Below are 576,716 nucleotides of genomic sequence, written 5' to 3'. Positions count from 1 at the left end.
AGCAGACACTATGCTATAAGATTGACTTGTATTAACTCATTTAATCCTTATTAAAAGCCTATGAGTTGAAGAGTACAGTTACTAAACCCCCATTTCACTGATAAGGAAGCCAAGGTTTAGAGAAGCTTAGCAATTTGCCTAAGGATGCGCAGCACAAGTAACAACAAACTACTTCCTCAAACACAGAAAATCTGGGTCTAGAGTCCTCATTCTTAACCATGAGGATTTGTGGCGAGCTTTGGAAGATAAAAGCCTATGATATGGCCTATAACATTGACTAAAATGTTTATGAATAATTATACCAGGTGACAGATGTAAACCAGAACTTTCCCAGGCAAACCAGAACTACCTAAAAGGTCCTACTGATTTGGCTGCTGCCTGTCTTGTCAGCCCCGCCACTGACAGTACCCCATTCACTCCATGGATCCCCATCCTACTACTTCTCTTTCTGTTCCTTCGACATGCCCTGCTGCCTTTGGATACAGTACTCTTTCTGCAAAAATGCTCTCCTTCATCTCCTCTCACTCACCTGTCTTGGTTAACATGTTCATCCTTTAGCCCTCAGCTTATATCCATCCCACTGAACTAAGTTAGGGAACCCTTATATGCTGCACAGGATGGCATAACAGTGATTTTGGTTAACATCTGTCTCTTCTACCTCCCTCTAAGCTTCATAGGGAAGCTGTTCCCCATTCCCTTTAGTACCTTGCATAGGTTAAATGCTTAACAAATACCTGTCAAAGAAAAGGAGGAAGGGAAAGAGAAAGAAATATAAATAACAAAACACTGGCATTTGTCCAGATTGAATGGATATAAATGTATTCATTAATTACTTTTCAAAAAATATATATTAAGTGTCTTCTCTGTTCCAGGTATGATTCTAGGTGTTGAGGATGTGGCTGGAATAAGATTGGAAAAGTGTCCATTCTTGATAGCAATCAAACCCATAAACAAATAAGCAAAACAGTTTCCAGGGGTTCAGAAAGCAATACAAAATAAAACAGGGTGATACAGTGAAAAGTTACTGGGAGATGGATATAAATTTAGTAGCCAAAAGTTCAATGCAAGGTTACATTTGTACTGAGTTCTGAATGATGAGAAAGCTGGTGTAGGCTGTGTGGGATACAAAGATCAGCAGGGCTGAAGGAGGTATGACCAGGAAAGAATGGTTGAGAAGGGGGTTGAGGAGATGCAGAGGCCACTTCATAAGTGCACTTAATAGGACACTTAATAAACTGAAATGAATTCATATTTTATTTCATGTGCAGTGGGAAGTGTTGGATTTTAAAGAGTAGAATGGGTTGATTTGATTAACTTTTGTTGTTGTTGTTGTTGTTGTTGTTGTTGTTAGACCACCCTGGTGACTGAATTGAGAATAGACTGGAGGAAAAGGGCAGAAACTGGGGATGAGTTGCAGTAATCCAGGCAAGAGATAGGTAGTGAATAAAGAAGTACTTTATGGAGGTGTGGTTTAGCAGTGCTTCTCAAGCTTTTCTAGGCACATGAATCACTGGAGAGTCTGCTGAAGAGGAGATCTTATTCTGCAGGTTTGGGGTGGGGCCTGAGATGCTAAAGTTCTAACAAACTTGCAGATGATCTTAATCTTGCTGATCCAAAGACCACAGCTGAAAAACAAGAGTATATAGAACTTGATAGATGGCATTTGGAAGCCACAAAAAGAGAAGAATTGAGAGTTATTTCTGCTTTGGGTTTGTTTGTTTTCTCTGAGAAATTGCAAACATGGTAATGGCATTTACTGAGATGGGGAGGTTTATCGCCATTCTCGCTTTCCAACTTACCTTATTGCTGTCTGGTGGGGTGGAAAACTTTTTAGGAGGATTGAATAGCAACCCACTTTGGCAAAGGAGCCAAATTTGGGATTATGATAGTGTAAAATCACATTTCTGGCCCAGTAGAAAACTGACACGTGAACTATGATGAAACCAAGCTCTTGGCAGTAAAATGACCATTTTCTGATGAGTCTGCATGCATTGCCAAGTACTTGGTTAAAAGGAGTGGTTTATGGATCATTTTTTCCCCCAGAGACATCAGGTGCCTTTAAAGGGTGGTAAAAAATTGGGTCATAGCACAGCTGAAGTAAATGGGACAAAGGAAATGATTCTTCTACTTTTGCACATACTGTCCAACAGTTGTTCACTTGTCCCTAACAAGCTCACAATCGTTATGTTCCTGGCAGAGCTTGTTTAACTCCAGTCAACAGTTCACCATCTTTAGACTTCATCATGCTTTGCAAAAAATGAAGCCCAGCCATTGAATTGCTAAGCAACTGCTAAGTGTGTTCACAAATGAAGGCTTTTTATACTTACAAATCTGAAAGCTGTTCTAGAATTCTCTGCCCTTGCTCAAAGATGCCGTGCAAAGCCAATTGGAAATTATCTGGCTCCAGATGTGCATCATAAATTGAATCTGACTTTATAAGTTTTAGGACTTCACTGGTTGCTCCTAGAAATGGAAAAACATGGCGGGTCCAAGACCCTCTATACTATTCAAGTTCTTTTCATGTCTCTTCTCCTTTGCTTCTTCCTGTCTGTCATGGGCTGGTCAAGTGAATCTTGTTTCACAGCTATCAACTGGAGTTGTGTTTTGCCTATGTTTAAAGCTTCCTCAAAGTAGGATTTCCAATAGGCTCAGAGTATTTCTGATTTAGAAGGGCAATTTGAGCTGGAAAATACGATGTTCTGGCATCAAGAAAACTTTTAAAAGATTTGTAAAAATTGCCAGAAGACTCTTTGGACATCAACTAGCTCTAAGAATATTGTGCAAACGAATCAGAAACATATGGATTAAGTTCCCCCTGAATTAAACATGGGTTTCACATGTGAATGGGGTGGGAACAGCAGTTGGTATAGGGAAGAGCATGACAAAAAGATTTAAAATCCATGTTAAAACCATCTGAAAAATCCATTTTATAAATGAATAAAAATGTTACTGATATTTCAGTTCATCCTGACTTGAAATGTTAAGTTTGTTCTAGTGTAGAGAGCTTTTCCTTGACATTGATCTTCAACAATAACCTGATAAATCAGACAGAAAACATTGTTTTCCTAGGCCTCTTTTATATAATTGTGTTGGGTTCCATTCAGCAGCTTTGATGGAGGTAAGTGGTCTATAAGCATTATCTCTCCTCAGGAATAAAATTGAGGAACTATTTTCCATGATCACAATCTTCTGGCATTTACTAACCATGGTACCTTCTCTAGAAGACTATGAGAAGATCAAGGAAAATGCATCATTATTTGGCAATTGGGAAATAGATCTGCACTTAAGTATCGTGATCTCAGCATGAAGCAAAATGCTGAGCAAAAAAGAGATGGTCTTTACTTACTTCTTGATCCATTTTAATAGCAATTACAGTACAAACAAACCAAAAAAAAGTGACCTTGATAACTTTCCCTGCGTATAGCCAAGGTCAAGTCCAACTTAACATTCTTTTCTAAAAATGCTGCTTTGTCACACTGCCAAGGACAAAGGGAATTTGAGTACAACTATATATCTTTAAAAATCTTGGGAATGTTTTAACAAGGAAAGAAAATTTTCTCATAATTACCATATAAGATGTCTGAATTCTATGCCTCCTATGCTCCTAGAGTTTGAAACAGTGAGCTGTCCTTTAATCCTAAGTTTTTCTTTATTTATTCCGTGAATCTGCATAGCAAATCCTTCTTCTAAGAAACAATATCAAGTCAAATCTAAGTCAAAGTCTGACAAACTGTCACTTTTACTATGTTAAAGCAGGCCAAGGTAATCATTTCTACACCTGGAATCCAAAATCACCGAACTCCTTACAAGTCTGGCTTCCTCCATCCATTATGCTCACCTCTCTATCCTTTTCTTACAACTCCCCAAGTCCACCACAGGTCCTAAGCCTTCCTTCTGTTCTTAAAACACATTGAGCTTCTTCCCATCTTGGGGCCTTTACAATGGGCATTCCCTCTGCCTAGACATTAGACCCTCACATCCTTGTACAGCTTATTTCTTCCCACCATTCTGATCTGTGTTCATGTGCCCACCCCTAGCCCCAGTCATTCCACACTCTGAAACTGTTTATGTTCTTTCTTAGAAAATTATCACTCCCAGAAGTGATTGTGTTGCTACACTTATCTACTAGTTTATTTCTGTCTCCTCACAAACTGTAGGCTTCATGAAAGGAAGGATCATATCTGGCTTGTTTATTACTCTATCCTCAGATCCTAGGACAGGAACTTGCAAAGAGTAGACAATAAATATTTGTTAAATGGATGAATTAACTAATGAGCCATTTATCAATTGTTGTTAGGGCCCTATCCAGGTCTCTTTACTAGTTCTATTCATCCCCAACTGTTGTGTGGTCCATGCTGCTAAGGGCTCATGCCTGCATCATTCTCTGAAGGACACTTGGACAACCTAAGCACATTACCTATGGAGTTTACAATCCTCTTGTTTCATCCCATAGACACTGACTGATTGGTGCACAGAGGACAGAATCTCAGCTCTCAGGTAAAACAAACTCTTGTGGTATCATTCACACTCCAGAGACCCTTGCAGGATCAAACTGAAGTTAAACTTTACCTGAAATCTTGTTTTTGCTGTGCTTCTTCTAATTCTGTCCTCATTCTCCAACTACCTTTCTCCCTCAACAAATAACTTTTCCCTAAATCCCTGTCTCAAGCTCTGCTCCTAGAGAACCCAACATAAAACAAGTCATAAATAAAAGTTCATGAAATCAGCAACCACCCACTGTTAATTGTAGGCAGTGTCCAGTTAGCATTCAATTTGTGTTTATAAACAATTGCCAGTCTGTGTTCTGAACACCAGTGGAGAGAGAGAAGGTATGGTTCTTACAACAGTGGTCCAAGAGTCCTTGCAGTTACTTGCAAAAACTCATGCATTCATTTGTATACTAAATTTCATTTGTAGACTACATTAATGACACACCTCACACAAATATGTACCAAAAATAATAAATGAAGATGGATTTTGTAATACTAAAATTTATTTTGTTATAGGGGTGCCTGCATGGATCAGTTGGTTAAGTGTCCAACTCTTGATTTTGGCTCAGGTCATGATCTCATGGTTGGTGAGTTTGAGCCCCATATCAGGATCTGCGCTGATAGGGCAGAGCCTACTTTGGATTTTCTCTCCTTCTATCTCTGTCCCTTTCTTGCTCTCATGCTCTCTCTCAAAAATAAACATTTAGAAAAATAATTTTATTATAAAACATCAATTTGGGTTAATTCTTGGTCACTTTATTTTTTATCAATTTTAATACTCTTGGACATGTAAAATTTTTTTAATACTAAAGACAATTCTTATACTCTAAAAAGGTGGGTACTGTTGATTTAGAAAATTAATTCCCAAAGTAAATGAAAGGTAGAACACTGTATCTAAAGAATCAACCTAAGTACCCAGGACCAAATTCTAAGAAAAAGTTGCCTTCTCTGCTTCACAATCTCTTTCCCCATCCACTTTCCTTAACACTTTCACTATTCTTATTACTTGAAATTCCTAAGTTTGAAATTCATTTGAGTTAATGAGCATATCATTTAAAAAAATGCTAATGTCTCTGGGCAGGTTATGAAGTCAGCAACTACTCTCACTTTAGTAAGAAATTGCCAAGCCACTGACTCAATAAATATTTCTTGAGAACCCACTATGTATAAGGTACTAAACTTATCTAGCCAGGGATACAAAGCTCCATAAAGAACTGGTCTTTCCTGGAAGGAAGGAAGGAAGGAAGGAAGGAAGGAAGGAAGGAAGGAAGAAAAAGAAAGAAAGAAAGAAAGAAAGAAAGAAAGAAAGAAAGAAAGAAGAAAGGAGGGAGGAAGGAAGGAAGGAAGAAAGGAAGGAAGGAAGGAAGAAGAAAACGGAAGGGAAGGGCAAGAAAAGACAAGAAAAAAGAAAAGCTTTCTTATCATCTGGCTAAAAAAAGTTAGAGCCTGAAAAATTTCGGTGAGTTGGAAGCATGAAATACAGAAGGCTTAGGGAAGTTAAAACCCTATAAAAGCATAAGCAGGTGAGAAAGAGGGGTTCCAAAAAAAATGAAGATGACAAAATAAAATAGTTGCCTGAGTCATCACACAAGAAAGAAATGGAAAAAAAAAAAAAAAAAAACACCACCACTCTCTCCACTATAAGATGTAGCTCTTTGACTCTAAATTCAGGTTAATACTATTGTTAATCTCTTTTATGTATAATGTCATAAATGCTATTGACCTATAGCAGGACTCCAATCCCTCACTTCAGTTACCTTTGCAGAAGGCAATGCTATTTTTCAGACCTACTTATTAATATGGATCTTAACACGCAGTTCAATCTATAGAGCACTAGGTCTTTATCCACAGGCTTGCAATGATACTATTCATTAAAGATGAGCTATGATTTGGGAAATAAGCCAGCATTTTTCCCTATGAAGTAACCTCTGTATTGGCTAATAAACACTCCCATGTTCAACACAGAACGGCTTTGTTACCACATATACCTCACTGGTTTTAGATCCTATCTGGAGGTTTAAGGGGGAAAGTTAGACATTCATCTGAAAAGGTATGTATCAATCATCTATTATGCATCAAGTCAATGCTGTGCACTGGGAACACAAAGATATATTAAACACCTCACTTCCAGGAAATAAAATTTTGGAATCTCAAAGAAGTACTATTAATTCTGCCTAGTGCAATCAGGAGAATGTTGGGATGAAGCTGATATCGTCTATCTGGTCCTTAAAAGCAAAGGAGGTGGAAATGGAAGTGAAGGTACCCCACCCAGCCAGAAGAGCCTGTGCAAATATACTGTAATAGGAAAGTGCATGGTCTACCAGGAAGAAGGGAAAAAGTTAGTAAAGCTAAAACATAATGTCTGTACACCTCTTCATGTGTTTAGGGCCACTGATCATTTTGGTATGCTCTTTTGTGAAGTGAATATTCAAGTCTTCCTCCTATTTTACTATTGGGTCACTTGGCTTTTCCTTATTAACAAATAGGAGCTCTTTATGTATTCGAGATATGTGTCCTTCTGCCAGGCATATATATTGCAAATATATTCTGATCCATGGGTTTCCTTTTCTCTCGCGATAATGTCTTGTGAAAGACAGGGGATATTGACATAAATAACCTATCAACTTTTCCCTTTATGCTTATCACTTTGTGGGTCTTGTTTAGGAAAACTTTTCATAATCATACTATTCATAATTGTCAAAAGTTGTAAGCAACCCAAGTTTCCATTAAGAGTAAAATGGGTAAGGGGTGCCTGAGTGGCTCAGTTAAGCATCTAACTTCGGCTCAGGTTGTGATCTCACAGTCTGTGGGTTTGAGCCCTGCATTGGGCCGTGTGCTGACAGCTCAGAGCCTGGAGCTTGCTTCGGATTCTGTGTCTCCTGCTCTCTCTGTTCTTCCCTTCTCATGCTCTGTCTCTATCTCATATAAATAAATAAACATTAAAAACTTTTAAAATAAATAAATGAGTAAAATGTGTAAATAAATAATCCCTTCAGTGGAATATTATACAGTGATGAACATGGATCAGCTGCACTATATGGATGAAAGAAACATGTTACTGACACTGTAAAATACACACTCTAGGATTACATCTATGTAAAATTCCCAAAATGGAAAAACTAATCTATGGGATTAGGAGTTAAGAAAATGGCTAGCCCTGGCAGATGGTGACTGGGAAGGACCCTGAGGGGATTTTAGGGTGCTGATTGTATTCTGTCTCATGATTTGGTTGCCAATTTCATGGGCATGCAACTTTTATAAGAATTCATCAAGCAGCACACATTGTTTACATTTATATTTCCATAAAAATATATTTAAAAATATAAGAAAAGGCCACCTGAGGGAAAACAGTGGGAAAAAAATTAGGCTGGAAAGAACAAAAGATTCAGAATTTGAAAATCTCTACTAAGAATTTTTGCAAGTTTTAATTAGGTTTTAAGATCTGAGTCATAGAAAGACTAACTTGCCATGCGGAGGACTGAGGCAAGTGTGGATGTGGAGGCAAGGGGACCCATTTAGAAGCTCTATAACAGTCTAAGTAAAAATGAAGAGGCCTAATTGGAAGAAAAGGCAGTGGCAATGAAGAGAGATGTACTTGGGTTTTCCCACTGAATGTTTCTTTAAAATCTACTCACCAATGTTATAAGACCATAAGCACCTGCCCAAAGTGTGGGGGGCAAAGGCCTACAAGCCTTTGACAGATGTTGAGTTTTCAAACAATGAAGACCTTGATAAACATACCTCTCTCCTGGATTTATGAAGTCCAAGCATTCTTGTCTGGCTCTCGTCTTGGACTGTAAGACATGAGTGCTGATACAAATCCACATATGGATTAGTGGAAAGTTCCAGAACTGAAACAGTATTGTTTGGACACATTTTTCCTTTCTTCCTTTCTCCCACCCTCCCTTGCACACTGTTCAAGTCCTCTTGCTGGGTGGTTTCTACTTGTCTTGTTAATTCCCTCCTCTGTCTGCATGCTTATTAGGAGAAAGAATGATTCCTTTTCTTGGAATGAGGAGCTCTGGAAGGCAGCAACTACACAGGGAACTCAGGTAGGCAGCATGGTGCATGATGGAGCATGACCAGGGCCTCTAGGCACAGACAGTGCCATGAAATCTTCCGTAGGCACAGGGTCAGGACCACATTGGTGCCACCTCAAGAGGCAAAGGGTAGGATACAAATACCTTGCTGCCATCAGTGTCTGCTCCATTATGTTCATCAGCAAATAGATATTGGGCCTCTCTGGCAAAGCTACCCACCCAATTATATGCTTCATAGGAAAGGACAGGAAGGGAGAATGATGTGAAATAATGATCCAAAGACCCAGGGGGCACTCCACACCATCTTGCCTCAGGCTCTGTGAGAGTAGACTCTGCCCACCCAAGACTCCCTAAGATTAAAAGAGATGGCATGTAGAAAACAAAGCCTCTTTAGCAGCAGAACCATAAACTGGGAGGAGAAGGAGATTTTCCAGTGAAATCCTATTACATCCTTTATAGCATGTTCTCTTCTCCAGATCTCTCTGTGGAGCTGATATCCTTACACAGCGTTGAAAATTTTATATGAGATCATCTCTCTTTCTATATTTCTTGGACTGTCATCTATGTTTTGTATCTTGCCACCTATGAAAAGGTTGCTGATGTGTTCCAAAACCAACTCCAAATTTCACTTCCCTAAGTTTGCTGTATGGCTCTTTCCTAGAAAGCCAAGATGCCAGAATAAAATTCACCCTACCCAGAACAAAAACAGCAATGGGGGGGCAGGAGGTGGGCGAAGGGGTGTTTTTTTCCACTTGTCTTTTCTGAAGGAGCACAATCTATGCAGAGCATTGCACAGCCTCAAGGGACTCCCACACCTGCAGGATAAATGTACCACTGCTTTCTTACATGAAGAAATATGGCCTTCCCTACTGAACTGGGATGATTTCTGAGTCTAACTCAGGTCATATGCAAAGTGGTAGTGATTTAGAACCCATGAGAAGGAAGGCTTCTCTCAGGCCAGGTCAAGCCTGCTTAGTCCTCAAGGCTGAATATATTCATTCATGAAATGACATAACTTTCTTATTGCCTAGCCAAAGAGTCATAAGGACCACCATTCCTATATTTGGACCACCCTTCATCACTTTTGAGAAGCAAGCTTTAAGTAGCCATATATCCTATCTCCCACCAGTAGGATCAGCCAGGCCTAATCCCCATGAGATATACCAAATCAAAACTGTGTCTCACTGAGGTAAATTCTTTATTTTTACAGAGAATATATATTTTCAGCCAGCTAGTCATCTACATTTAAAAATTATTGGCATTTCCAGTCTAGGGTTGAAAATGGTACTAGAAGTTTTCCCATTTTTCCTTCCTCCTGTTGCACAGTTATTTCTAAACCTTGCTTACGGTATCTTCTGAATTCGTACAAGCCATACCTAGAAGTGTTTCTCAGATACAGTTGTTCATTTAGCATAAGAGAATGTTGTACTACACCAGCGATCTGAGCAGTAAACACATGATAGTCCACCATCATTGCAACTTTTTTCTTTGAAATCTCATGTATATCTTCAAAGTTCATGTGCTACTTATATACCCCTTTAAATTATCTGTGCCCACTTTCAATATGAAACTAGTACTATAATTTATATTACATCATCCTCAGTTGGTATTCTAGAACTTGCACCAGGTTCTATTTTGCACCATGTTCTATCCTGTGGATAGGCTTGCATGACTATGGAAAGCAATGGACAGATTTCATAAGATCCTTTGGAAAAAGGGCATAATAACTCCTTTTAGTAACTATTAGTTTGTTAAATTGAGTTTACACAGACATGCTTATGTCATATTTAGATTGGAGTAAAAGAAAATAGATAAAAAGAATGAAAGGAAGGAAGGAAAGAAAGAAGAGAGGAAGGAAAGAAGGAAGGAAGAAGAAAGATAACCCCTTGTCCTTCTTTGGGACAAAAAAAAGAAGATAATTCTGGGAAGATTCTGTATTTCAGTCCTTGTTGAAACATCAGGATGGAGTAGGACTTTGAATTCAAGCAGATGGTTTGTTCTTCAGCACATATAAGCCCAAGCCTAAATCTGCAGGTGATTTTTATCTTTTCTCTCTTTCTGGGACAAATTATCATTACCCTATCACGGAGAGTCTGCTCTATGCTCCAGCCCAGCCGGCACTTCATAGGTGGGCAACTACATACGTACCATCTTAATTCATAAGGCCCTTCAGACAATCTTCTCTGGTAAACATGGGAAAAGCCACTGTCATAACACAAGAGTGAATTTCCACATAGTCAAAAGAAGTCAGCATGGATGAGGAGGATGAAGGCTATCTTGGGTCCTAGAAGACTCTGGGTCTAGTTGGTATTCATTATAATAGTAACATGGCTCATTAAAATCTATGTGTGTATATTCATATGGGCCATCAAAATCTATGCACAGACCTCAAAAATGCAGAGTCCATTATTGCTGATTCATATATGCCATTACCTGAGGTCCTCTTGTTATCCCAACTTCTATTCAGTCCCTCTGCATTCTTCCCCTGAACAAAGGCTGAGAGAGAATAAAAAATAACACCTACCTGTGATGTTTGCTCTACCAGAAAGTCTAATTGCAATGTATCAAAATCTCTGTAATTTCTCATGCTTCAGTTTCTCCTTCCTTCCTATCTTAAGTTGAGGTCTAAAAGCAGAGCCCAAGATGGAGATTCACGATTCACGTGGAAATAATTTATTGAGAAAAGAGAGAGTGAGGGAAACAGGATAGGGAACAGAAAGCAGTTAGGGTGTGGTTCAGCTGGAGTCTATCCTCAGTCTAATTCCATAGGGAGCTCTGCAGCATGGTTTGCTCCACAGAGTTGCCCCCTGCCCTTTTTGAGGCAAAGGGTCCTTTAGTGCCCCTACATCAAGTCAGTCATTGGCTATGGGACACACCCAGGGGCAAAAGAGTTGCTTAACTTCCCAGGCAATTCCAGGCTAGGCAACTCCCATTTTGGCCAAGGGCAATTCTCCAGAGAAAGACACAGCTGTAAGCCATTAACAGCCAATGCTCATAGCACGTGGGATATGGGAACACCAGCCTGGCAAAAGAGATCTGGGTGGGTCAGCAACAGCATCCCTATACTTACCATCCTAATTCATCTCAAAAGATATTCCTCTGGAAAATGTTTGGACTCATAATGCTTGTTTTCAAACAATCCCAGTGGAGCAGAATATAATAATACACTAATCCATAGTATTTACAAAGAGCCTACCATGTGCCAGGCACTTTTCTAAATGCATCATGTTTACATAATATTCCTATGAGGTGGGCACTTTTGTGACTCACATATTACATACGAGAAAATGATGGGACAGAGTAATTAAAGAACTAATCAAGCTAGTAAGTAGCAGAGCTGAAATTAGCAACCCATCCTCTTAATTCTGCATTAGACTATTACTTGTTGCCAAAGGGTAGCAGTAAAAGGGAGAGAAAAATAAGCTCAGAACTAAAGTGGTAAATTTTATTTGTGTAAGACACCATGCCCAACTGAGAGAAAAACCTTTTGAATAATGGAAAACCTAAGGACAGTTAAGACTCTTTGTGTGTGTATGAATTTCCAAAATGTGGCAGTTTTATCTACTGGGTTGATGTTCACCATTTGAACTTTCATCATTTAAATCCCATGAAAGTGCAGTTGCATAAGACATGACTCTCTGCCAAATGAAATAATAGCTAACATTTGTTAAGCACTTTCTGTGTGCCAGGCACTGTTCTCAGCAGTTTACATGGATTATACATGTAATCCTCAGAATCACACCATGAAGCAGCCCCATTTTCAGACAAGGAAACTGAGGCACAGAGAGAATAAGTAATATACCCAAGGCCACATAGCTAGAAAGCATCGAGCCAGATTTCAGAGTGTATGGATCTATGTTCCTAACTTTACTACATTGCTGCCAAAAGAGTCATGGGCGATTGGAGCTAGAAGCGATGTTGGAGAAGCTAACTTTCCCAATTTGTAGATGAGAAAACTGACGACCAGAAAAAGCTGATAACTTGCACAAGGTCACATAAACCCAGGACTCTTATTTTCCAAAGAGTGTTTTCCATATTTTAACAAGTTTTATCTACAGAAAAAAAAAAGTTTATATATACCAGAACCAGTATCATTTACTTGCCAGTAATTCAGGGTTATGTTTGTGTGTGTGTGTGTGTGTGTGTGTGTGTGTGCTTGCGCATGCACAAAAAGGTGATTTTATTAAAGAACAGGGACAGGACCCCATGCGGAGAAAGAACTGCAGCCCGTTGTAAAGAGTGACTCATTATATACTATGAAGTTGGGGAAAGTAAAGTCAAAAGAGAGGCCTCCAGAGGGACTTTGATATGCTAAAGAGGACTCCTAAGATACCTGAGGAGTATGTTTTTTAAATATTTGAAGGCTCTCTTTCCTCTTTTCTCCCAGAAAGCGGATGACATCAAGGGTTGCTATTCATGAAGGTAAGAAACAAATACCAATATCCATATAGCCTAGGAAGAAACCACTCTCTGTCTCCACAGAATGTTACACAATATGGTAACTCATGTATAACTGTGTGATGTGACTTCCAAGTTGCTATTCTATCTTTTGGCTGGAATCTGCAAACTCCAATATGGGAGTATATCTCTTTAGAGAAAGGAAAGGAAGACAAGAACTGATATTTCAGTTCTATCTACTAGATGCCAAATCCATTGCTCTATTCATGTAAATTATCCAAAAAAAACTAATCTTTAAAATCAGAATATGTACCAGTTAGCATTTGCTGTATAACAAACCAACCCAAAATTTAGTGACTTAAAACACAATTTATTATTGTTAATGAGTAGCTGGGTGGTTCTGTGGGTTCAAGCCAAGCTTAAATGATTGCAGCTGATGTTCTTGAGGGTAGCTGCTGGATTGGCTAAGAACCAGTCCAGCAGCTGGTCTAGAATACCCTCAGCTAGGATAATTTATTTCTGTTCCACATCCTATTAAAGGATATTCCAGGATTGTTCATGTGTCAGTGGCAGAATAGAGCAAGCAAAAGCATACAAGTCTTCTGACCTAGGCTCAGAAAGGGCACGCCTCCCCTTCTGCTCCATTCTGTTAGCTAAAGCAAGTCACAAGGCTGACCCAGATTCTAGGGAAGGAGAAATAGATTCCACTCCTGATGGAATGAGCTGCAAGATCACACTGTCAATGGCATAGGTATAGAAAGTGATAAAAAATTGGGGAGTTTCTTACAACCAATTTACCACAAATATCCTAGAATATTCCAGATCATTTAACTGGTATATTTTCCCCAAAAAGTTATGTCTCCTTCTTGTGAAGACATTTGTGTTCCCGTTGTTGCCTTATAGAAAATTCAGGGAAGGTGCCACTGGATTATAAGGTGCATATAGAATTTTCAATTTATCCAAATAAAACAAATGACCATCTAATCCCACCAAAAGTCTTTGGGATCCCATTCTAAATAATAGCAGGATACAGCTAAATCTATCTCCCCTCTTCCCACACATGATATCACTTACTGGTTGAAAGAAGCAATTGCACAGAAAGCTTTCTGCTTCTAGGTTTCCAGCTAGGTTTGGTAAGAGACCAGCCCAACAACTAAAGATCACCCCCAAGGCCTCAACCAAATGGAAGCACATCTTTCGTTAGCGTTTTGTTTTACAAATAGGAAAGATAGACACATTGGGGAGGGGGAAGCACTATAAATCAGGGATTGCAGATAGTTTTATCCCAATGCCAATTCCAGTTGGTTAGTGAAAGCTGCCAGAAGTTCTGTGTTGAAAAGTAATATCAGGCCTTAGGCAGTTCTAATAAAATCAGTAAATTACAAGAGTTTTCTAGCTAATGAAAGTAGATCTTAATGAAGTGGTGCCTTGAACCCAATACACACTACGATAAAATATAGTCAAGCAGTGATGGATTTCCATCATTAGATTAACCTCACAGGGTAAGCAGACCCTCATCCCCTTGGCCTTTCTCCCAGTACTTGTTTCTTTCAAGTTCTAGGTGGGCTGTTTTTGAGAAAGATAAGTATAGCAGGGTTTCAATCAGCCATTGGTTTTATCCTGGATAATCCAAAGGTAAACACTTGGGGAATGATCAAATCCAAAACACAGGAGGAATAATCAAAAACACAAAAATAATTCAAGGGCATCACAGCAGAATGCACCCCCTCTTTGCTCACATCAGACCTCAATTTACATGTTTCTCAACACAACATCATTTACCTACTGAGTTAAGAAGGGTTTGAGGCTAGTCCTAGATAGTCAGGGTCTACTTTAATTTAAGAAGAAGCATCTCGGATCCAGAACAAAGCTTATCAACAATGGAGCAATCTATAACACAGTATAGTGAAAAAGACCTAAAAACAAGTTCATATTTCGATTTGGGCCTTGTCATTATGCAAGTTTTAACATCCTTCCCACAGTCTCAAAAGAAACATAATATGCCCATCTCAGAGGTTGTGGTGGGAATTAAATGGGCTGATATTCAAAGCATTCAGATTAATAACTAGCACATAGTCGAGGCTCCTAAATGTAGCTATTGTTAACAATAGCAGTTTCTCTTATATGCTGGGAACGGTGTTCCATGCTGTGTGTAAACAGCAGAGAAAATAATCAAAACATGAAGACCTGCTCTTTACCTTTGGGAAACACAGAGTCTATTTTGGAAACAAGATGAACACGAATAAAATAAATAAGAACTGTATGTAGAGCACGATATAGAAAATGCTCAAGTAGACTCTGAGAATACTGGGAATCTGGGATCATTGTCTCTATTTCTTGCCAGAACAATAAATTAGTTTCTCAAACATGTTGACAGTTCCATTTTTTTAAGACAGTTATTGGAGGTGATTTAACCATCCAAACTTGTTTCATCTGAGTTTTAAATGCTTTTATTTGTACGTTGAGTGCCACCAAATAATTTTATATGACAGATATAAAGGATAGTTCATCATTAGCTAAGGAGAATGAGGCCACCACCTATCACCCTGGTGCCCCATTTTTTACTTTCCATATTATCATCCATCCATCATTTATTTGGCCTATCATGAGGCCTCAATGAGGTAGAATAAAAGTGACAACAGGCCAAGTCTGCTGCTTTCCAAATTTCGCCCTAGATGCCAATGCCTCTGAATAATCATCTTTTCTTTCCATTACTGAGATGTCATTATGCAGGCAAAGCATGTTCTCAGTTGCCCGCAGTAGGCTAGAGGCAGGGTACATTGTTCAAAGATAACTCATGTCTTATTAAATGTCAAAACTTAACCCACGTGATTCAGCCACTGCCTCACCCAGTTGCAGGCTGGAAAATTCATCTCGGCTAATACCTCTGTGAACAGTGGAGCAGGAAGGTGATCACTGAGCCCCACCAGAGAACAGGAAACAATGACTGAACCATAGAGATGAAGACCTTTGTCAGGTCATAAAGCAGCAATGATTGCAATTAATTGCTGATAAAATATGAAAGACTCTCTTGTTGCCGGAGGTCAGGTGCTAGGACAAAGTACTACTCTTTCTGGGAAGCTTGGGAAAGGCATGTTCTGAACTGTGTTATGGAAAGACAGATTATTGGATCCATGTTGTGGGTACTGCAGGGGAAACAACAGTATAGAGCCATAGATGATTGAGAGAAAACCCAAAACGTGGCACCCCTCCCCAGATGGATGTGCAATTTCCTTGGCTAACACAACCCCTTCAACATATGGCTGCTTTTGAATGATTTCCCCCAAATAGACTGCAATGGGGATGTTGATGGTGAGAGAGCAAATCCCACAGTTGTTTGGTTGTCACCAGAGTCAATAAATAAATAAAAATGTAAATAAAAATGATGAAAAGGAAGAAAAATCTACCCGGAATTAGCATGAGTTAACATTCTCAATGTATGTCCTTGGAATAAAGCCTAAGTATTCTTCATCTACGATGATATTTAGGATTTGTTAAGCCAAATACACAGAGAAAGAAGATGGTAGTAAATGCATTTCTAGAAAAGGTTTTCCAGGTGTCTTTGAAGTCCAAGATATAACATGCCTAACAGCTCACCCTCAGGCTCAGGTTGTGTATGTTTGTCTACTGAGGATTGGCAGTCATAAATGCACATGATTTTTCTTCAGTACATTGATCTTCCCAGTGGTTAAAGAAGTGATAAGAATTACACAGGGAATCAATATGCACTAACAAAATAACAACTTAAAGTTTAACACTCAGATGGTATCAGATAAAGTTCAACATTCCTAAATGACTTAGACAATGGTTTCCAAAAGTTGGTCATGAGCTGAATAAATCAAAATAATCAAGGAGCCTTATTAAAATAAGAATTCTCAGACTTAGGCCTGTATTTTCCAAATGGCCATTCTTGGAGAGAGGCCTAGACACCCTAAATTTTAAAATTTCCCCAAGTGATTCTGACACAAAACTTCTCATATTTAGGTCTATAGGTGATCACCTTTAGGTCTTACAGCAACTGGATTAATAATTATGCCTTCTGTAGGAAAGAGCACTGGACAATGAGTGAGGGAAATTGGGCCAAAGTCAACCTCTACCTCTGAGAAGCTATGTGTCCTGCACCCGTGGTCGCCCAAGTACACTGTGCAATGTAGAAGGTGAAATGGCAGCATTAGTATCTCCTGGGAGCTTGTTAGAAATGCAGAATCTCAGGCTTACCTCTCACCTATGGAAATAATATCTGCAATTTAGCAAAATCCTCAGGTAGTTCCTGTGGAGAAAAACTACGCAGATAAAGTCATTCAGCTTTCTCTGGGTTTCATTTGGAAACTTGAACCAGATGGTGTCTACATCCTCCATCCTCCTCCAGCCTTGACGTTGCATCATGATCATCACAGTGAAGATGAATAGGGGGAAATACCATAGAAAGTTCTGGATAAGATGCCAGAAAAAAAAAGAGAATTTGAGATTAGAAAGATACACACACACACACACACACACACACACACACTTACTTTTATAGAGACTATTCGTCTAAGAAAAATCCAAATCCCATGATATATACACCCTCGTCTGAGACCATGAGAACTTGGTCAAGCAGGAACAGTCTCCTGCTGGGAATGGGAAACTGAGGAAGTGGGAAAGGTTGTGGACAACCCAAAGTTCCAGGGCATGTACAGAGGAGAGGAAGGACTAGAATCCACGTGTCTCCACTCCCAGCCCTGGACCACCCTGTCTTGTTGTCTCAGCTGTATCAGGAAAAAATAAGAAAACAAGAACAGGACATAATAACAAAGACAGCAGGTGTTTATAGGGGGTGGTATATGGACATGGCTTCTTAGCCCCATCACAGAGACATTTTAGTCCTTGGATTATTATTTTAACATTATTAAAATTCACATGATTGAAATTTAACTTTTGGGATCTCATATTCTGAAAACCATCCTTCTCTTCCCCCATCTCCAACTTGATATGGTTTCTCTTTCAGACACCAATGTCAAATGAATATACTCTTCCGGTTCCCAAGAGTCAGATTTCATGAATCCTGATTGGAACTCTTCCTTTCCATATACCAGACTTTAGTTGCCTGTCATTTACCCTTTACTGAGTTCTGTATGCAAGTTGTGTATATTCTTCATTATAAGATTCCCATGTCAGGATCTCAGATATTTATACACAGTGCTATATACCAATGTAGATTCACGTATTCTTCCTAATTTCATAAATAAGAAATTATGAACAATAATATTCAAATATTATATAAATATTTAAGATAAAAGGTGAAATTCCCTTAGGTCCTCCAGAAACAACCACTGCCAACCACATGGCACATATTCTCCCTTGTTTTTAATTTTTCTTATGCATAACGTTTTTAAAAAACAGAATCATATTACACATATTTTGTAACTTGCTTTCTTCACTTTATATCTCTTAGTCATCTTTTCAAGTCAATTTATAATTTTCTCCCTTCATCATAATATCTGTACAGTATTCCAACACTTTCCCAACCATGCACCTGTCAACAGACACTTGGACTAGTTCTGATTTTTTTATATTAATAAACTATGCTGCACATCTGAATATGTAACACCAGAAACTACAAATGAAATGGCAAGGTCTTCAGTTTATTTTTGTTTCCTGATTGTTGGTTTTTCTCCCATTGCATCTTTGGTCTTCAGTTGTGATAATGGTGGCAATAAAAGGCTGGATTTGTTGGAGGGTTCCAAGATTATGGAATTATGATTTCCACCGAGAACACTGCATGGGCTCTGAGGTCTTGGCTACGGGAGCCCTTTGTCCATACCACATGCCACCTACCCCACACTGCCTTCCCACCCAACCCATGGGAAGTCGGATGCTTCATCCTACACAGCTCCAGGTGCTGACACCGGGAAAGTCAGCAATACAGACAGTCACTGCTCTCAAAGGATCTACAGTCTAGGAAGGATATTAGAGAAGTAAACAAAGGATCAAGAATTTCAGACAGAGATGTGTGACATGAAGAAAATATCATCAGGTATTAAGATGGAAAATAATTGGATGGGATAAAGGAAGGTAACTTTTCAAAGAATTCTTTTTTAAATAGATAACCCAATCACATTTTTAAAAATTCTAAAGTATTTTAAAGTATAGAAGCTCATGAAAATTGACCTCCTGTCATTGGGTCCCAATTATCCAGTTACCTTTCCTTCTGAAAACCAACACGTCTTGAGTAATCTCTAGAGATAGGTTGTATATATGTAAGAAAATGTATGTATACATACACAAATATGTGTATATATGTAAAAATTTTCATCCATGTCAAAATATTTTTTTCTTAAAAAACATATGACCTTAGATTACAAAGAGGAAATAGAAGTTATCTAGGGGAAAAATGCTAAATGAGACACCCAGAAACAAACCCTCATCAGAAAGAGATAATATAAATAACCTAACTCACACTAATTCTTATAATACATTGAGATTTTTCCTCTTCATTTACTGAAAAGCAACTGGCACTGATAGCATTCAACATAAAAGAACTTCCTAATGGTAAGGAAAAGGTGGGTGCGTGGCTGGATGGATTAATGGATGGATGGATGGATAAATGAACAGGAAAATACCAGATTATTGAGGGAGCTTAAATCTCTTTGTATATTTTCTATTTTTTCATATTGAATACGGCTTTAATTCAACTTCACAAATATTGATGGAAAGTCAAAACCGTCAGAATGGTCTTTCAAGATTCCTTCTAATTCCAGGATTCCACAAAAACATATGGAAAAACAAAATGTTGTTTGGTTTTCCTTTCTTATTTCTTTTCTGCTCTTTATTAACTGAACAAAACCCAAAGCAAATTTTAAAAATTAAAATTTAGTAAGAAAGAATGTTGCTCTTAAATGCTTTCTCTACTGTGGTTTCCTTTTAATTGATCTCTCTCCCATTGATCATAACCCAACTGGCATAGAATGTTGCTGCAGATGGAGAGAAAAAATAAATTACTAAGTTAAACCCCTGACTGAATTTATATTTCCTATCTAGCCTGTGGAAATGCTACATGTCATGGAGGGCAGAGGAAGGAATGTGTGTGGTGGTAGCAGGGGGTGCATATTTTGTTTGCTGAATTTTTATAAGGCCATCTTGGTTTCCCTGTGAAACTAAAACGTGAACTCAGCCCACTGAAAACCTAGGGCCTAACCCAGAATCACTGCTCTGGGTCCTTCAGATCTGAACCATTATCATATTTATTAATCTCCCTCGCAGCCTGTGTTGGAAACTCATTGGACTAGACATAAACCAGCCCAGTTGGGAGCCCTATTATAACTAAAACTCTCACTCATGCTTCCATTCACATACAAAACTATACAGTTGTCCTTTCCAGTTTGCTGTGCAAGAGCAGACCATATAGAAAGAAACAGGAAAAGGTAAAGAATGGTTATCCAATGACTTTTTCATGTCCCAGGGTAGCTTTTCCTTCATTAGAGATTGGTAGTACAGTACAATGGACTGAATGTTTGTGACCTCCCAAAATTCATGTTAATACCCTAATCCCAAAGTGATGGTATTTGGAGGTGGGAACTCTGGGAGGTATTAGGTCATGAAGGTGGAACCATCATGAATGGGATTAGTGTCCTTTTTATAAAGGAACTTCAGAGACCTCTTCTGCTTTCTACCATGTGTGGATACAACAAGAAGTCAGCAGTCTGCAACCTGGGAAAGGGCCTTCATCAAAACATGGCCATACCAGCACTCTGATATCAGACCTCCAACCTCTAGAACAGTGAGAAATAAATTCTCTTTTTTGTAGGCCACCTATCAGCCAAGCTAAGACACAGGGGCTCTTAATTCCAATCTAACTGCCATATTAGGACCAAGATTGCCTATTGCAAACATCTGCAACATCTACTTGTGGACTTTTCTCCTAGAATAAAAGTGTGAAGGATCCAATGCCCTCAAAGGAGCCCTCAGTCAATGACTTGAAGGAAATTGGTAGATAAATACCCCAATTCCCTCACCCCTCAAGCAGGAACATTCTGACAAATACTGTACACTGAGTTCCAGAGATCCACAGCAGGATTAACCTCCAGGTGCCCACATTGGTAAATATACTGACCTTATTGCCTTCCTCTACCTCCCTGCCTCACTTTTTACACCCCTAATACAGATTTCTAGGATCACCTCCCAATTAACTACTTACCCTGGATTTCTTGTGTCAGGGTTTGTCTCTGGGGAAGACTAAATTAAAATCATGTCACCTAATACAGTGTTATGTACACAAATTACTCCTTAAACAAAATGACAATAAGCAAATGGACAAAACAGAATGATCTCATGTAGATTTGTAGTAGAATTAAGAGGTTAATGCATAATTTTGGAACACATAAATCCTGTCTCGCCACCTTGACATTGTTCTATCTTATCTTATTGCTCACCCTTCATTTGCCCCCTTCATTTGCTCCTGCATCTAGCAGGCTGCTCTATTTTAGGTGTCCCAGACATACATGTGCATTTCCATCTCTGTTATTTTATGCACACCATTCTTCTAACCTAGAATGACCTCTCCACAATTCCTCATCCTGCTCAGATTGTACCAGTGCTTCCAGACTGTCTCAAGCTTTGCAACCTTCCGTGACACCTCTTATGTCACAACTGAGAGAATCACAACACTTGCAGCCTATATTTTATAACTCACTATTCAATCACTTGCTTTTGTGTAGTTTTCAACTATTGCACACATGATAGTCTTGCCTCCCTAATTAACTTGGACTTTCCTCGGAATAATAATCACATCTTGTACCTCTCTAGTCCTCCCAGGGTCTAAAATAGTATTCACATACAACTACCTGTCAATGTATGATTTATGCATTTCAGTAATAAAACACAACATGTTTATGACCAATAGTAATGAATCATCTTTAATGGACTTCAGAAAGAACTCTTTCCTCTAGTGCAAACTGCCTGGCAGACAGTGTTATCTAGAGCATCCTTCTTGGTGATCCTTTCCAGGGATTCAAAAAAGACAACAGGCCACAGCAACACCTTGGTTTATACACAACTTCCCCTCACTGGTTTAAAGACATAATAAAAGATAATGCTTCTTGCTCATAAATAAAAAGTACTTAAATGCAATTTTGACAAAATGTGTCCCAGGGGTGACTGAAGTCTTTTTTTCTCTGTTGTGATTGTTGCCGTTATAAATAGACAATCATAAAAGAATCAAAAGGGGAAACCTTTTAAAGGCTTACTCCAGGACCTAATACCCTCCCCACTTTATTTTTCTTAGTCCTAATGCCGAAGGAAAACAAACAGTTATCAACGTGCTAATGGTGTTTATTCCCCTATCTGCCTTAGATAGGTGGCAGTGTGCCAAGCCTGGAGACAGTTAACTAAAGCACCAAGTGAACCAAGGTCAACTCCATCATTGACTGTACCCATGACATATATTGAGAGCTGCGGAAAGTTTCAGGATCCTGAATTTATTTTCCCCATCTCTGTGCCCTTGCAACACCTACAGTTTTCCCAGGCCTTCTATTTTTCCTGCCACATCGTGACCACCTCTATGCCTCTCTAGAAACAGCCTACCTGAAGACAGTCAAGAAGAAACAGAATGTCTTTTTGCTTCTGCTTTGCTCAGGGTTCTGAACTACTCATGCTAGAGATGTCCTAGAAGTGAAGTTTTCAGCCATAATAAGCTGCAGCCACACCTGTTCTCAGACCTTCTCTATCCCTTCCCCCACACACTGAACCCAGCAGCTACTCAAGAGCTGTACAGAACTGGACTTGTACTCCACTGGAAGACTTTTCAATGGCAAGTATCCTTTACCAAAGCAAAGCTCAACCATCCTGTTCAGGTGGGAGGTCCTTGAAAGATCACAAGAGAAGAAATGAGCATTTCCTGCTGTTTTTCTGTCTCCCTTCTAACCCAGTAAAACATACAGAGGACGTAGCTCTACTTTCTCTTCTCTTTTCTCCAACTCTTAGCATTTTTGGCACCTAAACTGGAACACACGCCCAAAGCAATCTTGCCTGCAGTGAGATTATCCTTCAGTGGTGATAGAATTTTTAATGGCACCTCAGTGTATCAGCTGCTCCAGTGCTCTTACAGTCCATTGCAATGAAACCTCCTTAATCTTGGCAATAGACTTCTTCATGATGACGTTGTAAAAAAACAACAATAATTAGACAATGGAATCTAGTATTTTTTTAGATTGAGTTCTTCAAGCCACTTGCTTTGTAAGCAGCTTTCAGTGACTGGTGTGAATGTGGAGCTAGCCTCTACTTCTGCTAAAAGTCTTCTCAACATGCAAGAGTTGTAAAAAGATAAGGTTAGGAAGATTTTAGTTACAATCATTCTTCTCATTTACATAGAATTATTTTTTTTAGCAACCTTCATGTCCATTATTTTATTTGGTTCTAAAGGAGTAGGCAGGATGGCTTTAACTGTTAGGAATGCTAGTTGCAGATGCCTGAGTTTGAATCTCAGCTAGAAAACTTACTGGCTTCTTGACAGCTGAGCAAATCACCTGCCCATACACATGCTTCTAGTTTCTTATCTGTAAAATGTGAAAAGTCATGATACACACCTCATAGAGTTAAGCGTACACACATACACACATACTATATACACATACATACATATATATGTATGTATTTGGAACAATGCCTGGTATATAGTGAGTGCTAAATAATTATAATTATAATCATCAGCATCATCATCATCATCATCATTATTAAACTATTATAGCTGAAGAAATAAAGGCTTGGAAGATTCCATGCTTAGCCAAACCAATTCCTTAAATGAGGAGGTCAGATATTGTCTTTGGGTTTCCTCAGAAGCTGACCTTGAGACAAATATTTGGGTACAAGTAGTTTACATAGGAGATGAAGTATCAGTAGAGGCAGGGAAAGAAATTAAACAATTAGGGGTGTGTTCTCAAACAGGTTACTGCTGTGGGCAACTAGTACAATCCCACTGGGGACCCTCTAAGTGATTTCACAGAATATACCACATACCGTAGAATTGTCCCTCTGAGGGTGGAGGTAGCTGGAAAATTTATCCACCAACTCCATCCCTCATTATTGAGGACAATTTTGGGGCAGTGATCACATAGCAAAGACTTCCAGCAAGCTCCATGTATAGGATGGGCAGCCTGGCAGGGCCAGATGCATTCAGGCTTAAAGATGTAGGAAGACATCAGCATATACTAAAACTATCTGTAAGTGACCTCCTGGTGTGTCCAAAGGAATATGAGAGGGCAATGACATCACTGACTAAAGGATACAGTGCAAGTGTTCAAGTTCTTTGGCCACCTTGTGCATTCAGACAGAACCAAAAAGCCCAGCCAAGGAGAACATATTCTGAATTACCTTCTAGAGAAGGATACTGTGTGATCTTTCTGGGTCTTTCCAAAGCTTATCAAACTTTATGACATCCCTTCATAGCATCAAAATCCCTTTTGGTGAGCTCTTTTCTTCTACATTGATTTCCAAAAGAAAGAAAGAGTAAGGTTGACAACATATTTCATTACTAAAATAAAAGGCATTTTAAAACACCATGACATTTTCTTTAGGTCCTTCTAGGTATGTAGAAAAGAAAGCATTCTCTGAGCTGAAATGCTCTACTCCGAAAATCTGAAAACCTATTTGAAAATGTCTACCTTCAAAAGGGTTGACCCCTGCCCATAGGAACAACTTCACATATATGCTTCCTGGGTCATATTTTTAGAAAAAGTAAAGTTTGGAGCAACTATTGTAAAGTTGACAAGCTAACACTTGAAAGACATAATGCACACCTGAGCTGCTCAAGGCAGGAATCAAATCAAGTTCCTTTTGTCAAATACCTGCCCTTTACTCCCCTTTCATCCCTCCAGGCAGAGCTTTCATTTCATCTTACTACCCTTCTTTTCAAAGGAAAAAAATTTCCAAAATCAATTTGTAAAATCAAGAAATTTTATCCGCCATCCATTTCTAAAGAAGGAAAGAATACCAAAGCAAACCCAAACTTATCACAACCACTCTCTTTGATTTCTAGCCAAACCCTCTAAACATGAACAAAATATAGTTAGTGATGAGGAGATGGTAGGACCTGGTTTTTATTTAGAACACCAGTTTAGGGGTGCTTGGGTGGCTCAGTTGGTTGAGCATCTGACTTCAGCTCGGGTCATGATCTCATGTTTTGTGGGTTTGAGCCCCACATCAGGCTCTGTGCTGACAGCTCAGAGCCTGGAGCCTGCTTCACATTCTGTGTCTCCCTCTCTCTCTGTCCCTCCCCTGCTCACACTCTGTCTCTCTCTGTCCCTCAAAAATGAATAAACATTCAAAACAATTTTTTTAGAACACCAGTTTAGCCCATTTGTAAATAGGCATCTTTGTACCTTTATATATGAAGAACTTACTTTCTCTATATTTGGGCAGAGTCCACTGGAGTAACTGAAAACTACCATCTCTGAGGATGAATGGTGATGTAGACCAGAGAAAGTCTTAGTGGAGGTAACTGAGGCCAGAGATCCACAATGAAACTGCACTGTATTATTTCATTTTTCAAACTTACACATTCTCCTACACCCCTTTCCTTGTGTGATTTATGTTCAGTTGATTTTGCTACAGGCCTGGAATGTTTACACAAAGGCTTAATAGACATTTACTTTGGAAGTTACATTGTGAGATAGAATCAAGAAATTGGCCCATTGCCGGAGTCAGAATGGGAGGCCACCTGGAAGTTAACAATCACTTTGTGAAGACCAGAGGCATGTAACAGAAGGTTCCAGAAAAGTGGAGACTTCATGTAATAACTACATTGCACCCAGACACACACTATTAGAATGACTGAGTAGAAACCCGTGTATAAACAGAGCCATCCACAGATAGAGATGTCCAAGATTACAATTACTCAATACCTTAATACTTTAAAATCATACTTTGTACTACATCTTACAGTTTATATATGCTTTTATGTAACATCTAAATTAATGTTCTCCAAAAAGGTGTCTGTAATTCCAAATGCCAGATAGTCTGCTTTAAGTTTTTGATTCATGCTGAATTCATCTGTGAGGGAAATATTAAAAAATTATGCCCCTTACTTTACAGATGTGGAAACTGAGACTCAGAAAGGGTCAGCAATCCACTTGCCCAAGATTATATGAGAAGTATCTGGTAAAAAAAAAATCCCTTTATTAACTTCACCAACTTTCCACAGCTGTTTTGATTAAGGTATTAGTTTTTTCTATGATTCAACAAAACCCACAAATTCAATAAAAAAGCATTAACATCAATACACTGAGCATTGTGGAGGATAAAAATAAATGTAATCTCCTTGAAATTATAACATAATTTGAGAGAAAAGTATGCTTCTTTAAATGATTTGTTTTTACAGATAAAGGGTAATTCTAAAGAATTATTTATAAAAGACAGGATATAAACAAACAAGTCAACATACATCCTTCCAATATGGCATGGAGTGAGGAGGAGTTACTGCTTTAAAGAAGGTGATCAGAGGAGTCTTCTATAATAAAATGATATTTGATAGACTCTGTAGAAGGGAAAGGAGTAATCTGTGCAAGTATCTGGGGGAGTATCATTCAGGGAAAGCAAACAGCAAGGGCAAAATTCTCAAGGTGGAAATTTGGCTTATTCACAGAATGCGAAGGAAACCAATGCAGCTGGAACAGAGTGAGCAAGGGGGAAAGAGTAGGAAAAGAAAGCACGGAGAGGGTTAGAAACAGGTAGGGCCTTAGAAGTCATAGTAAGAGATTTGACTTTCACTATGGATAAGATGAAATGCCTTTGAAGGATTCCAAGCAGATAAATGACATGGTCTGGCTTATGCTTTAAAAAGGATAATTCTGGTTTCTTTGAGAAGAAAAAATGATAGTAGGACAAAGGCTGAAGCAAGGTATCAGTCTTGGGAGATGGCAGTAGATGTGGTGAAGTGGTTGGATTTGAATTTAAGAGATAGAATTTAAGAGTAGCTTCCATGGAATTATCTGGTGAATTGGATGTAAGGTGGGAGAAAAACCAAAGAATCAATGATTGCTCCCATATTTTAACTTCAGCCCCTGGGAGAATAGAATTGGCACAACTGAGATGAGGAAGACCAGGGGTAGAACGGATCATGAGGGTTAGATAAGAAAGCCAGTTTCTGTCCCATAAAGTTTGAGATACCCATTAAATATACAAGTAGGGATACTAAAAAAAAAAGTATGTATATATAATTATGGAGTTTAAGTGAGAGATCTCTGGTTAAAGATACAAATTTGGGCATTATGAGGACATGGTATTTAAAGTCATGAGACTGAAGTAGATTCGCCAGAATGTGAGTCTAGGTAAATAGAGCCAAGATCTGAACTGGTTTTGTAGGAACATCAAACATTTAGAAGTTGAGGAAGTAAGGAGAAAACAACAGAGGACATCAGAAGAATTGCATGAAATAGGAAGAGGATAAAGACAGAGATATACCCTGGATTCCAATTTTAAAAAAGTGTTTAAAAAAAAGGGCATCAAGGGGTGCCTGGGTGTCTCAGTTAGTTAAGTGTCTTGACTCTTGATTTCAGTTCAGGTCATGATCTCACAATTTGTGAGATTGAGCCCTGTGTCAGGCTCTGTGCTGTCAGCATAGAGTCTGCTTGGAATTCTCTCTCTCTCTCTCTCTCTCTCTCTCTCTCTCTCTCTCTCTTCTTTCCCCCACCTCTCCCAAAATAAATAAATAAACTTAACAAAAAAAGAGGAGGGCATCAAGAGACATGACAACATATATACTTACACACACACACACACACACACACACACACACGAAAGTTCTTACTGATTTTATTCATATACCCCCTAAATGGGAACAACCCAAATGCCCACCAGCGGGAGAACAAAGAGAGAAATCTTGGAAAAGTCATACAAGGGAATACTACTCAGCAATGCAAAAGAATGAACTACAGCTACCCACAATAACACAGATGAATCTCCAGACATAATGATGAACAGAATAAAAGATGATAAGGGGTAGGTTTTGACAAGGAATGGGGTTCAGATGAACTTTCTGGAGGAATAGAAATGTTCTCTACCTTGATCCAGATGGTGGTTATACAAGTATATACACACAGAAATTCATCAAGCTTAGTCGTCAAATTTGTGTATTTTACTGTATCCAAATTATGCCTCCATAATAAAATAAGGGGTGGAGAAAGAGACCATGATAATGCTTTAACATGCTATAGAATAGACGGACAAAAATATAATAAATGGTCTTTAGCCTTGAAGAGTGTTTTTTATCAGGCCAAAATTAGAAAATGCAAAGATTTCCCTTCAAAGACAAGCACTACATAGTTAAGTGTTTTTGTGTTCTTTTCTACAGAACCTCCTCTAGTTCTGCCTCCCACCATTCCCATTTCAGTCAACAGTTACCATCTCTGCTTAGCAACTGGATTCCATATACTTTAGAGGAAATATAAGGAAATGTTGACCAAATTGCCTTGGTAATCAAAGCATTTACAGGGATAGCCCTTTCACTCTGTCCTCCCCCATGTCCTCCCTTCCCAGTTCCTATCATAGTCCCAGACACTATTTGCCTGAACCTTCTAGCACCTCTCTGTTATGTCCTCCAGGGATTGGGCTGCCCTTCCCTGCCAATTCTCTTTCCTTTCTTTGGCTTCTGACCTACTGATTCTGAACTTGCATAGTTGTTTGCATCTAATTTTTAACAGGCTTCACTGTTTGTAACCCACAGTCTAGCTTGAATCTCAAATCTCTGCCACTTCATTATCACTCTGATGAGACACCCCTGATATATTTCCTAGGGCAACTACAAAAAATCTCATGGATGGAGAGTTCTTCCCCCACTCCAAACCTCTTAAGTTAGATGAGATTTATCAGGCTGTTCATCACTGAGGTTAAAACTTTATAATCAGGGCTTAGAATATTTTCCATCAGAAATCAGAGAAGAGCAAGGGATTTCTACCGTGAGAAAGATCACAAATTGGACATATAGTCACTCCCAGTTGGAACCTTACACCCAATGGCAAAATGGGCTCTTTTTCTCTGGCAAGACTGTCCTAACTTAAACAGGCTGCTTTGGCTGCCAAATTATTGTTGTCAGAGAAACAAGCGGATAATACTTCGTAGGCAATTCTGAAAAAAAATCACTTCTGGAAAAAAATTAAAATTACTTAGGAGTCAACATGCAATCCCATACTGGAACATGCTTCCCAGGTTGACCTGTGCCCAGCTCCATCCACCACACTATCCTATTTCCAGCTCCCTGGTCTAGGTCCCCAGAGCATCAAATCCTAATAGTCATGTGTTGGCCTCATCCAATTTTTACACAAAAAGAGAGAGTTAAAGGAGAACATAGCTCAGGGTTTATACCAAATATCCAAAACTAAAGTTCAGTAGTGAGTGGCAAGAGATGGGGAAAGTCAGGGAGGCCTCTGCAACTTGTGTTGCTGCTTTTGGATTGTCTCTAGGACAGGCATCATGGGCATGTGACTCATGCAGTCACACGAGGCCCCATGCTTAGAAGGATCCCACACTTGGTTTAATGCTCCACTGTTGCCATCTTGAAATTCTTAATAATTTTTTAACAAAGATTCCACATTTTCATTTTGCAGCGAGACCTGCAAATTCTATAACCAGTTCCAATTATTTCAGCTTAATTATCAGCAATCTAAACATCACTAGTTATTTTTGAATACTTCACCTTGAAGCTTCTCTGCAGAAGATTCAAATTAACACACTAAGAGGCACAGAACCACATTCATATATCTATGGAGACCACTGTTTTCAGTGTGCAATTTAACGAAGATAATGTTTGTTGGATTTCCAGACTGAGACATTCTCCACCAAAACTGGAAAAAAAAAAATAAGGAAGTCTCTACAAACTGAAGGTCAAGATCATGGATAAGAATGTATTTAAAAGACTTTTAAAACTTTTACCCCTGGCTTGAAGACAGCATTAAAGTATACTTATTGCTATGAAAATATTCCATCAATCATAATGCTGATAGTTGAAAAACACACATAACCTGAAAAATCCCCAATCCATCATTTATCAGAGGTAAGATGTGGTAATGTGGCTAAAATGGGTTACAAACCAACTTCTGGCAGTGAAACCATGAAGGAACAAGAGGAACTTGGGTAACCCACTGAGAAATAATTGCTTCTCCCCCTTTCTCCCCAAAAAACCAAAGGATGTGTTTCCAGAGAGGGTCATCTGATCCCTTATTATTCCTCCAACTTTCTCTATGTTCTCAGATCAAACCCTTGTAAATGTTCTCCTCCTCCATAAAGACTTCTTGGCTATTTTAAAGCAATTCAAAGTTTTTCCCCTTTACTATCTCTCCCAATTCAATAAATCTCTGAGCAAGTAAAGGCTCTCCTGGCCCTTGTCAGCATCAGAGCCAAAGGGGACTGAAACAGAGTAAGCAGAGAAGGTGGACCTTGGTAGCTGGGCTAGGCCCCTGGCTACAACCCTTTTTATCATCCATGGTGTTCTCCTTGTCATGGAATTCACCACCACAGTCTTTCCTCACTGCCTTCATTCTCCTCCAGGACTATTTCCTCCCCTGCCCCTTTACTCTTAAAGATGACCTCTCCACCTACTTCCCTGGGAAAATTGAGAACATCTGATGAGAACTCCCACAAGTTTCCTCCCAAACTCCTTAAGTTTTCTTTGGATCATCACCCAAACTTTTTTCCTTCCCGCCCATCTTGGAGGAACTTTCCCTGCCACATAGACAGGTTAACCCCTTCACCTGCCTCCTATCAGGCTGTGGCCTCCTTCCCATGACTGATCTGTTTTTGCCTCTCCAATGGCTATTTGTCCAATTCCTCAACACATGTTCAAACCTTCTTACGCACAAAGAAATAAACACACAAACACCAATAACACCCACTCTGGATCCACATTCCAATCTCTAGCCTTACCATTTTCTGCCAGCCTCCCTCCTAGTCTTCTGGCTCCTCTTTTTATTCCTCAGTAAAACATGATATTGTCTGAATATCATCAAGCACAAAAGTTAGAAGACACCAAAAAAAAAAAAAAAAAAAAAAAAAGGGAGGCCTGTTCCTCAGTCTCATGCATTTTAGTTCTTTCTTGCTTCTATCTTTTGAAATTGTCTTCTCATAAATCCGACAAAACCCAAGGCCTCAATTCATTGCACCTCGGCTTGTGTTCCCAGTAGCACTCTTGCCTCTCAAGATGAACCTCTCTCTTCTTTGGTTTCTGTAATGTTGTTTTGCCTCCAACTTTTCCTACTGCTAATTTGAAGTGTTCTTGTATTTTTGCACTATTCTTTGTCCATCACTTAGTAGAGATTATTCTCAAAAATACCAGTGTTGGCCTATTCTCTGCTCACTGCACTGTCTACATTTACCCCATAATGATTCTCATTGGTTTCCATCTTCACTATGTATTTCCCAATGGTATGCCCCTACTTCTGACTCACTCCTAAATTCCAGACCACATCTCCAACACCTGCTAAACACCTCCAGCCACTTGACTGACATCCTTCCAGTGGCTCACTGGCTCCTCAAGTTCTGGTTAACTAAAACAGAATTAATGTGACGGAAGGAACAATTTTGCATAACACTGAGGAAGATTCTTGTATGATTCTCCTGGGAACAGGAACTAGTGCAGACTGAGACCCAGCAGGCCTGTACGTAGAAGAAAAAGGTGATTTTATCTGGCTGGAGGAAGAGTATGAGATAGGGAACAAGGCCTGATCTGGACTCAAAGCAGCAAAGTTGTACCTACTTCTGTGCTTGGCACTGAATGTTGCCTCTTGGTCCTCATGAAGTTTACACTGTGCAAGACACTGATAACAGATAGAGACATCACCAAAAATTAGGCAAATATTGCTTGCACACCTAGAGATAGAAAATTAAGTACTTACTTTGGCTACAAGTCAAGGCGCAATGGCATTGCATGAAACAGGAAGTGATGGGGGTGTGTGGCTTGGACACAGTGAATCAGGAAAAGCTGTGACCTCTTTTCCACTTATTGTTCATACTGTAAATGCTTTACTTCCATCAATTAAAAGATCCATGTGGACTCTGTCCCTCCGATTATTTGTGGGTCTGTTAAGTACCTCTCTGCGATTAAGACTCACTTTTCTTTTTAGTGTGAGTACATAGATCTGCATTCCTAATTATGGCATCCTCAAATCCCAAGGAACTTTGTGACTGATACTCTCCTGGAAGACACTGATACTAACACTTCCCTCCCTGAGTTAAGAAAGTTAAGAAGAGTTAATAAATGTTTGGCTATGCCTGTGTCTCACTCTCCTACTAGAGGGGGAAAAACAGGCTCTCTTTTGAACAAAGAAGAATGAAGAAAAGCTCCTTTCCTCCACCAGGAGCCTAGACTCCTCATCAAGGGCCTCCCGCTAATTCCAGGCCTCTCCCTGAAATCAGGGAGGCCTGGGCCCTTGGGATGCTCACCACCCCTCTGGGCATGATCTGCAGCATTCACAGCTTCCGAGTATCCTAATCTATTCCATATTCCAGGAGGCTCTCTGAAGGGAAAGGTAATCATTCTCACACAAACAGTCACTCTACACTTTCTTTCCCACTCATATCCGCTTGGAACTGAGTGCAAGCAGGGAATAGAGTTCTGCCCTCCCTGGTGCTGTGTGGCTCCTTGACCTTTGCTTAATCAAGGCCATTGTGGTGGCAGTAAGCCATGAGCAAAGTGGGCTGCCCAGAAGAAAGCAGGGAGCTATGGAACTGATCCTCCCATCTTAAAAGAAGTATCTGATCAAAACCACACTATAACTGCTAAAGAAATAGGAGGAGCAAGGAGAAAACACCCTTAGTTAAGAACAATTAAAGGGAAGCCTTCATGGAGAAAAACATAATTAAATGAGTCCATTACTTTCCCTTAACTACCATTGTGTATCATTTTAATTAAAAAATGTGTCAGCTTTCAGATTCATTCACCAGTGAGGAAGCTGAAATTAAGAATAGACCACCCATTGTAAAATTTCCAGGGTTTAAGATAAGCTTTTTATCTAGGCTGTGTAGTTTCCCCTCAGTTGTTCCTTTTTCCCCTGTGTATTCATGCCCTGACACTCTCTCTCTTGTCAGTATGCTTCCACCACACTGGTCTCCCTTGCTGTCCTTCCATGACACCAGACTCTTTCCCTTTGTCTTAGGTTGTGTTTCCTAGCAGCATAGCTTGTGGGTGAAGGGGATTCTTGTGCATGTGGTTTATTGAGGGAAGGATCTCAGGACAAAACTGCAAAAGAGTGAAGAAAGCAGAACATGGAACAGGAGGAAGCCAATCAAACATGTGATCTCCACTGAGTATTCCACTAGGTTCAGTCTGATGATCCCATAGCCCAAGTTAAGGCAGGAGGCCAGCATATTGTACTATGCTACCAATCAGCCATTGGATTTGGCTCAATCACAAGTAAGGACATACCCTCAGGCGTTTTCTTTCACCTGAGGGTAACTGCAGTTTTGAGCAAATACTAGCCAATGCTCGCAGCAGCTAGGCATGCTCTCTTAGCCCAGGGAAGGGGATCTAGGCAGGGCATCAACAGTTTTACTAAAAGCCCAGTAAGAACTTGTTTTAGCTATTTCTTCTGCCTGAAACACTCTCCTTCCAGATCTTCACGAATCTAGCTTCTCATTATCATTTGCATGTTGTCTCAAATGTCTTTTCTTAGTGACCATGCCTGCCTATCTAGCTAAAGTAGTCACACTGGCCTCCCAGTTAATCTCATCATGCTACCCTTTTTCATTATCTGAAATACAATTTCCTGTTTAATTTTTACTTGCATGTTTATTGGCTATCTCAATTACTAGAATGTAAAGTCCCTGAGAACAGAAACCCAGTCTTGCTCACCTATGTATCTAGTGGTAAAATCAAGAAGATACTGGAATCAGACATCCTGGCTCAAATTCTGGCTCCCTCATTTTACTAACTATGCCAGCTTGAGCAATTTAACTTCTTACAGTGCCAGATTAATAGGGTTATTTGAAGGATTAAATGAGTTGGTGCAAGTAAAGTGCTTAGAATAGTGCCTGATACATATCAATCACTCAATAAATGCTGACCTGGAATTGCCTGGTGAATGAATGAGTGAATGGATGAATAAATGAATGAAGAAAATAATTTTTGACAACTCAAACTGCCACCTTGCTTTGCCTATAGGATGGCATCATAGGCCACTGGCATTTCTCTGATTTTTACCCTTTAAAGGTACACAAATTTTGGGTGTGCCTGGGTGCCTCAGTCAGTTAAGTGTCCAATTTCAGCTCAGGTCCTGATCTCACAGTTCATGGGTTTGAGCCTCATGTAGGGCTCTATGCTGACAGCTCAAAGCCTGGAGACTGCTTCAGATGCTGTGTCTCTCTCTGTCTCTGACCTTCTCCCACTCGTGCTCTGTCTCTCAAAAATAAATGTTTTTTTTTTAAATTAAAAAATAAAGATATGCAAACTTTTATTCTCTTTCTCAGTCTTCAGTATACATCCCAAATAATCAAATTATTTGTTTCCTGATGATACTCAAAATCACCCAGTACTCCCATCTTGACCACACTCATTGCAAGACTGTAGACTTAAAAATTCAATTTCCTGGACCACAGCATGCTAAATCCTAAAGGCAAGGCCCTTATTCCCCAATGGTAAGCAATCACTGTTCCAACAACCCTTGCTACCCTCAAGCCAACACTGCCATGTGATTAAATAAACTGGCTGCATCAAGAGGAAAGGAAGCTTTCAGTAAGCTTCAGCCACCAAATGAGCTGTGGTTTTGTCTGTGGCCTGGATGAAATGGGCAAAGGAGAAATTAGTTCAACTTCCCTCTGGAAGAGAGGCTTTATGGGAAGTAGGAAACAAGGGCAGTTATTAAACAAATATAAACTGACCACTTTCTGTGAGCAGACACTGCAGGGAACATAAACATGAGCCATGATATAGGATGAGATTAAGAATAAAAGACCCAGTTCAGAAAACAACTGTAATGAGGGGGAGATCATTTGATTCACCTAAATTCTTTTTAAGAGGGCTATTGTATGTTTGTTTTGGGTGAAAGGGTATGATAAGACATTTAGGATTTAGAGAAAGACACTAAGAACCAATTTAAGCTACTAAACTGTTACAGGAAAACCAAGCAATGTATTTGTCCCTGAGCAAGGAAGAAGAGAGCAATGCAAAAGAAAGGAAGGGTTAGGGGACAGAGAGAAGCCAGAGAAATCATTAACAGCTGTCTACTTTGTCACTGACACCAACCATTACTAAGGTGCCCAAATTCAACAATACTTGTTATGAGAGGAGTTTTTGGAGAAAGCAGTGTAGGATCTGGGTTTCCATATCAGATGACTTGAAGTGATTCAGAGACCACACCCACTCTGCAAGCTAAAGGAGATGGTGTAGCTAAAGGAATCTCAGGAGAGCACTGGCATTTGCAGACCAAGAGATGGAGTATGTGCCAAGTTAACACAAACCTCCAAGGAATCAGGAGGGCTCAGTAAATACGTGCATACTCTTGTATTCAAGCAAAAGGATATCTACATCTCAATGATAATCTCAGTGGCCCATTTGCAAACATGGCCTAGGATCTTCATCATATGCCCAAATCTAAGACAATGAACAATAAGCCATGGCTGAAGTCTCAGAAGTAGCATTGAGAGAGGCAGGCCCTTGGACATAACCCAGCATCTATCTCTTCTCCTTCTACATACTCTTCCTCCTTCCTAACTGCAGCTAGTACAATTCAGTTACTAAAAAATAAATTTTTTAGTTTAACTTATTCAGATTTTTTTAAAAAATGATACTCAGTTCTGTTTTTGGAATACTTTTAATTATGTTTGGAACAATTTAGGAATGTGAATCTACTTTAACCCTAAACTTTTCAACTGCAAATGAAAATTTAGTACTGAAATTAAGATGTGCTGTAAGTATAAAATATACACTTGATTTAGAATATTTATTGTGAAAAGGGTCAATTTTTCATTAATATTTTTTCAGCTTCATTGAGGTGTAACTGAAATACAATTGTAAGATATTTAAAGTGTATACCTTGTGATTTGATACACACATACATTATGAGAGGATTCCATCATCTAGTTAGTTAAGATATCCATCAGTTCAAATGTTTACCTTTTTTGTGTGTATGAGAACATTCAAGTTCTACTCTCTTAGCAAATTTCTTTTTTTTTTTTAAGTTTTATTTATTTAAGTAATTTCTACATCCACCATGGGCTCAAACCCACAACCTCAAGTTCAAGAGTCACATGTTCTACCAATTCAGCTAGCCAGGTGCCCCTCTTTTACCAAATTTCAATTATACAGCATAATGCTATCAACTATAGTCACCATATTTTACACTGGATCCTCAGACCTTATTCATCTTACAGCTGAAAGTTGGTACCCTCTTACCAACCTCTCTATTTTCCCCACCCCACCCCCTAGCCCCTGGCAACCACTTCTCTACTGTTTCTATGAGTTTGACTTTTTTGTTGTTGTTGTTAAGATTCCATATGTAAGTAATATCATGCAGTATTTGTCTTTCTCTGCCTGGCTTATTCCACTTAGCATAATGCCCTCAAAGTCCATCCATATTATCACAAATGGTAGAATTTCCTACATGCTGAAATGATATTTTGGACATATTTGGTTAAATAAAAATAGTATTAAAATTAATTTATTTCATTTGCCACCTCACCCTCAACATCTTTCTCCTCTAGAATTACCTAAATGCCTTTTTTTCATCAGATTGCATCGGAAAAAAATTTGGGAGTTAAACTTGACACTAAGAAGTCAAAACCATCTTCAATACCATATACCCTACTCACTATGTGAGGGCAGGGCCAATGTCTGTCTAGTTCATGACTGCATTCCATTACCTGCGAAGTGCAGCATGTGGTAGGTTTTCAGTAAAGACTTTCTGAGTGAATGAATAATTGAACAAATGAATGAATGGATGACTCACCTCAGGCATGGTTGAGAACACAAAGCACATATAACACAGTTAAGCAGAGAAGAGACATTCCACTGTGCTCCCCTGGAGCTGCCAGCCTTAAGGAATAGAGGGAAGTCAGAGTCCCACCTACAAGGCCATGGAGTGGAGACATGAAAATGAGGCTCCAGCAGCCCATATACAGGAGGGGCTGGGGATAACCAAAGCAGTCAGGAACTGCCCTATGGATTAGGGAGGTTTTGAGGTTTTATAGCTGCCTCATTAAATCACGCCCTATTCAACTTTGCAATGTGGCTCTTTGCTGTCAAAAGCTGGAAGAGGAATTATAGAGACAGCAAATCTAGGTCAACAGGAGCCATGGGTGGATTAAGTAGGGAGTGAACAGTCTCTCTGAGGATCGATTGAACCAAAGCAACGATCAGTTAACAGGTTCGGGTTTTTCAACTATAAATTAAAATTTAGCACCCAAATTGAGATATATTGTAAGTATCAAGTATACACTGAATTCAGAAGATTTAGACCCAAACATGCTACCTGTAACAACAACAACAATAGCAATGTCAGTAGTTAACATTTATATAGATATATATGGCACATACTATGTGTCAGGACTACTTTAAGGATTCTCCCTTTTCTCTCTGTCTCTCTCTCTGTGTCTCTCATTCTCTTTCTGTGTGTATACATATATGTATGATTGGCATATATTTGTGTGTGTATACATATGTGTGGATTAGCTCTAATCCTGACAGCAACACTATAAAGTTGTGTCACAGATGAGGAAAATGAGACATGGACCTGGGATTCAAGTCCAGGCTGTCAGTTGGCAGAGTCTTCATTTTTAACCATCATGCTATTCTATCAATCATAAGTCAATGAGGGGAGGGATAGAATCCCAATTTCAGGCACAGTGGGTCAGACATAGGGTCCACCTTCCCAGTGTTCTGTGTCTGACAGGTTTATCCAAGGAGCACATTTGGGGCAAGGAGAAGGAACAGGCATTCTTTTCTTCCCTGGGATTCTAAACACATTCATTCACTCCTTGCATTGGACATGTGGAATTTTTTTAAGCTCCCTATTAACCTGTGTTTCTATTCATCCTAGTTTTCTGCATGAGAATAAGCCTTTCTACTCTTTGCTACGTTTGCAAAATTAGAAGTTATTAAGGGAAATTGTTATTTTTGGAGGGCACAGATTCTGAGTTAACTGAGGGTAGGGGTTGCGTCTTCCATTTCTGTCTCCCTGTGCCTTCAACTGAGGAATGAATCCAGCTAAGAACAGATTTGTAAGAGAACATAGAAGAAGGCCTTCAATCAAGAGGTTGGAGGAAGAAGAAGAGTGGGAGCATGGCTGAGCTGACATTTGCAATTCTTACAATTTTGCCTAAAATTAGACCTGTAACAAGTAAATACACAGATCCCTTGTCCCATCCCCTGATCAAGTCACTCTCAATTTGGGAGGGCACATTTTTTTCAGTATCTTTTTCTTCCTATTACATAACAAAGATGATGTTTGCAGTCGTTTTAGAAAAAACTAAATAAACACAATAAAGGGGAAGACACAACATTAAACCTCTGGTAATGTCCCTATCCCTAAATTAACATTTTTTGGGAAAAAAGACTTAGGAGGGACATGATTTCCATCTTCAAATATGTGAAGGAAGAGTATGTGGCAGAGAAGTTTCCTCTGTTTGACTCATTACACCAGAATAAGAATCAGTGGGAGATCATTTAAGGAAAATTTCAAGTCAATAAAAAAAGAACTTTTTCTAGTCATTATATCTGGTCAAAAACTGAATCATCTCCCTTGAATGGCTCTAAGCTCCAGTTTAGAGAAATAAATACCTCAACCAAAGACCCAGGACCATTCGTATTAGATCGCATTTGAAATTTGTGACCTCTAAAATTTCTCCCTGGTCTAAGATTCTATGTTCCTAATATCACTAATATATTTTATTGACATATAATTTAAATACCACAAAAATCACCACTTTAAAGTATATACAGACAGTTCAATTATTTATAGCATAAATGTGCAACTATCACCATTATCCAATTCCAGAACATTTCCATCACTCCAAGAAGAAACTCCATGTGCATTAGCAGTCACCTCCAGTTCTTCCTCCCTCAACCTCTGGCAACCACTAATTACTTTCCATCTCTATGGATTTGTCTATTCTGAATATTTTATATAAATACAATCATTCAATATGTAACCTTTACTGTCTTGCTTCTTTCACCTAGCATAAGGCTTTCAAGGTTCATCCATGTTATAGCATGAGTCAGTACTTCATTTTTTATGGCTAAATAATATTCCATTGTATGACCATACCATATTTTGTTTATCCTTTCATTTGTTGATGGACATTTGTATTGATTCCATTTTTCTACTATTATGAATACTACTTCTGTAAATATTTGTATACATTTTTTTGTTTAGACATATTTTTTCAATTATCTTGGGTATATACCTGAGTGTGGAATTGCTGGGTCATATGATAACTCAATTTGTAACTTTTTGAGGAACTATCCAACTGTTTTCCAAAGAAGCTGCATTTTTTTTTTACCTTTTCACTAGCAATATGTATGAGGGTTCCCACCTTTTTACATCTAAACCAATATATGTTATTGTCTTTTTTATTATAGCCATTCTAATGGATGTAAAGTATCTCTTTGTGGTTTTGATTTGTATTTCCCTAATGTATAATGATTTTGAGCATCTTTCCAAATGTTTATCAGCTATTTATATATATTCTTTGGATAAATATTTATTCAGATCCTTCACTTATTTTTTAATTAAGTTACCTTGTTATTATTGAGATATAATAGCCTTTTATACATTCTGGAAGATCAGTAATACACTTGACTTTCACCATAAGTGAATTAACTTGAAACCTGGGAAAATAGCTAACTTTCTAGGGACAAAATTAGCAATGTTGAAACAATTTGAAGTAGAAAAATCTGGCATGAATAGCTAAGGAAGAAACTATGAATATTTAAAAAGAGTTACATCTATATCTTCCCTAAACCCCTCCCAAACTACCCTATGTAAAATCCCAAAAGGCACCAGGATCAGCTGGTTTCAAGGGTAAACTTTTCAAACAGTACTTTTGAAAACAAAGAGATCTTTTCCTATACTACACAACATGTTCCAGAGTCTAAAGAAAGGATATTTGTTAAGTTTTTATGAAGAGAACTTAACTAATACCAAAATCTGAGAAAAGAAATAAATGGAACAAATTCACTTATAAATATTGATATGAAAAACTCATAAGTATTAATAAATGCAATTTAGCAATGCATTTAACAAATAACAAATCATGACCTATGGGAATCATAAGATTCAATTATAAAAAGTCAGTAAACCTAATTTAAAATGCAAATCGCTAAAAATATTCTATTCAGAAAAGGCATTGAATAGAAAAACCATTTTGTAAAAAAATTTTAATGTTTATTTATTTTTGAGAGAGAAAGAGTGCGTGAGCAGTGAATGGGCAGAAAGAGGGAGACACAGAATTGGAAACAGGCTCCAGGCTCTGAGCTGTCAGCACAGAGCCCAACACAGGTCTCGAATCCATGAACCATGAGATCATGACCTGAGCTGAAGTCTGGCATTTAACCAACTGAGCCACCCAGGCGTCCCTATTTCCATTTTTAGAAAACTTCTTAGGACCCATAAATTCAACCATACAATACCACCTCACATCCTCATATTGGCTAACATCCGCAACTATATATATATATATATATATATATATATATATATATATATATGTATATATATAGATGACCAGAATATAGGGAAACAACTTTCATATATTCTGGAAGGAGTTTAAATTGATCAAATCACTTTGAAGAAAAATTTGGCCCTATCTTGTAAAATTGAAAACCTACATACTGTGACTGAGAAATTCTACTTCCGAGTATATATTCCAAAATATTCTTGCATATGTTTGTAAACAAATTTGTCAAATTATTTCCATTACAAAGCTCTTTAAAATGGGGGGGGGGGGAGCCCTCAAAATTACATCAACAGTGAATAACTAAGATAATATATTCACACACTAGAATACAATTGTTAAAATAAAGTAACATAACTCTTTCTATTCAGTCAGAACTCCACACAAAATGTTGAGTAGAAAAAAAGCAGGTTTCAGATAATACACACCTTGACATTTATGTCCAATTTCCAAACATGAAAATATAAAAATTATTCATTGAGATATACATGTGTATATTATTAAAGTAGAGTGAAAAAGATATGTGCTTAGTTCATGTTTTCCTCTGGGTTTGGAACATAGGAACAAACTGAAGGCAGAAAATGAACAAAATGCCAACTCTCTCTGTAATGCTTTATTTCTTTCATTTAAATTAGGACAAGGCAAATAGAACAAAACATTTCCAATCCTCAATTCTGATTGGGAGGTAAATTAATATTGTCATTATTCATTTTAATTTGGGGTATTTTTCAAATTTCTCAGAATAAAAAATCCCATAGTAAAACAAAAATAAAGTCCTTAACATGATTTAAAAAATGCATATATTTCAAAACAAATATGAATACCATTTTTAATAGTGAAACACTAAAAGCATCTATGTCAAAATAATTTTTGAAATAAACATATACAACTATTAATGTGGATCTAGTGGTTCTAGCCATTAAATTAACTAATAAATTAAAAAATGTATGTGTATTTGTGTGTGTATATATGTATGAGTTTGTATATGTGTGTTTGAGTGTATATGAGCAGGTGCATGTGTACATGTGTGTGAATGTGTATACATTTGTGTGAGTAGGTATATGCATGTGAGAATGTATATGTGTATATGTGTATGTATGTGTGTAAGTGTATGTGAATGGTTGTATATGTATGTCTGTATGTAAGTGTATGTAAACATATGAATGTACACACGCATATTTGTGTAACTATACATAAGTATGTGTACATGTCTGTGTGTGTGCACAGCATTTTCATATAAGTATGTGTGTGAACACATACATATCTATGTACATGGATACATGTATGTGTATTGTGCATGTACACACTGCAAACAGGAGGAAATACATATAAGGTGTTCCATATGTATTTGTTCTGCCTTTTCAAGTAGATTTTATGCTTATTAAGATCTGAAGCTGTGACTCGTATTTCTTTTGGAATTCACATATAGTGAGTTCTCAACAATACTTGCAGAGTTGAATTTGGCATCAGTACCCCTCAATTTCCATGGACCAGCAAGAATTTACAGACCAAATTTAAGGGCTGTTTTTTGTTCAGTATAAGATAGTTTGTACTGAGAATAAAAAGTAGAAAATAAAACCCTAGTGATGAGTTTATTTTAAAATTTATATAAATATAGATATAATTATTCTATTTTCTAGAATCCATAGCAAATATCAGATACCAAGAGCTTATAATGACCTGTATATTTTCACAATTTCTCAAAAGTCTCTGAGATTAGTTAAAGAAAGATAGAGAAGATGCTATCCTGTAGATGACCTACTTTATTAGCCAGAAGAACAAAAGAGAATCCATCAGATGGACCTTGCCTCTAGTCTGGGCCAGTTGGTAACTCACTCATTTAGGTGAAGGTGGTGTCAAGAAGCCAGTGAAGGTGGGGGATCCCCTTCATGGACCTTTTATAGCAGGAAAGGGAGATGGTGGTGGCAGTGATGGATGTGGCCTTCTGGTCCTGTGTGGGAAAGCTGTAAACTCACAAGTTCAGCCCCCAGGATAGTAGGGTGGGTCTGCAGAAGAGCGTCATAGCCCAGGCCTGAGCAGACATGCTTAGTGATGCATCCTACTGACAAGAAGCAAACACAGCCATGGCTTTTGTTCTGTAGGCCGGGAAAGGCAGCCAGAGTAGGAGAGGCATCCAAAAGCAAGAGAGACCATTTCCTCACAAAAGGAGAGGTTAGTCTCTTATTTTCTTTTCTTCTGTAGTCTGAGTCAGTCAGGAGAGCAACACCCTAAGGTCAGATCTAAGTTGAAGAGGTGAGAGCTCTACTCGGGTTCAATTCAACATGCATAGTCCAGATGGGCAATAAACCAAAAGATCCACAGCGGCAGAAGGAATGCCTTATTCCAAAAGAGCACTTGGAGCCCAAGAACAGTCTCTTGCATTTCAGTTAAGATTCCCCACCCAGCAAACCAAATTGTGTTCTTTCTGGGTGGCTGGCTTAAAGAATAGTACATTACAGTGGAAACTCCCATTTACTTCATTTACTGCCGTTTATAATATTTTCCACTATTTGGAGATAATGAATTCATCCTTTTCTTTTTTCTTTTCTTTTCTTTTTTTTTTCTTTTCTTTTTTTTTTCTTTTTTTTTTTCTTTTTTTTTTTTCTTTTTTTTTTTTGGCCAACATTATGCAGGCCACTAAAAGAGCCAAATGTTCCAGGATCCTCAAATGTGTTATCCTTAATTTTCTATGATAGCTTTAGTGGTTTCTTTGGAAAGGCCCCAACATCAACCAAATTAACAATGCTGAGAATAAACTCAACTGTCACCTTCATTCCCTTTGAACAGCCTGGGGAAAATGCCACCTTCAAGAACCTTTCCAGTATGTAGGCTTAAAGAAGACAAGTTAATTAAAGTCACTCCCAGAAAAACAACCACTCACCACAGAAAGTTTCTCCCCCCCCAACCCAAACTCTGTATCACTGTTGTAGACCATCTCCACTTTATCTGAAATTCACTTTACATGCAGGCCTGAAACCATCGATTTTGTCGATGGAATTATATCCCTGTAATTGTCCAGCTGAGTGCCTTTTGGAAGGATGTTAAGCATGAGTTTTAGCAGAAGGTCAGAGGGAGAGAAGGAATACTGCAGGACCCATTTTCCTTCACAGAATCCTGGCAGTTTTCTTAGCTTGGTAAGAGCCAAGCATGCATTGCATATGTGCTTCATGTGTAGAAAAGATCTTGCCACTCAGAAAACTTACTTTTATCAAATAACAGGCTCACAGCAAAGTATGCCAAACAAAGATGCAACAGCATCTCTTTCATTTTTGTACCTTTTATTCCAATGGCAAAAATTAGAGCAATAAATATTCCAATAGCTCGTTCCTCTTTCTTATATTCTGTTATCGTTTGCTTTGGCAACAGCCACTGTCATGGGGTCAGCAGGAAAAGAGGACATACTGAATCAGGAAAAAAGATGGCAGTCAGCTAAATCCATCACCAAACCCCAATTGGTGAAGGAAATTGGTACCCAGGTCATAGTCATGTGACTTGTTACTGCTCATAGCCAGATGCTGTATGAAGCTGAAAAGCTATCCACAAGGAGGTGGCAGAAAAATCACCACTTTTGCCCCCACTGAAAATGGCTACTTTGGGCAGTTTTCTATGAAACAGAAATGGAAAGACATTATTCAATTGTTTGCTAAACTTACTGGATCTTTGGGGAAATGTTTTCAGCATCTATAAGCATTTGGCATTTCCTTACTCCAAAGAGCCATTCCTCTAATGCTGCCTCCTTCTCTGTTGAATTTGAACATCTGTTGGGAACCCTATACTTCATGCTTCAGATGAAGCAGAGACCCCAATTTATGTAGTTCAGTTCTTTTGAGGGTATGTCTTTTTCCATCTCGTTACTTTTAACCTCTTTGTGTCTTTATATTGGAAATAAAACATAGGTAGACTTTATTTCTTTCACCCAGTTTGACAATCTCTGCCTTTTAATCTGACTGTTTAGTCCATTAACATTTAATGTAATTATTGATATGGTTAAGTTTAACTTTACACTCTTGCTGTTTATTCTATATTTGCTCCACTTTTCTTTGTTCCTTTGTTTCTGCTTTCCCGTCTTTATTTTGATTGGCCAGGTATCGTTTAGTATTCTATCTATTCTATTATATTTCTAATTCTACCTCTTTGGTTGTTTTTATTAGATATTATTCTAATAATTATAATATTTATTCATAACTCATCACGATCTACCTTGAATTAATATTAGGCCACATCACATCTAATGTATGAAATCTTACAACCGAATTTTTCTTTTTACTTCCCTTCCATATTTATGTGATTGTTATCATATATGTTGTAAATCCCAGAATACAATGCTCACTTTGCTTGAAATAGTAATGATCTTTTAAAAAATAATAATAATAAAATGGGAATATAAGCCCATTGTATATTTACCCATGTATTCATTGTTTCAGGAGTTCTTCATTCTTTACTGTAGAACACTGAACTTCTATTTCCATTCAGTCCTTGTGAACTTTTCTTCCTTAACAACAAGCCTAACAAGGCTATGCATAATAGGAAACTAATACAAACTGATGCCTGGGTGAAAAACTCCAGCAATGACCAGAAGGGATATGCAGCAGCCTTCTTATGATCATGAGTACACATACAACCCAAGTGATTTACAGCAGGGATTTTTAGGGCCTATTTATTCTGAAGGAGAGAAAATCCAGGGGTGATGGAGTAAGTCTCAAAAGGTTGTCAAGATAGAAATAATCTTTTCCGAAAGTTAGAACTAGGATCAAAGTGTTTAAGAAATCAGCTTAGAAGCAGATTTACACTCAAGATAAAGAACTAAGATTATTAAACATGAAACAAAATACATTAAAAATCATCAATTCTCCATGACAGGGATACTCAGTCTGGGAAGGCAACATGGCACAGAGGTTAAAAGTGTGGACTCTGGCATCTGACCTCCCAGGTTTCATTCTTCCTTCATTACTTACTGTCAATGTCACCTTGGGCAAGTTAATTAACTTCTCTCGCCTTGTTTCCTTACCTGTAATGTGGAAAGATGATAATAGAACTCCCTTTAGAAGGCTGTTGTGGAAGTAGCATCTCTAAAGCACTTGGAACACTGCCTGGAACATCCTCAGTATCCAATAAACATTAGCTATTACTATCATTGTTACTTGGTTGACCCTTCCTCTTATTTCCAACTCTAAGATTCTGTTTTGTTTTGAGTCTTATCTCTTTTATTTATTCGTGAGGTTCAAAGTAGAAATAAGACATTTGTTTTCACATCACTGTTTTCCTCTTTCACCTAATCTCAATATACACTTATAAAACACTTTGTAGTTCTTGCTTAAATTTCTAATCAGTACCACTGAAAAAAATTATTTGTTTTATTAAAATAATCTGTTAAAACAGAAACTATGGCAGAACTATATCATGTCACATTCCTAGATCAATGACAAATCAAATACCATAGACAAAAACAGACTGACTTTGATGTGTGCTCTTGAAAAGTGGCCAGCCATGAAAGAGAGAAGATTTTCAAAGTGATCAGACAACGAGAAACAAGAGAACCAACTTATGCTGATGACCTATACTGTTCACTAAGCACCCATGTGAACTTTAAAGTTCAAAACCATCTTCATGATAGGACCCACTAACCTCATTTTACATACGTCATAACCGAATTTGGAGAAGTCTGTATGACTTACCCAACTTTACAAAGATATGGCTCCCACTGCCATTACCTTTCCACCACAGCAAATGCTAAATCCTGTTCATGGACCGCGGGAGAGCAGGACACTTACTATATGTCAGGACTAGGAGAACTAGATATGAGTTTGAGTAGACTCCGTTAATGGAGAATAGAACACATGGATGTCAGGGATGCAGGCAACCAAAAAAGGGAGTTAGGAGAAATCAGGAATATGCCAGACTTGGTGTGGGTTCCCCCAAAAGTAGACACAGAGTTAAGGACTGATTTCAAGTAACTAATATGGGAATTAAAGGGGCCAGCAAGAGAGTGGAAAAATCAAACAGGGAAGGGAAGGCTACGAATAAAGTTTGCATTATTGAGCAAGTTATACTGTAGGCAACTGGAGCTTAAATGTACTGGGGAGCTCTGGGGAGCCATGAACCTAAGAATTATCTCAGCCAGAGGTAAGGGAGATGGGTGCTTATACATTAATTCAATCTATTTCTTCTGTCAGTCAGTGTTTGAAGGATGCTCCTGGTGGTGTTAATTTTATGGCACTCCAACTTGCCGTGTATGTAAGCAGACTGGCCTTTGATGGCAGAAGAACCTTTTCTTTTTTTTTTTTTTAATTTTTTTAAATGTTTATTTTTGAGACAGAGAGAGACAGAGCATGAACGGGTCAGAGAGAGGGAGACACAGAATCTGAAACAGGCTCCAGGCTCTGAGCTGTCAGCACAGAGCCTGATGTGGGGCTCGAACTCACAGACCGTGAGATCATGACCTGAGCCAAAGTCAGCCACTTAACCGACTGAGCCACCCAGATGCCCCAGAAGAACCTTTTCAAGTGAAAAGAACATACTGGCAATTGAGAGTTGGGCCAGGTCACATTGAAATGGTAAAGGCCAAAGTCAGGAATTTGGCTTGTTAAATATCAGAAATGTTGGTAGGTTGATGTCCCAAAATTTTGTAAGCCACTAAGGCTAAAACACCAGAAATCATCAATTTGACCTTACAGAAATTATAAATATTGTCTACATCAGCACCTTTTTTTTTTGAGGTCACCAGGGTCAAGAAAACTGTCCATAATCCTCAGTGCACAAATGGCAAGTTGTGCACTTGATATTCCAATTTCATGCACTAGAACTCTAATATTCTCATCTACTGCACCATGCAGAGAACTGTGATATACTTCATTCTAAAACAGAGCTGATCCAGGCAACAGCCTCTTTTAACCTACCAGGGAAGGCAAAAATATAAAATGAATTTGAGGAGATGGCTTGGGTCTGAATTTAAAAATTCATATAAGAAAGTAATTGGCAGAGAGGAAAATAGAGAAATAAAAAGTCACAGTAGGAACTCTTAGACACTGTTGGTAGGAAGACAAAATGGTGCAGCTGCCTTAGAAAACAATTTTGCTGTTTCTTAAAAGGTTGGTTGGGATTCCAATATTCCAATAGGGAGATGTAATACTAAAACATACACTTCCATACAATCCAGCAATTCCATGTATAAGTACATTCACACAAAAGCCTATATGCCAATATTTGTAGTAGCTTTTTCATAACTATCAAAAACTGGAGGGGCTCCTAGATGGTTCAGTCTGTTGAGCATCCAACTCTTGATTTCAGCTCAGGTCATGATCTTGCAATCATGAGATCAAGCCCCACATTAGGCTCCACACTGGGAGTGGAGTTTGCTTAAGATTCTCTCTTTCTCCCCCTCTTCCCCTCTTCCTTGCTCACATGCTTGCTCTCTCTCTGTCTCTCTGTCTCTCTCTCTCAAATTCAAAAAAAGAAAATCTTAAAAACTGGAAACAAACTTTCAAATACTCCCCAACCATAGAATGTGCCATACATTCAGACAATGGAATACTACTGAGAAACAAAAAGGAATGAACTACTGATACACACAACATGGGTGAATCTCAAATGCATCAAGCTAACTGAAAGAAGCCAGACTCAAAAGGCTACACTGTATGATTCCATTTATATGGCATTCTGTAAAAGGCTGGACATGTGGAGGAGGGTGGACTACAAAGGGCAGCACAAAGGAATTTGGTGGTGGATATAACTTGTTGTGTTGGTAGTTACATGACTGTGTACATTTGTCAAAATTCACAGAATTATATGCCAAAAAGAGAATGTGGCTATATGTATTTTTGAAAGTGAACCATTTTTTTAAAGAGGAAATAGTAGGTTCCGACAGCAGCAAGGAACCTCAGTCAAAGTTGAAAACCAAACCTAGGGCACTGAGACTGAAAGTTCCACTCTCTTGTGCTTTAGCCATTGGCAGCAGCATCCCAGGCCCTTAGTAACTGAGACGATCCATGATTAAAGCAAAAATATTTGCAGACTAACAGATTCTTTGAACCTCCATGAGACTACACCTCCAACTCTACAACAGAGCCAAATCATGTGGATTGATTGCAGTCCAGGACCACAAAAATGACAATCATTCAATGAGATAAATAACAAAAATTTTTAAAGCAGAATATCAGATTTTTTAAAGGATGGAAACAGAACATCCACCCTGGAGACTTGGAGTCACATGGATGGTAAGATTGTCATTGATTGAACAAGGAGTGTTTGGACACAGGAAGAAACACAGACTATGGAGCTGGACAAAACTGGATAAGAAGTCCAGGTCTGATTCTGGCCTGACTATGGCAGGTCAAATTTTGGGTCTCAATTCACCCCTCCCTGAACCATATTCTTTCCATGTAACTTCATAGTTTTCCTTTCTGCATGTTGGCATAGAGTACTTCCCCAACCCTTAACTTTGGGCTTAGTGAGGAGACACACTGTGGCCAAGAGAATGTGGATAAAAGTGATACTAGGACTGTTCTGAGCATCCACCTTCAGAACTAAGTTTCTACTTGCCCTTTTGTTCTCTTGCCATTTCCATGAAAAAAACTTTCCTTGTGTCCCTAAATGAATTCACATGACACACCCCATCCCAGCTACTTCCCTGACTTGTGAGCAAGAATAAATGGATTCTGGGGCGCCTGGGTGGCGCAGTCGGTTAAGCGTCCAACTTCAGCCAGGTCACGATCTCGCGGTCCGTGAGTTCGAGCCCCGCATCGGGCTCTGGGCTGATGGCTCAGAGCCTGGAGCCTGTTTCCGATTCTGTGTCTCCCTCTCTCTCTGCCCCTCCCCCGTTCATGCTCTGTCTCTCTCTGTCTCAAAAATAAATAAACGTTAAAAAAAAAAAAAGAATAAATGGATTCTGTCTTATGTCACTGAGTTTTGAGGAAATTTGTTATGTGGCATATACAGCCACATGTGTCAGATCCAGCTAGACAGGACTGCACTCACATGGAAATTATAATACTCAGGTGTTGAGGTGAGGAATAAGTACAATAATAAAGCTTAACATGTCCAGTGTAGGATGAGGAGTATAGTAGATATCAAGAAATAATGCATTTCCATCTAGTCATCTCAATTGTATTGGAACTGGGCATAGTTTCCTGATGTAACGAATTGGCTGATTCTATTATGGTTTCAAATTAAAGCCACCCAGAAAAGTTCATGGGTGACAGAGAATTTAGTATAATCAAAACTCTCAAATAGGACCTACAATTATCTCCCTTCAACTGCACCAAGCTCTTATCCTTTTGCCACTGGAGGAGCAGAAAACAAGATAAATTCCTGACTGGAGGGTCCCAACTCCAACTTGATAGCCACTAAATAATTTCAAATAGCTCTGAAAGAATTCCCAATCCTTCTCTTGGCTCCCTGGGAGCTGATTTCAGATAAATAACAACATGGACGTGAAAAATATCTCAACAACCTCTGTATTAATCTTCCTTATTTAACCTTTGGGGTTCTTAAAAGATTAAAAATAGAAAGAGGCCTAACTGGGAAGAATAAGATCTGCATTGAAGGACGTAGAGTTAACCAGGAACAAAGCTACAGGAGGGTTTCTGTTTTGTTTTCTTTTAAGCTCTTCGGAATTTTTGGTCTTGGACAGACAGATCAGCACAGCACATTGCTCCCAAGTTTCCAACCCCAAAATATTTTTCTTAATTTTAAATCTTTGAAAAAGAAATGCTACATTTGTTTCATGATTTTTTTACTACTGAATATGATGGAAAGAGAATGGTAGCACCCGCCTCTTGTCCCCCCAAAAGAAGTTGGGCCAATGGAAAAAGCTGAGACTTTGCTTTTTTTCTACCCATCTATTGAGATTTTCAAAGCACACCACTCAGAAAATATCCCTATTTGAAAAGAACTTCATCCCTGGTACTTACGGCTTTGATGACTAGATTTGAAAAAAAAAAAAAAAGAAAAGAAAAGAAAGAAAGAAAGAGAAAAAAACAATAATTCTAAAGTAAGTAAACCCTCAGACCTTCCAAAATTCCAGAACCTAAATACCCCCAGACGCTTCCTCTTACAGAAACTGGAAGAATAAATTTGCATTTGCCATTCTCTGAAAATGCTGATCACCACACCAAATTCCTTTGAATAGACCTTTCAAAGTTCAATTCATCTCATAATATTAGGCATCACATTTTTTAGCTAATAGTATTAAACTCTTGTTTACTCTATTTTCTTCGAATTTTATTTTGTACATGGTGGCAATATTCCTTTTCTTTCATTTTCTTTCTGCTTTCTGTGATATACAAGATCCCTGCTTCTCCCCTGGTCTTTGCCATCTCAGTAAATAGCTAAACCATCTGCCCTAGAAGCTCAAGCCATAAATGTAGGACACATCCTTGATTTCTCCTTTTCTCTCATGGCCCACATCCAATCTGTCAATATGGCCTACAGAATTTGCCTCTAAAACATTTCCTGAATCCATTTACATCTATTTCCTCTGTTCCACTACCTTGCTCCAAGACAACATTATCTTTGCAATGACCTACTAATTGGTCTCTCTGCTTCCATTTTTGTTCTTCTACAATCCATCCTTCACAAGCAGTTGGAATGATCTTTTTAAAATATATATAAGTTCATTCCACTCTCCTGTGTAAACTCACCAATGGCTTCCCTTGAGACTTATAATGAAATCAAAATTTCTTAGAACACCCTACTGTGGGGGATGTCTTGGTGGCTCAGTCAGTTAAGCATCTGACTCTTGATTTCAGCTCAGGTCATGGTCTCATGGTTTGTGAGTTCAAGCCCCACATGGGCTCCATGCTGACAGTGTGGAGCCTACTTAGGATTCTCTCTCTCTGTCTCTCTGTCTCCCTCTCTCAAAATACATTAAAAACTTTAAAAAAAAAAAAAAAGAACAACTTACTGTGATTCTGAAGGACGTAGCCTACACCTACCTTTCAACCTTATTTTCTAGGCTCATTTCCTATCATTGTCCCCTGTTCTCTACTCCAGCATGTTGGCTTTTCCTCCTCACTTAGAATTTGCCAACTTTCTTCTTGCTTTAGGACATTTCCAATCACTGTTCTCTCTGCTTGAAATAGACTTCTCCCATAACTCTGAATAGCCAACTCATTCTTGACCTTCAAGTGAATGCCATTTCAGAAAGGACTTCCCTGACTACTGAACCTAATGTAGCCCTCCAGTCATTTTGCCCAACAGGTATTTTTATAGTACTTATCACCAGCTAATATTTGCTAATTTCTTTGCTTATTGTCTAGTCCTCTACAGTAGAATATTAGCCCCATTGGACCAGGGATTTTGTCTGTCTTATTTATGATGATATTCCTAACACTTAGAACTGTAACTAGCACATAGTAAATGCTAAATATATATTTTTGAGTGAAAAAGTGAATACCCTCCCCTAATATTCTTACAATCTGAAGAGTAGAGGGGGAACAGGGAATAGGCTGATTCCTTTGAGAAAATATCCTTCACCTCAACCAGAGAGGTGAAGTGACTCACTTTCAATAGGAAAGAAGGAAAACAAAGTTAGCATTGATTTAGTGTTTTCTCTGTGCCTAGTACCGTGCTTAATCCTTAGAATGCATTATATCACTTAACACTTACAAGACCTCCACTGAGTGGGCATTAGTATCTTCATTTTAAAAATAAAAACCTGATGGACACCTGGGTGGCTCACTCAGTTGAGCATCTGCCTCTTGATTTTGGCTCAGGTCATGATCCCAGGGTCGTGGGATACAGCCCTGTGTCAGGATCCATGCTGAGAAGGGAGCCTGCTTAGGATTCTCTTTCTCTCCCTCTCTCGCTCTCTCTCTCTGCCTATCCCCCACCACCCACTTGTATACACATGCACTCATAAATAAATAAATAAATAAATAAATAAATAGGTAGATAGATAAATAAATGAATAAATGCAAAAATAAAAATAAAAATCTGAGAATGACTATAGTAGGAGCTATATTGCCCTATCCAGATCCCATTTAGACCTAGCAACTGTGAATAATGGCTGCTAAAGCTCAGAGCTTCCCCCTTCTCCTGATAATCACCCTCTTATGATAGAAACACCTCAGAGGGAGATTGCACCCTTCTATGGAAGCCCCTAGACAAAAAGTGAAAACTGACTGACACAGGGATTTAAAAAAAAATTAATCCCTTGGGACCAACTCTGGTACAGTTTATACTTCAGTGCTCCCTGTGGGAGCAGGCTGAAGCTAGCTAGATTCCAGTGAAGCCAGATTCTTCATTCTTGCTCAGCATCTTCCCTGTCTCTCTCCTTCATTCCTTCATTCTATTTCAGATTTTTTTGAGACTGCTCACTTAATAAATCATTTGCACAAAAATCTCCATCTCAGGCTCTACCTCTAAGGAATTTGACCTAAGACTCTTAGGGGAAAAAAATCATATACTCAAGGTTACAGAGTTAATAAGTAGTAAGGACAGAATTCAACCACAGGTGTGCAGGACACCATGCTCTCACCACTTCAGTGCACTACTTCCCTTGGAAGTTCATCTTTGTGCCTAGGGAAGACTGCCATGAACCATTCTGGTGTGAGAATTTCTGAAATATGCCTAAAGGCAAAAAAAAAAAAGTCTGCAACAAGAGTTAGTGGTCCTTCTATGCCCAAGATCTGTATCATTGACAGGCCTGAGATGTAAAAGGAAGATGTAAAAAGGAAAAGGAAACAATAGTAGTTAAGAGACTGGCTCTGTGTCTTTCTTATATCCAAGACACCAACTGTCTATTCTGTGACCTTGAACACATTACTGGAGCCCTCCATCTCATTTTCTTCATCTATAAAATAGAGATAGTACCTGTGGTGAGAAGTCATGTTGCAATATCTGGTAGGTAATAGGTGTTCAACAAATGAAATTAATGTTTTCCAAAACCACAAGTATTGCTTCCTGAGGCTTTTCTGAGTCTATAGTCCTAGTTCTCCAACATGTTCCCCACATCTCCCAGTATCCCTTTTTTCATGGAGGCTGGGTTTTGGTGCACATGAAACAAGTTGGTTTAATCAGTTGAGGCTATGGGCTGCCAATGGGCTGGACACTGAGGAGAAATCGCCTCTCTGGCTTTAGTCTGAGGCATCTAGCTCTACATAAGCATGCTACAGGGAAATAGTGCTGGTATTCACCTCTCCCAAATGATGCTACAAGGATTAAAATAATTACACATGGGAGGTGCCTGGGGTGGCTCAGTTGGCTGAGTATCTACTCTTGTTTTCAGCTCAGGTCATAATCCCAGGGTTGTGAGATCGAGCCCCACATCAGGCTCGAGCCTGGTGTGCTGAGCGTGGAACCTGCTTAAGATTCTCTCTCTTTCGGGGTGCCTGGGTGGCTCAGTCGGTTAAGTGACCGACTTGGGCTCAGGTCATGATCTCACAGTTCGTGAGTTCAAGCCCCATGTCAGGCTCTGTGCTGACAGCTCAGAGCTTGGAGCCTACTTCGGATTCTGTGACTCCTTCTCTCTCTGCCCCTCCCCCACTCATACTGTCTCTCTCTCTCTCAAAAAAATAAGTAAATATTTAAAAAATTAAAAAAATATATTTTCTCTCTTTCCCTCTGCCTCTCCCCCCCCAACTTGTGTGTTCTCTCTCATAAATAAATAAATAAATAAATAAATAAATGAAACTACACATGGTCCAATTGTACAGAAAGTTATAGATACATCTTCTGGCATATCTCTTCCCCTCTAAGATAAGAAAAGAAAATGAGCGTATCTCAAACTCAATGCCTCTTAAACGCCTGGATGAGCCACAGAAAATATCTTCATCATTATCACAGTTTATATCCCCTATGCCAAGTACTTCATAATCATTATTCTGTTTACCCCTGTACCTGTATTTGTCAATATTCTTGTCCATTCCCAGAGAAAACAGAGGCGTAAAGCAATGGTCCTCAAATTTTGGCATATACCAGAATCACCTGAAGGGCTTTTTAAAATCTAGATTGCTGGGCCCCATCCCCAGAGTCCCTGATTCTGTAGGTCTGGGGGCAGAGACCCAATAATTTGCACAGGCCACACCTCTAGAATCACTGGCTAAGAAGAATTACAAAATATTTCTTAGACTCCAGTTCTTTAAAGAGTCTGTTTACATTCTGAAGCCTCTGTTGTTAACTACAGACAGGAAATTCTTGCCTATTGTAACCAGGGATGTGCTGAACCTGGCACTTGTCACAGGAGCCAATTGTTACCATCTCTTCCCAACTTCACATTCAGACATGTCACATGAGTAGCTTGAAGTCAGCTACAGTGGGAATATTTACACCATGGATATTGGCAAGCACTACAAATCAGGGTTTGATTTTTTTTTCCCCAAGACACCAACTATTAAACTTTTACTATATATCACTTGTCAAGGCCATGCTTACAGAATCTTCTTCTCAGTCTCCATCCTGTCAGAAGGAATTTATCAGTGACCAAAGACCGTGATTGTGGCTAGCACAGTGGCTCCACCAATATAGTCTTACAAGTTCTTGATACCACGTTCTCAAGTAGCCCATTTCTTTTCTTCAGTATTTCTTTAAAAAGTGAAGTGATCAATTTCAATATAAAATTGCGCCACTGGAAACCATGACAGGCAAAAAAGCTAGCCCTACTATGGATACTTTGTGTGAAGTCACCTCACTCACCCTAAGCCTTCATTTATATTTCTAACAAATATTTGTGAGCCTCTATTCTCTGCTAAGCACTAGATTAGACAAAGAAGAAAAGACAGCAAACAGTCTCTCAGATGGGCTTGAGGAAGAACAATTCCAAATTTTTAGGTAGGAAAATTCTAAAAGAAACATTTATCTGGGAATTCTGATTAGAGCTCAGATTTTTAATGGGCCATACATTCATATACATGGCACAAAATTCTAAGGGTACAAAAGGATATATGGTACAATATAAGTTTCTTCCCCACCTCCTGTCTTCCAACCACCCAGTATCCCCCTTCTGCAAGAAAATGCTATTTCCATTTTTTTGTGTATGTATCCAAAGATATTTTATGCACATACCAATACATTCTTTTTCTTTTTTACACTGATGATAGCTCACAATTTTTTCTGCACCCTGCATTTTTTTTCTAATAATAATATATCTTGGATATTATTCCATAGCAGTACAAAAAGGAATATCTACCTCACTCTTTTTAACCACAGCATAATATTGTGTGGTATATGATAATATATTTTGCCAGTCCCCTATTGGTAGGCATTTAGAATTGTTCCCACCCTTTTGCAGTTAAATGGTGCCACCATGAATAATGCTGTGCATTCGTCATTTCACTCATGTGTGGTTATTTCTGTAGGATACATTCCTAGAAGTAGAATTAGTATTCCTAGAAAGTAGAATTAGAAGTAGAAGTAGAATAGGTCAAAGGACATTTGCAATTTTAGTAGCTATTACCAAACTGTCCTCCAAATTGTTAATACCAATTTACATGGCCACTAATAATGTACAAGAGTTCCAATTTCTTTACATCTTTTCAACCAAGTATATTATTAAGCATTTGGATCTTTGCTAATCTGGGAAGTGGAAACTATCTTATAGTTTTAACATGTGTATTTATTATTATGGATGAGATTGAGTGACTTTTTATATATACAAAATAAATTTGTTTCATTAATTTGCTTTTTAGCAAACTATCTGATCAGATATTTTGTCCATTTTTCTATTGGGTTTTTGGCTTATTCTTATTGATATGTAGGCGGTCTATATATATTATAGAAATGTCCCCTTTATCTAACATGAATTGTAATTTTTTTCTGAATGATTATTATAAGTTGAAAAAAAAGTTAATCACAGAAACTTTCTCCTTTAGCCTATGAACTACACCGCACACTGAAATACATTTGAAATGAGTAAGAGAGTCTGGATCCAGAAGCCACAGATGATATTAAAAGTATATATCTCCATTCAAACAATATTTGTCTAAAATTGTGGCAAAAGGCAAAATCTCTGACCAGAGCACTTGACACTAATGTGTAGAATTTTACTCTTGAACTAAAAAGGAAAAGAATCTCAGAGTCATAGACCATGAGAAATCATAGCGAGGGGCCAGCCTTGGCCCGTTGTCACAGCAAGTATCAGAGTGGATTGCTGGGATGGTCTTGGGAAACTCTCTCACTTGTTTATTTTCAAATGCCTTTGAGAGCTCATGAGGAAAGCCTAGATAAGAGCAGACAGGGTTAGAGATGGTGACACCACTAGCCATGGGGGCTCATATAGGTCTTTAAAAAGACTCTATGACCCTGCCCTCCCCAACCCTGTTGTCCTAACACTTTGCAAACTGAAAAAGGAGACAGTGTTAACAATCTCCACACATGTCCCCGAATGTCTGGGCTTAGTTTTGATGGCAGCTTTCTTTTATGATTCAACAAATAAATCTCTCACAAATAAGCAACTTTCTGCTTCAGCATAGGTTTGCCAGCTCTGAGCTCATGCCAGAACTGTCTGGGTTGTCCTTCATTCCAAATTAAGGTTTTTCTAAGCACTATTTTCAGAAGGTGGGGGGTGCTCTTGTTTATTTCTGATAATCAAGTTTTACAAAGTCTTCTGGCTAAGAAAACGCCATATAAGCCTCTAAATCCCAAGCAAGCTCAGTAGAAACCTTAAGGAGAGAAGATAAAGTTCTCAATAGGCGCCAATGTCCTGGGGCTCTGATCTTCAGCTCAGCATGAAATATACACTTCAGGGGGCTAAGAAAGGGAACACCCCAGTCTCTTTGAAAAGCAGTCAGGAGACAATATCTCCTGGAAAAAACAGCAACCAAGCCCTGAGCTGCTATGGAGAACATCTAAAATTGTACTCATTGGTCTAGTTTCATGGTTCTCTCTACTCCCTTCCACAAAGCAACATCCCAACAATGCAGATGGAAATTAATGATAGGCTGAGCTTATGTTACGCAAAAGTCAAGATGTAAAAAAAAGGAGCTTGGCACCCCAAAGGCAAGCATAATAACATTCAATTTCATGAAGATGAGGTAGTGTTTCCTGCTTCTTCTTCTTGCATGGTTCCTCCCACGGGGGTTTAGCACACAGTAGGTGTTCAGTGGGTAGGAATGACCACATAGGCTCTCCCACAAGATGCCCCAAATGGCTCCAGGAACATTTTCCTCACTCCTGTACTCCCAGCCATGTACTACCCATTCTTTAAGTCCCATATAGTTCACTTATCTCCGTAGCCTCCCCGGTTCTTTATTTCAGTCATTACTGATCTTTCCCTGTGCTCTTTCCACTTCCTGCACCAGAGTCTGAACTCAGAAGTTCATAAAGTTCACTTTATGTAATAATTGGCCTCTTTGTGAATCTTGACATCATATCTACATAAGAAGCTCCCTGAGGAGAATAACATTTCTATGTATATGTCCCTTACAGCATGCAGGGAAAAAGGGAGTTTCTCTTGCTAAGGTCCAGGTTTCTCATGCTATACCTCTGCCTGAAACATCCCCTTCCTTCTTTATCATCCAGGCTTTAACTTAGTAATGTCTTCCATTAGCAAGCCTCCTCTGAGGCCCTGTATTTATCTTTAAGATTATACAATGATTGCTGACACATTGATTGGACTATCTCTGTATCAGTGAGTGACTGCTGCACATAAATCCCTCCTAACACTCAGTGGTTTCAAACACCAGCCCATGGGCTGTGCCCAGCTGTTCTTGCTCTTCTATCTGTGGTCTGCTGTGCAGATACTAGCTGATCTAGGACGGTCTCAACTGGGCAAACTTGGCTCTGCTCCATGTGCATGTGGTCTCTATCCTCCAGCAGGCCAGCTTGAACTTGTTCACAAAGCAGCTGGGCCAGGTTCTGAGAGAAAGAGAGAAGGGGCAGGTGAAGGACTTGCACAAGATCCATTGGACTCTAGGCTGAGAACTGACATGATGTCACTTTTGCCACATTCTATTGGTCAAATCAAGTCACAAGACTACCCTGGATTTATGAGTGAGAAAAGGATTCTTCTTAATAAGAGGTGCTGCAAAGTCATATAATGGAGGGGCATGACAAAGAGAGGTGCAAAGAGCTGGGGCCATGTTTATATTCAATCTTCGTCAGTCTCCCTCACCTGAATATAAACTCCTCAAGGACGGGTACAATGTTTTGTTCATTGTTTTATATCCAGGCCCCAGGACAAGAGTGGCACAAAACAGTCTTATTTGTTAGATTTAATCAACTAATAATGCTGAAAGGAAAGGAGGGATGAAAACTCCTGTGATTGAACACCTATGAAAAGTTGAACATTTTACTTAACCTTCCCAATTTTATGTCATTAGTTCCAAGAGCAGAATCTTGGGCCAATTATGCCATTGGTATTGCCTACTTTTAACTCTGTCTATATGTTAGGCACTATTCTAAGTGTCTTTTATTAATCCGTCAATAAATTGTTATACAAATACTTTGAGGTAGACATTATTATTATCATATCCTAATTTACAGATGAGGGAACTAAGGCACAGAGGCATTAAGTAACCACCACAACTTCATGGTCCAAAAAAGTGGAGGTTGAATTTGAACCCATCTTGTCTGGCTCTAAATTGTACTGTATCTCAAGATATGTGATTCATACTATCTTTCCCCCATCTTGGCTACTGGACAACTTCCCTACTTCACTGGATTTGGCCACTAGCCACATGAAGCTGTTGAGATTTAAATTAATTAAAAATGTAATAGCATTAAAGATGTAGTCCCTTAGTGATACCAGCCATACTTGAAGTGTCCACGAATTCCAAGTAGCTAGTGTCTGCTGACAGGTCAGTGCAGGGATTATCTCCATCATCAGAGAAAGCTCTATGGGACAGCACTGCTCTAGAATATTCTGCCCTCAGAGAATTCCCCTGCAGTCACAAGGAGAAGTAAACCTGAGAGGATACAATGAGGATCAGGATAGGATGTGCCATCGTGTGGCCATGTACCAGCTCTGAGGGCAAATGGCATCTTGAGTCCTTGGGGCCTTGAAAATAAATATGAGCTTATGGGGGCCACTGAATTGCCACAGATTGTTTCTCAAATGACTATCACTCGGGTGTGTTGTTTTGTAAAAATGCATGATTTATGAAAGTACAAAAATAACCAGTTTTCCTGAACTTATGCAATTCAATGTTGTAAGAGCTCTATGCCCTGGCTCCAGTTTTCGCAATTGAAAACTCATATATGCCCAAGGTAGAGGAGTACATATTTTCTGAATAAGACAAAGTGTTATATAATGGGCAGGGGAGGCAGAACATAGAAAAGACCAGTGAGAAACCTTCTCCAGGTAAGAAGTGGGAGGAGCTTGAGGGCAGAACCAAAAGGGACTTTCAGAACATCTGACATGTAGAACTAAAGACCTGACCAACCCTCCTGGTTTCTCTGAATTTCACTTTGAATTTGATGTTTAAATAATTCCAAACAGCTGAGGAAATTTCAGCTATGCTATATAAATATGCTGGGTTTTTTTCACTTGTCTGCTTTACACCCCTTTATTTAAATCTTTTGGTCGACTCTGCAAATTTGATTAGGGTTTTCTGAAAGTCTACTTGGCACTGAAAGTTGATAACAACAGTTGAAACTCAGAAGGTTGCCCTTCTTTGCATGTCTATTTGCAATTCCCACCAATACTCTGAGAGCAAGCACCAGCTAGCCAGTGGCTTATTCTGCAGTGAGAGAGAGAGCCCTTGAGGTCATCCTTGAAGAGGATACTTTTGGTGTCTCAAAAATCAATCCTTCATGTTTTGAAAAATAAAAAATCAGTACAAAGGACATGTGGTAGTATATGGATTGACTTCAATGTCACCCTCTTTTATTACAAAGTCTGCTAAAAAGTGCCCTATTTTTTTATGGTTTGCAAAACATGATGAGCTTCCAAAAACTAAACCTCAACCCACTAATGGTAGATAGTTTAATAATCTGATATATTCCTTTACTGCAATTCAGCCTCTTGCCTTTCCTCTTAGGAGAATATAATTAGACCTGAACTCAGACGGCAAGAATGTAAAATCTCTTTAGAAAAAAGAATGCAATCTGCACAGGAAGATGTATTCCTAATTTTAGGACACGGCTCAAACACACTTGAACGGGTTTAGAAAGTCTTTGTGGTTAGATGCTCCACCTTTCCCATCAGGATGGTCATTTAATGCCGGTCATATTTTCACTTAATACTATAAGCCCCATACATCCAGACACATCTACAATCTCAGCTTTATCAGCAAAACTTGAAAGGAATATGATCAGTGGCAAAGATTAAGGGGGCTTTACAACAGAGGAAGGCATGTTCCATGTTAATTGCTAATCGGTTTCAGCCAATATGGCACCGTGACAAGGCAGTGGACCTTATCTAACAAGAAGAGGATAGGCCTACTTTTCTGGGGTACAATATGTCTAAATGGAAGAATCACCCAACAACCCCAGGTGACTAATTTCTCTATAAATATATTATTGACATAATAGAGGCCTTTTTAATGGGATTATAACTATCCAGACAGCTGCTCTGCTAGTCGAGAACATGGCTGACAAAAAGATTTAAAGGAAAGAATAGAGGAAAACAGCAAACCTCCAGCCAGGCACACTTAAATGACCTCATTGCTTCAAAATAATAGGATCACACTGCAAATATGAAAGGAAAAGCCAATACACTTAAAGCAATCGCTTTTTGCATGCTCTTTATCATTTCTCTCCCACTGCTTGAATGAGAAGCCCCTGCTTCCCTTGTGCCAGAAGCAGGCCTTCCAAAGCAATGGCCACATTGTCTGGTAGAGTGTTCTTTAAAGGAATTATGTCTGGATTTAAAAGGTCTCTAAAGTGGATACATTCTTTGCTTCTACAGCCAGGCTAACTCTTACAATTTATATGAAATTCTTTCCAAGTTTTACTTAAAAAAAAAATCTCTCAGATGCCCACTCTTCCAAAAAAATTTTTAAAAAGCATATAAAGAACTAATCGAGGAAAAGGCAAATTATCTTAAAAATCACTTCCACAATTAAATCTCACTTGGATTTTAAAATAAGGGCATTAAATAAATGGTATTATCACTTTATTGTTGCACATTAAGAAAAAGGATGAGAAACAGATTTTATGATATTGTCTACTTTCTTCTAAAGTTCATAGAAAATAAAACGTTTAGATAAGACTTGATAGAACACAGAGCCAAATCCATGACTTACATTTCCTTAGATTTATCCAGTGTCTAGTTACTTACACATATGAAGAATTTATACATTCATTCATTGGATAACTAAAAATTCAGTGGAGAATGAAACAAAGTACATTCCTGCCCTTTAAAGCTTTTATTCTAGGGGCAGGGTGGGGGAGGTGCTTAGATCAGAAGCCCATGGAGCAGAGCCTGAGATGGGGATTCTTGTTCACGTGCTTTATAAGGGAGGACTGTCAGTTGAAACCTGTAGGAGTGAGGGACATAGCACAGAGCAGAGGAAGGAGATGAGGAAGGATATGGTTTCAGGTGATGCCACAGACAACTCTGGATGTGAGAGGAACCTTCTCACTAAACCACCAATACTTTCTATTCCAACAAAGTTAGTTCTAAAGGGATAGAGCAAGCAAACTTTAAAATCCCAAAGGTTTAACAAAATAGCAGAGGTTTCATTTTTTTTTCTTTGCTTACATAATTTTCAGTTCAAGTTTTCTTGTTCAGGTAGCTTGTCTTCAAACTGATCCAAGGACCTACATTCTATCTTGTTGCTTCACTGTCTTCCAATACATGGCTTCCATGGTGGAAAGAACAGATATGGAAAGTTCACAGAAGATGCCCCTAGGAGATTTCGAGGACCTAGAAGCAGCACACATTGTTTCCACCCACTTTCTATTGTCCAGAACTCAGTTAATGGCCAAACCCAATTGCAAGGGAGGCTGGAGGATGTCATTTAGTTATGTGCCAGGAAGAAGTAAAAGCACATTTGGGAAACATCTAGGCAGTCTCTACTCTGACTCTGTGCTCAAAGAAGTAGATAAGAACACACATGCAAATACCAACACAGTAGAGAAGGCTTTCAGCTTCTGTGACTATTCAGCTGCACCTGTAAAAGGGAATCTATTGCTCACAGGCAGCCCATTGGCCAGGGAGTGAGAGAGAAGGCAGAGGAATGGGACTGGGGAGGCAGAAGGAACCTACTGTATCTACACAGAGCTGGTCCTTTTAATTCCCATTTCTTTCAGCTGAGACAGCACACCTTCCAGCCCTCTGGATAATCTGCTAGTGTAAGGCCTACCTATGTAGTGTACCTACATTGGGCTAAGAACTTCAGCCATGGGTGCCTGACATTGATAAGTCCCAAACTTTGGCATACGACTTGATGACTCATTTTGCCACAGTTTCCCCATCTGCCAAGTGACGTACCTAGACATCACGCTGGAATTCTCTAAAGGGAACAGGTAAGGAAACACTCTCAGATAATTTAAGAGATGTGGCCAAAATCACAATAACAAATTAGTGACGTAAGTTAAAGTGCAACTTGGATGTTTCAAGTCCTAACTTGGGACAGTTCAGTACACTGCAATACCTCTCGTATCAAATGTGAAAGCTTGTTGAAGAGTATAAATCACTGCCTACGTGTAAGGTGAAATTGTTCTTGTTGCACACATGTGGGTAATACGTTTCAGGAGGAAATTTGGGGGTCCGTGAAGGAAAATTCCCCAATCAGCCTAAAAGTCTAATGATTTTTAAGGCACTAGCAGCTCCCAGGACATCATGATAAAGCCATTAGCTTATTCACCAGAGATGCTGGTTTCCTACTGAGAAAACAAACATCTCTTCCAAAAGGAAGGTTTGCAGGCTGGAGCAACCAAATGATAAGAAGTAGGATGATAATAAAAGTAGAATGAACTAGGAAATTTTGCTTAAAAGCCCTGAGATAGGTTGGCCCTATAGTTTTCACTCTAGCTAAACATTAGCATCACATGGAGGACTTTTATAAAAACACTGATGTCTGAGCCCCACTCCAGATAAAGTAAATCAGAATTTTAGGGCGTAGGGCTCAGGCATTAGTATTTTTTCACGTTTCCTAGGCAATTCCATTGTGCAGCCAAATTTGAGAAACACTCATCTTCATATCTGGATCTTCATAACATCCTTTTGGAGAGTGAGGACCCCTTGAAAGGACATGGGGGGCAGAAGCAGGAAAAATCTCCCATCTGAGACAGGAGAAGAGCAGCTGGATACTGATGGGAACAGACACATGAAACCCCCATGAAAAGCAGGACAAGGCTTTGCCTCCATGTGCTTCCGCCTGCCATGTCCCACCTGATGGGGTCTTTCCTAGAACTATCCCAGGCCTATGGCTGATGTCAAGGATACTACTGATGACAGTGAATGGGAGATAAAGTCACAAGGTAAGCATAGCCCCCACTTCCTGAACACTTACTACTTTTTAAGTCCATTGGGCAAAGGGCTTTACATACATCACCTCATTTAACCCTTATGATCACACTGTGAAGCAGATATTGTGACACTCAACTTACAGAAGGGAAGGCCAATGCTAAAAACAATACATTAATCTGCTTCGAACAATCCAACTAATAAGTAGTAGAGCCTGGTTTTAAATCTAGACTACCCACTTGCAGTTAACCAAAAATGGTAGCTACATGTAGAAGCCTACTCATTGTCTTGACCCCAGTCACCCTTTAGAGTTGGGATTCTATAGAGCACAGAGAGTAAAAAGTTTGAGACTTGTTTTAAATAAAACTTCCTGGGATTGTAAAGGCCAAAAACTATAAAAATGCAGAACATCAGAAAACCAAAAGTAAATTTATAATAATCTTTAAAAAGCCAATTGCAATAATTCTTCTGGTCTATGCATACCCAAAGCAATCAGCCCTTTTATAAATCTACATAAGATATGGAATAAGGATATAGTATAGTGCCCTAGGAATTTTGCTGGGTTTTTTTTTCTTTCTTTCAAGAAGACAGTGGAAACCATAGGCCCAGAGTCGACCTTGGCAAAAAAATACATACACAGCTTCCAGCTTAGGAAATTTAAGCTCCATAAAGGAAGACAGGATATTCTAAGTCCAAGACACATTTTTCTTTTTTATAAAAAAAAAAAAAGACACAAAATACTGGGTTATTTCTATGGAGAAAAGGAAAAATCCCATGTGCTTGGAGGAAAGCTGACTTGACCAAGACTCTTCCAGGGAGAGCTTTATTATTCAGGGATCTCAGGGACTAAATGGTCTACATTCCAACAAACCAAACCAATTATATGAATATTTATTTTAATGAACTATATACAAGTCAACCCAATGTGGTAGACAGGTTGCAAAAATGGTCTCAATTCTTCACCTCCCCTTGGATCTCTGCCCTTGGTTACACAATAGTGCAATGTCCACCTCTTTTCCCCAGACTCAGCCATGTGATTTATTTTGGTCAACTAAATACCAGCAGAGGTGATTTGAATAGAGTCTTAAAACATGCTTGCATGTTTCCACTTAGTGTTTTCCTCCTCGGTTTTACATGTAAGCACACCCTGGCTAGATTGCTCAAGGGACAGACCTGTAGAGCAAACCCCACTTGTCCCAGTCAAGGCCTCTGACATGGGAGTGAGTCCAGCCAAGATCAGCAAAGCTACCCAGCCAAATTGAAACTGATAACAGGCACAGGACTAAGCCCTACTGAGCCTAGCTCAGATCTGCAAAACCACCCAGCCAAGCCACTGATTGTGAACAAAAATGCTTACTGTCATATGCATCTCAGGCTTTATGGCTTACTTGTTATGTTGCATTATTGTGGCAATAGATAATTGATACATCAAATAATAAAAATTATATTTGATGACCATTTCTAGATACTCCACAAATACTACTATCATTATAAATCATCAATAAAATGTATTCCCCCCAATACACAGGCATACACACAATTTCCCATAGGCCTGATTCTCTGCCACCTCCTGGAATATTTTGAGATCCATAAAATTTCCTCTGTGTCTCCTGGCATTTCAGCTATCATTCATAGCCATACTTACCTGCAGGCAGTATATTCTGTATTCCAGGGAGTACAGCAGACCTGAACTTTCTTTTCCACACAACTGGAAACTGAACTTGTTCATAGTGCCAGGCACAGAATATGCACTCAATAAATATCACTTGAATAAATGAATGAATGAATGAAGTTAAATAGATTTACCTAAAATGGGGTATTTATTGGTCTCTTTCGGTGGTAACTGACAGAAACTCCAAGTCAACTGGCTTCAGCAAAAACAGAAATTTCACTGATTTATGTAACTGAAAAATTCTATGGATAGCTGACTCTCAGAATTCAAATACCATCCCATCAGGACCTGATTTGGTCCTGCTTGGATCTTGAACCTGTTTTCCACTTTGTTTTTTTCTCAGCCTCTGAGCAGTACCCCAGAAGCTACAGTCTTAACATCTTTCCAACAAAAAAGAGAGGATGTCTTTCCCAACAGTCCCAGAAAAGTCTTGATGGATCTGCTTAACTCTGATTGTATCACATGTCCCTCCCTTGAACTAATCACTTTGGTGGGGGAAATGCATTGTCCCAATTGGTGAGGCCTTGAGGGCACAGGACATGAAAGGAGTGAATGGTAAGTAACTCAACTAAGAGAAAATGAGGGTATGAATTCAAAAAGAAGACATCCAGTGAGGCAACTGGGTGGCTCAGTTGGTTAAGTCTCTGACTTTGGCTCAGGTCCTGATCTCACCGTTCCTGAGTTTGTGCCCCACATCAGGCTCTGTGCTGACAGCTCAGAGCCTGGAGCCTGCTTTGGATTCTGTGTCTCCCTCTCTCTCTGCCCCTCCCCCACTTTTCTTTCTCCCAAAAATAAACATTTAAAAATTGTTTTTAAAAAAGAACAAAACATCCAGATTAGAGTAAATGGATTCCTCATGTGCCAAGTCAACCAAACCAAACAAGGAAAAGCATGTATAAAGTTAGGGTACACACATGCTATATCTAACCATTCTTGTGCCTTACCTTCAGTCTCTCCACCTTTCCACAGCAGTATTGCTGTGGCAACTGGATGCATGGGACATAACCTGACACCTAACCTCAGCTGCACTATGTACCTCTCACTTTCTGTCCTATGGCTTTCTCTGCCATGGCCATGTAAAATTCCAGCAGGAACCCAACCAGCGATTCTGATACATGTGCAAGCTTGCAACTGTGAGAGAATTAAGAAGCCATGGAACACCCTAGACAATGAGGGACAGAAACCAGTGCACAAGTACTCCTTTATTCTCAGAAGACAATTCTACATAGCTCCTGGCAGGTCTGGACTGAGTCCCAATTCCCCAGAGCCAGAACCTGCTCAATAATGCACCCTGATGTTGTCTTTCCCTCCCTCATTGGTTCACCTTCCTCAGTTTCCTATTCCTACTTCCTGAGATAATTTCCCAAAATAACCTACTGCACACATATCCTTGCCTCAGGGTCTGCTTTTCAGTAGAATCTAGGCCAATGCACATGCACACACACACACGCACACACACACACACTCTTAACTACCTGCAGAAGGCTAAGAAAACACAACAAACTATTCCTTTTACTCTTTGTTTAGCTTAGAAACCCAACTGCATTTTTTCTGTCCATTTTCAAATGAACCTCAATAGCTTTACTAGTTGGTTCTACAAGAAAATAAAACTCCCTTGAAAATTTCCTCCCAACTAATTCTCTTCTACATCCTGAGAAAGGTTCTCTCTCAAATTAAGCATAGAGCTTCAGGGTTATTAAAAAGGAAGCAGCAATGGAAGAAGACCAGAAAATTGGAAGAGATGGTTATGTTTCACTTGGGCATTAAAGGATAAATAGGATTTCCATATACAAAGAAGTGATGTGGATATGACCTGGGCTGACACCTGATATATGGAAAGTATCACTTGTATCAGAGCTGGGGAGCATGTCTCTCTCTTTGGAAAGCAGAGATAATGCCATCTCATGAAACCACTACTGCCCTTCTAGAATGCCCAGATTTGACATGAAATAAGTGGAGGGGTGCCTGGGTAGCTCAGCTGCTTAATTGTCTAACTCTTGATTTCAGCTCAGTTCATGATCTCATGGTTTGTGAGTTCAGGCCCCATGTCAAACTCTGCACTGACTTTGCAGAACCTGCTTGGGATTCTCTGTCATTCTCTCTGCCCCTCCCCACTCATGCTGTCTCTGTCTCTCTCAAAATATATAAATACAATTTTCAAAAAAATTAAAAACTAAGTGGAAATGGTATCTATGCTCACATTGCCTAGTGCACAAAGCAAACAAAACACCATTCTTCAAAAACTGCAAAGATCAAGATGTACTTAACATCTATGACACATATACAACACATATCAGTGTTTCTAAAGCACAAAGATTCCATAGCCATGTGAGCAAAGGATGAGAACAAGTGATTTGCTTGAGGAAAAAATTGAGTTGGATAATAAAGGAAGACCTGGACATCCCCATTAGTCAAAGATATGCAAATTAAACAAGATATCATTTTTTTTTCATTTTTTTAATAAATGTTTTATTTATTTTAGAGAGAGAGAGAGAGAGACAGAGCACAGGCAGAAGAGGGGCAGGGAAAGAGGGAGACTCAGAATCCAAACCAGATTCCAGGCTCCAAGCTATCAGCACAGAGCCTAACACAGGGCTCGAACTCATGAACTGCTAGATCATGACCTAAGCTAAAGTTGGACACTTAACCAACTGAGCCACCCAGGTGCCTCTGGTGGGCTTAGGCCTTTTGACCATAAGAATCTATTATAATTACAGGACACCCAAGAAGAAAAACCAAGGGGAAAAAGTCCCAGTGCATAGAAACACATCCACATTCATAAACTCATGAGTTCTCAGATAGTGGGGTCAAATGGGTTCGGCCACACCAAAGACATGATCATCTTAGAAAGGGCCTAGCTTCCTACCTTTGGACCCAGCAGCAGAGTAGTAGCCACTTTGAATTTCTGGATAACGAATAAAGTTCAAACACTAGACTCCAAAGTGAAGGGCTCTGGAGAAGGAGGGAGCTTGAGTTAAGCCAAACTGCCGTTCAATTTACTGAAAGCTTCAAAATATTACCAACTCTCTGTTTGAAATGCGTCAGCAACGGTTCATTTTTTTTCTTTTTATCAAAACACATTTAGACTGTGGTGAATGACAGCATAAATCTTAAATAGAAAAGATACAGGAAAAAAAGACCACCCGGGTAGAGCATAACTGTAAATGTGTCCATAAAACTATATTTGAATTCTGATCTTATACACAGAAATGCATTTAACCTTCCCAGCAAGACGTTTTCACCAACTTCCAAAGAAAGTGTTACCAATTAAGCTAAAGAAACTTTAAGAGTCAATTTTAATTACACCAAGAGATGCTCCAATCACTTCCCAGCTCCAGCTGAAGTTTTTACTAGAGATGGCTGGAACCAATTTACATGCTTTTATGTTGCGTCTAGACTTTAATAAGCGGTTCAAGCACGAAGCAAGCCGATGCCAGCATCAAGCAGGCTGCACTATACCCTGCACATAGAAATACAATAGCTCTCAGGTTCCCTCCCAGGCCCTTCTTGCTGCTATCAGAGAATATCTCTCTGCCACGTGGTTTCAAAAGCAATAGGATCCAGCCTTTGTGATAAGATTTACGACCTTTTTCTTTAACCCAGTTCAAGTTTGCCTCCTCATTACCAAATGCCTCATAAGATCATTGACTCTAGCCTTTGCCCTATTCTTAAGAAACTGGGGAAATGGAGATGAATGATTTGGGGACAGGTGCCCGTCATCCAGGACAGAGCAAGTGGAGGCAGGAGTCCAGGTGCTATTACCAACCAAGTGAGCTCTGGAGAACCAGGTGGCCCCCTGAGTCTCCATTCCCTTATCTGCAAAATGGGATTCCTACCTCGAAAGTTTGGCGTGGGTGAAACACAATACTCTCCACGGCTGGTCAGGTTTCATGAGGCAGGGACTCATGTGCCAGTGATCTCCATAAGGAAGTAGTGCTTTCAGCAGAAAACGGGTACAGGGTCACTGGGCAGGAAAGGGGAAGAAGCTCAGCAAGGGCTGACATTTCCCACAGATTTCCAAACTCTGCCTGATCCCGCGGGAAGCTCGAGGGCCTAAATTCCACCTCAGTCTGTCCTGCATTAAGGCAAAGGAGCTGGACTTTCATAGGTGCTTGGCTACAAATGGCCAAGCTGGCAAGGAATGTAAACTCCCAGGTCCTCCCAGTTCTCAGGTGGTGAGGCAGCCCCAAGTGCCCAGAAGCAACCTTCTGAGTCACAGGTTCAAGCTGTTGGCAGAAGGTGCCATAGGTGCACCCAGCAGGTAAAAGCCATCTGGGCAGAGCACAACATGCAGCCTGCTTTACAAAGTGTGTTGGGGAAGTGTCACACCAGTAACAACTACCAACAATTTTCGGTATTAGATATCTACTCACGAAGCACTTTACCTGCATTAGCTAATAACTTATGAAAAATGTCCAGTTATTGTCACCATTGTAGGTTGGAAAACTGAGGCTGAAGACAAAGTAAACTGCTTACACGTACTCCTAGAGGCAGTAAAGCTGGGGTGAGAACCCTATTCCTGTTAAGTTCAGAGGCCAGAGCCCAAGTTCCTAATTGCGGTCTTATTCCTATCTCTGAAACCTCTAAATTAAGGGCCAGATGGCAACCATCTTCACAGGGTTCAAATGCATCATGGCAATGCACACAACTGGCAGGTATTAGACACCTGGGTGAAATAAAACTCTAAACAAAACCCTTGACAAGGCTTATGTAGCCCAGAGGGAGACAGTCTGAGACTCCTGAATCTTCCTCATGTCTGTCTTATTTTCATCATTAATATCAGAGACTATGTACATATGGAATCTAGCCAACACTCACTTAGGTTAAATATGTAAGTCTTCAGGGCCCATATTTACAATATTTACAATATTTACTCTATATGGTGGTAACCTAGAGCAAGAAGAAGATGCTCTCTTGGTTCTGTGACCTTTACACACATTAACTGGAATGTGAAAGGTGCCCCCTGGAGTTGTTGAGTGCATCTGCTCTGCCTGGGTCTTACAATCATTGAGCAGCATGAACCAGATCACTGGGCTTGATGGGGCTGGCTTCTCTTGATCTGATATTGACCTAATGACAACAGATATCTTTGGTTATTATTGTATGTCACATAATTGCTCTCAGACAAAAACAATCTTGTCAGCTACTAAGTTCCATCATTTGTGGACTTAAATTTTCAGGGATTTCTATATAAGAATGCAAAAATGTAAGTGCTAAGTTTTAAGTAGAACCATAAGAATTTGCTATTTTGTAGTTTAAAAACAGCATGTTCACATGTTTCAACTTCACCGGTTACTGAAAGCAGTAGAAAAATCTTCATGGTCCTTTTAAATGTCTGAATGATGTGCAAAGAGAGTAAATGAGCACAGTTGTTTGTTAAAACCAATGCTGTCTTTCACCAGAGTAACAGGTAAATGACAATGAATAACTAAAACAAAAAGCAAATAGTCTAGAAACTTTGGGCCTACCAAACATTTTAGCCAAACAAGGAGAAAAGAAGATTGATTTACATTTCCTCTAAGTGGCCTTACCAATGTGGTCTTAATCAATAGGTAAATAGACCAAAGTAAGGCAGAAAAAGAAAAAAAAAGAAATCATAAGCCTGGGTAACTTTCAGACAAATGCTAAATGAACAGGTAGGCATCCAACCCCCTTTTCTGTCACACCTGCTGCTGCAACTTATTATGAATTAGAGCAGTCCTTTCTTAACGGTGGGGATGCCTAAAACTGCAGATAGTACGAAATCCTAGATATACTATGTTTTTTTCCTATATACACATGTCTATGATAAGTTTATCAACTAGGCACAATAAGAGATTAGCAACAATAATAAAATAGAACAATTATAACAGAATATCATAATAAAAGTTAGGTGAATGTAGTCTCTCTCTCTCTCTCTCTCTCTCTCTCTCTCTCTCAATAATCTTACTATACCACATTCACCCTTCTTGTGATGATGTGAGATGATAAAGTGCCTTCATGATGAGATGAAGTGAGGTTAGTGACACAGGCATTATAACATAATGTTAGGCTACTATTGATCTTCTGAAAATACATCAGAAAGAGGATCATCTGCTTCCAGACTGCAGTTGATTGTGGGTAACCAAAACCATGGAAATTGAAGCTGTGGAGAAGGGGGCACCATGGTACATGGTACCTAAAAAAACAACAACAACCTATATTTCAGCTTATCTGTATAATTATGAGACTTGAAAACTCAAGATTCAATGGGCAAAGTCAGCATTGTTGCTCTCTATCACTCACGAGCATTATAATCACTAAACCCTAGGTCTGAGAGTGACAGACTGCTTCTATTCCAAGGGATGGAAACTAGAATTCTAGGTGGTGCCTATCTTAATTTAGAGGTTTCAGAGAGAGAACACTTCAGTCGAAGGAATCTGAGGTCTTGTTTGGGCTACATGGGAACCAGTGCCATGCTCAATTGATTATACCTGTCAAAGATATGGGAGAACTAGTGGTCATACATGTACCACACATTTGTCATCCCTGACCTAGGCATTGAGACTTCTAGGCCTCAGTTTACTTACCTAAACAAGAAGACACTTGAACCATGCTATCTCTGAGGAGCCCTCCATGTGTGACACTTCAGAATTTTTTCAAATTAACTATAAATGTGATCTCTTACCTGATATTGTGTCCAGACTCTTGGTTGCCCAGAACTTTTTATTGCAAAGGGACAACAGCAGCAATCCAACAAGAGCCACCCCAGTCCTTATTCCCTCACACTTTGAGTCATGACTTCTGCCCTCTTCATACATAATAACAACAGGTGCCTCATATCCCTTAAATAACAGGCCACAAAGCTTTGTCATATTCCCATCTCTCTGAATTTGCTACAGAAAATTCAACATTGTGCCACTGGGAGCCTATTCACATCATTCCCATCATCTTGAAAATGACCACTTGTAGGTTATTAAAAAAAAAACTAGATGAAGAAATTAGATGGGACATGTTCCAGGACTTTATGTCTCCAAACCACATAGTATTGGTTAGCTTCTTCCACACAAAGAGGGAAAAAGTAATAATCATAGGAACTTCAAGTCATTGAGTCTTGTGATGTACTAGGCTCTTAGAAACATCAACCTATTTACCTATTACAACTATCCCTGAAGTTGAGCGTTTGTCTTGGTCAGCATGTGATATGGTTAGATCTACCTACACCTAATTTTCTGTATCAGTCAAGAATCCATCAAGTAAGACCTGGCCCGCTCAAAGGGTTTATTGATAAGGATTGAATGAAGGGACTATTTACAACACTGTGGTCAAAGTTAAGGGAAGCAACTAGGATCCAGCATAAGTGGGAAACCATTACCCTGTAGGCCTGGAGAAGGGGACTGTCAGTAAAATGCTAGAGAGTTATAGCCATGATAGAACAGAGACTGGGCACTGTCAAAACCACAGCCAGGTGGGAAATGAAGAATAAATACCCCAACTTCTCTCTCCTCCATCGTCTGTTGTCCTTCCAATGCTTCCCATTAGCTAAACTTAATAGGAAATAAGACAACAGTGGGGCACAAGCAATGTAGTTTACAGAGGCACCCAGGGCACATAGCCAGGCAAAGAATGGAGAATGGATCTGGAGGGGCAAACGGAGATTATCAAGCACAGTCCTCTACTGAATAAAATAACCATGTTGATGTCATGTGACTCTGTTGGCCTGCCTACTGCAGATGGTTTCAGAGATTGGATCCTGAGCCAAAGGCAACCATCCTTAGGCTGAGCCAACTCTGAGGAAGCCTAGTATGACAACTCTGACCAATAGGTCATTTCCTCTTGGTTAGTAACAAGATTCCATGGTATCTTCTCTGTTAGGTTTGAATGCAAGACAAGGACAAAGAGAGAGCAACAGCAGTAAAAGAGAAGTAAAAGCCATGAAAACATAGGGGAGAGAGGCATTCAGGGAGATGAGGAGATGAAAAGAAACTGTGTCACGAATATGGCAGGGCTTCCTATGAAGGGGCTACTGTATCCTGCATGGTTATCCTTTGCTACATTTCCTTAACCGCTTGTGTCTCTTATAGCAAGCCCTAATCTCCAGTGTAACCTGAGCCTACCTTTGATCCTTACAACCTAAATAGCTCCAACCAGCAAAATGCAATTACCCTGATTTTACAGTTGAGCTAATTGAGCAAGAATTAAGAATATACCTGAGGTGACACAGAAGATAAGTACCTACAAAGGAATTCAAACCTGGTTCCATCTGTCACGAGCCCATAGGTTCTCCACCGAGACACATTGCCAGTTGCAACCCAAAAGAGAGCTGTCCCAATAACAGAATTGAAGGACAGTTTTCTGATGTTCCCAAGAAACTCCCCCAATGATTGTAGATTTTCTGCCACTACCAACCAGTAAATGCCCATGTCTTTTTTGGTCTGTAGCTCACAGCCTTTTAAGAGCCATTCATAGTGGTCTGCATAATTCAAGCATGTTGCAAGCACCATCTCAAGGATGCTTGCAGATGTTTCTTGGATAAAAAGTCTTTCTGGAATATAAGAGAAAGATACTTTACAACCATTTCCATTTCCTTTCCTAGACCTGAATGTGACCAAGATACACTCAGAACAGTGTAGGACACTTCTTCCATGGCAAACAACACTTGGACTTCAGGAGAACAGAAACTATTTCCATTATATGCATAATTAAAAATCGCATCTTCCATTGCTTCAGCTGGTGGAAGTAATAGAAGTAATGGAACCATACTTACTTAGTGATGTAAGTAATGGAACCATAACAGAGCAATCAGAAGACTGCCAGCTGAGGATTGGGAAATGTGTGAAGATGTCAAGATCTGCGGAAAACTTCTAAGACCTCCTGTCTCAGGGAGGCTTATATTCTAAAATAGTGTAAGCATGTGTTCTGTGATTCCCAAATGGCTCCCTTTATGGTCTTGTCATTAATTTGAAGGGAAAGTTCATTTCCACAGGTTAAGCTTTGCAACGAATGTTGAGAACCCAGTTCAACAGTGGAAAAAGCTCTAGAATGTTTTTCCACATTCAAACCCGGGCTTCCTTATCAAGTTCATCAAAGCATTTTTAAAAAATATAAATGTCTTACCACTTTGCCCAGGAAGAATAAATCTGCACAGCCACCTCAAAGGCTTGACAACTTTATTTTCATTGTGTAGAGCTGGGTGGGTCCCCCTGAACTGAGCTTCCTAAAGAGACCCAGCCCTTCTCCGCACAGTCTCCAGGCCTGCCAATCCAGTGAGTGTGATCAAAGAGAGGAAAGCCGAGCCGTTGAGCCTCGAGAAATAAAGCTAAAACAACAGATTTGTTTCTTGGCTTCTCTCTTAAATACGTTCAGAGTGTTTAAAGCCCTGTAAGGAAACGCTCTGGGGCCCTGGATGTGAGAGAGGCACAGCTAAACCCTTTCCCAAGAGGAAATCTCTCACCTCAGTGGGGTAAATTAGCTCATTAAGAGAAGCCAGAAGCAGGCAGGAAACCTGGGAAGTAGAAGCTTTAATTCAAAGCACAGAAAATTATAGATTTCTTTACACATTAAAAAAGCATTTATCTTGGCTAAAAATGAAACGACTTTTCAATGATCAACACATGGTTTAAATCTGCTTTGCTAATTTATATCTATCTACCAGTCTGTCTAGTTGTTCAGCTACCAGGAAATTCAATTATATTCAGTAAATCTTTGTTGAACACCTACTACGTGCCTGTGGCACATTTGTGAATTGCATAAGCACAAACAACAAAAATAGAAGGCAGATGTCTACCTTTTTGTTCAGGAGGTGAGATTCATATGTATTAAAGATTGGAAGACTTTTGTATTTCACTTTTCAACGATGCTTATAGAGTATTTTTTATATACTAGGAATTGAGCTTAGATGTAAATAATGCAAAATAGAACGTTAAAAAGTGCTGCTTTCAGTGGAATCAAGTGCTAAGATGTACAGAAAGAATAATGTTTCAAGGGGAGGCAAGAGATTGAACAAGAGAGGGTGAAGTTTCTCTGGAAGGTTTCGTAGAACAAACAGTACCTGAACTGATCCTGAAGGAGGTCAGTGAAAAATAGTAGCATGACTGGCCTTTAGAAGAGCAGGCTTTACTCTCTGGACTTCAGACTATTCTAGTTCTCTAGGCCTTAATTTCCCCCCTTAAAATAAATACATTGACTCTAATTATTCATTCATTCGTTTGTTCATTCATTCACTATTCAAGACTAACAATCCATACCACATGGTCTTGACTTTTTAGAATGAAACCTATAGGTCTGCAGGTCTGCTTTGATCCAAGGCCTTAAAGAACGTCATCTGCTCTCCAGGAGGGGCTCCAATATGCATGATGCCATGACAACCCCTGTTGCTATCTTCTTTTCACTTCTCAAGTCAGAGTGGAACAAAGGACAGGTAAACTTTGTTGGGAGAAGGGGTCAAGAAAAGTGTAAAATACGGGGAGTTGCAGAAGAAATGTCACAGTGGCAATCACTTGGCATCTAACGGGTTTATGTGTGGTAACAGGATGAAATGGGGTAGGAATAAACCTAAATGGGTGGTGACAAGACTTAACGTGGTTCAGAGCATAGCTGCCATTTTGGTCAGAGTAAAAAGATCTGACAGTCCACTTGAGGCTGGCATGGTGCCCTGAATAGTGTGGCCATCTGACAAAAGGCCAGGAACAAGAATTGGGAAACTCAGGACATAGTCCCAGTTCTGCTACTGGATGACTTAATCTACACTGCTTGAGTCTGTTGAACTTCAGGTTCTACATTAGTAAAATTGGGTTGATAAAATGTATGTACATTTCTTCCCCTCACATCTCAAAAAGAATTTGGAGAAATGAATAATAATAACAATAATAATATCCAGCACACTCAGTATGCTAATTTTACATCAGTTTTTACTTATTAGCTCTGGGCAGAGTCCACATAGCTAATTTTGTATGAACATAGTACCAGCCTCTGAAAATGGTACTACCTGCAATTAGGAGTTCAAACTCAACTTGTTTGATGAAACTCGAGAAAAATGTCTCCACTTGAGAAATTCCACCACAGCCGTTGGGTATAAGACCAGTACACCTAATGCTGCTTAGGAAAACACAATAGAATAAGCACATTTGAATGGGACATGCTTCACTTGAATGATTTAAACCATAATTAAACATCTCACATCATTTGCCATGCTTCTGATTAACAAAATAAGGAATGTGAACATCTGACAAGTTTAAGGCACAGGCCCCTCCTGTTTGACACTTCTCTGCAGTCTGTTGATGCCATTCCTGGTTATGAAAGGAATCCTAATCAAAGACATGCCCATTCCAATTTGAGACAAACATCATGGTGGTTTATAGAAAACTTCCTTTCTGCGTTGACCCACAACCTAAACAAAAGGTCAAAATCACTTAAGTTGCTTCAAAATGGAGAGCTGTGATACAAACCAGCAATGTGGTGTGGATGGAAGCCCATGCAATTCCTTTGTAAGCTGCAAAGCTAAGTAAACACTATGAAAGCCTGCTATTGTTTACTCTGATACCATAGTCAACACTTTGGAATCATTAGCTTTGAGCCCTTGGGCAAAGCTGGTTTTTAAACTCTCTATTTCACAGTCAAGGTCGACTTCTTCTATAGCCAGCAGATCCATAACCGCCAAGGCCAGATACTCCCCCTCATATCCACATGTTCCACTCTCACAGGGCATCAACAGGAGGGTCTCCTGAGACTCTGAGCAAGGATGGGGGTTACCCACCTCTCTCCTCTTTTACCTGAAGATTAAATACTAAAGAGTCAGAGTTTGGATTTATCAAATGCAGAAGGCCAAAAGCAAGAAATAATATATTTGAACTGAACTACAAATGATTCTCAAATTTCCTGACCACAGAAATTTTATTAATGTCAAACAGTATAACTAACTGGAGACATGTTAAAATATCTTTTCACCAAGTCACCCAAATATACTTCAATCATCACCCATTTATGAAGAATGTAGTGGACACATATTATCAGTGGGACTTTATAAGTCAATTATTGTAATACACAGATGTCCTGGCATCCATATTTGTACAAAGATTAAATAAATGTTGGTCTAGAAGGCAAGAGTCTTCCCCCTCTGCCATCCAGCCACTGACACTAATTAGTGGGGTGACTTTCATGAATCAGTGAAGCTTTCTGGCATGTATATTCATTTCTGTTATTAAAAAATAACCTAAAAGAGCATTCAATGCTCTAAAATTCTGTGATGTCTAAGAACCAAATGAGAGAATGTAACTGCAGAAGTCCATAAGCATTGCTTCAGGGAATTATAAACCTAAAACCCCAGGGACAGTATTGTTATCTTCAATTACGAAGCACAGGACATTAATAATTAACAAAGTACCACTAGCAAAGGTAGTAAAATTAAGTATATACTAAGGTGACTTTCTGGGCTGTGCCTAAGGTCTAGCCCTAAGCAGCTAGCCTGGTACAACACCTAAGAATTAACTGAATGTTTGACCAAGACCAGTCAAACCTAAGCTGCTTGAGATTAGGGGAGACACAGAGCACATATGCACATCTAGAAAATTCTCCAGGGCCAGAACTTACACCTGAGGCCCTGTGACAGGACAAAGAAAACCAGAATCAAGGCAACCCTTCATTTTCAACAAGCTGAGTTCATTTGCAAGTCATATAGGAGCTACAATCTGCACAAAGGATAGGTGTCCTAGCCAGCCCGCAGGAGCCCCAACAAAGAACACCCCCTGAATGAAGTACAGTAATTATATAACTGTTTCAATGAGACCTAAGCTATACGTAAAAATGCTTCCAAGAAAAAGTACCTTCCAAGCACTAGAAAGAAAGCAGTGCGTCCTACTCCCAGCCCCTGCACACACATACTAGATAGGCAGTTTCTTTTATCCTCAGGCACTTGTTCGAAGTAGGAACTAATAGTTTAATTATCCAAGGTAAAAGTAGTATCCCATGGACCCTGATAGCAATGACCCTTTCCACGGGAGTATGAATTCTGTGGATTGGATCATCTGCCCAGCCATCGCAATCATCTATAGATGGATCGATCTCAAAAACAGTATGTTGAATAAAGGAAGCCAGACAAAAAAGAATATATACTGCATGATCCTAACAGTATGAAGTTCTAAAACAAGCAAAATGAATCTATGTGAGTAGAAATCAAAATACTTGCTTTTGGCAAGGAGAGGAGGACTGTATGATAAGGAGCCCAAAGGAACTTTCTGGAGTAATGGAAATGTTCTGTGGGTTACACATGGATATGAACTTACCAAAAAAAAATTGAACTCATACTAAATATCTGTGAATGTCACTGTAAGGAATTTATATATCAATTAAAATATATGAAAAAAAGACGAGGTGATCCTGGGGAAGGAGATGATGAGACAATGATAAAAATGACAATATTCTAATCGTCAAGGACTTTCCATTGATGGGGGAAACACCACCTATCTGACAAGCCTAAAATATTTATAGAAGAAAGGGTGGAGATGCTGAACACACTTTACAGAACACGTGTGGCCTCCTTTTTTTAAAGCTCTGGTGACTAAAAATGTTTTATTTTAATCAGTTGAGTGTGTAATCCTCACTCTAAATTAACCGGGAGGGGGCGGGGGGGGGGGGGAGCAGGCAAAATTGCCTGTCACCAGACAGTGAACATCAAGATTACAAACTCTTACATCACTATTTTGGTGACCACTTTATATATCATTTCCCAAGGGCTTTAAGTTTTAAGATTATCCATTGCACTGAGGTCACAAAGCCCTATTAATCTTCTCTTTAAGGCACAATACATGGGGCCCAAGGACCATGAAAACATCTCTCCCATTGCCTGCCCCCAATACCCAAAATGCCCAGATCACAAATTCCTTTGTGTTAAAGCAGAGATGGGTCCCTTAAGGATCCAACACCCCAAATCTTTCCCACTTCTATCCCATGACATTTGAAAACCTCATCTTTGCAGATTCTCCCCCAAGAGATATCCCTCTTACCCTCCCACAAGCTTTCCAGCTTTATTTCCTACACCCTTAAAGATACACCTCAAATGAATTCATCCCTTCCCAGAGACTAAATTTGTACTATAAGACAACCCACCCTCCTGGAGCCTAAGAAGGGAGGCCAGAGCACTATTAACACCTGGGAATCAGGCAGGGAAAACCTAAAGGCTGAGAAAGATGCCTAAAGCGCTCCAATTCTTTTTTTTTAATATGTTTTTTTAATAATTTTTTTCATTTATTTATTTATTTTGAGAGAGACAGCATGAGCAGGGGAAGGGCAGAGAGAGTGGGAGAGAAAGGGAATCCCAAGCAGGCTCAGCACTGTCAGCACAGAGCCCGATGTAGGGCTCGAACTCATGAAATTGTGAGATCATGACCTGGCAGAAACTGAAAGCCTGACTCTTGACCATCTGAGTCACCCAGGCACCCCAATACTCCAATTCTTAAACTTTTAGATGACTCTTATGCAGCCAGCCATTGTCTGTTGACCATGAAAACATCATGGAACACCCTGTTTGATCCGTTCAGTCACTGAGCACCCAGTCAAGACACTCCTTTTTTTACCCCAACAGGCCACCCGGTCTTGATGCATACATAGCAGCAAACCAGCCCGACTGACACAAATGCATTTCAGCCCAACAGAAGATCTGAAAACTTTTCAAAAATAAGAAACCACAAGCACTTAAAGACAGAGTTGTGTATTTACCCTTCTCTGAAAAAAACGGAAAGAAAAAAAAATCAAACCTGAGAACAAATCCACCTGTGAGTTCCTATCTCTATTGAGGTCACCAAAAATCCCTCCTCTGTATTTGCAAACAGTTCAGAAGCTACTGAAGGAAGTCAGCCAATAAACGTTTTTCAAACCAAGATTAATGGCTGATTTGTCATCTGGGAAAGGAAAGGTGAGCTTGCATGCCTCCACTAAGGAAGCAAACCGGAGGAGGAGGGGCAGCTGATTTATGGGGTTGTGAGGAGTCTAATTAGAGCCTCATGAACGGAGATAAGAGGGACCAAAGGCATTTGGGAAAAGCAAAGTGAAAGGTGGGGAACAGCAGAGTCCATAGAGCAAACAATGAGCTGGAGAAGGGAGGGGGCTACAGAAATAAGCTCCAGAAGCAAAGCAGACAGTGTATGGATTCCAAGGAAATCTCATGTGTGGAAAGCTTCTAGAAAGCACGAAGAAGAGGCCTATGTTCCTGCACCTCAGACAAAGTCTGAAAACACAGTCCCTGCGGCTTAGTTTTGAACAGCTGTCCTCTTACCCCCTTACCCCATCACAGTACACAAGTGGCCAACATGCCCAGGGTCACCCAGCACGCAATCCCTCTCCTTCCTATCCCAGTGTCTCCGTGAAACAGCCTGCTCAGGGGTCTGTAAGTTGGTTTGTTGAGCAGACTGTCATCCAAGACAATTCCTTGTTTTATCACTTGTTAGGTTTGCCCTCACACCAGCCACATTTGCACCTCTCAGATGTCCTGATGCAGGAAGGGGCCATCAGAGACACAGGGGAAGTGAATCCAGGATGGAGAACAAGCAGATCTAGTTGGAAAGACCCTGCCTGAAACCCGGTACCTAGAGAAGCCCAGGCAGGAGGGTGCTGGGACAGCTTCTTCAGAAGACAGACAGGGCTTCAGGGGAGGGATTCAGGAGGCCAGGACCACTGCAGTGTGTCTGGGGAGCAGGGGGTGGTGAGAAGGGAAGGACAACTTGCCTCCTGTTCGGAGTGGAACTTCCTTTTTCCAGGACAGCTGGGTACCATTCGCAGTATGTGTTCGCTTGTGAGTGTGTGCACGTGCTTTGCACATGCCTGCACACGTGCATGTGCATGTCCGTGCATGGATGTGCACGTCCGCAAGTGTTCCATCCCCTTGTATCCTTAATGTGATAAACTTATGCACCCGGCTACCTTTATTGGGGTGCGACGTTTAGATGTAGGAAGCAAGCAGAGAGGTCCCTGAAAGCATCTGCCTAAAACGCGGCCATCATTTTACCTCTCTCCTTTTAAAAATGAAAACAAAGAGGAGCCAGAGAGAGATAGAGAGTGGCAACGAAAGAGGGATAGGCAGAAAGGGTGAAAAAAAAAATAGAGAGGAAGGAAGGAAGTGGAAGGAAGGAAAAGAGGGAAGAAGAAATAGAAAGAAAGAGAGGAGCCAGAGAGAGGGATAGACAGACAGGGGATGGAAGAAAGCCAGCAGGCAGCTGGTGCAAGAAATAAGTAAGGGTCTTTTCTCCCATTTTCCTGTCTTTTAATAAATCACTGTAGCGGCCTGTGACAGGTCTCTGTTATCCCTAAATGCTCAAGCAAACAGCTTTTCTTTGAAACCATTCAAGTGGCTGCCAGGGCGGCTGGAGCTGGGCAAGCAATGCGGCCCCTCAGACTGTCCCCCTGTAATTCAGTTAGAAAAGCAAGCATGAAGTCAATATTCATTGCTCGGTAAGAATTGCCACAACACAATGAAATGGTAATGAGCCGGCTCACAAAGGAGACAGGCTGGATAATCAGTTTTTAAGGAGTTTCTGGGCACACGAGGCTGCCAGGGCCTGAGTGGGCGGCAGAGGCATATGGGCCCCCACCTGAGAGCCTGCCCTCAGCCCCCACCATCTGCGGGCATTGGCAGGAAGCCGGCTGGAAACCAAGGGAATCTCGCCAGGCCCTCTTCTTCCAGCCACTCCTCTCTATTTTGTGATTTGGGGTCCTCAACAAGCCTAAAATATGAGGACAAAAAGCCATTTCACAGCCACAACCTCTATGCTGGCTTTCAGATGAGTCAGGGCAAAGGCCAGCAGATGGGAAAATTGAAAACCCTGCAGTATATCTGGCATATGTGCTCAATGCACTCAGGGATCATTACCTGACTAGATCAGGACACCTGAGCAGGAAGTCACCAAAATAACAAGAATGGGGGGGGGGGGGGTAGAGTCAGACACAGTATTTGTATAGGTCAGTAGTTTCAAATATAAAAAGGAATTTGTATGTCTTACAAGATTTCATTTAATACTCCTTTCTTAGAATTTTTAATTTCAATAAAGCTAGGTCAAATTGTCCAAGTAAGATGAATCCATCAGATGAATGGCCACATGTGAACTGCATTTAGATGGCCATGGTCACAGACTTGTTCTAGGGTGATTACTGTCCCTGGATTTGAAGAGCGTTTTTCTTCAAGACTTCCAATTTGATTTCATCCTGTGTTTTCTACCCCTGTCTAATTTGAGATAGGACCATGCTTACGCAGCTGTCAGTAGAGTTTTCTGGTTATTCTAGATAAATCTGTCATTGTCATCATCATCATCATTATCTATATATGCAATTCGACTGATTGCAAAATTAATTTAGGTGACCTAAAAAAATGTAAATCTAAAAGCAAGGTGATGTATAATTTAAAATGAAAAGTGAAGGAAAATAAGACTAAGAGACAAAATGAAGCCCAAGTTCCTGCATCCTTGCAGAGTTGTGCTAGGATTTGGTTCTTGACCTTCTAGCCACCTGAAAGAGAGAAACATAGTCCTTTAAGTCAGTGAATCTCAACACAACCCAAACATCCTGATATATGTGGCTTGGTGTGGCGGGGGAGGGGGGGTAGGCCTCTATATTTTTTAAAGACCCCCTGAGAGAAAAACAGCCCAGTTATTCAGGAGCTAATCATCCCTGATGCTCATAGAAAGGATGTTGTGTTGTATGAGGGAAAAAAAATCTCTCAACAACTCCTTTACAGTGACAGCAATAAAGATTGTTAGAATAGGACATGGATGGAGCCCATGGGAACACAGGAGACTGAGGAGTTGGGAAGGGTACTCTAGGGAAAGGAAGCAGCCTGAAGAAAGAAAATGAAGCATACAAGTCATGGTATGTTTAGTGGTCAGCAAGAACAGAGATGTGTGTGGAAGGAATTCAGCATGTTGACAGAAAGGGGGTTGTGAAGAATCCTGAATGCCCTGCTCAAGACATGAGGTTAATAGCCCAAGGGATCCAGCTGCCTCAGTTTGAATCCCATCTTCCCTACTTATTAGTGTGTAAGAATTTGGGCACATTACTAACTTTCTTTGGGCTTCAATTATACCATCTATGAAATAGGAGCAAGAAGAGTACCTACCTTGTAGGAGTAAATGAGACATTCTACGTAAAGTATTGAACATAGTATCTGATAGATTAGCTACTATTATGATCATTGTAATTGCTGGTACTATTCTTGATGTAAGGAAAACAAAGGAATAAAATTATTTTCAGGGAATACTTTCTGGGTGTACTGATCTTTTCATATATTATCTTATTTAATTTTGTGACAATCCAGTTGAATAGGTATTACTATTCCCCAATAAGCCAATTGAATCTCAATGTAGTTAAGTACCATGCCCAGTTCATACAGCAAGAAAGTGGTCAAACTAAGATTCAAACCTCAAAACTATAAAATATTCTAATAATAAAATGAAACCAATTTGTAATAAAGTGAATAATGCTTAAGTTTCAGGGAGACCCTCCCTCACCTGCACAGGCTCTTCCAAAGCCCTGAATCTAATTGTGTATTCACATTTTTGTATTCTTTTTCCTAAAGAGGGTCCCCCAAATTTGTGAAAGTTTAGAATCCACCTGAATGATAACGTATGAATGCATACTGTAAGCAGACTGTGTTCTAAAAAGTGAACAAGGGTGACCAAGGATAAAGTGATAGAAGGAATACTGGGAGAAAATGTGTATTGTGGGTACAGATAAAGAGTTAAACATTAACCACATGGTGTTTGAGGGGACCACAGAGCAACCAGGTCAAGATGTTGCGGATCTTTGTAAATACGGGTCAGGAGAACAGGTAGTGCAAGAGATTCAGACCGGGATCAATGGGGTGGATGGTGATTGACACTAAGGGAGAAATTATTACCCATAAAGACTTTTCTAGTGCTATGCTCTCTAATATGGCAGCCACCAGATACATGTGGCTATTTCAATTTATATTAAATAAAATTTGAAATTCAGTTCCTCAGGCCCACTAGCCCCACGTCAGATATTCAATTGGCCACATGCAGTGAGAAGCTTTGGTACTAGGCAGCACCAATGGAGAATATCTCCACCATCATAGAAAGTTCTACTGGATAGCACTCATCCAAAAAGTCAGAAGATAGTTAAGGACAGACTCACAGGGAAATATATGAGGGACAAACAGAAGTGGAGAACGATGAGTAAAGAGTGGGGAGAGTGGCCTGCAGAATTAGGAGAACCAGAACATGGAGATAGCAGCAAAGAGGATTTCAAAAGAGTTTATTCAATAGGTCAGGAATTAGCAAAAGAGACAACAAAAAACTCCTAGCACAGAACTAAGATACCTCCAAATGAACTGCCTCAAACACTTTCTCTTTGCCTGATAGGCTTGATAACAAAACACCACAGATTGTGAGTCTTATCAATAATAGAAATGCAATTCTCACAGTTCTGGAGGCCAGAAGTCTGAGATCAGGGTGCCAGCACGGTCAGGTAAGCACCCTGGTCACAGATTTTTTTGTCGTGTCCTCCCATGGCAGAAAGGGCTAGGGAGCTTGGTGGGGACTCCTTTGTTAAGAACATTGATCCCATTCAAGAGGGCTTCACCCTTGACACCTAATCACCTCCCAAAGGCCCCACCTTCTAAGGCCATCACATCAGGTATTAGGATCACGACATGTGAATTTCAGAAGGACACAAACCTTCAGACCATAGCACCCCTGCATTGCCCTCCTGTGAAGCCCTTGAAATAGTACTGTTTTCTTATAGCCACGAACATACCCTGAACTTGACCCAGCCCAGGAAGGAAACCTTGAGAAGGACAAACTGCAGCCATAGTTAGAGAAGCAGATGCCCAGAGGCCTGCTTTCCCTCCTTTCCCTCAGCAGAAGCTTTTAAAATCCATACTCAAATGGACAAGCCACACGCCTGCCTGTGCCAACACACACCTCTCCAACGGGCGGCTGCCTGCATACCTACGCAACTTCCTGTTTGCTTGTGCAATTACCTGCAGTTCACATAAGAATGCATGTTCTGAGTGCAGCCTTTTCTGGCCCACACATGTATGTGCATATTTTGAAGGTGCAAATGAGGCACTGAGCATAGTTTTTTAATGTAGCCCTAAGGGGTACATTATTCTGATCAGCACTAACATAGCCGTCCTACATTAAGGCATCAACTTTAGGCCCCACTAGAGGCAACAATGTTAAACAAGCAAACAAACCCAGTTTCCCCATGTGGCTCAGAGCTTTTCCTTTGCCCTTCACTCCTGTCTCCTCCTATTAAAGTTCCACTGACTCCAAAGTACCCACCTCATCCCAACATCTCTCCAAATCCTTCCCCAGACTTGTTGCCTCCTATCCCAGGTATTTATATAGGTATTTGGGCCTGCTTCCCCTTCCTAATTATGGTCTTGTCTTTCTAAACTTTGTCTACCCCACAGTCATGCATCAGCATTTTTAAATGTGCCCCAGTGAACCTTCTCCTGGAATGAGCTTCTCAGTCACAGAATCTAAAACCATAGTGGAGTCTACCTAAGTGTTCAACAAAACATTTTCCCTTTTCCTCCCTAACACAGAGGGACCACATTTCCCAACCTCTCTTGTCATTCTATGCAGCCATGTGACCACGTCCTAGCAATCAGAAAGTGGGAAGAAGTGATATGTAAGTCACTTGCTACGTTGAGATGATTAAGAGATGTTCCTTTTACATATATGCTCCCTTCTTTCATCTACTGGCTAGAAACAGAAGACTCCATGAAAGGCCTTGAATGGCCTTGAATGACACAGTAACTAAACAGAGGGAGCCTGGATTCCTGAAGGACTGTGTGGAATGCAGCCCCTCACCCACTCCCCTGCCCATCCTTATTGGACTATAGTAGAGGCAAAAAACAAACTTTTATTATGTTAAAAACCTGAGATTTGGGGTTTGTTTACTAAAGCAATCAGCCTACCCTGGTGTGGTAAGTAGATGCAAAATTTCTCCCAATTATTTCCTTTCCATTCCTTCAGCAATGTGATTTAATAGCTTCTTGCATCAAGGTTTGGGGTCTATTTTCTATCCCTTGAACATAGGATTGGTCACATGGCTTGCTTTTGGCAAATGAAACATAATAGGAGTCACAGTGTGCCATTTCCAAGGTTAGCTCTGAAGACGTACTGCATACTTTTGCATGGATATAAAAAGTGATTTGTAATTAATCTGTTAAACCCTGCCTATGAAAGGATGCTTATCAAATCAAAGTTGCTTTTAAAAGTTTGTTCTCTTTAGAAATTTAAACATTTCTCCCAACAAAGTGTATTTAGTTGAGATTTGTTTGTAAATGGTTCTTTCAGTGGTCTTTGAAAAAAAAGAAAAAGCCAACTTTAATCCCCTTCCTTTACAAATATTTCATAGTCACTTCTAATAAAAAGGTTGAAGATGTTTCAGAACTAAGAATGGCAATTACCTCTATGGGCTCAAAGATGAGGAGGGAGTTTGTTAGTTTTAATGGTTCTATTTCATGAATAATCTGAAGACACTGAGGGGTAATCACAACACCCGTTGTACAGTGTCTGGTGTTTTTCTCTGCAATAATAACTGTTATGCTTAATAGAAACATATCTTTATCCTTTGTGGGATGAACTAAGGTATAACTATAGATAACATCTTCCTGTACATTCACATCTGAAAAAAACTGAAGCAGGTTTTTCCTAAAAGCTATGTGTTTGATTTAACATTGTTTCAATATTAGCTCACAACAACACTAAGCATTACACCATCGTATTGATTATTTGAATTACATTCAGTTTTTCCACTTGTTTGCAAGGTCTCCTTGAGCAGTCTATTTTTGGCTGAGAGATTTTTCAGTGGTTCCACTCAAGGAAGTAGTCACTTACTTTGAGTAGCACTTCTTGTCTGCAACAATGCTTCTCAAACTTCAACATGCTACATATCCCCCTGAGATCTTGTTAAAATGCAGATTCTGATGCAGTAGATCTGGGGTCAATACTGAGACTCTGAACTTCTAACAAATTCCCAAGTGATATTGATGATGCTGGTCCATGAAACATACAAGAATCAAGAATGGGCTTTTTACTATGCTGGATTTTCCAATACTTAAAATTTTATTCGGATACGACACTATATAGCACATGAAGATGGGGCCAGAAAATAGGCAGTGGTTTGCATAACACCTTTAGTTCACCCTGTCACCACTACCCTGAACTCAGTCCTATGTGATGCCAAAAGTATCACCACCTACCATTTGCTAAACTAAATCAAGATACTCATTTGTGTTGACATAGAAAGCAGCAGTTTTGGGAAATCTTGACATTCTAAATTCACATCTAGTTACTTTCACATTCTAAAGTGTCTAGATTCTCCACTTCTTTCCTCAATTCTGTTTCCTTGCCTTTCCCTTTTATCAACCTGACATCTTGAAGATGTACCAACACAGGCTAAGTAACAGTAGTGTTATCTAATGATCTAAACACTCATGGTAAAGTATATATAAGTTGGATTTTTTAATCCATTTATTTGACTCACCTTTCCACTTAGTAGCAATCCCTATAGAAGGGACTGGGAATTTTATTGGGCAGCACATAGAACCAATTCAGCAGGAGAGCATTTCTAAAGAGCCGCAGCCTCTGAGATTTGGTTTGAGCCCTTAAATGATAATGTCTTTTAGTTTCATAATCACAGTGTTTGCATCAAGTAGGATTCTTCAGCCATTAGTCGGCCGTCTCAGAATGCTTATTCCTTATAGCTTGCTACAAAAAGTGTGATTCATAGATTAATAGAAATATCCATCAATTAAGTAACAGGAAACAATGTTCTGGCTCTAATTCTGCCCCCTAATTAGCTGGATGAGCTTGCACAATACATGTTGTTTCCCTAAGCTTCACTGCTATTAATTATAAAAATAAATTTTCAGTTTTAACTTTTATTACAGCCCAGATATCCCTTGACCTGAAATGCCTCCGGACTGGAGGTTGCTCACAGTAAGTAACCCTGTGGCCACACTCACTTCTGCACATGGGTCCTTGGCCACTGCATTTGAGGTAGGAGGGGCCCCCAAAACATCTTATGCCAGCTACTTCATTTAGCACTAGAGGAAACCAAGGTCCTGGGAGACAAGGTAACTCTTTCAAGGTCACATGGCTGGTCAAGGGCAGAAAAGAAGTAGAACAGAAATTTCCTAACTCTTAGTCCAATGGCCTGCATGATAACCTATGAACTCAAGAAGCCAGGCTTTGAGAAGTCACTTCAGAATTAAAAGTTGCCCCTCTGTGCTGGTCACCATGGAGCTACTTACAGAAGAAAAGTGTTCACACATTGGCATGGTCACCAAAAGCAACACAAACAACCTTCTCCACATTTCTCTGCAGTACTGGCATATAAGAAGGGCTTTATAAACATTTGTTGAATGAGAGAACGAGTGTTCCTTTGCATGTGCTCTTATTTCAGAGACATATTTGTATGTTTTTAGAGTCTTGGTGTAGCAGGGTCTTTGAGGTCTTTCCCAAATTCTCTCAGCATTTATCTCTATACCCAAAGGCTGCTTACTGCAAATTGAGACTGTCCTTCTGAGGTCTTCTTTTCTGGCCACAAGATCACGATTGGCCCAAATGCAGATCATCTCAGAAGTGCTGGAAAGAATCTCTAGAGTAGTCTTCCATCAGTGATGGATGAGGGTTTGGTGGATCAACACCCCAGCTTTCTCACCCCTTGGGTGGACAATGTTGAGTCACACAATGCTCCAGAGTGCCTCAGCAGGATTGGGCCCCAGCTGCCCACAGTGGTAATTGGCTTGATAACACTCCCTTTATTTCTTTTGTCCCTTCCCTATCTCACTTTCCTACTCTGCTGCCAGCATTTCCTGGAATCACCTCTCAAATAAAATATTTGTGGTAGAATCTTTAAGATTTGCTTCTGGAGAATCCAAACCAAGGCATGGGGAAGGGGGATGAATTTGGTGTAAATAGAGCTTTCAAGGGGTCCCTTAGATTCTTTTTGCTATGACAACTGAATTTGTATCTAACTCTGGTGTAGTTTGGGTTCCCCAAAAGTAGGTCCTAAGAAAAGGACTTGCACGCAGGTAGTTTATTGGGAAGTATCCCAGGAAGTACAAGTGAGAGAGTACAGTGGGGAGACAAGGAAGGGAAAAAAAGCCTATACAAAGTGTGTCCATGAGCAAGTTTCTATGCAAAACTGTAGGCACAACCCCAACAGGGCTCCCTAGAGAGGCTTGTATGGAACATACCTCAGAATTGTACACTGGGATGCAAGAAACTGAGTGCTGATTCACTAACACCTATCCTGGGAAGGGGGGGGAGGCATTAGCTTGCAGGTTTCCCAGAATGCCCTGTAAACAGTCCAAGCACATACCCTTGTGGTCACAGAACACCTTTAGACAGAGACACCAGAATTTCTCAGTGTTTAGCCAAACTATCTACAAGGAACTTCTGGGAAAGCAACAGTTTGCCAGATACTCTTGGCAGGATTTTTACTATATCCAAATGCTCTTCTACTCAGCAAATGATCATCTTGGTATCCTCAGAGACTACTTTGAGTATCCTTAGTTCTCAGCTTGCCTTCTTTTGGCTTCCTTGAAAGGCACCCCTGCATGACATCAGTCCCAAAGTAAAATTTCTAGATAAAATGGAAAATAGGTAGGATGAGAGATGGAATCAGTAGAAGAGAAATGAGCCTGAAACCTGACTCCCCCAGTCATACAACTAGCTGAATTAAAAATGCTCAGTGGCCACATAACTTCCATGCCTGCCCTCTCTTCAACACACTCTCCTGGAGGCTCAGTGGCTGTTAGGCTTACGGGACCTCACAGCCCCTTTCTTTGATGCCTTCCTGTTCAGTGTCACTGAGACTGCCTGATCAGGGGGCCCCAAGGTCAAGGCACTATCAGGAGTAAGGTTTCTTAAGTGCCATGTGTGAGACACCATCTGACACTGTTTATAGATCGATTTAGCTCCTTACTGACCACAGGACAGAAGTTAAAAGCATTGCTTTTGGAGCTCAAATGTGTTAACTTCTAAAGTGATGTTTGAATTAGGGTTAAGAAGGCCCCGAAGTTTTGATCTGGCTGATTAGACACAGAAAAAAAAAGGAAAATAAAGGAAATGGACTAAAAAAAATTTTTTTCAGAAAGGAAATCAGATTATTTTGACTAAAACCAAGAGCCCAGCTTGTAATAAATCTATCAACTTTGGGGTTGACATGAAATGGCTACAGAAGTATCTGAATTCTGCAGCTGCCAAAATGCAACTGCTCCTTCTTGAAGTGGCTCACTGAAAGAAGTTAACTTCTCCCTTCAATATATCAAGGCCAGAAAGGAGAGCATCCACTGCATTCAGACCCAAAACAACAACATAAAAGTCAAATAAAGCAACATCCCGTGCCTTAAACTTGCCCATGGGTGATGGAATAATTGCAAAGTCAAAAATCACAAAGGCTCTGCAACTCACATTGTTGGAATTCAGCATCATTCCCTGAAATGTCTTTGAATACATAACAGAAAGATTAGCAAATAAGTTTCTCACACTTTAGTTAACCATGAGACAAAATTCCTGTAATCTACGTGGTATGCAGTGTGGGTGACAATTTCTAATTGATGTATTTATTATCTACTTATGTGGCATAATCAGTGGCAGTTAGATATGAATAGGAAAAAGCTCTTCTGATTAGTCCTAAAGGCTAGGCCTGCTAGATATTCAATACATAGAAATCAGTGTGTGTCATGTTATGAGCTGGCACAGCCACACTTCTGTAATGCAATAATGCTTTTTGCATTAGTGATGACCATGAGGCATGACAAGCTGCTAGGGTCCCCTTGTGCCATTCAGAAAAGAGCAAATGATCTCTAATAGGGTTTGAAAAGTTCAATAAACTCTATGTTCTAATTCCTTCAAAATTAACAAAGTTAATTGAATATGGGTTAATTCTCTATTGAGCTATATACCTAATGAAGCAAAGGCTCACCAGAGAAGAACTATGGACATTATCAGTCCTGTAATAAACAGACCAGAACCCTAAGAAAATTAATGAAATGATGTCTGTATAATAAAATATCCAAGGCACCTGGGTGGCTCAGTCGGTTAAGTGTCCTACTCTTTATTTCAGCTCAGGTCATGATCTCTGGGTTTGTGAGTTCAAGCCCCACATCGGGCTCCATGCTGGCAGTGCAGAGCCTGCTTGGTATTCTCTCTCCCTCTCTCTGTGCCCCTCTCTCTGAAAATAAATACATAAGCTTTAAAAAATAATAATAAAATAAAACAAAATATCCATAAGGAAAAAGTACTGTGTTAATATGAACTAGGAAACTCAAAGGACATTTTTAAACCATTTTGGAATCTATTCAAACTATTAAGAAGCAGTAAAGACCTAAATCTTTTAGTAGCCTCTGTATTAAATGTAATGTGAGCACAGATATTTCAGAGGATCAAGTTGTTTGTTAAAGATGGATTTATACATTCTTATGTCTCTTACAAATCATGTCATGTAAAATTTTAATTCTTTTTGAACTCTAGAAATAAAAATTGAAACTTTCATCATTCATGTAATTTTTTGATAAATATTTGTTGAACATCAACAATGGTGTCCTGTATATATCTGGAGAAGTTCAAATGGCCCTACCCTACCCAGACAGCAGGGACACCTTCCAAATTATCAGGTAAGAAAACATGCCCAGATAGTCTAAGCATGTTTAAGTATATGCACGCATGCATGCATGTGTGTGTATGTGTCTAGGAGTGATTATATATGATAGTAGGAAGGGCTAGAATTGATCATCTTTCAGGTCCTAGAACAATAACTGTGGTTCGGTAGGATGAAAATCTAGAACATAGACTTTGATTGCTGTCAGAACCACATACTCTGAGAGCTACTAAAAAAACTATTCATTTTGTTTTGTTCAGTCAATAATTATTGATTGAGCACATACTAAGTGCCAGGAAATATTCTAGGTGCTAGGATTATATTAGAGAACAAAGACAAAGTTCCTACTATCTGGTATTACAATAAAAGTAAGTCTGAAAAATTTTTAGAAACAGTCTCTGATCCACTTTTTTCCATAGCATCTTTATAAGATACAAAGACCTGATACTGAATAAAATCTATATATGGCAATCCCATTTGAACTAGGCTGAATTCTGTGAAATCATTTGGGTTGAGAATTGAAGAAAATGAGCTCTCTCACATGTAGTAAGAAAAATTGTTCCTGTGAATGAGGCTTTGGTAACTCTTCTCAATGGTGCTTTAAATGATCTCTTCCAAAAGTCAAGGTTAAAATTCCTTGTATTAGAATTTCAGAGTCAACATTTTGAGCTAAGCTGTCGGGTATGAGGCAAAATTATGAGTACCAAGAGTAATTGTTGAACATTTCCAGCCAAACACAGAAATTTACTGTTTCCTGAATTTCAAGCCCACTTCTTAGCCTTAGGAAGCATTCTGCCCATGCTCTTTTCTCTCTGTGAAGGAAGGAATCCTAAGTCCTTCATATGTGAAAAGGGCTACCCATACAAAAATTTAAAAGACTCTGCAGATATACAGGACCTCCTTGGGAGGCCAAACACACAGAGGTAAAATAAGAATGCTGGACTAGGTGACATCTAAAGATTCTGTCTTGGGATTTAAAAAATCCGCCATTCAATGTAATTATTAACCATCTATTTTTAGCAGACTTTAGATATTGTGGCCAGTTACACAGATATATAAGACTCTGCCCTTAATGGCCTCATAAAGAAATCTAAAAACATAAGATGATGCATTAAAGGCAGAAAAGAGAATATAAGATATACTATAAAAGAAAAAGGGGAAGAAAAAGGAAGTTATCTAAGGAAATAGTTCTATCATACCAGAAAAACAAGTAGTTTATACCCAACTCTGCCACTTATTTATTCCTCTTGTGAAAATTAGCTCTTATGTCACTGGGCATAGCAAGTGCAGTTCCCTCAGCTCACCTGCACCCGCATTTGCAGGAGCCAGTTCTCCTGCAAGTTGGCCACCTCCCACTCAAGCTCCAGCATCTCTCTGCCTCTCAGCCTGATGGCTTTCTCTATTCTGAGCATTTTCTCTAGTACTGTGAGAATCTGCTTAGCCCATGCACAGGGCAGCCCAGAAGTGCCAGGGTTTAACACCACATGGCAATCCCGAACCAGTGATGATAAATACCCAAGATTCCCTGGCATTATAAGGTTTGTTCCACATGACTCCCAAGAGGGTCCCCAGCAGGACAGAGCCCCAGTAGCCAGCAGCAGTAACTGGCTCATCAATGCAGCCTGTACTGGTTTTCCCTCTTCTCTGTCACAATCTCCCCACTCCCTTACCTCGCTTTCTGAGGTCACCTTCCAAATCAACTACCTGTCTCAGGGTCTGCTTTTGAGGGAACCCAGACCAACACAAAGGAGAGTAGTAATTTAACAATGGTAATTACTGACAATGTTTCCATTCATCCCCTAATGTTCCCTCCCATAAAAGTCACTTTTTTTCCTTAATAAGTCTTAGCTGATATGCTTATCCAAAATTCAGAATTCTTTACTGACTCAGACCTCCCCTGAAATTTTTTTAACTTTCCTGCAGGCCTTCCTTTCCTACCAACCAATCATCTCTCTTATTCTTCGCTACCAGTTCCCTTCTTCCCAGAACATGTCAGTACTTTAAAGTGTGATCACAACTCTTGTATAGAAATGCAAAAATTTAGAACAGTTTACACTGAAACATTTTTTCCCAAAATGGACATGGTTTCCAATGATACCAAATAGTAAAGACGACAGAAAGTAACATGGTTTCTTCTCATATTAGAAACATCTTTCCTTCCAAACTCGTCTTCATAAGGCTCCTTTCTCCTGTTTCAATATTTCAGGTTGATGCAAATATGTTGCTCAATTGAACTCCTCAGTAGAATCACTGATACTCTTAGCTAATGTTTATTGACAACTTAATAGGGTTCATGTCCACTCACCAAATGTTCACAACAGTCCTATTGTCATCATCCTATCAGACAAATAAGGAACTTGAAGCAAATACCTTGTCCAAGGATGCCCAGCTGCCAAGTGGCAGAACTTCAGTGTAAATGGAGACAGTCTACTCAAGAACAGCCGCTTCATGCCCTCCCATGTTGAGCAGCCTTCCCTTAGGTAATGCTCTTGGTAAACTAGCAGAAATCCCTAGACCCTTGTGCTACAGCTTTATTGTCTCAGAGGATTCTTTTTTTAAAAATTTTTTTTGCATTTATTTATTTTTGATAGACAGAAAGAGACAGAGCACAAGTCAGGGAGGGGCAGAGAGAGAAGGATACACAGAATCTGAAGCAGACTCCAGGCTCTGAGCTGTCAGCACAGACCCCGACGTGGGGCTCTAACTCACAAACTGCAAGAGCGTGACCTGAGCTGAAGTCGGATGCTTAACTGACTGAGCCACCCAGATGCCCCATGTCTCAGAGGATTCTTTTTAAAAAGAGAAAACTGCAGGGTACCTGGGAGGCTCAGTCGGTTAAGCATCTGACTCTTGATCTCGGATCACATCATGATCTCACAGACTGTGAGTTGGAGCCCCGCATCAGGCTCTTCACTGACAGCATGAAGCCTGCTTGGGATTCTCTCTGTTCCTCTCTCTCTGCCCCTCCTCTCTCTCTCTCTCTCTCAAAAATAAATAAATAAACTTAAAAACAAGAGTGAGAGAGAGAGACAGAGAACACTGAATTGAGAGAAAACAGCTCAGACCAGCATGGAGAGGGGAAAAGCTGGTTTGGACTGAGGTACCATCTGTAATTTATGCCAATTCCAAAGGCTGCAGAGCCAATTCTGCTGTCTTAGGTGCATTTAGGAAACCTAGTGCATATCAGCATGGCACCCCAACTGGCATCTTTACACTGGCATCTTTAGCGAGAAGTCATTGTTAACAGTTAAAGCATCTCCCAGCTCAAGCTCCTCCAATGACATCTGAAATAATGACGCTAACTCAGGCTTTCTGCTTTGGTTGCAAAGTTATTTCAGGGAGGAGGGGGGAGGTGCGGGCTTCTGAAGAGCTGAAAGAACAGAGGCAGTTCTCAAGCACAATGCCCTTGACCACACCTCAACATTCAGTTCCTATGTCTCTAATCAAGCCAAAATGCCAAATCCTGTTTTAAAATATATACTTATATATTTGATGCCAAATTGCATCTATGGAACCCACAATCTACTTAGAATCACACAAGAAAACTGGTATTTGCCAAATTAAAAATGTAAGAAAAAACCCTTAATTACCATCTTGCTGGCATCAAATGGTGCAACTAGGGAATTTTCTCGTCCTGACTTGCTTTGGGGTTAGCTGGTAAGGATATTAATTCACTTCTCATTTGCTCAACTAACCACTTCCAAAGCACTGTTAGCACAATACTGATTGCTTGCTTCTCCAAAAGAGATGAAAGAATGTGGCTGGAACTAGCACAGGTTTGGTTGAGAGGTTTTTGTAGATCTGCTTCTACTTCTGCGTCACTATTTAAAAACAAAAACGCAGGGCTCTGCATGTAAACATGCAATCACAGTAATGAGCAAAGAAGTAGCAAGAGAATGGAGGAAGACTAGGCCATACTTACAATGTTTTACTCTTTAAGGAAAAACAAAGGATGTCCACAGAGTGACTGGATATGTGTCCCATGCGTGGGGCATCAGTGACAATGATATTTTTAAGGAACAAAGGTATTCAAAGTACAAATCTGTACTCAGTCAAACCTACTGATCCTCTCATGGTGGGTGGCAAAAACCTAGGTCATTGAATTTTTTTTTTTTTTTTGCCAGTCCTATACGATTCTCTTTATGTGCATGGGTTTCATCTGAATCATTTGATATTAAGAAAAAGCTAACAGCATTTTAACTTAGCAAAGAAAAAAATACAAACCCCCTACACTCCAGTTCTCCCATTCAAACATCACTTTCCCATCTCTCTACAGACACAAACAACTTTAGATTGAGGAAAGTGAAGCTTCCCAATTCATTGCTCATGCACGGTACCATATCCCTGTTTACGAATAAGCCAGGGAACATTTTACATCTGCGGAGCAAGCCATTTGGTCAATGGGAATGTTAAATTGCTTCTCCTTGTTTACTTCCAAGAATAGGGTGGCTCCAAAAACAAGACTGGCTGGGAACACATGCAAATTTCCAATCAACACCTGTCTATGAAAATCCACGGTGTCTCTTGTCAACAGCCCAACTTCTAGGGTATGAAGTTCCAGCTTACCTTTCCTAACATCTAGTAATTAGCCAGAAAGATAATCGATCAGGGTTCTGATCACTGTGTAGTGGAGGAAGCATGAAGTGCAGGTAGCTCTTAACTTTGCTCTTAAAGGGCATTGAGAACACTCCCTATACACACTCTAAAACATCTCTGAGGTGATGACAGTTCTCCTGGAAAACAAAACTAAAAAAAAAAACCTTTCTTGATTTCTCATTCTGCTTTTGAGCTGTAACAGAAAATAGGTTTTCCTGATGTCATGACTATTATCAAAGATTAATGACAATCCTTACATGGTATAAATACACCTTATATCTATAAAACATCTCTGCCTTCCAAAAACCCAAAGCACTTTCATAAAGCATTAGCTCTATCTTTCACTTCCAACTTCACTGAGGTAAGATGAGGCATATATGCAATCCTCATGTAAAGGACAGAAAAACAGAGACACTCAGAGTTTGCATAATCTGATTAATGATGAAGCTGGAACTCTCCTCATTCATTTACTGGGCTGCTTTCTCTTCTACTAAGATTCCAAAATACATAAATAAATTAATCTGACACTTCTCTGAAATGAAGAATAATAATGGTTATTTAAGGCAGAAAAAATATTTCACTGTCTTCCTCTCTCATAACATAGCATTCTAAGAGCCTGTTAAAAATATCGAGATCCTTTATTTCCAGGTGCACATCAAGTATAACTCGGAAGCTCACCATCAATAGGTACATAGGAGAGGGTTACCTCCAGCCTCATTAAAAAAGGACACTAAAGTTTAGAATACCAATTAGAATTCAGGCAGCACACCAGACACTCTTTGCATGATTTCTCATTTAATCCTACATCAATCTATAAGGAAAGTAATAGCATCCCAATTTGAGGGATCAGGAAAGTGAGACTTGGAAGGTTCCTTGTACAAACTCTAGGTGGTCTCACAAAGGAGATGATCTGCTGTCTAGACATCCTTAGAAAATAATCTGCCTTCCCTTGTGACTAAGATAGAAGGATGGCTCTTAGATAAGCAGCCTGGACTGAATATAAGATGAATCATAAGAAATTGCTGATATTTACCTGTTTTTAACCTGAAAGAATGTATATTTTCTATGATTCAAATTATTACTGTGGTGTCCCTGAGATGTATTTGGGAAAAAGAATCGCAGAAGTATTAATACCAAGGGTGAAGTCAGATGCTGCTTTTGAAAGCACAACCAAGGGCTTTAGATGAAAGAGGCAGGCTAGATAGAGTATTTTGACTCAAAAATGCACCAGTTCATAATGAGCTTAGTGAGAAAGGGTGTGTTCCCACCACTGGAGCAGAAACTTCCTTTCCCAAGCCCTTCTAGGATTTTGCCCTTCCCATTCATCCTTTCTGATCAAATTTATCCTTTCAGTAAACACAGGAGGGATTAGAGAACTTTAATTGGCTTTGAGGAAGAAATGGTAATCTGAGATGCCTGGGCAGGAACTATCTTGTGTCTTGTGGGAGAGAAGCAGGGACAGAAAGAGGAAAGGAAATATCTGCAGCTTGACAAGCTGTTCCCAAAGAGGAGAGTGAGCATACGAGAACAGGCAAGGTTGTTAAACCATTCACCCAAATTTGGCCAAGAGTTATGAGCATGCCATCTTGGATTTCTTCTTCCATTCCAGCTTCCTGTGTGAAGTAGGTAAGTTCACTGGCATCCCAGCATCTAGATCAATGTTTTCACACTTTAACATGCCTCAGTATCACCTGGGGCCTTGAGAAGTAAGGTAGGGGAGCCCCACCTCCCCAAAGATTTTAATTGATTAGGTCTGCAGTGGATTCTAACCAGTTTTAGATGCTGCTGCTGCTGGTGGTCCAAGAGGCACACTTTAAAAACTACTAGCCTGGGGCACCTGGGTGGCTCAGCTGGTTAAGTGTCTGACTCTTGATTTCGGCTCAAGTCATGATCTTACATTTCATGGGTTCAAGCCCCACATGGGACTCTGTGCTTACAGCATGGAACCTACTTGGGATTCTTTCTCTGCCCCTCCCCTGTCTGTATCCATGTGTTCTCTTGCTCTCTCTCTCTCTCAAAATAAATAAATAAACATTCAAAAAAAAAAAAAAAAACCCACTAGCCTAACTTCCAGTTATGTACAATTGCATTGCATCTTCTTACCATGCAATGCAATCACCTGGGCCATGTCTGCACATACAGAAGTCATATATGTACCAAGGAGGATAAACCAAACAGATGATGCTACCCAAGGGATTGTGAGTATAGGTGTTACAACTCTGGTTTTGGTGAAAACCAAGCTGCAACACAAATGTCTCTGAGATTCATATTAACAATAATAACTAACAGTTATTGACAAGTTCATATGTGCCAGGCAGTATGTCAAGTCTCTACCCATGTTGTCTTTGAGATAAATTTACTCTTATTACCTCTGTTTTATAGTGTAGACTCAGCCTTATTGGGTTAAGTCCATAGTCAATCTCCTAGAGGATGGAGGAACTGGATCTAGAACCCATGACTCTCTGATTTAACCATGGTACACTGTATTTCCTGAACTCCAGGAACACTAGATCCTCCAATGTCCCATTTCCAGTGTTCCTTGATAAAAGAATAAACACAGGTTCATGGGAAGTCATAGCTCTTTCCCTGCTTTACATTCTTATGTCTCCTCTGGGAAGTGCAAACATTCTCCTCCAGGCCCATTTCTCCTAGACCTTACCTGCTAACCCAAGGGGAAATGCTTCATGTGTTAAAGTGCAGGAGATTGAAGGGGGTTTCCTGTTACCAGAGGTGATGTTTTAGATTTACTTATCTTTCTCTGTTGAAACAAACACCTAATGCCTTGTGGGAACATCACCTGGTGTTTGGGGACTCTGGCCCTGGAAATGTTATTATGGTTTGAGGTTCCAATGGGGAGTTGATTGCAAGGGGTGGGACACCTTGAGCAGAAAAGCTTCTTGATTTTATGACACCCAATTCTTGCCTTGTCTAACCCATCTCTTTGATGTTCGGGGGCAGGAGGTGGGAAAATGTTTTACAGAGATACCAAGCTCTTATCTGAATAGAGAATTGCCTTTATTGTTACTGCTCCATCTTTGATATGCTACTTAACTAGTCTCATAACTTGCCCCTTCACCTTGAAGTTCCCACTTTATAGCTTAATCCAGGACTTGGCTTCCAGAAGCCACTTGCCTGAGACTACAAGCTTCTAGGCAGAAGTCAATGGAGTCTCCCCTCTCAATGGGAAGACTTTGAGCTTTTCCCAGGAGTTAGGCATCTCACATACAAAGTGTAGGTGCAACCTCATGGACCATATCATTGGCTAGGACAGATTTTCAGGAACACTAGCCATACAATGGCCAATTGCCTTTGGGTCACTAGCTCTAGAAGAGTAAAGTTGTAAACTATTCTGTCTTGACTTACCCCTTAGTTTTACTAAAGTACAGAGATGTGTGGCCACATATCTGATTCCAGTGACATACATCCTACTTTCCCTGCTGATTCATTAGGTCCAAATCAGTTGCCTTTCATGCTATTTCCAAACTTGTTCAAATATTTACACATTAAAATTTCACGTACCCTTTGATCTAGCAATAGCATTTCTAGATATTTCTTCTACAGGTACTTGAACATGTGCAAAGTGAGGCATAACAGAATGGCCCATGATAGCAAAGTATTGGAAACAATCTAATCCATCTGATCCATCAGTAAGGAACCAGCTGAATAAATTACAGGTAATCCATATAGTGGAATAATATACAATCATTAAGAAGACTGAAGTAATCTACCTGAACTGATATGGAACAAATTTCCAAAATGTACTGTTGACAGGAAAGGAAGAAAATACAGAATTTTGTAGATAGTATGATACCATTTGAGTAGAAAAAAAGAAAAAGGATATATGTATACCCATACACACACACACATACGTACACACACACACATATATGTATATATACACACACACATATATGTATGTGTATACATATATTATAAAAATAGGATGTCTCCAGAATAAATCCGGAGGAATCATGAAAAAAAAAAAATAGCCATATTGCTAGTTGCTTCAAGGTAGATTTTAGATAATAGACCTAAGCATAGCTTGCATTTACTCATTCTTCCTGAGAGGCCTTGAAATTGATTTCGGACATTATTCCATGCAGCTTGAAATAGATTCAAAATGAAAAAGTAATGGTACGGAACAAATCTCATGTTTTATCCTTTCCTCTTCCCTGCCACAATTGGAAAACCCCTACCCCCAATGGTACACACATGCCAGAGACATTACTGACATGCACATCATCTACTCATTTCTTTTTTAAAAATTTTTTAAATGCTTATTTATTTTTGAGAGAGATAGAGACAAAGCATGAGTGGGGGAGGGGCAGAGAAAGGGAGACACAGAATCTGAAACAGGCTCCAGGCCCTGAGCTGTCAGCACAGAGCCTGACGCAGGGCTCCAACTCATGAACCATGAGATCACGACCTGAGCCAAAGTTGGACGCTTAATCGACTGAGCCAGCCCCACATCCACTCCAGTTTCTAATAAGTGCCCTTTCTGCTATCCAATAGCAGAATTTTCCTACGTAAACTGCTGGCTTTTAAAAAGAAAAGAAGGGGCGCCTGGGTGGCGCTGTCGGTTAAGCGGGTTAAGCGTCCGACTTCAGCCAGGTCACAATCTCACGGTCCGTGAGTTCGAGCCCCGCGTCAGGCTCTGGGCTGATGGCTCGGAGCCTGGAGCCTGTTTCCGATTCTGTGTCTCCCTCTCTCTCTGCCCCTCCCCCGCTCATGCTCTGTCTCTCTCTGTCCCCCCAAAAATAAATAAACGTTGAAAAAAAATTTTTTAAAAAATAAAAAGAAAAGAAAATGTAGACACAGTGGGGCAAAACTGCAAAATCTCTGAGGACTTTGGGACATGCTTACAATAGAAGGCAAGTCCCTTGCATGAATGCAGTTGGATGGAATGAAGATCCAAGGGCCATATTTTCTTTTTTTTATATATATGAAATTTATTGTCCAATTGGTTTCCATACAACACCAAGTGCTCATCCCAACAGGTGCCCTCCTCAATACCGATCACCCACCCTCCCTTCCCTTCCACCCCCCATCAACCCTCAGTTTGTTCTCAGTTTTTAAGAGTGTCTTATGGTTTGGCTCCCTCCCTCTCTAACTTTTTTTTTCCTTCCCCTCCCCCATGGTCTTCTGTTAAGATTCTCAGGATCCACATAAGAGTGAAAACATATGGTATCTGTCTTTCTCTGTATTACTTATTTCACTTAGCATAACACTCTCCAGTTCCATCCACGTTACTACAAAAGGCCATATTTCATTCTTTCTCATTGCGACGTAGTATTCCATTGTGTATATAAACCACAATTTCTTTATCCATTCATCAGTTGATGGACATTTAGGCCCTTTCCATAATTTGGCTATATTTTCTAAAATCAAGAGTTGCTGGAGACCTTAAACGTCTATTAACAAAATCTTCAGAAAAATATAAAAAGCCTCTGATATTTTCTCTAAGTGGTTATTTCTCAAAATGTGCTTCTTAAATTGCATACACTCCCCACAGAATCACAACTTTTAAAACCAAAAGGGAAATTAGAGATTGCAGTTTAGAGAGGCAAAGAGATTTTCCCAGAGCCCTGTAGCAGCATTGTTAAATGCAGAATCTTCTCATTTCTCTCTCCAGAACTTCTACCAGTCTCTCTCACTCCAGCATATAAATTCATACTTCCCTCTCCTGTAACCTATGCCTTCTTTTTAAGTGTTGTCTTCTCTGTCTTCTTCCCAACAAGCTTCTGGATTGTTTCACTTACGCTCACTGTCTCCTCTTCCTCTGCCAATCTCCTTATCTCTGTTGTTAAACTTCCACCCCCTCCCCAAACCTACACAAAGTTCTCTCCCTGTGAACTGTAATTGGCAAACCATTTTTGTCTTTACCATAAGAATCTCTCTGCATACATGACACACTTAGCACTTGCTCCTTCACCATCTTCCATGAGTGCCCTCTCTCCTGGGTTTCCTCCAAACTCCCTCATTTCTCCCTGTCAATCTCTCCTTGCCAGAACCCTCTTCCTCATCCCACTCTTGAAATGCTTGTTCTCTGAGGCACCTCGGTGGCTCAGTTGGTTAAGCACCCAACTTTGGCTCAGGCCATGATCTCAAGGTTCCTGGGTTCAAGCTCCGCATTGGGCTCACTGCTGTCAGTGCAGAGCCTACTTCAGATGGATCCTCTGTCTCCCCCTCTCTTTGCCCTTCCCACATTCTCTCTCCCTCTCTCTCTGTCTCTCTCGAAAATAAATATAAATAAATAAGCATTTTAAAAAACATTTAAAAAGAAAAAGAAATGCTTGTTCTCTATCACCTCCCTGGCTCAGTCTACACATTTTCCTAGGCTCATCTCTTCCTACTCATTTTATTACCACCTGCATACCAATAGCTTCCAAACATCTTATCTTCAACTCTAGTTCTTTCAATGATCTGGAACCCAATCAGCAACTTCCTATGGAATGTCATTAGAGGAATATCATTCCTCAAGAACATCAAACTCCACATGCACAGAAATCTGAACATATTAATCATTCTTCCCCAAGACTAGTGGATTTCTCATTTTAATGAACAGTAACATCACCTTCCTGGTCACTGAAGGTTGAAATCTTAGTCATCTCTAACTGGTGCTTCTTCCAAATTTCACATCCCATCAGTCACCAAATCTTAATACCTCCATCACTGAAATACTTTTCTAATCTGTGCCATTTTCTCCATTCCCAGGGCCATTACTTTAGTTTAGGTGATTATTACTGCTCAATATTATATCACAGCAGTGCTCTAGCTGCTGTGTCTGCCTCCAATCTCTGCCAATCTCCCTTCCAACACCTGCCATTCTATAACTCTGCCTTTTTTGTTAAGTCCCTTCAATGACTCAGTAAACTTGAGATAACATTCCAAGCTCCTTACATGATCTACAGGATTCTCTATGATCTTCCCTTTCCTAATTTTCCAGCTTCATCTACTTCTCCCCCACCTCCACTTCTGCTGAACAACTTACAGTCCCCAAATCCCAGCCTGCAGCCTACCTTCATGTGCTAAATGTGTTATTGCTTCTGCTGTGATGAATTCGACTGTCTCATCTACCTAGAGGACATCTATCTGTGAACTCAGCTGAACTACAATTTCCTCTGGGATCTCTCACCATAGTCTTCCTCATACCAATTCCACCTGAATTAGCTACTGTCCACCTCTACCTCCACGATCCTCTGCGCTTCCATTTTTAGTGCTTCATGCTGCACTAAAAGTTAGAGAAAAATTTCAATTTAGCTTTTCCTATAGTTGTAGCTCCTTAAGTATAGGAACTATTTTTCACGTCTCTTTTTGTCCCTGGGGGCTATGTGATCTCTATCACACAGTTAGTAACCAGTTCCTGATAAATTAATAAGTTAGTATATCTTTCTTCAGGCTTCTAGAACAGTATTCTTTACACTACGCCTAAAATAATAACTGCCTGGTTGATTTAAGAGGGAGGTATATCAACAATCACAGTGATCTGTAAAACATGAGAATATTTTTCACACTGTACAGATATGAAATTTTACAAATCTCCTATGATTTCAAAGACCTGGTAACTAGAACTATGTTCCAAGAACTGATTTAGTTCTTATTTTATTGTGTCCTGAGAATTAAGTTATTCATTCAAGTATTTATATATGTTGACTTCTTCTTTTTGGTTAAAGCTAGAGATGCCCTTTCCACATAAATGAAATTGCTAAGGTTAATTTCAGGGATGACATCTTTAGCAGTCTCAGATTCAACTACAATTTGTAACAATAAATGCATTTTTTTCTAAGTTTATTTATTTATTTTGAGAGAGAGAGAGAGCATGAGCAGGGTAGGGACAGAGAGAGAGGGAGAGAAAGAATGCCAAGCAAGTTTAAACTGTAAGTGCAGAACCCAACATGGGGCTCAAATTCACAAACTGTCAGATCATGACCAGATCTGATAGAGTCCAGATCAAGAGTCAGATGTTTGACTGAGCCACCCAGATGCCCCAATGAGTGCATTTCTAGTGCCATGGTTCTCATCAGAATTCTTCAGTTGGCTGGAAGATTTGTCCAGAAATGCCCCAATCTTTGAGGATACCCTCATATGTCTGTCAAGACACAGATGAAACACTTTAAGTAGTTCTCTCATTCCACAGCATCCCATCTTTTCCACACTCCACCCATTTGACAACAAAATGTGGGAGTAATGAGCCTAATAAATCACGTTTACATCCACTGTAAGTTTGTAACATTTTCATTTCCAGATTTCATTCCACAGTACCAACTAATAGGGAGACTGCCTTAGAGTAAAGATATTTGGGGACCTAAATAGTAAAGCCCATCCAAGTAGAGACCAAGATGGATTTATATGATAGCAAACTTAATCACAAGTAGAAACCACCTGCAAAGAGCCAGCTAAACGCCAGAAATTAATTTGTACTTAGCTTTGTTCAGAACTCAAAGTTTATTTTCCCAAAGAAGCTAACCTATACATCACAAATACTTCCTCTGGCCTGCTTTCAGTGGCCTCCTACAATTTAACTGTGATAGAATTGAGGGATCCATCTGCCAATCCAACACTATGCGTGTGGGCAACAATATAAGTACAACTTTCAATGAGCAAAGTATCTGATCTTCCCAAAACCCTTGCGGAACGAGAAACCATATTTGAGAAGTATGGGGAGGAAACCCCTCAAGACAAGGCAAAGCAGAATTTGCATGAGCTGGGCTGGATAAAATGCTTCCTGCAGCCATTCACATCCCAACTGGGCATTAGTACTTCAGTAGGCGGTGCATAAAGCTAAAAGGAAATTCCACAGCATCAGACATACCCAAATTGAGGGACATTCCACAAAAAAACTGGCCTGTATTCATCAAAAATATCATGAAAGACAAAGAAATACCGAGAAACTCTTCCAGATTAAAAAAGACTAAAGACGTGTTAACTGAATGCAGTTCAGATCCAGAAATTTTTTTTGCTTTAAAGAACATTATTGGGATAATTGGGGAAGTAAATGAAGTCTATAAACTGGATAATAGTACTATGTCAGTGTTAATTCCTTACTTTGATGATAGTACTGTGATTATATGAGCATGTCCTTGTTTTTAGGAAATATACATCAAAATATTGAAAGGTAAAAAGATATCTTTCAAGTTATTCTCAGAATTCTGGGGGAAATACACACACACGTATAGAGGGATGGAGGAAGGGAGGGAGGGTGGGAGGGAGAAAGGAAGGAAGAAAAGAAGGAAGGGAGAGAGGGAGGGAGAAAAGAAGGAAGGGAGAAAGACAGAAAGGAAGAAAGAAAAGAGGGGATATTAGTAAAACACTGAATGTGAATATGAAGGGCACATAGTACTTCTTTCTACTATTTTGCAACTTTTCCATTAAAAATTAAAACTTAATTAAAAATTAAAACTTGTGTCAAAATTTTTAAAAAGTTTTAAGAAGATTCCACCATATTTTTATAATTTTCAGTCATGTGGTATAATTCTCAGTCATGTGGTCCTAAGGGGCTAACATGTTTGTTTGTTTGTTTGTTTGTTTTTAATTTTGCCACTCAAGCAACAATGGAGCAATGCTGCAAGTCCTCGAAAGTGTGAGGCCACCCCTTTGAAAGTGTCTTTGCCTCTGGTTCTTTGTAGAGCTGGCTCCTAGTGGGAGGGTAGATCCAGACTATGAACCCATAGCTGTCTCCAAAGGCCCCATTGTGAGTATTCTGAACAGAGCTTCCCATTATGAAGGCATGAGCAACATTTATCGTTTTCACCCAAAACTTTGGTTAAGCATGTTTAAGTTGGCTTTCCCTTGGTTTTATTTTGCTATGCTTGGATAACTATATGGATCTATTTACAGCTTTCCCTATTGTCTGAGAATGTGGCTTTGAGACAGTATAATTAGCCATTTCCAACTGAGGTATTAATGATTTCTCTGTGATACCTAGGTCCACTGCTGACCTCTACCCTCTGCTTCTCCTGCAGGGTCATCTGTACCATGGGACTTGAGCTGGTCCTCTTTGTTCCAAGCATCTCACCCAGACTGCCTCCCTTGGCCCTTCCTTCCAGCAGCTATCATGGTGAAATGCCTGACATGGCCCTGCTCCGTCTTGTCCATGTGCCAAAACCAACATTTGATATGTACTTCTGGGATTTTTAGAGCTGACCCCAAAATATCTATTTACCCAGACGTTGACATTCTCATGAGTAATGGGCAAAGCTCCGAGGACACACTGTTGGTGGCAGAGCAGGATTCAGAATCCCACTCAGAATTTTAGAGTTGGACAGGGATTGAGAGATCGTCAAATCCAAACATCTCATTTTAGGATAAGGAAAATGGTACTGCAAGCAGTGAATCAAATCCAGCATTAGAACCCAGGTACTCTGGCTCCTGGATTAGTTCCTTTAGACTCTATCAAAGGAATGAATGCACTTAGGTGAAATGGGCCCTGGAGCCTGAGTTATTAGGTGGGTAATGGTGAAGGCAGCCTCCCAAATACATACTTTGGGATTAGAGACAACATTTCCAAATCCTTTTTCAGAGTCCTACACGAAGAAACCTCAAACCCAGGATTCCAGCCAAAAACAATGATTCCCCAGTCCCTGTGAAATCCTGGATGGATGTTTAATTGGGCAACATATTAGCTGACTCCTGTGGTAGAGGCAGGCCTCAACAGAGTTCCAGGGCTACCACTTCAGAAGGAGTAAATGTGTGTGTGATTCTGAATCATACACAGTAGGCCACTTGCTCTTATCAATTGGATGAGTGAATTCAAGACAATATGAGGGAAACTTCTGAAAAGTAGTGCAGTACAATATGCCCCCTATGAACTCAATTCACAGCTTACCGAAAAGCTAACTGAGGAATATCTGGGTGGCTCAGTTCAGTGTCCAACTCTTGATTGCGGCTCAGGTCATGATCTCGTGGTTGGTTATAGGATTGAGACCCATGTTGGGCTCCATACTCAGCACAGAGCCTGCTTAGGATTCTCTCTCTCTCTCTCTCTCTCTCTCTCTCTCTCTCCCCCTCTGCCCCTCTCCTCCACTCACACTTTCTCTCCCTCTCTCTCTCTGCCCCTCCCAGGCTCTCTCTCTTTCTCAAAAATAAACAAGAAAGAAAGAAGAGAGGAAGAAAGAAAGAAAGAAAGAAAGAAAGAAAGAAAGAAAGAAAGAAAGAAAGAAAGAAAAAGAAAGGTTAATTGAGAAACTTTAAAGAGAAAGTTCCAGAGGGGCCTGGGTGGCTCAGTTGGTTAAGCATCGACTTCAGCTCAGGTCATGATTTCCAAGTTCATGAGTTCAAGCCTCCATCAGGCTCTCTGCTGACAGTTCAGAGCCTGGAACTTGCTTTGGTTTCTCTGTCTCCCTCTGCCCCTCTCCCACTCACACTCTGTCTTTCTCTCTCTGTTTCTCTCTCTCTCTCTCAAAAATAAATAACCATTGTTTAAAGATTAAAAAAAAGAAAGTTCCAGGAAAACATACTGGAAAAGGGACATTTCATTATCTGTCAGGTCCTAGTACTAAACAAGGCAAACACAATTATTAACTCATTCACTTATTCTCACTCTCTCAGTCATTCACTCATTCATTTATTTAGTCACATAAGAAATAATTATTGATTTCCACTTTGTAATAAGTGTCATGATGGATTACAGTGAGGTCTTCACCCTTAAGAAGCACATAGTTCTGGGGTGCCTAGGTGGCTCAGTGGGTTGAGCATCCAATTCTTGATTTTGGCTCAGGCAGGTCATGATCTCAGGGTTGAGCCCCACATTGGGCTGCACACTGAGCACAGAGCCTGCTTGAGATTCTCTCCCTCCCCCTCTGCCCCTCCTCCATTCACATGCATGCGCATGTACACACTACCTCTTTCTCTCTCTAAAATAAAAAAAAAAATACACTCCTTAATATATAGACACCTGACACAAATAATAAGAAAAGAGCAACCCAGCTGAATTATGACCAGGAATTAGGGAAATCAGAGCAGCGAGATACCATTTTTAGCTATCATGTCAGCTAAATTTTAAAATACTGATAATACCCAGTGTCTAAAGTTTGTGGAGAGAGGGCTTTTCAATTGCTGTTGTTGTTGGGAATACAAATTGAGATACAATTTTGAGAGAGCAATTTGGTGGTAACTACCAATTTTTTTTTTTAATTCACACACCATTTAACCCTGTATTTTAGTTTGCAAAACCCATCTGGATTCCTTGCAGTGAAGTGTTCCTTTCCCCTTAGTAACAGGAGCAAGAGTAACTCTGGGAAATCACTTTCTTTCTCCATTTCTAGCCCATGTCACAAGGGGGCATGTGCCCAGGCCTGGCTAACAAAGGCATTACATCCCTCTAGCCACAATAATTGGCTCACAGATGGGCATATAAATCAATGTTACACAATTTAGGGACATTTTCCGGAGTTACTGAAAGAAAATTGGCCTCTGTTTTCCAGTGAACTTGAACTTTTGAGAATCAAAGCCTGGACACACTGGCAGCCATTTTGCCACTAGAAAGGAAGGCCTTAAGAATGGACAGTATAGAGGTGGGAAGGGGAATAGTCCAGTGATACCTCTTGAAACTCCCTGATATCTGATTCTAAAGTCAGATTCACTCTCTCAGCCGATAAAGTTGCTTTTGGCCTAAATTAGTTTGGGTTGGGCTTTCTGTTACTTACAACTAAAAAATCTAGGCAGAAGCATTCATCTGTGGGATGACTAACACATGTGAACAAAGATATATGTACACAGTCATTGCAGCATTTTTATCACAGTGGAGAAAGTGTCAGCAACTGAAGTGGTCAAGAGGAGAAATGCTTAATTAGAGTTCACTCAAACTATATTGTGGAATATTAGGGTATCATACCATTGGGTAAAAAGCAAATTACAGTACAGCACATGTAATGTGTGTAATGTGATTACATTAATGTGAAAAGGCCTATGCAGGTATGTATTCAATGCATTAATTATTATAAAAATATATTGGTATATGCATTTACATTTGTATTTACACAAAATGAAGGGGACCTTAACATGTTATTTTATTTTTTTCCTGCATCAATTTAAATGTTTGTAAAAAGAAGCAAAGGAGAATCCAGACACAAATCATGGCATATGTAAAGGCAAGACCACACTGAAAGAGAATACTAAAATGTCTTTTGAGTTAGATTACTCCAAATGCCAACCCTGAACTAAGGACTCCAGGGCAAGTAGTTTATTTGGGAGGTAATCCCAGAAAATGCTGGTAGGGAAGTGGGGAAGTGAGACAGGAAAGAAAGGAAGGACATAAAGGATGCACCAAGCCCCAGTTACTATTGAGGATAAGTGGAACTTAATTCTGCAGGGGAAACTCTGTGAAACAATGTAGAACATGTGACTCAGGGAGCCTCCTCCACCTGAGGAGGAGGGAGTTGAGGTATTTATACACCATTGCTGAAAGCTATTAGTGAGAGATGCTTCCAGGGGCCATGAACTTCCTAGCATCTCAAGCCTTCTCCATGCATGGGCAGAGTGGGTTCTGGTGGTTAGAGAGGCCCTTGGGAAGAGTGTCAGGTGCTTGCAGTTGGAATTTGGGTCAGCATCCATAACAACATTAAATGTTAAGGGAATATGCATTGGCACAGAGATCATCTGCTTTAAATATATCTTCCAGGACTGATAAGGAGCCCAGTGTAGATGGGGAACAAACTGTGTTGGGAGAGGTGATTGAAGGTAACTGTAAGATCAAGGTGAGGGTGGGGGGTTGGGTTGGTGAAGAGATCTTTCCACCATATTAAGAGTTTCTTGGCAACGTGTAAATAGTAGAGTAATAAGATCAGATTCATAGAAATTCATTTTAGAACAGTAGATCTACTTATGGATATGTAGTTATATTCAAAACATTGATGTGTAAAGATCCACTATTGTGTGTTTGTGTCACAAATAACACTCATCCTTTCAACAAATATCTATGGAGAACCCACTATAAATATCTGTTACGCCTCAAGAATCTGTTTCCAATCATTTTAAACAGAGTTTGCAAGTGATTTTTCTTAATGAAATACAGATAATTCTGTAATCATCGGGTGTTATCAGTCCTATTCCCAGTTCCATGTGTTCTCTTGAGTGGGAGCATGTAAGAAAGGAGCCACAGCCATGGAGTATTGTGCTAGCTGTGGGTGCCCTCCCTGGATATATCTTAAACATGAATACTATCTGTTAGCGTTAAAATTATTAAGAAATGTTGGAATTTTAAAAAATCTTTTTATTTAAATTCAAGTTTGTTAACATATGGTGTAGTCTTGGCTTCAGTAGAACATAGGGATTCATCTCTTACATATGACACCCGGTGCTCATCCCAAAAAGTGCCCTCCTTAATGCTTATTGCCCATTTAAACCATCCCCCACCCACCTTTCCTCCAGCAACCCTCACCTTGTTCTCTGTATTTACGAGTCTCTTATGGTTTGCCTCCCTCTCTGTTTTTGTCTTATTTTTCCTTCCCTTCCTTTATGTTAATCTATTGTGTTTCTCAAATTCCACATATGAGTGAAATCATATGATAATCTCTTTCTCTGACTGACTTATTTCGCTTAGCATAATACACTCTAGTTCCATCCACATCGTTACAAATGGCAAGATTTCATTCTTTTTCATTGCTGAGTAGTATTCCAGTGTGTGTGTGTGTGTGTGTGTGTGTGTGTGTGTGGTATATATATATATATATATATATATATATATATATACACATCACATCTGTATCCATTCATCAGTCGATGGACATTTGGGCTCTTTCCATAATTTGGCTAGTATTGATAGCACTGCTATAAACATTGGGGTGCATGTGTCCCTTCAGATCAGCAGTTTTGTGTTCTTTGGATAAATACCTGGTAGTGCAGTTGCCGAGCTGGAGGGTAGTTCTATTTTTAATTTTTTGAAGAATCTCCATACTGTTGGTTATTAAAATTAAATTAGATCACAAACTGGAAACAACTAGGACAATTGGAAAGAGTTTTTCCAGCCATCCAGGAAAGAGTCAGTGGGCTTGAACTAAAGCTGAATTTTCAAGTACTGAAGGGAGAAGATGAATTTGGGCTTGTTATTGTCCACTTGTTGCTTACCTCACCAGGTCCCTTCTGTTCCCATCTCAGCCCTTTCTATGCCCCAAGAGTCTGATCCCTATGGCCCACAATACTAAACTCCTGTACCCTGTGATTTTTGGTTGGTTTTTGGCAATAAGAAGCATGGGTAGAAGATCAGAGGGTGGAAAGAGGGAGAGTGATCAGAGCGATTATTTCCCTGCTCCCCTATCCCTGTCCACCACAGTTCTGACAGTGGCTGCATTGTCATTTCAGCTCCCATTGGGTGGCCCTTCTTCCATGGTTCCAGACTCACATATAAAGTACTTTTGATAATCCACTGCCACCTTGCCCCTTATTTCCTAAGATGTTAATAGCATCCTATAGTTAACCCTGGGCCTTTCGTCATTCTTTCTTAGCTTCCTCATCTTTACTTTGCAGAGGGAGGTGGGGGGGGGGCTCTTATTAAACTCTCTACCATTCAGTCTTTTGAGTGGTTCCTACAGAAACTGTATTTTTACAGAGAATAAAAGATTGTTTCCAAGGTCACTTGGTTAGACTTCATGATCGGTGGGATGTGTCCATGCGAAGTTGGGGAGAAGGAAAAGAATAAAGACACTGCAGGCTCTGGCTGTAACAGTGAGGCAGATAGTCAATGGTGTGAAGGTTGAAGCCAGAAAGGTGCATAGAAACCAGCAAGTTGTGGTGCAGCAGGAGGAAGGAATGAGTAAGGTTGCTCACAGATGAGTTAGCATACCAGATATGTTGACTTAAGTCTTCAGGCACTGATGTTGCCATTGGAATACAGGAATTGGAGTTGGGGTGGAGGAATGGGATTGAGGTTGGGGATAGATTTGGAAATATGAAGGCCATTAAGAAAATCTCAGGCAAAATTTGCCACTTACAACTCCGTCCTTTTCTTTCCTTCTGTTTCTTCCTCAGCTCAACTATACTCCTCCTCCTCCTCCAACCCAGATCCCCTGTATCTCCCCTCAAAGTTACCTTCCCAGGGTAACATTGCATATTTTCAAGACTCCCCTTGACCAAAGACTCCCATTACCAAAGGTTTTCTAGTTTCTAATTCCTCAGAGGACTGAGTACTGTTTTCCACAATGACAATGACTTCTGACAAATGACCTCCTCTTAATGTAAAAATGAACCCACTGGGGTGCCTGGGTGGCTCAGTTGGTTAAGCATCTGACTTCAGCTCAGGTCATGATCTCAGAGTTCGTGGGTTCAGGCCCCATATCAGGCTCTGGCTGACAGCACGGAGCCTGGAGGCTGCTTCAGATTCTGTGTCTCCCTCTCTCTCACCCTTCCCCCACTCATACTCTGTGTCTCTCAAAAATAAACTTTGAAAAAAATTAAAAAAAAAAACAAACTCACACATTTCTGTTCTAAGAGATAATCTGTGTATTTCAAAGGATGGTGGCTGGACCACCAATTGGGCAATGACTGAAGTCCTCATGTTACAAAAGAGGATCTACCTCCTGCCAAGGAGACAAGACAGTGTACCAGGGGACTATTCAGGAATGCAGGATAAACATGGTCCATCCTCCTGGAACATCAGCTTTACTCAAAGATTTGAGGATGGGTGACATTTTTAAACTAAATAGAACATTACAGTATACTATGGAGAAGATGCAAAATTCCTAGCAAGTTTTACGATAAAGCATAATCCTCCAAAGCATTCCCCGCCAAAAGGCTCACATTGAATTTGACCCGCTTGTGGGGTACTTGGTGGGGAAGTTGAGCTAAATTAGTGCTTCTCTGAGGACTATGCCAAAGATGGGAATTTCTGAACATTGGACAGCAAATATTTTAGAGCCAGCAAGACTTATGATACCCCCATAAATCATGCCTTTTGGCCACCCAGACACCATTTACCACAAGCCTGTGCCTTAAATGACAGTTCCTTGTTTAGCTGCCTTCCCTAACTTTGGAACTTAGTGCATAAAATACCTTTCAGATTATGTAAATCCATCCACTACAAGCCTTCTTTAGGTTTTTCTATTGTACACTGTTTTAAGTGTAACACACTTGCTTTCTTCCTGCAGAGAACATATCCTGGTTCCAGAAAAGTCTTCCAAGGAAGAAGGGAAAAAAATGCATACACCAGCTTCTTGAAACATTTGGCACCTGCTACACTCACCAATAAATCTAAACTGGACAGCTTGACATTTCCTCAAACAAGACCCCACCTCTCAAAGAACATTTGTCCTAACATGAAAAACAATAAAGGCCCAGCTGATAGAATGCAAAATATTTTCCCTAGTCTAACTGCAGAAGCAAAATAATTGCTTGCGTAGACAGCGATCTGAACCATTCCACAGTCCATGACTATTATAACCCTGTTCAGATGGCATCAGCAATAACCCTCAATAATCTTCAAATTGGAAGGGTTTATATGCTGTCCCAACACTCAGCTTTTTGAAATCTACCTGTCAACAGAAAACTGCACTCTGACCTTCTTAAGTATTGTATATGCCTGCACGAAGGCTATGGAACTCAGTGGACCCTTTTTTACTTTGTAAAAACACAGTTGTCAGTTCCGGCCTTAGAAACAATTCAAGTTATAAACAATTTAATGGAGGTTTCCTGTCTCCTCCTTTCCCCTTTAACATGGAGCCTTCCTCCGTTGTTTCCAAAGGAGACCTTAGCTTCCCCCACCAAACCCTCACTCCCACAGACACTCCTCCCTTGTTACTCAAGGGCTGCCAAGTTCTCCCAAAAAGAGGAGGACAGGATATGGCAGAGCCTCTACCAGTTTCCCAATCCATCGAGCTGTCTCTCGAAGGGTTAGAAGTTTGGGCTTCAGCAGGCTCCAGGCATTTTCATTCCAGCTCAGCCACTTGGGGAATCCAATAGGCTTTTATGATGGCTTGGGAAGATAACCATCCCTTGGAACATTGTTCTGTAAGAAAAATGCATCCAAAGTTCCAAGTGACTTTTGGAACAGAACATTTTCACATGATAGGACTTCTGTAATCTACATAATATGTTGGAGACTTATATATAGTTTCCATGGACCCACAAGATTTCATGGGAGTTCCCTAGCAATGTCACCAAAAATTAATCTAGAGACTTTGGGGAAGGGCTGGGAAGATTATACACTTGCTTAAAGCACTAGCAAAGTAGGAGCAAAATGTTCATTCTCTGAATTTGATTTGCATTATTTTGTAAAGTATCAGACATAGTCATATTGAGGGAAACTAGAACTCTTTTGAACTTCATTTATTTCAGGCTTAGTATTGTTATTTTGAATTCTTTATGGGGAAACTAAGCTTAAAGCATTTTAATAATTTTAAATAGGCCTCAATTACTAGATAAAGGAGAGAAAAGGCAATATCAATATTTGCACAAATACCAGCCTTGGCTTCAGCACTAAATGGTTAACATCTGGGTGTCCATTTTCTTATGAATTGGGTTTGCCTGAAGATTCCTTCCAGTTTAACATTTCATGGTGTCAATTATTTCTCTCATGTCTTCATGTATCGTTCTCCAATAGGACCTTTCTGCTCTGGGTGAATCTGTGCCAAGATTCCTCCTGGTTTAGCTAGAAACACAGCTGTGCCTCCTGATCCATGAACTGGCATCCCCAGAACCTGGTGAAGCAGCAGATAATATGGAGAACCTCAGCAGATGCCATCTATAAACCTCAGGAGACAAAATCTGAAAACATTCCTGTGACCACTAAAGACTCCATGTCAACATTCACAATATTCCAGATTAGACAATGATTGGAGTCCATCTACCAGAGGCCAAAGAGTTGCAAATTCTCCTGACATGTCACAATATAACACACTAATTCCCTTCCATTTTAAAAAACAGGTAGCAAGACATTCTACGTTTTGAAAATGGAAAAGTCAATATCTGCCAGTTGGTATAAGAGAAAACATTTAGTTAATGCTTTTTGCATTAATGTCTGTTCATTGTGCCTCCTCTCTCTCTGTCTCTCTGTCTCTCTGTCTGTCTCTCTGTCCCCCGCCAACACACACACACACACACACACACACACACACACACACACGCTCACCATCCCTCCACTATATGCCAAAGGTTTTAATAGTCAAAGCATTTTGAGCATAAAGCCAAGTCTTGCTTGGCAGGGAGGTCTTGATTCCAAGGAACTTTAGATAAAACAATCTGCTAACTCAAAACAGCTTGCCTGAGCTTTGGAATCAGATAAAACAGGGGTCAGTTAACTGTGGCCTCTAGGCCAAATCTGGCTCACCACCTGTTTCTGTACACCTGCAAGCTAAAAATGGTCTTAATATTATTAAATTGTTGAAAAAATGCAAAAAGAGGTATAATAGTTTGAGACACATAAAAATTTTATGTAATACAAATATCAGTGTCCATAAATAAAGTTTTATTGGACTACACATACTTGCTTATATATTGTCTGTGACTGCCTTCACGGTACAACAGAAGAGGAGAAGAGGTGAGCAGTTACAGTAAAGACTCTATGGCCCACAAAGCTGAAAAATTTGCTATCTGGCCGTTTACAGAAAAATGTTTGCCAATCCATGAAATAGACCTACACTTTGATTTTGCCACTTAATATTTCTGTGGCATTAAGCAAGTTTCTTGACCTCTGTGACCTCAATTTCTCTTTCTAAATTATGAGTAGTGGTATCTAATCTGTAGGTGTCTAGAATAATGCTTGGAACAACATATATTAGATCTTTTGCCATGTCTTCTTCTCGTGCCTTTCTTGGTGTAGTTGTCAGAGGCATTAGGCCAAGAGACAAAGTTCTAATTTACAAAGAAGGCAGACCACATCATATCTTGGTTGCAGGGACCTGAGCTGGGCTTCTGGGCCTATTTTAGTAAAAGTTATTTTTGGCCAGTACCTGGACTTTTTATTATTTTCCTTTCAGTGGAGGTGAAAGTAGATACTAACAAATTTGCATCTACCACTTTTTCTATTAAACCCCTGGGAAACTCTTGACCAAGAGGAAAGTGTTTTAGTTGTCAAACTGATAAACCATATAAAATAAGTCAATAAGTATTAAAAGTTGGAGGGTTCAGACATCCCACTCCATGGAAATTGGAATTATTTATTCAATATGCAATTACTACAAAGCATAACAACTCCCACAGTGAGAGCCCAAAATCACAACGTCCTCTGAGACTTCCCTGCTATTCTCTGGATCCCTCTGCCCACTTCATTCAAAAGTATTTTACCACGAAGTCAACTCAACAAGGAAAATGGTACTCTAAAACCAGCTAAGCAGATGATTCCTACCTCAGAAGGAAACCGCTATGTTTAGAGAAATTAAAAGTACAACTTGGGTAGTTTTCTACCTAATTGGGAGGCAGTGTACTCTGGTGGAATAAACTTTGGAAGTAAGCAGGCCCGGGTTCCAACATCAGTGTGTTACCTTCTGCTCTATGATGTTGCCCTACTGGCTTTCTCACCTTCTCTGGACAATGAAGGAAATCAGTTTTACCCCACAGGGTTGATATGGGATTAAGCAAAATGACTTATATAGCAGCTTATGAACTTCTGAGCAATGTCTGGCACATAACAGTTGTTTGGCAATTGTTTGTTTCCAACCCCCATCTCCTCTGATTACAAAATGAATCAGGGGTTCAGGACTTGCCACTCTTCTGAGTTCCTGCCAGTGCCAGGAACTGTGACTATATGCAAGATCTCAGCTACTCTTTGCATCACCTTAGGTGAGTGATGTTTGTAGCTTCAGCTTTTAGATGAAGATGTTGACTATAACATCTTGAGAGTGCTCTTTTCTGTATGAGAAGTATAAATGTAAGGACAGGAGGAATTGTGTGTAGCTGTTCGGCTCAGCTGGCCAGCTTTGTTATGCAAAAAATTGCTAATGATATCTAGGGCTGTGAAGGTGGTAGAAATAATAATCTTGCCAACCTTTAAACACTTTTTACTGAAACATGATATACTGAAAATACACTTAGTCATACAGTCCAATGAATGTTCACAAACTGAACACACTTTTGTCACCAGCATCCAGACTAAGAAACAGAACAGGACACCCCCAAGAAGTTCCCAGTCATGCTTTCTTTTGGCCACTAGTCTTCCAAGGGTAACCACTATCCTGATATCTAAAAACTTTTTAATGTTTATTTATTTTTGAGAAAGAGACAGAGTGCGAGCATGGGAGGAGCAGAGAGAGAGGGAGACACAGAATCTGAAGCAGGCTCCAGGCTCTGAGCTGTCAGCACACAGCCCGAGGCAGGGCTCAAACTCATGGACTGAGTGACATCATGACCTGAGCCGAAGTCAGATGCTTAACCTACTGAACTACCCAAGTACCCCATCCTGACATCTAACAGCACCAATGAATGGTGCCTGTTTTTATACCTAAAATCAGACATCAGACTCTTTGTCTCTCATGTCCAGCTTCTTTGTCCAACACTTATAAGATTTACCTCTACTATAGGATGGGTATAATTTGAGATTGGGTCATTCACTCTCAATGCTGTAGAGCACCCCATTTTGTGATCACACCACAATTTATTCATCCATTCTATTGCTAATGGGCATTGAGGAATCCCAGTTTGAAGTTATGTGAACTTTCCACTACATGTCTTTTGGTGACTATTTTATGCATTTCTACCGAGAACATACTGAAAAGTAGACTTGTTGAGCCCCAGGGTAGCTTACGTTCAGCTTTAGTAGGTATGACTAAGCATTTTTCCAAGGTTTGTATCCATTTATACCCCCACCGTTGGTGTCCCACATCCTTACCAACAGTAGGAATCTTCCCTCTTTTCCATTTTTACCATCTGGTGACACCTCCTCACATTTCTACTTCTGTCTCATATACACAAAGTATTCAACTCAAAGAATGAAAGACAAGAAATGAATACAAGGAGAACAAATTGAGGGAGCATCACAAAGTCTCCAGGAAAAACATGAGGGTCGTGGAAATGTAATGAGCCACTGGACAGCATCCTTGTTATCAAATGCACATGGAACTCACTTTTGTGCTCGATGATTTGCCCTTCTCCCTGATGGTTCATTTAAATTGAATTTCTGTAATAGGATCCTCTTTTTCTACCATCCCACATTTTGACTTCAGAAATGTATTTCCTTCCCACCATTGCTTGGGTCTCCCAGGATAGCCTTTAATGAAATTTGGGATTTTGGCAAAGAACAAGTAGGAGAAATAGGAAAAGACTGGGCTCCGGATCCAGGAACAGTCAGTAAACATAAATATGTGTTTCAAAATGGGAAGGAGTAGAGAGGGAGGAACCTGGGTTGTGCCCAATATGTCCCATCTTCAGGGACCACTTCACCAGTTGATACATGATAATAGTAATAATTTACATTTAAACAACCTTTTTCAATTTATAAAATGTTCTGGGAATCTATGGAACACCTGGAAAGAAAGAAGTCCTGTGAATGCAACAAGCTAAAGGGCTACTGCCTACTGGCTTCACACCAGAACTTTCTGCAGTAGTCAGGTAGAGGCCGATGTAAATAAATGTGAACTTGGGACAATAACAGGAATGGTCACAAGCTCTCTCTCTAGCCTGGTCCTTGTGTTCTGTGTCATGTCCTCTGACCTTGGGGACAAGCTGAAAATGGGCTTCCCTCCTGCCCCCATGACATTGCTTGTGCCACTTACATCCCTTCCCCCTCTCAACACCCAGCAACCAAGTCAGCTGCAATTTTACCACTGGGAGTCCTTTAACACATGGTCTGTACTCCATAGCTCACAATAATAGCCAATACTTACTGCCTGCCATTACCTGCAGGGCAGTGTGCTAAACACATTACACGCATTATTTATTTTGATTTGACTTAATCCTCACAAAGCTCAAAGTCACACAGCACATAATTCATAAGGTCCAGCATGAATCCCAATCTTCTTCTGCTAACATCCAGTACTCCTTCTATTTGGGCCATGTGATCTGAGGAGGGCCTTCCCCTCTCCAAAACACACCCATGCCTGCTGATGCTTGGGATTCCACAGTTGTAACTTCTGCCCTGTGTCAGAAATGGTGTTTGCGCTAGTTTGCTGCATTAATGGGTAGTGAGCATTTTATCAAACGTTTGCTCCTCAAGGGAAATGTGTTTAGAAGGAAAACGACCCTTTGTAACCTGGGGGCCCTGATAATGGGCTTCTGAAATGTCAAGGAACATGAATTGCTAGATGATTTTTCCTGGCCTCTGTATGACTAAATCCACAAATACTTTTGTGGATTTCCTTTGAGACAACTCTCTCAGACTCTGAGGCAAAGACTAGCTCAGAAGGTAAGTATGAGGTAGACACCAAATTATTCCCCCAATTCCAACATTAACAGAACAAATGAGTCCCTTTTCATTTCTTACCTGGAGCTAAGTTTAATTACTTTACCCAACAATGTATTAATCCCCAAGTAGGTACAATTTAAAGAAAGAAAAGAAAAGAAAAAAAGAAAAGAAAAGAAAAGAGAAAAGAAAAGAAAAGGAGAAAAGAAACAAAATAGACATTTGAAAAGGTCATGATATCATAGCTGATAGTGCCATAATGGGTTCATGCAGCCCATTGGGATATCATGGGGACACATGTTGACAGTTAACATCAGGGAAAGTAGAGTTTCCTCCACCACTTAGCCCTGCAAAAATTACTGAGGTAGGAAGAATACCTCTGCCTCTTGCTCTTGGGGTAAGATGCCAAATCCCTAATACCACAAGAAATGACCTGAGGAGTCTGGCTTCTGATGACTTCGTGTGACCTGATAAACTTCCTCTTATTCCCTAGGCCTCAGTTTAAATTTCTGCAGGAAACCTTTGTTGAGCCCCACATGAGGATGAGATCCCAGTCCTCCGAATGGCTTGTCTTGCTTTAACCCCATACAGTAACCCCATATGTGTTTTTTTCATGCTGACTGTAATTGCCTTTTTATACTTTTATATCTTTGAATAAACTGTTCAGCAGGTATCCCTGCCCTAGCATGAGGCCTAGCCCACAGTGAGCACTGAAATAGCTTTTTGTTTTGAATTAACTGAATAATTTGTTCATTAAACTAAGATCATGTCTTCTAATCAAACAATAGTAGCACACCCAGCTGCCTTCAACCATCTGAGATAAGCTTGCCATTCTTTTTGGAAAAGAGGGAGAAGAAAAACTTAACAGAGAGAAGAAAGCCTACATTCTCTAAGACCACATAAATTAATTCTACTTAGCCAATAAGTAAATAGAGGATTAGGAGTCAAAAGGCTACAAAACCCCATTCCCTGGCATGTGCAGAATGCATGGCCAACTCTGAAACATCTTCTATTTTCCCAGACTGCTTTTGTTGCTTAATTGTTCAACAAAGAAGAAGAAGAAGAAGAAGAAGAAGAAGAAGAAGAAGAAGAAGGAAATTCGGACACTCCCAAGTCTCCCTCCCACGGAAACCTGTTTTACTAGCTGCATTTTATATGGCTGCAGAAGGCTCCAGAAGGAACTTATAGAAAAGTGCAGGGGCTAAGAACCATACATCCTTGAAGCTCCAGAAAACACATCCAGGCCTCCTAAGAGACTCTGGTTTGGGTGTTTTCTTCATGTTCCTCTTAGAGCTTCTGTGTCATTAATCGAACTTGTATTTTTGTACTTGTATAAAGCATTCCCTTTGTGGTTCATTCCCAGTCTTAAACATTGCATGTGACCACATGTAAATGTGTATTTTTATGGTCCTATAATCTCAGGACTTTTAAATCTCTGTTGCTTAAAGGCACACAGTGAGCTGAAGCATAAAACTCAGGAGGTTTGTGATCATTTAGAAGCAGTTTATGTGCTGGTTCTAAGTGGCTTCACAGCTTCAGTTGCTGCAGAGACTAGGGCATAGCAAAGATAAAGTTTTGGTGTGTATCTAACTCTTCAGAGCCTTCAAAATAAAAATCAAAAATCATGAAAAAACAGGCAACCTCTTTCTATTTAAACACCTCATTTACAGATAGTTGTATCTGCTTACTTACTGGAAGTCTTCCTTCTTAAGAGTTACCCCTCTGTTGTCTATTATATTGTCAGTACATCTTCAGAACCGATTTTCCTTCCTAAGTTTGCATGGGTTTCCTTGGATGGCCTTAATGAAAGATGGGATAATGACAACAAAATAAAATAGGAGATCATTGGACTTAGGGTCCAGGAAAATATGCTCTCTTCATGTTCTGCAGAAAATCTTCCTAATAAACCTCTCAACTCATATGTCTTTCACTCATTTCTTATTCTTCACTCTGTAGTTAAATATTTCATGGATTTGGGTCAAGAGCAAAAATAGTGAAAACAAACAAAAAAATAAACAAAGAAAACCCATAAATTAATTTTATAGTTAGATTCTGTTCTTTTCAAAAACAGGCATCATTTCTTTGGCACTGACAACAGATTAGGATTTGAAACAATATTTGCAAGTGTTAATTTAATGAAAAATACTGTATGTACCTCTACTTGAATGGCATTCAATTAAATTTCCTATACTCCAAACCCCTGAGATTTTTTTTTATAACACATGTGTAATTTCCACATACATAAGTTATTTATTCTTTAGGCCAAACTTTTGTTTCTCTTCTCTTTTTTTCTACTTGTTTTCATCCTTGTTATTATGTTATCTTAAAATTTGTTTCTGAAAATTTGTCATAAGGAAAAAATAGGCAACTGGTTTCGAACTTTAGTAAAAAATCATACTTAATATACAGTCACACAATTCCACTCACCAAGAAAACATCTGCCCAGTGGATTTCTCAAGAATTCAGATGCTGACAGCCTTCTAACCTGATCACTATGTACTGAGCCCAAAGCCCCCCAACATTTGATCAAGATCTTCATTTCTAGGCCACTAGGTTCTGCATTCAAAGACTCCACAAGGAATAGGTGAGAAAAGTTACATTTCCAGCCACCCCACGTTTCTAGCATAGGTTTATTTGCAGTGAAAACTCCCAACCAAAGTTTGGTTTTATTTTGGTTTTGTCCATTTTCTTCTTTGTTGGTCTGTCTTTATGCTAGCTGATCATTTCTGATCCAAGTGAACAATCAAACATATATGCTCCTGTTAATTTCAACTTGTTAGATTTGCCCCAAACTCAGTTGTCATGACCTTTTGGATGTTAAGCTAATCTTAAAGTTAAAATAAGTCTGTCTCTGAGAAATTGTGTTCTCTCTCAGCATTGTGTCCACAACACACTTAATAACTATACTTGAAGATCTTTATCCAACGCTCTTATTACACTGTTGGTAAGGACAGGTCAAGAAATGAGGTTTGGCACCCACTATTATGGTGGGATTTTAAAATATTGGGGGTTTTATTGATGCAGGTCGTCAGATAGACATCAGGAAAGAATTTTGACAGTAAAATCTGATGAAAGATGATAGAGGTGTTACATTTCTAGCACTTGGGTTTCCCAAGAGTGGAAGGACTTACAAACAGAGATGGCTTTCTATGAAGTAAGGGTGAAATGAAATAACCTCATTAGGTTTATGAAATTGTTTTGTTTGGTATCTTGGAAAAGAAAAACGATCCCTCCTATACCAACATTTCTATTCTGTATATCCATATTTTTAAAAGAGTTGGCCCTAAAAAAAAAATCAGTCTTGTGGGAAGCTGATGCTCATTCACATTTTTTTAGGATTACCCTGTTGTGGAGTCTTTTTGTCATCTGGCCTGTGCATTCCAAGAACAAGTAGGCAAGTCCCTTCTCTCTTTGGTGAAGGCCCAGATACATCTCAGAGTCTTATATCTCATTCCAAAACAGTGAGTGAAATTCTGAGGCAGCTTTTATTTATCTGCTTACTTCTACACAAATCTAGATTTGTGCTATGAAAAGAATTAGTGAATGGCCAAATGTTAACACAAGAAACTCCCCGATCACAATTCCCCTTTTCTTTCTCCTTAAGGCTCCAGCACAGTTTAATGGGCATTAGGGTGCGGCATGAAGCTTACGTTTTTCATACTTATGTAACAGGGAAGATTTTTTTCAATATTGTGTGTACTTAATAGGTGTCTGTGGCCTTGAAGGCATAAACTATTATGCTGTGCTGTACTCATGGCATGTGATCAAATTACGTTTGTGCACAAAAGAATCCACATTGCACTTTTTCTATGTTTTTAAATACTTGAAATCCAGTAAGAACCTTTAGAAATTAACACACCTGTCTTTCAAGTACATTTACATTGTGTGCACATTCGTAACTGTCACATTCTCGTGGCATTTATAACTTCTGGTAAACAGTAAAAGAAAGGAATTCAATGAGGCAATGAGTGAGTACGAAAAACAATCTGTATCCCAAGAAAAGGACATTTTGGACTTCATGGTTAATACTGAATCTTCCCAGGAATGAACTTGCTCCTTTCTCCTATAAAACTAACAGTTGTTTCAGGCAAGAATCATCAGTTAAAATCCATAGGTGAAAGTATGATGAGAAACAGGACTTTTTCCTGCTCTCAAAGTAACTCCCCACAGAAGAGTTATCAATTACAATAAGAAAATTGGTAACTTTAGAGTGGAGAAACCTAACAGATACCAGTCAAACCAAGTGATCAAAATTAACAACATCAGTAATGAGATAGAACACCATGTGCCTTTTAATAGTGTGCACACGTCACTTCTATGGTATTCCTACAAAAAGTACATAACCTGAGAAGAATCACAAGAAAACATCAGAAAAACCCAAATTGGGGAAACTTTTACAAAATAACTGGCCAAACATCTTTAAGTTTCAAGGCCACTAAAGGCAAAGAAAGATGAATGAAATGTTTCAGAGGAGAACAAACGAGGAAGAAGCTAAAAACAACAAAAAATCTTACATTGGATTCTGGACCAGAAGAAGGATATTAGTGGGATAATTGGTAAAATTTGAATAAAGTCTACAGTTTAGGCAATAGGGTAGTATCAATGTTAATTTACTCATTTTGATCACTGTAATGTGGCTATAAGAAATATTAACATTTAGGGGGTCTGGATGAGGGCATACTGAAATGATTTATATTATATGTGTATCTCTTTAATAAGCCTGAAATTATTTCAAAATGAAAACTTAAAACATAAAAAATTCTAAAAAGATAAACATATTCACATGTATGTCATATCTGATAAATTGCTACAGACGGAAAAAATGAAAATCTAAAGGTCTGAGAATTACTGAATTTGATAATATGTACATCTTTTTATGCTAAAGTTTTACAATTCCACAAGTTATGAAATTTAGAAAACCAGAATGTGTCAGGGTCAATTGCTTGAAGAAAATCTGCCTCTAATTGAACTGTGAGAGAGAGAATTCATTTGAATTTCTTACAACCTGTTCACACCCAGGATGTGGGATCAGCTAACACTTCCATGAGAGACATTGGTTGCTTGAAATGAATGTGCTTCTTATATTTCCTACTTGTGAGGATATACACACATGTGTGTATCACTAATGCATCTCATTCTAGATAACATATGAAGTGATAATCCAAATTATCCATACTCATTATACCCTAGATTGGCCTGACACCTAACCTTCCATGGCTCACAGCTAGAGTGTTCACAGATTAAAATTTTCATTTCAATGCTCCTGAAATCTTCAGGAGATAAAACTGTTGCTAGGAATGCAGAAAATAACACATATTGTATTCTGTGAGACTGTTCAAATATAACCTACATCACTGTGCCTCCTTGTTAATCTTTTCAAATAATGACATATACCTAACTTGGCAATGTCCCCACCCCAAAATGAAAGTAGAATAGTATATTTGAATTTGAAAACAAATTCCCTGGCTAAGATTAGCCTCAGAAATTATTTATCATCCTTGATCCCTATGCTTAAAAACATGGTTTTAAGGAAGGGTACATGTTGTTTTTAGCAAGGATACTTTCTTCTCCTGTACTCTTATAATGGTAGGAACAGATGAGAGATAGCACTGTGAGTTCTGGCTGTGTCTCTGCCACTCACCAAATTGCCTCCATTTTTTCAGTTGTAAGTAGAAGAGATTGGGCAAGGAAGCATTCTTAAATCTTGTACTGTGGACCTTTGTAACAATCCAATTAAGCCTATGACCTCTTTTTAAAATAATATTTTTAAATGGATGAAAAAAATACATACAATTATAAGGAACTGAATTACATAAAATACAGTATTCAAAATAATTTTAAACATAAATATACTAATATATGTATTTTAATAACACTAAATCCTAGCAGTAAATCTAATAATCACCATAATTTCAAAAAAGCGATTACCATAAATCATACCTGTAACATTTACAATGTGATATGAAGACATCTTTGATTTCTACTGTATCAGAATCATGGGTACAGGTGATGCCCCTGTAGTTTGTTGCTCACAGTTGAAATGAAAAGAAATAGTACATTTCAATTAGAGATTAGTTAAAACAAACATGCAATTGTTTCCCCATCCAAGTTCTCAGATCCCCTGTATTCTTTCCAAGGATTCCTCAGTTATGAACCTCTGGACCAGATGACCTCCAGGTTCTCTTCTGGCCTCAGGAATCTCTCATTTCTGTAATCTTCTCCAGCCAGCCACCTTGAGGGGGACCCTAGTCAACCATGCATATATGTGTGTGCACCTCTCTGGGGACTCAAGTTTAACGAGATATCAAAATATTTCATTTGCAAGTCTTGGCTGCTGTACAGCACTTAGCAAAGCAGAGCCAGTTTTCCTAGTTGAGATTGGTCAACATCAGGTTCATTTGTCTAGCATTTCACAAAATATTTTCCCACATTTGTCCAACTGCAGTTTGAAGGCTGTAACTGACAATATAAATGTGCCCTAAGGTAGAAAGTCCGACCCCATTTCCCTGAGTGATCTCCAGGGTTGGCCATTACCATGCAGATGCCCGGAGTCAGGGGATCTCCACGGATCTGCTAATTATTCCCCAGACTTTTCCACCAGCAATAAAAATCCCATTTGTTGCTGCTTATTTGCAGAACAGCCCCCATTTCCACAGTGGTGGCATTAATTAGCAAAAACCTGTGAAAATTGGGACCAGCATTTATAGGTTTGAAGGGGAGAGAAAGAAAGGACCTTGACTCACTTCTAAATATTCTTATAAATTCCCCCAAAGCAACCAGGAGCTAATAGCCCACTTGTCTTAGATGCTGTTATTTTTCATGTTGGTAGCCCTAAGTGGGAATTAATAGAGGCCCCAGGTTCTCCATTAAAGTAGTGGTTTTGGTGAATCCTGAATACAGAAAGATGGTGAATTTCTCAGATAATCAATCACCATTTCCTGATGATCTAGTGGCACCTCACACTGGGACTGGAAGGATCCTGGATGCTCCATTCTTAAAGGGAAGACCCCTCCTCAGTGGGGTGCTCTAGAAACAAACCATTTCTCCAGGGTTCCAGGAGATATTCCAGATGACGATGCTGGGTTTGAGGATTGGAAGGTGATGAGAGGTGTCCCTGATCTTCAGCCTGGAATAATACACTATCTTTGACCTCAGGGACATCTGATACACCCACACACCAAGACTGAGGATGATGGAGGAGGAAGAATAAAATTGAGAGTATTTTCATCAATGATTTTTATTGACTCTATGTTTTGGAGGTTTGTTTTCCTTTGTTTTTGTTTTTTAGTTAAGAAGCCCTATTTTGTATTTAACAGCTCATCCCCAAGGAGAAAATGGTGTGGCCTGCTCTTAAAAACCCTGGACTTAATCACTTTCTAAGCAAGCGTGACTCTAGATTTACTTCTGAAGGGTTAAACAAATGGATAAAGGGTAATAAATCTTCCCTCTTCACTTTCAATGAGTTTCAGAATGTTTTCCTCCCTAATTCCTACCCTGAGCCAACAATCACTGCTGACTTTAGCTAAGAATTCTGTTTTTTAATTTTTTTATAGCTGCAATGTGAGTTTCCCATGCAGTTTTTATTAACTCTGTTTCATTGCAAGCCCTTGCGAGCAAAAATGGCCCTTATTTTTATTTGGAGAAATCTATTTCAGTGACAATCTAGCCTCAGGGCAGCTATATGTCAATCTCTTTGCTTTTTTTCCTGTTGAAACAAGCATGGGAAAGTTGCAAGACAAATGCCACACAGGGCAGGGCTGAAGGAAGCAGCATACCAACCTTCATCTTTGGCCAGCTGAAGACCAGAAAGCAAAAGGAAAGTGAATGAAGGGAAGGTCCAATTGTATAAGCTAGAAGAAAACTCCTGCATGTCTACCAGCTCTTATTCCCCAACAGATGGAAGGCCTTAAGTTCTCACCACTTATCAGCTTTTCCCAGAGATGACATTATGTGGGATTATGCTGGGAGGCTGGAGTATAATATTTACAATAAGAAGCATGTCTTCTTAAAAAGGCAATGGGAGCTAAGCGCCTGATGTTTCTAGGCTGCCACCCCAGGGCTTCCTGAACTCTTTCTTTGCTGTGGCCTCTGAGATAAAGCCAATTCCTTCACAGATAGGCACCTGGAAGTCTACAGTAGGAATTATGAGAGATCAAACCCCAGCACTTCAGCTATACAAAATGGCAGTATAGCAGCAGGCCCAGTCGGCAGGTGTGAACACCTGACGCTAGGTTCCCCAGACACACACAAGTTTGTCATCTGAGTCTCAGTTGCTTGACTGAAAACAGTATTTAAAATTTCAAACCCTAAAGCTAAGTTCTAAAAACAAATGAGAAAATATTATAATAAGGGATAGGGAATATGAATGTCTTGGGATGATTCTGTCCCAGATCTCCACATCTTTACATTATTTCACTTAGTCTTCCCATCAATACTACCAAGTAGGCTTTATTTTCACCATCTTGTATATGAAGATGAGGTTGTCAAGAGAATTAGTAGGCAAATAAACAGCAATATAAGTTATTATGTGCTTTCTTTATCTGAAATATTTAGGAAAAGAAACCCTTTATCTTTTTTTCCAAGAGAAAGTTAGAAGGAACCCTAGAGACCATCTGGTTTTACTTCTCATTTCATAGCTGATGGCTAATAGAAAAGGGAAAAATCTGACCCATAATATGTTTTTGTAAATAAAGTTTTGTTGAAACATGGCCACACTTGTTCATTTGTATATTGTCTATGATTTTCTATTACAAAGGCAGAGTTGAGTAGCTTAAATGAAGATCACATGGCCCACAAAAAGGCCATGTGGGCCAACCCCTACCAGAGATGAATTTGAGAAAAATTGACATCTTTATGTAGAGTTTTCCAATCCATGAATATATTTGTCCATTTATTTAGGTCTTTTCTTCCTGCAATGTTTTATATTTTTTTAGTGTACATGTCTTACTGCATTTTTTGTTTGAAATAAATGTAAGTATGTGATGCTTTTTGATGTGTTGTAAATGGTATATTTAATTTTATTTGTCAATTGTTTGCAGTTGGGTATACAAATGTGATTTTGTTTATCAACCTTGAGTACTGAAACCTTGCTGAACTTACATATTAGTTCTAGAAGTTTTTTTGTAGATTCCTTAGGATTTTCTACATAGATAACAAAGCCATCTGTGAATAAGAAGTTGTATTTTCTTTATTTCAATCTTTATACCTATTTTTCTCTTTCTCCTTTTATTGCATTGATATGACATCCACTACAATGGCAATGGAACTGGGAAGAGTGGATACCCTTGTCTTTTTCATGATTGTAGGGGGAAACACACTGAGTAGCCACCTGTAAGTATGGTGTTAGCATGGATTTACTCTTTGTATTTGAAAGTCCTTCACTCTTCCATATCTTTGTTACTTTTGAAAGAATGATTTTTTGACAGAATGAATGAGTGAGTAAAAACAAATCTAAAATGGAATTTTCACTAATTGAGTCCTGCCGCATGTTCAGATTGGCTAGCTGGCCTGCCGGATAGGGAAAGACAATTGGGGATCTGATAGAAAGTAGTACAAAAATCCCATTTCAGAACTGTTGATCTTTTGAGAGAAAGTCTTGAGTAAGAGTGGAAAATGGTACAACTGCTTTGAAACCCTGCTTGATGGTTTCTTATGAAGTCAAACATTTGCCTGCTCTCTGACCCAATGATTCCCTTCTGCATCTCTACATAGAAGAAATAAGTGTATATGCCAATAAAAGACTCATACATGAACTTTCATACTGGCTTTATTTATAATGCCCCAACTTAGAGACAACCTAAATGTGCATCAGTAAGGAAAGTCTTTAAAAGTTGTGATATATTTTACAATGGACTACTACTCAGGAGTAAAAAGGAACTCCTCGCACATGAGGCTCTATGGATAAACCTGAAGATCATTGTACTACATGAAAGAAGCCAGACTCAAAAGAGTACATACTGTTTGGTTCCATTAACATGAAGTCTAGAATAGGTAAAACTAATCTATAGTGATAAAAATCAGAACAGTTGTTACCTTTACCTGAGCAAAGAGGTAGGGATTGACTGGAAAAGAACAGAAAGGGACTTTCTGGAAAAGTGAAAATGTTCCAAATCCTGATTGTGGTGGTGGGCCCATGGGGGTATGTATTTGTCAAAACTCAAGCTGTATATGTAAGATCTGTGCATTTCACAGAAAATAAATCAATCCTCAACAAAAAGGATTCCTGAACACCAACATTTTATACTTAAGCAAATCGAGGCCCAAAACAGTAAAATGGGTTTCACCAAGTTCCCCAGTCTGTCAGAACTGTGTTAGGACTTTGCACTTTGCTGCAGCTATGACTTACATGCAGCCATTGCATCCAGCAGGCATTCAGTAAATGCTTTCACAGAATTTTTACTAGGATCAGGAGAAGGTAACTCCCTTTCAGAGTAGTAGTGAGCAGTTCAAAATATGTTATAAGAAATTCACTCATCTATACAAAATAAAATTTGTTGAATCATGAGGATTTTCTTTTATTTTTTTTACAACTAGATATTTTTCCTCCAGGTGAGAATATGCTTTGTTTCCCTGTGTTACACAGGGGACATTTAAGCAACTGAATTGAAATATCTGCCTTAATTTCTAATCCAGGAAAGACAATGTAACAGAGGGGAAAAAAACAGAGACCTGGGGGCTAACTTATCCTAGCTTCTGAGCTAGAACATTTTGCTTAAAACCACTCCATATCTGTGGATCATAATTGCCTACTCTGCAAGCTTATTGTGGGAGCCTAAGACCGTGCCTAGCATAGTGCTTGACACATAACAGGATCTCAACAAATGGTTTTGGTGATATTAGAGCTTGTCTTTTCTCTAGCCACATGGGACAACTGACCCTAAGCCCCATCACCCCCAGCCCATCACCTCTGCCTCATTCCAAATCTATCCCTAGGTGAGATATTCAAAAGCAAATGAGGGCTGTCTTAAGCCAAAGCAATGAAGTCACATTCTGGTCCAGCTTTAACTCAGGCCATTAGGGAATTGAAGAAGAATGGCGTTTCAAGTATCAAGAGCAAGCAAACAAAAGAGGAGACGGGTAGCCTGAGCTCCAAACTTCCAACCTAGACCAAGCAACAATTCCAAAACAGCCTCAAACTGGGGCATAACGAACCATTATGTAACCAGAAGGCTCCTTTATTTATTCCATTGGCAAACATTTCCTGCTTGGTTTTGTATAAACATGGGTGCAGAATTTCCTAGCAGTCGTATCTTCTGTGGGGCCAGCTATCATTACCCTGTTTGGTCGGAAGATTGACCTCATTGTTTTAGCAGTTCGCTTCTTCCCCTCACACCAGACACTTTGGTGAAATAGCTCCATTTAGGGATGGAGGGTTAGGTTAAATGTTTCCGGATTAACAATATAACAAGGTTGAGTTGTCCCAAGAAGCATCAGCAATGTGAGAAAAAAAAAAAAAAAAAAAAACTTCCCCGGAAGACCTTGAAGCTCAAGTAGTTCCTCAGCTTTTCTGAGAGGTGGAAAGAATGCAAAGATATATAAGAGCTTAATCCAGGTGGGGTTCCGCCTTGGTAAGACTATGTGTACATGACAGAACTTGGTATGTTCCAGAGGCTATTCTAAGAACTTCACAAATATTAGTGAATATACACAGTCCTATAAGAGACACATCACTTATCCCCCATTTTACATATGAGGAAATTGAGGCACAGAGAGGTAGAACAGATTTGAAATGTCTTCCATGCCACTCGAGGTCCCTGCCTTGCCAACTTGCTCCTACTACATAATAATAAATGTGTATTGAGAATCACCATGTCCTGGGCTATGTCCTAGTGATTCAGAGTGAGATAGGACATAGATCCTGTTCTCTAGATCAGTTCACCACTAGCCACATTTAACTAACTAGAATTAAACAGAATTTAAAACCTATGTCTTCAGCTCCACTAGTTGCATTGAAAGTGCTGAATAACCACACATGGCTAGTAGCTAGTGTGTCAAGCACTATAGGTAAAGAACATTTCTTTCCATCATTGCAGAAAGTTCTGTTAGAACCAATGTTTTAGACCTTTACTACTCAGGGAGTCCTGAACCAGCAGTATCAATCAGTAGGAGCTTACTAGAAATGCAATACCTCAGGCCCTGCCTCAGACCTACTGAGTCAGAATCTTCATTTTAATAAAATTCCCAAGAGATTCATGTGTACCTTAAAGTTTAAGAAGCATTTCAGTCTAGATAGAAACTTCTTTCTGCCTATAATTTCTATTTTACCAATAATCCCCTTAACTCTTTTTACTGCATATGCACACATACACCTCATTATTCTCATTCCCTGCTAAATTATTAACGGATAACTAAGATGTTTACAAAGAGAATGATTCCTGTCTCCCTAGAGCATGTGCCTTACATAAGTAATTTAAAGAACCCAAACTGTTTAAATTGAAGGAACGAAAAGATAATGTTGGAGTGACAGGCAGTGGGTTCTGTCTGATATTCCCTCAAACTCCTAAGTATAAAGAGAGTCTGGGAAGAAAAGCTTAGGATGAAGCAGTGTAGAGAACCTGAGCCTGATTATCACAACCATGTGGGTGCCAGTTTTGGATCTCTTCTAAGTAACTGAATAGCCATGGGAAAATTACTAAAACCTTTAGGTTTTAGTTCCTCATATAAAATGAAGGGGATTGTGATGGTCATTTCCTGCTCAAAAACTCTTTATTCCTATGGAGCTGGTGGATAAAAGAAGCAAAAGGAGGAAGAACTGGTCCTTAGAGGTGGGGTGTCAGCCCTGGATAATGATGAGGGAAGGATTATTTTACTCACATAAAAAGGAATCTCACTGTAAAGAATCTTCCTTCCCAAACAGAATTCAGCATGAAGTAGAGTCATCACAGACCTTGTATCCAAAGGGTCATTTGAGGCAATTATAAAGTATCTCCTACAGCTAAAGTGATTTCCTTAATGATCTCCACCCCTTTCTATAGCCATGCCCACTACCATGTGACTTTGGGGCTCCTCCCACAAGAGGTGTGGTCTTCCCCTCCCCTTCCCATTTTAGTTCCACCATGAAATTTTGTAGTGTTCTCCTCTGACTCTAGGAATGGCCTCATGATTTGGTTTAGCCAATAGAAAGTGGTGAAATGATGGTGTACCAATTCCAAACCTAAACCTTAAAATAAATGCCTGGAGTGTCTCCACCCACTTTCTTGAGCCTCTACTATCACCCAGCAAGCTCAAGCTAGTCTGCTGCAGGATGAAAGACACAAGAAGAGCTGAGTGTTTGCAGTTGACCCAGCAAAGGTCATCCAAGATTAGCCAACAGCCAGCTGACATCCAGGCATGTGAGTGAGTCCAGCCAAGATCAGAAGAGGTGGCTGGCTTACCAACAGCTGACCCTAGATACATGAGCCATAAATGTTTAATTTTGCGTGCCACTGAAGTTTTGTGTTGTCACACTGCATCATTGTGCTAAGAGATAACAGGCATACTTCCCTATCGTGTTTTCATAAAAACAGAATAGAGATTTGTGAATAAAATTATCATCATAGCAGCTAAACTCTTTTCATCCATTTCTAATTTAATGCTCACAACTATCTTATGAAGTGGCCTCTTAAAAATGAAGAAATTAAGACTCATAGAGGTTAAATTATTTGCCCATAATCACATGTACTGTAAGTGTGTAAACCAGTACTTGAAACAACTTGTTCAACTCCAACTCTGACCCAAATTTTTAAGCCCCAGTGCTATCTAAACACTCTATAACTGCATGGAAAGCCACTGGCCTGAGAATCTGGGTTCTACCCCAGTACTTTGTACTAAAGAGTTGGGTGAGTTTGAACAAGTCATGGCTTTCCATGTATCAGTTTCCTCAACTATAACAAGAGGAAGGTGAACACATTGATTTGTATTTTTCCTCTATTATTTTCCTCTATTGTATTTTTCCTCTGTTATTTTCCTCTATTATACCATAAGATTATGAGCCTAGTTCTCTAAGTGTAAGTCTCTTCTGCCTTGAATGGCAGAGGCATATGTTAGAGATTGTATGGTATCATTCTTAATACACTTGAACACAAATCCACACTAGGGTTCTGCTGTAATCTCCTCCCTAGCCTGTTTGAAGTTAGATGAACTGAGTTGGAAACTCAAGAGTGAACATAGGTTCTGGAGTATTCTCAAAGGCCCAAAGCCATTGTCATCTGATGGGTCTTGCTACCATCATGACTCTCTCTCTTTTTTTTTTAACGTTTATTTATTTTTGAGAGACCTAGAGAGACAGAGAACAATCAGGGAAGGGACAGAGAGAGAGGGAGACACAGAATCCAAAGAGCTCTAGGCTCTAAGCTGTCAGCACAGAGCCCGACGTGGGGCTTGAACCCATGAACCATGAGATCATGACCTCAGCCAAAGTCAGTTGCTTAACCAACTGAGCCATCCAGGCACCCCCATCATGACTCTCTCTTAAAGCTTATGACAAGCTGGGGAGTGTGGTGGTGGTAGATAGCCCACTGGGAAGCAGTAGAGGTAGACAATAAAAGGGCTGAGATAGCAAAACCGTATATATACACAAATATTGGTAACTAGCACAAATAATAATAATAACCAACATTTATAAAATATGTACAATGAGCTAGGTTATTGTGGCTGACCTGGAGATGCACCACACAGACCACTTTTCAGGAAGGGCAGGCTATTTACCTGCGGGTAGGCCTTCTACCCAGAGCTTCCAGGGTCAGCCTCAGCCACACAGTCCCCAGGCCTAAGCCTTTCTTGGGGCAGCTGACATCAAATTACTGATCTATGAAGAAATTTAAAGGATTGGTCATCTTGACCCAACTCAGTAGAGCTCTGGAAGGCTATTGTAGCTCCAGAGTTCATACCTTGTTGGCTGAGGCTTCGTCAGACCTGTTTACAGGTACACAGGTACACAGTTTAACCTCTTTTTTGTCCCAATTGTACTCCCTAGTCCTTCCTTTCACAGGCGTTAATCTTTTTTTTTTTCTTCAAAGTAGGCTCCTCGCCCAACATGGGGCTCAAACTCACAACCCCAATATCAAGAGTCGCATGCTGTATTGGCTGAGCCAGCCAGGCACCCCCACAGGTGTTAATCTCAATAAATATCTTGCATTTCAAACTCTGCCTCATTGTCTGCTTCCAAGACCCTAAGAAATTCATTATAAGAGTATGTGGTTATATGCGGCTCCTGGGTGGCTCAGTCAGCTGAGTGTCCAACTCTTGATTTTGGCTCACGTTAGAATCCCAGGGTCATACGGAGCCTACTTAAGATTCATTCATATTCTCTCTCTCTCTGTCTCTCTCTCTCTCTCTCTCTCTCTCTCTCTCTCTCTCTCATCTATGTCTCTCTGTCCCTGCCCCCTTTCTCTTCCCATGCTCCTCTCCCCAGGTTCCCCTTTCTCCTGCTCTCTCTCTCTGAAAAAATTAATAATAAAAAAGAACCTGTGGTTATAGTAAGCACTGAGGTCAATTTATTTACTTAATGAAAGCCTCATTTTATTTTTTAAAATATAAATAATAGAAAAGATAGAGAAAAGGAGGGAAGAAGGGAGGAAATTAACAGAAGTAATGCACTCCCCAAGATTTACAGCTCACTACCACAGGCCCCAAGAAAATAGAATTTGTGACACTTTGGGACCATTATAGAAGTAGTAGTCAATGGTCAACTGAACACCAGCTTAGATGAGGAAGAGAGATACAGAAACTTCTCTCCAGGGGTGCCTGGGTGGCTCAGTCGGTTAAGCGTCCGACTTCAGCTCAGGTCATGATCTCACGGTCCGTGAGTTCAAGCCCCGCATCAGGCTCTGTGCTGACAGCTCAGAGCCTGGGGTCTGCTTTGGATTCTGTGTCTCCCTCTCTCTGCCCCTCCTCCATTCATGCTCTGTCTCTCTCTGTCTCAAAAATAAATTAAAAAATTTAAAAAATATTAAAAAAAAAGAAACTTCTCTCCATTCTCATATTGCTAACAGTCTTTCAGGTTCTAACAAGAGTCAAAGAAGTAAGGCAATAAAGGAGAGACTCAGAGCAAGTTGGAACATGAATCTCAGCAAGGTCTGCATGGGTTTCCAGAAGTTCCTCTGTTCTTTGTGCTCTTTAAGTTTATGACACTATTTTTATAAGAAATAATAAGGAATGCATATTGATCTTTTACTATGTGGCAAGCAAATGTGCTAAGAACTATACAGCATTATATCAGTGATCACTCACAAGAACCCTCGGATAGTGAGGTAGGAATAATTGTTCAACAACTACTCACTCTGCCTGTTTCTTTCCATGGGGAAAGTATAATTACCCACCCCCTCAGGGTTGAACTTGGCCATATGACTTGTCTGACAACTGAAATATGAATGTATGTAAGCAGAGTCTGACTGAAATTGACTGAATTTGTTAAATGGCTGAATTTGTTAAATTCTGACTGAAATTGTTAAATGGCTTGGCTCATCCTCTTGTGATCCTGACATCTCCTTCAGAGAACCTCTTCTCTTTCAGCCTGACACCTGTGGAATTGATCTAAACCAAACTGTTAGCCTAGAAGAAAGTTGCACTATTGACCTACAAACTCCTGAGAGAGAGAAAAAAATTCATTGTTATAAGCCACTGAGATCTGGGGAGAGCTATTTGTTACATAACATTGTTGTAGTAAAAGATGACTAATATAGACAAATTCTATATTTATTCCTATTTTCAGATGAGGAAATTCAGGTACAGAGAAGCTAAATGACTTGACCAAGGTCACATAGCTAAATTAGTGAAGAAGATGGAATTTAAACCAAACAATAAAACTCTAAAGCAGTGTCCTTAAGCCCTGTTTTATATTGTATATTCAGAGCTTGAGATAAATACTACAATTTCATTTGATGAAGCGCATAACTTTTTCTTTTTTTTGGTTGTCAAATTGTTCTTTATTGAAATATTTTCCTTTGTAGCTCCTAATTAGCTGGGTATTCCACTGCACCACTATTGATGTCATTTATGATGTCATGACTGTGGTGGTCATGAACATTGCAGCCCACAGATTGGGCAGTCCTTAGGAACTTTTTAATGGTTCCAGAGAGCTCTCTGGATAAAGATTGGTGCCATATCTGTCAGTCAATGTTGACAATCTCATCAAAAGTGGTATTTCCACTGTGCTTAATGTTTTTCTCCTTCTTTCTGTCTGTTGGTGGTTTCTTGAGGGTTTTGATTATCAGGGCAGAGGCAGAAAGTACCACTGTTGTCTGTTCTGAATGGTCAGTTTCACTATGATTCTCAGACCCAATCACCTTGGTAATATCATCACCAACCTTTTTTGGAGACAGACCCAGGGAACCAATCTTTGGGGACAAGGCAGAGAAGGAACCCACTGACTTCCCCATGGGTGCACCTCACATGCATGACTTTGAACTCATTGGGGTCAAACTTAGGCAGCCTGGTGGATAAACCTGGATTCGGGCTGACCAAAGATAGTTGTACCTTCACCTACTCTGAGCTGGAAGCCAAAAGAAGCTGAAGTATATAACTTCTATGTGTTAAGAGATCTTTGAATTCCACCTCAAACCAAAATTTAGTTATTTTTTTCCTAGACCTTTTTAAAGCATTCTTAAATGGCCAATGGCTATAAATGGGCCAGCATTTAACGTATGATTACTGTGAATATTGTAACCAGAGAAATGACACTAAAATGTTCAATTATTGCTTCAGGAAATATGCACATTATTTCTATTTTCAAGAGGTAATGAGTTATGATTGAAAAACAGGTGATTTTCTTATCAATGAAAAACTCAGGGCAGCTCCAACTTTAAGAGAGATGAAGAACAGGTTAGAACAGGCATATTTCTAAGCCTGTGTGCTTTAAGAGATTTAAGCCTTTAAGAGAAACATAAACAAGGAACTATAACTTGCATTTAATTAAACCTTTAAATAATTAATTATATGTTTCTTTTTAATTTTCAAAAGTAACAATCACAGAAACCTTTCCTCTTGTTATTTCTCACTTACAATCAAAAGTTTCCTATATGACACTAAAATGTATACAGTTTAGTCAAATGGTTAATGCGACACCCCCCCCCCTTTTCTTCATTTATTGAATTTAGACTTCAAGAAATTCTTGAAACTTCCTGGGGAATTGCAAGACCCCAACAGAACTTCCATACACACCCTTCCTGAAGACAACTCCATCCATCATCCCCTGCCACTGTGACTGCTTTCACAGCCCTTAGAGAAGATAAACTTGTGACCCAAGCTGGGAAGTTGGGACTGACTCATGCTGAGAAGTTGAGCGGTATAAAGGGCATCTGGTACTTTAAATTTATTCCTTCAGACTTCCCACTGCCCTTACCAGAAGCTTACTGCCACAGAACACCAGGCTCTTTCAATTCAAACCACTTATACACCTAACTAGAGTTGCATAACTATAAAAGTCCCAAACCATTAGTTTAGATTCTTTCCAGACTTCTTCAGAAGGTCTGCCCTAAAGACAGTGACATGCAGTAAATGACCTCAAAGGTAACATGCCATAAAATATTTACTGGAAAGATCACCTAGGATGGGAGAGGAATAACAAAGAAAAGCATTTTAAGATCCTGCCTCTAATTCTCTGACAGGCATTTTGCCTCTTTTAGACGATGAGTGTCATGAAAAAAAATGGCAATATTAATACCATTCATTCCCCTTACCTCTGTGCTGGATAAACAAATTGTCCTATTGTGGCTCTTCAGAGGGTCTCCCATCATGACTTCCAAAACGTATCTGAAAAGATAAGAATACATGTTACAGCTACAAAGTAAAACAAAATGCCTGCCAGTTTTATATACTCAGTATGAGGTCTGTGGTAAGCCCAGCCCTGCACTATGCATGATGGGAAATGTATAATAACGATGAAGCCTTCATCCCTCCCTTCAAGATGCCCACAAGGCAGGTATTCATTCCACAAATAACTGTGAGCCACAAGCTCAAAGTGTGTCCCAATCCCCAAGGAAGAATATGAGAACAAATAAATCAAGTACCCCAATTTCAAGGAATTCGCAGTCTACAAGGGGAGAGAAAACTGACACTAAATAATTCTAATACAAAACAGAAAATGATGTGTGCCTAAGAGAGACCCAGATAAGGGACAATGAGGGCTTAAGGAGAAATTACTTAGAAGTAAGGGTGGGGGGCAAGGGTTGGATTGAGGAGGAACTCTCCACTGAGGAAGCTTTTGAGGTGGGTCTTTGAAGACAAGATTTGGATGTATGCAAAGGAAGGGAAGGCACTCTAAACAGAAGAGAATTTTATTCAGATGAGTGAAGGACACAGAGTGAGAGTTTATGGAAATAACAGTACCCTTGGACTCAACTGTAGGGGACATGGTTAGCACTAATGGGAAATAAGATGGAAACAAGTAAGTTGAGAGGAAATTTCAAAGGGCCATGACTGTGAGGCTCGGGAGCTGGAAGTTATTCAAAATCTCTTCTGCTGAGTTCTGGGTGTTGTGAAGACAGAATGGGCAATGATCCAAAATACTCTCCTGTGTGACCAGAACTGCCTGCTTTTATCTAGTTGACATACTGGAGTTTCTGGATAAGATTTCATTTGGGGGACCACAGATGAAACCACTGCTGTCAGCAAACTGAAACTGTGTAAGGTTTTTAAGAGGGTCAGGTGAGTCAGAATATCAGATGCCAAATAGATGAGTCTAATGGTAGCGGTGTGTATGATGGATTAGAGGGAGGAGAGTGTAAATCTGGGAGGATGAACTAAGAGATTTTTTACAACATGTCCAGGTAAAGGACCTGAGGACCTGCAGCCAAGCACAGTGGTGTGGGAGAAGAGGCTGGACACTTAAAGAGCACAAAGAGGTCAACCTTCTGGGCCTTGAAAGCAAGGGAAATACACAAAGAAGTCAAGAATTTTGAGCCTGGAAGATGGGGTGCTGCCACTAGAAATAAAGAATACAGAACACAAGACAAGTTTGGAAAATGAGAAGCCACGTTTAGTTTGGGAAATATCACGTTTGAGGTTCTGGCAAGATTTCCAGAGGGCAAATAGCTTGTGGGAATGTCTTGCAGTCTGTGGGGGGTGTGGGGGGGGGTGGAATCTCACTGGATAAACACATACATAAGAGATGAACACATTAAGCAGTTAATCATATACAGGGGGTATTTCTTTAATGAAGCGAAAAAGCTCATTACATACCAGACTCCATTTAACTATTTGCTTCCCTGGTTTATCTTCATGACCCCAAATATGTCAGATAAACAAGATTTGATCCCAGACCTTCTGTTCTTCCTGCTCCTCATTCTACTCAGAGATTCATTTACTATCAACTTTAAAAATCAACATTCCATATATTTATTTCCAGCCCCAGAGCTCCAACTGCCTGCTAGAGATGATCACCTAGCTTGGGCATCACAACCCAATCAAAGCAAAGATAAACTCACCTTTCCTCTCCTCTTTAACTGGTACTTCCTCCAAATGTTTCCTATTTCTTTGAACAGACACTTGAAGCTGAGACTCAGACTTTCCCTTGCTCATAGTGTTCTAGAATAGTACTTTTCCAGCATAATGTTCTCTGCTCAAAAGTCTTGGAGAACTCCTCAAGGTAGACAAAAATCAAAGCTAAGCTTCTCAACCCAGATTTTAAGGCCATCCATGGGTCTACCCCAAACTGCCTTTTCAGCCAGTTCCCACTGCTCTATGCCCAAGCCTTCTCTGAAGAGACCATCCTGTACCTGACCCTCAAGCATGCCTACCTTGATTCCTTCCCACCTTCTCAAATGTGTTGGCATTCCTTCCTTCTGCCAGAGATCATTCCTCCCTCACCATTCTTCATCTGATGTGTACCCATCCTCCAAGCCTTGGCTAAAGTCCCATCTCATCCTGAACTCCTTTCTTGTCCATTCCAGGCCAGAGGAGATGCTTCCTCTACATTCATTATATAAGGATTGTTTAATAGGATTGTTTAAAAAATTTTTAAAGTTCTCAATAAAGAATTATTATTATCAGGATATAAGTAGAATAAGACATAGTCACTGACCTCAAGAGCTCAAAATCCAGTGGGAAAACAATGGATTGGGGAAAGGAGACACAGTTAATAGGACAATTCTTCACTATCTCATCTGTTTTTCTAGGACGTAAGGCATGGTTCTTGTATATAATTGGAAGCCTTGGACAAAGTAAGTTTAATATTTTATTGAATAACTCTTTAGAAAGTATCTCTTCTCTCTCTCTCTCTCTTTCTCTCTCTCTCTCTTTGGGGTGCTTTTTACTTCTTCTAGGAGACAGTGTACTAAATAATTCTATTTTCACAAAATTAACATTTTAATTCCAACAATCAGAGATTTTTACTCATCTGACTGCATTTTTAAAAAAACAGTATTATTGTTAATAGCCCAATATTTACCATCTTCAAGTGATAGGTTGTCATCTCTATGTGCCTACACATCAGACACACATACATACACACACACATACATACACACACACACTCATCCCTAGATGTCCAGTGCATGTGTACTCAGAGACTTGACAAAAGCATTGAATCTAGGGAAGGAAGGTAGGAAGGAAGGAAGGAAGGAAGGAAGGAAGGAAGGAAGGAAGGAAAGAGAGGAATGCCAGTCTCAGCTCCACCTCTAGAAAAGGAATTGAATATATTAATTATCTTAGCCAAGCCTCACTCTACTCATTTGTGAAATGTATACATTAGATTGTGGCTCCCAGTTCTGGTTAATCATAGATACCCAATGAGAGAGATTTGTAAAAATTCATGTTCCTGGATTCCAATCTGGACCTACAGAATCAGAACTTCCAGGGGGAGAAGCCTGGAAATCTGTACCTTAAAAAATCATTCCTGGTAATTGTGATAATCAAATTTGGGAATCCCTTTCTCAATTCTGATTCTTCTCACATTAAAGACACATTCCTCTCCAAAGAGCCTCCGACAACCTGGAGTTGGGGATCAGGGGCAGAAAGAGCATAACATTTCTAATACAGAAGCTAAATAATGGATGGGCTCTCCTCCTTCCCATCTCCCTCCTTCCACAATTTCCTTTCACTTCTCAACTGTAGTTTCTGATCAACATAAATGTTTCAACCATTTATGATCCTTTCACAAGATTTCTAAGAGCAAAGAAAACACTTTGATTATTTTGTTATCTCTTAAGGACTTAAAGCCAGCTTTGAACATGTGACACAAAATCTCCCTCATAAGATAATATTGTTGCAGTTGGTGAATTCGATTTAAATGAGATGCATATCTTCAATTGTTTCACTTACTTGATTGTGTTATTTTAAAATCTTGTTGAGTCCTCCCTGTTTACAGAAAGATACATTTAAGGAATTATGTTCAGCCTTACTGGCTTTGATGGAACCTCTTCTATAAAATGCCACTTTGCTAGGGCTTTCACTCGGTCAGCTTAAGAGAAAACTTCTTCCTACTCTGCCAGGGGAGTCCAGGGTTCTGCTTTGCAAAATCCAGAGTGCAAGTTTTTCTAGAAGAGAAAAACACCTACAAGAGCTTCATAGGCAGAAAAGTTTCCAAACTCCAAGCTAATTTCCAGGAAATGTGTTTGTTCACTAAACATGACCATGTACCCTGCCCCCATATCATATGACTGGGTTCCTATATACAAACAAACAAACAAAATCACCCAAATGCTCTGAAACTAACTTTTAAGAAGATGTTGTACTTCTTTCTCCTGGTTTGTAGCATAGGAAACCTGATCCCAAGGAACCCTATTTTCTGGTTAAAGGCTCTCAGCTTCTGGAATCTGACAGACTGACTTCATCTTTTGCTGGCTACATGAACTTAGGCAAGGATCTCATGCTTTGTGTATCTTAGTTTATCTAATTGAATAATAATAACCTAAGAGGTTTCTATGAAATTTAAATTAGATGTATATGAAAGCCTGAAAATAAATCCTGCCACATAGTAAATACTCAATGAGTGCTAGCTATTATTTCTTCTTGCAGGACTTTAGCATTTGAGCCAAAATAAGTAAAAAGAGTTCCTATTAGCTATCTGTCCCACCACCTCAGCAGAGGCCCATTGTCTTCTCAAATTGTTTGGCTTTGTCTATACTAAGAAGCCTGTTCAACCAGGTTAACGACTGTTCAGGTCAGTAAATACTTCTGTTTCTTCCTCAAAGACAGACTTGAAAGAGCTCCTTCGGATGACTGTGACTCTTAATTGAAGGACATAATTTTGTTTGCTCTTTGCTTGGTATCAAAAGGATAACATTAGCCAGGTTCCATGTGTTCCATTCCGATTTTCCATTGCAAAGCCATCTTTAATAACTCTTGTGCACCAATAACATCAGAACACCATTTCTTCAGCCTGTCCCCTACTGCTGCCATTCTGGAGGTAAGGGACATACAATCCAATCTCAGTTGACCTCAGTGGTTAACATCAGATAGATACCCAACAAATACTTGAGTAATTAAAATCTGCCCTCCAAACCCTCCCCACTGAGGCACTCAGACTGTAGCATTGTACTCCAAAAAATTATCATTCTATCTAAGATTGTCCTGCAAAGGGCAGAAGAGTTGGAGAGGAAGGAAGAAAGGGTTGGGGTTGTAAATATTTTGCCATGAAAAGCCGGGGATTGTTATATCCACTGGAGGGGAGAAAATGAGTATGAAGTAGTGGGTATTTAAATAGAATTCCAGCTGTTCTATGTCTAGATTCAAGTTTTTATTTGGCATGGATGAGAAAGCACAAAACCTTACACCATCTCCAGGAAAATGACAGAAGAAAGACCCAAGACTCTAGTTGAGTTACTTGACAAGGGAGACTGACAAGTCAAATGGTCAGGTACAGTTAAACGGGCAAGGGGTTCCCTGCACCAGAAAGCCTTGAACAACATCAGCTCTTTGGCCATAGGGAGTCATGTGCTCATTTCCTACTGAGCAAGATGGTTCTGTGTTCAAAAAAGGCAATGGGAAACCAAATCACTCAGAGAGCCAGTTTGCTGGCAAAGCTTCCAGAAGGAAAGAAACTTATCACTAAGATGTCGAAACCTAAAATTTCATTGATTTAAAATGTGGAATGTTGAGAGTAGGATGATGTTTACTAAAACATGATTTGGAGAGATGAACTTGATTTACTTTAGAGCCATGCATAATTAAGCTAAGACTGTAAGTTAATTTCTCTCAAATGTTGCATAATGTTTGAAGTATGTGGCAAAGAGTTAGCTCTTTATGGAGTTTTTTATTACATCCTGTTCGTTGGTTCACTAGAAACTCCGCCTGCTCCCAAACCTAATATCATGGTTAGAATTCTGATATTTAGAAATTTAATGAACCTTTAATATTTAGTTCATATCTGGGAGGAGGGGGAGACTGAACAGGTCTACACAGGAAAAATAGTATTAATTATTCCGAAGAAAATTCTCCATAATAGCTTAATCTGCTCTGTTTCCACATATTTGTAACTGATACAGCTTCAGGAAGTAAAGAAGTTACACCCATCCTAGTTTTAACTGAAAAAGCCCATGGAATTCTGGGAGTTGTCTCATCTTATCAGTGTTACTTTGGGGAACACAATAGCTTCTGGGTAATGCCAGTCATTCGAACATCAACCAAGTTGTTAATTCTTTACCCCAAGAAAGTGGTTTAATCAACATAAAAAATCTCCAATATAATGTATTCTATTATTCTAAAGACATAAAAAAAAAAGGATGGCTTTTAAATTTCAAAACATCCCAAGAAGAACATCATTTACTATTAACAAAAGTGCTATAGGTGGCAAGCAAAATGACATACGGATGAAATTTTGTTTATGTAGAATTTGTTTATTGAGCACTTACTTTTTAGTCTGATTTATGGTGCAGGCAAGAGCACAGCTTCCTATGCCTGATCCTTTTTCTATTTGCTTTGTGTGTGTTTCTCCTGACCATCTCTGTCACCAGGGATGTGCCACCACAGGAAAACATGTGTGTTCTTGGCACAGCTGGCACATGGATAAAGAAGATATGGAAACTCAAGCAAAAGCAGAACAAAATTCTGCATGTAAAAACAAAATGAGTCATGGATATCACAAAAATATATTACTTAGAGGAGACAAAGTGTAAACTGATTGTAGATTTAAGAAAGAGCAGGGAAGAGAGGTGGTTAAAGAAACTGAGATTGGCTCCTCAGAGCAATTGAGTGATGTATGGAGTGTTATTACATCACGGTCCTCTCTCTCCAAGGAGAAAACAACCAAAAATTGGCTTTAACCCAGTCCAGAAATATGTTAGTTTAGCTTTTAGGATGAATTCTTGGTGTATAAGTTGATAGGTATCATGTTAGGTTACAAAGAGAAATCTTGTATTCTCCCTCCCAAGAGACGCTGAGACAGACAAAGCCCAGTAGCGGGCATAACCATTTCAAGGGACCAATTCACCCAGAGCCAGAGGAACATACTAGAAGACTTCTTTGGGTCCCTACAGGCTCAAGGTTTTCTAATAATTCCTGTAGAAGTGTCTGGCTCTGCCCTGAGTTCAGCAATTTTGGCAAATTCCAAATACTTTTCCTTTATACAAATGAGGTTAACAGCAAGAACAGATTTTACAAGGGCATTTTACAACCAATCAGCACCTCATGGGATGGGATAAATACCTGCTTTTTCCTTAATATGGTAAATGGCTGGACACAGTTTAAAATAGAGCCAGAGCTCAGTGCAATTAAAAGAAATGGTGGAAAAAAGCACCATGTAGAGGACAGCCATGTAGAATGTCAGCATTTCGGGAAGAGAGTTAGTGGACCTTGGGTTCACAGGGGAGTGTCACTGGATTCTTTAACCAAAGTCAATCTGCCACATTGAGGAAATGCAGGGTCAGGCTTAATGCTTTTGGTCCCAAGGGAAAATTGTCCAATTGCCAGAATGTGAAGAGAAAGAGAAGGGAAATTATCTCCTTTTCCATCAGTGCTATGAACAGTGACTGGGAAGAAAAGGATCTCATGCTAAGCCCTAAAAGAGAAAGCCTTCTGTCACCTGTCACTCTCCCAGTTGAGACTTGCTGCCACAGTAGAGGCATGTATGGAAACCCAGACTCTTAATGAAAAAAAGATTTAGAAATTTTCAAATTCAAAGCATGTGCATGCACGCACGCGCGCACACACACACACACACACAAAACACATCACAAAACATGACACCAGCTGAAGAAGACCAAAAGCCCAAGACATCTTTTTTTCCTCCTCTCACAAGAAAGTCACAATCCAGGCAAGAAAACCAGTTGAAGGGTAGCTCCATCTCAAGAACTCAAAATAGTTGCCCCAGTTTACCCTGCCCTGAAATGCAACCTCCTGCTTCCTCTCTAGGCAGGCCACTTCCCAAAGAGTCATCAGCATCCCTCTGTCAGGGAAGAGATCTCCGTAATTTGCCTTAATTACTGGGCTTCCATACGCTTTTGACTCCACCCCAATTGGTCCTTAAAAATCTCACACTCATTTTGTGTCCTAAGCCATAGAATTTTTAAAGATAATTTAAATCAGAAAACTTGGGTCCATATTACTTTACCAAATAAGTCACATTCATGGAAAATGAACCCCCTGCAAGAAAGCCCCAGGTTGTGCCTGGGTGTGTCACTAGTGTATTCTCTTATCTGTTAAAAAAAAAAAAAAAACTCCTTTTCTTTTGTTCTTTTGCTTCTTCTCCTGGTACTAAATGGAACAGTAGAGAGCTTTGTAATCCCCAACTTGAATGGAGAGCCCCTTATAAAACAATTCATATCATGTGAAAAAAAAAAACCACAATGCTACCCACTGAAATAAAAATGGAAACTTTTTAAAGTGTTACTAAGCAAAGACAACAAAAGTGTCCCCTTTCAGAGTTGATAAGAGATCATGAGGTTGAAATTCTGCACAGCACTTTGAAAACTAGAAACTTTAGTCTTAGGACCTCATTCTTCTTTTAAAGCAAACAGTTTTAAAAGCTTGCTGGATCCAAAACCACCTCCATCCTATGCTATGTTTTTGATCTATGACACTCTGAAACGATTATTGGTATAATCAAATACACATTGATTATTTATAGCTCTCTATGCCATTTACACTTAAGAAAAATAATTCTTAAAACAGGTCACAATTAGGACAAAACAAAATGAACGAAACCTGCACAAAAGTCGTGTTCTTTAAAAACAACAAATAAAGAGAGGAACAAGTATTTTTGTTTGAAAGCTCACAAAATTGGAAACAAGGCAAGTCAATAAAATTTTTTCCAAACCACCTTCCCCTACCCCTGGCAAGCATTTTATGAGATAATGAAAACCTCTAACATTGAGTGATGTGATTAAGTAATAAAAGGCTGGATTTCCCTTCCTATGTAACCCCACAGGGTGCTTCTAGAGCACTGCAAAGGTCTGTATAAAGAGTTAACTGTGTGTTGGTGTAACACCAGATTACAGGTGTTTGTTAAGGGAGATCCCGCTGAGACTTTTCTCTAGACTGGTTAAACAACAGCTCCATTCTCTCTCACTCTAATGGGCTGGTGAACAAGCCCTAGTCTTCCTAGAAGGCTCTGTGCACAGAGTACATGGGTGCCTTGCTTCAGCCTCAAGTCTGCAGGAAAACCAAGCTAGCACACTTGAAATCTCATGAGTAGATGCAAAGGACCTTGCATGAAGGACCAACTTTCCCTCCACATGCTTCCCAAGAGACTGTGGGGCTCACCCACTGCTGTTGTACCAGTCCACTAAGACAAGATGTATGGCCAACCACCACCCCTGGGAATGCAACACTTAAAGTACAATGAATGTGCTTCTTCCCGGGCTCAATCTCAATCTCTCCCTGTTGAGGAACAGTGCACAGCACACAAGCTTGACCCAGACTGCTGCTCTGCAAGTTCCTGATAAAAAACAGGTTAAGCCAGCCAATAAATCAACCCTCAAACCAGGGCTTCATCACCCTACACCCTGGATTCTGGGAGCTTTGCAGCCATCTGAAATTTCTTTAATGGGATTATCCCGATGGACACAGAATTCCTGGGTTCTGTCATCGTAAAAGGACTGCTTCCAACAATATTTATGAGAAGGTGTTTTCATGGCTCATCTTCATATTTTTCTTTCAATATTCAAACTGTTTGTATTCTGAATTCTCCCATGAAAGCTCTCCACCAACAGATACATGCATATGTGTGTGTGGTAGGGAGGTTGGCTTTATTTTTCAAAATTTTTATTTTGAAATGATTTCAAATTTATAGAAAAGTTGCAAATCTTAAATGCCATTGACACCAATTGAACAAATTTTAACATTGTGCTGTGTTGTCTCATACCTACCCACCCTGTATATTTCTGAACCATGGGACGGTAGGCTGCACATTTGATGCTTTACTCTGCAATACCTCCATGTCTATCTCCTAAGAATAGAGTGTCTTACATAATCACAGTAATCAAATTCAATCAATTTAACATTGATGTAATGCTTTGTTGTCTATCTAATATAGATTTCATCATGTGCCCTCACAATGACCTTTTTTTTTTTTATTTTTTTTTCAACGTTTTTATTTATTTTTGGGACAGAGACAGAGCATGAATGGGGGAGGGGCAGAGAGAGAGGGAGACACAGAATCGGAAACAGGCTCCAGACTCTGAGCCATCAGCCCAGAGCCTGACGCGGGGCTCGAACTCACGGACCGCGAGATCGTGACCTGGCTGAAGTCGGACGCTTAACTGACTGCGCCACCCAGGCGCCCACAATGACCTTTATAACAATTATTGTTCAGATAAAGGATCCAGTTCAAGATCACATGTTGCATTCAGTTGTCACGTGTCTATAGTCTCCTTGAAACTGGAAGCAATCCCTTAGCCTTTCACTTGTTTCATAGACTGTTCCTCAGTTTGGGCTTCTCTGATATTTCCTTGTGACTAAGTTCATGCATTGGGTTTGGGACTGCAAGAGTACATAATTATGTGCTCTTCCAAAAGTATCTCATCTCAGGACCCATGATATTCACTTGCCCTTTTATGGGGCTATTAATTTCTATCACTTTGCCAAGACGTTGTTCCATGTCTTCACTGCACAGTTAACTGTACCCCTTCTGTATTTTCAGATTCTTCGCAATTACGTATTTTGCTTTTCGTTGAACCTCCACCTCTCGATTTGGTACCCATTGATTCCTGCTTGAATCCATCTTTATTCTAATGGTCATGTGTTTTCTTTTTTTATTTAAGTAACAAAGCAGAAATGTAATTCACTAAACACCATCACAAGGTAGGAAAAAAAAAAAAAAAACCTTCAATTGCATTAGCATAAACTCACCAAGCTTCTTCATCCACAGGGTCATGATGTATCATAAAAATGATGAAAGCAGAAAATATGTACACTACACATGGGCCAGGTTTGCCACAACATGCTTTTCCTTTATCCTAGTTTCTCCAAAGGAATCCCATCTCCAGAAGTGAGAGTCCAAGTCTAAAATCATGACACCATCTTCTACTCCTTTGATTCAATATCAAGCATTTTTCATTATGATTACATGCAGTCACTAGTGCAGGGCATTTCCTCCCTTTTGTTTAAATTGCTTCTAGAATAAACATCTCAAAACTTAGGATGGCAGCCAAAGGAAGATAATCTCTCAGGGGAAATCACTGGAATCCTCAGAACTTCCATGAGTAAGAAGCAGAGGAAAATGACAAGTTGCCATTCATTTCCAAAGAAATTCACTCTACAGTAAAGTTCCTCACCTTCAATTCCATGGAGTGAAAGTTAGTCTTTCCAAATGTTAAATTTTATGGAGGGCTAATAAACATATTATAACATTTCCCATGGAAACAGAAATAAATATGCATATATTATGTATAAAATTTACACCCATACACACTTTCCCTTATAAGAGGAGCTCCAGGGATCTCAGAAAACTGATATGTTAATTATTAAGAGAATACTATACAATGTCACATGAAATGAAAGAAAGTGAAACCTACTGGTTAGTGGAATCTATAACTTATCCCCTCAAGGGTTCACCTTGTTGACTAAGAATAAACATATTTCCTTGAGCACAGATGGAAAATGTGAGGTGACAATTCATTCTCCAAGAAAGCATGTTACTTCCCAACAGGCAGATTCTCACTTCAAGGTGTAGAATATTCATGTGCATAAAAAAACTCTCTGATCTGTAGGCAAGAAAGCCCACTAAAGGGAGAACTACCTAACAAAACAGGGGTTTGACTGAAAATAAAAAACAATAAAGATAAAGTGACCAACTCCAACTTCCCTCATTACTAATCAGAATCTGGCAATATGAGTTACATCTTGTCATCTAACAAAGATTTGTTTGTCTTTCCTGTACTGGTCTATATTGTGTAAAAATACTATATCAAAATCACCACAGACAGCCAAATGAAAAAGACTGTACATTTTCACAGAATGAAAATACATTGCACTGTGTTATATGGTATCCTATCTTATCAGGTCTTATTGTATTTCAGAGCTAGAAGTAACATAGATATGATTTTATAGCTCCTTCATTTTACAGGCAATGCAACAAGACACCATTTGAATATATGTTTATTTAATAAGTATTTTAACTCATCTAAATATTTATTTGCTTAAGGAATCTTTATCAAGCCCCTACATTGTTCCAGGAACAAGGCCAGGCCCTAGATACTTGATGGAGAACAAGATATAATCCCTGTCCTCACAAATATTCCAACCTACTTGTGCACTATTTATTGATGATTAAAACATCTTAGTTTATTGAAAGCTTTAATCATATAGATCAGCAGAGCCTAATAGAAATATAACGTGAGCTATATACGTAATTTTCAAATGGCCAGTAACCACATTTGTTTAAAGAGAAATAAGTGAAATTAATTTAACAATACACTTAATTTAACCAATATGTCCAAAATATTATTTAACATGTAGTCAATATCAAAAGTTATTAACGAGATGTTTTACGTTCTTTTTTTCATACCATGTCTTCAAAATCCAGGATGTACTTTACATGTACAGACATCTCAATTTGGATGCTAAATTTTCATCAGAAATATTTTATCTGTGTTTAGATTTCATGAAAGTTTACAGTTTAAAAAAGTACGTTGACGAATTTAAGTTATTCCAACCATTCTTAAGAGTTTACCAAGAACTAAATCAAACAGGATTTATATTTACATTTAAATTAATTAAAATTAAATATAACTAAAAAATCTGGCTTCTCTGTTGCACCATGGGGCTGGTGGCTACCATATTGGTTGTACAGCTCTGAATGATATTATTTTATTTTTCTAGGAAATAAATAAACAAGGCAGGGTACTTACTACTCATGTTATACATATGAAAAAAAAACATGGATTAGAGATGGTGAGATGAATCATATGAGGCTGTAGGCACACCAAATAAGTGGTAGAATTGGAATTCAATCCCAAGACTTCCAAAGCCCAATGATCTTTCCTCTATATTTTGCTGCATTAAAAATAAATGTGATAGTCTTACTCTGTTGACACTATGTTAGGCCATAGAGAATCTGAAATGCCAGATTAAAAACTTTGGACTTGAACCAGCCCACAGAGGCACACAGATGGCCTAAGGCCTGAAATGAACCACAAAAGTGTGGCTAGGTCCATTATTTTTAAAAATCTGACATGCATTTTCCAGTTTCCTTCAGACCCCACCACCATTTATTACTCATAAGCATCCAGCTTCATTCACTTACTGTTCTTTTCTCTGCCCTTGATACATTTGAATTTGACAATTCAGTGAGGCAATGGCTGCTGTTAAGGGTTTTCAAGCCTTCAGATGACTAATCTGATCCTCTGTGTAGGCTAAATTAGTACCAATAAAGACTGGAACCAAGGAGACTAGTTTAACTCAAGTATTAGCCTTTTTTTAAGTTCTTTTGACTTCTTTCAGATTTATTTCCTTCAAGTTGTCATTAGAATATCTTTTTGACCCCAAAAAGAATCTTCCAGAATATGTTAAATTTTCAGTCAGTGGCTCAAAAGAAATTTCTGGTCTGATAGAACTACTCTCTCTCTCTTTGTCTCTGTCTGTCTCCCTTATACACACACACACACACAGTTGTCTCTACCTGAGGGGCACCTGCATGACTCCAACTGAAGGTTTCTGAGTTGAAGATAAATATATGGATTTTTAAAATGTAAGGACATCTTTTTTTCCTTCCCTTCTTGCTTGCTAGAAGGCATTGGACAAAACCTATAACATCCATAGATCTCTGTTCTTTGCTTGTCAAGTAAAAATTTATGAAATTTTCATCTTTGCCATATCCCAGGCTTCTGGAAGGGATGACATAATGGTAGGTAGTTTTATCACTCTTTCTATGAAAGAAACCATAGGAATGTTGATTCAGACATTACTGCTGAATAAGGGAAAATGGCCCCATTTTGAGATATGTAGTTTTAGGAGCCCCTTGCAGGGGCAAAAGATTTGATTTTGCAAAATCAAAAGAGCAAAAACAATTATCCAAATTAATTTTACCTAACTTTGCCAATAAGAGTTTATTGATTAATTTAATTATGAAATATTTACCATAATTTGGGAAAAGGTCAGAGTCTGTTTAAGGCAATTCACTGGAAAAGTCCAGCTATATTTTTTGTAATTCATTTCTGAATCAGTTTTCTGTATCTGGGAAAAATACTCTCTTACTTGAGTCTACATGTTTCATGGATTGTATTGAGCAGGAGAACCTAATGTAGAGATTCTCAAACCTGAGTTTAAGAGTTATGGGGTAGGGTAGGGGGACCAGTTAACATAAGGATTTCTGGGACCCAGCCCTGAGATGCTAATTCAGTAGGTTCAGGGCACCTCAAGTCCCGCAGTGAATCTGATACAGAAAGTATCTATAGACCACATTTTGATAAATATGGGTCTAGCATTTGGCATAGGTCATAATTCTTTTACCTGGGGTAGAGATCATTAACCTTATTGGAGATTACTTCCCAATTAAGATGCAGAAGATTGGTTGTACTGATGATTCCAAGTGGTGTGACTCTGTATTGTGACTCTGCAGCTCCTCCACTAAGAGGAAGTCTATCTCTCTACCTGTTGAGTGTGACCTGGACTCATGACTTTTTTGTAACTGTGCAGTAGAAGTGTCATTGTGCCAGCTCCAAGTTTGAGCCTCAAGAAGATTTTCAGGCTTGCCACTAACATGTGAACAAGCTCAGATGAGTCTGCTGGAAGATGAAGGTGGCATGGAAAAGATTCCAACCATCCACTCAGGGCGACCTTGAACCAGCTTCTAGTCAACCTAGAAAAATGGAGCTCCCTACATGACCCACAGCTGGCCAGAGATGCACAGTGAGCCTAGCCAACAGAATAACTATTTAGCTGACCCAAGAGCAATAAATGTTACATTTTTAGACCACAGAGTGTGGAGGAGCTTCCTATGAAACAATGGCTAACGGGGGCATAAAGTCAAGTCCCTAATATCTGTCCTCTATTCAGGAAAGTCTGAATGAGACACGAATTCCTACACACAAAGAAAATACTTCTGTTGTTTTGGCCAAAATAAATAAAAACAAATAAATAATAAATCCATGGCCAAAATTGTACCATTGGATTTTATCCTGGCCCCAGAGCTCTCCCAACACTGGTGGACCAAGGTGATGGCCAAGGAGAGAGTGCAAGATAAGAAGTTAAATCCCGGCCCTGAACAATGTTAACTGTTGTTAATAATAAAAATATAAAGTGACATTATTTAATAACATTGTGAGATTAGAGCCAAAATGAAGGATTTTTTGTAGTGTTCCATCAGGGTCTTGCTGCCCATTCACCCTAAAAGAACATAAAAGGTATAGAATTTGTTCTTTTAAAAAATTAAGGAGACACATGTAATCTGGTATTTTTGAGATTTCCTGTAAAACTCATCTCATCTATATGAATTCCTCAAAAGCATTTAAAATCAGATCTTTTAAAGCTCCCTGAATGCAAAACCAAAATTAAGACTTCCTTAATAATTCAAATACAGTTTGGGTTGAATCTTAATACTGCTGAATTATTACAAGATGTCTTATGTATCTAGAATCAGAATGATGGAAAGAACAGTTTTTGTAAGAGAAACAACATCTTTGAGCTCCTAGAGTATTGATTGTTTTGGCACCATTTGCATTACCCTCTGCTTGTAAAGCAATGTCTGTGGTGTAGGAAACTCTGGAGTGATGGGTCACAGGACAGCACACCATATGCTCAGCAGTTCATGAGCACAATGGTCTGAAGTCAAGGGTGACGCTCTGACTAAGAATCTCTTTACAAACCAGGCTTTACATGAATGTAATGGGTACCTTACATTCAAAGGCCAAATGAGTTACTTCTTTTGTTTGACAGATAATTATTTTACCCTATATAGAAGAATGAACAAAGCCTGTCAAAATCATAGTTTCCTCATCACTGACCATCTGCAAACACACTGAAATGGAGACAAGATTTTTAAAAAGTCTATTTGCCCATTAGAGCACATATTAGCCCCATTGCCCCCATAAGGTTTCCATAACTTTCTTAAAGATTAGCTTCTTACAATAAAGGACCCAAAAAAGTCATCAAAATGGCCACAGACTAAGAAACTTCATTATGTAGTATCTCATAAAATTGCATGTACCAGAAGTGAAAAGAGGAAAAGCAAGATATAATACAGATTCCAAAATGACTTCCCACACCTTTCAACAAACTTCCTACCAGGTATAAATCCCAAGTTTTAAATGATAATCTGAAAACAAGGAAAACCCTATGGTTTCATAACTCTCATACTTGGAAACAAAATCCAGAAGTCAAAATAGCCTCAGATATATATTTGTGGACGATTACCTCCCCAGTTTAGGTTAACCTACAGTGGATCAGGCTTTCTGATGGTACAGATCCTGACATTTTGCTGTTTTAATAGAAGCTTAGTGGCTTCCAGTTCAAGTTTGCCAGCACTCTAGGAGTGCCCTCTTAGTGTGAGCGGTCAGAGATGATTAACTGAAAAATATTTCCAAGTTAAACATTGATTTGCCTCTGCCTCTATTTATTCCTATCTTGGACGACCTTTCCAACTCTTTTTTTTTTTTTTTAACAAAAGAAAGCAGACACCAGTGGCTTTGCATTTCTTAGTGAAAAGCAAAAAAAATAAATAAATAAAAAAAGAATTCTGAATTTGTTACATTCTGTGGTTCTATCTTATAAAGAAATGAACAGGGCATTGGGGAAATCCAAGGAAGACCATTTGCTTTTCTTTCTACACACAGACAGACTTATAGACACACACACACACACACACACGCACACACACACTGAATACCCGTGACTTGAATGAGATCCTTTCTGTTTTGTTTCATTTCAGTTACTATTTTACTTCAGTATTTAGTCCACACAGATTCAGAAGGTATGAAACTAGCTTCGTTTATGGGTTAGCTTGAGCCTTCTCCTCATTCTCTTCCTACCTTTTAGGAAGAGTGCTACACATATTTAAGACATTTATCCTCCATATATCAATCTGCTATTTCAATATTTCACCAAATCCTGCTTCATCTTCCTTTGAAGTGTTTAATATCAGATTCACACACACACACACACACACACACACACACATACGCACACGCACATGCACACAGACAACACACACACACAAATGCACCTCCTTCTTAGTTCAGTTGCCCCCACTGCCCAGAACTCTAAGCTCTAATTTTCTGGAATAGCATAACAGCTATCCTATCAGGTTCTCCTCTTCATCTTACTTGCAAGATTAAGATTAATTTTACTAGACCATGGCTGTCATCATGTCCTTTCCCTGCTCAAGAATCTATAATGGCTTTCTACTCTCTAATGTCAAGGTCAAATTCTTTTTCCTAGGTTAAAATCTTCCTAAATCTTGTACCATTTTATCCATTATTTGCTGCATAATTTTTTAAATCTCTTAATAGATTTTATTTTCACAGTGAAGGTGATTATAAAATTCCTCTTTGGTGCTCAGTAGATGTCATTAATTTAAGAAAACTAGGAAGATTTGGTGAGAGTTAGCTGAACATCTAAGACCTGACATGTAGGGTATTTTATATATATATATATATATATATATATATATATATATATATGTATTATATATATATACATTATTATATATAGTCATGTACATATATACATGTATATATACATTATATATGCATATATATGCATATTATATATATTATGCATATATATATTATTATATATATTCAAATATATATTCATATATATATACATGTATATATATAATATATTATATATATTCATATATAATACCCTATATTATATATATATGTATATATATACATGAATATATATAATAATATATATATATAATATAGGGTATTATATATATATATATATACATATAATTTATTGTCAAATTGGTTTCCATAATAAACTCAAAATGGATGAAGGACCTGAATGTGAGACAGGAAACCATCAAAACCCTAGAGGAGAAAGCAGGAAAAAACCTCTCTGACCTTACCCACAGCAATTTCTTATTTGATACATCTCCAAAGGCAAGGGAATTAAAAGCAAAAATGAAATATTGGTACCTCATCAAGATAAAAAGCTTTTGCACTGCAAAGGAAACAATCAACAAAACTACAAGGCAACCAATGGAATGGGAAAAGATATTTGCAAATGACATATCGGATAAAGGGCTAGTATCCAAAATCTATAAAGAACTCACCAAACTCCACACCCAAAAAACAAATAATCTAGTGAAGAAATGGGCAGAAGACATGAATAGACACTTCTCTAAAGAAGACATCCAGATGGCCAACAGGCACATGAAAAGATGCTCAACATCACTCCTCATCAGGGAAATACAAATCAAAACGACACTGAGATACCACCCCATGCCGGTCAGAGGGGCTAAAATGAACAAATCAGAAGACTATAGATGCTGGAGAGGATGTGGAGAAATGGGAACCCTCTTGCACTGCTGCTGGGAATGCAAACTGGTGCAGCTGCTCTGGAAAACAGTGTGGAGGTTCCTCAAAAAATTAAAAATAGATCTACCCTAGGAATTTACCCAAGGGATACAGGAGTGCTGATGCATAGGGGCACTTGTACCCCAATGTTTATAGCAGCACTTTCAACAATAGCCAAATTATGGAAAGAGTCTTTGCTGCATAATTTTTATCCAAATAGTCTGGTTCTTCCTTTGCTATCCCTTTCTCTAAGGAACATTACAACTATTTACTAATATATATTAAACCTCACCTTCTGAGCACTCACGAAGTTAGGTATGAACACATGATCTCTTCTGGGCAATGAATTCTAAGCAGACAGAAGTGACATGTACCACTTCTGGATTGAAGCATTTAAGGGTTTATGTGTTATTCTCATCTTCTCTCTCCTTTGCCACAAAGACCTGTAATCCTCCAGATGGTAGCAACCCCATTGCCCTGGATTCCTAAGTGAAGATGAGTTGCAACAGAGACCTCCTACTGATGTGTGATGAACATTAGCATGAACAAAACATCTACTCCATTGCTTCATGTCACTGAGATTTCAGGGATGGTTGTTACTATAACCTGCTATGCTAGTTCCTGCCTCCAAGACCTTTTAGAACACACATGCCCTCTCTCTGCTTCTTGCTTTTTGAAGCTCTGCTCAGGCTTCTGAACCCAACACAAGTTCTCTTTCTCCAGGAAGCCTTCCTTATTTAATCCTATGCCACAATGATATCCTCTTTCTCTATACAGATACATACCATCGTCCACTTTAACCCTTGATTCCATGTTGGCCAGATATTTATTGAACTCCTTGTGTTGGAAATAATTTGAGATATAAAAGAAGATGATGAGACAAGATTTCTGTCATCAAGAATGTTAGGTATATCCCAAAAAGGACACAATTAGAAAATCATATATTAATAGAATATGAGACAAAAATTGTCAGAATGCAAAAGTAGTTCACTAAGCCAGGGACATAAATAGTGCCAATACTGTGACTAAAGGTATCTGAGATAGCTCTTAGGAAGTAAAGGTGTCCCTTGAGTAGGATGTGGCCAGGAGAAAGAGAATTTTAGGTAGGGAATTAAAGCCAGGGTAAAAGCATAAAAGGAATAGCTTGAAGTTGGATCTGTTTGTAAAAAAGTTGGTTATCAGAAAAATACTTGTGTGGAAAAGCTCTAGAAGAAAATCTAGATTTTCTAGAAGAAAATCAGATTTTGTTGAGCCATATACATAATGTTGAAAAGTCTGAGCTTTCTTCCTGAGGGAATGAAAAGCTACAAAGTTGTCTACAACAGAAAGTAACATACAAAAAACATTTTATTGGGGTGATCAAAGTGATGTGTACTAGGTAAACGGATTGAATGAGAGTAAAAAATAAAGGCCATATCTAATATATCATTCCCCTCAAATTTAATGAATGTTAACTTTGTCTCTCTAATTATCACATATCAGTTGGCTACTGCTGTGTAACAAATTGCCTCCAAACTCAGTGAGTAAAAGCAATAAGCACATATTAGTGCTCATAAGTGTATTGGTCAGCTGTGTTGTTCTTTTGGTCTGGCAGAACTTACACACACATCTGTAGTCAGCTGAGGTTTGGGAAGGCCACTCTGTTTATGGTAAATAAGCTTTCTCATATGCTTTGAAGGTGACTGATTAAAGACTGGCCTAGGATGGTCTCCCTGAGACAAATGGGCTCTCCATGTGATTTCTCACCCTCAGCAGGCTAGCCCAGGCTTGTTGTACGGCAAAGGCCTGGGGGCAAGAGAACAGGCAGAAACACATAAGGCCTCTGCAGGCCTGGCCTAGGAAATGGCACAACATCCTTTCTGTTGCATTCTACTTGCCCAAGAAAGTCACAAGTCCAGCTCAGATTTAAGAGTTAAAGAATAGACTCTACTTCTTCAAGGGGAAAGATACAAAGTCACACCGTCAAAGGTGGGGACTCAGTGAATCCATCAGTCGGGAAGGAAACACAAAGAACAAGTCATTCTCTCCCACGTTTGGCCTATCTCATTTTTTTTCTGCCATAAGCCTAGGAGGTACATTATTATTCTCACCATTTTTACAGATGAGGAAACTAAGCTCCCAAGTGGTTAATAACTTACCTAACGTCATATATAATTGAGCAGTGTTTGAATCTCAGATTACGTCCAAAGCCATGGAATTTTATTTTTTGCTAGAGATCATTAATTTGAGAAAGAAAGAGTGAAAATTAAGAGTAAAGGAGGAGAAACACTATGCTGAGGTCAAGAGAATTAAATTCAAGCACCAGCTATGTTTGTTTCCTTATCTCTAATGTATCCAGCTGGCTTGCAGAGGCTAACATAAAAACCAAAACATCTACACACACATAAAAATACTTTGAAAACTACAAAATTCCATACAAATATAATATATCCTTATTCTAATTTTTAATATCCTTATAGAATCTGGAATATACAACCAGACGTGAGCAACACCCTCCCAGGAAAAGAACAGGTATTATCTAAAATTATTCAAAATATACCATACCAAAATTACATCCAAGAATAGGCCAAATACTTTTACACCTTTTTGCTTATGAGAAATTTAATTAAGTGGATATTTATGGATGTTAAGAAATTGTTAATTTTTTCAGGCATTATAATGCTATTGCCATTTATGCCTTTCTAAAGAGTTCTTATTTTTTAGAGTTGTGATAGCAGTGAATAAAACAATACCAAGTCAGAAATTTGCCCAGAAAGGGTTAATTAGGGTATAGCTGAAAGATTAGCTATGATTAATTATTGAAGCTGAGTGATGGGTACTTTTGTGAAATAATAAGATATTTATAGAAAAAAGGTTTCTCTATTTTTAAAAAAATATCCTCAGTACAAGTAGACTCCTTCCCTTCAGAATAAAAAACCTTGGGGCGCCTGGGTGGCGCAGTCGGTTAAGCATCCGACTTCAGCCAGGTCACGATCTCGCGGTCCGTGAGTTCGAGCCCCGCGTCAGGCTCTGGGCTGATGGCTTGGAGCCTGGAGCCTGTTTCCGATTCTGTGTCTCCCTCTCTCTCTGCCCCTCCCCCGTTCATGCTCTGTCTCTCTCTGTCCCAAAAATAAATAAACGTTGAAAAAAAAAATTTAAAAAAAACCTCTTTGCATCTGATATTTCAGAAATCTTCCCAGAGCAATAGGCATGACATATACAATCTGGTTATTGTTTCTTTCTACTTTAAAACCAATTACCATCCTTTCCCAACGGCCACAGCAAGAGTATCCTGACTTGATTCCTGCTCTCATTTTTACTTCAGGTTTCAACTTCTACACATTAACCACTGCAATCTTACTCCACCCTTGATATCTTTTCTTGCTAATTTTCTGTTCACTCTTGCCTTAGCCACTCTCCACAATATGTTTTTCTGGGTAGCAGACTATGGAGCAGAGCTTGTGTTGATTTTGTGCAGCCCACATTCCTGGAATGTTAGTGCTAAGCACAGAATTTGACCTGTAACACAGTGAAGAAAGAGTTCAAATGCAAACTCCAAAGATATCCATCCCACAGAATAAATGCCAATAAGCAATTTCCTTTTCCCAGCCTACAGAGATTTTCATCAGATAGCCCATAACAGACAGAACCCGTGCCAATATTTTATAACCCATAAAATTTCTTCAAGCAATTGTACAGATTTCCAGCCATCCTTTGATCAGTCTTTGTAACAGTGACTCCGGGCCTTCACCTAAAAATGATTCCTAGACCTTGATATATACATACATATATATATATATATGTGTGTGTGTGTGTGTGTGTGTGTGTGTACACACACAATGGAAGAGATCTGGCCTTCAGAAAGTCTCTCATTAAAGCGCTAATCTGTTCCACCACATTCTTCTGAGACACAGTGATCAGCATTCTAGCTGGCCTCAATGGCCAGCCCTAATAAAACTGATAGAAACAGCTTAAGTAATTGGATTGCTATATGGGATTGAATGTCTGACAACAAAAGATAGCCATCTCTATTCGACCACCATATCTTTGTTCCAGCAACGAATTCATTTAGCAATGCACTTAGAGGCTCCTGGGCCCAGGGAGAAATGACAGACGAGGGACACAAAAGCTAGGCCAGCTGATGAGCCAGAGACAGAGGCTGTGCAATTCCAAAAAGTTAATTATGGTGAACGCAGGCAGCAGACAATGACTTGTTGAATCATTACCATAATCACATTATTGCACTGGTCTCCAGTTCCCAGCCAAGGGCAATGTTGGCTACTTCTCATTCTGACTGTGTACTTCCTCTTCACCTGCCACCTGAAATCTACCGTACACGACAACTTGGCTGATACACTCTTAACTACTGCAATCTGTTCATGTGTCCTAGACATTTTTTTTTTAATTTTAGTGTTTTTTTTTTTCCTATCAAAAGAGATAGAAGTGTCCAAACAGTCAGTGTAGAAGACACTGGTGCTAAAATTCTCATATTTGTCTCAAAATTTGTGACATGGGAAAACATTATCATCCATGAAAATACAATTATAATATCAAAATCCTATATCTACATGTGACTTCAGATAGGTCTAAACAAAGTTAATATAATATAAATCAAATCACAATGTTGATTTATAACTTCAGGCATATCTAAAGAGGGTTAATATAAATCAGAATATTGATATCCAAAGCCAATCCTAGAGTGAAAAACAGCAAATACTACCCACACTCAGTGAGTCTGAAGCAACATTCCCAGTTAATATTTTCCTAGAAGCTTTGACGTATTTATTTCTTGACCACCGGGTATTTCGTTTCTTCAACAGAGTGACATAAATTATTTTCACTTTTCCACTGTCTCTGGAACAGTTTTGGTCTCTCTGAAGAGAATGCCAGCCAGCGAGTGAGAATGGCACCACCTTTTATAATAAACAGAGATGTTGATATAATGACCATTGCCAAAAATGTAATAACACAGCAGCAATGATAATAGTAGAAATATCGTTATTAATAATTATTTTAGACTGGCCAACTTAGAGTGAAGATTCTAAATATTTCTAAATGAAGTTCTGATTTAGCCATACAATATTCTGTAAGAGAGCTCAGGGATCATTCATTCTGCATTAAAATGGAAAGAAATAGCAAAGCCAGGATACCTTTGCTTTTTCAAACAGTGGCACCAAAGAAGCCCAAATACAAATGTCTTGACATCCAGTCCAACACTCCAGGTCTTTAAATAGTATGGTTCAGCCAAGATTGCTTGCCCAACTTGGCAAAGAGATAGAACCAGCTCCACAGTCCAAATTTTGACTTTGGTTCATAATTGAAAATACACAATCATATGTTGTCCAAAACTGGCATGTCTTCCCCTTTTCAATTTATCATACTGCTAAATGGATAACATGGTCTCAAAGTGCTATACCCATGAAAAATATTGAAATACTTCTAATCATGAGTAAAGAATATATAGTTAATTTTGACATAAATCTTGAACAGAACTATAGAAGGATTCCTACTCAAATCTCAGCAGAGACTTTTTTGTGCTAAGCTTTACTATGATAAAATAGGCCTCAAGTTCAATAAAATATCCCAATGCCCATCTAAGATACTTTCATTTCTTTTTATTTTCTGAAAGGGATTAAAGTTGCAATCAATCTGTACATGGGACAATCAAGGGCAATAATATTTACCATATCTTTAAGCACAATGGCTGAAAAGGATGGGAAGTGGGTCCTACATCCTACAGGAAGTTCTTCCTCACCATGCCAGTCCTTCATGCCCTTTTTTCCCCTCCCGTCAATCCCTCAGCCTTCTTCCATTTCCACCATTCATCTCCCACTTACCATGCCCTGCCTGTACTGAACACTGTGCTTTTTTCAAGACTATATATATTGCTTCCTTCCTCCCCTAGATCTAAAACCCTCAAGAATAAGATGAAGTGGTATTTAATCTACCCATTCCTCACAGTACCAAGCACAGATTGGCATTTCATATGTATGTCACTGACTGATGAGGCTGGAGGTTAAAATACTAGACAGATTTTGTTGTACTTATATGCAATGTAAATATGTATCCATGGCTTACCTTTGAGGTCATCACCAATTTACCAAGAAAATAAGAAAACAATAAGCTTTTAGTTCTAATGTTTGCAGTCTTTCTATATCACACAAAGTATGACTAGAACACAGTCACAGCTTTGTATAAACCCAAAACCTGACAGCCACTCATAGGGTTACAGGAAATGTATATCTACACAGACAGGGCCTTTGTCTTGAACCGGTAAATACCCACTACATCTGTGACTAACAGTGAAATCACTTCTTTCCTGAGACCACGCCCCGGCTCCTCTCCCAACTGCTCTGGGGTCATACAGGCAGGCATGACATGGTTGAAGACAGGTAGATGTAGTTCCCTGACCCACAGTCATTTCACATTTTTCTCGTTTCTTACCCATTGTTCTCAACCTCTTTACCTGCCCCGGCATAGCAATGGAAGGCAATGTAAAGCCATTGCTCCTTTGAAAGGGCTCTGGAAATCTCTGATCAAAGGGCCTTTCCCCACCTCCATGTGGCTTCTCCTTGTTCCTGGGATGAAGGCCTAATAAGATTCCAAGCTAATTTTTACCCTTTACCCTTATGCCTAGGCCATTCCCAGGCCTAGTTGTCACTTACAGATTATCTGCCTCATAGGCTCTTATGTGATTTTCTAGGCTTTCCCCATTTAGCACAACATAGATACTATAAATTGGCAGCCTAAAATATGCAGGCAACATTGGGCTTAACAATGAATTTTATTTATGCTCTATACTTTTGTTGTTTTTATAAATTCATCACCAATAATTTTAAATCAAGAGATTTTATATATCAATTAAGATGCCTAACTGCTCTTTAGAAATTAGAGGATTTGGCCACCTCTGGTCCCATTCTCATCTGGCAGCATCAGCTAAAGCTGAGTAATGGCTGCCCTTTTAGAAACAGAAGCAACTCTCCCCTTCTCCACTGTCTCGTCACTCCCCATTGCCATACACCAGACCCTTATACTCAGGTATATATCTGTCATGGCAGAAACTAGATAGAAGCTCAAAAACATGGTTCTACTTATTTCTGAACACATAAGACTATCTCCTATCCTCCCTTACAGTCAGGTATGGTCATGTGACTGTGTTCTGGCCGATGGAATATGAGTGGCTACTTTATGATCTGTGGAAGATGGCGGCATAGGAGGATACTGGGCTCACTGCGTCCTGCGGATCACTTAGATTCCACCCACACCTGCCTAAATAACCCGGAAAACCACCAGAAGACTAGCAGAATGGATTCTCCAGAGCCAAGCATAGACGAGAGGCCCATGGAAAAGGGTAGGAAGGGCAGAGGCGGTGCGCGCTACACGGACCAGTGGGAGGGAGCCGGGGCGGAGGGTCAGCCCACCGGCCAAGCAGAGCCCCCGAGTCTGGCTTGCAAAAGCAGAGGGGCCGGACGGAGTGTGTTTGGACAGCAAGCAGGACTTAACATCTGGAAGGTTATAAGCTAACAGCTCTGCTCGGAGAGCAGGAGGGCTGGAGGACAATGGGAGGGAGAGTTGTTGAGCCCCAGACGACAGAGTGCAGCTTGGCAGGGAACAAAGGTGCTCACCAATGCCATCTCCCTTGCCCATCCTCCAGCCAAAATCCCAAAGGGAACCAGTTCCGGTCAGGGAACTTGCTTGCACCACGCAAACACCCAACGTTGTGCTTCTGTGGGTCCATCCCTCCAGCGGGTCTGACTCCCTCCTGGTGCCACAGGGCCCCTCCAGAAGTGGGCCTCTGAAGGAAAAGCAAGCTAAGCATGCCCCTCCCACCCCTGTGCACCATGCTGATCCATCCCAGCTAATACACCAGATCCCCAGCACCACAAGCCTGGCAGTATGCAAGTAACTCAGATGGGCCACACCACCCCACAGTAAATCCCACCCCTAGGAGAGGGAAAGAGAAGGTACACACCAGTCTGACTGTGGCCCCAGCGGTGGGCTGGGGGCAGACATCAGGTCTGACTGCGGCCCCACCCACCAACTCAAGTTATTCAAGACAGCACAGGGGAAGTGCCCCGCAGTCCCGCACCACTCCAGGGACTATCCAAAATGACAAAACGGAAGAATTCCCCTCAAAAAAACCTCCAGGAAATAACGACAGCTAACGAACTGATCAAAAACGATTTAAACAATATAACAGAAAGTGAATTTAGAATAATAGTCATAAAATTAATCTCTGGGCTTGAAAACAGTATAAAGGACAGCAGAGAATCTCTTGCTACAGAGATCAAGGGACTAAGGAACAGCCAAGAGGAGCTAAAAAATGCTATTAATGAGCTGCAAAATAAAATGGAGATGAACACAGCACGGATTGAAGAGGCAGAGGAGAGAATAGGTGAACTAGAAGATAAAATTATGGAAAAAGAAGAAGCTGAGAAAAAGAGAGATAAAAAAATCCAGGAGTATGAGGGGAAAATTAGAGAACTAAGTGATGCACTAAAGAGAAATAATCTATGCATAATTCGTATTCCAGAGGAGGAAGAGAGAGGGAAAGGTGCTGAAGGTGTACTTGAAGAAATCATAGCTGAGAACTTCCCTGATCTGGGGAAGGAAAAAGACATTGAAATCCAAGAGGCACAGAGAACTCCCTTCAGACGTAACTTGAATCAATCTTCTGCACGACATATCATAGTCAAAGTGGCAAAATACAAGGATAAAGAGAAAATTGTGAAAGCAGCTAGGGATAAATGTGCTCTAACATATAAAGGGAGACCAATAAGACTAGTGACGGATCTCTCTACTGAAACTTGGCAGGCCAGAAAGGAATGGCAGGAAATCTTCAATGCGATGAACAGAAAAAATATGCAGCCGAGAATCCTCTATCCAGCAAATCTGTCATTTAGAATATGATGAGTGCCAAAAAATCTCTCACATGTGATCATTCACACTCTTTTCTCTTCTGCTTAATGCAATCAAGCCATGTGTTTAAAATGGCAGAGCCACTAGATAGAAGGATCTTAGGTTGGGAAATTCACCTGCAAGAAATGAAACTACTTCTATCATGTTTGAACAATCATGCATTTTGAATTTCTTTGTTACAGCAGCTAACATGAGCTTAACACATGTGTCTTTCAACTTCACAGGAAGTCTGTGACTTGATTTAATGACTACATGCCCAAAGTCTCACTTTACACTGATCTGACCATAACTAATCCCTCTGAAAGGCACCATTTCTTATAAAAATCTACCCACCATGAACTTCAAAAGATGTACTTCCTTCCTGGAACTCCCTAGTGATTAGTTTTGTACAACAACATTAATTTATGCAGCTATGATTGTGTCTGAATTTGCCTGCCCCCTAACCTAAAGCTTCACCTTACACACTAAAAGTTCTGGCTCTGGTCTCCATGAACTTATCCTTGGAAAAGTAATGGACGCTTATGAACAATAGAATTAAGATAAATATAATCAAAGTCATTGGAAGTTGAAGAAACCCACTGAGATAATGTGGTACATCAGCAGAATTTTTTTCAAGGTAACCAAAGTCTAGAAAAGAAAAATGACTTCCCTAAAATCACACAGCCAGAATATAGGAGAGAAAAATCAAACTCTCATTTTTAATTTCTAAATGCAACGTACTTGACAACATTATCCTTCATCTCTTATTACAACCCACAGTTTTATTTTATCTTTTTCCACCACACACACACAGTCCTAGCAATTAATGGAAGATTGATTATGTGGTAAGTACTATTCCGAGTTTTTGCATGCATTTCTTAAATTTTAATTTCAGAATAAATATATGAGGTTATATAGTCTCCATTTTTATGATGTGAAAGTGAGGCACAAAGAGGTTAATGAATTTTTTCAATATCACATACCTAGAAAATGGAAGGTAGGGTCTAACTCCATAGTCCATGCTTCTAAAAACCAAGTTATATTGCCCATTGCAATCTTATCTTTCTTCACAGAAGGAAGAACTTTTTGCATCAGTTAGCTTTTCCTAGGAAACAAACCACCTTAAAATATGGTGGCTTAAAGCAACAGCCACTTACTCAGACCATGATACTATGGGGTAGAAATTTAGGCTAGGCTCAATGGGGCAGTTCTTCTGCTGACCTCACCCGGGCTCATATAGTATGTGAGGTCAGCTGGCCAGTTAGGTTGTGGCTATATGAGCCAGATGACCTCAATCCCACATCTGGGAACTCAGCTAGGAGAGCCAGGATTACCGACATGGCATGGCCTCTCATCCTCCAGCAGACTAGCCAAGACTTGTTCCCATGGCAATGGTTGCTCTTTTCCCAAGAGCTCAAGAGTATCAAGAAAGGCAAGTACGAAAGCACAATTATTTCTCAGTTCTCTGCTTGTGTCGTATTTGCTACTATTCTACTAGCTGAAGCAAGATACATGGCTAACTCCATGGAAAAATGGGGGAATAGACTATTTCTTGATAGGCAGACCTTCAAAATCATATTTCTTTTTTTTTTTCAACGTTTATTTATTTTCGGGACGGAGAGAGACAGAGCATGAACGGGGGAGGGGCAGAGAGAGAGGGAGACACAGAATCAGAAACAGGCTCCAGGCTCTGAGCCATCAGCCCAGAGCCTGACGCAGGGCTCGAACTCACAGACCACGAGATCATGACCTGGCTGAAGTCGGATGCTTAACCGACTGCGCCACCCAGGTGCCCCTCAAAATCATATTTCAAGGGGCACACAGAATGGGATTGGAAAAATTTATGGACATTTTTAATATCTCAGATAATTTAATTGTTCTCTTCTAGTACTTACATCCATAGTTCTAAATAATATGTGTATATGGCTACCTCTTAAGTAATCAGTTTTAAATATTATCTTCTGGATTATTATTATTATGACAATTAAAAATTTAGGTTTTTCAATACCTTTCCTTTCTACCAAAAATTCATAAACCTTTCACCCAAATTCCCTAAATATTAACATTTAACATAACTGCTTTATACATAAATATGTATATTTCCTCTAAATCATATGAGAATAAGTAATAGACATGAGGCCTCTTTACTCCTAAATTTTCAGTGTGTGTTTTCAAAATCAAGACTTAAATAACCAACTGTATAATTATTAAAAATGAGGAAATTAGCTTTATGCTATGACTTATTCTATCTAGTACTGTCAAATATGGTAGCCATTAGCCACATGTGACTAAATGTATTTAAATTTTAAACTACTAAGAATTAAACAAGAATTAAACCAAGTTCCTTGGTCACACTAGCCACATTTAAAGTACTCAATAGCCACATATGGCTGGAGACTATTTTACTGAATAGTGTAGAGAATGTATCCATCATTACAGAAAGTTTCAATGGACAATGTTGGTCTATGTCTTTCAGGCCCTGTTTGTATATAATTACAGATTTATAGAGATAAAATCTGTATATGTTACAAGATTATAGTCTTGTTATAAAGACTTGTTATAAAAATTATTACCTCTATCTTTAGATAGGAAGACAAAATTAGAAAAGTGAACGGGGTCCATGCCTGTATAATAAATCAATCCTATAAAAAGGGATTTGATTCTAAGTTGGATCATTTGAAAGACCTTTCTCCCACAGCAACATATTCCATCTCCAAGAAACGTGAGTCCCTATCTTAGGTTGTGCATGTGCACAAATTTATTAAGCTCCTCCTTTATTCAGGAAGAGCTCCCAGGAGAAATAGCAAAAGAATGAGGGAACCAGGACAGGGCAAAAGAAGCCAAGGAAAGTGCCGATTTCAAGCAACTTTCAGACTGATCTTGTAGGTTACCCTAAAGCATAAACCACACCATGGGATTTGTCCCACCTGGAGCCAAGTGAGCCAGGGTGTCACACACCTACATGGCTACAGGCTGCACCAACAGGATAGAAGCTCCCAGGTACTTGTGTGGGCAAAGCAGTGCCAGCAGCCCAAGTTTGTCCTGTGAAAAAGGTCAGTAGTTCCCACTGCTGGGAATCAAAGCACACAGAGGGTGAGGCATGAACACCCTTAAACCAGTGAAAGAGGGCTGAGAACATTGGGAGCAGCCCAGACCAAAAATATGACAGAGTATTCTACTTTACTATTCTTTATAAAATGTATTTGTTAAATAGCTCCCGATGTGGCCTTTTGCATAAGTAAAACTTGAAAATCTTGCTGGTTCTGAATAAATGCTCACTTACTTACGCTGGCCTATTTCCATGAGATATTTGTTTGAGCCTCCAGTATCAGCTGAGGGAAAACAGGTGGGGTGGGTGGGGCTACCCTTGATAGGGAGCATAAAATCAAAGGGCAAGAACCATGGAACACAGATCCAGGGACATCTGAGTGCAAATCAGCCTGCTGTATAGGGGAACCCTCCACCGGAGAAGTGTGTTGCCCTGTGCTACAATCCATCCAGACTATAGAAATCCATACAAACTAGTTTAAGTAAAGGGGGGATTATTTTGTATGTTACAAGAGTGCCTCACATAACTCAAGATTACATAACTTAGTGGGGCATCATGAGAAAGCTGGATAATCATCAGGAACAAGCTGTCTCCTCTTTCCCTTTTTATTCTTTTCTTTCTCTACATACTCTTGGATTTCTGCTTCTCTGTGCACATGGACCAAAAACACCTGCCCCAGCCCCAGAGTCCACAAAATGCACTGGCACTAGAAGTAGATCCAGGAGTATTAACTTCTCATTCTCTGGATTACTTAAAATCTCAATCAGGATAGAATTCAGTTATCTCAGTTCTCATGTCAGGTGTCAGAGACCTTGGGACTTGTATAAAGATGTACAGATTAAGGTAAATGGTATGGCAGACTATTTTTTCCAAAAGTGGCCACAGCAATATCTCTGGTGCCCTAAACTGTTCAGAGCCTTTCCACTCCTCACCCTGAAAAGTAGGGTCTGTGTTCCCTTCCCTTGAATCTGGGCTGGAACTTCTGAATTTTTATTTTCATTTGTTGGCATGACAAAATAAACAAGAGGCAAATCTGAAACACCCCACCCCTGCTAAAAAAAAAAAAAAAATCCTAAATGTAAAGATTCATTCAAATACACTATTGTCTCGTGCCACTTAGTGTAGTTCCTCCTTGAATAACCCCTTATCCAAGACCTGTGTGTTCTTAAAATGCCACCTCTATGTTGGTTCAAAACCTTGGGAGCTTCCCAGGTGAAATCTAAAGCTGGACTCCATACATAGGGGGCAGGAAGAGACCAGAGAAAGAGGCTGACCCTCTGGATTGGTAGATGGCAGGTTTAAAAAGCAAAGAAGTTGGGACACTTGGCTGGCTCAGTCAGTAAAGCATCTAGTTCTTGATCTTGGGATCATAAGTTCAAGCCCCATGTTGGTTGTAGAGATTACTTTAAAAAAAAAAAAGCAAGAGAACATACTTACAGGGCTTGTCCTGGTTGTCTGAACAATGAGTAGATCTCCATACCTGTCCGCCCCCTCCACACCCCAGAATCTTAAAAGTTAACATAGAGGCCTTACCTGAGTTTAGTCACTTATATGGCCCCCATGACCTCAACAACACATTGCTTTCTCAAGGCTGCATCCTCAAGAATGGCCACCATCGTGGGCAGAATATATATTCCAGGACAGGGGCAGGATGAAGGGCCTCCAATTCCCTGGATCCAGCTCAAGAGTCAACTGGCAGTCACATCCTCTCAATGACATCCTGCAACACTCTAGCACATCATTCTGGAGTGAAACCTCCTACTCCATTACACTGCAGAAAAGATGGCAATTTGCACTTCCCTTCCTACTACATTGGCATGTGGCAGCACCCTGGGCCTCACCCTTTGTTATTATAAAACCATCATGAACTCATTAGCCAATAGGGTTTCTTTGGGGGCTACTTCCTCTTTCCAAGGAGTTTTATAGTCATCTCGGGACAGATATCCCTTTGAGGGCCGCACTTCTATCTTTAACTAATACAGTGGTTCTCAGAAGTGTGATCCCTGAACCACCAGCATCAGCATCACGTAAGAACTTGCTAGAAATGTACACTCTTGAGCTCATCCATACCTCCTGGATCAGGAAAGTCTGGAGATGGGCCAGAAATCTGGGTTCAAACAAGCCATCCAGGGAATTCTGACACAGCTTGGAGTTTGAGAACCACTAGTCTACTCAGGTCTGGTCAAGCGTCAGATATCACACTAGTGACTGAAGAGAGAGAATAGAATAGAAAGAATTGTTAGCTAAGTATAAAGTTCCAACCAGGTAAACTAAAAAGGCAAAAAGAGAAACCCAAGTTCTCAAGGGGACTGAAACTGGAGGAAGTAGCTAGTACTCTGAAGGCTGGGGGAACAAAGGAAAGGGAATGAAATTATGGAGATGTAGGAAGACGAGGAGTCATGCCATAAGGGGGGACCCATGGCTCAGCCTCTGCTGTTCATCAGACTCAGTCGCTGCAATGCTTTCTGAAGAAGGGCCCTGGCAGCTGGTGCCCAAGTGCCTGAGGGAGGCACGGTAAGTACACTGTAGAGGCAACTAACTGCTGCCACCACAAACAATGCTCAGGTGATACCCATTCGAAGAGGAAGCCCCTTCTCCCTCAGCCACAGTTCTCGATTGCAAACAAGAGAAACTGACAGCAACAAAAAATATAAGGTACCCAAGAATCTAACGAAAGGTATGTAAGGATTTTATAAATTTTTTATCAAGGGGCATTAATAAATAATAAACAGAGCAATATCCCACATTCAGGGGTAGAATGACAAAATCGTAAAAACATCCATCTGCAAATTAAAATATAATTTGAATGCAATTCCAATGAAAATGTCTACACAGTTTTTCATGAACCTTGACAATCAGATTGTTGGGCAAGGGCCAAAGAACAGCCAAGTCAATTCTGAAAGAGAAGGATGAGGGCGAATGGAGAAATTCATTTACCAAAATCTAGTATGCATCTTCATGTATAGGGATAGTGAGGAAGGCAGTGTGGTATTGGCACAAAGATAAACAGAGGTCAATAGAACAAAATAGAGACCCTGAAATGGTCCCATTCATACAAAATTTGACATGAAACAGAAGAGGCACTATAGATTATTGAGGAAACAATGGAGCATGTATTAATGATACTGGTGAGATAGCTCATTACAGACAAAATTAGATCCCTGCTCTACACTGCACACAAAAATCCATCCCAGGTGGTCAAAAGGCCTAATGGTGACGATTTAGGAGAAACTGCTTCTGATTTTAGGGTAAGGAAGATTTTCCTAACAACATACCAAAAACTCCCCACAAACCACAAAAATAGAGATTAATGAATTCAGCTACATTAAAATTTAACATTTCTGCCTATGAAAAGACACCATTAAAAAAATGAAAAAGTCAAGCCACAGACTGGAAAAGGATAGTTTCAGTGCTTGTATGATAACTCCTATCCAGAATGTATATCTCACTCCTACAAATCTTCAAGTAAAAGACAACTCAGAAGGGGTGGAAAAAAAAAGGAGGGCAAAGGCTGTGATTCCCTGAAGAGGAAATCCACACATCCCATAATCATCTATAAAGGTAATCGATTTCACAAATAATCAGGAAAGGGCAAACTGAAAGAAAATACCATTCCTCATCCATCAAAAATCGGTAAGAATACTGTTTTAGGTATGATAATAGCATCCAGAATAGGAAACAACAGGAAACAGAATTATTACACAGAGGTGGGAGTGTAAATGGATGCAATCACTGGGAAGAGCAACTTGGCAACCAGCCGATATATTTTAAGATAAATATACGCAGTACTTGAAATTCCACTCTGAGGAACATACCCCAGGTAATGCCCCCAGGTGGTGCCAATGCTGCTTTGAGGGGCAAGTTACTAAATATTACCGAAAAGCGACAGTCAACTCCCCCTTTCCAAACGGAGGTAGCATGGGAGCTGGAAGCTCAACTAAATGTGCACTTAACACCTCAAGGTCTTTAAAGAGGACTCTAACGCAACCAAGTATTCATTCCAATGGTTCTTAAAAAGGAGAAGACACTTAACACTGACAGTAATCTTGGTTTTTAAATAGTAATAGCATCCAATAGTATTCCATGTCTTCAGCGGCCACTTAGCACCTCACTATCAGAACACAGATATGATTTAAATGAGCTTCATTCCCGAGGATAAAATGTCCTAAGAGTAGTTTTGTGCCTTGCTCACTGTGATCCAACTGAGAGCTTAACCCAAATAAACTTTAACACCAGGGGAAAGGACAGCCTCTGAATGAAAACGTCATCATTGTCAACAATTTAAAATCTAAGTCACCTGAGAACACTTTTAAATAGAACCAGGTTTGCAAGAGGGAAAAAGGCTCAGCTTTTGACATGGAATGCATGGAGACCACGGTAATTTGGGTCCCACCTTTACAGCCAGAGCAGATTAATTATTCTGTCCACTTTATGCCAAGAAAGAGAAAGGCAAAGGTGACTGCAAAAGGTAAACTAGGCAAGATTTCCAACAAGAGGCCTATCTTTTGTCCGTTGCTTTTAGTGGCTTCCAATCTGACCTATTAAAGGTATACCCTCGGCTCCAAAAAAGGGGAAAGAAACTATAGCTTTGTATTCCCAACTCATGTATCTTTGCCTGCAATCTTGCATTCAATTTCAGTGTAACATGAAGAGGCCTATTCTTTTACAAAAAGTTCCCTCTTCCCACCAGGCTTGTTTGTTATTTTATGTGTTTCTGCATCATTTGTAGACTCCGCTTTGATCTGCATTCCTCCTGGATGTGGGGTTTCCTTTTCAGCTACCAAAAGGAAAGCTGGTTTGTTTGAAAAATCTGTTTATTTGGATTTTTTTGCTAGCCTAAAGCCCCTATCTTTATCAGGATGCGCAGGGCTCCGTGTCTGCCAGTCTGGGACATCACTCGTTTTCCCTAAGGAAAAAGGCAACTTGGAAATAATACAACTTGCCCGTTTGCATTTGGAATATTCTGGGAAAGAGGTTTTAGAGGTTTCAGTTTAAAGCTGAAGAGAAGTGATTCTTTATCAGATATATTTAATCAGCAGTGGATCTTTCATGTTTAGACTGAGGAAAAAAAGAGTTTCCTCTCATTATTTCTCAATTAGGAATTTTCTCAGCAAGCATGAGCTTGTTTGTGTGCACAACCAACCACATCTGTATTTCCTGGTGAGAACCTATACCCTCCATAGAACAAGGACATCTAGGATAGTGTAGCATTCATCGCTCTCCCTGTCTATACCAGCATGTGGATGTAGGAAAAGAGAGTCAAAATCACACCCAGGTGACAATGTCGCTGTCGCCATTTCCAGAAAAATTTCCTTTGTAAGGAAAAGTCAGTGTTTGACTCAGGGGTGGATACCAGGTTGCAACTACCATCCAGCTCTGATTAATGAGCACTGGCTTCATGAAGAACATTGGGCACATTAGGGCTCCTTGGGAAAAGGGATCCATGGTCATGCGATTAGGGATGCCGGCCATGGAACAGAAGGATATAGCGCACACAGGACATCATCAGCTGATGCATCTAAAGGCACCCTGTATCAGATCATTGTCTCTGATGTGTCTAGTGGGTGGGGGAAGGGAATACTTGTTGAGGGCAGGGTCGTGGGTTTCTTAAACCAATCCCATAGTTTACTGCTTATTACCTATAAGTGATATTGGCTCCCGACCAACATTTCTTCTTAGGAACAGCTCTTAGGAAGGCTGAAGCAGTCTATAGACAAAACAGAGAGAGGAAATAAAGTCTCTCTGAATGGGGAGGACAGGAGACATTCTCCCACATCCTCCAAATGCCTCTTTGACGGAGAAACAGGATATGTTCCCCAAGGAGCTTATGAGACCGTCACCTCACGGGATGGCAGTGGCCAGGACCCGCTCTTTGGAGGGTTAGCCAGCAGGATTCAATCTGGGAATCCAAACAAACTTAGGAAAACAATAGGCAGGACCAGGAAGGAATGGGAATTATTTGTCTGTTTTTAATAGAATCCTGCCTTCAAATTGCAGCTTTGCTCTAGGAAGAAAAAAAAATCACAGTTTTCTTTAAAGTTACACATGAACAGTTTCTGGCTTCAAAAGATAGAGGTCAAAATAAACTCCAGTTGTTGCCAAAGAACCATGTCTTTTTGCAGGGACACCAGGCCTCACTCAATTTAGGCTGCCTTGGGACAGGTGGCAAGTGTACAAAATAAAACTAGTTAGGTAAACTGACTCCACACTGAGATCTCTCAGCTATTCAAGCAGTTAGAAACCCCAAATAGGAATTAAGATGGACTTGTTTACACCAAACCCTAGGCTGATCTGATTTCTCTGTGGGGCCGTCTGAAGAAAGACCTAGGAGTCTTCAGAATCAGCAGGACCTTCCACCCCCTTTGTTACCAAGCCTCAGAGGGTCCACATGTTTGAAGAACCTGGACACGTTTGTTAACCCAGAGGGCTTTGTTTTCACAGAACATTTAAGTTAGACTTTGCTAAAAAAAAAAAAAAAAAAAAAAAAAAAGACATCTATTCACTAAGTGCTAGGTCCAGAAATAAAGTATGGTAGGGTCAGAGTGAATTGAGAATTTCATCCTGGCAGATGAAGGAGGAACCAAGGGGTCCCTTGTGGAAAGTTTTGGTTTTGACATTCAAACTACAAAGTAGGTTCAGCAGAGTGGACAAGATTGTCCAAAAGTTGTCAAATAGTTCATTACAAAGAAGAGATGGTTGGGGGCGCCTGGGTGGCCCAATCAGTTAAGCATCTGACTTGGGCTCAGGTCATGATCTTAGGGTTCGTGTGTTCAAGCCCCACATCAGGCTCTCTCGGCTGTCAGCACAGAGCCTGCTTCAGATCCTCTGTCTCCCTCTCTTTCTGCCCTTCCCCCTTTCACATAGTCTCTCTCAAAATAAATAAACATTAAAAAAAAAGAGTGTCTTCCATCTCAACCATCCCCTAGGTGCAAAAAATATAGAACATACAGACTAAATTTACCAAATTTTGCAGGCACCTCTGCCCCCATCTTACACCTTTGTATCTCACGCACTTCGATGGGACACAATAAGACACAGTGACTCTCTTTGGAAGAGCTTGAATGTCACACACAAAATCTCCTCTAAAAGGGCTATTTGAGTCCTGTTAATAAACTTCCACTGAGAAGACCCATTTGAGGCCAGAATTCTCATAACATCTCCTAGAGAATTTACTGAAGTCTAATCCCTGCCCTAGCGGATAAGCAAAGGCGTACGCTCAAGAATCCTGAGGGCGGCTGGGGTAGAGACTGCTCGTAGTGTGGACCTCAGACCAGCAGCTGCAGCTTGTTAAAAGCAGATTCTAGGCCCCACCTCGGACTTGCTGAATCAGAATTGTGGCGGGGAGAGGGGAGCAAATCTGCTTAACAATTTTTCAAAGTGATTCTTACGTATGCCCAATTGTGAGATCGTAGGCAGCGGTCCAGCAGTTGGCTAAGAGGCCCACCCCTGAAGGATTTTTGTAAGTGCAGAAAGGACCCAGCAGGAGGACAGGTAGGAGAAAGTGGGTGCTTAGGACCCTGAAGTGAAAAGGGAGGTTGGTCATTACCACCTGTGCCTTAGTATGAGGCCATAAAAGCAATAGGGATACATTAACTTTGATCTTTGGTGGAAAACTAGACACTTCCTGCCATCCTTCTCATTTTTCTTGTGGTGGTGGCAAGGAAGAGCAGGTCTAAGGGTGGGAAAACTAAACAAACCATCTCAAATAAGAGCGAGCTCTTCACCAGCTTCCTCAGTTTGGGCTCTATCTTGCCTTCACCCTCCAGCTGCCCGTTCTATTCTATTGCTTGTAACCAACTAATAACCTCTCAAACACACACACCAGTGTCTTCTCACTCATTCCCATCCTCTTTCCCTGGTGTACCCTCTCAAGCCCAGGACTCACCACCATGGATCATGGCCTGGCCCCCCACCCACTCTGCTGTGCTGTCATGCAGGGTCAAGCGCCATCCAAAAGTCAATGTCACTGCTACCCTAGATGCCTCCTTTTCAACTCAAATCAACCCAACAAGTTTTTCATTGGGCAATAGAACCTTTCTCACTCCCTGGTTACATTATACCTGTTCTCTGCTCTTTCTGAAGATGTCCAACAGAAACAGACTTCTTCAAAGGTGAGTAAAGCCTCTCTCATAATGTATCAATCATGATGTCTTTTTCAAAGAGCTCCTCTGGCCTTAGTTTCTGGAATTTTTTACTTTCTACACTGTTCGTTCAGAAAAAAGACTCCACTCATTTCTCCCTTCCCTATAGCCCTCAATTGAGCTGACCTTAAGTCTTCACTCCACAACCCATGCCACAGTGATGATAAGGGTAATGGCAGTTAAAGCCTGTGGTGAGTTTACCAGGAGCCAGGCATTGAGTTAAGCATTTTACACAATACTATTTAATTCTCCTAGCCACCCTGTGAGGAAAGTACTATAATTTCCATCCTACTGATGGGAAAACTGGGGCTTTGAGGGGTTAAGTAACTTGCCCAACATTACAGAGATAATCAGTAGCAGAGCTGGGATTCTAATTTTTTTTTTTTTATTTAGTTTTGAGAGAGAGCACACAAGTGCGTGCATGAGTCGGGGAGGGGCATAGAGCAAGGGAGACAGAATCCCAAGCAGGCTCTGTGCTGACTGGGCTAGATGTCTCAACAGTAAGATCATGACCTGAGCCAAAATCAAGAGTTGAATGCTCAACTGATTAAGCCACCCAGGTCCTCCCAGAGCTGGGATTCTAACCCCGTCTATCTTGTATGCTTCATGCTTTATTGGCTGTAAGAGAAAATACATGCGACAGTAGTTTTACCTCGTGAGGCACTATCCATCCACAAGAAACACATTCTTCCAAAGGCTCTCCCACTCTTTCTGGTTTTTCCCCAAGTCAATTCTATTCCCCCCTGGACAATGTGGCATTTTCTCAGTTTCTCTTTCACCACAACTGTAGATCCCAGTCCTGTTATGAGTCCTGAAGCTTCCTCTCACCCAACTTTCCTGTCCCACCGCAGCCATGAGACACACATCTGATGGGCTTTCTGTGGAAGACAATGTCATTCATTTGTCATTAATTTTTTCACCTTCTTAATACATGGTTAGTGAAGTCAGAGCCAAGTTTCAACCTTGGCCACACATTGGAAGATTTCAAAGGTCTCAGTGTCTAGGCTGCAAAATAGACCAATCAAACCAGTCTCTCTGGGGGTGGGGCCCAGGCAGCAATCCTTTTCGTGGCTCCCCAGGTTATTCCAACGTGCAGTGAAGATTGTGAGCACTGTATCCCTGTTCTAATATTTTTTTTCATGTACTTTATGATTACAAAAGCCTCTGGATAGCCCTTACATCTTTGTTTCTCTGGTATGCCTCCTGGACCATCCTACATTTAGTGGAAGCTTAATAAATATTGCCTGTCAAGGCACTGAAATTATCACAGGACAGGGGGAGGATCTTGTAATAATTTTCCTCGTAAGGAAGTCACCCTAAATTAGCCCCCTGAGATCATTTATTCTCCAAATCCTGCTGGGGTCTGAAACAAGCCAGAAGGAATGTATTGTTTGAAGTCTGGGTGAAATTTCCTATATTATTTTGCTTTCTCCATAACTGTAGGAACTTTGGAACTCTTAGGAGGGGCTTTTTCTCACCCTTGAAAGACCTGAGAAGGTCTGGGAGCATGTTACTTGTGAGAAGTATCAATGAGTTCTGGAATAAAAGAAGTAGGTTTGATGTTCATTCTGAATATATCAGTATCTTATGACTCAGTTTCTTAAAATTAGAGAACTTGGCTCTAAGATCTCACACTTCTTGGTGTCAGGGGACCCAAGATTATGTGGCTGTGGGGCCCCTGGCTAGCTCAGTCAGTAGAGCATAGGACTCTTGATCGTGAGTTCAAGTCTCACAATGGGTGTAGAGATTACTTTTTTAAAAAGATACGTGGCTGTGCTTGGCAGTAGAGTAAAATTGTCTCAGAGTTTTCTTTAGCCATGTCTAGGATAGAGTACAAAAAGTTTGGTAGAGATCTTTGAACTTAATCCATAGGTGAAAGTCTACTCAAACCCCTCTCAAACATCTCTACTTCGCCTGTGTTCTTTTGCTTTTTTTTTCTGAAGTGAATGCATGGTTAAAAGAAAATCCAAATGTTACTTTTCCTTGAAGATCTTATTTTAACCACTCTCAAACAGAGGTTGTGAGTAGAAGCTTCTAGATTAGGGAAGAATCAGCTTCCTGAATAGGATGTCAAATCATGTGACACCTTTCATCTCTTTTCCAGCATAAGAATTAAGCCCAGGTTTACCTCCAGCCAATGCACCTCAGAGAGAGAGGGAGAGAGAGAGGGAAGAGGATTTTCAACAGGATTAAATGATATGAATAGCTTTCAGGTTTCCACTAGGGGCAGAGCAGGAGGAGGGGGGTGGCTGCTATAGCAGCTGCTCCAAGGAGAGAATAAAGGATTTGCTGGAGCTTTGTGTGACTCAGTGTATCTGCTGAGGATTGATCTGAGAGCCTTTCTTAGCCTCCTTTTGAGGGGAGGGGAAGGGCCTCCTTTCAAAGTCACATTATCTGGCAACAAAGCCTGACCCAGGAGGGTGGTGTTTTGGGGGTTGTACACTTCCCGGGGAGAGAGGTGGGCTCATAGCCTCCCTCAAGGAGGCATGCAGGCCTCAACAGATGGGGCTGGAAGCTGGGAGGAGCTGGGGGAGGTAAGCCCGGCTTCCCTGACGTTCCCCAAACCTCTGACCTCAGCCTTCTCCCAGGTGGCTTATGCTCCTGGCGGCTACCTCCCCAAGATCCTAAAGTGAAGGCTGTCTGTCCTGTGTGTGTCTGGAGGCTAGGGGCAGTGCATGGCATGCTGCTCAGAAAAATCACTCTGTTACTGCAATGGGCAGTTACAAAATGGTACAGCCACTCTAGAAAACAATCTGGTTCTTATAAACGTACCCTTACCTAATAACCCAGCAAATTCACACACTTAGGTATTACATAAGAGAAATGAAAACTCAGGTTCACACAGAAACCCGCACACAAATGTTTGTAACACTCTCTCTATTCATAATCACCAAGAACTGAAACAGCCCAAAGATCTCTCGCCTGGGAGTGGATAAACACACTGGTACATCCCTTTAATGGAATACCACTCTGCAATAAAAAAGGATCAAACTGTTGATACACAGAATAGCATGAACGAATCCCAGCTGCTTTATGTTAAGTGCAAGGAGCCAGATTCAAAAGGCTGAACACTGTATGGCTCCATCTCTGTAGCATTCTAGAAAAGGCAAAGCTCTAGGACATACAGAGAAGAGTTGAGTACAAAGGGGTAGCATGAGGAGGTGTGCAGGGTGATGGAATATTTGCGTCTTGATGGTGGTACTGATTACATGACTCTGCATTTGTCAAAACCCACAGAAGTGTGCCCCAAAAGGAGTGAATTTTACCGTATGTACATCAAGAAAATAAATCTGTAACAGTTATGTCATGAGAGGTGTGAAGAGAAGTTTTTAAACTCCCAGCCCTTGTAGTGGCTTTCACTATTGGTGATAACCAGGAGGGTAGAGTGGATAGTTCTAGATTTCCATCATATGCTTCTGCAGTTGGTGAGCAGCTGACCCTATGCCCTCGTTGCTTCCCAGAGGAGATCGTGGTAGGGCACAAGTAGTGGGTTTTCTTACTCTGAACCCAATTCCTTCCCCTCAGCTGAATGCATTGTCACGAAGAATGTATGGCGTTGACATTCTTCCTTGAACTCATTCTTTTAATACAGATTCCCCTTTTGATCCCTCTTCAAATTCTTCATTGACAAAATAAAAGGCAAATTGTATTGTGTGTATGGCATGATTAAAGGAGCATTAAGGACCTCCACTTCCTGCCTAGGGACAGACCAGACTCTGCACTGATGCCAATGGGGTTGAGAGCCTCACTTCTCCAACTGCCTTGGCATCACCTGGGAGCTTAAGAGAAATGCCTCAGACCTGCCCTAGACAGAACAAGGATCTGGCTTTTAACAAGACCGTCAGGTATTCACATGCACAGTAAAGTCCAAGAAGCCCTCTTTAGATTCAAGTGTCCGTCCTAATGACATAGTTTAGATCCCCATTAGCTGTTGGAGAAAGACCAGGATCTTTGGTCTCAGCCAACCATGACTCTTAGCTCTATTGCTTTCTGGCTGTGTCCCCCATCTAGGTGAGCAGTTATTAAAGCATATAACCTTATTGGGACACCTGGTTGGCTCAGTCAGTTAAGCATCTACTCTTGATTTCAGCTGGAGTCATGATCTCACGGTTTGTGAGTTCAAGCCCCACATCGGGCCCGGCGCTGACACTGTGAAGCCTGCTTGGGATTCTCTCAATCCCTCTCTCTGCCCCTCCCTGCACATGCTCTCTCTTAAAATAAGTAAATTAAAAAAAAGTATATAACTTTTTGCACCTCAATTTTCTCATCTGTAAAATGGAGATATTAATGTCAACTTTATAGTGTTGCTGTGGGTTAAATTATGTAATATATGAAGGCAACACTACTGTACCATAGGTTTATATATCTCAGTTGCCCCAAGCCACCTTGGTAATTGCCTACTTTTAGGATATGCTAGGTCAGTGGCCATCAGTTTAGTCCCTGAATAGCATCATCTGGGAGATTGTTAGAAATACAAATTCTAGGGTGCTACACCAGATTTACTAAATGGAAACTCTGTGGTAGACCCTAGAAATCTGTGATTTAACAAGCCCTCCAGGTGATTATGATACTTGCTAGTGAGACCTTATCAGGTAACACCAAAACCCTGCAATTTCACTCTTTTTTCGAAGACTTAGTATAAAATAATTGATATTTGAAGAGATTTGCTGGAAAGCTTTAGCTTCTAGGTGACCGCTTTTCAAACTCAGTATTGAAACACATTGGTGTGTGCAGACATGTCTGGTTTAGTCATGATGAATTTTGTCAGCAATTTGCAACTCATTCATTCAACAAATTCATTCAGCAACTAGTTCTAGCGTTCCTATTATGTGTTAGGCACTGCTCCAAGCTCTACTAATAGAATAAAACCTTAAGTGATGCAATCATGACCAGTAATTGGTTAATCAAAAATGCTGTTTAAAGATGGAATCATAAAACATGACACACACAAATCATATAAATGGTTATTTATTTGCCCATCTTTTGTTCTAAGACAAAGCTCTTTAAGTGGCCGGTGTTGCATCCCATTTCATCCATAGCACCTCATTTATAATTTTCAGTTTTGGTTTCTTTAAATCAGAGTGAAAGGTAAAAGACATCTGGGAAGCAATCTAAATACAGAATACTTCTAAATTTTTCTGATCTTCTCCCTATTTTTCTAAGGTTGTCTTTCTCACATTCATTCAATAAGAATATATTTTTAGCTACTCGTGTTTATTCTCATCAAGTAATACTCAACTTAGTTCGCAAAGAAGCAGCATCTTTTTTTAGCACTCATATTCCACCAGTTTATGTAATAGTAATAGTGAATTAAATGATGTATTACAATAACAAGTACAACAGGCGTATACAGGTTTGGGAACCATCCAAACTGACCATCAGAGAATATAACATCCCACCCCTTTTGGGAATAAGAGTTAGTCCATTAGCTGCAAAAGCTCTCCATGCTGTGGGTCAGTATTTATTAAGGAAGGAGGACATCCAGTAAGTACACTTAACTACATTATGGCTTCAAGGGTCTCTGTTATGACTGTCTTAGGAAAGGCTGCAAATAACTTATTTAAGATAATTTGAGCAGAGTCAAGATTATTCCTATAATAACGTTAGTTTCCTTTCTCAAGTGGAGGCTGTTAAGATTGGTCACCCAAGGCTATGCTTAGCTGGTGGCAATTATCACTCATTTCATGCTTGTAAGCAATTTTTGTGGTTCTGTTTTCTTTAATATTTCCCCCGTGGAGGTCATATCAGTTATCTATTGCCACAATAGTGCTGCATAACAAAATAGCTCCAGACTTAGTGACTTAACAGACCAGTTGTTATTTCTCACGAGTCTGTGAATTGGCTGGAGGTTTCCACTGAAATGAGCTGGGCAGGCTAATCTCATCTGAGCTTCTTGGTGTATCTGCTGTCAACTGATGGATGCTGCCTGGTTAAGGAAGATCTCTGTTGGAACTGCTCAGTTCTCCTGCACATAATCTCTAATTCTCCAGCAGGCTAGCCTAGCATGTCCTATGGCGATGGCAGAGTCTTGAAGTTAAGAAGAGCCTAGAAATGCACAAGATCTCTGGAGGCCTAGGTTCTCCACTGGCACGCTGGCACTCGTGCTTCATTCTCTTAGCCAAAGCAAGTCCAGGGGGCCAGCACAGATTCCGGGCGTGGGAAAATAGGCCACACCTCTTGGTGGGCGGAGCTGCAAAAATCACGTCCCAAAGGGGCCTGTGGCTATGGGGTTGAGGGGTAAAGAGTTGGAGTGATTTTTTCAATTAATCAATCATAGAGGCATCTGTAATTATGAGAGTAGGAAAGGATAGATGAAGAAAGCTTGAGAAGTAAATTTAAACTCCCGGAAGCTAAGCTTGTAAGCTTATTAGCATTATGTGTGAAGTAGAGGTCTGGAAGAAATCAAGACATTAAAAAAAAACACATATAGTCAAGTATTTTTTGATATCAGATTAGCCATATTATCATTATTGTAAAATTTACATTTTTGAGAAAGCTAAATAGCTTATTTCATTCCTTATGTGCTCATAAAAGGCTTTTCATAAGTACTCTACCTCACAAAAAGAAGGGCTTATATCCTAACAGTTTTACTTCTCAGAAAAAGTTTACTGAAATTTCATCAAAATCTACACATCTACATAAGAAGGAAATTTATATAATTGGCGAGGTGGGAGGGACCCACTGTATTACCGACCTGAATAATCACAAACATATGAATTTGAAGATTAGTTAGCTCCGAAAAGCTGTGCTATAAGGGCCCATATTGGATCGATCTTTGGACAGGATGATTTGTGAACGTTTTTTTGAATATGAACAATTAAGTTGTTAGGAATTAATCTGTAATCATTTCTTATACATGAGAATTTATTCAGTGACTCAATAAATAGTTGCTAAGCAGTTAAAAAAAAAAAGAAAGAAAAAGAAAAAGAAAAACCCAGGGACACTTGGGTGGCTCAGCTGGTTAAGCGTTCAGCTCTTCACTTCAGCTCAGGTCATGATCTCATGGTTCATGGGTTCAAGTGCCCCATCCGGCTCTGTGCTGGCAGTGTGGACCTGTTTGGGATTCTCTCTCTGCCCCTTTCCCACTTGGGCTTGCTCTGCTCTTTCTCGAAATAAGTAAATAAAGTTAAAAAAAAAAAAAGCCAAAGCCACTGTACTAGTTAGGGGCCTTGTTTGGATTAAGCAAAACTTTCAGAAAGACACATTCCTGCTTTACCCCTGTCCCCAGCCCACTCTGCTTTCCCTGAGCAGTGTTTTGGTGTCATGGCCTCAATTTCTGGTGTACATTCGTCTCAGAAAACAGTTGTACTTCTCAGCATTCCATATATGTAAGGCCCCAGTTTTCCAAATATCTATAATCATATACCCACACATATGTGGACATGTTTCATAACAAAATGCCAGGAAAAGCTTTGCTTTACCTGAGGGACTAGCTTGCTGGCTCTGCATAGGTAAAGTTAATTTTGTAGCTGGCTGCGCTTTCTCGGTCACCTTGGCTGTCACCGAGCTCAGCGTCCAATTCTCAATTCACGTAGTTGTGCTCACCCTGCTTGTCTCCATTTATTATTTTTCCTCCCTGATCTTGGTCTTCTTCTTTTAATTCTATTTTCCTCAGTCCTGATATTTATCTATGTATGTATTTTACCTGAAAGCCTCCTGAATATTTATAATAAATATATACTTGAATAAATGTGAGAAATCCCCATTATGATACTGAGCCTGTGATGAGACAACTGAAACATAGACTTGACTAACCGAGACTTCTATTTGATGGCACAGTATTGCAGCCCTTCCATGGAAAGAACATTCCATAGCTTCTAACTATAGACTGTTTCTGTATTAGATGTAGATTAGACATTATCATGCATACAAGTTGCCTGGGAATCTTGTGACATTGCAGATTGTGATTTGGAAGGTCTGGGGCAACCTGAGGGTCTGAATTTCTATCAAGCTCCCCTGTCACGCCAATGCTGCTGGTCCTCGGACCTCATTCAGATTAGCAAGGGGGCAGAGTATAATAATGAGACAGGGTTGTGATGATCAACTGGGACATTTAGACTTGACTCATTTGCTGCACCCATTTGGTAAATATGTGTGTGACTGATTCTTGAGAAGTCAGTTCAGAAAGCAAGTGGGTCCATGCTGTTTTCACCCCAGCACATCAGGCTCTGCTAAGCCTCAATCAGTGGCTTCAACATCACATTTTTCTAAACTGGCTCCTAGATTCTCTTTGTGGGTATGGACCTGATTCCCATCCTACCTGTTAATCTTGCCATGGGATCATAGACATGAGGTTCCTAGGAAATCACCTGGTTCAGCCTCTCATCCAGGATGGGGAATCTCCCTGTCTCCTGCCACTGTCCAATTGTCCCAGAAAGCTGTGTTTGATTACCTTCAATGGCAGGGACTCACTATCTCTAAGGCAGCCTGTTGCATCAAGAAAGCACTCTTATAAAAACAAAGCTTGTCTTTCTGCTGAGTCAAAGTCAACTTTCTTGTAACCTCCACCCACTGAGCCTCGTCTGCCCCTTGCAGCATTTCAAGTCTGCTCTTACTCAAGTCAGCCTTGCCAGTATTGCAGACAGCTGCTATGGCTCCTTTCTCCTTTCCTCCAATTAGACCCTCCCAAGTCCTTCAACTGCTAGGCTGAAAGGTCTGTATTTTTAGACCTTTCCCCACTTTCTTCTGAGCATGACCCAGTTGTCAACATGACTCTTAAAAATGGTGCCCAATAGATACCCAAAATAATTGAAAGTAGGATCTTGAAGAGATATTTGTAGACCCATGTTGATAGGAGCATTATTCACAATAGTAAAAATATGGAAACAACCCAAGCGTCCACCAGTGAATGAATGGATAAGCAAAATGTAGTATATACATACAATGAAATATTATTTAGTCTTACAAGGGAAGGAGATTCTGACACATGCCATGACATGGATCAAAGTTGAGGACGCTATGCTAAATGGAATGACAGCCCCAGAAAGACAAATACTGTATGATTCCACTTATATGAGGTCGCTAGAGTACCAAATTCATAGAAAGTAGAATGGTGGATGCCAGGGGTTGGGAGAAGAGAGGGATGGGGAATTGTTTAAAAGGTACAGAGCTTCAGTTTTGGAAGATGAAAAAGTTCTGGAGATTGGTTTCACAACAACATGAATGTACTTAATATTGAACTGTACACTTAAGAATGGTTAAGACGGCAATTTTTATGTTGTGTCTATTTACCCCAGTTAAAAAACAATGATGCCCAGACCTGGTCAGAACATGTCAATTGTGTTAAGGCTAGTGTTAAGGGCTATGATTTTTTCCTTGATTGCTAATCTTCATTTCTAGTATTGCAGCCTCAGAATGTGGCCCTAATATTTTTAGTAGCCACACTGTGCCATTAAGGCATATTACATGTGTGGTCTCTTAAAACTCCTAGCTCTTTTTTACATGAATTACTGTCAAACCATCCTAAGATAATGTAATTGACTTCTCTAGTTGTTACTTGCCTTTGAAAAAAACATTACCACTGCTGTGGATGCAATAGCCATCTTCCGGAAACTAAATTTTGCCCTTTAGAGTTATTTTAAGTTTTCTATGCCTTAAATTTATTTCCAAAAGAGAAAAGAATCTTTGATATGTTCTGAAATCATTTTTAAACGATGCTTATGAAAATCTGTGTATGTTATGACTAATATCTAAGGATCTAGAAGTTTATGGATAGTACTTTTGCCAATATTTCTGTGCTCAAGTGAATGTTATTCTTGAGCCATCCTTGGGCACTCTTGGCATAAAAACAATAATAAAAACAACTATTTACATTCCAAATAACTAAAATGAAGCATTGAAAACATCCACTTTTCATGTTCTCCGTAACTCCTAATTTAGAGGAAGGCATCAGTAAAGGAACCATTGGCTTGAGAACAGAAGTGTCAAACACAGACCCAGTCTTGTAATTTATTGAGAACCATTAATCCAAACATGAAATACTGTGATTGGAAACCCTGTGGCTTTCGTGCCATTGGCAGGTGTATTCACCTTTCTTTGACTCTCACATTTACTTAGGTTTTGACATTTTCTCAGACAACTGAATATATTTAGCTCTCCTTTTCCCAAGTTTCAATAACTACTTTGATTCTTTTTTTTTTTACTACTTTGATTCTTTAAAAAAAACTTTTTTTTTTTAGATCTGGAGGCAGGTTTGGGTTTGCACACATTTGCAAAAGGTGAATGCAAACAAGATGAAAAGGTGCTCACAGAATGACTTGTATTGTGGTAGTTTCCACGTGCTACCTGCTTCTGAGAGTGTAATTTCCAGAGCCGCTTAGGAGATGAAAAGGTATGTAAGAGCTCAGTCATACTTTGCAATTATAGAAAATTGTTAGTTGCATTTAGATCAGTCAGCTGTACAAATGGACCAATTTGGGTTTTAAAAAAATGCTATCCCAGAATCTCTATAGGTCAAGTTGTTCAGGTGTCATTCACAGAACAGAAAAGTCACTACATCATCACCACAAAAAAGGAGGGTGAATGAATCATTTATAAGTGTTTGAGAATGCCAATTTAACAGCAACTTACACCCATGATTTTTGATTTTCAAAAAGACTCTCAACTGTAAACTATGAAATGATAAAACTATATAAAATAATGAAAGGTCATACAGAATCTTCGGTTTTAATTCAAGGAGTAAAATGGGGAAATCAGTCCCATAGTTCCTGGATTTTGCATCTTGGGTTTTTTGTGACTTTCAATGATTGGTTTGTCAAAGGGGCCATGGACATGTAACTCTCTTTGCCCTGATAAATTTCCACATAATGTCTGTGAGGCAGCATTGGGGCAGGACAGGCAAAATTATAAATACCTGAGCTCAAGGCCAAACCAAAACAATGTTTTCAATGAAAGCTCATACAACATTTCTGTTGATAATGCAAAAAATTCATAGTTCTGGTTTCCAAAGAAAATTAATTCAGATCTCTTGTGTATGTAAAATGAAGCTTTGTGTAAAAAAAAAAAAAAAAAAAAAAAAAAAAAAAAAAAGGCTGGATCTACTCAATTTAAGCTTAAATGTACAAACTTGTGGCCTGGTTATGGTTGCTATGGGAGTTATAACTTTATCCTGAAATTTTTAATGGCTAATTTGTTGCCCATAGGTTTGTTTTTCTCAGAACTTCTTGTGATGTGGAAGAATGAGAATAATCCATGAGGCTGGTTGTATGTTCAGATGCTGTGCTTCCTTGGGGAGCTAGCAGGGCAGAGTTGACAGGTGGTAATGTGGGAGAAGGAAAGAAGAGCTTGTAAGACACATAAGCATCCTTTGGTTCTGCTGGAAAGGAACAGAAAGCTATCACCTTCTGCTTTTCTATGGAAGAGGGCTCATGAACTTGCCTTAACTTCTCTGCAAGTTTTGAACAAGAAAAAGGAAGATATTAGTTTTTTTTTTTTTTACATGTCCCTTTATATTTGGATCTTCCTCTCTTATTTAGTGGAAAGAGAAAAGGTATTAGGGAGACAAGGAATGAAGGAAAAGAAGTACCTTCCTTTTGTTCACTACTACAATCTACACTATCATCATCCCTTACAGGAATGCCCTCTACTCTGTAATGCTTAAGTCCAATGTTTTGGTGTTGCCTGTTATACTCATGGCATCCTCCACAATACTTGGCATATCTATAACTATTTTACTCAACATTTTATATGAAAATTTTCAAGCAGGGAAATTTGAAAGAATTTTATGTGAACGAACACCAGCATGTCCCCATCTAGATCCTATCATTAACTCTTCACTATTTTGCTTTAGCATATATCCAGCCAGCCAGCCACCCTCTATCCATCCATTAATCTCATTTAAAAATTTTTGTTTAAAGTTTATTTATTTGAGAGAGAGACAGAGTGTGTGCATGCAAGTCGGGAAGGGCAGAGAGGGGGAGAGAGAGAATCCTATGCAGGCTCCATGCTGTTAGCACAGAGCCCAACACGGGGCTGGATCTCATGAACCGTGATATCATGACCTGAGCTGAAATCAAGAGTTGGAGGAGGCTTTGGGGCTCCTGGGTGGCTCAATTGATTAAGTGTCCGACTTTGGCTCAGGTCATGATCTCGTGGTTTGTGTGTTGGAGCCCCGCATCAGGCTCTGGGCTGACAGCTCAGAGCCTGGAACCTGCTTCAAATTCTGTGTTTCCCTCTGTCTCTGCCCCTCCCCCACTCATACTCTGTCACTGTTTCCCTCTTAAGATTAAATAAACATTAAAGAAAAAAAAGAGTCGGATGCTTGACCAACTGAGCCACCCAGGCACACCAATCTCATTTTTAAAATGCATTTCCAAGTTGGGGGTGCCTGAGTGGCTCAGGTGGTTAAGTGTCCCAACCTCAGCTCAGGTCATGATCTCACCATTCATGAGTTCGAGTCCTGCAACAGGCTCTCTGCTGTCAGTGTGGAGCCTGCTTCAGATCCTCGGTCTCCCTCTCTCTTTGACCCTCCCCTGCTTGCTTTTTCTAAAAAAATAAAGTTAAAAAAAAAATAAATGCATTTCTAAGCTGCAAATATCATTTTACTTTTCTCTATATACTTCAGCACTCATATAATTAACTCAAGTCGAATATTACAATTTTGTCTCTTTTGAACATATACTGAGATGCACCAATCTTAAATGCAGTAATGAATTTTGACAAATGCATACACCTGTGTAACCCAAACTCTTTTCATGATACAGAACATTATCCCTCCCTTGGAAAAAGCCTCAGCCCATCCCAGTTAATCTCCATCTTTCCATTGACATTTTCTTTTACCATAAATTAGTTTTGCCTGTCCTAGAACTTCATATAAACAGCTTCATACAGTTTGTAGTCTTCTGTGTCCGGCTTCTGTCAAAATGATATTTTTGAGATCATCTATGTTGCTTCATGTAATGTAGTTCTCAAGTAATATTGATTTGCTGATTTTTATCACCGTGATGAGGGACTTAAGTTGATCAAATGTATTTACATACAATTATAGCTTGAGTATCTTTTTTTAAAGATGGGTTTTTAAAGTTTATTTAAGAAAGAGAAAGAGCATGTGCGTGGGGTAGAGAGAGGGACAGAGAGAGAATCCTAAACAGGCTCACACCTTCAGCACAGAGCATGGCGTGGGGCTCAAACCCACGAACCATGAGATCATGACCTGAGTTGAAATCAAGAGTCGGATGCTTAAGCAACTGAGCCACCCAGGCACCCCTTGAATGTCTTTTATTAAGCCTTAGTGGGGGGGAGTTGTTCAGGACTGCTGTTTGTTGATGGCTTGGTAAAATAGGGCAAGTTTTGTGGAAAAAAGTAAAATGAGACACCTTTTTAAAATTAAAGATACCTAAGGATGGTTATGATTTGAGCCCATGAGAGCACCCAGGCCAGACAGCCACTGACCACAAACCTCTCCCCTTTTTACAGGTGTAGGTGTAATGGCTAACCATGGCACTTTCCACAGGAACATTTTTCTGGAATGTTCACTTGCTATACCCAAAGGCAGGATGTGACTTGGCCAAGGGGGAATCTGTGTGCTTGCGTTCTTTCCACAGTAGTTCCCCGTTCTTCAGAAAGGGAGGCTGAGAGCTGGCTGCGAGGAAGTGGAGGGCAGAACTTCCACTCGATGTCTGCTGCTGCAAACGTGACTGGCTTTTTGGGGGAGTACCAATTAGTTGGAAGAGTCCCAACAGAAAATTTTCAAAAGAATCCCCGCTAGCCCACAACTGTCTTCTCTAAACGTAGGTTCCCAAGCTCAAGAAGGGTGGGGGACACTGTGCTCTTTGGCATGAGAATTTTGTGTTTATTAGTGATTTCACATTTATGTTAGGGTTAATCAGAGAGTTTCAGCCCTTCAGAAATCTATGTGCTCTTTCTCAGTAGACAAGGGGGCTAAACTCAGCTGTGGCCTGACGTTGATCCCGGCTTACGTGCAGGCCGGATTACTACCTAGAGGCACCTGAAATCTGAGGTAGCTCTTTCAGGTTAACCCAGGTGCTGGATCTAAACTCTTCAACTGAAGGCCTCGGCCTCCTTCCCAAGGCCTGTGTGAGGGACAAGCCATGGGGCACAGGATTAAAACAGGTTCAGACACGGAGAACTCCAAGGAGTGTGCAATTTAAGACCTCATCAGCCTTCATGAATTGTTCTTCCCAACACAAGCATTTTGCTTTTATTATTTTTTTTTCAACTTTTTTTTTAATTTATTTTTGGGACAGAGAGAGACAGAGCATGAACGGGGGAGGGGCAGAGAGAGAGGGAGACACAGAATCGGAAACAGGCTCCAGGCTCTGAGCCATCAGCCCAGAGCCTGACGCGGGGCTCGAACTCAGGGACCGCGAGATCGTGACCTGGCTGAAGTCGGACGCTTAACCGACTGCGCCACCCAGGCGCCCCAGCATTTTGCTTTTAAACCATTACTTAGCACCCCAACAGGACATTGGGGAGTAGAGGGGAGGACGAAGATAGGGGGTAGAGGAGACTGGTTTGTTTGCAAACTGTGGTGAGAAAAGTCTAGATGCAATTATACTGGACAACTGAATGCCTTGTATTTAGGATGATTGCAGGGACTGGTGCACATGAAGACAAAATGCCCAAGTTACTACTGCCTATGCCAGCTGCAAATTTGTCCTGCTCTTGGATATGTCCCTTCCAAAATATGGATTATTTCACCAGTGATCATCAAGATGGGACATACTACCATTAAGAAGGTACCTTTCTTAGGAGTATTTCCTGGGTGGCTAAAATGCCAAGATTGTTAAACCACCCTTGGTGGCTTTCAACCAATGTAAAGAGGTCAGCTGGCTGCTTTATTCCCCAGCGTGATGAGATCTGGCACCAAAATTATTGTCCATTTGAGCCACCCATTAAAAGCAGTAAATAACCACACTTTACCCAACCTTTTATGCTCTCATAACTCAGTATATTGGAAACTATTTTCTCTTGACCCATTACAAGCCTTCATACCCCACAGCTCCAGAGGGCTCAAACCACGATCCTGCTCCTTAATAGTCACGCTTTTCCGCAGAACATGTAAGAGCCAAAACCTTGTCTACCTTTCAGTAGGAATCAAGTTGTTCCCTAAAGAGGTCCCGTCAAACGTAGCAGCAGGTCCACTGTGAGACGGGTTGGCAGAGGCTTTGTCCAACCCGCAGGTTTCCTTTGACCTTGGTTATGACCAGGAGTATCGCTGTTAATTGCGAGGCTCGCCTCAAGGTGGAAAATAGCATCCCTTTCCACTGCCATCCCCAAAGAAGCCAAGTTCTGCTGCTGGGCGATGGCGGTGAGACGGACCCTTCCAGGCTCTTCTCTCGCCACCCAGAGAGCTGCTCGGAGGCCGCCTACAGGTGCAATCCCAGCACTGCGGCCTGGGCAGCGGGACCAGCCGGGTGTGAGCCCAAGCCCATCAGCATCTCCCTCAGCCCCTCCCCAAACCTGAGCAGACCCCAGTGTGTCCGTCGCCCTCCCCCACTCGGTTTCCCCTAGCCTCCGCCCTGGCACGGTTTGTAAGGGAAGCTGCCAGCCCTCCGGGACTTCGCAGACTTGGATCGGGGAGGGGGTGGGGCGCGACCGAGGCTTCCCCTCGAATCTGCGGCAAGCCTGGCTCCGGGAAAGTTTTTCAAAGTTCCCAGCAGCGCCTGCCCAGGTCGCCTCCGCCGGGCGAGCAGACGGCGGCAAGCACGCCAGCCTCGCCGCCGCCGCCGCCGCCTCTGCCACTACTGCTGCCAGCAGCGCGCTCTGGGCGGCTCGCTTGCTCGCGGGAAGCGGGCCGGGCTCCCGGCGGGCAGGCCCTCCTCCTGGGGCAAAAGCCGCAGCTGACGCAGGCGGCTTGGAAGGCGGAAGCTGTCCCGCTCCGACCGCTCAGGCAGCGCCGCGGCGCCTACACCTGGGGCCTCCACCGGCGGGCACAGGCGCCCGACCCGAGGAGTCCGAGGGGGCTCGTGGCCATCTACATGGCCCTGCGCGTCACTGAGCAGCGGGCCCTACTAAGTTCCTCGCCGCACCCTGCCCCCCTTCCCGCCTGGTCCAGAGATCCTGAGGACGAGGGTGTGCGCTGGGCCCTGCGACGTCTAGGTCTTATCACGCGTCGCTAAGCCCCCCAGCCCCTTCCAAGTTCCTCCCAGTACTCCCCCTCCCCATCAACCGGAGGGAAGGGGCGTGTCTTTTGCACGACACGCCCCCTCATGAATATTAATAAGCGCGCATGCGCCAGCCCCGCGCGCTGGGTAGAGGTGGCCAGCCCGGGCCGCTGCTCTCAGACGGGCTCTCCGAGTCCCTCTCCGAGAGCCGGGCGGGCACGCGTCATTGTGTTACCTGCGGCCGGCCCGCGAGCTGGGCTCGTTTTTTTTTTTTTTTCTCCCCTCCCTCTCTCCTTTCTAAGCAGCTGATCTGAAAGGGAATAAAAGGCTGCGCATAATCATAATAATAAAAGAAGGGGAGCGCGAGAGAAGGAAAGAAAGCCGGGAGGTGGAAGAGGAGGGGGAGCGCCTCAAAGAAGCGATCAGAATAATAAAAGGAGGCCGGGCCCTTTGCCTTCTGGAACGCGCCGCTCTTGAAAGAGCTTTTGAAAAGTGGTGTTGTTTTCCAGTCGTGCATGCTCCAATCGGCGGAGTATATTAGAGCCGGGACGCGGCGGCCGCAGGGGCAGCGGCGACGGCAGCACCGGCGGCAGCACCGGTCGGAGCACCAGCGCGAGCAGCAGCGGCGGCGTCCCGAGTGCCCGCGGCGCGCGGCGCAGCGATGCGGTCCCCACGGACGCGCGGCCGGCCCGGGCGCCCCCTGAGCCTCCTGCTCGCCCTGCTCTGCGCCCTGCGAGCCAAGGTAGGAGCCCGCCGGGCCTCCCTCCCGGCCCGCCCTCTCCTTTTCCTCGCAGCGCCCTGGACGCCTGCGGTTGGGCGCCTGGAACGGGCTCGGGAGCCCTCGGGCGTTCGGCTTCCCCGCCGGGTCCCTGCGCCTGAGAGGCTGCACCAGGGCTGGGGGAGCCTCCGGCCTCCTAAATGTATCCTCCCGGCGGGGCAGGGGGCTGCGTTCTCACCGCTCTTCTCCCCGGGGGCAGTCGTCGGATTTCTCCTGCACTCGTGCATTTTTTGTACGGGAATCACGTCTAGTCCTTGCACTCAGTTTTGCAAAATTATTTTCACTTGGCGCTGAGGGCTCGTCGGGGCGGGCGGGGAGGGAGTCGCTACTTCCACCCTCGAAGAAAACAACTTTCCCCTGCGCTGACCTCCCTCCCTCCCTCGCCGGCAGGTGTGCGGGGCCTCCGGCCAGTTCGAATTGGAGATCCTGTCCATGCAGAACGTGAATGGGGAGCTGCAGAACGGGAACTGCTGCGGCGGCGTCCGGAACCCGGGGGACCGCAAGTGCTCCCACGACGAGTGTGACACGTATTTCAAAGTGTGCCTCAAGGAGTACCAGTCCCGCGTCACGGCCGGGGGGCCCTGCAGCTTCGGCTCGGGCTCCACTCCTGTCATCGGGGGCAACACCTTCAATCTCAAGGCCAGTCGTGGCAACGAACGCAACCGCATCGTGCTGCCTTTCAGTTTCGCGTGGCCGGTGAGTGGGCTACGCGGTGAGGGAGGCCCGCCGAGGTCCGTACCCACGCGCCTCTCTCTTGCGAGAGGGATTTAAAGGACCTTGGCTTGAAACTCCGAGCTAACTGGAAAAGTGTGGTGGGGTGGGGTGTTGGGCAGCCGAGACTATATAGTTACTTATCAGCAGGCCCTATCTTCGTGGCTTTTTTGCTAAGCGCCCAAAAGTGGGGAGCCCACAGAAGTTTGTGGGGCAAAGCTCCCAGGAAGTCTGGTTTAAACTTGCAACTAACACGAAGGCCCTAGAGTGACCCCGCCCCGAGCTAGGAGTTCATTATAGATGATCTTTGCTTAACCAATTAAACCTGATGCGCCATGGAAGGCGACGCGGCGCAGTTCTGGCCTTCGAACGCCGTCCAAATCGGCACCCTCCCCTTTCTCGTGAGCGGCTGGGAGGGCGGGCGTGTCCTTCCTGGAGGGTGTGGGGGAGCCCATTTCCCGCTGCTCCCCGGGAGATTTGGGGCGTGCGGGGACGCGCTCTGGGCTGAATGTAAGGGGTCGGGGGCGGCTGCCGCAGAGACGGGTGGGGGGTTGGGGGGTGTCTCCAAGCTGCGGCTGGAGCTGTGAACCCGAGAGCCTCCGCCCCCTGCCGGCCCCTTCCTGCCCTCGCCCCCGCGCGGTGTAGCCGTTGTGGCCTCACTTCCAGCGGTTCCCGGGCTCTGGAACCAGCTGTGTTTGCAAACTTCCCGGGGAAGGGCGGGGGTACGCCCTCGTCCGGCGGGCGCCCGGCCCCCGCTAGCCTCCGGGGGCGTGTCAAGGCCTGGAAGTGGGGGGGCCTGTTAGAGGCGGCCGCTGAGAGTGCGAGTGCGTGGACCCCCGCCCCGGTGCAGCTAGGCCAGCCAGCCGACTCTGCAACGAGGCCCTTGCAACATCCCAAATTGGGTAGAAGGAAGATGAGTGTGATTGCAGAAGGGGAGGAAAGGGGAAAATGCTCGTGCCCTCTGCTCAGCTCCTGCTGTCCAGGAGGTGTGGCTCATCGCCAGGACTGGGGCTTGGCCTAGTCTGTGAGGGTGGGTGGCGAGGTGGAGTGGGGGAGGGGAGGGGAGCGGTGCTCAATGCCCAGGGGAATACTCTCCACCACGTGCTGTCTTGGGGTGCACTCTGCTGCCTCCTACCCGCAGGCTGGGGCTGTGATTCGCATCCCTGGGAGGGGATGGAAAGGGAGGGTACTTTGGTGAATGCGTGCCGGTGTGTGGGTGTATCTTGGGGTGGCTCTCAAGGCCCACATTTCCTGGAGCTGGCGTTATAAAGTGCCCTCTGCCATGGGTGAGATAAGACAGTTATCAGAAACATGCCATTAAAAGGGGCTTATAAAAACCTGTGGTATGTGGAGTTCTCTGAGAACCGAGGGCCGCCTCGTCTGTTGCCGGATTTCAATTTTACAAAGAGTGTTTATCTTGTTTGTTAATCCCCTACTAGGGAGAACTTTAAAGAGGCTGGGCATTTTCTAATCTGACTGGGCCCAAGTTAACTGTGAATACTGACCGCCCTTGAACTTGTGTTTGGAGTTTAGGGGGAAGGGGCCTGCAGGTGGTTCCACCCTCCTGAGGATCAGTCCGGAGCCCCTTGCGTTTCACAAGACCATAAAAGGAATCTTATTAGTGATGTGGAAAAGCTGCAGGCCTGGCTGAGGCTCACTTTGGAGAGTAGGGTCAGAGGACCGCTTGGATGAGAACAAGGAGCCTTGCTCCCCCACGCCTAGCTTTGGAAAGTGACCTAGGTGTGTGTCTGTCCCCATTTGACACTTGGCAGAGCCCTAGATGGGGAATGAGCAGGAAGCCGTGTGTGGGGCAGGGAGACGATTGATTTGCTGGTGCTCTTCTGTGGTTTCAGGGCCCACGGGTCACCAACCATGAAATAGACTCTCGGCTTTTCTAGAATGGGGAGAACGCTGGGGCTACACTGAGTGTGGTTCTTTTGAAGTTGGGCCAAGTCCATGTATCACTCATAAATGAGTCTCCACCCTGCCCCCCTAAAAGGCCTGCTGTGAAACATAAGCTTTACTTCCCAAGAGAAAGTGGAGTTTAGGTGTATTGTTTTAGTTTATTTTCCCGAGTGTGGTTGGAGAAACACCACAGTCTGTAACTTTCAAGAATGATTCCAGGGTGAGTGTTAAGTGAAGTGAAAGCACTTAGGTATTGACGTAGTTAGTGCAGCTTCGTTCAGTTTGGCAATTAAATATTAATAAGCATGTCTATCTAGAACTGACTTTCTTGAATAGGTAAAAACTGAACTTGGTACAAAATTCAATATGGAAAGACAATATGGTCTTTAAAAAAAAAAAAAAAACCGCCTTGGACTTCCAGCCACTTGAGCCTCTGACCCTACAATTAGTTACTGTCCACATGGGTCCTCCCAAATGTGTGGACAGTGGGAGAATCCCGGTTCGTGGTGCACAGTAGGTCAGTTTGGAAGGTGGTGTAATTCATGTCTTTTGTTTGGGATTATGACCCCAATCAAATAACTGTTCGTGCTCTAGAGAGGAAGAAGAGGAAATAATTTGGCCACATTTGAAATCTAGTCCACATTCCAGTGTCCATGTGGGAGGCTCTGTAGAGGTGGGCCTGCCCATCGGATAGTATCTGATTATGTTCCATTTGATGTCTGCTGCCCCAGCTCCAGGCCTGTGGTTCTCATCTGTGGCTTCTAATCCCCGTTCCAGTGCTGCTCACAGGGTCTTGACTTGAAGCAACTGGCCTGATTTATGACCCTCCAATCAGGGGGACCTAGTGATAAGAACATACATTATGGAAGGTAGTTGGGCTCAACGGGAAGTGATTTGGGAATAACCATTTATAAATCAATGAAATGGTTAGGTCGTGCCTCCCCCAAATTAGTGCTGAATCCCAGTGGTACCTGCTTAATAAGAATACATTAATGAAGTTACTACTAACCAGCCCCAAAAGGTTTTTAGGAACTCCAGAACCCCAGTTCGCTGTATTGATCCATTGCAGACCCTGCAGTGAACTGAATCTAGAGAAACTTTGGGGGAAGTGGTTGAGATGTCTGTTCCTTTGGCGTCCTATTTAAATGCCATTGACAGTGATAAAAGTCTTGCTGGGAGCAGCTGAATTTTTCAGGAAAATCCAATGAAGTGTGTTTCTTGCATACCAGAGTGATGCCAACTTTGGTCTCCTTTATACTTAAGGCCTGATTGAGCAACTGCCAGGGGTTTGGGTAAATCGGATGTCACAAGGTTAATCACAGAATGTAATTGACAGTGTCCTTGCCTTTATGCCCTCTGTTGTTTCCTGGACCCTGAGCCTCTGTAAGTGTGGTGTGGACACGCAGAAGGTGGAGGGATGGGGTTCTCATTTGAACTGGCTCCTTTCTACAGCCAGTGTGTGCAACCCATGTGGCCATATCATGCATGCATGCATGCAAACGGCACATGTGAGTATAAGGGCTTGGAGCAAGGGATTTCCTTATGTGGAGAAAACCTCTTCTGCTCCCAGACACCTATGTCAAAGTGATGAAATGACAGGTCTGTATTGCAAAACCAGGCTTGGGGGAAAGAGCTGCACTCACTTTGTGCTAAGTGTCTTCAGAGTGGCTGCTCCCCACGTGAAATCCTTCTGCCAAGGTACTTGGTTTTTAATTTTTTTTTCTTTTCTAGGTGTAAACTTCTCTGTGTTTTCTTCCTCCTTGTTGTGTTGTTTCTTAGCAACTTATTCAAACCTCCAATACTTATAGGAGTTTGCAGCCCACCAACTCCACACCCATAATTCTACAGGGACTCCAAACATTTGTAGAGAACAGTGAAGCTTTTGGCATCAAGGCTGTTGGGGAGCTGGATGGATAAGGAGGAGTGGCAGCAGCCACTTTCAGGCATGTCCTCTCCCTGGAATCAGTGCTCTGAATACTGCGTAAAATCTTTATAGCGAAGAGTGGTAAGGGACCCTTTGGATAGAAGGCATGTGGAAGGTTTAGCTTGGTGGACAAAATGTTGTTCATGAAAAAATGAAGCCAAGGCAACAAAGATCATGTTCCTGATCTGAAAACAAGAATGTAAACAGAGGCCTTGACTGGGTTCATAGCAGCCACCAGCCCATTGTAAAGGCCAGAACTTGGTTCCAATGTCAGGCTTTTCAAGATTAGTTACAATGTAAGAATGCATAATATCTGGATGTGCATACAATAAGCATGATAATCCATAAAAGCAAATGTTCCTGAGCATTCCCCCCCCCCTTGGTAAACTTCTATAAGCATGTTCCTTCCCCTACATATTAACCCTCTAGGTTAGGTTCTGAGCTGAGAGAAGTGACACTTGGTTCCAGCTTTTAAATATACTTAAAAAACAAAACAGAACAGAACAGAATAAGTTGAACCAATTTTTCAACTTGAGGAAGATGTGTTAGGATGTGATGATTCTCATGTTTTCTAGAATGGTAGCAGAGGCGGGGATAGAGTTTTGCATTCAGAAATGTTCCACCTTTCCCTTGGCCCGTGATGCCGAGTGGCTGTGTTGTGATTTCCTTGCTGGTTTCTGATCATTGCATGGACTGCCCTGCCCCTGTGACCCTTGTTTTTACGGGGCCGGTGACATTTGTCACTGGTGTGGTGCATGCGCAGGGAAGAAATTGTGCAGCATGGCTCCCAGTGGTTAAAAGTGGTACAATAAATAGTCCAACATTCAGAGTCCTCTACCAGCTCAGCCCAGTTTTTGTGCACTTTTGGTAAATAAGTAGAAAGGCTTCTTGTTCAGGCTTGCTCTGTGTGAACCGGACGGTTGTGCTTGGCTGGTTTCTCGGTATTCTATCTATTAACCTCGCCACCCTTTTGTAACTGGTGCATTTAATTATCAGTGGGATGCTTTTCAAACAGGTAAGGGTAATGATGGGAAAGGGGGTGGGGGCATCTCATTGAGCCTCTCCAATCTGGATATGAGCTTTGGGGCCCACTCGGTGAGTCTTTGAGGTGGGCTTTCATGAGAAAATCGCCCTTTGTAACCAGATCGGACTCTATTGAAATGTCAAGCCCTGCACACTGAATTGCTGTCTATGGCTGAAGTTGTCTTGGCTTGGATGCTGTGGGGAAGTTGTCCTTTCTTCAGGCCCTCCCCTCACCACCGCCCTGTGACACGTGAATTTTTCGTGCGAGCGTGCGTGTGCCCACACATGCGATCTCTGAAGCCTTTATTTGGTATGTTTGTGACTGGAATATTTTATACTGTGGCCACCCAGACGCAGGCAGGACAATAGTGTGGCCGAATTGACTGAAATGAGGATTACAGAGAATAATGCGGCCTCTCCAAAAATACTGCTAATACAGGGCCTGCGACAGGAAGCGACAGTTGAGTCAGCAGAGTACAGGGCCCCAGACAAACCCGGGGGCCGACTGACTCGCACAATGGCCCCCTGGGCACATCGGGCATTCCCAGGGTGTGCGCTCCTCGGCCGCCTGTCGCGGTGGCCTGGGGTTTTGGACGCCGCACGCGTGCCGTTTGGATGGCGGTTTGTTTGTGTCCGTCAGCTTGGCAGGAATGGAAGCAGCCTCTTCTCAGGGCTTGGTTTGGCTGCCGCTGTTGCCAGGAAAAGGAAGCTCCCAGCTGCCAACACAATTACCTTTGTTTCTTACATCCCCCTTCTTAATGTGGCAATTAAGTGCTTACCACTCTGCCCGGTGCCAAGGTAACCACCGAGGAGTCAGATGGGCGCAGAACACAGCCCTCCCGCAGCCACGGTGCCCGGGGCGGGAAGAGGCCCTTGGGATCCTGGGATGCCTTGGGATTTCGAAGTTGGGGCCCTCCTTTAGGTAAAAGGCTGCGGAAGTCCTTCTGAAAGCTGGCTGTCCCTCTTTCCTGCTGCACGAGAATAAGAACCAGCCACTGTTGCCAGCATCCCCTGGGCCTGGAGGTGGGAAGGGGCACAGGCCCAGGCTGAAGTTGTGTTAGCTGCCCATCCCTCCTGCTTTGCCCCCCAGGCTGTTGTTCTGGGGAGATTGAAGAGAAGAGATGAAAGCAGGGGATTCTTCTAGTCTTACTTTTGTAGTTTGAAACCAAGAAAAATCCCGGTATTTGCTATTTGTGATTCTCGTGGGTGGTATTTTCATAGGAGCTTGAGTCGGAACACTTGCCCATCATCTGGCCTGGCACCCCCTCCCCGAGCCATTGGTGGGGGATGCCCAGTGAGTTGGCCTCTGCTGTCGGGGGAGAGGGTCAGATTTGCAGTGACAAATTGGGTGTGACAAGATCATAGCAGATTGCATCTGATTTTTGGCCTGGTACTGGCTTCATAGGATGGTATAAAGTGCGTGCGTGGTCTGGATCTTGGAGTCTGGAAGTATATTCTGGGATGTACAGAGGTCAAGCGTGGGCCTGGGAAAAATTAAAGTTCCTAGCAAGTAATAATCATTACCAAATTATCTTGATTGTTGATCTATAGTGTGGGGATGGAGTGGGAGGTAAGAGGGCCTCCTAATAGGGGCCTTGGAGGGAATCCTTTCTTCTGAAGGCTGGGTGGGAGGAATCCTCCTGCTCCAGGAGGTGAGGCCCAGAACCATAAGTCCTTCTCCGAAACCAGAAAGAGAGATGGCCCAGGGCTTTTTCTTTCTTTTTTGGCAAGGCCTTGTTGCCAGTGCTGCAGCCCCCAGCCCAAACCCCATGTCCACCACCAAGAAGGCAGTTCACGGAAGATCAGGACACTCCCTGTCCAGAACTCTGTGCCACCCAACCCTCAGGGTTGTGTGGTGTTGGTCAGCAACTCCTGAGGTCTCACCAGTTCTGGTGAGGATGAGCCAGGTACACCGCTTGGTCTTCCAGGTTCTTGTGCAAGTTTGAAGGATGCTGCCTTCTTTGAGCATTCATTAAGCAGGGTTAAGACTGTCATGCCAGCTTAGTCCTGGCACGCCTTCTCCTTTCTGTGGGGTTTGTGGATGTTAGGTGTTTAGTGCTTGTGCAAGTCTGTCAGAAATGTGGATATCAATGCATTTAATCAGGATTAATTACAACAATACATGGAAGTGTAGAACGTGGGTCTCAACATGGCCAGCAAACGAAGGGCTTAATTATACAGAATACACATCTGGCCTCATTTGGATTTGGCTCTCACCTCCAATCAGTAGAGAAATGTAATTTCTTGCTGCTCTCAGGGAAGAGTCCTGTAATTTGTAGGAAGTCCCAGGAAACTTAGAGGCTGTAAATAAGATGTAACTTTGACTAATAAAATATTAACGATGACAACAATGAATTTGGACCCGTGGCCACCAAACAGGAGAAGGCTGGGTATGTGCCCCGGCTTGCCTGGTTTTGCTTGCTTTTCAGAGCATTTTCCCACAGTTATCAGTGAACGAAATGGAATCCGGCTCTGCTTTGAGTATGAAACATATTTCGGCTGAATTCCAAAGCAGGGTCTATCACAAGATATTTTTATATTCAGAGACGGCATGCTGTGTCTCTGAACAGTAAGCTTGTCTAGAGTTATGAATGAAGCTCTTTTTTTTTTTTTCCTCTCATCTTCCATTTTTGCTTTCACCTTGTGGGTGCCTTCTCATGGTGGCTGTGTGTCTGGTGGCACGGGATTATTTGAGAAATGCACACTATTTCCGATGCATTGGTATCTGACAGTGACAGCTCAGGGACACGGAGGAAGGGCTCATGTGCTCCCCCCAACCCCCATCTATTTCTCCAGCTTCAAGATAGCAGGTTTATTTAAACCCTGCTGTTTTGTGAGACTGACCTCATTCTAAATTACAAATGAAGATTTGAGTAAAAGCGGGAATTTGCTAATGGTTTGGATTTGGGGGGGGAGGTAGAATTCTGAGATAAACCTGGAAGATAAAAGGTGCCTTCAGTATAATAGCTGGCATCCTGCCAGTGTCCAGGGAATTTGTTTAGTTAGTGGACTCTGATTATTCCTGGAATGTTAGATCTTATTGACAGATAAGTCCGTCAATAGCTATAACCCATGGGTGTGTGATTATTTCTCCCTTTTGTACTCTGGTCCCCAGAGTCTGCCCCCTAAACACCCCAAGTTAGGTCACCGCCTTTGTCTTAGTCTCTTTGCACCTACCCCCTCCTGCTTCCTAGAGTCACCTGATACTTGTGGGAGCTGAGATGGTCTCACACAGACAGGGCTTTCAAAGGGGTTCTGAAAAGGAAAAGGGGGCCTCCCTAGGGACTGCCCCACCGGGGCCCAAAGTGTAACCTTAGCAATAGCCAGCCCTCCTCACTGGATGAGGGGGCCTCCCCTCCCCCGGTACAAATACCTGGTTAGGTTAGCTTAGAATAAATTCTTTGTGTGTTTTTCTCATGCACTGGAGTTAGGGTCTGGAAAGTTTTGGAAAACCGTATAGTATTCACATATAGGGAGGTGGTATTTCCTCATGATGACTTTGGGCTGCTTGCGTACAACGGCCCTGACTGACCACGGTGGGCCCCCACCAGGTGAAAGCATCAACCTGAGGGTGGGTGCCAGGGAGGGGAGTTGGGTGACCTCCATTCCACAGCAAACAGAGTTGTCACTTTGGCTTTGTGGTTCTGTTTGGCAGAGTGTGTGGGGAGGCCAAGCAAGGTAGACATTTGGGCCCTGACCTCTATTTCTGAATACTAAGCTGTTGTTTATCTGTGTTGCAGAGGTCCTACACTTTGCTTGTGGAGGCGTGGGATTCCAGCAATGACACTCTCCGTAAGTATCACGGCAAGGGGCTTTTCTCTGGGTGCGTCTTTGTGGAAGCACAGTGCTTGGAGTACAGCAGTGTCCGAGCTGAATCTGTCTCCTGAATGCTTCAGAGGACTTGTACCACTCCCTGCCGTCTGCCTCCTGGGTCCCTACCCCAGGGCCCCTACTCCAGGGCAAACTGCTCCACGGAGTCTTTTCCATAACCTTCCCAGAACGTTCGCTTGGAACATTAAGTGGCCAGGACAGATTCCCTGTTAACTCAGTCCCTGACTAAGGGACCTAGATTATCGTTGGGATAGAGATCTTAATGGTTTTACAACGTTAAAACCTTGTAGACTGCTAAAGGATCAAAGTGGTGACTTTTTAAAAGTCCATTTAAACTTTAAGTGAGTGTTTAATCTCTCATCGGAAAGATAAAGCCTGCGGAGGTGGCGCTGGGCTCTAAATCTAAAGGCCGACCTTGAATTTCACTTGGTGGGCAGGTGAGCTTCTAGGCAGTCAGGGTTTCTTTCCCACACTGTGCACCACAGACCTTTCATTGAAGTGGAGTCCCAGAGCCTCACAGGTACCACACCTGCCTGGCCCCTTCTGAAAGATGACTGTTTCAGTGCAGGCTGCTTTTTCAGAGCTTTGAGGGGTGGCTTTTGGTGGGGAAGCCACTGAGGCTGTGTCTGGAACTGGCAGCAGCCTGGCTTATAAAGTGTAGTCTTTGCTCCTTACATGTAACTTAAAAGTGTTTTCTCTCACCTGCAGTAACTGTGCATTCCGTTTTTGCTGGGAGGATCGTCCTGGGAAAATGTGATTCACGTTGAAATTCCTTAGTCTGCGCGGGAGGAAGGGTTGATCCAACATTTTGTCTTTGCCCTCCATTCTCTGAATGTCTCATCCCTTTTGCTTCTCTAACTCACCCTTTCTTTGTGGTTTTTTTTCTTTTGTTTGTTTTATTTGGGTTTTTTTGTTTGTTTTTGCTGCTGCTAATATTTCCCCTCATTTTCTCATCATGTTTTTTTTTTTTTTTTTTTAATTGAATCTGAGAATGGTGCATGCCCAGAGTGGGCACATTGGAGGCTTGGTACCTGCTAGGCTGCTTCAGGCTGCATATGGCTTGTTGGGCCACTGGGGGCCACATAGCCCTTGCTGAGCCCTGGTGAGCCAGAGGCTCCAGGCCATTTGGATCCCCCTTCTTGCTTTGACATCCAAAACCCAGATCTGTGGCCTTCCTCTCCGAGGGGCACCCCTGTCCCACTGTGGTGTGGTAGGAGGGGAGGGTGGTAACCAGCCTTGGTTGTGGGTCATATGACCAGTCAGGGTCACAGACACCGTTTTGTTCTCTCCTCCCTCCCCACAACACAAACGTTGAGTGTTGTGTCACTGTGACCTGGTCACAATGGTAACTAAGCATGGGAAAGACTCGGAGCTGGGGACGGAGGGAAATAGACCAGAGAGCCTCTGGTGCACATGTGGTCCTCTTTTCTCTTCCCTTTTGGATGTTAGAACAGTCTGATAAAGTGAACATCCTTGAGATCCTGGCTCATGGTAAGAGCTGGATCAGGACACTGACCCTCTAGCACCTACAGGGCCCTTCCTGGGCCTTCCATCACCCCACAGGTCAGGTAGCTGTGCCCCTGGGAAGCAGATGCCCATCTAGAGCTGCCCATGGTTGTCTACATTTCAGAGTGGCCCTGGTTTTGGATTCTGGGGTATCTCCTCGCTGGGGAGAGAGTAAGTCCATGGAACAGCACAAGAAGGGCTTAGGGCAGGGATAAAGAACTTCAGACCTCTACCCTTGAAGAAAGGAATGGCCACAAAGTCATGGGATGCCCAGTACATGTAGGTGACTGCATGGTCCCTTTGTGAACCCGAGAGGAGGAAATGCTTTATCCACTTGTTTATTCAGCATCTCTTTTTTTTTTTTTTTAATTTTTTTTTTTCAACGTTTATTTATTTTTTGGGACAGAAAGAGACAGAGCATGAACGGGGGAGGGGCAGAGAGAGAGGGAGACACAGAATCAGAAACAGGCTCCAGGCTCTGAGCCATCAGCCCAGAGCCCGACGCGGGGCTCGAACTCCCGTACCGCGAGATCGTGACCTGGCTAGCGTCTCTTTTTACGATGCTTCCAAGGGATCTTGAATTCACGTTCAGAAACAAATTTGGCATCTTCTCTCTTCAGATGAGGTCCTGCCTAGGGCCCTTCATGGATGACTGGCACCGGCATTTCAACACGTAGAACCATGAGCCAGAAATCTGGAAGACACCCTGTGTACCTCCCTTTCTAAGGGAGCATCCATAGCATCCATATCTAATCCACCTCCAAGTTCTGAAAATCTCTCCCAACAGTTCACTGGAATCCTGCCACCTCTCGCCACATCCCCTGCCACTGTCCTGGTCCAAGTCCCCATCTGCTAACACCTGAACTCCTACACTAGTGACCACATTAGTCCATCCATATCTACTCCCGTCCACCTCCCATGCTTCCTCCATTCTTCTGCCATCCTGGTCTTTTGAGAGTGTTTCGTTTTTTTTTTTACCTGAAATATGATCAACATAGTATCTTCTATTAGGTCCTGGTATACATCTGGATTTGATTCGATTATCATCTTCACTGAGAGCCCCTTGGTGGCTTCCTGATAGTCTTGGGACACATCTCTGTGTGGCCCAAAAGGTCTTGCACAGCCATCTTGTTTCGCTGCTAGCTCCAGCCTGCATGCCACACTGTCCTCTATCATATCCATATTCTGGTCCTATCCCACCAGTCACCTTTCTGTCCTCAAATGCACCATCACATTCTGTCCTGCCACAGGGCCTTTGCATGTGCTACTCATGTAGGCTGGAAGGTTTTGCTTCTTACTCTCTTCAATCTCTGTCCCTCCCATGGGACTGTACTGCATTAGGGCAGAGGCTAAGGTTGTATAGCAACCCAGATGGAGTTGGCTACTCTTCGAGGGCCAAACAAGTTGGAGATATCCTGTCTTCAGATTAGAGGCAGAGCCCTGAGGTTTAGGACCGAGAATTCCTTCTCCCATCAGCTCTGCAGAGAGAGCCTGGCCCTGACAAAGCCCAGGTACTGTCTGTGTGTTAGAGAGTGCTGTCTGAGCCTGGCGCTCCTGGCATCAGTCCTCCGAGGTCATTTCCATTATGTTTCAAAACTGTACTACATAAGGGTACAGATTTTTCCTTTTTCTCCTGTACAGATGGTTTCAGTGTATGGGACTGTTCCGTAGATACGTGAACACAAACCGGCATACTTAGACCAGGTTTTCCTTCTAGCTTCACCATCTTGGCTACGCTCCTGTCTAGCAGGTTTATGGGTTAGTGTGGCCCCAGGGTTATGCTCAGACTCACCTCATTACCTCCATGGCCTGCAAGGCTGGGGGGCAGCGGGGCAGGCTTTGTGCTCCACTTTCACACAGCTAAGGTCTCAGGAGGGTCTGTTAATGTCCTTCTCCAGTCCTGAAGCTGGACTCCCAAGTGAACTACCCCAGATGCACTTCTGTGCCCCAAGCTGAGAGGAAGTAGGATTCAGGTGACAGCAGCTTAGAAGAAGCAGGCAGCAAACTGGCTGTCTTGTAACCCAAATGCCAGAAAGCATGCCCTAGACGCACCTGACTCCCTGCCTGGGAGCTGCCTGGGAGCTCACACAGGTGTGAGGGTAGGTCTACAGATCTGTTAGCCACATCGAGGATTCTGAGGATTCTGAAATGATTGTTCTCCCATCTCCTAGAAATGGGAGGAAAGTATACTGAACTACTGGAAACAACCTGTCCGCCTGGGCCCGGACTCCTGTTTCAGTTGTTTGTTGTCGTTACCTGCCTGAGAGATGCTGGAGGTCTTTGAGCCATGTGTTTAAGTAATTCCTTTATGCAGAACTCATAATCACGTGGTAATAGCTTGCTACATTTTCAAATTAAACCAGCAGAGCAAACATACAGTTAATGGAAGGACATTTTTGTCATTCTTTGGCCTGTGTTTATTTGCAAAACTTAATGTTAGTAAAGTGTTATCTGCAAGTGGTTCTGTGTGTGCTGGGGTGTAAGTCTGCAGGTGTGTGGGCTTGTTCAAGGCTTGTCCTGCCCACATGGCAGTTAAACCCAGAGGGTTGACCCTGGGGTGAAGCTGGGAGTCATGTGGATGAAGCCCCCCCCCCACCCCAGGAGCGCCTCCTTTCTTGGTCACCTGTTGGGTTTGTATAACCTTGTAAATGAGCACAGGCCCTGAGCCTAGAAAAACAGGGGTGTGGGTGGGTAAAAATCACAGACATTGCTAGTAGGTCCTAATACTGTCTCTCCAAGGTGGCCTTGAATTTGACAAGGCGATGAAGGGTTGGTGTTGGCAGGTTTAAGAAAACAAACAAGACCAGGCTGGGGTGCTTAGTGCCTTGCTTCCTTTTCACAGCCCTCCCCTGGATTCCTGGCACCCAGTGTTTGGATTTATTTTCGTACCTGTCTCTTCTGAGACTAGATTATAAGTGACCTCAGGGCAGGGACCACTTCTTATTTCTCTTGAGAGCTGCTTGAGCTCTGGGCATGTTTATTTTCAATGGGCACCTTTTAAAGAGCATGACTCGGCTCAGAAAAACCCTCAGTCTACCTGTCGCTAAACTAGGGTGCGTTACTTTCCCGTGTGCCTTCTGGGCAAAGGTGAAAGGTGAAACGCATCAAGTTTGAGGTACACGTGCAAGCTTAAAAGGTGGCAAATTTATCACTTCTTAAGAATGTAACTCTACCCCTCGGCTCCAATGAAGAGTTTGAAGTAGGCAAAGTCTTTCTAAAGCAAGACACGAAACTCTAAAACCAGAAGAGAAAGATGGCTAACCTTTACCTGGGATAAGGTGCTTTCTAGAATACGTAAAGAGCTTTTGCAAATTGGTATGACCAATAACGCAATAGAAAACTTGGCAGGGGAGAGAAACAGGTTACAGTTCACAGGAACAGATACAAATGGCTTTGTAACCACGTGAAGGGGTGCTCACCATCACTTAATTAAATGCTAATTAAAATAAGAGCTACTTCTCTCCTTATCAGGCAAAGATCAGAAAGTTTGATAGTATATTATGTTGGCATTGCTGTTGGGAAACCCAGTTTCCTGTGCAGGGAGAAGGACAGGTTGATGGCATCACTCATGGCTGTTTGGGGTTGTCTGCGGATGGGAGTGATGGGTTGTGCTGTCTTCTGACTCAGCACTCCGTTTCTAGGGTGTCTCTTACTACTAGAACCAGGCACATGGACAGACAGTTTCAAGGATGTTCTTTGTGGCTTTGCTTAATTGTAAAAGGCCAAAATAACCTAAATGCACATATGTGAGGAACTAGGGAAAAATGTATTTCATTTTATTCCCAGATTGTGAACTACGCACCCATTAAAAAGGGTAAATAAATGTGTAGGCTTCTGGGGAGGGGGACACACTTCTCATTTTTCTGTCCTTTTGTACTGTTTGAATTTTATACCACATGGGTTTTAGTTATTAAAAGTAGGCAAAATGGTCAGGGAAGAAGGCTCTGATGTGAATGTTAATGCAATCAGTGCTTTTTTTTATTGTTGGTGTGTGTTTGTTTTTTCCCCCCTGCCTCTAGAGCCTGACAGCATTATTGAAAAGGCTTCTCACTCGGGCATGATAAACCCCAGCAGGCAGTGGCAGACGCTTAAGCAGAACACAGGGATTGCCCACTTCGAGTATCAGATCCGCGTCACCTGTGATGACTATTACTATGGCTTTGGCTGCAATAAGTTCTGCCGACCCAGAGATGACTTCTTTGGACACTATGCCTGTGACCAGAATGGCAACAAAACTTGCATGGAGGGCTGGATGGGCCCCGAATGTAACAAAGGTGTGTGGGCCTGTGCTGGGTGGGTTAATAGGCTGGGAGTGGCTGTCGCTGTTGGTGTCCAGTTCTCTCCACGCTGGGTCAAGTGGCTGTCTCAGGTAGTGTGGGGTAGGGGGGATATTTGGTCTGTTTTCTAGGCCTGAGGCATAAAGATGCCGAGCACAGAAGATGCTGTTGGTGCCCTCATCCCCGCCCCCACTGCTGAATGTTGGCTGCTAACAGCTCACAGCTGTTTCTTCTCTGGAGCATTGTCCTTGGCCAAACAGCCACTCCCTGCCCCTTCCCTACTGCTCACAGTCTGTGAATGACTGGATTGGGGGTACAAAGGCCAGCCCTGCTGGCACTGTGTGCTTCCGTTCACACTCCAGGGCTTCCCCTGGGATCAGGTTGAAGCCAGACTCCAGCTGAGACCCCTGCTCAGCTCCTTCCCTTGCCTCCATCTGCTGCCTTCAGTTCCCTTCTCCTGTACCCAAATCCCTTTCTCAGGCTCTGCTTCTAAGGGAACCTGACCTAAAACAGATGCCACATGGGACAGGGCTAGCTCAGTGCCTGAACCTATGATCCTGTAGGAAATGACAGCCCCTGAGCTCAGGGTGGCCTTACAGCAAGCTTTCACTGTGCATCTGTGGGGGCCGTGGCATTGAGGGGTGGAGGTGAGTGGTGAACCTGAGCTTTCCTACTTGTGTAGAGTTGGGCCCATCCACAGTAGTGCAGGCTTTTAGATGTGCTGTCTGCTGTCCCAGCCCTTCTGCCCAGATTCAGTGAGTTAGTACACAGACGCAGATGTTCACAGAATTATCTGTGGTCTTTACCTTTACAAAGCTTCTAATTCACTGCAAATGGGTAAGTCTAGTTGACCAGACTAGGCCCTCACAAACTTCAATGTCCTCTGCTAATTTCACATAATTTGGTAAATTCTTTCAAGATATTCCCAAAAAGGGAGTTTTTGAATTGTGACTAAGGAGTGGGACGAAGACGAATCTTCAGGTCTCCTGGACTTTTCTTAAATAACTAGAATTTTTAAAGGATGGCATTTCCGGGATCCAGATAAATGAATTGATAAACGTATAGTAGTTGGTGTTTTAAAAATCAGTAACAATTACTTAAAAACCATGTGTAGTATTTCTTACCATCTGTTCAAATTTTTTTCTTTTAATCAAGGAAGCAGAATTGCTTTGTGAGGCTACTTCACAGAAGTGCCACCAGAGCTGGCCCCCCGATTAGCCTGCCAAATGAAGCCAGCCTGCTTGGCTTTGTTGGTCCCATGGGATTTTTGAGACATCAGGCATTCTAGGGGATGGTGATGTAGGGGTTAAGAAGGCTGGAGCTCATCTGAATGTGCTGGGATGGGACTGAGTGGTTGAGATGAGGAAGGATCACAGCTCCTGTTCTCTTGGAGAGGGTGGGAACTGACAGGGAGCAGGGTAGCTATTGTTTAGACAGACTGGATGAAGATCCCCCTCCCCCATCAACTTGCCTGCATTTTGTTTCTGAGTAGGATCATGTTTTGAAGATCTGCTAGCACGGCCTTGAAGTTTAAAGCTGGATTTGCTATTTGGGCACCTCCCATCTTCCTCTCCTTACAATGGACTTGACATGAGATCTCTTAAAATCGTGGATTTTGTAGGCTTAATGCACTAGGCCATTCTCATGATGGTGGTGGTGCACGAAACCATGTGCTTGACACATCCTTCTGTGTTGTGTTTTTTTACAGCTATTTGCCGACAGGGCTGTAGCCCCAAGCATGGGTCTTGCAAACTCCCAGGTGACTGCAGGTAAATGACTAGACTTATTATCTTTTAATTCTTTAATGCAAGAGAGGGACTGAATTTATTGTGAATACGCCTCTTTTTCTTTGGAGGGCAAGAAAGCTTTAAAAAAAAATTCAAATAGGCACATCCGAAGCTTATTAAATTATACCAGCTGTCTGGTGGAATGTGCACACTTCTCTCTTGGAAAAAAAAAAAAAAACTCTTATGGGCATAGTCAGTGACTTCATGTATTAACTGTTCTGTAAATTGATAACACGTTTTTATAATCTTCCCCTTAAAGTGCTAATGGATGAGGTGGAGGGATGTGGGTTTCTTTGAGTCTGTCTCCTCCCCCAACCTTGTTTGCCATCTCCTAGCCCTCCCCCACTTTTCCCATCAATAGGGGACAGCGGAGCATTCTTTAGAATGGGATTAGTACAATCTCCTGGCCCCTTTGCAGGCGGGAGCCGGCCGGTGCTGAGAGGTTAATGGCTGCGCTGGAATCTTGTCAGTTGAGCCTGATGAATGTAGACTTTTGCTGCTGGCCTTTGAAGTCTGTTCTTTTATGGTCCCGGACAATGCAGAAGCCAGAGACCCACCCCGACTGGCTCACAGTTACAGTTTTTGGAGCCTTCTTGAAATGTACATTATGCCCATTTAGGAAAGGCTTCCTTCAGGAAATAGTGTTGGTGTCTGTGGCATTTTGACACAATCTCCCACTTTACTCTCCTTCCTCCCAAATCTTCAGGATTAGCAGATTGAGGGTGACACCAAAAGGATCCCTGGGGCCTCTCATTTTTGCCCCAGACGCCACCCTGGTTTGAGCCAAGGGAAGCATATAAAACAATCTAAACCAGTGCATCTCAAACAGATGTTACCTGGGGCTCTTGTTCTAATGCAGAGACTGATTCCATAGGTCTGGGTGGGCCCAAGTCTCTGCATTTCTAACAAGCTCCCCAGTGCTTTTGCTGTTGCTGGTGGGACCGGACTTTGGGAGTCACTGCCCCCAACCTCAGTACTCAAGTCAGAATTCCCTTGAAGTGACGGGGAACCGTCAAAATTCAGATTCCTGGGTACTGCCCCCCACCCACTGAACCCCAGTCCAGGGGTTGGCCCAAGAATCTGCATTTTGAAGAGCCTACCAAGTGAGTGTATTTTGAGGACTGCCGCTCTACAGGGAATTCTCTGTGGTCTTTACCTTCATGGCTCCACCACGGCATCTGTTCCCCTCCCATGCAGGGGGGACACTGAGCTCTGAGGCTTGACACTGAAGTGAGAACCAAGGCAGCTGGAAGTCCAGTAAAACCAGGCTGACCTGAAGTTGTCTCTTCTGACACTTGAGAGAAAAGTTTATTTTCTGGAAGGCTGGGTGGGTTCGCATATGAAGCCCCATGGTGGCAGCTGATGGTAGTATTTAACAGCATTGCTGTCAAAGGTTGAGCAGGAATCCACCTACCTGTGCTCTTCATAATTAAGGGTGTCCTGGAGAAAGTCAGATCAGCAGCGCTATTAGCCACTCTGGGCCTGCTCCGCGTGCAGAGCTCAGATGGGTATCAGCGGAGTCCGACCATGATTTCTGCTGCTGTCATCAGAATAGGCATGCTGCTGCGCAGGGGAGGGCCCTCCCAGCCAGAACAACAGGCTTTGTTTCCAGAATTTAGCCCTTTCTCTTTCGAAGTCTCCCCTCCCACTCCCTGCCCAGACACGCACCGGTGCCCTTATTTACTTAAGGTGCGACTTTCCCACACGTCATTTGCATAGTCTCCTCAGCCCATCTTGTTCTGCCTACCTTGAAGGAAAATCAAAACAGAACCTTCTAGCCCAGGAGGTTCAGGTTGTGTCCTGCTCCAGAAATAGCTGAATGGCGAGTTACCCTGTAAGTTGTCTTTTGGATTATGTATTACAGAGGTGTTTTTGTTTGTTTGTTTGTTTGTTTTTATCCTCACATGAGAAACCTTTACTGGTTTTGTTGTTCCCAAGTAGACTGAGATTCCTTCTCCTGGTTGCACATGCTTGCTTTATTGCAAGCCTGCCAATAATATCAAACTTAATGATGAATCATCATATGAAGACAGTCACTTCAAATTCTCATGAGAACCTTAATCATAGATTATTTAACTGGGATAACTTTGTGGATGCCTCTTTAGGGTCAGTATTTTTATTTGTTTTCTTTTGAAGTCATCTGTGGCCTCTTGTGGTTTCTTTTTTATGCTTGGGGATCCAGCGCTCATTAATTAAGAGGTGAGGTTGGGTCCTCAGCTGCCTCTTCTTGCTTTTATTAGGCAAATGGAAGAGGTGTACTGATCCCTAATTTGGAAGGGAGTAAGAAGACAGTAAGAAATACTGCTATTTCCAAATCAGTTCCCTCTTAATATTTCAAGCTAGGAATATTCATCTTTTACTGAATGAACCCTGCCCCCCCCCAACTCCCACGAACTTAAGTGTCCCACTTTCTTAACGAAATTTCTGCCAGATTTTTTTCTTTACTCCTCTGAATGGTCACTTGTCATTTAGACTAATGTTCTGTTTTACATAAAGCCAAATCCTCTGTCTGATTCATTTCAAACCACGCATTCTGGTGGTTCTTTGAACTGGGGTGTGGATGGCTTGTTTGTAGAAGTTAGGAAGTGGTTAGTCAGTGTTCTCAGGGGTTAAGTTGACTCTTGGCCGTGGGTGATTAGCTATTAGCTGGATCCCTATAATTTTCCCATGACAAGGATTTGCTAGCCTGCCTCCAGCTCTCTGGAAACGGAAAGCTTTCCCTTCTTGGGGGTGCTTGTTTTCCAGAGTTACAGCTGAGTGGTTGGGGGTGGGGGAGGGTGGTGGCAGTTCTTCCCTCAGCTTTTCCCAGGTCCTGTTATAGAAATACTCTGCCCATCCCTGTACCAAGTTCACCCCACCTTCACCAGGCTTTCCAGGGGCCCCTCCTGTTTGTCACAGCTTGAGTTTTGAGAAGGCAGTTAAAGTTTCCGAGGGCTTGAAACTTGAGGGGCTGGTGGCTGAGACCCTGCCCCTCCTCCACCCCAGGTGAAGGTTTATGTTTGTGTTTTTGTTTGGGGATCAAAGGCACCATTTGGCCTCCGAAGAGTCTGATTAATGAGGCGCTTATAAAGGAAACTCGACTCTGTTCCCCAATACTTGATAAACTGGGTTGACCTTTTTTTCTTTTTGCAAAGTGAGAAATAACTATAAAATGAATTAGCCTAAGCAGCTCCGGTAGTGGGTCGTAAATTATCCATGGGATTGGTTCCAAGTGCTGTTGCCTCCCTCACCCTCCTGCAAAAGTGGGTTCCGAGATCTCAGCCACCTCTTTGCCAGAGGAGGGTGCCCCCTTCCCCACCCCCCCTTGTGTGATTTCCTAAAGCCTCATCGGGAGGCAGCTTCCTGCCTCACTGGGGTGTCTTGTTGCATTTTTGCGCGCTGGGGTCGTGACTTGCTGTTTAGACAAAGAGCCTGGCCGCTGTGTAAAAGCTGCCAGCAGTGCCGCGTTTAGGAAGACTTTCACATGGCTATTGTCACCCGAGAGTCCTTCCTTCGCCTCCGTAGCCAGCGGGGTCTTGATTTATTCCATGCCCCCACCCTTGCACAGCCTTGTGAGCCTGAGAAGAGAGTGGCTTTGTGAGGGCAGCCCCCGCCGGCCTCTCCCCAGACAGCCCTGCTTTTGTAGGGAGTCGCCTGGGAGGGGACCTTGGCCCAACTACTGAAAATGTTTATTTAGACGGAGCCCCCGCGTAAACCTTGAGAGTCAACTGTCCTATCCCCCAAAATGAAACAAGACAGGAAAGGCCTGGACTTCTTAGCCTTGCTTTTAAATGACGTTGCGCTCCCCAAATGTTCCAAGGACTAAAGCAGAGTGTGCTGTCTGTCTCCAGGTGCCAGTATGGCTGGCAGGGCCTGTACTGTGACAAGTGCATCCCGCACCCGGGGTGCGTCCATGGCACCTGTAACGAGCCCTGGCAGTGCCTCTGTGAGACCAACTGGGGCGGCCAGCTCTGCGACAAAGGTAGGGCCCTTGGTGACTGGATCTTGGGGCAGGACGGGGGGCCTTGGGCACAGGAAGACTTAAGGGGTGGGGCAGCCAGAATCAAGTTTTTTACTTTTGTTTATTTTTATTGGCAGGGACTTTTAATTCTGAATTTGAATTTGCTTTTAGTGCTGGGGTTGGCGGTATTTTTTTCTGGTTTTATTTTTTTATTTTTATTTTTTAATGTTTATTTTTGAAAGAAAGCACGAGTGGGGGAGGGGCAGAGAGAAAGGGAGACACAGAATCTGAACCAGGCTACAGGCTCTGAGCTGTCAGCACAGAGCCTGATGTGAACCCACAAACTGAGATCACGACCTGGGCCAAAGTCAGATGCTTAACTGACTGAGCGACCCAGGTGCCCCTTCAGGATTTATTTTTTGAAACAGAAACGGGGTGGGGGAAGGGGTGCAGCTAGAAACATGGCAGGTTAGCAGCCTGTATGGTCTTCTCTGAGCTGCTCCCATCCTGGGGTCTTTCTGGCAGATCTCAACTACTGTGGGACTCACCAGCCCTGTCTCAATGGGGGAACTTGCAGCAACACAGGTCCTGACAAGTATCAGTGTTCCTGCCCTGAGGGGTATTCAGGACCCAACTGTGAAATCGGTAAGTGGCCCAGGCAGGATGAGACCCCTCCCTACCCTCAGCTTGAGAAAAAAATAACAACACGCTTAAGGACACGTAAAAAGATGAAAATACCCTCCAGAGTGAAGACTGGTTGTCTCAGCAGTTCTGTGGGTCTTTGAAAGTTCCTTTGAGCAGCGCCAGTGTTTGTGATGATGCTGGCTAGCGTGGGGGGTGGGGTGTTGGCCATGCGGCTACCCGGCTCACAGATGCCCTGGAATGTGACTGGAGACACTTAGAAAGAGGACTTCCTGTCTCCTGTAGACACAGTGGGCTTATAGCACATGCTTGCTTTCATTTTTTCGAAGTGAGCTTGAGCTGGTGGCCCAGGCGTGGGACTTGGCGGCGGGGAGAGGACGTAGGTAGCGACAAGCGGGAGCCCCTTGCTGACTGCCCTCCTGGTTTTCGCAGCGGAGCACGCCTGCCTGTCTGACCCCTGCCACAACAGGGGCAGCTGCCGGGAGACCTCGCTGGGGTTTGAGTGTGAGTGTTCCCCGGGCTGGACGGGCCCCACGTGTTCCACGAGTAAGTCTGGGTTGTGGCCTGTGTCTTTTCCGAAGGATCAGATACGGGGTTGGGGGCAGGCGCCTGGGCTTGGTTCAAGGTCAGATCTCAGTGGGAAGGGGTGGATTCTGCCAATGGTCTGGTGGGGAGTCTGGCTGGGGCTTCTCCGGCCTTTGCGCTGCACCCTCATCCTCCTGCGCTAAGTTAGCACGTGTGTCTGCTACTGAAGAGCCTTCTCCATGGGAGACCTCCATCCTTTGCATGTGCTCCCTGGAGCTCTGCCTCCTCCAAATCAAGTTCTGGTTCTGGTTCCTGCAGCCATGGAGAGGCTGCCCGTGGGGGAGGCTGTCACTCCTGGATTTCATCATGGGTGCAGGTGGCCCCCAAAGAGAGACCTGGGCTACAGGGTTGTTGTGGCTGCAAGGCCTGGCTGCACGTCAGGACCACCTGGGTGCCGGACAATGCAGATGGGACCTTCCCACAGTTTCCCTTTGGAATTGGGGAGTCCACATTTTGTAACAAGCACCTGGGTTTCTGAGGTGCGGCCAGGCCTGAGAACCACTGTGCTCAGCACCCTGAGTGCAGCACGCACAGTCGAGAATGTGGGTTCTGGGGTCGGATCACCTGGGCTGGCACTGTGGCGCCTGCCTGCCTCTCGTAGGGCCGGTCTTTACCTCCCGGTGCCCTGTTTAAAGGAGACAGTAGCAATTCCCATCTCTTAGGGTTGTGAGGAGCCGATGACCTAATTCCCAGAGAAAGCCTGGTACTTCAGAAATGGGTAGTAGGTGAATGAAGAGGCCACTGTATATAGTCCAGTGTAGAGGGTGTGGGGTGGGATGTAGACCCCAGGTATGGAATTTTGGGAAAACTCTGTGAGCAAGTAAGAATAATGTTTTCTACCAGTAAAGAAGAGTTCTTTTTCCTTACTACTTCTTAGCTACCCCTGAGCCATGCTGGAACTTTCCTTTAAAAATAAGGAGTAGGCAGAGCTAGATGAGCCATGTTACCCATGGGTTGATGCTCTGGGGATCCAGCTGGCTCTCCCTGCTGCTTAGGTTGGGGATTAAATGAACTGGGGCACTGGAGGATTTAAAGCTAAAATCAGGCCTTATCGTCATAGCGGTCACTTCTAGCAGGTGTCTGGCTCTTAAGTGAAGGCCCCTCGTGTAAGGGTTGGCGTTAAATTATCTAATTGTCAAACAGACTGAGATTAAAATGCCAGCTCTTTTTTCCCTTTTGTCCCACAGACATTGATGACTGTTCTCCAAATAACTGTTCCCATGGGGGTACCTGCCAGGACTTGGTTAATGGATTCAAGTGTGTGTGCCCGCCCCAGTGGACTGGCAAAACGTGCCAGTTAGGTAAGGAAATTGCTGTACCGAGGTTAGCTTTGATGATCAGAGCTGTTATAGAAGATGAGCCTGTGGTGGTGTGAGTTTGCACACCATCCTACTAAAAAGTAATTTATTGTCAAGAGTCCGGCGGGCCTGGGAGAGAGAACTCGAATGCAGATGGCCTAGCTCTTTTAGGCCCTGTGGGAAAGTCGTGGGATCCCTTGAACCATGTCAATCGTCTGTCCGAGGAGTGTTCAGCTGGGTTCCAAACGGGGATGGTCTCATGAGGAATGAGCTGTCTGCATTCTTGCTGCCACATTTAAATCCCAGCAACTAGGCTGCGTGGAGTGTTATACAGCAATGCCTGGTGGCTTTCTGCTCTTCCGGCTGGGGGCCAGTTGTTAACCAGCAGCCTGAAAGTTATCAATTAGCATACCTTATTGGATAATGGCTAGGGAGAGGGATCAGCTGCTCAAAATAGCGGGAACCTAGTATCTGGGATTTAGGTTATTAGCATGTCTCCTATTGGAGGCAAACTATTGCTAGGGTGTTTTGGGGGAGGTGGGGGAAGGGGGGGTAAATCTCCATTTCTCACTACCCCTCCGCGTTTTCTTTCAGATGCAAATGAGTGCGAGGCCAAACCTTGTGTAAATGCCAAATCCTGTAAGAATCTGATTGCCAGCTACTACTGTGATTGCCTTCCAGGCTGGACGGGTCAGAATTGTGACATAAGTGAGTACCTTTTGTTTCGATTTTGATTTTTGTGAAACTTGGGTATTGAAGGCTTTGTCAGCCTGGACATTGGCTCCAGTGCTAAGACTTGAGTGATAAAAGGAAAACCTGAGTGGGAATGTTTTTGGAGAGGGAGTGATCAGTGCAGAAATGAAAACATACACTTTATCAGGCTCATTAGCCAGTAAAACAGCCATATTCTGATAAGGTGGCTAAAACAATGATGTGAAGTTTCACTCGCTCATTCTGGAGGAATTAGGGAGGGTTCCCACCCAGTGTAATAACCTTCTGTCAGGGGGAAGCACACAGGAAATCTGATTTGAGGCTTTTATCTGTCCTGAGCGGAGAGCACTTTTCAATTAAGCCTAGTTTCAATGTAAATTGCCTCTTTAATACGAGGACTTGTTTATTTTTTAGATATTAATGACTGCCTTGGCCAGTGTCAGAATGACGCCTCCTGTCGGGTATGTAAATCTTTGCTTAAATGAAAACCTTAATGATTGACCCAAGTCTGTGAGATTTATGTGACCCTGGGAGAGCTCTGTCCCTCAGGGATTTAAAAATGCAGGTGAAAAGTGATTCTCTGGAAGTTTCACTTGGGCTTGTGTTACCCCCAGCCTCCTGGGAGCCATCTTGAAGGCATGCATGTAGAAATTCCCCTTCAGCATTTCGGGAGGCTTGGCATTTGGTGATTTCAGTGAATCCGTGGAACGGCAGCAGTCATGCTAGACCGCTGAAGCCCCGTGTTTGTGGAATACATAGAAAAAAGCATGTGTTTCTCCCCCCTCCTTCTTCCTCTTCCAGGATTTGGTTAATGGTTATCGCTGTATCTGTCCACCTGGCTATGCAGGCGATCACTGTGAGAGAGACATCGATGAATGCGCCAGCAACCCCTGTTTGAATGGGGGTCACTGTCAGAATGAAATCAACAGATTCCAGTGTCTGTGTCCCACTGGTTTCTCTGGAAACCTCTGTCAGGTGAGCTATGCTAGAACCTCCACAGGCCAAGTTTCTACAGCAGAACTCCCTCTGCCTCCTCTCTCTGCCCTCTCCTCTCCACCCCCCCTTCCCCTCTTCCTCCATCTGTCTTCCCCTTCTTTCCCCTCCCCCTTCTCCTCCTCCTCTTTCCCCCTCCCCACCTCCTCTCCCCTCTTCCTCCCTTGGTTCCCCCCTTCTTCCTCCTCCCCTCCCCCATCCTCTCTTCCCCCCATCCCCTCCCCCCCCCCCCCCAGCCCTCCTCCTCCTTGTGTTTGTCCTTTCCCTTCCCTTTCCTCTTCTTTCCTGTTCCCCTCCTGACTCTGTAGTTGCCATCCAGGGACTAGGGACTTTTGCTAGGCAAATGCAGGTGGAAGGACACGGAGGAGTGGTTTCCTTCGTAGTGTCAGCAGCCTGTCGATTTGACTTGGTGCCCCTGACTCCATGCTCTCCCACTCTGCCCTGTTTTCCCCATGCATATCTGGACAGTCTCTAGGACACAACTGTATATTACGTAGAGCATTCTGCTCATGGAAGCAGGTAAAAGGGTCAGATTCCAGGATTCGCTGCCCCTGAGCACTTATAGTCACGCCTTTGTTTCTTTTCCCCCTCCTCTGCTCCTGGTCCTTGCAGCTGGACATCGATTATTGTGAACCCAATCCCTGCCAGCACGGTGCCCAGTGCTACAACCGCGCCAGCGACTATTTCTGCAAATGTCCTGAGGACTACGAAGGCAAGAATTGCTCCCACCTTAAAGATCACTGCCGCACGACTCCCTGTGAAGGTACCTCCCCCACCTGCGGCCCTGGCTCGTCTCCAGGGCTCAGTCCTCTTTCCCCATTTGCCAGTTCCCCTCAATAGTTTCAGAAGCTGTGTAGCTGAGATTGAAACCCCCTAACCTGATGGCTGGGGGAAGCCAGAACATGTGGGAACAATCCACTCAGGCCCGCCAGTGGGACAGCCATGTCCTGTTCCGGGGTGGGCGGATTTGCAACCCTGAGACATTCCTCAGAGCAGTGCTGCCAGAAGACCTTTCTGCAGCAGTGGACTGTCAGGGAGGGTAGCTTTTAGTGTGACTCCCAGGCCTAGAAACTGATTATTTTCCTGAATTTCAATTCATTTAAATTTAAATAGCCGCCAATGTCCTGTGGCTGTTGTAGGAGGTAGCACAGTCTTCAGGTTCTCTGTTCTTTGCTGGCTTTAGTGTGATTAAATAGGAAGGAAAGCTGGCTCTTTCTCCTTTAGTAAGCTTCTGTCAAACAGATGTCAAAGGTAGGATGAGAGGGGCCCACAGACAACACGTAGGCTTCTTAGCCACCTACGGAGAAAATGCCTTAAAAAACAAACAAAAAACACTTGACTGCCTGGAGTCTCCGCTTTGCCTGTCAGTGTGACCTGGCACGTTGCCAGAGTCTTGGCCCTCGAGGTGCCTCTTGACTTATTCCCCTCATTAGCCAAGGGGTGCCTGTCTCTAGGAAAGCAGGCTTGGCGTGGGTCCTTGCCTTGGGAATGCCGTGTCTTATGGGTCCGCGGCCGTGATCTGATCCCAAGTGTGTCTTCTAGTGATTGACAGCTGCACTGTGGCCATGGCTTCCAATGACACGCCTGAGGGGGTGCGGTATATTTCCTCGAACGTCTGTGGTCCCCACGGGAAGTGCAAGAGTCAGTCGGGAGGCAAATTCACCTGCGACTGTAACAAAGGCTTCACTGGAACGTACTGCCATGAAAGTAAGACCCCTCTTTGGGGAATGGGGCACGGTACCCCCACCCTGCCTCTCTGCTCAGCTCAGGAAGCATTTGAGATTGAATCGTTTCAGTTGAGACCAGTGAAAGTTTACTATTAGATCTAGGACCTAAGACAGAGTTGTGTTTATAAGATCACTGACGCCTCTGACCCTTCAGATCGTTTATGTTAGAATATTCTGGAATCTGACTAGTTTGGGTGGTCCCGCTGAGTTTCTTCTCTACTCCCTCCAAGTAGCTTAGCTTATGAGGCATTAAATAAAACAGACAAGGCATCCTCTGGTGCCACCTGGCACCTCGTTTTCTCAGGGGGCAGCCTTTGGACCAGTGCCTAGCTATGGCACTAGTTGGCCTTTATTTACCAGCTTCTTCACCTTCCCTTCACAGACATTAATGACTGCGAGAGCAACCCCTGTAAAAATGGCGGTACTTGCATCGATGGTGTCAACTCCTACAAGTGCATCTGTAGTGACGGCTGGGAGGGGGCCTACTGTGAAACCAGTGAGTCTGTGGTCTTCATGGGCCAGACAGCTCTGGGATGCTGGGGTGAGAGGAGTCTTCACGGGAGGCTTTTCTTTTTAATGGGAGCCTGACCAACCACAAGACCCCCATAGTTCTTGTCATGGCATAGCACTGCCTGTGTCCTGTTGAATGCTGAAGACAGCCAACCGGAAGGAACAGCAGCTGAGGAGCTAGAGAATCGGGCTGTGATTAGGATAAATACCCCACTTGCAGAGACAGTAATCTTCCTTTTGTTTTGACTGTAACTGGTACCTGTCCTGATTTTAATTTCCACGGGAGTGACAGAAGCCTGCCCCTGTCTTGCCACCTCGTGGTGTTAGAAATAACCCACTCTTAGAAAGCAGTGAAGGTGTTTATGTCCTGGGATGGCTCAGCTGGTCTTGGACCTTGGAGTGGAGAGCATTGGGTGGAGGTAGCCATCACCATAGCAAGGGTGCGGCTCTTACATGCTGGGTGGGCATGGTCCTGGAAGCATCTTCAGCTGGGTGTCTCCTCTTTGATTCTAGACATTAACGACTGCAGCCAGAATCCCTGCCACAATGGGGGCTCGTGTCGTGACCTTGTCAACGACTTTTACTGTGACTGTAAAAACGGGTGGAAAGGAAAGACATGCCACTCACGTAAGTGGTAGCTGACTAGGGCCCCATCTCTGCGACCCCTCCCACCCTCCGTCTTCTGCGAGGAGGGGCTGGCCAGGGGCTCAAGCTGAGATCCTCCTCCTCCAGGTGACAGCCAGTGTGATGAGGCCACGTGCAACAACGGTGGCACCTGCTATGACGAAGGGGATGCTTTCAAGTGCATGTGTCCTGGAGGCTGGGAAGGGACGACCTGCAACATAGGTAGTTTTCTGCCTCACATGGGGTTTGCCACGGCCATCTGGGCACTTGTGACTTTCCCTGGCGGGTCTGGTTCTGGCCTCTCCAGACTGTTTTCGGATCCTCAGGGAGGGTGGTCCTGTCTGTTCTTGTCTCGTAGCCCGAAACAGTAGTTGCCTGCCCAACCCTTGCCATAACGGGGGCACCTGTGTGGTCAACGGCGACTCCTTCACGTGTGTCTGCAAAGAAGGCTGGGAGGGGCCCATCTGTACTCAGAGTGAGTGTCCCCTGCCCCACCCGCCTTGAACTCTCCGAGGGCTGCAGGAGCACATCCTGACACCCTTGGGGACTCGAGATGGAAACCAGAAGCAGAGCTGTTTGATGTCTGCTTCTGCATCACCTGGGTCTGTTCTAATGCACTTGATGGGCTGCAGCCCTGACCTGGGCATGAGAAAGTCGCCGTTGAGATAAGTGGAGACAGATGGTGTCTCGCTTCCCAGCGTGGGTCTGACCAGCAGCCTGTCTCCTTCCATTCTCACAGCCCCCTTCCCGCCCTGACCGGGGCCTCTTCCTGTGCAGTGTCCCACGGCACATGGAACAAAGTGTGTTGCAGGCCTGGTTCCAATTGAGCAGAGGTCTTAAGCGCATTTTGTTGGTGTTAACTATAGGTCTATCATATGGGTATTATGGAGATCAGTGGTGTTTCTCCTTAAGCTTAAAACTGCTTTGCCTGGTGAAGGCCTTACTATTAAGTTGTCTTTTTTACTTTGCAGATACCAATGACTGCAGTCCTCACCCCTGGTAAGCATGGCCACCTTTTAAGCCAGCGCTTGTTGGCTGTAGTGTGCATGGGCATCACCTAGGGATCTTGTCTAAAATGCAGGTTCTGATACAGGAGGTCTGGGGTGGGGCCGCAGACCCTGCCTGTCAAACAAGCTCCCAGGTGCTGCTCATCCTGCTGGTCTGGACCACACTTTAGTTAGCCAGGTTGTGCCTTCTTTTGGAGCAGTGATTCTCAACCTTGGCTGTGCATGAGAATCACCTGGGCAGTTTTTATAAGTCTCAATGCCTGGACTGCAAGGGAGACTGAAATTAGACTCTCCAGGGGTGGGACCCCGGCATCAGTATTTTTAAAGTTCCCCAAGTAGTGGCGAGGGTGGCCAAGGGTGGGAGCCACTGAATGTAATTGGTACAGCTACCTGAGGTTAGCTGGTGGAGTCTTGGATCGGTAGGCTGGTTACTGAGTGGCCTTTGCTTTCCTTCTCAGTTACAACAGTGGCACGTGTGTGGATGGAGACAACTGGTACCGGTGTGAGTGTGCCCCAGGCTTTGCTGGACCTGACTGCAGAATAAGTAAGGAGCAGCCCTAGTTGGTTTCCCTAGTGGCTTTCTTTCCCCCAACACCAGCCCTTGGCCTGTACTTTCAGTCTTGAAAACAATTAAGGTCACTGCTCCCTTTAAGTAGCCCTGATAGGCAAGTGGCCTCCCACCTCCAGCTGGGATTAAGATAGCTCTGGCTGGAAATTTGCAGGTATCTGCTGGTCCTTCCCCGGGTGGCACAACCCCCTTCTAGGGGAGGCGGTACAAGCCACAGAATCTGACCATTAATCTATTCTGAGGCCTTAAAGGAAGAGGGTGCTTTTTCCCAGGACTACCCTAAAATTATGAGCCAGTGGACATTACCCACAGAGGACGGAGCTAAGGGCAGTAGAAGGGATGAGGGTTGTGGTTTCTCAAGGTCATGCCTTGGTGACATGATTAAAATGGGAGATGGGCAATGAAGTTTGTCAGGGTGCTTTTGATGTTGCTTTATTTTGAGCCTTTTCCTACTTTTTTATAAGCCTTTTTTTTCCTCCCTCCCTCCCCCCCCAAAAAAAAGTGATGTTTTTTTTTTTGTTTTCATACCCAAACTATTTGAAATTTCACTAGTGCTGGAGATCACCAAGTCTGGGACTGACTGGTCTTCACTAAATAAGGGTACATTTGGTCTACTGCACGTTTCTAAGTTGTGCTGGCAAACTATGGTCGGGGCCCACTGCTTGTTTTTGTAAATAGTTTTATTGGCACACAGCCACACTCACCTATTTATATACTGTCTCAAGCTGCTTTCATGCTATAACAGAATTGAGTAGTCAAGACAGAACTCACATGGCCTGCAAAGCTTAAAATATTTGACCCTTTTCAAGAACTTTGCCAGCCCTTGCTCTTTTACTATCTGATAAAAAAGAACTAAAAATTGTGGCCTCCTGGGGTGCCTGGGTGGCTCAGTCGGTTAAGCATCCGACTTTGGCTCAGGTCATGATGTCGCAGTCTGTACGTTTGAGCCTTGTGTCAGGGTCTGTGCTGACAGCTCAGAGCCCGGAGCCTGCTTCAGATTCTGTGCCTCCCTCTTTCTCTGCCTCTCCTGCACTCGTGCTCTGTTTCTCTAAAAAAAAAAAACAAAAAAAAAAAAAAAAAAAAACCAAAAAACCCACAACAATAAACCTTAAGGAAAAAAAAAAAACAAAAAACTGATCTGAAACGATTTTCAGCTAAGTCAGGCTAATGGTGATCTTTGTGGGGCAGTGACTGGTGGAGTTTTTTGGGGTACTGATGATCAGTTTATTTGGGTGCTGGTTACATGATAATTCATCAAGCTTATACTTGGGTTTATATGCTTTTCTATCTGTATGTTAGGTCAGTAAAAAACTTAGAAAACCATTATTGCTTCCCATTGGAGCCTAAACTTGAACTGTGTTTCTCCTAGACATCAACGAATGCCAGTCTTCACCCTGTGCCTTTGGGGCAACCTGTGTGGATGAGATCAATGGCTACCAGTGTGTCTGTCCCCCAGGGCACAGTGGTGCCAAGTGCCAAGAAGGTATGTGGGTCAGGCCGCAGCTGGCTGCGTCTTATGGGGTGAGCAGGCACTGTGCTCAGGAAGAGAACACAGAGGGGGGATATGCAGAGGGGGCCTCAGGGAAGGGGAAACTTAAGGGGTCCCCTACAAACAGGGTAGCCGTTTTTAGTCAACTCCTGGGCAATTACGTAGTTATGTTGTGTGACAGACCATCCCCCAATGTGTGGCTTAGAGCAGGCATTTGTTTGTATTGATCGTGGGCATGCGGGGCAGGCAGGGTGATAATGTGTTGCAGGGTGGGTTCAGGTCTATTCTGTGTTTCCTCACCCTCCTTGGACCAGCCATATCTGGCAAATGGCAGGCCTGAAAAAATCCAAGCTCAACCATGAGAGACTTAGCTCCCATCACATCCAGTAATGCTGCAGTGGCCCAAGGAGGTCACAATGCCACGTGCAAAGGCAGCAGGAGAGGGAAGAACACCTGCCCTTTGATGGGGGGTTAACTGTTGTCCCATGGCAGAGGGCACAGATGTAATTCCTTCCCTAACAGGGAGGGAGTGAAAAGTGGAGAGAACAGTCTATAGAAAAGGAAACCCCTTGGACTCCTGCATTCCTGCATTTCAGTTTCAGGGAGACCTTGTATCACCATGGGGAGTGTGATCCCAGACGGGGCCAAGTGGGACGATGACTGCAATACATGCCAGTGCCTGAATGGAAGGATCGCCTGCTCGAAGGTACGGTGTGGGGGATGCCACAGATCACCTGCATCCTGGAGTTGCCATTGGGTGTTTGTCCTGAGCCGCCTGCTCCCTCTCTCTCTCTCTCTCTCTCTCTCTCCCTCCCCACCCCTCCAGGTCTGGTGTGGCCCTCGACCTTGCTTGCTCCACAAAGGGCACAGTGAGTGCCCCAGTGGGCAAAGCTGCATCCCTATCCTGGATGACCAGTGTTTTGTCCGCCCCTGCACGGGTGTGGGTGAGTGTCGGTCTTCCAGTCTCCAGCCCGTGAAGACCAAGTGCACTTCTGACCCCTACTACCAGGATAACTGTGCAAACATCACATTCACCTTCAACAAAGAGATGATGTCGCCGGTACGGAACCACTACTTTTTAATTTTGGAATGGAAGGGTGTGTCTGCTGCTTCCAAGGCAGAGTGTCACCAGCTAGGACCTTGTTCTCCTTAGCTTAAATTCCTAACTTCCAAAGAAACCTCAGCCTTTTCCTTTTCTTCCAGTATCTTACATGTGTCCTTTTAAAATGTGATTCTAGGGCCTTACCACGGAGCATATTTGCAGTGAATTGAGGAATTTGAATATTTTAAAGAATGTTTCCGCCGAATACTCAATCTACATAGCTTGTGAGCCTTCCCCTTCTGCGAACAATGAAATACATGTGGCCATTGTAAGTATAAGACTCAGTCAGACTTAATTATGTGACTGCAAGGTAGTTAACAAACTTAAGTTAGCCAGTATCTGAACACAGCAAAGCTGGACTCACATGTTTAAGTAACTTTGAATAAAGCCTACTGTGGAGTGCGGCCCTGACCCTCCATCTGACCGTTCTCCTTTTTTCCAGTCTGCTGAAGACATACGGGATGATGGAAACCCTATCAAGGAAATCACTGACAAAATCATAGATCTCGTTAGCAAACGTGATGGGAATAGCTCGCTTATTGCTGCGGTTGCGGAAGTGCGAGTGCAGAGGCGGCCTGTGAAGAACAGAACAGGTAGGTGGGAACGGTCCCTTTGAGGACGAGCAAACTGATCTCATCTCACCATCCAACAAAAGCAGCAGGTGGGTTGTTAGTTGATGGTTCCCTGTCTCGAGGAGCGCCCCCCCGCCCCCCGCTGCCATTTAACCGGTGAAAAAACTGAGGCCAGCTGCCATGACCAAGTACCGGACTTCTTTCCCTGCCATCAAGCTGTGCTCTCAAAGGGGGGACCTCTGCAGAACATGTTGTTTCTAAGGCAGAGTGCACTGAGGCACCTCAAACTCCTGGCCACGCAAACCCTGCTGTGGCATTCTAGTGGCATAGGACAGCTCAGCCTAAGTCCCATGAACACTGGTTTGATAGGCAGCTCGTTGGCCCTGCAGGACATCCAGGCCCCCCTTTTGGCCATAGCTGTTGTAGCTAGGTGAGAAACAGGGTGCATGAGCATCTGGGACATGTGAGCTCTGCACGCTCAGATCAGGTTTCTGGTAATTCTGAAAATCGGACCCTATAACCAGCTGCCTGAGGAGCCAGTCTTCCCTCGACTGAACCAGATGCTGCTCTCTCCACACGGAGTCAGGAGCCTCTAGGAGTTGCTGCTGTGCCTGGTCTCTGGGGACAAATGTGTCAGGGTCTCCAAGGGCCTGGATCCTGTACTTCTCAACCTGTGAAGTGACAATATGTAATTGTGAAAAGGGGCTTGTCCCCATAGCACCCCTCGTAGGGACTAAGGACAGGGGAACCACTGTCAGTAGTCTTTTGTTCATGTGGTAGCTTTCTTTTTTTTTTCTTTTTTGAGAGTTCATTGGTTTTGTGCCCGCCTTACAGATTTCCTGGTTCCTCTGCTGAGCTCCGTCTTAACTGTGGCCTGGATCTGTTGCCTGGTGACAGCCTTCTACTGGTGCGTGCGGAAGCGGCGGAAGCCCAGCAGCCACGCTCGTGCGGCCTCTGAGGACAACACCACCAACAATGTGCGGGAGCAGCTGAACCAGATCAAAAACCCCATCGAGAAGCACGGGGCCAACACGGTCCCCATCAAGGATTACGAGAACAAAAACTCCAAAATGTCGAAAATAAGGACCCACAACTCGGAGGTAGAGGAGGACGACATGGACAAGCACCAGCAGAAAGCCCGGTTTGCCAAACAGCCGGCATACACGCTGGTAGACAGAGAAGAGAAGCCCCCCAATGGCACGCCGGCCAAACACCCAAACTGGACAAACAAACAGGACAACAGGGACCTGGAAAGCGCCCAGAGCTTAAACCGGATGGAGTACATCGTATAGCAGACGGTGGGCACCGTGGCCGCTAGGTAGAGTCTGAGGGCGCTGGGGGCTTGTAGTTCTTAAACGGTCATGTCCTATTCCAGTCTGAGGCTGTTGTTGACTTAGAATCCTGTGTTAATTTAAGTTCTGACAAGCTGGCTTACACTGGCAATGGTAGTTGCTGTGGTTGGCTGGGGAACCCCATGCTGCGTCTCACGGCTATGCAAACACAAGCCCCGAGTGCCCTGGTGCACGGGCCCCGCAGCTGCCCCCTCTCGGACCAGGTTCCCAGGAGAAGGCCCAGCCCCTGGGCTGAGCTTCCACCTCTGCCAGATGTCCCGATGGTGATGCAGTCTTAGGATTGTAGTTTTTATTTATATTTATTGACTCTTGAGTTGTTTTTGTATATTGGTTTTATGATGACGTACAAGTAGTTCTGTATTTGAAAGTGCCTTTGCAGCTCAGAACCACAGCAACTATCACAAATGAGTTTATTATTTATTTTTTTTATTGTATTTTGTTGTTGTTGGGGGAGGGGGGACTTTGATGTCAGCAATTGCTGGTAAAATGAAGAATTTAAAGAGGAAAAATGTGTCAAAAGTAGAATTTTGTATAGTTATGTAAATAATTCTTTTTTATTAATCACTGTGTATATTTGATTTATTAACTTAATAATCAAGAGCCTTAAAACATCATTCCTTTTTATTTATATGTATGTGTTTAGAATTGAAGGTTTTTGATAGCATTGTAAGCGTATGGCTTTATTTTTTTGAATTTATTTTCTTATTACGTGTTGCCTATAAGCCAAAATTAAGGTGTTTGAAAATAGTTAAAAGACAATAGGATGGCCTTCGGTGCCTGGAATACTGGCGGATTTTTTTTTTCTTTTTTTGTACGACGTCAGATGTTTTAAAACACCTTCTATAGCATCACTTTAAAACACGTTTTAAGGACTGACTGAGGCAGTTTGAAAATTAGTCTAGAACAGGTTCCTTTTTTTTTTTTTTTTTTTCTGCTTTAGACTTGAAAAGAGACAGGCAGGTGATGGGCTACACAGCAGTTTAAGGGAACACGCTGAGCTCCGACTTAACGTAGCCAAAATATGAGTGGTTGAATATCATTAAAAATATCAATTGTGTGAAGGTGGAAGTACACCAGTCTTATTTTGTAAATTCTGATTTCACCATTCTTTTAATACTGAACCACTTGTAGATTTGATTTTTTTTTTTTTTGTTATCTACTGCATTTAGGGAGTATTCCAATAAGCTAGTTGAATACTTGAACCTTAAAATGTCCAGTAAGATCACTGTTTAGATTTGCCATAGAGTACACTGCCTGCCTTAAGTGAGGAAATCAAATGCTATTTACAAAGTTGAAGACCCAAAAGGCTTATAAAACAGAGGAATTTCATTGGTTCACCACTGAGACCGTGAAGATACTTTGTATTGTCCTATTAGTGTTATGAACATAAAAATGCATCTTTGATGTGTTGTTCCTGGCAATAAATTTTGAAAAGTAATATTTATTAAATTTTTTGTATGAAACCTGGAACAGTGTGGCCTCTTCTGAGCTGATGGAGTGGTGCTTGGGCTCTGCCTCGTGCCTTCACCACCCCACCAAATCTGTTCTGGTAACGGGGTGTGATCAATAGGCTGTGCTTGATGGGGATGTGGAGGAAAAACCTAAAGCCTTGTCAGCCACAGAATTCAGCCAAAGAAGCCAGGGCTGTGAGAGCCCCATCTCGAGGGGGCCTTGATTCCCTTGTTATTCAACAGCAAGTGTGAATACTGCTTGAATAAACACCACTGGATTAATGGCCTGTAGTGTGAAGGTGAATTGTTTGTGAGCACTCATGGGAAAGGCCCACCACACTAAAAGCGTTTTTAAAAAGCTTGGAATTAGTTTTAGGGGACGAAGAGGGAGATTCAGTGCTTTCGAGTACCCCCGCCCCCCGCCCCGGGCTACTTGGATTAATATTAACGTCCTGCTGTCATTCGAGACCACACCCTGGTGGCTTCCCTGCAAGCTCATGCCTCCAGGGTGGTTTCCTAGCTGCATGAGAGGTGATAGTTACAAGCTTCTGGAGTTAGAGCCATCTACTCATCACCTTTCTCAGGCAGGCAGTGTTTGGGTGGCCTGGCCATGCAGCGTCAGGGTGACCGATATCTGGCCTTCGTGAGCTCCCAAAGGTCGGCCATCACCACCCATTAAGGACATGGGAGAACAGAATGGTGGTTCTCACTGTGGCTGCTGGTGCCAAAATGGCCCTGCCCCTACATCACGGGTGGGGTTGGGGAAGCTTGGTCTCTGGTACCTCTGCAGCCAGGGATGAACCATGGTGAAGGGCATGTGGATGGCTTTCAGTAGCTGTGTGGAGTTGCCAGGAGCTCCTGCTGCTTATTAGCGAGCTTCCCCAGAAGCTTCCAAAGCTTCCCCTCCTTGGAACTGTCCCCCAGCGCCACACCATTCACACCATCTGCCCACCTCTGGTTTTCAGAGTGGTGTTATTCTTTCATTCTTGGGAAACAGTTTTCTTCTACCAGGCTAAGAACTATGTTCTCTGATGGGCATCTTGTTTAAGAAGGGGCGACGGGCTTTAAAAATATCCCTGGCTTCCTTTGCGTGAGCAATGAGGAGTAAGAGTCCGGAACAGTGCGTTTTGGCTGGCTGGGAAGATAGCTGGAAAGACCTGGACACCGGCGAGGCTGGATTCCCATGACATCTCCCTGCCCTGGTGTAGCAATACTTTCTGTCCATGATCTCTGCCGGTGGACGGCTGGTTTCTGCAAGGTGGGGTAAGAGGGAGGGAGAAGGGCTCTGGAACAGACTCGATGAGGCAGGACACAGTCTGCTTTAGCAGTGCTGAATTCAAACACCATCCTGAAGCAATACCTTGCTCTGATGGTTTGTGAACTTGGGAGTTTTCAGGACCCCAGAATTCCTTGGGTAGTTGCCAAATGCTTTTGTGCCAAGAAAGAAAAAAAGTTTAATGAGCCTCTGCCATTCTTTATACCAGAAGGGAAGTGATCTTGAGATTCACATTTAAGAAGTCTTCTCAGTAGTAAGACTGCAGAGATCAGGCTCCTCTGGGCATGGCTCAAAGCCAGGACCTTAATCGTAAAGGGCAATTTCCCCCTTTCTCCAGGTAGAAGTAATCAGACAAGGGAGCCCTGGTTACCTTGGGGACAGGGTGGAAAAGAAAGGAATCCATACCTTCCCATTCCCCATGAATGTTCTGGACCTTCTTTAAGCAAACCCTGGAAGGCAAAGAATTTTTAGTCTGGAAACTTGACTGACTCAGACTCTAGCATTAGACCATACCATGAAACTCTAGGAAGGAATTATCTTGAAGCTGGTTGTGCTGTCATTCTAGACTTATACAGTGTAAAACCAGAATAGAAAAGGGGGTGGGTGGGTATATCTTAATTGACTAGAAGTCCGGTGAGACTGGGCGACAATCAGAAGCATAACTTACAAGCAGGTTTCTCAATGCAGACTCCCAGGCCCAGTGCAAGAGTCATCAGTGGGGCCAGGGAATCTGTATTTTCAACAAGCTCTCCCCTCCTCCCCTTCTCTGGCATATGTATAGTAAAATTTAAGAACAACTCTACTAAAGTACTAAAGTATAAGCTCTTCGTTAATTACAATGTTTTTTCCTCCTTGTTAAACTGAATTAAGTACCCTGGAAGCCAGTTTGTTGCTAAATTGCCACCTGACATCATTTTTAAGTAAAATAATTATACTGCCCCTTGAGCAAGTTGTGGTCATATTTATTGGCTGATCTGACGGGTCAGTGAGTCAAAGCAAAGTTATTTGGTAATATTTCCTATGTACCAAAGAGCCAAGGAAACCAGAGCATAGGTTTCCCACCTTTCTAAACAGTGTACACCTGTCTATCCAAAAGTGAGTGAGTGTGAGGCTAAAAAGCAGTTGCCTTTAAAGAATAAAAAGGTCCCACAGACCTACAGAAGCTTGCATCTTGGGCTGGGCAATGTTCTGTCATTTCCGCTGCGGCTCTTTCTTGCCTCTACTGGGAATGAGAAGCGGGAGTTCAGAGGTTCCTGGTCTGGGAAGACACACAAGCACTGGGTTATGGGAAGCCTCCTCCTGCTAATGTGTATTTATACTTTGTGAGCTCTGATTCATCCTAGCATTGGAACAGAAATCTGCTTCCTGAGGTTCTGTTTTTAAATAGATAGTTTGCAAAAACAACAATTATTTTTCTTGACATTTTTTTTTTCCACCCCACAAGCAGCTAAACATCCCGGCCTGGGCTATGTCAGTCTCCAACAATGCCAAAAGACAGCTTGGTTATTGGAGGTACAAGGGTGCCCCAAGGCAGTTCTGTAGGGTTCTGGCCCCAGAAGTCTTAAAAACAAAGGTTAGAAATCATTAGGGCAATCTTGTTGCATCACTGCAAATACATGAGATATTTCTGGGACTATTAAAAATAACGAATTTCCCTTTGTGAACAAGTGCCTTCCGATGGCTGTTAAGCAGAAGGGCAAGTGGGGGTGACGCTTGTGGGGCCCTGGTGACTGCTGTCTGGCAGCAGAGGGGCCGGCACACCTGCACGGTACCCTTTGAGATCGTGTCAAAAGGGCGCGGCTCCCTTGCTTTTGATATAAATTCTACCTGTATTACTTGCTCTTGCATGCCAGGCACAACCTTCCTGGCTTAGAGAGTGTTTCTTTCAAGTCCTAGGCAGCTTTTACAAGTCTTAAATTATGTATCATTATGCATGGGTCTGGTATTAACCTGTGATATGCCCAAGTCAGGAAAATTAACATGGAGAGTAAGGGCTCTGAAACCAATAAGAACCTGGAACTGTGGCCTGCCTGCTGCCCCTCACCCCCATCCCGTCACCTTCCCCTGCAGTGTCCACACCAGGGCACCCAAGCGTTGACTTATCCGGAGAGCAGAATAAGATGCCAGCAACATGAAAGTAACAGCTTTGTCTTAAAGAGAAGCTCTCCTGGCAGAGCCAGTGGGGCTCCTCCAGAGTCCCTGAGGGGGATACAAGTTTGCAGCTGGCTTCTTAATGACTACTCAGCCAACTGCATGGCTTGGCCCCCCTCTCTGCACCTGAATGAAGAGTGCAGAGCTGCTTCCTTTCATCAGTGCTGAGAAACGTGCAGTTGAAAAGCTTTCATTCTGAACTCACTGGATATTCATGCAATTGGAGACCTTACCTGTCAAAGGATCCAACCCACCTTACTTTCCCAGGAGGGGAAACTGAGGTCTAGAGAGGTTCAAGGACTTGTCTAAGGACACACACAGGGTTGGCAACAGCTGGAACTAGAACCTTAAGCTCCTGCTGCCTGGGTTGCTGCAGTTTCTGGGAATTTGCCAGGTTTATGTCTGGATCTTGCCTTTGGTGTGAATTTCAAAGGTAAAAAATCGGGACATCAGTAATTAACAAAAAGGAGGCTGCAAAGCCTCAAGGGAGGCTGCAGAGAGCTGCCACAAAGACCCTGTCATCAATCTGAGCTGTGTCTCCCTCTTGCAGGCTTTGCCTAGAAAGTGACATCTTTATAAATCTGATAGCAATAGGTATTTTCTGAACCAAAGGCAGTCTAAGTCCTGTCCCTTTGTTCTTGGGCAGTTTCAGATTTCCTTTTCAGTTTCTGCTTCATAGAATTAGAAAATAAAATTGCAGGAAAGGAGGCTCAGAAACTGACAGCCCCACTCAGTACATCCTTCTCCACACATGCACACAGCACACGCATGCACGCACATGTACATGCATGCACATCTTACACTCTTCAGGACATCGGTGCTGCTCTGTGTATGAAAGGGAACTGGAAGGGCCCTGGCCCATGTCAGGTGATGGCGATTATAATTAGGCTTCATCCCACATTCTCTAAACACTCCTGCTTCCCTTGGCAGGCTACTTCCAGGTTATTCATGGAAAACTCACCTCAGCATTTAAAAGTGCTAAAATCCGAGTCGCTTGGATGTGATTAAGTTCACCACCTTCAGTGTGCATCTGGGCCAGCACAGACACATCTGGGAGTTCCTAGAACTGCCTGTGGGCAGCTCTCCTTCTTCCACCCAACACCCCAAAAAGCCTACTCCCCCGCACTCTCCCCACCCACCACTGAGGGATTAGGAACTCATCCCACAAGTCATCTGTAACCTGTTTGTCGTGTCAGGGTAGGCCAGAACTACATGTTATGCAAAAGTTTCCTCTGAGCTGAGGCACCCACGCTCAATGCCTTGGAAAAATCCCGTCCCGGAGACAGAAACATAAACCCTCCAAGTTCAGGACAGTAACGATCAGATATCCTCAGGGGGGCTGTCCCTGGCTTTGCTGGGATGGTTTTTGGAAGTGTTTTTAAAAAGGAATCAGGGCATTGAGGAGGGCACTTGGGATGAGCACTGGATGTTGTATGTAAGCCAATTTGACAATAAATTATATTAAAAAAATTTTTTTTAATTAAAAAAAAACAATCGGCACAAAACAGAAAAGAGAGAGCACAAATGTGAAACTGCTACAAGTCTGCACAAAACTAAGGAAAAAGTGAGAGGAAAAGGAAAGCCAGTGGGAAGGGGCCCAAAGGGGGTGGGTAAGGCCTCACCCCAGCCTCCGGCATCCCCCACATCCACAGCCCCATTATTTCTGCGCTTCCTGTGAGCTCTCAACACAACACTCAACAAAAGAGGTCCTGACCGTTTCCTCCAGGGCTCTGTGTCTCCACATGTGCCTGACCGGTGGCCGGTGGCTTTCACCTCCTCGGGGTGCAGAGCCAGGCCGCGTGCCGAGTGGCAACGGCACACGCTTTGGAGCCAGACTTCCTTGATTCCAATCACAGCTCTTCCTTCCCGATTCCTGGCATGGGATTTTCTCCATGTGCAGTGTTAGGTTTACACAACTGCGGCCCAACAGAATTTCTGGGTTTTGGGGTGGACACACCTGGATCCTAGGCTCTGCTATTTACTAACTTTGGAAAGTTTCCACAATTCTTTGCATCTAAGTTTCCTCATCTGTGAAATGGTGATGACCAAGTGTCACTGACTTGGTCACTGACCAAGTGCTGCTCAGATTCATAACAAGGGCTGCAGGAAGAAGAAAGACTGCTGCTCTATTTCTCTAAGCATCCTGGGATAGGATGTCGAGTCCACTACAAGATGAAGGAATCCAGCTAGATTCCAACGGCATTCTCTGTTCTTGCCACTCAACTGGGCCCCGTTCAGAGAAGAGCTAGATAATGGCTGCTGGATCTGGTGTTAAACAGAAATCCAGGATGGTCCCCAGAGATTCCTAGGCCCTGGTTATTTGATCAAACACTAATCCAAGTATTGCTGTGAAGGGATTTTGCAGATGTAATTAAAGTCCCAAATTAGTTGGCCTTAAAATACAGAGATTTTCCAAGTGGGGCTGACCTAATCACAGGAGGAGCTCTTTAAAAGCAGTTTTCTCTGGCTGATTACAGAAGGAGAAGCGGAGATACAAAATGGAAGAGATTCAGCACAAGGGAGGTTTCTCCATTCTTGGGATGGAGGAGGCCACGTGGCAAGGACCAAAGAGTGGCCTCTAGCTGCTGAGTGAACTCCTATGGGAAACCACCAGCAGGACAATGGAGCCCCAGTCTCACAATTGCAAGGAACTGAATTCTGCCAGAAACCCAAGGGAGTGTGGGAATAGGTCCTTCCCTAGTTGGGCTTCCAGATGAGGATACGGCCTAGCTTGGTTGATACCCTAATTCCAGCCTCAGGAGACCCGAAGCAGAGATCTAGCTAAAAAGTATCAGAACCTGTGGTACAATCAATTTGCACTATTTCGAGCTGCTAAGTTTATGGCTGTTACACAGCAACAGCAAAGTTCTCTTCCAAAGGGAGTTGTACCGGGCTACGTCACATGTAGGTGCTGTATTTGGTCTTGACAACACAAGTCATTGGCTTTTCCCCAATCAGTTCAGTGCTTGCTAATCAGTGTAGAAGAAAGAAAAACTCCTGCAAGAATGAACTAAGGGACCACAAAAAACCTTGGTTCCCAATTAAATTCTACCGCAGTCTGTGTTCTGCCAGTGTAGACAGATCTCTACAGCCTCTAAATAATAGAACATGGTTCTGTCTTCCATATCTATCCTCCCCACCATTTTACACAATTAGAGCCAAATGAGGTAAGCTCAGGTACTTGGCCTTGGAGGACTCCAAAACACACGGTCTTGGGCCAGTTTTCTCTCCTTATGGAAGGTGATAATGTTTGACTTGTTTCTTAGATGATGCTATCAGAGGATTGGATGACTCTCCCACCAAGCATCCTTTCCCTAGATGGAAGTTTCTTCCTCGGCTGTCCTCACGACACAGTGTCCATTTCCTCTGGACGAGTAGGAGCTAAACATCAAGCCTAACGTTCTCTCCTACCAGATTCTCTTTCCTGAGCTTGCCTTCATAGGGGCAGCTGGCCTAGATGGACACACATAACGAGTGGCAGAAAGCTAAGGTTTCTCTCAGATTCAGCAAGCTTTTCTAAAGCGTTGCCAGGACCTAGAATTAGACCTTATAAATGTGCGGAACAACAGCCAGAACCCATAACATGCAATTTGATAAACCAGTGTTGAGAAATATGATCTTCAAGAGAAAGCAAAGCTGATCTGATGCAGAAAATTCACAGATGGACAGTATGCTTGTCTTTGAGCCTGTATAGAGATGTTAGGTGCAGTCCACAAAGCTCTTCCAGCTAGAGATAATTAGCGTCAAAACAAGAACCCCAAGAGCAGATCCCCCTACAACTCTGACATGGAGAGCTTTTGCTACCAGGAGTGCTTTCATATTGATGGGTACTTTTCACTGGGGAGCCACTGGAGGACACTTCTCTAGATGTCACAGGCTTTGTCCTTGCAACCTCCACTCTGACAGTCACCAAACTGAGCACAAAGCACTGGGAAAAGGCTCACCAGGAAGCATTTTAAGGGTGGGGGGGGGAGACATACAAATCCAAGTAGTGCTGTTGTTTCACAAGCCTCGATTCATTCTGGCATTGTTACCAAAGGGCCTTCTAGGCTCCTCCTACTGGGACACAGCCCAAACACCCAGTCTGCCACATCAAGGCTGTAGGTCACCCTAATTCACCATTTCACCTTCTCCCCCTGATATATGGAATGATGGGCTGGTATTCATCCTCACAGGCACCCACAGTGGGTTTGAGAAAGAGCCCTCTGCATGCTTCTCACCAGCTGAGCATGTTAGGGAGGAAGAGAAAAGTCCTTCAAAGCCACTGGGCTTAGAAAAATTCCCAGTCAATCCATCACCTGCCTCCTCTGGAGAAGGGTCTGCCAGTCCAATCCACAGGTCCCACGGCAGGTGGAGAGAGGAATGTGAGGCAGCAAGTGGAAGTAAGAGTTGTGTCTGTGTGCAAGCACATGTATATCTGTACGTGTGTGTGTGTGTGTGTGTGTGTGTGTCTAAGCACAGAGACAGGACTAGTAATAGAAGAGCTGGTGAGAGGGCGTGGGAGACTGGGAACTTATTTATAAAATCTCTTCTGCCCTAAAGCAAGTCAAACTCCCTGCTGAGGAGTGGCTTTTTCTTCCTCCCTTTTGAGTCCTGTGTGCTGAACTGACCTCTCCCCGGTGGAGGTCAGCGCTCTGCTCACCCTGTGCACACTCAGCCTTTTGGGGCTGGATCGCTTTAGAAGCCTGAAGAGGAGACAATCTTCAGCTCGAATTTCTGAGAGGAAAGCTGTGGTAAATCTCGTGAGGAAGCTGGCCTGTGTGCATGTTTTAAAGAAATATATGTATATGTTCTGATCTTTTGGGAACTGTGGAGAAAACAAAAGGCAAACATGAACACTGTACATCACCAGAGTCCCCTCCCACAGCCTACTTCACCCACTAAAATAAATCAGGCTGGGTAATGAATGAGGTTTTAAGAAATGTAACTGAACTTAAAATACAAGGTCAGCATCTCATCCTAGGTAATCCTTTGGAGGATGAGAAATTCTCCTGATTTTCCCACAGGGTTATTTCAGATGTGCTTTCTGAGCCAAACTATTTTAAAAGCGTTCATTCTTCCACTGCCCTGCCAAATGTGAACTTGAGATTCACACGCACTTTTTGAGAGCTTATTAGTGATATTAATGATCATGGATCAAAGGCAAACCTTAGACAATTATTTAGGTGCTTTAAAACCTCATCTGCTGTACAAGGGCAACAATTTCTCAGTGTTGGCAAAGATGAAGTTGCTCTGATGTGTCGGGTCGAAAGCAGCATTACGAACGTGGCCTCATGGAGAAGACAAGACACATCTCTTTGTATGATTAAAATGTACTCGTATTGACACCTTGTCACCAAAGCCTTTCTCATTCATTTGAAAGCAGGCACACTTCTGACCTGCAGAAAGCCCCTCGTTTAAAGGATACTCTCCGCTCAGAGCACACCCTGCCTCTTTCAACATCCAGTATTTAAACCTACACACACCCTACATTTTAAAACAATAATTCTTTACTGTGGCTTCTCATGAGAATCAGTTATTTGAGGAGCTTTTAAAACTGCGAATACTCAGGCCAAATTGCAAGGATTCGGATTTAACTGGAAGCTACTCAGGTAATCCCCATATGTGGCCAGTACAAAGAACCTGTTTTTAAATGGATGCAGAAATTAACACATCGGAGTGGTATATTTACCTTAAGTGTGGTGCTTAAAATATTAGAGATCATTTTGTTTGACAAAGGGAGAAACTGAGGCCCGGGAGGTTAAGTGACTTTGTCCCAAAGCACACAAACCAATTAGTGGGAAAGCAGCAGCCTGAACCCAGGGTTGCAGCTGGTAGCACCACGCCATCTAGAGTCTCTGGATCCCCAGCCAGACCCCAGGTCCGAGGCAGGTCAGCTGCCTGTGGGCGAGGCTGGCCAGTGTGCCCACATGAGCAAAACACTATGAAAGGTGCTTTTGCTTTATCAGCTGCAATGGTTCTCAGCATTTCATGAACAGCTATCCAAATGTATTATTCCAACCTCAGATTGAAATGCCTTGGAAAGATTCTGTACAGATCCAAGGGGAGATACGTATACAAGCAATCAGAGAGGCCTGGGATCCTGTCATAAAAGGCAGTGTAGAGAAAGAGCTGGCCCAGGACTTCATTCAGTGATGAACAAGGACTAGATCCACTTAGAAAATGGAAATGAATCTGCTTGGGAGATGTCAAGATCTCTGGAAGAGAGTCAAGGTTGCATACTTTAACCTCTCACAAGAGGGATCTATCTTAGCTCACAATTGGGAGAAGTGGGAATATATCTGCATTGTAAAGACCACCCCAAAATCTTAGGGGCCCATTTAATCACAACACCCCACACAGGGTTTTCCAAACCTACAACTTTAGAACCAGCGGTTTGGAAGCAGAGCTCCTTGGATTGTTTCAACACAGCGTTCAAAACCTCAGGGTTGCTTCAAGGAGGAAGAAGTCTCTAACAGAATATAATTTTAAGTAGCATGTACAGAAAAGGGCATCTGGGATGTATATTCCTTGGGGGTCTCTCGTTTTGATGAAAAGTGATACATACAAATTTATTTTTTGAAAACAATTTTACTTTTTATTCATAAAGCAGGTTCATTTCCTCTACATACAACTTTCACCCATGTACTTTCAGACACATACAACTATTTAAACGACTTATATAAACAAAACAAATGACAGGATATGGGCAATGGAAAAAAAGAGCTCCTCTAGGGATTGCTGCAGTGTCTGGCTTTCTAACTTGACTAAAGAAAATTATCCTGTCAAATCCATACCTGTAGTCACCTGATCAGATGCTTGGGGTCATATGTATGGCTTTATTGATTTTTGTTTAATTAAAGAATCAAGGTTTTTGATAACTAATTCTAATGGCGATTATAAAGTAATTCATGGTAATATGCTACATAATAAAACTTACTGAATATGATTAAAGTCCAGTACTGAGTATTTCTGGAACAATTAAAGGTAATAACTAACTTCATCCATTCAAGTTCCCTCTGTTAAGCACACACATTGACATATATTTGTTCCTCATCTTGTTAAATAAATATAGAAACCAAATTAGGAGTTGCGCAGATTTCTAAGAATCTAATTGTATCATTAAATTGTAATACCAATGATACAGTTAACTTCTGTCCTGAGTAATTATCTGCATTAACTTCACTTTACAATGCTGGATTTACTTTGTACTTAAGGAAGATTTTAAACTATTTAACGGAAATCAGCTTAATTTTGATTTTCTACTTGCTCCACCGTGCTTCAATTCATTCGTGTTTCAGTAACAAGAAATGAACTCTGTCATCTTAACAAACCAAGCATGGAAATTTCCTCATAAGAGAAAAGAAGAAATTAAAATGATTTCCGCATTCGAGTCACAGAACACTGAAGAGAGAATTTTTGGCTCACAGGAAAGGCATTTGTTACCTCAAAAGGAAGGCCACTCGCTAAAATTTTGTGGAAATACTACGGTGGGACCTGCCAAGAGGGAGTTCAAGGAAACTGGCAACAGTGGCACTGGGATCTCAGGCCACTCCCTTGGGCACAGAGGTTTTCTTCCCTTACGTGCTCTGCCCTCACCAAGCTCTTTCTAAAGTCAAAGGCCATAAGACGCACACCTCATGCTAAAATCCAAACATGACACAAGAAGCAAACAATTGACTGTGATCCCATTGTTGTCCCCAAGACCTATCTTGAGATATCTCATTCACAAACAAGCTATATTCTCCATAAATCAAACTAGAGGGGCGCCTGGGTGGCTCAGTAGGTTGAGCGTCTGACTCTTGATATCGGCTCAGGTCACGCTCTCACGGTTGTGAGATGGAGCCCTGCACATCAGGCTCTGAACTGGGCACGGAACCTGATTGAGATTCTCTCTTTCACTCTCTCTGCTCCTCCCCAGCTCAGGCTTCCTCATGCTCGCTCGCTCTCTCTCTCTCAAAATAAATAAACATTAAAAAAAAAAAAAACTAGACTTTTTAATGATTCTTGTCATAAAAAATAAAATACATTTTCTTACTTCTTTAATACTAACATAAGTAAACAAAAATGCTGCAGCACTCACTTCTCTCTCCCCAAATGGTTGCTTCTTTGCATTTGACAATTTATATGCATATCTAGATGATAGTTAACCTCTAGCAGCAAGGAAAAAAAAAAACGTGTAAGAAAAATCACACTGACTGTTCTCTGACATTTCTTGTTTATGGACATTAAAAAAACAACACAAAATCCGACATCAATATATTTTTAAAAAAGCCATCTGAAAGCACAGGGATGCGACTTAGAAGCCATAATGACACTGAGAAAGTTAGGGAGTTCAAACTGTAACATTTCTCCGAAGCATCAGAATTACAGGGACTTGAAAATAAATTTAATTTGGGTTGTTAAGTAAGTGGTTGAAGACTGTGTTCTTTTTGATTAAGAATACTGACAGGCTCTCAGATTTTCAGATGCTGAATTAATAAGATTATAAAGAACGTCAACACACACCCCACTCCCAGGAGTAGAGAATTCTGCATTTCCCAGCTAATAAGCAAAACCTGGCAGCCATCTTCCCCTTTGTACTTCCAAACATCCAAAGAATCACACAACCACTCAAGTAACAAGAGATCTGGGGGTGTTTCAGACATGTGGAAGAAAAATGCTTAGAGGCAAAATTCCTTAAACACATGCCATAGTGCGGAGTGGAGAGCTGTTCCCTCCATTAACCCTGTGAAAATCCCATGTACATGCAGGCTGTGAGAAAGACCAGTCAATCTACAACCCAAGGTACTGTTTTCCCTCTTAGGTCACAGTAATTGTTATTTCACGAATATACCAAACCCTAAAGCCAAGGCTGTTCTTGAAAGAGAATCACTAAATCACAAGTATTGGCTTTGTCCCGTTAACAAATGAAATAAAAACTTTTCAATTAAAAGCTTTTCTCTGCTGCCTCCATTTCAAACATCTCCTTCTAGGTGTACGTTAGGCAGCAACTATTGCACTGAAATGGTTGTCTTTTATTCTAGACTCTTTTCCAGGGAGCTTAGTGTTTCTTGGCCAGTCACCAGGGTTATTACTTGTGCCTTGTTGAAACCGTTCTGGTAATTCTGTTTAAGAAGATTCAAGGACACACTGTGCTCCTGTCTTCAGTGAACAGCACACCTAGAATTGCTGTCCCTCTAACAGCAGGGGCCCCCCAACAGACCATGGAGATTGAGGTTTCCATCCTGTGCAGTCTACCCCAACTGGATGAGCCCAATCTGCTCCACTGTGGTTAGTATCCTGTTGGGTTCCCTCTTTTCCCACAGAATACTTTGCTTGGAATCAGCTAAGAGCAGGAAAAAAAAACCCTAGGGATGGGAAGAGGAAAGGACGCCAGTGCACGGGGCCACGTTCCCGGTGAGTGAAGGCCATGAGGCTGGGATCACATGAAGGGAAGAGGTTTCCAGGCAAGGTGGGGAACATCAAAGGAATAGGATCTACATTCATGGCCAAGTATAGTGACCAACACTGAACTTCATGACCCAAGATGGTGCCATGAAATATGGCTGCCTCTTAATGAGTAATACCCTACAACACAAGTGGGAAAGGAGACATGGGGAAGCACAGAATGAGCTAGGAGTAACCATAATTAGTCTTAAGCACAAACCACCAACACTGTGTCTGTTTCCATATTCTTTTATTGCATTAGGCTTTTTCTGGGTTATTTTTCTGCTAACTCCAACACTTTGGGAATATACTTGATTTTCCTTGTTACTAGGGAGGTGCTACTTCAAAGGACCACACAATGTTGAGTAGAAAAAAAGATGTATTTGATGGGTGGCCTGTGAATATGTTTTTTTCCCCTATTTTAGAATGAAACTGGGTTAACAAAATCTTTAGTAGGTGTCCATCCAAAATAAGTCATTGCTATGATTCACTCTGACATTTCAGCAAGCCCACTGGAGACATTAGTGGGTGACAGTGCAAACGGAAGGCTCCTGTTTTGAAACTGAAACTGCCTGTTGATGCCTTCCAAATGGGAAACCGGAAACTCTGGCCACTGAGCTCCCCTTGGGTTCGAATCCTTCCTGAACCTAACCAAAATCTCAGAGGTGGGGGCAAGTGCAGGGGCAGGGACATGCCTGAGCTACAAGCAAGAGCAAGCCTGTCCCTCTACTCTCTTCCTCTAATGCAAGGTCAAATTAGCCATAAACTTCTAGTAATTTTAGGGTAATTAACAGTTTTGTGGGTACAGCGGCCACCATGCTGTAGAGAACCTGGGAACAGAGCTGCTCATAGGCTGAACCCAGGTGTTTTACAAGTTTGAGGGAGCACAAGGGTGTGCATGTCCACATGTGGGCCCCAGCTGATGAGCTGGAGGCCATGGTAGCCAGTATTGAGGAAAGAAACACTAGGGAGTCTCCAATTAGTCCAGTGGTTCTCAAACTTGAGCATGTTTCAGAATCACCCAGGGTTTCTCATTCAGTAGGCCTGGGGTGGGGCCCAAGATGGGCCTTTCTAACATATTTTTAGACAGTGATGCTGGGCCCAGAACCAGATGTTGAAGACGGCTAGCCTGTTCCTTCACTTCTGTTCAATTCAGGCTGAGGAACAGGAGGAGAAATTGTACCCCAGATATTGCACTATGGCCCTGTCTTCATATAGCCCATCATACGATGTGCACAGTGATGGGCCAAGAAAGCACATGGTTGGTTTCTTCAGGCAGGTCCTTCAAGAATGGGATCATCCTTGACAAGGTGAATGGCCATTTCTCACTAAAATAACTTTCTGAAGACAGTTATAAAGTATGAGAAAGTAGCAACGTTGTTAGAAAAATCATATAGCCTGCTGAAGATGAATGCATTGAAAAGTAACACTAACACAGATACACATTTTCGGTACAAAATAATCATTCTAATTCCTTTAAAATCACAGCATCTACACAGACCCCTCTCTTTCCACATCTTTAGCCACTATAGACCCAACTACATCTCTACAATCCCCTTTAGTAAGTTAGTGGCCTCTTTCATGCTTCTTTCTTTTCTTGGTTGGACTGCCCTGGATTGCAGATAATCTTTCAGTGTTTGTGGCTGAGCCAGTTTGCTGTGCCTTCCCTAGCTTATTTTTCGTAAGATGTCCAGAGGAGAGATTTTCCAAAACATGCAACTCTTCATTAGACGCCGTTTTTGCCAAACCTTGTTTCAAAAGTAACCCGGATCCGACAGCTCTGAAGTTGGCAAAACCCTGACAGCTTTTTCCCCTATTATTTCTCTTGGGACTAATCGATCACTTCCAAGAGAAACTCTCTTGTGGTGGTCGACGTCTTCCGCAGAGCCGAGGTTCCTGCGTTTCTGTTGTGTTCTGGCCCCTTGTGGACTTTGTTTTGGACCTGGCGATGCTGACTCACAGCTACAGACAGGGCTCCTGCTTAGAAGCCCTGTCTCTGACCACTCCCCATGATGAGGTTTTTGCTGGCTGCTAGCGTCTTCTGGCTGGGTCTGATGAACATTTTCCAGCTTTTGAACAGGAAGCCCCCAGTGGCTCTCAGCTGCCTTTATGTTATCTTCTGCTTGTTCTGTGGACTCTGATGGGGGACTGGCTGAAGCCTGACTGTCACCCCTCCTCCTCGCTATCTCTGCAATCACTGGGTCACTAGCTGTTCCCCCAATGTCCCGGCTGCTCCGTGATTTGCTCACAACGCTGCTTTTTGTTTCAGTTCTTCTCACACTAAAACAAAGAAAGATTTTTTGTTTTGTTTCGTAAAGCTGCCCTTGTCACATTGCCTATCCCTGGAGAAGGAGCTTGGGCTACCTTTCCTTCTCCCTTACCTCCCAGGCAAATCCAGAAAAGTCCCTGAGTGAGATGTTTAAATTCAGACTGGATCAAGCAACAGACACACTAGGATTAGTTATTAGGATATATGAGGACAGGCTTTGTTTATTGATCACTAGGTTATCACTGTAGTTATACACGAGTTATGATGGATCTATTTTAACTAAGGAAGACAAGTATACATTTCAGATGTTAAGGGTCAATATTGCCTAAATTTGATATGTTGACATTTTTCCCCAGAAGCAAATGCTCAGATACATCCAAAGCATAGCATATGTGTGTGTTTGTATGCAAGAATGTGCACACACACACACACACACACTTTTTCTACAGCACACATAAAAGACAATGTAAACTTCACTCACTTTGTAAAATTCACTTTGAGGAACAGGATAGCAACTGCAGGGGGAAAATTGAGAAACTAGAGATTTGACTTCAACACAGACTTGTAGGCTTGTGAATAGTAAGAAATTTCTTAAACCACCAAACCAAACTCAAAACACTGACGCTGAAATATTTATTTTGGCTAAGCTTTAGTCTGGAAACACACACACACACACACACACACACACACACAGGTTCTTATTGTTCCTGATCAGGGGTGTGAGGATTATCATAATTATCTTAGGAGAACCTGCATTTTAGGAAAGGAATGTATTTTTTTAGATCGGCCTATAGTCACTCAGAAAGTGGTATGAAACACACCACCAAACAGGTGTGTTTCATCTTCAAAGTGCTTGTAATTAATTAGTCCTTGCAACACACCTGTGAAGCAAGAACTTGCTCCCCATTGTCCAGAAAGCAGGAGGCAGGCAGAAGAGCAAGCATGGAACTTAGGGTAAAGTTGGTGCCAGAGGGGGTTTTGTGGTTGGTTTCCATAAACTCTTGTGGAATTCTAAGTTTCATGTCATGTATCCATACACACGGTCAGTCAAAAAGGAGAAAAGAAGAATTTGTTGGACCTACATTTCTTTCAGAGCATTTCTCTTGCGCTTTGCACTGGGAGGAAGTGGACTCTCGGCACACTCAGCAAGATAATCAGACGCTCCGTGGAGAGTTCCTTCTGTCTACTCCAAAAGATAACAAAGGTTCAACCAGAAATCTATTAGCTGAACGTGAGAAAAAACAGTTATACTTTGAATGCCCCAGTGAACAGATTTTTGTGAAGACCAGATGAAACTGCTTAGTGTTAGGCTATTTTACGTTTAAAAAATCTAGAACGTTTTGGTAAATTGTCACTTACTTGGACTCCTATCCAATACAGTTCATAACGTTAATACACACCACAAACATACAAGGCTGTAAGAGAAAGGACACTGGTTCCAGACCATCTGGGAACTCTTGTCCAATACTTTTTTTTTTTTTTTTAAGTAGGCTCCACACACAGCACAGAGCCCAACATGGGGCTTGAACTCACAACCCAGAGATGAAGACCTGAGCTGAGATCAAAAGTCAAATGCTTCACTGACGGAGCCACAGAGGCACCCCTTAGCCAATATCTGATATCTCTGTGGCCCAAACTGTGACAAAGCCCAGAACTGCAGGGCCGGGCAGCAGCATATTTGTGAACTCTGATCTTCCAGACAACGGTTAAGATCTGTTGGCACAGTGGTCTGGACCCTGATTCCTAAGAATTCCACACATTTTCTCTATTTACAAAAATACAGAATGTGGCCTTTGCAATACTCAAGGCTGCATAAAGAGTTAAGATTTTAGTGGATACTTTGAACACTTAAGTTTGTGATTCTTGGCTACTAAAAAACTGGGAGTTTTTCTTAAACTAAGCACTGCAACAATTTTACATATTTCATAGATTATCTGTGTATCTATTCTTATATGTTCCCATGGAAGCTTCATATAGAAGTACATGTACCTATAAAAACGGGGCACCTGGGTGGCTCAATCGGTTAAGTGTCTGGCTCTTGATCTCAGCTCATCTGAGAACTGTGATCTCACAGTTCATGAGTTTGAGCCCTGTGTCGGGCTCTGCTAAAAGTGCAGAGCCTGCTTGGGATTCTGTCTCTCCCTTTTTCTGCCCCTCCTGCATGCTCGCTCTTGCTCTCTCTCTCAAAATAAAGAAATAAGCTAAAAAAAAGTACTTATAAAATGTAAAAAAAACTCCCAAAATTTGCCAACATTGACCTATTTCATAATTTTGGAATCATTTCCTTTTTGTTAAGCAAGTAGATAATCCAGACAAGGTGTTAACTTCTCTCATTTCCTGTGACACTAAGTATCCTTCTCCATCAAATTCCACAGTAAAATGCTGTAGAAATAAGAATTTTGGGAAATTATCAGTGGGTCCCTTGCTTTAGACTTACATTGGAATTAACAATGGCAGTCCCAGAATGCCTGGTAGACGGCAGCCATCAGTATACCTGGATGTCCCACAGGCTGATGCTATGACCTTTGCCCAATCAGTGGTACAGGGTACCACTGAGCACGAACCTTTAGCCCCTCCAATCCCGCCTGTGGTTTCAGACCTGGATCAATGTCACTCATAGTCATATCCAGGTATAACCTAAATCAGTTTTAAGAGTTAGTAAACAGAATACCATAGGTTTTATTGGACTATACTGCATTTTGATGCTTCTCCCTTTCTCCCCCTAAGACTCACTAGTTGACCAGACAGAGCTACAGTAAAGTTAAATGAGAGGGAGAGGAAGAGAGAGGGAGAGAGACTGAGATTTATGTGTGAAACACTTCTAAACATGCCCTATAAGTACAGTAGATTTTCCCCTTACGACCACACCCTGTAAGTGCTGTATTTTCAGAGCTGAACAATTAACATAAGGAGCATGAGTCAGGCTTTGAACAACTCTGTGGGAACCAGAAAGCCTTTTGCTATTAGGAATGATGTAAATTCCCCAAGGCTTGAAGAAGTCCACAATGGAAGGCAGACAGGGTCATAAATAACAACAATGGATACTGCGTCGACCACATAAAGTATGATGCTGCGATGGTGACACTTCAAATCTCACACTAGATTCAATCTCTGCCTTTATTTATTTATTTTTTAAACTAAGTTTAAAAAGCACTATGCATTTCCTATGGGAACTTCAAAAACTTCTTTAAGAGACATGACAATTGACTCTCATCCCAAATTCCTCTGATCACAAACAATAGGGAAAATGTCCTTGGAAGGAAAAGGACAACAGAAAATGCGATGCAGTGACAGAAGGAAAAGTCCAGTTCAAAAAGTGCAAAACCTGTGACTTCATTTAAAAAAAAAAGAGAGAGAGAGAAAGAAAAGAAAAAGGCAAGTCAGGGTCTCCTGCTTACAAATTAAAACCACATTTGGCAATTTGTTGAAGGAGGCATATTTACATTTGTATGAAGACTGGGTGGGCAGGAAAATAAAAAAAGCTTAGACTCCTTCTTCAGTCTTCAGTCCTTGAACTGTCAGACCTCATTAGAAATCTTTCATTCTTATTTTTCTAAGGTCAATTCATTCCCCTTTGTCACTAAATCGCAGCCTGCGGAGCCCCTCAAACAAATATTCCAGAGGAAACAGTGATCCTCTGGAACAGGGACTGGGAACAAAATTTCCCAAGGGAGTTGTCCTGATTACTAATGGCTTCTCACATCTGGCATCAAAATGCAATTGTGGCTTATCCAGAGGCAAAATTCTAAGGTACAGACAGTGTGTGCTGGGAAGTGCTTCTTGGGCTTACCTAAATGACACGACTCCTTTTTAGATTCTGCCTTGAATAATGACCCTGACATCTTCCGCAAAGAATACACACAAAGTCAATATATTAAAAAAGGTTACGAGTTGGCCATCCAAAGTCCAGAGTACACACTCTGTGGGGACTCGGATATTTAAGAAATAGGTTAACCAAGGGGCTTTCTTTGGGCCTTCATCAGTGATTCTTCTTAACCTAGAGGCTAGCTCTGAGTCTAGCCAAGGAATAAAATTCTGCATATATTATCAGCTGCCCCATCCACTCCCCACCCATTTATTAATTTTTGGTTAACACTTTTAGTTTTAAACTTTCCATCTGTAAAGAGGTATCTAGGACAAAAACCAGGACAAAACCACACAGAAGTAGGACAGGGCCATAGGCCCCACAGGGAGTCTAATGCAGGGGGATACTTTTCCTCAAGAGACTAAGCAGCCCAGGCAGGCTTCCAGAGCAAGAGGTCGGGTCTTGTTGTCATCCCCAGGGATGCTCTGCAGTCTACTGGATGCACCCTGAGGTTGAGGACAGCCAAAGCACGTGCGCTCCAGTACAGGCACAAAAGGAAGGTTGAACAGGTGAGTGTTTAAGTATGAAAATGGGTGATGTTACCTCAGTGCTGTCTGGTCTGACCTGGGAAACACATTTTAAATTTCTGGACAAAAAGACTGCAAAGAGAGTCCCTACCAGAATTAGCAAGGCAGCTAAGATATGTTTCCTGCCTCTAATCAGAGAATGGGCTGGACTGAAATGTAGTCAGGAATACTGGTTGATGTACAACTTACAAAGGCAAATTGAAATTGTGGATAAACCAAAGTGTTCACTCCATAGTGACTTACTGAATATCACTTCTGAATAGAACACTGTTGGATTAATGAGGGATGAGGAGAGAAGTTGGCCTAAAAAGATGTAAGAAACACCTGCTCTTGAGTTTATAACCTCCTCAAGGAGTCTGTAAAACACAGCTGAGGCTCCCAAAGGCTATTGGGAAGACTGGCACCAAGGGAGCTTTTCAAAAAATATAGATTCCCAAGACCCACCCCTGGAAGTTCTGATTTACCAGATCTAGGGTGGGGCTATAGGATCTATATTTAGGTTCCCAGGTGATTCAAACACTGCTGACACACATGAAATAATTCTCGACAGAGCAGAGCAGCAGATAAACAAATGAAAAGTGGTACACTGAGGCAGTGCTTGGCAGTCTGGTCCAATTACCTCAGGCATCAAAATTACCTGGGAAGCTTGTCAAAAAATGTTCAGGGTTCTACCCCAGAATCTACTGCATTTGGATCTCCACGGGCTGGAGTCAAGGCATATATGCATTTTAGGCAATCTCCCAAGCGATTCTGATGCCCACTCTACAGGGGCATGGATGGACGTGGTAACTGAGCAGAGTCTGGCAGAACCATCCAATCAGACAACACTGAACTCTGTATCAAACACTGTTTTGAGGCCCTTGTGGAAAACTATGTGGACTCACAGAAAACATCCCTGCTCTCACAGAGCCTCCATTCCATGGGGAAGACAAGAAACAAATACACATATGATATGTCAAAAGGTTATGATGTTATGAGGGAATACAAACCCCCAAAGTCTTTATTAGGCACGTTGGTGAGGGAAGGTAAGAAGGTGAGCTTTACCCGGAGATGAGTGGAGGATGAGCCACGTGAACATAGTGTGCATAAGAAGGGAGAAGCATGAACACCAAGGAAGACAGAGCATGCTTGGAGGGAGAGGAGAAACAGGGCAGTAAACCAGAGAAAGGGGGTGGAGGGCAGGTAACTGGTGTGTGTGTGTGTGTGTGTGTGTGTGTGTGTGTGTGTGTGTGTGTGTGCGCGCGCATTGGTGGTGGTGTGTGAGAGGGTCAAATCATATATGGCTTTTATAAGGATGACACATTTTATTCTAAGGAAGATGATGTGCCATTGGAAGTTTCTAGGAAGAAAATGGACTTGGCATTTTAAAAGGATCACTCTGGGAGCAGCTGAGGGGCAGATGGGCTCAGAAAGATCAGTGATTACACTACTACAAAAGTCCACTCAGAGAGGAGGGGGGTCTTTCAGGAGGCTGGTGACGGTAAGAAATGGTTAGACTGGAAATATAATTTGAAGGAAGACCCAACAGAATATGTCAACGGACTGTATATAGTTAGTCAGAAGAAAAGTCAAGAATGACTCCAAGATTTGTGGTTTAAATAAGTGGGTGAAGGAAATTAGCCTTTACCAACACAGGAAGTACTGGGGGAGGGGCAGGCTTGGGGATGTGGAACCAAGAAATCAATTTTAGATAATGTAAACTTGAACAGTCCTCCTGGGTATCCAAACAGAGATGCTGAGCAGGAAGTTAAGATACCGGTTCAGGAAGAGAGAAGTCTGGGCTGCAGACACAAAGCTGGGAAGTCCACGAAGATGGTACATAAAGTCTTCAGTGAGGATGAAGTCCACGGGGGAGTGAGTTTGGATAAGAAAAAAGAAGATGAGGAGGAGGATTAAGGAAAGGAGTCCATGAGGGAATCATCAGTGAAGAAACAGAAAAATCAAGGTAACATGATGTCCCTGGAGGCAAGAGAATAAAGTGCTTCACTGAAAGCGACAGCACTTCCACAAATATGCCGAGCGGTTAGGAGTGACAATTAAGCAATAGAAGGTGACTTGACAAGGGCTGTTTTTGGTGAAGTGCTAGGGCCCAAGACTATTTGGGATGGATGGGTTCAATAGCGAAGTGGAGACACAGTAGAAACCGGAAGTCTCCAGTAGGAATGTAATGGTCTGTAGGTGACTTTGAAGTTTCTATGGACCACTAAAAAGGTAAAAAGAAAACTGGTAAAATTAGATTTCAATAATATATACTATTTTGCTCAATATATGTTATTATTACAGCGTGTAATATAAAAATATTGAGGCATTTTATATTTTTATACTAAGTCTGGAATCTGGTATGCATCTGACATTTACAGGACACCATTTCTGACTCGCCACACTTCTAATGCTCAATGTCCAGATGTGGCCAGTGGCTATAGTACCGGGCCATGCAGGGCTGGGCACTTTAGAAGGGCTCTGCAGTAAGGCGGAATGCTGAAATGGGGTAGTGCCTGGATTGGGGGGTTGGTTAATGGAGGGTGCGTTGCTGACGATTCTGGGCATATTTGGAGGATGTGATGAGCTACCGTGTGCCAAGTTTCAGCTGGGTGTTTCAGAAGCTCTGCATATACGCATCAATGTCACCTCAGAAGAGCTTGATGAGGCAAGTAACACTGCTGCTCCCACACTCCAGGGACCTCATTCAACATGAACAAACAGCACAGATGGCAATGCCCCTTCTCATCTGATAAATGGGGCTTCTGTCAGGAAAACCTTGCTTCAGCTTTCAAGCACCAGCCCTGAGGCCCTGGGACATCAGTATTAATCTAGGTTGGAACTGTAGGGGAAGGTCCCTGGGGACATGATACCTGACTGCAGGTCAAAGAACCCTGTGGGTGTACAGCAGTCCAGTGTGGCCCCCAGTGTGGTGTTCCCAGCACCCCTCACAGCCACGCTTAGAAGGGATGACAGACAGGAGCTCTCCCACCAAAATCTTGTTTCTAGGACTACAGAACACCCTGCTGGATATGAAGGCAATAAAGGGAGAAGGCAGGAAAAGAAACTTTTCAGAGCCATTAAGGTCTTTCTTACAGCAGTACTTAACACGGTAATATGGTGCTTTCAGTCATTTATCTCTTGAGATCTCTTTTCTTATGGTTATGTACATGAGTTTCCTCTGATGCTATTTTATTCACCGCTAAATGAAAATAATTAATAACTCAACCAGGATATTTTAAAAGCAGGTAACTTGGGGCGCCTGGGTGGCTCAGTTGATTGAGTGTCCGACTTCGGCTCAGGTCATGATCTCACAGCTTGTGAGTTCGAGCTCCATGGTGGGCTCTGTGCTGACAGCTCAGAGCCTGGAGCCTGCTTTGGATTCTGTGTCTCTGTCTCTCTCTGCCCCTTCACTGCTCATGCCTCTCTCTCTCTCAAAAACTACACAAACATTAAAAAAAAATTTTTAAAGCAGGTAACTCATAATAAAATATTAGAATACACCCAGTCTTAAAGGGCATCTGGGTGGCTCAGTTGGTTGGGCGTCCGACGTTGGCTCAGGTCATGATCTCATGGTCCTTCCGTGGGTTTGAGCCCTGCAATGGGCTCTGTGCTGACAGCTCAGAGCCTGGAACGTGTTTTGGATTCTGTATCCCCCTCTCTCTCTGCCCTTCCCCTGCTCACACTCTCTCTCTCTCTTAAAAATAAATAAGCATTTAAAAAAAATTAAAAAAGAATACACAGTCTTAGGTCACATTCAAAATGTTACTGTGTCTGAATTCTTCATGATCACATATACCCAGAGTTGATCAAAACAGGTTAGCCCTCCTGGGATGAGGCAGGGAGCACAGCGAGCAGGGATGGAAGCCAACGTCTGGCATTCAATTGGTTGCTTGTCCCAGGGCCCATCTCTCAACTCCCCGATGGTGGGTTTCTCATCTGTCCTTCAGGACTGTTTGGGAAATTTAAGTGCAATAAGGTGTGTGAAGCACACTTTAGAAAGTGGGAAGTTCTAAGCACATTTTCTTGACATTCCTGTAAAAGAAAACCTGGTACCTACAGAGAACATAAATAGATTTTGAGAAAGCAAGGATGCTTTCATTTTTAAAGAACTTACACGATTAAAGTCCTTTCCCCTATATCTACTGAGTTATTTGGCAGGCAGGTATCGTCCCTATTTGACAGACAAGAAGAATGAGACCCAAGAGACTAAGTGTCTAAGCCCACACATTTAGCTAGGGGCAGAAGTGTGTCGAGAAGGCTTGGCCCTCTGTGCAGTGCTCTTTCCACTGTGCCCAGTGGTTCCTCTGCCATCACAGTCAAAGATGGGAGTTGTAGAAAGAGTACAGGATACTAGGTCGGAAGTCCTTGGGTCTAACCCCCTCTCAGTTTCTTCTCTGAAGTAAGATCTGGACAAGCTACCTCCCTGAACATCAGTTTCCTTGTCTAGAAAAGAGGAATGATAATAATATCTCTACAGTGGACACTCATTCATTTTCTGGAAACAATATTCAGATTTTGTCTCTAGTCCCCATCCAATGTCCATGCATTTTCAGGAGGCCCTGTCTCCACACCAGGCTCCAGAGGTGGGCCTGTGATCCCATCCAGGCCAAGCAAAGTACTGGATTCATGAACCTCAAAGACATACATGAGCTGAAGGAGCCCTGGGAAGAACCCTGCTCTCTATTCCCATGGACCTGCAGGTACCAGAGCTAATCACCACATACTGGCTAAGAATGAAGCCAACACTGTGGAAGACAGAGCCAGAAGATGGGAGAAACAGTCCTGATGATATTCTTTGTGCCTCTGATCAGCAAGCCATACCTGAAGTCTGGACTTTTCAGGCACATGAGCCAAAAACCTTCCTTTTTTTGCTAAGCCATTTCGAGTTGGCCTTCCTGTCACTTGAAAACTAAAAGGTTCAAGACTGATACAATCTCTTCTCAGGTTTGTTACATTGAATAAGTTATTGTATGTGACAGCTCTCTGCAAACAATAAGTCTTTCCCAAACAATAAAAGCGGTGTAAAAGTAATATATTGTCAACTTATTTGGGAGGCAAATAAAACATTACAGTATAAACCTAGGCCACTTTCAATTCTTCAAGGCTTTTTTGTAAGGCAAAAAGAAAAGTTATTCCTTTTTTTTTTAAGATTTTATTTTTTTTAAAGTAATCTCAACATCCAACATGGGGCTTGAACCCACAACCCCGAGATCAAGAGTTGCACGCTCCACTGACTGAGCCAGTCAGGTGCCCCAAGAAAAGTTATTCTTAAACTTTAGTGCGATGTCCAACCATTTTTAGGAGCATAAGCATTCTGAAATGTGACATGCCAGGGAAGGTTGAGTCACTTGCAGAAAAGCAGCCCAGCACAGCATGAATTCTGACAGTGACCACAATCTTAGACCACGATGCACCATGACCATACAGAAGCCACACATCTTAAAATGAGGAAGAGGTCTCTCTTTCCCAAATTTCACTTCTAATATTTTCTTAAATTATTTGGTAATTAATCAGTTATGGAAGTAAAAAGGGTAAAACAGGTGGAGAGAGTAGTAGCGAACAATTAAAAGAATGTAGAGAGACATATATATACATATTGACTCAAAGGAACTCAGGCTAAGAGGTCAAATGGAAGGGGTATCTCATGAATTCCACTGTGAAGTCACGTCATTTTCTCTGAAGATGCTAAGGATGGAAGGCGCTTGTATTGAGACACCACAGGCAAAGCACTCAATATAGGGACCGGCACAAGTGAGTCCTCGTGAGATGCCCAAGATGCGGACGTGACCTTCCCCATTTCAGAGATGAGGAAACTGATGCCTTATGAGGCTAAGTCATCTGTCCAACTCCTACAGTGAGGGACAAGTGTTTTGCTTCATTCTGTTTCTCTGCACCCAAGTCCCTCTTCTGAGCCCTCCACTTCTCTGCCTTCCTGGGAAAGGACAGGTCTCTAAGGGAGAGTGGAGACGTGGGATTGCTGCAGCCACTGCCGCCTGAGTCAGCAGCAAACACTCTAGTTTTGTTTTGTTTTTAAATAAAAATTTTGAAGTTTTCTTTGATTCTGAATTGATGACTATGAAAGTGTCTTTTGTAGATCTAGGGAAGTACCAATAAATAGTTGCAAAGAATGTTAACCTGAAAATGAAATCAGTGAAAAAAATCAAGGAAGTTCTTTTGCAGGAAGTACACATTTCATAGGGATTTTCCAGTTTACATTCACCTAACCCTCGCGAACCTAAAAATAAATCCTGAACCCCCCTAGGCCCCACTGTTGAGTCTCTGGTGCCTTATAAGCATAATGAAACTTGGAGACTTTAAAGAATTTGTAGGTTTGGGACCTGTGCTTCTTCATGATGGAGGGGGGTAGGGTGGGGATCATTGACCACTCTGAGAAATGAATGAAAGCTATTTAACTTTGACTAGAAAAACATTAAAACACACACACACACACACACACAACTTTTTTTTTTAATTTCAGGGAATTCATGAATCACAGGTTAATAGTGTCCAGTGTAAAAGCAGAAGGGAAATATCTGTGAAAAATGGAAACTTAACGGGAACTACCTCAGGCAGAGATACCCCACCTTTGGGGGTCTCCTAATTCAAAAGCACCTCCTCACACAGAGATCTGTGGTTGAAAAATGCCAACACCTGGCAGGAAGGTTGCTAGCCCTTTATTCAGGGTGATGATTGTCTTCCCTAACATCTCCCATGGCTGAGTGTGTGGGGCTGGAGAGGATGGGTAAGGAGGAAGGTGGGTAAGTGTGTATCCAGCTGCGTAGGTGGCAGGGCTGGCCAGAAGACAGCCCACAGTAGCCCTGGTGGCCAGTGGGAAAGAGGCAGAAGAGCCAGAGAGAAGCCATCACAGATGACTGTCTTATTTCAAACTTCTGCTCAGAGCTGGCCCTCTGCCCAGGGACGCACAAGGAAGAGCTCTTCCCATTGCTCTTGAACAGACAGCAAGACCCCCTTTCCAAGACTCCCATCTCATGACAGTAACAGCTTCTGTGAACGAGTCTGGGAACCTCACCCCATTTATGACATGGGTTCCTTGGGAAAATGTGTACTGAATTCTAAATCATCTGCTAACTAAATGAACTTTCTAAACACAATCCACTTGCACATCAAACTCTGTGTGATCACTGTGGGTGTTCAGATGAACACGTGAGCTTTTCGGAATTTGGGCCTGAGAAGTCTGTGGACTCCCAATTCCCGTGTACCTCGGAGAAGTAAGTGGGTCCTTCCTCCAAAGCTGTATCTCCTTGTGAGTCTACTGGCAGCTACTGGAAATGAAAGGTGTTCTAGCTGGTGGTCCCCACCCCTCCTCCTACTCTGGATGTTGGTTAACAGAGCTCCTACTGAAGGTCACCAGTTTACACTCGTATTGTATCCCTCTTTCATCACTGACTTGCTGGCTAAATGAGGGTTTATAACTTAACTTTTTGGTACTTGTTTTTATAGCTGCAAAATGAAGCTGGGCTGTCAAGTGGAGACAAATAAAAAATGAGAGTGCTGAGCTTCTTGGCAAAATACTACGTGCAGATGGATATTACCATTTCTAGCAGGCAGGGTAAGATATATAACAATCTACTAATCTGGTGTTAATGACATTTACATTAACTCCTTTTCGGGGAAGAATGGAAATGATAATATAATTAATACTGCATAAGTACTTTCTAGTTGAGAAGACATTTTTCTATTCACTATCTCACTTGATCCTCAGTAAAACTTGGGAAGGCTTGTATAGTAGGCATCACTTTTACCTCTGCTCAAGAAGTCAGGAGCCCAACACTCCGAGAGGCCAAATGATTTGTCCAAGGTCATCCAGGAGGTGAGGAGAGAGGCAGTGGCCAAAGCCAGGCCTTTTAATTTCAAGTGTGATCTCTTTTCTACTTGTTTCATTCCCTGGGTCTGTGCACAGGAAAGGTACTTTGTGGGGAACAAGCACAACGGATGAGAGGGCTGAGAGACATCCTATCATAACTTATTCTATCCAGCTAGTCTAACTTAGATATGTCCTACTCCAGCTCATCTGGCCTATCTTATTCTAATTCAGCAGAGGGCAGTTTCCTTAGGGGTGCTGGAGACAGGGGTGCATGAACCATCTCATTCACAAAAACTGGTGGTTAATCATTGGAAAGAATTTTATTATTAGCAAAGGACGATAAAACCTCAGCTTACTGTAACATATAATAAGCAAAGGATAATCTTAAAAAAATGACTTGACTGGAGAAAAATTTATTATTGTGTCACAGTCGAGAAAAACTATTCTAGATAGACCAAACCAACAGAATAGCTCATCCCCACCACCAGCATTTTCACTCAGACATTCTATATAAGGGTGGGCATGTAAGGGCTGCTGTATAGTTTCTGTCTCAATCCAAGCAAAGGGGCCCATCTGTAGGCCCTGTTGAGGGTGTGGCCCAATATGTTCCTCAACTATCTGTAGATCATGTTCTGGCTCTGAGCACTGGCCACAGGTGACTGGAAAAGGGGAGGGCAGAAGGCAAGATGAAGGGCCATTGGAGAAGTCCTGCTGCTATAGGTCAAAAGGAGAGCCTGGTCCCTGGAGAAGCCTCCTTCTTTTGTGCACCCCCAAAGTGAGGCCCCATTAGTAGAGGCCAACTAAGCATGTTCATCCCTTAAACCTAAAAACCCCAATTATCACAATACTGATCTATATACACAATAAAAACTACCTCACATCACAAATTAAAACAAATCACATAAAAATACAAGGAAATATAAGTAAATGTCTGCCCAACTTTGAAAACCATAACAGCAAGATCACAAAGGCAGAAATTGTTATGGAAACCATAAAATTGAGGACATAGACACCTACCACATAACAGTGTCATATAATTAAAAGGTAAATGATAAACTCACTAAAAGTTACTTTTCTTACTACTTAAGGAATTTTTATGTAGTTGGGAGTCTGTGAAATACAAAAATACCAATAGAAAAATGGACACAAACACACAATTCACAAATGAATGGGTCTCAGCTAAAATAAGTACATAGTGACCTCAGTTATCAAGTATCAAGTATGGAGGGGTACAGACTAGGTCATTAACAGAGGCTGTCTTTAGGTTGGGAGTTGTGGATAATATTTACTTTCTTTGTTTATATTTGGATTCTAGGGTTTTCATACAATGAACATGGACAATTTTGGTAAGCAGTTATTAAGTAAAAAACTAAGTTCAGAACACTGTGGGAAATGTGAAATATGGAAACAACCTCTTCCCCCTCAAGGAACTTTTCCTAGTGCTACAGGAATGTCTGGTTAATGGCTTCTAAGTAATTTACCACTAGCATTGTTCAGGAAATACAATAAGATGAGAAGAATGGATTCTTAAAAAGCTTATGACACATCATGAAAAAACTAGAAAAAACACCCACTACTTATTTAATTTTTTGATACAAAAGGAGGGTCTTTTCTCAAATGATCTGATTTATACTTATGCAAAGTTTCCTTATAAAAACTTAATTCTGCCAATAAGGGCATAAAGTTAATGCATAGTCAAATTTGTTAAGTATTTTATTTCTTCTGAAAACATAAGGCCTAAAATGTTTCGTTATATATTCTTTTATCTTTCCTAAGATAAAATATAACTCTCCCCCCATTTTTTTTTATCACAGCTTTTAAATCTACAAGTGAAGGTCTCTTTTGTGCAAAATTACGGTTTTTCTTTAGCTGTATTTTCATCTGCTTCCTCTGACAGAAATTCAGTGTGAGAAAGGATTTCTGAGATAATTTGATATCCTCCCCCCTTGACTGAGAGATGAGGGCTAAGGCCCACAGAGGTTCAATTAGAACAGTCAAGCTAAAAATAACCCAGGCTAGCATAGTTTATTACTTCTTTAGACTCGTTCTCATTTCAATTTTATACTCATAAACCAGAAGAGTTCTTTAACATTAAACAGTAGCTTGACTTAAGTGTTCAATTTAGTACTTAAATAGTGTCTCCCGTCAGAACACGCCAGGGATCCTTCCACCCAGCTGATGCTACAGTGAGGGCCTAGTGTGTGTGACTGGGTATGACTGCTGAACTTCGATGGCTTTTGTCACAGCTCAGCCACAACCCCAGTGAAACATGAGGCAGAGAACTCCAATATCTTGATTATATATACACTCTCAGGCAGCACTGGTATACTAAATGCCATCATTAATTTCCAAAAGAATCACAGACTTATAGCTTAGGTTTAAGAGTAAGAAAGTAACTCAGAATTTTGGACATTCTTCTGAATAGCAGAGGATCCATTACAGTGCAGAAGGGATACATCTTTAGGTCACCAGGATAACCCTCAGTGCCCCCTATCTGGCAGACTACAAGCTCCTTGAAGGCAGACTACAAACTCTACTTTCTTAGTTTTTCTTTGTTTCCCTAGTGCCTAGCAGACTTCCTGGCATGGAGCCAGCACTCAGCGAATTATGTTAAAGTGAGGTGGTAAGAACAGATGGGAAAGATCTCCAGAGAGTGAGTGTGCCTGTAACCAATGCTCTATGAGATAATAGCTTTGTGCTGACCCTGAAATGTCCCAGATACATACAGAGTTCTACTTACACAATAAAGTCATTACTTTCTAAAGTAATTATTTTGGTGATTATTGGCTATTTTCTCTAATAAAGAAATAGGAAAAATAATAAATAATTTTTAATTTACCCAAGCCCCAGAGCTTTACATCTGAGGAAAAGGAAAAACAAACAAACAAACAGCCTCTACACAGGGACCTGGGTTTGTAAATATGAAAGAAAATATTGTTGAAATGGGATATAACTGAGTGCAACCAAAATTTACTTTATGTTTTTCATATTGCTAGGAAAATGAAACAAAACAAAAGGTAAAAACTCTGAGAACAACTTCCCAGCTCCATTCTTAGCAATAGGCCAAAAACTGAGGCTACAAGGACCTCGAGATTTCTTATGAGAAACTGTAGTAAGAAAAATACAGTGACTCATCCCATAATAATGCCCCTTCTTCCCAAAGTACACATCACAATTCCCACATCCCTGGCATGTGGGCACTTGGTGCAGAACTATTGCAACACGGAGCATCTCGCTGCACCAGTGCCCCTTGGTGGGCGAGAGAGATGCTGATATTAGGGTAACAGACCTCCCTGGTGCTGGGGGAAGGCTATTAGCGGGTGGCATGGTTGCACTCGTTCTGCCTCCCAAAGGAGAGGGCTTACTCCCCTTGTACTGCTTGATCTGGATCAGCAGTTCTTTTGTGTAGCCACCTTTAAGAACTGGGGAGCTGGGTACAGCTTCTGTACAGGATCAAAGAATACCCTGGCAGAGCAGTTCTGAATAGGCACCCCCAGGATCACCTAACCAATAGTCATTCAGATACTGAGGAACCAAAACGGGGGGGGGGGGGGGGGGGGAAGATGAAAGAAAAGGAATCTGCTACTCACGGCACAAGCAAGGTTCCCAGGCTGTTGCTCAGGTACTGGCTCACTCCCCCATCACTTCTGGGGCCATAGAGAACTAAGTTCAGTGAACAGTTAGAGGAAAATAACTGCTGTTTCTTGACAAAAACGTATCTCCAATACAGTATTTAGGAAGTCAATTTCCCAGGCCTTCCCAGTCAAATAGTCCTGGAGAATAATTACCAAGAGAAATGAGACGGATCCTGCCCTTTGGCGAATATCAGTGTAAACTGATAAAGAATCCAAAGCTTTCTGGAAGTTCAAGGAATATTCACAGAGGAGCCAGATATCACTGGCTTTGGGCATTTGAAGTATATATCAAGGACTATGCACGCCTTCTCTCAGACAGAAGGCAATTCTGGGAAGGAAGGATGGTTTATTGACCCTCAAATGGCCGAGACAGGTGGGCTCCTCAGAGATCAAACATGAATGAGGCTAAAGCTCCAAGGCACATGTGGTAGAGGGACCAAATTGTCAGCTTGATGGGCAGTGTGCAGGAGGGTCCTTCTCCAGGCCTGGATATTTTACTGTTTCTGGGGGCGACAAGCTTGAGGAAGTGGTGGATGAGAGGCCTGTTAGGAGGGAAGGTGCACAGGTGAGCTGGCCAGCCCGAAGGGATGAACAGAGCCTATGTCCAGGGAGGGAGCTGTGTAGTGCTGCTGAGCGTTAGCAGACTCCCACGTGTGTGGCTGGGACAGCGTGTATGTGAAGGCACAGAGGTGGGGAAAAGAGCAGCTGAAGAGACAGAGACTGACCACATCTAAAGAGAGTCACTGAAAACAATGAACGATCCTCATGATATAAATGTACTTTTCTTTATAAGCTGTTTTGGTTAACTCTGATAGTGTTATCACTAAACGTCAGAACATTCTGAAGAGAAGAAAATTGAACTGGCTTGTGTAAAAGGCTCAGACTAGACTAGTCAACTTTTCAGAATGAAAATGCTTAACCTTTAGGAAGTCCTCCAGATTATAGGATTTATTTGACAGCAGCTATAGCAAAATCAGGATCTGTATAAATACCAGTGCCCCAAAGGAGGATCACATTTCATTTGTATTGAGATGTTTTAATTCACCCTTAATAATTTAAGATATTATGTATTAATATTACATATCATATAAGATCTAATTTCTTCTTTTTTCCATCTGAAGCAATAACACTTCCTGGTAGAGTTAATTGTTGTTTTCTTAAACCAAAGATCAATTTCTTCACTGCTCTGAGAATCACTTAAGTTATATTATATTAATTTGCCAACAGCATTACTATTTTTGTATTTATTAACTTACTGAGATAACTCTAACATCCTGGAAAAATCTCAAAGAATACACTTTTAATACTCTTCAACAAATTTGCTTCATTTATGTCATTTAATTGACAGATGAAGAAATAAGGGTCCCACTGGTTTTTCCAAAAGGCTCATCTCCAAATAAAAGCATTTCTGCTCTTTACTTTTCCTAGGTCTCTAATTCACCCTTCTAGTCTCCATCCGTTTATTTCAGATGAGGTAAGAATCTGGTTTTAGACCATGTGGGCCAAATGTCACATTTCATACGGATTAAAAAATAATAAACATAAGGGGTAATCTAATATTCCCATAAATTATTTTAGAAGCATCATAATCCTGTCACACTTCATGTCCAGCTTTCATGTCTCCTAGTTTTTTTCTTCTTTGTTAAAGTTCAAGTGACATATACAAAAATATGAAAAAAAAAGTTTGCACCGAGGTAAGTTCAGAGAGAATGGACTGTGGCTGCAATGACACACACACACACACACACACACACACACACACACACACACACCCTCCAAGGAGACTCTCTCAAAGGCATATGTTAAGTTTACAAGGCACAGCTATAAGTTACAACATGAAGGGGTAGTTTTCTGTATCTATTTATCTGAAGAGAGAACTCCAATGAAACACAAACGAAACAGGCAGGACCTGATGGAGCTTGAGACTTAGCCTGAGAAAGGAGAGAGAAAACAAACCCTATCGGCAAAGAAACAACACACTGGGGAAAAGTATGATTCTCATGAAAATGTCAGTGATTCACCATGGAATAAAATTCAAAGCCGCTGACCCCAGTGAAAGCTTCCAGTGGAAACATGTGGATTTTCCTTCATTTCATTTAAAGACCTTGCTTTATCTCATTTGAACATTATCATAAGCACCATCCCAGATTTTGTGATATGTTCCTTTCTCATTAAAACTGATACCAAAAAAAATGATATTAAAAGATACGGCTGATAAACTGAATTTTCAAGGGGACTTCAGGAAGAAAAAAACAAAAAACAAAATCAAAATAAACAAAACACATCAGTTAATATTATCATGCAAAAGAGGTAGGACATTTTTGGTCCCTTAAAACATTCATTGGGTGCTCAATGAATGGCCCAAGGATAACAGAAGACAATATTTTTTTCTATTTTTACAGTAAGTTTTAAGCAAATTTATTTATAGAATTTTTTTGTACATACCAATTCTTCATTCTGACTTGCCATAAGATCATGACTGAATGAAAGTTGACTTACACAGACCACAAATCTGTCAGGAAATACACGGAGCTCTGCACAAAATGAAAAAAATCAAGTTACTAAAGGCATCAAAAATCTCTGAACACAGAAATGCTTGTTCTCAGATTTTTAAGTTACAGCTAAAATATGTATATACATAAGACACATGTCTCCTCTCCTCGTCTCCTTTCAGTATTTGCCATCAGGAGGGCAGGGCAAGCACAGAGCTCTAAGGAGCAGTCAGGAGGTTGCAGATAGGTCCGCCTGAGCCCCTGGACCATTAGATTATATCCCATGAAACCCCCAGGCAGGGAAGGGCCCTTGCAGCCTTCCCTCTGTGACAGTTTGCTGTTTTCTGACCAGAACTCACATTTGGGAAATAGGATCAACGTTTCCTAGCGAGTGTGCAGAATTACACAGAAAGAGGAAGACTATGGGATAAAATCTGAAAACGTGACTCATCAATGTTCTCACTAATTAGTTTACTTATCATCTCTTTAGTCAACTGGTCTTAGATGGGTCTGCTACACTGGAGGGCAAATGCCCAATCTGAATCAGGCAATGAAAGGAGAAGTGTCATTAATATGAATAATAATAAGGAAATAGTAAAATATGCAAGAGCAAAGATGATATAATTACACCTCAGTCACATTACTCTATTATTACAACTTCTTTTATTTTTTTCTAACATTTATTTGTTTTTGAGAGAGAGACAGAGTGCAAGGAGGAGAGGGAGTCACAGAATCTGAAGCAGGCTCCAGGCTCTGAGCTGTCAGCACAGAGCCCTACGCAGGGCAGAACTCACAAATTGTGAGATCATGACCTGAGCCGAAGTCGGTCACCCAACTGATTGAGTCACCCGGGTGCCCCTATTATTACAACTTCTTAAAGCAAGAAGTGCTGGTTTGGGGGGAGGGCTGCAGGAATCTCAGAGCTGGACACCCCAACATTCAATGAAATAAGAATATAAGATGGTAAATGGCATCTGTATCTCTCCTCCTCTCATCTGTCTGTCCATCCATTCATGAATTCACTTATGTATGCAGCCTCCACCTATGTCTGGAGTGGTGTTTAGCTGATGCTAATAGTATATATTCTGGGTGGGAGGTAAGGATCTTCTCCTTTCTTTATACTTGGTTGTATTGCTTTCATATTTTTCATAATACTTATATATCATATTTATAACACAAAGACATTTTTCTAAAAGAGAAAACTTCCCTCTTAGATATGACCAACATTTTTAAAGAGGGATATTATGAATCAAATAAGTGAAGCTTTTCACATACTTTGCTCATTTCCAACAATGAATGACAACGTGAGGGACTGACTGATAGAAGCTAAGCATGAAGGTAGTGGTTACATATACACACAACTTAAACACAGTTAACACCACACCACCTGGCTAGGTTAAATTACACCAAAGGCCTAATGAGTTGATGTTTTAGTAATAGCCATCTCCTTACCTCTCCCCTGGACCACTGCTGTCTCCTTGGTGATCACTCTTCCCTATTCTAATTCATCCTACTCAGTGCAAGCAGGTTAACAGTTCTAAAAAAAATATTTCCACTTATCCTGCTCAAAACCCCATTGTGGATCCTCAGTACCCATCACATGATGGGCAAACTTCAAAGCCCTCCATGAGTGGGGTCTAACCTGTCCTTCTGGTCTCACTCCCACTAGTCCTCCTCATGTAGAAATCTCCATTTCAGAGGGCCTGAGTGTGTTGAAACTTCGACCCCTCTTAGATGTTCTATCTCGTAAGAGACTAGGGATAGACTTAAAAACAAACAAAAAATAATAATAATAAAGTCATTAATATTTATTCATTAATTCTTAAAATTTCTTATTGAAGTAAGTGATAAGTAGTCTGCTTCCCACTTTCTGGAAGGGGGAACTAAGCCCCGCCAGCCAAAAATCATGACATTGAAATACTAGCGGATCAGAATTTAAATTAAAAATGATCAGTTCGGGGTGGCTGGGTGGCTCAGTCGGTTAAGCATCCTACTTCGGCTCAGGTCATGATCTCGCGATTTGTGAGTTCGAGCCCTGCGTCAGGCTCTGTACTGACAGCTCAGAGCCTGGAGCCTGCTTTGGATTCTGTGTCTCCTCCTCTCTCTGCCCCTCCCACGCTCATGCTCTGTCTCTGTCTCTCGATAATAAATGTTTAAAAAAATTTTTTTTAAAAAATAAAAAGGATCAGTTCTATTCAATAATTTCTCTGTTTTGTCCTTCCATTTCTTCCTCTGAAAAGTAACAACACTAGAATGATGAATTTTGAACATTTTGGAGCCAGGTATTATATAAACAGAAAGCAACCTCTGTACACTTCTTCTTTGCTTAAGTCATAACTGAAACTTTTATCATTTTAATATTTAAATAAAGATTTAGGCAATAGCAATCTTTACCATACAGATAGTCTTCATTTTAACAGACAGATACCAGGTTAAGTGGATTATTTTACTAAGAGAATTGAACAAAGTGGAAAGCCCCAGTAAGAGAGTAATATATTTGAGTGACACTTAAAGTTTAAAAAGTGTAGATAATTGTGAAGATTCCAAGAGCAAACCTCCATACAGTTTATTTTCAAAGTCCTTGTTTCATATCTTATATATCAAAGTCATCCAAGGAAGTTCAGTTAGAGTTTCTTTCCAATGTTCAGATCAGCTTGGAGAATTGTCATTAGCATCTGACTTTATTGTTGTTGGCTGGACGTGTTTGACATCATTTCCTCAGCAGACATCTTGACTTGGGGAAAGGAGGGGGGAAGCTGGCCTTGTCACACACCTAAGAAAGGCTCTGACAGCTCTGGGCTGGGAAAGCATTTTCTCGTGTACACACTTGCTCTGTATCCCAGGGACTTGGTGTGCATAAAGATGAAGTGATTCATGGTGTAACTGCCTGTCAAATCATTCTGGAAGCTCAATGAAAGTGCTGAGATGCAGCAGGAAAGTAAAGCCTGATGTGGCCCAGCTCACAGTTCTCAGACAGGCAGTAAAACAGTGAAAATTGAAAAAGAAAAAATCATAAATGTTTAGAAATACTCTCAATCAGTATTTCAATTTTACAAAGGCAACGAAGAAAGTTGTAATATTCATTCCTTAATTTTCATTCCTTCTCTAGGACAAGCTAATAGTGCAAAATGCTTGACAACCCAACATATCAGCTTCTTACCAGTATTCTGTGAACTTCTGAAACAGTGGAGGCGTATCCCTCTCTTGAGAAAATAGGCTGTGATTTGAAAGCCATAACCTATAAGGTAAAAGAGGGTATCATTAGATTACAAGTTTGTTTGCCACTAAATCCCACAGCCCTCCCTAGTGCCTACCATGTAGTATGTGTTCAATAATTATTTAACAAATGAAAGATTAAAAAGAATCAATAGAGGGATTCACATGAGAGAAAGGGGTAAATATTACACTATGAGCTCTTCTAGGAGGACTGGCCAGAGCACCTGGTTGGGATTGTCTCCAGTGCCTTAAGTGGCTCAGTTACATTATCTGTTACAATGAATTCAACCAAGAATTCTCTACCCAGCAAGATTATCATTCCAAACTGTAGGAGAGATTAAGAGCTTTCCAGAAAAGCAAAAGCTAAAAGAATTCATCACCCCTAATCCGGCCGTACAAGAAATGCTAACAGGCCTTCTTTAAGCCCAAGAGAAATGGCACTATTAATTATAACAACAACAAAAAACATATATTAAAGTAAAAATCTCACTGGAAAAGTAAAATATATAACACAGGTAGTGGAGCAAGCACTTACAAAGCAAGCATGAAGGTTAGAAGACAAAGGTAGTAAATTTCCCTCAAATTACAATAATTAGTTACAGGCAGCAGAAAATGTAAAGATGTAAAATGTGTCATCAAATATATAAAGCATGGGAAAGGAGTAATACGGTAAAGTTTTGGAACGTATTTAAAATTAAGTTGCTATCAACTTAAAACAGACTGCTATTTACATATGACATTTTATGTGAACCTTGTGGTAACCATGAGGAAAAAATACATAATAAATACAAAAAGAAAATGAGAAAAGAATCTAAAGATAACACTAAAGAAAGCCATCAAACCAAAAAAGAAGAGAGAAAGAGAAGAAAGGAATAGAGAGGAACTACAAAAACAACCAGAAAATAATTAACAAAATGGCAAAAAGCATATACTTATCAATAATTACTTTAAATGTAAATGGTCTAAAATCACCAGTCAAAAGACACAGAGTGCTAAATGGATAACAAACAAACAATCAAAAAACAACAACAAGACCCATCTATATGCGCCTACAAGATATTCACTTCAGAAGTAAGAACACAGACTGAAAGTGAGGGATGGAAAAAGGTATTCCAGGCAAATGGAAATGAAAAGAATGCTGGAGTAGGTATACTCAGATAAAACAACATAAACTTTAAAACAAAGACTGTAATAAAAAACAAAAGAAGGCATTACATAAAGATGTCAATCCAACAAGAAAATGTAACATTTATAAATATATATGCACCATACAAAGCAAACACTAACAGACCTAAAGGGAGAAATTGAAACCAATACAGTAATACTAGGAGACTTTAATACCCCACTTTCATCAATGGATAGATCATCCAGACAACATCAACAAAAAATTAAAACAGAAACATCAGCTTTAAATAACACATTAGACCAGACAGACTTAATAGATAGATACACTCTATCCAAAAGAATACACATTCTTCTCAAGCGATCATGGAACATACTCCAGGACAGATCACAAGTTGGGCCACAAAACAAATCTCAATAATTTCAAGAAAACTGAAATCATATCAAGCATCTCTTCCAACCACAATAGTATAAAACTAGAAATTCATTAGAAGAAATAAGAAAAAATATAAAAATATAAAGATTAAACAACCAATGGGTCATTGAAGGAACCAAAGGGGAAATTAAAAAATAATCTACAACCAGTGAAAATAAAAACAGGACATACCAAAATACATAGGATGCAGCAAACGCAGTTCCATGAGGGAAATTCATACCTCAAGAAATAAACAAACAACTCAAATAAACAATCTAGCTCTGCAACTAAAGAATTAGGAAAGAAGAACAAGCAAGACCCTAAATTTACAGAAGAAAGGAAATAATGATGACTAGAAGAGAAATAGACACTAAAAAGACAATAGAAAAAAATCAATGAAGAAAGAGCTAGTTCTTTGAAAAGATAAATGATACTGAAAAATCTTAGCTAGACTTGCCAAGAAAAAAGACAGAAGAGAACTCAAATAAAATCAGAGATGTTACAACCAATACCGCAGAAATACAAAGGGTTGTAAGAAACTGCTATGAAAAATTATATGCCAAAAAACTGTACAACCTTGAAGAAATGAATAAATTCCTAGAAACCTACAATCTCCCAAGATTGCATAATGAAGAAATAGAAAATCTAAATACACCAATTACTAGTAAGGAGATTGAAAGCGTACTGAAAAACCTCCCAACAACAAAAGTCCAGGACCAGATGGCTTCACTGGAGAATTCTACTAAACATTCAAAGAAAATTTAACACCTATCCTTTTCAACTCTTCCAAAAACTGAAGGAGGGAAAGCTTCCAAACATATTTTACAAGGTGAGCATTACCCTGATACCAAAACCAGAGCAAGGGCTCCACAAAAAAAGAAAATTAAAAGCAATATCCTTGGGGCGCCAAAGGTGGCTCAGTCAGTTGAGCATCCAACTCTTGATTTTGGTTCAGGTCAAGATCCCAGGGTTGTGGGATGGAGCCCCGCATTGGGTTCTGCAGTAAGCAAAGATCCTGCTTGGGATTCTCTCTCTCTCTCCCTCTGCCCCTCTCCCCTAAGGCATGCACATTCTCTCTCTAACAAAACCCTCAATATCCTTGATGAACACAGATCCCCAAATCCACAACAAATATTAGCAAAACAAATCCAACAATACATTAAAAGAATCATACACCATGATCAAGTGAGATTTATTCCAGTGATGCCAGGATGGTCCAACATCTGCAAATCAATCAACACTGAACATCACATTAACAAAATTAAAGATAAAATCACACAATCATCTCAATAGATGTGGGGAAAAAGAATATCTGACAAAATGCAACAGCCATCTAGGATAAAAACTCTCAATAAGTGGGTATGGTGGAAATATACCTCAAATGTAATCAAAACCACATATGACAATCCTATAGCTAACATCACACTTAATGGTGAAAAGCTGAAAGCTCTAACATCAGAACCAAGACAAGGATGCCCACCCTCACCACTTTTATTCAACATAGTCTCAGAAGTCCTAGCCATAGCAATTAGGGAAGAAAAATAAATAAAAGGCATCCAAATCAGAAAAGAGGTAAAACTGTCTCTATTTGTAGATAACATGATACTATATATAGAAAACTCTAAAGAATTCACCAAAAAAACCTGATAGAACCAATGAATTCATTCAAGTTGCAGGACACAAAATCAATATACAAAAATCTGTGGTATTTCTATACATAACTAACAAAACATTAGAAAAAGAAATTTAGAAAACAATCCCATTTACAACTGCATCAGAAAAAGAGTAAAATACTTAGTAATAAATTTAACTAAGGAGATGAAAGACTTGAACACTGATAACTATAAGACACTGACAAAAGAAATTGAAGAAGATACAAATAAATGGAAAAATATTCTGTGTTCATGGATTGGAATTAATATGGTGAAAATGTCTATACTACCCAACATAATCTACAGATTAATGGCAACACCTATCAAAATTCCAGTGGCATACTTCACAGAACTAGAATAAACAATTCTAAAATTTGTATGGAACCAAAAAAGATGCCAAATAGCCAAAGTAATCTCGAGAAAGAAGAAAAAAGCTGGAGGTATCACACTTTCTGATTTCAAACTATACTACAAAGCTGTAGTAAAGCAAAACATTATGGTATCAGTACAAAAACAGACACACAGACCAATGAAACAGAATAGAGAGCCCAGAAATAACCCACACATATATGGACAGTTAGTCTATGACAAACAAGCCAAGGACATACAATAGAGAAAGGATGGTCTCTTCAGTAATGATGTTGGAAAAATCGGACAGCCACATGCGAAAGAATAAAACTAGACCACTATTTTATACCATGCACAAAAATTAACTCAAAATGCATTAAAGACTTGAATGTTAAGACCTGAAACCATAAAATGCCTTGAAGAAAATATAAACTCCTTGACATCAGTCTTAGCAACATCCTTGTGGATCTGACTACAAAGACAAGGGAAACAAAAGTGAAAGTACACAAATAGGGCTACATCAAGCTTAAAACCTTCTACCCAACAAAGGAACCATCAACAAAATGAACAGGCAACCCACTAAATGGAAGCAGATTTTTGCAAACTATATATCTGATAAGGAGTTAATATCCAAAATACATAAAGAATTCATACAACTTGACAACAACAAATCAACCAACCTGATTTAAAAATGGGCAGAAGATTTGAATCAACATTTCTCCAAAGAAGATATACAGATGACCAACAGGCACATGCAAAGGTGCTCAACACCAATTATTAGGAAAATGCATATTAAAACCACAATAAGAAAACACCTCACATCTGTTAGAAAGGCTACTAAAAAACAAACAAACGAACAAAAACAAGAAATTACAAATGTTAGTGAGGATGTGGAGAAAATGGAAACTTTGTGCACTGTTGGTGAGAATGTAAACTGGTGTAGCCACTATGGAAATTATAGTGGCCTCAAAAAATTAAGAACAGAACTACTGTATGACCCCTCAATTCCACTCTGAAATATTTATCCAAAGAATATGAAAACACTAATTCAAAAAGATACATGCACCACTATGTTTACTGCAGCATTACTTACAATAGCCAAGATATGGAAACAGTCTACATGCTTATTGACAGATGGATGGATAAAGAGGATGTGGTACATTTATACAATGGACTACTCAAACATAAAAAATAATGAAATCTTGTCATTTACGACAACACAGGTGGACCTTGAAGATATTAGGCTAAATGAAGTAAGGCAGAAAAAGACAAATACTGTATTATTTCACTCATACATGGAGTCTGAAAAACCAAACAAATGAACAAACAAAACAACAAGAGTAGTGGTTATGGGGCGGAGTGGGGGAGTGAAATGGGTCAAGAGGGTTAACTAGACAGTGACAGATGTTAAACAAACTTCGTAGTGTATACAGATATCGAGTTATAAAGATGTACACCTGAAACTTACATTTAAAGGGAAGGGGGCATAGTCATGGTGAAATACTACCCTGTCCCTAAAATGTATAAACTACAACTACAGGCGATATCAGAAAAAAAAAATCTCAAAAAAAAAAAAGGTCAAGTAAAGGAGACTGGTACAAAGGAGTATATTCCATATGAAAATGGAGACATTACCATTCATCTTATAGGGTAGCAACAGAATTTCACAAAAAGTACCAGCACAGTTCCTTCTTCTCTCTCTGCTTTCCTCCCTCCCTCCTCTCTTCCTTCCCTTCCACCCACCTCCAGGTATAAACTATTCTGTTGATGACTTTCTCAAAAACATTAAGTAAAACTGTCCTACCAAAGAGGGTAAGCATCTCCAGGTTGTAAAACAACCTCAGAGACAGTATTATATCCATGAAATTGAAAGGGCCAGGTGTTATAAGAGGTGATCTCCAGGACCTTCAGATTTTTCAAAGTCCATGGTTATAATTGTTTTTGAAATAACTTTTATTTGAAAAAAATGCAAAGAAATTCCCACTTTTACATTCAGTAGACTTCTCACACCCCTGTAGAAGATCCAGAACATCAGTGACTGCAGATTTGATGTCTGTCTACACAAGCTACAGCTTTGACAGCACAACTGCTTTAGTCATGGGGATTGTGAAATAAGAGTGACGTCTATGATAGCATAATCTCCAGATTTACAGAGATGAAATATATTTTTTCCTAAAACACTTGAAACAGATTGCATTTTGGTCATGTGCCTTTCTTCTGCTTAAAACGTCAAACAAAATATGTACACCACGGGCATTATTCTGAGTGCTTTAAAACAAATCCTTTATTCCTTAGGTCAGTGAGAGAGTAGAAGTGATTTGCACATCTGTTTATCTGTCCTACTGCTGTGGGGGGGCTGGTGGAGATTGTAAGAAAGGATCTATGAATACAGACAAAAATTTTACAGTGATTTTGAAGGTAATGATTTATAATGTCAGTCTTCCAAAGGTGTGAATAACAATAAAATGCAGTATGTAAGTCATTCTGCCTTTGCTGGTAACACTTACAGCTCTAGGTGATTAAGACTCGGATTTTCAAAAATCTTTTCCCTGTACAAAATATCCAGCAATAGAATGTTATTATCAGGAAGGGGCTAAATCTGAAGTCGACTATGAAAACTACAGCTCCAATTCAGGAAGCATGGTATCTGGAGATACCTTGGGTGATAAAGAAATCTTACTTGGTCAGTTAAGCAACAGTCTCAATATGACATGTTTCCCTACAGAAAAAGAGAGCAGTATGGGGCAACTGGGTGGCTCAGTTGGTTAAGCGTCCGACTTCGGCTCAAGTCATGATCTCGTGATCTGTGAGTTCGAGCCCCACATCGGGCTCTGAGCTGACAGCTCAGAACCTGGAGCCTGCTTTGGATTCTGTGTCTCCCTCTCTCTCTGCCCCTCCCCCACTTGTGCTCTGTCTCTCTCTGTCTACCAAAAATAAACAAATGTAAAAGAAAATTTAAAAAAAAAAGAAAAAAAAGAAAAAGAGCAGTATAAGAAAATTCTAAGTGATTTATGACTGAAATTACTAGGAGAACTGAGTATCTCCTATCCATCCCACCCCCCAGAATAGGATTATGCTAAAGAGAATCATTCCTAAACTGGGGACTTGTTATGATTTCAATGAATACCCCCCACCATGGCATCGACAAGAGAAATGGCAAACTTAACATGTAAAAAAGATTTTCACCTGCTTAATCCAAATTCCCCTGGCCATAGGAAACTTTATTGTTTAAAGAGAACTTGAAGAGAGATTAAACACAAAAGATTCAGTTCTTATGGCAAACTGATTTTGATATATAAACAGAGAAAGTCACTGCCACTGAAATATACTGACTCGAAATGCTTACAGAGATGTATTTCATTTATCCATAGATAGCAGGCAGTGATAAAGACTACATTCTTATCTTTGCTCTTTAATGTAATTAACTTCACAGAGTTCAGCAGGCCACTGAGATTTCGTCCTTATTCAGAGCTAAAGCAAAGTTCCACTATTCTCTACAATCAAACAGCAACTTGGCAAAGAATCCAGGAGGCCCTTTGCTTTTCCCTTCTCCGGGCCTAAACCGCAAGCATGCTAACACTGGTGTTCTAAATGCACAGAACTGGAGTCAGTAGGAGACTCGGGTTGGGAGACAAAATGGAAATCGTAAAGTGAGAATCTTTTCACTCGAAAACTACCTGACAATGGCATTCTGAGATTCTGAGGCACTTGTAAATCACATTTAAGTATGTCTGTTTTCTTGCCAGCTATTGTGGTCCTCCTAAATCTGAGAAGACTGTCTTTAGACACAGGAAGAGACTGGGACTTAGAAGGAAAATTCTGTTGTGGAATCATCTTTCTACCAGGAGTCTTCAGATATGTGTATTTCTAGACATAATCTATATTTCTGCACTGCTTAATGTCATTTGACATCCAGTACTAACAAGAGTCTACCTTCTCCCCTGGCCTCCAAGCAGCCCCCAAAGTCTCCAGTTTATGCCTCTGGCATTCCAAACGTTGTAAAGAGCTGCTGCTTTATCTTCGCACAGACCTCCCAACCTCCGATGGGGCCCGAAATGATGATCTGTTACCACATTAACATCTTCTGACTCACCTGGTAGTTCATCAAAGAGAATTAAGTCTCTAAGAAAAGGAGGAGGGGTAGGGACTCGGTAATATTAATGAGAGAAAGGGTAGTCCATGTTTTAAGGACAAATCAGAGTTCTACTATTTCATATTCTGTCTAAATAAACCACTCCAAAATGGCTTTATTAGAAATTCAGAGACTTCATGAATAGAAAGGGGAAAACAACAACAAAAAAATCAAATACGGGTTGAACAAATTCCACCCTGGCTTAGCAGGGCGGTAGATTAGTTTTAAGTAGTACCGTGTTGTAGTGAGTAATAGTTTTTAAGGGAGTGCTCGTGTATTTGGGTTGTTCTATTTCATAGTCCCAAGACACTGAGAACAAATATCCAACATGGAGTTTTTACTGTAAAACTATCCAGCTTCACTTGTTTTCCAAGAGACTCATAGCCAAAGTGATGTGAACTTCCCCTATGCTGTCAAGGCAAGTCCGTGGTATAGCACATCACAATGAGAAGCCCTCTCCCACAGCTCTTCTGAGACCACGTGGAGCCTGGGAAAATGCCTCCGAGTGGCCTGCTGAGCCATCAGGACTGCAGGACAGGTAAGCACTGCTTCCTAACTGGCCCCACCCAACACAGCCTGGCTCTCCTCCAGCCAAGCCTTGTCCCAAACAAGGCAACCTCAAAGTAGGAAGACCTATTTTGTCCCATAATACTTCTCTCCCTGAGATGACCTCTTCATTATCAGTAACATCACTGACAATGACGAAAAATGTCAAACATCCAGAAAAGTAGAAAAACAGTGAGTGCCATGACCCCCCAAACCCCGCCATCTAAACTCAATAATGGTTAATATTCTGTCATGTTTCAAATACATATTTGGCACACCATTTCAAAATACATTAGATGTCATGACACTTTACTCCTAAATATGTGAGCACAGACTCACATATAACAAGACATCCTCCTATATCACCAAGATAGTATGATCAAAACTGAGCATGACATTATTGGTCTGTCAAATAACCAGTCCATACTCAAATTTCCCAAACTATCCCCAAAATGTGTATCAATGAACCTCTTCTTGAATTAGAATCCAACCAAAGATCATGCATTGCATTTGGTTATGTCTCTTACATTCCTGTAATCTAGAATAATGTCTCCCTTCCTTTTATTCTTAATTATGACCTTTTAAAGGGATCAGTCTAGTTGTCCTGTAGAGTGACCTCCATTCAGAATTTGCAGTTAAAAAAAAAAATAAGATCTCAGTTGCCTAAATACAAATTTTCAACCTGCATGCTCTTTTACAATGCCAGCCCTTTATTAGTTTTGACAGCTTCCTTTAAGTTCTGCAGGAAAGAGCAGGTTCAAACTAACACTGTAATTATAATTCAAAGTCTGGAACACAAATGACTTGAAGATTTAGTCCTAAAGATAATTTCAAAGTGAGATCTTAAATTTATAAACACTTAAATTTTTAGCAAAGGTAAGCAGGTGGGGTAGTGGTCTCATTCTTGTTCTAAGAAAGGGCACTTTGTGACAATCAGATGACTGTGTGCTGACCAGGAAGCAGCTCCACACTATGTACCAGTTCAGACTTGTGACTGTTTCCAGTCTGAGGTCATGAGTCAGCTCTCCTTCTCCATCTGAAGACCTGGTGAGATTTAATAAGAGGGTAGGAAGAAAGGGGATGATAGCTACTGAGTACTGACAATGTCTTCGTCCATGCTAGACTAGACCAGGAACATATACAGCCATTTTAAAAAATGAAGAATATGTGTGTTTTAAAGCTATTTCATTCAGGAAAAAATGAATTATAACTCATTACTTCTGAAACTGTCCATTCAGTAAGTCACATCTGTCCTTATAAGATGGCCAAGGGTAGAGAAATCACAAGTGTGATATCATCACTTAGAACATATACAGGGAGGTTGGGTGTGAGATGGAGACTTTGGAAAAAAGCCTTTATGGGGCCCTTTGAAACATGTTATAGGCCTAAGTGTGATCTTCACCATTGTTGGTGATGGGTGGGGTTGGGGACAGGGGTTGCTCTGTGGGAACCAAAAAACAAGTCTTACCATAAGTTTAAGAACACACACACACAGGATCCTAGTTTAAGACCACAACTGGGAAACAATTTGGGTGGGTAAGTGGAATATTTGGTCCTGGGCTAAAAATTTCACTTATTACCCAAGATATTTAGAGACTCCAAAAGGATCCCTTGAGATAACATTTCACGTTCTTAAATAAGGACAGTACTGGACGCTGAGTCACAATAAAGCTATGTCTATTTGAGGCCAAAACAAATGGGGCAAACTAGTTAGTTCCATGAAAAAAAAAAAAAACCTACGAACAAAATGATTACTTTAGGCCAAATTTACTTAGAAAAACAATTTTCTACCTGTCACTTCATTGGCTTTGTATGCAATACCACTAGCCCCATGTGCTATTAATTTTACTATCTATGGGACCATCAGAGAATGTTACCATTCAGTGAGAAAGCTCAGGCAGACAAAAATTAGAATAAAACAAATTGAGAAATTATCACTTTAGCTTTCTTTCCCATACTGCTTTCCTATTTTTTTTTGTTTATAAAAATATGCCCTTAACATCAAGTATGAAAACCATGTTTAGATAATGTTCAAGCACAGACAAAATGATATTCAAAATGATGGCTCCCACAATCATAACTCTGCCAGACGATGCATAATAATGAGGATGATAGAACTGGGCACTTATGAAAATCTCAAAGTTCCCTACAAAACCCTTCACTCACCTTTAAATAACTATGCATAAAAGAAACAGAGATTTTGTTTATTTATTCTGAGAGAGAGAAAGAGTGCAAGAGGGGGAGGAGCAAAGAGAGAGAGGAAAAGAGAGAATCCCAAGCAGGCTCTGTAGTGTCAGCATGGAACCTGACATTGGGCTTGATCTCACAAGCTGTGAGATCATGACCTGAACCAAAATCAAGAGTTGGAAGTTTATTCAACTGAGCCACCCAGGTGACCCAAGAAACAGATCTTTTATTTCTAAATGAGGGAGCTGGTTGTTTGAACTGTTGGCTGTTCAAGCAGGCCGCTCTTGCAACAACTTTCAAACTTCCTGTGTATAAGATGAGAAGCGCCAGATGAAGCATATCCTCTGTGGCCTCCCTCTCTTGCAGGGGGTCCATTCCAACTCTGAGATTCTATGACCATGTGCAATGAGAAAAAGAGTTGATGAACCACTGGACTATTCGAACAGGATTGCAGAATCACAGGACAAGGAACATCTTTGAACAGCCCTCTAGCTCACTTCCTGCTTATTAGCCAGGATCATATTTAAATCATATTTTAAAAACACCACCAAATGCCAAATGAGAAGATGCCAAACCTAGGCATGTGTGACTTAATTCTTCCTTTACCATTTGAATTGAGATTGCAAACTTTGATGCTTTAAAGGACAAGACAGTAAAAAGGCTGGGTTTGGACTCTGGAAACCAGAGAAAGCACATGCCTGGTTAAAAGGGGACAGAAGCTATTGAACTCCAGCATCAGCTGCCACTGGAAATTAGGGCACCAGGGTACCAGGTTTTAGGCCTTTCCAGAAAAGCCAAATATCTAAATTTTTATATGAAATCTCCCAAATTTTAAATAAGCAATGAACTAAAATATAGCAGTCCAAGTACAGTTTTTCTGAGGGCAGCTTCAGCTTTGCACCACCAGTTGACAATTTGTAATCTAAATTCCTCGCACTGCAGTTGAAGTTCATTTTCTTGTGTTCTGCTTTCAGCAGAGATGAAAGAAAGCTGGCTGTTACCAAATGCTTGGAGATAGGTAGTCAGTTTCAATCTAGTCATTTATTCTAAGCTAAATAAACCCAGGTCCTTAACCTCACTACACAGGACATGTTTATCTACATTTAAATCATTCTGACACCTCTAAGTCCTGACATTAAAGATACACAGCTAAGGGTTTGACTCAATGTGGGGGAAAATGAAAAGATTATACAATTTTAGAAATCATTAATCGTATGAATGTCTGTAGTTTAAAAATCACAAAACTTATTTTTTAAAAAAAGGACTTGGAAGGTTTGAGTAAAACACCAAGTTCTGGGTTGGAAGGGCTAATTGTTATAAAGATGTGCATTGTTCCCATATTTATTTATTTAACAAACATGTACTGAATGCCTATTACGTACCAGACAATTCCAATCAGAATCACAATGAAAACATTTTTGTGTGTGCGTGGTAAGAGTAGGGAGCAATTTCAAAGTTGCCAAATTAATTCTAAAATTAATCTAGAAGAATAGACAAATAAGAACAGCTACATGAAAAAACTCAAAATGAAAAAAAAATTCTAATTCAAAGTAATGTATATATAATGTGTTTTTAAAAAAACCAACTAGACAAAAATAAAAAGGTTTATAAAGTTAAATCACCAATAATCCAACCACCCAGAAAGTTACTTTTGTCACCTTGACTTTTGATGACCTCCACATCTTTTCTGAAGACATATAAACACATATATATTCCTATTTCTTTTTACAAAAACGGAATCACATGGCAAAAGCTGCTTTATAACCTGATTTTTCTTTAAAAAAACTCAATGTACATGAACTTTGTGTATGTTACCACTTAGGAATCCACTTTCACTCTTTTCCAATTTAATATTCACTAGAAGACAGTTCCTACTGATCTGTAAAGCCGATTCTGCCATATACAGGCCTCTCTCTTTTTTAATGTTTATTTATTTTTGAGAGAGATACAGACAGAGTCAGAGCAGGGGTGGGGCAGAGAGAGAGGGAGACAACAGAATCTGAAGCAGGCTTTAGGCTTCGAGATGTCAGCACAGAGCCCGACACTGGGCTTGAACCCACGAACCACGAGATCATGACCCAATCTGAAGTCAGACATCTAACCTAATGAGCCACCCAGGCGCCCCTAGGCCTCTCTTTTAGAGTTATTTTATTCCATTGACTTATCAGTCAATATGCACTGTATTAATTACCTAAGCTTTATTTACAATAAACCTTAATATCCAGTAGGGCAAGTTCCTTTCTTGACCCTCGAAGCTGTTTCTAGTCCTCATCAAGAATTACTCCTGGTCCTTTATGCTTTCCTATAGCTTTTAATGTTAGCTTGTCAAGTTGCATGAAAAAAATTGAGAGTTTGATTAGAAAGGCCCTGAATTTATAGAATTTTTCTATGTAACATTCTTGCATACTTTATTAAGTTTATTGTGAGGTACTTCCTATTTTTTATTGTTGCCATCACATATATTGCTTCCTAAAAATTACATTTTCAAATTGTCTGCTGTTGCAATTGACTTTTGTATGCTGACCTGCAACTGAAAAATCTATTAAACCCTCTTATTAATTCTAATAATTAGTCACTATATTTCCCTTAGACTTTTCATGATACTTTTATTCTTTATTTCCAAATTTCCCATCTGTATTTTTTCTCCTGACTTGTAGTTTGGGCTAGAATCTCCAGTAAATGTTGAATATTGTTCCTAGTAGGAATCGCTGTGGTACCCTTGATTATAAAAGGAACACTTTTAGTGATTTAGCAATGAGAACAGTATTTGTTTCCATTTCACCTAAGTTTTCAAATTTATTAGCTTTTGTAATAGGCACATCACAGATTTGTGGCTCTGTCCTTCAGGACATGCAGTGAACTGCTTTCTCCTACAATGTTTATGTAGACTTATCTTCTGTTCTATATTTTCTATTCAGCATTTGTTTGTAACAAACATTCCCCTCAAATTTGTAACAAACAAATCCCCTCAGTTGGGATTTGTATCCCATTTTACAATGTGCTAGGTCTTTTTTCAATTTTTGATGTGTTCACTTGAGTCATGTACAAAAACAGTAAATATTCCCAAAGTTTATCATCAATCCTGCTATCTCACAGTTGTTAAATAAACCACTATGAAGTTTAAGTAACCACCAACTAGTCTAGAGTCTTTCCAAGGCCCAATCATGAGCCCACTGCTCATATTTAAATCACATGGGGAGTCGGAAGCTCCAAGGCTGGGGTCATTTTCAACTCTACAGATTCTTGTATCCCTAGCACCCAAGAATCTGATGTAGATCTGGGAAAGTGCCAGACACTTGTATTCTTTTTAAAGGGTTCCAAGGGATTCTGATGCACAGTTCAGGTTTGGAAGTCACTGCTCTAAATCTTATTTTATTGATCTACTGGTATGGAATTAGTAGCAAGAGTCTTGCTAGAGTAATGGTGGTGGTACATTACAAAGTTCTTGAAGATAAACACAAAATGCAAGTCCTATAAGTGAATATAAGAGAGAAATCACCCTCGCTCCTTAAACACAAACAAAGAGGCCTCTAGCAGGAGCACTATAGCAACAGTGAAGAGGCATAGGGAGAAAGCTAATTTCTAAGGCACTCAAGGCCCAAACTACCAAGGCAATTTATGAGAAGCCAATGCATATTAGCTCAATTATTATCGCCTCTCTGGAGGATTTCAAAGAACAAGTCTCATGCCTCCTTTGTTTTCTTTTCTCTCTCTTCCTCTAACTGCCAGATGATCTACCTTTTCACAGAAAAAAAAAATAAAATCACCACATACTTTTCATTTTTTATCTTCCTCAAGTCCCTACAGTTCACCTAAAATGTACATCAATTTGATATGTAAAAATTAAAGTGATAGGTATGCAATGACTTATAAACGTAATTAAGATGCTAATCAGATCACACACAGACTCAGATTAACAAGAAATGTACGATGTTTGCTATGACTCAGGTTTTATTATTTCCGAAACACTACCTTGATATTCCTGTCTTCACTGTCTAAACAAGGAAAAACTTAGAAGAATGTGTAAAGAGAACTTTTTAATGTTGTTCTGCTTACACAGTATTTACTGATAATATAAGTATCAAATGAACAAATAAAAAATACTGGTTAATATAAAAAAATCATCAAACAGAACCTCCACCTTCATCGTATACACATTCTTACCATGAAATTAAGAGAGATATAACAAGACATGTGCTTCCCAATGAGTGGCAACAGGAAATACACCCTATCTAGCACAAAGTATTCTTGCATAAGAAACAACAACATACAAGGGATCTGACCTCATCAAGAGTGTGGGTCTGACTAGCAGTTTACAGGAAATACAGGGGCTGGAAGAATATTAACGCCACCATGCAGATGCAGCCAGCCAAACCCAAAATGTGGGAAATTCCAGAGGACACTTGACCTAGTTTCTCTGATAAGTAAACAACAAGAAAAACAAAAACAAAAACAGAAAAAACCAGGAGGGACGTTCCCCTAAGTTCAAAGAGATAGTCACCTATTGTAAAGAGAATCAATCAAATGCAGTGAATGTGTGGACCAACCTTGTTTGGACCCTCATTTGAACAATCCAACTATAATAGAATTGAAGAGATAGAGAAATCTGAAGATGGACTATATATCTGATGACATCAAGAATTTTTTTTCTCCCTTGGGACGCCTGGATGGCTCAGTAGGTTAAGCATCCAACTCTTGATTTTGGCTCAGGTCATGATCTCGTAGTTTGTGGGATTGAGCCCTGAGTCAGGCTCTGCACTAACAGTGTGGAGCCTGCTTGAGATTTTCTCTTTCCCTCGCTCTCTGCCCCAACCCGACTCGTGCACTTGTGCACTTCCACGCTTTCTCTTTCTCAAAATAAATAAACATTAAAAAAAAAACCTTAATGGCACTCTGCTCATTAAAAAAAAAAAAAAAAGAAAACTTAGGGGCACCTGGGTGCCTCATTCGGTTAAGCATCTGACTTCAGCTCAGGTCATGATCTCTCAGTTCATGGGCTAGACACCTGCACTGGGCTCTGTGCTGACAGCTAGGAGCCTGGAGCCTGCTTCAGATTCTGTCTCCCTCTCTGCCCCTCCCCGCTCGCACTCGGTCTCTGTCTCTCTCAGAAATAAACATCTTAAAAAATTTAAAACACCTTATTTTTTAGAGTCAAATATATTGAATCACTCATGTGTACAATATATGATATCCAGGATTTACCTAAAATTATGTGGGAGTGGGGGGCAGGAAGAACAAGTCAGGGGATAAATGAAATAACATTTGGCCATATGTTAAAAATGCGATGCTGTGTGATGGGTAAGAGGGGACTCATTGGATAATCTATTGTATGCATCTGAAATTTCTAGTAAGTTTAAAAACAAAAGAGAGAATTCTTTGAAGACTTAAATTAAAAAAAGAAGACCATAATTTGATGAAAACCTTCAAGAACCTTAAAGCTGATGCATTTTCTCTTTTAAATATTTATGTTAATATCATCCTTCTTTCAAAGTTTCAGAACATAAGTCACAATTAAAGTTTGCTTTTCTAATTTTCTAACTTTGAAAATAACATTTTACAAAAAAATGCAAAAGCATTCTTTGTTGTGTTGTGAATTATAACCATAATCTTTAGAATAATTTTTGTAAGTAGATAACAATTAAAAAGCAACCTAAACAGAAATGATCTAATAGGTGATTGTAAAGCTCTCATCTTCCTTAAGCCTTAAAAGCAAGCACACTATCGCATTTAAAGTAGGGATGGTAACCTCATTCTTTCATGACTACTGGCCCAAGTTGAAAATGTAACTGATTATAGAAATAGGTATAGATATAGATACATATACATACAGTCTGCAGGTTCAAGCCATACTACCAGCCTGTTACATATGGAGTAAAAAGTGCACCATACTTAAAAAAAATATATAGCCTTGCAGTAAAAGGAGCACATGTCCACAGGGCACCTGGGTAGCTCAGTTGGTTAAGTGTCCAACTTCAACTGAGGTCATGGTCTCACGGTTTGCGAGTTTGAGCTCCGTGTTGGGCTCTGTGCTAACAGCTCAGAGCCTGGAGCCTGCTTCAAATTCTGTGTCTCTCTCACTGTCCCTCCCCCATTTGTGCTCTTGCACTCACGCTCTCTCTCTGTCCCTCAAAAATAAATAAACATTTAAAAAAATTTTTTTAAAGGAGCACATGTCTAAAAGCAGAATTGGGAATCTGACAAAGATAAAGGAGACCCTCCTGCTAAAAACACACAAAATCTGGGTAAAAGAAAAACATGCTTAAGTACATAGCAGAACTCAAAAGAAACGGAAATATCAAGGAAATACCAGAAATGGAGAGGTAAAGAGTAGGAAACGAATGGGCTGACACTCTAATGGCCTATAGAAAAGCTTTAGATCAGACATACACAGGAGAGGACCCAGTCTCCACTGCCCCGAGGAGTAGACACTGCTCCATCACTCCACAAAAACCCCTTTCTCTCTTGATTTGTGTGTTTTTCCTTTTGTTGAATGCTGAGAACTCACCAGCCCCTGAGGCTCCACAAAAGTCTCTCTTAATGTTTCATTGTCCCAAATCTCCCAGCTTCTTGGATACCCATCCCACAGAACTACTTTTCTTCATGTTGTTCCTCATTCCCACCTTCCAAAGGCAAGCATTTTTAGGGTGCCCCTCCGCTCTCGGTCACATGACTGGAGTGGAAGCCAGCCACAGTCCTGCCTTCTTTTCTTCATAGAAGCTTTCTCTCTTCCTTTCACTGGTTTTAGTAGAAGGTTCATATGATAGGAGGCCTTTACACTTGGGACTTGAAAATACTGGACAGTGCAGTGCTTTGGAGTCCCTGAGAGGGAGTCCTGGAGATGCCAGTGAGGCACTGGAGCGGGATGTGAGTTTCAAACTGATACTCACCTAAGCAAGGGCATCAATGCCCTGTGTGTATTTCCTTCTGTCTTGTGCACTGCACCATCTGTCCCACTTCCTGCCCTGGCCTCGTCTTCTTCACTGGCTTGCTATGTTTGTCTTCATCTCTTCTCAGTGGCATACCTCTCCATGGCCTCTCCCATCACCGAGGTTCTACAAGAAGCTTCTCCTGCTTCTTCTCAGGGTCTTCCTCCACACCAGCCCTGTCCACACCTCCTGTTATCACCTCCCCCCTCCTCAGTCTTGCCCTGGGGTCTACTCAAGCTTACTCTCCATGGGTCTGCTTTTCCTGGTCTACCTGCCCTACACCCCTCCACTCTGCTGATTCCCATCACTGAAACCGCTTCCCACGCATTGGAGCAAAAGCCTTACTTTCTTCTCAGCTCTCTTCTGAAAATACAGCTTTTCTAGAAAAAAGTTCTCTGGGCTCAGGAAAAATAGAAAATTCCTTAGAAACGGAAGGAAGGCCAATATTGTTAAACAATAGTTAAAGGATGATGGTTACAATGTAAGTGCTACAACAAAGACCTGCATTGGGAGCTGTGGGGGCCAAGAAAGGGTATGTCTCACTAAACAAGGGAGAGTAACAAACTAAAGTGGGGAAAGCCATCCCCAAGGAAGGGAAGCATCTAAGCAGAGCCTGGAGGCATCAAGAGGACCATGCTGGAAGGGCTAAGAATGGTGGGCACTGCAGGCATGTCTGTGTCAGACCACAGCTGGGAGGCAGATGAAGCTTAGAGTTCAGGATGAAGAGATGAAGTACAGAGGACAGATGGGGAGGGATAAGCAAAGGTGCTTGGACTTTGACATGTAGTCAGCTTTACAGCCTAACGTAAAGGATTTTAACAGGAGTTACTGAGACCCATTAGCATCCCCAGTCATACCTTACAAATACTGATGATTCACTGTGTGTTTCCATTAATATGAAGATCTTGACTAAACTGAGGATCACTTTTCTCCTCACTGATTTGGTTAAAGTGGAATACAGTTGATGAATTTGTCGAAGAGTATAATTTAACCTAAAAATCCTAGAAAAAACCTTTGGCAAAATTAATATTTTATTAATTCATTAAAAATAAGGTGTTTATAACAATTTTAAATGATGTTTACACTGATTAAGTTAAAAGAGACACTTGATCCAGATTAGTGAATGCCAGCTTTAATCCTGCTGGGAAAAAAATAACATAACATTACTAGAAAGCTAATTAAAATAGGTTGGTACTGGCCTAAGGACAGACATGTAGAAATAGAACTGAGAGTCCAGAAATAAATCCTTGCATTTACTGCTAACTGATTTTCAATAAGGGGGCCAAGACAATTAAATTGGGATAGAAAGATCTTTTCAACAAATGGTACTGGGACAAATGGATAACCACATGGAAAAGAACAAAGCTGGACCCTACCTCATATCACACACAAAATCAACTCATTAACTCAAAATAGATCAAAGATACAAATGTAAGAGTTAAAACTATAAAAGTCTTAGGAAAAAACACAGGCATAAATATTCATGGCTTGGGATTAGGCAATGGTTTCTTAGATATAATACAAAAAGCACATGTCACAACAACAAAAAATTGAATAAATTGGACACCATCAAAATTAAAAACTTCGGTCCATAGGAGAAAAATTTTTCAAACTATCTATCTGATAAGGGACCTGTATCTAAAATATGTGAAGAACTCCTACAACTCAGGGCTCCTGGGTGGCTCAGTTGGTTGAGTGTCTGACCAGCTCAGGTCATTATCTTATGGTTCATGAGTTTGAGCCCCGCATCAAGCTCACTGCTGTCAGCACAGAGCCTGCTTCAGAGACTCTGTCCCCTATTCTCTGCCCCTCCCCCTCATGTGCTCTGGCTCTCTCTGAAAAATAACTAAAACATTTTAAATAAATAAATAACCCCCTACAACTCAATAATTTAAAAAAAAAGTCAATTTAAAAATGAACAAAAGATTTGAATAAGATGTTTCTCCAAAAAAAGATATATAAATGGCAGATAAGTACTTGGATACAGGGTAAACATCATTAGCCATCAGGGAAATGGAAATCAAAATCGCAATCAAAGCCACTTCATACCCACTAGGATGACTATAATCAAAATGACAACAAAGTGTTGACAAGAATGTGGAGGAAATGGAATCTTCATACACTTTTGGTAGGAATAGCAAATGGTACAGCTGCTTTGAAAAAGTCGGAAGTTCCTCAACATATTAAACACAGAGATAACAAATTACCCAGAAATTCCATCTTTAGGTATATACTCATGAGAAATGAAAACATATATCCACTCAAAAACCTGTGCAAATATTCATAGTAGCATTATTCACAATAGCCAAACAGTGCAAATCCAAGTGTCCCTCAACTGATGAATAGATAAACAAAATGTGATATATCCACACAATGGAATATTATTTGGCAACAGAAAGAAATGAAGTACTACCAGTAAATGCTTACAACCTGGATGAACATTGAAAACAATATGCTAAGTGAAAGCCAGTTATGAAGAACAACATATTGTAAGACTCCATTTATATAAAACATCCAGAGTAGGAAAAATCAGTAGAGACAGAACTAAATTGGTGGAAACTCTGGGATGGGAATGGGAAGGATGCTGGGGTAAAATGGAGAGTAACTGCTAATGGGTATAGAGTTTCTTTACGGAGGAACAAAAATGTTCAAAAAGAGGTTCTGGTGACAGTTGCACAACTTTGTGAATATATAAAAGCCAATAAATTGTAAACTTTACCTTTTAATAGTTTTTTTTAAGTTTATTTTTATTTATTTTTTTGAGAGAGCAAGCAAAGGAGGGGCAGAGAGGGAAAGAGAGAAAATCCCAAGCTGGCTCCACGCTGTCAGCACAGAGCCAGATGCGGGACTCGATCCCAAGGACCGTGAGATCATGACCTGAGCCAAAATCAAGAGTCAGACACTTAACACTGAGCCACCAGGTGCCCCTAAACTGCATACTTTAAATGAGTGAATTGTAGGGTATGTAAATTATATCTCAATAAAGCTGTTATTAAACAAACAAAAAAAGAATGGGATAAAATGCTATTCAACTAAATTGGTGGGAACTGTCAGTGTTCTCAATTCTGAAATCCCCAAATTAAATAAGAAGAATGCTTTCCTCTAACTGAAAATGTCAGAGACTTCTAAAATGGGGTATATGACTGGTTGATCATGCTGGTAAATGCTAAGAGGCTACACAGAAAAAATGTTCCCCATCATTTTACTAGATTCATCAAATGCCACCTATGAGCTTTTGATGTGTGAATTCTATAGTTTTCCAATAGTAGGCCTCCTTGCCCTACAGTTATCCTAATTAAATTTCACTGGTGTCTTTTAAGAATACCATATGCAATTCCAAGTCCCCAAAGTTTATTCAGTCTAATTTTTACTTTTCTAAAATACTAGAGGAATGGGGTGTCTGGGTGGCTCAGTCGGTTGAGCGTCCGACTCAGCTGTGCTGACAGCTCAGAGCCTGGAGCCTGCTTCAGATTCTGTATCTCCCTCTCTCTCTGTCCCTTTCCCACTAGTGTGCTCTCGCTCTCTCTCTCTCTCTCTCTCTCAAAAATAAACACCAAAAAATTTATTTTTTAATAAAATAAAATACTAGAGGAAAAAATGATTTAATAAGCTGGAAATGGGGGGGTGGGGAGCATGAAAAAGCTTCCTCATAAGAGAACTATTTATAAACTCTATACTTTTGCTATTAAAAAGTATTTTACTAAAATAAGGATAAACTTGCACACTGCAAAAATTTTAGTCTTCCAAAAGTTCACATTACCTTGAAAGGAAACCCAGAAGCTGTTTTATTTTCAAATATATCTTAAGAAGAAAGATTTCCTAAGTGTTTCAAAAATGTTTTCTATTTAAGAGAAGCCTTTACAAGTCATTCTTTAAATAATGAGAATTTCTTTTCCCCCAAGGGAATAATTTCTACTGCAGTGTTTCTAAGAATATACAGGGTTAAAACCGTGTAAAATAGATTTTCTCACAGTTAGGGGAGAGTGAAACACCGCAAATAGGAAACCAGACAGCTCGGGGGTCAAAACACTACACTTCCAGGTCAGACTTCTGGTTGCAATTAAGTAAAATTCCTGCAAATATTTGTAAGGAAATCATATTTTTGGTGTCTCCTTTCAGCCCTTGTAACTTCTTACTTTCTTTAACAGCAAATTGTATTTGTGGGTATATACATATGTATATTATTTATTAAAGACACACAGAAATACAAAAAAACATAAACATTTAGGTACCTAACACACCAACCTATGACCCCAGAATGGCAATTTGATCTTGGACTCAAAGGTAAAATGAGCATTTGTTCTAGGCTTCCATTTTTTTATGTTTCAGATTATGTGGACCCAGTTTTGTTTTTGCTTGACACAGACATGGGTAATTTGGTTCTCAAGACATTTCACAAAATAGGTTAAGCCAAGTTTCCCATTAGATTGCATGGTTCATGATCAAATAGTTAAATTTGAATCTGACTGGAGTTTTGGCTGTAAGTAATAACAGCACTGTGTTAGAACAACAAATGTAAACAAGGTCCACAATTAAATGTACCTGAGTAGTTATTAAGTATGCTTTCTACTCAACTCCCTGGGAATAGCCCAGAAGCTCACAGCACTTCAAAAAAATACCTACCTCAGAAATCTGTGGTGGATTCACTGACAGACAGATATTCCCGGTTTTAGGTGTTATTACAGTGAGTATAAAATTATTTTGATTAAAAACAATTAAGCAGTAAACTGAGAATCGTAACCATAAAAAAATATTTTCATTTTAGATTTTCCGCTTTCACTCTATTAGGGTGACATGTTAGGGAATTTGAAAATGAAAGCACTCTGGTTTTTCATCATCATTTGGGTTGTAGTCCTCACAATTCCCAAGGTATTTAGTTAGCGAATCTCAGTCCCAAAGTGTTAAACCACTGCATGTTCTCCTGAACAAGGGCCTCTTCACTCATCTGTCCTCTGTACCCTTTTAAAATCAAAGGGTTTTTACAGATATTTAGACTGTTAGATAACTACTATTTTCTCTCTCAAGATTCTTAATGGCTATTAAATATTAGTGATGTGAAACTCAATTACTACAAATCTTAAACTCTTGGCATGTGACTGGAGAGACCAGCCAAAGGAAAAGAATTTAAAGGGAACAGACAAGTTGGTAAGGGCTACAGGCACTTCCCAGACATCGGAAGGGTACTGCTGTAGCATAATGCACATAAAACTCCCAAGAAATGAATAGTACATGCCAAGGCAAATAGTTTCCACTCTACCTTGTCATCCCACACATTAAAAAATTACATGCAACCCCTAGGAGAAAAGGCCACTGCTTTATGAGTGGCAGCGGGAGGGTGGGGCAGAGGCGCTTTTCCTCATTAGTATCTGCCCAACACAGGAGAGGTGGCCACTTGTTACGACTTTATCTGGGAGGTACCAGAAGAAAGTGGAGCTTCACAAGAGTCTCACTAGCCTTGTGCCCCCCCACCTCTCACCTCAATATATAAGTGCGTAAAAATCACTTGCACAACACAAAGCCAGTGCCACATGGAACACGTTCCCAGAATGCTGGGAGAAACCACAATTTTCACTGGGTGAACCAGAGAGAATTACAGGCCTCCCACTCAGTTGTCACCATTAGAAATAAGGTGACAAAACAGATCCCCAAAAGAAACGTTGTGTTTTTTTGTTTTTTTGTTTCTTTTGTTTTTTTTTTTTTGTTAAATCTCAGCCCTGTTATCAGTTGAAAGGCCAGTGACTTCCTCTTCCACCCCTTCTCCTCCGGACCCCAGAAGGGCAAGAGTGATGACCAGTTCTACCTGACCACCAAATGGAATCTGCCTTTGGAATGAATATCTGGCAATAAATCATCAGTCTTCACAGAGCTGGTAAATAGGCAGGGCTCTCAGCCAACTAGGACAACTCCTTAGGGAAAAAAAAAAAAAAAGGTCTTGCAATCACCGTTTGATGACAAAGATCTTTCTGGAATGCCAGAGTCCCAGGGGATTTGGTAGACTGGTTTTGAACTGCCCAGTTCCAGAATATGCAGAAATGTGGGAGCCTTGAGTCTGAATGTAAATGTGAACATGCAGACTCAAAAGGAATACTGGAATTGCATCACCAGGAAAGCAACAGAACTGGCTTTGTAACGTGAAACTAAGCAGTGGCAATATGGACCTTGTTTTATGAGGGAAAAATCATTGTCTTTTTGGTATGCGTGGTAGGAGGTTAGGGGAGAAGGGTAAGGTGGGAGAGATGGAAGCAGCTTACTCACAGGCCAGGAGGATCAATCCAGTAAGGTTCACGGTAACATTGGCAAAGTTTTCCAGGTGGTTGAACTGAAGTGTGATAACCTCTTGGTGTGGCAGAAAGAATCCTAACCTGTTTTGAAGCTCTGTATACTGTGGGGTGGGGGGAACTTTTGTGTGTTTTAATTTCTTGTAAAATTGAAAAGTGAACAAAAGATCGGCCATTGAAACTGGCAATTTCCACAACAGGTGACTGTAACAAATGGAAATATTAACGCTTAAAGGGTTTAAGGATTTTGTTTTCTTGCCATTTATTGCAACAAATGGTTAGCAAAGTCTCCCCAGATTTTGCGAATGCAAAGCATCTTGTGTTGTCGGTCCTGTTTTTAGCACACTTTTGGTAAAAAGTGTAAAACTTTAAGTTCTGCAAATTGCCCCTTCCTGGAAAAATCATCTTTGCTGACACTGTGGCACATTCACCAGAGGGCTTAGAGGCACTTGCTTTCATTACTGCCCTTTAAGCTTCTCATGTGGATGAAAGCCTAGAAAATGTTTTTATTGAGTACACTATGGGAAGAAATGTAAATAATAAGCAAAGCTATTTAAACACATGTGTAAAAAGAAAACACATGTTTCCACTGCGCCCTAGGACAAATCTAAGGAAATCCATTTCTATTTGTAAAGGGCTGCGAATATAAAAAAACAATGCCTAAATATTAAGAATATTTACCAGAACAGTAAGTAATTGAAAATGTGTTGTGCTGTTTTGCTGTTTTTCAAACCACGCGAGGGCCCAGTTCTCCCCCTTCAGTCACCCATGTCTGACTGCCCTAGTCTGAGGACCCCTCCATGTCTGCTTGTGTGACTGCAGCCCAGCTCCGCGGCCACAGCTGGTGTGCGGGACAGGAGCGAAGGCTAACACTCCATGGGAACAGCTGACAGATGTCAAAAGTGGCCGCTGCAGTGAGCAGTGTTTGTCAAGGGCCTATGCTTTCTCAGGGTTAACAGTTGTTGGATGTACAGTAATTTCTACTGTTGTTAATGTGTAAGGATGGATGGTGTTTCACGGCAAGTTTCCCCTGTCTTCTTGGGAAATGCCTGCCACTTTATGTGGAGGAAGGGCTGGGCTCACAGGGAAAAGTGTTTCACTTGCAAAATTTATTTTAAATAGGAAAAGGCCCTGTTTTCAATGGGCTGGGAAAATAAATACAAACCAAAACAAACTGCACATACACAACTTTGCACTCATGGGGACGCCGGAGAGCAGGGCTCACAATCAGGCCTGTGTCTGAAGAGCAAAGAGAAAGCTTTCTTTGGCAGGTACCATACACTGGGCGTTGGGGAAAGGAGGGGAACATTTCTCAGACAGAGGGAAGAATAGGAAGAACTTGCTTGTTTTGGCGATTCTTGCCTTTTCTCCTCTGGTGTGAACACCCACTGATTTCCTAACATGGTGGTAATGTGCCCCACCACAGAATGCTGCGTGGGTGTGGATGAAGAGAGAGGAAGCCTGGTAATTCAGCCCTGAACATTCGCAGAAGATACCTTGGATGCCACAAAAGAATGAGCAGATGGCTCCATGCATTGGCTAAAGATGGAAGCTAAGATTTTAGAGGCGCATTCAGCTTAGAAGAAAAGCCAAAAAGAAAGCCACTGCAGACAGAAACCACAGTACCCAGGAAAATTTAATTTATTTTATGGCATTTTCCAAAGGACTGGGTTTCTTAGATGTTAAATGCAAGAACAAGGTTATACAAAATGGAATAATAGGCAGTAAAAAAAAAATTTACTGCTCTACAAACACAAAAATGTAGTGAACCCCTAATATTTAGACAATGCACTGAGGTAAGTGCTTGGAGCAGAAAGATGAGCTCTGTTTTGGGGTCTGTTTCTCCCTTTCCATCTTGTGATCAGAGAAGAGGGGATATAAAACCCAAACAAAGATATTCACATTGTAGTTCAGGCAGAGCACTGCTCCTGGCTTTCACATGGTTAACTGAAAGACAGCTTTGTTTTCATGATTAGAGGAAAGTTTTATTAAGAGAAAACAAACATATTTATACACATACACACACACACTCTCTCTCCCCCCTTAATCGGGATACTGAAGCAGTGAAGGCCGCCCAGATACCAGACAGACGCATTTCCACATGGCCTCTGACACTTACTAGCTCTGTGACCTCAGGCAAGTTGCTCGCACCCTTGAGTTTGTTTCTTGTCTTCAGATCAAGGGTTAAGAATGCTGGCTAGAAGGGGCTACCCTAAGGATCTGCCATGGGTATGCAGACCCGGCACAGAGCTGGTGGCTAGCAGGCTGAAGCTCAGAAACAGGTAACTAGTAGGGGCATGGATGCTAACAGAACCTGGGATGGGGGGCTCTGGAGGCTATGTTTAGTCCCTAGGTGCCACAGAGCCAGGACATAATGCAGCTAATCTTACACTGGGATAGGATGTTGTTCTGACTTTCTGAAAACAAATTGAAAACTACTATTTAATAATTTGTAACTGGGGCACCTGGGTGGCTCAGTCGGTTGAGCGTCCTACTTTGGTTCAGGTCATGATCTCACGGTCTGTGAGTTCGAGCCCCGCATCGGGCTCTGTGCTGACAGCTCAGAGCCTGGAGCCTGCTTCGGATTCTGTGTCTCCCTCTCTCTCTGCCCCTCCCCTGCTCATGCTCTGTCTCTCTGTCAATAATAAATAATATTTTAAAAAATTATAAAAAATAATTTGTAACTCATGACCACTTTCACCTCTGCCTTTTGTTGAAGGGGTAAGAGATGTTGCAATGGAAGCATGCCCCAAAGCCTTGACAAATGAACATGTGACTGGTGAACAGAAACTACAATTTGTTCCTTTATTTCTTCCAATGCTTGCGTTCCTCCTGAGTAACAGGCTCCGCACTGGGTGCTGAACAGCACAAGAGCCCTGGCCCTCGAAGGAAATGAAGTCTGTCTGGGAAGCAAGGAAGCAACTGGACTGGTAAGTGCTGCTACCGCTGAGGGTGGACTGAGCACATGGGAAAGGGTGGAGGCAGCTCCCAGAGAGAGGTGCACAGAATCAGATAGAGCTCCTCAGGAGGAGTGACACCCAGGCACAGGCCTGCAGGAGGAGGAGGAGATGACCCACCAACGTGGAAAGAGAAGAGAGTTGCAGGGAGAGGAGGGCAACATGTGCAAAGACGCAGAGGTAAGAGTATGATGTTCTGGGGCCTGTGAGTCAGGCTGCAGTGACAAGTTGATAAATGACCACAGAAGCTCTCCCAAGATTGCCTGGCCAAAGCCATCTGGGACCAGCGACTCCTCTCCCTCTTGGAAGAGAGGGGCTCCTCTTGAACTTGGCCTCCCATGGGTCCAGTTGTAGGTCTAGCAAAATCTATAAGCACTGGGCAGTTGGCTTGCCTAGCATTCTCCTGAATAGTCAGACTGCTTGGTGCCTGAATCTGGTACTAAAATGTTTGCCACTCCCAGCCTGTGCCAAGCGACTGCCCTATGTTCCCCAGAACGCTCTGCACAATGGTGGGGGGCCAACATGGAGAGGACACTACTGCCAGGCCTGTTCCTGGGCAGGCAGCTACCTTGGGGCATGAGAGGTAGTTGCTGAGAAGGCTAATGACCATGACAGACATGGTGTCTACAGACCATGAAAGCCCAAGAGTGGATGTGTTATCTGGTGACTGGATAGCCTAAAATCTGCAGTCAACTAAGGCCCATGGCTGGCCAAGTCACTTGGTCCACTAGAGGGCCACAACTCAGTAGTAACCTTGGGAGGAAGTCTGTCAGTGGCTCAATCCACTGACATCTTTGGCTTATTGGTTAACAGATATGTCCATAACTCCGAATAAAATGGAAAGCATACTTTAGGCCCTACTTAAACTGTATGCTGTAGGCTGAACTGTATCTCTCCAAAACTCCTATGTTGAAATCCTAATCCCCAGTAACTCAGAAGGCAACTGTATTTGGATACAGAATCTTTAAAGAGGTAATTAAGCTAAAATGAGGTCATTAGAGTGGGCCTGAATCCAGTATGACTGGTGTCTGTATTACATAAAAGGAAAACAGAACACAGATACAAATAAAGGGAAAATCACGTGAAGCCAAAGGGAGAAAATGGCCACATCTACAAGCCAGGGAGAGAGGCCTCAAAAGAAACCAACCCTGCTGACACCTTGATCTCAGAATTCCAGCTTCCAGAACTATGAGAAAATAAATTTGTCTAAGTCACCCAGTTGGTGGTAATTTTTTATGGGAGCCCTAGCAAATTAATACATTATATAATAGAAAAAAAGTCTAGGTCTGGTGAACAGGGGCCTGACCTGGGCTACCTTGAAGGAGAGCCACAGCCTCTTACCCAGTCCCCAGATTTGACTCAGTTCTCAGAACTGTATCTCCTTGAATAGAAAGCCAGGCATCCCTCAAGTCAGGACTATAAATCTTTCATTTGGGATGTACAGCTGTTTACTACAGTTCCTGTGCAATGAGAAAAGGGGAATAACCAGAATTTTTGAGAATGATTAGACATTGGCTCTGAGACAATGCTAATTCTTGGGGTTCCAGATCTTCATTATGATCCCCAGAGTGTGATAAGTAGAAACTTGTTTCAATTAATCTCCCAGAGGGCCTGACGGGTCCGTGAAAATCTGTACTTCTCTTCTCATTTGATGAGTACATAATTGGGATAAACTTATCCTGCAACCATGTTGGACTTGGACTAAACTTGGACTCCATGTCTCATGGAGTGCTACATAGTAAGGAAAAGCCAAAAAAAAAAAAAAGTCTCTGGAGTTCCCTTTCCCCATCAAAACCAAAAGCAATACTAATCCCTGGAAATCAAAGAGTTCATTCTGTCAAAGAGTTCATTCAAGTTTTTTGCACCCTGCAACTCTTATTACTAAGAAATAAGCACAAACACTTGTAGGTATGTTTGTGTTTCTTTGACCTAATTAAATGACCTGGAAGAGTGACAGCTTGAGTGACCAGTTTATTAGCAGATAAAAATTTGTGCCTGGCTAATCAATGGCTCTGCTCAACAGGATAGTATCAACCAGAAGCGAATGAATGCAGTGATATAACCTCATTTGGGGTGGAGAAACAAAATCTGTCCAGTAGGCAGAATGTTCAAGAGTACACTTTGGGTCCATTTGGCCTGTAAGGAAAGATAGCCTAAAGAATGTATGTGTGTGTGTGTGTGTGTGTGTGTGTGTGTGTGCGCGCGCGCACATGCACACACACACACTCATTCATTCACTCATTCACTGGTAAGAACTCAGAAGGACTGGTGACAAGGACATTTGGGGAAAAGCTACGTGGAGTGTGTGTGAAAGTGTGTGTACCTTATGTGAATGTTCTCCAAAAGACTCCATTAAGAAGTTCTTGTAATGAGCTGGACAAAATGACCTGCACATGGATGTTGGCCAGCCTCTTACCCCAGGTGCCAGATTATCTGCTTAAAGGGCTCGTGAGCCATGTGGCCTTGGTGGCAAGGATGAATATTATGCTTGGACTCAACAACATGGACTTAATCTCACCAACACGGAGCCCTGCCAAATGCCAAATCTACCAACAGCAACAATTAACAGGAGTCTCTCTACCAACTCTCTTATTGTAAGAAGATGGGCCCATGGTCAGTGGTGGTGGGTGATTATAATGGACCTCTTTCATTACAGAGGAGACAATACCTTCACTGGAATGGACCCTTTATTTGGGATTTGGATGTGTTTTCTATGTCTGCCATGTTTTTGGCAGCCATGTCACCCACGGACTTACTGAAGGCCTCACTCACTATCACCGCCACAGTGTTTCTGACCAAGAAACTCATTTTACAAATAAGCGAGCATATTCATAAAATTCAGTGGTCCTACTAAGCAACCAAGCAAGGATCAAATGCAGCTGGCCTTACAGAGTGGTGGAAGGGTCTACTGAAAACTCAGTTGTGATACAAACTGGGGTGAAGTCCTAAAAGATCTACTACATGCTGTGACCAGAAGAATAATATGTGTTCCCTTGGCAAGAATTCCTGGAACCAGGGAGTGGAAGTGGGAAGTGACCACCTCAGCAAAAGCTCGCTTTCCATCCTCATGACTGTGCTTCATTGGTATTCAAAATAAGACTGGAACAGAGAGGATAACAATTACCCAGGCTGAGGGTTAAATGTGCCACATAACTCCAGGTTTTTTACGCCATTAGACAAACAGACCAAAAGGGGAGTAGAAACGTTGGCCCATAATGACACAATAGATGCAAGTGGATAAAACACGGGGAGTATAACGGCTCTATCTAGTGGCGCATTTCCAGTGTTAAAACTTAATGAGAACTGAGGCAACCTCATAAAGGCAGGACCACCGCTGACCCAAATCCCAATGAAAGTTTGGATCACCTTGCCAGGTAAAGAATCCTGATCAGCTGAGGTACTGGCTAAGGGCCAGGGGAATATGAAATAAATGTTAAAGGAAGGCAGATACAAACACCAACTATTTATTGCAAAAGTTAGAATGGTGGCATCTTCCTATCCTGTCATCCTCGCTGTATCCTGTATATATTTATATGTTAACTAAGTTTTTTAGCTTTGTGTTTCCTTACTATTCTATGCAAGGTATGTAAACTTCTTAACTTAGTCAATAAATTAACAAATGTGAGCTGTGAATGAACATCACCCAGGAAGCCTGGGTTTGGACTAGGGCATGAGACTCTGGGTTCTCTCTGTCTGTCTGTCTGTCTGTCTGTCTGTCTCTCTGTCTCAGAGGAGATGCTGAGCTTACTTCCTCTGCCATTGGGAGAACTGTGTCTTTAGGTAGAAGCCTGTTGTTTGGAAATTTGTGGACGAAGGAAGCCAAGAGGAAAACTTGAGTGGTTATTTTGTAACTTGTGTCCACTCACCAAAACTTCTGACCATCCTCCCTGGGTTTTGGCAACTTCCCATATTGTAACATCTCACTTTGCCAAAGGAAGAGACAAACATTCTGTCCTTCGTGGCTTACCTGCAAGGAGGGTACGGCCATGGGACCTAGTTTCACATTGCAGTGGCTCACAAAGGGCAGCATGGTGCTGTGGCCACGTGCCCAGAAATCAATCTTCTTCAGACTGGGGTGGAGGTTGATATCCAGTCTTGACTGTAGCTGAAATGGCACATGTACCAAAGCCGTCCTCATCTCATGGCTGACGCTTTGCTGCCTGTGTGCCTTTGGAGGCCTCCCACAGGTACATCCTGTGAGCTATCTAATAATGTCTTTAATTGACTCTGCTTAAGAACGAGACCCATTCTGCTAGTCTCAAGCAGAAATGAAATTAAATAAAGGATATTAGGCAATTAAGGTTCCTGACCACAGAAGGTTTTAAGCTGGAGACTATCACAGTTTTGTTTTCGAAAGACCACTCTGGCAGCAGAGGTGTGGATGAATTGGAAGGAAAATCAGGAGGCTGTGGCAGTAATTCAAGGGCTGATTAAGAAGGCCCTGACCAAGGAAGGGACAATGGGAACAAGAGAAAAAATTAAGAAGAAAAAGGCAAACAACCCAATACAAAGATGAGCAACAGCTGTAAATATGCAGTTTAGTCAATATGTACATTAAAGTGAAAGACAAAACTCAAAGCACAGCATCTCCTTTTCTGATTTTTGGCCTGTCAAACTGGGAAAAATTAAAACACTGTAATACCTAGTACTGGCAAGGCTAAGGGGAAAACATTAATGAGACAGAATTGACAGAAATCGACAGTGAAGTCTTTTAAAAAACTTTATCACAACATTAATTTTTACTGAATCTGTTGAAATGACAGGTGACTTTACAAAGATGAAGCTATCAGCAAATGTCTGTGCTATACTGTCTGCTGAGTTTGTCAATACTTATTGTGGTCCTTTATATTGTAAGATTAAGGAAATGGTCTCAAAACCATTTATGCTATTTTTTTATAAAAAAAAAACTCAGAGCATGAATAATACTAAATTTTATTCGAGTAATCAGCAAAGTTACCTAGATAGAGACTTCAGCTCAGCCAGCACTGTGTGCTGAGTATCTGTACTGTGATGAGGCACATTATTGTCACATGTATCTAGAAATAGAAAAAGGTAAGAAACTCATGCAAATGAGAGAAGTTTTCTGCTTTACACAAAAGCATAAACCACTCACATTCATCCAAACCACCAAACAGTAACGACAACTCTATTTTCAGGGAACATGAGACAAAGAACTGGATACTGAGGAGGAAATAGGCAAGGCCTTTCGGTTAGTGGCTTTGAAATTGCTCTTGAAAAAGGCATTTAAGTAAGATTATGGGAACAGCTGAGAACAGGCAGTTAGATAAATGTAGAGAGATGTCTTTGGCTCTGAGGCAAGAGCAAAAGCACGTATTCAGATTCCATTTTTTTGTGGCGCTGTTAATAAACAATATAAGGTGGCAGTATATCGGTGCATGTATCCACTTCGTCCCTGCAGGTACACACAGCCTAGAGCAAAATGAACCTCTTTGTGAAAAGGAACCTTGTGGTAGACACAGATGAACAATGCTCTTTCCTTTTGGAAATTAACCGGTGAGTATGAAGTTAAACACCTATAACCAGAAACAGAGTTATCTGCTTACGCTCTAGAGTTATGCAGCAAAGTGAAGAAGAAAAGTGGTTTTGTGGGTGGCAAAGAATCGATCTTTGCCAGTGAAGGAGTGGGAGAAAGGTAAACTGATTATAACACAGTCACAGTACAATGTGACAAATACATTAAAGGTGGTAAGTGCCAGAAGAAGACAAACTGAGGAAGACTTTGGAGAAGCAATATTTAAGTCGGGTCTTAAAGGTTAAGTAGGAGCTTTCCAGACAAAGGTAAAACCTGTAAATGTAAAGGCAGAGGGATAAGGAATGCAGGCTTGTGGGAGACAGGAAAGTGAGTAGCAGGAGGAGACAAGGCAGGATGGGGAGGTTATGGAAACCCTTGACCTTACTAGGAAGAGGAAAGATATAACATGTGTGTAATTTATCATCTGTATAAGCATTTAAGTACCTACTGCAAAGCAGAAAATGTCCTCCAAGCTGGGGACACAATGGTAATAAAAGGGGCAGAGCCTGTCTTCAGGTGGCTTACATGTCTGTGGAGAGACAGACATTCATGGAATGGTGTTCAGGATGCTTGTGGGCCTATAACAAGGAGACCTGTCTCCAGGATAAGCTTCCTGAGGAGTGATTTTGAGCAGAGAGAAGACTGAGCACAGGGAAAGTGGAGACCAGGGCTCCAACATGGGCAGAGGCCCCAAGATGAGTAGAAGAATGGAGATTTGGAAGAAAGGAATTAAGCTGCTATGACTGGAGCAAGAAAGAAGGAAAAAGTGAGACAAGATGAGGCTGGACAGGCAGCTACTCGAAGGACCCTAGCTTGCACCCTTGGAGCCTTGGGGAAGAGGTTCACAAGATCAGACCTCTGATTTTAAGGGATAACACGAACTGAATGAAGTGTGAAGAGCAGGCGAGGCACTGGCCAGAGCAGGCGCAAGGAAGCCAGCCAGGGGGCTGCTGTGGGGGCGCAGGTATCCAGGGGAGGCGGAAGCAGGGACTGCTTGCTGGCAGCAAAGGAGGTGACTGGCTAAGGTATGAACATCACAAGACATGCTCCATTAAAGATTAACTGTTACCAGAAGTAGAAAGGAAAGGGAAGATAGTGCTTTCGCTCCAAGTTAACTTTCAGCGAGGAATACTTAACACAGCTTTTCTCCTACAGAGTGAACAATAGAGCGGTGCATTATATCATCTTGCCTCCCTCTGGCACTCACTACTTATCTCAGTACAGGGAAGCCAGTGCTCATCCCACAAGTGGCCAGTCACTGGAGGCTCCAGGAGGCAAACACAGGTTTCTCCTTGTTTGTGCTTGCGCAGTTAAATAAACCAAGTCAAAGGCAAATGACAAACTTGCAGCATATAAAACATACAAAGTATTCATATCCTTAAGGAGTATTTATAAACTAATAAAAATATGAACATTAAAATAAAAACATTATAAAGAAATTGAAGTGTGCAAACATGTATATCATCAGGATATTTGCTGTACTGCTGTTTATGACAGTGTAAACATTACATGCAACCTAAATGTCCCACCAATAAAAGAGAGTATGGATATTTAATGGAATACTACATACATTAAAAATGGTGATGTGAACCCTGCATAGCCAAAACAATTCTGAAAACCATTAAGAAAGTTGGAAGACTTCTATTTCCTAATTTCAAAATTTACTACAAAGTTATGGTAACCAAAACAGTGTGGTACTGGCATAAAGACAGACATCTAGAACAATGGAATAGAACAGAGAGCCCAGAAATAAACTCTCACATTTATTTATTTTTTTTTAATTTCTAATGTTTATTTTTGAGAGAGACAGACAGAACATGAGCGGGGGAGGGGCAGAGAGAGAGAGGGAGACACAGAATCCAAAGCAGGCTCCAGGCTCTGAGCTGTCAGCACAGAGTCTGACATGGGGCTCGAACTCATGAAGCGTGAGATCATAACCTGAGTTGAAGTCAAACAGTTAACCAACTGAGCCACCCAGGCACCCCTAAACTCTCACATTTATGATCAAAGATTTCCAATAAGGGTGCCACGACCACTTGATGGGGGAAAGGACAGACTTTCCAACACATGGTGGTGGGACAACTGATTATCTATGTGCAAAGGAATATAGTTGGACCATTTCCTTAAAATTAACTCAAAATGGATCAAAGACATAATGAAAAGGAACAAAACCTATAAAACCTATAAAGCTCTTAGAAGAAAACACAATATTTGAAAAGCTTCATGTCACTGGATTCAGGTGGCAAAATATGAAATACATAAATTGACTACATCAAAATTTAAAATATTCGCACATCAAAGGACACTATCGAGAGTGAAAAAGCAACACACAATGGGAGAAAATATTTGCAGGTCATAAACCTGATAAGGAATTAATATCCAGAATATATAAAAGAACTCCTCCAACTCAAAAACAAAAAAGCAAACAACCCAATTAAAAAACAGGCCAATGACACAGACAGACATTTCCCCAAAGAAGATATACAAATAGTCAATAAGTACATGAAAAGATGGTCAAAATCACTACCCATGAGGGAAACACAAATTGAAGCCACAATAAGATACCACTTCACAACTGTTAGGATGGCTATTATCAAAACCAGAGAAAATAAGTACCAGCAAGATTATGGAGAAACTGGGATCTATTCTTGGTGAGAATGTAAAACGTAGTCACTGTGGAAAACAGGATAACAGTTCCTCAAAAAAATTAAACCAATAATGACCATATAATCTGGCAAGTCCACTGTGAGGTATACAGCCAGAGACTCAGAAAGCAGGGACTCAAAGAAGTATCTGAACACAAAAGTTCATAGCAGCATTATTCACAACCACCAAATGGTAGAAATAACTCAAGTATCCTGTGACAGATGAACAAATAAACACAATATGTATGTGTGTGTGTGTGTGTGTGTGTGTGTGTGTGTGTGTGTGTGAATACTATTTGGCTTTAAAAACAAAGAAAATTCTTGGGGCGCCTGGGTAGCTCAGTCGGTTGAGCGTCTGACTTCGGCTCAGGTCATGATCTCACAGTCTGTGAGTTCAAGCCCCGCGTTGGGCTCTGTGCTTATAGCTCAGAGCCTGGAGCCTGCTTCGGATTCTGTGTCTCCCTCTCTCTCTGCCCCTCCCCTGCTTACACTGTCTCTGTCTCTCTCTTGAAAATAAATAAACATTAAAAACAAAGAAAATTCTGATAAATGCTATAATAGGGAGGTACTTTGAAAACATTATGCTAAGTGAAAAAGTGAGACACAAAAGGATAAATACTGTATGATTCCATTATAGGAGGTACCTCAAGTACCTAAATTTATAAAGTCAGAAAGCAGAATACTGGTTACAAGAGACTAGGGAAGAGACTGATGGGGAGTTACTCTTTTTTTTTTTTTCTTAATATGACATTTATTGTCAAATTGGTTTCCATACAACACCCAGTGCTCATCCCAAAAGGTGCCCTCCCCAATACCCATCACCCACCCTCCCCTCCCTCCCACCCGATGGGGAGTTATTCTTTAATGGGTAAAGGATTCCAGTTTGGGACGATGAAAAGTTCTGGCAATGGAAAGTGGCAGTGGCTGCACAACAACATGAATGTACTTAATGCCACTAAACTACACACTTGAAAATGGTTACAATGGTAAATTTTACGATATGTATAGTTTACCACATTAAAACGATTTTTTTTAAAATGGTCATGTACGTGTTTTAAAGGATTTCTGTATTATGTTAGGTGAAAAAAATAGGTTATAAAATTGTACAGAATGATCCCTTTTCTGTTTAAAAACAAACTTCTTAAAAATATATAAAATAAAAAAATAAAATAAAATAAAATAAAATAAAATAAAATAAAATAAAATAAAATAAAATAAAATAAAATAAAAAACTTCTTGCCCACATGAGCCCAACAAAGACTTTGATTTTCATCTTGGGGCCAGAACAACACACAACACATGTACCCTACCAGGCTGGAAAATTGAGTATTTAGCATTTTCCACTCAGTAGTAGAGGAAGAAAAGGGAAGGGCTAGTTGAGAATCAGTACTGACCACGCCACGTGCACGCCAGAAATGGAGGTCTGTCTGAGAACCTTCTGTGTTCCTTCTCCTTTTGTACAAGTCAGAAAATGAAACTAGCCAGGTCTGTTGGAGTACAAAGGATGCAGGCTCCTATGGCTTTTCTCAAGCTTTATCCTACTACTAAGTGAAATTCCAGAAAATGTCACCTAACACAAAATTGTTTAGACTGAAAATTCCATTCAAGGCTTTGAGTTTGGGTTAAATTAATCTGTCTGCCTACTTATCAGCTGTGCCCAGGTGAATACTGTAGTTTAAGTATGTCTACGAAGTGGGGGTGGGGGGTGGGATGCTGCATTAGCATAACCTAGGGGGATGCCACGTTAGTATAACGTGGTTCACAGCAGTCCAGCCCTGTCCTCTGAGGATTAACACAAGGTTGACTGTACTTGTACCACAAAAGAGTGTTACGAAATGCCAACCTAAAGGAGAAAAAATTAAAAACACGGCAATGATAGGTAGAAAGAACAGTGGGCTGGGAGTGAGAAGAGCTGGATCTGGGATCAGGTTCTGCCACTTGTCACCCAAGTATGCTTTCCTTCAACAGGTCACTGAATATGTGTATCAAGCACTGGGCTAAGTAAGGCAGGGAGGGGAACAGCGTTGGGGGGGGGGGTGGGGGAGGGATGCCAAATAAACAAGGTCATCTCGATCCTCAAAAAGATGATCTTTTATTTGGGCGAGCTCTTAATCTTGTAGACCCTCAGCTTCTTCACCTACAACTCGGACATTACCGTTCTCAAAGTGTTGTTAGGAAATAGTGCAGGATAGTTCAACCCCAGTGCCCTTGATGTTTTGGGCCAGATAATGCCTTGTTGTGAGGGACTGTCTTGTGTATTGCAGGATATTTAGTGACATCCTTGGCTTCTAACTCACTAGATGCCAGTAGCTTCCTGCCAACCCCTCTGACTTCAGTGATGGCAACCAAAACTGTCTGCAGACATTACCAAATGTCCCCTCCTGCAAGACTACCCCCAGTTGAGAACCTCTCAAATAGGGTGTCATATATATGAAAGCACTTAAAAAAGCATAAAGCCGCAAATCAAGTCAGTATTAATGTAAATCTATTTGTAAGACTACTTGTCAAAAAAAAAGTCCCTTAAAGTACAGTTTCCTTAGGAATGTTTTATTTTCTATTTTTATGTTTTTTGCTTACCATTAAAAGCCCTCCAGGGCTTTTTGGTTAATTTTCCTTACCCAAACAAAGCATCTTCATTAGAACATATTTTTTAAATGTATCACTGTACTAACACGACAGTCAGAGTCAAACATAATTGCCATCTCTACAAAGCAGAAATTTTATCCAAAATCAAAGTACTCTGTGCCTACCTTTTAAGGTCAAGGGACTGGATCTTGTGAATTCTGTATTTGATGGCCTGTGCTGTTTACGAACTTCCAAGTACTCCTTAACTCTTGAATCAATGGTTTCTTTTAACAGTAAACAGACTTCCTAAAGCAAGTTAAAAAATGAGATATAATCCTCTCATTTAATGAAATGCAAAGAGACAACATTGTGCATATTAAAAAGTCAACACTGAACATTTCATTTTGTTTGCTTTTTTACTTAGCTGTGAAAGCTGAAAAGAATGCTATCTGTGCTCATGGGTATCACCCCAGGTTTAAGTTTGCTACTGAGGTTTGCTCAAAACCATGTTGGTTCAGTCTGTGATCTGAGAAATTCATTTAATTTCCCTCCGCTTCAGTTCCACATTTCTAAAAGGAAGGTAAAAGCAGTGAAGTGCCCACTGTGGCCAGGCAAGACTGTGGATGAGGGAAGGATCCAGGAGGTGGAGCATCTCACTGTGACCCCACCCAGCCAGCAGGGGCAGCCCCGGCCACCGCTTCAATGGACTATTGTCATGTGGGGATGCTAGGTGGGGGAGGGGGGTCATCAGCTGGTCATCAGCTCTTCTGATCCGTTCAAGAGAAGAGGCCACAGCAATTTTTATGCGAATATTTCCCATTTTTCAAACTTGGTTCAATACTTTTCTTAACCTAAACATCCACCATCCTTCATTCATTAGTTTCTGGCTGCAGGTTTAGAAATCTACTGAAAAAGGAACAGCACCAAATGATGGGCTGAAGACAGAACTAAGAAATCAGTAATGTGATTTTCTTCCATGCTCTTATTGATACTGTGTGTGCCCATTTGCTTTTGTGAAAACTGCACTATATCCACCGATTAATGGTGAAAATAATTTAACTTCTCATATTTCTTTAAAGTAGATTAATATTTATTAGGCAACAGAAACACATGGTTTTAATTCAATGTCAATGTACCACAACACTAGCAAATTTCTGGAATGTGTTATTTTTTTATATATCAGTGTTACTTATGAAAAGAAAGACAAAACTCTAAAAAGTCCACCACATGATGGGAAGACACTGTTCATTTTAGGTGGCATGTAGCCAATGTAGAGAAAGGGGGAAAAAAATGGCACACAAATCTAAATTTCTTATCTTCGATTAAGAACTGGTGTGTAAGGAATAATAATTCTGGTCCAATTCCCAGACTGCAGAAGGCTCAGAGTTGCCGAGGTCAGCTCAAACCTGTTTCACTAATTTCTTCAATGCCATCTCAGGTTTATCTCTTATGATTTTCAAAAATTAAAATGAGAACAAAATTTTAAGAAGCCCTGAAGGGCAATGATAGCCAAACTTTTCTTTTATTGCAAATACAGACACTCCTCAACAGTAGTGAAAATCCTTGATTTAATTCACAAATGGGAAATTGTACATAAAATATAAACACTGATCTCTCTTCTGCTCTCATTTTGCAGCCCAAAGATGCAGTGCCTTGTGGAATAGAGAGAGATCTGTTTACAGTTGAGCATTCTGGCATTGTTCACACAACAGAAAGGCAGCCTTGCCCCATACTGTTGTTTTAACAATTAAAGAATTTTGCTTCACATGCAGGGTTCAACTATGACTGAGCTAGAAAATATGTGAAAGACATACATGGAAACAAAGATTGTTAAAATTTAGCCATAAATGCCCTATAAGGCTAGAACTAAAAATAGTACGACAAAAATAAAACAAAGGCCCATACAACACAAACTTTCTCCCTATAGTTACGGGGCTTTCCTTCCATGAGTCAGGTTTGACGAATGGAAGGTAGACCATGTGCAATGTGGTCAAGATAACCTAGTAACTGACCACACCACACTTGGCGAAGCATTCCCTTCAGAACCACAGCAATGCAAGAAAAGACAAAGTCCCAGCTAAACTGGACGGGCAGATAAAAAGACCACGCTGAAATCGATGAGCAAGAAGACAGAGATATACAGGGTATTTCTAGGCTAAAAAGGGCTCCAACATGCTTCCTCAAGTTTACAAATGAAACAGTTCGAGCTGGACTGTTTGGGTACAAAGACTACTCGTGCTGGACTCAAAATAAACATGGCTTTAATCCATACAATTAGTTCCCTTTTCTGAAAAGGAACTGGACATTCTTAAGACTTTCACTATATAAAGTGACTGCTAAAATGCAATCAAATTGATTGCTCATGAAATCCCAATCATGAGATGATCTAATGATAAAAAAAGATGAAAGCACTGAGGCACTGAATAGAGACTAAAATCATATCCTTCCTTGACTAGCTTTTCTTCCTTCTCTGTCTCTGTCTCTCTCTGTCTCGGAGCAATTTTCATGTCCATGAACAAACTTTAAAGGAACAACTTCAAGTATATGCAGCAAACCATCTGCTTTGCTCTGAGAGGGAAGCCTGGCTTCCTGGCATAATGCTGGAGCCAACACTGCAGCCAAGCCAACACCAGCCATGTGCAGGTCCCATCGTGCTCGGACCACCTTTGCTAAGTCATGCCTTGCTGCCCGGACGTTAGGACTAGGTGGAGCGGCACAGCTGTGTGTGGCTCCCTGGAAAAACCTAGCCTCATGCTCTGGGTAGGAGGTGACTCACATATTCGTAGCTTTATTTTAAAGCCTCCAAATCAAAGGACTTGGCAAAACTGACTAAATATCAACAAGAGAGAGCTAAGGGTGAGGTGGTAAAGCTGGAAGAAAATGGACAACAGGCTGGGTCTAGAACAGTGGATTCTAGAACGCTGTTAATGTCAGTCAAGTCAGAAGCCTTTTGGGGTGAGGTCTCCTTAAGGTGAGCATTAGTCACTTTGGGGGAAATAAAGGAACCATTTTGAACCACAGGGACATGTGTTGTTGGTAAGCCAAATCTTGGAATTACATGGAGTTGAAGTGTCGTAGGAGATGCCAGCATACTAAATGCTAAGACCTGAAGAGGATAATTTATTAACCTGAATGGTAAATCCCATTATACCGAATCTTGCGCCTGCCTTCTCCCAGCTGTTGGGCCACCAAGTATCCTTGGCAATACCGTGACAGCCAAGTGCTGATTATATCATTACCTTTTGACTGAAAATGTATTACTTATAAATTTTCTTTGGGGGAGATTTTTTTTCCTAGTAATCGTCAAAAGTTGACTGAAAACAGTTACCACAGTAAAGGATTTTGGGCTTGCTTTTGTTGCCACTATCAGCAAATTCTTCTCCGTATACTACCTTTCAGTAAAACTTGTTTTTATTTCTGGCTTTAAAAAGCTGTTGTGACAAATATGGAGGACACAAAGTGCTGTAATACTCTGAAAGTTACATGAAAGCCACTGCCTGCCTCGCTATCCCTGCTCTGGAGGACAAGGATATGGAGGAGGAAGCAGAGCACGTGATGAAAGCCAGATGCACTCTCCAACCCTCTGCCACAGCAGCACTTGGGTGGGATCACGGAAATGGAGAGCCAGTGGTGACTCAGCTGACCTCTGGTCGAACTTTTTCATTTGCAGATGAGGAGACTGAGGCCCAGGAGGTCAAACACCATGCTCCCAGTCACATGACCATCCGGCCATAGGCTTCCCTGACAGACTATTGTGAGAAGGAATACAGTCCAACACCTCCACATTTACTGTCAAAGATTCATGTTAATAAAAGGATGGTAGAAGACAAAAGCGCAGACATTGAGAATTTAAGATTTAAATAAGAATTTAATCTCAAGGTGTGAAAGATCAGCCTTGTGTTCACCTCACGCCTGCTTCAGGGGCTAGGTCTGTCCTTTACAACCAGTTAGATTAAAGTCCCTGGTTGCCTGGAACAGTCACTTTAATGTCTTCTTTTCTTAAATATAAAGAGCCCTTTCCCCCAAAACAAAGAGGTAGAATATTTCTGGTTTAAATAATATAGCATATGAAATACATAGATGTGTCACTCTCTTAAGGAAAAAAAGCAGGTCTGTCATTGGGAATACAACTATTTTTCAAGGGTTAAATATCACTCAGTATTTTTTGCCTACTGATGAAAATGAAAGCTGAAAGAGTTAATATTTCTTTGAGCATCAGCTATTGCATTTAAACAGTGAAAAGTTTTGTGGTACCTCTTTCTTCTGTTCAGAAAACCAGCTGGTATCTTTGTTTGAACCTTGCGGCAATATGTGAAGATCCACCAGGACAGCAAAATTCCCACACTAAAAAGACATTAATGGCAGAGTTAGCTCACGCCCAGCAAACAATGAGAGAAAATCTCACAAATTCCTATGTGGTTGCTCATGATGAAATGGCAACAAAGTTCCCTAGTGGACAGAAATCTTAATATGGGGCAGGGCTACAGGTCATAAACCTACTAGTTTTTGCAAGTTTAATATTTAGGGCAGAAATGCTAAGGAGAAATAGAATTTTAATCATAATAGCAAAGACAAAAAAACCTGTGTCCCACACCTTCGAGGGGATGCTCAAGGCATCCAGTGGCAGCTGGAAGGCTATCAAACACTGAGAGAAGTCCAATAGGTCAGAATTGGGTAGGCTCCAGAAAGGAATGGTTCCATGGACAGTCAGGGGAATTCTTTCTTTCACATAGGAAAGAACACATATAAGCTACTGCATTTTCAGACAGAGAAAAGGAATGGCTGGGACAGTACATTTGAGAATACAAACAGAAGCAAAGGAGAGCAAGGTGGATGCTGAATGACAGTTACCAAAACTAAATTAGTTTTATTAAAATACGCTGTAAAACTGTACAAATCCTGGGGCGCCTGGGTGGCTCAGTTGGTTGAGCGTCCGACTTCAGCTCAGGTCATGATCTCGCGGCTCGTGAGTTCGAGCCCCGTGTCAGGCTCTGTGCTGACAGCTTAGAGCCTGGAGCCTGCTTCTGCTTCTGTGTCTCCCTGTCTGTCTGCCCCTAACCCACTCGCATTCTGTCTCTGTCTCTCTCAAAAATAAATAAACATTAAAAAAAATTTTTTTTTAAACTGTACAAATCCTGCTTCTTGTCAATGTTCATCAGGGCAGCCAATAGCCATGTTATGGCTACTGAGCACATGAAATGTGGCTACTATGATTGAGAAGCTGAATTCTAAATTGTATTTGACATTAATTTAACTTAAACAGCCACATGTGGCTAGGCGATTTGTGGCATGGCTATAGACCCTGTAAAAGGTTATAGCCTTTAAATCTTCACACCTTATGAGTAATTTCTGCAAATCTCTGGATAATTGTGGATAAGGTAACTTAGAAAGAAACAGAAGACCATGACTGCAGGTTGGGGATGGTCTCAGAGGCCCAAAGGGTCAGTGATGACCTACAGGAAAATGTCATTTTGTACCTCTTTGGCTGAACAGGTTTTCTTTTTTGTTTTTTGTTTTTAAATTCCGTGCTGTAATTCAATGATGAAAGGAAAATATTTTCAACGAATGGCCCAAATAGACCAAATATAAATATGGAAGGAAAATAAAATTTGACACTTACCTCATACCATACACAAAAATTAATTTGAGATGGATGATAGACCTACACATAAAAACCAAAACTATCTTGCCAAACTTGCAGTAGAAAAAAATTTCTTAGAACCCAGAAAGCACAAAATATAGAAGAAAAAAATTATTAAATTGAATTCTGTCAAAATTTAAAACATTTGCTCATTAAAGGACACCACTGAGCTCCTGGGTGGCTCAGTTGGTTGAGCATCTGATTTCAGCTCAGGTCATGATCTTGTGGTTTGTGGGTTCAAGCCACACATAAGGCTCTCAGGTGTCAGCACAGAGCCTGCTTGAGATCCTCTGTCTCCCTCTCTCTCTCTGCCCCTCCCCGCTCGCGTGCTCTCTCCCTCTCTCAAAAATAAACATTAAGAAATTTTTTTAAAGAAAGACACCATTAATAAGATGAATATGTATGTCACAGGCTAAGAGAAAATATCTATAAATGCATATATCTGACATGAAGGACTGGCATCCAAAATAAATAACTCGTACAAATCTAATATTAAAAAAAAACAAACAACCTAAGCTTCAACAGATACCTCACAAAATAAACAAACAGCTAATAACACATGAAAAAGTGTTCAACATCAGTCATCAGGCAAATGTAAATGAAAACCACCAAGAGATACAACTACATACTTACAAGAATGACTAAAATTAAAAAGATTGACACACCAAATTTGGTAAGGATGTGGAGCTCCCCAAACTTTCATGCATTGCTAGTGGAAATATAAAATGGTTCAACCACTTTGGCAAACGGTTCGTCAGTTTCCTTTACTTAAACACACATCTAATTTACTGACTAAGCCAGCAATTCCACCTTAGGCACTTACCAAGAGAGATAAAACATGTGCACAGGAAGATTTGTACGCAAATGTTCATAGAAGTCTTATTCATAATAGCTAAGACAAGACAGAAGACAACCCAAGTCCATCAACAGGAGAATAAACAAAGTATGGTACATTCATTCAATGGAATGTTCGTCACAAAACTACAGATCCACTCAACATGGACTAATCTCCACATTACGCTGAGCAAAACACGCCAGGCGAAAAGAATACATACTGTAGGATTCCATCTATATGAAGTTCTAGAAGAGCAAAACTCAATCTGTGGCCAAAGCAATCAGAATAGTGATTACCTAGGGAGGAGTTGACTGAGAACAGGCACAGAAGAACTTTGTGTGGTGGCGGGAAGGTTCTCTATCTTGGTGGGGTATACGGTTAAGATCAGTTCATTTCAGTGTAAATTATACATCGCTAATAAATAATTTTTAAAGGCTGTGTAAAAGCATATTTACATTTACTGACAGTTATATAAAATGTCCTCTGTCCTTAAAAATGTATGGGTATTTTGGAGGAGAACAAAGTGAAGTTCAACTGGGTAAAAAATAATGAAATATGGTGAAAGAGGATCTCCTATGATGTCAAACAGTGCAGTGTGACCCACTGAACTGCTTCTTAGTGTGTTACAACCAGTATTTTATTTTAATGAAAGAGAATCAAAGGGAATATGTGAATAGAATAAAAAATATCAATATGTCACATGGTACAGTCAAGTCTTATTTTGTGAAACTTATGTATGAGTATACTGAGTTATGATGGGAAGCCTATTTCTTACTGTGGATTTGTGGTCAAAACTGTTTGAAAACCACACTCAAGTATACTGTTACTTTACGTTTCTTCACAACTGTTGATTATAGATTTAACCTTTAAGGAATATGCTGCCACCAGGTGGAGGTCATATGCCACAACTACATGACATTAACCAGGGGTTATTAACTTTTTGTGTGCCATGGATAAAACACAATGGATTCAAAAGAAAACCAATTTGACTGAAGTACGATTATCCAAATTAAAAAAAAAATTGTGATTTAGTAATGTATGTACTTGTCTATTAAGGCACTGGCTCTTTTCATAGTGGTAGATCTAATAACTACCAAAAATCCGAAGTAATAGTAAACATACATGATACCTTCAGATATGTGCCACAACTATAAGATAATATGAAAAGAGCTATGATTCTACTGGTGACATATCCTGCAAATACCATGTTTTGAATACTTAATTTATAATAAAAAAATTGGTTAGAATTTGGTTAAAATAAAGATGTAATTTTTGCTCCCATCCAAGTTCACCAACCCTCTCAATTCTATCCCAGACCTGTTGAGGCACCACAGATGGCAGAACAAGAACCTCGCAGAAGCAATGGGATGTGCCTTATACACATTTTACTGGGTTTCCTGCAAGTGTTTAATCCTGACTCCTTAGACCAAGTTCTCTGCTTGCCCTTCTCCATTAGCAAAATTGGCTTTTAAAATAGTATAAAAAAAAAAAAGTGATACTTGAACAATTTGAATTGATACTATGTAATAGTAGCTTTCTATAAACTTTTTTTTATGTTTATTTATTTTTGAGAGAGACAGAGAGAGAGAACATACATGCACAGGAGGGGCAGGGAGACAGGGAGACAGAGGATCCCAAGCAGGCTCTGCTGTCAGCACAGAGCCTGATGTGGGGCTTGAACCCACGAACCATGACATCACGGATGACCTAAGCCAAAGGCGGGCAATTAACCAACTGAGTCACCCAGGCGCCCCTGTAATAGTAGCTTTCTAATGAATTAAATAGCAAGGTCCAATTTGGTATTCTCTCATCATTTCATACCTTTGATCACAAATAATCTAGTGTAAGTTTGATTATAAAGAGACCGATTAGAATAGTTTTGTTTTTGGAATCTTACTCTGGTGTTCAAACTTTCCTGGGACTTCAGCCAGACTCTGCCACCAGGCACATGTGCAGTCCCCCCAACACACAGCAGGGCTCTCCCCCAGCAGCCAGCAGTTCTGAGTTCTCCAGCAAGCTCTCTCAGACTCCCACACCAAGCAGCCGTATGCTGCCTTTCTAAAGTTCCCTGCTCTCATAGCTTTGCTGCTTTGCTTCCATGAGTGAACAGAAGTTTTAAGGGAAAAAAAGCCTCCAACTGCTGCCAGGAGCACAGCCTTCACTTCTCCTTAATTAGGAGGAGGCTATTTCATCTCTCAGCAGAGAAACTCCAGCTCTCTTCAGAAAGGGGGAACACACAAACCATGACTTCTTTCTTAGGCCACAGCTGCTCACTTTACACAGGCCAGTTACCTCTTTAACAGACCAAAGGCCACTAGTAAAAGCTTTGCATCTCATGCCGTGGGTTGTGAGTCAACAGGCCAGGGTCTGATCCAGCTTCTAGCCCCCTCCACCCAGACGTTTCGGCCAAAAGCCTGGGAGTCAACCCCAACTCCTCCTTTTCCCTAACCCTCCACACTCAGTCACCAAGTCTTATTGGTTTTACTTCTTGAAGGGCTAAGCACACCTCTGTCTCTCGTTCTGCATGTCACCTCCCTCCTGGTGTCTCATGAACTCTCAACACCAACCAGAGCAATCTCTAACATACGTGCTTTCTGCCCTCTGATTCCAATGCACCCCGATGCTCCTGGATTTGTCAACTTTTATGCCTCCTTGAACCCCAGGAGGAGCATGGACATCTCAGTGCAGCTTTTCTGAACAGTTTGTCACTTGGTCCCCTGGATCAGGCCTATGCTTCACATGCTTATTTATTTCTGCACTAAATGGGGCTGCCCCATTTAGGCTGCCCCTGCTAGGCTGTTAGCTCCTTGGTGCAGACAGACAGGGTCCCAATCTCATTCAAATCTACACTGCAGCAATTAGCACGGGACCAGCTCACAACAAGTGCTTAATAGTGTGTGTGTGTGTGTGTGTGTGTGTGTGTGTGTGTGTGTGTGTGTGTGTTGTGTACAGACAGCTTTAATCTTCAGTGAGACCCTGCTGGCCTAGCCCTTCAACATCCATGCCACCACTGCTCTGCCTTTAGAGTCTTTATCAAGGGGAAGATTTCACGGCAAGTGCTATTTAAAGGAAGGAAGAAAGGAACGAATGAACAATGACAGTATAAATGGGCTCTGAAGTTTGGGCAAACCACAGCCTTATCTGTAAACTGAGGGTGCTGAGCCCATTCTGGGGACAAGGCTGTTCCGATTCTGCACAGGACACAGATGCATCATAGAACAATTTCCCCTCTCCTTATTCTAGAGTGGCAACAACTATGCCATCACCAGTGACAACCAGTGATTTTCTATAGTTTGAAAAAAAAGGGACTAGATGGATCCTATGATTATCTCAACCTAACTTCACTGCCAGGGGTGGAAGATTTTTTTTTTTAATATGAAATTTATTGTCAAATTGGTTTCCATACAACACCCAGTGTTCATCCCAACAGGTGCCCTCCTCAATGCCCATCACCCACTCTCCCCTCCCTCCCACCCCTCATCAACCCTCAGTTTATTCTCAGTTTTTAAGAGTCTCTTATGGTTTGCCTCGTTCCCTCTCTGTAACTTTTTTTTGCCCCTTCCCCTCCCCCATAGTCTTCTGTTAAGTTTCTCAGGATCCACGTAAGAGTGAAAACATATGGTATCTGTCTTTCTCTGTATGACTTATTTCACTTATTAGCATAACACTCTCCAGTTCCATCCACGTTGCTACAAAAGGCCATATTTCATTCTTTCTCATTGCCAAGTAGTATTCCATTGTATACATAAACCACAACTTCTTTATCCAGTGAAGAAATGGGCAGAAGACATGAATAGACACTTCTCTAAAGAAGACATCCGGATGACCAACAGGCACATGAAAAGATGCTCAACATCGCTCCTCATCAGGGAAATACAAATCAAAACCACACTCAGATATCATCTCACGCCAGTCAGAGTGGCTAAAATGAACAAATCAGGAGACTATAGATGCTGGAGAGGATGTGGAGAAACGGGAACCCTCTTGCACTGTTGGTGGGAATGTAAACTGGTGCAGCCGCTCTGGAAAACAGTGTGGAGGTTCCTCAAAAAATTAAAAATAGATCTACCCTATGACCCAGGAATAGCACTACTAGGAATTTACCCAAGGGATACAGGAGTGTTAATGCATAGGGGCACTTGTACCCCAATGTTTATAGCAGCACTTTCAACAAGAGCCAAATTATGGAAAGAGCCTAAATGTCCATCAACTGAGGAATGGAAGATCTTATCTTGTAATTTTACCTTAAGTGTCAAATAAAGGTGGAAATGCTAACACTTCTCACACATGAAGGTACCTGAGAAGCAGGCTCAGAACTGTGAGATCCACATGCATTCTCCCATTTCCTCATTCATTCAACACCTGCTGAGTTTCACCGGAGCCCTGGTCAGACCCTGAGAGGGAGAGGCACTTACTGTAGTAAGTGTAACCACAGTGCACACCCCAGGACCAGAGGTGGCCAAGCCACCACTCTGCCTGAAGGAGGCCAGGGATGAGGTATATGACCTCTCAGCTAGTCCTGAGGAAGAGGACAGGTGGTGGAGAAAAAGAAAAAAACAGCAGCCACATGAGGACAGAGGCCCGAATAGCCTGGCATGCTCTGGGGACAAAACAGAGTCTGATAAGCAGAAACAGGACGTCAGCAGATGAGGCCAATAGGGCAGGAGGGTTCAGACCACAGAGGAACCCTGGGCAAGCCAAGGAGGAACGAAAAGACCTGTAGGCTGGAGAGCTCTCTCAGGTAGGAGTGCCTGGGCCGGCAGAGCCATGCGGACAGGTTTAAAGCCCACCCCCAAACCCAAATAAGAGACAATGGAAGGTGATGGGTAAAGATGAAGGAGTAGATCTGAGACACACTCAAAAGAGAAAGAAGAGGATGTGGTTTGGGGCAACAATGATGCCCTAGGCATGTGAGTAGTTCCAGTGTGCCCATGGGCTGTCCACAGGCAACTCACTCATGTGGGTCTGCTGGAACTGTTATTGGCATTTTATACCACATGCCACTAAGGACTTAAGGCAGTTTGGATTAATAAGGTAAATATGAAAGGTGGAGGAAATAAGAAAAACAAGGGTAGAAATCTAAAATGAAGCCAATGGTAGGTCTGTACAAAATTTCCACCATTGTCATAGGTCTTTGCAACAGTTGGCTCTGAGTTTGCTAGTTCCTGATGTAAAACAAGAAAAGCCAATCAGAGTCTGTAAGATGAGAATGAATCAGTACTGAGGATAACTCAATCATTTCTAAATATTAAATCTAGAGAGACATTTCTCCTGAAGATTTTCATGAAAAACAAAAACAAAAACAAAACATGGCGACTCTCTTCCTGGAGTATCTACCAACATTACTAAAAGGCTTTAAGGAACATATTAAATATCTTCCTATCAAAATAAAGTGCATGTATGTTACATGGAATTAGAAAGTCATGTGGTTTTTGAAGAAAAAGCACAGTTTACAGAGCACCTATGATCTAGGCATTGTGCTAAGCTTTATCTATAGTATTCCATTTAATCCTCACCACTAGCCTACAAAAGAGCACAACTATTACTCATATTTCATAGATAAGGAAGTGGCATCTGAGAAGGTAGAGACTAGTCCAATATTACACAGTCAATAAGTGACAGACCAGAAATCAAATCCAAATCCATTAGACTCTAAAGCCCCCTGCCATGTATTACTTTGAAGAAATATCCCCTCTGAAAAAAGACCACTCAGGACTTCTTTCCAGAAGCCATGTGGAGGCATATTTAAGGCTACCTAGCCTGGAACCCACACCACTATACCTGTTCCCTCTTAGGGTGAGCGCTGGAAGGCTTGTCTGTCCATTAGTGACAAAGGACTGAACCAAGAACTCTGAACAGGGTCACTGAGCTCCCTTCCCTGTGCAGTGACTCATTCCATGCTTGAAGAGAGGCACTAAGAGTTCTGATGCTGAAGCTGTCAGTGTGCGGTGCCCTGCTAGGATAAGCGTGCAGAGTAGTGGCAAAGGCCCCCCTGCATAGAGACGGGGGTGGGAGGGGGAGGGAAGAAAAAGGGGAGGAAAGGACTGTAGCAGAGGACCAGGGCAATAAATCACACTGAACGTGGGGTGGGGGTGTTGGGACAGGCGGTCTCCTGACAGTAACAATCCTATCCAGAGTTAAAGCAGAAGAAAACTCAACACAAATCTTTTGTCCACTTAACTCCCTTGCCCTCTCCTTACCCAAGAAATCTAAGCTTGGAGTTTACATTCAAGAAAAGCAACCAGCATACCTTTAGGATGGCATATTCAATAAACAAACAGGTCAGAGAAGGAAAGAATAAAGAGTCATTCCATCAGAGTACAATGTATCATTAATCTAACTTACTAAACAAATTGGCAGTAACAATAGTTAAGATTCATTGAGCACTTATTGTGTGCCAGATTCTGGGTAAAGCCCTTTCCTTACATTACTGCATTTGACTCTCATGACAACCCAGAGAGTCATAAACCATTACCAGTCAGTGTTCTGGAAACACTGAGAAACTTAAGAGCTCTGTTCTCTTTCACTTTTAGAAGATTCCTGGTGATCACGGGTAGGCTGTTTGGTGTGGTGCCTTGCCAACCTGGCAAATACTGGTCAGGCCAGGTAGAAGGAACATTCTATAATCTTAGTAACGGAATTAGACCCAGCCCAAATTCAAGAGCACACCCACAGAGAAGCCTCGAGAAAGCCCTAGGATGACAAGCAGGAGAAGGGCCTAACACAAGAAGTCCGAGGCCACAGATCTCTTTCGACGATGCCCCAGTTTAGGAGGAGTGTCCAACTCCCTTCTCTGGGCCTCAGTTTCCCTCTGTGTAAAATGAGAGGCCACCATTGGATCTCCTTCAGGGTGCCTTCCATTTTAACATCCCACCTCCTGGTTGTGTTTGGGTTAACAACCATGGCTTGGATTCTATTTGCACACACAATGTTTGCCCTGATGTATAAGTTATGCAACAGTCACACTGAGTCTGGCACATCGTCTCATCCTGTATCGGTTCACTACAGGCCATGCAAGCACAGTAGTAAAAATCTTAGCAACCAATGAGTCCTCCCCCTGAGCATTCTCTGACACCTCGCAGGCAGGACAAAGCTCCTGTTTGCTGCCACAGCACTTTCATGATTCTGTTGTGGAATCATCACAGGCTGTAAATACATGGCTGTTTACATCCATCTCCTATAGGCTGCCTGTGGGGAGGAGCTGCCTTCCGCTACCTTTGGGTTGTCAATGCCTCATACTGGGCCTGGCACAGAGAGGACAGTGAAGAGTGTTGGTTAAAAAATCCTAAAAACTACATCAATGATAAAAATTACTTTAGTGTCTGCCTTGTTCTCTCTCTAGGAGGGATTATCCGCCTCTCACCTGCACCCTGTCCTCAGAACTGGAAAGACCACAGAATCAATCTCATGGCTTATAACTAAGTCTGCATCATTCATGAACAGAATATTGTCAGCCCAGAAAACAGGTAGCAATACCCACTCCTCCATGCCAAATACTTACTTTCCCACCTTCCAACCAGGCAGAACAATCTGCAAAACCCTGGTTGACTGTGTGGATTCAAACGCAATAAAGGGAATATGTAAGGGGGCTTCTTTGGTAGCAAATAGATAACTAGTTCTTTGGCTCAACTTTTTCCAGCTGAAAGGGACGCAGCAGAGGATGTGACTTGTCTCAGGTGAAAAGGAACCAGAAGGGGAGGGAGTTTCTCTCTCCTGTTTCGTGTCTGCTGCGGGGCTTCTGGCTACAGGTCAGGGACGTACACCTTGCCAGTCATTTGTTTGTGTTTCTTAACAGATTTATTGTTATGGATGGGGAAAGATCCTACATGGGTGGGAAACAAGTCACAAAGGAATGAGAAAGAACGCAGAAAAACAGAGCTAATGAGTTTGATGACAAAGAGGAAAAAACAGAGTAACAGGCTGATGTCCTTCAGTAAACCGCTTCTGGCCTCCTATTAAGAAAGAGTTTGAGGTTTTGGCCTACAGTGCTCAAAAGTGGCTCACACTCTTCGTGGGTAAGATTTGGGAAGAAAAGCAAAGCACTGTTGGGCATACAGCAAAGGCCAACTAAAGTGGTATATATCGTAAAGCAAAGCTTAAATTTAACATATGCCATTGGAACCTTCAAGTAGCATTTGAGGCTGAATCACAGACTCTAAAACCCACCATTGCAGTTAGGAAGAGTGCAGTTAGGAATAAGCCTTCAGTCGCTCCTTTTGAAAGAGAAGGACCTATTTCATTGTTATAGACACTTTCCCTAATGGTTTTCAAGAAATCATTCTTTCCAATGTAACCAGTAGGCCACTTTCCCTCCAGGGACTGGAGTGGCGTGTACAGAGTGTGTGCAGCAACAGGGAGCACAATGACCTGGGGGTGGAATGCATCTGACCTAAACCCCTGGCCTACACCTCAATTCCCCCAGACCAGAGGAAGTTCCTGCGATGTAAAATGGGGACGAAAACCACCTTATGGAGGTATCTGACGAAATGAGAGAATACAGAGGTGCAAGGCTTCGCACAGTGCCAGCCATACAAAGGGCTCAGTGGGTTGTTGTGGGTTTCCCCCACCCCTGCAAAGGTAGAATTTGCCTCAAATTCCAAGGCATATCACATGAACTCTGAATTGTCAGTTCCATAAGATTTACAAACAGATAGGGCACAGGTTTCCACCTATTCCTACTAAGAGCTAATAAATGCCTCATGACTCTTTTGTACAGTTTTACTCTGGCCATGCACTGCTCCTTGGAAGAACAGATGGCTTGTAATCACAGCTGATTATAGAGTAAAACTATGAGCTCTCCCCTCCCATATTTCTGCAACAGAGAACATGAAATGAAAAGATAACCTGAAAGACATTATTATGTACTTGAGAAAGTCTTAGGTGGCTGGAAAGACAAGCAACATTCATAATTAGCAACACTGAGGCCATCAGGAGTGTGTTCAGGACCAATCATGGCCAACCATTTAGTAATCGGAATATGGAATTGGATAAACAATAAGGGTATAGGTCCCCACAAGCTCTGCTCACAATTTTATCCAGCATATGTGTTATCAAGGAACTCTGGGATGCGGGTTTGATTTTAAACTCTCTAAAAATTAACATTTTAGAAAATATTCTTTTATATCCCGGAGGAATCTTGACAGTCTTCAATGTCAAGAAGTATAAAAGCAGTGTAGCCTATGAGTTAAAGAAACTTACGACCACTTATAAAATGAATCAGAAAGAAAAAAGAAAACAAAAAATTCTGCAAATATTCCTCTAGTGATCAATGCCTGGAATTCATGGATTGCTCTAAAGGACAGCCAGTCTTGAGGGAGATTTCTTGAAAGAAGAAGGGAGATAAAACGTGGCACAATTTTCCACCCTTGTTGGTGCAAGGGACAAAGAGATTTTGATGGCTACTTTGGGGAATCTGGGTGACTTAGAGGAATTCTGTTTATTCAGTTAAATATTAAATAATTTAATGAATCCCCCACATCGGTATGTTTTCTCTGGAACCCTCTCATCTACTTTCTACTACAACAAATGACTTGCCAGATAAAGCTATGACAGGCACTCTCTGTTGAATCTAGTTGCCATTTGATTTTTTGTCAAGTATTAATACTGTCCACACATTGTTGATAAAGGGGGCTACCTGTAAAAGGGGTAAGCAGTGCTTCCAAAGCCAACTTAAAGGGGCCAAAGATAAGGCTAACATGTAAACTTTACATGAGGGCAAAAAGAATCCAAGTGTATGGCTGCAAACCAAAACATAACCTCAGAGTCAGAACTTCCTGAGGCCTATTGCACATGAAAAGCTTCCACTTCTGCAAGGCTCAGAGTTACCTGAGTCTCAGCGAGGCCCAACCAAGTCAAGTGCAAGCCTCGTCTCTACCCTTAGCCATACTTATTCTCTTGGTTCTGCCAATTCAGGAAAGTAATCTGTGTGCACAACCTGAAGGGTATTTACTCACTGAAGCCTAGACAGAGGCCTGGCTCTCAAAGTACCAGCAGCAGTAGAATCTCCTAATTGTCTCCTATGCAAATTCAGGCCTACCCAGTCAGAAATTTGAAGGGTATCCTGTGTTTTAACAAGTCTTCCAGGTGATTCTGGTTCAGGCTCAAGTTTAAGAAGCACTGCTGTAGGCCACTGTGTCTCCTTGAAGATAATTCATGACTTTCTCAGTATGAAAAAGGAACGTTCTTGGCGGTTACAATAAAAAGGAAGAAAAAAAATCCTATCAAGTTTCACCATGTAAAACAATGGAAGGTGGCAACACACCAGAATTGTGAAAATATTACAATTCTAAAACTCACAAGAATATCACCATTTTATCACAATGGTAAAATAATTCCCTTAGAGTTGTAAGAAACTCAAAGTAGGATTTTCCTTAGAAAGGAAACATAACCCTCTAGAGGTGAATGTGATGTGCAGCCAGGGTTGAGAACCACAAATACAATAATGCCTTGCTGAGAATCTTAAAAACTTACCGCTGGCTTAGGATAAAGACGGTGATAGAAATCCAAAGGGAAAACATGATCTATCTGCCAGACTGAGATCGAGCCTTAGCAGAAATAGAAAGGAAGGAGGTGGTAAGCCTCAAACAGACAGGGAGGTTATACAGTGGCACGTCAGTCCTTGAAATGAGGTCAGACAACTGGGCTCCAGGGAAACCGGTCCCAGGGCATGAACAGGATGGGCACTGTACACAGCTTGGCCACAGAGATGACGAGGATCCCTGCAGTGGCAATAGATCCTAGAGGGGGGCAAATGGCATTGCAATTTGCAAAAGGGGGCAAAAGATAGATTTTCCAACTATAAACTTAATCTCTAACAGATTATTAGCGGGGATCTAGAAGAAAACCCAAAGTATAAATATGAAAAACTACACCAAGATTCCCAGACGATAACAACTGATGAGATGTGGCTGACAAAGCAGATATGAACCCCCACCAGGAATCAGGCAAAGTTTCCCATGACATCCCTTTGCCTGAACTACTCCACTGAAACAGCTTCTGTGAAGGTTACCAATGACCTTAATGTAACCAAGTCCAATGGTCAGTTCTTGGCCCTCATGTTACTTGAACTCTCAGTGCCATCTAAGAAAGTGGTTCTTTCACTTGCCCCTTACAACTCTCATTTCTGGGATAACATGCTTTCCTGGCTCTCTTCCCTCTTCCTTATCCACTATTTCTCAGTCTCCTGTGCTGGCTCATCCCCATCATACTGAATCTAAACTGACTAGGGCTCAGCCTGTAAACCTCTCCTATCTCCACCTACACCCTCATCAGTCTCCAGGTTTCAGATTCCAGACATTTCACATGCTGATGACACCTAGCATTCCTGATCTAGTCCAGACATCTCCCGAGCTCCACATGTACAAATCCAGCTGACTACTCTACATCTCCACTTGGATGTCTAACAGGTATCTACAACATAACAAATTCAAAACAAAACTATTGATATTTACCCTCAAACCTGCTCCCACCAGGTTTAGTTAAGCTGGTTTGGTGAACGGCAACTCCATTCTCCCAGTTGTTCTGTTCAAAAACTGTGGAGTCATCTTTAATGCCTCTCCTTCTCTCATAATCTCTCATAATCTATGAGTAAAACCCTAGCAGCTTCTACTTTCAAAAGGGCCTGCCTGGGACATGGAAAGAGCTCAATAAATATTAATTGAATGAATCTCTGAATGAACAAATGAATCCAGGTGAAGAAAAACCAGAAAAATTGGGGTGGAAGAAACGATGATTAGGTGAATTCACAACTAGTTTAACAGCCATAACCACAGGATGGCTTTTTCCTTGATCCTTGTCTTGGTCCACATTCTTGGCAGTGACATGGATGAAGGTATGAAGATACAGTGCCAACAACATAGGTGGATGATACTGCATGAGATGGAATAGTGAATATTTTGTTGGGGTAGCAAAAATGATCTGGAAAAAAAAAACACAAAAAAAACCAAAAACAAAAACAAAAACCCTGGATCTCTGTGACTCAGAGACAAATAAAATTAGGTTATGAGGATGAGTTAAAGAAAGTAGTTAGATCAATCTAACTAAGTGGAATTTAATAAGGATATATGTAAGGTCCAAACTTTGGCTTTAAAAAACTAATCACCTGAGCACAGAGGTACTCTTAATCAAGAGTAAGCTGAGTGGGCAGCATTATGCTGTGGCAGTCAATGATGGCAATTTTATTTTAGGCTACTTTAACAGTAGCAGCTAAAATAAACATAATGATGGCTATGTTTTACGCATTTAGTGTTCAACTAGTTTCAAAATACATAGACAAACTGTGACAAATTAGAGTAAGAATGTCAACTTAAAATCATCCTATAAGGATCAATTGAAAAAAGAAGAATGATTCACTTTCTTAAGTAAAAGAAAAAACCAGGATGAAATAATATTCACAGGACTTTTAAAGGTGGAAGAACAATTCTTTTTAGTTCTTTTGGGCTTTAAGAAATAGAGAACCACGTGAGAGCAGAGAAACCACATTGGCAAGACTTTCGGACCCACGGGCCTTCCAATCAGGAAATGATATGCCATGGGAGGTGGTGCACTCACCACCCAACCCAGGAGATCAAAGCGTAAAGTACATGAAATAGACAACCGTGTAAATATCACACTGTTATTACAGGTCACTGGTCTAATTGTGAGAAGTGATGAAACTCCTACAGGAAAAGATGTACAACTGACTTGCTCCATTTTATTGATAAGCCACTTAAACCATCCAAAGCACAATCAGTGACTGGTTTGGAGTTTTTTAAGTGTACTCCTAAAGATGTGGGCCTAATGACCTTAAGAAGCAGAGAACTTGTCTTCTAAGAGACACTTTAACAGAGAAAGCTTGGGCTTTAGAATCAGACAGATGAGTGTCCCAACACTGGCTGCACCTTTTACGGTCGTTTGGTCCTGGGCAAGTTTTTCAGCCTCTGAGTCTTAATTCCTTCTCTGTAAAATGGGGTAATCATTCCTGTTCCCACAGAGATATTCTTACGATTAAATTCAAAGAGGAAAAAATAGAGTACAATGGCAAATGGTAGTTAGCGAACAAATTGAGAGTAGTTAACAAATGAAGATAGGGTTCTCAGTCCCAGTATTGAAACTAATGAGGGTCACAAGACTGACCAACACTAGCCAAAAACTTTCTTTGGTGACAGAAATGTTCCTTGTCTGTGCTGATACCTTAGCCACAAGCCATGAGAACGCCTGATATGAGGCTAGTGCAAATTTTGAAATTTCTCTCATTCTAAAAGGTTATTTGTGATTAACGTATTAACTTAAATAGCTGCATGTAGCTAGTGGCTACCACACTGGACAGCACAGATACTTCCCTAAAGGGACTCCCAGCTCAGAAATCCTGGTTCTATTATTTTAGTAAGAGAATAAAACCAAAAGCACAAACAACATCAGGAACCCCATAATAGGAAGTGCCTAGTGATGCAAGGGGATTCCCATCCCATAGGGAATTCCAGAAGGCTCCTCAGGACTGCATGTGAGGGAATGATAGGGACTAACCTGGGAAATTTCTACGAACTTTATACCAAGGATGGTGCTGATCCAATAGAACTGTTTTAAGTAAAGGTGTTTTCCTTGTAAATAGAATATGAAGCAATAAAAACTGTTACTGCCAATTACAGGATTAAGAAGTTTAAGTTTCCCTTCACCTCTCACCCCTTTCACTGTGACCCTGCTTCATCCAATCAGAAAACAAGATTCAAGAAGAATTCTTAAAATTATTATTGCAGCCACTGTAATCGTTCCTAATCCCACAGCTTTCTCCAAGAATGAACCTTTTAAGTTTGGTGCTGAATTTCCCTTCCTACTCTGCTCTACTTCTCAGAGCTCAGGAAACAATCCCCTAACTACTCTCATCACTACTTCATCAAGTTTCTACAAAATGAGCAAGAGTTCAAAGGGAATTTTCAACCAATTCATGCCTAAGGCAGGAAATTGAAATACCAAGTGGGATAGAAGAATGTTAGACAAACACAGGCGAGGTCCACTGGTGAGAGCCGGAGTTTTTCTCCCCCTGACCCATTTTTTAGAGAACTACAAAGGGGAATAAAGGGAGGTGGTTAATTGGTCACAGGACTTGTTTAGAGCCACCTCTACTTTCCTTTTCTAATTGACTGCTGGGAATAACACCCTCTTCAAGGACTGCTCTGAGGGGAAACGTGCTAGGACAGGCGATGCACTGATGAAACGGCTTCAGAAGCTGAAGATCATTAATTAAGAATATTGACAGTGAGCTTGAAAGCTTCACGGGAACAAGTGGGAGGCACAACGTGGTATCAGCTGCGACCTACACATTAGTAATTAAGCCTTGTGAAGGCTCTCAGTGGAAAGTTACAGCTCCCAGGCATTCCTCCTTGGATGAGTGAAGAGTCTCCTGAGGCAACTGAACTCTAACGACAGTATCATTGACTCTACAGTAGTATTTCCAACATCACTATAATATATATACCCCTGATTCTCAGGATTCAGTGTCTTCCAAGCACCACTACCCAATGCTTGAAATACTGTTTCTTAAACCTGAGGGCACATCAGATTCACCAGGAGGGCATGTCACAAATGCAGATTAAAAAGGCTCACTCCCAAAGTCTCATTTCATAGGCTTGAGGTGGGGCCAAGAATTTGCATGTCTAACAGACTCATGGGTGAGGCAGATGCTGCTGCTGCTGATCTGGAGACCACACTTTGAGAATCACAGGCCTAGAAATAGGGGTTTGCATCCCTGGTGGCACTTAACAATCACTTGGGGAATTTTTAAAAATTATGTCCAAATTCTCTCCCAGACCAATTAAATCAGATCTTCTCAAGATGGGGCCTGGATAGACACCAGTACATTTTAAAAGCTGTTTGATTGTCATATGCTAGCTGGGTTGAGAACCACTGCAGATCACCTTCAAGTATTTAAATTTGGAGATTACACACACTTACAAATTAGAGAGAGGGAGGCAGATCCTGGCATTTGCTTGATTCCACTTACTGTTGGTGGTGATATTTCAATGGTCTTTTTCCCTACAAACAAAAATATAATAATCCTCCTTATACCAGCAAACCACATATTCTAATTCTTGATCTCTCTCATTCTCTTTCTCCAAGAATTCTCTGAAGATTTACAAATTATAGCAAATGAACATCTATGAAAACTGGTAAATCTGCTAATCCCCTGAAAATATTATTAATTTTAAAATAACACTTCAATGAGATGAACAGCATGTAACTATTCTTAAACACTCAAAATCATCTAACACCTTCCTTCCTTCAAACTCTTTTCAATTCTCCTCAAATTCATTTTCCTTTTTTGCAAATCAGATTCTGTGTTTCCTCATCTCTACACATCATTTGCCTGCTTCTAGTCTTCCCTTATTATCTCTGCCTTAATATGACAAATATAAAGTTCAGAGTTACTCTTATGAAACAGTTTTATGATGCCTGCTCCTAATAAAAATATTTTTTAATAAAAAATTATTTTATTTAATAAAAATAAATATTTTTCTCAGTGAGAAAAAAGAAACTAAGTCAAATTATTTTTGGTATGTATACCCTGGTTAACTCTGCCTTGGGCATTAACCCTTGACAGGAAACCTATGTCCCACCTTGAATTCTTCAAATTAAGGAACCTTCAGGCTAAAATACACCATGTGCCCTACATCAGTACCTACTGGTTAAGTGTGACAGTGCAGTGCAGTGTACCTCCAAGTAATAAGGCTAAAGTAGAAGGAATATATCACTCATAATCTACAGCTGTGGCTCTGAGACAAAATCACTTCCACCTTCCACCACCTGTCCACCCCCAATGTGCAATGCCTGGAGACATTTAGAGCTGTCACAATTGGCATCCAGTGGGGTAGAATACAGAAAAGCTACTCAACATTCTATAATGCACAGGAGAGCCCACGACAAAGAATCATCTGGCCCATAGTGTCATTAGTGTCCAAGCAGAGAAACCATGCTCTAGAAATTACTATATGAAGCCAGTTGACTTTTCAGGCATTGCAGAATTTATAGGGATCTGAGGCCAACCAGGAGGAGGGGGAGAGAGAGGGGCTAATGGTCCAGAGTCAAAGAAGGACTACAAAATGCCCAGCCAGAAGAGAGAGCTGAGGCTGCTGCCCATCTTTCCAACTGTCTGAAAGAGGGTCCTCTTCATCTTGACCTTGCCAGACTTTGTCAAGAAGGTTTTTTTTTTAATATATAGGGTTAAAGGTTTAATTAGGTAAAACACTTCTGTTCCATGATTCATCACCTGACCAATTGACAGACTACCCACCACCCCCCCACTCTATGAAGCATGCTTCCATCACTATTAACTTTTAACCAGGCCTAAACCAATGAATGAATGAATGAATGAGAGGAAGAAAGAAAAAAGGAAGGAAGGAAGGAAGGAAGGAAGGAAGGAAGGAAGGAAGGAAGGAAGGAAGGAAGGAAGGAAGGAAGGAAGGAATGCGGGAATTTTGAAGAGATATTTTAGAAATGGACTATAAATCCAAAAGAGTACTGCCCGTTCTCTTGAGAGACTGCTATCTAACCATTTTTATTTTGGGCAATTTGCATAGGGGTCTTTGCATAGGGGGATATGGAGGTAGTGCTTAAGGACTTTCTTCACACATGGTGAAAATCATAATGAGATCGTGACTATTAGATGTTTGTCCTGTGACTACTGAATTCTTAGAAAAATTACATTGCTCAACAGCACTAGAGGTATCAAATTGATCCAGCTTAAAAAGATCAACATTATGCGTTTAGATCTTAATATGGTAGATATTAACATGTGTTTAGATCTTAATATGCTACCAAGCAAATATGGTAGGTAGCTTTTATTTGTGATAGTCTTCAGATTTTAAATGCCAAATAGCTACTTAATGGGTTACTGAAAAATCTAAATTTTATTTTTATAAAGTTTATTTGTTTATTTTGAGAGACAGCACGAGTGGGGGAAGGGCAGAGAGAGAGGAAGAATCTCAAGCAGGCTCTGCACTCACAGGGCAGGGTTCAAACTCACGGTACTGCAAGATCATGACCTGAGTGAAAATCAAGAGTCTAACGGACTGAGCCACCCAGGCACCCCTGAAAAACCTAAATTTTAAAAGGGGTTATACTAAGGACATGCTTAAACGCCTCACAAAATAGGATTTCCATTCTAGGTATTCACAATTAAAGAACAGGGTTCCTTTCAACAGCAAATCCAGCTTAGTTCACCTGAGCACTTACCTTCTACTGGGGAGGGAAAGAGAGGTTATCACTCAAAGACAGATCCAAAAAGAATAAAGCACCAGATGGACAACAAGAACTGTCCTCTGGTCATGGCATAAACCGTCACAGTAATCCCATGTTCTCATTGCCCCTTCCCAATGGAGTTTTTTTTATATATTCTTTAGTTTTACCATGTAATATAAACTCATCTCTAAATTATACATTTTGTAAATATGTCACCAAGAAATGCCAAAAAGCCCCTACTGAATATGAATTGTTTACCCCAGGCCTATAATGTTCTGTGTCCTAATGCTTCAGAGATATTAGATACTAAAATTTTATTAAAACCATGTTCCTTGCATTTGCTGCCATTATCGGTGATGCAAATTCACACATGCGTTAACGAATGAAGCAGTCAGACAGGGTTTCATAGGCAGAGAAGAGGCTGAAAGAAATCTTTTTTGCCAAATAGAAAGTGGCCCAACTGTGGAAAATGATATGGATATCTAAGGTAGTGCCCACAAGCCAAAACTGTAAATAAGGTTAGACCCTCACATGGTTCCATGGTCTGAGTATATATTACAACATTTCAAATCAAACACTCATTTCAGTTTAGGGGTTCATGCCAGTTGGCAGAGCACAGCCGACCAAAAGTGAAAAACGAGCTTGAATTCTTTCTCTGTAAACTCAGTACATTTGTAGCAGGAGCCCCTTACCAGAAGAGGGCAATGGTGGCCCGCCCAGCATTACGCAAAGCTGTGGCAGTTACCTGCAGTCCAGGGAATCCCTGCCTAGAGAGTCAGATCTCAGGAAACAGCCGGGGGAACTGAGGGCTTCTAAGTACCATGCATGCAAACACCAGCCCCTTTGCCTTTCCTTTTTCTGGAATGAATGAACAGGTGGCTGCAAGACCAAATCATTCCAATATTTCCAATTGATGATGTAGAACTGCTTCTCACTGCAACCCAATCAACATATTTTAAAGTTATCCCCTCTCCCTGGTCATACCAGCCATGAAACTCTTCCCATCCCCAAACCAGAGGGTCCTTAAAAGATCTCCAAATAGAGATTATGTAAGTAGTACCTTAGAAGGCTGCAAATTATAGATACCCTAAGAGCCATTCTAAAGTCAGATGCACATTCACTTCTAGTAAGTACCCTAGCTTTTCAGACCCCTTGGGTGGAGTCTCAATTCTGCTAACCTTTTCTCCCTACCTCTCCAGTGTTTCCAAGTTCATCTTCTAAACAGCACTTGTCCAGCTTAGGGTCTTCAGGCTTTTCTAAACAAAGCATTCTCCAACCTCCTCTCCCTTATAAACCACTTTGCAGGCTTACTCAGTGTTTGCTTTTTAAATACGTCTACCTCTAACAAAGGAAAGGATTTGTTTTTGATTAATAAAATTTGGGGGCATAAGCAGGTAGTGAATAGGTGAGATGGGCTGGGGGTAGTTTTAAGAGGGGTGGGACATGAGCCCATGCAACACTGGTTGAGCTGCGTTATTATCTCCTACTTCAGGAATTCATAAACCAAAGAATGAAGGCTCCTAAGTTCATACCTTGACTTCTCAATCCGTCTAAAACTATACATTCTCCCCACACCTGCTTCTTTTCCCTGTTCTGGCTCAGCTAGCAGCACCCAACATCTGTCCATTTCTGAGACCCCATCACCTCCCTTTCCTCAGCAGCCACATGCAACACACATACTGTGTTCTATCCCCACCGCTCCACCATCCTGGCCTCCAGTCCAAGCCACCACCTCCTCCTGCCTGGCCCTTAACTGCACCAGTCTCCCATGATTCCCTAAGTCAGCTCATCTTCAATCTGTTACCAGCCTGTTGCCAGAATGATCAAGTCTTGTCCCACCTCCACCCCTCCACTCAAGCTGAAAACCTTTTGAAAGGTCTTCAGCTCTCAGGAGAAAAAAGACTAAATTCCTTATGGCGGCCTAGAAGAGGCTGACCATACATACATCCTAGTTTGCCTTGAGTCAGTCTCATGTTATGCCCTAGTGTCCAAACATAATTATTAATAGCACCCCTCCTATGTCCTGATTTCCACAATAACCCATATATATGGTCTCTTTAGCTACAAGTTTCTGTGAGGTCAGGCTCCTGCCAGCTTCTCCAGCCTCATGTCAGTCTACTGTCCCTGCACTCACTACTGAGCTTCAATCATTTAATTTTTATTTTTTGAACATACACCAGACACCAGCCCTGTGCCAGGAGCTGAACACAGAGCAGAGAAGAGACAGGACCTTGGCTCTGCTGGAAGGCCCTGCCCCACCCTGAGGGCACCTACCTCCCCCTGGGCTCCCACTTGGGCTTCCTTCAGCCTTGGCTCAATGCCTCTTCCCTCTAGAAACCTCCTGAGGGCTCCAGACCAGGCGTCCCACCCTTAACCTTGACAACAGCATCATGTGCCTCTCTCGGAAACAATGCTTCAAGACTGCAGTTTTTCCTGCTTGTGTGTGATTGGTCTGACTACCAGATTCTTCCAAGAGATGAAGAGGTTTGCATCTATTTTTGCTAGTTATTAAAGCTCCGATACTTAGCAGTGCCTGGTCCATAGAAGGTATTCATGAGTGCACTGCAGGAAGGAAGGAGGCACAGGGTGTACTCTGCCTCTCAAGTCTGGGCTAGCTATCCTTCCTGGGTGCCAGCATGGCCCTGAAGGTGCCTAGAGTCTTACAAATCCTATCCTGATGTCAGCTTCGGGCCCTGTTCACCCAACCCTCCTAGGCTCAGGGTTCTGGCAGGGAGCAGAAGCCCTCCGCACCCTCCCCATCATCACCCCTCAGTTGAGATGCACTCTGTGGTCAGCACAAAGATTCTCGCTCCCAGAAAAGGGCTAGAGGAAGGTCTACCTGGCAAACCGTAGCCAAAGGAGCAAACTGAGCCAAAACACCTTATCAAAAGCAGGCATTTTGACATACCATCTTTCTTGAAGTTTTGAAATATTAAAGTTTCTCCCTCTTGACAAAAAAATATTGCTTGTGGCTTACAAAAACCCATTCTTTTTTATCAATTTCTACTGATTATGGATTAAAATCTCTGAGTACAAATTTCAGCCTGGGTATAGCCACCCACCTTGGCGGGGGTACTAAAAGGATGTGAATCCCTAATTCAAAACATTAGTTATTTTCACAATATGCCACCAACAGTGGGGAGGAGGGTGGCATGAGCAGGGGACTGGAGACAGGATGTATTTTATGACATAATCACCCGGCATCCCAGCCATGAGAGTAGGCCAGCAGGCTGAAGATACCATAGTCACACCCTCCACAAGGGGACCCCTTCCCTCCCTCCTGTCACCTTCCCAGAGGACCTTCAGGTGCACCCACATGGTGAGGGCACTGACGTCAATCAAACTAAATACAGATAAATGTTCTAATATTTCTTCCACAGCACAGTGGATTACTGAACTGCCCCCTCACAGTGGCACAAACACACATAACTTTGGAGACCACTGCAGTCAACCAGAGAAATATCTGAACTCGGAGAAGACCAGGAGTAACTTAAAGGCAAAGCCCTGCCAGCAAATACAACCCAAACAATGTCAAGAAAGCAATGTCAGAAACTGTTAACTGGCAGCAATGAGAATTAAATGGGACCAAAGGAGGGCATTTATAATGATAGAGGATAAAAGCTATCAAGAAATTAAAACTATCCTGGGAATCCAAGTTAAGAGACAGCAGACAAATGCTGGTGGAAAAGCTGTAAAACCTGTTCCTCTAAAATGTGACATGTGTTTCCATTCCAAAGCCTCTTCCTGTGGTCCCCACCCTGCAACCCAACTAGAAATCGCTCCTACCAGATCCCTGGGGAGGCACCTTCCTCTTTTACTTGGTTATTTAACTCAAATGTGCCTCCCCAGAGAGGCTCTCTGCCCATCCTATTTACACTGGAGCCACTTCTAGTCACTTGCCAAATTACCAGGTTTTATTTTCTTCATTATACATCTCAGTATCTGAAATTATCTTGTGTCTTTCCTTGTGCAGGTATGTCTCCCCCCAACTGAAATGTCACCTCCATAAGACCATTGAACTTCTCAGTCTTATTCAGCTGAGAACCATTCTAATACATAGGAAGCAAGTGATAAATATTTATTGAATAAATAAAATGTTTGAAAAGAGCAAAAGCAACAGAGGAGTCATAGTAGACTGAATCCATTTCTTTCAGCCCATGTCAGATCAGGGAGGCAAAAATAACATCATAGAGGGCATATAATATATAATGGTGACCTGCAAGATATGTATCAAACCGTGTACAATAAAAGCAGAGAATATGCCATCTTTTCAAGCATTAATGAAATGGTTTCTGTATCTGTCAATCTAAACTTCCCATTTCCCAAATGAATCTGAACTTCACTGAAAAAGCAGAGCAGGTGGGAGCAAGATATAGCAGCTGAGGTGTGAGGGGAGGTCTGATCCCAGAAAATGGGTCAACACAAGATATTGGACTACTGACCAATATCTGTCTACTAGGACCCTCCACCCTCAAGTCACATTGCTCAGGGGACTCTCCATGTACAGTCTAAGCAGGAAGATATACTATAAGCTAATTAGCCAGGAATAAATCTCAGTATCTATTAATAAGCAAAGGACTCTACAAATACATGCTCCTTAAGCCACTGATGTACTCACTGTAAGAAACCTCTCAATATGTATCTAATATGATAAACTGTGTTCGCATCAGGGTTCTGTCATCTTTTTTACATACAATCCAGCTGCAACACTGGTTCTATTGAAAAGTATTAGTAATCATTTCTTATTTTCCACCTTAAAATCACTTTAGGGACTACAACCTCCCTTTAAAAAATTTGTTTCAACACCAGAATTCATTATTTTCTCTTTATAATCAAACCAGTTTTTGAAGCATAATGGAAAAAGGCCTACAGCCTCTGTAGCAAACCCTTATGCTCATGCCATAAATAATTTATGAAAAGATGGTTGCTTCTCAGAGGCAGGCTCAAATTCCCATTTTAATCAAAACTGATTTTGAAATCTATTTCTCAATTTACATGTGGTCAGGGAGATTCTCCCCACGTGAGCTCTCCAACTGCTTCGTGGAAATGGGCACTCTTCCCGAACTCCTAAAACTGTGGGACGTTATTAACCACTAGTAATCATTTTCTTCTACACTCTAATGCTCTTGACTTCATCAGAGGTTAACGTCATGGCAGCAGCTTCAGAAGGGAATCAAAAGTGCAAAGCCACAAAACACCAATGGTACCACGTCCACTGATATTTCCAAATATGCAAGCAGACATCACAAAGGAAAAGGCTCGAAGATTCACTGAATCCTCCAAACACACAAACTCATACCAGAAACATAAAGACAATAAATACTCCCCAATGAATGACAGTACCAACCAGTACAGTACTGTGCTTCAAAACCCCAAATCTGTATCTCCGAGATTGCTTTGCCTAACTCTGGAACAAGTAACATAAGAAAGCTTTTTTATGCTATTTTTATTTCACAAAACAGTCTTTGGTTCATCCCCCTACAAAGTTTTTTTTTTTTTTTAAGCATTTTTTTGGTCTTTACTACAAAGTAAATTCCCTTCAATATTAAATAGAGTGTCAGCCTGTTCATAAATGGGTCCCAATATGGAGTCCCACAACTTCTGCTAAGCACCAAGCTCTACGGCCAAGTACTGGCTCGGTAGCCTAAGCTACAGTACAGAACCAGAATCTTCATAGTGCCAACTCCACAGGTGGACTCCCAACTCCTGTCCCATAGGTGGAAGCTCTGTGAGCTGCATATGGTCTTAGACTTCTCCATCAGTGGAGATCAGTGGTAAGCTGCATATGGTCTTGGACTTCTCCATCAGTGGAGAAATGAAACAACTGCCAAATGAGTCTCTTCTGAGGGCAGAGAATGGAAAGGCTTCCCATACTCATGAAATTCTCCTGGCATCAAGCATAATGCTGACTTTGGCTTAAGTTAGTTTTATCCAGGTGGACTAGAATTGAAAAGAATATTTCACATGATAGCAATTATGGAACAGGATCCTTGAATGCTTGAACAGGGTCTTTGAATTTTTGGTGATTTTGGTGTTCCTTCTTTCTTAGTGATATAAAATTCTAACAAAACCAGTATTAAAAAAATAAGAATGTGAGTGATAAGAATGACTTTTCAACAACGAGCCATTTATTTTATCTTCTCCTACCACAAGGCTGAAGAACAAGATATATGATCGAATTACAAAAACCACACCTATCACCATGAGAGGGAAATTACATCCACATACTACCCCCCCCAAACTGGATTTATAACAAAATGAAAGCAGTGGACAAATCTGAATCCACTTTTTGTTAGACACCACCCTAAACCTATAATTATAAAGCAAGTAGACTCAGAAAACCATCTGAACAAATCACTGATGGACAATGATGTCCACTCTCCTTGCACAGATCAAAATGAAATATAAATACCACCGTGTCTATAGGTCATGTACAACAAGGAAAGTTCCAGGGGTCTCTGACAGCCTCCTAACTTTGAGTTGGGCTGCATTTGGTCGCATAGTTTGAGGGTATCTGAGATGTTTGCATCCACGTTTAGAATGAAAACCTCAAACTGCAAAAACATCAAACATGACCAGTCAAACACGTCTTCATATGGACCCAAGGATGTTGTCTTCTGGGTCTTCAGATGGGGGCTGACAAGTCTGGGCCTTCCTCCCTTGTCCAGATACATAAGGAGAAAGGTCTAAGGCTCACTCCCAAGACCTACGTCTCATACAATAACACACATTCCTAGGAATGTGAAGACGAGAGGAGAGGAGAGGAGAGGAGAGGGGAGGGGAGGGGAGGGGAGTGGAAGAGAAGAGGAAAAATGAGGGGCAAGAGGATGAGTGACTATGTAAGGTACAAATCCCACTTGAACAATTTAATCACACAATGAAAATTAATTACATTATAAAAATGTTTGTCAAACTAATTCCATGTTCCCATGAAGGGTCCAGTTCTTGTAATAGGCACAAAGCTTTTAAAAATCGCTTTGATGCTCTTTTGTTTTGATATAATTTTAAACTTCAGAAAAACTGTGAGAACAGTCAAAAAATTTCTTAATAACACATTTTGAATTATCTTCTGAGAACTTAAACTACTTTTTAATTAGCTTCAAAAGTTAAAAATAGGGGTGTCTGGGTGGCTCAGTCGTTTAAGCATCTGATTCTTGATGTCGGCTCAGGTCATGATCTCACGGTTCATGAGTTCAAGCCCTGCGTCTGCACTGTCAGCGCAGAGCCTGCTTTGGACTCTGTCTCCCACTCTCTCTGCCCCTCCTCTGCTCTCACTCTATCAAAATAAATAAATAAAACATTTTTTAAAAAGTTAAAAATAAAATCAATTCTACTTTTATCTGATAAATGGTTGCACAACACCCATAATGTTCAATTATTTGGGGATGGTAGAACCACCAGGTCTGTCAACGTTGTTGTTGTTGTTGTTATTTTAATTGGAACATGTAAGAAGGAGGATGACATTTGTAACCCACACAGGAGTGCACAGATAAGGTAGGCTGGCTGTTATGTGCAATTACAGAGGCATCAGCTGTCCCTTTTCTACCCCCAAATGAAAATGCAAAATGAAATGCGAAAGAAAAGGCATAATTATATTAATGGATAACCTTAAATGTGTGTCAATGTCCCCCCTCCCACCCCAGAAAACAATTCATTGACAAACTCAGGTCCTTTATTTGTGGTACCAATTTGTCTAAAACACACCACACTATAAAGAAAGTTTAGATTAGAATCTCTAATAGAGGTGATAACTTTGGATTTGTAAGTTATTCTTCCTTATTAACCGAGTCCAAGAGAGCCTTCAAGAACACCCTAAAGAAATGTTTCGCATGCAAGCAAGTATCCTAAAACAATGGAAAGCAACAACATTTTGGAAATGTCCAAAAGCTGAAGGGTACTTTCCATTTACCTTGTTAAAAACATCTTCCTTAGGGACAGAACAGATTTTTAGGGCAAGAAGTAACAGGGCTTGATTCTCTCTCTCTCCCTCCTCTCTTTCTGCTCCTCCCTGACTTGCATGCTCTCTCTCTCTCAAAATAAATAAATAAATTTTAAAAAGAATTGGGGAGGCGCCTGGATGGCTCAGTAGGTTAAGCATCAGACGTCAGCTCTAGTCATGATATTGTGGTTCATGGGTTCAGGTCCTGCATCAGGCTCCGTGCTGACAGTGAGAAGCCTGCTTAGGATTCTCTCTCTCTCCCCCTCTCTCTCTGCCCCTCCCTGACTCACACTTTCTCTCTCAAAATAAATAAAGAAACTTAAAAAAAACAAAGAGTAACAGGTCTCATATTAAATAAACAGATGATGGTGTGTAGAGTTCAACAGCTAGCTTTACCAAAGAGTTCATGTTTGTATCATCAAACCACCACACATACTAAGTCTGCTCAAAATCCTTCTGGTTGGTAAAATAATGCAGAGTTCCTTTGACTAGACCTCTCGGTACTTTCTACTTGTGTCTACTATACTTGCCAGCATTTCCCTTTGTATTTCTAACTCTATTTCTGTAGTTATTCAAATAATAGATTAGCATCATCTTGAGAAAGCTGGCCTTTCTGGTTAATACTGTGGGCTCTGGAAGGCCAGGATTTTGTCTGTGTAGGCTTTTATAAAGCCAGCACCTAGCAGTGGGTCTGGTTCATGGTATGTTTATCTGTTAAGTGAATGAATGAACCAGCAAAATACTGACTCATAATTACTCTCACCAGAGAACAATATTATCAGCAGAGATGACATCTCTCAAAGGACACCTTGCTTTAGAGGCTATACTGGGTTGAATGGTAGCCGCCCCCCCCCCCCCCCCCCCCCCGCCGCTGTGCAGGTCCTAACTGCTACCCTATTTAGAAAAAGGGTCTTTGCAGGTGTTATTAGGATCTTGAGATGAAGAGATCATCCTGGATTATCCGGATGGTTAATAATCTAATCATAAGTGTCCTTATAAAACACACACAGAGAAGACAAACACACAGATGAGAAGGTGATGTAAAGACAAAGCAAGAGATGCAGTCAGAAAACAAGGAAGCTGGCTCCACCGGAAGCTGGGAGAGGCAAGGAATGCCTGCCAACTTCAGACTCTAGCTCAGATGTCTGACTTCCTGAACTGTGAGAGAATAAACTTCTTTTGTTTTAAGTCACCTAGTTTGCAGTAATGTGTTATGGCAGCTTAGGAAACTAATAGAGATGCCTAGTGAAACTATCTCAGAAGATCAAAAATATTTTGAGGGCAACAACACCTGAATGGCAGTCTTGAAGATCTGTTTGGGACAGTCGGCATTTGTTGGCCTGCTCACCATTTTCTAATGTTACCCGCTATGCTGAAATTGTCTCCTTTGAGGAAATAGTATTAACTATATTGCTAATGAATGTTCGCTCATCCCAAAAAGGATTAAGGCAGTTGATAAATCCTAACCCAACAATCACCATATGCCTGCTTGGAAACTGCCATTTCATGCTTTGCTAAACAGCAGTAGAAATAATGTTCTTTCTCAATTATAATTGTATCACCTGAACAGACATCTAGCATGATGACTACACTCCTACCAGGTAGACAGAGAAGAGCCCTACAGCATGAGGGAATGGCAAGAACATCCCCAGTTCTTCTCGACACTGCTCTGTGGTCTTCTGAACATACGCATCTTGCCTAATATGTCTGTGGCTCCACTACCATCCCACACCCCCCTCAGGTCAAATAAAAACTTGAAAGCAACTCACAAAAATATTAATTATTTTAAACATCAAAGACATTTTTATGTCCACAGTAAACCGGATTTCCAATTAAATGTCTTCCCCATGACTATCCTCTCATCATCACTGAACGGGCCCCTGGGAGCCCTGTGCACTTCTGACTTCATCCCCAGGCCTGACCATTGCTGATGGACCAATCATGTTTCTCAGCAATGTGGAAGTAGGGCAAGGCAGGTGGTTCAGAGCATCTCCCCCATAGCCATACCTGTAACCTGCTAACCTGGAAAACGCGAGGGTTGCATCAGAGCCTGAGAAGAACCACATTGATGCCCAAAGAGGAGCAGACATGAGAAATGTTGCACAAGCCCTGCCCTGGAATTCTGTGAACCATCTCCGTAATATGTAGTAAATGCCAAATGGACATGGCTAATCCACTTTACTAACCCCGTGAGGCCTGCAGCTTTCTTCCTTCACACAGCCCTGGGGCAAGCCCAGGCTGGCCACCACCGCTGGACCTTTCTGCTTCCTCCACATCTCCCAATCCAAGCGTCTTTGGGTCCCCCTGCCAGCCCAACCCTCCCAGGCTCGTGCTAGGCAGGAACAAAAACAAACCACCAAACTTCACTGCCTCCTCCCCCTGATTCATTTTGTAAAAACTACTTCACCTACTCTTCATATCCTTTAAAAAAAAATGAGTTTAATAGATTCAAAAAAGAATTCAGTTGTAGCTGATAATGTGAGTTTTTATGAGAGATAATTCTTACCAAGGCTTCTTAATCTGCTCATAATTTTAAAGCTTAACATGAGCTTCTCACATAATACATCCTCCAGCAGACAGCTCCAACATATCACCTCGTGCAACAAATTCTCCATTCACTCAGTAAGGCGGCATCGGGTGCCTGGGTTGGGGGGTGGGGGGGATGATGGGAATAAGCAGCCATGGTCCCCATCTTCCCTGGTGCTTACAGTCGTATTTTAGAAACAGTTATTAGAGTTTAACATGACATTTAAAAGGGTGAAGAGAATATTACCTTATTTATCCTATAATTAATCTCTCTATCTATGATTGTACCTCAATAGATATGGAGAAATAAATACAAAAGCATTTCATAATGTCCCCATACAGAGGGGGAGATAAGTTTAGCTAATCTAATAATTATCCTAAAAATCAGTAAAATATGACTTGAATAAATTGAATCAAGCTTAGTGCAACAAGCACTAAGAAACAAATTTAATACAAACCTCTACCAGGAGGAGAAAGCTATCAATAATTTCCATGTCTCAGTGACCACTACAATATCTGTGGCAGAGTGTCCCTTCCAGGTGAATCTGAACTTGAGACCCATCTGGCCAGGGAGGCAGTGACAGCCACCTTCCCCATATGCTTGTACCCACTGATCCACCCAGTACCAAGAGGTCTGAAGCAGAGAAAAGATTAGACATCTACTTGCACCTGGGGTTCCGGCACACACAGATACATCTACACAAAGCAGGGAAGGCCGTTTAGAAGCTAAACAGCAAGGAAAAAAGTGAAAGCTTAAGGCAGAAGGAAAGGGAGCTGTGCACCCAGCCTCATGACCATGACCTGCCATCCTACCAAACTCTGTATTCATAAAAGCCCTAAGCAGCCCTATGGTGGGACCCCTTCCCAACCAGTGGGGTATGCCAGAGGGCAAGAGAGATGAACCCTTCATCATTTTCGCAGGTGGGCTGCCGTAGCATGGATGGTTTAAGGATTAAGTGCTTCAGTGGCTGGGAAGAAGAACAAGAAAGGTGCTCTGTGGGGAAGAAGACCAGTAGGAGCCACCCAGGTGGACACATGAGCACATGTGAGACAACCCCATTTTCCCTGGAACACAGAGACCTGGGTGGGCAAAGGACATTTTAATGGGGGTGAGGCAAGTGGGAGAGAAAAAATGGGTCAGCAAAATCCAGGTTTTCATTTTATACGCTGTCACTGGTACCTGTAGGCCCAGGAGGCCAGGGGCCATGTTATTTCCCTCCCTCCTTCATACCTCCTTTCTTGTTCCCTGTTGAGCAGCCTGGATGGAGGAGGGAACAGGGAGGGAAGGAGACAGGCTCCTATCAACAGGACACCTTTACTCTGTGCAGGGACAAAGGGAAGAGGTTTGAAAAACAGTGATCTGTATCACTGAGCTGGGGGTGAGAGGGTTATTAAGCCTTTACAAAAAGATCTATGACCCCAAGAAAAAGGCAACACTAAGGGAGAACTAATAATCCCTTGATATTAACTGCAACACCACCTATATTTTCTATTGATAGCAGAAGATTGAAACAGACGTTTTCCAGTTTTATCGTACTAATAATTACCTCCAATGCTTGCATGTCACAACACATTCGATCAAACTCCTATTCAGCCTATGCAGTGTTGAGCCCACTCTCCCTAACCTCCAGCTGCCACTCAGTCTACTGTGGTGATCTCTATCACGCGCCATAGTGGCTTCTTCCTGTTTCCATGACTGTGGTTAATGGAAGCTCTAATGAGTTCCATTTACTGGGCAAGGGCTTGATCAGCCCCCAAAATGAAGCTGTCTCTTCTTGATGTAAGAGAGACGATGGCACAGCCAGGAAGGTCCAGCTCCACTTCAGCCCCGTATTCACTCCAAAAATCCTAACCCCAGTCTCCTCCTTTGGACAATCTGAACGGGGTGGGGGGGGGGGGCAGTCCTGATCATGGCTAAGACCATTTCCAAATGGTTTGTTCTAAGAAGTGGTCTGACTTGAAAGCAGCACCCCAATATACATATTCAGTGTATTTTTATTATAACATGTTAAATAAATCTCTTTTTTAGAATCATAGCATGCTGTAATAATAGATTTCCTGGTTAACTAAGACAATGTTACAACAGTAAGGTGGGGAGGAAGAAGAGAGGGAGAGAAGGAACACAGAAGCTTTTTAAATCTATCACTGATATACTAATATATACACACACTTTTTTTTTCTTACTTACTCAACACAAATAGTTTTAGTCACAAATGCCGTTTATAAGGACAGTCATTATAATGTGTTTTTAAAATGTGTTCTTACTTACTCAACACAAATAGTTTTAGTCACAAATGCCGTTTATAAGGACAGTCATTATAATGTGTTTTTAAAAGCAAATAAAGGGGATTTAGTCCAGGACCCAGCAAGTATCCTAGTCTCATAAAGGTATTAAGGTAACAATCCTTTTTTTTTTTTTTTTGTAATTGTGACAAATGGATTATTCTACATAAAATTATTTTCCAGATAATTAAAACTTACGCCTTACACTTTGGGTTCATACAGAGCACCTGGCACAATGCTTAGTATCTCAGAAAGGAAGGTGTTGGGGGCAGGCAGGCCAATGAGGAGCACCATAATGAAGTGATAATTACATGTGATTCTAACTCACACAGGACTTTCTGTAATAACATTACATGATGCATACTTTAGGTCTTTACTAATTATATATTGATTTTAAAATAATGCCCTCATCTATTATCTTAGCTAACTGGCATTTTTTTCACAGTATGTCTATTTCCAGCATTCCTTTCGCTCCTGATTTTTAATTTTTTTGACTTATTATCTGCTGTACCCTAGAAAGCCAAATAATCAAGTACTTTAGAACTGCATGCAAAAGAGAAGCGGACTTGAATAAAAACAGAAGTGGTGAGGAAAGTGTTTGAGATTTACTGGCCATATTTGGGGATGTGACACCATTTCTGGTCTTTTCCCAGTAACTTCTTGATTCCTAGAGTTATAGTTCTGTGAATAAGACTGCCATTCTAGGTAAGTGCTACTCTTGACTTGAGATTTTAATTGATTTTATTTCATTTTCTGTAGCCAGAAGCAGGAAAAAAATGCTAATTAGCTCAAGGATATTAATAAGGAACTTCATTAATCTGGGCATCAGGTACCTCAACTGTACAGAAAGGGATTTCTGACAGAAACATTCATGCTAAGCTAGGAAGCAGGGCATCCAAGGCAGAGGAGAATGAAGGGGTCTCTTAAAAGAAGAGTAACAGGAAGTCTCTGTCAGACAGCAATCCTAGAGAATGACCAGCCTGAATGAATGGAGCCAGAGAGGAATCCAGGATGGATGACTCCCAGAAAAGAAAGACAGAGGGAAAAATAGAACAGAAAGATTATCTGTTGGGTCTGATCATTTGGAAAACTGAAAAGGTAGGCACTTTTTTTTTTTTTTAAGATTTTTTATTTTTTATTTTTGAGTAATCTCCACACCAACCAGGGACTCAAACTCACAGCCCTGAGGTCAAGAGTTGCATGTTCCACCAACTGAACCAGCCAAGTGCTCCAGAAAGGCAAGCACTTTAAAGAGCTGCTGGCAGGTAAGGACAGATCAGCCCAACTGCTGGAGAGCAGGGGATTGAAAACGATGGGGGCATGCAGGGAGCAGGGGGGTAGGAATTAACTCAAAGGAAAACAGAAATGATATAGAAAAAATATGCAGAGTATAGCTCAACAGTGAAAACTGTCATAATAATATATTATCATAATAATGAGACACATTATGAATTTATATAAAATATGTCAAAATTAAATATACTGAGTTTAATTTTAATACTCATGAAATTGCCATATAAGTATGCTTCTTAAAAATATGGAGGTAAAAATCAGAAGAAATTGCTAAAAGAGTTTAGAGTGAACACTTCTAAGGAGAACAGAGTAAAGAGAGAAGTGAGACAGGGAACTACTGTTTTTCTTTCAGAGTCTGTATTATGATGTCAAGGCAATTAAATGAGGAAAGAATCAGAAAAGGAAGGAAAAGAAAACATATGCTCATACAGATGGGTTTGGACTCCTGGATATCCACACACAAAAGCATGAAGTTGGACCCATTCCTCAACCATATGCAAAAATTAATTCAAAATGGATCATAGATCTAAATGTAAGAGCTAAACTATGAAACTCTTGGAAGGAACCATAGACATAAACTTCCATGACCTTGGTTAGACAGTGATTCTTAAATATGATACCAAAAGCACAAGTGAAGAAGAAAAAAACAGACAAATTGTACTTTGTCAAAATTAAAACCTTTGTACTTCAAAGTACATGATCAAGAAAGAACAGAGACAATACTCAGAATGGGATATAACATTTGCAAATCATGTATCTAATCAGAATATACAAGGAATTCTTACAACAATAAAAAGACAACCCGATTTAAAAATGAGTTCTCAATAGACATTTCTCCAAACAAGATCAACAAATATCCAGTAAGTACCTGAAAACATTAGCCATTAAGGAAATGCAAATTAAAACCACAATGAGATGCCACTTAACGCCACTGGATGGCTATAATCAAGAAGACAGACAGTAATAAGTATTGGCAAGGATGTGGAGAAAAATAGAACCCTCCTACACTGCTGGTGGGAATGTAAAACGGCATTTGGAAAAGTGTGGCAGTTCTTCCAAAAGTTAAACACACAGTTACCATATGACCTAGCAATTCGACCTAAGAGAAATGAAAACATACAAGTGTGCACAAAAAATTTAACACAAATGTTTATAGTGGCATTATTCATAATAGCCAAAAATGCAAACAACCCAAATGTCCATTAACTGATGAATGGATAAATAAATTGTGTTATATACATACAATGGAATTCTATTCTATCATAAAAAGCAATGAAGTAGTGATGTATATTACAACATGGATGAACCTTGAAAACAATTTGCTAAGCAAAAGAAGCAAGTCCCAAAAGACCACACACTGTACAGTTCTATTTTTGCAAAATATCCCAAAGAAACAAATTTAAAAAGAAAGCAGATTGATGGTTGCCTAGAGCTAGAAGTAAGGGCAGGGAGTAGGAGAAAAAATAAAGAGTGACTGCTAAGAGTCATGGGTTTCTTTCTAGGGTGATAAAAATGCTCTAATATTACACTGTAGTAATGGATGTATAATTCTGTGAATATACTGAAAACCACTGGATTATACACTTTTCACAGAATTTTGTAGTATGTGAATTATATCTCAATAAAGCTGTTTTTAAAAGTCTATAAGGCAGTGGTTATTACGCAGATGTAAACATTCATCAAAACTCATCTACCTATATACTTAAGTGGGTACATTTGACTATGTATAAACTATGCCTCAATAAAGTAGATTTCTAAAAATGTCTCCAATGCAATAACTTTATTACATTGAATTTAGACAAAGGTTATTTTCAGAACATCAAGCAGGAAAGAATATCAAACTCATTACTACCTTTCCATGACTAACATTAATCATCATTAGGCAGACATTGTCTGCTTTCATTAGAAAGTCCTCTAATACTGGTTGAAGGATGTCCATCTGTCAGGAAATGACAAGACTCAATGTCCAGCAGGAAAGTTACAATGTCAGTTTTATCAACATTTTCCTAAAGTTAGCAAAAGCAACTTCCCAGCAGAACATCTGATTTTCTAAACAGAACTATTAATTCTTAAAGTACTATTCATTCTCAGTTTGTTTTGGGGAAAAACACAATTTCACCTTAAAAACATTTTTGGTCTCAGGGGCACCTGGGTGACTCAGTCGGTTGAGCAATGGACTTCAGCTCAGGTCATGATCTCACAGTTTGTGAGTTCAAGCCCCACATTGGGCTCTGTGCTGACAGCTGGAGCCTGGAGCCTGCTTCAGATTCTGTGTGTGTGTGTCTCTCTCTCTCTCTGCCCCTTCCCTGCTCACGATCTGTCTCTCTCTGTCTCGCAAAAATAAACGTTAAAAAAATATTAAAAAAAAAACACACATTTTTATCCTGGTAGGAAATCGCGTATCAAACCCCTTAATTTACAAACACAGAAATTGACTGAGGCCTAGAGAAGTTAAACATTTTCTCAGGATTACACTGATGGTAAAGTGACAAAGCTGATTCCCTGTCAATGGACAACAGCACTGGTCACTTATCATCACTCCCAGAAACAGGGCCCCCATGGTCAGCACATACTGAGGGCTTCCTAAATTCCAGGTACTGCACTACTATATGAAATGCTCTCCTCCTTTATTCCTCTATCAGCTCTATGAAGCAGGGACTATTACTCGTCTCCACCTCTCCAAATAACTGGTGAGAAATTAGTAAGCAGCCTACAGTCAAGAAGCTAGTAAGAAGGGAGCCAGAAGTCTCATTTGGGCCATCTGTCTCTAAAACCTAAACTTTTAACCAATAAGATATGCCTACTTCCTTAAAGCAAACATTTTACTTTTTCACTTCTTTTAATAAATGTTGGCATTTTACATTTCTAATATATGGGAAGATACTTACTACACATAGTTTCTGTTAGAACAAACATCGGTTTATCCCTACCTCAAATTAAGTTCTGGCCTATGTCTATCTTTTGTCTTGAATCCAGCCCCTTCTCTCTCTCTGAATCTCCCCTTGTCAAGCCAGACTGAGAGGCACAGCATTACACCCAGCCTTCAGTGGTGCCCAGCACGGCATGGACCACGAGCGCAGGTATTAGAGAAGCACATTCTTTTTTGTGTGATATTGTTTGAAAACAAAGAACCAGTAAAAGATGATGGCATGGAGTCGAGAGAAAAACTGATTTAAATGATTTCACAAATTTATGAATGCTTTCGCAAATGCGAGGGCTTGACAATTTAAAGTAATCAGAAAGGACATACATAGTCCCTCTCACTGTGTATAACCTATGCCTCACATGGTCCCTCCCACATTCATTGGCAATTATTTTACTAAACCCATTGGTCTATCAGGTTTTAAGCTGCACATTGACCTAAAAGATAATCTTGACCTCAAAATAAATCTATTAAATATTGTATAGATTGAAAGGAAAGAAAAGGGGACTTCTCTGAGAAGCAATACCATATTTGGTCTTAGGAATCCACTGGGATGTAAAACATTGACAAAATTACAGGCCACTTTAGAACAAAGCTGTAACCGCCCAGACATTTTTCACTCTGTTAAAGGGAAAGACGAATAAAAGCCAATGTAGACAACCTGAGCCATTCTGGGATGTGCTTTGCTAATGCAAGCAATTTCCTTCCAAAAACCAAAGCAGCACACTTATTACTTGATGTCTATCCCATGGCTGTCTTTAGCAGGATGAGCTTTGGGGTTCCTCCTTGTTAGAGCCACTTTGATTGAGAAGGGCCATGAAGCAAGAATCTGACCTGTTATAAGACATCCCCAAACTGACGCATGCAAACAAGCACACTTCTTAGAAGGCATAATGCTCATTCCTGAATGTGGCCAACTTGCAAGAATCTCTCTTTTGAAACAGTCTCTCCAGAGTCAGTTTACAAGCCTCCTAGTCCTAACCCTCTGCTTTTGCTCAGTAACATTACGTACCTTCTCTATCTACCGTAGTCAATAGTCTGTTATTTTCTCTGAAATAAAAAACTGTCATCTTCCCTGAAAGATTAAAAACTTCCAGCATCTACATTTTGTGTGTGTGTGCACCTAACCATGACAAAGAAGGTGCTACCAGGGCAGGTATGATGGAGCAGATAGAAACAGCCTCACAGATATGAGAGAGAGAGAGAGAGAGAGAGAGAGAGAGAGAGAGAGAGAGAGAGAGAGAGATCGATCTCAGGTAACTACACAGCAAAATCAGGTGTAAAGACTTTATCATTCTTAAAGGCTTTAAGGAACAAACTAACTGATATTCTGATATCAACCATACAAACAGACCTAAAATGATAATAATATATGCAAATATCTGACATTTTCAAGTAAACAACAAAATCTTCTAGTTAAAAGTATAATAGAGCTGATGAGCTATATTTATGTCATGAATTTTATTCACAAGACATCATTCCCTTCCCAATACTTGAGAAATATCAGTTTCCTAAGTCTATAATTTATGCACGTTATAATTATAAGTGTTTTCACTAGATTTCAGTAGCCGTCAGGAGCCAGGCCTATTTTAAATAAGCCAAAACAAAGTAAAATTGGTATTACATTATTGGACCCTGTCCTTGTATTAATCAATCCTTTCTGAGCTTCTGAAAGCAACTGCATCATCTCAAATGCACACCTATTTCACCAGAAAACAATTTCTTAAAAAATGCTTCTACTTAGAAATAAATGCGAATTCAATTTAACACAATATGCACATCAGCCTTTGACTTTTCCTTCCAAAGGTGTTATATTTTAAAAAATACTTCAAGAGGGGCCAAATTCAAACAATCCATATTCCCCAATCAAAGAGGAAGATCTTGGGGCCAGAGAGACCTGTGCTCTCATACTGGTCTTGCCATTAACCGCACTCATAATCACTTAACCTGACACAGAGCAGATGCACCATACTGGTGGGACACCTCTCCCCAAACTACAAAGTCTTAAACTGCAAAGAAATGCAAAGCACTAGGTTCATAATACCCACTTCATTTCTATTGTTTCTTTTTATATAAAAATTACTTGCAGAATGTGCTATTTGTTTCTAAGCTTATAAACTTCCAACCCCTCAAAGCTGCTTCGAAGAATTTCTCTCAATTTGATGCGAGTTAACTTGACAGTAAAGAAATACATTTTTTACCACATTAAGGCTCCCATGTGGCCCATTAAAAGTGTTTGGGATTATTAGTAGAGTTATTAAATGTTTAATGCATTATACAGAGGGTGATCTTTCCATGCTATGAGAACTTTAACTTTAGTAGGCTCCAACCCGAATGCTCAAACATGAAAGCTAACTGTTTGCAGATTTTTGCACTTGGTGCCCTAACATCAGTTAAAATGTGGAATACAAATACAAAAATGTGGAAAGAACTAGCCAAGAGCTTAACAGAATGGAGAAAGAAGTTGGGGCAAGAGTCAGGCAAACAGGAAACATCCTCTCATTTGTCTTGATGCCAAAATGAACTTAGACAATTGTCCTGGGGCAACATAGAAAGTCTGGGAAAATACACCAACTATAATACACCTCGAAGAATACATGTTAAAAAGCAGGGGTCAGGAGGCATACCCATGGTTTTCCACTCTCACCTCCCACCCCTGGGAGGAGTTCTGTAACCAAACCTACAGGCACCCTGCTTTGCACTTCTGACTAAGTAGTTTGCAAAAGCTCCAAATGACTGTCCTCATTGTAGTTAGGGTCACTGCTTTGGAAACTGTACAAAAAAATACCACCCAGAAATAATAAGAGTTGATGGGAATTATTTTTAAAGATTTCCTTTTGGCACAGGTTTATCTGAAGAAGGCAACTCCCTTTGAAAATTATATACAACTTGGTGTTCTCTTTAAATCACTTGAGCTGGAAATCTGGGGGTCTAACCTATAAGAGTCCAGAAACTAGTGTAGGCCATTCTCTCTCCACTGTCTCAGCTGGAAGCCACAGGTGTCCTAAGGAAACGTACATCTTAATTCCCAGGCAGATGCTGTGCTGAATACTGCCTTCTTTACTCTGCTGGAGAGGGGCAATGACCAGTGAGAAGCAAAGCCAGCACTTCTCATCCTTTGGCCAGCCAGCCAAAGACCTGAGTAGGCCAGAGGCAGCTCTAATCAAATGTAGCCCCCAAACCCCTCAAACTCTATAACCCTTAAAGTTCAAGGATGCCCTTAGTCCATCTGGCATTTTTTGGCCTGAAGTCCCTCCAATGCCCTGAGGTTTCTGTTGGCCAAAAAGGTCTAAAGATGTTGTAATTTGTTTCCTCCTACTGAGAAGTCCCACCTGAGACTCACTGACCTTCATGGTATTTATACCTAAGATGAATAAGATGAATAAGGATGGCTACTATCTCTTCTACCTTGGAAAACAGCATGGTTTCACCTGATCCCAATCTTGTCCTACTTGCATTTGACTCACTTATTAGATTTAATTATTTCATACTTGATCAGCCTCAGAGCTTGGGTTCTGGGGTCAGACAGTCCAGGTCTGAATCCAAATCCAACCCACTAGCTTCGTAACTCAGAAAATTTCCTAACCTCTGTGCCTTAGGTTCCTCATCAAGTAAAATGAAGACGATACTCACACTTAATGAGATTAGTGTATAGCTCACGACATGGTCCATATGGAGCCCTTGGACAAAATGCCCAGCACACAGGCAGTATCACAAAAGGTGAGCTGTGGATACTCCTCTGGGAGGTCTCTATATTCCCTCCCTGTGTCCCTCCACTGCCAGGCCCTCTTCCTGGACTGGAACAGGATAAGAATCTATGAAAAGTTGGGGCGCCTGGGTGGCTCAGTCGGTTGGGCGTCCAACTTCAGCTCAGGTCATGATCTCATAGCTCATGAGTTCAAGCCCCACATAGGGCTCGTGCTGACAGCTCAGAGCCTGGAGCCTACTTCAGATTCTGTGTGTCCCTCTCTCTCTCCCCTCACCCACTCATACTCTGTCTCTCTTTCAAAATAAATAAACATTAAAAAAAAAAAAAAGAATCCATGAAAAGGTTACCTGATACAGTAAGGTCCTGACTATGGTAACACAAAATAACTCAGTGAAGGAAGGACAAAAACCAAAGTTTCTATTTCATCTTAGTCTCATTAATAACCTTAAGGTGATGTAATACTAGGGCGACAATATATTAATTTATAACCAAGACACTTGAAACTGACAAAGGGTGCTATTAATAATTATGCCAAAACAACTAGGACTGTCCTACTTAACACCCACTTGTAAACACTTTCTCACCATCGAGGAAAACCCCATTAAATGCAAACTATGATCCAGGGTCCAAACCCAGCTGTTGCTTTTTATAAATAAAGTATTAACAGAATACAACCATTCTCGTTTGTTTACACATTGTCAGTGTCTGCTTTCATCAACAAGGGTGGAGTTAAGTTAATGCAACAGAGACCGTATGGTCTGTAAAGCCTAAGATATTTAGTAGCTGGCTATTTACAGAAAAAGTTTGCCAACCCCTGTTCTAGGCTCTAGTAATTCAGAGATACTGCCTTCCATGCTCACAGGCACATAGTTGTGTGCTATTTCTTGACGAGAATAAAAAAACAAACTACTTCTCTCATGATAAACATGGAATTCTTACTGTGTAGCAAGTCCGTATTTTAAATGAACTAAAATTTATCAAAATACAACTTCCTCACGGACACCAAATTTTCAGATGATTCTGCCACACTAGAAAGGATCCAAAGAAGTGGATCCTGAGTGTCATGTCTACCAATATTATTACATGTGGAATGGCCAAGGAAACTCAACTATTTAAAATGGAAGGGGAAAAGATTTGAGGTTGGAAAGGACAGGACTGTGTCTTGACACACAGGAAGGGCTGTCACACAGAGTGGGAGCCATCATGACAGGGTGACTCAGTGCTCTGCTCTTGAGTGTGGCCACCTAGCTGAGACTCTCACCTCGGAGCCTTGCCTGTGAACGTGGGGTAGTAACAATACCTTCTTCAAAGGTTGGTGGTATCAAGTGAGATGGAAAGTTCCCAGCTGCTGTTACTTTCATTAAGTTAATCATCTGTATTACTGTTATTATTGTTGAAGAGCTGGTAGACATAGTCTGTTCACAAAATTAAAACACACAGGGGTAGGTTTCAGACAGGCAGATTTCAGCCCAACATTGGGAAGTCTTATCACTTTCCTGCCTGTCTGGTAGGCAGATAAACGGACACTCTCATAAAGTAGAGTTCAAAATCCCTGACCCTGCCCCCAGAGGAGTCATGACCCCATGACAGAGAGGATGCAGCGGGGACTGCAGAAGATTAATTTGTACTGAATGACTATGTTTAAAAAAGGTTTATGTGTGCCTGAAAGATTAGTACATTTCATCTTATTAACAGGGAAATATGACACACCAGTGATTAAACAGATATCGAAAGATTATAAGGACAATCTATTGCAAACTTTTGAAGTTTTAAAGGACCACTAGCAACTCAAAACAGTAAGAAAACAATCTGGCTCCATTTCACCAGAAAGGTGACTGGAGAGGCCAAGAACATAGCACCAATGAATGCCACAACACTGACGGATTAACCCAGGAAGTGGCCCACTCCCAAACAACAGACCTGATGGTTTTGGCTAGCAGGACCCTACAGAGGCACACTGTGCTCAATTCTGGCTGGGTCCATTCAACCTGGGCCCATTAATGGGGCACCTGGGTGGCTCAGCTGGTTAAGTGTCTGACTCTTGATTTCAGCTCAGGTCATGATCTCACAGTTCATGGGTTCGAGCCCCACATCAGGCTGTGCGCTGTCAGCGCTTGGGATTCTCTGTCTCCCTATCTCTGCCCTTCCCTCACTCATGTTCTATCTCTCTCTCAAAAACAAATACATAAACATTTAAGAAACAGGAAAAAAAAAAAAAAACTTGGGCCCACTGATTATTTGTCAGGCACCTGAGGCTAGGCCCAGGCTCCCTCTCATCACAGCCTACCTTATCATTTGTGGACAAGCTCCAACAGGTGGCTTTCTCATTGACCATGGTAGGTGGAAGACAGCCAATTATAACAAAATATAACAGGCCTGCAGTCCCAGCTGCCGGTTACCCAGGATGAAAAGTAAGTGTGGCCATATGGAGTATAGACTCACACACCCCTTAGTGCTCTAAGGGATTGGTAGTTATTAATTCAGGATCAGAATACAAATCAAAAGTGGGTTTTTTTGTTTGTTTTTGTGTTTCTAAATGGAGAGGCAGGAGGAGGAGGAGGAGAAAACATGGGCTTGCTACAGAAAATCACAGTTGAAACACTAAGAAGAGGCTTGGGGTAGATAGGTGGAGAAAGGCAAGCATACTATGAGAACACACACAGTCCACATTTTCTTCTTGAATTACAAGTATGAAATGACTCTTCATGAACCTTCCAAGCCATTGGTCTCAAGTCTCCACCCCTGGCTGGACAGGCACTGGAATGCATAATAACTGCTACTCGTTTGTGTGGTACTCGACAGTTTGTAAAGCACAACCACATACAAAAACTAGTATGGTGGGCAGTTCTACTCCCATTCTTGTAGATGAGGAAACAGACTCAAAAAAGACCAGTGACTTGGACAATGTCCCATAGTTAAAGGAGACCACAGCCTGCCAACCCGCTGTGCTTTTTATCAGACAGCTTTTCAGAGCTAGAATCCTCTGACAGGTGGGAGGAGAATGAAGTAGGAAGACAGGAAAGGAGGAGTGCTAGGCCCTTTCTCAGACATTATTTCTTCACACAATCCTGATGTCAACCCTGCTGGGTGTGTATGACTCCTCAGCAAGGCAAAGTTCAACATCACAGGTGGACTAGCTGACAGCAGTAACTCCAGGCTGTTTTCCCCACCCCAAGGCTGCCTGGAAAGTAGGTGTGAAGGCAACAAGGCAGGAGAGACACTGGGGACAGTCCTGGAGGCAGCTCTGTGCCACAATAAGATGCTTACCAGCTTCAGGAACCAGGTGCCTGAGCTCAGTCAAGAGCAGCAATAAGGGAAATGGTGAGAAATGACCAGGGATCTAGGCAGAAGTAAAGGGGATGAGAGGAAGGTGAAGGGATAAGATGGTCTGGAGGACCTAGTACCATGTGTCACAGGGGTGACCTCAGATGCATGCTTAGCCACCACAGCAAGTGGAGTCAAGGCTCTAAATTTCCAATCTGAAAACAGTCATGGGAAATACACTAATCAGTGGTTTGCAGTTAGTCTGTGATTTGATGAAAAGAGGAAGTTCAACTCTAATGAAGCAAAAACAACTTACCTTCTGGAGCAGCACCTGACTCCTCTCCACCCACCTGCCCATGCTCTCACTGCTACTTGGGAAAATTGTCCTGATCCCACAGAAATGCTTTCCCCTATGCTTCTCAAAAGTTTCTAGAAAACTAGCAGGAGGTGAAGATCAGGTTTGAACCTCTGTTGCAGCTTTTTGGAGCCCTGCCCCATGTCTGCCTTCCCAGCCAGACAACATGGACCATGAGGCCAGCAGGATGTGGCTACAATGAACTATGTAGCACCCCTACCTGGCTCGTTGCCATGCATCCAGGCAACAAATGGCCGCCTTGCCCCAATATTCAGCTACAGGTTCTCTCCTGACTTGCCCGGAGTATGAGCTGCCTGAAGGTGCTATAAGAGGTGAAGGAATGGTCTGGGCTTTGACCTATGCAGACCTGGGTATGAATTCCAACTCTACCAAGTGCTGAGTCCCAGATGCCTGATCTGAAAAATGGGGATAATGATTCTTATCTCAAAATGTTGCAGGAAAGATTCAGTGAGATTGCATCTGCTAGAATGTGGTCCTGTCTAGCATATAGTAGCTAGTGAATAAACATTATTTCTCTGTGTTTTCTCCCTCTTCCCCCAACACAGGGGAAGTGGGCTGGCCTCAGGTGATGTAGGATACAAAGGTAACAATCCTCTATTCCCCAGGCTTCTCTACCCCTTCACCCCTGTTCTCCTTCCCTCTCAGGCTTCATTTCAGAGCCTGATAAATGCAACACACAAGAGCAAAGATTATATTGCAAGGCCTCCAAGGCTTGCATATGCAACCAAGAGCAACAACATTCATTTATTAGGCACACAGAGTGGAATCAGGGCGGATATGATGATTGGGTTCTATATTCACCAAGAAATGAGTGTACTAAAACTCACTCCTGAAAATATCTTAAACACAAAGATAAATAAAACACAAGTTTACTACTATCTATATAAATCAATCCAATGTGGCCAGTTTTTGTTTTTGTTTTTTCTTTTTCCCTTCTAGTGCTGAAACAAATGACAGTTTCTCGGGTTAAGTAACCAGCTAGCTTACATTTAGGGATATTATGAGAAAAGTCCACCCCATATATGTCTGGTGGCATCACACACGGCATTACACAAAGGGCGTGACATTTGTGTGAGCCATGCGGCTTCTCACTATTGTGTCCAGGGAACTTTAAATACGGTTTCTCAGGGCACCTGGGTGGCTCAGTTGGTTAAGCATCTGACTTTGGCTCAGGTCATGATCTCACAATTCGTAGGTTCGAGCCCCCTGTCTGGCTCTGCACTGACAGTGCGGAGCCTGCTTGGGATTCTCTCTCTCCTTCTCTCTATGTCCCTCCCCCACTGTTACTCTCTCTCTCAAAAACAAACTTTATAAATGAATAAAGTTTCTCACCTTGTCTCCCTAAACAGAGCTGCTTCTGCCTCCCCATCCCTGCTACCCCATTAAAGAACATTTTTTAATTTATGAAAGTAATAGAGGGACTTCCAGAAGTTTGGCAAAGTACATAAAGGATATAACAAAAAGAAAACCCTTCACAAAAAAAGCAGCCTCACTTGGGAATATTTCCTCTCTAGTCTTTTTTCTCTTTAAATTTTTTTATATAGTTAGGGTCATACCATATTCAATTTTTCTACTGTTTTTCTTCCTTAATTGTTTGTTTGACTTCATATGATAACATTAGGCTCAAAAATGGTCAGCGACTCTGTTACAGTCCTTGTTATTAGCAACTCTGTATGTGTAATTTTAATGGCTGCATACAAATGGCTGCATAATTATGCAGTTATTTCAAAATGTATTCATCAGCCTAACACTGGACCAGCTATGTCCAATTTTTCACTATTGTAAATAATGCCACAATGAACATCTTTCTGGATAAATCTCTATCCACACAGTGAAGAGGTTCCAAACCACTTTTTTTAAGCCAGTAGAAAATCTGGTCTGCACAGAGGTGATATCCCACCAAGCCTGGGAGACCATGCATAGCAGACCACCTACTTCACACTGCTGCCACGGCATTCCCACTTGCCAGCCAGCATGCTCAGATACACCACGGTAAAAGCTGGGCACTTCTGACCACAGTGGCCAGACTGTCACATGGCGGGAACACTGCTCAGTCAGCAGCTACTGACTTGGGGGATCCTGGTCAAGTCATTTCTCGTTTGGGGCTTTGGTTTCTTCAGCTGTAAGGATGGGAGCTGGAATGAGATTATCTCCGTGTTTCCTGCTGCCTTTATGACCAGATGGCTGGTTTTAGAAATAAAAATGAATTTTATAGACCCGGCAGTGACTTTCCTCAACAATCTTACAGTTGAATTTCTCCAATGCTGATTTACAACTTGAGGCCATCATGGCAGTTACCGAGAGGCCCTGTGCGCCAAATGCTTGGTCAGAATCTCAGAGAAAGGGGCGCCTGGGTGGCTTAGTCGGTTGAGCATCCAACTTTGGTTCAGGTCATGATCTCTTGGTTTGTGAGTTCGAGTCCCACATTGGGCTCTGTGCTGACAGCTCAGAGCCTGGAGCCTACTTTGGATTCTGTGTTTCCCTCTCTCTCTGTCCCTCCCCAACTTGTGCGCTCTCTCCCTCTCCCTCCTCTCTCTCTCTCCCAGAAATAATAAATCAATAAACTTTAAAAACAAAACAAAACAAAACTCAGGGAAGGAGAGATAAAGCCCTGACTCAGCATGGAAGGGGGAAAATGAACCCACTGTGGAAAGCAAGTACAGAGCCCCACATGGCTGTCCTGCTGTTAGCATCAGCTGTCTGGAAGAGACCATGTATCCAAACACATTTGCTGGCCAGTACCAGGATGTCAGGCTGTGAAGTCTAACAGATGCCCTAAGTTAACCCCTGAGACCCAAAGAAAATGCTCAGTGGAGAGTCACTCATGTGGAGTCTGCTTTGGCCTTCCCCAGAATTTTCTTACTTTGATTATCTGCTTCCCCAGGCCAAAGCAGACAGGAAGTCAGAAGTAAAGAGAAGTGGGACTGAAGGAGTATTAGCAGCAGGCTGACAACAGCAAGAAGGGAGAGCAGGCGGCTGATGGAGGGGAGGGCTGCACAAGTTAGCAAAAACAGGCAGAAGAGTTCCAGCAAAGCAGTTTGTGGTCATTTACTGTAGGAGCAAGCTGTCCATGGCACTTGGGAGCATTTACAGATATGGCTACTGGTGTTCAAAGGAATGATCCTGATTAACTGATACCAAAGTTTAACAGACCTCATTCGAGAAGACAGGGAAATCTAAACCTGTCAGACATTTGAGGATAACTTCCATCAAAAGTGTTTCGAATAAAAAAGGGGTACGTTTCAGTTATCTGAGAGAATGACCCACACCGAGCACCTCATCTGCTGACGCTCTCGGCAGTCACATCGTGTTAACGGGAGGCTGGTAAAAGGCAGGGATTTTCGGGGCTGGGCTGCTGTATGCTCTGCCCATGTTGGCATCACGCCCAAGCCCGGGGCTTGCTGAACAGGGCTGATGCTCCAAGGCAAGGTTTGTGCGCACACGCTCCTGCTGACCCCAGCCGGGGGAATGCTGAGCCACAATGCCTGCCACGGGCCTCTCAGAAAACACAGACTCTCCTCTCTACCTTCCCCTCCCCCAGATGCGAACCAAAACCAGAGGATCGGCTAAAAGTTATTAGGCCAGCTCACAACATGGCTGCCTCTAGGGCGGGGAAAGCAACTGAGGCTGGTAACTGCAAAGAACTTACACACACACGCACACGCACATACACACACGCACACGCACATACACACACTAATTTTCCAAAGTCTGAAAGCAACTGTGCCAAAACTAAGTGCTATAAATCCTGCGTGGCTGGTATATAAATAGTGCTATTATATTATTCTTGGGATTTTGTGTATGTATGTTTTTACGTAACAGAAAGGATCTTCAGATCTTTCAGGTTTTAATTCAACTCTCCCAACCTCCCCCAGAGGCCTCCCCTGACAGGCTACATCTAAAATAGCAATCCCTGTCATTCTGTCACCCCTGACACACACTTATATCCTTCCTACATGTCGATGGCCCCTACTCTCCTGGTCTTGCTCATTCCCCTTCAGTCACACTTGCTTCCTTGCTGCTCTCAAACAAACTGGTCTCACACAGGCCTATGCCCACAGGCACCACTGAGCTAACTCCCTCACTTCTTCAAGCTTTCTCAGTGAGGCTTTCTGGGATCACTAATTTAAAACTGCAGCCTGTCTGCTCCCCATCCCTCCCCTCCTGGTACCTTGTACCTTGTTCTACTTTTCCTTGTTGGATAGCAATGACCACCTTGCAACAAAATAATTTACATATTCCTTTCAGTTACTGCTTCTTGCCTGCCTCCTGAACTAGAATGTAAGACCCATAAGAGAACAAACGGGTTTGTTTTGTTCACTGATGTTATCTAAAGGGTCTCAACAGTGCCCTCGATAAACATCTGATGTCCAACAAACCCATTTCCAAACAATCACAAATAATGTCTTTTTTGTTTACCTGACGACTTATTTACTATTTTCCCCGAAAGTCAGAGAGCTAGAGCAGTGAAGCAACAGCCTATCTGTCCTGTTGAATCCCTACACCCAGCATGTAGAAAAGACCCTGACACATTCAAGGTGTTCAGTAAATATTTGAAACCAAAGAAGACATGGTTGGGCTGGGTCCAACCTGAGTTTTTCTTTAAAAGGACTTCATGGGAATTCAGCTACCCATTTTCCTCGGATTCCCTGAAAGATTCGTAGCCATCTGCAAAGGAATCATTGTTTTAACTAGCATAATCATGATGCAAAAATAATTATTTCACTTACTCTATCCCAAGTTGGAAGTCAACCCCAGACTATAATTGTTGCCCAAATCCCAGTAGTAAACAAACCAGCTTTGCGTTTTATATGTTACCAAGAGGCTCTCCAGGTTTGTTCTTCCCAGCCAAAGAAATGTTGACACAGTTGCACACCAAGTTTCAACATGCTGATCATGTTAAAATAGTGCACAAGAAATATTTTTCCACTTTATAAAAAGCCAGACTGTTTACATGTTTAAGTGGCCAGAGACTTTGCTATCTGTGTGTGGTCCTGAAGTTTCAATATCATAACCATGAGTACAAAGTGGAGCAGCATGCAACAAACTAGTGGATGCAATTCCACAGCCAAACTGGGAATCAGGATGCAACCATGCAAGGGTTAACTCATAAATGCGCAGGTTAAAAGAGGAAAAGAGGTGGGGGGTGGGGGGTGGGGGGGTGGGGGGAGCGAGGAGTGTCTAAAAATGTAAGTTTAATGTATTTTTTAGAAAGAAATAATTTGATATAACTGGGTTACATATGTATATACACAATATAGGAAAACATATATAATACACAGGGAGAGAGAAGGAGCACAAGAGAGAAGACAGAAATAGTTCACAACTGTGGTGCCAGGGTGACTCAGTCAGTTGAGCATCTGACTCTGGATTTTGGCCCAGGTCATGATCTCACGGTTAGTGAGTTTGAGCCCCATGCCGGGCTCTGTGCTGGCAGGGCAGAGCCTGACTGGGATTCTCTCTCTCCTTCTCTCTGCCTTTCCCCTACTCGCACTCATGTGCTCTCTCTCGCGTCCTCTCTCTCTCTCTCAAAATAAATAAACCTTTAAAAATAAATAAATAAAACCTTTAAAAATTAAAAAAAAAAAAGGAAATTGCTCATAAGGTCTTTGGCCTATAGATTTCTAGTCAAGATCACATACAAATCTGCTGAGCACAGTGTTGACCTGTAAGCCCAGACTCATGTGGAGGGAAGATCTAGGAAAGAGGTCCCAAGCACAGACCTTCATCCACTGGAGATGAGATGCGTTACTCAGGCTTGGCCCAGTAGTTCAACCCAGGCCTCACGCAGCCTGCAAGGAGCACCCAGCATAGGAGGGACCCCAAGTTCACGGCCCAGCCAAACGAGAAGACATGCCCTGTCTCCTCTGTCTTTCCGTTTTCCAAGTAGCACTAGCTTTGGTGTACAATAATTCAGTCTTTTTTCAAGCTAGAAATAGAATTTAAGCAGGGGCTCCGCCCTGTCCAGACAAGATATAACTGGGAAAAAAAAGACCTCACAGAAAGAAAAATTATCTACATCCGACTAACTGAAGACACTCATTCCCAGAGTCTAGGGTTTAAATGCTCAAGACAGTCTCTAGATTCTGGGCTGTTTGCATTTATCATTCCTCCAAGTCCCCAAATGCTTCAGGTTAGTGAGGACTGCCGGTTCTCACATTTTTAATAGCTCTCCACTCGAAAAAGTTCTCAGTACACTATGTCTAAACAAAAAAATAAATCACTTAATGTAAGCAGGTTCATGTTGCAACCTGAAATGCCATTTCCCATCTAATTGCCAAACGCACAAATTTTTACTCTCAGTTGACTGAATAAGTGAAAGAATTGTACTTCGTTACAATTTTTTTTCCTGGCATTATTTTTTTTTTCCTTCTACAGTTTCTTTTACAGAGGCTTCCACAGCTATAGGTCAGAATAGTTTTCCTGTTCCTATGACAACAGTATAAATAAGTGAACTTTAAAATTCACTCTGGGGGTATGGAGCTGCCACATTTCCGGCTACCCAAGCCCTGTTGGGTGTGTGCACACTCTTCCCTGCAGACAGTGGATCATGGCCATTTAACTGGCCTCCCTCCATCCCGGCCACCATCTTTCTGGCCAGGAAAATCCCACAAGCTTCTGAGAGGCCCCTCTCTAACTGCTAGGACTCCTACACACACATCCTGGAATGGTCTCCTGCACTGAAAGGAAAGGAATGTAGTAAGCCCAATGTTTCACTTCCCCAAAAGCAGAACTGTGATTAGAGGAGCATGGTGGATATATGCCTCTCCAACTCCACCAAGCATCTTCGGTGCCTCCCACTTGCTACACAACAACATTACAGAGCAATGATTAAAACCAGGAGCACTAAGGACTCTTTTGGAAGGCAGCATAAAGAGTCTGGGAGAGACTTGGAGAAGGGGCTCTTCACATTCAAAAGGCTCTAACCATCTTTCCACCATGTCCACTGTCTTGCTCAGCATTCCAGATCTACCTCACTCAAGGGACCAGCCTAAGCCTACAGGAGGGTGGTTCTTCCTGTTATTTCAGGGAATTCCCCATTCATAGTTAATCTGTCCATTCTCCTAGGGCTCCTGGACCCCAAAGAAAAAAGAAGGTACACATACTTAAGTGAATCCCCTTCCAGGGTCTGAAGATGAAAGACCCTGGTCCTAGGATAAGCCAACAATAAAGACAAACATATTTACAGAATCTCAAGGCTGCCAAGAGGTCAACACTGCTCTCCACCCATACAAAATTTCTATGCTTTCTTTCTGCTACTCCTTCCTCATAGTGTTATTAGTTCAACTGTGCCCACCCCCAAAAGATGTTGAAGTCCTAATTTCCAATACCTGTGAATATGATCTTATTTGGAAATAGGGTCTTTGCAGACGTGATCAAGTGAAGATGAGGCTGGTAGGGTGGACCTTTCATCCAATATGACCACTGTCCTTTTAAGAAGAGGAAAAAGAGACACACAGAGAGAAGAGGGCTGTGTGATGGTGGAGGCAAAGATTAGAATGATGTATCTACAAGCCAAGAAATACCAAGGATTGCCAGTAAACACCGGAAACTAGAAAAGGCAAGGAAGGATCCTCCCCTGTAGCCTTCTGAGAGAATGTACAGCCTGGTTGACACCTTGATTTTGGACTTCCAGCCTCCAGGATGTTGAAGCAATAAATCGTGGTTTTTAAGCCACCAAATTTGTGGTACTTGGTTACGGCAGCTCCAAGAAACTAATACAAAGAGCAGCTTCTGGGGGCGCCTGGGTGGCGCAGTCGGTTAAGCGTCCGACTTCAGCCAGGTCACGATCTCGCGGTCCGGGAGTTCGAGCCCCGCGTCAGGCTGTGGGCTGATGGCTCAGAGCCTGGAGCCTGTTTCCGATTCTGTGTCTCCTCTCTCTCTGCCCCTCCCCCGTTCATGCTCTGTCTCTCTCTGTCCCAAAAATAAATAAACGTTGAAAAAAAAATTAAAAAAAAAAAAAGAGCAGCTTCTGTCTTTAGCTGAAAAAATAAGTCATGACATTTGTGAAAGGAGTTGTCCTTCAAATGAAAGCCAAGCTGCTTGTGAAAGCACAGGTTATACACACCGAATCCTCCTATGCTAGGTGGCAGCAGGCTGGCCTCAACGGCAGTTTTGCAGAAAAAACACGTGTGGCTACTTCTCCAGAGAGCAGCTCGGCACCTGGCAATGTCTGGTTGCATACTTAAAACCTGCCCATCAGCCACCTGCCAGCTGTTAGGGAGACTCAGTAGCTATTGCACTCCTGTGAAGCTCTGGAGGATAGCAGGTCAGGAGACCCAGGAGCTCCCAAGAGGATTACAACATATACGTCCTAGGAGTAAACCGTGCCACATAGAAGGGTCCCGTTTACACCCAGAGAGAACCCTGCTAAGAGGAGGTAGGAGGGCAGACAACAGGATAGGCCATGACAGTGGTGACCCATGGTCATAACAATGCTGGGGGGCGGGGTTGGGGGGGGGCGTATATCTAAGACAGCCCGGGGCACCATAACTAGAAAGAGAACCAGACTCACAGTCACCAATGCCAAGGTCAAAATAGCAAGAAAGGTAATACAGACAATCAAGTCTAAAGAGCTATATGCACATTTTGAAGAGCTACCTGTACACACTAGCAAATTCATCAAATATTTCCTGAGTACCTAGTATGTACCAAGCATTATTTTGGGCATTAAGGATACAGCAGTGAATAAATCAGGTAAAAATCCCTGTCTTCAATAAGTTTTCGTTGTAATGAAGACAGTAAAAAAAAAAAAAAAAAAAAAAAAAAAAGTACAATACTCGACAAGGATGTGAGTAGAGAAGGATAAAGCAGAGGGGAGGAGAGGAAATGCTGGGCACAGGGGTGGCTATCAGATTAAATGGGGTGGAGGAAGGCCTCAAAGAGAAGGTGATACTCAAAGAGAGAGAGTACACTCTGCAGGTATCTGGGGAGATATCTGGGGAAAAAGCATTCTAGACAGAATTCTAGGAGTAGCAAAGGCAATGGCCATGAGATGCAGACTGAAGCCTTCAAAGAATAACAAGAAGACTTGTGAGGCTGAAGCCAAGTGGGTCTGTGGGCATGGAGCCACGTGCACATGGAGAGCAATCAGATCTCAAAGGGCTCTGAGGACACGGACTCCGACTGTGGGAGTGACATGATCAGTAAGTGTTTAGGACGATCACTCTGGCTGCTGCATGGAGGGTGGGGGCACCACCAAGGGGAGACCAGGGAGGAGGCTCCTTCAGCAACAAGCACTTGCACAAGCACTGAGGATTACAAATCTTGGCCAATGTGGTACAGTCACTGAACTCCCCTTCTGAGTAACTATCCTAAAGAAAAAATAATTAACTGCTTTCTCAGCACCACCCAATGAAAATTCTGCCCATTCTTTGCTTAGTGAAACTACATGCAAATCAATGATCACATCCACCTTTACTTAACGAGAAATGGTCTACCCCATTCATCAGACTCCTGATGCATTGTACCCATTACATTTTTATGCAGTCAGTTAAAACATTGAAAAGTAGAAATACATTTTCTAAATTGACTATGAAATTTTTTATTCAATTATTAAATTTTTAAGTAAGTTATCTGAGTCTCAGAAGAAAATTAAAAGAAATTAATACATCAGAACGTAAGTTTTTTTTGATAGTGACAACAATTCTCATTTCCCAAAGAGTAACCCATTAGTGAGTCCTGAAATCAGCTTATGGGTTTACAATCAGTATTTTGTTTATTTTTTTTTTAATTTTTTTAACGTTTATTTATTTTTGAGACAGAGAGAGACAGAGCATGAACAGGGGAGGGGCAGAGAGAGAGGGAGACACAGAATCTGAAACAGGCTCCAGGCTCTGAGCTGTCAGCACAAAGCCCGACACGGGGCTCAAACTCACGGACCATGAGATCATGACCTGAGCCAAAGTCGGACGCTTAACCGACCAAGCCACCCAGCTGCCCCCAGTATTTTGTTTAAATGAGTATAGTGAACACTCCAGAACTGAATAAAGCAAAGTATACCACTGATGTCTAAAAGAAAAAAAAAAGAAAAGAAACATTTTTAAAACATTACAAAAGCAAAATAACGTTTTGTGACATTTTCAGTTACACGTACGAATGCACGTGGGCAGGCATGTTGTGTATCCCAATCTGAAAGATTTTAAAACATGAAAAATGGGAGCTTTGGAATTGATGAAACATACTCCTTGGCTTGGCCCTACACCCCATGCTGGAGGAGCCAAGAGAAGAGAACACTGGTTCTCAGTGGCAAGAGGCAACTTTTTAGAAAATGCAAAACTGGGGTAAAGGCTTCATACAGAGGGCAATAGAGGAAAATCAACCAACCAAAAAGGATCAGCAGCAGTAGCAGCCATGCCCAACACCTACTCAAAATGAGCTTACAAATCCAAATTCCAAAATATATGAAGAATTTTAATGTTGAGAAAGGTGAACAAAATCAATAAGAAAAATAATTTTCTGGAGGAACTTTGTAGACTTAGGAATAAGTGTTTGAGAAGCTTCTAGAGGTAAATAATAGTTTTCATTAAAAATACTAAGAAATTAAAATAGGAAGTGCCAAAAAAAAGAAACTGATACGAAAAATACCAAAAGGACAAATTAGAAATCTTGGGAAATATTTTGAAATATCTTTAGAGAACATCAAGTCTAGACTATAGTGAGATGACAAAAGAAAATCAGTAAGCTGGTAGATAGTACTGGGGAACTTCCCCAGAACACAGCAGAGAGAAAGCGAGAAATCCTACATTTAGCAGAACACATCTGTCATAAAAGACAAATTGTAAGGCTGGAATAACAGTTCCAGGAAAGAAAAGAGGCGAGAATGGTGGAAAAACAGTTATCTGAAAAGAAGTATACTGGAAAATGTTCTAAAATTGAGGAAATGATTCCATAAATGAACATACCTTTGGGTACAAAGCAAACTGATAAATCCACACCTATATACACTGTAGTGAAACCACAACATATCAGGAATTAGGGGCACCTGGGTGGCTCAGTCAGTTAAGCACTCTACTTCAGTTCAGGTCATGATCTCACAGTTTATGGGTTTGAGCCCCACATCAGGCTCTGTGCTGACAGCTTAGAGCCTCTTGGAGCCTGCTTCAGATTCTGTGTCTCCCTCTCTCTCTCTGCCCCTCCCCAGCGCATGCTCTGTCTCAAAAATAAATAAACATTAAAAATCTTTTTAATCAGGAATTAAAAGAAATTTGTGATGCTTAAAATCTATCATAAAGTCTTACAGCAGACTTAGACTACACCAGAAAATTTTGGAATAAAGTATGTGTGGGAGACATCATGGATGGCCTCACCTCAAAGCCTATTCTCAATTTCTCCCCAGCCTCTTTCTAGCTATGGAAGGCTACATGGCACAATCCTAGCCAAGAAAATGGAAGCCTTTGTTTTTCTGACCAAAAAAGGGACTCCTTGGCAGGTGCATCTTTCCTCACCCATTTGCCCTTTACCAATTTCTTCCTGCCTGATAGATGGATGTGCAGCCTGAAAGTGCAGCGGCCAGCAGTGAAGCAGCAGTGAGAATGAGGAGAAGCCAAGAGTTCCGGCTGATGTAACAGAAAACTGGAAGGAGCCGGAGACCCTGAAGGCAGGCCCACCTCCAGATTTTGTGTTATGTATGAAAAATCAGGCCTTCTCCTTTGTGTTTCTCTACTCAGGTTTCCTGCTACTTGTGGTTGAGTATCATTTTAACTATTTAGTAAGAAGAATTAAGAATAAGCTCCACAAGAATGGAATTATTATATATCTATTTCAAACCATAAGAGGGACTTTAAGAGGGAAGGAAACATAAAATGTTTTGATTCATCCACAGAAGGCAGGAAAGGGGAAGATACAAAGAAAATAAATGGTAAGCAAAAGATTACTGTGGCTGAAATAAGCCCAAATATATCAATATTTGCAATCAATGTAACCAATGAAGAGGTACATATTATTACACTGGGCAAATAAAGCAAACGAAAAAACAGTTTCTGTTGCTTATAAAGGAGAAGAGGCAAAGGAAGAGTTTTACAAAGAAAAGCAAATGTCTTACAAATTTTAACAAAAACAAAAGCTGAAGAAATACTAACATCACAAAAAATATTATCCTAGAGAAAAAACATTAGTATCACTAAAGCAGAATATTTGATAATAAAAATGCAGAAATACATGAGGATAATGGAACAATCATGAATTTGTATCTAGCTGCACAGCTTCAAGATATACGAAGCAAAAACTGACAAAATTATAAGGAGAAAATAACAACTCTATAACCACAGTGAGAGATTCTATTAGATGCTGTGGAATCAGGCAGAATATTTGAGCAATAAAATTAATAAGCTTGACCTGATATCTAAGTAGAAGCCTGCACTGAATAAATGCTGAATGCCAATTCTTATCAATTATACATGGAACATTTACAAAAATAGATCAAGTACCAAGTCAGAAAGGAAGCCTCAACAAAAGTCCAATAACTACAAACATACAAACCACATCCTCTAACGAGAACATAGGCGGTTAAATTAGAAAATAATTTAAATGCTCTTAAAAAGTATCTGTTTATTTAAGATGCAATCCTAAATATACCAGGAATTAGGAAATAACAATAAAAATCACAAAATATTCAGAAGTTAACAACGATTAAAGTACTACATATCAAAACATAACATGCAGTTAATTAGTGATATTTATATATAATTTTAGAGCTTTTGTGTATATTCTAAAACATAAGGAACCAAAATAATTTCAATTTAAGACAGAGCAAAGTAAGGAAAAAGGAAGAGACAGAAGAACGGGGAGAAAGTGAGAGGGCTAAAGGAAGAAAGTAGAAGTTAAACAGAAAATGAAAAAATAGCAAATATTATTAACAAAACCAAATGAAGCAGACAAACTTCTAGCACAAATAAATAATATTGGATACAATTTTAAGGTTATACAGTAGCGTTTTAAAAAAAAACAAGAAAAAGCTGTAACTCAATTTGATGGCAACGTGTGAAAATATGGCTGTTTTTCTAGAAAAATATTAACTCCTAAAATGGACTCAAAATAAATATTAAAATGTGTGCAAACCCCTAAGTGATAAAGAAAACAAGCCAATAATCAAAAGTCTGCATTCCCATCCTTCACCCTAGAGACCCAGGCAGTTTTACAAGAGAGTTTTACCAAGTCTTTAAAACACAGATAATCCCAATCTTATTCAAACTACTAAGGAATATTAAAAAGGGGGATCAACTACTCAACTCATTTAGTGAGATTAGTAAAAAAAAAAAGCAGTCCAAAAACAAAACCCTGAAGATAAAGCTCACTTATTTATTTATTAAAATAGTTTCAATAGTCCTAAAATGTAATACTGGCCAATCAAAGCAGAGTTTATCTCAGGAATCATAATATCAACAAAATCAGAATATCTACTAATAAAATATATTGAAAGACTAAAGATTAAAATATAATTAGTTCAACAAATGCTTTATAAAAATCTTCAGTCAGGGGCACCTGGGTGTCTTGGTCAGGTAAGTGCCCAACTCTTGATTTTGGCTCAGGTCATCTCACGGTTTGTGAGACTGAGTCCTGCATTCGGCTCTGGGCTAACAGCGTGGAGCCTGCTTGGGATTCTCTCTCCCTCCCTCCCCCTCTCTCTCTCTCTCTCTCTCTCTCTCTCTCTCTGTCTCTGTCTCTCTCTGTCTCTGTCTCTGTCTCTCTCTCTCTCTCTCTCTCTCTGCTCCTCTCCTGCTTGCATTTTCTCCCTCTCTCTCAAAATAAATAAACATTTAAAAAAAAACTTTAGCAAAATTCTATTCATTCATAAGATAGCATGGTTACAAATCAGACCAGACCAGTAGGAAACTTCTTTGATCTGAAAAGCAGTCTCTATCTAGACCTAATGCAAATGCTCTTCAAGACTAAAATTCTTTCAAGTCAGGCACAACACAAGTATATACTACATCTACTCATCATTGTACCAGAGGTCCTACCCAATGCAATGCTTCCAGAAATAGAAAATGGATATATAATAATTAAAAGAGATAAAACCTTATTTGTAGATGATGAGTGTTTACATTGAAAAAATATCAGGGGCGCTTGGGTGACTGCTTAGTCAGTTGGGCATCCAACTTCGGCTCAGGTCATGATCTCACAGTTCCTGAGTTCGAGCCCCGCATCAGGGTCTGTGCTGACAGCTTGGAGCCTGGAGCCTGCTTGGGATTCTGTGTCTCCCTCTCTCTCTCTCTGTCCCTCCCTCACTTGTCCTCTCTCTCTCAAAAAGAAATAAACATAAAAAAATACATCTATGTATATTTAGAATCATAATATATGACAGAAGAGCATTACAGATGAGTGGAGAAAGGATCAGTTGCTCTGGGACAATTGGCTTTCCATTTGGAATTAAATAAAAGTAGGGGACACCTGGGTGGCTCAGTGGGTTAAGCATCTTACTCTTGATTTCAGCTCAGGTTACGATCTCACAGTTGGTGAGATCAAGTCCACCATCAGGCTCTGAACTGACAGCATGGAGCCTGCTTGAGATTTCTTTGTTTCCATCTCTCTCTACCCACCACCACCTGACCGCCGCTCAAGCTCTCTCTTTCTCAAAGTAAATAAATATTAAAAAAAGAAACAAAAAACGTAGACACCTACCTCATGTCATACACCTGTTATACGAGGTGGATTAAGACCTAAATACGAAAACCCAAACTCTAAAATTTTGAAGGATATATAGAACACATTTTGACTAGAACGATGGATATTTTAAACCAGACCTAAAAAGCACAAACCATAAAGACTGTTAAATCTAACTATACTGTAATTTAAAACTTCTGTTAAACAATAGACATCCACAAAGTAAAAAGACAAGTCACAGGTTAGTATTTGTAATACATACAAATGACAAAAGATCAGTAAATAGGATAAAGATTTTACCAAAAATTTAATACAAATAATCCTGCAGTAAAATGAGTAAAAGATAAGAACTGACTACCTGTAGAAGAAATAAAAACCAACTGTAAGATGTCATTTCATACCTGTTAGACAGGTTACAGTAAAATTTCTGGCAATGCCAAGAATTCCTCAGGATGTGAAGAGGAGGAGATTCTCGAACACTGCTGGTGGTAAGGAAACTGGCACCTCAGGGTGGAGAGCACTTGGCAGTGTCTGGTGAAGGATGAGTCGTCCCCTGCAGGCCAGCGACTCTATCTGGGGCCCATTTCCTAGAGCAACCAGCACAACTCACCACTCCCCCAAACACGTAAGTATGTGCATTGCAAACTGATGGGAACAGCACAAAATCAGAAAAAACTGAAACATTCACCAGAAAAATGGGTAAATGGCATATAGTTTACAAAAGAGAAAACAAAACTACACAGCAGATCCATCACTGGGGCTCCGTGTCCTGATGTGGCTGTATCAGTGACCTAACAAACAGTAGTAAAAGCAAACTGCAGGATACTATGCACAGCAGGTTACCATTTATATAAAGTCTGAAAACATGCATGTCCGTATTCATGCTGTTCACAGACATGTTCCCTTGCAGAAAAGCCATGACAGCATACATAGGAATAATACATACCAATTCAAAAAAATTATTATTTCTGGGGTGGCCGCAGAGTTACAGGTTGAGAAGACGTACACAGAGAGATTCAAATGTGTCTGTCATATTTTTAAGCCAATGATATTGGCACTGTACTAGCTATGATGTTGGGTGACAAGATCATGAATTTTTGTCAAATTAGTACTTCACAATTTACAGATACATTACATATGTTCTTTTGTATGTATCAAAATATTACCTAATGCAAAAGTTTAAAGATTTAATAGAAAAAATCACCTCCAAAATTAAGAAATAAATCTTCAAATGTAAAAGATACATCATGCTCTGGGGAAGATCGAGATATAGTATAACTTGCGTAAAAGATGTTGAGGCTATAGAACTCAGGCATTCTTCAGCCACACACAGAAAAATCCAGTCATGAGGGTAAAACTCTGAGGTGATCACTTTAATGCTTCTCTACATTGGTTAATGGAGAAGACAATGGGACAAAGTCCAAAACCTTTGAGGAAAAGAGTTATACCCATCCGAGTTGCTGGTCCAGAATACACACAACAAAAAGGCATCATGTCAAAAAGGAAAAAGCAAAAACCCTCAGGGAAGATGGTATCCAGGATCCACTCTCAAAAATTCTTCTGCATGAATAATCTGGCCACCAAGAGGTGAACAGAGAAGATGTCGTCAAGGTGAAGGAAAGAGGGTTATGCATGAAACCTACTTACACAAAGAACTAAGACCAAACTCTGTCATAAACATGATTATAGGGAACAAACATGAATAATCTCAGCTGCCTAAAATAATAATATAAAAAAATAGGGAAGTTGAGGGAGAAATAGAGAACACAAAAGTATTAACTCCATATTCTTAAAGAGAAGTGGACAGATACTGCCTATATTTGGCAAAATGTTAGGAAATGTTCCAATTGGAGAATGAATACAAACATGTTGCTTATGTCATTATCTACTTAAGTATGTCAGATACAAATAAATTATTTGTAAAAATCACTTAAATCTACAGATGACTAAAGAAAGACCAAAGTTTGTAATGATTTGCTTTTTAGGAAGTGGAGCCAACTGACAGCCATGTGATAAAACAATTCTTTCACTTGCTTTTCACTGTACCATCCTAAATGGGAAAGAAAGGGGTGGAATTATAAGTAGCTTGCTTGGAATTCTGCATAACCTTGGATACACTCCTGTGAGTGTGTGACACATGTGAAAGCCATCTGTGTTGGAGCAGAAAACAAGTAGGGAGCCACTGAATCAGAGCATTCAAGTCAAATAATGAATGCAAACTGGACTGTTAGCATGAGAAACTATGTTCACAGGGAGAAGGAAAACTGACAGAGACACTTTAAAATAAACAACACAACAATGAAAACAAAAATTTGGCCAATACTTTTAAACTGCAGACCCATCAAATCTTTTCAGCTTCTATTTGCTAATAGCAACACTGAAGGTTGGGTTTCAAGACCTATCATTCAGAATACTTTGGGAAAGGTACACGGGGAGAAATAAAATGCCAAAATACTAGATCTCCAGAAAAGGCTCTGGAATTAAGGAGTTGGTAAAATTCACAAAATGAGTGGCCAGTCTCAGCAATGTGATGTCAGAACCATCAGTGGGACTGTGAATTAATCTAAGGAATCTATGAGACCATGAGTCTTCATCAGTTTTATTTTTAATCCACTTTTGACACCATAAGAAAAATGTTACAGAAAATCACATGGACAAATTAGCTGAATATCTCTTTTATCACTGCTATTCCAGTTAAGCCAGTGCAGAGACCTAGACCCAGCATGAGGAAACAACTAAGCACAGAGCCAGAAATGGACTATTTGAATTATTACATTTTATTCAGAAACAAAATAAAGTTACAATCATAAACATCTGATGCATAGACATACGAAGAAAGTTTTATTCTTTAAAAAAAAAGAGATTTCACAAAACACAACATGTTTTTACATTCACATGATACAGATTCTTTCTTAAGGCCTCTCATGGTGATAGTATTTTTCCAAGGTGTGCTGTTCTTTATAATCCACACAGGTAATTCATTGGAGCCTCTTCAGAATAAATATTAAGACTAAGGACATTTTTAGGGTCCTTCCCTGTCTTTTAACCTAGACAGAGAGACGGATGGGGTAGAAATATGTGAAGAAGACACTTTCAATCAAACCGATGCCAAGAGTGAGACACCATGCATGAAAACACCTCATGTGTTAAAACACTTTCAGAAGATAGCACAGTAATTCTTGAAGAACCAGATAAGCCCATGAATAAATGTGAAGAAAACCAATGCCTTTATTTTGGCTGAATATGGTGAAACTGTCCTCAAGTCAATCATTTCTCTATCCCTCTCACTGACAAGTACAAAGAAAACAGAAAGAGCCATTAAAGCCAACCCAGCACCCAGCCACATCTCACCACTGCTATTTCCCATTCCCTTTCGAAATTCTTTCCTTAGGCTTAAATCTGACCCTTGTCTCTTAGTCCTAACAGACTGAGAAGACAGAATATTCTAACAGAGGAAGAAAATATAAAAAAGTTCTGAGGAAAAGAGGAAGAACATGACAGAGCCTCAGATAGGAGGGCGAGTGCCATTAAACATTTATCTTGTTTCAAAGGATTTCCTTTCTGTACTTAATCAGATACATAATGATTTTTTTTTTAAAGGGAAAATAATTTCACATTACTCATCTTTCCTTAACAAGTTTAAGGGGGTGCCTGGGTGGCTCAGTTGGCTAAGCATCCAACTTCAGCTCAGGTCATGATCTCATGGTTCGTGAGTTTGAGCCCCACATTGGGCTCTGTGCTGTCAGCACAAAGCTTGCTTTGGATCCTCTGCCCCCTTTTCTTTGCCCCTCCCCACTCGTACACACACTCTCTCAAAACAAAAAAAAATAATAAACATTTTAAAAAAGATTTAAAAAGAAACAAGTTTAAGACACATAAAAAAACTGAAAACATTCACTATACTATAGGGACTAAGGAAAAAAACTGCAGAGAAGATCCAAAGGTAGCATTATTTCAAACACATTTTATAGGCTTCAGTTGCTGATTTTGTGGGGAAAGACATTTCTTAAAGAGGTGGGTAACTGTCTCCTCACTGCATTCCTCTAGGACAGCACCAAATACAATGTCTTCATTTTGCTGCATCAGTGGACACTACTCTATATTGATGAGTCAGGCAAGAAGAGATCAAGCCCCCACGCAGAACTCCTGGACTTCTGTCAAACTCTGGCAGGAAGAACACTTCACTGGGTGCAGGGTGCTTGTTGCACTGTTTACCAAGGGGAGGCAACTAGCAAATACCTGAGTGGCTTGTATCTATGTGGCAGGTTCCCTTGGGAAAAACAGAATAAGCCTGTGGACGTTTAAAAGAAATCATCCTACTGATGTAGGGGAGAAAAGTTAATGAAATGTCATCCAAAATATGCTAACTTCCAACCAGTGGAATATAGCTACAGGCTTTCAAGTGACACGTTCTTTGGTTATATATTATATATAGACCAGACGAGCTATCATTTGTTTAGTGTGTCAACTTGGAAGGGACAGCCTTGCCCAATATTTTAGCTTAAGGGAAGTATTAAGAATGACTCCTGAATGAAAAGAACAAAATTGGGAACTGAAAAAAAAACTTCTTCTTTGCGTATTTTAGCTATATTAAGAAATGTAACTATTACTACTTTGCTGGAAATTGAGTATACTTTGTGAAGTATTAATCATCAAATGTCAGAGCAGGAAGGTCCTGACATCATCTACTCAAGGCTGCTATTTGACAAATAAGAAAGCAGAAGTCCAGGAGGTTGACAGGCTCGCTCAAAGTTTTGTGGCTTTGGGGGATTAGGACTGTATTCATTTCCTGGGGCTGCCATATCAAAGTACCAAAAGTGGATAGCTCAAAACAACAGAAATTTATTGTCTCGCAGTTCTTGAGGCTTGAAGTCCGAAATGAAGGTGCCATGAGGTAGGTTCCCTCTGAGCACTGTGAGGGAGAACCTGTTCCAGGCCTCATTCCTGATAGCCTCGCCCATCCCTGGGCCTATAGATGATGTTCTCTGTCTTCCCTGTGTCTGTGTGTGTCCAAATTTCCCCTTTTTATAATTTTTTTTAATGTTTAATTTTTGAGAGAGAGACAGACCACGAGCAGGGGAGGGGTAGAGAGAGAGGGAGACACAGAATCTGAAGCAGGCTAGGCTCTGAGCTCCAAGCTATCAGCCCAGAGCCCGACATGGGGCTCGAACCCACACACCATGAGATCATGACCTGAGCCGAAGTCAGACTGAGCCACCCAAGCACCCCTCCCCTTTTTATAAAGACAGCAGTCATACTGGCTTAGGGCTCACCCTAAAGACATCATTTTAACTTGATTACCTCTTCACAGACCTTATTTCCAAATAAGGTTACATTCTCAGGTACTGGGGCTTAGAACTTCCACGTATCTTCCTGGGGGGGACATAATTTAACCCATGTCAATGACTATGAGAGAACTCTACTCAAGACGGTGGGGAGGGGGGAACCCCAGGTCTCCGAATTCCATGCCAGCAGCCTTTCTTATTTATATGATTCTCTCTGCTACTGGCACATGTTACACACTACAGGGTCCACAGATGCCAGGCCCTACGTACAAAGTCAGGTGTGACTTCTCTCACCCACAATAAGTTGGTATTTTGCAAAAGCCAATAAACCATTCAAAAACCAGCAGAAAGAAGACATTATTCCATTTGGTCAATGTTCAGCAACGTATTTTAACAGCCTCCTTCACAAAAATGCCGTGCCTCATAGGCTGGCCCTCATCTAGAATGTCTACTGTTCAGAGGACGGGAGTATGTGGAAACATGGCCATGGAAGAAGAACAAATGAACTCTCCCCCCACATTGTCCAAGACCGCCCATCTCACACACACCCCAGCCTGCCTAGAAAAAAACAAAACAAAACAAAACAAAACAAAACAAAACAAAACAAAACACACACATGTAGAATTTCCCTCAGTGAGAAGAGACCTCAAGGGCCTTGGGTTTTCAGCAGACCTGTTTCTTTCTGCCACCCAGGCTATCCAGTGAGCAGCTGGCTAACCAAGCAGGGTCAGAGGCAATAAGGCCCAGGCCCACCCGTCAGCTCAAGGCTTCGTCCTGGCAGAGGCACCTCACAGCAGTCTCTGTTCAATCATCACTCATCCTGGTGCCTAAGTATTCTTGAGCCGGAAGATAATTGTCATATTGTCTATTTTCCATTATAAATTAATGACATCTGTAACAGTGAGTCATAAAAAACCTATCCAAAGAACTGTATTAAAAATTACATGGAACTGATTTCTCTAAATGGCCTCTTAAACACATACCCGCCCTTTCCCATTATGGCCTTTAGAATCCTGATCTACAGCTGGCCTTGGAAAATTGGGAATTAGGTTTTACTGCACAAGATCTAACAAGTTATTACAGTTCCAGAACATATCTGAGTAAATAAGAGCAGTAAGAGCAGAGCAGGATTAGACTAGATGCAGGGTTTGTTGTTACTGTCGTTGTTGTCGTCAACCCTCCAAGAGCTACTGCCTTAAGAACAGGTTTTTTTTTTATTTAAATATATTAAATTTATTGTCAAATTGGTTTCCATACAACACCCAGTGCTCATCCCAAAAGATGCCCTCTTCAATACCCATCACCCACCCTCCCCTCCCATCCCCCATCAGCCCTCAGTTTGAAGAACAGTTTTCTACAGTACAGGACAGACAGTGTGCAGCTAAGAAAGGTCCAGAGGCTGCTCTAATGCAAACCTCTGTTTACTGAGTAGGACACCAACCCCAACACTGAGATGAATCAAAATCAAATGATCAGGTGAACTATATCAGCACACTTAATTGTACCCTTCATTTGATTATTTGAAAGAAACAAAGTACATTTGAATGCGAAATGTTGGGCATCACTTTGTTCCAATAGGAGAAATTTTTTTCAGACTAGAAATCCTTTCAAAGGGCAATCTTTAAACTTTCTAAGAAACACTAGGGTTGAGTGTTTACTGTAACTAATTTGATTCTAAGCAACATTTAAAGGACTATTAATTATCGTAGAGTTTAACATTTTGCAAATAGGGACACTGAACTGCCTTGGTTATATCCTCTGTGTGATCAATTATCCAGGAAAGATGCGACAGTACTGAGTTATTTTATAAGTCCTGATTGCCTTTCCTATCAACATGCCGTCAACAAATTCATCCTAACCTTTGACTGAGACACTCACATCCATGTAAATCAGCCCCCTCAGCCTCATCTTTCCTCTGTATACAGAGATCACAGTTTTTACCGGGAACTAAAAACACAGGAAAGTCCCGTCTTGGTCCCTGGCTCCCAAGCACAATGCAACACCTTCTCTTTTTCTCCAGAAGCATTTCATCGCTCCATTGATAATTGTCTAACCACCCTGTGCAGTCCCTCATGTCTAAACTCCTCATTTGTGCCCTGCAAACACACCCTCAATGAATTTCTGCCTCCATGTTTCAAATAAAACCTCTTTGTTTTTATTTGCAAGACTGTTAGAATCCCTATGTAGGAAAATAAAAAAAAAAAAAATGAAAGAGTTGATCATTACTCTGCATAAGGTGCCAGAAAAAAAAAAGAAAGAAAATACAACAACCAAATGTACAAACCTTCTTAAATCTGTAAGCATCTTGCACATAAGAGAAGCAAAAAAATAGCCAAATTATCCACATGGTCCATCAATAACTTTAATAGTAAGTTTATAAATTTTAATGTAATCGTTTCTTGGCTCAAGAACCCAATAACTCCCCAGTGCCCAATGAAACAAACCCAATCTCTTCCCTTATAGCCACTCTTTCCATCCAACTCCATTTTCCCAGTTCTTTCCTCTCCAACCAGAGTCGGTCCTATCTCCTGGATCCCCACAAAAACCATCTTCATTTATATGTTGTGCATATAGCCTTGTGCATATAGCCTTCCCAAGTATACTCTCTGCTCTTACTCAGGGATGTAGGGGGACCCATTTGGTTATCACTAACTCCCCAGGCTTATCTGAGCACTCCTAGTACCATCCTTCGCCTCTCTCAGGCACAACTTGGACAATGTGATCACTTGGGATTTATATGGGGCCTTGTGTTATCAGCTATCTTTTTCATACGCACATGGCTTAGGCTCCTAACTAGAATATACTTTATTGGAGGATAAGGACTCCATCTGACTCTTTCATTTACTCATGCATTAAATATTTACAGAACACCAGTAATATACAAAGGATCAGAGATATAAAAAGGAATTCATAAGACACAGTTCTTCCCTTAAAGACCTCACAATTTTAGTATGTCCCACAGTACCTAACAGTGACAAGCACACAGAAGTCTTTACCCATCTATCTGCTGGAAGGTTGACTGGTAGGAAGCTTGCCATATCTCTTTTCGCATCTAACTGATCACCAGAGTAATGAGCCCCCAATAAATACACCTTAGATAAGTGAACAAAGCTACCGTTAAAATAAATGGACACTATATGCTAACTAATTTGGATGTAAATTTTAAAAAGTGAAAAATAAAACAAGTTAAAAAAACAAAACAAAAATGTAAGTTATTTGTTAATTCCCTATCCACAACGTATCTATCTTTGTAATATTGAGACCATCAAGATTTGACTCCACTTGACACTACCCAAATAAAAGACCATCTCACCATAAAATCTTTTCTGGAAAGCATGAGTTCATTTTTTTTCCCTCTTTTTGCTACTTGTTTCTTTTACAGTTGGGAAGTAATTAAAATCTAATTTACATTTTTGCAACATTTAGGTAGGACATTTTCACTTATATACCATCTGATCAATACTAGCAAGCAAGCATACTGTTTGCTACTGAAGCTAAAGAGAGCCAGCTAACTCCACGATAATGATAAAACCATCTTTCTGGTTTTACTTATCCATTGTAGTTCATGTCCATGAAATTAATTAATAAACATGAATGATGAACGGTTGGGACTACTGAGTTATCACTGTCCTTAAAATTATTAATACCTCTAATTCTCAAAAAAAAAAAGCATACTGAACGAATACACTTTTGTAAAACAGCTTTATTCTGGTTTGTGTATCATAAAATTTACCTGTTTTAAGTTGCCAGTTTGTAAGTTAGCAAATTTATATGGTTGTGCAACTGTCATCATAATTTAGCTTTAGAGTAATCATCCCAAAATATTCCCTCAGCCCATTTGCCTATTCCAGCAAACTTGCTTTTCTTTCCTTCTATTAAATATGGGAAATGGCCTTTTGAGAGGCAAAGTTAACAACAGAGCATCCTCATGGAAGAAAACCCAGCCCTGCCCCATTCCTCCCCAACCAGGAATGAACTCTGACACCGGATCTCTAACAGAACCTCAGAAGGCAGCAGGATCCAGGTATAGTGATGTTAACTTCCTCACCCTGACTGAGCCTTCTTCCTCTAGATGGCCTCTAGAGCTATGTATAAGTGGACTGGCCAAAATACCCAGTTCTCAACCTTTAGCTTGAAGGGAAATCCAACTGGCATCAGAAACAAAGGGAAAAATATAAAAAAGTCATTTACACTAATCAAAGCAAATAGAATGTGTGAACAGAGCCATAGAAAACCAAGATCGAAATAAAAGGCATGGCTTTGGATTTCTATGAAAAGTACAATATAAAAAAGGAACAAATGAGGGCGCCTGGATGGCTCAGTCAGTTGAGAATCCAACTCTTGATTTTGGCTCAGGTCATGACCCCAAGAGTCACAGGATTGAGCCCACTCTCTCTCTCCCTCTGCCTATCTCCCTGGTTTGTACTCTTTCTCTCTAAAATCTAAAACAAACAAACAAAGGAACAAAAGGCACATGCCAAACTTAATAGGAGAGATAATGTGAGAAACAGCAGAGTATCTAATTGTAAAGGAAACAAGGCAACTCAGGGCCAGGGAGAGAATTCATTAACTCAAGAACCCAAAGACAATCAAACAGAATTAAATGGCAATGAAGGTGTGATAGGCAGCACTAAGATGGTCCCCCAAAATCTTGTCTCTTAGTTTTTATGATCTTGTATATAATCCTTTTCCCTTGAGTGTGGGTTGGATTTAATGACTTCCTTCTAACAAAAAGAATGTGGCAGAGGTGATGATGTGATGTCACACTGAGGTGAAGTAACACAAAGGCTGTGGCTTCCATCTTGGGCACCCTCTCTTGCTCTCTCCGAGGAAATTCAGCTGCCTTATGGAGAGGGCCATGTGTTGAGAAACATGTCTCCAGCTAACAGTCAGTGAGCCCCTTGAGACATTCTGCCAATATCACATGAGTGCCCTTGGAAGATCTTCCCACAACTGAGCTATCCCAGCTGACACAGTGATTGAAGCCTTGTGAGAAATCCTGAGCATGAGCCATCTAGCTAATCCATGCCTGTATTCCTGATCCCTAGAAATTGGGAGTGAGCAAGTGTTTATTGTTTTAAGCTGCTAATTTGGGGGGTCATTTGGTGAACGATAATAAGTAACATGGGGAAAATAAGGAAACAAATTAAGAAACAAAATCAATATTATTATGGAATAAATGAGTGAAAACAAAACAGACAAGAAATTGACAACCCTGGACATTGATTTACTGACAATCAGGGTAATATGGCTTGTATAATCATTTTAGATTAAAAAAATAAAAGAAACAAGGACATTAAAACAATTAGAGAAAGGGAATAAATATAGAAGGTAAGTGAAAATAATTTAATAGAAGCACCTATCCCCTAAGGAGACAACTTAAGAAATGGAATAGGCAAGATATGAGACAACTAAGAATAAGAGACAACAGAAGAGACAACATTAAGAATCTCTCTGAGGGGCGCCTGGGTGGCGCAGTCGGTTAGGCATCCGACTTCAGCCAGGTCACGATCTCGCGGTCCGTGAGTTCCAGCCCCGCATCGGGCTCTGGGCTGATGGCTCGGAGCCTGGAGCCTGTTTCCGATTCCGTGTCTCCCTCTCTCTCTGCCCCTCCCCCGTTCATGCTCTGTCTCTCTCTGTCCCAAAAATAAATAAAAACGTTGAAAAAAAAAATTTAAAAAAAAGAATCTCTCTGAGGGGCGCCTGGGTGGCGCAGTCGGTTAAGCCTCCGACTTCAGCCAGGTCACGATCTTGCGGTCCGTGAGTTCGAGCCCAACGTGGGGCTCGAACTCACCCCACGTCGGGCTCTGGGCTGATGGCTCAGAGCCTGGAGCCTGTTTCCGATTCTGTGTCTCCCTCTCTCTCTGCCCCTCCCCTGTTCATGCTCTGTCTCTCTCTGTCCCAAAAATAAATAAACGTTGAAAAAAAATAAAAAAAAAAACCTCTCTGAAATGAAAAATGAACAGAATAAACAAAAAAAGCACATGTTCCAGAAAAAATTTTTTATAAGATGCGATAGTACTCTACACTGAGAGATATTTATGAAATCTTTCAGATATTTGAGAACAAAAAACACAAGTCATCTGTACAGTGTGGGAATACTGGGCTGGCTTTACATTTCTTCAGATCAAAATTCAGTATCAGAAGACACTGGCGAAAGATTTGTTACCAGATTCTGAGGGAAAGAAAGTATGAGCAGGGCAGGGTGCCTGGGTGGCTCAGTCAGTTAAGTGTCAGACTCTTGGTGGATTTGAGCCCCACGTCAGGCTCCACACTGATGATGCAGAGCCTGCCTAGGATTCTCTCTCTGCCTCTCTCTGTCTAAAATAAATAAACTTAAAAAAAAAAAAAAAAGAAAGAAAGAAGGTATGAGCCAAGGTAGCATTCAAATATGAAGGCAATAAGAGACATTCTTAAACATGAAAGAATTTGGATATGAAACACCAATAACCCTTTCTTGAGAAAAAGTGCTGTCCAACAGAACTTTCTGTAATACCTACACCAACCTACTGGCCACCCGTGGCTACTGAGCACCTGAAATGTGGCAAGACTGAAGAATTCAATTTTTAATTTTATGTAAATGTAAATTTAAAATCAAATAGCCACACACAGTTAGTGGCTACCTTACTGAACAGCACAGGACAAAAATGTGAATAAAACACATTACAATAACAACAGAAATTGGGAGGTGAGGAGAGAGGAGAAAGGAGAAAGGGAGAGACACTGTTGCCCTTTCTCACAGCAAGCAGTCAATCAATCCCTGCAGTATAAGACTGAAATTTAACTTTTAAAATGTGAGTTCAGGTGCACCTGGGTGGCTCAGTCGGTTAAGTGTCAGACTTTAGCTCAGGTCATGATCTCATGGTTCATGAGTTCAATCCCTGAATTGGGCTCTGTGCTGACAGCCCAGAGCCTGGAGCCTGCTTCAGATTCTGTGTCTGTCTCTTTGATCCTCCCCCACTTGTGGGCGCACGCACGCACGCTCTTTCTCTCTCTCAAAAATAAATAAATATTTTTAAAAATTATCTTTAAGTAATAAAAAAAAATGAGTTCAAAGGAGTCCCTGGATGGCTCAGTAGGTTAAGTGTCCAACTCTTGGTTTCAGCTCAAGTCACGGTCTCACAGTTCATAAGTTTGAGCCCTGCGTCAGGCTCTTCATTGTCAGTGTAGAGCCTGCTTGGGTTTTCTCTCTTTCCTTCTCTCTCTGCCCCTCCATGGTTAATGCTGTTTCTCTCTCTCAAAAAAAAAAATTTTTAAAACTTTAAAATAAATAAACAAATAAAAATATCTTCGGGCCACCTGGGTGGCTCAGTTGGTTGAGCATATGACTTTTGGTTTCGGCTTGCGTCATGATCTCGAAGTTTGTGGGTTCGAGCCCTGCATTCGGCTCTGCACTGACAGCATGGGGCCTGCTTGGGATTCTCTCTCTCACTCTCTTTGCCTCCCCCTGCTCAAGCTCTCTCCCTCTCAAAATACATAAATAAAAATTTAAAAAAATGAGTTCAACCTCTTATTTACAAGCTATTTTAATCTTAAAGAAACCTTAGAAAATAAAATCTACAAGAGAAGAACTCTAAGGTTCAACAATTCATTACATTTCAATTCAGCTTTTTTCCCTACTACTAAAGTAAAATTACATTTTCTGTTTTTAATTAAAATAACGGCTATAAGGGCGCCTGGGTGGCTCAGTCAGTTAAGCGTCTGACTTGGGCTCGGGTCATGCTCTCACAGTTTGTGGGTTTGAGCCCCACATCAGGCTCTGTGCTGGTAGCTCGGAGCCTGGAGCCTGCTTCAGATTTTGTGTGTGTGTGTGTGTGTGTGTGTGTGTGTGTGTGTGTCTCTCTCCCTCCCCTGCTCACACTGTCTCTGTCTCTGTCTCTGTCTCTCAAGAATGAATAAACATTAAAAAAAAACTCTTTTTAATAAAATAATAAAATAAAATAATAGCTATAATATTCAATATTTAACAGAAGTATTTCTACCTTTTGCTGTAGTCCTTCTAACTGTACATATATCTGCAGTATCCATCTGGAATGACATTCACCTCATGCTAACAAGAGTTGTTCCAAAATCTGGAGTGATTTTCTTTTTCATGTTGGAATTCTTCATAATGAAAATGGGTCATTTTTTTAATAAAACAAATCTGTTGCCTGCTTTTAAACAAAAGCTAATACTACATAATGTTAACAGTAACAGAATATGAATTTGAGTTGTGGGCATATGGAAACTTTTCTTGTTTTGATTTTCTGAAGGGAAAAAAGAAGCATGCAAAGAGTACAGAGGTTATATGACATTGGTTTTTATTTTGCATCCACACTAGCTGACTACCCAGATTGTCCCCAATCTGAGAGGCAGGTTTGTCATCTTAGGAAGAAGCCAATCACTCTGGCACACAGGTGGAACTCAATGATCCCACCCACTTCTCAAGGTTTCCCTAACTTCTTCCCCAAAACTAGGTCAGGACCTGAGCAGAGGCCTTAGTGGAGGGAGGACTGGCCAGCCTGTCCTTGGAATTCTAGCTCTTGGGCAGTTTTCTCTTGCTTTTACCTAACTACAGAGGCAACAAGCCTTCTGCTCTAGGACTGTCTCCTTCCCTCTCTCACTGTCCCTCTTCACACTCTCCCTCACCCCATCCATTTAGTAAGCCAAAGGAGCTCAACAATCTCTCCCTTGAGAGGGGCACCCACTTGAAGAAGGGCTTGGCAGAAGTGGCCTGCTTCAGCAAGGTTCTAAAAGGAGAACAGGACCTAAAACTGACCTTTAACGATAGTCTTCAATGCATCTTTTTCCCTACAAGTCCTTCCCTAAAAGACTTTTTTAAAGGGGAGGGCAATAAAGAACCAGCATCAGGAGCTGCAGGGTCCCCTCTTTAATAATTACATCTGCCCTGCCTATCTCCCAAGGTAGTGGTTTTACTGTGGCTAATAAAAGTTACAATACAGTTCATTAAACTTTAAAAATTATAAACCACATAAGTAGTCATATTATTACCAGACAAGGGCAATTCTAAACCAATCTCTTTACAAGACTGCACCTAGCAGGCTCTATCTTCTTCATCAAAGTATACAATTTTCAATAAGAGATAGCAGGCTTGACTTTACCATTCTGACTTTCAACCTGAGCAAATTCTTCAACCTCAATGCCCTTCACCTCTGTGACTGTCAACAGTAAAGTGCAGTTGGCAGTGTTGTGAGAATTCAGTAGGTTAATATGTGAAAAACATCCAGTTCAGCAGGTAGTCAGTAAACGGTAGTATCCTTCTTTTGCTGTCACAAAAGCTTTTAAGTATTTATTTTTGAAAGAGAGCATAAGCACGAGTATAAGGAGGTGTGGAAAGGGGGACAGAGGATCCAAAGCGGGCTCCATGCTGACAGCAGAGAGCCCAGTGCAGGGCTTGAACTCACAAACCATAAGAACATGACCTGAACCGAAGTCTGAGCCGACTGAGCAACCCAGGTGACCCTATCACAAAAGCTTTTAAAAGAGAGCTTGTAACAAAAAAGCCCACTCACCACAACACACTGGAACTTCACACATTAAGCTGCTGAAATGAAATACCTGAAGAGGGTAAGAGTAGCCTACAAAATTTTAAATTTGGTCTGCTTCCCAGCTGTATCTTTAACTTGATTACTAATAGCTAAGACTTCCTTAGTGAATGCTTACTAATTGCCAGGCACTGGGTTAGATATTTTTTATATAACACTGCTGTAAAAGCTGACACATTATCCCTATGTTGGAGAAAAGGAATCAGGATCCCACAGGTAGGGGGCACATGGGTGGCTCAGTCAGTTGAGCGCTGAGCGTCTGACTTTGGCTCAGGTCACAATCTCACAATTTGGTTGATGAGTTCGAGCTCATGTTGGGCTCTCTGCTGTCAGCGCAGAGCCCGCTTCGGATCCTCTGTCCCCTTCTCTCTCTGTTGCTCTTCCACTGATCTCTCTCCTTCTCTCTCCCTCTATCTCAAAATAAATAAACTTAAAAAAAAACATCCCACAGGTAGGAAAAGCAATGAGGTCCACGTCACTATTATGCAATACTCCAATAAGAATTCCCTTCAAAGTAAAATCAGAAATCTAAGGAATACTGGTATCTTCAGAACCCAGGTAACCAAAATCAACAGTTTTAGTGTCTGCTTTTGTCATGGGCTATCCACAATAACACCCTAATAAGATCTGTTATACTTGTAATATTTCTTAGAACTTAAACTGAAAACTGAAGGAAAGAACAAAGGATCTTTTGATTTGGGGGAGAATTATTAACAGTGCTGAAATTTGGAAAATTCGGTGTAAACACACGAGTGTTAATGTCACATGGTACCGCTCACTTTTTTTTAAACCAGCCTTCAACTTGCCTATTACTTAATTTAAAACCGTCAACAATGTTGAAGATGGGTGATGGGTACATTAATGTTCATTATACTCCTCTCCTTTGGTAGTTTTAAATTTTATTCCATAAAAAGTTCTTTAAGGTCTACACACACACATACCCCACACACTCCTCCCTGACTCCTGCAGTGAAAAAGACTGATTCATGTGAATTTTACACAAGACACCCTTCTCTGGATCATTTTAATTTTTCCTAAGAGTAAACAGTCTAGTCACCAACCCAGTGAGGGGGCAGCCGCTCAGGAATGCACTGTCATGGCAGATGGAGAATCAGTCATTGTGGGAAGTGAAACAGACTCAGGCAGCATTGGAAATGATGCAGCAACATCTGATCCCATCAGGCCATCTTTAAAAAAACATTTCATCAGCTGTTAAAAGACTTTGCACAGTGTCTAGAAGCACAACTTGGTGACAATTAAAAATACTCAAGCTACAATTCAGTTTGTGTTGTTTCACACACTGGAGGAAGTATAAATGGAATGCTGAGTCAAAATCAAACATGCAGACTCAGAGCTGAGTCTTTGGAAAGTATTCAGTGTTTTGGAGTTTAAGATTTTAGGACAGATGCATGCTACTGAAGGTTGGGTCCTCTCCTGACTCACAGTGTCATCTGTAGAGCAGACATTCAGAAATTTTAGTAGACTGACATCCTCTTTGATACTTTCCTTGATTGTTGCAATATTTTGGTTTAATTACCATAACATATAAATACTGTGGGATATGAACAACCTTAAAACACCTCAACATGCATACCAACAATAAGGCAAGTTGCAAACTGTAAGTAAAGCCCTAATTATGATCATCCTCATCCCCAGTAACTAAGAGAACCTTCTCAAGGGCCAGATTATTCCAGCTACCTCCCAGATGCCCCTGAGGCCTCTTACAAACCTTTGAAAACTCATTATTATGTTCTGTAAGAAGGCCTGTCTATAAGACTGCTAAGGAGAAACTTTATGGTGAAGTCTCTAAATCATAAAATACTACTGCATAACTTTTGAGGTACTCTGTGCCCCTTTTTCTAACAACCACCATACCCAAGGGTAGGTACAGGCACGGACAGCCACATATGTACTAAGTGACACTGCCCCTGTCCCAGTCATTGGAGCAAAGATGGACACCTACCGAAACTCACCTCCACAAGTTGTAAAATATATCCCTTGAGAGGTGAGGGGCCACCATGTTCTATAATGTGCACAGGGGAGCAGAAAGATACCAGCAGAGGGAGAATGACAAAGAAGACACAGAGATGATGGCTTTGCTTGTCAAAGAAAGGCCCATGGGGGAGCTACCTGGAAGCAGGCCCATGGGCAGTGGAAGCTTCTCCAGGCCTTTACAAAGCTCAATGTTGGGATACTCTGAGGCCCTTCTGCTCCCTTATCATAAAGTAAGGACCCTTTTTCAGCTCTGGTAGTCTGCCAGCTTTGTTTCTTCTTCCAATAAACCTTGACTATCATCAGTCCAATAGAGTCCTTATTCTCTAAATAAGGTACAAAATTCTCTTGAGCAACTTTTCAGATCTTCATCTTCTGCTCTATAGGGATTCAGAGCTCCTCTGCAAAGGAGCTGGACTACATCAGTGCTCCTCAATGTGTTTTAAGCCCCTCTCCCTGCCATTCAATTCTGTGCAGAACCTCAATACATTAAACCGATAGGAGCTTGGCCACTCAGCTAGAGCAGGAACAGGGATCCACCTCAGGCCCTCCCTGGAATGCAGCGTTTCCAGGAAACACTGCTGAAAACCCCAAGCAGAATGCTCTATGGGGCCCCTGGCTCTGCCTGAATATCTCATCCTCCGATCAAACAGCAGCTTAAAAGGGGCCACTCCACACGTTGCCCGAGAGAAGGCAAAGGACAAGAGGATGAGCACCAAGCCAGAACCAGTAAGTGCAAGCAAGGCAAACTGCCAATCACCGGCCGAGGCCTGAACCCAAGGCTTCCTTAGGGAAAGCAATCACTCCCAGTCCTAGAAGGAGGCGCCAGAAGGAAGCTGACAGCTCAGCGGTCAGACAGTGACATCCCAAAGAACACCCATGCCTCTGAATCAGCAAGCCCCAAAGACAAATAAACTGCTTTTCACTTTGGGATATGGCTTAAACGTAGTGGTGAGGAGGAGAAAAGAGGAAGTGAATAGGCAGCAGGCTGAGGTATAGAGGCTCCAGGCCCCAGCCCAGGCCCCCACAGCCTAGCTGGCCTTCCTTTTGGGGTTAACCATGATCCTTATGTGACCACAAATGGAAACAAAAAAAAGAAAAAAAAAAAGCCTCCACAGAGACTTTTGTTTAAGGACATCGAGATCTAAAATGAAGAAAGCAAGCAGACCTAGAGAGAGAATGGCTCTTGAAAGCAAACTCCGGAGTTCAGACATTGCCCGGGGACTCATTAAATGGTATTAATGACTCCCACAAACACTAGGGCTTTGAACATATTTGCATAACTATGTTATACGATTTCTCAACATCACTTTAAACTGAGGAATATCTTCTTCAGAATTATGAGCTTTTGTAAGAAGTACCTTGAGACATTGCTTAAACAAGCCTTCATTTACTTAACAACATGAAATACTGCTAGACCGACAGACCATCTGCAAAACTTTAAAAAGGACTAATAAGAACTCTGGCTTCTTTAAGAAGTGCAAAATAAGTTGCTTCATGAAATACCCTCGAAGAAAAAATTAATCAAAATGATTACTTTTATGATGATGATAATATTATAATGTCTAATATTATTAAAAATGACCTTTATATTAATCATTTCATTTAACCCTCACAATAACACTATGATGAAAATACACACCATAATTAGTGCATAAGATGCTAATACTCCTGATCCAAGGAACACACTCTGAGAACCAGTGCTTTAGAGAACAGTCTTTCTCTCCTCTTACTCCCCTTAGTCTATGACCTTTTAGGCCCATTTCACATGACAGTGGAAGCATGTGACCCAGTTCACCTACAGGTCCTGGCCCATGGGTGAGGTAGTATCACAGTCCAAAACAGCGAGACAGAATGCTGGCCACCCCACAGGGTTTTTTCTTTCTTCTAGACAAAAGATACTAGAAATGCCAAACAAGTCAGCTCTTCACAGACCAAAATACATGTTCAAATTAGTTCTTTTTAAGCATGTTTTCTAAATAGCAACAGTGTTCTAGGGATAATTCATAATACCAATACAGGTAAACAAACTGAATCGTCTTGTTTGGACTGAGACTCCTGATCTCACAAAAATACCTTTACCACCAACAAAATGTGATTAAATACCTGACCATCTTCGTATTAGAATAAACAATAGGACCTGCGATTAATGTCTTCAACTACTACTGACTTTGACAAAGGCCCCTATCAGGTAACATGGAAGAAAAAGAATGCTAACACTTTCTGAGTGATGACTCTGTGCTAAGATGGACAATTATCCCAAAAGGGAGTTTATGTTAAAGCTATTTAATTAACAGATGAATACAAAAGCTCAGAAAGAATAAGTCATTTTCCAAAGTGCAGGTCAATGTTAAGGCCCTGAATCAAACTCCGGCCTTTTTGTCTCCAAAGCCTAAATTCTTTCCACTATAACGTATGCAGAAAATTCCTCAAATAAAAATTTACAGAATCATAAAAATGTAGGGCAAGCAGGTCCTTAGAGACTCCCTAATTCAACACTTCATTTAAGAGATAAGAGAACTATCGGGCACCGGGTGGCTCAGTCGGTTGAGCCTCCAACTTTGGCTCAGGTCATAATCATACAGTTTGTGAGTTCAAGCCCTGCATCAGGCTCACTGCTGTCAGCGCAGAACCTACTTTGGATACTTTGTCGCCCCTCTCTGTCCATCCCTCACTCATACTCACTGTCTCAAAAATTAGCAAACATTGAAAAAAAGAGAGAGATTAGAGAACTGTGGTAAAAAAATCTCTGAAGATGGCCACTAAGAATTCCTTACCGCCTCTGTATAAGCTCACCACTCCTTCCATCAAGAGGCAGAGTCTATTTCCTCTCCTGACCTTGTGAATAGCTGACCAATGAAATATGGTGGAAGAAACAGTTTTCTACTTCCAGACACAGCCCTTAGGAAGCCTAGCAGTTTCCACTGGCATGATCCCCAGGGAAGTCAGCTGCCATGCCATAAGGGAGCTCAAGCTAGACTACTGAACGATGAGACATCCTGTGAACAAAGAGAGGCATCAGGGAGGAAAACCAAACATGTGAGCAAAGCCTCCTTGAGATTTCCAGCCTAGTCTGTATCTGAATGCACCCAAGACAGTGACCCCAACCAATATCATGTAAAGCAGAAAATCTGCCTGGCTAGATTTTCTGACTCATGGGATCACGAAGTTTGGAGCTGGCTGGTTACACAGCTACAGATAACTGGAAAAAAAAAAAAAAAAAGAGGTTAACTGACCTGTCCAAAGTCAGGAATACCAAGGACTAACATCAAAACCCCCTGACTTCTAGCCCCGGCAACCTGTCAGTGTAGTCCATAATGTAAATGGACACACAAACAGGATACCGAACGGAATGACTGAACTATGGCTTTGCTATGACTTCCCATCAAAACAAATCTGAATACAATCACTGAACAGAAGTTGTCCGCAGTTTCACCTTACACAGTTTCAGTTACCTGCAGTCACCCAAAGTCAGGAAGCAGATGATCCTTCTTCTGACAACATGTAGTAGCTTAAGCCCAATAGTAGCTTAGTGCTACATCTCTCACCTCACTTCACCTCATCATGTAGACACTTTATCATCTCACATCATCGTGAGAAGAACGAGTACAGTACAAGAAGATATTCTGAGAAAGACCACGTTCATATAACTTTTATTAGTTATTGTTATAACGGTTCTATTTTATTATTGTTCTCTCTTACTGTGCCTAATTTATAAATTTAACATAGGTATGTAAGTATAGCAAAAAACAGTGTATATATAGGGTTCAGTACTATCTGCAGTTTCGTGCATCCACTGGGGGTCTTGGAATGTATTACGAGGGGTAAAGGGTGACTACGGCACTCATTTGTTCACAACTCAGCTAAGCAGGACACTCTGATCTCTGTGCTCTACTGACCTACTGCTATTTACGGTCTAACACAATCATTTCTCAATGCAAATCCTCCTGAGAATACGGAAGGGTGATCATCAGCCTTGTTTGTATCACTAGTGCCTAACCCAGGGTCTTGCAGGCCAGGATAAATGACAGTTTTCTAAGTGACACCTCACATATGAAAAGAATTAGACTAGTCCTCATTCCAAAGAACTATGAGACCAGGAACAAGTAAGATGCTGAGGCCAAGTCCCTCTACTATTGTACAGATTGTTACTGTTAAATAATCACCGAGGGCCATGACATTCATAAAATGTTATTTTCTCAAACACTTCCACGGCATTGTCTTTTATTATAAATCTGATACTCACAAGAAACCCTGTCAGACATATAGTGCTATTATTCCTATCTTAGAGTTGAAGAATGGTCAGAGAGGTAACAGGATTCACTGCAAGTCATCCAATTTTCACAAGTGAAACCATAATGTGAATTCAGGAAACCTGATTAAATGTCTGGTGGTAATTTCACCTTCCAGAATCCTTTCCTCAAGTACCTGATGATCTAAATTTCACAAAGTACTACAAAAGAACCTAAAGCAACATGCATAGACTATAGACAATCAAAGAAATTTAGAACTAGACATGACCTCAATATTATCCACAACATATAGTGAATTTTCAAGTAATAAGAACTGGGATGTTAGGTCTAGCATATATGCCTTGCCAGCATCTATAGGGCACAGCTCTGTGAAACAAATGGCGTAACATTCTTTTACATCTCAGACTACACTTGCAAAATACAGTGCATGCCTGTGTGAGTATGTAGGGTCACCATGAAAAACTCATTACTTGATGTTTCATGTAGTCTTACTGTCACATGCTACTCACATGTGACAAAGTGATATATGCAGTGGCCTAGCTTCCTATATTACTTAATCATGGGCATTCCAAGACATTACTACAAGAGGAGCTTTTAAAGGACAAGAAGTGAATGCTGTACATTCTTCCATCATATGGTTGACTAGACCACTGCACACACAGCTCTTTCAGTGGGATGTCCTTCACATGGAATCCTCAGGGGTTGTAGAATGCAAGAACACTCTGTAGTCCCCACTCTACCTCTTGACTCCTCAACCATGCATCCCCAAAATGAATGGTGGTGGTAACAATAAGGAAAGGGGAGTAGGAAAAGCAGGAAGTATAATAACACCATGAATTCAAGGACTTGTACCAGTCCCAACCAAACCCCCCAGCTTTTACTACTGGGACCAGAGCTGGGCGGGGCTCCCAAAGCTTTCCAAGGATAAAGAGAGGGGATCCTCACTCTCAACACATCACTTCCAGTTCCTGAATCTGGAAAGGAAGCACACTAGAGAGAGTCTTGTGTCACTCTAAGAATGTTTTCTCTGAGGCCACGTTGGATAGTTTGGGTTGCTGTGACTGTTTTCTACTGTTCCAGTTAATGGTGGTGTTTCCTGGTGAGGACAATTATAAGACAGAGCAAACTAAATATCCACAGGCATAACAGGCTCTGGATGAGAGCATGCACACGCCCCGGGGCAAACAAACACAGGCCTTTAGGATGTCATGACAATTTAGGAATGAGCCAGTGATTTTAAAAGCACTTTAATTGCTGTGTTTCCTTGAATCACAATGTCTACAGATGCACACACTTAACAAAACACAGAACAATGATGCCCTCTACAGCCTTCAGAGAGAATCCAAGGAACTTTCCGAGTTCTTGCATCTGGTGCTAGATCCTGACTTCACTTTTCTACCCAGAATTATTTTCTTTTACTAGAATAACATACAAAGTATATGCTTTGTATGTATGTTGGAAAAATTAAAGTATCAAGGTGCTAAACTAAGGTGCTAATCAAAATAAAATACAATAATGTCCAAACAATTAACATTATACTATACTGAAATAATTTACTTTCCTAAAAGACATACAGAAGCAAACTCCACACTGTCATTTTAGCTATTAACAGAGGCTATTACTTAAAATATTTCCAAAGTGGAACTGTGGACTCCTAAATGGAGAAATAGGTCAAGATGAAATTTTTTAAAGAAAAGAAATATACCACAAATTGAGTATTACAACATTCCCTGTCTGGAACTGAAAAAAAAAAAACAAAAAAAAAAAACACTGGTAAGAAATAATTCTAAGCTCGAGTGACTTCCCTGTTCTCCATGAACCACGAGGAAAGAAACTTCTTTTCTTTGTAATAAGGAAAGTGAGGGGTTATTGAGCACCTCTGAAATATTCCAGATTACTCAAGACCTGTGTGCATACAAAAGAAGTAGAGCAAAAGTCCTTCTTCTCAGGAAATGTGGCTGGGATAGTATGTTGTAAAACCATGTGTGAACACATATATAAACAATTGGAGAAAACATAAGCTGCACACAGCAAAGGAACAAAGTGAGAGGATAATCAATGTGAGAAAAGTCTAGATTGTGTGTCAAAGGAAAAAGGAGTCATTAATCAAGCCTGAACAAGCTGATAGAGACTAAGGAAGAAAAGGTAAGAGACAACAGGAAGAGAGAAAACCACAGGCTAGGTCACTGCAGGAAATGAGAAGGCATCAGTTTCAGAGGAATAGGTGGGCCACGTCCCCAAGTTCCAAGATAAAAACATGGGTCAAAGTTAACGAGGGAGAGAGAATAGTTATAAGAGTGCCTTAAATCTAGCCAGAGAGTTCAGATCAGATCTGATTAAACAGAAGGAATTACTCTGATCACTTAAGCAAGGAAGTAACATGATGAAAATGGTGTTAAGAAAACATTATCCTGGAACTTGTCTAGATAAACTGGGATGGCAAGACAGGAAAGGCATAGAGATCATCCGGAGACTAAGGTAGAAATAGAAACCACAAGGATCATAAAGGCTGAATTTGTAAGAAAAGAAGACAGAAGCAGCAAGTCCAAGATACTCTGCAGAGGGTGGATGCGTTATACAGGATACCAGGAATAAAGGACGAGGAGATATCATAACTGGACATGTCTGGGATGTGTGAGGGTAGTGTCATGGACATTCAAACCAAAAGCCAGTTCAGAAGAAAACTATGACAAACTGAATTCTTAGTTTGAGGTTTTAGGGATCAGTGTAGGCAGAGATTTGATGGAGGCAGGTGGAAAGTTGAAATCGAAAGGAGGATGAGAAGCCAGGGCAGTACTTAAGCACTTTCTAATCATCCAAAAGAAGACGAAGAAGAAGAAGAAGAAGACGACGAAGAAGACGAAGAAGAAGAATAGATGATCTTATACACACAGGAAGGGATTGGAAAAATAAAGCCCAGAAACTGGGTGTCTGGCCAGAAAGAGAGAACACTTGGAAAAGGAAGTTTCATTTCAAGTCCAACAAGAACCCTGTTTCAAAGACATCAACACACAGAGCAAATGCCCTATTATTGAATGAGAAGGAACCGAAGAGCTTTAAGCCTGAGGCAGACTTAACTGGGTGACTACTGGTGAACTCTGAATTTTATGTCAAGTCTATCAAGCAATCAGGACATGTTTAGTTGTGACCACAGTTTCCTGCATGGCCAGTGTAACAGAACAGATAATATGCAACGGGGGAAAAAGAGCAGCCTACTTTAGTTGGAGCATGTCATCTACCACTAGGCAAACGCTTACTGGCTCTATGTCTTGAAAACTTAAAGCTCTCGCAAGGAATTGACAGAATTAAGAAGAAACTGGAAGGTGAAGAGCTTAAGTAATGGAGAAGAAATACAAAGGTACTTCTTTTTACCTTGAGAAGTTTCACAAAGACCAATGCCTTTCTAAAAACATTCCCAGGAATAAAGGTTACACACTCCTCCTTCAAATTCATTTCTAATAAAGAATGTAACCATTTAAAACTTCTGTGATTTATTAGGACACTTGAGTTTTATTCTTTCTTAAAATTTAGTATAAGATTCATTACCTAGAACTCAACTGGTATGAAAACATTTGTATAAATCTTTTTTTTTTCAATGTAATACACAAAATCAAAGCACCAGCTTTCAAATCAGTGGTGATGACAAAGTCAATACCACATTCTCCTTTAGGTAGACTAAAAAGCCTAGGACACAGAATTGAAGTGGTTCACTGAGGCAAGCCAGCAAGACAAAAGCCCATTTGCTATTCAACTTTCTTTCTCTAGAAGTTCAAAGAGCTCCTCTTCACTTTTACTTTTATTACAAAGAGGAAATTACTGTCAATTCTTGGACACATTTCTCTTTTTGTGGTTGTTCTAAGGAATGCAGAGACTAAGGTTAACTGAAATTCAGAGCAGTGCATAAAACTATAAAAGCTACAAAGGAATAGAAAGAAAAACATAGATAGTAAAGATGCAGGGAGATTTTTTTAAAAAGTAAAATCTCTCCTCTACTCCTAAACGTTAACAAAATCCTAAACTTGTTACTTTAGATATAGAAAACGACTCAGTCTTCCTGCCCCAAAACTCCAGCTCCCCACCCTCTCCAGAATTAAAAAGTAGACAAATATCAACAGCAGAAGTAAAAGCTTTAAGTCTCCTGGAGTGGGTGGGAAGGAGGAGGAGGGGGTCATTACACATTCTCTGTGAAAGAAGACAAAGCCAGATCCACATTCCAGGGAAATCTGTCTGGTTCGAGTTTTTCCTTAAATACAGATTGGCCTGTCACTAAGCCAAGCTCTGTAATCTTCCCAGGCTGCCACTGCTAGGGAAGCCAGGAATCCCTTCTAATTAATCAAGCCCTCCCAACAAAAATTTTCCCACCCACAATAAAGTAGATTGGGGGGAGGGGAAGCAGCAGAGCAAGCTTTGTAGCCAAAAGAATTCTAGACTTTGGTGTAATACCTAACTAATCCAAGAAAACAGATGCAGGAAGCAGAGGAAATGATCTACAAACAGAGACAGACAATGAAGTAGGAACCTTTCAAAGTACTGCTTTGCTGGAACCCAAGCTAAAAATTTTAAATCCTAAGATGTAATTATTATCAGGAGTGAGGCCTGGCAACATTACATACTTTTAAAAATACCTTTAAAGCAGGGGGTAGACCCATAAATTTTTCAGAAGCAAATACCATGTATACTGATTTGACACTTTTAACCATAATTTGTTATTCAAATTTATTTTCTTCTTACTAAAGCTTTGTGTTTTTATGGATAAAAGCCCACGATTAATACAGTTTGTGTCCATGTCTATTTCTCGTTTCCACTTGCAAAGGAAATGGCCTTGCCTTGGCTTGCCAATTTATCCACCCTTGCAGCCAGTTTAAACCAAGGTAACTTCATTGAAAGCTTACTCTGACAAGAAGCAAAGAGGTGGGGGCATATAAGGATGCATGAATTGAGACCCATGGTGTCCAACACAGCTGCTACTAGCCATGTATGCTTCCTGAACACTTGAATTGTGGCTAGCAGGAATTGAGATGTGCTCTAAGTGACATATTTATACAGAAAGACAGACAGATATTTCAGACTTTGCAGGCAATGATGTCTTTGTTGCAACTATTCAACTCTACCACTGTAGCATAAAAGCAGCCAGAGACAATATGTAAACAAATGGGAGTGGCTGCATTCCAATAAAACTTTATTTACAAAAACAAGCAGCTAACCTGTGAGATGAAATTTGCTGACCCCTGGCCCCTAAACAATGTATAATTTTGGAAATTCTAAAATACTGAGGTGGGTGCAGAGCTAGAATTAAGATCACTAAGGAGCCTTGGGAAGACGTGTCAGCTGTCACCACTACGCACAAATTAGAAAGGAGTCCTGGAAGTAGAGGACTTATCTCCCTGCCACAGGTTGCAGTGACCAACAGGTCAAGAGACCTTGAAAGCTCTGGTTCCAAGGGCTCTCATCTCATTCACTATTGCCATTTCCTGGAATTCTGGCCTAGGAGACAATTAAAAGAAAGAGTTCAAGAACAGAGACACAATGATTTAACAAATAATAATAATAATAAGAGCTCTATTATACGCAGGGAGGTCAGAAGAGTTTTCTTTTTTCTTCAGTTGAAGAAGGATAAGCTGTTTGCATGGATAATTAATACCATTCCAGGGAAAGTCTCAGAATAAACAACTAAGGTGCAAGGGGCAAACTATTTGGTGTTCATTGGGTGTTCTATTACTTTAGAAACCATGCTCTATCCAAGTATTTTTCAACCCAGAAAGCCAAAAGTACATACATATATATGAAAATTTGTTTAATTCCTTTTAAATTTTACTCACTCAATTATGGATTATGGTAATGCATCTACACAGATTACAACTACTTATCAAACAGAGGCCTCTTCTGCCCTAACTTCTCACTACCTTTCCCCAGCTCTCACTCAGCAGGAGCAGCCACACTGAAAGCAGATATTTGATCTGGTATTTACTATCATATTTCTAAATACTATGCTATTACTATCAATTTCTCATTATTTCAGTTTCACATATTTTCTATTGAAAAGGACAGTGCTTACAACCTACCACCCACACATGTCCTTCCCCAGCCTTCGAACATTTGGAGTTCACAACGTATGGAATGTACCCTTGGTTTGAAGCTGAGCCATGTAGTGTACTGTGCTCACTTTCCTATCTTGCATAACTTTTCATTCGCTTAGTTAAGAGCTGCATCGTTTTTTTGTTTGTTTAGCTTCCCGTATTCTTATCACTAAATCATACCCACACTCTCTGACAGACCTAAAAAAACTCCTCTCTGTACCCTCAAATATGTAAGGTGTTTCAGCCTTTCCTTTCTTGTTGGAGATCTCTTTCGTGGATCCCTATATCCTGTGCCAATCCAACTGACTGTTTTCTAGGCAGAACACACTGCTGATCCTATGGGATTCACTTCACCTGCAAGATTGCCTGTTCCCCAGACCCTCTGTCTCACTCTTGCTCTGTTTACTCCCTCATTTTGGAAAATCCTTCCTAAAACAGAGCACACTCGAAGGAAATTGTTTTAGACTCTGCATCTCTGAAAATGCCTCTGTTCTGCCTTGCCTGTCAGAATGGCTAAAATCAAAAACACAAGAAACAAGGAGTGTTGGCATGGATGTGAAGAAAAAGAAACCCTCATGCTCTGCTGGTAGGGATGCAACTGGCAGGACCACTGTGGAAAACAGTATGGAGGTTCCCCAAACAATTAAAAATAGAATTGCCATATGATCCAGAAATTCTACTACTAGGAATTTACCTAAATAAGAGGAAAACACTATTTGTAAACATTAGATTATCATTTAATAACTAGTAAAAAAAAATTAGATTTTTATAACAAAATTTAAAAACCTGCTCTAAGTGACATATATAATTCAGTGCATCTGACAACCATCACATTTTTCAAGTGCTTATGGAATATTTTCCTAAATAGGGGAATTATGCTAAACAACAAAATGATTATTAGAAAATTCTCGGGATGCCTGGGTGGTTCAGTTGATTAAGTGTTCAACTTTTGATTTCGGCTCAGGTCATAATCTCAAGGCTCAGGGTCATGATCTCATACTTCCTGATAGAGCCCAGAGTAGGGCTCCACACTGACAGCAGGGAGCCTACTTGGGATTCTCTCTCTCCCTCTGTCTCTCTCTGACCCTCCCCAACTTGCACACATGCACACTCTCAAAATAAACTTAAAAACAAAAAAACTCCCAAATACTTAGAAACTATATAATATATATTTTAATAACCCAATGATCAAAAATTAAATCACAGAAAGAATTAGAAAATATGTTTATTTGAAAAACAAAATTCCTTCTTTAACTGCATCTCTAACAAAACAAGGATACAATTAAACTAGTAAACATTTAGAGAGAAAATTTATAGCTTTAAGTAAATATATTAGAAAAGGTTCATGATTTAAGCTTTCACCTTAAATTGGAGAAAGCACATTTGCTCAAACAGAATAAAATAAGAAAGAATTCCAAAAAACAGAAAACAAGTACACTATAGGAAAAAGAAAATCAAAGCCAAAAGATGGTTCTCTGTCTGAGAAGCCTAGTAAATAAATAAACCCCTAACAATACTAATAACCCCTCCTTTGGAAATGCAAATCAAAACCAAGTATCACCTCACACCTACTAGAATGGCTACTATCAACAAGACCAAGAGAAAGGAATGCTGGTGGGACTGTGGAGCAAGGGGAACCCTGGCTGGTGCATGACTGGTGGGAATGCAAACTGGTGTAACCATTATGGAAAACAGTATGCAAGTTCCTCAAAAAACTAAAACTTCAACTACCTTGTGATCCAACCGGTCCATTTCTGGGTATATATGCAAAGGAAATGAAATCACTATCTCAAAGAACTATCTGCACCCATGTTTGCTGCAGCATTATTCACAATGGGAATTGTGACAACCTAACAACCTAAATGTCCATCAATGAATGAATGAATAAAGAAAATGTGGCATAAATACACAATGGAATACGATTTAGCCGCTTAAAAAAAAGGAAATCCTGTTTGTGAGAAATGGACAGACTTTGAGGGCATTATGCTAAGTGAAATAAGTCAGAGAAAGACAAATCACATATGCTCTCACTTATATATAGAATCTAAAAACATCAAACTCATAGAAACACAGAACAGAATGGTGGTTGTCAGGGGCCAAGTAGTGGGGAAAACAGAAAGATGTTGGTCAAAGGGTTAAACTTCCAGTTATAAGATGAATGGGTTCTGGGGATCTAATGTGACAACAGTTAACAATACTGTATTGTATACTTGAAAGTTGCTACCAGAGTAGAGCTTTAATGTTCTTACATAAGAACAACAAAATGGTAATTATGTGAGGTAAAGGATGTTTCAACTAACTTTTTTGTGGTAAACATTTCACCACATATCAAATCACTGCCTTATACACCTTAAGCTTACACAATGTTGTATGTCAGTAATATCTCAATAAAGCAGGGAGGAGAAAAAAATCACCCCTTTGGAAGGTTCAAGCCTGCTGGTCAGAATATGTGGGAGCCATGATAGTTGAGAGCTGGTATCCTAATGCCCAAAAAGGAAAAAAGAGAAAGGAGGGATGGGAAGAAACTCATTCCAGTTAAGCTCAGAGCTGTTAAGAACTTCAACTTTCAGTTCTTTGCACAATGTTTGACACATAAATAAGTACTGGATTTGTAGATATCCCCATATATTAATACTCTGGTTCACAATGGGTCAGTTTGTCCATAATTTCTTGGAGCAGGAACTATTTAGCAGAGCTTTCGCCTTCATTCTCTTGATAAACTGTGACCTTCATGAAAATGCAACTAAAAAAAAAAAAGAAAATCACTGCCTGCAGACCAAGGAAGCAACATGGAAGCTTGCCATCAATCCAGGGCTTCAATAGGGGGAAGGGAAGGGAAAACAGCAAGGAAAATACTGGAAAATACTCAAAACACCAACCTCGTGCCAGACTCCATTGTGGGTTGCAAAGTTGTACTACCCACAAGGTGGTGGAATCCCAAGCCATGAAATTAATACAAAGCCTGGTCCAAAACCACTGAAATGCCAGTGGCTCCAGCAGAAGTAAATTTGGAAGTGCTCAGCTGCACTACAGGGCTCATAGGTCCTTCCACCGTGTGTGTGCGCGCGCATGCGCGCGCATGTACGTGCACACGGACCATGTGCGGGATGTGACTGAAAATGAGCAATTAAAAAGTACACACATGAACACTGATCACCAATTTATTCCGCACTTAGTATATAATAGTGGAAGTGACAGAATAATCTAAAAAAGGCTGAAATAAATTACTTTAAAATTATAAAGAAGATAAAAGGAGGATACAGAAACACATTTTTAAAATAGCACAAGTATATATACATATATAAAAAAAGAACTGGTATAATTTGAATTAAAAAAAAAAATAACCAGGGCACCTGGGTGGCTCAGTTGGTTTACCATCTGACTTCGGCTCAGGTCATGATCTCACAGCTCCTGAGTTAAGTCCCATGTTGGGCTCTGTGCTGACAGCTCAGAGCCTAAAGCCTGCTTTGGATTCTGTGTCTCCATCTTGCTCTGCCCCTCCCCAACTTGGGCTCTGTCTGTCTGTCTCTCTGTGTCTCTCTCTCTCAAAAATAAACAAAGATTAAAAAAATTAAAATAAAATAAATAACCAAACACAAATTCTCATCTGAAAAATGTAGTCACTAAAAATAAACAAGTTAAAGAGTAGATTAAATACAGATTAAATAGCAAAGTAAATACAGATAAGAAGATTTTAATGAACTGGAAGAGGTCCAATAAAAAGCACTCTGGGGGCACCTGGGTGGCTTAGTCAGTTAAGTGTCCAACTCTTGATTTGGGCTCAGGTCATGATCTCACAGTTCGTGGGTTTGAGACCCGCATTGGGCTACACACGCTCACAGCATGGAGCCTGCTTGGGATTCTTTTTCCCTCTCTCTCTGACCCACCCCCATCCCTCTGTCTCTCAGAATAAATAAAAAAACTTTAAAAAAAAAGAAAAGAAAAAAGCACTCTGAACACAACGTAGGGACACAGAGACAAACAATAAAAGGCAAATGGCCAAGCAGCACTCATACAAGCCTACCAAAGCAGCATTTGTCGGAATGGACAATGCCTCCCAAACCACGTAAATAACAAGCCTAAGCTTCAGACTTCATAATGAAATTGTAAAACCTCAAAGACAAAAATAAAATCTAAAGAGGACCCAGAAAGAAAAAATTTGATAACCAAGAAAGAAATCACAATGAGGCAGACAGCAGACTTCTGTAGTGGCTAGTTTCCACAGATGAGCCCCCACAATTCTTCCTTTCTCTATGAGCATATGCTGCTTCTTGCATCAAAAGCTGCTACTATCCTTGGGCTGGGCCCTTTGGGTGTGCTGACCAACGGAATACAGCATAAGTGCCACCTGAGACTTTTGAGCCCAGGCCTTCAAAGAACTGGCAAATTATACTTCTGTCTTCTAGAAACTCTTGCTCTGGGACACCATCCCTCAAAACTCAGCCACCATGCTAGTTGGTGCCCAAGCCACACATAGTAGCCATGTAAATGAGAATGAAGGGCAGCAATTAACAGCCCCAGGTGAGAGCCCAACCATGGTATCAGCTGACAGCGATGTGAGTACATCATGCTTGATGTTCCAGCTGAACGGAGTCCCCAGATAACTGCAGCCCCAGCCATCATCAAAAAGAGAAATGACCCAAATGATACTGGGCAACCTGGAATAGTAAGAATGAAATGGCTTGTGTTTTACGCCACTAAGTTATAAGGTGGTTTTAAATATCAGTCAGTATCTACAATGTTTCTCAGTTGCAATAACAGATTCCAGAAGACAATGGCAAAATATCTCCCAAGTGCTGAGGACAAATAATGCTCATCCTAGATTTCTATAACCAACTTTCTAGAGTTAAGACAAAAAATACATTCTTAGACAAACAGGGAAAGTTCACCACTTAACAATCTCTCATAAAAAGAAATACTACAGAACACATAGATACAAGAAATAATTGTAAGCAGTGAAATGTATAAATATGTTGTAAATCTAATAAGCCATGACCTGATAAAAATAATATATAATTACAATATTAAGTAGTATCTGACCTGGCTAACTACTATAATTTGTCTGTTCTGGTATTTTTGTTTTTAAGTTTATTTATTTATTTTGCGAGAGAGAATGTACATGCGCTGGAGGGGCAGAGAGAATCCCAAGCAGGCTCTGCACTGTCAGCACAGAGCCTGTTGTGAGGTTTGAACTCACGAACCATGACATCATGACCTGAGCTGAAATCAAGAGTCAGATGCTTAACCGACTGAGTCACCCACATGCCCCTGTTTTGGTGTTTTGAATGCACTAAATGTAACACTAGTATAGAAAAGATGTCCTAAACAGCCAACACAGGTGAAAGCATCTCAGAGACCTTATACTATCACTTCTTCCCCTCTCCTTCCCTACCACCCCTCACACACGGTTCCCTCATCCCCCCACACTTGAGGTCTCAGCCCCAGCCATCAAGAGAGACAGAAGAGAAACTTACAAAAATAAAACAACACAGAACGGCCAGGCAAGAGACCTCTGTACAGGCATTCACCCACCTGCAGCATTTGCTGCCTACCTCTTTATTTTCATCTGCTTTGTCATAATCAAAAATCATGTCACAGATATACAAACGTGAATAACAATTTTCAACATTAAGGACAAAGTTATGACCAAAAGGCATCTTACCTAGATTTTAAGCAACTCTCATAACCACATGAACTATTCATTTTCTCCTCTATCTCATTTTTAATTTTTTTCTCAAGGGAGAGCAAGTTTAAAAATGAGGAAGCTGGGGCGCCTGGGTGGCGCAGTCGGTTAAGCGTCCGACTTCAGCCAGGTCACGATCTCACGGTCCGTGAGTTCGAGCCCCGCGTCAGGCTCTGGGCTGATGGCTCGGAGCCTGGAGCCTGTTTCCCATTCTGTGTCTCCCTCTCTCTCTGCCCCTCCCCCGTTCATGCTCTGTCTCTCTCTGTCCCAAAAATAAATAAAAAAACGTTGAAAAAAAAATTTTAAAAAAATGAGGAAGCTTCATGAATTTGCATGTTATCCTTGTTCAGGGGTCGTGCTAACCTTCTCTGCATCGTTCCAATTTTAGTGTCTGTGCTGCCCCCCTCCATCTCATTCTTAACATGCAAATCTTCAATCACCTAAAGTTGTCAGTAAAATCCCTAATTTAAAGAGGAGAAGGAAAGTTCAGGGCTTCAATTGTCAGTGCACACCGAACTCAGTTATATTAGCAAATGATTAACCATTTTAGAGAAGGCTATTAAGCACTACTTACTTTAACAGCAAATTTCTTTGACGCCATGGTTTACTGATTCCAGAGTAATTACAGACCTTTAATGGAAAAGAAAAAGTTGTAAGCAGGTGTATAAACATCTTTTTCTATTTGGTAATATAAAGGAGAAAGGAAGACTGAATAATCAAATATCAATAAGTATTTGCAATTTAAATGTTTACTTATAACTGGTCCTAAAAATACATTAAATTAGTAACTTAAAAACCACTAACAAAGGAAAGCACAGACTCAGATGGATTCTACCAAATGTTTAAAGAATTAATATCAATGCTTCACATCCCTTTATTAAAAAAATAGAAGCATAGGGGCGCCTGGGTGGCTCAGTCGGTTAAGCATCCGACTTCGGCTCAGGTCACAATCTCGCGGTCCGTGAGTTCGAGCCCCGCGTCGGGCTCTGTGCTGACTGCTCAGAGCCTGGAGCCTGTTTCAGATTCTGTGTCTCCCTCTCTCTCTGCCCCTCCCCTGTTCATGCTCTGTCTCTCTGTCTCAAAATAAATAAATAAATAAACGTTAAAATATTAAAAAAAAAAATAGAAGCATAGGGCGCCTCGGTGGCTCAGTCGGTTTGAGTCCCACTTCGGTACAGAGATTACAAAAAAATTATCAACAAATAAAAAATTTTTTAAAGCAGGTATATTTCTATATACTAGCAATGAATAATCCTCAAATGCAATTAAGAAAACAATTCCAGGGGCTCCTGGGTGGCTCAGTTGGTTAAGCATCTGATTCTTGATTTCGGCTCAGGTCATGATCTCATGGTTCAAGGGATTGAGCCCCCCATCAGGCTCTGCGCTGACAGTGTGGAACCTGCTTGTGATTCTCCCTCTCTCTCCATCTCTACTCCTTGCATCCCTCTCTCTCTCTTGCTATCAAAATAAATAAACACTAAAATAAAAAGAAAACAATTCCACTTACAAAAGCATCAAAAAGAATACTTATAAAAAATTTAACAGAAGGATAATGAGATTTGTACAACAAAAATCACAAAACATTACTGAATGAAATTAAAAACTTAAGCAAATGGACAGACACCTCATGTTCAGGCACTGGAAGACAATACTGCTGAGATAGCAATACTTCCCAAATTGATCTAGATTCAACACAATCTCTATCAAAATCCCTGAATTCTTTATAGAAATTGACAAGTTTATCCAAAAATTCATATGAAAATGCAAGGGATCTGAATAACCAAAACAAGCTTTTCTTTTTTTAATGTTTATTTATTTATTTTGAGAGAGACAGCATGAGCAGGGGAGGAGCAGAGAGAGAGGAGAGAATCCCAACCAGATGTGAGGCTTGATCCCAGGAACCATGAGATGACAATCTGAGCCAAAATCAAGAGCCAGACGCCCAACCAACTGAGCCACCCAGGCACCCCACCAAAACAAACTTGAAAAAGAAGTTGGAAGACTCACATTTCCCCATCTGAAAACTTACTACAAAGTTACAACAATCAAGACAGGATGATAGTAGCATAAGGATAGAAAGATCAATAAATAAAACTGAGAGTCCAGAAATAGACCCTTACACATTTATAGTCAATTGATTTTTAACAAACATGTCATGACAATTTAATGGGGAAATAGTCTTTTCAATAACTGGTGCCAGGACAAATGGATATCCATATACAAAGGAATAAAGGTGGACTGCTACATCACACTACATGCAAAAATTAACTTCAAATCAATGAAAGACCAAAATGTAACACCTTTAAAACCGTAAAACTCTTAGAAGAAAACACAGATAAGATACAAAAGGCACAAGTGACGCCCTGCCAACAAAAAGCTGATATTATCAGATATCTTTGAAATTAAAAATTTCTGTGCTTCAAAGGACATTATCAAGAAAATGAAGAGAAAACTCACCAAAGGGGAGAAAATAACTATAAATCATTTGATAAGGGACTCATGTCCAGAATACATAAATAACTCTTACAACTCATTAACAGAAAGACTAATAACCCAACTTAAAAGTGGACAGAGGATTTGAACAGACAATTCTCCAAAGAAAACAAATGGCCAATAAGCATATGAAGAGATGTTCAAACTCATTGGCCATCAAGGAAATACGAATCAAAACCATAAGGACATACCACTTTACCCTCACTAGCATGGCTCAAGTAAAAAAGACAAATAATAACAAGTGTTGACAAAGATGTGGATAAATTAGAACTCTATCATGGCTGGTGGGAGCTGCAGCCACTTTGGAAAACAGTTTGGCAATTCTTCCAAAAGTTAAACATACACTTGCCATATGATCCAGTATTTCCTAAGTATGAACCCAAGAAAAACATATGTCCACATAAAAATTCATACAGGAATGCTCACATTATTCACAATAACCAAAAAATGGAAACAACCCAAATGTCCATCAATTGATGAATGAATAAACAAAATGTGGTATATACGTACAGTGGAATATTCGTTGGCAATACAAAAGAATCAAATACAACTGACCCTTCAACAACATGGAAGTTGGGGCGCCGGCCCCGCACACAGTAGAAAATCTGTGTATAACTTGTGACTCCCCCAAAACTTAACTACTAATAGCCTACTGTTGACCAGAAGCCTTTCTGATTATATAGTTGATTAACACATATTTTGTATGCTACATGTATTATATATTGTATTCTTATAATAAGGTAGGCTAGGGGCGCCTGGGTGGCGCAGTCGGTTAAGCGTCCGACTTCAGCCAGGTCACGATCTCGCAGTCCGTGAGTTCGAGCCCCGCGTCGGGCTCTGGGCTGATGGCTCAGAGCCTGGAGCCTGTTTCCGATTCTGTGTCTCCCTCTCTCTCTGCCCCTCCCCCGTTCATGCTCTGTCTCTCTCTGTCCCAAAAATAAATAAACGTTGAAAAAAAAAATTTTAAATAAGGTAGGCTAGAGAAAAGAGAATACTAAGAAAAATCATAAGGAAGTAAAAATACGTTTATACTACTGTATTGTACTTATCAAAAAAAAAAAAATGTATAATCGGACCTGCACAGTTCAAGACTGCATTGTTCAAGAGTCAACTGTTCTAGAATGCCTGGGTAGCTCAGTGGGTTGAGCCTCTGACTTTGGCTCAGGTTCTCACGGTTCAGAATCTCACAGTTCATGGGTTCCAGCCCTGTGTCAGACTTTGTGCTAACACCGCATGGAGTCTAATTTGGATTCTTGGTCTCCCACTCTCTCTACCCCTCCCCTGCTGCTCATTTTCTCTTTCTCTCTCTCTCTCTCAAAAATAAATATTGAAAAAAAAATTTTTTTAACATTTTTTATTGTTGAGAGAGAGAGAGAGAGAGAGAGAGACAGAGCACGAGCAGGGGAGGGACAGAGAGAGGGAGACAGAATCCGAAGTAGGCTCCAGGCTCTGAGCTGTCAGCACAGAGCCCGACAAGAGGCTCAAACCCATGAACATTGAGATCATGACCTGAGCCGAAGTAGGATGCTTAACCAACTGAGCCACCCAGGTGCCCGCCAAAAATAAACATTTAAAAAAAAATTTTAAGAACAAAAAGAGTCAACTGTTATATGACCCTTTACTGTGCTCAGCCAGGCAAATGCCCTCTCTCACCCTTGCAGAAACCTAGAGAATTACTTTCTGGAGAGGGTGAGACAGAGGATCTCTGGTCTGGAAAACACCAAGCACAGCATAAAGTGGGGTTACTCTACTGAAAAAAGAGAAAATTAAGGGAAGATTTACAAACCTACTGATAACTTCCCCAACCCACATGCCCCTTATGATGGTTAATTTTATGTGTCAATTTATCTGAGTTATCTATGCCCAAATAACTAATAAGACATTATTCCTGGATATGTCTGTGAAGGTGTTTCTGGAATAAATTAGCATTTGAATTGGTGCACTGAGTAAAGCAGATGGCCCTCCCAAATGTGGGTGGGCATCATTTAATACACTGAAGGCCCAAATAGAACAAAAAGGTGCAGGAAGAGTGAGTTGGGACACCCATATTCTCCTGCCCTCAGTCTTAAGCACTCCTGGTTCGAAGGCCTTTGCACGGAGAATGAATTACACCACTGGCTTTCCTTGTTCTCCAGCTGGCAGACAGCATATCGTGAGACTTCTCAGTCTCCATAATAGCATGAGCCAATTCCTATAATATTTATATATACTTCATACTGGTTTTGAGTTTCTAGAGAACCTTGACTAGTACACCCCTCTATCCTGCCTAGCCTCTCCAAATAGACTAAAACCTCCCCATTCAGGGAACTGGACTAACCTAAAAGGCAGGATCTCTAAATACTGATATCAGGGACTCTCAGGAAAAACCTAGACAGATGGCTCTAAAGTGAAGCCCACACCCACAAGCCCCACATCTGTATGGAGAACTGACTTCCAAATCTTTTTAAGCCCCACTCTCAGATACATGTAAACAACCAGGAATCACCTGCTATCCAAGGAGCAACTCTTTCATGAAAGAAAACAAAACAAACAGAAAAAGAAATTACTTGGCCAAAACCGAGACTATGCAGGGAAAGGGAACCATTTTTTAAGAAACTATCATTAATATCAGGGAGATAGAAGATATTGCAACCAAAAAGCAATACATACAATAACAAAAATTAAGAGAATTTCAGAAAACAACAAATTAAAATTATGATAGCTGAAATAAAAAACAACACAAGTGCTGGAGGATCAAGTTCAGCAAGTCCTTCAGAAACTTCATCAAAAAGATGAAAAATAAGAACACATTAAAAATTAAAGGACCAGTACAGGAGGATCCATACATGAAAGTTAGGATGGAAACAACTCATATTAGGGCATATATCACAGTAAAACATCAGGCATTGGGAACAAAAAAATATATATATATTATACATATATATCAGTAATATATATGTATAACATATACAATACATAATATATATATAAATATATAACACACACACACACACACACATATATACACAAAGTGTGTGGGAGGTGAGTGGAAGCAGTGGTAAGAAAATATTTGGCTCCAAACTGCTCAAACCAAATCCAGAGACTAAAAGACAATAGAGAAATAGCTTCAAAATTCTGAAGAAAATTGTTTCCAACCTCCAATTGCATTTTAAACATGAGGGGGAGGAGGCATTTTTAGACATGCAAGGTCTTAAAAAATTTAAATCCCATGCATCCTTTCTCAGGAAGCTACTAAAGATGTGCTTCACCCAAATGAGGAAATTAACCAAGAAATAGGAAGATACAAGAAACAGGAAGGCCAAGATAGGCAAAAGGCAGAGGAAATCGCAGGATCTGGTGAAAGCAGAGATCATGGGCTAGACCAAGAGGGAACCATCAGCACAGGCTACAACATTTTACAAGTCTCCAGGAGATGCATCTTTAAAAGTGTCTGCAAGCGCACAAAATTAATTTTAGACAACTGGTGGAGAATATGAGATTGAGAATGGGAACATGGAAAGCTAGGCAACTTATTGATACCAGGGTAAACAAAAACTGCAAGAAAATAAAAAGAGTACTTCATATACAGCTGAGCTACGGCTAGCATTTATAGTCATGATAACAAACACTGAATCTTGACCTAAACAATATTATGTTTATGATATTATGAGGATGGGAAATATATATGTATTTGTGTATTATATGGTAGGGGCATAGGGGCTAACCTAAGGAAAAGCTCCCTTTAATGCTAAGGGAATGATTAGAAGCAAAGCTTAAAATCGATAAAAAAACAAAAACAAAAACAAAAAAACAATAACAACAACCACTACCTCAGTAATAATAAAGCAGAAATATAGCAAGGAAGTTTGTGATATGGACCAATTGTTAAGTGCTAAACTTGGCTCCAACATGAAGAGTAAGTTGAAGAAAGCTGCTCTGGAGGAAGGAATGAGGTGAAAAGGATGCCATAACTCATAAGCCTTGTACATGGAACTGTTTGCCTGTTTAAATTGTGTGCACAGAAGTTTTAGAGCAGCACTGTACAACAGAAATAGAATGCAAGCCACAAATGTACTTTCCAATTTTCTAGTAGCAGCAGTTAATAAAAAAGTAAAAGGAAACAGAGGAAATTAATTTTAATAATATTTTTATTTAACTTAAAAATCCAACACATTATCATTTCAGCATGTAATCAATATAAAAATATTTACATTCTTGGTGTTTTAACTAAGTCTTTGAAGTCAGGTGGATATTTTATGTTTACAGCACATTCAGCTGGCCACATGACAAGTGTTTCATACCTGTGGTTAGTGGCTACCATAATAGACAGTGCAGTTTGAGAATGCTTGGGTTTTATAACAAGAGATGCACGTATGTCTGTGTCCCAGATTCCCAATCCATAACATAGGGATAGAAATTATCAAAAGGATTAAATAAAATGCCATGAAAACTCCCAATGAACTGGGCCCTTAATAAGCGTTAACAATTACTTAGTCAATGGTGATGTTTTAATTTTTTTTCAAAATTTGATAACCTTTGATTCTATTTTTTTTAATGGACAAAAACATCTTTATCCAAACCCAATCACTTTAATTATTCATTTCTATTCTCTGAATGATGTAATACAGGTGATTCAGAAAAATTGTGAAGGACATCCACCTAGTAACTCCAAAAATAAGTTCCTAGAGAATCAGGAACATGTGTTTGAAACAACATTTACAAAGTCATCCTGAAAACTTTAGGTAGATCTTTGTATTATTTAAGACTGATAAACACAAAATCAGTCCCCTTAAATACACTAAATTAAGTTTGAATAACTTCTGCTAAGAATTTAGGGAGTCCCTCACTGGAGGGTACTTAAGGTCTTCAGCTGATAGAGAAAAGGGAAAGAGAGTTTTGTCAGCATGTACCCAACCAAGTTGAAGCATGTGATCGAATTATTTTTTAATTGTACTCTGGTTTTCCCATATGTCCTTCCTTTCCTGAAGGACAGGTAGACCACACTGAAGGCTGCAGCAAGACTTTCAAACCATATCTGCCATTAGATAGATTACAGGCCATGTTACAGTGAAGGTTACATTTTTCAACTCACAATAAGGTTCCAGTATTCTTTTTTAAAATGCTTATTTTTTTCTTTTTATTTTTATTAGTAAAGCAAGAGTAGCTGAATTTTTCTAAGGACTGGATTCTTCAAAAAGTATCATTGAAGTCCCATCTCAAAAATACGATCTGTAGGAATCTAGGACTGAAAAGTATATATTTTTGTATAAAATAATATGGTCTGCTAATGTAAAAATAGGCCACACGTAAAAGGAACTACATAATACATTTTGCATATATATTTTTCTTAATTCCCTTCACCTATTTCATATTTTTACCTTTTGCATATTTTCAATTCATTTTTAATATGATATAGCATTCTTCCTCTCAGTGTATATAATTTTTTTCATTTGTTTCCACAATGTTTGGAGGCTCCAAAAGTCACAACTTTAGGACTAAGAGAGACCTTACGAACGATCTACCCAGCCCTGCCATCTATTCCCCTAACAAATATATTTGTGAGATGAGGCCAGGGTCTCACAGCTGAGGGTCAAGGGCGAGAGAAGAAACTTGTCAACTCAGCCAAGGGCAAACTAACACCATCTGTCATCTGCAGAACTGCCAAGGTCAATTGCTAACTGGACTGTTAGCCCACCACCACCACCCCCCACCACCACCACATTCCCAAACCTCCATTGCCCACAAAGGCAAAAAAAAATCCCAACAGAGTATGACTTCAAATAGAGCTACATGAGTAGTGGTTCTCTCCTGCTAATGGAAGAAAGGAAGGAAGTTTATGGGTAAGGAAATGTGGTCTGAATTAAATTTACCATTGTGCTATGTAACATGGCATATATCTTCATAAACAAAAAATAAAGTTCATCAACATAAAGCCCATAACACATCTGGATAGCCAAGTGCACAGACATTGAGCCTGCATATCCGCTGAAGTCATTTCACCTAATGAAGATGTATTTCTTTTGTTTCATTATATCATTAGAGACAAGTGCTAGAAATGAACTAAACGGTGAACTGAAGCAGTCTGCTAATTCCCAAATATGGTAAAAGCACACTTATCATCCTGGTAGAAACAGGTTCTTAAAGGTGAACAGCCCTCAGAGCACTGCCTGACACTAGAGGGCGCTCAAGAAATGTCTACTGAATGAAGAAATACTCCAGATAATGGGAGCTAAGTCATTTATGCACCCAACCATTTTATTTTTGCTGTTTTTAGAGAAATTTTCCAAAGAGTATATTGAATCTTTATGACTTTCATAAAAAAATGCCACATATTGATTATTTTTTTGATATTCAGAAGATAGTTACCACCTATCATCACACTGGGCAACACCTGTATTAATGCCCCTCTGAGCTGCTACTCAACAATGGAGCCAGAGAAGTTTCTGGCAGATCTAGGCTTTCCTTGAGCTGTCAGAGTGCCTGTCTTCCAAGGCTACCTTTCCCCCTCAGTTCTGCAACTTAATCAGATAAGGCTAGAAACTTAAGGAACCAAGTTTGTCAGGTTAATGGGATATTTTCCAAGCCTCTCTTACATGGATTTGCATGGACTTCAGTGTGAAGGTAACAAAATGGCTGCTGCCTTAACTATAAGATTTCTGAAATGATGAAATGGTTGAGTCATGATACACAGGACTGTACCCTCTGGGTTTGAGTCTCAGCATTTCATTCTTTCTGCCTCAGTAGGACAAGGCTGTTACACAGGTAGACTCATGTCTCTTCCATTTCAAAACCTTTGCTTTGTAATCCAAAATCCAACAGCAGTTCAAGGAACAAATAATACCAGTTTACAAATTCAAGAAGAAGAGGGAAGCTGCTCCCCTCCACAACTCATTTTATGAAGTCCTGACAGCAAAGCCTGACAAGGGAAGTATAAGAAATGAAAATCACAGCCAATTCTACACCTGAACATAGAGGCAAGAAACCTGAATAGAAGCAACTGAATCTAACATATGAAAACTACACCAGAACCAAGTGAAGTTTATCAGAAGAGTGCAAGGTCGGTTTAACACTAGAAAAACCATAATAAAAAATTAATGTAGGAAAAAAAAAACAACACAAGGTCATTTTAATAGGAGTAGGAAAAAATAAAGAACAGTAGAAATCTGAGAAAAGAAATGTCTTAATAATAGGAGCACATGGGCAGCTCAGTCAGAAGAGCAGGCAACTCTTGATTGCAGGATCATGAGTTTCAGCCCCACATTGGGTATAGAGATTACTAAAATTAAATAAATAAATAAACTGGGACACCTGGATGGCTCAGTCAGTAAAGCATCCGACTTCGGCTCAGGTCACGACCTCATGGTCCATCAGTTTGAGCCCTGCATCAGGCTCTGTGCTGACAGATCAGAGCCTGCAGTGGATTCTGTGTCTCCTTCTCTCTCTACCCCTGCCCTGCTCATGCTCTGCCTCTGTCTCTCTTTGTCTCTCTCTCAAAAATAAATAAACATCAAAATTTTTTAAAAAATTAAATATTTAAATAAACTTTATTAAAAGTTCTTAATCATATAAAAGCATCTACAAAAAATGTAGCAAACATGCTTCATAATAAATCATTAAAAGCAATTTCTTTAAAATAGGTAGAAAATAAAGATTTCATACTACTTGGCAATGAGAAAGAATGAAATCATGCCATTTGCAGCAACATGGATGGAAATGGAAGGTATTATGCTGAGTGAAATCAGTCAGAGAAGGACAGATATCATATGTTTTCACTCATATGTGGATCTTGAATAACTTAACAGAAGACCATGGGGGGAAGGGAAGAGAAAAAAAATAGTTACAAACAGGGAGGGAGGCAAACCACAAGAGACTCTTAAATACAGAGAACAAACTGAGAGTGGATGGGGGGTGGGGGTGAGGAGAAAGTAGGTGATGGGCATTGAGGGATGAGCACTGGGTGTTGTAAGCCAATACGACAATAAATTATATTTAAAAAAGAAAAAAGAAAAAAAATGTAGATTTCAAAATATCTTTTAGGAGCACCTAGGTGGCTCAGTCAGTGGAACGTCCCACTCTTATTTTGGCTCAGGTATGATCCCAGGGGGTCATAGGATCAAGCCCTACGTCGGGCCTGTGCTGAGCACAGAGCCTGCTTAAGTTTCTCTCTTTCTCTCTCTCTCTCCCTGCTCCTCTCCCCATCTCAGCCTCTCTCTCTAAAAAATTTTTTAAAAAGTAAAAATAATATCTTTTAAACTAGCATCCCACAAATATAAAATATCTAGGAATACATTTAATAGGAAACATGTAAGGCCTCATCAAATCGCCCTTCCAACTTATTACAGTTCTAAGCACAATCCTGAATAGGGAATCTGAGAAAGAGCAAAGAGGACTAAGATACTTGGAGGAGAGAAAAGAAGAAAAAACAAAGGAGGGGGTTTGTCTAACTAGATACAGCGAAATTGCAATGCTACAGCAAATAAAATAATCTGTACTGGCAAAAGGGTAAACAGGCCAAAGGGACAGACCACACAGACTAGAAGGAAACAAACCCACCCACCATCTATGGATGATAGAAGCGGCACTGCACATCAGTGGGAAATAGACAGATCATTCACTCAATAAAATGTGGTTGAACAACTGTTTATCCATTTGAAAAAAGATGAAATTGGCACATTATTTCACACAACACACAGAAATCAATTACAGATGGACTAAAAACTCAAATGTAGAAAACCAGAAGCTCTTACAAAAGTTTTCAAGAACTCAAAGTAAAGAAGTTGGTTTTTGTTTTTGTTTTGTTTGTTTTCAATTTACTTATTTATTTATTTGGGGAGGGGAAAAGCAGAGAGAGAGGGAGAGAGTGAATCCCAAGCAGGCTCCATACAGTCCGCACACAGCTTGACATGGGGCTCGATGTTACAAACTGGGAGATCAAGACCTGAATCAAAATCCAGAGTCAGACACTTAACTAACTGAGCCACCCAGGCACCCCTATAGGAGGAGTTTTTTAACTGGACACAACAAGTACAAACCATAAAGGAAAAAAAAATGGTAGATCTAGCCATATTAAAGTTAAAACTTCCCTACAGCCTGATGAAAATAGTTGCAATTCACAAATTCAACAACTCTTATAACTAGAACATATAAAGAACTCTCAAAACTTACAAGTAAAAAAACACAATGTAGTCAGAAAATGGGCAAAAGACATGAACAGATATCTCACCAAAGAGGATATACAGATGGCAAATAAGTACATGAAAAGATGTTCAACATCATCAACCATCAGAGAAATGCAAATAAAACCCCAATAAGGTATCACCATATATCTACCAAAATGCCAAATAAAATATCAACACCAAATGTTGATGAAGATACCGAGAAAATGTATCTCTCATACACTGCCAGTAGGACTGTAAAAGTGGTACAGCCACAATGGAGAAGAGATAGGTTTCTTATAATACTAAATATGCACTTACCATATGACTCAAAACCACTCCTAGGAATCTATCCCCAGAGAAATGAAACCTAGGCTCACATAAAAATCTGTATACAGAAGTTTAAAAGCTGTAGGGGCGCCTGGGTGGCGCAGTCAGTTGAGCGTCCGACTTCGCTCAGGTCACGATCTCACGGTCCGTGAGTTCGAGCCCCGCATCAGGCTCTGTGCTGACTGCTCAGAGCCTGGAGCCTGCTTCAGATTCTGTGTCTCCCTCTCTCTCTGGCCCTCCCCCCGTTCATGCTCTGTCTCTCTCTGTCTCAAAAATAAATAAATGTTAAAAAAAAAAAAGTAAAAAAAAGAAGTTTAAAAGCTGTGGTTTAGCGTAAAATAAAAATACTAGGAAGATTAAAAAAAAAATCTGTATACAAATGTTCGCAGCAAACTTTATTCATAATAACCCAAAACTAGAAACAACCCAGATGTCCTTCAATGGGTGAATGGTTAAACAGACTGTGGTCTAGCTATACCATGAGATATTAGTCAGCAATAAAACAGAATGAACTGTTGATACAGGTAACAACTTGGATGGATATCAGGGAATTATGCTGAGTGAAAAAAAAAGACAACCTGAAAAGGTTGTTTCATGTATGATTCCATTTATATAACATCCTTGAAATAACAAAATTATATAAAATTATATAGACATTTCGCTTCTATAAAAAAATTATAGAAGTGAAAAACAGATTAGAGGTTGCCAGGGATTAAGGATGTGGAAGGAGTATGTGGTTTTATATGAAGAGGTAGCAGGAAGGAGCCAATGGCAATGGAGTTCTGTACCTTGATTGTGGTGTTGGTTACATGAACAGATCTGATAAAATGGCACAGAACTAAATAAATACATGTAAAACTGCTTAAATGTAAGAACTCTGCTTTGTACCAATGTCAATTCTCTGGCTTTAATGTTTGCCAGGGTACACAGGACCCCCCCCCCAATCTTTTCTGCCTGTGAATCTATAATTATTTCGAAATAAAAAGCTTGCAAAAATTAAAACTTCTGTTCATCAAAATACACCATAAAGACATGGGGGGGTGACAAACTGAGACAAGATACTTACAAGACACATAATCATCAAAAGACAACAATCCGAAATTAAACAATCCAACAGAAAAACAGGGAAAGGGACACTCAGAGCAAGGTGTCCCTGTCTTCCAGCCAAATCTGCAGGTCCAGCAAGGTAGTGGGAAACAGAGGTGAAAGAGTTTCCTGATCCCTTCTATTATTTATACCTTCACAATCACTGTGCGACAACCAATCATGACTCTTACCTCCTTTGGGGAGGTGGGAGGGGTGTGTCTCTCAGTATTCTTTCACAAAAGCTGAGAAGCATCAAGTCTAAATGCAAAAAGACCATTTACCAGGGAATCTGGGGAAAGCACACACTCTGCTCTTTTCTCTGACTGGAGGCAAAGAGCCCATCATCTGGGAAGAACAGATGACAATCAAAGGCGGAGCCGTCTGCCTCCCACAAGAAGGAAAAATCACGACTTGGTGATGCCAGGAAGTCCCAGACCCCAAAGAGCTGGTTATCCTGAAGGTCGCCACAACCACAGCCTTTTAAAGTACCTCCTGTTTCCATCTTTATACTTCTCCATCCCCGAAGCCATCACTAGAGGTAACAGAGCAGAACTGTGTGCTGGCATCTCCCACACTGTCACAGGCCCTCTGCCCACCCCTCTATCCCACGGCTCAGGCAACTTCACAGCTTCAGTGGCCCCACACAGCCAACTCCATCATGTGTCCTTGAACATGCAGCTCCAGCCCTCCCCACCTTCACCCACACAGGCAGTCCTAGAGGAGTTATCATCTGAAACCCAACTCAGACACCACCTGCTCCTTGGAGGCTTCCACAAATCTCCAGAATGAATCACTCTCTTCTCTGAGCCACATCTGCACCTTACACCACCATTACTCTCACACTTAGCTCAGCGAATTACACATAACTCTGATCCTCAGTCTGTCTCCTCTGCCTGACCAAAAGTGTCCTGAGGACAAGGTCCAACCCTGTCTTCTTTGATACCTGGTGCAGGGCACAGGTATACATCAAAAGTGTGCTGACTTAAGCCTATTGATGTTACTAAATAAGGGCTACAGACTGTTAATTATTTTTCTAGATTTATACCTATTTATCTAATGCATCCTTACTGTCCCCAAATCCCAAATCCCACATTAAGCTTTTTTAAAAGGAGGTCAAAGCACTATGGACCTGTTTCAATACATAAATAAGACTTAAGTTGAATGTATCACCAGCCTCAGTTGAAAACCTTGTAATACACATAAACTTGTAAAAAGAAGATCAAAATGTTTCCTCTTGAAAATAATGGGCAACAGATCAGAGATATTGTTGAAGTTTAGGCCATAAATGTGAGTTTTTCACTGCATAATTTTTTTTTGTTTTTAAAATACTGACATTCTAACAAGCACTTGAATGGAAAAGATATTATCAGCCTCTGTATTCATTCAATTTTAAATCTGGAACATAGTGAGGTTTTTCTAGACTTGCTTTACTGATATTAAAAACTAAATGTGCGCATACACACACACACACACACACACACACACACACACACACAAAGCAAGTATGCATCTTAAAAAACTACTTTCCTAGGTCCTTAAAGTTGCCTTCAAGAGGGAGCAACAAGTTCAGTGCCTACGGTTTAAAGCATAATGTTAAAAAGTCTTGCTATCAGAGCTTCCAGTTAAAGTCCACGTTCAGTGGAATTTTTAATTTAATTTGCCTGATTTTAAGAACTTCAGGACAATATCCAACAAGATCAATTTTCTGAATATGTGAAAACAATTTACGTGAGTATGCCAAGAAGTTAATGTATATTATAAATCTTACAAATAACATCCTCTAGTCTGCATTCTTGAGCCCACTTTCCCGGGCCTGAGAATAGGCATTCTTTTCAAAAGAAGAAACTTTGAAAGAGCATGACCCCTCCAAAAATATGTGTGCGTAAATTTCTTTCACAGAGAGGGAAAGATTCTAAGATTCTTAAGAAAATTTGGAGGGAATGGAAGTAGATTAAACATTATCACATGATTGTCCTGTCATTTAAATACAAAGCAGAGATAAACGCTAATAAAGAAAGTCAGTGACCTTCTAGATTATTCTGTGGGAAAATCCAAGGCATTCTGAAATTCACATTTGTCTTCCTTTCAGAATTGCTGGCCTGTGTCATAAACCAAAGCAACTACTCCAGATTAAGAAGACTAGAAATTAATTTTAGGTTTCTAATCTCTGGATTTCAAGTTTTATCAAGAAAATTATTATACTTCCTTTTTTCATCTTACCAAGATTTCACTAACTAGGGGAGCAGAAACAGAAAACAAAGGCCCTAGAACTCCTGAAGTTGGAATGCGCGCACACACACACACACACACACATACACACACACAGCAAAAACCAGTATCAAGGAAAAATCACAAACTTTAACAAAATACCACGGAAAACTGACAAATGAACAAAGATGCTGCTGGTGACCACTCAGATAAAGCTTAAGGAGGCGACCTCAGTGTGAGAAAGAATCAGCTTTTCCTATTACTCAAATGGTCATTTTGAATTCCAAAATCAGCTTGTAAAAAAAGGAAAACAAAACGAAAACCCAGGGAAGCTCCAACAGTGAAAAGTGGATAATACAAGTGACAAAAACATAAGGGCTTTTTTTCTTTTTGTCTTTAAATGTAGGTCAAATATTGAAATCCTCTACCAAAAATAATTCCACAGAACAGTCCTACCTTTCAGTCACTCTACATCCTTAATCCAGATCCATGATCTGGGCCCCTCATATCCTGCTATGCCCATAGAAAATCCTCACTGGGCCCGGCATGGAATGCTTCATTAATAGGAAAGATGTAATTTTTATTTAATACTTTGTCAGAAAGACACAGGCACCTGTCCATGGAGGCAGACATGGTCTTCAGGTTCTAGTAAAACAGACATGCAGTCAAATCCTGCCTCTTCAAGTGATCTCAGACAAGCTACTCAATTCTTCTGTCTCCCGTTTTCTTATCTATGAAGTGGGATAATAATGAGTATCTATCTCCAGGGTCCTATGAAGATTCCATAAGATCTGATATGTAGTATTTGGCAATTCCTTGATCAGTCTCTGTTAACCATAATCATTATAAACATTGCAGGGCACAGACAGACAGGTCCTGATCAATCCACTTCATAGCCCAAGCCCCACTCTGATTACAACTGTTTTCCAGCACCTTCACAATACAAAATAACTTCCATAATCATTAACATAATTGTCTTAAAATCTAATATTTTTGACGTGAAAACTATAGAGATGGAGTACAGATCTTTAGTTGCTATTTGGAGGGAGAGTTACTACAAGGGAGTAGCAGGAGGGAATTTGGGGGGGTGGTGACGGAACTGTCCAGCAGTCTGACTGACACAGTGGTTATAAAACTCAGTGCACTGGTCAAAATTCATGAAAGTGTATACCAAAAAGAATGAATTTTACCATATGCAAATATAAAATATTTTTTTAAATTGCAAAACAAAAAATTCTAACTAGAGAAATAAAAATAGTGACACAAATGAAATTAAATGTCCGAGACATCATAACAGCAATATTCTATATATTATCCTATAACTAACCTAAGTCAAATCCAATTTTAGTTACCAGCTCTGATTTATTCAAGCACAAAATGTCAATATTAATCAGGAGTCACTGCTTGTCTATAACAGAAGCAAAGACTTTTTTTTAAAATATTTATTTATTTATTTTGAGACAGAGCACAAGCAGAGGGGGTACAGAGAGAAAGGGGGAGAGAGAGAATCCCAAGCAGGCTCCATGCTTAGTGCTGAGCCCACAAACCATGAGATCATGACCTGAGCCAAAATCAAGAGTCGGAGGTTTAACTGACTGAGCCACCGAGGCACCCCAGAAGCAAACTTTAGAAATGTACCTACACCAACACTAAATGAGTGGTATTCTCCATTTACATTTCTACTTTGTTGCCTAATGAGTAGGTTCTTAGTATGCACCCATTATCGTTTTCAATCTCCAAAAGATAATATACAAGTAGTAGGTTTTAAAGATTTAACACAGCTTAAAATGTTTAGGCATGTACACATCAAGAGATACAATAACTAAAAAGTCAATACATGCATTTTGTATTTTAAAAAAGCAAATTTTCACTCAGAAAACATTCATCCATAAACTACCAAACACAAAGGTAAAACCTCCCAATACATACACATTTACACATTTTACCAGTTACCTCCTGTTTTTAGTATACACAGAAGGCATGGCCACCAAATAATTAGACTTTTTTTTCCAATTCAAATAAGCTAGAGAGGAACAAAGCAATGTGAAAAGGAGTACTGTGAAAATAAAAACCTAAATGCCCTTCAACTGTTAAATGTGTAAACCAATTACGGTACATCTAGCAAGATACTACCTAGCAATTAAAAAGAAATGAATTATTGATACTTGCAACAAAGAAGACTCTAAATCATGAAAAGAAACCAGACACTGCCATAACTCCCACCAAAAAAGATCATGTACTATACGATTCCTTTTAGATAAACTACAAAATGCAAAGTTATCTATAGTAACAGAGAACAGATGAGTGGTTGCCTGAAAGAAAGTTACCAGAAGGATTATAAAACAGCAAAAGGAAATTCGGGGGAATGATGGATATATTCATTACCTTGACTATGGTGATGGTTTGACCAGTATATACATGTCAAGCGTATCAAACTATATACTTTATATATGTGCAGTTTACTGTATGACAATTACAGATATAACATGGTGATATTCCTCGTTCAGCCCTACACCAACACAAAAAAGTGATTATCACAATGAAACAAGTCATATAAATTTTTGGTTCCCCAGTGCATGTAAGACTGATATTTAAACTATACTATTCTATTAAGTGTGTCACAGCATGATACCTAAAAAAAAAACAATGTACATTAAAAACAGTGTAAATTAAATAAGGCTTTATTACTAAAAAATGCTAACGATCACCTGAGCTTTCAGCAGTTGAAATCACTGATCACAAAGTACCATAACAAATATAATGAAAACGTTTGAAATATTGTGAGAATTATCAAAATGTGACATAAAGACATGAGGCAAACAAATGCTGTTAGAAAAATAGCACCAATAGACTTGCACAGTGCAGGGTTGCACTGAACCTTCAATTTGTAAAAAACACAGTATCTGCAAAGCACATTAAAGATATGCCTATATTTCTCAATAAGGCTGTTGAAAAAGAAAAAGACCATTAAAAAAAAATTCATATTCCTAGTACATTCTGTTTAGATCACCACCATCTCTTCCAAACAGGTGAATATCCGAAAGTCATGGAACTTTTTCCCTTAGTGATTTCCATGCATAAACAAAACCTTAATAACCTAAAGATTTAATAAATAACAACATATCCACATAGCTGTGATCACGTGCCAGACATTGTTTTAAGCACTTTTCTGATACTAACGTATCTAACTCTCACTTCAACCCTAGTTTACAGATGAAAAGCCTGAAGCAGAATGTTATGTAATCTGCTCAAGGTCACACAGCTAGTAGCTGGTGGAAGAGCTAGGATTTGAACCCTGGGGTGTGACTCTGAAGGTCACTTTTAAGTTCATTTCCTTGCCCCCTATGCTCTACTGGCACACAAAAGACACCATATGTGAAAATCAAAAGCAATACATATTGCACTTAAAGAATACTTCCATACACACACAGAAGTATTTGCTACATTTTGAAAACTCCCAGGAGGCTAAATAAAAAACAACACATTGGAGCACCTGGGTAGCTCAGTCTGTTGGGCACTGACTCTTTTATTTTGGCTCAGGTCCTGATCCCGTCAGGGTGCGCTCTGAGCTTGGAGCCTGCTTAAGATTCTTTAACCCTCTCCCTTCCTTATGCGCTCTGATAAAAAAAAAAAAAATTAAACAAATAAATAAAAATATTTTTTTAAACCTTCATTCTTTTCCCAATTAATAGGTGGAAAAAGGACAAGCCAGAAAGACTGGACAACTTGCTGAGCACACAGAATAAATGATAAGTTGACTGGTTCTTGGGAAGCTGGTTCACCACATTTCCAGTCCAATTCTCTCCAATGCCTTCAAAGTCCTAATTAATTTAAGTAAATCTATCTGGGAGACAAAAATCTAAATACAGCATGTGAAAAACATAAAAGTAATTTGCTGTTCTCTCAAACACCTTATTGGTTCCTAAATTCCATCCACAGGGTCTAATATTCTGCAGATAGTGGCCTACAGCCTTTTTTTTTTTTTTTTTTAATGCTGTCCCCACCCCATCTTCCAAGTGATTTTCAGGAACAGCTAGGATTGAGAATTCCTGAGACAAATGAGATTTAGATTTCTCATTGAAAAGACAGAAGAGAGCAAGATGCCACAAAAACTGGTCAAGCATGGCCCAGGGTTTTCCAAATCAATACTGAACTACTGAACACATGCAGGCTTTTGAATTCAACTTCTAATAAATTAAAAGTAAAAATATGCACAGAGGAAAACTGTGCACACAGGTGTTGCCATGGCAACAGTTACATAATATACCAGAATGACAAATTCTCAGCTTTTTAGAATGCTAAATTGGCATTCGGACATCAAACTGATAACTAAAAGCAAAGGAAAATATGTCACATATCCGATGCATGTAAAACACGGAATAAACTAACAATACATTGTGAACTGTTTAAGAACCACAGGTTTAAAAGAGTCTATAGTTGATGCCCCGAATTAATGCTCCTTGAACTTTAAGGTGCACTCCCTAGAAAAGATTCTGAGTCAGTGGGTCTTGGGATGGAGTCTGAAACTAACGTTTCTGAGAGGCTCCCAGGTGATGGGAGTCAGTATACTACACTTTGAGCAAGACCCTAAACCTTGAATATTGATCATCAAATTAGCCAACTGGTCTTCAAATATGGGGGTGTCTAGGTCCCAAGAAACAAGTGTCAATACAATTTACCCCTAGTATGGAAAAAACAAACAAACAAACAAACAAACAAACGTGAGGATACTGAGAAAGAAGCCAGGGGATACTTGTCAGTTTTGTGGCTTAAGAACCATAGAATATTGTGACTTGCTGCAACCTAATAGCTGTCGAGGTCAGTTGGAATGTAAATTCCATGAGAGAGAGGGGTTGTTTGTTTGGTTTACCGCAGAATCTTGATGGTCTAGCACACATTAGGTACTCAATAAATCCAATGAATAAATGAACGGGCAGTATATACAAACAGAATCCGTATTTATGTCACAACCTAAAAATGTCTGAAACTGTATTTGTATAAATCGTGGTCGGCAGCCATAGTTTGATACAAATACCTGGCCCATTCACTGATTTTGTCCTAAAGAAAAAACCAAAAAATTACCCAGAGTAATACTTTCACTTTCAAACCCAGGTTTCTTGCACCCTCTGTTAACAACTCTTTAGCACTTTGAAAACAACGAGAAAAAGGTGGAAGCACAGGAAAAAGAATTCAGAAAAGGCTCAAAAATCAAAGAAAAAAAAAAAAACAGAGGGGGAGAGGAGATGGGCAAATAGTTCAGTGCAAGTGAAGGACCATCTCAGGTTGTCAGGAGTTCCATGTTCTTACCTATGATGGTGGCAGGGTTTGGGTTCGGGCTTTTATTAGTTTTGTTACTGTCCAGGGTCACTGGTGGAGTAGTACTTGGCTGAGCAAACTTAGACTACACAGGCAGCAGGCTCTGAAGCCCACCTTCAGGTGCTTTGGGGATTCAACCTTCGGCCTTACTTCCCCTTTCCCAGGGTCTCCCCGCGCGTTGGGGGGTGGGGGTGGGGAGGGGAAGCTGCCGCTGCCCAAACACAAGATGATTTGGGCAGCCTCACTGCCGCCTTGAAGCCATAACCAGGAGTTAAGATGGCTGCGAAACACTGGGTGAGGGGCCTCAATAGCGAGAAGGATCTGCCCGAAAGAAAAATGGCCACCGTTCATTTCTCAAGGACAGCCCAAAACAAAAATGGCGACCAAGGCTGGCTATTCAGAGACTAGGAACGCAGTGAATATGATTGGCAGGTAACGAATCTCCATTACCCGTAGTGCTAGAGAGCAGAGGTAATCGAGAGAAAAAGAAAACCCAACTTTTTTGTGGTACAGAGCTTCTTGATACCGGAAAGTTACTAACACAAGAATTACATTATAAAAACGGTTGGAAAGTAAAGGTGGCTTTCACAATACCAGATAAACTCTAAAATAGCGATTAACATAATTCCCTCCATAATTATTTTGAATGCTACAAGAGAATGAAAGTTTTGTCCTCCAACTAAGAAACAGGATGGGGAGAGAGCGCCAAAATTATCCACTTTGAGGACAGCAAGTGTTGGCGGACTCCTAATCTCCCCGTAGACCTCCCCCTACAAAGAGCTGAGGGCAAAAGCTTTGTGATGTGGCCCGCTCGCACTGCGCATGTCCACTTTCCAGTGTGATGCGGCGAAGTGGTGGTAGTCCAATCCTTTTCTCCTGGTTTTGAAGGCACACGTAAAAAGGCGGCGAGGAACCGGCGCTGAAAACGAACCGCGCCTTGTGATTGGTCAAGTCTGGGAGGACGGAAGACTACCGCGAACTATTGACTACTGTGTGATTCATTCAATGAATATCTCCTAAACGCGGGCCATGAGGCAGATACGGTGCCCTAACAAGTCCATTTGATGCTAAATTCTTTGGTTTCAACACATTTGCTGAGACTGATGCTAAATAAGTTCCGCCCCCTGGCCCTTTTCGGTCTGGGCCAAAAGCTTTCAGGGCTGAGACCCTCGCTAAAACCCGGAGAAGCGGATTTTGAGCAGCGCACGCGCCAACCACAGAACTACGCATGCTCCGTCTCCAAGCCCCGAGCGCAGGTTGCCGGGACAGGCTGCGGCGGCTCCGTGCGGCTCGGCCTCTGGGGCCAGCTGGTGGCGGTGGCCTAGAGAGGCTCAGCGGCTGGTGGGCAGGTGAGAGCTCTGGAACCTCAGGTGGAAAAACCTGCTTTCTACCTGGCCGAAGAGAGGGGAGGTGGGCTTGTTGGTGCCCCTTGCCCCCTCTCAGAAAGGTCACTCGTGTCTTCACTGAAGGATATTTGGGGGCGGGGACAAGGAGGCCGGCTCCTTATAAAATTAAAGTCCTACCCTTAAAATAGCCATGGGCAGTAAATACTTGCAGCTGGAGGGAATGTGAATGGCGGTAGGGCGGCTAAGAATTCCAGGTGTAGACCCTCTTCCTCTCGCATCTGCGCGGCCACGCCGTGGAGTAGATGGAAAAGGTGTTCCAGTGAAAGCACCGATTGCACCTGCGCTGCCACCTTCTAGCTGAAATCTGTGTGACTTGTTGGTCACTCCTTCTCAGGGAGAGAGCATACTATGCCTGTGTCTATGTGGGAGGTGACGGCCACCCTCTGACGTGGAACTGGAAGTCAGAACTGTTGGACAGCAGGGTTAGTGCCAATTGCGTGAAAGCAGAAGCAGGACTCACAGGACTTTTGACATTAGGGGGACGGAATCCTTTTGAGATGAAGACGTCCTGCGTCATGTTTATCTTCTCCAATAGGACCGTGCCCAAATACTGTAACTGTCTCAGAGGTTCTCAATTCTGGCAGTTTAGTCATTCATTAACTTCCTCCATATATTTATATATCCACATATGTTGTATACGTATATATATAATTGTGTGTATGTACACACACACACACACACACTGAGTTAGCAGATTCGTCAGTGACCAAGACAGACATAGTCCCTGACCACATACAGCTTGTAGTGATAGGAGAGGGAACAATAAACAAGTACGCTAACAGTGAACAAAGTGTTTCCAGATTATCCTAGGTGGGTTCCCAGGGAAGGAGATTTGTGGGCAGGACATTTATTAGGAAGGATTTTTCTGGATCTTACCAAGGAAGAAAGGAAGCAGGAATGGGTGGATAGAAAAAGTTAAGCTGCAGTTCAGTCCCAAGGGAACTCTAGGTGATGGTTTGGCCCTTCAGAGGTGTCCCAAGTTGGAGGGAAGAGCCAAGTCTATACCTGGGTGGTCATTGGATGCCTATTGCCCTGGAAAGAAGGCCTGACTTCCCTTCTCTTCAGCCAAGTGTGTCCTGTAAAGGGACTGACAACTGAGATCTGTCTCAGCAATCCGGAGAGCTGGGGAAATCAGCCTTTCATTCTTAAAGGGGATCGAGGTGGCACATCACAGCATTCACCACAATGGGAGGGCTTCAGAAGTAATGGTGGGATGTGCTAGAGAATAATGATGGTGGGAGAGGGAAGAAACTTTAGGCTGAGTGCTCAGAGAAGGACTCTGAGTAGGTGACATCTGAACTAAGCACAAGAATGAAACCCTGTGTAGGACAAAAGGAGGAAGACGCTCCACTTTCTGTTATGCGCTGAGAATATAACCGAGAAAAAACAATGGCTGCTACCTCCTGCTGCAGTGGGTGGCTGTTACTGGTTTTTATAGATATTGTCTCCCTGCTACTACCAAAGATGGAGTATGTAAAAATAGATGGAAGATAGGGGAGAAACTGAGAAGTCTGGAAGTTTTGAGAAAATAGTCAACTTGGTAAAGACTTTTAATCTCTACAGTTTGGGTTGTTTTTTTGTTGTTGTTTTTGCTCGAATACAGCATTTAATCGTGTTTTATTTGGATTGTACCTTTCTCTTCTCAGGTTTGTATTCTCTTTTGAGAACAGGAACCATGCCTTATTCAGTTTGGTAGTTACCACCACACTCACACCATCCTCCACCCAGCCTAGTGTCCTGCTAGCACCTAACAGAAACTAAGTAAACATTCAAATAAAATTAATCTCACACATATTTGAAGTGAAAATTGATAAGCCCTAAGTGATATAAACACTGGAGATATGTCTTTATAATATTTCTCAGTTTTATAAATTATAACCAAGTATTGTAGTTGAAGTATTAGGTGATAATAAACAACTGCTTTGGTCAAGCAGGAATCTCCAGAGGTGCCTTTTTCTGTTAATTTGTATTAAAGATAATATACTTCCACTAATAATAGTTGCCATGTATTGAACTCTTCCCACATGCTAGACCCTTTACTAAGCAATAAATAAATATAAATATGTAGTGATGTTCATAATATAGCTGATATTACAGATTATTAAATTGAGGCAGGAGAGAAGTGATTTGCCCAAGATGATAACGAATTTGTGGTAGTGAGAATTGGATTCCCATCATTACTTAATACCTTTGCTCTTAAGTAACCAACAACATTTCTGAAAACATAGTCCACTAGGACTCTAATATTTAACCCCTCAGCAACTCTGTTAGCTGTTACCAGAGAAACATAAATTATTCGCCCTATTTTTTGCTGCTTTGCTCTGTTTGAATTTTCCTGTTTCCTTCAAAATTTGCTTTCCTGGCTCTCACTGTAGGAGTTTGCTACCTTTCCTATAACATCCTGGAATCTGATTATCGATCCACCCCTGTCTAATCAAAATGGCCCCAAAGATCTCAGAACCTCTTTCATGAGAATCAGGGTATCTTTATTCACCTCCAGACTAACTCAAACTGCCCAGAGAAGCAGGCCTCCTTTATGGGGACCACATCCCTTAGTCTGGGCAGTCATTCCAGTCCTCTTCTGTTCTTACTACACTCGAGGTTGGCTCTATTCCTTTGAAATAATCAAAATAAGAGTAATAGCCAATAATCACTGAGTCCAGACTAAGTGCCAGGTATTGTGCTAACTTCACAACAAGTTTGTGATGTGGAAGTCATTATACTCATTTTACAGATGATGGAACTGAGGCTTAGTGAGGTTAGTGACTCATCCAAGGTCACAGCTAGTGGTAAAGTGCAGGGGTGGAGACGGAAAGCTCAGGCAGTAGGATTCCACAGTTCATCCCCTTGATCACACTATAAGACAGAGCATTCTTACGAAAATGATTGATTGTGCTTTACCTTCTGAAAACTGGTAGACAGGAACTAGATCCTGGTGGGCTTCTTATGCTGTACTAAGAAATTTAGATTTCACCTTCTAACAAAAATATCACTAAAGGCTTCTAAGCAAAGCATAACAACCAGATGTGGGGATTTTGCAAGATGGCTGTTAAGTGTGTGGAGTATATATAGTGAAGAGTAAAGTAGAACAGTGATTCTCAGACTTTAACTTCAAAATTTAACGTACTCTCCAGAATATGTTAAAACACAGATTACTGGACCCCACCCTAGAGTTTCTGATTTGGTAAGTCAGAGGAGGCCACAGAATTTGCTTTTCTCAAAAGTTCCCAGGTGATGCTAATGCTATTGGTGAGGGGGACCACATTTTGAGAGCCACTGGATTATAAGCAAGGATGTCATGTGAAGTAATGAGGGTCAGGACTATGGCTGTGGGAAGAGGTTATATATAAGAGTTTCATGTCAAATGGCAAGGCTGGGTGACTGATAGGATGAGGAATATAAGGAAAAGGGTAGAGACAACTATATCCAGAATTGAATGGCTTAGCAGGAAATGTTTTATGTTTTTTGGGTTTTTTTTTTTTTGCCAAAACAGGAAATAAGGTTGAACAGCAGTTTGGAAATGAAAGAGGATTCATATTTATATGAGATGAGTTGAGACTGCTTGTGGGTTCAGGTAAAGGTGAAGAGTAGCAGTTGGCTATGTGGGTGTAAGCTGGAGATGAAAGTGCAGTAGTCGTTAGTGGATGCATTATAATAGAAGCTTTGGATGTGAATGAGACCACCTAGGAAAGGAACAGGGGGGAAAGACAACCAAGGACAAATCTCTGATAAAGTTGAAAGGGGGATGGAAACCCGAGGGGCCGTTAAAGGAGACTGAGAAGGAACAGACTGGAGTCCCAGGTACTTAAGGGAGTTTCCGGAGCACATCAAAATGCTTCAGAGATCAAGTAAGGGGAGAGACTGGTGATCTTTACAGTCAGAGCAGTTTCCATGGAGAGTGGAACAAAAGCACGGTACTTGAGTTTGAAAATGGAAGTGGGAAGTGACTCTAGGAGAAGATTCATTATTTGAAAGGAATCAGATTGTGTAGTAGCTAGAAGGGAGACTAGTAAAGAGCAGTTGCTTTAGGAATTTGTTTTCGTTCTTTTCAATGGGGAAAGAATAGGTTTTGCAGAGGAGGAAGACCCCATTATAAGTGGGAGGTGGGAGATGTAAGAGAGGTAGTGGAGTTAGAACCCTGAAGAGATGCAGGGAAAAAGGTTAAGATGAGAGCTAAGATGGGTGGGTCTGTTTTTATATGTGGGACAGGAAGTTGAAGGTGCTGATACGCAATAGCTACAGTTTCTTCTGGCCAGTAGGTTAGCTGCAGAAACAAAGGTGAAGAGTAAAATAGAGCTCTTAAAAATGATGAAGATAGGGGAGCCTGGGAGGCTCAGTTGGTTAAGTGTCCAACTTCAGCTCAGGTCATGATCTCATGGTTTGTGGGTTTGAGCCCCACATTGGGCTCTGCACTGCAGTGGAGCTTGCTTGGGATTCTCTCTCTTTCTCTCTCTCTCTCTCTCAAAATAAATAAACTTTCAAAAAAATTTTTAATTAAAAAAGAAAATGATGAAGATAGAAATCAGAGCTAACCAGGGGTAGCCCTAAGGGGTCAATTGACTGCACATTTAATCTGGAACATTCTGGCTTTCAACATGATACCCACTCCTCTTCCCTCAGCAACCTCAGCATCAAATGGCAGCCAGGTTTAAAAACAGAAAGGAGATGGAAAAGTTGTAGTGTTGTGTATAAACTCAATAAAGTCTATTAAAAAAAAAAATTACAATCTTTCCGATGAGCCACAGCTTGCAATAAACTGATTTTCTCTTCCTCATTAGTCCCTCATCACTCACTCACTGTTTACATTTTGGACTGTTAGTAAAGGTCCTCTGCAAAACTTGTGATGCTTTCACTATATTATTTATGTATAAAGACATTGAATTCAAAATAATGGAGAAGGGTAGCAGAGGCCATAAAATACTCATATATAACTATGTTGACCTTTGCTGTGTTTTTTTTTTTTTAAGTTTACTTATTTATTTTCAGAGAGACTGTGCAAGTGGAGGAGGGGCAGAGAGGGAGCAAGGGAGAGAATCTCAAGCAGACTCCACGCTGTCAGCACAGAACCCAATGTGGGGCTTGAACCCACAAAACCATGAGATCATGACCTAAGCCAAAACCAACAGTTGGACACTTAACCAACTGAGCCACCCAGGCACCCCGACCTTCACTGTGTTCTTGACTACTGACCAGCTGTGCTGTCAGCACTGTAGCTATTGGGTGTAGGTCAAGCCAACCTTGAATGGAGGGGAGAGAGCCATGATAGGATTTTGCCAAATGGAAACTTTAGAACTCAGGTATGATCCATTCAATTCATCAAGAGCTGACAGTAGTGACAAGATGAAAATTCAGCAAACTGTTTAGTTGATAAAAGGGGGAAAAAAGAAACTGTTGGTCTCTAGTGTGCCAGTTGAGTAAGCATGAAGACAGTACACAGTCCTTTCTAATGTGTACACAAAAAGTGCCAACATGTGAACTGCCATATTAAAAACAGGATATTTTTAGCATCAGTGATTGGGAGCTCAGAAATGAAGAATTCCCAGGGCACCTGGGTGGCTCAGTCGGTTAAGCGCACAACTCTTGATTTTGGCTCAGGTCATGATCTCATGGTCGTGGGATAGAGCCCCATATTGTGTTCCATGCCAAGCATGGAGCCTGCTTAAGATTCTCTCTCCTCTCTCTGTCCACTCCCCCACTAGTGTGCTTTTCCTCAAAATAAACATTAAAAAAAGAAAGAAAAATGAAGAGTTCCCAAATAACTGTAGCCGACATTGTAAAAGAAATACAGTTCCAGTAAACTTCATCTCTTGTCATAGGCACAAGATCTCATTAAATTAATTGTTTAACATTCTAATATCCTCTTCATGTTTAAATTACATTTGGTGGAAGTTTTTAAAAATTACTATTTTTCAAATACTTTAAGCAGAGCAGCAATGAAAACCTAAAAAGAATCTACCTTTACACTGTGTCTAAAAGACCAGCAGATGGCGTCCAGCAAGCCCAGTAGGCAAAATGCTAACCTTTTTCAGACTATTTCCTGCATCCAGGTTATTGTAGGCCTAATTTAGTAATGGCTAATAACAAAACTTGATGGTTCTAATTAATATGATGCTACATAGAAAGAGTAAACTGATAGCGAGAGCCAAGCTGTTTAGGATTTTATAAGCAGCTTAATTGCCTTTTTGTCCTTTGCCTTACTGTCCAGTTCCATCACCAAGAGACCTTCAGTTAGCTTGGAATGTAACAAGCTTCAGCAAGCCTGTCAGAGGCCTTAGTGGTAGAAATTGAAGAGATAATAATCTCTGTAATACAAAGTAAGGGTTGGGAAAGTTGCTGCTTTAGACACAGTAATGCCTTAACTTTAAAGAATATTTGTAGTTTTCAGTAATATACTCAGTGCTTTCCTTTCTTGGTTTTTATATTTCTATGTACTCAGAAGATTATAATATTTTATTAAGGTAGAGATATAGCAAACTTCTCCCCATTCTATGGTTCATTAACTCTTGCTATTCATTCTGTACTAAGTACTATGCTAAAGAAAACTGAACTAAAATTAGCCCAGCTAATCTCAACTATTAGTAGGTCACAGATATGTGTTTGGAGGACATAGACTCTAATTCTGGATGATTTGGCACAAGACTACTGTTAACCCTTTACATACCTGACATGAGAATCAGAAAAACATGCCAGCCTTAACGCATTAGGATAGTTGACCTTGGTGACTCTCAAGTATGCATGATTCACTCAGAATGTTCTTCTCATCCATCATCCTGCACAGGAAATTCTGATTAACTCTACTGCCAGAGCTGGGTCACTAATTCTTGACTTTTGGAAACAGCTTTATAGAATACCAGCCAAGACTACCAGACCAACTCCAAAATCTAAGTTGAGTGCCACAATTCACTATCAGTAATCTTGGAAATCAATCATTTAGTGTTTCCTCATAAAGTGGCCTCATAAAACTGGTATGAAAACAAAATGAGATAAAAATTACGAAACCTTTGTAATAATGCAAGGTATATATTTTTGAAAGAAGACTATATGAAAGCATAATCTGTGGGAAGATTGTCTCTAAGTGTATTTTAAACTTAAAGCATTTCAGTGAGTAAAACTCTAAATGCTATTTTAGTTGAGCTAAAACTTGGTAATTTTACTTCTCTTACCTTCTCTCATATTTCCAAGAGCCCTGTACCTTTTTTGTTTATCAGTGCATTAAAAAAAGATTCAGAAAAGATAAGAAAAAGGCAGTTTCAAGTACACCAAACAGGGGTAGCAAGGAGGAAAAATCACTGTGTTCTCATTTCTGTTGCTGCTTTAGTCCAAGCAAACTTGAAAAGCTCAGTGAATAAACAGCAAGGACTAGTTATTTTTAGGGACCAGCCTGTTACTGATCATCAAACCTGATCATTTTGAGCACATTCTTGTTTTGTTTCAGACTCAGATATCTCTGGTGTCAGTAAAATAGTTCCATCTCACTTGGAATGACTTGACAAGTGTTTTGAGGGAAGGACCATCATGAGATAAATTGCATATAGCTTAATTTCCCACTTCCCAAATTGAATCTCAATATCCCCGCTGCTCAACATCATGAACCTTTGTAAAAGTCAAGAGTTTTAGAAAACCTCGTTAAGTTCATTTGAAAAATGAATTAATGAAGACATTTGGTAATTCTTCACACTGTCCTGAGAAGCAGCATATTATAGGAACTGTAAACAAGGACTCTGGAATATTTACAAGAATATCTGTTGCCAGAGGTACTTGGGTGGCTCAGTTGGTTGAGCGTCTGACTCTATGTTGGCTCAGGTCATGATCCCAGGGTTGTGGGACTGAGTCCAGTGTCCAGTTCAGTGCTGAGCGTGGAGCTTGCTTAAGATTCTCTCTCTCTCCCTCTGCTGCTCTCCCTGGCTCGCACACTCTCTCTCTCCCTCTCTAAAATAAAAAAGAATATTTGTTGCCATAGCATAATTAGGAATAAATTTAACATTGAAACAAATCTCAAATTTCTATCAATCAGAGATCTATCAAATTAGCATGTTTCCATACAAATATTATAAAGCTATCAAAAATGATAATGAAGATTTATATTCTTGGGGGAAGAAAAGATTGTAAAACAGCATGTAAATCGTCATCACATTTTTGTTTAAACTGCAAAGAGAACAGACATTTTTAGTTTTCTTTTCCTTATTTCTATATTTTCTAACTTTATTAAAAAGCAAGCCTATATTATATTTATTAGAAATGGGCAGTTATGCTAATTTTCATTTTGAAAAAAATCCCACAGAAGAATTGAGAAAAAAAAATGTTAAAACTATACCCCCAAAATATGTTTGATTATATTTTAAACCTCCACAAGAAGATATGAACAAAATAAGGAATGCATTACTTCACTATCACATCTAACATCAAATTTCAAAACTGTGTTGTCTTTTTCTTAAAACTAACAATGAGCCTTCGTTAGTAAAGTTTAATGTGTTTTGTCCTGGGAAGTTGGTTTTTCAGCCTATTGGAGACATGTAGTGTGCTGAAAACCTATTAAATGAAAAAAAAAAAAAAAATGAAGGAGGTTAAAGTTACCTGTACCATTTTAAAAGAGTGCCAGTTCCATCAGGCTTGGTGGAGATGGACAGTTATGTATACAGTGTGGTAGTGTTTTTAGGTGAATTAAATGTGAAAACTCTAATAAAAGCGTTTTATAAAGTAAAAAGCCCTCTCTAGATCCTGACCGATTTCCAGACCTCTCAGAATACAACAGAATAATCATTGGAAAATAGTTACCAGCCTCTCACTCCCATTACTCAAATCAACATATGACATATGGAGAATTTGAGGAAATGGGGGCATGTAGGTGTTGCATAAACAGAAGCAACTAGTCATTAGATCAGTCTACATCATTTACTAGCCAGGAAGTCTGTTACTGGGACTCAGTGATACTGACCAATGATGAGTTTTCAACCAAAAAAATAATAATTCCCAGATTTAACTCAACCTAAATGTATAAAAAGATGCATAGATCCTTAAATTATCCTAATGGAAACAAATAATAGACCGTTCAACACAGAGTAAATAAAATGGAGTGCCTCCTTTGTCCTTAACCCATGGATGACCAAAGATTCATTAAGTGTAAGCTAACTTGATGTTAATCCAAGATTCTTCTCAAAGAAGGTTCACAGTACATCACATCACATACTGTGTTTTACATGGAGAGGCTCTTCTGTACAACACTTGCCCAAACATTGCTGTTACAGATCGTAGTTTAATTTATTCTGAATTTTAGTTATTGAGTTCTTCACCCCAACTTTATTATATTTTATGCAGACAACTCTATTTTCTATAAACTATTTCCCTAAAAGTTTATAATTCAGGAAAAAAGCTGACAAATATTGAATTGTATTAGAGATCATGGAGAAGTAAACTGCATAGAAGAAATGCCATCCATCAAAAGTAATGTGACTTGGGGCACCTGGGTGGCTCAGTCGGTTAAGCGTCCGACTTTAGCTCAGGTCATGATCTCACAGTTCATGAGTTCAAGCCCGGCGTCTGGCTGTGTGCTGACAGCTCAGAGCCTGGAGCCTGCTTCGGAATCTGTCTCCCTCTCTCTCTGCCCCTCCCAGCTTGTTCTCTCTCTCTCTCTCTCTCTCTCTCTCTCTCTCTCTCTCTCTCTCTCTCTCTCTCTCTCTCAAAAATAAACATTAAAATTTTTTTTTAAAAAAAGTAATGTGAATTGATAACCTCATGTTGAGAGTTCAGAGGTGTTAGAATCACCCTAAGTACTGATGAAACTAGATATGAATGATGTTATCTTCTAACCCTTTAATTGAAGGTATTTTGTGGACAAAAATATCACATCACGCAACACAAGCCAGGTAACTTTGGTGCAGCTTCTGTCCCTCTACGACGTAATCCTTGCTATAGTTCTTCCCTCACTATTCCAGACCACTGTGTTTTATTGTATCCTCAAATCTCAAAAGCATTTTGTATAGTGAGCTTCACAATGAAATTTAATGATACAATTAATTGTAATAGGCTTTCTCCAAAGATAGAACATAAATATGTCAATAAAAGTATGGTCCCTAAAGGTTTGCAGAAAGTATAGGATACAAGAGCACGTTAGAACAGGAAAAGGCCACAGAAAGCCAACTAGGCCATTGTTTTTTTCTAGTAGTTTAAGTTTTGCAACAAAGTCCTTATATAATGTGAATTTGGACACTGAGAGAAATGGTTTCTAATGCTGGAAATGATATATGTACATAGGCATAACTCTGAGCCGTTTATTTTTAATATACCCAGAACACTGAGGCAGTTGTTCACCTCACTAGCTGTATTTTTTTTTTAACGTTCATTTATTTTTGAGAGAGAGAGAGAGAGTGTGCATGCGAGCAGGGGAGGGGAGGGGCAGAGAGAAAGGGAGAGGGAGTGAGAGCAGACTCCACACGGTGAATGCAGAGCTTGACACAGGGTTTGATCCTACGAACCAGAAGATCATGACCTGAGCCAAAATCAAGAGTCAGACACTTAGCTGACTGAGCCACACAGGCACCCCAGCAGTATATTTTAATCTTGATTTGGAAAGAAGTAAGTTTTGTTGAGATATTTTTCTAATGGCATTCATACAAAATTATTATAACGTAACAGATTGCATGTACCAAATTTCATCTACATGCAACTGGACGTAATTCTTAGTATATCCCACAGATGATGGAGCAGCCCTTATTGTCTGTCTGTGCTCAGAAAGGAACTTGGAAAGTGGGTCTGTTCATACTATTGCAAGTCTATAAGCTAATCACTAAAGCCTAACGAGTGTCCCTTAAATAAAAAAGTTTAAGAAGTCTTTAAAGGTTGTCCAGACAAGTTCCCAAAGCCAACAGATCATCAGAAACAGATTTCCTGGGCCACAGTCCAGGCTTTACAAACCAAAGACAGGAAAGAAATCTGCTTTAATACAAATTAGCTTTGTAAATCCATGCAAGTTATTAGCTCCAATTTCTCCATGTAAACTGGGTAGACCCCTGTGTGGTAGAGTTATTAGTGATAAGGGCAACCACTAAAATCCTGTGCTTCAGGACATAAATGGAAATAGCATTAATTCATCCTAAATCAGAGTCCATGCCAAAATTTGTTTGCTACAATTAGAATCTATGCATGACTCTCCCAATCTCCATTGAAACACCATCACTTACATGTGTCGGAATGCAGAATCTAAGTTCTTACTACATATTTAAGGATTACCATTTGATTCTTCAGTTAAAATAATGACTAAATGTAATTATTTTTAAATCTAAGTTTACTGCGGCTCAGAAAAAGTATAGTTAATTATATAAAGAAAACGATATCTATGCGTGAGCATTTCCAAAGATGTATATAGCTTTTCTAGCAGGTAATGTGGCACCTTTACAATCTTTGACTAAAGGTTTTATTGCTTTGTAAGGTTCTCAAGCCTGACTTCCTGCTATCCCTTTGAGCCTACAACATATCCTTTTTAATTAACAGTAAACTGTATTACACCTAAAAATGTTTTAACAGTCTACTTTTATTAGAGTGCAATATTTTACTTGTGGTGGTTCATAGATAGAACTTGAGGGAGTTGTTTTGTTCCTGTCTTTAATTATTGGCCTTTTCTTAGGTGCACTGATGCTGAAGTACTATGAGCTTTCAGAACTTCTGGAGAGACTACAAAGTTCTGGTTGTTATGGTACCTTTAGTCGGGCTCATACATTTGGGATGGCACAGAATCAAAAGCAGCCCTGTTTTCCAAATGCCTAATAAGGACAACATTTCTGAGCCAGATAGTCCAGTACTTGGACATCCTCAGAAGAGTCACATCCAAGGGAAATAGCAGGCTTGGAATCTTCAGGTAAGTTCGATTTAATCTAGTCAACCAAATGGTATGTTCCAGCAATGGGAAACATAATCTTTAAAAAAAGTACAGAGTTCAGGGCACCTGGGTGGCCCAGTCGGTTACATGTCCAACTTTGGCTCAGGTCATGATCTCGCGGTTCGTGAGTTCGCGCCCTGCATCAGGCTCTGTGCTGACAGCATGGAGCCTGGAGACTGCTTCGAATTCTGTGTTTCCCTCTCTCTCTTGCCCTTACCCCACTCATGGTCTGTCTGTCTGTCTGTCTGTCTCTCCCTCTCTCTCAAAAATAAACATTAAAAAAAATTTTTTTAAGTACAGAGCTCTGGCAAGAAAAAGCTTAAGTTGGTAAGTTACATACCTGTTGTTTTTATTATGACCCATTGCCAAAATATTAATTCTGTAATTGCTTCTAGGAAAGTTTGTTCCATGGAGACCTTTGACACTTGCCTGGCAGAGTCATTTGGATGAAAGGAGAAAGGGCATGCAGTCCATTACTTGTCCTGTCCTTTTCACTAATGTCACCAGGATCATAAATGTATCCAAAAGAGTAGTTGTCTAGTTGACATAAGTCCATCCCAGAGCATACAAATCTGTAACTTGCAAAAGTTTTCTCCTTTATTATTGTTCTGTTTCTTTCCAAGGCAAATAAAACTAATTGTATTTTTTTTATTTTTTATTTTATTATTTTTTAAATTTTTATTTTTAATAAAGTTTTTATTTAATTTATTTATTTATTTAGAGAGAGAGCGAGAGAGCAAGCTGGGGAATGGTGGGGCAGGAGGACAGAGGGGTGGGCGGGGTAGAGAATCCCAAGCAGGCTCCGTACTGACAGCATGAGCCCAGCATATGAAGCTCAATCCCACGAACCATGAGATCATGACCTGAGCTGAAATCAAGAGTTAGATGGTTAACCAATTGAGCTAATAAAATGCCACATACTCCTTCTTTAGTATCTAATATTTTTAGTATCTAATATTTTAGCTTCAAAGTAATGTTACTTTTGAGAGTCGCCGAAATAAGATATAGTTACACAATTCAAGATTATAATCTCTTAACTATAATTCCAAAATCCAATAAATTCTAAAATCTAAAAAGTTTTGTTATAACTCCTTTGGTAGCAAAACTTAATCTTAGCTGACATGAGTCAGTTTACAGTCTTTATTCCACTCAATATGATTAGTTTTACTGCAGAAATACTGTTGTGTTTGATTATGAGCATTATGATTATATTGCTTATGGGTATTAAACACTATATTATTTTGGTTATAGGTGCTAGATGCTGTATTATTTTTCTAAAATTCAAGAAACCCTGAATTATGAAACTGATCTGGCCCCAGATGGAGAACTGTGGCCCTATAATTATGGACCATTTTCTATCTTAATATACCTTTATGACCATCAGATGAGTAATAATGTGCTTTTAATTTTGGCATAAGCTAGGTCAATTTAGGATCTGCTTCTTATAGAAGGACAACCTCTGTGATTTTCCACATTCTTAAGAGGTCTATAATTTTGACTTCTGATAAAACTGTAATGTAATTTCTGATTACATCATTATTTTTTGTTGTTGTTAAGTAGGTTTCACATCCAGTGAGGAGCCCAATGCAGGGCTTGATCTCACGACCCTGAGATCAAGACCTGAGCTAAGATCAAGAATCAGACTCTCAACTGACTGAGCTACCCAGGTGCCCCCCAAAATTACATTATTTTAAATCAAGATTTTATTTATAAATGCTCATAAAGAGAAAGGGAAGAGGGTAGCTTAACGTAATAGACAATTATTTAACACAAAAAAACAGGTAATAAAATATCAGAAGCTTAATGACTTAAAAGAATAACCTTAAGACAAGACATTCTGTGTAAGATTTGTATTTATAAAAGATGTAAGATTTGTTTTTATAAAGGGAGTTTTAGTGGACATGAGCAGCAGGGAGTTAAAGAGTTTATTAGATGCTTGATTTTTATCTGTAAACTCTTCCAGACTGTAATGAGATCATTAGAGAGACAGAATGTGTGTGTGTGTATGTGTATTACTTATGACATTTTTTTTTCCTTTAATTCTTGTCATAAGAGATTGGGGGTCTGCAATAGCCAAATTTTGAAAAAAAAAAGAAAGTAGTTTCTCCTTCTGTGAAAAGAAATACAAGGAATATTATTAATTGAGGTATTCTTGGAAAGTAAAGTTGAGAAAAGAAAACATCTCCTCTACAACGTTAAGGTAAATACAGTAAGAGATTTGGATGTCATTGCTGCAGTAGTTAGAAGTTTCAGAGAGACCAACAATGCCAGTCAAGGAAGCAGAAACAGATATTAAAACAGGTTTAGGGTGAGCAAATGTTAAAACCAGATTTAGGGGCACCTGGCTAGCTCAGTTGGTAGAGCATGTGACTCTTGAACCTGGGATTGTGGGTTTGAGCCCCATGTTGGTATAGAGATTACTTAAAAATAAAATCTAAAAAAAAAAAAAAAAATTTAGAATGAATTAAACATTGATTCTATCAAAGTAATGTGCTGTTATTTGTCCCATATTATTTTTTTAATTTCTACTTTTATTATAGCAAATTGCAAACATACCCCAAAATAGAGAATAGTATATTCAACTCTCTAGTATCCATCACCCAGCTTTCATACTTATCAACATTTTGCCAGTTTTATTTTATCTATCTTTCTGTCCTCACCCCCTTTTTGATATTTTAAATATTTTAAAGCAAGTCCCAAGCTTCAGTATGTCTCTTTAACATTAAACATTAAGACACATACAACCACAAGTGCATTATCACACTGAAAAAGTTAATGGTTAGTCTTTACTACCATTGGATACTCAGGGCCATGTTCAGATTTCCAATTTGTCTTTTAAAAAATCTCATTTTACAGGTGGTTTGTTGGAATTAGAATTCAGATAAGGTCCACACATTGTATTTGATAGATATGTCTCTTTTCAGCCACTCCATTTCCCTTCCCAATCTGCCTCTTTTGAATGCCCCACAATCTGAATTTGGTTGACTGAGTCTTCATTTTGTCATTTAACAAGTTTCTAACTCTCCCATATCTCCTATAATCTGGTAGTTAGATCAGAAGGCCTGCTTTTACTTTCTTTTTTTCTTTGAAAAAGAATACTTCATGGATGTGCTATGGTAGACATTCTAGTAAAATCACATTGTTTCACATATATTGTCTGATCCACTTTCAGTGTTGCTAAGATTAAAGTGCATTATCAGTCTGATCTCTCCATTATAAGATCTATCATAAAATTTATGACCGGGGCGCCTGGGTGGTGCAGTCGGTTAAGCGTCCGACTTCAGCCAGGTCACAATCTCGCGGTCCGGGAGTTCGAGCCCCACATCGGGCTCTGGGCTGATGGCTCGGAGCCTGGAGCCTGTTTCCGATTCTGTGACTCCCTCTCTCTCTGCCCCTCCCCCGTTCATGCTCTGTCTCTCTCTGTCCCAAAAATAAATAAACGTTGAAAAAAAAAAATTTATGATCATTGCTCTAATCTAGGAATTGGCAAACTTTTTTTTCTATAAATGACCATATAGTAAATATTTTAGGCTTTGCAGACCATACAGTCTCTGTTTCAACTATTCAACTATCTATTGTAGCACAAAAGCATTCGTACATGATACATGAGCATGAGCCAAGATTTTATTTACAAAAATAGCGGGCTGGATGTGGCCCATGGGCTGTAATTTGCCAACCACCACAATAGTCTAATACATTATTTCCTTAGGAGTTGCAAAATGATGTTGCTCAAATTCTATCATTGCTTCTCCATTTATGAGCTGGAACAGCTTTACCTCGTCAAGTATTCAGTTTTCCCTCAAAATGCATTTATCAGGAAAAGCAAGATAAATGCTTATTTCCATCTATGAGTTTTTATAAAAGTAAATTTGTGCCCTAACAGCAATGAGGGTTTTTGTTTTTGATGACAATATGAATTCATGAGTTTACATATTACTTGAATTATCTCAAGCTATTACTATCAATATTCTTTTTAATACTCAAATTGTCCCATCTTGGATGCCCTTCATGTTGAGTCCTATGTCTGTTTTTCTCCTGTGCCTTTTTTTTTTAATTTTTTAACATTTATTCATTTATGAGAGACAGGGAGAGATAGAGCATGAGCAGGGAAGGGGCAGAGAGAGGGAGATACAGAATCTGAAACAGGCTCCAGGCTCTGAGCTGTCAGCACAGAGCCCGACGCAGGGCTCGAACTCACAAACTGCGAGATCCTGACCTGAGCCGAAGTTGGATGCTCAACCGACTGAGCCACCCAGGCACGCCCCCCCCCCTTTTTTTTAATGTTTATTTACTTTTGAGAGAGAGAGAGCGCGCTAGCATGGGTAGAGGAGGGGCAGAGAGAGAGGGAGTCACAGAATCTGAAGCAGGCTCCAGGCTCTGAGTTGTCAGCGGAGAGCCTGATGCAGGACTCCCAACTCAGCAGCTGTGAGATCATGACCTGAGCCGAAGTTGGATGTTTAACTGACTGAGCCACCCAGGTGCCCCTCTCCTGTGTTCTTTAATATGACCCAAGTAGATTACTCTTAGGTAAAAAAAAAAAAAAAAAAAAAAAAATCCTCAGTTCATCTTGTATATTTTTTGCCTCAGACCTAGAATCAGTCATTTCTCCCAGGAACCCTGATGGGAGAAAATTTTACCTGTTTATATCTCTTTAAATCACAATTTATAGTGTATGTCTAAATTTGGAATACAGTCATGTAAGTTTTATTATTTTTTTTTAATGTTTTTTTATCCTTGAGAGAGAGTGTGTGTGTGAGCAGGGGAGAGGCAGAGAGGGAGACACAGAATCAGAAGCAGGCTCCAGGCTCTGAGCTGCCAGCACATAACCCGACACAGGGCTCGAACTCACAAACTGTGAGATCATGACAAGCTGAAGTCAGATGCTCAACCAATTGAGCCACCCATGTGCCCCAATTTTATTATTATTTTAATTAAATTATCTGTAACTGCAAAAGCCCATCTGGCAGGCCTATGCATCCAGGAAGTCAGAGCTGTTCATGTGATGGTAGCCTTTGGAAATACGGGTCATAGTGTCAGGAGAAAGAGTTCTAATAGATCTAAACTGACATTTCCACACATATTCTATAAGCCATTTCATTTCTTTTCTTTCAGTTGTACCTTGCTTTGTCTGGATCTAGACTCACAAGTCAGAAAGTTTTGACATCCTAAAAATGATTTGGGAGTCACCAATACTTTCAATGATTTCTTCTTTGATTTTGTAGATTTTATAGAGATACTAGCCAAAAGATGTGGTTACTGGTCTCACTACCCAAGCAAGACTCTTAGAGGTGCTGATGTGGCATTCTGCTTTTGAAATGTTACATGTCACTGTTATGTATTGAAATGTTTTTTTAACTGGAGAAACCATTTTATCGATCACAGTTTTCTATTATGATTTGTGTTTTGGTGTATGTGTCACAAAGTATAAAATAATGTATAGAAGTCACTTCACTAAGGTTTTGTTTAAATGTATGTCACAGATTTTGCTGAATCTAAAATAACCATTGAAATAATATTTAAGTACCTTGGCTGTTCTTGGCATAAGATGAAAGATTTTTTTCCTCGTCTTGTAAAAAAGGATCACTGTAGTTTATTGCAGGGAGAAAACTAGCCATCATTGCCTTCTCTTTAGTTGGGCCCAGTTGCCATGGTTACAGTCCTTTAAATGGGGAGGAGTGGTAACCGAAATAACACTGAATAATATCCCCTCCTCCTCTTCACCTCTTCTTTGCACATCTTCACACCACCTTCTCAGTCTATAGCACACTGTGCCATCGTCTGCTTCAGGTAGTCCTGTAGTGAGGTAGTCCAATTAGTTTTATTTATGCTAAATACTGTCCAAGTGATTGGCATAATTAGCATATTCCTGAAAATAATAATTGGCTGAACTTTCACCTTCAAAGCACCAAACCTCAACAGACAAGGTCCATGACCTGAAATTTTTATTTTTTTCACATGTTATTAAAGTGTCAGGATTTTATGCTGCAAGGCACGCTACTTATTTACAACCTTGTTAAGGAAGCTAGTACAAGTGCAAGTACACTTGTTATAATATTTTATGGTATTCAGACCCTTGGAGATAGAAATTGCAAATCAGATCCTGTCTTTCTCTTTGTCAAACAGCATATTCCCTGATTTTTGTACTTACTGTCATTAACCAAAGTCTTGGAGAGGATTATGGTAGGACATCAAAACTGACAATCATTAATTGAGAGAATGAACTACAAAAAACTAGCTCTGACTTTAGTCAAACATTGAAAACATGGTTTATTCTTTGGTACAATGTGCTGGGCAGATTTATACAGCTAGAGCTAGACTGTACATTAAAAAGTGGGTCTACATTTGGGAGACCTAACAGTTATCATATTTCATAATTATTTATAAGCAGGATTTGATGTAAGTGTATCTATGTTTAGACCTAAAGGTTTCCAGAGTTATAGAAAAAACATAACATTAAATCTTGATGTAAGAGAATAAAAACATTTGGGTTTTTTTTTTAAGACTCAGAATTTTATAATGAGTTTCATAATATAGCATTTCTTTTCTAGAAGCATGTCATACTCAAATAACTACTGTAAGCTTTGTAGCTATTATGTTGTTTTGCATTCCAAAATCATTCAAATATCAGTACTTTTTTTTGGAGGGATTCATTGAGGAACAAAGGAGTGAATGCTTAGTCTAAGTGGATTTACATTTTTCATTTTCTGGAGGCTTGTGCCAGTTGATAATTCCTTTTTCTAAAGAGGGAGCAGAGTGTCAAAATAGTAAACTGCATTCTATTAAATATTTTGGAATTATTTCTCTAAAATGTTTTACTTTTATTTCTTATAGAAAGAAGTATCTTTGAATCTGAGCTTCATATTGAAAGAAGAGATGAAAAACACCAGCTGGATTAGAAAGAACTGGCTTCTTGTAGCTGGGGTGTCTTTCATAGGTGTCCATCTTGGAACATACTTTATACAGAGGGCTGCAAAACAATCTGTAAAATCTCAATCTAGAGGCAAACAAAATGAGTATTGAAGAATGAAGGAAAAATAAATACCTGGAATTATTACCATGTCATTAAGTCATTCCATGCTGATAAGTTTCATAAACCTGGAGCTAATTTTATAGCCACAGTGCTGCATATTCAAGACTTTCATTCCTTGAAGAATAATTTTTTTTCTAAATGTCAAAACCCATGACAATGCAATAAACAGAAAAATATGGTTGACAAAATAAAAGCCATCCTCACCAATTATCACCCAAAGTAAGATGTCTCGTTTAGAAGCTAAAAAGCCATCGTTCTGTAAAAGTGAACCACTGACAAGTGAGAGAGTCAGGGCCACACTTTGTGTCTTGAAAGGCATCCTAACATCGAGCTATGGCCCTTCAGGTAGGCTGAAGCAGCTGCACAATGGCCTTGGGGGCTGTGTGTGCACAACCTCACAGTCGTCAGCCCTGCTCACTAACCTTTCCGTCACCCATCCCATCTTAAAGATCCTAACAACATCCATGCAGAATCATGTGTCGTGCTTCAGTGACTGTGGCTTATTCACAGCCATTCTTTGCTGCAATCTGATTGAAAATGTTCAGAGAATAGGCTTGATGCCCACCACTGTTATCAAATTAAATAAGCATCTTTTGAGCCTCTGCACCAGCTACCTCCAGTCTGAGTTCTGTGCTTGTCGAATTCTAGTCGACTTCAGTAGTACTCAGACCCTCCTTTGCCTGGTGCGCAGTATAGTAACAAGTAAACCTGCCTGCATGCTCACCAGACAGGAAATAGACCATATTAGTGCTTTGATTCTGAGAGCCTTTTTGCTTACAATTCCAGAAAACACCAAAGACTGCCTCATTTTAGGAAAGAGTATAATTGTGCCTTTAAAAGGTCAAAGAGTTACAGATTCTACTGTATTACCTGGAATACTTCTTGAAATATCAGAAGTTCAATTGATGAAGATCTTACCTATCAAAAAATCAGACACCTTCAAGGTGGCACTCTTCTGTGCATCTTTATCTGGAGATCTCTCTGACACTGGAGAAGGAACTGTAGTGGTCAGTTCTGGGGTTTCTCTTGAAAATGCAGTCCTGGACCAGTTGCTTAACCTAGGAAGGCAGCTAGTTAGTGATCACATAGATCTAGTCATATGCCAAAAAGTTGTGCACCCATCTTTGAAACAGTTTCTCAGTATGCATCGCATGATTGCCATAGACAGAGTCGGAGCAGCTCTCATGGAACCCCTGAGTAAAGTGACAGGTAAAAAGCACCTTCAGCCTTTGCCTCTTACACTTAATAAATCACACTTTTTTTGAGCAGAGATATTCTTGGTGTGTGTCACTGTGAACATCTTGAAAAATTTTAGAAGCCGCCAACTTTATAGCATATGTTAACATTTCTGGCAGCAAAGGTTTCTCATAAAAGATATCCTATAACATTCACTTACTGAAAGTTGAGTGATTATGGCTATTTCTATGTATTTTCCTGCCCCCCAAAGGACAACAGAATCTGTTATGACGTAAAACTATTAACCCCCCCAGGTATCTTACAGTATTGAGAAGTTTAACCACCTCATAATCATTAGGTCTTTCATACTTAACACAAAACTGAATTTTACAAACCTCTTAAATCACATTACATTCTGAAGGTAGTTTTGCAACTAAAAGATCCCCTTTCTTAACTACTGTACTTCTGCCTAAATAGTTCTTAATTAGGAGTGGGTGGGTGGGTATGTACACGCACTAGCTTTAAATATCTGATATTTCCAGCTGAGCTCCTTAAGAATCAGGATCGTCTTTTATTTTTAGCACTGACAACAGGCCTGGTCCCCAGTAGGTGTTCTAAGACATTTGTTTTTAACTAATATATTTGGTAAGATACAGAATTGTAACAGGCAAGAAATTCACTGTATTTTGTAAATTAAAATCAGACATAAGATTGATACTCACTTATTACAGCCAAAGAAACATGACAACGTGAAGAGTTCGTGATTTGAGCCACTTTCAGTATCCCTTTAATTGCATCGACAACATACCAAAATTGATCATTTTGATCAATTGCAACGTTTATCAGACTTTAAGCCATTGTTAAAGTTCACTATATTTAGTGTTATTATAACTCATCAAAATGTAGTAGTGTGTATGCCAGTATTGAACACCTAATATCTCTGGATTATTGCCCTACCTCTATAAGGCTGTCCCATGATTGTCAAAGTGGAAATTATGAAGAAATAATGGAAATAGTTCTATGGAACTCACTGATGTTCTGGGTCAGACCCATAGCTTTAAATATTTATTGATTTTTCATGACTTTTCCAGCTGTGAATATTGGGTATTACAGGTTATTTAGTCAGTTTTTAAAATATGAAACATTTTGATATAGAAACAATAGTGTATGTGGGCACAGGGTTTCTATACCAGCCCACAGTTCTTATTTATCCCACATATAACTAGAACATGGTATTAATAGCCAGAGCTTTAGTCCTGGATCTTGGGAGCAGAGAGACCTTGTGAGATAAAAAGGGGAAAAACTATACCAAGCCCATGGCTCAGGTAAACTATATTTTCCACCTTCCTGAGTGTATCTAGGTTAACATTACCTATTACCTCCTTTCTCCCCCTTCAGACAAAATTCCTCTTTATCGATGATCTGGGGTTATTGTGCATAGGCCATTGGTGTGTTTGAAGCTTGTCATGGAGTACAGAACATTTAATATCTGATTTGTTTTGTGAAGTAGGCATTACTGTTCCCATCTTACTGTCATATGGGGAGGCCCACCCAGACATCAGAGACTCTGACATCAGAGACTTGCTTCCTGTCCAGTGGCACATAAGCAGTAGAGCCAGATCCTCTCAGATTCTTTGTTGTGTCCAAGTGAAATACATATCTCATAGGCATTTTTTGGTAATCCCTAAATTTTAGATTACTCAAGTATTCCTTATTCTTTGAGGCTTTAGAAGAAAAGAATATTCAAATAAGTGTAATTGTTCAGGGATTACTTTCTGGGTTCTTGCAGATTTGTTAAGCTCCCAGAAAATGGATGCACATTTTTGTGTGCTTTTCTAGAGTACAAGATAGCTCCTAACAGGTGTTCAAAGAAGTCTGTAAAGTGAAAGAACCTCTGCTTTAGTGTATATCATTTTAAAAGCAGACTACTACCTATTTTGTAGGTTTTAGAAAATGCGTCTTGTTATTTAGTCTACATTTCATGTTTCAAAGTGTATGCTTAGGGGCTTTTAGGAATCCATTGTACATGATTGTACGTTCCATCTTTACTCATACCTTTTGTGTTTTCTAAACTTTAAAAAATAGGAACACAGCCTATTGGTTCCCTAGGCTCAATCTCTCCTAGTAGTTATGGAAGTGTAAAAGATTTGTGCACTGAAAAATTTGGCTTCAAACATTTTCTTCATCTTATTCCTAATGAGGCAACTATCTGCAGCTTGCTGCTCTGCAACAGAAATGACACTGCCTGGGATGAGCTGAAGGTAGGTAACAAACTTTGAATTCCATTGTCTAGGGGCTGAAACAGGGATTAAATAGTCAGACACAATAGTTATCTTCACATAGCTGAGCTATGCATTTTGTTTTTCATAACTTTCCTAGGTGATTTAGGAAGCAACAACAAAAATGAGAGAATTAAAGTCACAAGTAAGCTGATTTAATTGCCTGTGATATTACAGTAGACTTAGCAAGTGCTACCAGTTATTATTTCTAGTATTTACAAGCAATCTAAAGGTCCTTGACATGTGAACTTTTCTTAGTAATTAACTTGAATTGTGTATACCTTGATGCTAATGTGTATGAACAATTCACTTAGAAAATGAGTTCCCCAGCCATACCCATCCACCTCTTAAGAGTTTCTTGTTTTCTACCAGCAATAACACATGCAACTTTTATGAGTATTGGTCACAAACTTGATTCATATATACTCAAGGATATGTCCTTGGTAAATATGAAAGGGCTCTCTTTATTATTATTATTATTACTACTACTACTACTGGGTTGTAGCTATATTATTTCCATAGCAGCCTGAAATAAATTCTATAGCATGTATATAACTCATTTATTTAGACTGAAATAATCTTTTTGGTAGAAATACTAGCAAACCTTACTGACCCAGTTATTTTGAGGACATCCATTTGTCAATCTCAGTTTGAGGAGCTAAGTGCATATGAAAGATGATATTAATCCTGCCCATGGAAATAAACATCTGGCTAAAGTATTTTTCTTTAATCTCTAATCTTTATTGTTTCAAACTGTATTCATCACATTACAACCTTGGCAACACAAGTTTTGTTCTTTTGCAATTAAAATCCAGCTCTTTGAGTCTACTAAGTTCCCTTGAAAAATGGTTATAGTTCTTTGTGTATCTCATGTTGATGTCTGATTCTGATGATTCATCTCTTTTTTAGCTCACATGTCAAACAGCACTGCATGTTTTGCAGTTAACAATCAAGGAACCAAGTGTTTTGTTGGGAGGTGGCTGTACTGAAACTCATTTGGCAGCATATATCAGACACAAGGTAGGTTAGATAGTCCTGTTCAGATTATCTGAATTCCCAGCAACATTTGTTTTTATGAGACAATAAACCAAATCATAATACCCTGGAGCTTTTAATGCTTAATTTCTCAGTAGTTCAAATCAAATATTGTATTTGAAAACATGAGGAAAATAACATTTACAAATATAAGGTAATATCTTTATTACACTATTATTAATCCAGCCCTTTACCAAATGATCACATTCTTTGAGTATTGTCTAAATATTGCATGTTGAAATGAGCGTTCTGTTAAATGGGAGTTGTACTCGACATTTCAACTGCTGTGGTCCAATAATAATTGATATTCATAATGAAAGTGTTAAGATTCCACAGAATACTTCATACCTACCGGACTGTCAAGAAGACTTAATTTCATTTAATAAAGCATTCCAAGTATTAGATTCTATTATGATTTTTTAAATATTTTTTTAAAGTTTATTCATTTATTATTTCTGAGAGAGAGAGAGAGAGGGTGCACAAGCACTGGAGGGGCAGAGCGAGAGGGAGACACAGAATCCGAGGCAGGATCCAGACTCTGAGCTGTCAGCACAGAACCTGACACAGGGCTCAAACCCATGAACCACAAGATCATGACCTGAGCCAAAGTCAGAAGCTTAACCAACTGAGCCACCCAGACATCCCAGATTCTATTATGATTTTTAAATTGGTATCTGTTTATAATATAAATTCTATCAAGTGGAATATTTTTTATTCATTTAGGAAACTATGTCCTGATAATACCTAAATTTAGTCCATTATGGTTCTGATTATTTCATAAATGCTGGCTTTTTGAAAACAGATACAAAAAGGTATGTTTCCCACATATTTGCAGTTGATTCTTTGATTGGTCAGGAGTGTTATGAAGAGACTGCAGAGCTTCTGGTGGCTGACTAGGTTAGAGAGACAGTGCACATTTTTTACACATGTGCCCCACCCTACTTCCCAAAATGATTTAAAATCTAAAAGTTATCAGAATATACATCACAAAAAACAAAATCAGTGCCCATCTATTGATGCAATATAGTCTGCAAATGGGATTGAGTAAACTAGAAAAGGTTTTTTGGAGGAGGAAGGTTTTCTAAGTAGAATTTTGAAGAAACAATACAGTACTGAAAATCTGGGGAAAGAACATGCAGTAGAGGCCATCTTATGTGGTTCACACATCCTGAGCCGAAAAAGAAAGTGGTCACTGCTTTGAAGTGGGTTGAATATGGGTTTTTAGCTATCATTCAATTATTAGTTTGCTAATATATTACTTTTTCTATCATTAAATCTCTAGGATAAACTTTTTTAGAATGGTGGAACAAACAAAAAACATTTACTTCTCATTAAAGAGATTATTTATTTTAAAACCTTGATGTGAAAATTGCACATGTCCCTAAATGGCTTTTGTCTTAATAATCATGTGTGTTCTCATTTTAAACAAATCTCAAACAGTTGGCTAAATAAGTACTTCATTTGGACATTAGCCTTAAGGAACCTCCTCCTGTGTGTATGAAAACCTGTAATATATGCATTATGCCATGTCCTTCATGTATTGAGGAGACACTACCGAGCAGTCATTCATAGTAAGCCAATGATGGGGTTTATTCTGATTCATTCTTTCTGATAACATGACTAGCATATATTTATACTATAATCAACCAGATTAAGGGATTATAGCCTGGACAGCTGACCCATAGTTGCCCATTAGCATTGTGCTAAACTCCTAAGGAAATTGAACACAAGTAGTAACTTTATGATAAAGGTTTGTTCAAGTATTTTATCTTTCAGAAAAATTTTTATAACATTGCTCTGTGTTTTCAATGGTTTTATTACTATTTAGATTTGTAATGAGCCCGAAAGCATTCTCCAAGATGATGGGTGTACTCAAACAGAACTTCAGCTCCTCACTGAAGCATTCTGCAGTGCACTAGAATCTGTTGCTGGCTCTCTAGAACATGATGGAGGTGAAATTCTTACTGACATGAAGTATGGACACTTTTGGTCTGCTCAGCCAGAGTCTCCCTCTGTTGTTGACTGGCCAGATTTGCTTTCAAGATGTGGCTGTGGACTATACACTAGCCAGGAAGAACTCCGCTGGTCTTTTTTAAAGAGTACTCGTCATCCCTTTGCACCACAAACCTGCCTCCCACATGAAGCTGTGGGCTCAGCCAACAACCTGACCTTGGACTGTTTTACTGCTAAACTTAGTGGCCTGCAGGTGGCTGTGGAGACAGCCAACTTGATTTTGGATCTTTCATATATCATTGAAGATAAAAACTGATAGAACAGCATGTTTATATTACAAAAACAAACAAAAAAACCTAGTCAGGTAGTCAGTTAAGAAAAATAATGTGCATATTTTTTCTCTCCCAAAGCCCTCTTCTGCATATTTGGATAGGTTATTCATAAAGTTATAGATACATAAGGAAAATATATGATTCTTAAATGGAAATACCATAGAACATTAAAAACATGAAGTATTACTAAAGATATTATAGTTATCTTAGGGATTCCACAGATGCCACTGTATGTTCTAAATTGGTGTTGTTATTGTGACATCATTCTAAGAATATACAGAAATTAAAAAAACTTCCTAATCTATGCTCTAGTTTGGTTATACTAAACTGATGTTTCACCAAGGAATATAATTTGAATTTTATGCAAATGCAATCAATGTATTGATAAATTGAAGATGAAATACAGAATGCAGCTTGAGGAGTAAGTATGGAGCTGTAACAGATGTTATATTAAACCTTAAACATTTTGAAAATTTTTGGAAAATTAAACAATGTAAGAGTCAGATTTGTAGCCATGTTAGAAGGAAAAAGAGTTTTTAAGCAATTTCCTCCTATATTCTTGCAATGCAAAATAATTTTTACCCTGAGCCAAAGAAAAAATTGTAGTACACAGTAATGCAACATAAAACTATGAAAACTTGAGTGTACCTTATGCTTCATAAAACAGTCTCTTAAATTTTACTTTTTATTATTAGAGTCAAATGGAAGGACAGTGTGGTAGGCAGCCTCTAAGACGGTCCTAGTGACCTCTCCCAACCCTGGGTTTCAGGACCTTGAACAGTCCCCTGCCCTTGAGTGTGGGGTGGATGTAGGGACTCCTCTGAGTTTCTCCCCCTTGTGAACAGGAATGTCTTATTGGAGTTCTCCCATGCTCAATCCATCATTGTATGTTGGGAGTGGAGGGCAGATGACTTGTCCCATTAGCTTCATGAGTCTACAGATTGAGAGGAGCTGTGTTGCAGAATCTGGACTTAACAAATTACACCTGAGGAGCTTCACCCAACCTGACCTGATTTCAGTGATAAGATTCTGGACTTCAAGCTGATGGTGTAATACGATGAGACTTTTGGCAATCTGGGGAGTGTGTGAATGTATTTTGCATTTGATACATTAGAGGCAACCTCTAAGATGGCTTCAGTGATGTCACTTCCTGGTAGTCCACCCTTTGGGTGTGCATGGGACCTAAAAACTAGTTTTTAATGAGTATACAGCAGAAGTGATGGGATGTCACGTTGTAGAAAGATGGGCTTCTCTCTTGATCTCTCACTCTCACCCTGATTAGAGGCTACCTGCCGGGTTGGGAATGCCTATAGAGAGACCCACATAGCAAGAAACAGGGCCTTCGAGCCAACAGCACATAAGGAACTGAATCCTACCAACAACCACAAGAATTCTTTTAGAAGCATATCCCCCCTAGTGGAGCCTAAGCAGTAACCCCTGCCACTGCAACTACTAGAAAGACCCTAAAGCAGAGAACCTAGCTAAATTACTCCCAGATTGATTCCTGACCCACAAAATCTGTGAGATAATAAATCTTAAGTCTTGGGTATAATTTGTTATGCAGCAATAGACATCTAATAAAGGCAGGAGCAAAGGCTTATTTATAATTACATACTGAAAACTTGGTCACACAATGGCAAAAAGCTTTCTTGATGCCATGCCTCTGCGTTTTCACCATCACTACAAACATAAAGGCACTGTTCTTTATCATACATGCTTACAATGGGGTTTTACATTCACTTAAGAAAGTGTGTCACGTGGGAATAGGAGAATTGCCCTGGGTCTCCCTGGCCTTCTACTGCATTTCCAAGTTACTCAAAAAAGGGATGCCACGCTGAATCTCTCCAGTTGATCTTAGAGGTTAAGAGCCTCCACTTCCCATGATAGCCATTAACTCTGCCATTTTTATTTAGCTTTGCCATAAAATTCAGTTACATACCTTGGTGAAACATCCATGCTCTCATTTTGAATATGTCATAAATTTGTTTAAATAGTCTCATGAAGTCATGTTTCCTGAAGTTGTGTACAAGCCTTACTAGAAAATACTGTAAATAATTTTTTTTAAAAAGCAATTCCTTAACAGATGAAGGAAATCATCAAACTCAGATGGTAAAATATGAGATGAAAATTCATGATGCAAATAGTTGCAGAGGAGCTCATTTTGACAGAAATAAATGACAGAAACAGCAACTAAGTTAAGCCTCAGACCATGTTTTGTGACTGTAAGACTGAGGTCTGAATATCTCATTACAAGGTTCCTCGAAGACAACCGGAAACCCTGACCACTACAAAAAAAGGAAAGGGAGAATAATGCTCAAGAGAATGAAGTCAGGGACGGCTGCTCACGACTTCTGTGGGACTTACAGGACGTGTAGCATTCAGGTTTACTAAGCCGTAGGTGTCCAACAGGATTAGCATCCTATTTATCAAAAGAGGTTAGGATTTTGGCTGCAAGGAAAATATTGGAAAATGAAAGCAAATTAAAGGAATCTTCTAAGTCAAAATACTTGTTTGATTTTATAAATACCCCAGTCCTTAATTCTTCCATTTGTACTATATTAAATAATCTCTACTAAAACATAAAGGTATTTTAAATCATTAGAGTGAAGTGTTTTCCCCAGAATGTTTAAATTGTATATTGTCTTTTAGTTGCATATAAATCTTTTATTATCATAGTATCCTTGAGCTCATTTAGTTTGTATAATCAAAGCTAGTTAGGCATTTCACCTGATAGTAGAAAAAATTTAAGTACCTTTGTAAGATCCATCATATCCTATATTCTTACACTGTGAATAATTCTTTGGATAACTTTAAAATAAAACAATATGGGGGCACCTGGGTGCCTCGGTCAGTTAAGCTTCTGACTCTGGACTTTGGCTCAGGTCATTATCTCATGGTTTAAGCCCCAAATCAAGTTCCATGCTGACAGTGCAGAGCTTGCTTGGGATTCTGTCTCTCCCTCTCTGCCTCTCCCCTGCTTGTTCTCTAATAAAAATAAACTTAAAAAAAATACCTCCAAAAAATAAAATAAAATATTGTTTACAGTTACATAAACTATACAGGTTATTAAGAGAATCATGTACAAAAATCACTTGCATAATTAACACAGGCCCTGTCAAACATCCAATCAGTTATTCATTCCTTCCTGATAATCTTGGGGGAATAGTCAAGGAGACTAAACACTTCTTATAGGGCTCTGTTTCAGCTGTCTAAATAAACCTATCTCTTGATCTGAAGGAAAAGGCAAGCTTAAACATGTGATATCTTTATAATTTTTTTTATCATGTAGTTAAGTGTTTCCGCTTAATAACTATGGTATCCCATAATCCTTGGAAATTTTTGCCACTTACAAAATTTGATTTTAAATGTATCTAGACCCAATGTCAGCTTGTGTCTTTAGATTACAAGTAAATTTATATACTTATTAAATATACAGTAATACTCATAAAAGCAAATGCAGTCCCTGAAAACTACTCCTACATATAGATCAAGCCTTTTATTGGAGAGATAATTAGTAAGAAAAGCACTAAAAGCAGTGCCATACCATTACCTGTAATAAATTGTGACTTTAGAGGGAAATCAATCAACTTGATAATTTCCTATTAAGAAATCACACTGAGAAAATATTTATAACAAAAATCCTAGTTTAGCCCTGTAGCTTTTGCTTGAAGTATTAAAATTTCATTTTGACAAGTGTTAAGTGACTTCTTTTTGTTTGCCAGACACAACAGTCAATGGTATTAGAAGTATTAAAAAAAAAAAAAAAGATTTATTCACGGTCCCTGACCTCAAGGAGCTGATCACCTAGCCAGTGACACTTTTTTTTAATATTATTTTTATTTCTTAAAAAGCAATTGTATAAAATTATTACATAATTATTCAAATCATTCATAAACATTATGTGGTAATAGAAAATTTTTAAAATGTGAATCACACACAAACAAGGAAAATAAAGTCAAATGTAGTCCCATTACCCAGAAATAACCACTGTTAACATTTTATATGCATCTTTTCAGTTTGTTTTCTGTATATGCTTTGCCAAAATGTATTAACATAGGATGTTGCTTTAGAATCTGTTCCTTTTACCTAAGATGCACGTCATAAACATGTACAATCACTACATATTCTACTACTACATCATTTTTAATTCCTAAAGAAATTTCAGTTGTAGAGATTCTACCATAATTTAGCCAATGAGCTTTTATTAGTATACTTTTAGCTGGTTTTAATTTTTGTACCAGTATAAGCAAAAACTCAGTGAACATCTTGTATATATCCTTTTCTCATATCCAGATTACTTCCTCAGGATAAGTAAATAGAATTATGATTTCTGGGCCTAAGTATTTATATGAAATGGAAAGACTATATTAATGTACATTGTCTTAATTAAGTCTTCCAGAAATGTTGCATCAAAATACTCTGACCATAGTGTGTACAAGTACTCGTTTTCCTGAACTTTGGCCAGCACTAGTTTTTTGCCAACTTAATAGCTGAAAATGGACTCCTTTTAATAATTTGCATTTTTAAAATTATTAACGGCATAGACATTTTTTATACATTGTTGGCCAATGTTGTCCTTCTTTAGTAAATCTTTTCTTAATAGCCCTTCCATGTTTCCTATCAGTAAGTTAATTTTCCTCATCTATATTTATATTTATCTTCTGCACATTATTAAAGATATGTACATATCAGAGAGGTAAGTTTTTAAAGCAAATGCATAACCTTTCTTCGTGGTCTCAAATTTCCAACCAGCTGCACATGCCCAAGTAAATGTGGCACAGTTTCTATTGATTTGTACTAACTCACACAAGCAGCAGCAAAACACCTATGTAGCGTGAAGAATATAAAATAGTGGACAAACTATTGCCCCTGCCTGTGAATACCATCTAACCCTGTGATAAAGCATCTGTGACATGGATGCTGTAGGACTTGGGTAGGGCTGCCATTAACAAATTACCACAAACTTGGTGGGCTTACAACAACAGAGATTTATTCTCTCACTGTTCTGGAGGCTAGAAGTCTGAAATCAAGATGTCGTCAGGGCTACACTGCCTACAGGGGCTCCAGGGGACAATCATTCCTGCCTCTTCTAGTTTCTGGCGGCTGTTGGCAATCCTTGGCATTCCTTGGTTTATACACCCAACCCGGCAATCTCTGCCTCCATCTTCACAGGCCTTCTCTTCTCTCAGGGTCACAAATCTCCTTTTCCTTTCTCTTAAGAAACTAGTTATTGCAGGGGCACCTGGTGGCTTAGTCGATTAAGCGTCCGACTTCAGCTCAGGTCATGATCTCACAGTTCGTGGGTTCAAGCCCCGCTTGGGGCTCTGTGCTGAGCTCAGAACCCGGAGCGTGCTTCGGATTCTGTGACTCCCTCTACCCCTTCCCTGCTTGCACTCTCAAAAATAAACTTTCTCTGTCAAAAATAAACAAACATTAAAAAAAAATTTTTAGGCCCACCCGAAATCCAGAACGATGGCATCCTAAGATCCCTAATTACATCTGCAAAGACCCTATTTTCAAATAACACCACATTCGCAGGTGTGGGGCCTAGGGGGCAACACCATTCAACTCACTACAGACGGTAAAAAATGCCCAAGATGTAAATCTTCCTTCCCCAGGTTACAGTTGTGCAGGGAGTAAAGTATGCCCAACTTGGACAGAAGTACCAATGCCAGGTTTTACCACCAAACATTTCAAGTCATTTCTCCATTTATTGTTTTTTAATTATAATCAAAGTGCAATCTCTTTTGCCCCCTTTTTGCCTTAAATTGCCCTACGCCTGACATTGTCTTCTACTTGGCATCTCTATCTGCATCACCTTCACACTTACTCTCCTTCCCCAGGTATCACATATAAACTACTCATTGGATACTGTTCTATACTTTGTCTATGCTCATGTAATTTACATACAAACACATAGACAAAAAATGTTTACATTACTAAGAGAGATCGTTGTATATAACTTTGCTTTTTTCAGAAATGTCTCCAAGTCAACTGAAACTGATCTCATTCATTATTTTCACGGTCACATAATATGCCTTTACAAGTTGTGATGTTGCTGTCCCCTTTGCTAGCCTGGTGCACCCATCCCTAAATGCTGTGAGTATCCTGGCCGCTGATGGCTTACATCTAACCCCTTCTCCAGGGAACTTCTCTAAACCCAAACAAGCCTTCCCAGGGAGATTATGCCTGAGAGATCACTATCTGACCCTGTCCTGTGTGTGTGTGTGTGTGTGTGTGTGTGTGTGTGTGTGTGTGTGTGTGTGTGTGGAGGGGGGGGGGACACTCAGCCAACAACTTTGTACACATATTCTTACCTAATTATGTTTTCCTTTATAAGAGTGAGGTCCTCAAGTGATTCTAATGAGTAAGGAGTTAGGTCACAAAAAAATGTACCATTTAATAAATACTGCCTAATTGTTTTCCAGAAAACTATAACAACTCACATTTCCACCATCAATGCAGGAGAGTATGATGTCCCGTAACCTCTTCTCCCGCTTAGTGTCTCTGTCTATAACATGTTTACTGTTTTTCTCAATTTTAAAGTTCCTGATTATGAGTGAATTTGAGCATTTTAAAAATACATTACAACTTCTGTTTCTCATCCTACATGTGAAGAGCTTCAAAGTCACCACTACATCCTAATTAACGAGTAGAAAGCTGAACTGCAAAATCAACAACCATTTTTGGTGTAAATCTGTAAAACTGTACCTGTAAAAGGTAATCCTGATCACCAAATCCCAATTGTGTGTCTAGCTGTGGGGAGGTTCCCACACCAACAGGCAATTCTCCAGACACCAGCTGCATGTCCTACAATTCAACTCAATCCTGACACGATCTACCTGGATAGGGTCAGATTCCAAAGGAGAAGGGTTCAGTTCTACATTACTGCCCCTCCCCCCCCACCCACTCCACTTCAGATGCCATTTGCAAAACCAGGATATTTACCTGTGCTTCAACCTACCAGCTACAGATCAGCGATTCCAATGATCCCTTCTTGGGTTCTTAATTTGCTACAGGGGATCTCCGAACTCAAAGAACTTACTAGGTCACGAGCTTATTATAAAAGTATAGAACTCAAGAACAGCTAGATGAAGGAGATGCATAGGGCAAGGTATAGGGAAAGAGCACAGAGTTTCCATGCCCTCTCTGACTGTACCACTATCCCCAAAGCCCTGTGCTCACTAACCCAGAAGTTCTCTAAACGCCATCCTATGGAGGCTTACTTACGGAGGCATGATTGATTAAGTCATTCACTAGAAGTGAATGATTCAACCTCCAGCTCCTTTGTGCAGTCTGGATGTCAGAGGGTGGTACTGAAAGTTCCACTCCTATATTCTTGGTTGGTTCCTTGGCAACCAGCTCCCATTCTTAGGTTCAGTCTAAGAATGTCATTAACATAACAAAAGACACCTTAGCTCTCACCACTTAGAAAATTCCAAGGGTTTTAGGAGCTCTGTGCCAGACCTGGGACAAAGACCAAATATATTTGTTATAAATCACCACTATCACATTCCATTAGAAAAGTGAGGGCACAGGGCAAACAACTATTCCCAAAAGTGGAGACAAACAGATACAGAGAATCACAATTTAGCAAAGCAGAAACTCACAATCAGTAACCATTGTGGAAACAACTACCAGCGTGGGAGAACTGAAACTGTAATTAACGAATTGATGTCAGCTCCTTACGCACATGTCAAAAAGTAAGACCTCCAGGGGGACCAAGTCATAGGAGAGTCCTCATACTTTTGTGAGTTTTAAGCCCCACCCCATTCCAGAGCTCTAATAGGTACTTACATTGAATACTGAAGAAAAATCCCCTTGTGTTTCCAATAAGGGTAGACGAAAAGGAACCATGTGGAAATACACTAGAGAATTTTTTTCCCCCTCAGGAGAAATTATTTTACCAACACCTTGCTAACTAACCTTAAAGATAAAACTCCTAGGGGCACCTGGCTGGCTCAGTCGGTAGACCATGAGACTCTTCATCTCAGGGTCAAGAGTTCAAGCTCCATGTTGGCTATAAAGATTACTTAAATAAATAAAACTTAAAAAAATAAAAATTAAAAAAAAAAGCCTGCCAGTTATTTTACCAGCAAATAAGTTTAGTTGGGAGTCGTGGAGAATTGCATTCTGGGACACAGAAGCTACAGTACAAAACAAGGCAAAACTACAGGCAACTCTGTAGAAAAAAGGAGAGGAATGGTCTTTTATAAATTAAGGGGAGGTGGGGAGTTACAAGGCTGTTATAAACAAAAAGTCCATTGGAGTAAACTGGGAGTTCAAAGTATAGTGGCTTTTCATTGGCTGGGTTGTGACCGTTCGTCATTGGCTGGGCTGTTGCCAGGGCAGAAGAAGAACCTTTTTTTCCCCCGCTAAAATAGTATTGAATTGAAAGGTACATCTCTTCCTGTTGGATCTGCAATTGACAAATTGTGGCAGGATGCGAAAGCTCCCCCTGCTGGCCGTCTGACTCCATTCTAAACAAGGTTTCCTTTTATTAATTTTCAGTCTATTTTATCAACCTGCTAGGATTTTATGAGAGCCAAACCTACCTGAGGGAAGGGAATACCAACTCTAGCGCCCTCTACCTTTCCAAGTGGAGGAAGGTAAATACACACCTCCAGCCCCCTCCAGCAGTGGTGTCTCACCTAAGCGGTAAAAAAAAACTTGGAGGCATCCAAGATATCCTTCAGTAGAAGAGGTGATAAATAAACTGTAGTATATCCAGACAATGGAATATTGTTCAGTGGTAAAAAGAAATGAGCTTTCAAACCATGAAAAGACACGGAAGAAACTTAAATGAACACGACTAAGTGAAAAAAGCCAATCTGTAAAGGCTGTATACTATATGATTCCAATTGTATGACATTGTTGAAAAGGCAAACCTATGGCGACATGAGATTAGTGGTTGCTAGAGATTATGGGGAGGAATACATAGATGTTATGCCCAGAGTTCGTGATCCCCAAAGACCACTAGGGAGCCGAGTCCGATGCAAAAGCAAAAGAGCCTTTATTGGAGCTAGATCGAGCTTAATCCCCTACCTGCACCGAGGCAGCGGTGAGATACCAGGGAGAGAGAGTGAGTTTCAAAAGCACAAAGGTTTTATAGGGGTCTAGGGGCAGTTGGTGAGGTAATGGCTGTGGCCTCAGCCGATTGGCTGGGGAAGGGTCGTGGCCTCGGCCGATTGGCTGGGGAAGGGTAGGAGTCCTGTTAGGCAGGTCGCTGGGTGTGTTTTGATCAGGAAGTTTGAACGGGGTGAGCGGGAGGTTAGGGGAGGAGGAGCGGTCTGAGGTTTCTGCGATTTTCCGGGAAAAGGGGTCATGTGGGGGACATAGTCACTCAAGGTGGAGAACACAGAACAAGATGGAGTCGGCTGGTGTAGGCCCGCCCTTTCATAGACAAAGCACAGCGGATTTTAAAGCAGTGAAACTTCTTTTTAGGATACTGCACTGGTGTATACATGTCATACATTTATCAAAACCTGTTTAAAAAAACAAATGTTCTAAAATTTTAATTGAGATAAGGCTAAATTATAAATTTATAAAGTTAGGTGGAGTGGTTACAAGGATATTCAATCATTTGCTTAATTTTGAAATCTTCATGTAGGCTTAGTAATTTAACAGTATAATCTTATAATTCTCTTGGGTTATGTCAGGGACTACACAATGTGCATATTTATTAAATCTCCCCGACAGTTTTGGTTAACTAGAAACATAGAGAAATGTGTTACATTTAACTTTTTATCAGTGTATCAGATATATTTATGGGTATGGAATAGGTGATTTCATTGCAAAGGAATTAAATAATCCCTGAAATTAGGAAAAATGGGGCACCTGGGTGGCTCAATCGGTTAAGCGTCGGACTTCGGCTCAGGTCATGATCTTACAGTTCCTGGGTTCGAGCCCCGCATCTGGCTCTGCGCTGACAGGTTGGAGCCTGGAGCCCACTTCTGATTCTGTGTCTCCCTCTCCCTCTGACTCTCCCTTGCTTGTTCTCTCTCTCTCTCTCTTTCTCTCTCTCTCTCAAAAATAAACATTTAAAAAATTATTTAAAAAAAGAAATTAGGAAAAATGCATTTAATCTGTGTCAACAAATAACTAACATTTGTTATAAATGCTGCTTAAAGTATTATCAAAACTACTATGTTGCATCTCTTTACCCTTATTAAAAATTTTGGGGGGCTGGGGGCGCCTGGGTGGTGCAGTCGGTTAAGCGTCCGACTTCAACCAGGTCACAATCTCGCGGTCCGGGAGTTCGAGCCCCGCGTCAGGCTCTGGGCTGATGGCTAGGAGCCTGGAACCTGGAGCCTGTTTCCGATTCTGTGTCTCCCTCTCTCTCTGCTCCTCCCCCGTTCATGCTCTGTCTCTCTCTGTCCCAAAAATAAATAAAAAACATTGAAAAAAAATTTAAAAAAAATTTGGGGGGGCTGTAAGAAATGAATAAATATATGTGAAGTAAGTTTGAATCTATGTTATGATTATATAGGCAACTTGAAAAATCTTAGGTTACTCATCAAAACTAAAGAACTTCTAAAAACTAAAACAAAAATTTCTATCAATTCCTCAAGATAAACTGTCAGCCATTCTTATTTATTTTACTTATGAATTTACTATGCATGAACATCTTATTCAATTAAGCTAGTCTTACATAATGATGAAGTATAATGGAAAATTTTATCTTTATATTTATGGTACGTGAAACCAAGATCTTTAAAACACAGATGATTTCAAGTTCTTGTTTAAATATTCTTTTTTGCTTTTAACTGAGCATTGTAAGAAATATCTACTTCATCATTTTTTATTATAAATCAAATCCTGATTATCTGCATGGATGAATCTCTCCTCATATTTGAATCCTTTCTGGTTTTCATTGTAATGCACTGATGTCAATATTGGGACTTTCCTGTGGAAACAATTTCAAAATGTGAAATTAAACATAAAGCACTTGCAGTTGGTTTTCTCGCCCATGATCCTTTCTTACTTAGAACCAGATTAAGTTTCTCCTCACTCACTGAATGAAGAGTTATTGATTGCTGGCCATTTCAAGTCATTGTGCATATATTTACCTAGATACCTTCATTCTTCCATTTATTTATTCTCCCTAGCATCATGGCTAGGGAAACCATAGTAAATACAAAAAGACATGTTTAAGCTGTTCTGATTAAGCTTGAAGTCTGAAAATCATCCACGTAAAGTAAATTTAATTTGAGCTATGAAGCAGAGTGATATGAGTATGATGGGAATCAGGAGGATCGTACCTAAGATGATTGAGATGAGATCTTATGGAGAAGTAGAGTTAATTAGGATAAGGAAGAAATGAGATGATTCCAGGCAGAAGGAATAGCATATGCAAAGGCCCTGTGGCAGGAGGGAACATAACATATTTCAAAAATTGAAAAGTCATTGTGGCCAAAGCTTAGAAGTGAGGGCAAATGTCATGGAAGATGACTCTGAAGACATAGGTGGGGGCCAGGCCAGGCCAAACTTTGTAAGCCACGGTGAAGAACTTGGAATTAATCCTAAAAGCAATGAAAATCCTGACCTTGTTTTGAGGTAGGAGGGCAGCAGAAGGAAAAGTACTGAGTTTGAGGAGAAGAAACTAGTTAGGAAGTTATTCACTAGAATGGGGGAGAAATTATGACAGACCGTGGTGGCAATATAGATGAGAGACACAGAGGGACTCAGGAAAATTTCAGCAGATAAACTCAACAGGATTTGTGATGATTTGGATGTCCATCGTAAATGGACAGTTGAATAGTTACAGATAACTCCCAGCTTTGAGTTTACTCATCTTGATGACTAGTAGAGGACAGGATTTGCAAGGGGGATAATGAGTCTAAATTGGTTTCTTGCTAATCAAGTGAAGAGGTTAAGCAGGCAATTCAATATACAGGTCTGGAGCTCAGAGGATGACTTCAGGGTACAAATAGGAATATGGGAGTCATTTGCATATAGGTAGTTATTGAAGCTGTTCATTCATTGATTATTCAAGCACCACACATTTGGTACACTCCTTTTATTTGCCAGGTGCTGTTCTAGGTTCTGGGTATTCCGATGAATGAACTTTAAAATCAGCCTGACAATTTCCATGAAGATCCTTTGGGATTTTAATTGGAATTTCATTATTTGTACATAACTGACCCCATGTAATATGCAGGCAGCTCAACCTGAAAACTGGTGTACATATATCTCCTTATTTAGAACTTTAGTTCTTTAATAACTTTATAGTTTGGTTAATTATGTGCCTTATATGTTTCTTTCATTGAGTTTATTCCTAGACATTTTATAAGTTTTCTTGTTACTGTGAACAGACTCTTTATGTCACATTTCTCAATTGGTTTTGACTGACCTATAGAAAAGGTTTTGCATATTGAACTTTTATTCAATTGCTTTACTACACTCCCTTACTAGTTCTTTTTAAATTTTTTTAAATGTTTATTTGTTTTAGAGAGAGAGAGAGAGGCAGCGAGAGAAGGAGACACAGAATCCAAGGCAGGCTCCAGGCTCTGAGCTGTCAGTACAGAGCCCTGCGTGGGGTTCAAACTCACAAACCATGAGATCATGACCTGAGCCATGTTGAACACTTAACCAGCTGAGCCAGTTGGACACTTGACAAACTGAGCCACCCAGGCACCACATTGCCTTACTAGCTCTAACAAGTCAATTGAATCTCTTGGCCTTTGGAGCTAAACAGTTGTATTATCAGCAAATAATAACAGTTTTGTCCTTTTGTTTCCTTTTCTGACCTCACTGCATTCTAGGACTGCCAGTACAATTTGAATAGTAAGAAGGATTGTTACAACTTCTTTTAGTTTCTTTTGTGATGTTTCAGGTTTTACATGTTTATACCCTTCCCTAGTCAATGAGAAACTTATCTTTTGAGATATAAAACCAACGAATATATACCCTACAGTAATGTCCCAAATGATTGAATTAATTGAAAACGGGTAATAAAAGAAATAGTTTAATGTGTACGCTTTATTGTCATTATTATAAAATCTCAAAACATGAAGTTTCACTGTTTAAATGGGTTTTCCAAAAAACTCCCGCTATAACAAGGACCTGGCAATTCCAAACAAGAAAGATCTTTTTGTTTCCTGTTTGAGATCTATCTACACCTTAAAATACATCAAGCAAGCTTAGAAAACAGCAGGGATAACCAAGCCAAATTGGAGCGTATGTCTGAAAGGCTACAAAAACACTAGTCTTGCACAGTTAATGATGATCCTGTAACATGTACTGTGAATAGCATTTTGCTTCCTGTTAATAATAGCTTGTCATCTAAATAGAATAATGTAAAGTGTAATGAGCACTGCTCTTAAGATAAATATTGCTTTTATTTTCAGTGAAGTGGAAACCACTGCCTTTGTCTTTTTTTTTTTTTTTTATATTGCCAACTGCTACAAAAATAAATTTGCCTAAAGGTGCATCCAACAACCACTGTACGACTCTGAACTCAGGATATTCCCAGCTAAGCTGATAAATGAAGAGCATAGCTATCATTATTAATCTGCAAAACATTTGGTTGACCTAGGACTGTCAGACCTGCCTGCCAAATTGCATAATTTTTATAGACATTTAAGGTCAAAATGAATGGCATGCCACTCTATAGATAAGAACAAATTATTTACTTTTGGAAAAATATACTTTGTAAAGAGGAAAACATTTAGACCAAATGGTCACTTACCAATATTTTCAGTTAAAATGTATATTCACTTTCAAATTACAAAATGACTAAGACTATTCTCTGACCTCAGCTAACCCACAGAGCAAGCAGACTGCATTTTGTTGACTTTTTAAAAAAAATTTTTTAATGTTTATTTATTTTTAGAGAGAGAGAGAGCAGACAGAGAGTAGGGGTGTGGGGGCAGATAGAGAAGGAGACACAGAATCTGAAGGAGGCTCCAGGCTGTCAGCACAGAGCCCGATGTGGGGCTCAAACTCATGGACTGCAAGATTGTGACCTGACCCTGAGTTGGACACTCAATTGACAGAGCCACCCAGGCTCCTCGCATTTTGTTGATTTATACATACTCTCCTGTCACCAAACATTTTAGAAGTCCTATGCAAAACTGCACAATCCCATATCACTTCATACATTTTAAACATATGTAAAGGATTGAAAATTTCAGATGATATTTCAATTAAATCATTCTGTAGAGTTTTATTGCTAATTGCAAGAGAAAAAATACACAAGAAATATTAATTATCATTTTCTCTGGGTAATGGAATTATGGATGGCCCTATCAACTTTTCTGTTTGTTTTTTTTAAACTTTTTTTAATGTTTATTTTTGAGAGAGAGAGAGGGTATGCATGAGAGAGGGGTGGGGATAGAGACAGGGGGACAGAGGACCCAAAGCAGGCTCTGTGATGACAGCAGAGAGCCCTAAGTGGGGCTCAAATTTACAAACCATGAGATCATGACCTGAGCCGAAATTGGACACCCAACCGACTGAGCCACCCAGGTGCCCAACTTTTCAGTTTTTAAAAAATAATCTGCAGTAGGTGTATATTACTTTCTTAATAATAATAATAAACTAGTATCTTTTAGAAGTTGATTCAAGGTAATAGGGCAATATGTTTACTAAAGGAAAGCTTCCCAAGACTAGAAGCTTTACATATGTTGCTGAGCTAGAAACAAAACGTGTACTCAAATCTTGTACTCCTCAGGTCTCTGCCCCCACCTGGCCTCCAATCCCCATAGGGTGAAACTTGACCACTCAGAAAGGAGATCAGTGGGAACAGGCAGAATAACTCTGCTGGTGGAATTTTTATCAAGTATTTCCAAAGTAGCTGTAACACTTTACTCTGTGAAAATTAATAAAGGGAAACCTGACTAAAGTGGACTCCGGGTGCTAGAAGGGGAGGCTGGTAGGGGGAACCTTACCACCCAATGTCAATTACAGGGAGAACCGTCAATTACAAAAACAGAAGAATCTCAACAAGAAAGAATCATCAAGGGGCGCCTGGGTGGCTCAGTTGGTTGAACGTCCAACTTCGGCTCAGGTCATGATCTCGTCATACATGGGTTCGAGTCCCACATCGGGCTCTGTGCTGGCAGTGTGGATCCTGCTTGGGATTTTGTCTCTCTCCTTCTCTCTCTGCCCCTCCCTGGCTCACACCGTCTCTGTCTCTCTCAAAATAAATAAATAAACTTTAAAAAATTAAAAATAAAAAAAAAGAAAAGAATCACCAAGTACATGTCCCAACAGGGAACAATGTACATTGATTGCATCTCCTACAAGAGATGGATCACCCCTGCCACTCAGCCAATGACAAAGCGTCGTTGCCCTAAACTCCTGCTTCTCTCTAACGGACTTTTGTTCAAAGCAACCCCTCCCAACTTCCTCCTTTATAAAGTAATGTTCCTCTGTTTTGTTTGCTGGACTTGCCTGTGGTTTTGCTGAAGCTTGTGTGTCTGGATTGCAATTCTCTGTGGCTCCCAAAGAAACCCATCTTTTGCTGGTAAAATAAGTGGTAGTTTTATTTTTAAGGTTAACATTGCCTTGACAGGAAGTGCCCTCTCCCGTCTCCCACAGCTTCACCTGCATTTGGGCTGGCTGGCTGCAGCAATGATCAAACCATGCTGCCTCCCTGGGCTTATTAATCTCTCTCTGTACCACTGCCTGTGCCTCTGCACACACACACACTCTTACTCCTACCCCTGGATCGTGGAGAGTAGGCCCATTACATGAATGCTGAAGCCCAGACTCACTGCATTCTTTTCTTTCATTCAGAAATCATTATACCTACTGTGTGCTACACTGATGAACAACGTACAGATATAAAAGGTACAAGGATAGTGACAGTCCTCAAAAGACAGCCATCAAGGTGGGGGCAGGCATTTAAATATCTGGTACAGTCCCCTGTGATAAAAGCTTTGGTGAAGGGGTGGGGTATGTGTGTGTTCCAGCTGACTCAAGAAAGGAAATGAGATTATAACTGATTCTGGCCCAGGAAAGGAGGCAGTCAAGGCAGGGTCACCCGGGAAATGCCATTTGGGCTGAGACCTCGAGGTGAACAGATAATTGCTCTGCCAACTTCAGACAAAACATGTAGAGGGAGGGGCTTCTCATGGTATATCCATCACACTGGCTGTGTGTTTCTAAGTATCCAGGAGTTCTAAACTAACACAATAGCTGCATAGGGTTCAGGGGTCGGGGGTGGGAACAGGAAGAACATGGAAAAGTCTATGAAAAAATGATATAGGAAATGATAAATAGGGGAAAGCTTCAAGAAAGAGAAAGAAGCATTTATTTTTATTACTTTCCATGGTCATAAAATCCAAAGCCATAATCCAGAGTTGCAACTCTCCTCATATCTCTCTAAACTGCCTCAAAATACAAGGTAAGATTTAAGTAGCTATCCTGACCACCAACCTGGTACAGTCTAAAGCTGTGGCTCTCAAACTTTGGCTGGCATTAAGAATCACCTGGAGGGGCACCTGGGTGGCTCAGTCAGTTATGCTGACAGCTCAGAGCCTGGGGCCTGCTTCAGATTCTGTGTCTCTCTCTTTCTCTGCCCCTCCCCCACTCACACACACACACACACACACACACACACACACACACACACACTCTCTCTCTCTCTCTCTCTCTCTCTCTCTCTCTCTCTCAAAATAAAAAAAAAATTAAATTAAGAAAAATAAATCACCTGGAGAACTATTACAGGTTCACTGGGCCCCACCCATGAAGATTCCAATACAGAAGATCTGAGGTAGGACGTGAGATTCTCCCGCTGGCCTACAAACCACACTTTGAGGAATAAGGGTACAAAGAAAACTAGAAAAATGTGGAAGTCAGGTCTGGACACTAACACCTCCTAAAATGGGGATATTTTCTAAAAGCTCATAAAACAGTGCTATTGTTAAGAGCATGGATTTGATGTTAGACAAATTGATCGTAATCCCAGTTTTCCCAGTTCCAAACGTTAGTGTCGTTGGACAAATTACTGAACTCTGTGCTTCAATCTCCTTGTCTATAAAATGGGAATAATCATAGCTACCTCATGAAGGGCTGTGAGGATTGAGTGAAATAATGCTTTTAATGTGCTTAGCACAGTGTCTAAGAGATAGTAAGCACTTAATAAATATTTACTGATAGAGCCACTTATTAATGAGTCAGCAATAAAATCCCATTTCATAGTGGACTTCTGGTGGGACAGGATTTAATAGAAATATGGTTTCTCACTTCTACAAGAAAACTACATGTGAATAACAGTAAATGTGAATCCAAATAGAATTATAATACCAAAGTCAACTTGTTCAACTGTGGTGTTACAACCTGTTTCTTCAACAAATAATGGCAGAGGAAAAGGAGCATTTAGAGAGGCTACTGATTAATTTTTTTTTTCTTTTAAAAAGAGAGAGCAGCGGAGAGGAGCAGAGGAAGAGAATCTTAAACAGGCTCCACGCTCAATACGGAGCCCAACACAGGGCTCTATCCCATGACCCTGGTATCATGACCTGACCCAAAGTCAAAAATTGGATGCTCAACTGACCAAGCCACCCAGGTACCCCAGGAGCCTATTGATTAAAAGACCCTTAAGAGATACAGTAATCAAATGCAATATATGGGCCCTGACTAGATCCTGAATCAAAAACTAACCAAAAAATCATCATCATCATCATCATCATCATAAGACAATGAGGAAAATGATAATGTTGATTCACTATTTGATGATATTGAAGAATTTTTGTCAATTTATTTTAGATATGATAATGATACCATGGTCTTTAAGTCTTTAAAATAGGCGTGCATATGTGTCTACTGAAGCCTACACAGATAAAATATGATGTCTGGGATTTGCTTTTTTTTTTTTAAGAGTTTTTTTTTTTTTTTAAGTAAACTTTCCACCCAGCATGGAGCTTAAACTCATGACCCCATAATCAAGAGTCACATGCTCCACCACCTGAGCCCACCAGGCATCCCCTGGGCTTTGCTTTAAAATCATCTAGTGAGGGGAAAGAGATAGTAGGTTGAGTATAAATGAAACTATATGGACCCTATGCTGATAAATATTGAAAATCTGTGATAAATACATGAGGGTTCCTTATATTATATCCTCTATTTCTGTATTACTTTTGAAAAGTAAAATACTTTGCTATCACAACAGAGTAACAACAATTTATATAAGTCCTAACAATTCAGTATTAGAAATGCTTTTTTGGGAGGCACCTGGGTAGATCAGTTGGTGAAGCATCTGACTCTTGATCTCAGGTCTTATTCTCAGGGTCTTGAGTTCAAGCCCTGCATTTGGCTGGATATGAAGCCTACTTTAAAAAAAAATGCTTTTTTTTCTCGTAAATTATTTAATGTCATGTTAATTCTCTCACATCTCTGATAATAACTTTGGCATGAAAATATTTATACAGCCTACATTTAAATTTCTCCTTCTAATGGGGTTTCTGGGTGGTTCAGTCAGCTGAACATCCAACTCTTGGTTTTGGCTCAGGTCATGGTTTCACAGTTTGTGGGTTTGAGCCCCACATCCAGCTCTGTGCTGACAGTGTGGAGCCTGCTTGGGATTTTCTCTCTGCCCCTCCCCAACTGGCATGCATGTGTGCTCTCTCTCTCTCTCTCTCTCTCTCTCTCTCTCTCTGAATAAACAAATAAACTTTAAAAAAAATTAAATAAATTTCTGCCTCTAAGGGCTCCATAATTTGCAAAATTCAAAAATAACTTCTGGTCACCTTGGATCAATCCAGATGGAAATGAATATTGAAAAGTGGAGTCATGATTGTGAAATCTTCAAAAGGTCATAAAGTGATTAAGCTCCCAAGTGAATAGAATTTAACTTGATTTTGTACCTATAGATTGGAGAATCAAAATATGAAAAGGGATTTTAGAAAAGGCTCACTCTGAGAACATCTGAACTCTGAAATATCAACAATCATATTCATTTTACTGAAGGATTGGCCTCAGCCTTACTTTAGCTAGCTACTTCCACTTGAGCATGTAAAAGAAATAACCCAAATTTGACTTGTCATTAACACAGCCATTAGACAGAATAACTGTAGTTACATTCTGAGCCATGATCTTCTAGAAGATTGGATAGTATTTTTGTTTTGTTTTACACTTTATTGAACTGTAACACACGTGATAAAAGTGCACACAAAAATACAATTGATGAATACTCCCAAGTGGAGCATACACATGTAATCAGCATCCAGATCAAAAAACAGGATTTGGGGGATCGCCTGGGTGACTCAGTCCATTAAGCATTTAACTTCGGCTCAGGTCATGATCTCAAGGTTTCTGAGTTCTAGCCCTGCAACAGGCTACACGCTGACAATGCTAATCCTGCTTAGGATTCTCTCTCTGCTCCTCCCTCACTTGCATGTGCACACGTATGCTCTCTCTCTTTCTCTCTCTCAAAATGAATAAAACTTAAAAACAAAAAAAACAAAAAGCAGGGGCGCCTGCGTGAGTCAGTCAGTTGAGACTCTGACTTCAGCTCAGGTCATGATCTCGCCGTTTGTGAATTCAAGCCCCGCATCGGGTTCTGTGCTGACAGCTCAGAGCCTGGAGCCTGCTTCCGACTCTGTGTCTCCTCCTCTCTCTGCCCCTCCCATTCTCGTGCTCTGCCTCCCTCTGTCTCTTAATAATAAATAAACATTAAAAAAAAACAACAACAAAGCAGGAATTTTCTCTGTTGTGTCCCCTTCCAGTAACTACCGCCTCCAAAGAGAAACCACTCTTTTGACTGCTAACACATGGATTAGTTTTGCCTGTTTTTTTGTATTTTACATAAATAGAATCATACTGTCAGTAAGGACTGTGTCTAGCTTCTTTCACTCATCATTATGTTTGTAAGACTCATCCATGTTTTGTGAAGTTGTAGATATTTCATTCTATTCCTACTTTTGTATTGTACTGTCTAAATAAACTGCAGTTGATGTAACTAGTCATTCTTCTGTTGATGGGCATTGGAGTTATTTCCAGTTTTGGGCTATTATGAATAGTGACACTGAGAAAGTTCTTGTACATGTCATTTGGTGAACATATGTACATATTTTCCTTGGTTGTAGAACTTACAATGGAATTGTTAGGACTTATATAAATTGTTATTACTCTGTTGTGATAGCAAAGTGTTTTACTTTTCAAACATAATACAGAAATAGAGAATATAATATAATGAACTTTCATGTATTCATCACAGATTTTCAACATTTATCAGCATAAGGTCCATAGAGTTTCATTTATACTCTACCTACTGCCTCTTTCCTCTCACTAGATGATTTTTTAAGTTTTTTAAAACATTTTTTATCTATTTTTGAGAGACAGAGAGAGACATAGCGTGAGTGGGTGAGGAGCAGAGAGGGAGGGAGACACAGAATCCAAAGCAGGCTCCAGGCTCTGAGCTGTCAGCACAAAGCCCGACGTGGTCTCAAACTCACAAACTGTGAGATCATGACCTGAGCCAAAGTCAGACGCTCAACTGACTGAGCCACCCAAGTGCCCCACTCTCACTAGATGATTTTAAAGCAAAGCCCAGGGGTTGCCTGGCTGGCTCAGTTGGAGGAGCATGTGACTCTTCATCACGGGGTCATGAGTTTAAGCTCCATGTTGAGTGGAACGTTTACTTAAAAAGTAAATAAATAAAACTTATATATAGGCTGGGCTAGCAGATAATACTGGGGTGACTCACAACTAACAGTGTGACAGTTCTAGTTGTTCTGAATCCTACCCAACATTTGTTATTTCTGTTTTTTATAATTTTAGCCTTTCTGGTGTATTTTGATTTGGGTGTGGTTTCAACTTGCATTTCTCTCATGGTTAATGAAGTCAAGCACTATTTCAAATGTTTACTGGCCATTTAAGTGTTCTCTTTTGTAAGCATGTCTGTTGCCCATTTCTATCAGCTAGCCATTTTTTTTCTTGTTGATTTGTAGGAGCTTTTTATATATTCTAGATAAAAATCTCTTGTTGGATATTTATATTACAAATGTTCTTTCTGCGAGTTGTGTTTTAACTCCTTTTATGGTGCTTTTTGATGAACATAAGTTTGTAATTTTAATATAGCTCAATTCAGTTTTTTTTTCCATTATGTGAGTGTTCTGTACTGTTTTAAAAGAAGTCTTTGCCTACTCAAAGTTTTAAGTTGTTTTTTTTTAATTTTTTTTAAAGCTTTACTATTTTACCTTTTATAAAAAGGCCTACCATCCATTTAGAATTGATTTTTGTGTAAAATGTTTAGGGGCCAAATTACACACACACACACACACATACACACACACACACACACACACGTGTGTACATATACACCAAATATCTTGGTACCTCATGGCCCAATCAAGTTGACATGTACAACTATTGCACAGGGGCCTGGTGGAGCTTCCTGTTTCGTGAATACATTGATGTGCTGCGAAGGTAACATGCCTGGATTCCATGATGAGATAGCGTGGAAGCTCTGCCTTATCTCCCAACTTTGGTGTATGACTCTCTTCATTGGTCAGATCTGCATTCTTTATAATTAAACTATAATTGGAAGTATGAGACTTTCCTGAGTTCTGAAAATTCTAACAAATTATAAAACCTGGGGAAGGGTCATGAGACCCCTGATTTGTAACCAGCTGTTTAGAAGTGCAGATGTCCTGGGGACCCCATTTGTGGTTAGCATCTGAAGTGGGGGCAATGTGTGGGGTCTGCATTAATTCTGGGTGTTATATCAGCATTGCAGGACACCAGTTGGTAGCAGAGAATTGGTGTCAGTCACACCTTGTGACATTGGTTCTTCTTCAGTTACCAAATTGTTTTTTATATTCATTTTATTCTCGCTTACCTTTAAGGAGAATTTTACATATTGGTGCCCACTCTGCATGCTTACAGGTGTGCAAAATGCTCCCAAAGCCCTCTATTTTGATCTCCAAATCTCTCTCTTTTCTATTTTCTTCTTAATGCCCAAAACACCCAGTGAACATTTGTAATTTCCACTCCAGAGGATTTCCTATCATGTCTTAAGTTTTAAGGATCATGAAGTCTTAAATAGCACTTCTTTCTAACAGGTCAGAGTGTTCTGCTCTGATGGAGATAATTACAGCGCCATCTCCACAACCTCAGCTCTTGGATCTTTTCTCTTTTTTCTTTTTTACCTAGTTTTCTACCTAGTTTTTTCTCATTACTTGATTTCACCCAGTATCATGGTTGTAAATGCCATTTATATATTCCAAACTTCACATCTCCTCTGAACTCCAGATTCTTCCATTCAACTGCCCAGTCATCATCTCCACTTACAGGTCTGGTATTCTTCTCAAATTTAACACCTACAAAACTAAGCTTACAATGTTTTCTGCAAAATCTGTACCTCCCACAATCTTCCCAATCTCAGGTAGTGGCAGCTTCATCCTTCTGGTTGCCCAGGTGTGGTCCTTGACTCTTTTTTTCACACCCCATGTCTGACTCATCAACAAACTCTAATGGCTCTATTTCTAAATATATTCCAAATTCAACTACTTCTCTCTACCCTCACTGCCACCAGTAGGTTCTAGTCATCATTATTTCTTGATTAAATTATTGCAATATCCTCCTAAATGGTCTCCTTGCAAAGATGTCCCATACTCCCGACCTCCAAAGTCTATTCCCAACAGAGAGAACAAAGAGATTAACAATAAGAAAAAATAAATAATTCCGATCATGTCACTTCTCAGCCTGAATCCTCCAATGATATCTGTCCCATTCAGAAAAAAAGCCAAAGTTCTTAGTAAAATCCACAGGCCCTACATGACCTGGATTCATTTCCTCTCTGACTTCATTTCCCAACTTCACCCCTTATTCACTCCATTACAACCACAATGGTTTCCTTTCTATTCCTCTCACATACTAGGCATACTGCCACCCAGGGCTATTTACTAACTATTCTCTTTGCTTGGAATACCCCTCCCCCAAATACATGGCTCATGCCTCACTTAATTCAAGTCACTTCTGAAAATTCTGCTTTTGATTGAGACTTTCACTGGCTACCCCTTATTTAAAATGTCAACCTCCTCATCCCGATAGTCATATTCCTTCTTTCTGCTTGATTTCTCTTCTAACTCATATAACCATCTAATACATTGTGTGTTTTACTTATCCAATACCCAATTAGGAGCCAAATTACATACCATAAGCAATTTAGGAGTTTAGGAAAGACTTCATAGCACAGGATGATTTGAAATGACTTTTGAAAAAATTGATGGGATTTGAATAGTCAGTGGGAGAAAGGAGAGTATTCTATGTGGGGCGTGCAGGGGAAGACATGAGCTATTTTTCATAGATTTGAGATGCAAAATCCCAATCTTTTAAGTAAGTAAGGCATTGTAGTACTTTTTTGGGGCATCTCCTTGAACACAAGTACTTTTTCATCTTTGTTTTCTCAAAGTATATCCCAGTACCTGGAATAAAATAGAAATTCAGTAATATTGGGTGGATAATTGGATGAATAAATGGGTGGATGAATGAATGAATCAATGGATGGATCAAAGAATGAGTGAGTAGGTAGATGATACCAATTCATGAATTCATCTACTTTCTGTTTAAACTACATTAGGCTCTGATGCATGATAATCATAAAGATAATTCTTCACCCAGTAGATCAAAAGACTGAGTTAATAGGACATGTATGGAGCCTGCTTAAGATTCTCTCTCCCTCTCTTGCTCTCCCCATCTCTGCCCTGCTTGTGCTTTCTCTCTCAAAAAAAAAAAAAAAAAAAAAAAGGACTGAGTTACCTTTGACCCACATAGGAAAGAATCTTTCTTAAAAGACTGTAAGAATGTTTTTTATTGTTGTAAAACACACATTATGTTACATTTAGAATCTTAACCATTTTTAAGTGTACAGTTTAGTAGCATTGAAGACTTTGACATTACTGTGCAATAGATCTCTAGAACTTTCTCATCTTGCAATACCAAAATGCTATACCCACTATATACTAATTACCCATTATCCTCTCCTCAACTGCTGGTAACCCCCTTTATACTTTCTGTTTCTATGATTTTGACTATTTTTTTTAATTAAAAAAATTTAATTTTAAGTAGGCTCCACGTCCAATGTGGGGCTTGAACTTATGACCTTGAGATCAAGAGTTACATGCTCCACTGACTGAGCTAGCCAGACACCCCAATTTTGACTCTTCCAGATACTCTGTATGAGTGGAATCATACAATATTGGTCCTAAAAAGACTATAGGAAAATTTAACTTTCCTTTATGCTACTTTAACAGGAGTAGTCATTGGAAAACATTCTACCTTGGAAGCTAAAGTTCCTGTTGTGCAATTCAAAACTACATTGAGAAATAAGAGCTGATGATTAATTTCCTGGTTTGATCTTTATGTGTATTCAGTAGAGAAAATGATAATTATTTTCTTTTTATAAATGAGGCAAGTCAAAATATCATATTTTATCAATTCCGAGTCATTCATTTCTGCCCCTCCCACATTTTAATATCTCTGAAATAAATTCATGTCTTATAATCAATGGTATTTTTGCCTTGTGTCAGTTTAATTGGTTGGCATCATTTCCTCTTTCCTGGTGCTGTTTTTAAAAAAAAAATTTTTTTTTCAACGTTTATTTATTTTTGGGACAGAGAGAGACAGAGCATGAACGGGGGAGGGGCAGAGACAGAGGGAGACACAGAATCGGAAACAGGCTCCAGGCTCTGAGCCATCAGCCCAGAGCCTGATGAGGGGCTCGAACTCCCGGACCGCGAGTTCGTGACCTGGCTGAAGTCGGAGGCTTAACCGACTGCGCCACCCAGGCGCCCCCCCCTTTTTTTTTATTTTTTTTTCTGGTGCCGTTTTTTTAAAGTTTATTTATTTTGAGAGAGAGAGAGAGAGAGGGAGAGAGGAGAGCACAAATGGGGAAGGGGCAGAGAGAAGAAAAGAGAGTATCCCAAGCTGACTCCACACTCTCAGCACAGAGCCCAATGCAGGGCTCGAGCCCATTAAACATGAGACCATGCCCTGAGCCGAAGTCAAACACTTAACTGACTGAGCCACCCAGGCACCCCCTTGGTGGCATTTTTTATGGACACATTTTACAAGCATTTGTGCCTTTGGACTATGAAATAAGATAAATGATTAACTCAAAATCTCATACCCAGTCCATGACCATAGTAGAATGGACTGGAACTAAGTCTTCCTCAGTTTTAAAGTGAGGTTTTTTTTTTTTTTTAATTTTTAAAAATGTTTTATTTATTGTTGAGACAGAGAAAGAGAGATAGACAGAGCTTGAGCAGGGGAGGGGCAGAACGAGAGAGGGACATGGAATCCAAAGCAGGCTCCAGGCTCTGAGCTGTCAGCACAGAGCCCAACGCCAGGCTCAAACTCACAAGCTGTGAGATAGTGACCTGAGCCAAAGTCAGACGCCCAACCAACTGAGCCATCCAGTTGCCCCTCAAAGTGATGTTTGTTGTTTTTTTTTTTTTTTAATGTTTATTTATTTATTTTTGAGAGACAGAGACAGAGCATGAACAGGGGAGGAGCAGAGAGGGAGACACAGAATCCAAAACAGGCTCCAGGCTCCGAGCTGTCAGCACAGAGCCCGATGTGGGGCTCGAACTCACAAACGGTGAGATAATGACCTGAGCCAAAGCCGGACACTCAACCAACTGAGCCACCCAGGCGTCCCTAAAGTGATGTTTTAATGACTAGGTAACATTTTCACTAAAAACCAAATTGCTTTTATGCCATACCTTATGAATTTAAGGCAACTCTCATTTACTTCTAGCTGCCTCCCATTTGATGTTAAAAGCTTTTAGTAAAGAAATTACAAGTTTCAGAGACACTTATGACAAGCTTCTCGCAGCTGGGACCTCACCTCATGTTGCCAGATATAGCAGATAACAATATAGGAATGTCTCACATATTGCGTGGGGCATCCTTACACTAAAAAGTAGCTTATTGTTTATCTGAAACTCAAATTTGACTGGGCATCTTATATTTAATCTAGCAACCCTAACCTCACCTAATCCTTGGAAGAAGTGCTATCAGTGGATTGGTTTGGACTTTTCAAAAGATTCTCAGAGGATTAGGCAGGAAGGTGTAAGATGCACCAGTTAATCAAGAGGAGAAGCCCTCTGGACAGTATCTGACCCAGGGTCTTGAAAGTCCCTTGATTTGGCTCCTAAGCTTCATGTTGGAAGTGTACCAAATACTCATTTTGGCTCAGTGCCAAATGACCTAGTGTTACAATAAATATTGGGCTGAAGCCAAATATCACCAACTTAGAATGAACTTCTAGGGCAAGCTGTTTTCTTTAAAGACTTTCAGGCTGAATGGAATTAAATAGCAAAATAAAAATAAATGTGTTTTTTGAATGTTATTTTGTTTAATGTCACAAATGGTAATGATCTAATAATACTGCAAAGACTATAAATATGGTTTGTATGTAATCTCTATTATTCTGCCTTCCATCCTTATTTAAAATTGTACAAACATTTGTTGGCTTAAAAAGGATAGTTTGTTCTTCCTACAGTTATCTAGTAGAAGTATTCTTGCTTAATATTCCTATTAGTTGATGATCTATTTCCTTGATTAAACTATATATGAAATTTTTTAATCATCGATTTTGTATATAAAATTAATAGCTTTCACAACCATTAGTTGTAGTAGCATCTTATAGTAATAAATACATAATTATGTTTCAGCTGATTGATAAAATTGTAACATGTAAAGCTCACGAAGGAGACTTTCGTTTCACATTATGTTTCGATGCTTACCTCTATTTGAAAATGAATATTCAGGGGCGCCTGGGTGGCGCAGATGGTTAAGCGTCCGACTTCAGCCAGGTCACGATCTCGCGGTCCGGGAGTTCGAGCCCCGCGTCGGGCTCAGGGCTGATGGCTCGGAGCCTGGAGCCTGTTTCCGATTCTGTGTCTCCCTCTCTCTCTGCCGCTCCCCTATTCATGCTCTGTCTCTCTCTGTCCCAAAAATAAATAAAAAACGTTGAAAAAAATTAAAAAAAAAAAGAAAATGAATATTCAGATATTAACACTAAATTCAAAAGAATGATATATCTGTTTTATTTAAACTCCAAGGGTGGTCCTGGACCAGCAGCATTACCTGGGAGGAATACATAGGATCTCAGGCCCACCCTAGACCTGAGGAATCAGAATCTAAGGGTGGGGCTGCATTTTGAATATTGCATTTCATCATTATTGTCTAATCAGCTGACATTGATGAAGAACAAGGGACTTGAGTGGTCCTTGTGCCTCAAAATGACAACTGGACCTGATTCAGGACTTCTCTCATCTGTGAACTATAGGGATTATTTCAACCAATGGTGAGCAGATGTCAATCTCATTCTATTCCACCCAGTGTTCCTTTTTAGTCCTTACTTAGGTCCTTTAACTACCCCCAGAAATCTCCTACCTCCCGTCTAGCTTTTATCCCTGGTTTTCTACACAGCAATAACTAACTGATACAATGTCCCCTATGAAAGCTTCATCAAAATAATTATAAAGGCTTACCCAAAAAAATATCTTGGGAGAGGATATAAAAAACATCTTGTTAAGAGGCTTATTCTAAAGAATGATTCTCAGCCCTGGCTGCATATCCAAATTACCTGTTAGCTTTAAAAATTCTGATATACAAGGATCCCTCCAAACAATTTAAGTCTGAATCTCTGAGGGTGCAATGTAGGCGTTAGTCTTTTTCTAAAAGTTGTCCAGAGGATGATTCCAATATGCAGCCATTGTGGAGAACCAACGATCTAAAGTCTGGTTTAATTACCACTCCTCCTCTATGCAACTCAGCCTATGCAGCCATATTTGACACTCGTGGTCTTAGAAGTTCAAGTGAATGAAACACAGGACTTCCTAGTTTGGAAAGTCTCATAATCTCTTTATGTCACATGGAGGAACATTTTAAGCAGAGACAAATGGATTCTAAATGCACTTTAGGAATTAAGTTCTTATCACTAGCTTCAGACGCATCAAAGTTGGCAAATCAAAAGTTAGCCATAATACTCATGTTTCATTTTCTCTTCTTACTAATTTGGTGACTCCCCCCCCCCCCCAAATGTGTTGAGGTACATTCCCTATCTGCCCCTTTATTTTATCAGTAGGAAAATGATCTCACATTTCAGTGAGACTCAGAGTCCTGTAGACAGTTTGGGATTGACTTTTAAATTGGAATGCCAGGTTAAATATTTGTTCCGATCTCTCAACCTAACACAGTCTTTTGGGGAAAAACATCCATTTTTAACAACTCTTCTGGCCATAAGACTGTTGTTTATATTTAACCCAAATCCCTCTAGCAGCTGAACAGTTCATCTCTCCTCTTGAAGAGGAATTCTTGATTACAGTTCCACAATCCCAGGTGCGCTTTGGAATCTGAAATTTGTGGAGTGTAGAAAGGTAATGCAGTGCATATATGGCAAATCATATCCCATCTCCAGGGAGTTCTAAAGCAGCATCCTGTAACAAACATATTTAAATCTGTGCAAATGAAACATAAAAATTCACAGCAAGCATGATGAATAGACATTATAAACAGTCTTATGTGAGTTCTGATTTTGTCATTAAATTTAGGAGAAATTTTACTTTTCAGAGCTTTTTCTATCTGGGCATTAAGGATAAGAGATTGTAGACTGCAAGTTCCTGCAAAAAAATAAAATTGAGTGAACTTCAATTGGGAAAGGCTGAAGGGGAAACAAATGAACAACAGCAGTGGTATATGCTGCAAGAGCACATTTAACAGATTTCTTCCCACAAACAAACTGGATTTGGAATGAAAATTGTCTGCGGCCAGACTCAGAGTCCCAACCAGGAGACCTTGCAATAAAAAGGTACTGATTTGGATTGGGAGTTGGGTTTTTAGGGAGAGACAGAAGAAGGGAAATAATAACAAGTCTTGGGAGTGTCTAGAAATGGCATCTTGTATGTGGGCTAATTATTTTCAATGATGAGTCATCCCCCAAGCAGTTCACAGCTGGCTCCCTTTTAGTTCTCCATTTTAAAATTCATCTACATCAGTGCAATTAGTGGTGAGTTGTTCAGGATGTCTTGGCCCACCCTTGGACAGACCCATTGTTCCTGGAGCTTTTTAGAAATCTCATGGCTTCTCTTCAGATCTTCTGATTTTGCATCCAAAATGCTTGGGTCTTGTCTTTTCCTTGACTGTTTTCTCTTGACAGGGAGAAGGAAGGGATCCCTTGGGTCTCCTTTCATTATTGAATTGGCTTTGGCTCAAGGAACCTAATAGGTTAGTGAAAACAAGGTGCAAAGTGGGAAGCTCTGGCCCTCTTTTAAGAAACCATATGCTGCTTTTCTTTCTCAGCATATTCCTGAAAATTTCCTTTTGGCATCACGTTTTAAAGAATGGATCTAAGCTGAGATGTGTTAAATCTAAGATAGGTTAAAATTCAGAAGCAAACCATTTTTTCCTCTCAAACAGTTCACTGGGTACAATAAGCACTTCCGAAGTGTAAAGTCACTTTTAAGATAATCTTAGGGCTTTTTGTAATGTAAATTTTGTCACTGCAGAGCATACATACAGAAAAGTGCCCAAATCATAAGGGAACGGATAGATAAGTGAACTTATGACAGAGTTTACACATTGTATAGCCAGTGCTTTGGCCAAGAAATAAAACATGACCAGAAGCCCTTCCTGTGGTCCCCAGGCCAAGGATGACCACCAAACTTCTAAGACCATAGGTTAATATTTTGTTTGTTAATTTACATCTTCTGTTTTTTATTTCTTTTTCACAACACTATAGATGGAGATTCATCCACATCGTCTTGATGGCTGCAGTGTCACTGTTTTCATTGCTGTGTAGGGCTCTCTTGTATGTTCTGCCATTTAAACCTTCTACCACGGCGGTCTTTTGGCTTCTGACTGCTCTGGGCTGCTAGGACTAGTGCTGCTTGAAGCATTCTGGTATGTGTCCTGTGTGAACATATATATTCTTTCCTGTCGAATACCTAGAAGCAGGTTTGCATAGTTGGGTCATATGACATGTACATGTCACCTCTCATCCATGCTGCCAAATGTTCTCCAAAGTGATTGCACTAATTTTCACTCCCAGCAGCAGTTTCTCTCATCCATGCTGCCAAATGTTCTCCAAAGTGATTGCACTAATTTTCACTCCCAGCAGCAGTTTCTGAGAGTTCCATGGAGCTTTTAAAAACAGATATCTGGGGCTCCTGGGTGGCTCAGTTGGTTAAGCGTCCGACTCTTCATTTCGGCTCAGGTCATGATCTTGCGTTTTGTGGGTTCAGGCTCCGTGTGGGCTCTGCATTGACAGTGTGGAGCCTGCTCAGGATTCTCTCTCTCCCTCTCTCTCTCTGCCCCTCTCCCACTTGTGCTCACTCTCTCTCTCTCTCAAAATAAATAAATAAGCTTTAAACAAATTTAAAAACAGGGGTACCTGGGTGACACAGTTGGTTAAGCATCTGACTTCGGCTCAGGTCTGATCTCACCGTTCTTGAGTTCAAGCCCCACGTTGGGCTCTGTGCTGACAGCTCAGAGCCTGGAGCCTGTTTCAGATATTGTGTCTTCCTCTCTCTGCCCCTCCTCTGCTCATGCTCTCTCTCTCTCTCTCTCTTAAAAATAAACCTTAAAAAAATAAATATTAAAAAATAATTTAAAAACAGATATCCAAGCTCAGTAATATTTTTCAGTTTAGGTATCTGAAGCTGTCCATTGGTATTATATCTATAAGGATTCTCACAATTAATCTCCAAGCCTGTCCTTACCTTTAAAAACAATTTCATGTTTTGGGGCATCTGGATGGCTCAGTCAGTTAAGCTTCCAACTTTGGCTCAGGTCACGATTTCATGGTTCATGAGTTCAAGCCTCATGTCAGGCTCTGTGATGACAGGTCAGAGCCTGGAGTCTGCTTTGGATTCTGTGTGTGTGTCTCTCTCTCTGCCCTCCCCCACTCATACCCTGTCTCTCTCTCAAAAATAAATAAAAGATTAAAAAATTTTTCTTTTAACTTAAAAGAATAAAAAATAAATAATTTCATGTTTTAAAGTAAGCTTCAAGTTTCAAAAAAAAAAATGCCTGGCTTACTGTTTTATGAGCTTCATGGCACCCTGTGGCCTTTCCTGTCCTTCCCTGATGAATCTTCATCAGCAAAGTCTGGTGTTCTGGTTTGACCATTTGTGAGTTTGCAGGGATCAGTTTAAGAGACTTACAATTTAAGAACACATTTCAGTATTAGAACTTAATTCATGAGTCATTGGAGAGTTTGCTGAGAAAGTGTTCTCAATTCTAGCAAAATCCAATACTGACCCTAACTTCAGACAACAAAGTTGTCAGGGAGATTTTCGCACGTGGTTCTGTATCTCATTACTTTGTAGTCACATTAGTAGACATTCATAAAGCAAAGAATATATAAAGGCCATATGCAACTCACACAAGGTTTCCTCTAATAATGGCCTTATTTTATGCACAGTTATATAAGTTAGTAAAAATAATACCTATTTATTAACTGCTGACTATGCGTCAAGCAGTGTAATCCAGGCTTTAGACCCTTGCTACTCAAAATGTAGTCCAGGACCAAGCAGCATGGACAACATCTGGGAGCTTGATAAAAATGTAGTCTCAGGTCCCATCCAAACTTGCTAAGTAAGAACAAGATGCCCAGGGAATACTGATATATGCTAAAGTTTGAAAAATGCTGGTTTTAGACACATGCGAATTAATTCTTGCTATGGTATGACCATCTAAACACAGGAGGAGAAAAAGCCCCATTTTATTTATTGTTATTTCATATCTACCTATTTATAACATCTTTTTTCCCCAACTTTATTGAGATATAATTGACACATGACCTGTAAATTTAAGCGGTACAATGTGTTGGTTTGATACACTTAATGCAAAATGATTACCAACATAGTGCTACTAAAACCTGCATCACATCATCCACTTACCATTTCTTTTTTTGTGGTGAGAACATTTAATATCTACTCTCTTAGTGACTTTCAAATATATATATATAGAGAGAGATAGATAGATATTCAGATCCCCTGCCCATTTTTAATTGGATTGTTTTTTGCTATTAGGTTGTATGAATTCTTTATATATTTTGGATATCAATCCTTTACCAGATACATGATTTGCAAATATTTTTTCTGATTCCATAGGCTGTGTTTTCATTTTGTTGATGGTTTCCTTTGCTGTGCAGAAGCTTTTTTAGCTTGATATAGTACCACTTATGTATTTTGCTTTTATTGCCTTTGCTTTTGGTGTCAAATAAAAAAAAAAAATCATTGCCAAGACAGATGTCAGGGAGCTTACTGCCTATGTTTTCTGCTAGGAGTTTCATGGTTTCAGGTCTTACATTCAAGTCTTTAATCCATTTTAAGTTAATTTTTATGTATAGTGTTAGATAGTGGTCTAGTTTCATTCTTTTGCGCATGGCTATCCATTTTCTCAATACCATTTATAAAAAGGCTGTCCTTTCCCCATTGTATATCCCTGGTTCCATTTTTTTTTCAAAGTAGGCTCCATGCCCAACGTGGGGCTTGAACTCACCATCCCAAGATCAAGAGTCGCATGCTCTTCCAACTGAGCCAGCCAGACGCCCCTATTCTTGGTTCCTTTGTCATAAATTAATTGATCATTGATATGTGGGTTTATTTCAAGGCTCTCTATTCTGTTCCATTGATCTGTATATGTATGCCTATATATGCTTTGGGGTTTGCTTTCGTTTTTGTTTTTGCTTTCTTTTTGAGAGAGAGAGAGAGCACTCGAGCAGGGGAGGGGTAGAGGGAGAGAGAGAATCTTAAGCAGGCTTTATGCCCAGCATGGAGCCCAATGTGGGGCTCAGTCTCACAACCAAGAGATCATGACTTGAGCCGATATCAAGAGTGGGACACTTAACTAACTGAGCCACCCAGATGCCCCATGCATTTATACTTTGACCAAGATTTGTTTACATATTTTAGCTATTGTGAATAATATTGCAAAGAACATGGGAGAGCAGATATCTTTTTGTGATATCGTTTCCATTTCCTTTGGATATATACCAAGAAGTAGGATTGCTAGATCATCTGGTAATTTTATTTTTAATTCTTTTAGTAACCTCCATATTGTTTTCCATAGTGGTTGCACCAATTTACAATCCCATTTTATTTCTTTTTTGTTAAGTTTATTTATTTACCTTCAGAGAGAAAGAGCATAAGCTGGGGAGGGGCAGAGAAAGAGGGAGAGAGGGAATCTCAAGTAGACTCTGCACTGTCAGTGAAGAACTCATGAATGGTGAGATCATGACCTGCGCTGAAATCAAGAGTCAAATGCTTAACCAACTGAGTCACCTAGGCACCCCCATAGCCCATTTTAGAGATGAGGAAGCAGAGGCATAAAAAAATCCTTGAAAATGCAAATTTATTTATTTATTTATTTATTTATTTATTTATTTAATGCCTAAAGTAGGCTTCACGCCCAGAGTGGAACCTAACATGGGGACTGAACTTACGATCCTGACATCAAGACCTGAGGCAAGATTAATAGTGGATCACTTAACTGACTGAGCCACCCAGGTGCCCCAAAAATGCAAATTTAAAGAAAGACTGACAATAGAGCACAGGCTTATAATCATTTGCTGTGTGACCACCAACCAATTTTATAAGCATTTATGTGGACATTCTTAGGACCTTAACTTGGTGTAAATAAATGATAATAAGCCTACCAAGTAAGCAGGTTTAATAATAAATTTGGCATCTTGTCTTTTAAGTATTGACTTTTGGACACTTTGCTGGTAAATGATTAAACAAGGAAGAATGTGACAACAGAGAATTGGTTTTGTCCTCAGGAAATGTGGGCAGTTTGGTGTGGGTGGGTAAGCACATGCATACATGAGTTGACACAGCTGAACTTCACCTCAGGCTTGTGCTCCAGATAATAGCAGAGTTCAGATATCCTCCTAACTTTTTATTTTGTCAAATCCCACCACCTTTTTGTGTTTCAGGAAATGCCTTACTGCAAAGAACACGCCCCCCCCCCCCCAACCACCAAACCAGCTTAGATAAGACTGGCTGTCTACTCTTTCTCAGGACTCTCACCAGATTTGTAGATGGCCCTTTTGTTTACTTGTGACAGGCCAAACATGGACCTTTCTTCTCTTTTTGCTTGAAGGCACTGAAAGGCCAGATCCCCTCCCTGTTCTTTGTCTCATGAATGATTAGCTGAGATGAGAACTATTTGTCCCTTTCTGAATCTAGCTAGACACAGAGATAAACATTTCCTGTTCACCCGATTGCAAAGTATTCCAACTGTAAATTATCCTGCCTATAATTGCTTACCCTTCCCTATAAAAGGGTAAGGCAAATTAATAGATACTGTGTGGTGTTTTTCCTATTTTTTAGCCTAAACAAAATCTATCTCCTTAGTTGTTTTGTTTTTTCCTTGGCCACAGCTCATTCAAGTTTTCATATTTTCAGTGACTAAGGTTGGTGGTTAATTGGCAAAAATACACCTTGCCTTATACATCTGAGCTTTGTAATATCAAGAGGAAGAAATGACTGCTCTTTTGAAGCCTGCAAGAATATCTTCTTCCCAATTTACTGTCATCTTGCCCCAGGTTTGGTAACTATAACAAGGAACCATCTTCCCAAAGGCTCTCTGGGGCACAAGACATCACCTGGGCTCCAGCATCAGCCTATATTAGTCAATCCTTAGCATATGCTCAGTAGCCTCTGAGCTTCCTGCTAATGTGCTGAAAACTTTTGAAAACTGAGAATTTTTTTTAAACATTATATATTTTTAAGCGTTTATTTATTTTTGAGAGAGAGAGAGAAAGAGAGTGGGGTGGGGAGGGGCAGAGACAGGGGGACCAAGGAGCAGAAGCAGGCTCTATCCTGAGAGTAGAGAGCCCAATGGGAGCTCAAACTCACAAACTGTGAGATCATGACCTGAGCTGAAGTTCAATGCTTAACCAACTGAACCACCCAGACACCCCAAAAGAGTGTGAGAATGTTTAAAGCAGAAATCCTTGGTGGGACACCTGGGTGGCTCAGTTGGTAAAGTGTCCAACTCTTAGTTTCAGCTCAGGTCATGGTCTCACGATTGGAGAGAGTGAACCCTGCATCGGGCTCTGCTCTGGCAGCATGGAGCCTGCTTAGGATTCTCTCTCTCTCCATCTCTCTCTGCCCCTCCCCTGCTCCCTCGCTCTCTCTCTCTCTCAAAAAAAAAAAAAAAATCTTAAAGTAGAAATCCTTGGGCCACCTGGATTAAGCAGTCGGTTAAGCATCTGACTCTTGATTTTACCTCACAGTTGTGAGATCCAACCTCACATTGGTCTCTGCACCAAGCATGGAGCCTGCTTAGGATTCTCTCTCCCCCCCTTCTCTCTCTGCCCCTCTCGTGCTCTCTCTCTCTCTCTCAAAAATAAATAAATAAAATAAATAAATAAATAAATAAATAAATAAATAAATAAATAATTTTTTTTTAAAGTGGAAATCCTCTAGATATCTAACTGTATATGAGATTGCAGAATTGATCTGATGAGCATTGGAAGGGGCTTTGAATGAAGATATATAATATAGATGCTCTTTTGACATTTGTGTTTCACTTAATAACATCATTTTTCTCCTCTAGGAGTCTGTTTAACCTCTGAACACAAAAGGTATTATGGAAGAAATATGTATTTATTCAGTTTCACTTGTCACAAGGAAGAAAAAGCAACCACTTCCCTGTACTTTGCTAAAAGGCATGTTTTCTACAAAACAATTCTAGAAGTCAAAAAGGAAAGTTTCCATTTATTCTTTCATTTTTTGCATTACAGATACAATCTTGAGATTAATAAACTCCATCTGAGCATCCTTTGCAAAGCATCTGTGTTGTGAGTTCAATGTTAAATGATTATGGACTAGAGAATAAATAAATAAATGAATGAATGAATAAATAAATAAATAAATAAATCCTGATTAATGAAACAGTTTTTGACTTGGATTTAAAAAATCCAGATGACAATGTTATTTGGTGGCATTTTCATAGAAATGTGTAGAAGATATTTAATGAATTCAAATTAGGAAGTTTTTTCCAGGTTCTCTTAAAATTAGGCCTAAAGCATCAGCAGAAACAGATGTACAAAAATCTATTAATTATTGTATCTTTAAAATTCTACCATGCTATGTAAGAATTATTAGAATTCTAATGACTAAAGGGGTCTATATATAAATGTTTATGACTATAAAAACTTTTATCCTGCATATAGACTACATGGAAAGGTTAGGAAGTTTTTTCCAGGTTCTCTTAAAATCAGGCCTAAAGCATCAATAGAAACAGATGTATACAAATCTGTTAATTACTGTATCTTTAAAATTCTACCATGCTATGTAAGAATTATTAGAATTCTAATGACTAAAGGGATCTATATATAAATGTTTATGACTATAAAAACTTTTATTCTGCATATAAGAAAGATCACCTATTTACTTCTCAAGCACTTTCACTGCCCACCACCACCTCGTTTTCATTGAAATATCAAGATTTACTTTCATATAAATATTTTCTAGTCTGCCTCTAGAGAATAATTAAGCAGAACCAACAACACTGAAGATAATTAAAAGCTTGGAATAGATTTCAGAGGTAGCAAGAAATAACATCAAAAAAAGTGTAGACCTTTATGCACCATAGCAACAGAGAGCCTGGATTTTGAGCCTAAATCAACCAAATTATTTTTGTAGTATAAATACACAGCTAGATTAAAGTTATTTTAGCATTTTCACAAAATAATCTCTTTACTCTGAATCAATGCATAAGATATCAAAAGCAATGTCCATTTTTTTTTCTAAATTAATTATAAACTGAGTTTATCTAAGGTCAAGAAAGCAGCATCTTCTATTTTTTCCCCAGTTTTGTTGAGATATAATTGGTATATAGCATTGCATAAATTTAAAGGGTACAACCCAATAATGTGATACACATATTATCTTGTGTCCAATTACTACAGCAAGGTTAACACCTCCATGACCTCACATACTTACATTTGTGTGTGTGTGCATGTGTGTGTATGGTAAGAATATTTCAGAGCTACTCTCTTAAGAAACTTTCAAATATATAATACAGTACTGTTAATGATACACAGAATGTATTCATCTTATCACTGGAAGTTGGTACCCTTTGACCAACATCTTCCCTTTTCCCCAGTACCCCATCCCTTGGCAACCACCATTTCACTCTATGTTCCTATGAGTTTAGCTTTTTTAGATTCACATATAAGTGAGATCATAGTGTTTTGTCTTCCTCTGTCTGACTTATTTTTTTAAATTTTTTTAAATGTTTTTTTTTTTTATTTTTGAGACAGAGAGAGACAGAGCATGAGCAGGGGAGGGGCAGAGAGAGAGGGAGACACAGAATCTGAAGCAGGCTCCAGGCTCTGAGCTGTCAGCACAGAGCCTGACATGGGGCTCGAACTCACAGACTGTGAGATCATGAGCTGAGCTGAAGTCGGACACTTAACCAACTGAGTCACCCAGGAGCCCCTCTGTCTGACTTATTTCACTTAGCATAAGGTCCTCAAGGTTCACCCATGTTGTCACAAATGGCAAGATATCCTTCCTTTTGTGTCTGAAAGGTATTCCATTTTATATAGATAGATAAATATATGTACAATATCTATAAAGATATATATTAGATATAATATATAGATAAAATACATATATAGATATAAGATAACATATATTATAGATATAATAGATATTTAGATAGATATGTAATAGCATATATATTATAATATATATCACATATGTCATATTTTCTTTATCCATTCATCTCTCGATAGACACTTAGGTTGTTTCCATGTCTTACCTATTACAAATAATGATGCAGTGAACATGGAAGTGCAGATATCTCTTTGAATTATTTCAGTTCCTTCAGATATATATCCAGAAGTGGGATTGCAGGGTCATATGGTAGTTTAACTTTTTGAGGAACCTCCATACTGTTTTCCATAGTGTCTATACCAATTAACATTCTCATCAACAATGCAAGAGGTTTTCTTTTTTGCACATCCTTGCCATAATTTGTTATTCATTTCTTTTTCATAATAGCCATTCTAACACATGTGAATCTCATTTCAGTTTTGATTTGCATTTTCCTGATGATTAGTGATGTTGAGCATCTTTTCATGTATCTGTTGACCATCTGTATATCTTCTTTGGAAAAATGACTCATTCAGTTCCTTTGCCCACTTTTAAAATGATTATTTGGGTTTTTTTCTATTGAGTTGTATAAGTTCTTTATGAATTTTGAGTATTAACCCCTTATCAAATAGTTTGCAACATATTTTCTCCCATTCCATAGGTCGTCTTTTTATTTTGTGGTCTTTTTTCTTTAAGTAAGCTCTAGGCCCAAAATGGGGCTTGAACACATGACCCTGAAATGAAGAGTCACATGCTCTACTGACTGAGCCATCCAGGAGCCTCTGTTGATTGTTTTTTTCTGCTGTGCAAAAGCTGTTAGTTTGATGTACTCCCACTTGTTTATTTTTGCTTTTGTTGCTTGTGTTTTTGGTGTCATATCCAAAAAATTGTTATCAAAGCCCATGACAAGGATTTTTTCCCCTATGTTCTCTCCTAGGAGTTTTACAATTGCGGGTCTTCTATTTAACTATAATTCCTTTTGAGTTAATTTTTTTGAGTGGTGTGAGATAGGGTCCAATTTTATTCTTTTGCATGTGATTATTCAGTTTTCTCAGCACCATTTACTATTAGTGTATAGAAACACAATTGATTTCTGCAGGCTTACTGGATTTATTAGTTCTAATAGTTTTTTGGTGGAGTCTTCAGGATTTTCTCTATATAAAATCATATCAGCTGTAAAAAGACAATCTTCCTTCTTCCTTTCTGATTTGGATGCCTTTTATTTCTTTTTCTTCTCTAATTGCCCTGGCTAGGATTTCCAGTACTATTAAATAGTGGTGGTGATAGTTGGAACCCTTGTCTTGATCCTGATCTTAGAGGAAAAGCTTTCAACCTTTCACCATTGAGCGTAATGCTAGCCATGTGTTTGTCATACATGGCCTTTATTATACCCAACTTTTATCCACAACTTTTTCACAGTCTTTATCATAAAAGGATGTAGAATTTTGTCAAATGCTGTTTCTGTATCTACTGAAATAATCATATGATTTTTATCTGTATGATGTATTACATTTATTGATTTGCACGTGGTAATTCCATCCTTGCACCCCAGAGATAGATCCCACTTGATCAAAAGGTGTATGATACTTTTAATTTATTATTGAATTCGGTTTCCAGACATTTTGATGAAAATTTTGCATCCATATTCATGAATATTTACATCATATTCATCAATATAGTATAGTGGCCTGTAGTTGTCCTTTCTTGTACTGTCCTTATCCAATTTTGGTATCAGAGTAATGCTGGCCTTATAAAATGAATTTGAGCATATTCTCGCCTCTGAAATTTTTGGAAGTTTGTGGATTGGCATTAACTTTGGTAGAATTCATCAGCTGGTCCTGGGCTTTTCTTTGTTCAAGGTTTTTGATTACTGATTGAATCTCCTTACCTATTATTGGTCAGTTTTATTTCCTATTTCTTCATGATCCAGTCTGGGTAGCTTGTATGTTTCTAATAACTTATCAATTTTTTTCTAGGTTATTCAATTTTTTGTTGTATAATTGTTCATATTAGTTTCATAATCTTTTGTATTTCTGTTGTTTTGGTTGCAATGGCTCTCATTTCTGATTTTATTGATTGAGACTTCTCTCTTTTCTTCTTAGTCTAGCTAAAGATTTGTCAATTTTGCTTGTCTCTTTAAAAAACCAGCTCTTAGTTTTATTGGTCTTTACTATTCTTTACCTGGCCTCTATTTCATTCCATTCTGTTCTGATCTTTCTTATTTTCTTCCTTCTGTTAACTTTGGACTTAGTTTATTCTTCTTTTTTTAGTGCCATGACGTGTAAGATTTGGTTGTTTATTTGAAATATTCCCTTTTTTCTTAATATAAGCATTTATCACTATAAACTATACCCACTAGATTTGGGTATGTTGTGTTTACATTTTCATTTGTTTCAAGACATTCTTTTGCTTCTCTTTTGATTTCTTCTTGATCCATTGGTTGTTTAGGAGCGTGTTGTTTAATTTCCACATATTTATGAATTCTCCAGTGCCTTTTTTTATCTGTTTACTTTGAGCCTATATGTGTCCTTAATGGTGAATTTCTTCTAGGCAGCATATAGTTGTGGGGCTTTTTTAAAAATCCATTCTGCCACTTTATGACTTTTGATTAAGAGAATTCAATCCATTTATTTTAAATTATTGATAGGTAAGGGTTTATCATGCCCTTTTTATTATTTGTTGCTTGTTTTGTAGTTCCCTTGTTTCTTTCTTCCTCTATTGCTATCTTCCTTTGTGAACTGATAGTTTTCCATAATAACCAAGTGTAAAGTTTTGATACACTTGTTTGTGTATCTACTACAGGTTTTTGCTTTGTGGTTACCAAGAGGCTTACATAAAACATCTTATAGATTTAACAACTTATTTTATGCTGATAACAGTTTTATTTCAATACAAAACTCTACTCTTTTTAATGTTTATTTATTTATTTTGAGGCAGGGGAGGGGCAGAGAGTGAGGGAAAGAGAAAATCCCAAGCGGGCTCCATGCCGTCAGTGCAGAGCTTGATGTAGGGCTCAATCTCACAAACTGTGAGATCATGACCTGAGCCAAAATCAAGAGTTGGATGCTTAACTGACTGCTTAACCACCCAGGTGCCCCAAACCCTACTTTTTTGGTCCCCTCCCCATTCTGTTTCAATGTCACAATGTACCTCTTTTTATATTGTGTATCCATTAACAAATTATTATAGCTATAGTTATTTTTAATGCTTTTGTTAACAATTTTACAAATATGTCATGATTTATTCATTCATTTAACATTAAATAGTGCCTAATTGTTTCCCAAAGTTGTTCCATTTACATATAATTTACACAGATCAATATACAAGGGTTGCTGTTGCTCTGCAATCCTACCAACATTTGGTATTGTTAGACTAAGAAGTCTTGTTTGCTAATTGCATGAATATGCTACTTATTAATTTAAACTTTTCATGTAAGTTTAAATTTAAAACAACCAAATATATAAGTTGGAGCTAAATTACAGTTTATTATCATAAATTACTTGCAAATATCAGTGACTTCACATAATAAAGATTTATTTTTCATTCATGCAAAATCCAATGTAGAATTTTCTGATTGATTAGTTGGCCTCCTAGGGAGGGGGTTCTCCTTCAAGGAGTGACTCGGGTATCCATACTTCTTTCTTTTAAAAAAAATTTTTTTTTAATATTTATACACTTTTGAGAGACAGAGTGCGAGTGGGGAAGGGGCGGAGAGAGAGGAAGACAGAGAATCTAAAGCAGGCTCCAGGCTCTGAGCTGTCAGCACAGGGCCCAACATGGGGCTTGATCTCGCAAATCATGAGATCATGACCTGAGCTGAAGTCCAATGCTCAACTGACTGAGCCACCCAGGTGCCCCCATGCTTCTTTCATATTGTGTTATTCAATACATGGCCTTTATGGTTGCCACAGAAAGTGAAAAAGAACATAGAGGTTTGACCCACTGATTTCAAGACCAATATATCTAATCATTCATTCATCAACTCATATTCTATTGATCAGATCCCAGACACAAGGTAAAGGGAGGCTGGAAAATGTAGCTGTCCCATGTACCAGGAGAAAAAAAAGAGACTAATGAGCATCTAGCCAGTCTTTAACATAGTATGGTAGAATTCAATATATTAGTGTTTCATAGTATTTGAAAATATATCATGATTTTCAGATTTGTCACCTGAAAAATTTGAAAACCACTGAGCTAAGTTCTTCTTTACAAAATTGTCACTCCTGCTGGGCTCTATAAATGCTGTTTCACCATTTTCAAACAAAAATTAATTATCTTGACCAAAAACACTGGATCAAATTAGATGTTTAGGCCATAGATATAAATGAATATCTTCATTCAATGAATAGCTCCATTCATTCCCCCATTTCACTTCAAGAACAGATTTTCTGGAATGAAGTTGAGACAAATTCTTTTTCTTTCGGTATAGGCCTATTGGCTAGGTTTCTTTTGTTTTCAATGCTTAACTCAAGAGTCACATATGCCATCTAAATGACAGCAAAAACCAAATGATTTGATCCCAAGTTCCTAAAGCTTTTTAGGCATTTATAATATTCTAAATGAAATGTCCAGGATGGTTGTATAGCTAGCTCTCTAGGGATGATGTATACTTAGGGATTATGATTATCAGACTTTATTATTCTTCACCATAGCTAATTTCTTCAAGCCTGTTGGTCTTCCAAGTTTTTAAGTAAAATTCTCTGGTTCTATTTCATGTTGACCACAGGAATCTTCTTCTTTGTAAAGTGGAAGTATAAAAGACTACATAAACAACGTATAGTTTATATAAATCTTTATGCTGTGCTTTATAAAAAAATGAATTTTACTAACTTGGAGTCCAAAGCAAAGGTCTTTCCAACAAACGACAAATTAAATAATTCATTTCTAGTAATGTGAAATAAATTTAAGTGAATCAAAAAATAATAAGAGGATCAAATATTCAGGATGACTACAGTATTATTATTAAAATGTAGGGTTTTTTTCCCATCTAATTATTACTCCTGCTATCTGTTATGAGATGTTGCTGGTTATGGTGATGATGGCCATGGGATGGTAACTTGGTGGAGATTGTGATGTCATATTTGGTATAATTTTAGCCATATCTCAAGGAGGTAAGTATTATTATCCTCACTTTATTGAAGATGAAATGAAGGTCCAGTGTCCCATCTCTTATCACATGGTTAGAAGCAGTAAGACTCAAATGTGAAGCTTCCATTTAAGCTGTTAGTGACTTTTTTTTTTTTTTTTTTAATGCAAGAGCTGCCTCAATTAGAATGGTGCTCAATTACATAAGACCATATGATTTAGGGCAACACACCTTGTATTAGCCTTGTTTGTTTGTTTTACAAATTCTCATAATATTATAAAATTTGATTCTTCACACAGCAATTTCATGGCTCAGTATCCCTTTACAGAATCTCTGCCCATAAAAAAAATTTTTTTTGTTATTGTTGGTTCAGTCTTCCCACTGTCTGGGAAGAATTATGTTTTACTAAATTAGAAATGAGAAATGCACTATTGATCAAACAAAGCAAAATTAAACTTTACTTGAGGGAAGGAAAAATATGCTGGTCTTCCTGAGAGATGATCTTGGCCTCTTGGTTCATGTCCTAAACACACTAAATACGGAAAATAGACTCAGCAAGTGTATCATGGAAACTAGTCATGAACTGGATAAAAAGACTTCACTCATAGAAAGCTCACAGCATTGTTTCTTAGACTCATCTCAGAGCACTTATGTGCTTTAGTTTTTAGAAGAGACATCACTATTAAAACTGCTTAATCTTTCTGGGGCTCAGTTTTCTCATCTGTCAAACAGGAACAACAGAACTGTTCTTTTCTCTTGAGGTTGCAAAGCTCAAATGAAATGACATCTGTGCATGTTGACTTACACACTATTCCCAGTTCCTTCTTTGGGTAGGCTCAATCTTCTTTTTTTTTTTTTTTTTTTTTAATTTTAACGTTTATTTATTTTTGAGAGAGAGAGAGAGACAGAACATGAACAGGGGAGGGGCAGAGAGAGAGGGAGACACAGAATCTGAAACAGGCTCCAGGCTCTGAGCGGTCAGCACAGAGCCCGACGCGGGGCTCAAACTCACGGGCCGTGAGATCATGACCTGAGCCGAAGTCAGATGCTTAACCGACCGAGCCACCCAGGCGCCCCAGGCTCAATCTTCTTGAGTGAAAGTAAGGGTTACAGGCTACTGCAGTTGCTGTGATCCCGCATCTGCACTCAGTTCCAATGTGTGGGTTTATCCCCACACCGCCAACCTCGGTGTCCTATATATCAACTCAATTCTCACCCTATCCACCCACAGACAGCATCAGATTGCACAAGTTATAAGGCTCAGCCCCACCAGAGTGCCCCTCACTTCAGATGCCAATCACCAAGCTTGCCACCTGTGTTTCTGACCAACTGGCTATAAATCAGAGCTTCCCACTATCCCCTCCTAAGGTTTGATTAATTTGCTAAAGCAGCTTATAGAATCAGGAAAGCAGTTTACTGACCATATTACTGGTTTATTACAAAGGATATGAAAGGCTCTGAATTAACAGCCAGATGAAGAAAGACATAGGGCAAGGTACATGAGGGGGGAGAGTGAGATTTCTTACTCTTCCAGCATGCCACTCTTTCCAAACCTCCACATGTTCACCATCCTGGAGGCTCTCTGAACCTTGTTCTTTTTGGGTTTTATGGAGGATGTATTACATAGGCAAGGTTGATTAAATCATGAGCCATTGGAGACTGAACTCAATCTATAGCCCATCTCTCCTCTTCCCAGGTCAGGTGGGTCTGGGAGATGGAGAGGACTAAAAGTTCCAACACTTTAATCATGCACTTGGTTGCTCTGACAACCAGTCCCCATCATTAGGTGACCTAAGGGCTTTTAAAAAGTCAACCATTGGGGCACCTGGGTGGCTCAGTCATTTGAGCATCCTACTCTTGACTTCTGCTCAGGTCATGATCCCAGGGTGGCCTGCTTAAGATTCTCTCTCTCCCTCAGCCTCTCTCCCCTACTCATGCTCTCTCTCTAAAAATAAAATAAAATAAAATAAAATGTAAAATAAAATAAAACATAATAAATCTTAAATAAAAAATCAACCATTAAAGTAGCAAAAGACACTTAGAAAATTCCAAGGGTTTTAGGAGTTCTGTGCCTGGTGTGGAGGACTAAGACCCACCCAAATAAATATTTTTTTATTATACACACATCATAGATCCTAAGCTGGCCTTCTTCAGGAGGGAGAAATAAGCCTGCCGTTTCTCTGCTTCAGGTTCCTTCCATGTAGCAATGCCAGTAGGAAAATAGTCAAAACTATGTGGATTTATCATCACTCGACTTATTAGAGACTGACACTGACCAAGGAAGGAAAATATCACGTGGGCCCAGAAACTCTCAGATAGGTTCAATTTAGCTTCTTTATAAATAATCAGAGTGCTTTCCTCTCTACTTCATCCTTTGTGACCTAAAACCCAAGGTGGGAGCTGTGGAGACCTGCTACCTCCACGTCCAGTTGAAACCACTATAGAAATGTAAAGATGGATGGAAATTAAGATGGGCACACTAATGCTCCACACTAAAGCACACTAATGCTTGACTTTAAACTGAACAAATTTTTCTCTTCCTCATTCTTGAAGCCCTTCCCTCCCCTTCAGTTGTTTTTCTGTAGAATCCTTTGTTCCAGGAACTCGATATTGATACTTAGCAATCAGACTCAGATGGCCACTGCCAGCACCAGTCATAAGTCCACCTTGAAGACATGCCCAATGCTGCTGGCAGCAAGGACTGGATTCCTGTTGAAACGGCCTAGATCCTGTATTTTCCTATAAAAGCCCTCAGTCTTTTACCTTGGCGGGTCTGCAGTTTTGAAGACATTAGCCTGAGGCAGCCTCCTTTGCTTAGCAAAGTAATAAACTATCTTCCTTCTTTATACCAAACTCCGTCTTCCCATTTCATATTTTGGCACCAGAGCACAGAAGCAGGTTTTTGACAACACAACTACTATTTCCTTCATTTAGGTTATGTTTTTTCTCATTAGCACATGGGGGAGCACAGGTCCTCACCAAGGCAACCCCAAGTGGTTGTGTGTGTTCAGGCTCCATGGGACTCTTTTTCCCATAGGGTTACTTTCCCATTGGCTCAATTCACTTTTGTGATTTCATGAATGTAAAAAATTCACACTTTTCTCCTCCTCGTTTTTACCTCTCCACAAAGTCTTGGTGACCTGAATACATTCCCCTGAATTCACTGGCTTCATACATTTCATTTCTACAACTGACCTCGATATCTTTCCCTCCTTTGATAACAATAAAATCCCCAACAGATCTATACAGGCTCCACCTAGTGCAAAGATCATGAATAAACATGAGGCCCTTTCTTAATCTTATATAGCTATTTTTAGATATGTGTTGCTCCCTTCAAACCTAAAACATCAGCAAGGGTGCACTAATTGTCAAGACAATAGTTAGGACTACATTTCATCTTTCTTGTCTCTAGGTTTTTGCTACTGCTTTTCTGCCTCTTTCAATGCCCTCCTCTCTTCCCCAAAAAGGTTTACACTCTACCAACCCTGGTTTTGAAACTTGCCTGTAAACAATCCTTTAATCTCTTAAACCTGTAGTCATTATTCACTGGCATTTATTGTTTGTGGAATACATTTATCAATTTGCTCAAGAACTGCTCTGCAATATTACTTTGCTTGCTCTCTTTACCATGTATTTATCTTTCAAACTGTTCAGTTTCATGTCAATGTCACTTTGCCCCACTTGGAATTTTAACTCCTTGAGAGCAAGGGCTTTTACTTCTAGGTAATCCCACCCTATTCTATCCAATGTCTTCCTTTAGGAGGCTCTCCAAGAATGATTGCTTGTGTTCTTTGCTTTAAACATATGCTTCCTACATTTTGCTAGAGGAAATTAAATTGAGCTGGTACTTCTCTAACCATTTCCAACTCTTTTACCCTGACCTTTTTTTTTTTTTTTTTTAATTTAAGGTTTATTTGTTTATTTGAAAAGCTAATAGGGCAAAGCTTTTCTGGGGGTGGTGGTTGATGGTGGCACATGGCAGAGCTTCCTCAAGTTGTGAATAATTATTGCCAATGAGTGCTTCTTATGTACCAGGCTGTAGTCTAATTTAAAAAATACATTTAGGGGTGCCTGGGTGGCTCAGTCAGTTGAGTGTCTGACTTCAGCTCAGGTCATGATCTCTTGGTTTGTGGGTCTGGGCCCCGCATCAGGCTCTGTGCTAACCATTCAGAGCCTGAAGTCTGCTTTGGATTCTGTGTTTCCCTCTTCCTCTTTGCACCTCCCCAACTCGCACTCTCTCAAAAATAAATAAACGTTTAAAAATTTTTAAAAATAAAACATACATTTGGTCTCTGTGCCCAGTTCCTGGTATAGAACTTCAAAAACTCTTGGAATTTCCTCAGTGATAGGAGTATCTTTTACTATTCATATGACCCCTTTTCTACCAGACCTGTGTTTATGCCAATGAAATGAATTAAGACAGGGCCTTTAGACAGCTTCAGGATGGGGGGGGGGGTGGGGGTGGGACCAACCATGTGATTGGATGGTAGGAACTTTCAGCCCCCTCCCCCAGCTAGAGATGAGCTCAATCACAAGGCTTACTGATTTAATCAACCATACCTACAGTATACTTACTGAAACCTTAGTAAGAACTCTGAAGAACTAGGCTCAGGAAGCTTCCTGTCAGTGAACAAGATGGACCGCAGAGTAGTGGAACCTGACTCCTATGTTCAGAACCCTTTTATGTATACTGTTTTCCTGAGTTCTAGGAGTTGTTCTAGTGAATTATTAAACTTGCAGAGGTATGAGAAGCCCTGAATCTGTAGCTTGTCAGGCAGAAGTGGGTGGTTTGATTTCACCCAGGACTTGCAGCTGGCATCTGAAGTGAGGGGCAGTCTTGTGGGATTGAGCAATTAACCCATGGAGTCTGTGCTAACTCCAGGTAATTAGTGTCAGAACTGAGTTAAACTGTAGGACACCCAGCTGATACCAGAAAGTTGGTATCAGAAAGTACACCAACTGGGCTAAGCACTTTGAGTATATTATCTTATCTTGTCCTCGAGGTTATCCCTACAGGTAAGAGTGGCTATCATTATCCTCTTATGCCAATTAGGAGGTTGAAGCACATAGAGAGTGACTTCTCCAACATCAGAAGCCTGGTATTTTCATGTCAAAATTCAATGATGTGACTCATTAGGTTATACTACCCCCAAGTTTGCCAAGTCTCAATAAGCCAAAGATAACCTGCTTGGCAGTGGGGGAGGGAAAGTATATTGGATACCTCTTTTGCTCATCTACAAAACCTTTTGGCACCTCTTCTTACTGCACCCACTACCATGTGACTGGTTCAGGACATGCCTTGACCAGCTTTATGGGATAATCTCATTCAGACTAGCTGTGTCCCTTTTGTATACACACCCTTGGGAACTGCTCAGCATCTACACATTTGCAACAGGGTGAGAGGCAGTGTGGACCATTGACCAATGGGGAATGGAGGCCAATGGGTGGGTAAACACTTCCCTTTTTTGTCTCTGAGATATGGGTTATAAAACTCTTCAAAAAGTGTTATGGGTTCAAACATCAGTTACCACACAGTAGAGGCTCTCTCTCTCAGCAACATAGTCCTGCATTGTTTCTCTCTCTTGCTCTGATGCCCTCCCACTGTCCCGCATTCCTGCTCCCAGGCATTATTCCGCAAATAAACTACCTACATTTTTGCAGGCTTGCTTTCTGTGGAACCAGGTGAAGACAGAATACTGTTAACTTCAGCGAAAGTTATGTTGCTGATACCTTAATGACAAATGACACAGATAAATGGGCTCTCCCTGAATTTAATGCTCCCGCACAAATCTGATTTGTGGTGAAATAAAATATGTTGAAACTAATTAAAAGTGTCTCACATCACGGAATTTTTGAAAGGGATGACTTTGAACTAAGAACATCTGAAATGATGAATAGTCTGGCAAATGAAAAGTTAACATCAATGAAGAGTGTTCATTAGAATTTATGGAAAAATTAACACGAAGAGATTTCAGAGTAGATATCAATCCTTTTATATGAGTTTAAAGTTTATTCTATTTTAAATAAAATTTCAGTTTTATTTTATTTTGAATCTGAGTGATTTAGAATAAAAACCTTTGATAAGTTATTATCTGTTAAAGAAAGTGGCCATAGCATACTGATGTTTGCATCCTCACTGTTTAGTGTCAGGCACATAATAAACACTTAGTAAACATGGATTGAATGACTAGAATCTGAAAACAGGACCAGAGGTTATAGCGTGTTGAATTGTGGCCACTAAGAACATATGTCTGCATCCTAATCCTGGTACCCATGAATGTAAACTCATTTGGAAAAAGGGTCATTATAGATGTAATTAAGTGAAGGCTCTTGAGATGAGCTCATCCTGGATTGATAGAGTAGACGTTAAATCTAATGATAAATGTCTTTAGAAGAAGACAAGAAGAAACAGACACAGGGGGAAGGCCATGTGAATATGGAGGCAGAGACAGGAGTGATGTTGCCACAAACCTAGGAGGACTTGGAGTCATCAGAAAATGAAAGCGGCAAGGAGAGATTCTCTCCTAGAGCCTTTGAAGTGACTGTAGCTCTGCTAACACCTGACTTCAGACTTCTGGCCTTCAGAACTCCAGAGAGTACATTTCTGTTGTTTCAAGCCACTCGGTTTGTAGCATTTTGTTATGGCAGCCCTAGGACACTATAATACAGAGGCATTAAGATAAAACATGACAAAAGCCAAGAAACATAAGAGATGGTTTCAGCCATAAAACTGTTTGACAAATACTAACTGAACATTACTATGTGCAAGGCATTTCGCCAGGAAAACATGCATGAGCAAAACAGAGACCCTTGCACCCATGATGCTTACATTCTGGCAATATTCTCATAGGAGAAGCCAGTTTATTCAACATTCCTTTACCCTTAACTGAGATGTGTTTGTGCCTGTACCTGTATCAGAACCTGTATCAGAATTATTAAACACAACTGGCGATAAAGACGTCACTCAGAGAATGAAGATTGCACAACGATATGGGAAGAACTTACTCTCTCTGGAGAATGCAAACTCTAAATTTTCAGATTAGGAAATACTAGTTCTTAATAAGCATAATGGAAGGAACACATTCAAGACCTCTGTGACCTTCAGATTTCTTTTCTTTTTAATATCTCCAGATATTTCTTTTTTTTTTCTTTTTCTTTTTTTTTTTTTTAGAGAGGGAGAGTACATGCTGGGGAGAGGCACAGAGGTGGGGAGGAGAGAGAGAGAGAGAGAGAAAAAGAGAGAGAGAGAATCTCAAAGCAGGCCTCAGGTTCAGTGCAGAGTCTGACTCAGGGCTTGATCCCACGACACTGGGATCATGAGTTGAGCCAAAATCAAGAGTTGGATGCTCGACCAACTGAGCCACCCAGGTGCCCAGACCCTCAGATTTCTATTCAGCTAGTGGGATGGTTGAGATTGTCCCCTCAGCTGCAGTGGAACACTGACCTTCTGTGAGCAAGCACAAGGCAATCTGTTAAAATAGAACAGTATTACAGTGTGGAAAAAAAATAAATCAAGGAAACGTTTACCAAAATTGTTTTTCAACAATACTTTAAAAAAATATAATGCTTCTTAAACTTTTGACAGGCACCATTGATTATCTTCCAGGGAGGACTAGCCGCCAACTAGGAAAATGCACACATAACAAGCCAATATTAAAGAACACGTTTGGTTCAAAAGCTTGCCTCTGTGTCTGTGGTTGGATTGATATACTTGTGATTACGGTATTCAATCAGCTTTTATATTGTATAAATTTAATTAAATTTAATTACCTCAATCAATATAAACTTAAAATAACCAAACGTATAATTTTGTGCCCAAGTATTATTTGTATGACTAAAATAAAACACACCAATACTTCATCATATTCTGTAAAATGCACTTTGTTTGGTCTCCAAGTGCTCTAATACTGAAACAATTTTGAATCCTGCTGGGTTAGCATGGATCAAAAGGCAGAGCAAAGTTCTGAAATGTTGGAAGGACAAAGCATAAGGTGAGAAATCAAGCCCTATAAAATGAATAATTTGGTGCTTACAAATGAATCAGAAAACTTCTTTACATTTCAACATGTCAGTATTGAACATAAATGTTTTTAACTTATGCAAATTCAATTTGGCAAAGTACACACACGTACACACACACACACACACACACACACACACGGCATTCAGGGACTTAGGGAGCTGAGGGAAGAAGATTCCCATCTCACAGTGACCATGAGGCTTACCTTCAATCACTGAAATGGCAGGTGCCAATTTAAAAGATTTTGTATATCATTGTTCCTTCAGCTTCCTAAGTCCCTGAATGCTGTGTGTGTGTGTGTGTGTGTGTGTGTGTGTGTGTGTGTGTGTTTCAGCGTAACTGAATTGAATATAATTCTTGTGTTTAAGTACATAATTTTTTATACAACATGTCCTCTGATTCTAAGCCAATTACTGTAGCCTTTAGCCAGGCCTTTAATTTTGTTAAATGTCTTGTAACGAATACAGTCTTTAGGGGTAATTTGAAAGGTTTCTCAAAAGTGATTCTATCTCATATAGAACCTAAACTTGAGAGAGAGAGAGAGAGAGAGAGAGAGAGAGAGAGAGAGAGAGAGAGAGAAAGAGAGAAAGAGAGGGAGGGAGAGAGAATCTGTTGCACATTATATTGAACACAGACCAGAATATGAAAAACGCTCACTGTAGTCCCAGCAAACAGCCTGACTGCAATCTCATGAGAGATCCTGAGCTAGAACCACCCAGCTAAGCTACTTCTGGAGGAGTATGAGAAAATAAATGTTTGTTGTTTTAAGCTGTTAAATTTCAGAGTAATTTGGGTTTGTATTTGTTTTTGTTTTTTTGAGAGAGAGAGAAAGAGAGAGAGAGCAAATGAGTGGGGGGCAGAGAGAGAAGGAGAATTCTTTTTTAGTTTTTTTGTATATTTTGAGAGACAGAGAGAGTGAACACAACGAGGGGCAGAGAGAGGGGAGAGAGCATCCCAAGCAGGCTCCACACTGCCAGTGTGAACCCGATGCAGGGCTTGATCCCACCAAACAGGAGGTCATGACCTGAGCTGAAATCAAGAGTCAGTTGCCCAGCCGACTGAGCCACCGAGGTGCCCCTTTCAGGGTAATTTGTTATGCATCAATAGATTACTAATGCAATAGGCATCCTAGATTTGAAGAGGATAATGTAGGGCCGTTGCTTTTGAATATTTTGAAATGGAGAGGGGAGAGAGAGATGCACGAAGCAACTATAAAACAATGTGGGAAATGCCATAATTGGGGCAAGTCACTAGTGAGCTAAATGATATCCAGCAGCAAAAATGGGACACTGCATTCCAGATCACTAGGAGACTATATATACTCTGTTAGACAAAGAAGCATCTGCCCCCAACAAAACAGTTCCCTACTTGAAGCTGAAGGCAATGAAAGGAAGAATTGGAGGGAGTGGGGAGGGCCGGGAAGCCCAAAGGAGGGTTGCTGACTTTTATTAATGACCTACTACTCCCTGTGTACTTTATAGAAATGATCTTATTCAGTCTTCACACCGAGTGTATGAGGTCGATAACATTTTCTTTATCTTATAGGTGGGCACCTGAGGCCCAGTATGTTGCGGAGCGGGAATGTGAACACATGGGCTCCTGGCTCCGAAAGCTTAGTTTTGTTTTACTGCATCAGATTGTTTTCCCTTATCCCTCAAGTTCTCGTGATGCCACAAGAATATCAAGGCACAAAAAGCCTTTCTTTTTGGAATATTCTGCAGCATTTGGCAAAGTTGGTCACTAAGGTTGTGCTGAAAGTCAGACTCTCTGGCCTGTAGGAGCCAGTGACCTGAATTTCCTTATTAGTCAACTGCCATCAGACCTCTATTACAACTTCATAGGCTTTGGGCAAATATTTCAGGAAGGGGGAGAATTAAGCAGTGAAGTAAAAGTAACCTAACGTATGTTATCTTCTCCTCAGTTCCCTGACTTTATAGACAAACAACACTTTCTAATCTTCTTTAACTTTCCCAAAATACTTCAAATGGAAATGTTCACTGAATGTCATCTTTACCTTGAGAGTTACAATTATGTCCAAATTTTAAAACTCTTTTGAGTAATCAAGAATAAGCACAAGACATTTCTCTTCCAAGAAAAACACACGGACGGCTGAAATTTCTTCAAGAATATGAACTTCATCCCTCAGACTGCTAATGACCTATAATTCTGTGAAATTAGATTTGTAAAACTGAGCTGGAATGAAAATAGTTATTACTGAATGAGGAATGGTCAGAAGATGGCCCAGATAATTGTCTAGGTGGATTGCGAGCCATCTACCTCTGTGTCCGGAGAAGTGATGAAAAGGTTATTCTGCCAATGATTCCTTCATTGTTTTGTTAAAACAGCTACACTTTCTATGATTATTGTCACTCCTTTTGTGTTTCTGCAAAGCTTAATCCTAAATGTGCATGGGTAAGGGTTACGTGACCAAAAAAAAAAAAAAAAAAAAAAAAAAAAAAAACCAGCAAAACACAGACCCAGGGAACTCCAGTGTCCACAAACCTGTATAAATAAGCCTCTCTTCTTCAATTCCTGAAAACGATCCCAAATCTTCAAGGAGAATAAAAAAGCATCTCCCCACAGAGTCCATCCATGTGAAAGTAGGAGACAAATATGATCCACAGACTGTAAAATAAATAAAGCAGCAGAGCGGAGCAGCAGCTGAAAAAAGAAAGGGAAGGGAAAAAACAAGAGACTTGTGACAGAACCCAGGAGAAAAACAGATCTCAGCAAGCACTGTTAGAATGCACTTGCCCCTGTTAGTTTTAAACCCTGAAGTGACCATGGACAACACAGAAATGTTACAACTTACACACTGGAGTGAAGGAGGTAGGAATTAGAATAAATATGTTGGTTATCTCATCTATGATAACTATCATTTAAATGACATCATTAAGAGCTGACTAACCAAGTAATAGACATATGCATATTCTTTCCTCTTTTATTATTTTTTTTTTTTTTTGTAGAGAGATAGAGCAAGTACACAAGTTGGGGAGAGGGGCAGGAGGTGAGAGAGAAAGAAAGAGAGAGAGAGCTCCATGTTCAGGGTGGAGCCCAATATGGGGCTCGAACTCATGACCCTAGGATCATGACCTGAACTAAAATCAAGATTTAGATGCTCAACTGACTGAGCCACCCGGGCACCCATACATACTCTTAAATAGTACAAAGATAACATTAAGAAAGGTAATATTATTTTATTTTATTTTTTTTTCAACGTTTATTTATTTTTGGGACAGAGAGAGACAGAGCATGAACGGGGGAGGGGCAGAGAGAGAGGGAGACACAGAATCGGAAACAGGCTCCAGGCTCTGAGCCATCAGCCCAGAGCCTGACGCGGGGCTCGAACTCACGGACCGCGAGATCGTGACCTGGCTGAAGTCGGACGCTTAACCGACTGCGCCACCCAGGCGCCCCAAGAAAGGTAATATTATTGATTTAAATTGGGGGGTGGAGAGAAAGGGCATGGGGAAGAAAGAGGAAACACCATTTTTTTATTTCTCTTAGTAAAGGACTATAATGCACTGACTAAATGCATTAATAAGGGTTATCACCAGAACAGAGCTGCAAAGCTACCTAAAATTCAGAGCTACAGGGGAAGCAAACCAAAGGAAACAGACTACATAGGAAAAGTCCTTAAAATATATAAAGACAGAAAATATGCAACAATATGACAGAACCGAGACCAAACATATGTGTGTCATTTTAGTAAGTGCAAATGGATTTAACCTACATATTAAAAGAAGAATTTTAGATTAGATTGGATTGTAAAGGAAATAGAAACTATGCCATATCTAAGGATCACACTGAAGTGATTCAAGATAGTCAAAAATAGAAAGATGGGCAAAGTCTACTAGGAAAAGGTGCACTTAAAAACATTTTTTGGGGGGCGCCTGGCTGGCGCAGTCGGTTAAGCGTCCGACTTCAGCCAGGTCACGATCTCGCGGTCCGGGAGTTCGAGCCCCGCGTCAGGCTCTGGGTTGATGGCTCGGAGCCTGGAGCCTGTTTCCGATTCTGTGTCTCCTTCTCTCTCTGCCCCTCCCCCGTTCATCCTCTGTCTCTCTCTGTCCCAAAAATAAAAAAAATAAATAAATTAATTTAAAAAAAACATTTTTTGGACTGTTTTAAAGTAATCTCTACACCCAACGTGGGGCTCAAAATTACAACCCCAAGATCAAGAGTGGTACGTTCCACCGATGAGCCAGCCAGGCACCCCAGAAAAGGCACATTTTTAAACAACAATGAATTATTAACATAATATCAGAAAAGACGTAATTCAGCTCAAAAAACAGTGGGCACTTTGTGTTTTTTAAAGGTGTAACGCATGTAAAAATGTGTCACTTATGAATATCTAGGTATCAAATAACATCATAAAGCAGAAAATACAGAAGATAAAAAGACAAATAGAAGCACTCTGGTAATAGAGGACTTCAAATGAACTCTTTTAGCTGTAATAGTTTGAGTGGATGCAAAATAAGAAAGCATATGAAAGGTCTAAATAACACAGTTTAAAAGTAGAACCGATCAATGTATACCCAACTGTACCCTGGAAATAGAGCATATGCATTCTTTCCAACTGCCCATGAAATACTCATGAAAATGAGCCATACTGAAAAAAATTAAGGCACCAAAATCCTCAGTAAATTTCAAAAAGTAGAAATACTCAAAAGGCTTGGATGAGTGAATGAATATTTCTTGCACATCTATTGTGTTTTGGGTGGGCGGAGGGGTACTCCTAGAAAACAGATCCTGAGACAATGATTTGAGCGTAATTTGGGGGGTGAGGGGAGCATAGGGTGGGGATTATGTAAGTGAGACAGGGGAAGGGAAAAGAGCCAGTGATATATGCCTTATTGGGCCAACTACTGTTATGGATGACTGGAGCCCAATTTTGCTAGGGAAACTCTGAAAGCCAGTGTAGAACATGTCAGGATCAAAAGAACTGGGACATTTTACACCAACTAGTAGATGGGGCTCCAGAAAACAGCGAAGGCCTTTGAGGAACAAAATGTAGAGGCTAGCTGTTGAAAGCTGGACCAGTGTGCACTGAGCTATAAAGAGGAGTGGAGGGGTGCAGATGGGATGCCAGCAGCATCTGATCTTCAGTGTGTGCAAGTATAACTCAATCATCAGGGAGAGCTAAAACCAGAATGGACGGGCTTTTCTGGGCACATAAGTTGGATGGAGCAGAAGTATGAAATCAGTTTTTTTCCCTAAAGCTCCCTTGTGTTGTTTTTCTATTTCCTTTGTTCTTTCTCTGAGATCCCTCTCAGCTGATGGGTGTATAAATGCTCCAGTTCTTTGCATTAGGCTAGGCTGCACAGTTCTTCCCTACTCAGTCATGTCTTGATTATGCCTAGAGCACTTTGTTAAAATAGGTTGCACAGGGCCGCCTGGATGACTCAGTTGATTAAGCATCTGACTTCAGCTCAGGTCATGGTCTCACGGTTTGTGAGTTCGAGCCCTGCATTGGGCTGTCTGCTGTCAGCATGCAGCCTGCTTCAGATCCTCTGTCCCCTTTTCTCTCTTCCTCTCCCCTGCTCATGCTCTTTCTCTCAAAAAAATAAATAAACATTAAAAAAAAAAAAAGAATAGTTTGCACAACCTATCCTCATTCAGGTAACACTGATGTCCCATTCTTGGTTTGTTCCTCCTGTTTTTCCTTGTGATTTGCCCCTATTAGTTTTAAAGAGATTTGCATTGATTTTGTGTGGTGGCTGGTGGGTGCTGGTAGCAACTGGAAAGGGATTGTGAACAATTAGGCAATATGGCAAATGTTACATGGGGCGCAGGGTGGGGGGGGTGGGGGGGTGCCATGGAAATATGTAGCATACAACATGGTGAGGACCCCAGCCAATTGTCATGAACTCTTGACTGAATGTTGGCTCTCCACTCTATGCAGAGTTAACCCTTCAGTAGCTGATTCTAGGACTTCAAGGGAGAGAGGCTGGAATGACTGAGATAATCTGAGAATTATCTAAAGGTAGTGGCTGAAACTCAGCCCTGAGTAGAATCTAGGTAAAATTTTGTCAATATTTACTTTTTTGAATTAGATTTAAGATGGCATTTTGCCTACACCTGCTTTACAGATAGGGACCAGGCAGTCCATAAAATCTCCCAAATGTCTGTAATGCACACTGATTGTGGTCTGGTGATGGTAGGAAGACCTCTAAAGAGGCAACACGAACTGGATTAGTCTAGACAGAAAACTTAAAATCCTTACTCCAATACCATTTCCAAATAATAATCAACTGTGTGAGTTCATATGTTTATTTTTGTAAATAAGGTTACCAAGGTAGTCAGAAGCGACTTTTTTTTTTTTGAAAGTGCAACCCCTTGAAGTGGGCCACATATAGCAAAAGGAAAATATCAGGATATGGATGAACTTAATATCAAAATCTGGGTTGATTTTTTAAAAGTTATTTATTTATTTATTTATTTATTTATTTATTTATTTATTTAGAGTGAGAGAGTGTGTGAGCAGGGGAGGGGCAGCAACAGAATCCCAAGCAGGGATTCTGTGGTGAGAATCCCTGGACACATAAATTAGATGGAGCAGTTGTGATGATCATGACCTGATCACAAACTATGAGATCATGACCTGAGTGAAAATCAAGGGTCAGATGCTTAACTGACTGAACCACCCTGGTGCCCCTGGTTTGATTTTTTTTTTTTTTTAATCGAAGAGAAGTGAGTAATTCAAAATGCTGAGAACTTAAATGGGTCATGAGATTTTTTTCTTAGAAATAAAGAACTTGGTATTTCTCTGCTTTCAGTGTGTGTAATTGATTCTGAAGGAGTTTCTGAGAATCTATAATGCTGTCAAGCAGAATTCATTGTACAGTGTGGCTACAATGCACATAATTTTCAGTAATATGTACCTGATCAGAAGGCACATACTTCTGATGTGCCTTTTCCTTGAAGGAGTTTGTCTGATTTCACTCTCAAGTATTTTTTATTAACACTGTTGCAAAGAAAAAAATATTATCTAAAACTTGAAAGTAAGAAGGAAAAAAGACTATGTCACTTCTGTTTCCATTGTTAGGCAGTGCCCTGTTCCTGGTGTTCCTAGATCAAAGGCTGGCAAGTTTGTTTTGTTTTGTTTTGTTTTGTTTTGTTTTGTTTTGTTTTGTTTTGTTTTCTGTAAAGGGCTATATGGCAAATATTTTAGATTGTAGGACCATCTAGTCTGTTGCAACTATTCAACTCTGTAGCAAAAGAAACCATCTACAATGCATAAGTAAATGGCTGCAGCAATGTTCCTACAAAACTTTATTTACAAAAACAAGTTAAGGTAAGCTAGGCCTGCTATAGTTTATTGACTCCTACCCTAGAGTCACATGATACATGAATTTGTTTGATTTACCATTGCTCTTGATTAGGGCTCAGACAATTTTCAACTCTGTAAAGCTAAATATTTCTTTATTGGAAACTGATAAGATGTAAATTATTTTTTAATATAATTTATTGTCAAATTGGTTTCCATACAACACCCAGTGCTCATCCCAACAAGTGCCCTTCTCGATTCCCATCACCCACTTTCCCCTCTCCCCCACCCCCATCTGCCTTCAGTTTGTTCTCAAAGATGTAAATTATTTTTGCCCAATATCATGAAAGTAATTTTTGTTTGGGATCAATGACAATTATTTTTGTCTGATAGTAACACAAATGATTTTTCTTGTGTAGAAAAGTTAACTCCAAAGGCCATGGTCTTATTACTGATAGAACAATGATGAGTTTTGCCTCTAACCTTGTGACTTATTTCTGTATTCTTCCTTTCTTTCATTGATGATATAATTGAACCAACTTCACCATCCCGTTGCTTCCCTCATTGATGAGTTTAATAAAACTTTGGTTTCTGCTCCTTTTGATTTTACATGAGAATTGCATGATGTTAAACATTTTGAAAGTGATACTTTGGTTGAGATTTTGTTAATATATTTACCTGAATTAGGCCCCATGTTCTTGTCCTTTAATTCTATAAACAGGGAAGGAAAGGAAGAAGTGTTCCTTTTGACTTCAAAAACCAACTTGAGACTCCAAACAATCAAACCAAGAGCTGAAGACAAGTAAAAACTATCTGAATGTGATCAAGAAGCCATGGTTGCCTTGGACAGGTCAACCACTCAACCTAAATGCCAGGATGCGGCTTCAAGTTTGGCAACAGAAAGTGTAGGCGACCAGAATGTACCCCCCACCCAAAATATGACTGTAGGAGACCAGAGTATGCCCCCCCAAAAATGCCTTTTTGGTATAAGTACTATTTAGAGCCAGTTGTTTTCCTGCTGCTGCTGCTGCTGCTAATGATGATTTTATTTAGAGCTGATTATAAGCTGTTTTAAGAAACAGCAGAAGCAGGCCACTGGGGTGGCTCAGTCGGTTAAGCATCGACTTCTGCTCAGGTCATGATCTCATGGTTTGTGAGTTCAAGCCCCACATTGGACTCTGTGCTGACAGCTCAGAGCCTGGAGCCTGCTTCTGATTCTGTGTCTCCCTCTCTCTCTGCCCATCCCCCATTCACGGTCTGTCTCTGTCTCTCTCTCAAAAATAAATAAACACAAAAAAAAAATTAAAAAAGAAAAAGAAACAGCAGAAGCAGAAGTTCTGAAAACAGTAGAAGTTACTCTTTCGTAAGAGAAATCTACATTTATAAAGGAAATCTTCATTTGTAAAAGTGTCTCCCTCTTTGTAGTGACTCTAAATCCCAAGAGACTCTTACAAATAGAAAAGGCATAGACTAAAATTTACATAACAAACCTTTCCCTTCTTTACTGTACTTTTTCTATTTACCTGCCCATAACTTACCTCCTTTACATCCTTCTTCCTTTGTTTTAGTTGAAGACAGCATTTAGGTTCAAGTTTTAGCCATCTCTTTGAGTTACTCATCCTTGAGCTTCTCCCATGTATATGGGATATATACAGGTTAATAAACTTCTGTTTCTCTTGTTATACTCTGTTGTTACAGGGTCCCCCAGTGGAGAACCTAGAAGAGTAGAAGGAAATGATTTCTTTCCTCCCCTACAAAAACATATGGCATATGCTTCTAATTCTGATAGGATAATGTGTACAGGGTAAACCTCTTGCATCATTTTCTATTTTCTGGCAACACTTATCTCAAGATGGCAGATATTTTACTCACTGGAAGTTGTCAACACATTTCTCTGATATTACTTTTACTTTCATACATAAAAATGGACCAAAATTAAAGTACCTTTTCGGTGTAAGCTAAAACCATTCACCAAATACATTCTCCCCCACCCATCCAAAAACAACTCTCAGGGGAATTTGAGAATGTTAACTCCTGTTCTCCCTTTGGCTCACAGCAATAACTGCAACTGCTTTCAAGAGGCTGAACCTTTGAAGGGCAGCTGAGTTCATTCCAATCAGCAGGCAGTGGCAAAATGAAATGGATTTTCTTTCACATTAGACTGGATGGTATAGTGGCAAGTTGAAAAATATTCTGTTTCATTTTGGATTCATGGGTTTTTTTTGTTGGTTTTTTTTTTTTTTTTTTTTTTGCTACTCTGTGATACTTGAAAGTCAAACTGAATGTCAGAGATAAAAATGTCATGCAGATCATGGCTCAGGTCCCCTGGGTTCACTGGAGATGCACGCAGTTGAGACTTTTGACTGAGGTATAGAGAGGTCAGTTCAACTACACTGTTCCCCAGCCATCCCCTGCTATTTCTCACTCCAAAAGATTAATTCAATATTGTGTCCAGTTGAAACGCAGGTAAGACTAATATTCAGCTGGGTTTCTAAAGGCTGAAAGACAGTCAACTCATGAAAGTATTAAAGGATAATTTTTTAGAAAAGATAAACTCACATCTCATACATATATAAAATGGGCATATGTCAAAGATTTTATTTAACTCACTAATTAAGGAGGGAACCAGTAAGATGTTACAACCAATTCGAAGGAAAATCCAAAGAGAAAACGCATATGAAGGCTATTAGGAATGTTGCAATGAATTTGCTTAATTTGTGCCATAATGGCTTCTTCCACAGAGAGGGAGGGAAATTAATGGAACATCCTTCAAATTCATTTGCATATTTTTGGATAAGAATCATTTGTATCTCTTTCAGTTATGTACAATTTACAGAATTGTAAATAACACCAATATAATGAAAGTCATAAAGACACCGTAGAACCAATAAGCTGGAGGGGGATGCTAGACAATGCTTAGTTTTCCTTTGAAAACATCCAGTAATATTTTTTTGATGTATTTCAGTACTTCACAATTTTTCCCCACAAAGGAAAACCTGACTAACATTATGTTCTTATCTCTGAGATTTTATAAAACAGAAACGGCAATAGTGTTCTCCTGCATCTGTTTGCCAAAAACAATCAAAATAGGACAACAGATGGACTGAGGAGCAGATACTTGAAAGCAGAGAAATCAAATGGAAAGAAAAGTAAACTTTAAAATACCCTTTGCTTAATCATTGTCTTTACAGCACATTACTTTGCATTTCACATCGTGGAAAATTTTAAGAGAAACTGACTAAATGGATGAGCTATCTTTTAAGCTACCTTGTTTTAATCTCACAATCTCTTCAACATTTTGGAATGTCAGGAAAAGCACCATGAATTTGGGGGTCCTTGAATCAAAAGCCTTGGAGAATAATGTGAAAGTCTTATGACAATTCTTCTTTGAAGAATGAAGAGACACTGCACTTCATTCTGCCCAGCATACCTTTCTAGGAGCCCTACTTACACACCTCTTTCTCCCACCCAAAGCTCCTGAATCTCTTTCTCACTTATTCTCCCAAAGTCTTCCATTGTGCTAGCTCTTCTCCCTACAGCCCCTCTTTTCTGGTTTTTGTATTTATGAAAAGTAATTTCATTATCTTAACTTCTTCGGGTCTTCTCTTCTTCCACCTCTCAGCACAAAGTCTTGATCATTGAACCAAGCAAATACTATGTCCTTTATCCTTTGAAGGGAGTGGAGAAATCTATCCCCAAAACATGTAATTTTGATACCTTCCTCCATGCCACAGTTTATTTTAAACTTAAAGAGAAAATATCTTTGCTATATATATTGGAATAGGAATAGCTGCCACATCATAATTGTAAGTATGGGTGCACCACAAATGATAATAATTTTATTAGACTTTTGTAAAAAAAGGAGTTTTAAGATTTTCCTAAATGTCTTTCAGATTCCTTCCAACACCCCAAATTCAGACAAGCAAAAAGACGATATTAGTTTTGTGGGGCTGCCATAACAAAGTATCCTAGATTGGATGGCTTAAACAACAGAAATTTATTTTCTCACAATTATGGAGGCTGAAAGTCCAAGATCAAGGTGTCAGTAGGGCTAGTGTCTTCTAAAGATTCTCTTTGGCTTGCAGATGGCCATCTTCTCCCTATGTCTCACATGGTCTTCCTTTTGTGTATGTTTATGACCTAATCTCCTTTTTTTAAATAAGGGCACCAGTCATATTAGATTTGGGCCCACTCTAATGACCTCATTTTAACTTAATTACCTCTTTAAAGACCCTATCTCTAAATACAGTCACATTCTGAGGTACTGGGGGTTAAGATTTTAACATATAAATGGGGGGGGGATATAATTCACCTTAAGACAAGGACCATTCTTTTCATTTTAGTAGCAGAAAAATGTCAGGTGGGCAGGGATTAAGTGATCTCTGAACAATCCATCAAGGAACATAGCCATCACCTCTAATTGATAACCTGTACTGTGGATTTAAGTCATTCTTAGAAGAGTTGTTAGAATGCAGAACTTCTTGGGAGTTTCAGTTGGCATTATGGAACAAGCTTGAAAAAAGTAATGTTTTTATTTTTGTATTTAATTTAAAGATATAAATGATGGACATATGCCAACCTTATAAATATTCATCAGGGTATCTAGGTTAGCTATTTCCGTAGTTGATTTAAATAGTCACACAAAAGCATCATGAGTATTTTTTGTGTGTTTTTTCACATTGCTGAGATTTACATACTGTGACGTTCACCAGTCTAAAGTGTACACTTATCATAAGTATCTATGTGTGCAATTATATGGCAAACTACTCTGCTCTCTTTATAATCTCTTTGATAACTACAAAGTTGACACCATTGGGATTTATAGGTAAAGACATAAGGCTTAGAAATGTAAATAACTTGGTGTTCTCTCCCATCCCGCAGCTGCAGTGCCTGCCCTGACCAAGACCCTCTGCCCCTAGACCCAACTGGCAGCTCAGCCTTGCATTTGTGTCTGATGTGAGAGCCTGTGCTTAAGAAATCAGGTCTCAATGGAGACGTTCAAGCAAAGGTTGGACAACTGACTTTCCAGAACAAAAAGGAAACTCATGCATCAGAAAAGGTGATTAATAAACACACCAAAAGAATATGGCTGCATAAATACCAGAATCTGATCAGATAAAACAGCTTAAAGAATTTCTTGGAACCTACAATAAGCTTACAGAAACCTGCTTTTCTGACTGCATTAAAGACTTCACAGCAAGAGAAGTAAAACCCGAAGAGACCACCCATTCGGAACATTGTTCACAGATATATTTTTATATAACACTAAGAATATCTAGGAGATTTCAGGAAAATCATATTCAGCAGAATGAAGCCATGGCAGCCATGACACCTTGGCCAACCACCATTGAAAAGTCCTGATGGATGGACTTTAGATGAAAGATTGCCAGAAGCTGCTGTGATGGAAATGAGGACTCCCCTGATAGAATCCCCTGAAAGCAGTAGCCACCATGTTAAACTGTCATGACTGTTTGGCAAATGGAAACAACTAGAGAAACAAAATTGCTATTTTACTGGATAATCAAAATAGAAGGTCTTATTGTTCAGGGGAAATGAAACACAACATTTGTTGATGCCTTAAGATTCAGCAGGTTGGTAACTTCATCAGAAAAACAAACCATTGTTTCTTCAGTTGTGACTGTTAACTTTAAAGCAAAATATGTGTTCAATCATGTATGACATAGAAAAAAACATTTTATTACTAAAAGTAATACAAGTAGAAATAAGTAAAATAAGTAGAAATATCACTGAGCAGTCATTTATACTATATAATATTTTTCTTTCTTTCTTTTTATTTATTTTGAGAAAGAGAGAGACAGAGAATGCATGTGAGTGGGGAGGGGCAAAGAGTGAGGGACAGAGAGAATTCCAAGCAGGCTCCACACTGTCAGCACACAGCCCAACACTGGGCTCCATTTCATGAACAGTGAGATCATGACCTGAGCTGAAATCAGGAGTCAGATGCTTAACCCACTGAGCCACCCAAGTGCCCCATATTGAAATGCTTTTCAATCACGATCATCCTCCAAGTATTCCTGTTCATTCACGTCTGCCTCAAATTACTGGTAAATACATAAAATAGTTAACTTGCTAATCATTTCAATGCACGATCCTTTTCTTGCCTCCCTTCTTGTGTCAGGATGTGCATTACATATTCTTATCCTAGCCATATTTTCATATATCTTCAGGAAACATCTCATCTAAGACTACCTTGGGAATGCTTAAGAATTGACCATTATGCTCTAGTGAAGACTGTGTTTTGCATTTTATTCAAAAACTGAGTCCAACAACATACAATGTCTTCTCAGTCATGACATGTGATCAGTGCAATAAAATGTGAACCGAAGTTAAAAAAAGAAAAAGAAAAAGACTTGTAAATAACTTTATCAAACTGACCCAGCAAATAAGAAGCACTAGTAATTCAAAACCCAGGCCCTATACACTGTACCACCTAGCCTTTCCCCATTTTTCCATAGGTAATACATTCTCCTTGAATGGAAATCAAAGAGCACAGAGTAAATAAAAAGAAAATAAGAATCACTTATAATCCCATTACTCAGAATTCAACACCTATCATTAATTCGGCATTTACTCTTATAGTTGTTTTCTCATTTATATGTATCAAAAACGTGTATGACTGCCTGCACATAAACTCAGTTTTCTAAGGAATGTCACACTTCTCCATTTTCTTCAAATCAGATTAAATCTGCCTCTGACCTTCATGTCCTACAAGGTTGTCAGAAGATCCTTGCAAGTACTGGGGCTTTTGATCTTTCTTGAGGGTCAAAGAGAAAAATGGGAGGCTTATGTACTGCTTGGAAAGCTGGGGGATGTCTTTGATGTTCAACCCAACATTGCAGCCTTTATCACTGTCTAATGTCCAGTGGGTCAGGAGGGCAGGGACTGCCTTCAGGGTCCAGAGGAGCACCGAGTCTTCCTCTGGATGGGAGGCTCAGTGTGTGTTTGAGATTCCCTCTCAGGCCTCACCACCACCTATGGGTACAGTGAGGCATGGGATGGACAGGGGCCTCCAGCTCCTAGGCACCTCCTCCCCTTTAAGGAATGCTCCCCTTCTATCTGCCTGTCAGTTTCTCCTGCAATTCCTTCTCTCACTGTATAATCCCTTCTGCTCAGTTAAAAAGACTAAGAGCTGGGGAGGGAAATGTTTATAGTTAACAACTCTCTTTCCAAAGAAGGGATAATAAAAGACTTGACTATTGAGAAATTATTTATTTACACGTGTATTGTGATTATTGTTTACAAAATCAAAATCACATTCTACCTGTTTTTATCAACAATCATTGTAGATTTTTAGCTCTAAGAAAAGATTTTAGCTCTAAGAGTTTCTAATTGTTGAGTTTTAAGAATTCCTTGTATATTTTGTATGCAAGTCCTTTATCAGATACATGTTTTGCAGTTCCTCCAATTCTTTCATTTTCTTAACTGTCTTTCACAGGGAAGAAGTTTTAAATTTTAACAAAATGCAACATATCAATTTTCCCTTTTATAGATTGTGCTTTTGGTATTGCATCTAAAAATTCATCTCTCAATCCACGATCATATAGATTTTCCCCTATATTTTCTTCTACAACTTTTATAGTTTTACACTTTACATTTAGATCTATGGTTCATTTTGAGTTAATTTTTGTGAAAAGTATAAGTATCTAGTGTCCAGAACCATTTATTGAAAAAACTGTCTTTTCTCCACTGAATTGCCTTTGAGTCTTTGTCATGGATAGATTGACTATATTTTTGTGGGTCTATTTCTAGGCTCTTTATTCTGTTCCACTACTCTTCCCCCAACTCACTTCTATGCTGCCTTGATTATAACAACTTTATATTAAATCTTGACATTGGGTAGTATAAGTCCTTCAACTCTGTTCTTTTTTAGTATTGTCTTAGTCATTCTAGGTCTTTTGCTTTTTGATATACACATTAAAATCAATTTGTTGACATCTACAAAATAATTGCTGGGATTTTGATTGGGATTTCATTGAATCTATAGAGGATGTTGGAAAGAATTGACATCTCTGGTCAGGACTGTGAACCAATGACAGATGGGGGTTGGCTGATGAATACCCAAGCTTTCCCAGCCCTCAGGTAGGACATATCTGTTCATGTTATGCAGTGTTTCCCAGAGTCCTCAGCAGGATCAAGCACCAGTTGCCCACAGTAGCACCTTTTTTGAGCTATTTTCTCTTCTCTGCTCATTTCCCCATCCTCTTACTGTCACCAGCTAGACCCTAAGACCTGACCTTTACCGCCCACCTGCGGTAGTGGCTACCTGCAGTAGTGAGTACAAACTCACTAACCTTTGTCCTACATCTTTACTTAAGATCTCCTTTCTGTCTTACCTTTTAACTCTTGCAAATGAACCCAAAACCACCCCTCAGGTGATGGCAACAGGCCTGACAAGACAGGTACCAGCCCAGTCCACCCTGACCATCTGAGCTAAATGACTTGCACCTGCGCAGATGGACTGTGGTGTGACCCCTTGGAATGACTGGTACTTATCTTTACCTCATTATAATGCTGAAATCTCCACCCAAGGAGGAGCCTCATTTACATAACATACAATTTATGTATAGGAGGTTTCCTTAAGGTGCATGTGCACCACCTCTACATATGATGACATGGCTTCCCTATCTAAATATTCATCGTAACCTAAACAAAAGGAACCCAGTTACCCTCTCTCAGGGAGTCATGGCTTTGGAAGCCATTCTCTGTGATCTTATTTGCTCCAAATAAAGTTTTCTTTGTGCGACAACTCACCTCATGCAGTTTCCGTGATACATCAGGGATCGAACTCCCTTTCGTTCAGTCACATTACCAGTGTTTCCTGTAATCATCTCCCAAATAAACTACTTTCCCTCAGAACCTCATCTTAGGGTTTGTTTCTGGGGCATCCAGACTAAGAGCTGTGACAATACAGGAATACTCAAAGACAGGCTCAAGTAAGGCAACTTTCCTAAATGTACCCAGGTTCCAGAGTGGTACCAGGCCTATCCAATCTAGATAGAAAACTCCCAGTTTGGTAATTTAATACCTACTCAAGGCACTCAAATTTAGTCTTTAATTTAAGACGCAGAAAGCAGTACCTCGCAAGTCTGCTATTTCTTCAGAAAGAAAAAAAAAGATACAAATGAAACACATTTAATTTCAACAAGCATGCCTGCGCATGAAAATCTACCTCAAAATAGCTAAAATGGTAAAAGATGTGTTGCTATTTTAAAGCCAGAAGATTTGGATTTGCCTCAGGCAGCTTTTAGCTTCTAGAGTTTTATGGCTCACTGGTTTCAGGTTAGAAAGTTAGAATTGCAAAGGCGTGCTGTGGTTTCAGTCTCTGCCATTCTTTCATAATTTTGTAGCACAAGGGCTTTTCCAGGGAGGGAGGTAAGGGTGGGGTGGAAATCTAACAAGGGAGGAGTGAAAGGCACCAAGAGAACTGACCCAACTATCTGTCTTTATTTTTAACAACCTCTAAAGCAAGTCATGCACGATGAACATCACAGAAGCACCAGGCATTTGTTGGAAAAAATCCTCTGGGGATGCACTTCTTGAGGGGAGAAAATGGCTTCATAAAGAAAGGATGCAAAAACGCTGTGCTCTCTTTATCTGCAACTGCAGAATGCAATAGCCACTCCACCAAATCCTCAGCTGCAAAAACAATGTGTGTAATCTGATATTTATTTTTGCTGAAATGGAGCCGCAGCTCTGCCATTGCAAAGCGCCCAGAGAGCCTTTGCTGACCCTGGGGGGAGTGCGGCCTAATGAAACAGCCTCACTTTTGCAATTTAATTTTTCTTCAAGAGCACAGGCCAGAGTTAGAGGAACTTCTATCCAGCTTTTGGAGGGAAAGCCAAAAATGAATTAATGAAGCTTATCAGACGGCCTTTAGAAAATGTATTGGCCCTTTATTATGCTACAGTATCAGCCAACACTCGCTTTACTTTTCTTGGGAGCAATTGGACGGGGGCTGCGATCAGGGAAGATGTGCTTCGCTGTCTCAGCCCACACACTCAAGCAATTTAAATCTGGTCTCCAGGAGACCTGACATCATAAAGGGAAATTGTATTCAGGCCTTCTAGTCTAGGAAACATTACCTCAATGCTGCTGGATTTCTCAGTCACTGCCATTGTTTCTTTGTTTCCCTGTATCACCAAACTTCATGGGAGAGAAATTACTGCTGCACTACTTCATCATCTAGTATTTCCTTAACTCTAAGAGCTGCTGCTGCAGAACTCTTGAATGATGCTGTTCTTTTGAAGGTCACTGAGGACCCCACCTTGTCCAACCCATTAAGCGTTTTTCATGGTCTGCACGACCCAACATCACCTCCCCACCTGCCCTGCCGTTCTAAGCCTTGTGTTTCCTTGCCTTTTGTTGACGTGGTCGTCCTCTCTTCCCTATGCCTCCTCCTGGCCCTTCCTAGTGGTCATCCTCCAAGGTTCTTTCTTCCAACCTCCTACTCTATATTCATACTCTCAACAAGCATCCATTCCCATACTTTCAGTTGGAGCTTCAGCAGCAATCTTGACTGATGAAGTACCTGGAGGGTAGGATTCCCCAGGGGAGGATGCGGAAGGACATTAGAAGGAACTTGGCCCTCTGATGATTTTGCTGAAACCGTCGTATCTATCTTGCCTGCCCACCTCCTGATTTCTTCTGCATGCTAGAATAAACTTTGTGTTTAAGCCACTGTTTTGTATATTTTGGATTTTCTGTTATATGCAACAGAATCTAATTTAAATAATAAAAACAGGCATAATAATGTCTTCTCATAAAGTTAGTATAAGCTTTACATGATATAAGTCATGTGCCTAGCTCATGTGCCTAGCCAGACCTAGCCTATGTGGTCAAATATTGTAGATTTTATTATAAACTCCATGCCTGCATTCCCAGCTTCATGATGCACCAAATCACAAAATGTCAACTATGATCTAAACAAATCCCTTCCAAAACCAACTCATCCTCTGATTGCCTCAATCTTTGGTGTATGACATGACTAATCTCTTGTTAATCAAGGTTTTGAGTCTTCTCATTTTCTTGCTAATATTGAATCAATTGCTAAATGCTATTGATTTAGTCCTTCGCATTTTCTCCAATTAATTCCCTCATATTTTCTCTGTAAATCCCCTAGTTGAAACTTTCATTATTACCCACCCAAAATATTACAGTTGTCAACTCAATTGGTTCCCCACTTCCTGTGTATATTCCTACTTCAAGTTATCCTACTGAAACCATCACATAAGTCTTCCAAAAGCACTGCTCTAATTTTGTTATTCCTCTAAAAACCGTAGTGGCTTGTCATTGCCCACTGAGTTAGTCCACATGCTCTTCAGCTCGGGGCTTGAGACCCTAACTTATATCTTCTGATTCTCACCTCCATCTCCTTCCATGCCAATCAATCTAGACTCTTCGATTTGCCTTCTGCTTTCTTAATTCTGTTGCTTGGCTCATGTTTCACTCACCCAGAATGTCCTCTTCTTACTCCACTGCCTACATTTCAATATCTTAGCTAACTTTCAAAGCATCACAGAAATTATATCACTCCTAAAAATCCCCTCCTTCCAAAACAGATATAATTTTCCCTTTACTCAAAACACTTTGTATCTCTCTTATGGTGCTTGTGCTCCAATGCTTTACACCAGTCATTCTCAAATTTTAGGGAGCATCTTAGTTATCTGGAAGAACTTTGAATATACAGATTGCCCACTCCCAGAGACCTTATCAAGACAGTATGGTATTGGCACAAAAACAGACACATAACGAATGGAATAGAATAGAGACCCCAGAATTGGACCCACAAATGGATAGCCAACTAATCTTTGACAAAGCAGGAAAGAGTATCCAATGGAAAAAAGACAGTATCTTTAACAAATGGTGCTGGGAGAACTGGACAGCAACAGGCAGAAGAATGAAACTAGACCACTTTCTTACACCATTCACAAAAATAAACTCAAAATGGATGAAGGACCTGAATGTGAGACAGGAAACCATCAAAACCCTAGAGGAGAAAGCAGGAAAAAACCTCTTTGACCTCAGCTACAGCAATTTCTTACTCGACACATCTCCAAAGGCAAGGGAATTAAAAGCAAAAATGAACTATTAGGACCTCATGAAGATAAAAACTTCTGCACTGCAAAGGAAACAATCAACAAAACTAAAAGGCAACCAACAGGATGGGAAAAGATATTTGCAAATGACATATCAGATAAAGGGCTAGTATCCAAAATGTATAAAGAACTCACCAAACTCCACACCCCCAAAAAAATCCAGTGAAGAAGAAATGGGCAGAGACATGAATAGACACTTTTCCAAAGAAGAAATCCAGATGGCAAACAGGCACATGAAAAGACTCAACAGCACTCCTTATTGGGGAAATACAAATCAAAACCACACTGAGATACTACCTCATGCTGGTCAGAGTGGCTAAAATGAGCAAGTCAGGAGACTATAGATGTTGGAGAGGATGCGAAGAAACAGGAACCCTCTTGCACTGTTGGTGGGAATGCAAACTGGTGCAGCCACTCTGGAAAACAGTGTGGAGGTTCCTCAAAAAATTGAAAATAGATTTACCCTATGACCCAGCAATAACACTGCTAAGAATTCACCCAAGGGATACAGGAGTGCTGATTCATAGGGGCACTTGTACCCCAATGTTTATAGCAGCACTCTCAACAATAGCCAAGTTATGGAAAGAGCCTAAATGTCCATCAGCTGACGAATGGATAAATAAGATGTGGTTTATATATACAATGGAATACTACTTGGCAATGAGAAAGAATGAAATATGGCCATTTGTAGCAAAGTGGATGGAACTGGAGGGTATTATGCTAAGTGAAATAAGTCAGGCAGAGAAAGACAGTTACCATGTTTTCACTCATATGTGGATCCTGAGAAACTTAACAGAGAACAATGGGGGAGGCGAAGGGAGGTGGAGTTACAGAGAGGGAGGGAGGAAAACCATAAGAGAGTCTTAAATACTGAGAACAAACAGAGGGTTGATGGGTATGAGGGAGAGGGAAAAGTGGGTGATGGGCATTGAGGAAGGCACCCATTGGGATGAGCACTGGGTGTTGGATGGAAAGCAATCTGACAATAAATTATACTTAATATAAAAAAAAAAGAGAGAGAGAGAGAGAGAAAGAAGGTCTGGGAAAGGGTCTGAGATCTGCATTTCTCTTTTTTGAAAAAAAAATTTTTAATGTTTATTTATTTTTGAGAGAGAGAGAGAGAGAGAGAGAGAGAGAGAGAGAGAGAGAGAGATACTAGTGGGGCAGGGGCAAAGAGAGATGCCAAAGCAGGCTCCAGGCTCCAAGCTGTCAGCACAGAGTCCGATGCAGGGTTCAAACTCAGCTGCAAGACCATGACCTGAGCCGAAGTCAGATGCCCAGCTGACTGAGCCACCCAGGTGCCCCTGAGATCTACAGTTCTAACAAAGCCCCAGGTGATACTGATGCTGCTGGTGTGGGGATCACACATTGAGAACTGCTTTCTGGTGATCTGGATTTTACTCTTTCTACACTGTGAACTTCTGGAGATCAGACAATATGGCTTATTCCAATCTTTGTATTTCCCAATGCTCCCAGCACACAGTAGACACTTAATAAGTGTTTATTAAAATGGCACAGGATAGAACAAGAGGCCAAACAAAGTTGGCAAGGACCTTTTGAAGCTATGCTCAATCATTGGTTTCTATCATACAGAAAGAACACATCTAAGTGCTTTTGCCGAGAGCATAACCCAATTCTCCTGGTGTTAGCTATTGTTCTTGGTTTGGGGAAGTGAGCCCACAGCATGTGCTTGGAGGAATGCTAGGTATTGTAAAGCAAGGACACGACATGAATTCAGGGAAAGCAGTAGTTGAAGGGCTCCCCTAGAGGAGAAGGATGACAAAAGTTCAACATTTGGGAAATTAAGTATGAAGGTTGCCATGGTAAGATAACAACAGATTTCAAATCTATAATTGTACCTGGCGAGAGGCATGTTAGAGTCCCGCCATATACTATTGTTTCCTTCTTGTGCTTTTAATACTTCAGAAGCAAGTCACTCTGAATTCAAGTTGTGCTTCTAATTACCCTTTTTATTATTCTCAGAATGTTCTTCAGAACCAACATGATTTTTAGGAAAGAAAATTAATTGCGGCTTTTCTTGGTTTGGAAATGTGGGCAACTGGGTATTCTGGCAAATTCACGCCCTGTTTTCCTTCTGTGTGTAGATAACAGACTGATAATTCACCTTCTGCCTGTCTATCCAGTTATCTAGTCAGGGTGTTTTTTCCCAAGGCGGGGAGAGGACATTTTGCATATGGAAGGTGTTTTTGAAATGACAAGAAAATGAAGAACAAGTCAGCCAAAGAAACAACAAATGCCACAGTCATCCCCCAAAGACCTTTGTTCTTAGCTTTTCATATTTCATGTCATACTTCTCATGAAATAAATCCTCCAGAAACAACAAAAGATAGATGGAGACCATTACAAGAAAGGATGGATATCAAATATGGATTTTTTTATTTTAAAGAAGCAATTCAATTGTACCCAGATGGAACATTAGAAACGTCACATCTCTGCATCATCATTTTTCAGCAGCAGCACAGATGGTACCTTTTCATTTGCAGTGCGGGCCAACATAGTGTGCTCAGCTGTCTGCTCCACCCCCATCATGAGTCCAAGTTTACATGTAAGAGGACATGTTGGTTGAGTTAACCCAGAGACCCTTGGGAAACTGTGTTGCCTGGGGCCCTGACATTACTATTTTATAATATTTCCTTCTTCAAGGAAGCAGATGGGATTGCCAGACCGTGACTTTTATCTACTGTTCTCAAATAAGGCGCCCTAAGGCTTCCTGCCTCTTCCCAGAGCCGGACCACAGATCTACAGTGATGAGGAGAAGCAGGCAACATCTGCAGACCTTCTGTTAAAAGCTCTTATTTGTTTAAGTATCCTGTTTCCTTGCTATTTATATTTCTAGAAATTAGGGAGATGCTTATCCCTACTTGTCCCAATACAGTTGAAAATTACGATTGATGTCATTCAAGGGCTCACAATTTATGTCCTAAGTGAAAAAACAAAACAAAGTAAAACAAAAACAGAGTAAAAATGCACTGCCACCATTACCATCACCACTACCACCATTATCCTCACCTGACTATTGGAATGGTTTATCTGGGGACAGTAGCAGAAATTCTGCTTTCTCTAGGGAAATTACTATGGGCTTCTGGGGGCAATAAACCAGCTCAGAGATTCCAGGAGAATCCCAGTCAGGGAAGGTACTGGGTCACTAATTGCTGAGAAGAACTTCAACTAAAGAGAGAATGAAATTGTCTGTCAGTCTATCTCATGCTGTCCTGAAGTTTCTGCTTCACTGTGATAAAACAGAATTGGCCAGGAAGCACAGCATCCCTAATTTTGGCATACACATAGGCCCTAGGGCATAGCACAGTCTAGCATTTATTTATCAATTTGATTCTTGGCTTCCTAAGCTCACTGATTTTACAGACAGTGATAGGAGCATATCATTTTCAACATTTCACAACTGCGTTAACCTCTGTTTTCTCCTGTCCCTGGCTGTTAATGTAGAGCTGCCGGTGCTTTGAAAAGCACTGTCTTCCCCTTCTTCAGCCATTCCTGTATCCATTCCCTTTGCCATGTGGCTTTATAGCCTCCCCATTAAGAGATTGAGCCTATTTCCCTGATTTTTGATTCCGATTTCATCCATGCGACTTGTTTTAGGCAATAGCATATTAGCCGATGTGACTCAAGCAGAGGCTTGAGAAAATGCTTATTTGTTTCCATTACGGTTGAGTATCTCTGCTATCTCCATGAGCGGAAGCCCAGGCCATCCTACTGGAGAATGAAAGACATAGGGCAAAGTTGAGTGCTTCCATCTGAGTTCTCCTAGGTAAAGACAGTCTGGATCAACCAACAGCCAACTGACTCCTGTACTAATCCTGTACCTTTCAATCCATTGTTCAGTTTTGGTTTTACCTCCAATGTAATCCTCGAGTTTGCTCATCTCTCTCCACCATCACTGACCCAGTCGGTATAGACCTGTACCATAGTTCACCTGGATTTTGTAATGTCCTTTTAGATGGGGTTCCTGCTTTCCCTCACATTTCCCTGCGAGCCTGTTCCTACTCAGCAGCCAAGGGACCTTTTAAAAACCTAAATCAGATGGTGTTAGTTTCCTGGATAAACCTTTTGATGGGTTCTCCTTGTTCTTAGAATAAAGTCCAATATGTTAACACAATTCTCAAGGTTTGCCTACCATACTTCCTCACTGGAACTTCTAAAACTGTTACTCGTCTCCTACTCCACTGCTCTGCTCTTGTGTGTCCTCAAATAAGCCAGGCCCATTCCCCTCCTAGAGCCTCTGTCCTTGTTGCTCCCTCTGCCTGGAATCTCCTTTCCCCAGCAATGCTAACCACCAGCTCTATGTCCTTCATTAGTTTCTGCTTCAATATCACATCCTCCTGAGATCCTCTCTTCCTGTATCAAACAGGCCTCTTTCAAGTGGCAATCAGAGCATCTAGATGATTTCTTTCATAACATTCATCGTAATCTGTAATTATCCTGTTTATGTATTTGCTTGTTTTGTTGGCTGCCTTCCTAGTTAGAATGTAAGTTTCTCATAGACAAGATCTTGATTTTCTTATTTTCCCTGGTATTTTCAGCACCTCGCCTACAGTCAGTGCTTTGTGTATGTGTCTATGAGACATTAAAACTGGAGGACTCTTACACACACACATTTTATATATGTATATAATATGTACATAAAAATACATACATATATTAGTTTCCTATGGGAAACTCATACATTACCAATATATGTATGTGTTAATGAGTCTTCTTTAAGTTCACATACATACTAATGTATATGTGGGACACACGTGTGTAATCTATTGTATGTGTATAATGCACATATATATGTAATGAGTCCTTTATTTTTAATCTGACACATGCACAATTTGCTCTTTAGAATCTTGCATTATCTAAAAATATAACTTGAACATCTTTTTGCAACAGCAGATATAAGCCTACCTCATTAAGTCTTCAGAGTATTCCTTTGTACGAATGTACCATAATTTATTTAGTCAATATGAGCTAGTGCTAAGATTGTTCCCATTCTAGTGATGAGGAAACAAAGGCTGAGGGAGACAAATCATTTGCCCAAGACAGCCAGTATTGGACCTGGCGCCTGAGTCCCAGTGGCGGGATGGGGCAGTATAGGCCTGACCTAGCACTCACATGGTACACGCATGGATGGAGGCAAATTTGTTGGGGGCTCCATTCCTTCTTTGTGGCTTTCTGACAACCATCTTCCCTCCAGTGGATCCATCTTCCAACAAGTTGAATAAGCTGACATATGTTAGTGGTTTTAAATGTTAGCGCCCATAAAATCACCCAGAGGTCCTGTTAAAAGACAGATTTCTAGGCCCTACCCCAGAGATCTGGGCTGGGGGCTGAAATTCTGCGTTTCTAACAAATTCTTAGACAATATTGATGCTTTTAGTCCATGGAGCACACTTTGGGTATGCGAAGTGCTCCATAAGCATTAAAGCCCACACAAATTCAGGAGAATGTGACCTCTCAGTTTTCATTAAGCCCCTACTGAATGCCAGCTATGGTGACAGGTATTATGGCAAAAAGAACCCATCATGCAGGGCCTCACTCATGAAGATTTAAGAATTTAGTTGGTGAAAACAAAATATGTGTTACAAAAACAGAAATTTTTAGTGCAGTGAAGAGTGAGATAAGCGACAGAGGCATAGTCTTTAATTAGAAACCAGTTCTAGGGGCGCCTGACTGGCTCAGTCAGGGGAGCATGTGACTCCATTCAGGGTCATGAGTTCAAGTCCCATGTTGGGTATAGAAATTATACATACATACATACATACATACATACATACATACATACTAAAAAAACCCAAACAGTTCTGGGTAAAAAACAACAACAAAAAAACCACTCTACTTGGTGCAGACCACTGGATTTTTGGCATGTACTTACTAAATACCGATTTTTTTGATAAACCTTCTTCCCTCATTTTGGTGTGTGCCGCATTAGCATCCTTCCAGAACTCATGATGACTGGTTTGAACATCTGCTTGCTAACCCGTTGCTTAGCTCAGACACTCCTAAGAGTCACATCATCAGGAAGGGAAGCTGTTAGGGTAGATTCCTTAGAGCAGAGCTTGAGATGAGGGTTCTTGTGCAAGTGATTTATTTAGAAGGAGTTTTGGGGAGGAACCTATGACTGGGTTAAGCAGGGCAGGAGTATAACAAGGATGTGGTCTCATCTTTGGCCTTGCCTGACTCCACAGGGCACCTGACTTCACGGGGCACCTGACTCCATGGGGCTCCTGACTCCAAGGCACTAACAACTGTCTCACCATAGGGGGCTGGCCTTTAGTACCCCAATGCCTTTTCCCCATTTTCCACCCTGGTTCCTATAGTCTTTGTAAAAGTTCACTTTTTAAAATTTTATTTAGCAAGCATATATTGCCCACATACTCTAGGCACTAGGCATTTGTAAGGTCAGGGGCTGAACTTCCCTGTCTCAAAGCCCATAGTGATGTCATTTGATACTGAAATCTACCCTCATGGCTGCAGAGAGAACGTGGGCCCGCTCTCTCCAGGCTGCACACATGTAATTCACCTGGTGTATAATGTAATGGCCTACTTTATCTCTCACTTCCTATTAAGCCCAACGAATGCTGAACTATCTGCTCACCAGGATCTTTGCACATCCAGGTCTTATGTTGTTGTAGTACACTGAGTAGTGCGATCCCAAAGATATTAGGTCCTACTCTCTGGAAATGATTAATCTTACTTTATATGGAAAAAGAGTCTTTGTAGACAAAATAATTAAGAATCTTGAGAGGAAGAGATTGCTCTAGACTATGCAAATGGGCCTTACGTGCTATCACAAGTGTCTTCAAGGCAGAGGAAAACTTGACAGGGGAGGAATTGATATGAAGATAGAGGCAGAGATTGGAGTGATGTGGGCACACCAAAGCATGCCGCCGGCAGCTGGAAGAGGCAAGAACAGAATCTCCACTCCAGCCTCCATAGGGACATTGGCTCTGCCAGCCAATGATTTCAGACATCCAGCCTCCAGAACAGTGAGAGAACAAAACTCTGTTGTTTAAAGCCATCCAGTTGTGGTAATTTGTTGTAGCAGCCCTAGAAAACTGAGAGCAGTTGTTATATTACCTGTTTCTGGAGTTACCTGGGTGCCTTCCCCTCTCCCACAACACATACTTCATCACAGTGATGCTTGTTTCTGCAGCTCACATGCCTACCTCTCTAGGCAGCCTCCTAGATCTTTCATCCCACCACCTCCAGGCTCTGATCTAGTAGACACCCCTTGTCTGTCTCCCAGAGTTCCTTGAACAATATTCTCTCATTGCCTTTGCTCCGTTCTTTTCTATGACCTTCCCAGGTCAATCTCCCTGTGAAGTTCTAAATCCTTAGGGTCTTATTCATGTCTATATTCCCTGGTCCTGGCTCAGGGCTGAGTGAAAAGTGGCTTTCTGGTATTTGTTTCTTGACACGAAGAGGAAGTAAGTAGATGCTGCTGTTCAGTGACTAAAAGGGGAGACTCAGGGGCTCATGAGGCCTCACATCACTGGCCAAACCTGACTGGACATGTGGTAGCTCCCCTGGCTGAGATGCCCTGTAGAGGCTTCTCCCCCATTATCCTACCAGTCCAGCCTTCCAGCCCAGCCTGCTCTGAAGCTTTCTGAGGCCTCAGGCCTGGTTGTGTTCCCTTTGGCTTCGTGTCTGCAGAGCCCGTGTTTATTTTCTGCTCAGCTCTTCTTATGTTCATCTCCTCTCTCTGCTCTCCTTCTCCTGACTCCCAATCAGCCGTGACTCACAACCTCAAACGCTGTTGCCTTTTGTCATTATTTTGAGGAGTCGCATGATTTCCCTCATTATCACCTTCGGGGCTAGAATAGGGGTTGGCCTGCAGTATTTTATTTCTCAGGGCCAACATGAGGGGTGTGAAGCAAGTGACAAGTTCAATAACCTGGGGGTCAGGTTAGCGTTCTAGTGATCTAGTTGCTCTGAGGAGGTGGCTGCTAAACGTGGAATTTGAAAATTAGGACGGGGCTTCAGTCAAGGAGATGATGGTAGAGCCTTTTCAATTCTTCCTCTATAAATTTGCTTTCCAACTCAGACTTCCTGGACAACATTTATAGTCAAATTTGACAGTCTCTTCTAAAACCTGACAGTTTTCTTTCTATTAGCCTCCAAGGAAGGTAGATAATTATTTTGTCTTTTTTTTTTTTTTTTTAACATCAGGTAGGGAGCCTCCAAGGTGGGGGTGTGGTTGTATTTTCTCCCCTTTGTAAGCTGTTTGGAAGCCACTTGTAACGTTGTAATTATGAAACCTGGGCTCTGGGAGAGGTTTTAATAATTGATTCACAAAGTGGCTGAATTAGTTATTTATTGCTGCATAATGGCCTCTCCCAAAACTTAGAGACTTAAAACAACAAGCATTTGTTAACTCACAAAGTTTCTGAGACTTAGGATAAAGCAGCAGCATATTCTGGCATGGGGCCTCTCATGAAGTTGCAGTCCAATGTTGGTTGAGGCCACTACAATCTTCAGAAGGGCCTGGAGTTATCTGCGTCCAAGAAAGCTTATTCATATGCCAGTTGGCTGGAGGCCTCAGTTCCTTGTCATATAGGCCTCTCTACAGGGTTGCTTGAGTGCCTTTATGACATGGTGGCTGGCTTCTCCTGGAAAAAGTGATCCAAGAGAAAGAAAGGAAGAAGCCACAAGGCCTTTGATTACCTAGTCTCAGAAGTTACACACTATTCTATTCCTTAGAAGTCAGTCACTATGCTCATACTTAAGGGGAAGAGAATTCAGCTGCACCTGTTTGAGGAAGTGTCAAAGAATCTGTAGATATATTTTAAACCACCAGAGTAGAGTGCCTTTCCTTCAAATACCTCCAGAGAATGCAGCAAATCATTTTTACCCTGTCGATAAAATACCACCTGGTTTTTGAATGTTTTGCCGGAAGGTTGCAAGAAATATAGAAGTCTTATATCATAATCATTAGAATAGTGAAAAATAATAGTATATAATAGTGAAAAAATAATCCTTATGAAGATAGGTGAGAGGATACTGTGCTGCCTTAGGTCTGGGTAGGTGGGAGGATTTGAGAAGAGTAGAGGATCCCAGTGGTTTCAATTTAGTACTTTCTGTTTAATATATACAATATTAACTAGCTATCTCATTGTCTCTTTGATTCAACAATTCAACATCAGGCACCATGATAAATGAGACAAAATCCTTGCTTTCAAGGCTGAGAGATAGATGGAAGAGAGCTACTCTAGATAAGCTGCCTAGCCCAACCCAGCCCAGACAGAACCCCAACTGACCATAGATGAGTGAGCCCAGTAGAGACCAGGAGAACCACCCAGCTCAGATAGGTTGAACTCTGCAGAAATGTGAGACATTAATATTTATTTTTGTATGCCTCTGGGCTTGTGTGATTGTTATACAGCAATAGTGACTGATACAAGTTTACAGTGTGGTGAAAAAGACAAAGTGAAAGGCAAATTTTGCAGTGAGATATGATACATACTATGCTTAAGGCTCTGACAAGAGTGAGACGGGAGGGCCTAAATCTACCTCAGGGTGATCAGGGAAGCTGAAGACTTCAGGAGATGCCTGAATGAAGTCCTAAGAATGAGATGGTGTTTGCCAGAATGGGTTGGAAGACTGACACTGGGGTGGGGAACCACATCCTTTTCCGGTAAATGTGAAATCTTGGTAAGCTAGAAAGCAGTTGTAATGGATGGGTCCTAATTGTTGGCACCCCTGGATCATGAATCACTTCATAAGTCCTGCTAAAGGACTTTATCTTACTCTTTATCTTAAAGGCAACCACTGAAAGATTAAAGAGGCATAAAATAATCAGATTGATGGCTTGTTAAGCGCACACTGGAAGTGGTGTGGAACCAGGCAGGAATCAGGGTGGCTAGTTTTGAATCTGTGCTCCTCCAGATATGGCCATGGGAAAGAAGAGGACAGAGGAAGGAAATATTAGGAGGTGGTTCAGACAAGGCTTGGCAGCTGATATAACGAGGGGGTGGAACTTGGCTTTAGTTCCAAAGCAGAAGAGTTTGGAAGGGGTAGGTGGTAAGCATTTCTATGTGGGTCACGATGAGTTTGAAGTGCCTGTGGGTGAGCTGAAAGGAGGTGTTTAGTAGGTAGGCAGAAAAGCAGTTTGGGGCCTCAGAAGAGGAGCCTGCAGCAGGCATATACTTTGGGGCATCATCCACTTGGAGGCAGTGGCTGAAGCTATTACAGGCAAGGTTGGGTTTATGTAGGTGAGAACCAACCCAAATTTTGTACTTTAGGGAAACACTGACCCCTAAATGATGGGCAGAGGAAGAGAAACCAAAGGAGACTAAGAAAGAGATGCCAGAGAGAAAGAGAATACACAGAGGAAAGTGATTGCACATAAAACAAAGAGAGGGCTTTGGAGGTTAGCAGTATCACATATCTCAGGGAGGTAGGAGCATAGAGGATTGAAGAGTGTTTTGTTGTTTGTTTTGCACCCAGAAACTATGATGAGTTTCATGGTGACCTGAATCAAAGGTCAAAAGGGATGAGAGGTGTATTGCAAAAGTAGACAAGGAAATGGAGACAACAATGGATATTAACTACTGCTTGGTAGAAGAACCATCTGTGGTCTCTTGGCTGCAGCTCTAACTTCAGCCATGGATAGGGAGATAGTTCTGTATAGGCTGTGACTCACTTCAAGCAGACAGCATCTGACTTCTGGTATGTACTTTGAATTTTCCTTTCTGCCCAGGGCTTTTCCAGTGTCCTGAGCACTAGTGAGAGCTTGCTTAGCCCAGTACATGCAAGCTTGGAAGTATGGGGGAATTGATGTCTCTGTGGGAGAAATAATAATCATCCACCCATGGGGATGCAAGCTAGTTAATGAATGCTTGACATTCATTATTCATAATAGTCAAGATATGGAAATAACCTAAATGTCCACTGACATTTGAATGGATAAAGAAAGTGTGGTATATATACACACTGAAATATTATTCAGCTATAAAAAAGAAGGAAATTCTGCCATTTGTGACAACATGCATGGAGCTTGAGAGCATTATGTTAAATGAAATAAATCAGAGGAAGACAAATACTGTATGATCTCATTTATATGTGGAACCTGCAAAAAAACAAACTCATAGTAATGGGGAATAGAATGATGGTTGCTAGGGGGTGTGGGAATTGGGGAGATGTTGGTCAAAAGGTACAGATTTCCAGTTATTAAAATGAGTAAGTCCTCGGGGTCTAATATCCAGCATGGTGACTGTTGTTAACAAATTCTGTATCTTATACTTCTAAGCTGCTGAAGGAGTAAATCTTAAATGTTATCACTATAACAGCACTCCAACCAGTCTTAAGGGTTATTTTGCTTTAAGCTCTGCACTCCTTGCATCAAGTCCCTAAAACCTAAGTCCCTTAATCTGTAGCAGAACTACCCTTGTTTCCTTGAAGCTGGCCTTGAGGAGTGAAGGATCAAACTTTCCCAGAAGATAATGCCTGGCCACATTCGAAAACAGCTGCTACAGATGCCAGCAAGTCTGTTCAGGGTCCTATCAACATACGACTAACCACCTGGGCATGTGTTTCTCCCACACATAGCCCCCTCCCTTTTCCCCTGACTCCCCCTTTAAAATGCTCGGCATCTTCCCAGGTGGTCACCTTCCTGAATAAAGCAAACTTTGCTTTCCCACCCTCAATAGGCTCTCAAGTACTGATTTTTAAGCAGTGAACAGCTGAATCTGAGTTCGGAACCAGTTCTCTGTTTGGTAACATTACCACACACAGAAAAATTATAATTATATGAGAGGAAGATGTATTAACTAACTGTATTGTGGTAATCATTCTGCAATATAAACATGTAGCAAATCATCCCCTTGTACACTTTAAACTAACATAATGTTATATGTTATTTATATCTCAATAAAGCTGGGGAAAAAATGCCTGCCTCTCATCTTTAGAGTGGACAAATTCTGAGAAGGATTCTGTAAACTTCTCTGAGGTCACATGGAATTAAGCCCCATTAACTAGAGTGGTGATATTGACAACACATGCTTATACGGGCCTTTCTTCCTCACCGGATCCCTAATTCCTGCTCCCTGATATCACTCCCTAGATAAACTACTTGAAACCAAGTCCGTATCTCAGGCTGTGTTTGGGGAGACTCTAAACTAAAAAGGAAATCTTTTACACTAAAGATTTAAGATAAATGTATGGATATCAATAGGTACTCACCCACTGCACTCCCTCTCCTTAAAGCTTCTGCTGCTTAGGCGGCCATGTTTCATGTCACATGACCTTACCCTCCAACAATAGCTGATTGGACCAAGGGGAGCACGTGACTGAGCTCAACCAACCAAACATGATCTGGTCAGCAACCTATGGTGTTGCTTGTTCTGTGAATATAGGGGAGGAGCTAATTGGTTTCCCTTTTTTTGGGAATTTGACTAAAAAATATCTAGAGAATAAAGAAATAAGCAATGAGAGCAAAAACTGAAAGATTGAGACGGATAGGAGTAGAGAAAACATGGCAAAAACATCATGAGAGAACAAAAGCAGTGAGCTAACAAAAGAACATAAAGAGACAGAGGTGGAGTTTCCATGGGGCTCAGAGGAGTCCTGTATTCTCCTTGACTTTTTAATTCCAGTCATGTGACCCTTCACTGTGAGAAACTTCTCCCTTCCTTTTGTCTACAGTACCTTTATTTTTTACTATTATTTTTAAGTAGGCTTTGCATCCAGTGGAGCCCAATATGGGGCTTGAACTCATGACCCTGAGATCAAGACCCGAGCTGAGATCAAGAGGCCGATGCTTAACTGACTGAGCCACCCAGGTGCCCCTGGTCTGTAGTACCGTTAGTGAGAATTTCCTGTAGCCACAATAGCCTCCATAGAGTGATCTGTGGAGGGAAAGTGTGCTGATGCCATTGTTCACCCCTTTAAACCAACATGCTTCCCTTCTCCACCCTGTCTGGATCTGGCAAGCCAACTTATGTGGACTTCATCACCTCCTCCCTTCCCCTGGCTCCTGGTGGGTTTAGCACATGGGAAGCATTAGAAAGGCCAGAGATCAGAAGGTGGGAAGGGAGGGAAACTATGGTGTTTATCCCCAGCTTCCTTCTATCACATTGCTATAAGTTAGCTCCATCTGTCCAGGTAAAGCCAAAGCTTAGCCAGGCAGTCCTCTCCATGTTATACAGCCAGCCTTTCCGGGTTCAGGGAACTGGTCCCTTCCCTCATGTCTTTCAAAATAAGGAAGGGAAAGGTTTCTCACTGTTGCTAGTCCCAGGGGACTGTATCTCCCTCCCGGTTTCTCTACACCTGCCCACACCTTCATAAATAGTCCCTATTATGACATTCTCCTTGCATTATTCAGTCCCTCTAGGAGTCTGACTAATATGGGAAGACTGTACAACACAGGAGGAAAGGAACAATTTTGAAACTGAAGGGACAGGAAATGCAAATAATTCTTGTCTGATAATTGCAGACTGCCAAGTTGCACTACTCTGGGAAGCATCTTTCGCATTGGGATGGAATTGTGTGAACTGTGCTCCTGCTGACAACTTCAGCTTTCCCTTAAAGTATAAGATAAAGTCATGCTAAGAGAGAGGGAGGTAAATGAGTGAGGCAGGAGGAGTTTCTTTATATTTCAAAGACTTCTGCAGTGGAAAGGAGAGCCAGATGAAGTTGGGGACTGTATTTTGCTGCTTTTATGACTGTTTCAAAAACTTTTTTTAATGATTTATTTGTTTTATTTTAGAGAGAGAGAGTGAGAGGGGGAGATGGGCAGAGAGAGAGAGAGAATTTCAAGCAGGCTCTATGCTCAGTATGGGTCTCAACATGGGGCTTTATCCCCCAACACTGGGATCATGACCTAAGCTGAAATCAAGAGTCGGGCACTCAGCCGACTGAGCCACCCAGGCGCTCCAGTTTCAAAAACTTCTTGTTGAGGTATAACATATATCCCCTAAAGTGCACACTTATCACATTACATGGTTCAGTGAATTTTTGCAAACTGAACACACCCATGTAATCAGCCCCCATGTCAAGAAATAAGATGTTGCGAATACTCCAGATAGTTCCCTTGTGTCCTGGTTGACTCTCTAAAACCCAAGAAAACCACTATCTTAATTTCAAACACTATGGATTAATTTATCCAATTCTTGCATTTTATATACATGAGATCAAACAATATATTCTTTTCATTAGGCATCTTTTATTCCACACTGAATTAGCACGGTTTATGCATGTTGCTTCAGCAGGTAGTTATACTCTGCTCATTCTTGTTGCTGTAAGTACCACATGGGTAAACAACCATAGTAAGATTTCCCAATTCCATTAATGGGCATTTAGGTAAATTCCAGTTTGAGGTTGTTATGAATATTTCTGCTCTGAACATCCTATTATGGATGTGTCTTTTGATGAACAAAAAGGTGATACTTAGGAACAGAATTGCCAAATCATAGTGTATGTACACATTTAGCTTCCATAGATACTACCAAATGGTTTTCCAAGTGGTAGTACCAATTTACAGCGCCACCTACTGGGCGTGAGTTCCAGTGGGGTCATACATTTTTATTGGCATCAGTCCAGGTCACTGCATGATTTTCACCTGTGTTCCCAAGAACCCCAAGCACAGGGGGAATCAGGCAGAGGACTACATTGATCCAGAGTTTGGGGTTTGTAGTCCAGGGCTGAAGGGCAGAAAATTGAAGATGCCGATATGAGAGTAGAAGGCATCGTGCACTGGGGATTTTGCTGACATCGGAAGCTGGACTTATTGGTAGATATAACTTAGAAGCAGGAACTAGAAGTCTGAAGGGCATAGGCGGAGATGTAAGACCACGAGAGAAGAGAGGTGTGAAATATTTTGGTCAGAGGATGAGTTTGGAGAAATGTTGAATGCGTTGATACTAAAGATGCGAACAGCTTGAATGAGAACAGTTTCAAGCTGTAGAAAATTGTAATCAAGGTCACCTTGACGATGGCCATGAGAATAAAGGGAGGACCAAGGAACACAGGTGGAGTTGTTTCGAGAATATGAAGGAGACATAGCCTGGAAGTGGCAACAGGGAACTAAATCTCTAACTAGCCCCATGTCCTCCAATCTTCCAGTCACTATTTTTATTTAAAGGTTCCTTTTTATATTTCTTTCTTGTTCCCTTTTAACTAGTTATGTCACTCCTGCCCTCATTTTCTTCTGTTATCACCTTGCCAGCATTGTTCAGTCTTATCTTCTTTGGGGTCCCTTTTTCTTTTCTTCCTCCTTATGCTGAATCCTGACCCTTTTCCTCTGGGTCTTCAGGATTCAAAAAGACAACAACATCAACAACAACATTTCCCTTATTACTTTTCTGCTGTCTTCTGAAACCCATGCTCCAACACCAATATTTAGAACTTCATTTTTGCTATCTATCCTACAATTTGCCTTTTTAAATTTGTCCTCCAAGTTATTCTGGAACAGTGGCTTTTGAAGGTTTTATTTTTTGTTTTATTTTGTTTTTGCATTTTCTTTTTTTATCAGTGGAAGCTCTTTCAAACAAAATCTCAATTGACCCTATATATCGAGTAGGGAAAATGTGGAGTTGTTACGATGTGAATAATGCCCCCTATGGCTGAACAGTATGTAACCTGCACAACTGTATGCAGTTCATGTTAGATACTTCTTAAATATACCTTCAGATTCTCTTCTCCCTGTCTCATATTCCAGTCACAGCAGTGGCAACCAATTTTATGCAGACTTCAGCCAGCCTCGTATAAGTATGAACTGACAGTGTCTACCTATCGCAGTCCCACGTCTCACTTCTGCTGTAGAACTTCTTTGCTCCTCTAAGGCAGGACATCCTCAGAAAGAACCCCTTGACATACATGTGCACAACCCAGAAGTACAGGAGAGTTAATGCCCTGTCCCATGACTATACTTGACCAAAGGGAGATGGAAGCAGATGGGTAAATCTCCCTTTCTTGCCCCAGGAAGATGGTCCTGATGTACATTTTGCAAGGTTTCTCAGCTGCCTCGTGGGAATTAAACACCCAGGTAGGTGCCTATAGAGCAATGGCTAACTCTGTCCTGCATTCTTGCATTAGCTCTCCTTCCTTCAGCATTTCATCCTCCCTCTACTCATTCCTGTTCCCTAGAATCACACTCCCAGATTAACTATTTAGCCTTATGCCACTGTCTCAGGCTTTGTTTTCTGAGGAGCCAGCCAGTAACACCCCTAACTCAACCCCCCGGGGGGTGGGAAAAGCACTTCCAAGGCACTCCAGTGATTCTCTTTGGTTTGGAATTAATGCTGGGGAATAAAATTATGTTGAGATAGTTGGTGGGGATATCTTGACTGAAGAACTAACTGCTCATTATTCTTGGAGCCGAAGTTTGCATTTCAGGTGCATACATGAAAGTTCAGTGGGCAGAAATTGAAATGGGCCATTGTCATGGTCAAATCGATAGGTCTGGAAAACAAAGTGGATTTTTAGTGGAGAGGTATAAAAGCTCTAATCCCTTAGAGAATCTACTTGGCCTAGTTTGGAGTTTTGCCTTTAATAACAGATGAGAATATGGGTTTAGGTCTCTAAGGGCTTTTTATCTCCACAGCCTCTGAAAGTTTAAAAACACACACCATTAGCACTTGCCTCATCTTTCCTAAACTGGCGGTTGTCACAGTTTCTTTAAAGTAAGACAGTGCCTCAGAAGACAGCAGTCACCTCCCACACCCCCACTCCCCCAGACACCCAGGATACATCTTGTGTATACTTAAGCTGTCTCTGACACACATAATTTCTTTTTCATCCCTGAGTAATCAGTCTTTTTTATCCTCTTAGCAAAGAGAACAGTATATTTTTGTATAGAAAAGATAGGGAGGAAAGGAAAATAAAAGAAAGCCCTCTCCTCCCCCCCCCAAGAAGTTTCCCACAAAATAGCAACAAATAAAAGATGGCAAGGAAAAACTACAGAAGCTTCTAGAATAAGGGCATTTTTCAAGTGCTGGTTGAGGATCCAGTTCTATTTTGAACATTTTAAAATCGTTTTTTCAAGTTCTGTTGTTTAGGGGTTAATGATGGTGCAGAAACCCTATTGCTTTGAATAGGAGGGATTAGTTTCCCTATTTCAGGATTAAGGTCAATCTTAACGACAGGCTGCCACATCCTGTCAGCAATCCTCAGTCCTACGATCATTCTGCTCTCATTCTGCTCACAATTCTCAAATCCTCCCTAGGGCTGAATGCCTGCTGAGCCCTATGCTTTTTCTTTTGAATATTACTAAAAGGGAAGAATACTAGCATGAGTCCACTCTAAGATGCATGAAGGGCTCACCCTAACCTTTTGTTTGCATCAGGTTCTAAAGACATAGAAGAAAGGAGGATTCTATAGGCCTCTTTGAGGTTAGATTGATTGTGAAGATAGCCATATTATTCACCCTTCTTGCAATATGACTTTGAAGCTTTTACCAGGAAAGAGGTGGAGTATATTTCCTTATGTCTTGAATTTGAACTGGTTCTGTCACTTGGTTTGGCTAATAGAATATGGTAGAAGCAGTGTGCCTAGAAGAGGTTTTGCAGGCTTCCACTCTTTCTGACTCTACCATGAGAAAAAGTCCTGGCTGACCTGCTGGAGAATGGAGGCCACATAGAGAAGTGAGGAGCTTCAGCCAATAGCTGGCCAATTCTCAGAAGCTAAGTTGCCCAGCTGACCTGCAGTATACTATAGTCATGTGAGAAACACAGCCAAGACCAGAAGAACTGACAGCCAAGCCTAGCTCAAAATGCCAAACTACAGAACTGTGAACTGAATAAATATTTATTGTTTTAAGTCATCATGTTTTGGAGAAGTTTGTTACAAAGCAGTGGAAAACTGTTATAGAAGGTTCATAGCCCCCACCATATTCTTTGGATTCTTAGCCTAGTTTGCCTCATTTTTTTAAGAATTATTTTTTATTTTAGAGAGAGAGAGAAAGCATATGCAAGCAGAGGAGAGGTAGAGAGAGAAAACCCAAGCAGGCTTCACTCTCAGCACAGAGTCCCAGACTCTGGGATCATGACCTGAGCAGAAACCAAGAGTCAGATGCTCAACTGATGGAGCCACCCAGGTGCCCCTCTAGTTTGCCTCCATATTATTAATAGTATTTGCGGCAATGATAACAACATGTAATATTAGGATAGAACTGTAAAGTATACAACTCATTTGGTTTTCATAACATCCAGGGAATAATTCCTGTGTTGCACATGAACAGTAGCAAAAAACAATATTAATGCTCCTGACTTTTATGACCTTTGGATACAGGTCAGAAAGACTGACCCTTCACCTTTCAATGGTGAAAAAATTAGAGCACATTTCTTTATAGCAGTGTTTTGGAGGAGATGTTCAGACACTGGCATGTATCTCATGAGAATGTATTGTCTGAGGTAGGGTTTCCCCAGAAGCGAACCTGAGACAAGGATTTCAGGGGAAGTAGTTTGAGAAGATATTCCAGGAAACAAATAGCGAGGTGGGAAAGAGAGCAGAAAAGACAGCCAATAAAGATAGTGGTAATTACCAGGCAAGGTATCGTGTGAGGGATTGGTGATTGATTCTGCTGCAGGAACTCTGGGAAACAGTGTAGAGCACACAGCTCAGAGTTATCCCAGACTGGGGCCAAAGAAACTGGGCATCTACTCACCAATCCCCATCCATCCTTGGTTAAGGACTGCTTCCCAGAACATTAACAGCAGTTCTGGTGTTCTGTATCTCAAGGCAGAGATTTGCAGTGTTCTTCACTGCAAACAGTGTTTTGTGAGTAGAGGTAAGAGCTCAGAGGATATGGGCAGGGCACTAGCATTGTCTAGTAAAAGGATTATGGGCCATTTTTTTCCTGAGTTTCTTATAGAAAGAGGATCATGAACTTAGGCAGTAAGCCCCTGAACAGAATGGTCTTGAAGCTGTGTTATGGCAAGAGGCTGGAGGAGCTAAGAATGGTAAAATGGTGGCACACCTTAGGATTGGAACACTGGAATAGTTAAATGTCTGGATACTTTGGCAACTCATCCTGGAATTAGCTGTAGGTAGTGAGGTTAAATGACTTGTTAATGGTTTACTTTTCTTTGGTTTCCTTGTTTCCCAAAGTGTCCTACATTCTAGGAGATGGATTTGGGCTTCCAAATCCTGGGTAGAGAATTTGAGATTTGTGACTAACTTGCTTGAAGATAAACTAGTATGTCAATGATTGTATGAAGACCACTTGGACCTTGAAGTCAACATTTTCTACTCTCCTGAGACAATTTGACTTGATGTTCATTCCTTGCACACTGTTTCATCCTCTGGGCTTGCCTCCTTCCTCTCTGAGCCAAAGATATTTGCAAGTTTCTTCCAGACAATGTGGGAAACAGTTAAAACCAGGACTGATTGAGATGCAGAGGAGGAGTTCCAGTATTACTAAATGAAAACATATAATTTGTACATTTGTTTCATCATTCCCCAAATCTGCTTCTCAAATGGGTTCACCCTGGACATATCATTTTGGTTACTCCAAACCTTGAAGAACTCTTTACTTAAACTTATCTGTGAGGTCTTCCCCAATCATTCTCTCTTAAAATAATACCTTCTCCACTGTCTGCACTCTTTTCCCCCTTCACTGCTTACATTTCTGTGAGACACATATCTCCTGATATACTTCATATTTGACTTGTTGGTTTATCTATCTCCCCCAGATTGAATATAAATTCAATGAATGCTGAGAATTTTCCCTGTTCCCCCTGCTGCCTTCTCCCCTTCCCCTGCCCTGTGTACTCCCAATACTCAAAACAAGGCCTGGCATAGAAGTTCAATAAATATTTCATGAATGAATGAACAAATGAATCAAAGGTGTTCACCAAGACTTTTGGCTAAGAAGTCCAGTAAATTTGTCTTTGCTGCTCTTTGTGAAGCCAAATGTCTCCTGGAATTTCCTGGCTGGTTGAATTGAGAGAGGCACAATCCTGGATTCATCTTCCAGGCCTCCCTATAGCTTTGGAATCATACACATCTGGTTTGAATCATGCCTACATCATCAATTATTAGCTGAGAAGTCTTGTTAAAATAAACTATTAATTTCTTCTGCAAAATGGGCTAATGACCCCCATTTTGTAGCATTTTCAAGAGGGTTTAATGAGTCAACATAAATGAGGCACTTAACATAGCACCTGGCATGTAGTAGATGATCACAAAGTATGAATCTTCTCCCTTTTCTCTTAATTTCGGGTGCAGTTATCAGTTTGCTGACAAATCAGTGACACAAATATCAGGAACATTGGTCAAAGGGGGTGCTGGGGGAGAATGTGAAAAAAGGGAAACTGAAACTACAAATGAAGAGATAGACCAGAGGAAAGGACACTGCTCCTAGGACCTGAGACCACCTTTCACTTTCTGGTTGTTTGTAGAAGGGCCATGGATGAGGGAGACAGAAGATTCAGCCTTGCTCCAGTAATTACATTTCTAATGTACTTCCTGACTTGGTTCCTACCCAGAGCTGATTCATCCCCAGGGAACATGTACTCCTTTAGCCAAAAGAAACTGACTGCATACGAGCTGAGGCTGGACAAACTCAGTTATCCAAGAAAATGTGTTTCAGAATGAATTATGTCATAGGCTTAAAGCAAAATGCTTGTATCTCACTTTTCATGTATCCAGTATAGGGTTTTAATAACACAAACATTCACTCACCTGAGTGAGTGGAGATGATTGAGAGGATATGGAATTTGGGACAGAATTTTCTTTTCTTTTAAGTTTATTTATTGATTCTGAGAGAGAGAGAGAGAGAGAGAATACCAACCAGGTTCTGCTGCCAGTGCAGACCCTGATGTGGGGCTTGAACTCACGAACCACAAGATCATGACCTGAGCCGAAACCAAGAGTTGGATACTTAACCAAATAAGCCACCCAGGCGCCCTGGGGACAGAACTTTCTAATATGACCCATACGTTGACCCCTTAGCAGCTTTCATATATGCGGAATATTTATTCACTTTCTCCATATTCTAGCATCCTTTCTACTACTTTAACTTTAAAGAAGAAATATGTCGTTATAGTTATTTCTCAGAATAACTTCCCTGAGTATCTGGGTATGTCTAGAACTTGTTCTGAGGCTTGGCAAGAGGGTGAAGAACTGCAAAGATTTGTTGAGAATGAGTTTGTCATCACTGTTTTCGTTCCTTAACTTCTCTTAGCAAACATCCAGAACTGCTTTCAGGGATGAAATTATCTGGTGGCCAATCAAGGCAACCAGGATGAATTCATCTCTATTGATATTACGGGGCAGGAGAGAGAGGCAGAGGAGGTAGTGGAGGTGAGGGAGGTAATGGTGGTGATGGCGAAGGTGATGCCAAAGGTGGAGGTGAGGGTGATGACAGTGGTGGCAGGTGGTGGATGTGATTGTAGTGACTGGGATGATAGCAGTGATAACGGTGGAGATGCTGAAGGTATTATGGAAGATGATGAAGTTGCAGAGGAGGCAGAAAGGGGAAGGTGGCAAGTAGTGGCAATGGTGGGGGGAGGGGTGGTACAGGTGCTGGTGGAGATGATGGTGGTGGAAGTGTTGGCTTCAATGGTGACAGAAGCAATGATGGTGGTAACAATGATGACGTAAAATGAACTGGAAACATGTCTGCACAAAGACTTGCACATGAATGTCCATAGCAGCCTAACTCATAATAGCCAAAAAGTGGGAACGACTTGAATGTCCGTCAATGGGTGAATGGGCAAACAAAATGTGGTAGCCACACACAATGGATATTATTTGGCCTTAAAAGGAATGGGGTTCTGTTACATGCTACAATATGGATGAACTTTGAAAACATTATGATAAGTAAAAGAAGCTGGACACGAAGCCACCACATACTGTATAATTCCATTTATATGAAATGTTCAAACAGGCAAATCCATAGAGACAGAACATAAACTAGAGGTTGCCTATGGCTGGTGGGAGTGGTATGGGAGTGACTGCTAATAGGTATGGGGTTTCTTTTTGGGGTGATAAAAATATTCTAATACTAGATTGTGCAACTCTGTGAATATACTAAAAACCATTGAATTATATACTTCAAATGGGTGAATTGTATAATACATCAATAAAGCTGTTAAAAAAAAGTGGGGGTATCAGCAATGTGGTTGTGGAGGGTTCACTTTTGGTGTGTGGGAGAGGAAGGAAGAGTTGATACCCGATATACCTAAATCTATGTTGGGTCAAGTCTGAGTACCACAGATTTTTTCCATAGACATTTTTTCTATCTTCTGGAAAACTACATTTTCGCACATAGCTGACACTGAATTGACACACAAGTATTTCTGAAACAGATTATAAAAATCAAGCCAAGTGTCACCCGCCATTGGAATCGTGTCTAAAAGGAACACTTTTTTTTCATACAGTGTTTTTTTTCCCCCCATACAGTGTTCTCAGCATGCAGAACTGCTTTTTCGGAGCAATGGGATGGAGGAGCCAGGCTTCCCCTTCTCATGTGATTGCAAAATCAGACGGAGTCCATGAAGAAATTAAAGCAGACATCTGAGGTCTATAATTTTTAATAATTTTAAACTAGCTACAAAATGTCAATCACTTCACAAACTGACAGAGGAGACAGGAGGAATTTAATATTACATGCTGTAATGATATTTATCTCACAGTTTATCTATATTTCATTCATTTATATTATTTTTTTAAGATTTCTTTATCAGCTACTAAATATCTCAGCAATTTGGTGTGCATAGCTCTAGATTAAGCAACAGAGAATTGTACTGATAACAAACCACAGGGGGAAATGGTGATTAAAAAGAGTCAGCCTTATAAAATTTACATCTCCACACTGTTTCACAGCAAGATTGCTTTCTCCAAAACATAGCCTTCAAAAGCAGCAAACAAATCCTATATTACATTCATTTGACATAGTTCATCCAAACGTGTATTTTGCTGGAAATGATTAAGTGGTGAGTGTGTCAAATCCATCTTTTTTTAAATTCTTTTTTTAAAAAAAGGATGATTATGATTAATAAGTCTATATATTGACAGAAAGAAAGTGACACTACTTCAGTTTTGCTGGTATAACTTAATCTTGACAGTGTCTCAATACTGAGCATGCTTTGTTGTTTTGTTGTTTCTGTTGGTGTGTGTGTGTGTGTGTGTGTGTGTGTGTGTTTTCTCATCAGTATGCTACTGTCATGGAAAGATTTTGTTTAAGTAGGAATCTAAAAATCTATTTAGTTCTCATGCATAAATGCATAAATCACATCACTTTTAGTGCAATGCCTGTTATGTAATTCCACATTGTCTAATCATGAAATCATAAAGACAGATGACAGCCATGAGGAACCAAGGACAGCAAATTTTGAGAGTTTCAGAGCCTGACACCCAAGGAAAGGACAGTGGCAGTAGCTCTGTGGAATGTCACAGTTTTACAAGAACAATACTGTGTATTGAAAGAATCAACAGCACATTGAGCATTCCTAAATTGTTGTCATTCAGCAAACACCACTGAGGAGAGAAAAGGAAAAATGAAACCCAAGACATCTTATGTAGGGAGTTAGAGCCACCAAATGACTACTATATACAACCTTTGGAAAGAAAGAGACCCAGAAAGAACAAAACACATAATATTGTTTGGAAGGTGATGAATGACACAAGACAACATTCACAATGGGAGTGGACTGATGTGTGTATGTGTGCAGACCTACTAGGTAATACGATGAGAAAAGCATGAAGGTGCTATTTTGCCCAACAGCATTTGGAAGAGAACACAGGTGGGCACATTTAACCACTCCCCAGCATCTTTGTTGCACGTTGGTTGGCCTCATCAATTCTGGTTTTGTTGGAATCAGCCTAGAAAAAGGGAAAAGAAAACAGAATTCAGGTTACCTTTTGACATTCCATTCTTCCTTCTTGGTCTATTGAAGTGCCCCCTTCTTGAATGAAGGCATCTTGAAACTCCCCCAGTCAGAATTAACCCTCTCTTCTCTTGTGATTCCCGAACCATTTCCTGTGGCTCTACTTAGACATGATCAAAGAAGCTTGATCTTAGCTCTCATGACTGTTTAAACCTACCAGAGGTTATCCTTTTAAGGACAGTGTTACATCATTTATCTTTCTATCCTGGAATGACACCCAATGACTTCTATGTTAGGTATTCACATCTGTTGGATTGCGTTGAATTACCACCACTTAAACAGTTGGATTCAAATCATGGCTACCTTATTAGCAGTATCATTTTGGGCCAATTACATAACATCTTGGGGCCTCAGCTTTCTTGTCCATAAGCTGGGAATAAAAAAGAATATTGCTAACAACCATGAGTGTCTATTATATCCCATTCATTCAACTTTGACAACATCAAGATTAATATCAACTATGAGATGTATATTATTATTAATTCTCTTATATTATTATTAATTCATTTTTCCCAATGAGGAAACCAGGCAGCCTGGAGTCAGAGTCCACACTGGTAATCATTATGTTAATCATTATAGTACTTAGGTCTGCTGTGAAAATGAAATGAGTTTATACATATAATATGTTAGAATAATTTTTTACAAAGATTAAGTAATCAATATATCTTATCTTGCAGTTATAGTTATTGGATGAAAACTTGACTTGTTTTAGGGATGTTTAATAATTTTAGGCCTCAGGGCACCTGGGTGGCTCAGTCAGCTAAGTGTCCGACTCCAGCTCAGGCCATGATGTCATGGTTTGTGAGTTTGAGCCATGCGTCGGGCTCTGTGCTGACAGCTTAGAGCCTGGAGCCTGCTTTGGATTCTGTGTTTCCCTCTCTCTCTGCCCCTCTCCCATTCACCTCTGTCTTTCTCTCTCTCAAAAATAAATACAAAAAAATTATTTTAGGCCTCATTTCTGAAGACTCACTCCTGTAAGTCTGATAATTGCCTTTTTTTTTTTTTATTAAAGTAGTCTCCACGCCCCATATGGGGCTTGAACTCATGACCCCAAGATCAAGAGTTACATGCTCTACTGGCTAAACCAGCCAGGTGCCCCTTATAATTAGTTGACTTGTTTTAACAAGGGGACTTTTATCATAATTTTGTGCCTTGACTGATCTCACTGCCTGGGTTACCTTTTGCTGTATACATAGCATGAAACCCAGAGTTGCTACCGTAATAAATTTTAAACCCCAGAAAATGAAGTATTCCCAACAACACTGAGAAAGGTATGAGTCAGCAAGCAGAGGCAAATATGAAGATTCTGTTTAGGCTGTTGTTTTGTCCCAGCATGATTGGTAACGGTGTCTGCCCCTCTCCAGCCTCAGAAGAGAAGCAGGAAGCCGAGAGGCAGTGTGGGAAACAACTGTTTTTCTATCAACCAGTATTTATTCAATGATTACTGATTTTGCATCTACTATGGTACTTGGTACTTTCCTGCCTCCACCAAATTGGATATTCTTTATTCAGTTTAATTGTGAATTCCCAGCACAATTAGAGTTACCGACATTCAACTAGAAATTTGCCAAGTTAAAATAGAAATATTGCTAGATTACTGTAATTCTGAATTATCTGGCAATGGCTTCCTACATCTGTTTGGATAACCAAAAGTTGACTTTCAAAACAGGTAAGAACATTAATTTGCCTTGATTGTTTTGATCTATAGACTCATATTCTGGACCTTAGTTTACTGATTTGGAAAATAGGTATTCTTTCCAATTTTACTTGGCTCTGAAATCTTCCCTCTTTAGCTATAAATTCTATCAGAAATCATGACCCTTCGGTGCAAAGGAAAATTAAAGGCTCAGACCAGTGTGAAATGTTCCTGCAGATTGAATTATGCTATTTTTTCCAGACTATACACTGAGGAAAGCTCAAATGAAGAAAATCATTCATTTGAAAATGGGTGGCATTTCTGGAGGTAAACATTGTAGAAACTCTTGCATTAAGAATGCACTGGTGAGCCTTCACCTGGTGGTGAAAAGGGATATTTTGAAGTATAACATGAGGTTATTCTTTGGATATCATCAAAGGTTCTGGAACAGACCTATGTTCAATAAACATCTGTGATTTCCAACTAAATTTTCTCTGAAGCAATCAAAATTCAAGCCCATATATCTGATGCAAAAGGTTCTACCTCTTTATTGTATAACAGAAATAGGATCTTTTAGGAAAAAAATCCTGAGGTAATTTCCTTTTAGATGTCTTCCTGGTATTTGGAGAATGCCTGTGTTCATTCTGTTTATATGCTTTAGGACTGTATTTATGGAATATAGCCCACCCCAGTTTTCACATTTCTATTTAGAGAATCTTAAGCTTGCTGGCATACCCAATATGCTACATGATTTGCACTGTGAGAAAGCAAGGATGACCCCCCCTTGCCCCCCACTGAGCCAGTAAGAGTTAGAAGGAGCTCATTAGCCCACCACCCTTCTGAACACTCTAGAAATATCAGCTTCAGACCATGGCAGGTAGCTTTTAGGCCCCTGCTCAGAATGCCAGAAGTAGATGTTTATTACCCTACATGGCAGCCCATTCTCATCTGAGGTTTGAACTGGTTCCTTATTATCTTCCAGATGAAAAAATCAGGTCACGAAGCTGGTGAGTGCTGTTGGAACCTGAGGTCTTAGTTTTCAAATGCTGTGTTTCCTCATTGATAGGAGAATTCAAGGAATGCTAAAAGCTTCAGCTTCACTGTATTTCACTGTGTGTGTGGCATCTACTGCTGACAACTTTAGATACTTTCTTCCTTTTTTTCTTTCTTGTTGTTTTTTTTTATTTTTATTTTTTTTTTAGGGAGAAAGAGAGAGAATGCACAAGCAGAAAAGAGTGGCAGAGGGAGACAGAGACAGAGAGAAAATCCCAAGCAGGCTCCACACTTAGCACAGAGCCCCATGTGGGGCCTGATCCCATGACCCTGGGATCATGACCTGAGCTGAAATCAAGAGTCACTCAACCAACCCAGCCACCCAGTTGCCCCTACCACCAACACTGGCAACTTTAAATCAAAGTTTGAATACCGGGGCACCTGGGTGGCTCAGTTGGTTAAGTGTCCGACTTCGGTTCAGGTCATGATCTCACAGTTTGTGGGTTTAAGCCCCACGTCAGGTTCTTTGGTGACAACTCAGAACCTGGAGCCTGCTTCTCTGCCTCTCTCTCTGTTCCTCCCTCACTCATGCTTTCTCTCTTTCTTTCTCTCTCTCTCTCTCAAAAATAAGTAACGTTAAAAAAAATTCAAAGTTTGAATACCACTATTTCCTGAGCAACATAAAACAACTAATATAAACTTGCCCCATTTTAGTAGTTTTCTGAAAGAACTGTACCACTTTAACCTTAGAAGATTGTATATATATAAATAACTCAAAGCAGAAAGCAAGGTTTTTAAATAGACAAAGTAATTTCTTGACAGTCCACGGGGACGTATTAAAATTACATTGCTTTGGGTGCACCTGGGTGGTTAAGTGTTCCACTTCAGCTCAGGTCATGATCTCACAGTTTGTGAGTTCGAGCCCCACATTGGGTTCTCTGCTGTTAGTACAGAGCCCACTTTGCCTCATCTGACTCCTTCTCTCTCTGCCCCTCCCCCACTCATGCTCGCTTGCTCTCCCTCAAAAATAAATAAACATAAAAAAAATTACATTGTTTTGGACTTCCCAAACTTCACTATCAATCCAAGTGATGAGAAAGGATCATGATTGATGGGGTAGGGTGAAGGTTGTTGTTGGGGTCATGAGAGAATATGGGAGAAACATCAGAGGATTCTCTTTACTCTCACAGTGTGATTTTAATTTACTCTTAAATATGCAGGAGACCTTCTAAACTGTTACCTGTTATCAGAAGTGAGAATTTACATGAGAAGGTAGAAGTCTATTAATAATTGTGCAGCTCATATAACATGTATCATTTGGGGCAACGCTAGGTTGAAATGGACTCTATCTAATCATGTTTAGATTATGATTTGGGGAGTAAGACCCAGGCTCGTTATTCAAAGGCAACTAGACCCCTCTCTCACTTCTTAAGCAATTCCACACCTAAAAGGATGATACAAACCATAACGGCTATTTCCCATCCACTTGCCTGCCTTCCAATTATACCTCATGGCTGCATATGTCTTTGCCCTTGTAGTAAATTGGGCCTCAAATGAAAGGTTTTCCCTAGAGAAGAGAACTAGAAATGCAAAGTGGCAAAATTAAGATGCCACTTGCCTTTCCAGGAACACTTTTTTTGCTTAAAGTCCAACTCCATCAATAAAGGTTTGACCCCTCTCTCTTAGTAAAAGTTCTCCTTCTGGAACTCTAATTGAGTTAGAGGTACATTATCTCTCTACATCCGTGAGTAAATTGGGTCCATTGACAGAAAATGAGTACTTCTTGTTTTTTCAAATCATTTCCTGATGGAAGGTGGTTCAGCAATTATTTCTTAGTTCATTTTTCTGGGCCATCATGGGCAGGTCAGTCTGTGTTGGCTCCAGTGCTTTTTGAAACTCTCAATATTGTTGTAAAATCTATTGATTTGCACAGCTTTAAAAGCTTTAGCATATCAAAGGCTCTTAGCAAGGATAAGTATGTCATGACTTGCAAAAGTCAGCAAAGCACAAGCTTTTTGCTAACCAGCACTGACATTTATATAGCTCAATATTGATCGGGCAAAATATTATGCAATCAGATATTTTTAATATGGGGCACATAGAGCACAATAAGGCAAAGTATTCCCTTTATGTCTACTTCCTTTTTCAAGTCTTGGGTTCCAAGAAACTCAGTATTTAGCCTTCTGATTCAAAGCATCCTTCTCTGCTCACCAAAGTGGAATGAATTATTTAGAAGAAACTCAGGGCTTCAGGCTCAGAACTTCAACATCCTCCAGGGAATAAACTTATACAATATAAGATTAGCCAACTAGAATTGATTATAGATGCATGATGGCCACTAAACTTATAATGCATCTCTTTCTTCCTGTTGTCATTTTGACATTTTAGGAGATTATAAGCGATATTCAGGACTCTATTGATTGGGGAGGGGACAGAATACAAGATCATAGAAAGTATGTCAGATTTGTATAGTGTGGGATATCAGGTTTTGGTGCCCCAAATCTTTTTATAAAAGCTACCCAGTGTTTCTTTCTGTTCTTTTCCAATCTCAAGCCCCCAAACCCATTCCTTCCCATTCTATTCTCTCCACTTTTCCTTATGCCTCTTGTTGACACCAGGGGGTTCAGTCTTAGAGCCACATCTGGTGTCCTTGTGTGAATTCAACTTCACCAGATTATGCTCTCTATTTTGAGACCTGGACATGTGAACTGCTGAACTAGAAAAGGAATGTGGGCCTTTTTGAACTATCATGAAAGCTTTGGCATTTATAAAATCAAAGCTCATATTCATTTTCTGGTTAAACTAGAGTAAGTACTCTTTCCCATATTTCCTGATTATATTCCTACATCATCTCTTGACAAGCTCCTAACCAAACTTCAAGGCTCAATTTGACTTTTATTTGGGAGACTGTCCTATAACTTAACTCTTGAAATCTTCCCTCATCTAACCCTACTTTGAATTTTATGTGTGGCTCTCTTGGCAAATTATATAAATTCATCTGGAGGCTCACTGCCTCCCATAGGCTGTGAGTTTCTTACTAGTGGGGATGATGTCCTTCTCATACTTATGTCCTTTGGTGCCTAGCACAATGCTTGAAATAGGAATATCTGCTAGATTCTACCCTCTTGTTTACTTATATGTTGGTGAATTTGTGTCTGGGAAAATAAGGGGAAACTTCCACCTATTGGTGTGCCTGAACCCAGTATCACGGCTTGAGGGTCTTATTATGTCCTTCATCCTCAGTGGTTATTTCAGAAGAAGTAATGAACAGTGGAAACTTGTTAACTGCCACAAGCTTACCTTCTCCATGATCCTGTCGATCTGGCGATTCTGTGTATCAATCTCATTGCCCATATCCAGGGCCATGTGACGGAGGTTCCCAATGATACCGCTCACCTGCTCCAGATTTTCATCCATTTCATTTTCTCGGGCATCATTTGTTACCCTGGGAGTCAAAATGGCAATTTTTAGAAGGTAGAATGTGAGAAAAATCTCAAATACCAAGGACTCAAAGGTTAGGGAAAATCTGTAGACGCCTAGGTATCAATCCTATCTACCTTCACTCTGTTCAATATGAGAATATTTTAGCTTTTATACATTAGAAAATATATATTTTTTTAATTTTTTTAACGTTTATTTATTTTTGAGACAGAGAGAGAGCATGAACGGGGGAGGGTCAGAGAGAGGGAGACACAGAATCTGAAACAGGCTCCAGGCTCTAGGCTCTGAGCTGTCAGCACAGAGCCCGACGCAGGGCTTGAACCCACGGACCGCGAGATCATGACCTGAGCCGAAGTCGGCCGCTTAACCGACTGAGCCACCCAGGCGCCCCGAAAATATTTTTTTAAATATTTAAGTAATCTCTACACCCAACGTGGGGCTCGAACCCACAACCCCAAAATCAAGAGTCACATGTTCCACTGACTGAGTCAGCCAGCTGCCCCTACGGTAGAAAATAATCTTTAAATTTCATTCTTGAACGCTTGAGTTTATAAAGAAGGCATATTAAATAGATTATCTACTTCTCTCATTTCCACCAGCTCATTGCTTCCTCTCTTCATATGTTTATCTCAAGTTTCATTTTTTAGGAATTAAGTCATTTTAGTTGGGAGCATTATAAGTCGGAGAATGAAGATGGAACTAGTTAGAAACTGTATTTTCCTTCTGAGATGTCAACCAACGTCTCCAAGAGTTAAATTTAGAATGAAAGAAAAGGCTTATTGTGTTAAGTCAGAGAATTTCTCTGCTCATGTTCTTCCCCATTTGGGACAAACATCCATGGGAAGGGTAATGATAATTACAGTCTGCCCCTTAGTCCAGCTTGCTCCCAAGAACTCCAAAGGGAGCTACTTGTTCAAGATGATTTCTATTTGCTCAGATTTCAATGCAATGGGGGTTTTGGTGGCATTGCAAATGGGTGATTTCAAGGGAAGAAATTGCGATAAAAGATTATTGTCCCATTTTGGGGAGGAAGCAGTTGGCTCTCAAAGTGCCTTACCATCTTGCCATTTTTTCATAGCTCAGCTTGAAAGTTACAAAGGTAGTAGCTCTTTATTGCAAGTGGTAAGTACTCATTCTAGAATGTACTGGCTAATTAACATTTTACCACTGCAGATGGTGATAGCCTAAAAATGTCCAGAGGGGTAAAAAACCCATTCCCCATGGTAACCTCCAGAGTTGACTGTTTTATTAAAGTTTTTAAAGCAGACGAGACCAGGGGAAATTAGAGGAGAACTTCCTAGCTTTTTAACATAAAAGTTTATTTTAATGATCATCAACAGCTAAGGCCTACTTCTAGTTCTATGATTCTCAACAAATCACCTGAGCTTTAAAAACCAGATGCCTGGGTCTCACTACTAGAGATTCTGATTCAGTTGGTGTAGGTTAGGCTCAAGTCCCGATGTTTTAAAAAAAAAATAGCCTCAGGTACTCTAATGTGCACCCAGGATTGAGAACGCTTGGTCTAGTTTCCCTGGGAGCAAATAGAAGCAAGAATAGAATTGTCAACTATGAGGCTTTATAGACCTTATACCTAAGTGATAGTAAGCTGTCACTTGAATCTGGATTATTGGTTGGTAATATCAGCTACAATGGTCCAGGAACAGATAGATGTGTAACTATCTGTACACCACTCTAGTCAATGGTACCCTAGTCACTGCTGAGCTCCATAGTAGCCTGTAAAAAGGAACCAGGTTTTTTTTTTCCCTTTTCTTTTTAACAACAGGAATATTTGTCATTATTATTTTGTTTCCTAGTCTCCTGAGAGCTGAATTCTGGATAGGCAGATCTGTGTAATTTGAGATTTTTAAATGGGTATTTAAGTTGGCTTTTGCTTCCAGGTCTCAAAGGAAATAAGAAGTCAGGTATGCTTGTTATTCTCTATTTGTACCCCCAGATCCATTGTTTGACTGGTTTTGCTCTCTCCCCAGAGATGCTGGCCTCTCTACAACTACATCACCCAGCTTCTCTTACCCTCCAGCTAGACTTTGGTGGTGACCAGTGAGATACTGGAGGGCAAGAGGAGACAGGAGTGAGGGCAATTATTTCCCTTTCTCGTTTCCTGCTGGTTTTGCAACAGCTGCATTTCTCTACAGTCTCTCACCCACAGTGGTAACTATTGTCAGGTTCTAACAATAGCTCCTGTCCCTTTAGGACTCTTCCTGCTGCTGCTAGTCCACAAGTGATTTACTATTGCTTGTTATTAGCCCTGCCCATGCCTCTATAAACAATCTCTTTAGTAAGTTTTGTTCAATTAAGTTTGTGGAATGAGATAGATGCCCATTTTCTGCTGCACTGATACTGGTCACATGACCTGCTTTGTCTGATGAAACTGGCAAAGCTGACAAGGTTTGTGGTAAGTGCTTGTGTGTTGGAGCACAATGCTTGGAATGCTGCCACCACGACGTCAGAAACCAGGGCTTTTCTGCTGGAGGGACTACACGGAAGAGAATGAGGTGCCCTGCCCAGCCAACCAACAGACAACTGAGTGAGACCATCTTGGGTGATCCCGCGCCAGTCTGCATGTAATGAGGGAGCCCAAGAGGGTCTCTTGGAAGAACTCTCCAGCCAACATACATATTTATAAGTAACCAGTAAAATGGTTGTTGCTTTAAGAACCACTCAGCTTGGGGTGATTTGTTACTCAATAATAGATAACTGCTATAGGACTGGCTGCACACAGCTCACCTCCGAATGAAGCCACCACTGATGGCCATCTGCTCCCGTTCATCCACCACACGAGCAGGCTGGCTGGCCACCACTCCGTCCTGATTATTACCCCAGGCTTTTTTGTAAGCATCACTTGATTTAAGCCTATGCAAAAGAGAGGGTGAGTGACAAGGCAAGGGGGTGGAGCATCAAGCTCACAACAACGGTTACCTCTTCAAGCGAAGAACCGAACCAAGCAAATGGGTTTTAATTTGAGGCATTAGAGAATACCGATATATCATAATCTGGACCGAAACAGTTGGCCACCACCATGCCTCAGCTACTCAGCATTTCATTCCAATTGAGCCAATTGCAATTGTCTAGACTGTAACCTTTGCCCCAAAGGTTGTTCTTGTTTTGGTTTCTTTTTGCAGTTTCGTTGGATTTAAGACAAAGATTAAGGTAGCTGGAGGACATTCAGTTCTATTTCAGTGGCATGGTTATATTTTGAGACACAAAACACACAGAAAAACATACTGGCAGACAGACACATAACAAGACTGCCAAGTAGAGTGTGTACATCACACCACAGCAACACACTGTCATCAAGAAAAACACACTTGACTGAGTTTTTACACACCATCATGCAGATTCCCTGTTTTAATTTTCCCCCCAATGCATGTACAGAACTAGCTATTCCAACTCTGCATGAAGGACATAATGGACTGGTGGTTGGCCAAGGGTGGTGGTCTTTTAGTTGCCTCTAGTGTGATTTGAATTAGATAATATATCGGTACTTCCAAACAGTCACTATACATCTAGTTGATGTACAAACCTTTGTCCACAGAGACAAAAAGTAAAAGAGGCATAGTGAAATGAATGCAGGAAAATAGAAGAGAGAACAAGCCATCTAGCACCAGAAAAGGAAATCCCTCTATGTCTTCTTCATGCACCAGCTACAGGCATGAGTAGAAAGTGAAGCATTCTCATTTAAGCCAAACTACTCCAGGAGTTGACCATTCTCGAAAAAGGCACTAGCAGGACAGTAATAGCCTTCATGAGGATTTGAAACGCAGGTTCAGTAGCTTCTTTGTCAGGCTGAGGGGTGGGCAGGGTGGGAGTGATTACAAACTCCTACTTCAGGCTATCCTGGGGCGTGACAGGGGAGAGTGGTCTGGAACTGGTGTGGTCTCCATGGGCCATATTTCACTGAGCTGCCTTGGAGATAAACTTAAAATCCAGGCATACCTGTTGTGCCCAATAGAAACATGTGCAGCATATTTTGGTGGGTGTGTTGGATTAAGGCAATCAAAGATGTTTTTAGGTTCTTTGCATAGTAGAAACCATATGCTTTTTCATCCAAAAAACAAGAGAGCTTCCTTTGGTCCCATGTTCACATTTTCCATTATAAGACAACAGAATTTAGCCCTCCCCCCCCCTTTTTTTTTTCATGCACTAGAGAATCACAGCCATCTATTAAAACTGGCTCTAATACTAATATTTGCAGATTGAGAACCAAGCAACACTGGAGATAAATTGGAAAATTGTACAAATGGAATTTCAGCAATTCCCACAATCTAGTGTATAACGCCACAGCCCTGAGCTGTCAGAATTTACTGTGCTAAAGAGCCATGGGCCCACTCAGTGGGACAGCATCCAAAAACTAATTTAATAGAGCTCAGAGTCTGGCTTTGTTTTTTTTCCAACTCCCCATCCCCTCCCTCCTCCCATTAAAAGAAGTTATATGGACCTTGTGATGTTTTCTGCTATGTAAAATATCTGGTATACCATCTTTGGCCAAGTCAAGGGGGTGGGAAAGTTTGCGTTTCTGAAAGAAGGCGAATCACTGCACCCACAATGCTGCACATAGACTCACATAACTGCCGTACATCTACCATAGTCCTTCGAAACATGCTGAGACAGGGCGAAGCCCTCAGAGAGTCCAGGGCACCACCAGCCACTGCATTGTGACACATGGTTTTTAAAGCATTATTTACACACAATAGGGAACACTTCAGTCAAGCTTTGAAGCTCAGTTAGGGTCTCTTGTGCAATAAGGAATTAGTGCCAACTACTATGTGGAATTCGTAGGGGCCATCGTTTCATCTGAACATTAGAATCCATACAGGGGTTGGGCCTGCCTCCACACTTTCTCCACACAGTTGAAGAATGGGGAAATTGTATCTGTTGGAATTCACCACAAAACAGGTGGAAATCTCACCTGGGGGGACAAGTGGCCACTGAAAAGGATATACAGGTAAATCTTGACTAACTGGAATGCATAGCAATGAGTCATCTTGGTGAATTAAATGCCTTCCTTAATTAACAGTGGGCCATGGAGGAAAATTTTGTTTCAGGGGTGATTGTTGAGTATCTGTTAGATTCTCAAGCTTTCTTGCTTTAGAGTTTTAGGGTAGTGAACATGACTGACTTTTTCCTTGGTTACAGTTTCTCCTGATGTGCCTGATGGCCTTTCTTCTGAAGATCAACTCTTATTGTTTGGTTCCCTTAGGTATGGAAGTTATAGGATGTAGACTGAGTGGCAGAATGCAAACTTCCCAGGTTGCCCTTCAAGGAAAACCATTTTAAGTCTCTGATGTGATTTCCACCCCCACTTTGCTCAATTGTCTCTTTTTACTAAAAGTGGACGGAAGCAAAAGTATCAATACATTTGAAGGTTCCAGTTAGCTAGATTCCAGTTAATCAGGCTTTACCGTAGATCATTCTTTTAAAACAGTTTTAAATTTATTTGTAAATTGAGCCCCTCCCCCTCCTAAATAGGAAGTGGGATATTTTAAAATCAGCCTCAAAGTTTAAAGGATATGAATGGTCATATAATCAGCTAGAAATAACATCAATTGCTGTTCTAAAAGCTAGGATCAGGAGAGCTTTTAGGAAAAAGGCTTCTGTTCAAAGGGAGGTGGGAGGAGTGAGGGAGATTGGGTACGGGTTTAATTTTCCAAATGCATGTTGGACAATCCACTCATGCATTTTTTTTTCACCACTAGTCAAATGAGACTATCTTCCAGAACCCTCATTTTCAGGTTCCTTCTGTTGCAAACCTTTATAACCACATGTCACATTTCTGCTACATTCCAAAAAAGCGTTGCAGAACCTGGAGGACAGTTGAATGTTTTGTGACGTCGTGCATGCAAAATCTACACATTTCAACATTTTAGGCAGTGTACAGGTAGATCTTCCAAGAGGAAGAATTTTGGAGGGATGGGTCCAATTTGAGTAAAGCTTGAGCACTTCTTGCTGAAGGGCTCATGGCCTCTGCAGTGGGTGCAGCTATGGCATCTATAGTCTAATCACTGGACAGATTTGGTAACTGGTAGGGGAATCTCTTTCATACTGTCTATCTTACGGATGCTTGCTTAGGCCAAATTACTGGCCTCTTTTTCTTCCAAAAAATCAAACCATGACATATGTGTTTCTCGACTTCCAAACTCACCCCCCAGTCTTTTCTAACTCTGCAATTTTGGCTTTTGGGGTTGGGGGAAAAGAAAATTCCCTGGGCGCCTCTTTCTTGAGGCTGGTCTCTGGCTCAAGGTACACTTTCTGGAAAATGTTGAAACGTTCATCAATAAAAGTTGCTGACAGTGAAGCTTTCACTGTAGTATGCCTGATTTTTAATGCATTAACAGTAACTCCTACTAATATCATCTATGCTATGAGATGAATACATTGGAGACGGTATTGATCTGTTCTGCATGCCACATGCTCATCCTGCCTCTGTGCTTGGCAGGAATGAGCTTGTCAAGGCTTGGAGATGGGCCTTGGGAAACCAAAGCTTCAGGCAGGCAGGCAGCACCTACTTGTTACAGGGACACACACAAAGCCCGCAGAATTTTCCTAGGTCCGTCAAATTCTTTTCTGCTTCTTTCATGTCCTTATTGATTTGGTCCATCCCTTCCTCAATGCGTTCCAGTTGTTCTGATTAAACACAAGTATTTTATCCCCACAGAATGAAGCAGATGGAAAAGGACAAAGAAAAAAAAGACAAAACTTCAGACATTCACTTTGACATTAAAAAAGAAAAAAATAAAAAGAAAGAAAGAAAGAAAACTGGACGCCACAGATTAGAGCTGGTACCCAGTACCTACTTGTTACAAGGACATATGAAAAGGCCACAGCATTTCCCTAAATCTTTTAAATTTTTCTCGGCCTCCTTCATGTCTTGGTTGATATGGTTCATGCCTTCTTCGACACGATCGAGTTGTTCTGGTTAGGACAAAGGGATGACAGTGTGGAATGAATTTTTTGGGGGTTTCCAACAGAACATGAGAAATGACTATGTGGAACGGAATTTGAAAGAGAAAGATATTACAATGCATGGTCCAAGAGGATGCATTGCTGTAGACTGGTGCTGCTGCCCTACACAGGCATAGGTGGAAGGAAACGAACAGAAATGATGCTCAAAATAGTTGTAATTCAGACACGATGGGATGGGGTAGGTAGGCCTGTTTGATTCTGAGTGTCCAGGAAAACAGCACAGCATATTCACTTACTCAGACACCAGTGAAACCCGAGAGAAAGAAAAACAGGGTGTTAGCTTATGTTTAGGCATTCAGATTTCATGCCACTAGAGAAGGTATCTGCTTCAATTTTAACTATCTCTATCTTTTGGCTTTAAGCATCCTCGATCAGGTACAGGTAGAAAACAGAATCAATCTTCTTTGGGGAAAATAATTACAGCGATAATTAGCAATGGGTATCGGATCTTTTTTCCCCTAGTAGTGGCTGTCTAGCCAAAGGTAGGCCATGGGCAGTTTTGGGTTTTGAATACTTAATCCATAGACACTGTTAAAAAAAAAAAAGTCAACATCAACAGAGTAATATGCCAAGTACCAGAACATTTAAATTCCTCTCTCATCCTGACTTACTTGCTATGCAAATTCTGGAAGGCATTTCACTTGATTTCCCAGTCTCTACAATGGGGGGCATGTTAGATCCCAAACCCAGGCAGACAGCAGGGAAAACAAATGCTTGGGGCTCTGGAGGAGGGGTGGCAGGCTGGAACATAGAGTCATCACTCCCAGCAAAGCCGACCCAAGTGTATCTGAGACATAGATCGATAGCCATAAAACCGGCTTGTGCTTCTGGGTTGCCAGGGTTACATTCACTAATCTGATTAATTTTTCAACAGTTGTCACCAAATTGAGTAAATTACATGTTCAGTAAAGGGGTTTTTAAAACAGCTTTTAAGACTGTTAAAGGGAAGGAACAATGCAATGCCTATCTAGTTACAAAACCTAATTACACTTCCATCCCTCTTTTCATCTAGATTTCCATGTACACACGCTTCTGGGAATAAAGCCTTGATTAGAATAAAACTGATAAATACATTTCCAGTCTAAGGGCATAAATAATCATTTAAAAACAATTTCACATTAAATTGTAGAGTGAAGATTATCATTCCAAAAAATGAAGATTAAGTTCCTTGCTGACCCAAACTGGGGAAACTGTCCATTTGGAAATCAAGAGCCCATTGTGTTCTCTCTTGTGGGACAAAGGATAGAATCTAGCTTATTTGGAATCTGCTACCTGTGCTATGCACCTCAAATGATGGATGAAGGCAAAATTTAGGTGTTTCTCCAGCGTTGGATAGCTGGAAGAAATAAGAGTGTTGTGCTGGTGAACTTTTGCTGAGTATGTATAGGTATAGTAATGTCTTTAAGAAAATCTTTAAAAAGACTTTAAAAAAAATTGATGACAACTCTTGACATCCTAGAAGATTCTGTACCTTTCTAAAGACTTTATTCTAGTTCCCGTTAAAGAATGTAATAAACTAGTCTGCAGATTAAAAAAAATAATAACTACTGAATGAGGGGATTGGGAGGGAGAGGCACAGCTCAACATTGTCAAAAGAAGAACCATGTTAAGTACAGACAGAAATCCCAATGGAATAATTGATAATAGCTTTCTGGAGTGCTGGGTTAGGATGGGATTGAAAAACATCTGGACTCAGAGGGAAAGCAAGCTGCATTCCACTAATACCAGCTGAAATACACGCAGATTATGGCATGGACATACATATTCCGGCATTTGTCCTTCCCAAGGAGTTTCTCTTGAGTTAATATTTTGGCTAAAAATACAACATTTCAGGAGCCCCACCCACCATAGCCCCAGGGATTAGGCAGTAATAAAAATAAAAGGCAATAAAATAAAAATGTGAATTGGTCCACAAGTGTTGTATATCTGAACCAGGAATTCAAAATAAAATATAAAAACAAACAGGCTGGTCCCAATTGGTATTCCTAAAAGCTGGGTTCTATCATGGGTTGACAGATTGTTAGGCAAAGGTCATAACGAAGAGAGGGATGCCAAAGCTCTTACGGAAGAGTTGATTCAGAAAACTATGTTATAGCTACCAATATTGGTTGAATTGATCATTTTACCGAATTGAGTCAAACCTTTAATTAAAAACATGTGGAACCATTTTGTCATAGGTATTCCAACTTTTCATTTTTAGAGTGTACTGTTATGTTTGTGGATGTTTGGCATATTGGGACTTCATACAATTTCAATGGATTTCTGTGAGGAATCTCTCAGCAAATCCTTGAAAGTAATCAATATCCTCATTCCATTCCAGGGTGGACAGTAGCATCCAACTGACTGATGCAATGTACTGTCCATTGTTGATTGTTCCTTACCTCCCTAAGCTTGCTTTTTGGTTGTTTTCTGTCTCTTCCTGGAGACCAGGAAGATAGTAACATTTTGGGTTAGGAGAAGTATTCCAGTAGATGATGCTACATGTTGGGGCAAGAGATAGTACTTTCTTTCGCCATGTTTGGATGACTGGTTACTTGTGATAGATCCACCAATGGCAGGATGCTCAGGGATCTAAGTTTAGAGACCTTTCCTACTAATCTTATTTAAGTAAGGCAACATGAGGCCCTTAGAATCCTCGACCTGGTTTAAAAACACACAGTAGAAGAATAGCAAGATGTCAATGCTACTGACCCAGTGTGCAAGCCTTCCTGAGTATATTCAGTTACCAGATGCTGCCTACATGATTTTCATTTTCCTTGGCATTGATGAACCTATGGAAATTCATTAAATAAGTTTAAATAGTCACGTGTGGCTAGTGGCTACCATAGTGCAGCTTTAGTCATTCATAACAGATATTGGTGTGTAGACTTTAGCAAGAGGAATGTTTTCTCAAATGCTACTTTGTACCTCCATGAACCTTTTAAGAAAGTCAGCAGTCATTCTGGGAGAGGCCTTACTTTGCTTTTACTCTGCCAGGCAAAGGTCAAAGATTTCCCTGTTTAGTTTGAAATTGATCCCATGGGATTGTCTCAAGAGCGGAGTCTTCAGCATTGAAACAAACACATAACCCAGCAAAGGCCAACAAAAGGAATAAGAGATACGGAGGTGAAAGGTTAAATCAGCCCACATTAGTGATGAGGTTGGTTTCATGGGGATTTCACTTGGAGACAAGTTTTCTAGAGAAATAAAAGTCCCAGGAATCAGTGCATTTCCAGGGCCATCTGTTGCTCAGTGCTCCTTGGTGTCTCCTGATACCTGGGTATAAAACAAGAATCCCATAAAGAATTGCCGAGTGCAAGCCTTTGGCTGGACAACCTGGAATCGTTCTTTAGAAGGATGTCTGTTTCTTGAAACTCCTGTGCAGCTGCAGGGTAGAAGCAATCAACATTTTTGGTGTTGAGGCATAGACAAAATTAGCAGAGCATAACTGGAGAGACATTTTAAAGCAGTTACTGATCTAAACAATTAAACACAGCATACACAGAATTAAAATGCATTTACCATGGCAGTGAAGATAGTTGTGAAGATATGTTCATCTGTCATTTTAAAAGGTCCTAATCACCTTATAGTATAAATGGAACGTGTGTACCACTAAAGACCAGGCAGAAGCCACTTGCTTTTGGAGGTTTTACAGTTGCATGTTTTTTTTTCTCAGTATCAATGTAATTACCATGCATCTGGTAAAACCGAAAGTATTCTAGAAAATATGTTTAACCAAAGAATTCAGCATTTACTGTGATGTGGCCACAAATGAAATGTTTGAGCTGAGAACATGAACTATCTTGGGGGGGGGGGAAATCTGTTATTCTGCTTTCTTTCTCAGAGAATAATATATAGGTGTTCCTGGGAATCATTTGTGCTTATGAATAATATATTTTTGTGTGGAGGTTTTGGCAAATTTCATTTCTAGATTTTCTTCATCAAAGTGCAATGAAATCTGCAACTCAAGTAAGCATGTTATTCGCTTTCTCTCTTTATTTAATTTTTTAATGTTAAGTAGGCTCTATGCCTAATGTGGGTCTTGAACTCACAACCCCAAGATCAAGAGTCTCACGCTCTACCTACTAAGCCATCCAGGCGCCCCACTTTCTCTTGATTCCACATTTGTATGTATTATTTTCCAAGTCTTCATGTCAATGCATTATAATATTGGGGGGGAAAAGCATCATCTTGAGCCTTTCTGAAAGCTTCCTTCCAATTATCATTCTCCCTTTTTTACTCCCTTCACATACAAATTACTAACAAAAACAGTTAATAAGATGGAACTCCTAATTATTTGGGTATATATGTATCAATTTAGCTCTGGAAATGAGGTACTGCTCTTCTACGTGGGCACCTGCTGTTTAATTTTTTTAAAAAATGATATGCTATGTCCTGAGTTTCAAAATCTGGCACATTGTTACACAGACCAAGCCAGCAAGTCTCACAATTATAACAACTTCATTTGGGGAGTTCTGAAGATTGCCACAGCTACTGTAATTCCTTCAAAATACAACTACTTCACTAGACTCCCTTACTTACATACACCTTTTGATACTTCGTATTTCAAAAATTGCAGGGAAGTGTTGGGCTTGATGTTAAATTGCTTTTAAAAGCTTTTTCTTTTTTTTTTTTTTTTAATTGCTTGGTATCTATTTATTGACAAAGTTCAATACAAACACATAATATAGAAACAAAAGCCTTTATATGACAGTCATGAAGATGTGCCCCTCAGAACTCTCTTCAAGAGGGAATTTGTAGTTAGTTCACATCTCTAGCTGATGCACCTATGGGATCCGCCAAAGCAATTGCATGGAGACCATGCTTCAAGCATCCCTGGGACGCTTCTAGCCTAGAGCTGAGCACAATGGAATCACTAAAGATGAGGTATTCCTGCCCATCACGGGGCTATCATTAGGTTATCTTAGCTACTGGGTTCCCCGTCAGCTTGGCTGACACTTTCTCAGAGCAGTATTGCAGTCTGAGACTCTTCCTCCCCAAACCTCCTCCCCTCCATTCCTCTTACAAGTGTCAGACCTGTGTCAATCTGACTGGCTGTCCCTGTCTACTCCTGCTCCTTGTCTCTTGACTCATCACAGGTGTCCATAATAGATCTCAAACACTTCTGATTCTTGGCATTTGCTTCCCAGAGGATCCCAAATGATACCTTCCACTAGTTCCTCCATGTCCCAGCCCTAACTCTTCAGAAGTTGGTAAAGATTTATCTCATTTAGTGTAATGATTGCAGAATATTTCTTTATGGCCAGATCATAATTAATTTGGTTGCTCTCCCCACTGATAGACATTTAGACCGTTTCCAGTTTTACACTATTATAGGTTAGGCATGTATATTTCTCTTCTTATAGCTGTCAATGTATATCTACAGCATACAATTCTACAAGTAGAATGTTTTGGTCAAAGATGCGTGCACTTCATAATTTAAAGGATCATGACATTACTCTTCAAAAATTTTTATCAGTCTACAGTGCCTATCTGTACATTGAGAATCTCTGTGTTATCAAAACACTCACAGCATTGGTGATTATCAATTTTAAAAATTTGTATCAGTCTGTTCTAAAGAGTGGCATCTCATTATTGTTGTTGGTTCAGGCATGGCTTCATACGTCTATTTATAAATTGACAATTTATTTATATCTTAAATCCATTTTACTTGTAGGTTTTGCCCTTTTCTTTGATGATATGCAGGTCTGTCTGTATTTTACGGAAATGCCTTAAGTCTGCTATCTGTATGGCTGTATGGCAATCCCCCCTCCTTTGAGGTTCATTTATTTCAGAAGTTGGCTTGTGGTGTCCCATGTTGTGAATACATTTTACGTTTTTATCTTTGACATTAAAAATTTTTTCTCATGATTCCTAAGAATTTTCTAATGTTTTCAAAAATATAAATAACAAGAAAAAAGTTCTCAAAAATTTGTTTGTTATGATAAGAATTCAGAATAGAATCAGGTAACTAATTTGTGACTAGCATTAAATAAAAATTGCCATATGACTAGATATATTGAGAAAAAAAAATATTACCCTTCTAGCTTCCACTTTAGAGTACAGAGATAATTTTCCTTGATACTCTGATTTTCATTGCTTCTAGCATTTCCATAATAATTTAAAAAACAATTTAAATATTTTAAGTGGTTCAATTTCCCACTTTCCAATAATCTCCCTCAGCTTCTATCCTGTTAAAGACAGCTTCTAGTTATTTAAGGAATCCTCATGATGACATGGAAATCAAAACTGCCAGACACTGAATTAGGATGGTCAGAAGAAATGGACAATGTGATATACTATTCTCTCATTCTATCTAGGGATTATTACAAGAAACTAAATTTATGGGGGAAACTGGGGATAAGGGGGAATCAGAGAATTATCAAACTGTCCAAAATACTACCATTAAAAGAAAATACAAACACATGAGTTTTGCCTTCAAAATTCTGTTATTCCAACATATATAACAGGGAGAGTAGTAACATTCAATCAGTCATGAAGGCCTCAATACTCCCATACATTTACCAGTGTTTTCAACAAAGAAAGGGAGAAAAGCAAGACGATGAAAACTCTAGAACCCTCATATTCCTACATGCGTATAACACGTGTCAAAAGGACCACCTGTGTATGCAAAAATAATTTTTTGAAAATGCACTTTATTCAGATGAGGAATTGTTCTTACTGAAGAAATCTCAACTTACCTCCTTGTTCATCCAACATAACCAAAGTCCTGATACCAGCATCTTTACTCTACATTCCAACAATGGTAGCAAAGTTGAAAAGCAGTTAGAGAGAGAAAAGAGAGAAACAGAAATCAGTAAGGGGACAATTAGCCCAAGAAATGGAAAATGAAGAAGGACCAAAGGAAAGAGAGGGAGGAAATAGGGCAAGAGTATTAAGGGCTGGGGAGGGATCAGAGGAAGGGGTCACCTATGGACTTGCTCTCTCAGTGATTCTTAGGATAGAAGAGGGGATGTAGCTCAGTCTCCATGGAGGTAGGGCTGGGGATGGGGCTTGGCATGGAACTGGAATACACAACTTAGTATTATACTGTGAAATACTTGGAAAATAAAAATGCCTTATAGTTTTTATAACACCATCCACGGAAAGCAAATCTTCCAAAATCTAGACTAAATCTTCTCTGGCATGATACATCAGGAAGTTTCCCTCAAGTGAATAGGGAAGGGATGACCAAGTGGAAAGTAAGAAACTCTGGGGCAAAATTTTTAGGTTAATCAAAAGAGATCATTGCTTCACAAAGGTTGAGAAATACAGGCCCAAACAGAACTCACTCTCCCATTTTCTCTCTACAGGGGAAAGTTCTGTGAGATTTAGAAAATGGATGGATGCATGGGAAATAAGGGCTCTTTATTCTGAAATCTAAAATTCTGCACAGTAAGAGAATGAGAAAATAATTCAGCCACAAGCTTTACTGCAGTTATTTTGTGCAGAAGTCTGTAAAAGGCACCCCTCACTTCACTCCTTATGATCTAAACAAATTGAATACCTGAACCATTTGGGGGATGGGAGTAGGAGTTGGTGGGTAGGGAAAAGGAACACAGATATTTGCATGGCCCAACCTTAAAAACCATCATTCCTGGGAATTCAAACTAGTTAAGGAAAGACCTTTGTTTCATAGGGTGATTGTTAATAAGTATAAAGTGGCATTGCTAATAGTTGGGATTAATTGGTTTTTTGAGGAATGCTCATGGTGGCCCCTAGAATAAGCTCAAAAGTAAGACATCTCTCATGGCCCCATTTATTTTCCAGGGATTTATTTTAAACCAAGAACTAAGAAAGAAAGACAAGTTAGTGGAGGTCAACAGAGGTAGTTTATTTACTAATTTATTATTTTTATTATTATTATTTTTTAATAGTATTTTAACAGCTCAGTTCCAATAGGACTTCTAAAAAATAGAACACTGAAAATGTTTTTTTGTGAATTTTATAAACTCACCATTTCAGAGAATGTGTAGTTAACTCTCCTAGACAGGAAAAGCCAAGTTACTCTTGAACATGTTTTGATAGGCTTTAGTTGTGAGGTTAGGGTATAGTCTGTAGAGCTTAGGATGACTTCAGGAGTCCTCAACAGCACAGATTCTGGAGCCAGACTCTGCCCTGAGATCCTGGTGATTTCATTTCCTAGCTGTGGGACCTTGGGTACATGTCTTAATTACTCTGTGCCTCATTTTCCTCATTTGTAATATAATAATAATAGTTAATACCTCATTGAGTTGTCATGGGAATTAAGTGAAATAGTACATCCCACATGCTAGACTGGTGATTGGCCTACAGTTAGCATGACAAAAGTGTATATAAAATAAATACCCTCAGCAAATGCGTCTATAAAAGGATATCTAGGCAAATGAAAAATATCATCATTACCAACTACCATCAGAAGCTTCCCGACCACTACCTCCCAAACCTTCAAGTGCATATGCATCCCTTGCATAGGAAACAGCTTGTTTAAATGTAGATCCTTAGGGTGCCTGGGTGGCTCAGTCGGTTAAGCATCCAACTTCGGCTCAGGTCATGATCTTGCGTTCGTGAGTTCAAGCCCTGTGTCGGGCTCTGTGCTGACAGCTCAGAGCCTGGAGCCTGCTTCAGATTCTGTGTCTCCTCCTCTCTCTGCCCCTCCCATGCTCATGCTCTGTCTCTCAATAATAAATAAATGTTAAGAAAATTTTTTTTAATGTAGATCCTTATTCAGTGGGACTGGGATAGAGCCTGAGAGTTTGCATTCTGAATGAGCTCTACCATCTAATGATACTGCTGGTGCCCAGACACATGCTGAACAGCAAGATTCCAGACCCCAAAACACATTTGTCTACACTAGCTGGTACTTTAACAATTTCTGTGCCCTTTTTCCTGCAAATTTTAGCCTTTGCTTAAGAGAAGAAATTGTAAAAAGCAGATGACCTTATTCAAGCATATGGATGTAACAAGGTAAGTACTGGTGAGGACAGAATCACCTCAGAGAGCATTTTCTCTTTACAGGACACAACTCAAAGCCATGCATGAAATCCCTGTTCCATTCTACTGGGGACACAGGATGAGAAGCAGCTAGTGACTTCAGTTTGGACAGTCCAGGTCTCATCTGTTCACACTCTCTGTTGTACTTTCTATGGAAGCCTGCAAGTATAACTTCACATTTGTTCAATTTGCTGCTAAATGTTTCAGTGCTGGAATGATTCACAGAACTAATCTGAAGGAGCAAGAGCTTGCTCCCATTTGGGTAAATAGAAGCTGCGGGTACCTAATCAGGGAGTCAGGAACACTGGGCTGCGCTCTTAGTTCAATCAGCAACTAGTCATGAGATTGTGGAAGAGTCACTTGATTTTTAGCATGTTTCCCCATGTTTAAGATAAGGGTAAAGATGCCAAAGAAGACTGGGTGGTTACTGGGTTGGTGTTCATTCACTCATTTGTTTATTCATTTGTTCATTCATTCATTCATTCATTCACTCATTCATTCATTCACTGATTATTTATTGAGCCTCCACTCTGTTCCAGGCACTAAGGTAAGGGCCAAGCATATGGCTTCTCAACTGCTTCACAGAGTTAGACACAGTTTGGTTAGGTGGACAGAGTTGGGATCTGGGAGTCGATAATTTCAAATTTTAGACTTATCTTTGTAGTTCTATTGTAAGAGTCACTTGTTCTGTGTCTCAGCTTCCCTAGGTGTCAGACAGGGAAAGAAACAGCTCCCTTACTGCCCAGAGTACTTATAAAGATTAAAATGAGCTCAGAAAGTAAAGGCTTCTAAAAGTTCAACTCTATGGGAGGCTGTATTTACAAAAAGCAATTAAGATAAAGGATTTAATTTGTATAGAATCTCAATCAGTTTAGAATGGGCTGCTGTGTTTGTTTTTTCAGATCCTTTTGCTTTTTGCAGAATTCTCAAAGGAAAAAGTAAATATGGTAGGGTTTGCTGGTGGAAGGGGAGTGCTGTGTGTTAAGAATTCACAGTCTGGGATCTGGGATTCACTAGACCTGGGTTTTAATTTCATGTGTACCATTTGTAGCTGGGTATCTCAAGCAAGTTACTTAACCACTGTGTACTTCAATTTCCTCCTTGGTAAGATGGAGATCAGAATACTAGTAAAAGGTGGCCACCTACAAGGGTTAAGTTAGATTATATATGTTTGATGATGATGGCTCTAGGTATAGTACCCTGCACATAGTAGGTTCTCAATAAATTTTAGAACTTACATTTGACTCCACTGTATTCCTGACAGTTTTTATCAAAATAACTGGATTATTCTTTGGGGATACTAGAAATGCAAGGGAGAAGGGCAGGGATGGGGATAATATTTCAGGAAAGGCAGAATATTACTTTTATTCTTAAGGAGTATTGTGTTTTAATAGCTAGGAATGAGAGAAGATGGTTCCATTTTTGTCTTAGCTCTATTCTTGGTTCCTGTTTGAGAGTGCTGGGAAAATTGTCTACCTAAAAACCAGGGAGTTGGAGATGTCAGGAATTTTTTTTCTTTCTTTTTCTTTCTCTATTTTTATTTTCCCTTTCTCGCAGATGAACTAAGACCATGTTTCTAGAACATTTTAAAGTCTTTCTTTTCTCATTCTGAGATGCTTTCCCCAAAGCCCAACACATCTGAACTAAAACCTGGACTGTCTAGGCACTATCTTAACTGTTAGAATTCCAAAAGACCCCATATCTACCTATAGGAAAACAACTGCCCTGCCTCAATTTTCCAGTTTTAGTAGAAAGTCTGGCATAACAAAGACATAGCTTTAGAATGCTTATTCCCTTCTCATTACCAGAGTGTCTTGAAAGATAAATTGGGATGAAAAGAAAAGATGCTTAAAACATCCATGCAAAAAACACCACACAGAGCCTCAGTAACTTTCACTCCAGGAAAGCTCTGTGTGGTGCTTCTGAATTGGCCTGCCCTAAAGCAGTGGGGCTTTCCTGGGGCTAGTTTTCATAGCTCAAGGCATTCATGTGTAGATTTCATTTCCAGCATTTATTGTCAGCAGAGTTAGCCTTTTCGCCCAGAACCAAATACTGTAGAGACATTCATGACTTTATTACCAGAATTAATTGTTCCCTCTTATGTGCTCCAAAGGCAGGTAAGGCCTTGAATTTGGAGAGTTATTTTCATACCTGGTTTCCTGCATGATACAAATTTATATCTTCCTTCAGACCTCCAAAGTTAGGAATTCCATACATGTTTGTTGAAGAACAGCCATCGGAAGAGCCAGTTTGCAACTCTAGGCTGGGAACCAAGTGTTATATGATTTCTAATCTTTTTACCTGTATATGGTATCTAGCTTTTCTGAACTTTCCCAATTGACTTATGTGTAACTTTACACTATCCTTGAAATGCCAATAATGGCTTCTATTAAAAAGTAAGATTCTACACCTGCCACTCTGTTACACCCTAAAGTCTATGGGGGATGGCACAAAGTCATATACTGAACTGAAAGTGGGGTTGTCTGCCTTAGGGAGACTTTACAAATTTAGTGACCTTTCCTGTCTTTGAGACTAAATTTCAATAAGAATTCAGCTCAATTCAAATTAGATAGCACTGATGCACTTTGGGATCATGGGGAAGATCCTGGTATTTCAGAGCTCGTATTTGCCAAATGATTTCTGCCCTTGATGAATATTTAATGCTGATTCTCTTTAAAGAAAATTTCTTTTTTGATTGAAAAGCAGACTATCATCTGAATAGCCATTGCCCTAGACATAAGGGGTGTTTGACCATCAATATAAAATAACCCAGGAGGAAGTAAGAGCAATCAGTCTACTCTAATAATGCCTTGCTCGTAATTTCCCGAGGATAGAAAGTCTAATAGCCTCCTCTCATTTATAGAGGTGGGACTAGCTTCTGTCTGTTTCACCCCTGGTGCTATAAGATGCAACTTCATGCTTGATCAAGAAATACCTTAAGAGAAACAAAAATGTATGATTTAAGTATCCTACTTTAATCCGTAGAGCTTTTGAGACTCTCCCTCTGTTAGAATAAATGAGAGCAGACACTTCTTTCTCAAGACTGACTGACACTACTTGCAAGTTAAGAAGAGGCAAAAAAATATTGGTTGGCCCAAAGACTCCAATGGGTGAGGGGCCAGTTCAAAGTGATGCATTTTAATGCATTTGCTCCACCATTTTCCCACATTCTAAGCAGTGTTTCAACTTGCATACGTGGGCAAATTGGTAACAGTTCTGGTACTTTAGAAATTTACTTGACACATGCATACACGTAAACAAAAACGAAAAACGAGCTTGGAGGCTATGGTTGAAGGTCATGAAGACATATAACATAATGATGTCAGCTGACATGTGGGTTCGCTTCATTTCAACATGAGAACTCACATGGGAATGTCACAAAAATGTGATTCATTTCTTCTCATGATGGGTTGAGGGACAATAAGCTAACTCTAGAAAGCCTCACCAGCACTCTTAGATTTAGAATATCTGCCTCCTTCTTGGGCCTCAAGTATTTCTGCATGAGTTGTGTTCCCAGGGTAGAGCAAAGACAATATTTCTCTTCCTTTAGAGATGGAAAGCTGCTTCATGTGATGCCGAGGGCTCCTTTGTTGGCCTGCCTTCCTATAGGGGCCAATTTATGCTACATTACAGGCTCAAATTCTCATTTCTCGTGATAACCGATTTCATTACGTGTACCTCTCACCCTTTCCTCAGTGTCCTGGGGCGCCCACGGCACTACCTTCTCCCCACTCCTCCTGTGGCAATTCACATGTAGCCAGTATTTCATTTCTGGGTAAGAAGCTGAAAGTGCAGAAATAAGGGAAGACATTGGCTTCTGTAGCGTGAGAGGCAGCTGAACTTCCTTTTAGCCTTATAAAATTGATCTTTCTTTCCTTTCATGTCATTGCATAAGCAATTTACAGTAGCATGAGGCAAATAGGCTCATTTAATCATTCTCCTTGAGAACACGGAAGATCTCGAAAAATGATAACCACACATGAATTGATAAGCAGTTTCAAAGCATAGCTAAAACAGCATTTCACTGAATAAAAACTATTAGGCTTGTTTTATTCAGTTAAGATAAATATAGCCCATCCCATTCTTTTTCCACTTCATCTCTCCCAATAGACAAGTTCAATTAATCCATTTATTCTTCCTGGTTGACTGCTGCTCTACCAAATTGGAAAGAGCAAGGTTTATTGTAAGTGCCCTTTTGATTCCATTATTGCTATCTGTCCTACTTTACCCATTTAAAAATAGTTTGGGATTCATTAACCATGCCTTGCAAATGGATGTTTAATCCAGAGTCAGGAACATAAAAGAGCTTCTATATGTGCGTTGTGGACTTGAAATTCCTTTTATCAAATAATTTTCCTATTATTTCATGAATTTTAGTGCCTGACTCTCAATATTACAATTTCTGAAAATGTTGTATCTATTGGGATATATATTTTTAAAAGTCATATATATATGTGGTTAAGTCAAAACAGAATGTCAAGATGAAATGTGACCTAGAGGCATCAAAGTCATTACAAGGGAAGTTTTTATGTAGATAATTCCTTATATTTGCTTAAAGTGATTCAATCTTATATGAAGATTTCTTGGGAGCATTTACTTGGAAATACCATCCATCTCTACTTCCCAGACTATAAAGGTAGCCAGGGCTGGGAGGGAGAGGGGATAGTTTAATGGCTGCCTGACATCTCCCTCATTAACGTGGCTTCCTGGTAGACTTCATTAGCTCTGGAATCAATGGGATCATGGCCTAGGAAAAGGCAGTAGGGTCTAGGAAAAGAATATGCCAGCAAAAGGAATTCATTATCTTGAAATTCGGCCACTCCTTACCTCTTCAACCAGTTGCAGCATACGACGGGTGCTTTCCAGTGACTGAGATTTAAAAAAAATGCATAAATATTATCAGTGCAGAATCCAGAGGTCTTGGAAAACCAGAACTATTCTCTTTACTTGAGAAACACAAAGGGTTACTATCACATATTCTTTTAAGTTTATAACTGAAACACATTTTCAATCTCTTTCCTATCAGTCTTTCTACATAATAAGATTCCCTAAAGCAATTACATTAAAGCTGATCTTCTAAAATCAAAACCATATGAAGCTGATCTTGATATCAAAGACAAAGTAATCTGGAAAAGATAATTTTGCATGTGCAGGATGCATGAAAAATTATCTCAAATACTCAGATGACTAATTTGGCCTCCCTGGACCAGGAATATTGAATTTTAAACACAAACATAATTTTTCATGAATTGAGATGAATCTAACATCAAGTTTCTCATAAAGCTCCTAGAAACACAATTGGAAGTTCTTATCAATACAAATTAAGCTGTCGCCTTAGGGTGAAAAAAAATCAAGCATGTTTGAAATAACTAGCCTATAGGAGACAGCTATAATAATTATCTTCATCCTTAGATAAGACAAAGTGAGACGGAAAATCTGAAGTCAGCACTGGTCCCTCGGGCACAGCGTTGTCGCTTTTTTCTCAGTTCTTTTGAAACTAACAACTAGACTCCAGCAACCAGGGTGATTTCTCAAGGCTTTGCTTTTAAGTGACAAACTTATTTTGGACAAGATTCTGCAGAAATGTGAAGAATGTTAACTTTCCTGGAAGAGCTGTCAGGAGGCTGCTTTTTGAAATAAATGGCTGTAAGCAGTGGTATGCTAGTAAATGCTAAACAAACAGCTCTCTGGAAAACATATATGAATATGTATATATGTATTTAAATTTACTATTTTTCTGATATAAGGGACGGAGAGCATTAAGTTTACAAATAATTCCATATAGCCAATTGATTCTCCCAGAAAGTTTCTGTTAAGGTTTGCAGAACTCTTGTGTCCAATGCTAAGCGTGCAAAGAACAAGTGTAGTTCTAACAGGAATGTTGGTTGATATTTTCATTTACATTAATGAATAAAAGGAATGTGAAACAATGAGGACATGTTGGAACTTCACTAGTTTGTCAATGATGCAGGTGACTTTACTGACGAGAACAAAAATTTTTGAATACTGGAAGACTTCCTCCATTTTTTTGTGTTAATTGAAGAATAATGGCTAGAGACAGGCAGACTTTTAAGGTTATTAATATATTTTCTCTACTTTCATAAGTCTAGACAAACAATAAAACAGTAAGTCAGCCCTGACTTGTAGTGCCTGCAGATTCCTGGGATATAAATACTCTTAATCTGTCTGATTTTTAACTATATCATGATGTCACTGAAGGTGAACTTGGGAAGATGTACAGTAACGTACCATTACATGGTATTCCTACACTATAGATACAACACAAGTCAAGAACTTTGAAATCATAGATAGAAGTAAAATACAGTAAAATAATTAGGATGTGATGAGTTTTGAGTATTTATTAATTTTGGTTTTAATATAATCTATTTAATTGTCAGTTTATATAATTCAATTTTAGTACCAGTTTGCAAAATTCTGGAAAATGTAATAATCACCTCTCAGAATTAGGCCAGCTCTAGCACACTGTAGGCTATAAGATATCCGAAGACATTGCTTTTTTTAGAAGATCTTGACTTCTCTAGATTTCTAGAAATTGGGAGTTTAGGGTAAGTCATTACTTGTACGTAGGTTTATCAAACCATTCCTGTCTGCAGAGGTATCAGGTATATTGAATATCAAAGTCATACCCCACTGTTTTTTAAATTGAAATGTTGGAAGACCTTTTCCACCTGAACCTGAATAAGTCAAACTACTCAGTTCCCCATCTTTTGTTCCTTTCCTGTGTCCCATCCCTCACCTCATCAGCCAGCTGGTCAGCCCTTCGCTGCATCTCCTCCAGTTCATTGCGCATGTCCGCGTCTTCAGCCATGGTAGTGGTGGTGGGGGGAGGTGGCTGGGTGCTTGGGCTGGGGGGTCAGTGATGGGTTTGGACACAAAACCTGAAAGAAACAGATATGAACATGTAAGGGTTTATATGAGCACATGTAGTATGTGCAAATAGGAGAAGATCTCAATAGCCCACACTCTTTCTCCATAACTCAGTCATCTTCTGAAAGGTGGAAGCCATACTCAGACCAAGATCAACAGAATTTTGCTGTTTCTCCAAAGGGTGCATTATGAATGTATACTTGCCAACTTTACAATGTAGACAGATACCTATGAAGATATCACATAACTATGAAGCATTCTTAAGACACAAATCACCCAAGATTTTGGAATGACAATATGGAGGGATGCTGTTCTGGGTTAGTATGCTTTTAACCTCATATTTATTTTTTATTTTTATTTTATTTTTAAGAGCTTTATTGAGGTATAACTGACATACAATAAACCCCACATACTTGAAGTATATAATTTGAAAAGTTTTGACATATGTATACACCCAGGAAACCACGACCACAATTAAGAAAATATATCCATCACCCCCCAAAATTTGGTCATGCTCTTTGTAATCCTACCTACACATTCAATCTCACCTTACCCCAGGGCTGAGACACTGCTTATTTGCTTTCTGTTACTATAAATCAGTTTGCAATTCCTAGAATTTTATATAAACGAATGATACTGTATATGTCATTTTTCCCTCATTTCTTTCACTTAGCATAATTATTTTGAGATTATGTTGTAGCATGTATTAACAGTTTGTTACTTTTTGATGTTGAGTAGTATTCCATTGCATTTAGAAGCATTTAGAATATAGGGCTAAGGGGAGGCTACCTGAAGATGTGTTACTTTGGCATACAGATTATTTCCAGCTGAAAACAATCAAGGCCCAAAAGACTCAGGAAGAAATTTGACTCTCTCCCTAACTGCCTACAAGAATTTAGATAGAGGACCTCCTCCTGGAAAGGAGTTATCACCATAGATAACTACAGTATAACAAGAACTAGGGGTGGTAGACCAAGAAGGATTTAGCGAAGTCTGATTGTTAAAATTCCTCCCTATGCCATTTGTTTCTGTATGGCCCAGCAAACATTTACTCTTTTTTTTTTTTTTTAATCTTCCTGCAAATTTCCCCCTTTCCTTTTTTTTTTAAAGATTTTTTTTTTCAACGTTTATTTATTTTTGGGACAGAGAGAGACAGAGCATGAACGGGGGAGGGGCAGAGAGAGAGGGAGACACAGAATCGGAAACAGGCTCCAGGCTCTGAGCCATCAGCCCAGAGCCTGACGCGGGGCTCGAACTCACGGACCGTGAGATTGTGACCTGGCTGAAGTCGGACGCTTAACCGACTGTGCCACCCAGGCGCCCCTCCCTTTCCTTTTAAGTCCCAGATCCCTATGCCCTTCTCCTTAGTTCAGGGTGACATATATACCTCATTTTGACTGACTGTCTTTGGAACTCATGTCTACATGGATTCCCCATACATACATAATTAAATTTTATTTTCTCCTGTGAATCGGTCTCAAATCCATTTAATTCTTAGGCCAGCTAAAGGAATCCTGAATGACAGATAATTTTTTCCTCCTCCAGCAAGGAGCTACAGGCAGAAAATCTTTAGTCTCTTGCAGTTGTTATCCGAGTTTGCCAAGAAGGCTTATTAACTATGCAGAACTATTTTTCCAAAAAGGGTTGGATCCTTATCCCTGAAATGTGACCAGCCCATTTTATGGTTACACTCTTGAAATCCCATATGATGCAAATTACAGGTAGTCACACTGAGTTCCCTCCAGAGCCAACCAGCACCCTCTCCCTCTTCCTTTTTCCCTTCTTTCTTTATCCTGTCTTTCCTTCTTTTTCAAATACTTACTGAGTACCTATAATATGCCAGGGCAGTGTTAGGTACTAAAGATATTGATGAACGAGACAGGTAAATTCATTGCTATCACAGAGCAACAGCCTAATTAGAAAGATGGGAGTAAAATAAGGAAATTAAATTAGTGTGAAACTGATTATTTTTGGGGACATACCATGGGTGCCCATGGGTCATAGCAGGTTTCCCTGAGGAAGTCATGTCCCCAGCAAAGGCCATCAGAGGTAATGGGATAAAGAGCCTAAGGAAGGGTTCAAGAGGATAAATATTTGATATGATAAAACCTTCTCTGTGAGTAGTGAAATTATAGAAGGCATGGGCTCTTGTTTTGTGGCTGAGATGGCTAAGTGTGCACTGGAATTTTTCCTCCCTCTTCCATTGTAGAGTGTTGTTTTAGGGAAACAGCTGCCCAGTTGGGAATTACATTTCCAGTTCCTATTGCAAGGAGGTGGTGCCATGTGGCTAGAGGTGGTTTATGAGTTACAGTGGAAATGATGTGCATCCCTGCCAGGCTAAGGCAATTCAGAAACAGGCATTCCTGGGGTGCCTCAGTGGCTAAGTTGGTTAAGCATCCAACTCTTGGTTTCGGCTCAGGTCGTGATTTCACAGTTTGTGAGTTTGAGCCCCTCATTGGGCTCAGCACTGACAGGGCAAGCCTGCTTGGGATTCTCTGTCTCCCTCTCTCTGTCCTCCCCCTGCTTGCTCTCTTTTTCTGTCTCAAAAATAAATAAATAAACTTAAAAAAAAAAAAAACAGGCATTCCTCCTATGTCCTCTCTTTCCCTCTCTGCCAAGAAAGAAAGAAAGAAAGAAAAGAAAAGAAAAAAAAAGAAAAGAAAAAACAGGACCCTAGAGGATGGCCAGGCTATGAGACAGCAAGAATTTGGACCCGTAGAATCCCTGCATGGAGGAAAGTTGACAGTTAACCACCAAGACCTGAACCTTCATATGAAATGACAGTGTACTTCGATTGTGCTACACTATTGAAAATGTAAGGATTTTGTTTTGTTATAGCAGCTGATGTTACACTAACTAATGAAGGCCTAAAGAGACTTTAAATGGAATAAAAATATTGTATAGGAGCATGATTTCCTAACTGAAAAACACATCTGGGTTTTTTCTTCTATTAAAAACTGAAGATGGGAAAGGAATTTAGATTTAGGGCCTTGAAGCTATGTTTAAGTATTATAGTAATTATTATTGTTATTATTATTTGTACGAGAAGCATTTTTTTTTGGCAAAAGTAGAACAAAAACTCTTCATCAACATAATCAGGTTCACAGAGGCAGGCCCTCAATGACCCCATCTCCTAGGCTCACTGCTATACTGTTTTCTCAACAGCTAAAGTGGATTCCTCTGGGATCTTAATTTAGTACATATTATTTTAGACTCTGCCACATGTATTACTTTTGTGAAGTAACTCAGACTATTCAAGATTCCTGATAGGAGGAGTCTTAAAGTGAATCTTCTTTGTAAATAATAGATTTCACTGTTCTTTTGTAGCCCGTGGTTCTTGGGTAAAGCATCAAGTGTGGAATCACAGTAAAACATAAGGAAAAAAGCTTCAGGGCTACATTTTACTTACCAGCGTTTTAAAAAAAGGTAGTAAGCTTATGTTAGGTTGGTTCTATGGGCAGCCATTTAAAATTTCAACAGGGTATCATACCATAAGACTGCTAATTTTTTTTTTAATTAAAAAAAATTTTTTTTTACATTTATTTATTTTTGAGAAACAGAGTGAAACAAAGCGTGAGCGGGGCAGGGGCAGAGAAAGTAGGAGACACAGAATCTGAAGCAGGCTCCAGGCTCTGAGCAAGCGGTCAGCACAGAGCCTGATGCGGGGCTCGAACCCACGAACTGTGAGATCATGACCTGAGCCGAAGTCGGACGCTCAACCGACTGAGCCACCCAGGGGCCCCCTAATTTTTTTTTTAATGTTTATTTATTTTGAGAGAGGGAGAGAAAGTGCAAGCAGGGGAAGGGCAGAGAGAGAGGGAGAGAGAATCCCAAGCAGCAAGCCCAACATGAGTCTCGATCCCATGAACTGTGAGATCATGACCTGAGCCAAAATCAAGAGTCGGAGGCTTAAGTGACTGAGCCACTCAGGTGCCCCGAGCCTGTTAATTTTTGAACACCAATTCTGGTCACCAGAATATGTACTCATGATATGATATAGAGCTTTAAATGCTTTGTGTTTTACTTAAACATGGGTCTCCACTTTAGAAATTACGGATCTAGCAAACACAAACTGGAAAGGAATTTACACTAAACCACTTCTGAACCTTGAAACAAGCAGAAACAAGATTCCATGTTCTTCTGAGTGACGGGGATCTACCCTCTAGAGTAACATGGTGCATCAGTGGAAATGTTGAGTAGACTGCGGGCCGTAGCCTAGTGTAGTAGCCAAGAACTTAGATAGACTGTTGGCTCTGATACTCGGTTGCTGGGTGACTCTGGGCAAATCTATCACTGTCTCTGAGCCTCAGTTTTTTCAACAGGGCACATGATACCAGTTTCATAGGCTTTTTGAGAGGAATATATTATAGAAAGTTTTGATCAACATTGTTTGTAAGGACGTGGGGGCTTAATATTCAGAAAGCCTCACTCATTCAGGATAAGCCTGTACCCTTTGCTAAGAGTGGAACAATTCTAATGTGTGTTAATCAGCTTTCCTTTAAAACGGCTGGGCAGGAGGCATGTTGCTGGGGCGCCAAGCACCTGCAGACACTGAAACCAGGGAAACCAGCAAAGTGCCGGAGCCTCCAGTCTCAAAGCAGCACCTCTCAGGATTGCCACATGGGCCCAGCTCTCCATCTTTGTATTTTGCTGTTGGGCTCCTCGGGGAAACATCTTGCTTCAGTCCAAGCAAGCAACTGACTTTTCCTCCTAATAGGTTAGTTTATTAGAAGGCTGGTCCCGTGCTTTCTGACGTGTAGTACTATTGCTAGTTCTCTCTTCCAGGTTTATTTGCTCGTGATGCTCTCTTAGGCGCCCTGTCTCTGTCTCTCTCATACACACACGCATTCATGTCTCGTGGGTTTCCTTGGCAATCTCCTCTCAAGTTGCTATTCTCAACACCTGAAAAACAGCTGTAGGGTCCCCTGGCACCAAGCTGACGGCAGCCGATAAGGACCTGGCTGACGGACAGTTGGGGTGAAGGCAGAGAAGCCATGTGGTGGATACCTTTGTTTTTGTCACTTCTACGGTCTCCCCAGGAACTCCCACACCTTAGTCCTGCCCTAACATGTGGGGGATGCCTGTGATTTGGGAGGAGGGCTAATGAATCTGACAGATCTCAAATGCACAGCATTTCCAAGCTGAAAGAGCAATGTCCACTCTCCTAATAAGAAGAGAGGGAGAGTAGGCATGAAGAACACCTCCAAACCCTCTGTTGGGGTATTTAATGCTAGTGTTTGATAAATTCTCCCCACAAACCACAAACCCAAGCATATTAACCTTCTAGGAGATAGCACCTGAAGAGGCATACAGACACTGATGAACAGCAATTTCACCAGCTGAAAGGATGTTAACAGTGAAATGGCATTTATTATCTAGGCGGCATGGAACATTTCATCATGTTAGCACATTGGACCTCCCTCCTGTGTGTTGCTGGAGCTAGTAGTGTGGTCCCAGCCAGCAAAGCCCGCTTAGTTAAGTGAAGAAATTAGAAGCAGAGCCACTCAAAACTGTTCCCCGGGGCTCTGATGTAAGATAATCTCCCATGCTATTAAGGGTCTAACAGTATCCTATTAATTATCTCAAATCACCAGTGTTTGGTAAAGGGTCTGGCCCCTAGTAGGTGTTCAATTCATGTTAATTGATTTGTTGAGTGAAAGACAGAATGAGCTGTTCTGATACTCTCCAGGTGGCATTTAATGTCCCTAAATCAGCAGTTTTCCAGGTGTGGTGTCTAGGGCAGTGCTTCTAAAACTGCAATGAGCATCAGAATCACCGGAAACCTTGTTAAAACAGAGTGCTAGATCCCACTCTCAGAGATTCTGAGTCAGTTGATCTGAGATGGGTGTCCCAGGTTCTGCATTTCCAATAAGCCTCAGGCAATGCTGCTGCCATAGGCCCAGACGGCACTTTTGCTGAGCTCTGATATACAGAACCGTCTCCTGGAATGTTAGTAAGAGCCACCAGCTGCATGGGAAGCGAGGCGGCTCCACAATTACCCAGACGGGGAAAACAGTAGGCTCAGCCAGGGGCTTCAGGGAATTACAGCCAAATCCAGTTCAATGCCCATTTTTGTGTTGGCTCGATGCAAAGGATGGTTTTATATTTTAAATGGTTAAATAGACTCAAAGAAGAAGCAGACTTTGCACATGTAAAAATACATGAAATTCAAGTTTCAGGGTGTGTAAATAAAGTATTACTGTCACACTCCTCGCCCACTGGCTTCCTTATCATCAATGGTCCTTTCAGGCCACAATGGCAGAGTTGTGTGGTTGCAAGAGACACCACGGCCCTCAACGCCAAAAATATTTACCCTCTGGTCCTATACAGAAAGCAATTACTGATCCCTGGGCTAAATCAAGTCAAACAAAATCCTTAAAGCATTCCTTATCCATCTCCCATACCCGCAGGGCACTGTACATTTCCTGTAGACAGACACAGTGTGGGGTGTTTTCTTCTATCTATATTTGTCTGAAAAAGTCCCTCCTCATGGAGCTTCCTGTGTCATTTTTTCATTTAAAAAAGAACACGAATTCGCTTTTGACTGACAATTTGTATAGGGTTTTAGGACTATAAACTATGGATTTAATCCATGTCAATCATCACAAGGTTCTGGGAAGCCTGCACAGCTCTCACAAAGATTCCTAATTTCCATGCCCAGCTGCCAGCCAAGGTTCTCCAGCCCCAGGGGCAGCACTGGACTGCACTAGAGACAGAAACACCTGAGAGGCCGTGGCTGTCACGGTATGTGGTACAAAGTAGGCAGGCTGAAGCTATAACTTGATGTCAAGTATAATTTGCAAAGCCCTTCATTTTCCAATGCTGCAAGTCTATTTGAGACTCACATTACACATGGGGCAAATAAAATACAGAGACAACCCTTTCTTCCCTGTCAAGGGGCTTATTTATTTTCATGCATTAGGCTAACACTGTTCTCTCGATGCAGAGTCTGGATTCAAACATGGTTAGGACCCAGGAAAAGAGGTGAGCATGGAAATATGAGATGTCTGTTTTTAATAGGCAAGGTCAACAGTGACATGGATAGCTATTATGCTGGGGACACTGGCCATTAGTTCGAGTGCCATCAGGCAGGAACATTTTGGGAAAGATGTAAGGGGAGTGTGCCCTGAGCTAACACCTATTTCTCTTCATGGCTTATTTTTTAATAATAAGACAAACCAGCAAACCCATATACATCAACATCTATCGGCTGAATTATCACAGAGCTGCACCCTACAACTTGGTGTCTTCTCGCACTGCTAATCCATTTGAACAAGGCCTCTTTGGGGTATTCTCTCTCTCCTCCTGCAGAACCTGCCTGCTTTCTGGTGGAGATACACTTTAAAATTCAGCAAAAGTTTATTGAAGAGGGGCGTGTGGGTGGCTCAGTCGGTTAAGTGTCTGACTTCGGCTCAGGTCATGATCTCATGGTTTGTGACTTCGAGCCCCGCGTCAGACTCTGTGCTAACAGCTCAGAACCTAGAGCCTGCTTCAGGTTCGGTGTCTCCCTCTCTCTCTGCCCTTCACCGCTCATGCTCTGTCTCTCTCTCTCAAAAATAAAATAAACATTAAAAAAAAAGTTTATTGAAGATTCACTATGTTCAACTGTGCCCAAAGAAGAATAAAGGGACTTTATAAACCAAGTTGGACAACTCTCC

At 40.6% G+C, this 576,716-nt stretch overlaps 4 protein-coding genes, 4 long non-coding RNA genes and 1 pseudogene across 16 annotated transcripts; 4 read left to right on the top strand and 5 right to left on the bottom strand.

Annotated features, from left to right (window-relative positions):
* The first annotated feature begins 193,094 nt into the window (after positions 1-193,094).
* Positions 193,095-229,231, top strand: JAG1 (jagged canonical Notch ligand 1). Of its 2 annotated transcripts, XM_003983784.6 has the most exons (26): positions 193,095-193,644; positions 194,071-194,376; positions 202,984-203,035; positions 208,600-208,854; positions 210,566-210,626; positions 214,475-214,605; positions 215,110-215,229; positions 215,659-215,772; positions 216,999-217,112; positions 217,704-217,817; positions 218,235-218,281; positions 218,622-218,795; positions 219,426-219,576; positions 220,356-220,520; positions 220,923-221,036; positions 221,564-221,677; positions 221,783-221,896; positions 222,033-222,149; positions 222,646-222,673; positions 223,140-223,225; positions 224,619-224,732; positions 225,335-225,444; positions 225,565-225,798; positions 225,977-226,108; positions 226,283-226,433; positions 227,247-229,231. In XM_003983784.6, exons 1-26 carry the CDS (start codon positions 193,564-193,566, stop codon positions 227,702-227,704), a joined length of 3,657 nt encoding a protein of 1,218 aa, XP_003983833.2. In that variant the 5' UTR covers positions 193,095-193,563; the 3' UTR covers positions 227,705-229,231. The 2 variants fall into 2 exon arrangements, with proteins under 2 accessions (XP_003983833.2, XP_044909813.1); XM_045053878.1 differs by lacking the exon at positions 225,565-225,798.
* On the bottom strand, positions 196,815-204,397 carry LOC123384371. Its single transcript, XR_006595378.1, has 2 exons — positions 203,777-204,397; positions 196,815-197,137 (listed from the first exon to the last, which is right to left on the bottom strand). It is a non-coding gene; the product is annotated as an uncharacterized LOC123384371 (long non-coding RNA).
* Positions 229,232-242,283: 13,052 nt separating the features above from the next.
* Positions 242,284-419,966, bottom strand: SLX4IP (SLX4 interacting protein). The gene is given in 9 exon segments (XM_003983783.5): positions 242,284-243,813; positions 243,816-244,330; positions 245,402-245,502; positions 262,599-262,687; positions 265,806-265,883; positions 303,353-303,473; positions 307,422-307,511; positions 399,180-399,235; positions 419,164-419,966. Coding segments are annotated over 8 exon segments (1,218 nt in total). The 5' UTR covers positions 399,207-399,235; positions 419,164-419,966; the 3' UTR covers positions 242,284-243,616.
* LOC111559918 lies at positions 398,911-399,007 on the bottom strand (annotated as a pseudogene).
* A 13,189-nt stretch (positions 419,967-433,155) lies between the features above and the next one.
* LOC109498082 lies at positions 433,156-528,604 on the bottom strand. 5 transcript variants are annotated; one of them, XR_006595373.1, is made up of 6 exons: positions 528,520-528,604; positions 505,741-505,918; positions 499,438-499,596; positions 440,399-440,538; positions 437,975-438,243; positions 433,156-433,318 (listed from the first exon to the last, which is right to left on the bottom strand). It is a non-coding gene; the product is annotated as an uncharacterized LOC109498082 (long non-coding RNA). The 5 variants fall into 5 exon arrangements; XR_006595375.1 differs by lacking the exons at positions 499,438-499,596; positions 505,741-505,918; positions 528,520-528,604 and adding exons at positions 452,967-453,097; positions 454,053-454,072 and having other exon boundaries at positions 433,159-433,318; XR_002154665.3 differs by lacking the exons at positions 499,438-499,596; positions 505,741-505,918; positions 528,520-528,604 and adding exons at positions 452,967-453,097; positions 453,486-454,040 and having other exon boundaries at positions 433,159-433,318.
* Positions 439,651-448,449, top strand: MKKS (MKKS centrosomal shuttling protein). The gene is made up of 4 exons (XM_019826834.2): positions 439,651-440,689; positions 442,742-442,917; positions 443,845-443,955; positions 445,799-448,449. Exons 1-4 carry the CDS (start codon positions 439,705-439,707, stop codon positions 446,237-446,239), a joined length of 1,713 nt encoding a protein of 570 aa, XP_019682393.1. The 5' UTR covers positions 439,651-439,704; the 3' UTR covers positions 446,240-448,449.
* LOC109498085 lies at positions 473,153-482,008 on the top strand. 3 transcript variants are annotated; one of them, XR_002154672.2, is made up of 4 exons: positions 473,188-473,517; positions 474,786-475,023; positions 475,954-476,114; positions 481,782-482,008. It is a non-coding gene; the product is annotated as an uncharacterized LOC109498085 (long non-coding RNA). The 3 variants fall into 3 exon arrangements; XR_006595377.1 differs by having other exon boundaries at positions 473,153-475,439; XR_006595376.1 differs by having other exon boundaries at positions 473,189-475,023.
* Positions 528,605-538,795: 10,191 nt separating the features above from the next.
* On the bottom strand, positions 538,796-569,067 carry SNAP25 (synaptosome associated protein 25). 2 transcript variants are annotated; one of them, XM_003983781.5, is made up of 7 exons: positions 568,928-569,067; positions 566,998-567,039; positions 559,899-559,947; positions 553,050-553,167; positions 548,983-549,108; positions 546,097-546,241; positions 538,796-540,102 (listed from the first exon to the last, which is right to left on the bottom strand). In XM_003983781.5, exons 1-7 carry the CDS (start codon positions 568,997-568,999, stop codon positions 540,034-540,036), a joined length of 621 nt encoding a protein of 206 aa, XP_003983830.1. In that variant the 5' UTR covers positions 569,000-569,067; the 3' UTR covers positions 538,796-540,033. The 2 variants fall into 2 exon arrangements, with proteins under 2 accessions (XP_003983830.1, XP_003983829.1); XM_003983780.5 differs by lacking the exon at positions 553,050-553,167 and adding an exon at positions 552,762-552,879.
* On the top strand, positions 550,973-562,357 carry LOC111559788. Its single transcript, XR_002741043.2, has 2 exons — positions 550,973-551,200; positions 562,195-562,357. It is a non-coding gene; the product is annotated as an uncharacterized LOC111559788 (long non-coding RNA).
* Positions 569,068-576,716: the final 7,649 nt, after the last annotated feature.

The sequence above is a fragment of the Felis catus genome, chromosome A3 (genome assembly GCF_018350175.1).
Source record: "Felis catus isolate Fca126 chromosome A3, F.catus_Fca126_mat1.0, whole genome shotgun sequence".
NCBI classification, from domain to species: domain Eukaryota; kingdom Metazoa; phylum Chordata; class Mammalia; order Carnivora; family Felidae; genus Felis; species Felis catus.
The sequence above is the reverse complement of the archived record's forward strand: the minus strand, read 5'-3'. Positions and strand labels throughout refer to the sequence as shown.

What these genes read in the sequence shown, in the direction of transcription:
- SNAP25 (XM_003983781.5), bottom strand. Translation starts at nt 568,999, where the DNA reads ATGGCTGAAGACGCGGACATGCGCAATGAACTGGAGGAGATGCAGCGA. An exon ending in TGCTGCAACTGGTTGAAGAG is followed by an intron (nt 559,948 to 566,997) that starts GTAAGGAGTGGC and finishes GTTGGAATGTAG; the next exon opens with AGTAAAGATGCTGGTATCAG. An exon ending in TTCATATGTCCTTGTAACAA is followed by an intron (nt 549,109 to 553,049) that starts GTAGGTACTGGG and finishes TCTTTTGCATAG; the next exon opens with GCTTAAATCAAGTGATGCTT.
- MKKS (XM_019826834.2), top strand. Translation starts at nt 439,705, where the DNA reads ATGTCTCGTTTAGAAGCTAAAAAGCCATCGTTCTGTAAAAGTGAACCA. An exon ending in ACCCCTGAGTAAAGTGACAG is followed by an intron (nt 440,690 to 442,741) that starts GTAAAAAGCACC and finishes TTTAAAAAATAG; the next exon opens with GAACACAGCCTATTGGTTCC. An exon ending in CAGCATATATCAGACACAAG is followed by an intron (nt 443,956 to 445,798) that starts GTAGGTTAGATA and finishes ATTACTATTTAG; the next exon opens with ATTTGTAATGAGCCCGAAAG.
- JAG1 (XM_003983784.6), top strand. Translation starts at nt 193,564, where the DNA reads ATGCGGTCCCCACGGACGCGCGGCCGGCCCGGGCGCCCCCTGAGCCTC. An exon ending in TGGAACGTACTGCCATGAAA is followed by an intron (nt 220,521 to 220,922) that starts GTAAGACCCCTC and finishes TTCCCTTCACAG; the next exon opens with ACATTAATGACTGCGAGAGC. An exon ending in GCCTGTGAAGAACAGAACAG is followed by an intron (nt 226,434 to 227,246) that starts GTAGGTGGGAAC and finishes CCCGCCTTACAG; the next exon opens with ATTTCCTGGTTCCTCTGCTG.